The 576,716-nt window shown below is 40.5% G+C and overlaps 12 protein-coding genes and 11 long non-coding RNA genes across 31 annotated transcripts; 8 read left to right on the top strand and 15 right to left on the bottom strand.

The window, feature by feature from the left end:
• Window positions 1–64,956: 64,956 nt before the first annotated feature.
• On the bottom strand, window positions 64,957–69,861 carry LOC139819112 (very long chain fatty acid elongase AAEL008004). Its single transcript, XM_071788294.1, has 7 exons — window positions 68,930–69,861; window positions 67,870–67,918; window positions 67,333–67,523; window positions 67,109–67,189; window positions 66,756–66,918; window positions 66,441–66,580; window positions 64,957–65,606 (listed from the first exon to the last, which is right to left on the bottom strand). The coding sequence occupies exons 1-7, from the start codon at window positions 68,993–68,995 to the stop codon at window positions 65,442–65,444; spliced, it is 855 nt and encodes a 284-aa protein (XP_071644395.1). The 5' UTR covers window positions 68,996–69,861; the 3' UTR covers window positions 64,957–65,441.
• Window positions 69,862–72,286: 2,425 nt separating this feature from the next.
• On the bottom strand, window positions 72,287–72,727 carry Uxt (Uxt prefoldin-like subunit). The gene has a single exon (XM_071787273.1). The coding sequence runs from the start codon at window positions 72,725–72,727 to the stop codon at window positions 72,287–72,289; it is 441 nt and encodes a 146-aa protein (XP_071643374.1).
• Window positions 72,728–95,556: 22,829 nt separating this feature from the next.
• Dsx (transcription factor doublesex) lies at window positions 95,557–126,006 on the top strand. Its single transcript, XM_071787297.1, has 6 exons — window positions 95,557–95,689; window positions 96,359–97,680; window positions 103,813–104,281; window positions 105,194–105,233; window positions 118,673–118,852; window positions 119,649–126,006. Exons 3-6 carry the CDS (start codon window positions 104,015–104,017, stop codon window positions 119,768–119,770), a joined length of 609 nt encoding a protein of 202 aa, XP_071643398.1. The 5' UTR covers window positions 95,557–95,689; window positions 96,359–97,680; window positions 103,813–104,014; the 3' UTR covers window positions 119,771–126,006.
• Window positions 126,007–136,025: 10,019 nt separating this feature from the next.
• On the top strand, window positions 136,026–156,841 carry LOC139818564 (uncharacterized). 2 transcript variants are annotated; one of them, XR_011733442.1, is made up of 3 exons: window positions 136,026–139,500; window positions 140,153–140,468; window positions 151,568–156,841. It is a non-coding gene; the product is annotated as an uncharacterized lncRNA (long non-coding RNA). The 2 variants fall into 2 exon arrangements; XR_011733441.1 differs by lacking the exon at window positions 136,026–139,500 and adding an exon at window positions 139,558–139,808.
• A 3,153-nt stretch (window positions 156,842–159,994) lies between these two features.
• On the top strand, window positions 159,995–164,217 carry LOC139819575 (uncharacterized). Its single transcript, XR_011733773.1, has 3 exons — window positions 159,995–160,253; window positions 163,193–163,291; window positions 163,361–164,217. It is a non-coding gene; the product is annotated as an uncharacterized lncRNA (long non-coding RNA).
• Window positions 164,218–165,184: 967 nt separating this feature from the next.
• Window positions 165,185–219,986, bottom strand: LOC139819573 (homeobox protein prospero). 4 transcript variants are annotated; one of them, XM_071789034.1, is made up of 5 exons: window positions 216,883–219,986; window positions 215,980–216,490; window positions 213,651–213,840; window positions 192,618–192,777; window positions 165,185–191,834 (listed from the first exon to the last, which is right to left on the bottom strand). In XM_071789034.1, the coding sequence occupies exons 1-5, from the start codon at window positions 219,487–219,489 to the stop codon at window positions 191,655–191,657; spliced, it is 3,648 nt and encodes a 1,215-aa protein (XP_071645135.1). In that variant the 5' UTR covers window positions 219,490–219,986; the 3' UTR covers window positions 165,185–191,654. The 4 variants fall into 4 exon arrangements, with proteins under 4 accessions (XP_071645135.1, XP_071645136.1, XP_071645137.1 ...); XM_071789035.1 differs by having other exon boundaries at window positions 192,633–192,777; XM_071789036.1 differs by having other exon boundaries at window positions 213,651–213,805; window positions 216,020–216,490.
• A 72-nt stretch (window positions 219,987–220,058) lies between these two features.
• LOC139818544 (uncharacterized) lies at window positions 220,059–299,602 on the bottom strand (the record flags this gene model as incomplete). Its single annotated transcript, XM_071787272.1, has 4 exons — window positions 220,059–220,381; window positions 263,498–263,535; window positions 283,124–283,182; window positions 299,565–299,602. Coding segments are annotated over 4 exons (315 nt in total), but the record flags the coding sequence as incomplete, so codon positions are not given.
• A 213-nt stretch (window positions 299,603–299,815) lies between these two features.
• LOC139819576 (uncharacterized) lies at window positions 299,816–459,369 on the top strand. Its single transcript, XR_011733774.1, has 3 exons — window positions 299,816–301,568; window positions 442,240–442,474; window positions 458,720–459,369. It is a non-coding gene; the product is annotated as an uncharacterized lncRNA (long non-coding RNA).
• LOC139818846 (omega-conotoxin-like protein 1) lies at window positions 320,942–323,214 on the bottom strand. Its single transcript, XM_071787831.1, has 3 exons — window positions 323,055–323,214; window positions 322,076–322,206; window positions 320,942–321,319 (listed from the first exon to the last, which is right to left on the bottom strand). Exons 2-3 carry the CDS (start codon window positions 322,184–322,186, stop codon window positions 321,185–321,187), a joined length of 246 nt encoding a protein of 81 aa, XP_071643932.1. The 5' UTR covers window positions 322,187–322,206; window positions 323,055–323,214; the 3' UTR covers window positions 320,942–321,184.
• Window positions 330,941–331,994, bottom strand: LOC139818952 (uncharacterized). Its single transcript, XR_011733560.1, has 3 exons — window positions 331,939–331,994; window positions 331,748–331,853; window positions 330,941–331,171 (listed from the first exon to the last, which is right to left on the bottom strand). It is a non-coding gene; the product is annotated as an uncharacterized lncRNA (long non-coding RNA).
• On the bottom strand, window positions 332,989–335,130 carry LOC139818896 (uncharacterized). Its single transcript, XR_011733554.1, has 3 exons — window positions 333,887–335,130; window positions 333,516–333,652; window positions 332,989–333,231 (listed from the first exon to the last, which is right to left on the bottom strand). It is a non-coding gene; the product is annotated as an uncharacterized lncRNA (long non-coding RNA).
• LOC139818895 (uncharacterized) lies at window positions 335,153–336,210 on the bottom strand. The gene is made up of 3 exons (XR_011733553.1): window positions 336,074–336,210; window positions 335,882–335,987; window positions 335,153–335,293 (listed from the first exon to the last, which is right to left on the bottom strand). It is a non-coding gene; the product is annotated as an uncharacterized lncRNA (long non-coding RNA).
• LOC139818960 (uncharacterized) lies at window positions 339,583–341,069 on the bottom strand. Its single transcript, XR_011733563.1, has 3 exons — window positions 340,978–341,069; window positions 340,786–340,892; window positions 339,583–339,891 (listed from the first exon to the last, which is right to left on the bottom strand). It is a non-coding gene; the product is annotated as an uncharacterized lncRNA (long non-coding RNA).
• Window positions 348,185–350,027, bottom strand: LOC139818840 (uncharacterized). The gene is made up of 3 exons (XR_011733533.1): window positions 349,927–350,027; window positions 349,551–349,692; window positions 348,185–348,431 (listed from the first exon to the last, which is right to left on the bottom strand). It is a non-coding gene; the product is annotated as an uncharacterized lncRNA (long non-coding RNA).
• On the bottom strand, window positions 351,142–353,085 carry LOC139818685 (uncharacterized). Its single transcript, XR_011733480.1, has 3 exons — window positions 353,012–353,085; window positions 352,817–352,926; window positions 351,142–351,704 (listed from the first exon to the last, which is right to left on the bottom strand). It is a non-coding gene; the product is annotated as an uncharacterized lncRNA (long non-coding RNA).
• LOC139819257 (pancreatic triacylglycerol lipase-like) lies at window positions 366,559–382,302 on the bottom strand. 4 transcript variants are annotated; one of them, XM_071788464.1, is made up of 5 exons: window positions 382,051–382,302; window positions 381,493–381,837; window positions 381,055–381,297; window positions 380,299–380,543; window positions 369,254–369,397 (listed from the first exon to the last, which is right to left on the bottom strand). In XM_071788464.1, the coding sequence occupies exons 1-5, from the start codon at window positions 382,097–382,099 to the stop codon at window positions 369,386–369,388; spliced, it is 894 nt and encodes a 297-aa protein (XP_071644565.1). In that variant the 5' UTR covers window positions 382,100–382,302; the 3' UTR covers window positions 369,254–369,385. The 4 variants fall into 4 exon arrangements, with proteins under 4 accessions (XP_071644564.1, XP_071644563.1, XP_071644565.1 ...); XM_071788463.1 differs by lacking the exons at window positions 381,055–381,297; window positions 381,493–381,837; window positions 382,051–382,302 and adding exons at window positions 366,559–368,100; window positions 368,612–368,854 and having other exon boundaries at window positions 369,053–369,397; window positions 380,299–380,438; XM_071788462.1 differs by lacking the exons at window positions 380,299–380,543; window positions 381,055–381,297; window positions 381,493–381,837; window positions 382,051–382,302 and adding exons at window positions 366,559–368,100; window positions 368,612–368,854; window positions 369,562–369,644 and having other exon boundaries at window positions 369,053–369,397.
• A 38,720-nt stretch (window positions 459,370–498,089) lies between the features above and the next one.
• LOC139818601 (uncharacterized) lies at window positions 498,090–517,070 on the bottom strand. Its single transcript, XR_011733459.1, has 2 exons — window positions 516,268–517,070; window positions 498,090–498,530 (listed from the first exon to the last, which is right to left on the bottom strand). It is a non-coding gene; the product is annotated as an uncharacterized lncRNA (long non-coding RNA).
• Window positions 508,865–536,448, top strand: LOC139818602 (uncharacterized). Its single transcript, XR_011733460.1, has 2 exons — window positions 508,865–511,020; window positions 530,831–536,448. It is a non-coding gene; the product is annotated as an uncharacterized lncRNA (long non-coding RNA).
• Window positions 536,449–547,182: 10,734 nt separating this feature from the next.
• On the top strand, window positions 547,183–555,101 carry Pug (pug C-1-tetrahydrofolate synthase, cytoplasmic). 2 transcript variants are annotated; one of them, XM_071787384.1, is made up of 13 exons: window positions 547,183–547,272; window positions 548,259–548,324; window positions 549,096–549,431; window positions 550,463–550,555; window positions 550,657–550,798; window positions 550,907–551,018; window positions 551,852–552,417; window positions 552,515–552,818; window positions 552,890–553,107; window positions 553,373–553,836; window positions 554,085–554,337; window positions 554,621–554,806; window positions 554,885–555,101. In XM_071787384.1, exons 1-13 carry the CDS (start codon window positions 547,247–547,249, stop codon window positions 554,972–554,974), a joined length of 2,856 nt encoding a protein of 951 aa, XP_071643485.1. In that variant the 5' UTR covers window positions 547,183–547,246; the 3' UTR covers window positions 554,975–555,101. The 2 variants fall into 2 exon arrangements, with proteins under 2 accessions (XP_071643485.1, XP_071643486.1); XM_071787385.1 differs by lacking the exon at window positions 547,183–547,272 and adding an exon at window positions 548,045–548,128.
• On the bottom strand, window positions 555,064–556,393 carry LOC139818609 (probable methyltransferase-like protein 15 homolog). Its single transcript, XM_071787387.1, has one exon. The coding sequence runs from the start codon at window positions 556,391–556,393 to the stop codon at window positions 555,248–555,250; it is 1,146 nt and encodes a 381-aa protein (XP_071643488.1). The 3' UTR covers window positions 555,064–555,247.
• Window positions 556,345–557,058, bottom strand: LOC139818610 (ubiquinol-cytochrome c reductase complex assembly factor 2-like). The gene is made up of 2 exons (XM_071787388.1): window positions 556,915–557,058; window positions 556,345–556,680 (listed from the first exon to the last, which is right to left on the bottom strand). The coding sequence occupies exons 1-2, from the start codon at window positions 556,983–556,985 to the stop codon at window positions 556,380–556,382; spliced, it is 372 nt and encodes a 123-aa protein (XP_071643489.1). The 5' UTR covers window positions 556,986–557,058; the 3' UTR covers window positions 556,345–556,379.
• Window positions 557,059–557,522: 464 nt separating this feature from the next.
• On the top strand, window positions 557,523–561,154 carry LOC139818608 (uncharacterized). Its single transcript, XM_071787386.1, has 3 exons — window positions 557,523–557,689; window positions 557,870–558,092; window positions 558,155–561,154. Exons 2-3 carry the CDS (start codon window positions 557,979–557,981, stop codon window positions 560,786–560,788), a joined length of 2,748 nt encoding a protein of 915 aa, XP_071643487.1. The 5' UTR covers window positions 557,523–557,689; window positions 557,870–557,978; the 3' UTR covers window positions 560,789–561,154.
• Window positions 561,155–562,758: 1,604 nt separating this feature from the next.
• Enoph (uncharacterized) lies at window positions 562,759–568,012 on the top strand. The gene is made up of 6 exons (XM_071787374.1): window positions 562,759–563,144; window positions 563,881–563,982; window positions 565,024–565,214; window positions 565,856–565,988; window positions 566,082–566,205; window positions 566,374–568,012. The coding sequence occupies exons 1-6, from the start codon at window positions 563,043–563,045 to the stop codon at window positions 567,846–567,848; spliced, it is 2,127 nt and encodes a 708-aa protein (XP_071643475.1). The 5' UTR covers window positions 562,759–563,042; the 3' UTR covers window positions 567,849–568,012.
• Window positions 568,013–576,716: the final 8,704 nt, after the last annotated feature.

The raw sequence follows: 576,716 nt of genomic DNA, 5'->3' as shown, positions 1-576,716 counted from the left end.
AAAATTTTTTATATTCTTCTTATTATCCTATTTTTAAAAAAATAGAGTAATATGCTTTTATCTTTAATTTTGCGAAGAATATTACAACACATTCACTTTTTATTACGTATTATTAAATTCTAATTTTATTCCTGTAAATTTTACAATCTTTCGATATTTATTTTCCATCAACTTAGTTCCTGATTTTATTTTCATGGATTATTACATATATTTACGAAAATGCTCGATGACATTTGACACAGAATATAACAACGGCCATCAGCACTGACAGGCACGCTGCATAGGGTTGCAAATGTGTAGGTCAGCTATTTGTCTTCATTCGGTCCCACGTGGCATCTAGGGGTGGCGACCCCTCATTATCACCTCGCCATATCCATCCTGATTAGACCTAAACATGCAGTAAACTCTCCACGTTGCCAATCTCTCAAGCGATATATCGACCAGGGAATTCTTGTTGTGTGCGTATGCATGTTTAAAAAAATATATATTTTTTAGATAATTATATAGCAATGAGGAATAAATTGGCGCGTAAAACAATATTTCAATAAAATTGTTTATTCTCAGATTAACTTCTATTCAATTCAACTTATTCTGCGATCCTCTTAGGAGCTAAAAATTTTCCCATTCTGTTTCTCTCTTACTTTAAATTCTTACATTGCAGTTAAAAACGAGATATTTAAGTAATCTAATTTGCAATTTATTAATAATTGCTTATATATTACTTTAAATATATCTCACAATTTAGTCTTTTTCCATGCTTTTTTTATTAAACTTATTTTAAAATATTTTTACTGCAAGCGTATTACATATATTTTTATGGAAAAATCATGACGATTTATTCCATCAAGCAAAATTTATTCTGACTTATGTCGATTAAAAGAATAATTTATAATAAATTGTCGAACACGAATTGCAGTACAACTGGAGCTCAATTTGCCTCTGACTACGATCGAGTATTAACTAGGAAATTCCAAGGTGCGGTCTCTTTCCCACTATAATTTTCCTCAGGAACTATTTCATCATTCCACGAGCTGACCTTAATCGAGACGTCGAAACTCGTTTGAGGCTCGGCAAAATGTTAAAGGTTTTCTTTGATAGAACGTCTTGGGATTTCTAGAATTCGATTCAACCTTTTTTCCTCCTTTCCGCCGTCTAACGAGGAAACTAATGACAGGCATATTTATATGCGAATCTTCTTAGGCTCCGCGGCGTCAATCAAGCTGAATAAAGAATAACAGTCCATTAAATCCCGTCCACTTATAAACCCTTCGTATCGTGACGCGAAATGTAAATCGCAAAGCGCATCGAACAATCCGAAAAATCCTGTCTAAACAGGGACTGCAATTTAGTCTTGGATAGGAAAGGCAGAAATACTCATCAAGTTCGCAGTAATTTCATATTTCAGCGCGTGATCCGCCTTTTCGCTGCGATAACCACTCTCTCCTCGCCGAGACGCAGCACGCGAGACGCAGCGCACCGGCGCGGCGCGGCAGCTCGGACGAGCCATCCCTTCGTCTTTTTTCCACTTTCGTTCCTCTATTGCGATACCCCGCGTCCAATTAAGGAGGCGCCGCAAGGGCACGATATATAAGTGGAAACGTACAGCGTATGTACATGCTCGCCCGTACATGCGGCATACCTTGCAAGAAAGTTCTAACAATATCCTTGTTCGCGGCCGCGGCGAAACTTCGGCTCCGGAGGCCGAGTTGAACCGGGGGGGATGTTCCGTAGCTTCGAACTGATGCTACATTCGAATACCCGAGAGCCCGTTTGAAGTTCTAGAATTTTAGCGGAATACTCAATGCCCGGCAGACAAATTACGATAAATTCTCTACAGTGAGCAGCGCCGGTAGTGTACACAGGATGACCGTACCCGCGAGTATATCGAGTCGTGAATTTACTAACTAGTAACTCTACATAAACGTCGTTTTACACTATATTCCAAAACTAATAGACGAGAGAGAGAGAGAGAGAGAGAGAGAGAGAGAGAGAGAGAGAGAGAGACTGGATGTTTTTCTGCTTATCTCGGTGTAACAAAATTTCTTTATTTAAAATTTAAAGTTATTTAAAAAGACTATATATATTTAAAATTAACGATTTTCTTGTTGTTAAATTTAAAGTTCACCGTTTAACCAGATATCGCAAATGATTTGTCTTGCTCTATAATGATTGATAGAATAATTACAATATCGGTTCCAACAGAGCGATCGCCGTTCCTCACCACTGATGTGTGCAAAAAATTATAATAAATTCTCACTACGTGAGTACGAAACACAAAGACTGAGAATTGCCACGTGCCAAAGAGCCGCATGCTACACGACGAGGAACACAGCTGCATAGCCATCGGCTAACTGCTGTATAAAGTTCTCACAAACAGTATATCACGCGCCCGTAGTTACCGCCACGAAGTTCCAAGGAAGGAACAGAATTCCATCACTCCCTGGAAACGTGCTTCGATGAAATCACAGCGAATCAATTCCCACACCTATCTCGGTGTACCGTTTATTGGACTCGACCGTTTGTTACAAGTAATTGTAATCACAATGCACTTAGTCAATGTAGCAGTGACCATCCTCGAGTTTGAGATAATGCAAAATGTAAGCAACTGAAGCTAGCTTAGAACTATTGGAGATCTAGAATCTAGATACTTCTGAGCATCGGTATGAAATATATATTGGCAATATGTAATAAATATATATATGTAAATATTCCCAGTGTCTCTTTGAGTTTCGGAAATTACAAATAAATCTTCAGTCTATGTTGAAAGAATTCTATAACTTCAACAATAGTATTCGCAGACATTACGATTTTAAGATCGGTTCCACCGCACTAAAGCTGAGCAATCTGCAACGTCTTGCTTGTCTGCTAACGTCACGGCTTGACGCGAATCTGCGCAATTGCTTTCCTTATCGTGACACCTCAATTACGGTTTTTACGAGCGAGATTTTAATAGAAAATTTTAACGACGTCGGCACTTAATCTCGCGCAACTGTACGCCGTGCTGGGAAACATTCATCACTTCTAAACCGGGAGGATGATGTACACCATTATTAAATACGGAAGGTTCAGGCGATGGAGTTTTTCGGTGGTCCACTAACGTCGTTCCGCCGGACTGCCTCACGTCATTAGCCGTTTTTCGCTCCTCGGCGGAAACTCATTTCGCCTCTTGCCCTCGGACCGTTGATTTTGACGCTTACGGGCCGTCTGGCTATCTCTTGATGAAAACCCCCCCGATGCATCGTTGCACCCTGTATCCCGCGTGAAAAACCGTTAAGCAGGAAACGAACATTGCGAGATCGATTTATCGATTTGGTTATAGACCCACGCTGCCTTTTTCTGCGAACGTCCACGGAAATTCGTCTTTAGCCAATAACTGGCATGACCTCGCTCGATAGACAATACACGAATAAGTCAAAAACACAATTTGGACATACATTTCAATAAATCATATCTTCCGCATCGCGTGGTATCAAACAAGCGCTAATATTATCTCTACTCCCGTACAAATTAAATTATAAAAACAATTTTAATTCTAAAAATTTATAAAATCAATAATATATCGTGATGAAAAGGTTTATCGGAAATCGTTAAAACGTGCTCAATATTACAGCGCATCTTGAAATAACATGTTGATCACTTAAGATTCTTTTAATTGAAACTATATTCAGGATTAATCGAAATTAATTGAGTTCTGTATATTAATCTGTCTCTTTTCAAACACTTCCTTTCCTCTCTATTTCTCTCATCGTAAACGTGATTAATAATAATTGGTATTAGCTGTCACGACAACCGGAAACATTTGCTATCGAAACGTAACACGTAGATATCGCTTAAAACCAGGGATGTAAGGGTCGCTGCACGGAAAACTCGTTAACTCGAGGTTGGATTGAGTTATTGGGGTTCATTGGACCATCCAAGCGTGCTACCCACAATCCAGGTTGTGCGCGCGCTGGAATGTGCGGGATCTTTGGTACGTGTGTGCCACACACGTGACAGGCACGCGTACGCATACTTATGCGTACCGCATGAGAGGTTGGTAAACCTCGCTACGGATTCACTAGTTTAATATACTCGCGAACGGAGATGGCTACGAAGTGGATGTTAATAAACTAGGCGGATGTCAGTGACGCAATACCTAGCCGCTCACAGATTTTCAGAGAAAATCGGCTAATAGAGAATATTATAGGCATCAGTACACACTTCTCTATTTAAATTTAAATTTATATTTTAATTCACTTAAATTTTGCAAATGGATCAAATTGCAATCTTCCTAAGATTGTTCGACAATCTACAATTAATATTATTAATTCGTGACATTGGAATTAAAAATAATTATTGAAAATACTTGAGATTATAATAAATATAGACAATAGACAAATATATAGACCTGTAATAATTTCATCGTTTACCCTCGCAATCTTTCACTATATAAAATTATTCTGTAAAAAAGAGGTATCTATAGAATATATTAAAGAAATTCTATAGACTTATCTGCTAGTATGTGACAAAAGGAATTATATATAATATGTACCTATTGCAAAATGAGACTTGAGAGTACATACAATTTAAATCACCCATTTTCTGTCAATGCATATTGAGTGAGTCTAGCAGGTATTAGAATGCTGTTATCAACTCATTATTAATAGGCATTTAGAAAAATAATAAACAGCGAAAATTCCATATGCTAATAATCGATAGAAAATTTTAAATGAGCATCTTAAATTATCAATCTGTTTTGTTTTAGTTAACTCAAATATATGCACGAAGACGAGTAATCCGTATGGTAGTAATAGTAATATTGTCAAATATATAAGAAAGGTAATGCGAATTCAGTCAGCAATCATCGGAAACGCGGCGTCGCGTCTCGAATTTTACGTGAAAAAGAGATTACGTATATAGTATTTGACGCGGCAACGCCCGAAAAAAGCCAGGACATCATGTCGGGCGAGCGGAGTGGAGTTACGTGCCGCTCGTACGTGAAACGAGCCTGTAACTCGATCGTAAATGAGACGAGCCCGGAATGCTGGACGAGCTTGGGATAGCCACGTTTGGCCGACAGAAAGACCCTGAAGGAAGAGATCTCCGATCGGTATGGTATCGCGATACACACCAGTTATCCCGTGGGGACGCAAGTGAATGAAGCTCGTAGTCCCGTGAAACCGATTCGGCGACGGTCGAGATGAACGTTAAATCGTTATTTCGTCAAACATTTTCCGCCATCCGTATCGAGGTTAAAGCAGAAATTGCGACATGCGCAATAGTGCTTCATGATAGTAGTCTCAGGTTCGAAATTAGAAACTTTACGAATTTAAAAGCACTCAAAGTGCATGTTATTGTACATAATTTGTTATCGAGCACGATTCGTGCAACAACATGTTATATCGCTGCTTAAGCGATAGGTATATAAAAAACCGATATATAAAAAAATTGGATGGAGAAGATGTGTTCATTTTCTCGATAGATTGTCTTTCTCATCTTAACGGATCTTCCAAGACGATTAGCGATGTTCCGGAGTTAAAAAGAATTTCATACAGACAACGCTGAAAGCTTCTTATCCTGAACAAATCCGCGAGGAACTGTCGGCAATGTCTTCAAGAATCCGCTCAGATCCGAGAGCAATTTCTCGGCAGCCAGAGATCTCGCGGTTGCGCTATATCTCGTAGGTTTCATTACTTTGCGTCTTACGGGTGTGATTAGATCCTATATTTTACAATTCCCCGGTTACAATCCTTCTTATCTGCTGCGAACTGACAGCTAATTTCTATCTCGAGCTAATTCCTAAGCGAAGGAGCCGAACGGTAAATTTTGAATAAAGTGCGTGCACCCTTAGATTATGGTCATATTTTCGTGATATTATCACGATAAATATAAATTATCATGAAAAAATACACACACATAGGTGCGCGATGCGTTTGCGAGTCGATGACGGTAGACGCTTTCCAGTGGTGATCGAGACATGGAAAGTCATGAAAGAAATCCAACGATTTTAGTTAGTGCCGTATGAAAGAAAAAATCATTCGACGACGCGTTCGACGCAATGTCGTAGAGGAACTATTACCAACTCGTCCGTCGTTTGCGGGGTGTCGGATGAGCACGACGCAACATAAATAGAATGTGAGAGCGTGAGTGTCTCTCCAGTGACACGCTATATCCCTGCTGCCCCTCGGTTTCCTTTGACATCGGCAATCACCCTCTGCACTGCTGCACTTCAATCACCGCGCCATCCTCGCACCGATTGCCTATCTGATTGGAAGGTATCGCAACATGATTTCCCATATGAAATACTCCGTTGCACTTTGTCCTGCGCCACGTCAACGCACTCACGTCGCTATCGTCTCTTGATTCTTTTCGTGTGGCTGAAAAATCGACCACGACAACGGATTTTCTCCTTTCGATAATTTCTGTGGATTTCTAACGTCATATCTACTTCTGATCATGTTTATCCTTGCATTGTAGTTATCGTTCCAAGAAAATATTCATTTTATTGACTATCGTCATTTTAATCTGTTATGTATCTGTTAATACTCGATAAAAATAACTGTTATGTGTCCTGATAATCTATGATTTGCCTATAATATGAGTAAATCTACTATTATAAATAAATTATTTAAATAATACGTTAATCAAAATCAGCAATGTGACAGAGTTGCGCGTCTCGACAACTTCCGACACTCCCGCTAAATTATAAAACCAGTTTAGTTTATTATTAGCGTCTTCGTTACATTATTCAATCTGTGTGTTAAAATTAATCGAGCATTTGATAACGATGTCGTTATAAATTCACTATATTGTGACAAATGCTATACAAATATAGATTTACTTATTCGACAGACTTATAAGTATATCGACATGTGTCATTCCTATCAGGTGACAGAATTGCGCGACCTAACGTACGATAACGTGACATTAGAAATTTATAATAATTGTGTATGTTAATGCAATATACTAACAAAGCGCGATTCACATTGACTCCCGAAATAACGATGCAAATATCGTGAAACCCTTGGATTATCGCAACTGTTGTAATTTAAACAACAAATACTGTACTGTGTGCTTTATGGCCCAATACCAACTACAAGCATCTAAATATTTATATGATAATTAGTGCACTAAATATTCGACAAATTAATGTGTATCCTGGCACATATCCATTTTAGTATATCGTTTAGTCTATCGTTTCGTAAAAAGTGTATATCAATTATAACAATTAAAAATAGATGTTTGAATACCAATAGAGAACCATATAGAAATATTCGATTTACCTGCAGCGCTATGCAATCTATTCCAATAATTATTATTATAATGGATTTATGTTTGTCATGCTAATAATTTAATATATTAACCCATAATGAAACCAAATTTTAGAACCCATTTGATAGAGGTAACTAAGCTATTATCAATGATATGTTATTTGTATCAATTATAATATAAGTGTATGCGATTTAAATTTCGATTAAAAAATAAAAAAAACTAATAACTTATTTATATAAGTGTTAATTTTGAAAGTTCCATCATAATCGCGTCACAATGCTGGATGAAGCTATAATCTGATGAAGAAGTTCTCTATTTAAATCATAAGTCTAGCTTATCTCGTGATCTTATATTGAGCCAAACTATTCTCCTCATACCTCGGAAGTATCAGCAAACTTATTATTATTATTAGCCTCTTAAAATCCATCCCAATCTTGCATCAATGCAATTTTGGGACACGTTAAGTAGACACCAATAATCTCGCCCGTATTATCATGTGTTTACTTCGTGGCTATTTTCGGTAATCGATATGTCGGTTTGATATTATACTCATGATGCCTCGAAATATTTTATGCTAAGAGCATTGTAAATTATTAAACATAATTTAATAATAAAACAATGAATTAATTAGCATATGCGCTATTAAAAGATATGGAAACTAAAATCTCATCAATTTCGAACAATAAGAAGACCTATTTGAAAAAACGCTTGATTGGTTAAATTGGTTTATGCTCATGTTCGATGCGAAAACTGAATTATCGCGTGTAGAATTTGGCCACAAATAAACGTGCTACGTATAGCAAATTGCTACTCATATAGCGACATATTGCAATTCAATCTCTTCGTATATGATTTGAAAAGCTCGCAACGTAATTCCAAAGCCGTAAAATATTTGAAGGGTAATATTCATTATATACACGCACCGCAAAAAGCGCTCGTCAAAAGCGCTGAATCCATTAGCCTGCGTAATTTTAACGTCGGAATGAAACATATGACCGTGTTTGATATGCCGTACAAGCCGCCAATTGCAATAAAACGGATCTTTGTATCTTTTCGAAGCTACCTCGCAATCGGTGTAATTAAAACGGCGAGTTTTTTCCCATAAAATCTCATAAAATCATTCTTGGCGATTATGCCACGCCTCTATCAGCCACATTATTAACGCCACAAGTTAAACACTTTTGAATTTATCACTAATACAAAATAAATCGCGCGATAGCCGGTTACGCATAAGTATCCCGATGAATATACATATATGTTCCCAACATCGAAATGACGCTCGCATTTTGACTGAATAAACGTCGGAGTTAAAAAAGCGACATGAGCTCTTGTAACATACATACAAGTATGCGTAAAAACAATTACAACAAAACAAAATTTTGAACCTCCCCCATTACAGAAAGACACCTTCAAACATATTCAGTTTCAGTATATACAGTTCTGAGATATATCAGTATCTCAGATGTATGTATAGCAACTTTATAACCACTTTTACATTATTTTCCTATTTGTATTTACTTCATTTTTAACATTTTTTAATTTAATCTCTCGGTGCAGCGTAAAGTTAAAAAAAAACATGTAAGCCAACATTTCACTTTACTTTAAAACATTTTACTTTAATTATCATTATTTAATATCAAATAATTAATTCTATTACGTTTAATAATGTGTTGGTCGTTGAAGAAATAGTTTCTTTGTTTTTAATTCAGCAGAGAAAAAGTTTGCTCGCTTTCTAAAGAACATCAGATACTTTTATTTAAAGTTTCTTTCAGATGCTTCGTTAAGTTAATTGTTCGAGCATGGCAAGACGACGCGGAACGCGGAATGAAGATTTGCAAATCACATGTTTCGCCGAGGCGCCTTCGATCTGTCCTGCGTTGCGCGTCCGCCGACTTTCCGTACACGTATTTGCTTCGGAACGTGAAATTCCATGCACGTGACGAAATCACGTTCTCGCAAGTACATCGGCGCACTCGTGTCGCGTTGCGCCGCGAATCGTTCGGAACTGACAAAAATTCGCATGCTTTGGGAATTTCGGTCGCTCCGAAAATCTTTGGAGCGCGAACGCGTGGCCGCGCCGTGTCATCTTTCGAAACATTTTTCGAATGCATCAACGTCGGGGATACGTGAGCAACATCTTTACATCAAATACAGTTCTCGCCGAGGAATCCCGAGTTCGCATGAATCCCCGGCAGTAAGCATGTTTTTCGTTTCACGTTTCTCCGCGGTATGTTGCGCCTGTGTGCTTACGTGCGAACACACGTGGTCATGCGAAAGAGATCGCGTGCTATTCGTCTATATAAGGTCCCACGGTACTTTCCTTCAGTCGTTTACCTTTATCACCGCCGAGCAGCTTGCACTTCCGTTGTTAATGCCGCGATATGGAAATCCGAAACGAATGCGCAGCGGAAAGTGTGTTTCTTTCGTCTTCAAATTTCGTAGTAATATTTTAGAAAAAAATGGTTAATTTATATACGTGTCGTTATACGACAATCCGCATGCATTTGCAAAATTGGAAGAAATAATTTGACGATACTATTTGACGATAATAATCTTAATATTTTTTTTTACTTTATAACTGTATGTCGTAAATATTGTACACAATTGGCAATAATTTTAAGTAATGTAATAACTCAATAGAGCAATCTACATATAAATTTTTAGATATGCACTTGTATTACAAAGAGTTCATAAAGATATATATTTTTCGTGCCAAAGAAACTTCGATACTCATATCACTTGCAATAATTGCGGTTTTCCGAAAGGGTTTTTCGAGTTTTCACCTGCAACGTGTCCGCAGAAAATCAAGCTCGTATAGAATGCTCGTATACCAGGTCTGACCATTGACCACGCGGTGGCGTTTGATTTCCATCGGTGTCGCCAAACGCCGATGCCTTGCAAACTGGATTTACATGCCGCGGCTTTTGGACCCCTGCCAAATTGGTTGCACCTGATTCCGATCGACGTACTCGGAGCATTATGGTATTTTATACGACGGCAACGCCGATCTCGTGCGGGCTGGTGCGCGACCAAGTTCGACCGCTCGATTTTACGACGTAAAGTTTCAACGGCGAGCACAAATGACGGACCTGCGACGAAGAACCGTGCCGGACGGCATGAACCGACGTTATAAGCGCACGTTGCAGCAAGAAAACACGTTGATCGACATTAAGGTCTTTTCCGCGCGAGACCCTCGACGATGTATCAAAAATACGCGCTAGCGTTGCAATAAATGCTAGTATCGCAATGATGATATTCGAGGTACTAAAATTTACGAGTGGTCATCTTTTGCAGCTACCGACACTTCGGAAAGCGATCGAAAGGACGTTTAAACTCGTATAATTGTGCTCGGATCCAGCATGCACAAAATTTCTTTATACTTTCATAGAAATATATCGTCTGTCCGTAAAGTTCCGGGACTAATTTTTTTTCAGACATATAAGTAGCGGTATTTATCAAACGATTGTGATACCTTGTGATAACAACTCTCTGCCGCACACATAATTTTTTGTGCACATGAGAATAATCTAAAATATTCAATTGCGACTTCTATTACTAAACTTAGAACGTACTAAAATTTGTGTTTTCCTCTTTTATTGCAATGTGGCTTTTGTGTAATATTTATCACCTTTATTTCCTATAATAATAATTCCTATAATATTCTATAATATTAATTTAATATGATAATAAATAAAAAAATAGATTCAAACTGAAAAATTAAATAATAATATTAACTATGTATATAATATTATTCCATATATTAATTAAATTTAATTTTAATTCTGGTGTATTTGTAATAATTTGTGTTGTAAAATATGAAATATATTACTTATTTATTAAAAAAAATTCTTTGCGTGATATTACGAGGTAGTAATTAGGGAATAAAAGTCGCGAAACTCAGTACAGCTTTTACATTGTAATCATTATAAAGAAGATATAAGAAAGTCTCGGAGTCCTTTTAATACCAGTTGAATATCTGATAATTCCTAAATGTTTTGCTCATTTCCGTTTATCGCAGTGCACTTCGTGCATACGAAACAGCTTTAAAATCACATTGTCTCCTTCTTCCCGTTCAATTCGCAACTTTCCACTCTATAAGCATGAAGTTTCGTTTATTTCCTGATGCAGAAAAATAATTAGTGTGACTCTCATATAAAATCCTTCTTTAATTTATATCCAAAAATTTTTAACTACCTTTTAGTTGATTTCAATATTAGCAAAATATAATTCTCGTATTGCTATCTTTTGTGTTAATAATATTAACGATATAATTATATGTATATATAAAATTTAAATCAGTAACGTTACCTTTTACATCATTGTAATTTTCAATCATAGAATGTTAGCCAAACAAATTTTACAAATTTTTCAAGGTGCTAAATAATTTATTTTAAACAATTTATAGATATTTGAAATAATTAACAAAAGAAAAAGATTGAATAAGTTGTATCAGAAAGAGATTGACATCACTGGAAGTGTTAAATTAAATGTTTCTTGCTTTATGAATTTCAGTCTTTCGTTATGACAATCTCTCGTATCACATATTACAGATCTGATTATTCCAACATTAGCAGCTATCGATGTAACGTCACGCTACTCACTGGAATTTTGCTTATCCATTAGTAAGCAATGCACCTTTTGAATTGGATCACTTGTCGATTGGATGGCACAGTAATTACACGATATGGATACGACTACAACGTGTCGTTCCCATAGAGAATCGTCACGCCGTTGACGTTTAATCAACTAAGCTACATTTGCCAACTATATGTCAACGATTTGAAATCGCTTCGTATCGTATCATTAGAACACAGGCCTGATTGAAAGATGCATATAATCGTTTAGAAGATCTGACAAGTGCGTTACGTTTGTGACGTCGCTTGATCGTATTGCTGTCGAAATATATTACAAACTTGCTATTAATTTTGACATGAACGTTAACAGCATCCTATAGGTAAGTGCAGGCATCGCTAGTGAAATGTAGTTAAGCAAGAGTAATTCGTTTCCACCACGAAGCTCGCATTAATGTAATGTGAACTTCAAATTTTGATGAATATATATAGAAATAGAATATATATTTCAAAATATATTACATATGGCGTTAGAATTTTTTTAATATGTAACATTTTCACTTATCAAATGTGTATAAAAATTATTTATTATTCAGAAATTATCATTTTATTAAGCTTTCTCGAAAAGCCACAACTTAAAAAAATTCTTGCAAACAAAACTTTGTATATAAACAATTGACTTATTAGCAGAGTGATCTGTAACGTGACGATCGATGACAGTCTATGTGAAAAATTGTATTTCACTTGTAAAGTTAATATTTCATTGTATTATAATTCTCAGCTAGTTTTATCACTATTAAAAATAAGGGTAAAAAATTCAAAAAGGAGAGGTTTTACGCAGGTTATGCGAAAAAATTCTTGACGCCAACCGAACCCGACTATCAAGTAAGAGCAAGACGAGGGATTTCGTAGATTTCACGAAAAGAAAATATAGTAATGTGGAGTGAGAATTGGAGGTTGAATTTTGCAGAGAAAGAAGACAAAGTAGACAAAGCGAGAAAGGAAACATGGGCAGCAGATCGAGAAAGAGATAGGCGAAGATCTGCGCAATAGGTTGAATACAGTGGAAGAGAGAAAGAGAACGAGGAAAGAGATGCGTGAAAGTACGACAGAGAAAGAAGCGGAGAAAGGAGAAAGGGATACATATTAAGTCGGACAAAGAGAGGAAGAGAAACGGAGGGGCGAACGATTGCCGCATTGCACCCTCGCCGACGCGATTTCGCCTCTATCGATTCCGCGATTCTCCATGTGTTTTGTGCCATATAGTCGTCGGATAGCATTATCCTTTCAAACCCGCGTTTTCACATCCGTGATATAATTCGCGAAAATTCTCTGTGCAAAGTTAATCGTTAATTTTAACCGACTTAATCTGAGATTCTTTATTTCTCCATGGACTGCACGTAAAACGGTTTTGATGTTTATCGTTTATTTGTTTGTAAACAAAGCAAATTTCGGTTTTAACTAATTGCAACTTAATTGCAAGTTTTAATCTCATGGCCAATACATTTTGTGCGGAATTAAAAATCAACAAATCATTATGCATCAATGGTATGTTCGAAATATAGTTAAAGTTAAGAGATATATGCAAGTAAATAGATAATTCCCTTTGAAACAGCTTAAATAAAAAATTCTATATTTGTCCCGCGGATACGAGATAAGAATAAAACAATGTAATTATTAAACGAGTTATCAATGTTTTATACCGTTATACAAATAACGAGTTCTTCGCTATCTATAATACATATTAGTCCTTTAAAATTTGTGCGCTATGTAAAATAATGACAGAAACATATTCATCTTACATTATATCTTGTATTATTACAAGCAAATTATAATATACTTCCAATATTTAATACAAACTTGTATTCTCTTTGACGGATGAAAAATTTTGCGCCTTTCAGCCCACAAGATTTAGAAAAGGTGGTGCTTTGTATCAGTCCCAGTTCGATGCGAAGTCGAGCTTGCACTAGGAGTTTCAATGTACAACCTCAATCAAGAGTATCAGAAATATTGTGTTTTAAATCTAATCGTAATAACAGTAGTTAATTAAGTTTGCAAAATTTATACCCTTTTAGCTCTGATAAATAAAGAAAAAATTATTTATTAATTAACTAATAATATTGATAAAACCTATATGTTATATATTTTTATAAAAAAAATATATGTTATTTATAATATTTACATGTTCATCGATTTGTCTTAATATGTATTTAATATGGCAATATCAATTTTCAGAGTAACCAATTATAAAAATATTTGATCCATTTCTTGTTTGCACATAATTATATAATTTAGTAATTATATCATATTATATGTGCTGAAATAATATCAAAATTTTACGATGTATATTTATGTATAAAATTATTTCCATAAATATATTTAAAATGCATAAAATATTTTTGAAATACATAAAATTTTCTCAAAATGATATAATGATTTTGTCATAGATTGTACAGCTCTTTACCTACTGCACGGACATATTCTCGCATGCAAACGTCTTCCATGTGTAAATTTTCGGAACTTCGGCGCGGCACTTCGCTCAATGAGAAAATCCAATACCTGGTAATTAATTGCAAAGAGAGAATAGCATAGTAGCTCGAAGAGGAATATAATTGAAATATATCATGTTACTGAGATATTAAGTGAAAATGCTCCCGCGTGCATTAAACTGCGAATTGTATCCCCGGCGATACGCAATAATTTACAAAAATACATCCAAACCAAACTGTAAAGCGATAAAATAATGTAAGCGTTAATTAATATGAGAAATAATCATATTAGAGCCTTCAATAATACCTACTGCAAAAACAAGAATGTGTTATAATATATAAATTGGTAATCTTTCATTTCTCGTATGCTATAATTTGCTATATTTTTAAACTCAATATAACAATAACAATCGTTACTCAATATTAATATAAAGCGCTCATTGAAATGCAACCTATTACTTCGCAGCATTTATAACTTTGTACATTCTTACTTTTTTATTTTTATTTTTATTTTTTTTACAGAAAACAACATCTTGTAAATATTTAAGCTTAGTAGCCATATATATATATATATATATATATATATATATATATATATATATATATATATATATTTATTTATGCACAAAAGGTAACGTTATAATAACTTTCAATATGCTTTCAGTATCCTATATTATTTTATAAGCGCATTATGTGTTACCATGAAGGGAATAAAACTGTATTAAACCATAGCAAAGAGTAAAAGGTATGTGTTTTGAACGCCACCAGAGGAACCTTCTGAATACCACACTGGGAAACTTTTATACTATGCTATAGACATAAAAATGCTTCTCATACCTTATGCACAAGTTGCCCCGAGTTTCATATCCCAAAATGATATAATTCTATTCGCGACATAGAGGATCTTTGGTAAGGCACGAAGAAAAGACGCGTATAGAAAAATTCCAGTGACAAAATAAATATTACCTTCAATAAGATTTCAGTGTAAAATATGATATCCCTCTGCTACTAATATTATTTTTAAAGAAAATCTGTATTAATAATGTTTTGTAACACTTAATAATGTTTGTTGGCTACCTTAAGAGAGTCATAGTTACCAACAAACGTTTACACATAAGGTTATCGAGATGAAATGATATATTGCACTCTCTAATGACGAATGTTATGTGCTAAAACTGTCAGAATGTGTAAATGAATATACGTGAATAATACGAATAAATGCGCCGCATTAAAGTCTGAATAATATGCACGTATCGCTCGGCACACCATTGGAGTACCGTTTTTCACGGCAACAATTTGCCGTAGGAAGAGCTCCACACGCTGACGTGCACTTGAGTTGGCAAGCTCTCCAGCCGGGATTTTTGACGGTTACATTTACCGCGAGAACTCTGCCTTAAAATCATGCGGCTGGAGTCTTGTGCCAGACAGTTTTCAATCCGTACAATCGCGCCCACGAAGAAATGGGTATGCGGACCAGTTGAAGCTCACAAGTGGAGAAAATTTGCGGAAGAGCGTCGGCGCCGAGCATTCCCAACAAGCGTCTTCATCCGCGGAAACATGCTCGAGCGGATTCGCTCGCTGGTTGCACGCTAGTTTCGCGATGAAGCCAGACGACTTCGCGAAACCGCCATCAACCGTTCCGCGACTATTTCGCGGTACCCAGTTTACCTGAAGAGGAAAACCCTCCTTCATCGGACGTTTCGCGAACACGTTTCTGCGACGCCATAAGCAGCCGACTCGTGCGACTCGCTAGAACTATCACGGATTTAGAGTGTGTAACCAAGTGGGTAGACACCCCCGCGACTCAACACTAGGCTTAATCCACGTGCACTGATTCCATGTACTTCCACCTGTATCCAACGACTGCACTCTCCTCCGTTCAGTCATACTTACTTCCGCCAGTCTCCGCGCATCTACGGCTTCCTGCACTCGAATTAACATTCTGGATAGTACACATAATATAACGAAACTAAACTGCGCGGAAATTTCACACATAAAACTAATTATTAATCCTTTTAACTCTCTAATGTTGTAAAATAATTCTGCAAGATTATTCAAAAATAAAAACAATTTAAAACTGAATGTATTCATACAAAATTGACATATCTATATATATACACATATAAGAGAGCTTGCGAATACTGTTGATTTCTCTAAAACAATCGTCTTGACATTTTTTTACGTATTTCCTAATTCATTCGTCTTTTCTGAATAAAACACAACAAACAAGATGCTAAGACACAATGAGGCAACAAATCCGAATTAAAGTTGCTACCTATTTACGACTGCACGACATATTATAGCGCGAGAATTATTCCGAATGCAGAAGATTTCTGTGCGCGTCGACGGCGACGAGAGCGAGAGCAATAAGTACGTGCAACTTAAACTTAAGAACGAAGTAGAGTTCTAAGGAACTTTGTCGCCTTACTTCGAAACTGGATACGACAGTCCTCCTCAGGTTACAATGCCGGTGTAACACATAGATTTTCCTACGAGAAGGTACAAAGGTGCGCGCGATCTTGATGTAAAAATTAAAATTAATTTACGACATCGTGGAATAATTAAGCAAGCAGGACTAAACACATTTTCCTAAATTGTTACTTGTTTATATATACTCGCGTACATAGCGAAGTGACGTACAATGTGTATATCGTAATAAACTGGCATGGCGGCCCAAAAATTTATGACATATAGAATCGTGAATATTAATAATAATTTTTAGTGCAACATTTGTGTTGGTCTTAATTTGACTTCGTAAGTACCGTTTAAGACAATCGATGTTTACAACTAATAAAATTATAGCCGATGTGGCGGATGAGAGTTCGAGAACCTGCAGAGGAAATTAAATTCAGGTATTAACTGTGCATCCAACTACGCTGTTATGAGTTGACATTGTGCCAGGATAATAGACTCTGTTCCCGTAATTAACTTCCTGCAAAACACGACCGACAAACGCAGTTTGCACGTTTGCTCTTTGACCATAGCAATTATAATTAACAGACGTTTGTTAGTTTGAGCTAGGGAACCTTTTCATTTGCGAAAAACAACCCATGTAAACAGCATTTATTGCGTTCTGATTACAACATGTGACTGAGCTTTAGTCAACGAATTGATTGATTGCTCCTGCCATTAACAGATAAATTATATCTACGTATTAATTATCGACTATCAGATTTTCCAGTTTAAACCGTTACATGAAATTCTTGTAAATAATTATTTAATTATTTATAACCGATATTTCATATAATTTATGTTTATATTTTATTTCTCTGTGTCATATAATTAGACATGCTAATAATTTTGTTACCGTTTATATAGATGCTGATAATTAAATGCACATTATCTCTAAAACCTTCTCACACATGTTATAATTGTTTCTTCTTTAAAGACGACATCAAACTCCCGTCAAAAAATTGAAATTAAAACCATTTCTCTTTTGCTTTTGTTCACACTTATATTATTAATAAATAAATACAAAGAGACTTATTACATTATTTAAGAGTCCACTGAGTAAAACACCGAATTTCAAACAGACAATGTTCGCACACCAGGGGAATAGAATGAAATATACGCTTTACCGCGAGTTGTGACAGCAATAAAAGTCGTGGAAAGGAAAATGCATTTAAAAGCATGACGAAACCAAAGATATATCGATCTACCAAATCTTCGTTCATAGAGCGAGACTCCTCGAGGAGAAATCCATGATCGTAAAATAAAAACGGAACACACAGTTGAGTTGCTACGGTAAATTTTGATAAATCTTTGAATGCATTGACGATGATGTGGCCGACGCAAAAACGAAAGATGTACCGGGAACGCCGAAGTGAACGGCGAAGGGCGAAACAGGACGACACTCTATTTCCGTACGCGCAGCCAACCCTTGATTTTGCTTGATTTTCCTGCAAACTGCGTTTCACCCGGCCTGACGGGTTTGTTCGCCCGACTGTGCATTTATGCACATAGCACATAGCGACCAGTAGAGCCCACCCTTTAACCTGCCACCAGCGCTACCATTCCTGAGTTTTGTCGACCACTGTGTCCACATTCTGTACTCTCCTTCGCTTCCGCGCCATAAATGCTTGCCACAGGACATAACTATCCCGTTTCGACAACTCGGATATGTTACCGCTAACTTTCCGTTCATAACACAGAATACTATTGCATGCGCGTTAACTGTTTTTAACATATTTATATATCTACCAGATAATTATAAATCTTTGTTTTATACATAGGTTCTATTAAAATATATTCTAAAACAAGCAAATCAGAAATTTGAATTTAATTGTACTTCTTCCCAACTTTTCCTCGTACATATTGGCCAAAGCAAATAATTCTTTTCTTATATTTAATGCAAAAGAAAGTTATTAAGCACATTTGGGAAAGCACCACAACGTATTACTTTAATAAACTCGACGTCTATTCCGCCGGACGGATTTCTACTAAAAGCATGATTAATAAAAGTTACTACAATACTTTTAATTTGCGCTTTAATTATTCTGCCAATGTATCTTTTCTAAACCATTCTGCTAGAGATTAATGAAATTCAACACATCATAGTCCGCGTCTACTTTTCGCGATTATTACTACTTCCGTTTTATCAGAATGACGGGCGTTCACTTCTTTTTCTTTTTGTAAATTCTGACTCGGATTACCGAAGCATGCATGATGTTAGTCTGAATTAATTTTGCGCGGATCTCGTTGTCGCACTCCCGGGAGACCGGTCCGGTATACAGAAAGTAATATTACTGCCGCGAGCAATGGTGGAAGTGACGGCGAACAGAGAGAGGGGCGGAGAAAGCGGCGGCGGGCGGCGGGTGGCGGTTTGGGTGGCGGGTTGTGTGGGTATTCTCCATCCGGGCGGTGAGAACGCCGGGGAAAATGGTAACAGTAGTGTCGGAAGGAAGAGATCCACGATGGAAAGAAAGAAGGATGGCGGACAAGAGCCGGCCGACTCTGGCGGGTAAGGAAAATATAAGAAGCCCCTTCATTTTCATTAATAAAACATCTCGTCGGGTAAGAAGCAGCGGGAACTAGGACGTTGGGAGCCGAGAGCGAGCAGAGCGGTTGGGTGGCTGGCGAAGGGGAGACGAGGAGGAGCAGGACCGGGAAGAAACGAGACAGATGCGGTAGAAAGCAACGGACGGGCCACCGGTTCCAGGCGGGGCGGTTTGCGACTATTTCTGAATAACAACGAAATGCAAAGTAGCTGATAGCACGCGTTGAAGCTGTACGCGCGCCATTCCTCAAGCGCGCTCCTTCTCCGCCGGCTTTCGAGACCGCAAGCTCTTCTTACGTGCACTTAACGTTAGTAAGAGCCGTTTCCTCAAGATTCGTTCTCCCTCCCCCTCGATTCGCCCCAGTCACGTTAGCCTACATTCCGTCTCTCGACGAGGATGTAATTCCTCCAGGAGAAAATCAGCCCGCGCTGTTTGCAGCTCGTTGTGCTCGGCGTTACTTCCGGTTCAGCCGGGTACCATCTGACTTTCGGGCGAACGATGTCGCTCGATTTAAGCGCGGCCAAAGTACTCAGTTAACGTCGTGCCAGTATTTCAGCATTTACGCGACGCCGCTGTCTGGCGCATTTCAAATTGTCGGAATTATGGTGAGCAATTATTTATCACTTGGTTTAACCCTCCTCGGATTAAAAGTTTCTTCTCGTGAAAGTCTCGGATCTTTTTGAAAAGTAGGATAAATTAAGCGCTGTCAGAAATGTGATTATACAATCACAATATTGTTTTCTAAAATCTTAAAATCTCTTTTTACCAAAAAAAAATTGCATAGAAAGATTGCTAAAAATTTTTCGAAGATTAATGCATTACTTTTTTACAAAATATAATATAATAAATTATTACGTTATTTATCTATTGATATCGTTTGCATTTCATGAGCAGTATTTATAAATAATTTTTGCTTCACGTTATAGGAGTTTTATTGTCTACAAATTATGCCTGTATACGCGGTTGCAAGATACTTAGATATAATATAAGTTTTACTGTGACTATAAACGCAACTACCGATGGACCAACCATTTAGCAAATGATTCGATGAATGTAAAACTCGTCACGAATATTACGTCTTCCTATTAAAATGGAATCTGTTATTACGAGTTGGTACGAAGTTTACATGCACATGACGCGGCCTTATAAATAATCTAACTATATATTGAAACATTTTATATAATGCTGAAATTATACTTTACAATAAAAATTATGAAATATTTTTATTATGTATGTTTCTTCTGGTCCTTTTTCTTAATAACGAGTTCTAATAAAACGCCAATCGGCGGTAATCTGTATTTTACTGTAAGAGCCCTAGAACATGAGATTGTAATTTGTATCTATGTGTGAATGTGCGTGTAGTGTGATACATTTACACATATACAGACATATTACACCTACATGTGCACTACAAATCGTGTACATAAGCGTTTGCTGTCACGTTACATACATCTCCTATTTCATCTAAAAGGTATAAGCATCGCGAAATGGTATAGAAGTAAAGTGTAATACAACGATTTTCTCATAAGATCGTCAACATTATGAGTTTTTCAGAGTCAAACACATAAAAGATTATCCCTCACCGCGAAGTATCGCTAACTGTAAAAGTTTTCATAATTAATGAGCTATCGTTTGCACGATTGGTCATTTGATAATGTCAAAGTATCTGTAATAAATCACGCGTGCTCCAACGGCAATATTTAAGATAAGAATATTTAGTTCAGATACGCGAGAGTTTTTTATAAAACGCACAAAATATATTCCCGGAGATTCAAACGAGATCGTCACGCCACGCAACTGAAATGATAAAACTGCTTGAAATCTTTATATCTCATCTACACGAGCAGCATTGCCGTTTCGCGTCTGAATTTACTGCGCGCTTGCATACATTTATACACGACAGAGAGAATATATAGAGATAAATTGCAACCGTGTTAACGTCGTGTTTTTTTTAACTATACGCTCGCGAAAAATTCTCTACTTTTCGCGGGGAGACCCGGTCGCAATCTTCTACTATTTCCGATTAGACCATTTATTATTTGAGAGAAACAGCGGCAAAATGATGTATAGCGTGTCGCACGAAAAAGCACGTCAGAAGTCTAGGGACGGAGCGACGTGATACGAAAAATTGTTTTACTACGCATACCAGCGTGACACGTGTGCGTCATGCTTACCTTACTAGCCATAGATAAAACGGCGATGGTGATACCGGACAAAAACTCAAAGGAGACGTCTGGCTTCTGAGGAGATTCACGCCTGGATGAGTTCTTTTGACGTCGATACAGCTCTTTTTCTAAACGCAGAAGAACGAAGCCCGTACATCACGCCACGTTACACAAATAGATATCAAAAGGAACGTCCTTCGATTTTCTTAGAGATTGCGCAGCCTGAACAAATATAAGGCAATCTTCTTCACCAGCAGTGAATAAAAGTGCTCGCAAAATGTACCAGAAAATTATAACAGTTCTTAGAAATGATATATAGATACATACTATGGAAAATTCACGATACGCGCGGGTACAATAACAATACAGCTCAGTATCGATACAGCGAATAATGCAGCGAATAATGTTGATTCTTTGTTAATGCGTTACTGAAATGTGTGTTTATTATTCACGACAAAACGGCATTGTGCGATACTGAAAGGATGCTGGCATTACACGAACGCAAATCCGTAACGTTAAAACAATACGGTTGAACGGTGCATACTAACTGTACCCTCGGGTAATGCGAAGGCGAGAGTAACAAACCGTAACAAACTAGTGCTGGAAATAGTATAGACAAGAGACTTAAATGCAAAGCGAATATAACTGTATTTGGTCACGCGGCGAAACGTTCTCGAAAGATAATTAATTACAATGTCGGCAAAGCCGCTTACTAACGCCCCGGAAAATTATATATGCGTGAAATTCTGCATAAGGATCCACGAAAAAGAGAGACGGCGTGCATTTGTCCCAGCAGGAATATGAATGAACATGATGTCGCGTTAATACCGCCTCACACAGATACACATGTAGCAGTCATTAAATACTTTCGCGTACATTCTGCGCGATATTCTCTCTGAATAGTTGACAGGCTTACGAAACGAGATACAGCAACGTCGCTATTACATACAACATTACAGCTCTGCAGGTGGTAATACGATACAATTCCTCACATACTAGATACGTCGGAAGCGGACTTAGCGAAAACAGCTTAGCAACAATGCATTATAACCAGACCGATCCAAGAGATTATCGATTGTGTATTCGAAATCCCACTGGTGCATTAATTAATCTGAAAATGTTTTACTCAATTATGAATTTGCCGTCCTAAATATATCGCGATTTCATGGCCGATATTTATGGTATTCAAATTGAAACAGTTTTGTAATACTTGTAAACAAATAGGATAACGTTTATGATAAGAGCGTGATTTTAAATAAACTAAGGTTTAACGGTTTAACATGCTATTGTTTAAACCGCAGTTGATTTATATGACTGATTCACTAATTCTTGATGTGGCTTATTGATTTGATTTAGCTCGCACGTGTATGCATTTTGCATTTTTAATTACAGTGAAACGAAAATGTATTTTAAAAAAATTTATGTGGGATTTCTTATATAATTAAACTTCCTGAATAATAACTAAAAAATTCTCTTTAATATTATAATATCTAATATAAGAATATGTTAAAAAAAAGTGTAAGAAATTTTCTTCATATCTTGCGGGACTTACATTTTTCTTGGCATATTACAGATAAGTGTCGCTACATGCATATAATTTACAGCCATCTCGTATCAGACATTAAACTAATTTTTTCCGAAGGTGTCCAAAGCTAACAAGCATTTTACTGCAATACTGATAAGATGGTTCTTCAATTATGAATATATATTACGTCGCCGTGCTTACATTAATTCTCCAGCTAGTCTCTGCCACGAATGCACCGGTGATATGACGACGCATGAACATGCACCGTAATTTCACAGCAGGATATTTTGCGAACTTAAGTTTGCGACGTTACGTCGCGAAATTCTCTGGCGCGACTAACAAAACTAAAATTCACCCGGCTACTTACGCTCTGTCATTTGCAAGAAACTAGCAACCTTCAAGACAATTGTCCTGGGTTTATTTTAGTTGGTATCATCTTAAATATTTCAGCTTTTATTACATGCAACATATTTGCAACTAATCTACTTATACAATTAGTGGTCAAGATAAGTAAACAGAAAAGATTCTGACAATCAACCGATAGCATCTTATATGTATGATATTTTGTAAAATCTATCACATCTTATTGAATATATAAAATTATTTTGTCTCTATTTTAAAAATTTTGAGTTATAATATTTAGTTAGTGTCTCGGTAAACATTGCCATAAATTAACTATACTCTATTCACAATGTACTATTGTTTGTTCAATAATTAAAAACTTAATTGACTTACTTAAAAACTTTAATAAAAAAAATTAATTTATTTTTATCTCTGTATTAAAATGCATTACCTGATGTTAACTTAGTTCATATATTGCCATTTCCCGACATTGTGATGAGAGTTACTGATTAGAATTGCTATTTCCGCGGTACTCTAGTCATTATAATCTGTATATTAGATAACAATTATTCTGCACAATAATTCTGCATATGAGATCACGTAATTTATCATCCTCGGCATAATTGTTTACATTCATTATCGTTTGATATTATACATTGATTTGCATCTATGTATATCAGTTCACATTCTACTACATTTGTCACTATTGTAATAGTTCAACCATGTTAATGATCATATTTCCATTAAGCGCACTGTCTGATTTGTAAATTGTGCAATGACCGAATGCATGATTTCGTTCGTAAACTTGATGGGCGTGCCTAAATAATATATAGTGTGCAATATTTGATGTGTTTATTGTGATATGTGTACAATATTGCGTGTTTCGCTAAAGTGCCAAAATGTTGCTTCCAAACGCTCGGTAAAGACTAATTTGTAATATTACCATAAATTAGTACTTCACATTTTCGGCCTTGTCATAAAAAGCTGCGCGCAATCCCTGAATCATTAATCATCTCGCAAAAGTGAAGGTAATTTGATAAAGCTAGATGATTCTCTTTAATGAATTGTGTCTATTGCTACAAAATCTTAAGGATATAACAAAAAACTTGGAAACGTGACAATATTACAGTCCCAAAATAAGCTAAACGCTTTGTAATTAATCTACAATTAATTCTATCTATTTATCGATTAATTCTAAAGAACAATGTTTTTAAAAAATGTACCTTTATTTTTTTTTATTTTTTATTTTTTGTAATCTTTGACGTTATTCCGTGCACCCAATTTTCGATAAAACTGGTAGTATCGACCAGTTTCCCCATGAGATACAACATCAGCCAAATAGCTTTCGAGTTTAAGTAAACTATGTATCTATTCTAGAAAAAGTCTTTATACGCTAAAATATAAAAAAATTTTATTTTCTGTAATGTTAAAAATTTAAACGCTTTAAAAATTGTTGTTTAATGACTGATCTATCTACAAATTATATCATATTTTTTTATCATCAATCAAAATTAATTAACATTCTATTCTTAATAAACAAATTTTATACTATACGTATAATATTAATGCAAACGTCTTCGTTAAAAATACTAAAGTGCCATGTGCTCTAATTACAAAGAGCTTTCATTAACTGCAGCTTAAAGCAAACTAATTTATGTTCAAACAACGTCTTTGGAGTATTCAGTTAACAAATTCCTATTGAGAGCGTCAATTAGAACATCAGATACTAACATTGTATTTACAAAGAGAGACACATATGTGTTTGTGTATAATTGTTTTGTATAAATAAGTAGATATACATATTACTGCCGCATTAAAGGGAAACACACGTAAAAACAATATAGTAAAATATTTCTTACAAGTCTGGAAATTATTTTCATTCTAACTTAGGACACACATTATTAATATTAACTAATATTATTAACTGATATTTAACTTCCACTTTTATAAATTATACGATTTTTTACTAATTTTAATCATCTTGCATATGCAAAAACACTCATACATAAAAATAAATATTAATAATTAATAATTTAATAATATTGTATTTTATTAAGCGTCTTACAATTAACGCGCGTTGTTTTTGAAAAAATACATTAATAGTAAACTTGCAATTTATTTACATCAAATTTGATATAATCGCACGACGCGCTCTTGCGATTTCATGAAATGGAAGTTCCAGAGTTGGCGGTTACCCCAACAGCTAGAAAAAACGTTCTTCAATCCATCCGGGACGAAAAGTACTCCGATAAAATATACATCCGGTTAACGATCCCCGTCACCTAGCTACGGCAAGTCGAAACCGCTGGAAACCGCACGATACTCGAAAATCAACTTACTACTCCACACTCGACCACTTTGCCCGGCGAGTTGCCTCCAACTGAGCGAGTGCTAAGAGTTCAGCAGCCGAAGCGCGACCCCAGAGAGCGGAGAGACGCGACTGACCCTCTAAACTCCTTTAATATCTACGTACTTATCTACCGACCTATCCGCGCACCCGCTGTTTTTAAATTCTCCCTGAGCCCGGACTGCTGAAAGTCGACGAACGAGTCGTGAGCAGTTATGTTTTATGAAAGTTTCATCTCTCGTAATCTCGGGGTATCTTGCCACTCGCGCCCTTCGTCCTTGCCATCTTTTTTTCTCGTGCGGCTCAACCGAATACTTCTGTCTCTTTCTATTGCGTTCAAGACGTTTCACTGGCAATGAGTTGTATTCGTTTCGTCACAATGCCGAAAAGCCACAAAGCCGTTTGGTTCTACGAATTCAGTTTTCCGCAATATTTCGCCTTTAAAAATCTTTAACCTAATTTTGAAAAACTTTTGTCAAATTTAAAAACTTCTAAATACAGATATTTATCTATAATATCGGAGAATATAATTCAATATATAACAACCATTAATCCGGATATACAACATACATTATTGAACTACATTGTCAGAATTATTGTACAGAATAGATCCATTTTGTTTAATTACAAGTGAATTTTTATCCTTTTTATCAAAATTATAGTGAGCGATTTTTAAACAATTTCGTGAACATCAGCATACTTGAATATGAAAAAGTAGACATTGAATCGCGTAACGGCATCGAATATAAATTCGTCCGGTTTCCCAAAATGCAAATGCGAGATAGCGCCGATATCGAATTCGCCGTTTTCGATTCCCCTAAACCCTTTCACGAGATTTTCTGCCTTTGAATCCGATATATGCGTCATAACCCCCGCAGGCTGATGTCCACAGATTTTCACGGTCTCGAATCTGTTGGGAAATCGTCTTCATGCAAGATTGATCACGGACGTCAAAGGTTCAACCTACTGAAAGATGTGGTCTCAATCTAATCTTCGAAAACGCCGCGCTATCCAATCCGTCAGAGAAGATCATGGAATGGCCTTGTCATTCGCACAACCTGATTTTAATCTAACCATGCACGCGTCCATTCGAATCTGTTAGCAACTCATGACGGACTCGCGAAGCTAAATAATCTTGAATCAAGGATAAAATCTGCTAAAAACTGTTCGACTATTTCGATTTATTTTGATCGGGCAAAATTCAAATTAGGGAAAAGAAAGGTCACTCCGTATCTCCCACATTACCATATTCGCTGACGTAATCGTGCAATTAGGGAAACACAACTGACCGAAACACAATAATAACACGACACGTTTTATTACGTAGCTCGCGGCTAAGTTTTGCCATAAACCGAGGCCAATTCTGCGCGGCGGTAAGGTCAGAACTAACGGCGACATAAATTTCTCGTAACGTGGATCACTGAGGCCTTAGACAGGTTAAAAGGAGCCCGTATATACGCAGACAGAACGAAACAAATTGCATTTCAGCCGGCACCGCGAAATATTCCAGGTCGAATGTAAATTTTGCCTGTGTTCTGGAAGCGTGCGGTGAGAATTCGCGGTACGGGACGGAAGAGGGGAGCGTAGTCGGCTTGGTGAGACGGAGAAGCGTAAGAGGCTGAGTTAGAGGGTGATGTTAAGGCATGACGCCGCGGTATGGGGCGCTCGGAGAGTTATGTGGCGACAAGCCGACAACCCCTTAGCACCCAGTGACAAATACGAGGTGCGCCGTACCTTTTCCGTCGCGAGACTACACTACGGTTAGTCGCGGCAAGAAGAAGAAAGAGGGACTTCGCTCCCACTACGCACACCCGCTAGCACAAGCCCTGCCAAGAAGTCACTCAGTCATCAGATTATGGCTGCAACTGACAGACCCTTTCGTTGCCCATACGCCGATACGCGAATATTTTTTTCCCCTATCTCACATTTTTCCCGACATTTACATTTTACTGGCAAGGGTGGCGCGATGCGTACAGAAATTGCGGACGATTCCTTTGCCCACGAAACTTGTTAAACTTCAGCCTGCCCGTCTTTTTTGGGAGTTGTTAAGTGGGGGAGCACCACCATTGTTATTATTTATTTTGTCGATTTTTCTGACAAGATGTATGCTCTCTCTCTCTCCCTCTTTCTCTCTGAGTTGTCAAACTCAGATGCAAATATTCGTGACTTTGAAACTGAATAAATTTACGACGAAGAGACAAGCCAAGTGGGAAACGAAATGGTATACATTACGTGCTCACGTGTTGCCATGGTGATAAATTCCCGACGCAATAATCTATACATTGTACAATATCGTATACTTCAGAGGAAACTAAACAGAACAAGCCTGTTCGCGTTACATGAAGTCATCACTGCCAGAGTGACCGTATGTAATTTCGCAGAAAGAAACAGCGACGGCAACGAAACCGAATCCATGAACGACGGTACGAGTTGTCCATTTATTTCCTAGCCGTAAGAAACGGTCTCCTTCCCGTAAACAATTTAATTGTCGCGGGAGATTAATCGCCGCGGGCGGAATTAATGGGAGGAATGCGTTTATTTCGTAGGTACGCGGGCTTGTAATTAATGAGAAGGACGCGCTGAATGTGGCCCGACAAACTGTAGGTGTCCACAGCACTTACGGCGACAAGGACAACGACGACGTCGACGATGTTACCCGCAAATAACAAAGGAAAGTCCATAGTCATCCCTGATGATATTAAGGGCGATTACGTAAAATGCTTAATAATACTGCGCTATATCCCACGGATGCGTCATGGTCCATTATTTTCCCGTCTTCCTTCATGCATACCTCGAAATTCACACGACCGTTTATTTGAAAATTATGCATACCCCTTCTTGTAATTAAATTGTTTGAGAGAACTACATCGCGGAATAAGAAGTGCGACAATTTTAATAAATTGTGCAGTTCAGAAATGTGTATTTTAAATACGAGACGTGACTGACGTCAGATAATAACTGATAATCTCATATAAAATATGTCGTGGAAGAGCTTTATAAACTTATTCCTCAATTTCCGCTTTTATATTTCTTAAATTATACACAGTTCTTTTATAATATTTAGAATTAAATTTCCAATATCTCTAAGAATCTTATCGAAGTAGCGGTGCTACCACGAAATCGATAAATCGTTATCGCAGCCATCCGCGATTGCCATTCGCGACACCGCAAATCTGAGGAAAAGCCCATAACGCTGTTTCTCGAAACGACCGCAGCAAAGGAGGCTTTCCCTCTTGCGAGAAATCGGGTCGCAGCTATACTGCTCCGCATCGATTCCCTCTTCTCTTTCGTCAGCGTCGTGTCGTACGTCTCCGTACCTAGACACTCGACCAAAGACACGTTCACGTTGGAGTAGCGGTGATTGGTACTTGAGAAAAGGTCAAGAGAATGCAGTTAATATATGCTGTCGGCATGCGATCGGCGTTTCGAGTGTGTTTACGTGGGTAATCTTAATCGACGGTGGAAAGAAAGCCTCTTCACAACGAATTGGGGTTGCTGCGGTCAGGTGAGAGAACAGGGTATGAGAGAGCGAGGCAGGAAAAACACCACTCGAGGCACTCTCGGCGGCCTGTGACCGAGTGCTTGTGAATCCTCTCTCTACCTCTCTTCCTCTCTCTCTCTCTCCCTCTCTGTATCGTCACCATCGAACCCGCCGCAACCAACATCGTTCGGATCCACGACGCACACAAATAGACGCACGACGAGCATCCACCTGACCTCTGGATATCGACCAATGTCCGCATCGCGGACAGGGACGCGCTGATAATCTTTTCCAGGACGCGTCGACAACTCTTTTTCTGGACCCGCCGCTGTGTATCGTCTCGCGAGTGTCTGCCGCCGAGGATTTTAACGCTCGCGGAAAAAAAAGGATGCACGGTCCACTTAATGACGAGAATAGTTGTTGCAGCTTCTCGAGTTTAACACAGCGTGAATTTTGGTCACGCTTTTACGCGTTTTACCGCGAATGTTGATGGGTAATCAGGGTGAACGGACGTTGCAACGATTTTGGTACTTGCAATGTCAATTGGAGGTTGCTCTGTCTCTTTTTCTCTCTGTAAACACGTCACGCGGCTTGTACTATCGGCCTGTTTCGAACAACGCGAGTGTGATTATATAGCCAGTCATCGTGGTCTCTCGTAACTCTCGATGTGATTCCTGTTATTCTGTTTTTACTACATGTTGCATCGTATTTTTTTATTCAACGATTTATTTCATTATCGCAGCAAAATCAATAATGTAATCCTTTAAATCTATATGTAAATTTATCTGTATTGGCAGATAAAGTTTTATTTCAGATATTCTGTAAATTATAAATCTCTGCTCCAATAATTATAAATTTTTATTTTTGTATCCATTATTTTTATTTTTATATTCGCACAATTAGTATATAATAAATTCATAATTTTATCTTTATTTATTAAGTACTATAAAAATGAGAAAATAATATTGTTAATAATATGGAGTCATCAACCTAATAAGAAATCAATATTTTCTAGCGTTAATAGAAAACGCAAGAGCTAACAATGAGATGTAAATATAAAAATTTTTCTATCCCCAAGCATCTCAAGATTTATGTAACATATGCACATATTTTAGTAAAAATACGACTTTACTTTTACAAGAATATTTTTGTTAGAATTTATGCTACCATCCACATCTTCGCAAGCATCAATGTCGCATGAACGTTATGCATTTTCAGTTAATTAGATTATTTGATATCAATGTTTACGCGCATGTGTATTTAGGAATAAAGCGTACAATTGTTGTAATCTCTCATTTGCATGAATTATGCCATAGTATTGTATATTTCGGGATCTTCTACAATTGTTATGTACGCGTGCGTGTAAATAATACACGCACGTGTACAATAAGAATCCTCATCCAATAAGATTCCTAAAAAAAGACGGAGAGTTGACATAATTAAAATAGAGGTAATTTAATAATCTTTAATATTCGTAATTGTCTGTAATAAATTAATATCTTCTGCAAAGAATGATCGTAATTCAAAACGTAATTGTTGAAACCTATCGCATATTTTATGCGGTTCACATCTTCGTGCAATAAAAGCAGAATTTCAGAAATACAAATTTGTAACTGAATGATCCGATTGTGTAAGCCCCGTGATTTTCGCTGATAATTATCGGAAGAGACACGACCACGGATACTTGCACGCGCAATTACTCGTAGTGGGCGCGTTTTCGCAGATTTTATCGTTTGCACGGCGGATAGGTACAGTGGACCCGCATTATTAGCTCGACAAATAATCCCCGCGGATTTCGCAGTGACAAATTATCTAGGACGCGAAGCAGTTTATTCAAATAGGTACACCGTGTCCGCTGATATTTGCGCATACACGTTATCCCAATTTCTACATAACGATTGCAAATTCGAATGGACAATCGAGATCTTTCTGCGCAGTCATGGGAGCGATTAATATTTCTATATTAATGCGTATTCCAGCTGGTGATTTTAGTGGCTTGTGATTTCATGGCATATACACAGACATAATTTTAAGTACAGATAACTAACTGTATCTATTTCGGATTCACACAATTTATACATATATGTATATCGAATTGGTAAGCCAATATGTTATGTAACACAGTTTGAATATACACAATATATTAATTGATATAATTTAACGCTTCATACACTGAAACCGAATCATAATCGTGGCTTGACGATGTAATCTAATTTCACAAAATAGATAGAAATTGAGCGGAAATATATTAAAATAACCTTTTGGGAAAGGGTTCGTAAATGAATTAAAAAATTTGCATTATTGTGAATATTTACTCGACATATAAAATTTTAATTAGCGTATGAATAATTTCAAAAGCTGACGAAAAAGAGGAACATAATGGAAATACTTCTGTATTGTGCGAATGATGTCTGCTTATGTTTCTTTGAATCATCGTATTCACGAGCGAATATTTTTTTTTTAAATCATTGAACGTGACACAATCTCATCGTTCAAATGGATTCATTAATTAAGACTAGAGTACTAATTAATTCGAACGTCGCTACAGACCTTCTCTCTTATCCCCAGCAATGTCGTCACCGCGCCAGATAATTTTCCAAGCGGATGCACTAACGTTTGATTACAGCAGATCATTAAAAATCGTGGCTTACTTATTGAAGAATCCTTAACACACTTGCATCTTTATAATACACTATCCTAGTCTCATACGCCTTATCAGATATTAATTATTACGTAAAAATCTATGTTCTTTCTTTAATCCGAATTAATTAAACAAGAATCGAAAGTACGATTTCGAACTTATAATAAATAAATTTTTACACTTTACAGAGTAGTCTTTTTATGCGCGGCATTAAATTACAAAAACGAGATTATAAAAGAAATTAAAGAAAATAGAAATTGGACAATGAAAAGTGACAATCGCCGCTTTTCTCGAAGGACTTGATAAAACTCTCACAAGAAAACAGCTCCGAGCAATTTCTCTAAATGTTCGAAAAGTTTTACGCAAGATAAACAATGGTGTTCTGCAGTTAGTAATATCTCTCGATACAAAGAAGATCGAGGAAAAGCACATCTTAGTAAAGCAGGATTTACGTGATTTCTTAGAAGTATTGTAAAACAATATGGTATCTCCAATGATCAATTTTCTTTGACAAAAGAATTGCAACTTTTTTAATACGTTAACCGCGAGCATTTTTCTTTTATTACGATAAAAAAATCGATATTCAGCGGTCACCATTAGTCCAATGCCTCGAAGAAATCCATATCTTTAATATCATCCTTATTGGCGAAGATGGCAATTCGGAGAGACGGCCGGGAATGAAAGGAAGAAAGTTTGGGTTAGGACGAATGCTACATCAAAATTACACAGCCTTCGCCGAGACTTTTTCTCAATTTTGACCCTCGAAATGGCGGTTACGAGTTACGAGATACGATGTCGCAAGGTGCTGCCAATTTCTCGTGATCGGATGAGTCAGCAGTCACGCGCAAATGGTTATTCCTCTAATAACGGAATTCGTGGAATATTTCAAGCGTTAATATTTATTCATAAAGAAGAAACGAATGACGACAGCCGCGCAAAACGGAATTTCTGATGCACGTACTACCACAAATTAGCTATCACGGTAAGAAGCGTGTGCCTGGATTTGACTAATTATGCGCGCCTAATTCCGAACGGCATACGCCTTAATTAAGCAGATGAAAGAGACAAAGTTCGTCATCGCGTTACATACGAAGAAATTGTACATAAGTAGATCTAAACAGATGCTATATTCTCTCTTTGAATACACTAATCGTCAAAAGTTTATTATAGGTAAAACCTATTAGTACAGTAGTATAAACAAAAGCATTACATTTGTATATAGAAATGACATAATAATCAACGTGAAGTTCCTTCACGTAAGAAGATCAAGTTTACTTTCTCGTGTATATTGCATATACCGATAAATATATAGAATATTCTGAAAAGCTGCCACATATACAAATATCGTAATAAAAATATTTCTTTGTATCTAGCGTTTGGAAATAATATATTTAAAGCATCATTGAATTTTTCCACGGCGAAAACTAATCTTTATGCTAATCTCTCCGATACAATCCGCGCGTGAGAGGAGGAATATTCGGAATTTATTTTCTGGCAAAAATATACTGAAGGGAAAGTGCATTGAATATAGCGTAAAAATAAATACATACTTCCTATCGAGCGTAAAAAAAAGAGAATATTACTTAATCATAATCATGGACGATAAATCCGATTTACTTTATACCCGTTTGCCTCATAATAATTTTCACAGAGGATTATATGACGGGAAAAAAGAGTGGCAAAGAGAGTATGTACGTGTGTGTGTGTGTGTGTGTGCGTGTGCGTGTGAATGTACATATAGAGGAAGAATGGAAAGAAATAATAAGGAAAACGAGGTAGAACGAGACGCGAGGGAATTAACTCCCAATGCCGTTTTCTATTCGGTTTCGCGTCGCATTAAACACACCGACGTTTTAAAACGTACGAGAAAACAGCCGTCTCGTACACCGACTTTCACATGTTCTCTCGCCTATCTTTTTCTTGTTGCAGTCCATGCCTTTTTCTATCACATTTAAGCACAAATTTCCGAGCTGGAAATGCGCGTTGCGTTTCGGCGCAAACGCGATTTTGGCGAACCAGACACTACGGTAAAGAAGGTAAATTTCTTCGCTTCGAAAAGCAAGCGAGATAAAAATTGAGACAATCATAAAGTAATTACGATGAAAGAGATAAAGAATGACACTAAGAGATAAAGAGATTTTTTTAAATAAGAGATTTTTCTCCTTCTTTCCATGAAACGTTTATGAAACGTAGCAATTATGCGTCGTGTGGTAGCACCAGGGTATTATTGTTTTATGCATTTTAATTGTTAAAGTGCCTGTCATAAAAAGAAATGAAATGAGATAAACGATAAAAATGATCAAATACGATGTACATGATATTGAGTAGCACAAAGATGTCAAATATTTATATGCGATGTCCTTAACTGCAATTGCATATTGATTTACACATCTACATCACTGAAATTTATTACTCGAATCTCATTAAAAGTATCTCATTCTTTTTTGACAATATTTTTCAATGCTTCCGAATTTTCCAACTAATAAAATTACAATATATGTCGTATATGCACTCGAGAGGTTTTTGTATATTAATTTGAGACGTTGCATTAACAAAATCGTCAGTAGTCGCAAGCGTTAAATTTGAGGCGAGCGTTTTCAGATGTCGCGAGTGGCGGATTATTAAATACGGCGATGCTCGAATTTTAATTTTGAGAGCAACTTTTCAACACCACCAAACGCACCCCAGTGACGGCCTTCACGGCCTGCTGTTGTCACTTGTCCGTACTATCACCGTCCTTCCCGCTCCTCGTCGCGCAGCCGGTTTATGTTTATGCTTTATGGAAGTTTCATATTAAATTTATGATGTCGCTCGTCCCACGGAGTTTTATGATTTCGCGGCTGTAAACGCTCCCGGCAGATTTATGCTCGAAATTGGAATTAAAATCGGCGTGGTCGTACACCGCCATTACATTGCCAGCCGTTTATCGAGGATGTAAATTGTAAACGATGGTGGGTAGAGAGCTTACGGAAAGGCCCGGTATGATGGACATCGGCGGAGTAGAACAACCGCGAAGCCCTGTCCGACCAGAAAATAGCTCCTCGCTTATGAAGAGGATAATGGCACGCCACGCTGCGTTCAAACATTTTGTCGCGGAACGTCAGCACTCTTGTTACGTCAGCACGGAAAAGGAATTTTAGCGTTTAAGCTTGAGAGAAGATAATTGTAGCAAATAAAGACAAAATTGCTTTGTCATCACGGCCGTTTACCCCAATGTCTGAGCGCAAAATTCGACGCGGTCGTACTCTTGAATCGACAGTGCTATGCGGTATTCGAATACGAAATCGCCGTAACCTGAAAACAAGAGCATGACCAGAATATGCTCATATTTGCACAAAATATAACAAGATGTTTTAGTGTATATTTAATAATAATATTTGTATGTATGTATATCAGAGCGTAATGCTTTCATTTATAACGATAAATAATCTTTTCTTTTATCAGAAAAAGCTTTGGGATGTATAGTGACTTGCATACTGTATTGCAGAAACGTTTTGAATAAGTAGACATTGTAGATACACACGTTCATGTTATATAGACACAATTGCTACGATCATTATTATTGCGAAACTGGTTTAAAATGGAAACTATTTTAATTAAAATTATAATTTTGTAATAACGTGCGATGCAAGTAGAATGTCAGATTATATTTAACTTGTAAATTAGATATGTTTTTAATTATTAAGCGCGTTTTATATCCTGACAAAAGTCACGATATTGCTCATTAACTCTTTAATTTTTTCTACTAGAAATTACTAGAAGACATACTTGAAGCGCGCATTAATACTGTTCCAACTGCAGGGAAATGTTACATTTATCAAGTATTTAAAATAAATTTAACCGAGAGCTGCGTTATTCAGCAATATGAATAGTTGGCGGGAAATAGGCGAATCCAGGCGTATAAAGCAGAAGTGGTTGGAGCACAAGAACGATGCTGATGAGTTTTAAAGCGTAGAAATTACCGTCGGCATTCGCCACCGAGTCTTTTATTCGATCTTTGTTCTACGAAGCATCACGGAGAGACATCACGTGACCCAAATCTCAATTTAATTTTTAAATACGTTGGCATCCAGCTCTCGCGTTCGCTGTTTCACGCCGAGAACGTAAAAAAACGTTGCCGTTTCTTCGTTGGATTTCTCTCTTTATCCTTCTTTTTGTGGTTTGTTGAGCGCAACTCGGAACAGTGCGCACGATAAAGCGCAGTAACGAACAATGAAATGTTTATCAAGTGGCACTGCCACATGGAGTGAAGTTTGCGGGCGGATTTAAAGTGTGCGCTACTGGGATGGCAGCGACTCGACTGGATAGCTCGAAAGAAACGCGATTTCGACGAGCGTAAAAAAAACTCGTTACGAACGGCCCGCTTTCGCATTCGTTACTTTGGCCGATGAAAAATTCGCTAAATAATTCAGTTCAGAAAGTGGCCGTGCGAAACTCTTGTTTATCGGCGCGAACGTAAATCTATATTTCGCCCGGTCGTTCGTCGCGTCGTGATGCCGCGCCGTGATTAATGCTTGCACCGCGCCGGCTATAGCAATAGTTTCGCAAAAGATTATCAATTTTACCTTCGATAGTGCGCAAGGTGAACGGGCGCGTCTCCTCGCGACGACGATAAAACCGATTCAACGTGAGTAACTCCGGCGCGAGAACTTCCGAGGATCAGAGACCGTAAGACTCGAGAAAAGTCTCCGCAAACTCTGAGACGCTCGTAATTAATTAAACGCGTACTCCTCTTTTCCCTCCTTCCTGCCTGTCCCGTTCGCGTAGGAAGAGACGCATCGTATATTAGTAATCCCCCTTTTCATCAGCCGTCGTCCGCCAGACTAGCCGGACTCTTTTAACAAACGAGAGTGGAATACGGTAACAAATTTCGCATTTTCCAATTTATCACACGCCGTACGATTTACGATGAGCAGCGTAATTTATAGAGAGGACTGCAGTTTTTTCTTACCGATTTGTCTAGCGCCGCGAAAGAAAAACTGTCGCGTTCAATCAGCGAGTAGCTTTTGCATTGAAATGGAAAATTTATTCATTGCTGTCTTCCGACGATACGGCGCTTAATACACGCAATGTCTAAGTAAATGGCCCGCGTGTAATGTACGCAATTTTACGGCGTATTGAAAGATATGGGCACCGTAGAGATGAAACGACTAAAGTTTAAACCGCCTGCGTCTTTATATACGTCTCACGTGTGCCGATATGCACACGCGCATGTATACGTGGACTTTATACTCAACCGGGAAAGTGCCTGCACCCGTACTAAGCAGTGCCAACAACAGCTACTGCCGATGGTATAGTTTAGTTATGCAAATAGTAAACTTCAAGCGAAGCAAGAAGGGATGGTTGTTTCCTCACGTACCATGGCACAACCCTTCCCCTAAAACCATTAGAATTCCTTTCAACTAGCCAAAATGTAAAATCAAAATGATTATTAATATCGATAATTAACATCTAAAGATTTGACAAACATAAAACATGATATATATAAAATCAGATCAAAAAGTAAAGATAAAAGAAGTTGACTCAATCTATTGTGATAGATATAATTAAGATAAATAAAAGTGACAAAAGTAATTTTAAAGAAATCATAAATTTGTGTTCTTTAGTTACCCGAAATTGTTCAATATGATATCAACTGAAAGTTGATTTAGCAGACTCGCGATTATTAATTCGTAAAATCATTTCACATAATTATGTATCACAGGTATCGAAATTTCGTTAAAGTTTCTTCAGCAACAGCAATTTAGGAAGCAGTCCTGAGAAACCTAAACGCTTTTGGTACGGCGTACATAAAATAGGACGAAAAGCGATCGTGGTTGCGCCGGAATTGAACGCGATTTCGCCAAAGTGGAAAATAAGGGAGAAAGAGTGGTAAGAATAGCGGGATGGAAAAGATGAGGTTTGGAATGGTCGCCTTGTGTTATAGACAATGCGTAAGTGTACATTTGCGCGGGCGCACAGAATCGTACACACACACACACACACACACACGCGCGCGCGCACATACGCCGCGGCCGGCTAAAAGTGCAAAGGGAAGGCGACAAGGGTAGCTTCGTACAGACGAAAAGAGGGGACAGAGAAGAAAAGGAAGCGCGCGTAGTGCCTCATAGCTCCGACTGCAGTTTACTTTAAATCTCCCGGATGGTTCCTCGTCCGCCTTCTCAGTTTAAGATAAGCTACGGGGTCCGCCCGGAAAACGGAAGTAATGGCTTACCAGATATTATCAACTGCTACAGGGCGTATCGTAAAGGGTTGCCGGGAGAGAGCCGCCTACACACACATATCCTACATCACTTTTAAGGCACTACTGTACCGAAACTAACAAGCGCCGTAAACTTTTCCGCGCGGCTTACCGCATTACGTGCTGGAATAAGCGGCTTATTGAATTCCGGAGCGCTCAACCAAAAGCTCTACCTTTACCCATCGCGCTACAAACTTTGTGCCATTTGTTGTACCGATTGCACGCTCACCCCACTTTACTTTACCCATCTACACGCGTCAATGTTATCATCAATCTTAGCATCTTGGCTTCGACGAGGATTTCATGTCATCATTGATGTCAGCCATTTTTCAAGAAATTAATGGTCTCTAGCTGTGATATATTACTACACGTGTACTCCTTTAGACAATGTATTAATGCAAGTTGCGTCATATAAATATATAAGTATGTGTATATAATTTGTTTCTTTTACACATTAAAGATTATTATATTGGAAGACAGTATAAAATTAACTTTGAATATAAAATTATTTGAATTGAAATCAAATATCGCGAATATATATGTCCAATTTTACCTGTTAATTTTATAATATCAAGCGCTAATTTTGTATATGATTTATACAAAGTTCTCGTCTAGTCAATAATAAGTCTGACAAGCTGAAAGTTCACGGTATTTTTCGAGAAACTAGACAAAAGATTAAAAAACGGTGAAAAGGGACCGTTCAAATGACTACAAACAAATCACGGTACAAGTTTAATGATTACTTAACAGACACACGCGTTATCAGATTGTCTGACCTGCCGAAACAGACTCAAAAGAGAGAAGTCACAGAAACGCGCAAAAGTAGGTGTTTGCCGAAGAACTTCCCATCTTTATTCCATCTGTAAAGGGAAACCTCTTCAACTTCAAACCGAGTCCGCGAATTATGATCTAAGATAAGAGACTCAAGCCTCCCTGGAAAGAGACCGGGAAGTATGATAAGAAATGAAATTCTAGCCGAGAACATTTAAGTTTTCGAAAGCGTTTTGTTTAAAATATAACAATAACACTTCCAGTATAAAATAATGTGTACAAAGTTAACCGCATTTTAAAGTCTTATACATTTCATCCGCGTAAGATAATTAGAAATAAGATTAAGATGTTAAAAACGATAAATAAAGTAACGTACGTGAAATCAATTACAACTCAATTTAAATGTCACGTATCACGTGTTACGGAGCCTAAACTCCATTTAGTTTTGTAATCGACCGAAAAGAAAACAGAATTTCTCCACGATATTTCTCGTTAGGTCAGTAACCAACCGACGATGAATCTTGCCTTGTTTTACAGAAAATATCGTGGTCAGGCCGGTCAGAGAAAGAGAGAAAGAGAGAGAGAGGGGGGAGAGAAAGATAGGTATTTTCCAGACCACAAAATTCCAAACTAAATCCATTTCCAGTTTGCGCAGTGCTCTTTCCCGTCGTCGACACTCGGACGTCCCCGGACGGTTACCAACTTCATAACAGCATCCCCAAATAATTAGAGCCCATTAAAACAATCGCGTAACACTTCAACCGAGTTAATTGGCCCCAAAATAATATTAGGCGAATGCAACGTAAGCAGCAGTTTTCCCACACTCAAAGTTTAGGCGATATACGCGCGGCTTGTATTACCCCGCACCTTATTAACAACGACCATTTCAAATCACAAATTACGAACTAACTGTTTTCCAACAATTATACATAATTTAGTTCACATTTGCGTCCACAATTTTAGCTCAACGTGCTAAAATTTTATTGTCATTAACAAAATAATAATTTAAATGGCATTATCTAATAGTCAAATAAAATGTATTGCGCTATTATACGTAAAATGCCTTTTTGTAAGAGCAAAATATATTTTTATACACATACGTGATAGAATCTAATATTCGCTTGTGAGGCATATATAGCCAGAACGATTTGCAACATATACTGAATGTCGGTTGAAAGGCCAGCTGGACTAAACTTTACGAGAGTTACACAGACGGCCGTTAATCATGGTTCTTAATTGCTTTGTGGGCACCTACATTGAGCCGAACGAACAATTTAGAGTCTGCTCTATTGATTTATCAAATAAATCGTCGCATCAATTCGTTACCGAGATTACGACGTGAATACTTCTTTCTCGTCGCGAAAACAATTTAAACCTCGTTAGTAATCCGAATTTTCCACGATGAATTAAAGTCCGTCACCGCGACAGAGTGAAAGCGTACGTAAAAATAGGATAATCTTCAGTCCATTAGTGAGCTGTTTATGTACTATATATATGAAACCTTTTTCAAAAATAGCATTCAGTTCTATTATACCGAGATATATTACTCTTCTTATTAGTGACGATGTAATATCATGCCGCCATATGAGATAAGTTTTTCTTAAATAATCAATTTTTCTTGCAATAATTAAATCGCATATAAGAGCTAACGTATATCTTCGCGACACACTTTAAAAAGTATTTAATTCCAACTGGCTCTTTCACTCGCAAAATCTTTACGTGAAATCTTCGCGCTCCGAGATTGCGACGAGATATATAGCCCGGCATTCGGAAGCATATAACCGATCTTAACCGGTAGCGTCCGGCACGGTGAATAGAGTCGAGACGAAGCTGGAGAAGAGCCTTGGAAGCACTATCGTGCCATCTCTCTGATGCGGCTAAGTAAACTCAAAAACCTTGGTCGAAGCTTTCAGGTCAACCGAATTTCTGTGCAGCGTCTCGCAAAGTTACGCGTCCTCGTGAAAAACCCCATTAATCGTGTGGCTGTCGCAAAGGGAGATCAGAACAGAGTATGCATACGGGGTACATCACACTAGCTGACGCAAAAGACCGAAAGTAAAGGGTAACGTTGTGCCAAGGGAGATGCTCGCTACCGCTGGCGCTGATGAAAACGAAGCACTCGGTAGGACAGGACGACTTCCCGAAAGAAGAATATCATGCAGCGAATCTATTTGTCGTATCCTCATGTGACTGAAAGTACGTGATTAAAATGCTAGTCTCATTTTCTTTCAAACGGGTTCCATGTCCGTGCCACCATTGCTATCCGGACCCTCGTGCTTCTCATCCACGTCGTCGTCTTCTGCGCATCCCCGCCTCGGTGTCCCCCTACGTTCAACGAGGTTCTGTTATCGTTCAACAGAAACGGAAAATGAAGTAGAGCAAACGGCGCAAAGGGAGATGGCAAATACGACAAGCTTTCCACCAGCCAGATGAGCAGAGTTCCATTCCAGCAAACCAAATGACGGATAAACGTTGCCACGTTGAATCGTCCTGGAGAGCTGACTGAGATTAGTCATTCCATGAATAAGCAGGTAAGACCGAACGACGGGAATCAGTGAAAGAATAAGCTACTCGTCCGGGCGGGTGCCAGTGAATACAGAGAAGGATATACGGTTGCAAGAAAAAATTGAAAAGTAGTCTATACGAAGTATGAATGATAAACGATAATTTTGTCGCTGAATAAAACGATCTATTTATATCATATTTATTCATATAACCGTATTAGAATAAAGGTTTTTCTTTTTAATTTAAAAAATAATATTTAATTTTTTATTCTTGATCGAGATTATTAACGACTGAAAATATTATCTTACGTAAATCCGAACTAAATTTGAAATACCTACAATATATATCGTTATTTATATCAAAAGACACGTAAATATTTTATCTCTGATAATTCGAATATTATCTATATTCTATATCATGCTCTAAATTAGTTTGAATATGCAATAATCAAAAATTTTATAGTCTTATAAGAAAAGAAAACTTGTCCATGATAATATCCACGACAGAATAAATATTTCTCTCTAAAAAAAAACCCAACACCCAACAGCTGAAGATAGTTGCGCGCAGCGAGCTAGATCGCGACGTTCGCGTTATCGCGAATAACCATTGCCCGGCAGTCGACAGAGCGTACAAAAACTGAATATAAGAGTAGAAGGAAGAAAAGGAGTTCCGGAGCTTATGAAGGGATCCGTTATAAAAGTACTTCCGGCGTGTTGACATTGCAGTCAGTTGACCCGGTTGGCTCAAAGAGAAACAGGCAGCTCTGATCGCCGCTCCTGATAACGGCAATAGAGTCTAGATTACCTCAGGGGTGCTCACATTTATCCGTCATTTACAAAGAATATCGAGCTCGTAAGAGACCAGTCCTGGGATATGCAACGTAGAAGCACCTCTAACTCATCTTCAGTCGACACTGTAGTCAGAATTGAGCGGATGATCTCAAATGCATCTAGACGAATTCGAAAAGAGCTACGAAACTCTTATCGTAAAGAAAAGTAACCTATATTCCGTGAAAAATACTTTCAAGTAAATGAAAATTTGTGTCTACGGACTTTTTATATTTAAATTTAATGTAATTAAATCTGATAATAAATATCATTGAAAATTACACAAAGATCATGGAACTATTGATTTTGATCTACTTATCAAATTAGAAAGATATGATATTTGGACAGTGTAAACAAATTCGAGCATATTGTTTAAAGGCACAAGTAAAATATTTGAAATCATTTCAGATATAATTCAAGTTGTCGTATGCTCCGTTCTCGATTCAAGAGTCAACGCCCGTCCATCGAACGTGGAACGGCAGTTTGGATTATCCGTCACTCGTCCGAACCTAAATCTTTACCCGACCCCAAAAGTTCCAACAAGATATAAGGTTACCCGGATGATGTATTGTGTGGGTATGGTGCCGGCCGATAAAGATGTAATTGAAGTCTATGAGTGCACAATGCTGCCCAGCGGCCATTGATCATCCCATCTAGATGGATACACCATTCTTCGCTATTCGTCCAATTACGCGCTTTAAACACAGCACCTCAGGCGTGTTCATAATCGAGAAACTTGCCGCTCTAACACCTGCTGTGGAAAATGTTTTTACTTTTATCACTTACTTAGTAAAATCATTTCCCACAACGTCGGCGTCGCAACCTTGATGTCTCCGCAATCAATCCTTCGTTCATCTAAGCGGTAAGATCGATTTTACTTGCGAGATGTTCTCCCTATACTTTGTTTTATTTCCGATTATTTTTCCGCACAGTCTAGCCGGGCTGTAGCAGCGCATAGCTTATCGCTGATTCATGTAGTTTTCTACGCGAAACGCTCACGTGGATCCGAAAAGCGTTGGCGATTTATCACTGGTACGATAACATACCGCATATTTATCACAAGTTTGCGGGGAAATCCGCATGCCAAACTTTTGTTTAGCGTGTAATTAATTCGAGTTTAATAAAATGGAATTGTTTAAATTCTCTTCTCCTATACATCCTTACACTCGAATATACCTGATTTCATTACTGCCTACATACATAACTTTGCGTCATATTACTCTTATTCGACAATGTCTGTAAATTACTCTTCTACGTTACACATAAAATTGATCATCCGCATGAAAATCTCTTTTATCTTTTTCAAAATTATAATTCTGTTTCCGCATAGTTTTCTATTATCAATTTCTCACATACGTAAGTACTACAATTATAAAATAACGACAAAATTCCAGTCTGTATATCATTAATTATGTAACTTTTATAATAATACCATAATTTTCTATTCCAACCTTTTATAATCGTAAAAAAAATTTTCTGAATTTTTAAAGCAAGAATTTAAGTTTCCAAATATGATAGTATTCTATGTCACGTTAAAAAATAATAGAACCGCGTCTATCAAAATATATAACGAATAATACGAATCGAACTACATCCATTAAACATTTAACAGCGCAATCATCGATAGTTTCAAAGTTTCGCATCTTCCTGCTTATACGATCGAGAGAGTTTACAATGTGCTTAGTCCCGTAGTGGAATTAACATAGTCATTTTGAAGTCAATCTGCGACCACTCGGTGCAAAATAGTTTGATATACCGTTCATGACGCACAATGCACACTCGCGTGCCTTCCTGCTCGACCGAATCTCGACGTAAACTACCCCGACAACTGTTCTATCGACAGAAAGGATTTTAGTGGTGGATCCAAGCGCGTGTTGGTACTCATGAGTGGTTCGGCCGATTGTCGGAAGCCGCATCCGGTTGGATGCTCGATCGAAGGATCCCCGCCATTCGACGCGTAACGCTTCCGGCCAGACAATGCAAAGATCAGGGCGGTTATTAGGCGGAGGATAGGCGGCATTCAATGGCAGAGTACTACCGATGCAGAACCGAATGTTAGCGCGGTCTTCAGACTTCAGAATTCGCTGCGGAGTGCGGCCAACGTCGAGTGTCACCTCCACCGCACACCGCACCGTACCGCACCGTACCGCAGCCACGTTCTGTATTGCCGAGAGAGCATTGGGCTTTCCTCTTGCGAAAACAAACGATACAATGGAGTCGGGCGAACCCACCGTTACGGAGGCAGTTCCGGCTCACCCGACAGACGGAGACGAAGGACCGAATTCCGTGGATCGAGGCTTTCGGAACAATAGAGAGTTGTCCGCGTTACCCCGTCCCGCCTGCGCTACTCTTCTGCGGATTACATAGAAAATGCCTGCTACGGTATACACGCCTGATAAATAGTTCCTTCCTCGCCTAATTCCATGGACGTCGACGTGCCCCCCCCCCCGCTCCGCCCCCTGTCGACGAACGAAACCCGAAATTCGCCTGCAATCGTTCCACGCGACTCGCTCGTATAACGGCTTGAAAAAGTGCAGCCGCCACTCGAAGGGCCGCAAGCTCGCGAAACGGTGGGATTGCACGACGACTAATAAATTGCGGTTTTACGGCCGCGGAACGAACGCGGGTGAAAGAGGCTTACCGACGAAAATGGCACGGATGTTTCTTACCGCCGTAATGCAATACGGTTTAATGCATACGATGGAGAGAATTAGGGCGACTCCTCTCGACTTGCTAGTGATAAAATTTAAATTTATTGCGGCTGCGACGCACTTTCCGACGTTAAACTCCGTATAAATTGCGCATTGCGCTATATGGTTTATTGTTCAGTAAAAATTTATATCGTAATTGGTAGTGATGTAAAACAATAAATCAAGTATATGCGCACAAGCTAAATCTAGCTGTCTCGCGATCGAAATCGTCGACCATAGAAAAAGCAATGATGCAAAATAAGTTTATGTATCACAATTTCTCATGTGATACAGTACTATCACTTGCAGAATCACAATTGAAAACGTTACCATAAAACGAATTCCGCCCCATTATCCACGAGTATCGATGTTATATTTTTTCCGAGTTTCTTCTCCGGGACATCGCGACTGTAGTGAAAGAAATCGCTGTGCGTTTCAGGTGGAGTCTACTATCGTAGGAAGATCGAGCTTCGTCGGGGCTTTGGACCGACATAAATTTTCGAAAGGTCACGCGGTATACAGTGGCCAATATCCTGAAAATCGAGTCGCGCGAGCGAGCGGCGAGCTTGCGAAATACCGTTTGCCGGCTGATTAATGGAGCAGACTTATGTACCGCAGGCCTCCATCTACTTCAGCATCGAGTGCCATTCGCTTGAACATTCATCCACTCCAGTATCTTCCTAATGCGCGTCGGCGGGAGGCTATAAGTTAAAAAGAGATAGGAGTAGACCGATAACGATGTCGACGGCGGTCGTCTGCAACGTGTTCGAAATAAACGCGCCTCTCACTCGAGCTTCTTCCCTTTGCGGCTCGAAATGAAAACAAGATTAAACTATAACCAGGATTGGAAAATATAACTGAAATATTGATAATTTAGAAATCCGAGAGTTTGCCGGAGTTATGTCTTACGCGGTTATAAATTATTAAATTGATTTGAGTGATATAATCGACAGGCCTTCTACAAAGAGAATCCCTCCTAATGGATTTATTCCTACGAAAGATACATCTGGTACAGGTTAATTACAGGATTGATATACAGCGATGCTCTCTCTCTTCAATAAGCTCGAACACACATTCAAGTTATTATTTTGCATAATATTTCACGGAAAGATTTTGCAGTTTATAGAAAAATTTATAGTAGATAACATGAAAGTGATATTGTAAAGTGGATTTAAAACTGCAATTATTATTTTATAATCACTGTATGCAAACAAATAAATATAATATAAATTTATTACATTTATATTAAATACATTTATTTTAAATATAAATTTATTTGTCTATTAAAATTCAATTTGCTTAAAATCTAGAAAAAATGGAGATTTATTATATCCAACAAATATTTTCTCTCGTTTATAATTTAACAACTTTTATTGTTTTGACATTTTTGCATTTGACATTTTTTCTGTGTGTGTTGTATAAGATATCAATTAATACAAAACTTTAAAATTTTTAATTTGTTATTTTCAAATAAATATCCTATAGTTAATATCATAAATAAAACGATATTGTTTTACTCATGATAAAAAAATATCGCAGCACACAAATGAATGTAATAACTAAGAAACAGAACACACATAACTCGAGCTTAACTCTTGTTCTGGATAACTAGATATCTGTTATATAGAAAGCGAATAATTTGAAACTCCTTCCCGCATTCCATTCGCTGACTCTTTTTATTCGAAGGGGCGAATTGGATAGTTTAAAAGCGCACCTAAGGAAATGGAACGTAATTGCAGATAAGAAACAGGCGGGAAACGTCCTGTCCCAGCGCGATTCTCAAAGAGAACGCTAAGAAATTAGGAAAATTTTAAGCCGGTGATAATTTCGTAAGAATGCTTTCTCTTCACGCGCCAGCTTTGATCTTAAATTAAATCACGACACCGATTTTATAAAGGCACATAATTGCGATAATAGAACGAATCAAAAGTTCGAAATATGTGAGACACTTTGATTAGTGCACGGGTATACAGCACATGGCGTAGCTTTAAATGTAATTGCATTCCTTATTCCTTTTTGGTAGATGCCGTACGAGATGCCGTAAAATTTAATTGTTCTAAATGTGATGTACATATAATTTCGTGTCTTCGACAGGTCAATTTGGAAATAGACTTGCAAATATGAATGTTATTTCAGAAAAAAAGTGTGATAGGCTTACAGAAATGGAGCAATTATATTGGAGGAAAAGAGCAAGAGTTTCCGAAGAAAATCACCAGGAAAGCTTTGCTCGTTCGTGCGATCGGCGACCTCGTACTATCGGGAGGTCAGTAATTGGCTGTTACATTTTAAACAACCGACCGCGTGCGCTTTAATTTACTTTTATTTCCGCCCGGGGAATTTTCGTTCCTGCTTTCACGAAGGTTTATAACTGGACCCTACCTCCGCCCGACATTGGCTACACCGTGTGAACAAAAAGACTTTATAGTGTACTGCTTCCATTCGTCGTTCTTTTACTCTCGATCCCGTGAAGCTGCCACAGCTGCTTAGGGAATTTTAAGTAGTATCACGAAGCATGTGAAATATCTGTCTTTATAACGCCAAATTATATTTCTTTTAATTCAAAAGCATAATATATACATATAGCTTTTATATTCTTTAATTACCATTTCATTGCATTTATAGTAATATCCTAAACTCTAAACACTGCAAATATTGGATTTATTCAATTTATTAAAAATTTTATAATAAATTACGATTATTAATAAATGGCAAAACGTATTTTAAAAAATTAGATTATAACTTTCACTGTAAACCAGGAAAACAGTTTTATAAATATAAAACACAAAAAGTTCTATCTAAAGTAGTTTTGGCATTTGTAACTACAACGTAGCGCGAGAAGAGAAGTCTGTCGACATTTCGACGCATCGTTGGCCACGTGAAAGTTGAAATATAATCACGCTGTTGGTGTAGCGCAGAAAAAGCTAACAAAACAATAAAAAATTTTGGATGGTAAGACGGGAATGTTACGCGTAGGAAGGGTTCCTTTTTTTTTCAAGTACTTCAAAAAATATTTGACCGACGACGATAAGCTATTTATGTTTGCCCCGACTAACTTACTATTCATGTCACAGACGTGTTATTCGCAGATAAGCGCGCGAGATAGCACGCTAAACTAGAACCGTATTCGAGGAACTCGCTCGAAAATAGGTAGGTATCGTAACGATACTTCGGAAGAATCCCAGTGCGCGAATAAAACTGATAGCGAACGTCGGAGCAAACGCAGGCCGCCATTCCTTTTTACCGCATGGAGCTTAACCGATGCTGCAACCTCCACCCCGGGAATAGCTGGAAATAGGGCGAGAGGAAAGATGCGGTAGAGAGAGAGAGAGAGAGAGAGAGAGAGAGAGAGAGAGAGAGAAGGGAGAAGGGAGACGACGGAGCTAGTTGGGAGCTATCCCCCATAAATATTAATTGAGTCTCCATCGGCTTCGTCGCGCGCGAGGGCACGGAGATTTCGAACGGCGGCGGCGCGGCGTGTCGTTCGGCAGAAAACGAAAATCCGCAGGCCGCAAAGGCCATAAATCCTCAAGTTTCTGCAGCTGTCTCCGCCAACCGGAGAAGTGACGAAGAGAAGGGAAATCGGCTGGGGAGGGTTGATGGTCCGCTGTTACACCCCGCGACCACCGTAACCGTATCTTATATCCTTCCGTTCTCTATTATGTTACACGCGGCACACTGGATTATCCGAGAAAGTCCCGTCTCTGTGTGCCTGTTCTAGACACCGTAACGCGATGCGTGCTCATACGTAGCTCGCCTGTGTGTTTGCAAGCCGACTTATCAACCCCGCGAATATATCTTCCCAATTTCTCGCCCGCGCGTTATCAAGCATACGGCGCACCTTCCGCGCCGCTTTATAAACATCGCCTGTTCCGCATCAGCACCTGCGCCGAAATGTGCGAAACTCGAAAATAATTCCCGGAAAAAGCAGAATAATAGCCCAGATAAAACAGAAATTATTATATAGTGCTCTAACGATAGGCTTGTCTAACAACAAATAGATTATAGTGAAAATAGATTATAATTCTCGAATACATTTGCCGAATACAAATCAAATAACGAGATATATTGTCGTTACAAATAAAAAATTGTGCTTTCGTTAAAATGCACTAATAGAAATGAAACAATGATCTCTAATATTAATTATAGTACTAAAATTAATGCTATCATAATGCACTCACTTTGCTCGAGATTTACACAATTATATTATTTAGAGGTTTTTGTAGAGAAAATTGTATTTTGCTAATAAATCATTTTGCTTGTCATAGTATCATAATAAATGACAATAATAATAATAATAAATCTATAATATAATTTATACTTTTGCTCTTAGAACTCATCACTGTGTAAAAATATGCAGGATGTTCCACAAACATCATATAGTACTTTAACTTTAATATTATTATATAATTTATACTTTTGCTTTTCAGAACTCATCACTGTGTAAAAATATGCAGAATGTTCTACAAGCATCGTATAGTACTTTAACAAATACACTGAGGATTAATTAAATTAATTACTAAAAAATATAAAATTTTAATATGAAAAGATCAAAATAATTTTCCAGTTAAAAGTGTTGATTATAAATATGCATATTTGTGTACCAATTTGTCGACTTTTGATTTTTGAGATTTTTAGTTCAGATAATATTGCTTTTTACAAAATTGCGGAAAAAATTCCGAATTGATATTTTATTTATAATTTCATTAAAAAGAAAAGAATTTGCGTAAAAAAGCAAACTTGCTATTAGTCACTACTTCAATTTGCCGATAACAAATGATTGCTATAATATATGTAATGTCCAGAAATAGAAAATGAAAAGACAAAATCGAGCTGAAAATCAATATTATCCGAACTGTCGAAACCAATAACGGATGACAGATCGACACACATGTACGTTATATTCTCATAACAAAGAAAAAAACGAGTGAGTCAGTGAGTGTTTCGTCATGTGCCATGGATGTGCGACCGCAGAATGACGAGAGAGGAGGAGGAGGTCAGGGTGGCATCGGGCGACAGCGGAGCAACCCTTAGGTAAGTGTGACTTATTTTATTTCGTTTGCCATTTTTTATTTGTGCGAGATTCATCGCTTATTTATTCCCGGGGAAAGCGATACTTTACGATTTACGTCATTATAGTACAAAATTCATTCAAAATATCTGAAGTTGTTTTGAGCTTTTATGACATTATAAGTTAGTGTGGCGGTCAACAGACCACACACACAAAATACCGCGCCTACGGAACGGCAACCAATTACACATACCAAGCCGAGCCGGCAGGACGGCAACCCGGCGTACGCGCGTCGAACGCGCGACGAGCACGTACCATCCGCACGATCAAAACACCAAGACAAAAATGCCTAACAAGGGGTTTCACCACCAGGCGGCTGAGCTTTCTCGCGTTTAAAGTTTAGCAGGCACCTGTATATAAAGGCCAGCAGCGAAGGCATCATCGAGCAATTCTACCGCAGGATTCCGTAAGAAAGCCACCATACGAGAGCTCAGCTTTTGATATAGAGATACTGCGCCGACGAAATCACATCCGGCCGTCAACTTCACGCCAATCGCTGTCGCCGAAACAGCCGGAGCAGCACCAGGACATCAGCCCTGTAGCGTGGAGATTGATCCGCCTCGAATCGCCGCCGTGGCCTCTCACTAGGCCTCCACGAGACCTTTTGACAACGTGGGATATACATATCAGACGATACACCTCGCCTCGCTGAAGCGTGCCTCCACCGATCTCACCGTTACCGCCGTCGCCAAAAGATCACCGCAATCAAGGGACGCAGACCGTTCCCCCGGCCAGAGTACACCGAGGCCTCCAAGTGCGGCCCCGTGCTAGCGACACGGAGACGCAAACTGATAGCGAATGGGAGACGCCGACCGTCGAGAAAGGAGTCCAAGCGAGCATTACGAGTCTCGCCAGCACACAGGCCACGCAAACCGACGAGCAGGATATCGAGAGGCAAGACTCCTACACGCCGCCTGGTACACCTCCGGCCTGGAGGAAGCCCGGCCCGTGGGGACCGCAGCAACCGCTCCACCGCACGCGAACGGTATCGTGCATCACCTGGAGCGAACGCCCGTTATACTAAGGCGTAACCAAACGGCCCTTATTAGGGCCACATCAGCACAAATACGGCCCTTTTCAGGGCCCCACATACCTATAACGAACATCACCGGTTCACATTAAACACGGCTATTGCCATAATTTGGATATATTTGCATTTTACAGATTGATGTAGCTGAGCAACTCCGCTGCTGCGCATCGGTTCTGCGAGTCATAAATTTTCTTTAATTTTAAGGCAATGGATGCGTGAAAAAGTTTATTGCATATGCACGTGCATAAAATAACAAAGGAAAGGTTCGAACAAAACTGAGAAATTGAAAAGAAAAAGAATGTTATAATATAATTGTAATACTTTATATATCCCCTTCCTTAAAATAAATATGCTACAGGTTGGCAAATATTTATTCGTAGAATATGAATTAATGAATAACGATAAATTTTTATAAAAGAAGTTGAGAGAAAAATATATTAGAAAAACTGTTAGGTATAAGCAGTTGTTTTGCACATTTTATTATCTACGATTGACTATCAAAGTTAATTAAATAACTCTTAAAATATGCACACACTTTCGTGCTAATTGCAATTCACTTGGATGCTAATGGCTGAAGCTACTGGAACGGTAGGTAATTTATTTACGTTATTTATACGCGAATAATACGATTTGAAATATCGCGACGCTTATCATACTCTTATTCTATAAAAAACAGAAAAGGGATAATGCGGGACGGAGAAAAAATTCTTACATACGCATCGTCAAAATAAGCATCATTTGTCGGAACAGCTAGACGGCAATGTCTCGTGATAGCGGCTGGTTGATAGCAATAAAACGTTATCTGACTTCCACTCCGAGTCACTTAACGTCTGCGGGGACATTTAAAGTTCTTAGAAGCGCAAACCATCCGCGCTATAAAACACTACCTCACCACCTTCATCGTAGCTACTTATTATAACGACATTATTCTCGCTCCCCCTCATTAGCTATCCTATCAACGACACTTTCTACCATCCTTTCCCCGTTTTAAGTTCGTTCGCAGCCGACGATGCCGCCGGGATAAGTAGGAGACGTACTTTTTTCCGTCTTTTCTCACTCGTCTCTCTCTCTCTCTCTCTCTCTCTCTCTCTCTCTCTCTCTCTCTCTCTCTTTCTCCCCTCTCTCTCTCTCCCCCCTCTCTCTCCCCCCTCTCTCTCCCTCCATCTCTCTCCCTCCCTTTCTCTCTCCCCCAATTTTATAAAAGTTTCAATAAGAAAATTTTAATAAATTGGAACAAAAAAAACTGTAATTTGCGTAATACCGATACTTTTATTAGCTACAAAACCGAAATCAAAAACGAAACCTTTATAAATAAGTATTTTAATGGACCGAAACCGGAACCGAACCGATATTTTCGTTCGGTCTTAGGTCCTAGAAATATATGAAGAAAAGGGAGGGTGGGTGTTAATTTGTGAGGTCGCACAATGGCCAGGTGTTTCTTTTATGGGAATAGAGAATATGTAAAAATTTGGGTACGTTTTTTAAAAACGCCCTTTAAGGCCTCTTGGGACAAATAAAGTACCGATTCTAAATAATTTAATTTAATACAAATTTCAAATAAAAAATTTTTTTTAAATCAATACCAAAAAGACTGTAATTTGCCCAATTCCGATACTTTTGTTAGCTAGAAAACCGAAACAGAAACCGAAACCTTTATTCAGTATTGAATGGCATCTATTCGTATATCATTGAGCATTACCCGTACTATAGAACCGCGGATAAAAAAAAACTGGCAAGGTTCTGTACGGAATACATTGAGTCAAAAATTCATTAAAATAAAGAAAAAAAGCTGGAACAAGGTTTCTTCTGAAAGATACATCCAGACGATTTTTGAAAATGAGGTGCCAACTTTACAGTGGCACACGCAGTATGTACATGTAAATAATTTAATTTAATAAAAATTTCAAGAAAATTTTAACAAAACGGAACTGAAAAAAACTGTAAGTTGCGCATATATTATAATCTATTGCCTTAAAAAAGATAGGCTCGGAAAAAGACAGATTCTACTAGAACCTAGAAAATATTTTTGTAATTTATGTAAATATTAAAAGTGGTCAGCCACTTCCCTCCCCTCCTCATTACTCAGGACTACTAATTGTCAAAATACAAAATATATGTAAAAAATAGATCTATAATTTTAAATTAAAGTCCATTAATGCTTTGCACATAATTATTGATACAATATTACGTATTAAAAGTAAATTATTAAATAAAAAGCTGATAATATGTAAAATAATTTAATTTAATACAAATTTCAAATAAAAAAATTTAATAAACCGAAAACGAAAAAACTCTGTAATTTGCGCATACCGATACTTTGTTAGCTAGAAAAAACCGAAACAGAAACCGCAACCTTTATTAAGTATTGAATGGCATCTATTCGTATATCATTGAGCAGCATTACCCGTATTATAGAACCGCGGATAAAAAAGCTGGCAGGTTCTGTACGGAAGACATTGAGTCAAAAATCATTAAAATAAAGAAAAAAAAGCTGGGGAAAGGTTTCTTCTGGAAGATACATCCAGACGATCATTTTTAAAATATAAAGTGCCAACTTTACAGTGGTACGCGCAGTATGACATATGTAATAATTTAATTTAATAAAAATTTCAAGAAAAATTTAACAAAACAACAAACCGGAAAAAACTGTAAGTTGCGTATATATTATAATCCCTGAAAAGGATAGGTCGGAAATGGATGGATTCTAGAGCGGTAATTTATGTAATGAAACTTTACAGTGGGTACGCGCAGTATGCATATGTAAATAATTTAATTTAATAAAATTTCAGATTTAACAAAACAAAACAAAACCGCGTAAGTATAATTATAATCATTAAACTAAAAATGAAAGTGTCAACTTCCCTCCCCCTCATAACTCACCATTAATGCTTTGCACATAATTATTGATACAATTAATCCATTAATAAAAGATACGCAACTAAAAAACTCACCAGCGATGCGCAGCGGAGTTGTAAGTTGTAACCCTGCGTTGATCTGTAACATAAAAATATTTTTACATTAAAGTAGGTGTCCAAGATAATATTATCTAATTGACGAATATCATGTAATGGACGAATCAAAAGTTGCGCACTTGAGAAAGTGGCGGATATTCTGTCACAGAGGACTGACAGGACTGACAGGACAGCAAAGTAATAGACGAATAACAATTTAACTACTCACCCCACGGTTGCTCCGCCGTCGCCCGATGCCTCCCCAGGCCTCCTCCTCCTCTCCACGATTCACCAGGTCCTTCTTCGTTGCAGCGTTGGTCCGTTGGCCGGTTGGCGCACTCACTACTCACTCACGACGTTCACGAAAATCGACGATAAGATCGCGTCGCTTATGATCGCGCGATTTTTTCGACACTTTGCACGACACTTCCGGCATTAATCTCGCGACGCAACGGAAAAACGACCGACCACGAAACTCGACGCGGCAACGGAAAAATTACGACGAAGAAGCTGCGAACAAAGCTGTATGATCCGCTCGATGCCCGTCGGCCCACGTCGGCCCCGGGCCCGTGCCGCGATGTTCATTATCCCGCAGATAGACGATAACATGGAGACGACGTTCACGAGCGAAAATCGACGACATCGTCTCTTATGATCGCGCGACACTAAAAAGGCACGGCACTCCCCGGTATTAATCTCACGACACGGACGCGGCGCGTACTTCATTACACTTAGGCTGCGTTCGCTTTGATTGCTTTCGGCACGAAAGCGCCCAAAGCGCGAACGCAGCCTTAATTATACAGCGACGAAAGAATTACGGCGGAAGAACTATAGGTACGATCCGCTTGTCGCCCGTGACGTGACGGCCGTGACGATGGTCGATGACGTCCCACGTCCCGCAGCCCGCAGGTAGACCGGGTAGACGCGACAAGTGAATCTAACATGGCGGAATTTAGCAAATAGCGCGCGCGGACCGCGGCCGGCACGGCCAACTTCACTCGTTAAGAGCAATTGTCGCGAGAACGCTACTTGCTCCTCCTACACCTGATGTACTTTTCGCACTTTGAACAACAAATAACATCGAGATTACTTTTACGTGTTGCAATATAAGCGACGTAAGAGGAATAAATTGATGAATTAAAATCAAAGATCAAAGAGAAATATCTGCGGAACATGCCAACCGAAAATAATACGATCGCTACTTTATCAATTAGGCGATTCAAAAATTAGGTGATCAATTAGGTAATCAATTTTATCAATTCAAGGCGATTTTGGTTAACTGGAATTAAATTATTGACTTATGAAAACGTTGTGTCTATTTCTTACGATCGCCAAATTGTCAAACACGATTAAATATGAGGTTAAACGTTAATAGGGACCGTGATCGCTAATTAAACACGTCGCGGCGTCACTCGATGTAGAGTCCGTTCGATCCTTTTATCCGTGTTCCGAAAACCGAAAACGATGGACGACGGTCACCGGTCACTTCATTCTGAAGTCGAGCCGCGAGCGACACGACGCGAGACGGCGAGACGCGAATCAAGTTGACGGTTGGGAAAAGCGAAATCAACTGTCCAAAAGAACGTAATAGAAAGTCACTATTATCGAATGCGACATATACCTCGACATCCGTATCTAATTCCGCGAAGCACATGTATTAAGCCTTGTGTCCACGATGCTAGAGAATCGCTCCGAGATCTCAGACGGAGGAAAAATTGACCAATCACATTTAAGCAATTCGGCCAATTGACCAATGCAATTGGTTAATTCTTTCTCCGCCCGACATCTCGGAGCGATTTCTAGCATCGTGGACACAAGGCTTTAAATAAACATTCGATATATTAGGGCTATCACACAAAATTGCATAGGCTGCATCCGTCGCGCTGGACGGACCAATGAACATCTTATGTAAATCAATATGGCGACTTTATGCTGTATGCTCATTGGTCTTAATTATAGATTAGAGATATAAGAGTAGAGTGCGCGAGTCATATGCTAGCACGTAAGAGGCTGGATATAGGAATAGAAAAAGAACGCTGCATATAGACCCTTTCTGTCTTTGTCTACGCGCGCATAGCGAAACAAAGACAGAAGGGGCCCATGCGCAGCTTTATCTTTCTATTCCTATATCGCTTTTTCAGCTCGCTCGCGCACTCTATTCTTATATCTCTATGGGTCTTATGCTAAGCTATGCATTTTGTGTGTGATGGCCTTGATTTCGGGTTCTTTAATTATCCGTTCCGAAAACGACGGAAATTCTATTCTGAAGCTGCGCGACACAACGCAAGACGCGAGTCAAGTTTTAAGGTTAAGAAAAATGAGATCGATTATCCGAAAGAATGTATAATCGAATGCGATTTATACCTCGGATGTCGGAACGTAACCGATGGTCCAATGAGAAAAATTCGTTATCGAAAAAGAAATTCTCTCATTGGGCCATCCGACATAGGCGACATACGACTGATTGTATTAGAACCGGCCTTAAATGAACATTCGATGTATCACATTTTTCTGAAATCTGAATAATCGGACCTGGCGATTCGTACTTATATTACTCTGCGATGTGCGATCCGCGAGCAACGACATCAGAAATCAGAACGGGCCGCGGGCGCCTTGGTAACATGAGCAGTGGGGATAGAGAGGGGTAGGCTTTATGCGATACGCATACCCGGCATACCGAAAACCGAACTAACCGACCGCGGCGACCGCGCACCGTGTGTAGTGTGTATTCACCTTACCCCCACTCTATCCCCACTACTCATGTTTACCGCGACGCCCGTGACCTGTTCCGACGTCAGACGTGTCGTTACTCCCGCGCCCCTCGCTCCGGCTCCGGTTCCCGCTCCCGCTCCAGCTCCCATATCGCATATATCGCGGAGTAAATACACGAGTCGCCGGGTGTCGCCTGTCGCCGGGTCCGATTGTTTAGCTTGCGAAAAACTGTGATACATATATCGAAAGTTCATTTAATTCATGTGCTTCGAGGAATTTATACGGATACCGAGGTATATCGCATTCGATTACATTTTTTCGGATAATCCGTAATCGCGTTCTCGAGACAGTTGCTCCGGGCGAGTGAAGTTGGCCGTGCGCGATTTACGAAATTCTCTCCGCCAACTTCGCTTCACTTGTCGTGTCTACCTGCGCGCGGGAATCGCGGGATGTCACGGTGCGGCGTCATGGCGTCATGGGCGTCAAGCGGATCGTACAGTTTCGTTCGTAGTTTCTTCGACCGCGACGTAATTCTTCTGTCGCCGTGTAACTAAGTTTCTTAGTTACCGCGTCGCGAGATTAATACCGGGAGTGCCGTGTGCCGTGCTTTTAGTGTCGCGCGATCATAAGAGGAGACGATATCGTCGATTTTCGCTCGTGAACGTCGTCGCGTTGTGAGTGAGTGCGACAATGGACCAACGGAGTAACGGAGGACGATCGAGGAGAGGAGAACGGGGCTTGGGAGGCATCGGGCGACGGCGGAGCGACCGTGGGGTGAGTAGTTGTTAATTTTCTTATATATTATATTTTGCCGTCCTGTCAGTTCTGTGGTGGACTCCGCCACTTTCGTGATTTTTAACTACGGTGCAATTTCGGGTCGAGTCTGATCTCCGGCGTATGCGAGATATTACGTCGCGAACGTTGCGTCTCTCTCTTATTCGCACGGTCGCAGTATTATTTGTACAATTTTTCGCGGATGAATTATGCGAACTAGTTAACACGGAAATATCCAGCCGATTATTGCGTCGCCGGCGGCCGCGATTGTTTTTTACATTTTAAAATAAGATATTTGTTAAAATAATGTTTAAAAAACGGGCAATAATTATTTACTTCGATAATTATTTACTGTCGATTATCTTGGATGTAGCTTTAATATAAAAATATTTCTTTTGTTACAGATCAACGCAGAATTACAACTCCGCTGTTGCGCATCGGTCGGTGAGTTATTTTTTGAGCAGAAGAGATAAATAATAAATATATGTATTAAGTTTATTGGTATGGTACAAATTAGTACAAATTCAGTCCTTCAAATTTCTGTATTTAATTTTCTTTTTTTCTTTTTTTTTCTTGTGGTCTTTCTAGCTTAATGCTAAGGTAGCACCGCCACGATTTTCTCCGAAATGGCACGGGATACAAAATTGTTATTAGTAGTACAAATTAGTACAAAATGGGTACTAAATATTCTGATAGGTCCGGTTTGATTCTGCCGATTTGGTCCTGCTAGCTTATAGAAGAGGTCCGTTTTATTCTTCGTCGCGCCTTTGACGATCGTGACTGAATTAATTTCGGTTCGGTGCGCGTAGTCGATCGTAATCCATTTATCTCAAGAACGAGTGGTAACACCGTAACTCTCCCTATTCTTAGCGATATCAGGAAACAGGACATTATATCATTCGTATAGAGATATCAGATTCCCCCTTTCGCGTAAAGTATCCGGACGGTATTAATATCGTCGAATGTGCGATTAAATGAATAAGATTATGGACGCTTATCGCATAAAATTCGATTCGTGTATTCTGTATGATGTTTACCGTATCCGAGAAGCGCTGGACGTCTGATTATCTTCGTACGAAAGAGTTACATTATGATAATTTACGTTAGTGTGTCATACGTAGAAAAATCAGGAAAAAAATACATGAAAATTCACTTATTATTGTCCGATAAAATAAGAGTAACGATATTAGTGTGAAATATTCAGAATTTAATCACATTGCCACTGACAGAGATCGTTCTGATTAATCGATGCTCCATTTAGTTCAAATAAACTTTTGTTTATCCATTCTCTAAAATTCGCGACGTGTTAACAACACATATCACGCGACTAATTCATTATATCGTTTTGTGCATATGTCTGTACTTGTTGTATTGGATCAAAACTATCCGTGTCTAACCATACAACATCATTCTATATATGTTAATTAAAATCAGCGTTTGCTAGTGCATTTGACGCGACGGTCATTCGAAATTTTCCTGGCTGGCTGGTTAATCCATAACATGGTGAGAATTTAATAGCAAAATTCATTACTCATACAAAATCCTCTAAATCTATTATTTATTGCCATCTGTAAGACAGTTGACGCGAAAAAGATTACGTTTTGCTAAAACTTCTCTAGATTTTATAAAATTACGCGAAGTTACTGAATTATCTAGTTTCTCTAGTCGAGAGGCAGGCAGCAAGATGAGTAGGTACTAAACAAAAAGTTGGTATCCATTTTTTATACAAGTCAGTAAATTGCCTCACCGAAGTTTAACTACGGCTCTAGTTAAGATGAAAACTTTGAATCGAAAGGGAGGAGCCTCTGACGAAGTGATCGCACATTTCTTGCGGATTAAACTCATTCGCCATATTTCGTCGATGCATATTCACGAATCAATGCATAAAACTTGGAACATAACAGAAAGTTTTTTTGCGAGTAATCTCTTCTCTCGAATGTAACGTGACATTTGCATTTAATCTCGTTGAAAGAAAAATTAATAAGTTATAGAGAAATGATGCGCGATATTTAAACTAATTATTTAAATATTTATATCTTTCTTATATTGCTCATGTACACTGCGCGATTCAATAAATCTTCTCGCCTCCCTAGTCAGAGAAGACTTTTCCAGCTGCATGCAGCCACTTTCATTCTTCCAACTGAAAGTCCTAAATCCTACGCGACGCAGAAATTTCATCGATATTCTCTAATAAATTCGAATGGGCCGTTCGAGAACCCCAGTCCTAGTTGTAAATATTCAAAGTTTTTATTCCAATCAGATTTTTCTTCCCGCCGTTCGCGCGTCTCTGCTTCTAACACGCATTTCCATTCTAACATCGCCGCACCACGAGAAGAAGGAACAATCGAAGTTTTACTCGAGATGGATTTCCGGACGGAAAAAAAACCTCCTCGATGTTCGAGGAGGTTTGTGTACGGCCTGAAATCGAATCTCGAAATTCTCGATGGGCCGTTGTGGTAAATTTCGGCGGGGCCTCTCTCGAGTAGTCCGTGATTTACGCCCCAAGTAAATCATCTCATATTATGAATACCTTTCAAACTACAACGAGCTCTTCACCATTTTAGACGTAAAATCACAACGGAAAGAAATAACCCGTGTCGCTTGTGAGACCGAGAAATTTTCTTAGCAATCATTTTTTTTTTCACTCTCATTGTCAGTTCACGCGGTGTCCTCCTCGTCTTCTCACGTTCATTAATCTTTGCCAGCTTCCGGTATGCCTCACGCGCCGATGTTTCGGTTGAAAAATTACAACTGCACAGTCGTATAAATGCTATAGAAAAAGAAATTACATTCTTGATAATCAATAATCGCGGCTAAGGAGAATGAGCAAGCGTGGCGTAGCAGACAGCGCACTGGTCTACTAAACCAAAGATCTCAAGTTCGAATCCAGTTCTGGTAGAACCAAAATAAATAAATTGTATCGCTTGTCTCTCCTTCTCGACAGAATGGCAGGCCGTCAGGAGTATATCTCGAAACCCCCTCGAAACCCCCTCTACCTTGCCGTTCGGATTCGGCGTTAAACTGTAGGTTCCATGTGCTTGTGTATACAACCTGCGTGCGCACCACAAGCACATTGAAGGAGGCCTAAGTCTGACTCGGACTGTTGCGCCATTGAATTGAAAAAATAGCATTCTATTAATTGAATTGTTATTAGTTGAGGTGAATTGGACTGCATGGAAGTGCATGGTTACTAACAGCTCCTTCAGATACTACCGTATCTTCAGATACGGTAGGAGCTGTTTCTAGCCATGGCACTGCTATGCAGTCCAATTCACTTCATCTAACAATTCAATTAATAGAATGCTTTTTTTTTTAACAAAAACTCATGGTTACGCAGTATAATAATTAATAATGATACCTTTTACAATTGCTTGAAAGTTTGTATAAAGAGAACATTTACATTGTTTCGCAAACATGGCGCATTAATTTACTGAGAAAATAATACGTTTATAAAACACAATTATCTGAGAGAGATATAGTTACACAAATTATAATATTCATTTATAAAAAGCCCAAACCTTTCTTTTCATCGTGCCGATTGTACCGACACATAAGATGTACGGTAGTCGCGTGTGCTATCAACGGTCTGCGAAGGTAGGGGAAATTAAATTAAATTTAAATTAAGTTCAATTAATTAAGCCGCTTCTCCCGTGGGAACTACGCTTCTGTGCTCACTCGTTGTCCCTGAAATTCACCTCCTGCGAAAGGGCTGCCAGTGAGGATAGTGATCCTTGTTTGGCTCCGAATACGGAACTAATCTCTTTTAAATTAGTATTAAATTCTAAACGGTCCCGAGTCTGTATGCGGTGTTATTAAATTTCGCTGTGGTGCCACATGTTGCCGCGAAATTTTCTCGCTTCGAGCGAGTCGGCGCGGACCCGATGTTTTACACCGATCATAAATACGGTGGACTCCTCTATTACGTTCCGGTAGCGTTACGATTTCCGCGATATATGATGTAATCTTTCATCTCCGAAATTGTCTCGACAAGATTTAAAGACCGCTTCGAAACATCTGTGGATTTTTAATGATATGCTATTAATATACATTGCGCACAGATTCACAGATCTATATTCGCAGATCTGTTCAACATTTTTAAAATATATACGAATTCGCACAAAACGAATAATTCTGCGAGTGATGACTCGTAATATTTTGAACGCGATGAAACGGTACTGATTTAAATAAGTATGATCAAATTAGATTAAATGTAGGTATAAAAGAAATTAATTATTTTTCCGCGCAAGCACACACAACTTGCTTGATACAACGGTGAATAATGAAAGTTTGATTTGATTTTGCATCATCAGTTTCCGGTTTCCGGCCATTATTTTCTTAAACCTACATTCCGCTACAATTTGATTTAGGATTGCATACGTCGGATCTGTAACCGATGCTGCAAGTGGCAGGTCGCAAGACACTGGCACCAAAAGAGATATACGATAACGACAGACAATTCGAGCGAGCTTTCGAAACGCCGTAGGTACCGTGCCAAAGAGCTGAGACTACCTTAGCCCGTTTCAGTAGATACTACGTGCACATACACACGTACATACTCACGTATATATGTACTTTGGTATTTAAGCAACCAATTACGTCGTATACCGAGCGATCGTAACGGAGGATCGTAATATGGAAGCGGCGACCGGTGCCGGTGCTACCTTATAAATTTCACAGAATTGGCTGCGCCGCGCCGAAGAGTCACGAGGCACGCATAGCCAGCAATAATGACACCGGGTGCGGTATTAAAATTTTCCAAAAATAAGGGGCGCCGCTACTATGCATTACGCGGCGCGAATTTGCCCCATATGCACTTTTGCGCACTAACTACCAATAATGCGACTGCAATATTTGCATTTCCGTAAAACGGACGTTTTAAGTCTGAAGAATGTAGATAAAATAAGCAATCAAGTATATAATTATATAATAAAATTGCTGCGTGTTATATCATTTAATTAATATAATCTATAACATGTCGCCACATTTTGACTATATACATATATGAGAACTTTCTTAGTGACAAAAAAAGATATTCTCTGTATATGAAAATTTTTCTTCTAATTTATAATTTTTTATTTTCTCATATACTTCGATATTACTCAACATTGATAATAAGTTTAAAAAAATGATACATACGTAATATCAGTTACAAAATATTTCGCAATGAAACAATATTATTTATAGGTTTGGTTATTTATACGTGCAATTTTTTACTTGCGGGATTTCTTGGTTCTTTATCCAGAAGCACGTTCTAATGTGCTTAAAAGTTTCTTTTTACTTTAAAACAAGCGTAATTGTACCTTTGGAGTTTCTTTCTTGAAATAGTCGCAAACGATGTTCTTCTCTCGCACTAATAGAACGCATCTACGTGCATCGCGACTTGAAACTTGCAAAATATCTCTAAAAGTTGTGGCTGTGCATTGCGTCGAGGTCACGTTTCTGGCTAGAAGCTGGCCCCACGGAGAGAGACTGAAAAATGAATCTTCTCCACAGTGAGGCGAGATAGGTGCCGAGACGGTCATACATTTCGTACGAAAGGATCTTCCCGAGTTCGACTTTTTTTTTTGGTAGGCGGGACTATTGCATGCCGACACGTAGAGCTGCTGCCTCTTCATATTTCATGACGATGAATTAGAAGCAGGCGTCGATGCCAACTTGGTAAAGTTATTTGTTCAATAATGGAACCAAACTACATTCAATCCATTAAATATTGTATACATATGTATATCTAAAAACTTGTTGTTTTTGTGAATTATTAACTTCATGCTTTTTTGTCTCGTTTTTCTTTTTCTTTTTTACTTTATTGCATGTTATTTAATTACGCATAAATAACGCATGTTATTTAATTAAAATAACATAATGAAGATAGACAAAACGATTTAGTCATCTAAATTGAGCGACAGAGCTATTTCGAGTAAATATTTATTGCACCAAGATAATGATGAAATTCTAACTTTAATAATCCATCCTTTGTACTTTCGGCGCAAGCTCTCCCTTTCTTTCGTACGTCATCCCAAATATAGCCTTACACAGTCCTCGGATTCTTTGTATTCCGACTACCTAAGTAAATAAATCACCGTACCATCTCAATATGTTCAGCATCAAGCAGCGATTCAGCTAAATGAATAGAAGATGGGCACGTTGGTTATTACGTTGAAGGGTAATTTGTAAACACTCGATAGCAGAATAGAATAATTATTCGGTCATTGGCATAATAATAATTTATGATTCATTATAATCACAAACGTCTCTATGTTAATAAGTTAATTTATATAAGAAACATAATAAATATAAAAAGCGCAATATTAATCTTCTATAAAAGAAAATAATATATGCACTAAAAGAAATTTATTATTTGCAAGAAAATAGATTTCTTTGAATTTAATTTCCTCAATTCAAAGAAGTATTGGGTTTAAGAAAACATTTTTCTGAGTTTAAAATATTTTCTCGAATCTACCTAATACTTAATACTTCTTTAAATTAAGGAAACTAAATTCAAAGAAATTTATCTTCTTGCAAATAATAAATTTTTTTTTAGTGTAGAAAAAAATTTATATTAAATATAAAAGATAAAAAGCAATATGTGTTAATAGTATATGTTCAGCATTATACATAGAGCTATTGCCTTTGACGAAACGATTAGCCTATCGCATATATACAGCGAGAGCCTACAGGGAAAGACGTGCTGTGCAGAAAGGGGTCGCGGCTTGAAGTACGGGATAAATACAGGCGATGTTAATAAAGTCTTATCGGCGCGAGGCCATGCGTGTCGACTTAAAGCCATGGACACACTAATCCGCTATGCTAATGTCAGTCAGGCGGGAAAATAGTCGAGTAGGTAATGCAGTCTTCCATGGCACGCGTATCTGCATAGAGAACGACGTATATGTACTTGACTACGTATTAGGACAGTAGGATTCTGGTTAAGATGGCTCCGAGAGAGCCACGCGTATACTCAAGCTTCTATGACGTGGGAAATAATCGCGTACAAAAGTAACTGCAGCTTTCACAGAAATGGTTAACAAGAATTAAAGTTTTTCCAAGCACCATTTCATCGTATCTTATCCCCGCGGTAGTTTTCCGAAATATCGCCTATTTTTGATGGCAAATACTCGTGTATCATGAAGGAACAGACCATACACAGGAAGAAATGAGAACGAGAGAGGAAAAAAAACGAGCGAATTCAGCGTTGCAGATTCGGGATATCATATTTACGACGCGGACACGACGTAATCCGGAACATTGTATAATGCGTAGCAAATCAGAAAGGAGAAAAAGATTCGATGGCAGATAGTCTTGCGAATAAAATCCGAGCTGACGTAACGCAGAAGCATTACGTACAGCGTAACGTATCTCATCTCATAGTGACTTGTGTGTATGTCTGTCTGTATTTCATGCATTCCTTTTATAAATCTTTTTCTCCTGAGATCTCACGAGTAACTCGGATATTTGATTCTCCTCTCCTATCCTCCTTGTCTTTTCGACAATTATCATCACGTGTAAGAAAAATAATGTAAGAAAAGATGTTACAAGATATTGTGTGTAGAATTTTGGCAATTGTTATTTATTGAATAAAAATATCGCGGTAATAGAATTACGCAAAATTTTAAATATCCGTAATATCTACAGAATAAAATTATATAAAATTATAGCGGTACCTTTCAGTACAATATATTAACGCCGATTAATCAGTTATGCAGCATGTTGGAAAAATATAATTCATAAGATTTTAATACATATAAAAAATAAATTAATAACAAATTTTTACTCTTTTATAAAATTTATAAACTTCTTGCATAACTTGTAAAATTTTGCTATTTCCATTTAATCCATCTATATAGATTACTAATTATTACAAATTATCGAGAATTTGCATGCATTCCTATTTATCAAACTAACTGTAAATTAACCAATATATATAAGAGAGAAACTCGGAGAGAAACTATTTGTTCATTCACATTACATTTATTCAAATCCAATGCGAACGCATCGAATCTTTTATGTCTGTGCTCTTGAGCTAGTTACTGCATTATTATAAGACATTATTTTTAATATTTAATTATTTACTTAATCTTTTTTTGCAAGTATGACTTCCTATAGTAATCTAAGAACATATAGAACATGAATGCTACTTGAGACATGTAAATGTATGCTAATGGTTTCCGCGTTGGTTCGCAAGACGGTAGAAGCGCTTGAAAGGTATGGACCGTCATAATAGCAAACTGAATCTGAAACAAATAATATAATGTTGAAATTCAACGTAAGAAATGAAGAAAAGACACACATGTTTACAACAATCATCTCGCGCGGATCTTTTTACAGCTAAATTAAAGTTTGCAAATGCGAAATACCTACTCATAAATCGGAATGGAGTCTAAAAGTACCTAAAGCGTTTCATTAGGGAATTATTCCGAAGAAAATGTAAATAAGTATTCGCGACGCGAGCAATGTAAAAGTAGTAAGGACACACAGTGTTCATATAGTGCACGCTTGACAGGCTCAATATACCACATGCAAAAAAGCACACACCATTTTGCCTTTCCTTGTCCAACCTCTGACCGGAATTCTAGAACGCAAAAGCTCCGCGCGAAATTAAACAACCACGTAACCCGATAAATCGTTCCGTCGATATCGCTGGAAATAAAAATTCTCTGGTAACGGATTATTTAATTAAAAACGGTACTGCGAGCTTTCGTCCACCCGTCTCCCTGCCCCTCGCTGTTACGCTCAAATGCAAACCGAATTGAGATTCGACGAGAACACATGTGATTCTGCAAGCAGCGCTTACGGAGCTTTTCAATCCCTCGTGAAAAGCCAGTTATCGAGTTATAGGAGCGCTGTAACCACAATGAAGTCCGCGTATATGAACATATCACGCGAAACGCGCTATTTCATATGTCCGCATGAATCTGATATAGGCACGCTATGCTTCTCAAAACTATCACAAATCGAATGTGGAAACCTTATTATCTTGAAATTGCGATGGCTAAAAATTTATTGGAACTTTGTACAACGCCATATCGTGTAACGAATATAAACAGACGTAAAATATAAGTACGTACCAGTTGCAAACGAGTTACATATTTCTTCCACGGAGTTATTATCTTCTGTGTTTTTGGTCCTAAACAAGCACAGAGATAATACATGTACATAACTACATGTACTGCGCAATTGGGCAACATTACAAAGGTCCACATGCCACCTGTACATTAGATAAAATATGAAAGTAGATTGTCATATATACATATAATTAGAATTAAATCAATATGTAGATATACACATATTTCTCAGTACTCGATAACGTTTTTGGAAATAAATTCCATAAATTGCAAAAGTTTCTTCTAAAATTATCATAATTACTGCTGTCTAGTGCATACCAGGTGCATATTTACAGGTGATCCACGCCAAAACGAGAGTCGCTGTATGATGATATACGTGAAGGAAAGAAATTTGATTATATTTCTTTCTGAGAATAAAAATGATAGTATCTGCAAGCTCGGCAATTTTCAGAATTAAAATCCACCACATCCATCGAGCCATCTTTAAATAATAAAATTTCATATATTTCGAGTGTTTCTGTATTAAATACTCTTATATCGATTGAGTTTTAATTTCATTTATGTTAAATTACAAATCTTTGTAATAATTAGTCAAAGTTTTAACGTAGGTTTTAATGAGCAATAAAATACATAACTTAATTTTATCATAGATTTTAATTACAATTACTTACGCTAAGCGATATAGAATCGTCTGAGATCACAAAGGGCTCACATCCCATAGAAAGATGCGTTGTATAACCAGATGTGAGTATCTAAAAAACAGATAAGATTATAGTTTAGATTAAAAAATGTAAATAGAGAAATATGAATAGCGAAACTGAAACATCCATATAATAATTAAAAAATTTTATCTCGCGTATATTAAATTATTTATTTATTTATTATGTATACTCACACCATAGAATAAAACAGCGCTTGCAGTTGCAATAGAAATATTATAACATATCATAGTTTTGACGAGCGCGTGAGGTTTTCTGTCTTTCATGTAAAGTGGTCCGAAATAAAGCACAAAAAACAAATAAGCGAGTGAAATCAATACTATACCAAACGGATTTGACATTAAGGGCCAGTCAGAAACTCTGGGATCTGCAAATCAATAAAAAAGTTTTAATTTTGGACAATAAAACATTCGAAATAATATATTTAAGCTTGTGAAAAAGATTGTAGCAATATAACTCGTAGAAAAATATGAAAACTTATATAATTGCTAAAGAAAAGGATTAAAGATTATATCATTTAATATGGAGATTTTTTTCGATATACTCAATTAAATAAGTACTTTTCTCCGTGTAAATATAATATTATACGCTGTCAATTAATATGTACTTATTTTTATATACACGTATTATATAATATTTCATATTCAATATCATCTTTTTCATAAGCTTTTTTATGACATTCGTTCTCGATCTAATTTATTCGTCTAACTTACCCGAAATTTCATCGACAAGGTAATGATAAATATCCATAACTCCCATATCCTGAAGAATAAAGGCAATTAAAGGAAAGCAAAGAGCGACACGTTAGCAATAGAGTAAATAAATTCAAGGAAAATTTGATGATCGATAAACATGTAGAAGTTATATAGGGATGTATAAAATACATTACATTATAGATATGAAGTTACAGACGGATATCGCATGTGATAGAGGGAATAAAGTTATAAGCGAAACTCCCGTAATCATCGAACTTCTGTCACGCAGTTGATTGCTAACATCGACTGTACTGTATAGTGTCGGGTCAGCATTTTACCGAAATATCTATGCCGGATAGATTTGATTTTAAATAAAATGAAAAAAATATTTCGAATACAGAGACATGACAATTTATTAGCAAACAGATTTAAAGGGCAAAAATGATTTTTTGCGCTTGTTAATTATAGTATAGATTTAATCCGATCTTTTATATTTATATATATAAAAGTTAACGAGTCGCTCGTATAATCCTCTAAAAACTAATTGCTGTTAACGCCTTGAAATAAATCTATTGATTATTTTATTCAATATTGCGATGGTTATATAGCAATAATGTAATTTGTGATCGATAACGTTTCTAGATACACCGAAAAGAAAATTTATTATTTGCAAAAAAATAGATTTCTTTGAATTTAGTTTTTTTAATTCAAAGAAGTATTGGGTAAATTTAAGAAAACATTTTTCTGAGTTTAAAATTAAGAATACTAAATTCAAAAAAATTATTTTCTTGCAGATAATTTTTTTTTTCAGTGTATATATATTTTTTATATTATCAAGTAATGTTTTAAATACACTTTTATATTATTGCATTATAACTTGCATAATAATATTATATTATAAACATCTTTTGTTTATATTAAGATCTAAAATCATGGAATATAATATATGCGTAATGATGCGGGATCACAAAATCATTAAGCTTTCGGAGGTCAAAACTTTACTAATAACGTAAATTAATGGAACGGTATAGAGATGTATTAAAAATTAAGTATTGAAGTATACAATTAAGACACACACCTTTGAAGAAAGATTTGGCAAATTCTTCCCACATTGTGACTTTAATTTGTGCATGTCTATCGACATTTAAGAAACTAACACTTGTGTAAAACTAATATATTGATGTTAACAACCCGTCGTGTCAGTACCCTACTGCGCTTTACGTTCATCAGCAGGCCAAGAACCCCTAGCGTCGGCTTAGAACGCAGGGTTGTAATTGATGAACAAGATGCCCCCGTGAAGAATTTATTGCCAAACACCGCCAAAATACGCGTTAAATATGAAAGAATAATATAATGAAATTATTCAATAAAAGTCATGTATTTTTCTCTTACATAATGTTAATATATAAAATATTTTACAATTTATATCTTTCAATACATTAATAATTTCTTCGTTATTTTTATTTTACATGAGGATATTTTTGCGTGGGCATTATTTGCGAATCAAAAAGAAGTTCATGGATTATTAAGCACATTTTTATCTGATTTAATGTATATTTAGTATTTTATTATGTAATAATTCTCATTTTAATAACATTTCCTATATTACATTTATCAAATTATCATATTGGCATAAATTCTGAGAGGCGGTTTAAATATATTAGATTGATCAATAATGATATAATATCGAAAATTTATATTTATATAATGTTTCACGCGCAAAAGTGTGAATGCGAGTATACAGCCATGGTGGCGAATTATATTCCAGTATAGATGTACGGCTTCTTATATAGTCATTTAAATGTGGATTAGCCGACTTCGTACTTGTCTCGATATTATACGATTCGAGTTGAGAAGATAGTCACGAATTGACCTTCTCTTAGTATTAGAAATTTACTGCTCGACCTCCCTTAATCAGATCATCCAACTACTGCGTTTCGCATAATTGAACCGGACAAATTGATTTCCGTGTCCGGAATTCGTTATTTCTTCTTCCTTTCCTCTCTCTATAGAAATTGAAATGCAATACTTATATATTTTTATATTTTTATACTTTTATATTTTTGCAAAGAATTTGTTTCTGATGAGAAGAAAGGTGACACTATTATTAAATTCATATAGAATTCATATACATCTAGAAGATACATGTATCTATGCAATATATGTATGTATATATATTATGATGATTTATTTTATAATATTAAGGAAACATAAAATATTTTGAAAATAATTACTAAACGATATAAAAAGTTTAAAAAAATATTTATAATGCACTGGAACCAGAATTTCGGAATATTGAATGTCTATAAAAAATTTACATTAAACCTCGCCTAAATATTTTCTAAACTCTTGAAATATATATTAAATGCTTCTGTTCGTCTTTTTTTTTTAATTTTTAATGCTAAATGGAGAAAAATTATATTTCTGATGTAATGATTGACAAATCATCATTAGACTACATTTCTTTTAGTTATGTCCTTCTTTTTTTACTTTGGTCTTGAAACTTGAAATATATATTAAAAATGCTTCCGTTCGTCTGTTTTTTAAATTTTTAATGCTAAATGGAGAAAAATTGTATTTCTGATGTAATGATTGACAAATAATCATTAGACTACTTTTCTTTTAGTTATGTCCTTCCTTTTTTACTTTGGTATTAGTTAAACAAAAGAAATGAGAACAATTAAATAATGTAGATACCTACATGATTTAAAAAGAATGTATATAAACATTTTAATCTCGATTTTAGTATATTGTAAGAAAATATAATTTGAGACTTTTCATCGATGCCATCTATCTATTTCAAGAGTAACATTATTAAAAGCTTACTGATAAAATATTTACTATCAATCGCTATTAAAAGAATATTTAGTTATAACATATAATTATTTGTGATGCTGTGAATAAATAGCAATTAATTTTTTTATAGAGTATCATATATTTATCTTTAAATTCTTGAAAATATGATATTACCCACTGACGATAGAACCTTATTGTTAGAAAAAGGCACGTACAATTCAAAATTTATTTGTGCACTGGTGAGACTGGACACAGTCGACTGAGGGTCGAAAGACACTCGAACAATGATTAGCAGATTGATGGTATAAACTCTTTATTTCGTAATAACTAAGATGTACGATGGGCGCTCGCTGTCGTCAGACTGACTGGTAAAACTGTACGATTTATTACATCCAACCGTATGACCGTATATGACCTCACATATATTTGTCACAGATTCATGTGTTTGAACCAATTAAATCCCTAATGCCCGTATAAGGAAAAGATTTAGCTTGTTGACTACTAAGACAGGTGAATCTTGCATATGCATGTGAGATACCGAGGGTATCTCATACAGAGGGTTCTTAACGATAAGAGATAATAGTTAATGCATTCTGCAACACTCTTCTTTACCGACAGAAGTTTATATAGGGCTTATAGAAAATGTTGTAACAACTTTTCTTATATTTATAATATCTTCAAAAACATATTATCAAACAATTTATTATACATAATATATGTGTATATAACATTCCTCTTTCACTTTATATCAATTATGATAATGCAATCTTTCACATGTTTATATTTAAACAAAAAATAACATATAGCATATTTTAATTATTAAATTATGAATTTTTCCATCATATAAAAAGATTAGAAATTTGTATCGATAATTGCAATTGAGGTATATATTAATAACCTAAATGTAAATAATATTCAATATCAATAGTTCAAAGTTTAGAAATTTTCATCTGAAATACTATTATAACCCTTCAAGAAACTCTGGATCTTCCTTCAAGATCTTGAAGAGTTAATAAGTGAATACATTGTGTGAACATTTTATAATAGGGATGGATAATATATGCATAAGTATACTGGTAAACACTTGAAGCATATCATGTAAGCTTTTAACTTGTAGACAGTATAGCTTAGGGATTAGCTTAAATCATAAAGTACAAGATTCACGTATGAAGGGAGAATAGGGGAAAAAATGCTTAGGGAGGCTACTTTCATAGATATTTGCATAAGTGGCTGCATCTAAAATTTGATAAAGGAGACAGAAGGAGCACTTTTAAAGCATGTCACTTTATCTTGTGTATGTGTGTGTGTGTGGTTAAAGATATATTAAAAATGCACAAAAACATAAAATATCTTGATCGATGATTTTAATTATCGCTATCTTTAATGATATATATTAAATGATAAAAGGAAATGTGTCTTACGATTAGAGTCTTAGAGAAGCATGAATTTTTTTGAAAATATATGGAACTACTTTTTTTCTACGAGTTTATTTATAAATTTATAAAAATAAATTACACATTACTGCCACATGTACACACCTAGTGAGCATATACAGAGCAATTCTCTTACCTGTTAGGAACAAAATAAAGTTACATTTTAATATTTTTATATTAAGTTTCTTTTGTCACAGTAGTTTTTATCAAACATCTTCTCTCATCCCTTGTAAATCTCTAATGGTGATAAGAATTAACTTAATATGAGCGTTAGTCCTTGCAATCGCGCTTCGTAAATTCGCGATTTGTTGCTCAAGTAACTTAATTCGTATATTAATAACGACTAAGGCTTCGTCCAAAGTGAATTCAATGTAGTGCCCCAAACCAACATCCAATAAGATCTTAGAAGCATCTGGAACGTGTGCTTGAATAAAGAAGTTATTTCCGATATCGACTTTGGTCTTGAATCCGGTTTTTTCGACATTTGTATTTTGAAACGTTGTTATCATCGATTTCAGTTGCAGAAATTCGGCGACGTCAGCATTCCTAGCGTCTAGTTTTTCGGCCAATTTCGCAAGGTCGGCTTTCAGTACGTCGTTTACGAAGGTCTCAAATTGTAAGACCTTTTGCTGAATTTGCGGATCCATAATTAATTATAGGCCCCCGCACTACAAAACAAAAGAACGAAATTAGTTGAAGTATAGAACGGCTTGTTTGTAGAAAGATTTAATATGATGCTTGGGAAAATATTCATGCTTAAATATTCATGCAGTAATAACACGCGGTTGTCTAAGGTGAGGGAAGAGGAGAGAAGTACCTAAATATATTGAACAATCGAATGTCGAATATAACAGGTTATGTTACATATAACAACTTCACACGTGTATATCGTTTGCACTTTATCTTGTATGATGATGATAATGTCACTCACATTATCGGATTTGGATTAAAGTGTGCCAAAGCCAAAGAAAATCAAATTATAAATCTGGTAAATAGAATGACATTTTTACGTTCTACTTCGATCGTGTGTGGCATTATTTTGACAACATTTTGACCTAGCGGCCCTAGCGCCTCTAGCAGATCTAGTAGTAAGCAACAAGTTCAACAGAGATGAAGCAACAGCTGCTAAGGAAGGTCCCGACCAGTTTAGTTTATCGATTTTTTAAGTTAAAAGAAAGATATTTATTAAAAAATTATTCAATTCTTGTTTTATATGAAGTATATGCATTTTATTCTATTTTTATTTACATATATCAATACTAACGACAAGAGTATTATAACCATTCTATAACAATATGATAAATTTAATGTATCAAATTATCGAAAAATGAAAGCTAATACCATGTATATTTGATTACATTTGGTATTAATAATAGAGATATTTTTGCTGTTAATTTTAATTTTTGGTGAGATTATTATTAATAACGTTTTGAGAAAATAAAATCTCACGTAAGTATCAGTAATGTTAGAATTTGCATTAGTTCTGAATTTCGTATAAGAACGCGCAAGCTATGTTACAAAATTATTTAATGTCCACTTTATCGAAGATTATATTCCACTTTTTTTCCGATAACTACGACACGATATCGGCAATATATCGTCAGTAGTCTTTTGCATAATTGTATAGGATGCTGCTCGATTATACAGTATACGCACAGCATACCCGTGCGTAGCACTTGAATTGGAAGGTATATATAATAACCGGTACTTACGATAACCGCACACAATGTTATATTCTGCGTATACGTATTGTATATATACATATGTATAACACTTAAATATAAATACATTTATATGTTAAAAAATGTATATGTATATATACTATGTATATATTTTTTAATGTATATTACATGTTACCGAATTGCTAATAATAATCTCAAATTGTTTGTAAGTTAACCCTTTGCGTTTCGCAGATTTTGCAACGTTAATAATTTACTTCGCGCAGATAGTTTTAATTCACGCGCAGACTTACAATGCATATTGTATATCTCATACTTATTTGTGTATATTAAGAGAGAAATAATATTTTAGCAATGTTACTACACCAACAGAGTTGGCATGTGGACTAGAACGCCAAAACTCTTGAAGCCGAGGTTGGCACTTAAAACACAGAATTAAAATAGCAATGAGACGATACATACGTATATTATATTTATGATTACAATATTTATATACAAGATATTTGCGAAAGGTATACATATGTATATGAATATATGTAATCTGTACACTGTGCCGTGCACGATGCTGTTTTTCATGTTCCTTCATTTACTTTCTCATTTGCAGTAACTAAAGAGTTGCGCACATAACGTCGTCGTATATATCAGACAATTACGAAACAGACTCTTTCAATTAATAAATATATATTAAATTGTATTTTTGATGTACGGTAAAGTGACGACTACATGTATACTATACATAATTATAATACAACGGCACATTATTTATTTGGTAAAACCAATCGTTGCGTAACGGGATTTCGACAATAACTGACAATTTAACGAAAATACGGAAAAGTATTCGCGGTATGATAATAAGAGATGGCTTGATCTGGAATGGATTAAGAAAAATGAATGTGTAATCGGATTGGGTCAAGAATGACGTATCTTTAAAACGCTGTTCAGTATGGTGCATTAATATTGCAAGATTTCTTGTAACTAATTTTGTACGGTGACCACAGCGAAACCGGGACTCAATAGCCGGTTTGAGTAACGAAAGCGCCGGTATACGTGTAACGGGAAGTTCTCTTTTTCGAGAAATAAATTATTTACACCAGTGAAATATGATCGCGGAAAAGACGACCATTCGTTTATCGTTTTTCCATATAGCGACACCAGTTTATTTTTGGACTTTTTCGCTAACATGTCGTTCATTCGGTTTGAACGAAGCATGTCGTTTCATTTTAATAACGAGGCACAAAAAAAGACCAGACAATCTCGCGATGCATCTCGCTCACGCTATTCTGCCATGACTTAGCGAAGTATTTCGAATATTCGTTTTGGGATTGACCGATACAAATGGTTCATTCTGTCTAAGTAAAAAAACCCATACCGAAACTTTCGATCCACATTTACGCGCAACGGCCGATAGGAGTGGAGACCGCCTCAATTGTGTTTTGCTTCGATATTTTTATAGTTTATTATTCGCGTCCATCCCGCGGCAAAACGATTGTATAGCGTCGATGACTTGCGTTCAACGTCCCGGTACGTTATGGTGACGAGATTTTTTCAACGATCATCGACGATATTACAACGAGTGGCGGCATTAATTCTTGACTGGCGCGTGAGGATTTGTTATAAACTTTTATATAACCTCATGTATATTACTTATATTTTTGTGCCATTCTTTACAATTTTTATCTTTCATAATAATTTAAGATTCTTTAAATTAAAACAATTTTTTTTATTTTACTTGTGATGAAAGTATTTGTGTTATGAATAGTACATTATAATTTAACAAATTGACCATCGAAACTTTTAATGCCGATTCTCCATCAAGTGCTCACCGCACGACATGGCTATACGATTTTGTATAAATACTCCGGTTTTATATACTTCTGTCCAGCGGGAGGTCGGCGAATCTTACGGAACAGCACTGCTAATTACAGAAACTAAAACGCAATAAAGTGTTCTTGATGAAATAACGACGTCTAAGTTCTCCACATTCGTTCGCATTACCGTGACAGAATTTAAATTTGCACAGGCGGTTCGAGTGCGCGAACAAAAGTCGGCGAATTTCGCGGCTAATTAATCGGACCTACCACCGGCCGAGAAGACACTGTTACTGATGAACCGATATCGCGTCGGAAAGTGCGTTGCACGCATTCTCTCACGGCCACGGCATTCAGGGCCACATGCAGGCTTCATGGACCTCGTAACCGGTATTCAAGAAAACACGAACATTTTTTTTTCTCGCGGCATCACCGGCGACATTGAAGACACGACGAGCGCTTATTGCCCGCTTATAAGAATTCCGTTTAATTTCTTATCTTTGGTGTGCAGTGTTCGCGCAAGCATAGAGTAACGTAGGTGTATCGCGCCCTTTTACGAGCACCATTGCGCACCAAGCGAGGCACCAAGATTGCTTGTCAAGGCTATCTGACAGTATCCGCGATATAACTTGTGATTTACATCCGAGATAATAATTTAGTTGTGCTTTAGCGATTTCATAAATTACTAATGTCTTGCAGTTTGCCTTTTGGTAAAGTAATTAAACGAAGTATAGGGGTAAGAATAATTATTCGGTCTTTAACTCTTCCTATAAAAGGAAATCTTCAAAATACGTGGATGTAAATCGCTTTTTATGGCATGTCATAATTATGGAAGCGATTCCTTCGTCCATTAGGTCTGTGATCTAGAAAGTAATATAATTTATTATAAATTGATAAATCTTTTTAAAGATTTTATTACAGAGTAAAACATATAGAGACGTTAGCTCATAGAGCGCAATACTTTTCTTTATATAATTATCATTCGTTCCACGTTTAATATCACGATATATTTTGAAATATATCCACAAGAGAGCATCTCTCTTGAGGTCTATTGCAACCAATAATCGCTAAGAGCCAATCGTCCAACGTATGTGGCTGGCAACGTACATCCCAAAATGAGGCATTTTTATATTTAACAAAGGAATAATTGAATTACATTCAACAATATTTCTTGAACGGTTTAATGGTACATTCTATCATCCTGTAAAGAGATCAATGCCGGTGATGGGCGCCCCAGACAAATTATTTTCTTACATGCTTTTTCGCGTCGGAGGACCGGCAGCAGTGTTCTTCCCTCAAGCGAGGGATAACATCGTGTCCGCAACAAAATGCGCAATAGTATGCGTGAATGCACGCATACCATATACGCGATGAATGTATACACACGTGTGTTGTGCATTAAGTGGAAATGGCGTGGTGCGTGCGGCAGGCACATCGTAACTGAACCTAAAAGTTGTGCAGATTCATGCATAGGCCTATAAAAGTCATCGCAACGTTTAAATGTGGCATCCAGGGATAAACGTGTTGCTTGTATAGTGCAGAAATACTCCACGACCGCGCCGGGATGCTGTAGCGCTTTTATACGTCTGTATGTCTCCGAAAGACGGCCTCGTTCGTATAGTTTTCCCGCGGCGAGAAAGCCGGATAGTATTATCTTGTCGCGCCGATCGTGTTGTCCTTCAAAGAACGAAGATTGCAACTATCTGGATCGGCGGCGAGGCCGGTATTAGTCAGATTTTATATATAAAATTGTATTAAGTTCGTCTTTAGATACTCCGTAGCCAACGAAACGAATCGTACAGCAATAACTGACTACACACAACTGACTCTCAGAATCGGTATAAGACTCGCTTTAGAACGAGAGGAAGGTATTATAGACTCGGCGATCATGACGAAGCGCAAAGTAGCATTAACAATGGTAGTCCGCCATACAATCGAATATCTTTTGATCAATGTTTTGCCTTTTGTCGAACGATCGAACGATTTGTCGAACGGATTCAATTCCTGAGCCGCGAAATACATATAACAAGATATGTATATATAACTTTCACAGAAAGTGAACGCTTGTATATATTGTATGTATATCAAATCATTTAGTCTCATTTATTAATATTAAATTCTTTAGCATTTAGGAAGTAGCAAGTATATCTATCTTAAAATTATATATTGTTATATTATAGATATCGTTTTTTTACTTTATAAATTTTTTAAATAAATAAAAGAATTATTGGGAACAAAATTGTGCAGCATCTAGTTTAAAAATTTAAAATATTTGTAAGACGTGTCATTTTTTTTTTATTATGTATTTATTTTAAATTCTCATACAATCTCATACAATAAGAAAAATATTAAATGCAAATACGTATTCGCGATTATATTATGTTTTTAAACTTATTATCGAAAGGCTCAATTATTTTTAATGTAGAGTAACTGTGATATAGGATTTGAAATACTCATTTGCTTTGTCGCATTCCTTTAATTTATAATAATCGTATGATAAATAACTGATGATTTCATTTGTGACAACTGAGAAGTTCTCTTTGATTCCATCAGATGCAATAATGAGATCCCGACAGTTTGTACCGCGTTCAGTTATTGTCGTCGGGTTGTTGCGACAAGATGAAATTTCACCATGCTACTTACTGCCCGTAACGGGTCTCCATCTGCCATCGCCACAATTCGTGTCACCGCTGATTCAAATGTAGTCTCTGTTTATAACAGCGGTGAAGATCCGAGCTTAGACCACAATTGCACGATCCTGAGGCTTTCAACATTGCCAGAAAGAAATGTAGAAGCAACATTTAAATGTAAGAGACTTGATTAACAATGACAATAGCATATACATATAATACCAGCACGATAGAACATGTAATGTCTAAAATTTGAAAACTCTCGTAATCTTTTTTTCTGGATTTTTATATCAGTTAGAAAAATATAAGAAGCAGCATTAAGATGATATAATTTTAAACATAATAGTCTTGTTTTAAGGCTTAGATAATTATTTCGTTTTTTTTTCGACACATATTAGGCTGGCTTTTACGCATATAATCAAATCAACTTGCCAAAATCATTGTATTAATTGAAATTTAAACAGTAATCAATTACACATAGATGAATTAGTATAAATTTAGTCGTACACAAAACTGGACATATGATTCCTGAAAAATAATTTCAGTTCTATTAATCCTCAGTTACCTTACGTTTTTACACCCCGATATTACCTCACCAGGGTCTGAGAGACCCCTGCCGTTTTCTCTAGCTTGTATCTTTAAGACAAATGCATCAATTTGAAGTCTTTTTTTTGTTTAATCGATGCGTCTTTTAAAATCTACAAGACTGTGCAAGTTAGATTATTCCAAGTTAAGGTGATCCTAAAGCCGTGATCCTAATCGGTTTTTTTCAGTTTTTTTCTTAACACTAATCTTTTAATTGGCTTTATAGAAATGCAAAATTCTTGTCTAGAATTAAAGTACGTATCAAAATCTAGGTCATGGTGGTCGAATTTATATCAAAAACGAAAAAAAATTAATATTTTTTGTTATACGTGACGACTACCACATATAAATTCGACCACCATGACTTAGATTTTGATGCGTACTTTAATTCTAGACAAGAATTTTGCATTTCTATAAAGCCAATTAAAAGATTATTGCTAAGAAAAAAACTGAAAAAAAAACGGTTAGGATCACGGCTTTAGGATCACCTTAAAAAATGTAAATGTTATTAAAAAAAAAAAAAAAACGTTTTTTTGAAAAAGCGAAAAAGATTGCTTTTTTTCAAGTTGACGTAGTACTGACTAAAAAAAGATACAAGGGTTTTATGAACGTTTTAAAGACCCTGCACGTTTTAACAATGTGCAGGATCGCTCGATCAGACCCAGGTGAGGTAACTGAGGGTTAATTGTGCATTATACATTTAGAAGTCTACTTTTGCATACTTCCTTATTTTAATCAATATAATACTTTTTTTACTATAATACTTTTAATTTGTAATATTTTTAACAATTTTTATTTTAATTTGATTTCAACTTTAGTAGTATATTAATAACATGTATAATATTCAGTCAATGAATAATAACATGTTAATGATTTTATATTAATATAGTTAGTGATAAATGATATTGATCAATCTTAACTAATATCTTGTTAAATTTTTTGTTTAATTTATCAATTTTTGTTTATTACATCTGTCAGATCGTAAAATCCAAATTTTGAAATTTAATTTATTACATAATAAAGTTATTAAAAATTCTTACAAATTATCAGAATAACGAGATTCATTAAAAATGGAAGCGTTAATATGGTACATAAAAGTAAGTAAGACACACATTTTTTTTAATTGAATGATAAAAGATTAAAATATTAAAAATGTTCAGTTTCTCAATAAGTCTACGTGCTAATTTTTAAGCTAACTAAATTAAGAATAATATGAGGATAAATTGGTTGTTTGTATCGCTGCAGTGTTAAAGATTATCTCTTCACCCACACGAAACGGAATGTTGACATTTTTATCTTCTGATATGAACACATTTTAATACAAAAATATCACATATTAATTACAGTAATTGGCATAACGTATTTATATTTTACGCAAATATTCCTATTTTTACATAATTAGTAAAGCTTGCGTAAATCGTAGAAATTGGATAAACCAAATATAGTCTATCGCTTGTCGTTAATAAGGGTTTAAAACAATAGGAACATTTGTTCTTATTAATCATATTTGGTGTATCCATTTATTACCTTTTTATAAGAACCGTATGTTGCAGAAAACAATGAAATAATTAATTATTGCAATTTACACACGCCGCGCACGCATATAAATGACAGACTTGCTTGTTGTAATTATATTTGATATATGGCGCATGAATTAAAAAACACACAAATAGCGTGGAGTTATCAAGCTACTATCAGGGGGCTGATTCTGTAACTCTTAACGACGAAGTCGTTTTTTTTACCATAATATCTGCGCAACGCAAATATAACGATAACGAAACTTACGAAACTGTTGTTAAGAGTTACAAAATAGGGCTACACAGATCTTTATTTTGCAGATTAGATTTCCTTAAAATCTGCGTGCCTTGGCGAGAAACGAATGGTATTGAAAAAGCGACACGATCTCAATGTCGTGTTCAGCCGCATAGAGTATCAGATTTCCCGGTCCAACAAAGTCCATATACTTTATAGGTTTCAATTTACGACGACTTTCGCCGACACGCCGAAAATTGATTTACAAAAATTTGATAAGTATAGTTTAACAAATTGCTCGGAGGATGTTTCGAAGTGTGAGATACTTTATTGAATCCGAAATATGATGTTACGAACTGTGTAAGAGTAGCTTTATATATGGATTTAAAAAATATGATATCCAATTATAATGCATCAAAGGGTTTACTCATACGTGAGTAAGACAGGGCAATTTGCGAATTTACTGCGAGAAAATGAGCCCTATAGGTAGCGGCGCATTTTTGTGCCGCATATATATATCCGCAGCCTTCTTACTTCTCCCTTTTTCATCGCGTCTCCTGTTTTATACTTTTTGCTCTGTCCAGGACGCACGTACCTGAGTTCGACCGAAACTCTCCCGTGTATTCGTCTTATTTAAATCCTTGCGCCGCGCCTGACAAGTTGTCTTGCAGCAATGTCACTGGTTACTCACTTGGTAGAGCAGGCAGCTTGCATAAAATGCCTCGAAATAAATCAGATAAGAATCGGCTTTCGGACTTGTGATGAGAATTAAAAAGTCGCTGTAATTTAGCTTGTATCGTCGTTACCGAGATTTATAACGAATCTGCAATATACATTTTGTTATTATCTACAGAAATATATATAGGAAGTGACACGTTATTAATGGTTCAGAATGGTGCAATGAGTTTCTAAATATTTTTTATTTGTTTTTAAATTTCCTCTTTTTTGTAATTGTTCACGAATTATTAAAACACACTGTAAAGAGTTTAATTATCTTTCAATAGCAACGAATGTCGTGTAAAAAGATTGTTTCAATTATTCTACTGCTAATTATGATCTGTTAATCGTGAAATTATTTTGCAATCAAAAGTAGTCGATTAAAAAATGTACCGTGTATAATACGACGAACACACATACGTACACGGCTTCATCTATGCTTAGTTAGTTACAAAGAAGTCCTGGAAATATAACAAAATAACAGAAGCATAAATATTATATACTTATTTCTAATTTACTACTACCTAATCTAATCTATTAATCTCATCACTTCATCAGTTGTTAACCATACTATTTTCTTTGTACCCAAAACCTGAATTCGACCGCGTGCTACATTTTTATTTATGTTGCACACGAAAAGAGTTTGAAGAGAAGAGAGAACGCAGAATACCTTATCGGTTATTACAATATACATACCTACCTATCTATAATTCACTCGAGCTGCACAATAGTCTTTGCATTAATACAAATATTGGCATCATCTCCCCTTATGCTTAAGAAATCATCCGTATAATATAACAACATTTTCATAAAGCCACTGATAAGAACAATTGGAAAGCTGGTAAATGTGTGCAAAAATTTATTGCTATGCAGACAGAGCTGCTTCGCATTCGCCGCTTTCTTGGACGAGTGAACTTTGTAAGTTTCTATCAGTGACTGAAAGAATGTGACACGAGGCCTGTTGGAGCGGTTAAATAAGTGCTGCGGCGAAATTGGAGGAGGAAGAGAGAGAGAGAGAGAGAGAGAGAGAGAGAGAGAGAGAGAGAGAGAGAGAGAGAGAAAGAGAGTGGTGGAGAAAAACAGAGGTCAAGAGAGACGACGGATAGAACTGTAACTTTAGACGATACCTGAGCACACACATACACACATTTGCAAAAGGATTCTTTAACAAATTTATTTTTATTTTTAACCAAAACTGAAAAAATGAGATATGCACGACAGTAAAAAAAAATATATACAATTTTCATTTCTGATGTCGAGTTAACGGAGAATTTTATCCATTTTTATCTAGTGTTGTGAAATTGAATTATATAAACGCGTATCTTTTATTTCGAATGAAATTTGAATAGTACAATGTGATGTTTTGTTATGAACACAAGATTGCTCGTATAAATATTGCGGCCACTCGTCGACGATACATATCGCTCTATCAATAGCGAATATATACATAGTAAATTGCTCTGTCATTTATTGTCTTTTCACATGAAGTGACCAACGTGTGCTTTCGCGAAAGTTTAAAGTTACAACTTTACAATCTCCTCACAAATGCTTAGTGCAGTGAGATAAACTGTTTATCTTTACTACTTTAGGTCTTATCTAGCTCGCCGAGGAGTCTTAAACTATTAACGGTTTATGAGGAAGAAACTTTCGAGGGGACATAGAAATGTAGAGCGTTGTTTAAGAGCTCGTTGTTTAAATACGCTAGGATAATAGAAATAAATGGACATGTATAAAAAGAAACATGTATAAAAAGGCATTAGAAGAATGTAATAAATATTATGTCGTGCAAAATTAAATCTTTATTTGAAACAAGACAGGAGAAGCCGTTGCTATCAGATATCTGATATATTAATGATACAGTATCTTCTTATTTAATAATATAATAATAGTATTACTTATAATATAATATAATAATTATAATATAATAATACTTATTTAATAATAGTATTTAATAATAGCGTATTAACAATTTTTCCGTTTTCGGTGCGAGACTCAAATTATATAACTAATGATGTTATCAATATTCAATTTCAAGATTACAACTTGAATAGAATAATAAAAAAATAGTTAGGATTCAGCGATCGAATTATAAAACCAGTGTCCAGTGACGATGCGAGTGAGCGGCAAAATTTTGATGTTTGCTGGAATGAGATGGTATCACGACTAATTATTACATCGAAGACGCTAACGGTACTCTCTCTCTCTTTTCCTGGTATTTATAAATTAAAACCTGTTCCTGAGTTCCCGAGAGAAGGCGGTGTGAATAATCATAACTTGACTCGATACGATTTAAGAGATCATAAAAGATATTACTTTTTAATTTTGTTGTTTAATGCATTTCGTAAAACGCATCATATAGATGGTAATTAGTTCGGACACATTTTTGATGTCGGTAAGATAAAGAGATTGTGTGTTATATCAACATTAATGCAAAATTATTTAAAAAATTGGTATAACAAACCTAAAACAATCATCATTTTTGTTTTGCAATACTACGATAAGAGTGTTCTAATTTATAAGCTATAATGCAAGCTATAGATAACCGATTAGAAATAATGACTAGAAATCGTTTTACGTAATGATTCAGACACATTGAATCGGATGTATCTTGCAAGTGATAATTGCGTATCATCGTTCGTCCATAAATTGCAATATGGATCATACTATCGTAACTGCTACAGTAATAGTGATAAGACGTTTTAAAAGCTAATGACACAGATAGCAATATTTGCCAGGGTCATGGAGGGATCATTCAAGGAATATAACTGCAATATATGTATGAGACTTGATAAAATAGCGGATATCTATATAGTCGATAAAATTATGAGGATTATATCTGTCTTTCTCTGTGCTTGCGCGAGTCCGTCATTTATGTCGTAGAATATAAATTTACTTGACCTTTCTCTCTCTCTCTTTCTCTCTCTCTCTCTCTCTCCCGTAATGTAATTTCCACTCTAAAAATACCCTAATCTGTATAACGTTGCACCAAAACATCCAAGAAGATTAAACCCAGATTGTGCGAGTCTTTCCACTTCGTATCTCAATGATCATGCAAAGGTTTATTACGTCAGACATACAAAACCGTGCAATGGCCGATGCGACCGAAATATATTCCTATGGTCTCGAAAATAGTTTATGAGACTCCATAATGCTACACTTTACCGTACTTTGTGTTGATGGACACACGCATACGCAGCGTTTCACGCACGTGGTATAAAGTACGATGCGACGAGATCGGATACGATCTGATCGGCGACCCGCTATTTCTGCCGGTACAGTCTTTGGCAAAAGATCGGTGAGGACCGGACTGACTAGCAGATTCGCCAGTAGTGTCGAGTGTGTCGACCACGGTCATAAAATAACATTTTATCGCCGACCGTGGTAGTCGGTGCGTAGAATGTTGAATCAATTACTTTCGTTAATAAAGCTTAATCCCAACACAAAATTTCCAACAAAAAATTTTTTACTCGATAGATGCTGCAAATTTTTCTTGGATACCTAATTTTATTAATTTATATATCTGATATGATTTGCTATAGGTATGTGCGGTAAATATAAAGTAAACAGAAATAATTACGTTTTGTAAATTATTTTTAATAATATAATCTATTTAGCCATAAAAAATAGAAGTTTTTACAACAAATATACTTTACGATCTTGATTTACATGAAAAATATACTAATAAAAACTATGTCTACATTTTTATTCATTTTGTTAAAAGAGACAGATCGATTAGTATGTTGCTAAATTAGATGTTTTAGCGACTCAAATTAATTATTATGAATAGAAAAAAAATTCTAAAGAGTATTATTTTTTGATAAGTATACATTTTCTTAACAGGACAGTTTTCATTTCACACTTTATTACACACTGAGCACCTTTCATTTTTTAAGCACATTTTTATTGAAAACAATACGATTGGTAGCAACAATGTTTCTGATTTATTTTTTATAATTGATAATTACAATTATTATCAAAAATATTAGTAATATAATTGCAGCAATTATAAAGTGACACAAAGCCTTGCCAAACGGCCAACTAATAGATACTTTGAGACCAATTTTAGATACTATTCGAACTTGATCATTGCCACTCTTACTGTTTGTAATATAAGTATAGCTTGTACTTTCAAAAAACGAACTATTATTAAACAATGCCTTAAAACGCGAGTGTGATTGTAGTCATTATATTAATATTTAATATTATATGAAACTTTTATTGTTTATTATCTAAAGAATTACATTTTTTATATATTTATAACATATGTTATATATAATTTTATAAATTCTATAAGAATATATCCCTATAATTTATATAATAGATATTCGAGAGGTAGCCGCATATTATTGCACGGCTACATACATTGTTTTACATTGTGTAAATTAATAGAATGCAAATTTCACGGCGATAACCTGAAAGATATATGTACCTTTGTGTATGTAACGGTAAGTTACGACCACACGTAATACCGTCTCATATAAAATAAGTCGAGGACGTTTCGTCGCATGCATGTGTGTGTAGGAAATTGGTCGCATAAAATTTCCAGCGAATAATAATCGCCGTGCGTGAATTATATAGCCGGTCGGTACGCCTTTTTTCTCGAAAATAACATAAAAAATATATAGAATATAAATTCTTATTCTTATGAGTGTCTTACAATAATAATCTTTCTATGTGAATATCGATTATTATATGAGTCTAGAATCTCGTCTAGAATATTGTTTTTTATACATCGAAATATTCATCACGTGGACTAAACAACCGAGATCGAGAGATTTTGAATTTATTTTGAGCATGTAAAATTGACTCTTAAGAGCACAGACATATTAAGGCAGGTTAAAGGGAACGGGATAGATATATTAATCTCATTAACCAGTATTGTATAAAAAATAAAGTAACGTAAAAAAATTATTGTTAAGAATAATTTTAAGACTAGAAAAATTCTCTTTCTAATATACGGAAGCTGCATAACTGAAAATTATATATATAATAATTGAAACGAGATTTATCAGAAATAAAAAAATCGTTACTTTATATTTTTGAAAAGTCTTGCGTATTAATGGTAAAGTATTATGTCGTTTACCTATATTAATAATAAAATCTTGTGTTCAATTTTGAGGCGATTCAATCGCGAGAGGCGATTTTTTTTGTTACGTCGAGCTTTGCAGAATTAAGAACAGCGTCGGACATGGATTATCTATACTCTCCTCAATATTCGCGATATGTCTGATATCGCGAATATCTCAAGACGGTATCGATTTTTGATACAAGTTATTCACAATGTACCGAAACGTCTATCGTGGGCTCAGGAAAGCGGAAAGAAGATGAGCGATGTATTCCCGAAATTCATCCTCGGGCGATGCGCGCAATATGCAGGGCAGGTATACGTGCGTGCGTCCGTGCGTGCGCGATCGTGCAGCGGTTTACACGCACGTGTACATGAAGCGGTGGTAACACGAACGTGGCAGAAACACGCGGTTCGATGCAATATGCGTACACCCGAGGAGTTGCATGCCGGTCGTTTATGGGTAACTAAATACGGCTGGGGGGAACGAGCGAACGGGAGTAAGAAGGAGAGCAACTCTGTGGAATCGTAGGGAGTAGGGAGAGTGAGCTAGATAGAGAGATAGGTATAGAGAGATCGGGAAAGAGGAAATGAGATGGTGAAATCAGGTGAAAGGGAGAAAGAGTAATACGTAGAAAGAAGGTGAGACACAGACGATGAAGAAGAAGAAGAAGCGAGGAATGAGAAAGATGACATCATAAGAACGAAAGGGAGAGAACCAAAAAAAGAGAGAGGAGAAGGGGTAGGGAAAGCCCGGGCAAAACGGATGTGTTAAGGTTTGGCAAGAAAAAAGACGGTTAAAATTGAGATCGGAAACCTTTTTTATTCTAATAATCCTCTAAATATAATCAACTTTCAAATAAAATAAGAAAAACATAAAAAACTTAAACATTTAAACCTCTTTGGAGTCAAAAACTAAGGCAAAAGAGACTATCCGCTTTGCCCAACCCTTCCTGGGCAAAGCGGATGGAGCAAAATAAATCAACATTAGTCTTGGCAATCGTCACAAAAGTAGCTGCCAAATTCTCCATATGCAGTGCAGCCTTCATGGGCCCATCTATGGTGCACTGGGCTACATTGGATCCAGTCTTTGAACGGCGGGTCCGTGTATTGTTCAGAACACACCAAGCAGAAACATTGTATGTTGGTCACCGCCCATTTCAGTTGGTCTGTTTTACCATTTTAAAACGGAAAAAACAGCAATCGCAATATGACCAGGCCAAGAGATGGTTCATCCGCTTTGCCCAAAGGATCTACTTAGGGTGAACTTGAAAAGGTTGAAATAGGTATGAGCAACAAGTGAAAAATTTTCAACTCCAATAGAGTTTTAAAAACAGGGATTTCCGGGGAATTCCGGGGAATTCTTATAAAAAACATTCACAGTGTTTAAGGAACAATTACTACTAATAATCAAGCTACGTATTATACCTTAGCAAAATTCGCAAGAAAACACAAAATTTATTATTTCTTTAAAAAAGAACTCACGAGAGCAATTACATGTTTTTTCGCACTGTTATGGCGTCGGCGGCCGGTCGCTCACTCTAGAGACTCATAGCGCTATAAAGTATAGATGAGCGAGAAAAAAGCCTATCCGCTATGCCCAGGGCATTCGCTTTGCCCGGGCTTCCCCTATAGCGATTTTTTTTCTTTTTTTTTCATATCGCCTGCACAGAGAAGTTCATAAGCAGCAAAATGCCAAAGTAATACTCGGCACGCACGCAAGAAATGTGATAAATCGAAGGGTACCAATGCACGAAAGACGCCGTGAGCAGGTTTGCCGAGGGAGAATAGAGGCGCTCCATTTTTTTGATCATCGCGTGTCGCGTCACGCCAAATGCGATTAAATCGCTCTCGCGCATTTCTACCGGGAAGGATTGCTGTTCGAGAGGGAACATTTTGTGCGCGGCATACGTATAGATATATAAAAATTTTGCCTTTCGGAAAAAAATGGTCAGTTGGTTTTACGGTTACGGCCGTTTTGCGATTATTAATTTAGAAAAATAATTCGTAATTAAAATTACGGATGTTTGCATTTTTTGAAAAATTGTCAAATTTTTCACATCTCGAAACACGAATGAGATATTTTGGATCGAAACATAATAGCCTTATATATGTTTTACTGCCCAATTTACATATTTCCTAAATAAAAGTGACATTACGCTAATTTAAACAGAATTGACAGGCACATGTCACGTAAGTTGCTTTACATCGGTATAGCTAGCATGCATTTGCATAGGGAACAGTGGTCACATAGTATTCGCTTACCTTAGCGCAGTAAAACATGTAATAATTCCGTCATGGGCAGATAGTTGCCCGCATTACAATTTAGAAAATTGCGAGCAGACAGAATAATTATAGCTCGCGTCGTATGCGTACGTTTATCGCTGTTATTCCTGTAATTTTTTCGGAAACGTCAATGTTAATGCAATACTTTTAAATGAAAATAACCAATATTATTACGTGACTTGAAAGAGCAAATGGCAGGAAAATTTATATGTGCAGATACAAAACGTTTGTCGCGCTGCCTTCTGATAAAATAACACGCTACTGGTTGTTTTCGTTCCGACGTATTGAATTTAGGAGTGCATTGCCAAATTTCTTGATTTAAAATCCAAAGCAGACGGAGCAAAATATTTTACAATACTGTTGGAAATTATTACTTATGCAAGAATATTATGTAAAAAATGCAATATCGATAATTTTGGGAAACTAAATTATTTTCATTTTACAATGCATCGTTTTGTTACTAATTCTTCATTAAACTTGCGAAATGTAAGTGCATAACTCATTACAGCCAGATAAAAACCAGTGTTAAACCAGTTAATCTGTTTGATGTTTTCACACAAGCTTTACCGATAGAATTAACAGTCGCCTATTTATCTCAAGTTACAAAGATCAAGGTCGACAGCTAATTATCACAATACGTAAGTTATCCGAAGTTCAGTCATTCAGAAGACGAGAGGCAACTGTAATTCGGCTACTTTCTTCTAAGTGCTATCATAAAGCAGGTAATGTCCGGTCAAGGCCGCTGACTGGGGGGAACTGCAGGGTCGAATATACATAGTCGGCTCGTATCGGCTCGTGATGCAACGCTGACTCGCTTTGGTGTTCGGAATTTATCTGCAGAATAGTTCCGGCAGTTCTCTACCGTTCATGTCCGTAAGGTGCTCCGCTTCTCATGAATTACGCTTCACGTAAATGATGGCGTGCTAACCGACCAGGTAGCAGAGTCGGCTGCCCAAGGCGGTGAATTAAACCATTGACGCCCACCGGCAACTTCGGTTACCATGCACGATGTTAGGCGTCGTTCACACGAAGAATGTCGCCTCGAATGTCGAATACGAAAATAAGTCTAATAATTATTTATTGTCAAGATATTTTGTCTTATCGTTTCCATCGATCAATTGCAGAACGATGAACTGGAATTTGAAACGGACGGTATCTCAGAAATAATGATCCCTACGACTGTACGATTAAATATCCCGTTTGCATGCGAAAATAAACAGCTTTGCGCAACGATCGAAGATCAAGTGTGTATAATATAATGTGCCGAGCCCGCCTGAAACACGGCCCGGATGTTATTAACATTAATGGGAACTGTTATTAATGCTGATGAAGTTTGCGAAAGGGCCGAATTTCATTCGCCACACAATCTCACGAGAGAATCTAATTATCCGCGATTCTCCAACTCGCGGTGGCTAACGATGATTCTACCAAGTCCTGAATGCTGATAAGCGTATCCGCATTCTCCGTATTAACTCCGCTAAAGATGACTTTTCAAGAGCAAACGAAATGATTTTGGTTCGAGATACATTCTTGATCGGACCCCTTCAATTAGTCACACATAAAGAGCAACCTACCTTTAATTAAGCGCCAATTGAGAAATCGTCGTCGAGAAACGGCTGCAAGAAGCGTCGCGTCGGCTGCAGGTGCATCGCAACAGTCACGGTGGAACCTGTTTCACGTGTCGAATTTAATGTAAGAAATAATCTTCTTCTCAAACATTACGAATTGCGTGTAAATATATAGTTGCGTTTTTTGTCATCAATATTCGGTATGAGTGCAAGTTTCTCGCCGTGCCATAACAATGTCTTGCAAAATATTTTTATATCTGTAAAATTGCTGGACTTTTAGATTTATTATATGCAGATTTATATTTCCAAAATTTTTTATACCGCTATTACTGATATCTAAATATTAATAAATAATTATGTTGCTTACCGATGTTTAAGAATTTTCTGAATATTTATTAGCATTTTTATTTGGATATAAATTCAAAATTACTAACTTTTAATATATTACATTGATTCATAAATTGAACGATTTATATATGGATTCATTATATAAGACTTTCTTCAGCTATTCCTCGAATCGAGAAATTTCTTGTAATTATTCAAAATACAGGAATGCCAAATACTTAATGCCTTTCGCTGAAACTAAATATCGTTGTGTTGCAAACAGCTTAGAATGGTACACATACATGTGTACATAGATCCGCCTTGACGGAATTGCTTGCTTGTTAATATTGGCCTTGCGGTATTTTTCTTGAACAGAAATGCACGTTAATGCCGTATCTGAGTATTTTAAGTTGCAGATCACGGAGCAATTTAATCGACGCATACGCACCTTTCTTTTACTTAATTCTGTTTTTTTATGCTTATACCGTGTTTTATTGCCTTGCCCTTCTCCGGCCACTTGCTTATCCTGTTTATATCGCATCTCTGAGAGTGCAACGGTTTGTCCTTTTTTATTTCTTCTTCGGCGAATGTGTTTGCTGAGTTTTTCTCATCGTATCTGCTCACGCGACATCGAAAAAAATTTTTTATACGCAACGTAATTTTTCGCTGCGCTCACTCTTCGCGAAATATTTTTGTAGAGATAAAAAATTTTTCTTGTATAATAGACATTTTTTCAAATCAAAATATTTTCTGAGCAATATTTTACAAAAATAGATATTTAATGTATATACATATATTTAACATTTTTTATTTTGAACAAATGTAACAAAATTTTGGAAACAGAAACAACTTATTCGTTGATTCAAGACAGAGCCGAGCGCTTCTTATTTAATGTAAATTTATGCGAAATATACGCTTCAGAATATAAATCGACCGACAAGGTAAAAATGGTTCACGGAACCGTTTCTTTAACTTTGATGCACACTTTGTTCTGCGCGAGTTCTCGAGAGAAAGTTCCGAAAGATCGAGAACCGCAAATATACGTACAAAAACGCGAAAGTCAGTAAATATGCACGCTGTTCAGTTCGGAAGGAGACATTACAAATTACAAGTCTTGAAAGTGGCCAATGAAATTATTCGCATTTTCGCCGATTTTAATTCGTACGATTCGTAATAAAAATCACGCGATCGTGACGATAATCGTTTGATCGAATACATCCCGTTATACCTTCGCTCTTCGTGATGCTCACCGGATGCGCCTTAAATCAAATTCGCCTGGTTGCATCTTGCAAAATGCCACGCGCATACAATTCACGATTCCTTATCGGAATGATTCGGTCTCTGTCCAATCGTGATGTGTGACGTTATCTTTTTTCGCCTGCCCGCCCTGTCGCTGTTACCGTGTGGAATGCGCTGTGCCATCGTTGCAGGCGCAGAACATTTTCAATGGACCTCAGACTATATCGCGAATCCCCGCCTGGATACTTGACACTCGAGTTGCGTGTATGGTTCGATATCTTTTATCTTTTTTTGCTCTTGTTACTTTCTTACTGTGAAACTTAACTTATTATGAACTTAATATTTCGCTCGTCACGCAACATGCTGTCGTGCTGTCCCCTGTTATTAAAAATTATACTGCATATCATGACAAAGCCTATATCAAGCTTGCTATCAAGCACTCCAAGTTTCTAGTAATAGAATTGAGACTTTATAAAAATTCTGAAAGTATCTGGCCCTAATGTGATGATAATATGCCGTCAATAAATGTAAAAAATGATAATCAGACTTAAAAATTATCAAATCAGACAATTATCAATCTTCGAAATATCGTAAATAGTGGAGAATTACCCCTGTAACAAGGTTATATGATATTAGAATAACAGACAGAAGTCGAGTAAAATAATTTGAAATTTTATTTATCAATATTAATATGCAAATGGTTTCTACACGAGTTCTATTACGAAACGGACAGGTCTTGATTCAAGTAATTTAAATTTTTTAATAAATTAAATTACGTTCTAAAAATGTTTTACGTGTGTATGTGTACATGCCAAGAAAATGGACATATCTGTAGAAATGTAGCTCGATTTTAACATGTTTTTTTGTTAATGAATATATAATTGCTCAAAATGATATATATATATATAAACTATGAGATATAGAATTTATAAACTATATAGTAACAATTCCGTCACCATCTTAATTACTCGAGACATAAAATCCCAATAACGTTTTTATGAGACATATGCGCTAAGAGAACGTGAACATTACTTTTTTATTATCGCGTGCCCAGTTTCGGTGAGATTAGAGCCCCGATTTCAAACTCACCTGTTTTATACCGAATCGAGTTCGAGAGATTTACGATCTTTTTCCCGAAACAATTCGGTGCAGTCGTCCCGTGCGGGAACACTTCCGGTGCTGCGCCGGCATCTCCGGAACGCGTAAAACCCGTTTCTACCGCAAGAACGGCCGCCGCGGTTCAATCAGTAAATTCGGCCGCAAGTGAAGTATCAACCGTGGCATCGGTGTGTATGTATTTATTCTGTCCGAGCGCTGACTATCGCACCCTGGATCTATTTCGTCGACATTTTACGATCGTTCTTACCCCGCCACATCTCCTCTCTATGTTTGCTAAGCGCGATATTCTCTCTAAAGCCTTTTCTTTTCGATAACCACAACAGTGATTTTCTTGCTTGCTTTTCTCGCGGTTTAAAACGAAATATTTATCGCATTAAGTTGTGACTAAAAGAGAAAAGAGTGATAATAGGAAGAAAGTATATTTTATTTGTAAAAATTCTTGCACGAAAGATACGATAATGACATGATAGAAAATTTGATTTTATTATTAAAATAGGTCTGAAGTCTATATAGGTTTCAAAATTTCATTATTATAATGATTACGCTCATGTGTGTGCTCTGTGATGAGGAATAAAATTGATTTATATTTTGCCATATCTATTTTTGATATTAAGATTTAGAATCATATAGATTTAGAGTTTTCACGTTTTCCTTGCTGTGGATTAGAACAGCTTTTACTTTAAGACCGCACGCAACATTTACAGACGAAAATAATAAACATTTTTTTATCTTACGCTTTAAATGTCACTTCGATAACATATATTGCACTCGTAAAATGTGAGAGTTTGTTGCTCCATGTGCAAGTTTCTTATGCCAAAGAAAGACAATCGATTTTTACTAATTTTTAGTATTCACCCTCTGATATAAAACGAGGCGCGTTATAGGATATAAATTACATCGACGAAGAAGAAACTCGCTGAGAACATACTTCATATTGTAACAACGTCCTTTTGACGTTATCTATAACGTTTCAATGACGGCTATATATAATTGACCCTTGAAATTATCTGGTAATACATTGTCTAATATCGGCAATCATAATGCGAAATAAAATATTCAACAAGTAACTACGTAATTGCCATAACGGCTAAAAAAATCAATAATGGGTCGTAAATTCAAGATATGGGCAGACGCGGGGCTGGCATGTTTTACCACTTATCCGACCATTGTGGTCTCTCCGGTTACTTAAGTAAAAAGAATCCTATCGGATATAGCGTGTGCACGATACATTGCGCGCGAACGTTGTACGCGAAGGATATTAAATATATAAAAGTTCGTGTATACATATATATCATATATATATACAAAAACACACACAAATATCAAATCCTTTTCTACGACTATGTAGCTTCGTTTTACGATCGCGAGTTATATCCCGCGCGCGAACATACCACACACACGTAGTTTCTTTATTTGAATTCCGTTTCCCGGGTGTATCTCCGTACGATACACCCGTCTTTAGTTATTCGGACTGCATTGTTCGCATACACGGTACTTTATACAATTAGTGTTACATTACATAACGATTTCTGGCATGTGTTTTCTCGCTATAGCGAGCCTTCTGAAGATAAAAGTTCGAGGGCGTGGGGAATAATAATAATAAAAAAAAATATTATAGCCTCATGTTAAATGTCACATGTCACATAATCGAGATATTCGCAATGTCAGACATTCGCCGTTATAACGTAGCGACGTAAATGTTGTCAATAAACTGCGGTGTAAATTGTCACACGTCCATTGTGCAATTCGTTCTCCTGTATAGTCATAAATTGATTTTTATAAAGAACAGATTACTCGAACCTATTATTTAGGACAGAACCAAAACAGCAAAGTTCTTATGGAACTTAGAACAATATAATCGATATACAGTTTGGATCTCCTCTTCTTTGCCGTCTCAGTCTATGCGTTTCATTCATTCATAAAGTCGGCACTCATGGAATCAATTTCAAAATCAAATCACGACGTGACTGATTGCTGCTCGCCTGCCGAGTTGGCAACCACGAACGACGATATGCATTCGTAGGCGCGAAGTAGTAATATTTGATGATACTGCTGTCCGATGCAACACCAGCTTGAAACACAGATATCGCGCGATAATTTTCGAAAAACAGCAAAAACAGAACGATGCAAAGATATATCGATCGAAAATTTATTCATTAATTAGATCAATACATCGAAATAACGCGTATATAATATATTACTGAATATCGTAATTCGCGTGGATTAGCAAACCAAAGATAATAGACAAAATTTATTTAAATTCGGATGTATAACATATTTGTCTTAATCATTAATGTGGTCTTTTTGTCAAGGGTTTCTGTGTCCAATATTTTTTTCTGCGACGTTAGAAACACTTTTGCAACTGTTCAGTTGATAGCTATGGGATCGATTGAAACTTTCTTCAACTCAACAGACATTTACTTATATCAGTCAGAAACAGCAGAAACGATTAGTCATCTGTAGTCGTCGAAGTGCGCTATGTGTCGCATATAAGTACGATACAATCTAACGCGGCAGATCGTCTCTGTCGGTCGGACGAATTCAATCGTAAAACCTCGACGTTCCGTCCAAAGCCGCGTGTCACCTCCACCCGGCCCGACCACTGCACCGCGCGCGAGAGCGGTATCCCTTCCCAGCCACTCGTTTCCCGCACGCCGCGTACCCCTGATACGACTGTCGTGTCCGCTATCCTCAGTATCCTCACCGCGACGTGCTCCCACCCTGCATCGCCCGTGGCCAGCACGTATTTCGCATCGTGTCGCCGCTACCAGCAGATCGCGGATCGGAGGGAATAGACGGAACGACTTTTTCGCGCAGGCGCAACACTGTCATAAGACGTATGCATCATACCTAAGTGCATGACCCTAACAAGTAGCGTATATGCTCCACCGAAATACGTGGTGTTGTTTGAGTCCGTAGTGGAAGGAAAATAGCAAGTATTAGGGAGACGACTAAATATAATATAATTTACTGATATTATAATTTTTTAAATGTATTGTGTCCCGCAGGGATACAAGACAACTGATTCGCGCAATTATTTGGGCTTACAATTATCCACGGATTCGAGCTGACTACACTGCGGACACTCACATACATTTACATATCATATTCCAAAAACAAGATATAGTTTATTTTAAGAATATTAGGAAGAATAAGAATAAATAAAAGTAAAATCCATATATGTGTGTTATATAAATGGAGCAAGATAATGAAAGTTAAAACTCATGTTTTATTTATATAACTTAATTTTAAAAAATTTACTTAGATGGTTATAATAAAGTTAAAAGTTTATTTTTGCGCGATGTTACAGATATCTGGACGGAACTAAATTAGAATGTACAAGTCTGCTTTTCATAGACCATGCTCTTTAGAATTTGTAATTTATATATTTTTTAATTTTATCTCTAAAGATTAATTTAAAATTATTTTACAAAACTTATAATATATGAGAAAAAGATATATATCAGTGGTGTGTGCTAATAATAAATTTATTTTGTTTTTTCCAGACTTGATGAATTTCCAATTCTTCATATATTTTTATATTATTAACGTAATTAACATAATAAAAGAAAAATACTAAAAAATGTATACGGGCCCCAGAAGCGCCCTACGTTCCATCTAAGCACGAGACTGTCGAGCCAGTCACGTGGTCCTCGCTGCACTTGCGATGGAGATGGCCAAGTGGTGGGAAAAATCCCTCCGTCCACTACCCCTGGTTACCGGCGGTCTTAGTAAGTTACGGACTGCATGCAAGTGCACATCGATCGTGTTGACGGCTGTCTCTTGGCTGACCCCGACGAGTGTGCTCGGTTTGCTTCGCTGTTTTTTTCCCCCCATGTCTCCGCATTTCAATTTCGCGCTAGTTGGATTCTCATCTCGCGCAGCGACTTGCCGGGACGGATCTCGGAACTAGTTCGGAGTTTGCGAATTTGCCAACTTGCAGAAGATTTGTCGGCGACGGATAGAGAGGAATAACACGCGAAGGACGGCGAACCAACGCAACGGCGATAGAATAGTGTGATACGCGGCGCGGAGGAGAGACGAGACCTTGGACGAAGTGCGCGTGTGCGACACGAGTGCCCGCGGTTTTGCCATCCGCTTTAATTTTTGCGCTACCACTTATCTTTTGCCGGCTTGCATCTGCTTGCTTCGTGCTTCTAGATCGTACCCGCATATCGTATGAAAAGAAAAGAAAAAAACAAGACAAGGTTTATTAAAAGATAGACAGATAATATATATCTTGTATATAAGCGAATAAAAGCGGAAAGAAGGTGCGCACGGCAAGAAGGGCGAGACGAGAAAGCGTGCGAGATAAGTGGCAAAGAGGGGAGGATTGTCCATTTCCGGAGGCGGAGACTTCCTGCCGCGCTTTTCCCTTCCCTCTCTCCTTTTCAATTCCCTCCTGTCCCCGTCGCTCGTGTTGCTTGCGATCGGCGGTGTGCCCTCGCAACGTGCGTGCATCGTGCACCGCTGAAGACGCGCGTAACGAAATTGCGCGGTGCCACGATACTTATTTAAAGCGCGGCCACACTAGCGCGGCACGTGTAACGCATCCAGAGTGCTACGGCCGGCCACGCGGTAACGGATAAATTACGCAGAAGAATTCTGCATGCGAGATATATACGGGTGAGGGGATTCTTCTCGATTGAGCCGCGCCGGCGGATCTCGCGTGATTACTAGATTCAGTGCTCGCGTGTGACGAGAGCCAGTGGATCCTCTCTCGAACACCGTCAATTTGTCCAAAGCCTTCATTATACGAAACAGCCACTGCGAGCCAGCGAGAGGGAGAGAAGGAGATAGAAAGAAAAAGAGAGAGACAGATGACAGGGTGAGTCTTTCTATCTCAATGAACTTGTTATTGCCTCCCCGGTAATTGAACTTAGATGCTGCGCGCGCTAACTTTCAGTAAAACGATGTAAAAAACTCTTATGGCCAAAGAAATGAGCCGCGAACAACGTACTGTAATAAAAGAAAACATAAAAAGAAAAAGCCGCGCTTTGATTAGGAGTTACATGTAAATTGGCATAATTACTTAAAAAAACTTTATATATGCGTTATCAAGGTGAGAGTTACTCCGTTCTTGCGCGCGCAGCTTCAGCTGGAGTTTAATAATACCGGTATTAACTTTCAGCTACTTTCTCATGGAATAATTTACAACGAAGAAATTTACTGCAGTATATTCTAGCGTAGTTGTTGTGTGGCAATATATTATATGATACCTATATAGCTTAAGCGATACTGTCGCAGATAAGATTATTGCATAGAATGCTAGTTATTGACGCAACATTATTACGGAAAAAATTATACATTATACATACACGCTTATAAGTTAAAAGGAATACACTCTTTAGATTATTCTTTTTACTCTATCTTTCGGAATTGTGTTTATAACAAACACGTAACGATGTAAAAGGATAGAACGTATTCTATCGCCACTTTGGCTCGTTTATCTTTTATTTGTATAATGATTATACAGTAAGAAGTGTTAGCACACTTGTATATAAATGTACAAAAATACAAGGCGCATTTTGATTCGAAACATGCCTCGATCGAAAAATTTTGCGCACAAATTTTACGGTGCATCCGATATCATTCAACGCTGCCAAGTTTGCGACGACACGAAAGTTTCAATTGCCTACATGCAAAGAAACTTGCAGCTTCTTGCGAGCGTTTATGCAATTCTGCTTTATTATCTTTGCCCTTTTGTCCCGCAGAAGTTATTATAGTTTATAAAGTTTTATCTCGGTCAATTAAGTAACTTTAACTGCCGGTCTTACGCGATTTTTTATTCAGTTGCCTATCGATCTTAATCTGCTTATGGTTACCTTGTCATTAAAAGTGCAATTTTAGATCAACGATACTCGAGCATGGAACGCAATAAAAATATAATCCTAAAAATATATAGGCGATTTAATTCGCTTCCTCCGATCCACAATGTACGAATGTACGCTAACGTTTTTCTACAAAGAGACTATGTTAGACTGTATTAAAATAGTGTTAGAGATTTCTCTAGTATAGTTTTATTAACAAAATATTAATTAAATATTATTTGGTAAATATGCTAAAATTATAGAATATGTTGTATCTTATTATATTTCATAATCAATCAACTGATGGTGCTATACGAATTAATATGTATTATATTAATAATGAGTCCTAATTCTTAATAATAAGCACGGACATTTTGCTCGTAATTAATAATGATAATAATGACGATAATACTACTACTAATAATAATAATAGCAAATTTATTGAATAAAAAAATTATAAACAGTAGAAACAGTAAATACACAAATCAGTTAAAGAGATGTAACGGCCGACAGCAATATTAGAACAAGGTTAAAAGAAATCTGAGTTAAATTAGGCGAGATCTTTCACGCGATACCCAATATAGTCACTCGCAAAAGTATTTGAGCAAATATAAAATAGATTTAAATTGTATATTTAATATAGTTTGAATACTTTTATATTTTTTAAAACATTTAAATTAAAAATGCGTTAAGCATGTAATATTAATCCTCCTTGCGTTAGAACACATTTTGTTAAATAGCAGAGCAACAATTAAAATAATTACACGCAAAAGTCCCGGGAGGTGATGATAACGCGAACAAGAATAACGCGCACGCAACGGCAAAAATTATGAAAATAATTTTTTACGTTCTCGCAGTTTGTCCGAAAGTAACACTTTTGCGAGTGACTGTACCGATGGCATCTGCCTCCACGCCGACGTGCCAGGAAGTCGTAGTTAGTTAAAAAGTCGCGCGAACGGGATACAATGTAACTAGGCGGAGATGTATTCGCTCCCTATCGCGATGTGGTTGGGCTCCTTGCTCTATCTCGCTGTTCGTAGTTTCGTAGAAATCGCGTACGCGTCGTATATAACGCGCGATTTATCTTAAGTCTCTCGCGAGTGTATAGTATAAATTTACTGTATATTATATATATAGATATAATTGGCGCACAGTGAGATATGCTCGAAATTTTTATTTTGCAGATATCTTTACATATTATTTATAGATACCTCAGCGTACAGTGCCTGGCAATTTTTCTGTTACGTTATCTTAAAATACGGATTTTTGATAAATGTTCTTTGCAATATGCAGTGCTAGATTGGACGGAATTGTCATAAATCTCTTTGGCAACAAAAAAAAAACACAACAGGAAAAAAAGAGAATTACATAAATATTCTGAATTTCAGAAATCTGAAGATGCTTTCTCCTAAGAATCATGAATAAGATTTAATAACAATTTAATTAATTGTGCGAATACATTATCATTACAGGCTTAAAATCTTGATATTAAGAGACGTTATTCGGGATTATGTTATTGAGATTATTGCGATATTCTATGCTGATTTCTATGTTGCCTCTGGTTAATACGATCGATATGATTGTGAGTAATTGCAACCATGGTTGGTCGAAACATTGCGGAATACATTGTGAATTATATGACTCTATAAGCGATATTCGTATCGCGCATACAGATTTTATAAGCTTTTGACAGCCATTATTATTATCGCAAAGGGAAACAACGATCATTGCCAATATGATATGTGCTATAAACAATATATTGTCGCTGATTTTCTACAATGTTCGTAACATTGGCTTACAATAAGCTGAATGTTTCTATACGATTAAAAAAGAAAAACAATATAGGTTGTAATATAATAGGTAATAATAGGTTGTAGCATCACTAAACGCTGATGCTCTCTCTCTCTCTCTCTCTCTCTCTCTCTCTCTCTCTCTCTCTCTCTCTCTCTCTCTCTCTCTCTCTCTCTCTCTCTCTCTCTCTCTCTCTCTCTCTCTCTCTCTCTCTCTTTCTTAGAATTGTGAAAAAAATGTACGTTTATGTATTATAAATTGACGAAATAATGTAACTTTAATCCGATATATTGCAAAGAATATTTATCAGTCAGTTTGACTATTTAGGATTTATTGATATACGCAGGAATAGGATATACGCCTTATTCCAGGATTTATGCATTGATATACGCTTTAAAAATATAACTTAAATTTATCAATATTGTATAATGAATTAGTTGTCAAATGATTCACTTTATAACCGTTTTTTGACATTGTCAAAAAGTGTATAACGATTAACTGGCAGTATTAAAATATATAACTACACATGAAATGTACTATAAAAGATGTAAGAAGATTAGCTTGTCGTTCAATATCATTACGATTCATTCTAATTATGATGTGATGCCTTCAACGTATATTTCAAGGCGACTATATGACTTTCAATTGCGGGATACAAAATAATACTTACGAAGTTTTTATTTTGCAATGGGCGTTTTAAATATTAATATAATAATTACGCGATATAGTAAACTTGTAAAGGAATTTCGTCTGATTTTGTCTGACGTTTTCTTAATAACATACGACGCTTTGCTTCGCGACTCACATTATTTTTTAGAGTTATTCATGATAGTATATTCGGAATTCCAAGTAATGATTACCTTTCAGATTCCGTGTTTGTTGGAAAATAATTGGCTACGCACCGCGATTCTGCTTAAAATGTGCATCGTCTCTTATTGCATTCTCATATTCGAGAACAAATGCATTAGCAATTATAATTTCGATAACAGATTCCATTTCGCTATTACATATCAATTAATGTAGACTGATTAACTTGAATAATTTACCTTTAATTCGAATTTATTGTATCTCGCTTTATTTTGCTTTTAATGTTGCTTTTCTGCATGAAAATTAGAATTTATTTTTATATCAATTATCAACTTTTACAACTTACAATTTTATATTTAGTCATGCCTAATATCAGAGATTACTAATAGATTATGTGTTGCATAATACGTATTGTGTACACTGTACATCATATAAAACATTTATATTTGAATCGATGCGCGCGATATACTTTCTACGGAAACTTTCTTCATAAAGTTGTACATGAAATTATTTTATATGCATGTACAGCTGGTGATAACACCTACGTTTTTTTCTGCTATTAGAGTGTCTTCGTTCTATAAGCGACATCAACTGTGCATACTTCATAGAACTATAACCTATACTCCTGGATAATTTGAGGAATAAATGAAATAGTTTTTTCTTTGATTATTATTTACCAATATTCTACTAGCTCTGCGAAAGTAAATTTTTATTACGTCTATAATTATATAATTGCCATATAATTTTTCAGAATTTATCATTTATTAAGTTAATTATTGATTGCGTTTTTACTGATGTTAAAATATCACATTTGTTTTTTTTTTAAATAATAGATATCATTTTTTATTCCCATCTTTTTCGCGATACGCGGCGGAATCTGAACTTTGCTCTACTTGAGATAGTTAGCCGTTTTTTTTATCTGTGATTTGCGATCTTTCGTTCTTATAAGATAAGCCACGAATGTTTAATGAGACAGGTTTTGATGTGTTGGATTTCTCTGGTATGGCTTATCTTTTACCTCACCTTACCATAACCATCTGCGGAGATGCCAGGAGAAACGTATCTTTACCTTCACGAGGTCGTGACTCTCGTGTCCTTCATAGTGGCTTTAGCCGTGTCAGGATTTATCATAATTTTTGTAGAGATACAGAACTTATCCATTACCCATTTCAGGCTCGGGTATCCTTTATCTTGAGACTTGAATACACGAATGGTTATAGATCTTACAGAATTTCGTTGTTGCACATATTCCAGAACAAACAACATATCCAAAGACATATTCTTATAATACCGCGCTTTTCGTCAATTTTAACTAACGTCGATACGCATGTAATAATATAGCGTTTGTAATCGATATATAGCATAGACTTAAAAATATACTAAAAACTCCCCTTTTGTTTGGGTAATTAATAAATAATCCACATGTCAAATTAAATTGTATCTAATCAAGGACGAAAACAAGCTGTTTGACAGCTGTCGAATTGAAACAAATATTTGCTTTTATATATTAAATTATAATGAAATGGGAGTCTTTGTCATACTTAACTACGACAATTATCTTAAATATAAAAACACTACACTAAAACGTTAAATGACGCTGTAAGTTGCAAGAATAATTTAGCTTTTTAACGTTATTTTTTACGTCTTGTAGTTCACAATTTTGCCAAGTGTGATGCTATGTACTGTCAACGCGGACTTGGCAATCGAGCAGGAGCCTTAATATTAGAATGTTTGCACGAGTGTCGCTAGCTTGCTTTTAATACATCCTGTGCCGGGCCAGTTACAAAAAAACAGATAAATTTACACAAACTATCGTATTAGTTTATGTTGGAAATCAATGACAAATTAGTAGGATTCACTTTCACATTAGTAGGATTGTTTTGAAAGGTGCGCCATTTTTGTCATATGCATCATCTCGAGATATATTTTTCGTAATTCTATATATAAGTTTTTTTTGTTTCGGCGAACTAGCCGTTTTGTACTCATTCCATAAACCTAATTAATCAATTATTGTTTTTGTTTTATACTCTGTACACCCTACATACTACAGCATTTTAGTTGATCGAAGATTTGATCATTGCCATCTGTTTAAAGAAACGAATACTTATCATTATATTATTTTAATCCAAGTAGATAAAACATGTCGTTATTTCCTGAATAACGTTTATTATGTTGTAGATCGATCGAGTCAGCAAACTTTTGATTACAGTTTTGGTTACCGCGCAAATAGATTTTAAAAATTATTTTGCACCAAAAATAATGTACACAGGCGAAGTATGATATTTGATTATACATCGATCATTAGAGAAATAGAACAAACACCGGCTATATACTTGACTCGCATGTATGTACAACTGATATTACCGTATTATCATGACTTGTGAATTTAGATGTGTCAAATGTTTACATAAAATTCCCCTTTTCTTCTTTTTTCGTGCTATTTGCTAAGGTATTATATTATATTGCCACAGTTTTAACAATTCTTTAATTTTAATTATTTTTTTTTAAATCTTTTCATTAAAATGGTCAAAATAATTTCTTGCATGTTTCAGAAAGTAGAGCTATACAGATAGCGATACGAAAGATTCACGAACACAGCTCTATGCATAGGATAACGGATAATAATTACCGTTATCTTATTTAAACGAGATCAGATCCAACGGAATCGGTTTCTTCGATTTCGGCAAGAGATCGCGACAAGGAAAAAGAAGATCGGCTTTCCGTCTATTAATATTAAAGAGTCCTGCGAACGTCATGAATAAAGAGAAAAAGAATGAATCTACGTCAACAGATTCGGATTGTTCTAAAACGGGTTATAAGCGGACAACACCGAAATGTAAGCGATGCGAACGTCACGGAGTGAAGAACGTTGAGCTCAAAGGACACAAGAGATACTGCGCATACCAAAACTGCGGTTGTTTAATATGCCATGTAGTTGTTGCGGAACAGAAATTATCTGCAAGGAACATAGCTATGAAACGAGCGCTTAAGAATGAAGAGAAAGAAATAGCACCTGAAGAGGTTAGTCTTATTTTTGTCTTTCAAGCTTGAATGAGAAACTTGTAACCACATACACACATTGCAGTTCCGAAAAATTGATCAAATATTCATTCTATAACTAAGGATATATTTGTGCATTTTATTATTGATCACATTTTAATTTAAACATAGGTACTTCTACATGATGTAGTACATCATAATATTTAGTGCACTTTTAGAAAGCAGCTTATAGATTTAATTTCTATATTAATTTTGAAGAAAAAATTTTAATGGAGTTTATATTTGAAAATGCGCAAATGCAAATTTAAAGCAATTATCGATAATATTGATAATAATTAAATAACCAACATATAAGCTGCGATTTTAAGTTGATATCATTACGAATTGTTTATAGTTTTAAATTAATTTTAAATATTTATTAAAACATTTACGGATAAGAATTTATTATATTATGTCAAGATTATTACGGGTATTTAGATATGGATCTAGATATAAGAAGGTTGTCTATATATAGTTATACATATATGTTTATACATCGATTGGCAATGTGTAACAGCTATTGATTATCATGCATCTATAAACTTCTAAACATTTGTTAGTTTCTTGATTTTTGTTAGACTCAATTTATGAAATCTATAAATGAATAGTTTAAAAGTTTCAATTCGTAACTTGGAAAAATTGCACAAACAAGTTTCGAGCTATATTGATTTATATTTTCAATTTGTTATTTTTATATTAAAATCGAGCGACTAATCCCTAAATACAACAAGATTAAAAATTAAAAATCTGAGAACAAGCAGATTTTTAATTTTTAATTCTGTTGTATGTTGTATGCTAATGTACTACATATCGCAACCGTAATGTATTCTTTATTACCAGTATACTACCGTATACATCTGTGTACTACTATTATTATTATTCTTTTCTTAACAGATACCACCAATGCCTTGGTTTTTGACCAACTTCAAAAAGTGTAAGTAATATCGACATATTATTATACATTATATAATAAATTGCATGTTTATTGCTTAGATGAGACAAATGATAATTATTTTATCATGTATAAAGAAATCGGAAAGATAGGTAATGATAAAAATGAAGATATGATTTGTCTCACATTGTGTTAATTTATTACACGAGATATCATTCAAATTACATTGTCCAGAGGATTGTATATTTTTTTTCTATCAATATTTGTGCAATATTTCTGAGATAATTTGTAGAATATTCCGCGAATAGTTACTACATAATTAATGTAAGCAGTGAGGAATACTTATGTTATCTGCGAGTGTCACAACAAATTAAATTAGAATACATCCCATGTCTATGTCGAGTCACCGTGAACTGTCCTTATTCAATAGTGATAGCATGCTTTGCAGCAATCTAAAACCGTGTTGCGTCACATTGCCACGAATTTACTTGGTCTTTTATGTCATTCAATGCGCTTATATACAAGATGAAATTCGTCTGGCATTTGAATACCTCGCATAAGCTGCATCGGCACCTATAATGCATTATTTAGCCGACAGTATCGCGACCTTTGCGTCGCGATGCGAGTGGTATTTTATAGTGTGATTAGTAGGAACGATGAGGCTATAATCAAATATCATGATTATAAGATTGACTTGTGTGGAGTCATCAGAGTTTCACGTATAAGTTGTTGCAGATCAATGCACTCGAAAATATACATTTTTCTCGAGTCGCGTACGTTTTCTATAAATCTGAAAGCTGTCCTAAGCGTTTTCTGGTAATTATTTGCGATGTTTGAAAATATTCTGAATAAGATATAATCTCGAAAATCTTATGAACGTATAAACTTTATAAAAATAATAATCGAAAAATAAACACACATACTTTTTATTTAGTTTAGTCCTCGGCTTAGCCGTATTTCTTAATGACCATTGTCGAGTTTCTCAAATTATTAGATCGATACAACATTTTATAGACAAGACATTGTCTGCCATTGCACTGTGCTCTTTTGCTAATTTGAATAAGAATTATTTTGTTATGCTCTATATGCAAAATATACATTTATAACTAACTATAATCCGAAATAAGTTAATTTCTTGTATGCAAGGAATTAAAACTATACGTTTTGTAACTTTGAACGTGTTCTTCTCTCTGTCAAAATAGTTTTACATTTTTTAAAGCGCAATTACTTTTCTCATGTGTGTGATTATTTATTTTCGGCTGTATGTTACAATCGCGTAATTTCGAACAGTAGATTGATATGTCGACAGTTATAAGTAGTTTGCTCCAAACGATATTTTTTTAAATCTTTATACATTTCACATGCAGCTTCTTAAATCAAAGACTTCTTGTTTATTCGCAGTAAGTCTTTTTTATTTTTATATCTCTCTCAACTATATTAACTTAAAAACAAAATTAAAACATCTACACGATCGTAATTCGTATTTACATATTAACAGAAATAAATATCTTCTCTTCCTTGAATCTTGATGGCTACTATATAATGTATTTATAACATAAAATAATTTGTAACTTCAATAAAAATAAAATAAACTTAATAAAAAAATAGTTATATAAAATAAACTTAATAAAAAGTTACTTTTTAGTAAATCTATAAATTTTTATTAAGTGTATATATATATATACTCATATCGCAGAAATATATCTTGATATGTCATGCTGATCACCTATTTGCTGTTGCACTTACATGATGAACGTACATACATGTATGTACGCGATGAAAACTGAGATTGCCTACCTGTTGCACACATTCTACTCCGGTATCTCTCATCTTCCGTGCATTTGTGAAATCCTTTAAGAGGCAACGCATCCTCAACGCTATACGTTGTTTGAAAATTTATTTGGCATAAAACATTGCTCAAAATTTTATGCTTCCGATTTTTACGCTTCTGAATGTGATTAAAACATGCTCATTGTCGACCGGCGCATTTCATTGAAGTTAGTGAAATTGTTTTATGTCGATGACAAATATGTTAAGATCACGGTCTTACATACAGACCGTGGTTAAGATAACTGAGATTCAAGAAAGGAAAGATATTTAACTGTCGACAGATACCAATTACAGTCGCATGGATATTTTAATTTTTTTAAGTTAATGTAGTTAAGAATAAGAGAAATAGAAAAGATAGCATCGCGAGCAAAGAAATATTTGTGATCCGTCGATGTTGATTATATATTGTGATTTCTAACTTATTTTTACAACATCAGAACTGTGACACCATGAATAACATTCGGTGTGGAATGACTTTGACGAAAGTTAAAGTAGAATTTAATAGCGTCATAAATAGAAAGGCAACCATTAATTAACTCGGAACGCTTACTCTTTTTAATTTTTAATTTTTATATGAATAACTTATTAAGTTGACATCCTATTATTTAGCTCGTATTGTAGGCTCTTTTTCACACTATATACTTATTGCTTTGTATAAAACGAGCGTAACAATCTAATAATTATTTTAATCGTTCAAATTATTTCCGCTAAAAAAGGTTTGCTTACGTTTTACGTAAGAAACTTTTCCTCCGACATTAGGACAGATTTTGCAATAGGAACAACCGGAAAGATATACTTCCTTTTGATATCATATTGCATGGGACGATAGCATGATATAATTATTTATAAGTTCGTGTGGGTATACCGACGACGTTGCGCGCGCGCGTGTTAGCGCTGATCAATTTAATTCAACGATATAAATCGGGTGCGTGCATAACGGTTTATTATATTGTACAAAAAAGGATCTAAACATTACAATGTAAGTTTAGTGCGAGAATCGGCGATCCATGGATTTTGTTATTTACGCACGACTTTTACGTTGTACACATGCAGTTAGGAACGCAAACGCATGACTCTTTGCGGTTATTCGGCCTTTTACCGAACGACCTCCGCAAAAAGAATACGATGGAACGTCAAAGTTCACGAACCGTGATAGTCTCCGGTGATAAAGTAATAAGTGCATTTCGCTTCTGGTACTGCTCTATGGTTATGATGAAGCGAAATAATTATAGAATAAATTATACATATAGTAGCGAGATAGTGAGACCTCCTCCGTTGCGGAATCTAGGAACAAAGATCGGCATTCAGTGCATTCAAGCAAAGAAGATTATTGCTTACTCTCACACGTACACTTTAAACCGTTATATCGTACACGAGCATCAAAATGTCATTCGACGAAGAAAGAGAGATCGTCTTTCACGGAGGAACAATTCTCACACTGTCTCTGAGATTGCTAAATCGACCAGTACGTTCGACATTCTCGCAATTTTCTTGCCTCATTTTTCTTTTATCGATTGGCTTTTGAAATCGAAGTATGCTAGCTAGGATTTTTTGTTTGCAAATAAATAAAGTCACATATAATGCAATGTGTGCCATAAATGAAAAGAATATTCAGAGATTTATAAATTTACGATAAGAAAATTTTTTCGGATAGCGACTGTGTCGGAATCGTTTTATTTTGCTCTTCAATAATAATCTATGCGGAAAGTCGTCACGTCGTGTTTGTCATTGTCGCCTCCAAGTTCGGAAAGTGTTTGGTGTATAAGTGAACGAACGTAGGTACTTATAACATCGTTCACAGGGATTCCAACGAAACTCAAGCCACTCTTTCATTTGACAACCCACCCTAATGTTAACCCTGGTTTTACGAGCGCCGGCATTGGCCGGCGGGTCATGCGAACTCGACTAATATAATACGAACTTATAACCAAAGCCGAAGCCTAGGAGCTCGCTCTTGCTTTTACGATCCAGCTCGTTTTTAAAAGTTATCGTTATTTTGTTCACTTTTGGACGAAATAGTTTGTCCCCGAAATGGGTTGAAGGAAGCGAAGAAAGTTTGTGCACAGAGCTAACCACTAAACCTGAATTGACAACGTGATTCTCTTTTCTAGAGAGAGAGAGAGAGAAAGAGAAAGAGAGAGAAAGCAATGTATACACAATGCATCTACAATTTCCCACTGGGATAATACCACAACGGGATTGTTAAGTCTTTTTATGAGAACGAAGAAATATGCGGTGGAAAGAAGGGGATATTTTCGTGAACGGTACATTTATCATTGAACTTATTCTCCTATCATGGCGTTTTTGTTTACGTAATTTTTTTTTATTTGTGAAGTAATATATTTTATTATTTTTTGAGTCGTTTTCGAAAATAATTTCAGAGATAAGGATAATTCACATTTTCGTACACGAAACATCACCGGGAATTTCGCTTATGCTTACGTAAGCTCCGAAGTGCATTGTCAGAATCGGCCATAAATGCGCGCTAATTAATTTACAGCGTATACATGCGCGGGTTAACCACCGGAGTTAATCATCGAAATTAACATGGGCACATCCTTGTGGTATTATCGTGATCAGTGATAATGGGAAAGTGGCGCGACACCCGATAATACGGAAAGTCGGCATCACGCCATGGCGTTGTAGAGGTGTTATACTCCAGAGGTGATTACAAGTATATGGGGATTGTAAAGTTTGGCTTTACGAGCTTGTATTTCAAAATATTAAGTTCGGGCTTTTAATAACGCGTCGTTATTCCTGCGTGGAGTATAGCTACGTGTGGCTTATGAAATTGGCTCGTGTTCGTTGCTTCATGTGATAATTAAGTTAAAGAGGAAGTTTGTTGTTTCTTGCATTCGGCATACCTTCGTATAATTTATATTATATTATATATATATATATATATATATATATATATATATAATTGAACACAATAAATTGTCTTAATCGATAGACATTTCTATCGAGACTATTGATTATGTTGCTAGTCTAATTAGTTAGAGTATGAAATTTGGAGGATGTCTTGAAGAAAGAAACCTAAACCACGGATTTTTATAATTATGTGTTTTATATGTACTAATAGACCCTCATTACTGTTCTCGGAAAGTTAATCGGAGAGATACCGTTTGCGGTATCGGTTACGAAACGGAGAGAACTCTCGTATTCTTATACTGATCATCATTGAGATTTTTACGATCGTTAACTCCCTTTCGGTAGACCTCACCGAAAATCCCACTCGTAAATCTCGGTGTCGGTTTCCTTTCTTGCTTGACCAGCGTGCGATGACATTTCGTTTAGACTAACCACTTACAAAATTCGATAATCATTCTCGCAGATCTTTTGATCGAACCGAGAAGGATGGATTTATTGCACGAAACGCTCTAAAAATAGAACTGCTATTTTCAAGGATGCACGTGCCATTTTGAGATGGCATTTATGACATTCTCAGATTATTTTTTATGTTACAATAATAGGAGTATTATTGCAACATTAGAAGTAAAAGAACAAAAGAAGAAAAAGTAGTGTTTCAGGGATTGCAAAGATATACTTAGGTTTTGATTAGATATTACCGTAGGAATATCCTTAAGTAGTGTAATATATTCATGTACTAATTGCTAGACTATTACCAAATATTTGTGTATTTTCTCAAATACAGCCTGATGTTAAGACATAGGTTTTCATGGAATTCTAATTAAAATGTAATTTTATTGCTGCCTTATATTAAGTCTAAAGACTACCTAAATTGTGTGTAATAATCGATATACTGACTTACGAATAACTGTTATATTACGGGCCTCGTATCGGCATTGAGTTTATAGGGATCAATCTATCGACCACGGTACTTAGCAAGTTGCCTCTTATCCCAGGTAGGTAGCGATTGTTTTGAAATTTTCGTGAACACAAACAAAATTTATTAAGCTATGAAACTGTGTTATATATTAATTAACTAGCAATTGTAGAATAAGAATTTCTAAAGGTCTAAATAATGCATTTAAATACGCACTTTTATACGAAATTGTATGAACTTTTTTCTTATTCATATTATTACTATATTTATTAATATATTTTTTATTTTATCTTAGTTATGTAGTCTTTATATGTTTATATTTTCTGATAACATGATACCTTTCATTGATATTTTCTTTTCGCTGTTATTTAAAATGCTAATTTACATATACAGCTTTTTGTAATATGTAAATAGCTCTTTGTCATAATTAGTTCAGTTTTTGATGCTATATGAATTATCGCTGCTGCGATGAATTATTTATCAAGCTGATCAAGATATTTGTAGCCATTCCTACGCGCAAGCTGCACACAAGGCGTTTGCTTTATAGCTTTATCGTATAAACACTATTAACAGGCAATAAGTTTGCGATTAGTTCGAGGTGAATAATGGCTGCCCACATGCAGAAGTGAACGTTTCGTTGAAGGATAAAGAGAGTATAATTTGCGATTAAAACATCGACGCGGATTATATTACGGATTATAGTTACAGTTTTCATACATTTTAACGTGATTGATTCACTATGATCTTCGAAATAATATATCGATAAAGGCGACAAAACGTTTCAAGAGCTACAAATATCTTTTTAATTGGAAGTGTATTTCTATTTACAGTACATTAAATAGAAAAATGTAGATAATCCTGTTAAATTTAAAAAAGTTTTACATGAGAGTGTATTTAATATGACTTTCGTGTTGAACTTGTTTCAAATTTGCCGAGATAAAAGTATCATACATAATATAATATAAGATCGTCGTATCTGTGACAAATGTACAAAATACGATTCGACAAATCAACATCTCGTATGGATTATGATCGCAGGATTTTTGCTTCGTTGACTTTACGATTATAATGCGAGCGTCAAAAGCCTGTTAAGCGAATCTTTCGCGTTAGCAAGTCGAGTTCCCGCATCAGTTTGACTCATCTCTCCTTCTCTCACGATGAAACCACCCTTTGTCCCGATCTTAGTTATTACCATCGTCATGTCACTGATGCGAAAGTTACGACTTGCTGGCGACGATATAATCTACAGTGCACACCGACAAAAAATCGATTTTTCACTTTCGTTTAACGTTAGACATTGCGATGATACAACGGAGGCTTTTGTCTCCTTCTCGACTCTGTTTCGTTGCTTCTTTGTTGTCGCATATTCTTATTCTGAGGGAAAGAAAACTTTGGGTATCCCTTACGTTTTACGGCTACGATGTCTTTGCCAAGCGCGCCTGATTATGTTCTTCCATAGAACAGATTGATTTATCTCGCGTAACTGTCTGTAAGTAGCACTTTTAATGTGTCCCAATTTGTTATAGCACGTGATGTTCGACAGACGATCAAGCGTGACGGTGCAGAAAGCTGTAAAAGCAGTCTGTTCAATTCAAAATGTTTGTCATTCGGCCGTGCCTATTGTTGGCAGTAAACTATCGTAGCGCGTCGTTTTATGTATTTATAACGTTGCGTGTTTAGTTTTCTCATTTGGTACATTGATAGAATTTATCAGATTAGTTGAAAATCATTTACATTATGAATTTATTTCTTTATAGTGCTTTTTAATTCTTAACAGATGTTGCTGAAGATTTTTAGAATTAGTTTTTATGTATCTTGATTTTAGAAATTACTAAGTTAAGATATCTTTTCAACAAAAGTCTTGTCAGATTTTGCTCACAAGTTTTATAAAACAATCATCGTTTATCATTTGTCACGGAGAATATCTTTCCATGCGGAATAATAGATGGAGCAATCGAGTGATCGAAAAATCGAAAAAAGCAAAATCTTGATGTGTGATTTTTAGTCGCTTAAATGTATAAGCCGCATATATTGAAGCGGTTTTGAGGGTGGTTTAGCCACGGGTAGAGGGATATGCTTTGGCCACCTGATAGCAGGGCCACTTCGATAGGAAGGAGGGTGCACAGGGTGGGTAGTAAAGTTGGTCACAGTCTAGCGAGTCGAGCCGGTTCTCTTTTACGAGGCACGGGGTTAAATGATCTGTCACTTTCTCTCCCCTCTCGTATCTCTTTCTCTGTGCGAGGCAGCCTACCACTATTACAAAAATGTCATAAAATATTATGGTGCCCAGTGGTTGACAACGATCTGACGACAGTGCACACTTGCAGGCGCGCACGTGTACGAGTGATCGTCGTGGCGCGATACATCCCTTTTTCTTCTTATATGTCATTCCTCTTGGTCGATGCTTACTCGATGCGAATCACGAGAAACGTTCAAGGAACGAAGGAATTTACGGTGGAAACGCGGGTCAGGACGCTTCATTTTCATTCTCGCGAATCGTCGCGCGAGCCAACTTCGCGTGTCCAAAGAGTCCTAAAATCTTTACGACCTTCGCCTTCTCTCTTCCGAGAGGGCAACGATCTTCGCGGCATCTCGAGCAGTCTCCGAGTGTGTTTATGGTTTCTTCGTCTCGCTTTCGTCGCCTCGTCTGCGTCACTCTCTCTTTCTCGTTCTGCATTGTACGTCGTTCGCGCATCGGTAGACAACGTTACTTTTGTAGTAGTAATACGTGCACAACTACTTCGTCTCGATACCCGTGAAACATGTCATCATTTTCTTTATTGAAAGTTTGGTGACATGCAATTACTATTTTTCATAAGATGTATTTCATACATGCATAGATATGTAAAAGAATACTAGCGCAACATTTGATTAAAACGTTTGTCTATATATTTGGAGGCGGGGAGCGTTTATTTATTATTTTACACTTTTATAGTTGCGAGTAATACGACGTTGTACAGTCACAAACACATAAGTGAAATTAACGAAGAAACAGCGTTATCCTCTTTAACGCTACTCATGTTGCCTAAGCGGTCGACGAAATTACGATTACATCTATTTTTTCTCTTCTTTTCGCGAATCGAGAGCACGCTCCTTACACCCTCTGAGTTTGCGCCACAGTGGCTGACGAGCAAGAATTTTATGCGAACGCTTGACAGGATAGAATTTTACTGCTTTCGAAATGTCGTGTCTCGTAAAAGCCGCTGCGTTCACGACCGTTCCTTCGACTCTTTCCGCTGGAACTTATTGCGATTCCGCGTTTACTATTTTTATAGGCGACAGAGGAATTGTTGCAGAGACTTCGGTTATATTTATGGAAATAGTGTGGTAGCGAGAATAGTATTGTGGGATTATTTTCCGCGGCCACTCGATAATCGCGATAATCGAGCGTTTTCCCCAAATTTATCAATAGATCAGAGACCTATTTGCCGTTCGACGTATGTTTTAGTTCTTGTTCCCGCGTAAAAATAAATATTTGTTTTAATTTTAAATATTTTAAATTACACCTATTTTTTAGATTGTTTTTTATTAATTATTTTAAATTGATAAATAGCTTATATAAATCACATATTTGGCTTATATTTATGGTTAGGTTGCGTTTGTGTCACACACGCTCCTCATCGACGAAACGAACCCTCAGTCGTATCATGACGGTGACGCGACGCTTGGTTTCGATTACGCGCGGTGACACAACGGTATCATTGCTACAAAGCTTGTTCAACCCCTGCATGTTGTGTTTGATGCAGTGTCGTGTCCAACGTTATACCGAGCCGCGATCCATATGTGAGGGAGGCACGTTTGACTGTGCAATACGAGCTCCTAGTCCGTGACGAGCTCGAAATACGCAGATTCTCTCGACTAACGTGTCAACGTGTTAAAAGTGATCGTTACTGCTCTACCTGCTGCCGAATACCTTTGTCATTGACACGCAAGGGTTTTATTACGTTTTATTACGATTAGTATTAGAATAGTTGAACGTAATGATGAAAATACTTTTGAGTTACTTATATAAGAAAGAAACTTATATTGAATGGTAGCAATAACTGTTTTTTTTTCTTTCAAGTTACTTCATTGCGCGTTATTTTCCTTTGAGTCATGTAACTTTGGAGGTGGTTTATGTTGAAATTGTTCAAGCGCGAGAATAGTAGGATTTACGACGGCCCGGAGGTCTTACGATCCTTTTATATGAGTCGGACGCACACGATTTACATTCGATAGCAACAAGAAGCAATAATGACTTAGGGGATTAAAGTTTGCTGGCGGCACGATTCACCACGTAGAATCGAACTTTCAGATTTTTCGGGTTAACGTTCATGCTGATCCCGCGGTCTCGGAAACAGTTTTACGAGCGGCGCGTTTCATAGTTAGTTTTTTACGACGTACACTCCGACCCCAAGAAATTTTTCGTGGCACCGGTTGAGGAACACGACGTTTTATGAGGATCTAACAAAGTCGGCGGCGCTCTGCCTTCGTTAAGGACGAAACTGACGCGGCACCAATTTAACGAGCGCTCTCGTGTGATCAAAGAGTCCACTGCTATAAAACTCGTATAATCGTCTTTGTTGGCCGGACAGATCGAAGCTGGCTAATTACTACTTTTTTTATGATCTAACACTAATTGCGACGATAAGACGGTATAATAGGTGACACGATACTTATCGCGCGCATCGGGTCAAAGAATTAAAAGGGTACGAAAAGAGCAGCTCCAGCAGAATTATATTAATGAAGCACCATAACAGACATTTTATTTTGTTTCTTTATTTATTTAATATGAATGTATATTTATCTTTTATATCTTCAAAATCAAAATTGAATTTAATAAAGTTGTTTCTCTAGTACATCGCGGTTTGAACAATACACTTTTAAGAGACTTGCGCACATATCTATTTTTAAAGTATCTAGTTGAAATACATGTTATACACTTTATTATAGGTATATAGCAAAGTAAAAAATGAGTCACAACTACCTATAATAATAGCTTTGGTGGTACTTAACATAATGTTATAACACTATACTTATAACATAATTTTGTGAAACATTTTATTATTTTATCACATTTTTATTATATTTTTTGCGTATAAGATTTGTGTACGACAATTAATTAATAGATATTAATAGATGTTTCAGTCTAATTACATCCTTCGGTAATTTAATTTTGTAATTAAATTCCCAGTTTTCTTGGTGCAATCACAAGAATATGATCCAAGATTGTTTGGATAGGTTTTATTTTTTGTAGAAGATAGTGAAAAATAAATATTGATAGACATGTACGTTCCTTATTTATTTATGATAATAACATGAAAATGTCTTTCTAGCGCCGATAATGCTCTGATAAGGCTATATGTTTGTAACTTACGTTACTTTTATTGCATTTTAATGATATTTTTATCGCACGTTTCAAGGTAACATTTTTCCATCATATAGAAGTGCACGCTTTGACGGCTTTAAAAAAAAATAATTATTTGTTTATCTTATTGATTTTCCAAGGATATCAGCGAATGGTTACATCTAGAATGATTACACCTAAAATTATTACCTAGGTTTGGATGTAGAAAATGTGTTTGTTCACATGTATTTATATATTAACTGATAGAGATTAATTTCATGCATGTGATAATTTTCCATTTAATTAAGCAGTAATTAGATACTAATCCATTATATCATTTCTAAATGTTAATGTGTCGTCTTTAAGCTACATATGTTGGAGATCTTGTAGTTAAGTTCAAAGTCTCTTCTCGTTTTGAAATTACCGTGAGGATATTAAACGTATATCTCACTGTTTCACTGTCTATATATTTTTTGTTAGATTAAGAATTTGTATCGCCGCGTTTGCACGTTGAAATAAGTTGTTCATTCGCATTTGTTCACGCTCGTTTACTAGTTGTGGATTTATCTGTAAATATAATATATAACTTCGGGGAATAGTAGGGTCAAAAAAATTTAATAGTAAAAAAAGATTATGAAAATAGCGAAGAAGCTAAGACCAGTCAAAGATACTTTAAATATCGATTACAATATAAAATTATTTCTGTTAACTAATGTTACACGAATGGATCGTGTTTCTTCGTTACGAGACGGGTCAATTAATATAATCAAAGAGTACGGACAGTCATTCATAACGTCATAGCGCAACATACTCATATCTTCACTAGAGAGACACACATCTAAATATTATCGGGATTATTTCATCGGTCCCGAATTTTAGCTATATATACATTTCTCCGTTTCTCTTCTGCGAAAGGATTCGGTCGGATAAGAAATAAATATAAACGTATCATGATGAGATATGCACAACAGGCGTTCATCCTGTCACATCTGTTTTATCGCGCTGTTCACGGAACCGAATGATATCATTTGTAACTCCTCTCATCTTACGTAATCGATCCTGTCGCCGATAACACGAGCGTAGATTACTGAGAATCGCATAGTAACGAGAGTGGATTTAATGCGATAATGCGTTCTCCTTCGGTTGATATATGAGAACAATCCTTATCACAAAGTATGTAACAGGAGGGAGAAGTCATACGTATAGAAGCTTATAAAATGTAATGTTTATATAACTTAATTACCAATGTTCCATTTTTGTAAACGGGAAAGTCTCAATGTCAGTGAGTTTTTTTAAGCGTAAGCTTACTATAATGCTAATGGCTTGAATTTAATTTTTGAATAATCAAAAAAGCCCAAGTCTCTTAAAAGCCCAATTTCGCAGCGTGTTTCCGAAACAATACCTAAAATTTTCTTAAATAAGTATATTGCATATTATCAAGTTTGTCAAGGGAGTTTGATTCTTGATTTGTTAGTGATTTAAGTTACGGACAGAATGAAATATTAAAAGGCTAAATCATCATCTACGCGACTGCTTTAGAGCTTAGGGTTAATAGCGGATAATAATAGACTGTAGACTGTTATATTCGCTGTATTGCGATATCCTTCTTTTCGCGTATTATAGTGCATCTCATGCAAAATGGCGTCGCCTGGTGAAAGTTCGTAGCGAACAATAGATGCTTGGAGAACAGAAACGGGAAGAGAAAGAGAGATTTTGGGTAGCAGCTTTTTTTTCCTTTTTTGTTTTTTGCTGCGTGTACATGCATCACTTGGCGCGAAATACTACCGTGTTTCTTGATATATAGGAATATGTGTGTGCTCTTTCCAGTAGTGGCAGTAGTATTATAGTTCAATGAGTTAAAACGCGCGCGCGAACTCGAAAGTCACGCTGCTAAATCCCTTCTCCATATTCTCGTTCTTTTCCCCGGAACTCTTCCCCATCTCGGCTCCTCCCATCGCTCTCTATTCTTCCTCTCTCGCTCTCGTCATGTGCACACGCGCGCACAGCAGCACGTGGTTGGCCGGGTACACCTGGGCGCGTAAAAGGAGGGAACCAACGCCATGCGTCCCGGCGACGCGGCACCTGCATCGCGCCGTTGTCTATTCCGCTGGGTCGTACGGGTCGGCTTCGCAGCGATAGAGGGAGGAAAAGGGAGCTATCGACATTAGCTGGGAGTGGGGCAGTGATGGTGTTCAAGAATGGACGGGGGTGAGGGCACGAAAGGCAAGGGGCCATTTCCTTATTTTTAAAACGATCCGGGGAGTCTTTAGTGGGCGGAGCCACAAGGACTAGATGCGCCACTATTGGTTGCCGCAGTGTCTAATATATCATAACGTAACTATCGGAGAATTTGTCCGCGACTCTGTTTGATTTTAGACTCCATTTATCTTTAATCCACTATTAACCCTCTCCACAAATTCCCTCAGTTCAGATATCCATGGCATGGATACATTTATTCTCATATACCTACATATATATGTATACATATGCATGAACACAGCAACTTTCTCTCACGTTTGAATCTTTGTTGAATTTCAGATGGCTTTCACGTTTTAACAAACTATACTCTGCAGGAGATACAGAAGTCTGGTTTCACGGTCTTGAGAGATCCTTCAAAGATGTGGTATATCTTAGCCAGCCTCAACAAATGTGCCTATGACTTGGACGCGGGAATTAAAAATAATGCCGCTTTGGAATTTGCTGCTAACATCTCTCAAGGTGAGACATTTTTTTAAATATTTCCGTCAAGGTAAAGAAAAAAAAATATTTTTGGAAAAGAGCAGTATCAAACGCATGTATTAAAATTTTCTTTCTAAAATTTTTAAATCATCGACTTAGAAGTATTACATACGATCTAAATATTTAAGGCTCCTGCTGGCTCGATTGTCACGTCCGCGTTGACACCATCACACTTGGCAAAATTGTGAATAAGACGTGAAAAATAACGTGAAAAATTATTCTTGCAACTTACAGCGTCATTTTTCGTTTTAGAATAGTGTTTTTATATTTAAAATATCGCAGTGTGTTAAAATACTGAAGATTTTTATTTTGTTATAATTAATATGTAAAAGCAAATATTTATTTCAATTTGACAGCTGTCAAACAACTTGCTTTCTTCTTAGATTAGATACAATTCAATTCGACACATATAGGTTATTTATTGATTACTGAAAAAAAGGTCAGTTTTTGGTATATTTTACAAGTCTATTCTATCGATTACACTATTTTATTGAAAAATATTTTTATTTTAATGTATGTTGCAAGAATTTTCATGATGTATTTTCTTGCTCTGACGTCAATCCAAGATAACTGCAATGAGTGAACAGGAGCCTTAAAAAATGTTTATTACACAAAAATAAATGATAAACTTTCTAGCAAATAATGATATTAAATGTAAAATATTTAAATTTAAATGAAGAACTTTTCTTATTTATTACTATATAGAAATAAATATAAAACTACATAATAAATTCAATATTATCGAAATATTAACTTGAATTTTTCTGTCTTATAGCTATAATTCGTCAGTTGAAAATTATTCGCCGGAATATCGTGCAAAATATAACTTTTTCATTCATAATTATATATTTAATATATTTTCCATTTTTATTTAAATATAATTTATTTCCACCTTGAATTACATATAATCAAAAATTTAAATTTTTGAAACTTAGCATTGCTCTTCTAATTATTTGAAGTTTATAATTAGATTTGATTACTTCTTGATAATACTGACCTCCATATGAATGGAGTAATAAAGAAAATTGATTAAATTTAAGCCAGAAGCTCAGCAATATATTTCTAATGCAAATTTATGCACTCAAGAATTGGTACAAACTTAATTGGGAACCAGCGCAGCAACAAGAAGATATATTTAATGTTTGCCGATGTCAGAATAATAAATCGAAATTGGCATATAAATATTAAAAGCATAAGTATTGAAATTTTGAAAATCTTATATATATTATATTTAAAAGATTACGGAACGATTTTTTTAAATGAAAAAATTGTATTGTGTTTTATAATTTCCATCTTCTATATGGCTATACTGAACGGAAAACGGAAAAACGGAAAAAAATTTGCAGAAGAAACATTGCGATAAATAAAATCCGACATTTTCTAAAATACTTGTGATTAAACGTTAACTATGAATTATAGGTACATGTTTATTTTTTTCTCTCAAGAACCTTGCCAATTTCGATACGATTAAAATTCTATTTCCGCGTACACCTGACATCCGTAGGAAAATACGTTTCCGTGGAAATTATTTATAATTATATTCTGATGAAAACTGATGCCTTGCTTATTATTATAAAGTGCTTGATTGCAAAACTATTTAATGTCTTCGTCGTGAAGATAATCTTGGGAAAGCTATAGAAGAAAAATACCAGAAAAGTCAACGAAAAGTCTTTTCTCGCCTCAGAAGAAACAATTTTGATCTCGTCACAGAAGATGTTGCCTCGTTATGTCACGAAGATTATGCAAAAACGTGAGAACCTGTTTGGTGTTGCGGCGGTGCGTTTAAACGCGCAAGTTTTACGTACACGCCAAACATTTTTAATTCCATTGTATTCTCGCAGACCGAGATGCTTCACGAGAATGCTTCTTGTCAGCCGTTGTACATACAATGGCAAAGCAGGCCGATAATGCGTGGCTATTGATGTTTTTCTACACTTGAAGATCTGCTCTTGCACCATCAATCAATAACGTTGCTTGAAAATAATTGACGATTGTGTATAACTTGACAATCGGAATGAGAAATAATGTTATTGCAAAACAGGTGAGAATTAGTGAGAGAATCTAGGTGCAGATGAATAATAAATAAACGGATTAATTCAACTTATTTAACTTTCATTATCTGCTTCGTTGATAAAGCATTTTATTAAAAAATTACGTCTGCGAATTAAAAATATTTAGTTTCTGAACCTGAATGGGGTGTTGCCAATAATATATACATTTTACGTATGTCTATATTATTAGAACCGGACTCCTTGACGTACAAAAGTAACATATTATTATCATTGTTACATAAAAGTTACATATTACCACACTTATAACACTCCGCAGTAAATATACGAACCGTGCCAAGCAGGAATCGTTACCGGATATTTTTGCAATTATAATGTAGCCGTCGTTACATACTTGTCTCAACTCTCCAACGCGAGTGCTTAATTTTACTATTGGATAACAGCCAGCGTAAACGAAAATGATCTTTGCTAGCTATATCTGATTTTAGTACCTACATCCAAAGTCGATATTCTATTTCGCTGACTTCCGTGTTTTGTAAAGAATATGCTACGCGTAAAAATAATATAAATAATATAAATGAGCATCTAAACGGAGTTTGTTAAACGATGTTCGTTAAACCACTTGAATATTCTGATAAGAATTTTTATAAGAGACTCAAGCTCGCGGGGAAAAAATGATTAATCGGTTATTAAAGATATGCGTATTAGCAGATCCGGTTGTCTTATCCCGAAGAAAGTCAGGAGCGGCCTAAGGCGTCAAAGAAAAATACACGTTTCTTGCTAATTATGACTGTGGATAATCGATACTCGGATAAAACCTTCTCTCCTTCATCGTAAATCGCTTTGGTTCCGGATCATTGACTATTCGCCCAGAACCGTTGCGAGATACTTTTATTTAACGGTCGACGAACGATTTGCGGCAGCGCTGAAATAACGCCACTATTGCACCGTGTCGCATTCAACAGCAAAGTTGTTGACGATTAGTATCATTGCCACAGATCTTGCAATTAAACATGTGATGCGCGTAACTAATAAGCTTCATGACACAGCCTCGTATAAATAATTACTTCGTACGACGTATTTTCGCGTGAAGCTGAAGCCGTTAGGTTTAATCTATGTGTTTATGCTATAGTTATATCTTTTTAGTCGTGTAAGTTTACCCCCGTGTTGAAAATATAATTTTAAAAATTAAACTTTGAAATGTTTTTTTATTGCATTTTTATGTTTCGAACTTACCGCGCTATTTCTCAATCACATATTTTCTTACGAATTCGGATTCGTCCTTTGCATAAAAAATATTTGAAATCATTTCTTGTAGCTGCAATACTTTTTTAATTTTTAATTTTGTATTTTAATCTCGCACAATTAAAACTTTTATACCACTAGTGTATTTCAAACAGTCATGTGAACAATTTATGTATTTGAGGTAAATTCACGGAGGTGACACAGTTGCTAAAGGAAAAACAGGTATGTAATGTGTTAAGCCAATTGACTACTGTTTGACTCTACTTGACCATTATAAATCGCTTATAGTTTATTTATGGAAAGGGTTTAGCGCCTTAAGACATAATCTAATTATATACACTGAAAAAAATTTATTATTTGCAAGAAAATAAATTTCTTTGAATTTAGTTTCCTTAATTCAAAGAAGTATTGGCGAATTTATGCTTGTAATTTTATTATAAAATTGTCATTATAAGTATTATAATATAGAATGCTTACTCAGTGCTCATATTCTTATTATTATTGTGTATTTTTTTATATGTTACAAGTAATAGTTATATATATATATATATATATATATATATATATATATATATATATATCAGTATTATTACTAATTATTGTTGTTATCAAATTCACAATTTATGATCAAACCCAGACTCGTTATCTTTCACAGACTTGCTAATTAGTCGTCGCGCATTTCGTTAAATTATATCGTTAATCCCGATTATTATTGTTTTGGAATAAACATCGCAAAAGAATGAATGCAATCAGTCTTGTTTGCCCGGTTGGATAATTATATTTAAGTCTATGCGGAAAGCGACATTCCAACGACGCGACGATGGTATGAGGTGGACGACGGCTTCACGTCTCACTAAGCACATGGTTACGCACTGTTACCAACGGGGCGTATAAAACACGTGAATTTATACGGGTATCAAATACTGTGTGTGACAAGATTAATATATACTAGATATTATAATAACATGTTAATATTAGCATGTAGTACAAAGAATGCATATCTATCTATCTATAATAAGTGCTTGAGTGAGAGTCGTCAGTTGGTCAAAGTATATATAAAAAGAACTAGGTCAAGAGGTCAAATATACATTTTAATTTAGCTTAATGTATAATTTCGGAACGTTCCAAACGTGATTTATTTATACGAATCTTGCGGGAATATATTTGATAAATGAGGATATCCTAATTAATATAATCGTATTACCTCTCTGAAAAAAAAACACGTGCATCTTTCGTTGACTAATTTGACGTATAACCAACATGCACGCGTGTCTGACAAGTCTAAACGCATCGGAATGACACTTGCAGTTAAATAGCGGATGTCCACACCTCCGCGCACGTGTCAGAGATTAATGACGCTCCTCGTGAAGAAGTAAGAATGGCTTTGCCATAAGAATAGTACCTGCGCAGAGGTAGCAGCACCAGTCTGGTATAATGTAAATAATAAGTCAGATACTAATGCGCGTATGATACACCTTAATTACTTCCCACGTGTCGATGCCATAGTTCACATAAGTGCGAAATAAGCACATTACAACGATATTATCTAATTGTGGGCATTTAAAATAATTTTTCGAGGTTTTGTTAAATTTACTGATGTTTCACAATAATAATCTCTTGCACAGTTCCTGAAGTATTGCAATTGATACGCGTTTTATGTTTTCGGGATCTCTATAAATTGCTGCAATTAATAAAAATTCTTTGATTTACGTTAGATTCGCCAATTAAATAAAATTAAAAACAAAATATTTGATCGCTTATTTATGAGAAATAATTTGGATTACAAAAAATTAAAAAAAGCATAACGTTTTGCAATGTGTAAATCGGTTTAAAGTCGGACACGGCATTTCTCCGATGCTCTCAAGTCCAGGTCGCGAGATGATTAACAGCTTGTTATCGCGACCGACATAGCGTAGAAAAAATTATGCTTATTCGTAATTTAATGCGTACAATAATTGCATGCCAACACGACTATATCGGGAAAGATATAATTAAAATGCATCCAATCGCTCCTAAGTCGCTGAAGAAAAAGCAAATCGAATAGACTTATCGATGATTCGTTTGCTGCATGAATTCTAATGAGGGAAATCGGATCGTCCAGAATGTCGCGTTTGATGCGCGATTAATACAATTCCATAAGTGTTAACTGTATGAAGATAATAAACAATAAAAATCTGTAAAGATAATTACCGGTTACTGCGGTCGCGCATGGCTACGCCGCGTAAAAGGGTGATAACGATTGCGATAGCACTGATAGGAAAGCACATTGCACACACGTATTCGTTGCACGCGTGTTCGTGCATACGAGCGAGTAACAGTCGTTTCATGCTGCGACGCGAAAATATATTTTCATACACCCCCAGACACTTTTGGCACGCGCTAGATGGATACTTAGCGCTTACGATCGGTCCACTTGACGTGATATAACCGAGGCGCGTGCAATACGTACCAACGTGATGCGAAAATATCTCGTGATGTTGCTGTTTGCCGCGTCGTCGGCCGCATCATTGCTAATCTTTGCGTTGCATCTATCGGCCGTGGCGTATTTTCCATGTATAAATATATACAATGGTTTCAATATCACAATTCTCAGAAAAATCAGAGTATAGGAATCATTAGCTGTGATATTTTTCAAAAAAATTTTTGATGGTTCTTCTCGATAAGTAAAATAAACGTCATAAAAAATAACGCGTTTCTCGACATTTGTGCTTTAATATTGTTTTTTGTAGAGAATCAATAAAATTTATCGCGTCAAAAGAACACAATTTTGGCGTTTTATTGAGAATACTATATTGGATAATATCATTACGGATAGCTAGTATATCGCGGGACTTATTGCGTATTATGCGTTGAATCTTGCCCACTTATGACGTGTTAGAATCACTGGAGAGACGATTGACCTTGCGTAAGTGTAGTCTAGTGATCGCATGCACTGGATAGCATATCGCTAAGTATACGCATGTGTATCTCATATATCAACGCATGTAGATACGTAATTGTCCGGAATGAAATAGAAAAGCTTCTATGTTTTTAACCTAAATAAATGTTCGAATGAATGGTTATTGAAATTATATATCAAACATTGAATAATTTTGCAAATTTCGAATGTACTCTTATATATTTTTATAGTACCGTTATGTGCCATTCATATATATAATTTCGCAATGCAACTCATTATTATCTAATTCATAAGCATTATATTAATTAAACAATTTCAACAATCCAGTTACAAAGATCAACATCAACAAACAAGGATTCATAATTGCAATAATATGATGTAAAATTGGGTATGCGTTGATAACAAATGCATTTGATCACGCTAATAATAATAATAATAATATTAAATTGACGAGTTGAATATCGTTTAAAAATAAAGTATCGTCGATTGGACTAAGAAACATGCCTAGCGAACGAGATTGCGGTGAACGTTACACCAGAAGTATGTATGTACATACTTATATTATCTTGCTCGGTAGGATGAAAAATTAGAAAGGCACTTTTCGTAGATAGCAAGCAGGTGTGGTAGTATTTGCCTGGAGAATATGTGTGCATTTAAAATTATCAATTTTTACTACCAGTTTGATACTAACTGCCGTTAAACGCCTTATAACGAACCGAATACTCTTTGAATGTGAAATTTACGTCGACCTTCGAGAAAGCACGTGTAGCATTAAAGCGGATTATGGAATTGCAAAAGAATAAAATGTATCGCTAAACGTGATAATCTACACTTTACCACCAGGTTCGAATTATGTAAATTGATCTTCTGTGAGCATAAAATGCGATACGAATAAACGAAAAGGATATGTTACTGAAGCTGCTTACTGAAACTGATCATAAAGATAAGACGATTTAGATAATAAAGATTGTTAGCTTCGACATATTTTACAAACATCATTAATCTTATTTTACAATAGGCTCTGCTAATTCATGGTTAAATTGCCGAATTGATATCACAACCAAAAGATTCTGCGTTTAGAATTAATATTGAGAAAAAACGGAGCTTCTTTTCTTCCTGTCAACTCCTATGTATACTCCATGACTTCTTGACGAGAGTCAAGCTGAAGTAAATAAAGATTGATGTACTCTATGACTATGTAATACACGAGGAACACTCGACTTTGCACAAATACGGCACTACTCGTATCTCACATGTCTATACAATATACGACACACGGATACACAAATACCGTATGCTGAGATCATTTGCACACGATACACGCGTTCCGTTTCGCGATACGTTATAAAGCGTTAATAAAGCGTAGAAGAATCGCGTTTCTAGATGAACGTGACGATTATTGCTATTGACTTAGGCGAAAAAGCTGACATATTGATGATAATATTCCATATCTCAAAATCACTTGCATCGATGCGACCGTTTGATGACCGATGAGTTTCGTTTTCCGAGTAAATTGTGCACGCTCTTTCGCACACGCGAGAAGAAGAACGAGCATACACTGGCAGAAAATGCCGTGTCACGCGGAATAATACACTGCCGAGCAATGGCGGCAATATCAGGCCATTAACTTGAGTAATTAGATTTTCACGGTTCACTGTCGTTTTTTCGCGACTGATTCACCGATATTATCTATAAAATTGCACGTCGGGAGCAGTATAAGCAGCACAAAATAAGAAACGAAGCAATGTACACAAAGCACTATGTACTATGTTTATAGTATATATTCATGAAAAAGTATTCTTTACAGTGCACAGTGTGTTAACATTGATTGATTATCGCGTATATCGTATATTAAACAGAATCTAACACTTTTTTTAATCTGTGAAGAAGAAAGATAATATTTTATGAATGTTGTTGGCCGTTTGTTACAAGCTCTGTGCTCGCAATTTTTTCTTAATATTATTTTATTATAATGGAAAAGATTAATATTACATTTAATATATATCGTTTCAATCTTAACGACCTTTTATTGCACGAACAAGGACGATCCCTATTTTTATTCCGACGATACATTCGATCTATCAGAGATATATCGTGCGCGATTAATGTCTGACGGTACTCTAATTGGTGTCTATAATAGCTTCCTGGAATGTGCACGGTCACGTGAGATTGCTTGTTCCAAGTTCAAGTAATTGTTATTGCCTGCGTTAATAAATTTCTATCATAAACGCATTGTCTGTGAGTACAAATGAGTAACAATATTACCAATATAATTAGTTACATTATAAAATACAGTTTTATAATCAGTATAATCAGATTATTTATTTAGTTTAGTGATACAGTGTTCGATCCAATACGCATGTTGTTTTATCTGTTACATGCAATTTGATTATATATTCTATATATAAAATATTCTATCTAAAATATGTTTTTCATAATATCTATATATAAGTGTAGCTCATACATGATAGATGTGCAATTTTTTTTTTAATAATGAATATCAGAAATTCTGTTTGATTGTTTGTATTGTATTTATTGCTAACTTGTGTGCACGAACGTGCGTACAAACGTATACTCATTGTCATGCTGGCTATCATAGTGACCTATGATCGATATACCCGTATATATTACCGGCCAATCAATATGAATGATGTTTTTTTTTAATCGCTAGCTGCGATCAAGATCATTTTTTTTACCTTCTTGATAAAAAACATCTCTTGTTTTCTCCCTCAGTAAATTCAATAAATGCATACATATGCGAAACATGTCTGCAGTATCTTCAAGTCGCGCACACATAACATTTCTATTGAACGTGAGTTTTCTTCTCACAATCAGTATAGTTCGCGAGTGCAAGGTTACCGCGTTGAATGCGTTCGCGAACGAAGACCTTGACCATAGCTGTCAGACAGTAAAACGACACTCGCATCAAATAGTAATAATTACTCTTTACATTGCAATTGCACGGAAACAATTTAAACACATAAGGAATGACGTTACGCTCACAAGTCTGACAATTATTTTACGTTTTTCAATTGCTGTCTACTTGTCGAAAGTTATACTTTATTTCAGAAAATAATGTAATATTAAATTGTACATATATAAATTTACAAATTACAAATGCACAAATTGGAAATGTTTTGGTAACTAAATTAAATTATTTGAAATTATTGTAATTTTAATGATAAAGTGAGATTTCTTGATTAATTATAGATGACTATCAGATTGGATCAATTATTTTAACTTTTGCGATCCATTATTCTAGCTGCACAAAAGGTGCATTTGAAAATTAATCAATTATACGTGTCACTTTTTATAGGTGATTGTCATTTACATGTTTATATACGTCATTGAAAAATGTTTTATACAACGTAATCGTTCGAAGAGAGCTGTCATTGTATGATCGCATAGGATTAGAATTACAAATTGATGATTTTCATATAAATTTTTCGCGATCGATTACTTTTATAACTTTTTTAATGCGCGGCAGAAAAGTTTATTTATCATCGAGTTTATCATTTATCATTTTTATTAAGACGGAAATTGCGACGACAACAGTAGCTATTTAAAAGTTAATGTTTGTTCTTATCTAAAATTATATGTGCCAGCATTTTGTAATTAACTATAATAGTTGAACTATTTATAACTTGAAAAGAGGAGAGATAATCGAACTTTTCGACACACTGAGTAACTGTGCGTTATTCATATAATATATACCATTGCAGTTTTTTATTAATTTTTGCTACTGTTATTTGTCTCTTTGGTAAATAACAGTATGATAATATATCCATTAATATACGTATTGTTAACTTTAATTTGCATTTTGACTTTTAAACTTAAGTATATTTAGTGGCTATTATAATTCGCACTTGGAAAATAAAATTAGTAACATTCTTTCTTTATATTGTTACGTTTATATTTTATAGTTGCAGTGTGCAGTGTGCTTTTAATATAGGTATTAGAAATTATGGAATTAGATAAAGTATATGGAACAAAAATAAATATCTTTTTTTTGTACGGATAAAGTTGTTGCAGGATATAACTTTGTTTACGCAAACATAATTGATATTGAAAGAGTGAATACACAATACTGCAATAACAAAGTTCCTCGTGATATGATCACGTCGCAATTAATTAGAACAGTTATACTTATTACTGCTGTATTTATAAATATTCGTTTAAAAAATGTTAGCAAAATTGATTTGTTTGTTATGTACATTGAATTAAGTATTTATGTTGCTGTCATTACTTTACATTAATCCCATCTATTTGCTAATCTTTAATAAACTTAATATAACTTAATTAAATTTATTTACATCTTATTAGTATTTTTTACATACTTTTGCTGAGATAAAATCGTTTTCGTGAGAACAAAATGTTTATCGTTGGTAAATTAAACAGAAATTAAAAAGCTAATTTAATAATTATAATATTATATATGATGATATATTATATTAAATAATAAATACTGAGAATTACAAAAATTTATAAAAAGAGATGTTTTTGGTAAGAAAATGTTTTGTAAGAGATATCAAATTTGTCAAAGAATTTGCGATCGATAAAAAATGTATAACTACAAAATTATAGAGAGAAAGAGAATTAATCTAGAGAAACCCCTAACTTTTTAGTAGTAACCCTTAACGGCTTTGGAAAGAACTTCAGGACGACAAAGGCTTAGCAAAGCGCATCGGCGAATTTTCATTAGTGATTTAATGCATCTCAGCTAATTTCTTCCGAACAGCTGCGCGTTCCTAAGTTTTCTCAGATTCTTATTCGCGATTTGTTACATCCGCGATGTGTCTTCGCTTTCTTAGTCTGTCTAGCAACAAGCGGGACGCCGGTCATGGACGAAATTAGACAGACGGCAGTACGTGACTTACTCGGCCGACTGTATTCTCGTATCTCCTTCAGTATCGTTTATAATGACTCACTTGACATGAGCTGCATTTCCAGTTTTTGCATATACTGTTATAAACGGCTGATCTTACGCGTGATCTTATGTGATATGATAAAGAAGGTAGATAGTTACATTGATGAAAATTGCAGCGCTGAATGACAATCATCAATGTTCTTAGTGTTTAGAATTCAGTCCGAAATTCAGGGAATGGAACTAGCCAACTAATATCGGATTAACGCTAATTTTGAATCAGAAAAGAAGTTTTATTAATATATACCTGCATATTGATCCTGCTTGGAATATTTATTGATAAAGATACAGTACAGTATATACGGTACTTGGTACTTATAAGTGCTATATACTGAAAATCAGGTTTTCTCTCATGGAATATCAGTAATGTGAAATTTATTTCGAAAAACATTATCTCGTACTTTTGCAAGAAATGCCTCGGAGACGGTTGCGGAATTAACTTGTTATCTATCCGGTTGTATATCTCAATTTTATGAAAAATTAAACAAGTTCGTGTTTGTTACTTTCATATGCGAAATAGAGCAAAAGGTTTCAGGAGAAGGAAGAGGGATACAAAATCCAAGCAAAATAAGCGAAAGCAAAACAGACCAATACAATTTCCTAGACAGACAGGTGAAATGTGAATATACAACTATTATAGTAGCGAACGAGAGAGAAAGAAAGGAAGAAAGAGAGAGGGCATATTATATGTATTATATCGTAGGAATAAATTCCCGTTAGCTTGATAATTCGATATTACGAGATACAGATAATTATAGAAATAAGAATTGTTGAGTTAAATTACCTATCGTTTTTTATAGTCATATTTGTTATTTACTAAGAAATACGGCAAAGGTCTTAAATTAGTCTCCATCATGTTATTGGTATGCAAGTCAAAATTTTACATTAAGATTACGATTTCCGAAAAAAAAAAAATATTAATGGATTAACCGCATGCAACTCGCATGAACATCAAACTGCTTCCTTGCAATTTCCAATGTTCCGAGACTACTTATGATAGGTCTACTCTTGGCATAATCGATTCTAAAAAGATGAACGCGTGTATGCATTCTTAATAAAAACACGATCAGAAACCAATATTACTTCTTCCTCGCGCCGTGTTTCTAACTGGATCAAAATCGATACGGTCGCCGCCGATTACACGTATACCGTTAATGCAACTTTTCATTTTATCTTGAAGTCTGCAAATAACACGGCAGCCGTTTCAATACTTTTTTCGATATCTCGATAGCGCGATAGCGCAAGCTGTGATGATCGCATGTCCTTGAACGAAAAGTTCGAGAAATAAAGCAAATCAGAGGAAGGAAAAGCTCGTGTAAACGGAGCTAAATTTGTATGGTTGTTGATTCAAGGGTTGATTCAACAATTATTAAGGTGCAGATATAACGCTTGTTACTTCTGGACTGTTTCTTATTACGGCTTGTCATCCCAGTGTGGCAGTCCTCCAGTAGATGCATTAATATGCCTACGTTGATCACTACCGGTTTACGAAACGTGCAGGCAAGACGATTACGGATGCAAATCGTACGGTAACGTATATATACGCATTTGTGAAATCTTCGCGGATCGGCATGCAATGAAATAAGCGCGCGGTAGGCACGTAACAAAAGGAATCTGTTGATTTCTATGTCGGTACAGTCGGTATGCTGATGTGACGTGAGTGGCGGTTGGATTCGTACGGCCCTGAATTACAGATCTCTGCGTGCAAGTGAGATTTTGTGGCGTATATGAGAAAGAGAGAGGCCACGCGAATCGGCACAGAGATCCAGGCGTGGGGCTCCAAAGAGGCACGGAGGAATAGTGGTAAAGAGAAAAAGAGAGAGACCTCTGAGAGGCCAAGAGAAGCCGGCAGGCAAAGAGAAGAAAGACGGAGGACTCGTGTTCGGGATATGGGAGGGAGCGGGACGAAACTAACGTGAGAAGTCGAACGGAAGCAAAACAAGAGGAAAGATCGCGATTGCAGTCTCTGTACCGACGAGTTAATATGTGTAACTTAGACACGGTTCTAGCACGAGGAGGAAGTACTGCCTTTTTATTACAAAACGACACGGCGGGAGTTGCAATGTACGGGAAGGGGAGCATGAGACGAGAGGATGAGGCTGAGCGCCGACTGCGGGCAATCCGGTCGAGTAAATTGGCAATGCACGCCGTGAGCTTGCATAACCGCAAGCTGGACGCAGAGAAAGACAGGCGAGAGCGAAAGAGCGAGAGAGAGAGAGAGAGAGAGAGAGAGAGAGAGAGAGAAGGGGGTGGGAAGAGGAGCAGGAGAAGGAGGAAGAGAGAAACGTCGGGGAGAAGAATGAGGTATCGGTCCGTGTTGTACTTGCAACGCGACGGAAGAGGAGATGATATGACACGTGCACTCACACTAGCGCACGTGCGCGTGCAGTGGGAGCGATAGATGCGAGGCGTGTCTCGGTTTTCCTCATAGACTTTTATATAATATACTAGACCGCGCGTACTTCTTACATAGTTTTCTATTAGTCTTATGCACGCACGCGCTAAATAAGAGTACAAATTCATAATGAATAGGTATATAGGTATATGACCGCAAGTGTAGATAAAGTAAGAACGTGTAAGCTTATTGTTACTACTTGAAATCTTATTTGGCGCTTGCACTCTAACTTATGTACAAGTTTGGTACATAAAAGTTGGGTACATCACACAAGCAAGAGTTTGCAGTCTAGTATATGTATTATATATAGAAGTCTGCGGTTTTCCTTGACATTAGTGACTATAATAATGTGCGTAACGTTTGAGCGGCTTGTATAAGCGCGCCGCGCTTATCTTATCTAGAATGCAAGCGACCGTTCGTCCGTCGACGCGATGGATGTATTAGTGCGCGTATATGTACGAATTACACGAGGTCATTCGATCATATCCAACGGAATGTTTGAAAGATAGTTTTGCAATATGGTCAAGATTAGATAATTTTGGCAATGCGATTTAGTCAGTATTTATTATCAAGTTTATGACCCTGAATAACCCTCAAAAGGTTTTAGCCCGCGCTCATTTATTAAAGTTTATAGTTTATTAAAAAGTTATTAACAAAATAAGTTTAGTTGATAGAACGTAATTTTCTGACACCATGTACATTTAAGAAGGATATTACATTTTGCCTAGGCTTATATTTTTCTCTCTTGACACCACCCTACGCCAAGCGCGAATATGCTATGTCTGCTTACATTCTTAACTATATAAAATGGTTTCACTAGTTCCACATAGGTTTCCATCTTTCCACGTGAAGCGAGGTCTACCCACACTGCCCGGCGCTTGCAGGGCGAAAGGAGGTCTATTATTGTACAGTTCCTTATGGGTTTTTAACTTTTCACGTGAAGCGCGGTCCACAACCGTACAATGATAGACCTCGTTTCATCCAGTAAGCAACAAGCAGAGGATGGGATGGGGTGGACCTCGCGTGGAAAGTTGGAAACCCATACGGAACCATCTTATTTTTAAGAAGTAACTTTGCAAGCGAAAAGATCATAGTATATGTCTCAATACGTAAATAATAAACTTTGAAGATAAAAAATGTTATGAGTATAAGCTGGATAATTAACCTCTTATTATATATTGCTTCTTTTGTAAAAATCACGAAAATAAACAATCCATAGCGATTTTTGGTTTTCATTGTTTTTTACATTTAAAATACTTTGGAAACCAGTTTCATTTTGCGTCGCCAAAGTTATCATAATCTCCCTGCAATATGTAATGCACGCGAATTCTCTCGTCGTTTAGTTCGTTTTCAATTAAAATTGAAAATCTTCCATTTTAATTGAGTAATTACGCGTGCCGCGCGCGAAAATTATCCATCGTGATTTCAAGCTGGATCCAGCTTTAATGTCACAGAGCGACGGAAAAAGATCGCGCGTTCACGCATATACGCATGCACAAAGTGCAAGGACGATACTATGTGCGACGTTGAAGCTTTTTTTAGACAGTACTCTCGAAGCTGCAACGTATTTATATATACGCAAGGCCATTGCGCATTTTCTTTCAATTGTATCTCTCCACAAATAAAAAGTTTGTCTCCGTCCCGTTTCTTTTTCGTTTGTAAAAGTCTGACGTAATGTCGTTGTGATTTTTCAGTTTAGCATAACGTCTCTTTGTAATTAATTTTCAAACTTATAACTTATTTCTATTTAATTTACATGCATTTAAAATTTATATGTGTGCATTTATAATATATGTATAATTGTATACGTATTTATTGATGAATTATATGATATATACATATATTAATGCTTGTATAGCGATAGTAAGGATGTTCGTTACGTTGCGCATAATACGCACGTGCACGCAACGTGAATCTCACGAGTTCATCGAGTAATGCGAATTAAATAATGATCTCATGCTCGTCGAAGTTACGTTCTGCACAAACTCAGAGTCGAGCTTTGATGCATCGTACGAGTATCGTCTTTCTGCGAAGATAGATAACGCTTACCTTACAACAAGCATACGCTTAATATGCGTAATTTGCGCACGTTATATGTGCATTATCATATACATCGCGATAAATAATTTATTGATATCAAGCGCGGACTCATATGATTTCTATTGCAATTAATGCAATTAAGTTTTTCTTGGCGTGAAAATAAGCTGTACACTCTCATTAAATGCACACACACACACACGCACGCACACACACACACACACACACATATATACATACATACTTGCATCTTTGCTGTTTTAAATTTAATTGGTTTTTAAATTCCAATACGACCTCTAGACATTTGATAATAATGCGCGCTTCGTGGTCAACTTATTCAAATTAACAGTCGTACAACGTGAGACATGTCGTTTATTTCTCATAAAAAAAACTGCATTTTAATGAAAAATATGACTTTTTACTTATAATTTATGGAAAAATATATATTAAAATGCAAGACGAGGTCAGATGATTTGAAATACATTATTAATATCTTCTTGTATAATTAACATTGATCTATTTTTCTTACATAATTATGACACAAACTTCCCGCTTTTTGTTATCTTAAGAAAAACTACGAGCTTGAAGTGAGCATGAGTATAAAGTAATAAGCATATTTATTGGTTATTATACAATGTATGTACATAATATACATTTTTGGATAATGTTTTTATCATGCATATATAGATGAATTTGGAATTGATTTCTTTTTTTACTGAAATTTAGTTTACTGCAAGAAATACAAGTACTTTTTAAGTCATACGATTCAGTCCAGGTGTTTGCTATTGCAAGGATCATGATTTTGAATCTTTATCAATTCTCACAAGAATATGCCTTTTAATTGTGTGATTTAACGACTTTTACTGTACAATGTTTCTTTAAAAAAGAAATTTGAAATCAAAACTCGGGTGGTCAAGAGGAAAAAAGAAGCGAGGGGGGGACCTGGACTTAAAGGACCCGAGAGCATAAAATGGTAAACGACCCTTTGCACGCGGGAGACATAACAGCAGGCAAGCCGATTTATATGCGCTCCTTAGCTCGCGCGTGCACGCACTTTACGATATGTAAAACCACTAGGGCCGGCATTGTGCGACGTCAGTGCTCCGTCGTAAAACCGGCCGTTCGAATCGCCTCAACTTTGAAAGACTTTCAAATAATATTACAACTTTTGCATTACGCATGGCCGTTCACTCTCAACGCGCATAAGGGGGTTGTGTGTGCCGTTCAGGATGCTGATTCCTTCTTGTTTTACTTCTCCCTGCTACTTCACTCGATCCGTTGCACCTTGACGCTTTTTTATGTACGCTCTTCTTCGATCTAGAAATTATTTTGCACGTAACGTTAAGTATAAGCAACATCATTCCGGCCTATTGTATTGAAGAAAATTAAGAATTTATTTTTAAATGTATCTATACGATTATTATTTTTGTGCCAATAAATGTGTCATCTTGATTCTTTTTTTAAACATTTTTTTGAATGTAACAGACTTTTTTATATTTAGAACTTATAATTTTAATACACGATAAATATCCAAAATATCTTTTTGATTTCTAAGCAGTACTTTCGATATTAAGCGAAAAAGTATTTTAATTTTCTGTTTATTAAATAATATGAAAATCATTCCCATGTTAAACTATTTTAATTTAAAATCATAGGCTATTTTAAAAAATTTATGTGGGAATATTTGCGCATTTCCCTTCAGGATCTATAATTTGTTACTAATTAATCCTGGCTGCTCTAGATAGCAATTAATGTGAATTAAACTAGCGGCCGGAACGGTATACAACTCGCGAGGGTTATATGTTTATTTTAGTACATATATTTAGACGGTTTATTCTTTTCATTAATAATAGCATTTTAACAAATTACGCGTGTAGTTGTGCGGATATGCGTAAGCTTGCTGTACGCAACGGATGGCTTCTGGAAGGATAATAACATCGCCATCGGGAAAACCGGTAATCTCAATGCGGGAAGAATGCGTGTGCTCTGTAAGCTGTTTGCTGATATATGCATAGTTTGTCGCGGCTAAATTGCAGAGATCAAACTAAAGAATAAAAAAGAAAGACTTTTAAAATGACATACTACTGGAAGATATTACGTTGTAACGGCAGATAAACGGTCGATGTACAGAAATCGTTTATCTGCGCTTGCAAAAGCAGTGTCAATCGTGAAAATTTTCAATCAATTTGTTTGCTCTAAATTGAGGATACGAAAAAAATGAAAGAAGAAAATAAAAATATTACTAAGATATTTAAGTAATAATTCTAAATTTTATTTTATGTTACACACATTTTACACGACTATTCTCACGTTGTACTTACTATTGGATTTAAGCATAACACTTTCATTTGAACAGCTATATCAGTTGATCTACATTTTTGTGCACAAAGCGAAGCCCCGATCTTAATATTCAACGATGCCGATAAGCAGTAAAAAAATTAAAAGCAAATTGCGCTTCCATGAGTTTTCCGAGCTTTATATTTGGCATCACACACTTCATCCCGCGACGGATGTAGGTGACGTCACGAAATTCTAAGGCGACCGGAAGTTATGGCGATTAAGTAAGCCAGCGAACACGCAGCTGCGAATCCTATTTCTGAGCACGTTTGATCCGATAATACTCTGTTACCTGTAATATCTATCGCGACGTTGAAGTTATTCCCTTATACGTAGTGTTTAACGTTGTTTTCTGCTTATATATCCCTTCTTTGAATTATACTTTTACTTCCATCATTACATAGCAAGTTTGAATTCAATAATTGATAGAGTTTTACGAATCCTTTTTTCTGATACTTCTGTAGAAAGTGGTGTTATAAACTGCGTAAGACCATTTCTCAAACGCGATTTCGTTGTTCACGTATCGGTGTTTACATGTGAGAATGTGGCGTTAAAAAATCGCGCGATTGCGGACACCTTTCGTGGCGAAAGGATCGGGTGAAACGAGCGTATACGCAAGGCTATGGTTGTTGGATGTAATTTACGAGGCAAGCGATATTTTTACGGCTGGCTTACGAGTACTCTCTATGCTGCTTGGATTCATCTTCCAGATTGCATCTGGAATAAATCATTCCTATATCGAGTAGCGGTCGTGTCCGAAAGGTCACCAACTTGCTTGCGTCTTCTCCGATCTCACAACTCCCATGTAATACCAAACAACGCGTTAATATCTTTAATTGATAATGTGTTGAACAATTATTTCCGCGAGAAAACTCTTGTAATTAAATATATTACGAATGCAATTTTATATAACTATACTCGATTGAGCGTATCGAATAAAATTTTATTCCACACGTATTTGCCAGCTTATTCATAGAAATTTTAAGCTTTCTCTGCTGATAGCTTAATAATATGATTATACTATTTCTCTCTTATCTATATCTTTATTGCAAAAATATTTACCACTCAGTGTTTGTGATTGTAGTTTGGCAGGAAGAATGTTTGTACTTCGCAGTGTGAGAGAGCAAAGACAGTCAAATTCACATTGCTTTTTAATAGACATCCTTTTTTTACTGTTAACTATGTAAGATTTAGCGTCCAGCGTCTTTTATTCTCTGTCTCCATAATAAATGTACCTTTTTATAATGTATATCATCCGATATCGAGTTATCATTCTTGCACGCGTGTTGATAACTGCACGGACGATAACTGCGCGGACAAGTGCTTGGAAAGTTTCTCTCTTACGGCCGACGCGACGCAGTCCTCCTTGACGGGAGTGAAGGTACATAGAGAACGGAGACCCATAATAAATCTTGAGAATACGCTTTCTGCGCGAATGCAAGTCGCAGTTTGTTGATAACCGCACCGCTTGCCCGGGGTACGCGGCATAAATATTAGAGTGGCCGATAATGTTTCGGACGTGCATTCGGTGCAAAACACGAAGACGTTACCGCTATGAAAATTGTTGCTCGAAGCGTGACCGTCTATATAATCATCGATAGATCTAAATCTGAACTGGACAGAATAAAAAGTTTACATCTATGTGTATTGGTATATACATACATTTTAATATTCTTTCTTTTTATCAAACACGAAAAAGAAAGCAAAGATCGCCAGGGCCTTATATTTCATTGTCTTATTTTATTTTCGATTCCGGAAATATTAAATACTGCTCGTTGTATCTTTTTTATACAAATATGAAAGTTGCAAAAGTTGCACATACGGATTCATACAAAAACGATGACAAATCTCGCAAGCACATGTCGCTCAAACGAGGTACGCAATTGAAATTTTGCAAAGTGATTTCTTAGTTCGAGGTTTACGATGGTGTAAATTTTAACTGCGATTATTCGTTGCAAGCGCAGTAATAATAGAGGGAATCATTGATGTGTCATAAAATTCGTGCATCAAACCTTTCTTGGAGAAGAGCTGAACGTAAGTTGAAATAAGTATGCAGATGCAGCCTCTAAAATTACGACACATGTGATAGATGCGTTATAAATCGGCCCGCATCAAGGATCGGCGAGGGTACATCCCCGCAATCAAGCAACGTCGCTCGTAACATGTTGAACCGGCAATTATTGGCTCTAAGTGAGAGTACTGTTCGCGAATTGAAACTGTCGCATAATCTTCAGCGTATAATAAATTCTGCAATCTCGCACATAATTCACCGGGGTAATTTCCAAGTGCCCTCGTAATCAGTATGCACGCTGGACAAGATCTTGCCACAATTAAGTAACTTGACGTGTAATTTGCGTCTAAGTCATACAAAATTTATGTCTCAAATTAAAGAATAAAAATGTATCGTACTGTAGATTGACGATTTTTATTTTCGAGCGATAAATGTTAATCTTTGTATCTTTTTCTTTAGGTCTTGACTTTTGTAGTAAGTTGATTTCAAAATATTAAACGTCGTTATGTTAGTCTTGAGATAACTCAATTAGTACCAATTGCAATATCGATAAATATATGAATTACCTTTCAAATTCGCGCCTTTTAAATATGTGAAGCGAAAACTTTTAGGATAAAATGTTGTACATGATACCATTTTGATGGCTATAAATCGATCCAGTTCAGTGGGTGCTAGAGGCGTATCCCAGCAATCAGAGGGGCAACTAATTTAGGTCGCTTAACTCTATGCCATGAAAGAAGCTCGAGAAAAAAAAGGAAGAGAGCTCGACAGTGAGTGGTATTCATTATTTCCAGCGAAAATGGCAACAATTAAAATTATATTCCACCAATTAAGCAATGAAAGCACAAAAGGCAACTGTCTAGCGAAGCCATGTCCATGTGATAGGTCGTTTTGCGCTCTTGGTAACTGGGGAGGCGCGTTGTGAGAAATATGTTTTGACAAATCGATCGTTTTAGGGGAAATAAATTCTATCAAGTATACATTTGATGAGTGTTGTATAATTGGATTCCAAAATCTTATACAGTGCCACAATATCTTGAGATGGTTATTTTTTGAATATTGTATCGATCGGACAAAGGTACTTGAACGGTTTTTTCTGATGAAAGTTGCTGGACATTTTTTTCAGTGTAAAAATAGCTAGTGTCACGGAAAATAAAGAAATAAATACCCGGGGATGAAATAAGTCATTATTAACATAAGTCAAAAATAAAACATAATGAATGAATAAATAAATAAATAATTAAATTACAACGATAAAAATCAAAAATATAAATATGATCATAACGTAGAAATAAGTAAAAAATATTTTGTTTTGAAATTAAATTAGAGTCAATTGTGTGTGTCAAATATGAAAGTTTTCCAATAGAAGCAATCCAAGCAATAGCAGCGGTAAATAAAGTTATTCTTTTTTTTCTTTTCCAGTCATTTATGGATGTCCAATGATATACCACCCGGAGACATACTGTTATTTCTCGCCACCGCCGGTCATGGCGAAGGTCGGATCTCCAGACGAGGGACAACCTGTTGACATAAAATTCTCACAGTATCCATTCCCAAATTTACCAATTTTGCCCCCTACTTGTCCCCCACCAACATTAGCGTCTCCGTTTCCTGAAAACTCATTTAAACCTCCTACTGAACCGCTTATTAAATCTTCTACTGAACCTTCTACTGAATCTACTGAACCTTCTACCGATCCTTCTACTTACCCTTCAACCGAATCTTCTAAATACTATTGGTAAGTCTACTTCGTTATCTTATTTTTTTTCGTAACTTCGGTAAAAATTTATTATAAAGTCATAATGAATTATGCCGATTTAATTACCGTATCGAATATTTGGATACGCAAAAATTGTATATCTTACAATCCCATTATTTTACTGTGGCATGCAAAACGGGTGTAAAATGATATAAAGTAAGGAAAAGGATTAGTTTTCGGTTTAGAATATAAATCGCGGTCTCCATATTATTCCCGGGTGCTCTTCCTTTGTTTGGATCGTCGAGAGTCCGGGTCGTAATCGCAAATCCGGTGCACATAAAACAGATTCTAAGCTATAAAATTCCTTTCCTTCCGAGAGTCGAGCAGACCGCGGCGTTTAGACCGGCAAACGGCTGCTCATCCCTCTGACTCTATCCGCTCGTGTTTTTTCGTTGCTCCATCTCTTTTACTTCTTTCTTTATCATCAGATTTTTTCTCCCCTTAAATTCCTTTTAGCATCTGCAATTATCGAAAGCGATTATTTTTTTATTCGTCATGCTAGTATAATATCGTTGCGTAATATTGTCAGATATTATTAGGTGCGCAACTAAGTTTCCGGGTTTCACACATAAATGGCACCAATAACACATGTACTCGACTTACATGTTTGAAGTTGTCTGAAGTTATAGCTTGGACATCTGTTAACAATAACCAGTCGTTATACCAACACATATCGCAACGCAAAAATATTTTTTCTAACAACGGAGATGTCGAGTTTTGTGCCAAATAAACAGCATTTGCGTCAGGACACCATCAAAACGCTGAAATGGGATCTGCTACCGCACCCGCCGTATTCGCCAGACCTGGCGCCTTCCGATTAGCACTTGTTCCGGTCGATGGCGCATGGCTTGGCTGGGCTACACTTGACCAATTTCGAAGAAGTGCAAAATTGGTTGGATAAATGGTTTCGGTCCAAGACGCGTCGTTTTATCGTCGCGGTATTCATGTATTGCCAGAGAGATGGCGAAAATGTATAGCTAGCGAGGGACGATACTTTGAATAAACCATTTTTTGTATTTATTGATAAAAAAAACCCGGAAACTTAGTTGCGCACCTAGTAAATCCATTGATGTGTCAAGAATTATAATCAGAATTAATAGCAATCAATTGTAGAAGATTATAAATATAAAAGATATGAAGACCGCCGAGTTGCATTAAATTACATTTCGTATTAGAGAAAATAGCAAGTTATAGGCTTTTATATTATGTTTTTTTTTTTTACAAAGAAATTATTATTAGTATCGAGTATTTTGCGACTAACTTCATCAAAGCAGCCGCCCAGAACATGTATAAAGCGTGTAAGAGCTCAAAGATACGTCTCCCCGCCTTCTCGGCTTTAACAGTGGCAAAACACCATAAAGAATCGAATTTACGAGTGCTGACCAGTTTTCTCTCCGTCTCATTCTTATTCACAATGATACACGGTTATCGCCCTCATTGAGCGATTTGGAGAAAACAGCTTTTGCTATACGTGAGAAAGCAGGACTCAAACCCGCGATGCCGGTCAGCTATCAGGGATTACGCGAGTTGCCTTAAAGATAAGCTGTCTACGGTATTTACATTTAATTTGCTCTCATATATTTGCTGGCGTCCCAAGGAGATTGTGGCAAATCTTGATTAATTACTGACATTTCAGGGATTCTAGCGGTTCGTGGTTTGCATATTTAAATAAACTTCAAATGAATGCATATGCGTGTGCGTATATTTATAAAACGATACAATTAATCACAAAATTTGTCCAGAAAAAAGTGAATTTCAAATTGAAATTACTAGGTTGCATATATACGAGAGTTACTATTTTTTTTTAAATTATATTTTTATATATAAAATTATAAATATTAATTAATTATAGTTTTGTCTCCATATTTTCTGAATTACAAAATCGTGGAAAATATCATTAAACAAATTTTAAATTTTACATTACTTTTCTGCAAAATTTATTGAAAGATCAATTTCATGTTATTTATAAACCGCAGTGATTCTTTGATTGAATAGATTTAAAAATAAAAAGGAGTCAATAAATTTCATACATGATTTTCCCACGTCAGCACTGTTTGATACATCCACAGAACATGTGTATATATGTAATGATCCAAAGGGAAGAAAGAATAAATTTAATTAAAGAAAGAGGCTTTTTGTGAAGTAAGATATGTGTGTTACACACAAACGGGACGTTTTTCTTTCTTTTTTTAACATTTACAAAGAGTTGGCCAACGGAAGTGGCGTGTTAATATGGTCACGAAAGAACGCACGCTACGACATGAAAATACAAGGGAGCGAGATAATGGCGGCTCCCATAAAAAAAGTTGAAAAGGTAGTCATAAAATATTGTCGTTCAAAATTATGATAATATCATTGTGATAATATCATTAATATCTTAGGCTACTGTATATGCATTCTCCGTTGCCATATGTCTAAATCGAGAAGAAATACGGTTGTAACTTTGAATAATATATGGTTACATTTGTGGTATGTTTTCGCAAACCACAGCATCTTCATTGTCATGAGTAGTCATGACGTCATGACGGGCAGTTCATCGAAGTGTAGTTTCACCGTATTGTTCACGTATGCGAACGTCTCAATTTATTGTATGATAGAGGTTGATACTTAAAAATTCATAGTATCCCTGATGAATATCGCTGACGTACAAGTATATACGCGTCTGAAATTCTGGAAAAAACTTGCGCGGCGCAATAAACCAGTTGCTCTTATCATATGAATTATCTAGCAGTTGATACGCTAGAGTATATACACCGTTGGAGGGAGGTAATCCAGAATTATCAAGTGCATGCGATCCGTCGTTGGGGCATCAACGTTGCGGCGCAATGATGGTCGTAAAAGGACCTAAAAATGCAGCAACTCGCTAAACGGCGCGCGGCGATATTCGCGATATGAAAATGGAAGCGGTAATTAAAACGTCGGCGAGGATTGTCGGCTATCTCGGATACTGATTGCTTGCAGCCCGTGATTAGGGTTGTTGAAATGAGAGTCGGTCTTCCCGTCGGACGCTCCGTGAGTCGATCTCCGAACGATGGAATCCGGTGGGCAACCGTGCACTTGATTCTTTGTTTACACGCCTGTAATATATAATGTATAATATGTATAATATAATGTATAATATTTATTTATAAGTGTACGTTTTAATTACCCCGCTTCCATTTTTATATCACGTATATGTATATTTATATATATATGTACATTATATATATGTATATGTATAAAAAATGTATATACATATAAAAATATACATATATGTTTTCCCTTTTTCAATATGAGTGACGGTGGTGAAAGAGCGCGAAACGCCTCGGATGATATTTTCGTTGACTGTTATCGCCATTTGTGCGACAGGTATGACGTCGCGTTTCAATATCCTCTCTTTTACATCTGAGAAAACAATCACGCAGTATACGCATGCGATGCACCGTATAATTTCTCTTGGTGTTTTTTTTTTCTATATTGTATCGTGAATCGATTCGGCGAAGTATTCTCGGCAACCCTTGCGTGCAACAAACTCATTAGAGCAATTACATACGTTAATACTCCTTTCTCGGCTCGTCGGCACAAAAAAATCGATCGTCGCCGATTTAATGTCGCATGTGTGAGAAAGTAAGGATTCGTGATCGCTTCTAATAGTTACAGTGAGCGTTCGGCGAATCGTCAGAAGAATTAGTCCCGCTTTGCAGTAAGCAGCATCAATGTAATCAGACAGGTCGCTCAGAGTGGTCTTAACGACGGTCGTAAACGCGGCTCGCTTTACAGCTCGGTGGATATTTTTTTTTCTTTTTCTTCTTTTACGGTGCTTCTCCTCCTACCTCATCATCGTCGTCGTTGCCTTCTTGTTCTCCTTAAAACCCCTTCTCCTACGTTCCCCATTGCCGCAAAGTCGTGAATAAAGCGCACCCCAGTCTTCCGCTTATTTTGCTCTAGGCGCAGTAAACTACCAGAGTTTATGTGACAGAGACGTTAGAGTGAAGTCGAAGTATAGTCTCATGCCTCGCGGAATGTCGATGATCTAACTAAAACTCGCGGATCTATTTTCGGTAAATTGTTAATCATAATTGCGGAGTAAAATCGCAGTGTTATTTTTATGGTTGACCGCGAATTTGAGCTTGATTGATCGTGTCGCGTGTTACTAATAATTCTTATGTAATTACGTTGCTCTCATTAGTTTTTTACTCTCTTTATTTTCTCATAATTTTTACTCAAATCATAAGTATATTCATCAAGATATCAAGATATCTCATTATTTAAATCTGCGCGAGCGGAACTTTTATGGCCGCGAGGACAGAGAATCTGCTGGAAACGCGTTAAGAGGAAACGACGCCATGTCATGGTCTGCAAGGCATGTCGCCGCGAATATAAGCATCCACCGTGAGCTATAATTTTGGAGCATATATTACGCTATTCGCGATTCCGAAGGTTAAGAATATGCGCACTAAATAAGCTTGCGTGATAATTTTCACTTAATACGGATATAACGGTCCGCCGAGGTATTATATGAAATACAATATAATGCAGAGTAAGTATAAATGGTAAGCAAGTAAACGTTACGTGCGCAATAGGTACTCTTTTACGGTAGAACATCGCATGTATATAAGACGTTGTAAAAGAGTACTGTAATCCTTATAACAGGATTTTCTACAGTGAATATTTTCTTCTTCGTTTGTTATTATTTCTACGTATTATCAAATTTCTATACAAGCTCAATAATAAAATCCCGCATAGTCAAGATTTGTTGTTCTGAGTTATATATATATATATATATATATGTGTGTGTGTGGTGTGTGTGTGTGTGTGTGTGTGTGTGTGTGTGTGTGTGTGTGTGTGTGTGTGTGTGTGTGTGTATCAACATTATCCCATAAATAAATAAATAAATTTATGATTACTTTTATTGAAAAATGTCTTTTTTCATAAGTATTACAGTTTCTCTAAACGGCAAGAATATTTTTGCGAAATTAACGAAATTATACTTTTGTTGGCTGCAACCTATCATATATTGTGGCTTCGATATCGCACCTGCTGCATGTCAGTTATTAATTATAAGTGACATAATTGCTATTACACATTGGCGTGCACAGTACTCTCATTAATGATGCGTCTGTACTGACACCGCCAAAATGATCGATTAACCAACGATCGAATTAGTGAAATTGTTGCGAGACGATATCTTTGACCTTGATGAAACAACTGTCGGCCATATTTTGTGCAGAGGACGGAGCCGTAATTTCTGAGACAAAGCAATAATTAGTAGCGCCAAAGTGCGTGAGCCGCCGCGAACACCGCTTCTCTTCCTCATCATCGTCCTTCTCGTATGTAACCAAGAACTGGGGAACGTTAAGTAGTGTAACAGACCCGGCATCGCTGGCAAAAGGAGTTTTACTACTTTCTAACCACAGTCGCGGGCTACAATTAAACCTCCATAAACTTCGTCGTAACTTTTTTAAAAGCGACCGACTGCGCGCTCGCGCACGCTCCGTTCCCTTTGCTTGCTCGGCAAAAAGTCTACCATATTGCATCCTTAATGAAGCCCCGAGACGATACGGGTACCAACATCTTCCGGTCGATCCTAAAACCTCGCCCATCGTGTCGTCCGTCTAGGACTTTTGCGAAAACGGCCGGAGTTCTCACCTATTTGGAGAACTACAGTGGTCGACGAACGCGCGTAAGACGAGCCTTAGGACGCCTTCTGTACAATTTGTATCGGTTGTCGCTGATTACCGGTTACACGCTTTTACTGCGAAACATTTATTTTTATCGAGGGAAGAAACCAGTCAATTTCGATATGCCGTTGTTGTTCACAAGTAACTGTCCGAGACGGAATCGATATAACGAGTTCAGCGCGACGTAGAAAGACAGAAAACAAAATGTGACTGACATAATTCGCGTCGTGTAATCCGCGACGAAACCTTATTTCTTGAAGTATACGAAGGGAGCGGGCGTTACCTTCCCGTGTAGGTTTTTCTTGTAAGCTTTCTCGTCGGTGTACTTGTCAAGAGTGACGTCCTTCAGCGATCGCGCCAAAGGCTAAGGAATCGTAAGACAAGTTCACATGGTGCTCGCCGAAGACCTCGGCCGCTCGAAGGCAAAGGCAGGACGAAGGGAGACGGAGAAAATGAAAAGAAGAAGAAGGCGACGGCTAAGCGGGAAGGTTGAGGAAGGAACCCAGGCAACCCGGCATGCGGGGCTTTAGCGGAGACTGACGTTTACGGCTCGGAGCGGTCGACCTAGCGCCAGTAAAACTTGAGAAGAAATACAAGCGAAGTCCGCATCGACAGTTAAAGTCATACGCGCGAAAATACAACCAGGCTTCTATGAAATACGACGTACTTGCCCGCCTAACTCTGGCGAGCGAAGCCACCGGGGTCCACCCGGGATACGCGTCTCGTTAATGAAGGTGGCCGCGCCTCTTACCGATCTGTGATCGCGCTCGATAAACAAATTCTTCGCGCAACGGATAGGGTAGTCCGTGTGTTCGCGAACGAGTCATTCCCCTAGCAAAGTTATCTCTCAAAGAATCTCTTTCGTAGACGTGATAATGTCTTTATTTTGAAACGATTGACGCGATTCGATCTTCATGCATCGCGTGATAACGGTGTAAATTGATAAATTAGCACACCATTATGCGTAGAATGCATATCTTTTTTGTGTCGAATGACGAATTAATTATAGTACATATAAATACCATCTATACGAACATAATAGAGCTCATTTCACTTGCAAAAGTTTATCAAAGCGAATGTAATTAATATTGGAAGAATGAAAACGGTTTAAAAAATATTAAAAATAAAACTCTCAATAAAAGTGCAAAAAAACAGTCATTTATTTGTTAATACTCGGAATGAAACGAGTTGAGGCTAACGTAAAGTGAATAGGTATTATTTCAAGCTTCCACAGTGATTTTACGGTCTCTCTCTCCCTCCTGCCCACCTAAACCCTCGTCAAGGGTTGGTAGCGCGCGGGTAGAAGTGTGAGAATCCGCGAAGCACTTACTAGCAGACGATAAACCTCCACCCACCTCGTCCGCAACCCGCCGCGACCGTTTCCATTTTAGTTATGTGCCTGGATGTCTTCTCCTTAGACCACGTTTACGACTTTTCGAGCAAAGTCACTGTTCGTTTTGAGATCTGCCTAGATCGTCCACCGGAAGAGAACCTTCATCGATGAAAGCTTTTCTTCCCGAACATACGTGCGCAGACTGGCTTCTCTTCGCGAAATTGTACCTTAAAGAAAAGCTTAATCTGCCGATCGATAAGTTTTCAATCAGTTCGACGAATTAGCCGGGGAAATCGCTAAATAGAAATAACGCGAATTTGCGAATTATCGGGACATAAATAAATTACACAACTGAGGATGTTGTGAGGCGGTATAGCTATAAATCACATTTTTATGAGGAACTACATGGTCAATCAGGAGGAAAGGGTCTTTAGAAAGAATATAAACATAAACTGTGAACTGATACCTCCGAATCATCGGTTCTCTTCTTCCTTCTACTTTTCTTTTAATACTATTTTTATCATTATTATTTTATCGTTATTGTAATGATTATTGTCATTACTATTGTTAATAACGTAGAGAAATTATATTTCACACGCATACTTCAGTTTTTAACAGAATCGGATATATAACTTTATTTATATAATATAAAACTTTATAACGTCCTAGAGTAGTGTAATTGCTGCGATACACTGCCTGTTAGGAATTCTTTCTTGTCGAGAAATGACGACGGTGGATAATGAATGGCACGATATTATAGTTTTTCAAGGAAATAATACATAATGAGTCGGTAAACGCGCTGGCAAATTAAAATGAGTGCAAAATGTCATATGTATAATGCGCAGCGATCGCTGTGTCTGAAGAACTGTATAAAGAAAATGCAAATACGGGCATGTAGACTGTACGTGACACGGTAAATTCACGTCGTTCGAAGTAGCTATTAGCTCTCTCGTGCCATTCTTAATCGGTCGTCGAATGTTCCTTGAAAGCTCGCGCATCCACTTAACACGAGTAGATCCCGCGCTCGTCGTAACGCACCGTTACAGATACGTGTACTTAACAAAGTGGTTGGCACTCTGACGAACCAGTCGCTCGTAAAAAAAGACTCAGACGCGGACGGTTAAAGCCTCGTGAAAACGTGACGACGAATCGCGTACCGGCACAAATCCACAAGCTCTAAAGCGAGACGGAAAGAATGCGTATTGCAACACGACCAGAAACGAGCGTAACGCCCGGTCTCGCCCCTGAAACGGCATCAAAGTAACTGTCGATCGTTACAGGGATCGCTTTACGAGTGGAAATAATATTCCGAGCGTCGTCAACCGGTTAAATAGGTGTAACATTGATGGGCGACTATAACCATCGCGCGCATATCAATGAACTCTCAGTTTCTCTTATCGCATTCCCTCCCGTTTATCTATCGGATATGTCTTGTCTTCGAAATAATTTTCCTTATTGTAGTTCGTAAACACTTCCGTTACTTGATACCTGATTCGACAGTTTAAAGTTTTGCAAGTTCCTCGAAGCCAGTCGTAATTCCGCAATAATAGACCGCGAAATATCGCATTTTCGCCGAAACCACCTTCACATGTACACTCGTCTCTCGGTCTCTCGCGCATTTTTCTTCAAGTCGGATCATGATTAAGTTTTATTGGCGAATCTCAGACACGATTGCAACATCGACAAACAAAGGAGCCGATTAAAACAGTTCTGAGAAAAAGTTCGTGGCACCTAACGAAAGATCCTTTCAAAGTCGATCCTCTGAGATGTGAACTGGGTCTTTATCGCCGCTACTCTTTCGGGACGTATGTCTGCGGGACGTGTTTTACGAGGCGACCAGGTTTTAGTGCCGGACGATGTTTTGCCTGATCATTTTTAACGTCTATCTTGTATCGCTTTTTGTTTACAAGTTACTGCTTCATGTATCAGTCAGATAAAATGGAAGTCTCAATCGAAATGTCATATGGCGCGTCACGGCTCAAATTTTTAATTTAAAAAATTGATTTTTTTGATTGGATTTTCTACTAGTTTCTACGATTTTACGATTTATTTTATTTATTTTCTTGATTTATTTGTACTTATTTCCTTTTTGATAGATATTTTTTAAGCAGATAATATATAGCTCGCAGCGATTTTGAAGATAAAACGAAACCATAGCGATTTTTGTCATCGAGAACGTCACGATCGAGGTTTCGCCAAGCAAAATTGATTCGACAGAGAGATCCGTTTTGGGTACCAATGCGTCTAGACCTTTGAAAAAGTCTGTTACAACCTGCTGTCGTGGCGGGCAGGAAACCGAGTCTGCCAGTGGATGCACGTATGAAAACTAAGTCCGGGTTTCATTTGACTGGCTTTACGAGGGGGACATAAAATGGATTTTACTGTCGGCTAGTTCGCCAGTTCTCGAGTTGGTAACATTGCTTTAGCGAACATAATACACTCCTCCTCCGTGTCCTTGTCGCTTCTTCAGCCCCCTTCCCTTTCTTATCCATTCTTTTCTCTCTCGCTATCCTTCCGTAGTGGATTTTGTTTTACGGCGGAGGACGTGTACAGCTCGTCCGCCTCTTTCCCCCCTTCACATTCGCGACCCGACGCGTCCTTAAAACATCGCGGTAAGTTTCCTCTCGCCGGTCGTCTCTCTGAGAAAACTTCTCGAATGAGAAATGTCCCGCTACCAGATTTAATATCCGCCGGATAAGCCGACATGGCGGTCGTTAACTTCTCTCCGGGCTTCGTTTCTCAGTCGGTGGTTTCCGGCATTTGATAATTTCTTCGCGTTAGCTGTGTTAATGTGACGTCATTTATATTGAACGACTGCATTGGGCTTCGACTACCTCAAGATCATTGTAATAAAAATTTAAACAAATTTATGATAATCCTGCTAAACTACTGTTTTTGTACATACTGTAAGTTTTTGATAGATGGACAATCTTTGCGTCGCGAAATTACAGAAGAAAATGAATTAAGTATAATATACGATGGATGAAATAGTCATGAATAATTTTTATACGCGAGAGAATACTCTATTGTTTTGTTAATTTAAGAGTGGAACAAGTTTGCTGTAATCGCAACGAAGACCGCAAATAAGCGGTGTTTTTCATTGATGCTAATAATAAACGCACCACACTCTTGAACGTAGTTGAATATAACATTGCGTTTTTGCACCGCATGTCAGGTCGTTTGGCGAACATACATTTACATTGATAAACGTTGTCGACGGCGATAAAACAACGCGATTTACCTGGTATTATTGCGAATCGCAAGTGGCATAGATATACGTCTATACATTTTTTATCCTCTCGTTACAGCTGGCACTTTAATCGCAGCTGTAACAAATAGCAATTATACATATTTTCTTATTGCGTGTAACACATAGGTGATAATTAAAATGCAATTGAAGTGATCACAGTTAAACCGGAATTATTACTATTTTGAAAATAATGATATTTTTAATAGAAGGACGTGTGGAATATTACATATCCAAGTGGATACAGTATGTGTGAATACGGTATCCCATTGGTTTCATTACATTTTCAAGCAAATTACATACGAATTATTCGCGTTCTTTGAATCTCGGAAACTGTGCGTCGCAGAATTACACGTGACGCGTTGCGTAAATCTTATTGCGCAAGACAAAATCAATTCGTTTACGTTATCATAATTATTCCCATGCTGTAGATACAATCTCAACATCTAGCAATCGTTATTGCGGCTTATTTGAAATAATCACATTGTCCCTTATACGATGAAAATAGAAGATAAATGTGGTCCAAAATTCCGATCCAAATTAGCAAAGATAAAAATAATAAACAGAGAAGAATAAAAAGATAATATGTGCGGCATTTTTTCTACTTAAACATGTCACACTTATTATTTACTATTAATAAAATAGCGACAGTTTTCGATGACTTATTAATGACTTATTAATTAAAACTAAAAAAATGGGTATTATGGGAATTAGAATGAAAATGTAAAATATGATTTTTTACAAGATCCCGGAAATAAGCGACATTATATTGCCTGTTCCTATCACTATCGATTTTTTACTTGGCACTTGTCAAACGTTTCCTTACTTCTGCTTTCAGATCGATCGCTGACAATCAGTGAAGTAAATCGACGAAGGAAGCATGTCGAATCCAAAGAAAATCGCGTCACCTCCGAAGTGATAGAACGGCTGTCGGGAGCATTGGACCTGACTATCGATCATCGCCAACTCGTTTCGGACATCGCTTCGTGAGGTGTGCGGTCAACGCTGCTACATACCCAGTGAACCGAGCAAATCGCAACCAGTCAAGAATTGAGGAACTCGTGGAAAAGTCGCGAAAAAGTCGCGGGATGTTCTCAGACGTTTTTCGTCCTTTGATTTCCAATCGTGATCGCGGTTTCTCCTGGGAAGACGGAAGCAGAGTTTCCGATGAAACGATTGCTACTTTACGAATAATCTCACGATGATTGATGCCATCGCGATCTTCCACGGCGATAGATCGAACGATCGTGAACCGTCACGAGCCAACGTGATCGGCAAGACCCGCAGGGCGTGTAGCTTCATCCATATCCGAGCGGTCACTCGCGTCTCTCTTGTGAAGACGAACACTGGGTTGTACACGATCGCTACGCGCGGATTTTCGTTTCGGACGACACGAAATTGACGGAGCTTGATATTACGAGGCTGCTCTCGCGAGGCAGCTCGATCAAGCAGAATCCCGGAGAACGAGAACGTTGCGGCATTCCGCTTCTGAGACTCCCCTCGAGCCATCCTTGCTCGGCGAGTTTGTGTCCCGCGTCCTCCTCTCATGTGTCCGCCCATTTTAAATTCGGTGCGAGAACGCGATGGCAAGATGCAAAAGCAGCGGCAAGCCCCCGCTGCGGAGAGACGATCGTAAGTGCGACAGGCGTCAAGCGGATCCCTGAGGAATCTATCCGATCGTGAGCGACGGTTTTATTCGCTGGTCCTTCCCAAGGACGCGTGTGGCCAATTTCGCGTGTGGAAAACCGGACACTGGATAACGGCGATGACCGCGCATGCAAGCGAGGCGCTGGCCAAATTATTCGACGGACCTATAGTGATTTTGACGCTTTCCGCTTTATTCATATATATCACGTATATATTGACTACTGCAAACGCTATTTTCTCAATTTATATATGTTATTTAATGCTACTGGAAGGGGTGCGAAACGTGCAGCTATACGCATGATCGAGCATAATCGAGTAAGACGTTCAAATTTCAATCGATCATATAATACTTAAATCTATATGATAGATTTTTTAAAATTTTTATGCACATATTCTTTCTATTCCTCAAAGGTCGAATAAGAATATATCTTTTATTCTTATTAAGCAATATCCATGCAAATCATACTTGTCCAATGCTCAAAGAACAGATATATAACATCTCTTTGCGCCTAATATTGTAAAACATAAGTGTCATTATCGCAGCAATTAACGTGAGTTAAGCATTAATCTTGGTGACGAGTAAAGCATTAATCTTGAGATATCGTGAGTCAATCCAATCCCATATTAAAATCCTTTTTTTTTCACGACAAATGATAATATCAACCGCTATTCTTTGATAATTAAAACTTTTCGTACGAAGGCGAGCGCATTTGCGTGCAAAATCGTGGCGGATGTGTCAGTTCGTGCGACGTGGTACAATAAAATAGCAGCTCAAAAACTGGTCGCTCCAGTTCGCGGCAAATTAATTTACAAATAAGAGCACCGAAAAACACTGTCCCTTCGATATACACTCTCATTCTCTTCTGCTTGCTCCTTTTCTCGAATGCCCCTCTTCCGTCCCTCTTGCTTCACGCGAAACACGTTTCGAGCAACAATTTGATGCATAGCTTGATCGCGAATATTACCACAGAATACTTAATGACTCATTTCCGTAAATGAATTTGCGTTTCAAAAATGGGCATGTGCGCCGTGCTGCGTCAGCTTTATCATCATCATCTCGCTTAATTTGTAACTAAGGAATTAATTTGCATATCAACTAAGCTTTCATGTATACAAGATCACACTTGAGAATTCATATTTTATATTTAAAATTTATGACTAAAATTTATTTCGATACATATAAGTGTGTTATGTCGCTTAGTGGAGTTTTCTGTTTTTTTTTTGCTTAGATAGTTTAAGATTAGAAGTTCAACTAGAATTAATTTAATAGTTACACACAAACACACACAATATATATATATATGATTATATATATTTTATTCTCTTATTTTATTTTCTTATACATCGTACTGGGTATTCTTCAGATATTCCAGCAGGCTCGCATTTGCATGAAAAACACAACATCGTTCTACTTTCGCTTTGCAAATGTCTGAATCGCGAAGAGAAATTCTCACGGACACCATACGACGATTGACTTTTAATTAACCATCGCACAGCATTACACAAAATGCACGCACTTCGTGCGATACTTTTGTTACGTGTGAGACTCGCGTCAGATGTCCGTACGAAGACGACGTACGCAGAAACCTATCCATGGGTGGCGGCCGATCCTATAATTTTTGGCGTGCTGGTATTTATTGTCGTAACCCGCAATTTTAATTTAAGGCAGTTCGACATCGATGTAAATAAAACAGTGCGATTGGAGCGCAATCGCGTTATCATCTTAAAGCATCTGACGGGGAAACGGGGCGAACAGGTAAATCGAATTACACGACGCGACTTGTTGCATTTGATAGAGTTGGGGAGCATTCTGTTCTTGCAGATTCGCTATTCTCGGAAGTTACATCAATATCGTTAAACGATATTCGTAACGTTTCCGTGAAACTTAGAATCGCGAAGTGTCAAGATAATGGTCGCTGTAAACGGCATGCATTATTCTCACGTCTGTTACCTTTGCGTGTGAAACATGTGTCTATTGTGGGTCGCATATATCTGCACTCACACCTTGTCACCTCGGTCAAGTACGTATGCGTGCGTTCGCACGCATGTTTTGCAAAGTGTCATGTGCAACGTCGAATTCTCTGATCTTCTAGAAAACAGGAGGACTCATTTATAATTTTTCAGTGGTCTGTATTGCCGGAAAAACTAAAAGAAATTCGGATTTCATATAATCAATTAGACCGCCGGGTTATCAATTAAATTAAAATGAGATATTTATCTTATCTTGACAATTTATTTTTTGTCTGTGAAGTATTCGAGGAATTCGAAATTGAAAGGAGAGGTTTAAATTAATTTTTAATTGGTAATTTTATTAAAATTATTAAATTTATTTATTAAAATTAATTAAAATTCTATTTTTATTTGACAAACTTCGCCGTGATGTAACGCAGGTCTCGTACTTTGAACGTTAATGTCCACACGTTTCGTTGAGATAATCTCTATATTTGTCGGCTGTTGCACTTTTCTGAGGTACACGATTTTATAGAGAATGGAGATTCGATAAATTCAACACGAACGTGAGGTGCTGCGCCTCGTGTTGCGCTAAAACGCGCGTAACAGATTCGCTCGACCTTGCGAGTTTTACATACTGTCGCCATATTTTTTTAAGCAATAACTTTTAACTGTAATCGTAATATAATCTATTTTGTAAGTGTATTGTTAGAGGGGTACACGCGTCCTTTCACTTTAGATAGAAACACTATTGCGCTGTATGAATAAAAGCGCACACGTTCGAGTCTAAGCGAGTGACGAAGTATCAGATTATATATTATTGGTGTCAACGACGACGATTAATTCGGCCTTTATACATATACCTATCGTTCGTGATATCTATATTTTTCTTTAATTATAAGTACTTATTGAGGGACGTATTCGCGAATAATTTCCCAAGTATCAAGCTAATGTTATTTATCGTTATTTTGATGTCACATTAACGTCTTTGACAATATTGCAACGTCAAGATGACGACAAATAACGTCCGCTTGCTACTTGGGTTTCCGAAGCCAGCTCTCTAAAAGGAAGTAGTTGTTAATTGCTCCTCTTTCTTTTTCCTAAAAAGCCGGAATCACATAAAGCACGATTTCTTGAATGATTAGCTTGCACGCTGCTATGCCTGCTCTGATGCATGCTAGATCCTAGACATCATGCATTGAGCGAGGCACGTTGGCATGCATGATTGCATACACCAATTAAAACATTGAAAACAGTCACGATCGAGCAGACGATCGACAGCATCGCATCTTCAGAAAAGAAACAATTGTGCTAATTTCGTAGTACAAGTCAAACGTCAGATTTGGATTCAAAAATAGAGACGTTTAATTGGTGCATGCAATCATGCATGCCAGAGTGCCTTATTCAATGCGAGAACGTCTATAGGTCTAGCATGCATTGAATGCATCAGAGCAGATATAGCAGCGTGCAAGCTAATCATTCAAGAAATCGTGTTTCGTGCGATTCCGGTTTTGAGGATCGCTCGTTTCACGCAGTTGAAACGATCGATGGAGGGATAGTGTGTTTGATATTTGACGTGTATATTCTATAATAGAGTATTTTCTAGCACAAGGAGGGTCGTAAATTCTCTCGGTTGTGAGCTCGGTTGTGAAGAAGAGCTCTCTTGCGAAATGCGGGGTGCTTGTTCTCCGATCGAGAAGACTCTTCTAAGCGTTATTTTACACTTGATAATATTTTCTTTTGTTGGAAAAATTGTAATAGACACCATTTTAGTTAGTAATCGACAACTATACGTACATACATTGGGATACTTCATTTAACCAATTTATCTAAAATGAATTGTGTATGTGCGCTGTAACGCAGCTGCAAAGTTAACCTCGTATGAATATTGTTGTTTGAGCTGTTCAAGATCTAATATGAGGCGAATACGCAATTTTCATACTAAATAAAAAGCTAAAAAAGATACATCAGCACTTATGTCTCCGTATGAAGTGTCGATCTACACGTAAAATCGCTAGATCGTGAGATCGATCGCAATCGATCGAGGTTTCGCGTCTTTATTTTCCTGGCTCGCATCGAACGAGTCAGACCGACATTGCTAGGGTGTGAAAAATGTAAAACTTTGCGGATCGTTTTTAACAGCTCGTAACCAGTGAAACTTTTCGGAATGAATTCCGATCGTTCCTTAATACGTGCCCAATAATAGTATCCGAGTTAAGAAAAGGAATGGGTATCTACTTAATACGACCTATTTACTTGTTCTAATAAATTTGGCTGTTGTAGTTATTTAACCAACGATTCGTAGAGAAAGATATTGTGTGTTGGAAACGAGTGCGGTAATGACAACGATCGTAAGATGTGGACGATGATTATGATTATGATATTATGGAAATGGAAGGGCAGCATGGAGGAAAATGAGGAAGCGAAATATGGAGCGTACGCGTATTATTGTCTATTGTCTAAGTGTTACGTTATATGGCATATAAATAAAACAGTACTGCTATATATAATCACAGCGGCGCCTAATGCACTTAACCTTTGGATTTCCTTTCCGGCCAGAATATTTATATTTTTATAACCATTGGAATTTGCAGATTCGTTCCCTCTTCTGACATTTCGCTGCGAAATGTTGCTCCGTATCTTCTGCTTCCTACCGTAAACACAATTACAGAAAAGAATTAAATTATCGAAGGACTGTATCTCGGCGAATTGAGGTAAGTATTGCACATTTTCCATAAGTTTAATTTTTTCGTATATTCATATTATTTGATTTCTCTTAAACTCATTCAAGTAAGAAGTGGGTTATATAAATAAGATTATCGGGGACTCAATTAGCAGAAATTAATTGCATGTCAGAATCCATTTTATGAGAATACAAGAACTCGCGAGTTTACTTGGCGACCACTCGAAAGCGAGAGAGAAAGAGAGAACTCGTATATCATGCTTTTATTTTGCGAGCGATATCGCCCAGCTCGTTCTGCAACTCTCCAGGAGCGGACAAGTACGGGACCGATAAAATTCTGATACTTTCCTGACTCTGCTCGCGTTAAATAATTACAGTAATTACAGTAAACCGTTCTAATGTTCCATCGACGCTCGTACTTTCTGCGACGTTTTTGTTTTATGTAATGTTACTTCGTGGCCCCGAGACTATAACTCCGTCGTTTCCTCATTCTTCGGTCAATGCTGCAATTATTCCCGATTTAAGGCGACGCAGAGCGTTAGGAATTATGATTACGTTCTCATTAAAATCATTTCTGTGATATTAAGCCACAATTTCTCACCGCATTGCAATCGTATGTTTTGCCGCTACCGTTAACATCTTTAGCGTGCGTTCGAAACTTTTCGCGAAACGCCCGCGTAATTATAGGATGGAGAGAGCGAGAGCCCGCTCTGTAACGGGAAAGAAGAAACGAGTCCGCATCAAGATTAACGTTATAAACGCAGAGAACAAGACGCTTTCGCGGATAATCGGTTATGAATAAATGGCATCTATAACACTTACGCTCAATATGTAACGCAAAAAATAATATAAAAGAAAGTAAAGTGATCGGTGATGTCAATCGTAATGTGCCGATATGATTTGTCACGCTATATAACAATAATTAATAGAGATCCTCAATAAAAATGTTACAGAGCAATTATATTAGATTGCGCTAAGATTCACATAACCGTGCCATTTTATTCAGAAATTATTAAAGTTTTTGTCAAAGTTGTGTATTGTTTTGTTCTACGAATATATCTACTAATGAAAAATGAAGTCACGCGCCGATTAACATTGTAATTCAGAAATCTATTTAACTTTGTCGTTGAATTACTCGACAAATTGTCAAAGCGACGTTACGATAATAGCTATAATAATGCGGAGACGTGTGGAGACACGGACAATGCGGAACAATGTAATCATCTTGCTCAGTCGTGCCGAAAGTGGACAATCCACGTAATCGCACCAACACTAACATAGCTCGTAACATCAGGCCCCAATGCAACGATTTGCTTTTGGTTTGGGAGCGAGCAAGAGTCACAAATTTGAGATCTGTATTCGACCGCTCCAACTTTTTCTTCCTGCCAGAAGATCACACCTGCTATTACGGCGCATTCGGCCGAGGTAAAATATCCGATGCACGCGAGCAATCTTTTCAATCATTTCCTCACGAAACAAAGGAGCACTTTGCAACGATCTTCGCGTTCCTTTTAAGCGTAAAAAAAAGATCCCTGATGGGTACATATCCTACGTGCGTGCTGAAAATCACTCTAATGTTGAGTAAAAAAGGAACTGCGCTGCGCCATTTACTGCGTCAGAGGGTTCGGCTATAGGCTACCATCAATGGTACCATCAATGGTGAACGATACCAAAGAAATGTAACTGTTTCGGAAGATGCGCTTTCTGATATACATTTCTGAAGCTTCTCTTTTGGAAGAGCAAGATATGATCACACTATTAGAGGCTTTCATGCCATGAAGTTTATACTGTATAAAAACGTCACTTTCAGAAACGAATATCTTAATGTTGGTCCTATAAATGTCTGTAATGGACCGAACATCTGTAGAATATTTGTTTTCCATTGCGAATGTTACTTTTGCAAAATGTTGTAACGCTATATATCCAAGATAAGAAATAACCACTAGAACATAGAATACGTAACATAGTTTCGAAACATTTCGCGGCAGGATTCACGTTTTCTATTAACTGATTTAATTATAATCCGTATTACAGATATACTACAAATTTAGAAGGTGTTAATAGTATATTAATTTATCTACAGTTGATTAGATCTGTTCGCGACTGCTGCTTCGCCAAGTCCTTGATTACGTTAAGTAAATATATACAATGTTTATTCTTGAACTCTGAGTTTTCTCAGATAAAGATGCTATACATTATGTAACTACATGATATGCGATACATTCAATGCATATAACGCATTCTCTTATTCTTCTTGTTTTATTAGTATGCTTACCTCATTCTCATCATTACAATGATCTGTCCTAATATAGGTGAAGTAAATCAGCTACGGGATATTATCCGTTGTAATATTCCTAATAGTTTTTTCTCGCCATAAAATTACTCCCCGTATCCATTCTCTTCACCAAGGTCACCAACTTATCTCGTTCCTCCTGTCTTTCCGTCCCCACCTACTCTCTTCTGATCTATCTTGATCCCTATCTCCCTGTCTGTCGGATACATACACTTTTGCCGACGGTTACGTTAAATGTGCAATATAAAGATCCCATCACTAATTTATTTAGATTTATCTTGTCCATTTTTTAGCGTAGAAATTAACTTGTACAAACGAGAGAAGAATCACTTGTAAAAACGACTAATGTTCTGGTCAAACGAGTCGATTTATATGTCTCGAAATACATAAAACTCTTCTATGTGTTAAATATGTATAATATTTTAAATACTTATTGAGAAAAAGCCAATTTTTAAATCAAGCAATTTATTGTTGATAATTAACGCAACGAAAACTAATCTTCTCAGTCACTCATTCATTTCTCAGTCTCAGACACTCAGTCACACTCTCTCTCTTTCTCTTTCTCTCTCTCTCTTTCTCTCTCTCTCTCTCTCTCTCTCTCTCTCTCTCTCTCTCTCTCTCTTTCTGGTATTTTTAAAGTTTAATAAGATATACGGCAATAAAGTTGAGATGACGCAAGTGTCATATAGGGGGAATCATTTATCAGCGATAGCTTCGGCTCGACTTGTGCGCGCCGCGTGATTCCTTGATATTGTCGGAGTCGCTCATGCGTATGCAAACTCGGCGCAACAACCGGCGACGGTTCGCGGCGTACGCAGAAGAGAAACGAAACGAAAAAAAAAAAAAAACTGGCCGCACCGTCCGTGCGAACATTCGCCAATCGAGATACTGGATTCCTGCTGTGAGATGAACCACACTGATGTTACAAGGCTGAGTAATTCAATATTGACGGTATGTACGCGCCTCTTGCCGCGGATTGTACGCGTTTCTGTGACAATGTAGCTGCAATTTGTCCATTTATTATGCACAGGACGATTCCGCATGCACCGACGTGGGCCTGTGACAAGACGTAAAAAATTCTTCCTGTTCTTTCTGCCATTCAAATTCTCTTTTCTCTGACTCTCCCCGCATTCTTTCCTCACGCTTTTCGCTGTCGCAGTAAATCGGAGAATAGAATACATAACTATCAAATTACAAATGTATCTCGTGGCTTCCAAATCTTCCAGGCCGCACACACAAAATAAATCTACTTATTTGTTTCATTACTCATGATATTTATTCTATTTGTTACAGTAAGTTGGTAATTTTTAAAACAACCAAATGTTTTATCGTTATATTTATTTATTGTTATCGATGCGATACAAGAATGTTTGAAACTATACGGCTCAACTCTCTCTCTTTCTCTCTCTCTCATGAAGACACACTCGCGCTCGCGCGATGCCTTACTTTTTTTAAAAGAGTTATTTTATGCATGATCAATTAGACAGCCTACATTCCGATCAAAATAATGAAGGACAAGACGTGTAATACAACCGCGTAATTATGCGAATGAGGTTCGCGGAGCTTTCCGAATAGCATACGTACGCTTTCTATTTATCTCCGTAATTGCTATGCACACATGTGTGCCGCTATCACATCGGTTATTTTTGATACTTTCAGCTCCATATTGCAGTGCACATCGATTTACGTATGTGCATATTTTCTCGTTCTATATGTAGACTTAAAGAATATGTTCGAAGCTCCGATAACAGGGCAATATCATTGGGAAAACTTATCCATCATTAACTTATCTATTATTCTTTTACAAGTATAATAGACATGGCATTTAAAAAGAGCGCAAAGTGTTAAATTTTGTTTATCAAGGGACACGCTAGCGTTTCGCATCAAGTGTACTTTTCGTAAAATATATATATTCTTTCGTGAGCGAGACACTACATCCTTTATTGAATATATATATGCAAACAAATGCTCTCTTCAAGAACGGATCTAATCACATCGTATGTTGGTCACGCGTTATTATGTTACTTTTCTTGCACTCTGTTTTTTTTTCCTTTTGGTAAAGAAAGTTACAAGTGTATTACATAAATTTTAACGAAGTATATTTCAGAAAATTAGATATATATTTTTATTCCAAGATAATATATACTTACTGTATAAAGTGAAAAAGGTGTAATGCGTTTCGATAGATTTGCGTTGGAGGATTCTGAAGTGAAACGAAAATGATAATGATTATAACAGGAGTCGTGCAGAAATTATCTGCACGCGACGCATTTACTTCCTTCTCGTTATTTACTTAATTATGTTTTGCTTTGTTGCCGCGCATACAAGTGCGGGAAAGTATCTGTACCCGGATCTCCTTGAAGTAAAAAGTTGCGGAATGTTATTCCATTAAGGATCGCACGTTCACAGTTTCTCAGCATATTTAGATATTGTTGGTTTGTCACGAGATTTATTTGTCTGTATACAATTTGCGTAAACTCCTTTTTATTTTGTCCGATTCGTCGGATAGTCAAACTCGAAATGAGACGATCGCTATTGTCTGAATCGCGAACTCGAGATTACAAACGTGATCTTCTGAGATGAAGAATGTTCTCTTCCTTCTGTCCGCTTGCAATCCCGTTTGCAGATCAACCGTGTCTCGTTTACAATTCACGATTCTTAGGGGAAGCAAAAGAGGCAGGCGTGAGAAACGTACCGTTGGAAAGGTATCTTCGCTCATCCTTGGATCTGTCTGTCAATCTGTTTGGAATGTATATTAAAGAAAGTCGGTGGAGGGGGGGAACAGCGCGGGACGGGTCTACATTTTCCTGCAAGAAGGAATACAGTGTTTGCAAAAACTGATAAAGATTACGAGAAACATAATTATTAATCGAGAAAATCACAGATCCCGAATGGTAGATATACGCAATGAGTAGAAGTTCGTACGGCTGCAGGGTGGGCCGAAGAAACCGGTTTTACCTAATGACAGACTACCTACTTTGCAGCCAAGCCGAACGGATTTTAACGTGGTTTTCTTGTTTCAATAACGCCGAACTTTTGATTTAGCCTCACGGTCATCACTTTATTCACGACATACGCAGTTTTTACGTTAATACTAAATTGTTTAATTTGTAACGTCGATACACACGAAGTTGCTAAATAATTAATATCTAGAAATATGTCCTATTCTTCAAACATTATAGCAAGTGATTTTTTTCATTGAAAAACAGTTTTCTCTTTGCAAATTAATTTTATTTTTACTAATTACTTTGCTTTTTATTGACGAGCTGATACTGATTTGACATTTAAAAGAAAGTATATTTTAAATAAATGTGTATCACTTTGTTTTAATCTCACGTAAATAATCGTTCCGTTTTTAGCTAAGTAATCTCGGTTGTTTTCTAATCAAAAGATGTTTTCTGAACTATCTGTGTCTTAAAATATGAATGAATGATTTTCTCACTTGATACAAAAACGATAATCAAATACGGAATTGTCGTTTAGCATTATAAATAGAGCTTTTTCATTATTAATAATTGTACAAATTGATAAAGAAGTAATTAAATAAATATCATAAAATGTACTATCATATACGCAGTGTGCCATTTTATAATTACGCTTGCAACTATATTCTAGATGTGTGAAAGTAAACTTGTTGTATTCGAATATATCCAGTAGTAATCCCGAATGTTTGGTTCAGGTTTAATTCGCGCTTGTACTCATATATCGCTTTATATTCATATCGTTATCTTACCTAACCGGTTGAGGCAGAGAAAGTTAACAAGAAAAATTAAAATGGTAAACTGATCTCGTCGTCGTACGCCCACGTATCTTAAATTGACCATATCAAAATAACATTACATTGTTTAATTAGTTTTATTGGATTTTGTTACAAACAAGTTATATTACAGCGCATTCTCTGTATTGCTTCGAACTACTTGTACCGACATTGCAACTACAGTTTGGACAGTCGATATGTCTGGAAGTCTACAAGTACAATAATATTGCAGGTAATATAGTTTTATAGATAACATTAATATTTCGTTACGTTTCTAACACTTTATTTATTAACCTTGCAGCTTTTTATATTATAATAAATTAAAAAATAATAATCGCATCAACAGCAGGAAGTAATATCGAACGTCGGTAGTTATGCCACAAGTTTTCTGCGTTGAGTGTTGCGTGCACAGTCGGCATGTGAACGGAGGAATACAACGTCTATATATTTTGCGCCACAGTTGTTTCTCGTCGGTCGGTCTCCGTTTACCTCCGTTTATCGACGTTAAACGAGTTGTTTTAGTTACCGCGCTCCAGGATCGCTGCGTCCACCAGGCACCCCCTGAACCAGGCAACCCCTCGCACACGTCTTGGATGCTCGATACATCCTTCGAAGGGGCAGGAGAGGAAAGGTTGTTTCTACCCTTGTTTTCCTTCTCCGAGACGGAGACCTCCGTTAGGGGTGGAGAAAACTCGAAGGACCCGAGAGAGAACCCACGAAGATGCGTGGTAGCCGAGCGTGAAAACGAGTTCACTGGTTATATATTTCTCGGTTCGCCGGGGCGTTAAAGTGTTGAAATTTCATTGAGGATCTAATGAAGCGCGCCGGATAAGGTCTCTCCTTCTCTCGCGCGGGCTGTTTGTTCGTAGGGTGGATGGCCCTTCGAGATGCGTAAGCAAATTTACATGCTTCAGGATGGTTCTCGGTTACTCCGTCTCTCGGAAGACCGGAGTACTGGCTCGAGCTTTTCAGCCAGAACGTCCTCGCGTTTGAGAGGGACCCCCACCTTGCATTTCATTAACTTTCCGTTATTAGTATTTTGTCCGATATAATGAACGTATTAATAGATTTTTTTAAATTTTATTTTCATTAGAGTTGGATAATGAATCTAAGAATCAATAGAAAAAGAAATTGTACATTGTTCAGCTTATTGTTAGAAGGTGGAAGGATCGTTATGCAAATTGCATAACGATCATCTTTAAAAACTAAGAATTATAATTGCAATCATTTTATATCTCTTGCCTCTTTTTATAATTTTAATTATAATGTAAAATAAAAACGTAGTCGTTCCTATATAAATATGATCAAGGTGCGGTAAGAGAAATGTGCGAAGATTACCTGTAAAGACGATCATTCACTTCGCGTCCCTATTAAATCGATAAAAAATAATTGCCGATGTTATCCTTTTACAACAGCTTTTATAACGATAATATACGAACAGTTTATAATAGACTATCCAAGAATCTTGAGAATAGTTTTAAAAGAGAAAAGGACAACGTTACAAATATGAGATGTAAAGTTCACAAAAATTTATGTTTAAACTGTAACATAAGCCGAGAGAAAGTTATTCGGTAATAAATATTACGTTATTTTTATCTACAATATATGTCTGTGGTGCGCCCGCAGGATTTAGGTAGGTGTAACTTGTGCGGCGCGCATATGGGTCGGCTTCCGTTCTGATTGCCCTTTCGAAAGTTTTTTCATTGAAATTTCACACACGTGTAACTATCAAAAGCTGCCGGTGTAATTGTGAGAAATAGTACGCGACATTACCCCGAAGGGTGCTAAGTCGAGACGACACCCTCTGCAGGTTGCCTCCCGTCTTCGAGTCGGCCAAATGGATCAAAGTAGAACTTTGCTGCTCTCGCTCGTCTTTTATCAGCGGATCGCACCGTCCTTGGGATATATATAAATACGTCTTTCTCGTGGCACAAATAAGCGATCAGCATATGTTAGGAATGCGAAACCGTGGAGATCCCGAGAGCGAACTCGGAATTCACGACGCGACACCATGAAATGTGCCGCGATCGCATACCGACATCACGGATCAGGTTTTATTATTTTGGGACGATGATCCTTCGAAAGAGGGAAGCTGAATAAAGGTTGCCAGACATATACCGCATGATTTATTTTTTTTTTATTAAGTTTATTTTATATATCGACAACAACACGTCATACATTAGAAAACAGAAGGTTTCTTGAAGCAAACTCGAATGAAAAGTTTTGTGGAACAATCCGAGAGACACTATGTGAGTGTGCCGCGCCATCATCTATGGAGTCGTATATATATAATATTGCGTGTTCTTGTGTTTCACATATGTCGCGTGTATGTATCTGTATGCATTTCCATGTATTTGCACGTGTGTGGTTGTATATGTGTGTGTCTCCGTGTACTACGATACTCTCTCTCTCTCTTTCTCTCATTCTTCTCTTTTATTTTCTCACTCTCGCGTCCTTCCGCTCTTTCCTTTTTCACGCCCATTCTCTCCCGCCCTTTCGCGCTCCTTTCGCCGCATATACGCCCGCACACGTTCTTTCCGCCCGCCTTTCTCTCCCTCTCTGTCTTACTTTCTAACATTCCGCGTCCGCTCTCCTCTCTCGATGTACCGATAATCGATTCCGCGTACTTCTATGGAACTGAACTCGACTCGGAACGAGGAAACTACGCGAGATCGAACGAAAATCATAATTGTTTCTCATTCGATCCCGCGTCTTGAGTTGGTAGTCGATAGCTTCCACCCTCCTTGCGTCCCCTCGCGCGCTTCTATTGTCGTCCTTTTTCTTTCCTCTTTTTCGCTAACCCTCTTTTTTTCCACCTGTCTCTCCCTCTCTTTCTCTCATCGATATGCATTCGCTCTTTCTCTCTCTCTTTCCCTTTTTCTCTCCCTTTCATTCTCTCTCTTTCTCTCTATTTCTTTCTTTCTCTCTGTTTCTATTTGTGGTGAATCGTCTCCGAAAATACTATATATGTGGTGTTGCAGTGAAAAAAAAAAGAATACAAAAATAACGTATAATGTATAACGCGCCAGAAAAAAGACGCCGCTCGTCCAAGATAAACGAAAGATTTCGATATCGGTCGCGAGGGGTGCAAAACTTAAATCGAGATCCCAAAACGAAAGAAATTCGCACGAGGCGCCCTCCGCGTTTCATCCAGCCGCGCGCGGAATTTCGCACGATTACCGTTCTGCCATTTTTGGTGCCTCTATCTCTCTTTCTCTCTCTATCTATCTATCTATATATAATATAATATATTTATATTTATATATATTATTTTGTTTCTTTGCTTCAAAAAGCGGCAGTGCATCGTCGTCGAATTCACTCTCGGGCTTTGAGAAGGGAGGGCGATCGTTCTTTCTCTCTCTTTCTTTCTCTCTGTCTCTCTCTTTCTCTCTTTCTCACGCTCTTTCTCTCTTTCTCTCTCTCGCTCTCTCATTTTATCACTCTCTCCGTTTAATATTCTTCTAGGTTCAATTCGCGACGAAATAGTCACTCTTCGTCTCATGGCCGCGATATATATCTAGGAACGTCCGGGGTTTCGTCCGACGGCCTTTCGCGGCGGCGAGAATGTGAATTTTGACTCCCGTGCCGAAAGAGGTGTCTTTTACATATCTCCCTCTTATTTAAGCCAAAGATATACAAGAAAAACTAGCCGCGCAGCGCGTGCCAGCGATGCAACCCACCGCGCCTCCTCTTGCAATAATTTATGTACAATTTTACAACCTACGACGCCGCCGACGATATAATTTTATTCTCCTTATAGTTCACTTTTAAGTACACGAATAGGACCTAGACATCGTTAATTTTTTTCATCTTTACACTATACTAACGAAATCTAAACGTTCAATTTTCATTTTCACCACACTAGGAATAATAAATTTTGCCGTATCGTTAGTATACCTTTATAGAAATATGCTTACAAAAATAGAATTTCGTGAGGCGCGGAAAACGCGTCGCTGCCGGATGCGGGCGAGCTTATAGGAATTTCTCTTTCATCTTCACTTTGATTCGGGAAGTAGCCTCGTGCCATCCCTTAGTCCTAACGTTTATTTTCATCGCTCGGCGACCGAAATACCGCGAGTGTGTGATTTTCCCTTTTGCACGCTTCTCTCTATATATCCCTCGAGCCGCGCCAGACCGCTCGGACGCTTGTCCCCGTGCGAATAATTTTTTAGCGTGTGAATTTTCTCCCTCGCTATAACTTTCGTCGCTCGCACACTCTCACTCTCTTCCGATTTCGGCCACTCTTACCCTCTTTCTCACTCTTTCTCACTCCCCCTACGTAAGTCTTGCACGCACTCGCGCACGCATTCACTCGCCGTCATTTTCTCGCATATCTTCGCGCTCATTTTATCTCTCGCATCTCATTCTTACCACCAACTATCACTCTCTCACTTACGTGCTCAACCTCACTGTCTTACATCAATCGATCTTAGTATCCTCTCACTTTAATCGAGTCGATCTCTCCGTTTCTTTTTGTATAGTTTGCCAAGAACGTATATGTGTCTCGAAATTGTGAACAACTTATATATCGTTTCGCTGTCAACGCATCATGTACATACAATAATACAATCTCTCAATCGCCGTAATAACGGTGACAATTATAATCACGATAGGGTAGTAATAACATAATGTATATATAGTATTGGGAGAGGGGGATGGACTTGAAATCGTCAACGAACAATATCAATAATAAGTTAGGTGGTGGATGACTGACAATAGTTAATCGCAATAATAATAGTAATCATACCGATAATCGTTATAAAGATGTAATTTTTCTTTTTTTTTTGTTTTCGTATGCACAATAACCTCTTTTGTCCTCTCTCTTTTTTTCATTCACGTGCACTCTCACGCGCGCTCCTAAACTTCAAGGTAACATCATCATTTAGACTCGTCATTACAATATTACATTATTAGATTACATTATATCATAATACGCTAGCGTTTATTCGATAAATTTTACATACTTTGATACGCAGTATGATGGTTTCAAAAACGGTCATCGGCCAACCAAATTTTGTTCACACATCAATACACCTACGCTCAGTAGTCGAAGTAATTTGTACTTGTAGCCATATATTATAAATATTTTTAGTAGTTCGGCCTCTCTTTCTCGCCTTCGCTATCGTTTCGCAACTTTTTTCGTATCTCTCGTGTTCCATTCGGTCGCCAGTAGTTCGAGGCCCTACACATTTTTTTTCTTTTGATACGAATATTTAAATATTATTTTACCACCGTTTTTTCCTGTCCCGTTCTCTCCCCCTCTTTCTCTCGCATTCTCATTTTCACACTCACACAACTCTCTCTCTCTCTCACTTTTTTTCGTTCTCTCTCTCTTTCTCTCTCTTTCGTACTCTCTCTCCCTACCACCCTATCTCTCGTCACCGTAAACTTCCGATCTGACGAAATTTTTACAAATCACGGAAGCGATACGCTTCCGATCTCTCGTCATTTTTTGTTTACGTCACTTGTTATCTCCTTTTTTTTCTCTCCTGCGACGCCTAAATGGTATCGACGTATCTTTGCCAAAAATATATAAAAAAGACATAATCGCGATTTTTCTCGAAATCGAAACAAGCGTGTTTCAGCTCGAACGAACGGGAGCGCCAAGTTACTACGGATAGAGATTCGAGGGACAGAGTTCGTTTCCGCTTTGTTTCTTTTTACACGCATTTAACGTTCGCGATTTTGTCCCTTCTTCGACCCCTCCTTCCTGAGAAATCCCGCGAACGTCGCACGCGAACTTGTGGACCGCGAAGTGAAAAGTCTAGGTATAATGTCTTTGGATGCCGTCGCGAGGAGAGACATTCACAATCGTGGCCTCGATATCGCCCCGCTGATAACGACGAGTGAAAATTCTCCGCCGAGATCAACGCGATGTCTCTCTTCGCGCGCGTTATCCGGCTATTTTGGCGCCCCCGAAATTTCGAGCCTCGCATCGAAGATCGAGGCGCGGTCACCGGGCGACCGAGAATCATTCCCGAAAATGTACAATAAATTTCTCTCGGTTTTTTTTCTCGCGTCACCTCTCGCACACAAGACTAACTCGTCTTCCACCAAAGTACACACTGCCACAAAACGCTCGTTTCCCCAATGCACTCGTTTATTCCTTTCCCCTCTATAACAGCTTTTTCGCCTTCTCTTTCTCGTCTTCTCTCTTTTTTTTACAATAACTTTTTTTTTAGAACATCCTAAAAACCACGAGAGGATAGATAAAGTCGATATCTTTTAATTCCTTTTTATACACCTAAACGTTACTTGCATCCATTACGGACGGGACCGCCGGTGACCGAGCCGTCAATCGCGATAGTAGGATTCAACCTCTGGTTGACATTTCGTCATTTCCTCCCTTCATCTCGCATCGCTCACGTCCTGTCGCGCTTACATTCTATCACTTTCTCACATTGTCGCACATGTCTTCGTATTCTCGCTCTCAACGCGTCTCGCTTTCGCACACTCGCTTTCTCTCTCGCGCACCATCATTCTCACATGGTCACCTGTTTATCTTTCGCTCGATTTTTCCCTTTCTCTCGTTTTCTTTTTCTTTTTCATCAAATTAATATTATTATCATGAATCCTCGCTACGAATATGTCGCCCCTTTATTTTTGTCTGCCGCATCTAACGTATTTCTTCTTCTTTTTTTTTATCTTTCGAAATGCAACCGCGACCTTTATAAAAATGTACACTTACTACGTTTAATTGTCATCATTTTCATCATTTAAGATACAACAACATACTATACGTATATGGCTCTACAGATGTTCGCTTGCACTGTAACTCAAACGTGTGTCGTGAATATCTCCCTGCCGTCCGTCGGCCGTCGGCGCTGAAATCGGCCGATCGACGACGAGAGCGAGGCTCTCTCGTGGAGAGAGGATCGATGGCGCGCTGAATCGCGGGAGTTACCGTACTCTCGTCGTTTAGGCCCGTACTTTGCTCTTTATTTTTTTTCTCTCGTTGACGGAGAGGCATCGATCGCGCGTCGATGCGGTAACATCGACGGTCGGAGCTAGCCGTCTCTCATCGACAACTCGATCGATCGATCGCGCGAACGTCGACGGACTTTGGGAGTATGGATTTTAGTGTTTATTATTTTTAATATTGTTTTTTTTTATTTTTTTTTGGAAAATTAGGACCTTCCCGCGTGCCGAGTCGCACGTGGCCACTCGGACACGTCGGGAGTTCTTGTTTAGAAACTCCTACCCGCGTTATGCTTCTGTCGGGGTACCCGCAGGCAACACTTCCCGGGCTGTGTGATCGTCTTTACATCCCTTCGCAACCGTCCTCGGCGAACAGCCGACGGCACGGGTTTGCGCTACCGCTTGCTAACCATTGTTACTTTTTTTCCTTTTCTTTTTTGGTTTTTTTCAACACGAGTTAATAGAGCTCGATGGGCAATAACGGCCTAATGAGAAAATCAGGATGTTAATTTCCACGGTGTGTAAAACGCACGGATTATCGCGAATTCGTGGGCCAATTCTGTTTTTCCGTTTCTCCTCCACCTAACGCCCGTGTTAATACGGCACGACATTGTAATCGACACGCCGTGTCGATTCGAGTGGTTGCTCGACCCGCGCATCGGGGGTAGGGGACACGCGCATCGATCGTTGGATCGATTTTTGATTTTCACCAGCGAGCCACAACGGGGGATGAGATCTCCCCGTGTGTGACTCTCCGATCCCGTTCCGCGGGTCGATCCCTCGAATCCGATAGTCTCATCCGATTTTCACCTGTGTTGCGAGCGGGCGGGCCCCAGTCTCGTTGACCATGGCGTGTGTGTTAAACTGGTCGCCGTGTCGCGGCGGCACCAGGCGGTATACTGTATACAAATATCATTAAGTTTTATCATTACAATATAGGATCTTTTTTTTTCTTGTTAAGTTTATGTGGCATGTATATACGCATTGTCATGGGAAATGAGAACCAGTCTTATGGCGCCTGTCTGTTAAAGCTCAGGCATATTCTGTAACGTAAAAATATATACATCATCTGTGTGGTATGTATAGTGCTGCTCTGTAACTCAAGATTTTACATCCAGTTAATTGCATCTCGTTTAAGTCCTGTACAAAAATGTTCAGCTACGCTTTGAGGCAGATTCAGCCCCGGTACGGTAAGCCCGAGTCGCGCGCGTCTCCCCGTTAATTTTTTGCCGTCATTGATTCCTCAGCATTCTCTAAGGAAGTGATCCGCGGCGAGAGACGATTCTACGCGCGCGCGGAGAACGCGCGACCCAGTCTCACGGGGCAAGAACGAAGCGGACCCGCGGGTAGGTTACCATTGTTATTTATTTTTTGTTCACAAACTGCACGGCAACTAGTGTTCTGTTTATCAATTTTTATTTCTGCTGTTACGTCTGTCTATTACTGCTGGTATACCTGTTTTACTGTGTTACGTATGCGTATGCGTGTGCCCAGTGTAATATTACGTGTCCTCGTGTGTAAAATGTCTCTGTCCCGTGTCGATCAAATGGTCGTGTGAGGATGGCGTAATCCGTGTGGTGTCCTACTAGTGTGTGACCAAACGTCTCCCATACCTTATCATCGTCGTATTATCATTAAATATCATTAGTATACTATATATAATATTATATCGAAAATAACGGATAATACAACACGTAGGGAATCGAGGGGTTGCGATTGGATAAGGGGAGGGAGGTAAGGGGGACTAGTTGGGGGATAGTTGGTGTTTTTTTTTCCGTGGGTGGGTGGGTAGGCTCGAGGGTAGAGAGGACGTCGAAGGACATTGGGTTATGGGGGAATCGAAAGGGGCGCTAGCTGCTAACACCAGCTTGGTGGTTGTTATTTCGGGGCGTTACGCGCGTCCGCGCTCGCGATCGGTGCTCGAGGACGTGGTCGTCGCGGGAGACGCACCGTTCGACGCTCGACGCTCGAGGGTCTCTCGCGGGTGAGAGGACGGCCGAGGACGGCCGGTCGTCGCAACGCGAGATCTCGAAGCCGATCGTCGAGCTGGCCTTGGTTCAACTCATCCGGCGCGACTCGCCGATCGCGAGCGCTTGGGCGGCATTAATGAGCGGCGGAGCTAAAGTTACATGGTCTCCCCACACGTGTGCGTACAATCGTAAACGAAGTCTTTTTCATTACAAGTCTGTCTACTAAAAACACTAATGATAAATACGTTATCCGGCGGGTTCTTTATACTGACTGGATTATATTCCGGAGGATTGATTGAGTTCGGCGGGGGGTCGAGGTGGGGCGGGGGCGGGGGGTGATGGTAACGGTTCGCGATTAGATCCATATGGGTAATTATCGGGGGAAGGATCTCTGGGGGTAATCGGTAATTGAGTTGTGGGACAGTTATCGGTGGATAAAAACGGGATAATTGAATATGATCCACTGAAGAAGGTTCATGCGTTTAAGGGGAGGGGTTGAGGGGCGGGTGAGCGGGACTTAAAACCGGGTATCGGGTTACTTTTAATCGCTTGCTTATTAGAACTGGACTGGCTGATACAACTGGTAGAATACAAGTTTTTTTTCTTTCCTTTTACATACGGCTATTACTTCGATATACGGTAGGTAGTTAGTTATGTAGTTGTCGACACACAATTCAATGATTACTGGGCGTTTACTGTTTATACTGCTTTACTGTTTGTTTAATTGTTAATAATTAAGTAAGTTTAATTGTAGTTAGTTAGTTAGCTCTTACGTAGCTCTCGTCATTCATAGTTAATGTGGTTAAATTCTACGCTTGTATTTGGGAAGTCTTAAGGGGTTTCTTGGGGGTTTCGGTGAATGTAGGTAGCGCCGAGTGCCGGGCCGTGACGATACGGCGATCGCGGCGAGGGTCGCGGCAAGCAGCGCGTGTCGCTCGATTCCGAATTGGATGCAACAATACATCCGGTTCCAGATCGGAGCGTCGCGGGTGGGCGCGCGCTCTCGGCGACCGTCGATCGCTGGCGGAATCGACACGCGACATGCGGGTTACTTTGATGGGGAGTGGGAGAGACCATAGTACACATATATATTATGTAATTATACTTATCGCATAGTAATTGCATTTAATCAATACACGTGTGTATTATCGGTGCAAAGCAGCGTTCCGAACTCCTTGCACGAACCAAAATATTTCCTTGGGGCATGGATAGGTTAGCGTGTGCATGCGAGGGTGTATATATATATCTTGTCTGTGTAACTCGTGTGGGCGTGTGTATACATGTGGGTGAGCATCTTCGTCGCGTGGACGCGTGATTTCTTTTCCTTTTTTTTCTGTTCTCGCGAAATGCTGTTTCGAGCGGACGATCCTGTCAAGAGGACGAACGTTTCCGAGGACGCGTTTTTCGAGAGCGCGTTTCTCGGCGAATTGTACACGAAGCTTTCATACGTCGCGATACATGCGTTACTACAGTATGGCGGCACACAGCTCTCGTGCACCTGGTCTCGGAGGTATCTTATTAAGCGTACGCGTGTCACGCGAGGACGATAATGCCCATGGGATAGCCGTGGCCTCGTTTAACGCGCATCTAATTGCGCCCCAAGACGAGGTCGAGGCATCGTGGTATTGTGCGCGGATTCGTCCGGAAACGCGCGACGTTGACCACTCCGGGTGTGCTCCTTTCTTTTTTCGTTTTTGCAGTTGAATCGACAACGGAATGTCTCACTACGATTTGATATATTTTACGCATGGTCCCGATACGAGTTACAGTAATTAGCGAACGTTTGCTGTTCGCGTGTCGGTGTACCGAAGATAATTAGAGGACCCCCTCTTCCGCGACGACGTGCTACGCTCGTCGTTTCGTTGAGCTTACGGCGCTGATCTTTCGGGGCGCCGATTGACGGTGGCGGTCCTCTCGACAGCAGTCGTCGCTCGTGCGAAAGTGTGAATCTTGTTTCTGTCCTGTATGCCTGTCATGTGTGTATGTGCATAGCCGGTTCAGGATGAAATTAAACGGGCAGCGGGCGAGCACCAGTCAGGCTTTGGGTGGGCGTTCGGTCTATGTCGGGCCCCTTTGTATAATTTTAGTATTTTTTTCGTATAAAATCAACACTGAAGGCACATTCTATCGGACGAGTCGGCCCAGTGTGTGCTGTGAGTGAGATTGGGCGCGGGTCCCGAATCCACGTGGTTCACGTGGCCGCGGCAAGCCTGGCAATATTTTTGCTGCGGGCCCACAGGGGCCTTATGCACCCCCGTTGCTAGCACGGGACAATCACGGGTATATAGGGCGGGAGAGGGTAGGCGAGGGGAGGAAAGGGAGAACAGGATATAATCTTAAGGTGAGATATATCTTGGTGGCAGCCGCGGCCGGGCCCCGCGCGAGAAACTGTTGTTTCGTGTGACGGTTTATTTTTATCCGGTTGCCTTCGTCTATTGCGTCGGGTTTTGGGGGTCTGTTCATTTTTTTCGCTTAAGTCGAAATGGCTATTTCAAAATTGAGAGCCGGCCCGACGCTCGCCTGACTTTGCCCAGGCCAAACACAATGGTCTTCAGGGTACTTCGTGCCCGCAGTCGCGCGCGTGTCGCACGGCGTCGATTCGTGATGCCGACGAAGATCGCACCGTGGCTGTAATTTTGATAATCAAAACCGGTAATTCTGTCGAAATGTTCGGAGAATGGACCAGACCTAGTTCAGTTTATTGCGGCTCGCAAGGATTAGCAATGTAAATTATTAAAAACACGTATGCTTTTATGGTATCTGTAACTGAGGCATTTTTTTTAAATCTGGTTAAGAACGTTAAAAATATTTCCCTGAGTATATAAAATGTAATTGCGAAATCTCGTGTTCTCTGCTGTGAGTGCTCCTTTTGCAACCGTCGGAGTCGTCGACGACGGATCGCATCGGAATACCTGTTTCTTTTTGCTGTATCCTTGCGAGAAGGTGGATAAACCTAAAACCGGTTAAAACAATCGTGCAATCCTGAGTGGATTGTCTCCGATCGAATTGTCTGTCACGTGTTCGCTGAGTTACTTGACGGCATTAATTATCACGGTACAACATGATCTTCGACGGACGATCGGAGTCGAGCCGTTCACGCGCGAACTCCAGGCACTGGGATTCAAAAACGTGAAGAGCCTGCGTGTATATCGTGATGCGTGTGTAGCGTGTGTGTACGTATATGTGTATCACTCTTTTATCCTCTGCATTTTTAAGAATTTCGTCGGAGAAGGAAACATTGCTCACTGGCGTGGAAGAGCGTAGAACCGGAAGCCGTCGCTTCGATCGACTTTCGAACGATTGAGATTGAACATCTTTGCGTCCTTTAAGTATTATACGTAGCGTATAATACTTGATTTATTTCTCGACGAGAAACGTACGTCGATGAGAACAATGGTAAGATTCTCGACAAAAGGAACGCCAATCGTTCTCGTTCGACCGACGCGTTCGTGTTACAGTTCCGCGATTTATGCGTGGCTCCTAGAGGTCGTCTCTAAGTAAATTGATAATACTGCTTTCCCCTACTGTCCGTGGCACCCTCTGATAACGGCATAATCTATACAACAGTCGGGTGGATTTCTCCAAATACGCGGATTTCTCTAAACTGGTAATGAGTGCCATACAACGCGCGCCTCCTTCCACGCGTGCTAAACCTACATTCGAGGAACAGAACGAACGAGCAATTAATTCTTCGTCATAATAGCTCGGCCTCGCGGCTCTTAACATGTTAACGATTTAAGTAACCAAGCGAAGAGAAACAACGGAACGTGACTAGCTACTTTATTATATTTGTACAAAACGGAGGCGGGTCACGACGAAGAACCGAATCCACGCCTCGGAAGTGGAAGCGCGCAATTGTGTGGCAGACACTCAACACGTGTTCAGAAAGACTTACTAGCAATAAAACATCGTTAATACGAAAAAACACATTAATTAATTCGATAATTCGAAGCGGCACTTAAACTATTGCGGAATGTATAAAAAATCTCGGCGATCGGGAAGCTCGTGTGAGCGCGGTGTCGTGCGTCCCGAGGCGGCGATTTAAGGGGAACAAATCGTCCGCCGGCACGAGCACTGCCCGGACCGAGTCTTCCAGTCGCTTTGCGTCTACGTACTCACTATAAAACTTAAACTCAACAATCAGGCGAACCTATGGTTGGAGACGTCGATCGAGAAGAATGGTTCGGTCACGTCCGCGCGGACGCGCTTTACTGGCGTTTTATATTCGCGGCAATTTTCGTTATTTTTACAGTGTCCCAATGCGTGTGTCATCAATATGAGGCTCTCGTCGATGGACGTCACATGGTACGCGTGCTTAAAAACAGAGGCAGAGGGCTCGGTAGTGTTTCTCACAGAATTGTCCCTTCTAGGCTTCGCTTTTCTTCTGCGTTTTGTTTTCGGGCCTTCGCTTTCTTCCAAACGATACTTTACACGCGCGGAGGGCATTTTGTCTTTCGCGAATTCCAGTAAAAATTCTATGAGTAGTATTTCTTCCTTTTCCGGATTCGTTATATTCACGTGATTATCATATGCTACTGTGATCTCAAACGCTTGTAGAATGCGCGAAGAATATTTTCCATTGTGTTTATGTCGTAGATATGCGACATATTGGCTCAGGAGAATCGTGATTAACTATTATCGAGAATTTGTTCATTGTCAGTTAGCATATTGTCACGTGCAAACTTTGATTTATTTTCTTCTTTTACTATCGAAGCGTTTCCATGTCTATGGCCTCAGCATAAGAGACGGAGGAGAGAAGCTGTGAGTAGCTTCTTCGTCACTGTCGTACTGCGTGTGTGACTGCGTTGATCTGTCGAATTTAGAACTTAAAACCAGTGTAGCCGGCAAATTGCATCCTGCGTTCTTCTTTATTGGCTTGGAGAATAGCAAAACTGAAAACCGGTTTTAACAATATTGCGTCCCTTATACCTTTCATAGAAAAATGGCGCTTCGTGATTTATAAAAACGTATTATACGTTGTGGTAGATAACATTATCTTTCTTTCGCGATGATCTCGAATCGTAATGCACCTCCGCGCTGGTTTCAGTTTTCTCGTTTTAAACGGAGGGTTATTTTTTTCACTCTATACATCTTTTTTTTTATATTTTTGGTCAATATTTAACTTTATCGAATTTAACATGGTTTAATATGGTTTCTTTTTAGTAGCACCCAATCTTGTTTTTATTTTAAATACGGGATAATATTTCCGGGTCCACTTATGTTAAGAGTTTCGTGATGTCTTGGGTGGGTTTGTGAGCAGGGGGGTATATTAAGGGGAATAAATATGGGGGTAGGAGGAAAGGGGTATCGAGGAATATGGTGGACTTGTATATAGGACTCTCGATGGATAGCATAGAGTTCCAAACGCTCCGTGATCTACAGACATTCAATATTAAACAGATCAATCAACTATGTCGTCGTATAATACCACTAGGATAGTTCATAATCGTTAAGTTATATCAATAATATAATCATATCATTAGGTATCATTAATGCTGTGTGTGTGTTCTTCCTCGTGTGTGTCTCATTATACTTAAGTCTCAAGTTACAAGCTAGCGTATAAATGATGGGTAAGAAACGATCGCTCCGACGGCGGTGGATCCTGCCGGTCCGACTTCAACGGAGTGTACCGATCGGCTTGCCGCTGCGAATCCGCACGTTTTTTTTCGGACCAAGGTAGTGTTCGGATACAGCCGCCGTAAAAGCGTCCCACGCACGGTCGATACACCCCTCACGCTCGACGAGGCAGAATCTCGGTCCCGCACGTCTCGGTGGATGGTTTTTTAGCCACCATGTTACCGGGTTGCCTCGTACCGTTTATACTATATATCATTAATCGTATTATCGTTATGTATCATTACTCATTAATTATTTAATTAATCGTTAGGTATAATTCAATTAATCGATACTCTTAACCCCTTTATCGTTTAATTATTATTGTTAGGTAGTTTATAGTTTATTAGGTTTCGATAACGCGTACGGATTGGAAGCAAACCTTGTTCACGTGGGGAAGGATCACGGGAGGGGCGTTGGGAGGATGAGCTGGCTCCTGCGGGTTGTCACGGGGAGGCAGGTTGATGTCTCGGAAGGGACGCACCTGTTGTCCCGCGCGAAAATCTGCGAAAAATCGGAAAGTCGAATAGCGGATCTCCAGTGATTCCTTTTCCTTTTATCATGTGTCACTCATTCTCTCTCTTTCCCTTTTACACTCCTCTTTCGCTCCCGTACTTTCTCTCCTTCTTACGTACCCGCTCTCTGTTTTTTTTTTCACTTTCCTACGTTATGCGAATTGCTTAGAACGCGTCACGTCTTCAACGAATTGCAAGTGGCAAGGTCTGATTCGTTTTTTCGCAAGTCAATATCTTGGGCGTTTTTATTTTTTCTTTTTTAACTTTCGCCTGCGTCGGCTCACACGGTCGTGTGTGGAATTTTATTCTATTTCTTTTTTTCTCTCTCTCTTTTCTCTCTTCTTTTTTTAAAATCTTTTCCTTCTTTCGTACTACGCGTTCGGTCGCGTCGGTACGCTCCGCTCATCTGACGGGACCAGCGATCATTTCTCTCGTCCCGGCGTGGCACTTTTCATCTCGTTCTTCGTGCTTGCGCGATCTCGTCCCGTCTCTGCTCTCTTTCTGCTCCGGTCCTTCCCAGTATCTCGTCTCCTCGGAAGTACGATGCGCATCACTTCGTAATCGTAATGCCGCCGCACTATTAAAATCGCCGTCCATCGTAGGATATGTACTGCGTGTACAGCGTATTGTTTTGACATATTGGAAACTTAAGTCGTTACTATGGTATCGTATTGAGTTCTGTTGCTATTCTGCAATCGACATTACTATGGCATTCTGCAACGAGGAATCGATTCGCTTGTGTCGCTTGAAAGAAGGTGCGTGTAACGCTGCAAAAGTAGTCCTTTATTTATTTATTTATTTATTTTTTGCACGACGCATCGCATATCGTGCGGGACGCGCGTATAATCGCTGCGTTAACTCTGTCCTATATATCGTCGTAAAGTCTGTGTGCTTCTTGCGGGGAAGAACTGAGACTGAGACGTCTAACGAAGGGATCATCGATACATAATAAATAAGTAACGGAAAACCGGTGTCGATTGATTCGACATATTTGTCTGTGGCGGAGTACCGTGGAGTAACGTGTGAAAATAAGCGCGTGAAAGTAGGATCATCGGTCGAAGTATCGATACAATAAGCCCGTGTGTCCATCCGATCGGTGACGCGCAGTGATCATTTGCATCCGATTGCTATTGCCGTCATTAACGTCGGAACGTCGTTATTATCTGTTCCTCAGGAATAATCTCCGTGATCTGACGATATCCATTGATTAGCTGGATGTGTGCAGTAGCAGTTCCCGTAATTATCACCTGCCTCGAAATACGATCTAAACGGACAGTCGCCAGCGGCGCACACTTCGCGCGAAGAAAGCTTGCGAATTTGCGAGGCGTTACGGGCGGGTCGAGGCACATCGTATTTTCCGAGAGCGCCTTTCGACGTATTCGTTGCGATGCCGTATGCGTGTGTCAATCGGTTAAGCGTCTATTACCTCGCGTGATCAATGCTGATTTGTCGATTATTCTATTTATATATATTTCGGATTTTCGAACGGTACTATCTTACGGACTGCCTTGCGTTCCTCAGTGCTGGAAAGTATCGGGAATTATGACGTCGTCGTGCTTATTATCGTGGCAATTGAATAATTCATCGAGAGCTGTCGTCGAAACGACGACAGTCATTTTGTTCTCACAGCGTTAGCCTTGCTTTATCATCAGCGTTTAGTTATGTTGAACTAACGATCCGTTTGGCTTTGGCTGAACGATTAAAATGACCGCGTGGAAAGAACGAATAACGCGGATGTCCTTGCGAAAGATTCGAAATAAATATCAATTTGAAGTACTTGCGCTTCATTTAATCCTTTTGTTATTCAGGCGATGAATCTATCGCTTTTAAATTATTATTATTTTTTTTTATAATACGGCTTCATTTGTTCGGAGTGTTTCAAAGCGGTTTATTTTCCACGTGAAATGTTCCTGCAACACTGCGATAGTATTTCGTTTGCGCGCGTGGGCGTCGTATGCATAGCCTCGTCGAATGCGTCGTTTTGCGCTTAGACTTTTCTCCGGTATATACGGCGTACAAATGTAGATCAATTAATGATCGCGTTCCACATTCTTAGCTCTCTCTCTCTTTCTCTCCCTCAGTCGTCACAGTCGAGTCTCACGAAGATATACGCTCGTGAAAAGAGATTACGGATGGCAAGGAATACCGCGGATCTACGCGACGAGATAATGATACGCGACCGATCCCTCCCTCAGCGCGTATGCGTGGGTTATTCGCGTGCATCGCTTTCTTCGAATCTCTCGGATTTTCTGCGAATTTTCTACCATCGCCCCTACGGTACGCGGGGAAACGGCGAGTCGACAGTCGTCCATCTTCCGCATCAAGAAAAAGTTGTTTCTCCGCTTCTTCCTCTCTTCCATTCCACGTCATCGTCTTTGCTTTACTTAGCAACGAGCGTCCTTACACTAATCCCGGGTGACCCGTCCACTCGCGTCGTCGCTTTAATTACATGCAGGAAGTGTTTTTCTTCTATATGCGCGAGAAAGGCTCGCCTTCTCGCCGGATAGGTGTGTTTTCGCTTCGTTTTTAGCTTTTACTTCTCTCTTTTCTTTTTTTTTCTTTATCTCTTTTGGAGGGGAACACCTTGCGGGGAGCGTGGGGTACAGCGGGACGTGCAAATGGGGACGGGCGACTTCCCGGGTTTCTTTTTTTGGGAGGTAGGGCCTTGGAGAACGGGTTACGCGTCCACGACGCACGCTTTTTTTTCCATTCGTCGACGTGGACACGAACCGCAAAAATTTCGAATCCGACCTGACGCGGCGGGAACAGAGATCTATTAATTTTTTTTTTCTTTCGATGGTTCGGTGGTTTGCTGAGTTAGCTGCGAGGTTTCGAAACTTCCCACCGCCGGCGGAATATAATATATCGTGTATATATATTATATATATTATATATTTATATCATTTTTTTTTTTATATTAATCTAAAGAGTGAGGATTGTGGAAGTAGGTCGAGAGGAAGGTCGCCCGTCCCTTAGCTTTCCACGTGCCCTGGAAAAGTATATACTAAGGCCGATTTTGGTTAAGAATACGCTTCACTTTTTTCATCTCTTTTGATCAACTTTTAATTTTAACGTTAAGGCGCAACGTGATAAACTTGTACTTTTTTCCTTGATGTGTCTTTTAGATTCTGGCCGAAACTGCGTGTGCCCGTGTGCATGTTCATTGTATACGTGTATGTCCCATTGTGTGTGTGTGCGGCGTTTCGTGTACGTGTGCGTTCGTGTACGTGTATGTGTGTGGATGTACGCGTATGTGTGGGTGTGCTGCATCGCGATCGATGTTCCATCGCCTTGCTGAGCACTATCTGTTGTGTGATTTTAAGCGCGCGCGCGAGAATACGCGCGTCACACGCCGCGCGTCCTCTCGCGCGTCGCTTGCATTTTTAGGAGCTGCTTTTTTTTGGTGTCTGCCAAAAAACGGAATTTTTCACTCTTCGCCGCAATAAGGCATAGGTAGGCGTCGTACGCGCGCACCGCGTGAAAGGGTTTCAGAAAAACTCGACGTCCGAAAAAGACTCGCGCGATCGCGCGACGTGGTACACGCGTACACGCACATACACCTTCTTGCTCTACTCTCTGTGTGTCGTCTTGTGCGCAACCGAAGATTAGCAATCAACGAACAGAATTGTTTTCTCGCCAAAAATGAACCCAGTAAAAACGCCGGTAAAAGGTACGAAAGGAATTCTCGCGTCGAAAGTGGTATATATATAGTCATCAAACATCGTAATGCATGTATGAAAGTAGTCAGGTTTTTCTTTCGCCCGAAGCTCTGTCTCTCCTGGAGTGGATCCGAATGTAATGATGCGGCGATGATCGTATCCGCCTGGTGAAGACCTGGCGGAGTCCCGATTTTGCTCAACTATTGCAACTGAACCCGGTTTTAAGAGTCACGCGAACGAAGTAGCCAATGCAAAATGTATCGAGACAAAAATATGATTGCTCTTTGCAATAATTTGTGCGTTCAACAGTCTGCTTACGTACTCTTTTTTTTTCTTTCCTCAAATATGCCCTTTTTAAACATTTATTTAGTACCTCTTGGTGCGTTTTAGCAGTCCCAAGAGAAGTTTCATTATCTAGACGGTACTAAGCGGCAATTTAAGCTTCTTCTATCACGTGACTTTCGCGTAAATGAATACTTGTTGTATGTAAAACTGTTGGTATCGGCCACGTGGCGAGCCTCTCTGTAGACTGTGAAACAAGGATTTGTACACTCGGAATCGCACTCGGCGCAAGCTCGGGTAAAGACAGAACTTCCGGCCTAAAATGTACTGGCTTGTGTGAATGGTGCCCCGTCTTGGACCGAAAAAACGGACTCGCAGCGGGGCGCAGAAAAACAATTCCCACAATATCTTACAAGACATTCCGGCCGACCGAGCAAGTCGCCAACTTCGTCATTCCACTTTGTGCCCCGTTACGTCGGCTCAAGTCGCTCGTAGGAGACATTATTTAATCGTCCTTCGAACCTTTCGCCCGTGCTACTTTAATGTAGAGGAAGAGTTTTTCGTTGCTGCTATCTACAGAATTAATTGACGCGAACGTTCGACGTTTTTTTGATCGTCCCGATCTAGACGAAGTGACGAAGATGGCCGACAAGGCTGACAGTCGTGCGCCTTTTCACCTCATTCTGGAGGGTCTGCGTTGTATATATATCTCCGAGGAGTTCATTAGACTCAACGCGGCGATCTAGCTCACATCCTCACACATCAACGTAGGTTTACTGTTGTTTGTTGCTTGCTGCTAGTCCTCTCTCTCTCTCTCTCTCGCTCTCTCTCTCTCTCTTTCACTTTGCTTCTTCATTATTAAATAAGTTATTCTTTTTTTTGTCTTAATACACCTACGATTCCCTACACGATAATACGTATAATCTAACACGACTGCTGGTTGAGACGTATGCGCAAGTAATATACTCCAGGAATACACAGGCATTACATGTTCTCATTCTCATTTCGTGTGTGCTTCTCTTGGTACACGCGTGCATACAATTCACATTCTCATTCTTTTTTGCCACTCTCTCTCTCTCTCTCTCTCTCGCTATCTTTCACTCTCTCGATTCACGCGCGACGCAGGGTCGCAATAAGAATTGCAGACGGTAAGAAGAAATATTCCCATTAAATACGGAACGTATGATGCTCGTTTCGAAGGAGCTTCACGCGTTAGCGGAAAACCGTTAGATGATAGATACGAAATGAGCATAGGGATACTGCGAGCATGTTTGCGAGCGATTGGGTAATATATATATAATATATATATATATATAAGACAAAGCCGTATATATATGAAAAATAATATATGGCGTGTGGAAGCGAAGGCAGACCAGAATAACCCAATTTTCTGTCAAGCAGGATTTGGTCAAGATTCATTGTCCTACACTCCTTGTTCCTCATACTCTCGGTGGCCGAAGGGTTGGATGGATAATGACATTTGTGATATCTGCCATTCTCGATGGTTGTGCGCGTTTTGCCTGCTACTCGATTCTTTTTCTCTCTTTCTCTCTCTCTCTCTCTTTCTCTCCTGTATCTCTGAGTCGAACGTCGGACCGTGCTGGACCATCTGTCCGATGGCATTTTTTCCTTCTCTCTCTCTACCTGCCTCGATCTCTCCGTCCTCTCGTCACACGTGTCACACGTAACTTCAGATTCTCACGCACATGTATAAATATTTCTCTGTCCTCTCTCACATTCGCGCTTACCTCTCCGCATTCACGCTCGCGAAAGATTTGCCAAAAGTATCGTGCACGAAAGGGTGGGGAGGGGAGAAAATTCCGTAATAACTTACATTTACAAACTGGCCTAATAATTTCTCCTCTTAAAACTCGCTTTTTCCTAATTTTATCATTTACTAGTCTTGACTTTACAATACATATATGCGGACCTCCCGGTAGGCAAGGAGGTCGGCTCTCTCTGTATAATTTCTTCACTTTTTTTAGCAATTTTTTTTTAGCACATTCACGCCTCGCCTCTCGACTCCGTTTCACTCCGTCCCTTTCGCTCGTTGTCCTCTGTCACGCCGTCTCGCATTCGCTCACTCTTTCATGCCCTTTCGCTCGTCATCTCTCTCTCAGCTAGGATCGGTTTGCGCCGAACGTCTGTTGCCCGTGGCTCCGAACTCAGTCCGAAATCGCAATTCGCATAGATTTCTTCTCTCAGTCGTGACTTTTTTCCTCGTGCATGTTATTTCATATGCGTCTCTCTCTCTCTATCTCTCTCTCTTATTATCTTCGATCCGCTTTTATCTCCCCCTGCATGGTTCAACTCGTCCGAACAAAAAAGATCACCTGTTGAGATCGCGAGATTTCGTGGCTTCAACGACGGTCGCATCAAGGACACTTGGCTCCCTACACGCTTCTACACCATCCACAATTTCGTCGGTTTCCATCTCTCTCCCATGAACCGCCATCCCTTCCATCCCTCGTCGCCCACCCACCCCCTAAACGCCCGACTGTTACGGATTTTCCGAGAGGTGCTCTCTTTTGACGCTCTTGAATCTTGAGCGAGATTATTGCGACGTAAACTTCTGACGATCGACGTTCGATTCAAGACGAGAAACGTAAATTGTTCGTTGCGTTATTTAAATTGCTGCTAAGGCGGGAGCTGGAGTATGCACAGCCTCCCGACGTCTGCTTTGTAAAGTAAAATCTGTTTAGAGTTATCATTAAGATGTTAACCTTTCACGGTCCATGAACTAACGTGAGAGTTTGAAGTTGAAGCAGAAAGATTTTATTAATGATTTAAAAATTTTTAATCTGAAATATGCGTTGATGAAATATTTAGAAGAGTAATATAACGTAAAACGAATTTTTATCGAATTAATTAACTAAAAATTAATTGAAAATTTATTGAATTAATTAATTGATAATGAATTGAAAATTAATAATTTATTCAATAAAGTTCGACACAAAGATTTAACGTTTGCTTTAAATAACGAGGGCCGTAAAAAGTTAAGAACGGTTGCGAGACAGGAGTATCGACTGTCCTCGCGGTAGTTCTGTAAATAAAAAATCGTAGCGGTTGACGGTTTCTCGTCTTGCACCGTAATGTCGGGGGGGATTGCACGAAATTATCGATTAAAAGACAATGTAAAGCTTTCGCAAGCTCAGCGAGGAAACGTAATGTACATCTACGTTAAACCGAGACGCCGGAGTAGTCGACGGCGTCTCGAGCACCCTGTAACTTAGAATTACGAATTAACGATCCATATACGCGCGGTGATATGTCGATCGCCGGAGGCGGCCACTTATTGGCCCCCGACCGATTTTAGAAACATTCATTTTGGGAGGTAGAGACTCGGAAGACCTCTCGGATTCCCTCGGTCGGATTTTACTCCCCCGTTTCTCCTGCCCGACTTTTCGAAAGTCGCTCTCTCACCTTTTTAATCCCCTACCAAACGTATTGTGTAGACTTAACATGCTACGTGTACTACGAGATTATCACACAAAGTTTGCTCACTCGGTGTCAACAATCAGTTTCTTTTTTCTTTTTTCTCTTCTTTTGGCTTACGCACGCGATCTCACATATAGAAACATAGTTTTTTTACGCTCTAAATTCCATGCTCTCAGTTTACAGATTCTAACTCTCTTTCTCTCTCTCACTCTCTTTCCCCATTCTCTCCCTCTCATTCTCACATTCGGTCGTTCTCCCGGGTTCGCTCCTCCACTTCGTTCCTATCGCGCGCGCGAAAATTCGAAAGACGCGATTTCCGCCTCGCTGAAACGTCATGGGGGAGATAACGTATTTTTTTTTTCAGTCCCCCCATTTTATCTCCCACCTTTCTCTCTGTATACTACCGCGCCACTATCGTAATCGCGCACTCGCCATAATAAATATACCCTAATTATGTTCCTAATAGTTTGAGGAATTATTATTCTCAATGAATTCGCTTTGAATTCGCACTCTGCCTCCTTCGCTTTCTCTCTGGTTTACCTCTTTCGCTCTCTCCCATTCTCACTGATTTCTCTTGTTATCACGGCTTAATCTCAAACTCGATAGTAATGATCGTAATAATAATAATATAATCATATAATAATAATTAGTTTATTAGTGTGTGTGTTTTTTTTAAAGTAGGTATCCTTTTTCCTCTGCAGCGTGATACGACCTTCCGCTCGTCTTTTATCTTTAGTTAATCGTTTATATAATAATTAATAGCTTGCAAGTGTTAACGTTAAATACTATTACTTACTTCTGTTTACGTGTTCCTTAAAACTTACGCGTTTAGGTATGTACGTATGCTTATTATTTCTTCCATTCTCTCTCGTATTTTCGTTCTCGTTTTAAATTTCGTTCTGTCCCGTGTACTCGTTTCTCCGTGCGTCGGCCCCGCTGCATAAAATGTAATATATAAACGGCGAGTCGATTAGACTTCCTATAATATTTACTTCGTTTCGTTAGGTGAACGACTCGTTTAATCCTTCGCCTTCGTCCTTCGGGAATGTGGTGTCTCTTCGTCACATCTCCTTCTCCTGCAATCTTGTCGATCTCGCCGTCTGCCCTTCTTACGTTTTCGTTCCATTCTCATTACGTACGCGCATCCGTATAATCGTTGCGAATTCGTCCCTTTCTTTACGCTCGTCGCCAGTTTCCGTGCCGCGACCCGATGTCGCGTCGATAGATCGGGACCGGTTAGCCATCGATCGGGAGGTAAGGAGCGCGACTGATTCTCTCCCATCGATGAGAGAAATTTTGGCGAACGCGGTGAACCACCGGCTGCTATTCGTTTTCTTTTTACCATTGTTCAGATACTTTTTCTCCTGAAGTTTCTCGAGTCTTTCTTCGTGGCTCGAGTACGTCTGCTATATAAGATCTAGAACGATTTGTCCTTCGCGCTAGGAGCTTCGATTCTCGGTCGACGGAGAAATGAAAGAAGCGGACTCTCATTCTTATACTTTTGAAATTCGTAGATGACCTCGAAGGATCACGCGAGAGTTATTTATGTGTCGTAATAGTTTTTGATTCCCAGATTTCTGTTTGCGAATAACCGACCATACGAAAATTCCTCTGATGTTTCCTCAGCTTATCCGCTGATAAAGATGAGACTGGGGGATTTAAAATCGGCTTGCCCTCGAAGATTATTACGCTATTTTCTTTTTGTTTACCGCTTTCCAAAGCTTGTGGTCATACTCCAGTGGCGAAGAATGTGCGGAATCGAAATAATTGATTTGATCCATATTGTGATACGTACATATGTGATTTACGGTTTTTTTTTTTAATTGTCAAAAGCAAGGAAGATCAAAATCCTGTCGTAGTTCTGAATTTTTCTATTTTCTTGTAGCACGGTTGCGATTTAGAGAACGTCGATTTAATGTTGCAGCGATAGTTATTTTTTTTCTGAGTGCGAATAATGTTTAAAAGAGCGGAATGATCATTGTTTAGGATAATGGAAACGATCGTAGACATGTTTCACCGATGTATGATCGCCGCTGAAATTACGAAAATTATATTCTCGTAAATTCAGCGCGATCGAAGAAAAGAGAATGAGAACGATAGTTAATATCGAATTATGTCTCATCGATGGCGTTAATATTGAAGTAGCGTATATTCTCTATGTAGCAAGATTGTATTTAATGCAGAGATTTGTCGTAAAAAAATCACGTGGTATATTGTTATCAGTAATGGTAATTGAGAAGCTATTGACGCGTATCGACGTGAAAGCGCAAAGCTCGTAGGATCAAGGAGCTTATATGATGCACGAAGTACATTAAAGATTCATAGAGAAGGGAACGTTAAATTAAATTTTTTAAGTGTTGTCTTTGCGTTTAATATTAAACTCGAATGTATTATATGTTGATTTGTTTTCTGTTAGTGAAAAACCAATCATTACGCGAAATATTATTATTATAATTAAATTCCGAGTATTACCTTTTGCAATTTTTCGCGTATTATTAAATCAAAAGCCTCTTAATGACGTTTTAATGTATCATCATACGTGGTGACAAAAGGGATGGGATGTATCTGACTGAAATAATCTCAATAATGCAACCACAATCAAGTTGATTATAAAAGCAAATAAAAAATGTAAAGATAAGTTTTATCGGTGATTATTGAATATATTATAGGTTTGCTTTCCGAAAATATGCGATTTTTTAAAATACAAATTGCGTTAAAAAGAATTCTACTTAAATGTAATAATAATAATATTAATAACAAATTGCCTAAGAATAACTTTTTACCTGCGTCCATTGCCTTGACACGAATGTCAAGCCACTCCAGGATTGCGACAAGCGAGTCAGCGAGGTCAGATAACGCGTATCCCCTACAATCCTCTTTTACAACATCCAAATAGCTTCCATGTCACTTCTTTATTTGCCCGCCATCCTATTCTCGTCTCACGTTATAAACGTTTAGACCAAAATCTTAGGCCAGTGCCGAAGGAGTTGCTACTAATTTTAGGCCAAAGTCTAGTGTGCATTACGTAATAAAAAGTTGAAATTTTCGAAATTTCGTTCTCGCTTCTCTATCATTCTACAACGCGTGTTCTAGTTCGGACGAAAGAGGCTACTCGCTTCCATCCTCGTTAAACTCGCCGATCGCGAATTCACGAGTGGTACATTCGAGTCGTTTCACATCTTCCTACGAAAAAAGAAAAAAAAACATAGATCTGGCAGGCAGTCGAGAGCGAAATATGCCAAATCAAGACTTTCTTTTTTGCCTTTTACCGTATATAATAATTTTCGAATTTTCTCTCGATGAAGGAAAGGGTATCGTAGAACAATCAATGCAGAAATAAAAGTGAAATGACATTTACGCAAAATCAGACGCAAATGAAATTTCAATTTATTTTCTCTCTTTTTATTGTCGTAAATTAATAAATAAAATAATAATCAATAAATCGACCATTAATCAATTAAAAAATAGTGACTCGTGACTAGGTTAAGACTCACCGCTTGCAAAAAGATGTGTGTGTATGTGTGTGTGTTTTTTTTTGTATATGGCCCGGTACAAACTACTGAGGGCATAATTTTAATATAATTATTATCATAATAACTAAATATACATAATAACTAAAAATAGAGCGTAGTCAAGCACGGGATATAAATAAGCTTGACAAAATTGGGAACGGCAAAGTAGTCGGCGGGAAAGGATCTTGTGAAAATCAGAGGATAAAAATTGGTAGCGTGAAAGAGCGGCATGGAAATTGCATATGGAGAAAGGCTATATAGGGTTAATTTTAAATTAACTAAATTCTCTCCGTAAATGACAATTTCAACGATGACAATAATAATATTAATAATTATAATTATTTCAGGCTAAAATTGTCATATTGATATAGATAATAGTGAGTCTAATAATAATAATATAATAATATATTAATAATATAATAATAATAATAATACAATAATAATAGCAATATAATAATAATAATGGTAATAATAATAATAGTGCACGTAGTAGCGAGAGTAATGGTGAAAAAATAAGAGTTAAATTATGTGCATCCGCTACCACTCAAATTATCCCTAATATTTTTATACCATCTCGTAAAGTATCTACAGAAATTTCTAGCGAAAAGAAAGGTCACAAATAAGAGTATAGGGGCGTTGTCTCTAATTTCTCGTATATTCGCGCGCGCGTAATCGCGTGGTGCAGGGGTTAATACGTGGTAAGTGACTGCTATATGCGTGTCGCGTGTGTCCGTGTACGTAGAATGGGTCGGGGGGAGGGGGGGGTTAATGTAAACGGAGAAAAGGAAGCGCGATTGTGCAACCCTCTCTGGCGCACGTCTTTTTTTTACGCTACTTTAATCACGCCAGCATCCGTCTCTTTTTTCGCTTTAGAAGTCTAATATTTATATAATTATCGCGTCGACGCACGATTATATAGCATTTCGCTCTTTTCTCTTTCTTTTCTTTTTCTCTTTTTTTGGTTTGCAACGCTACACAATTAGAATACGGCCGGCGCACGATCCTCGCACAGACGCTGCATCCGACCTGCATCTTCGTCGCCCGTACTACTCCTAATCTCGTCACTACGACTAGCCTAATCTCGTTTTATACAATCAACCATTAATAAAAACAGCTATGTATATTGACCCGTGCACCGATCCTCCCAACGTTATGCACTCTTGACAAACGTACTCTTTTATCGGCCCGACAAGTAATGCTCAGCGAGCGAAAGAAAAAAAGAAAAATATATATATACGGGAGAACGAAAAAAAACGGAGGAATCTCTTCCTCGGCAGATAGGAACAGATTGTTTGTGCGGAAATCGCTAAGAGCGGTTACTCATTGCGACGTTACGCATCTGATTCTCGCGAAGTCGATTCTTTGGTATCGATGTGCGCACGATCGTTTTTTTTCTCTCGCGCTGTTTCTTATTCCCGATTCTCACGCGCAGTGTAATTTCATAGCCAAGCATTTTCACGTCGATCTCAAATCCTCGTTGATCAGTTATTATGCGGTAAAATGAAATTATGTACAATCTCTATAGGGAAATATTGAGTCTTGGTGATGGAGAAAGCATCGAAGTGAACCTCGATACTTTTAACTAATACATTGGAGATTTTACTTTTCCTGAAAGAAAGAAGAGAAGCCATGCTACAGATTGCAGCAAGAGTGCCTTTTTATCGAAGTATGAATTGCCATTTGCGGTATTCATTCTGCGATAAGAAGTTTTTCAGAATTTTATCAGGGAGCATCGATCTTCGCAAAAACCGAAGCTGCTTGCAGAGTTCAAAGTATAGGATTATCCGAAGTAGACTTAGCGCGCAAGGTTTTCTCCTCATCCACAAGTGTTTTTCCTTTCCTTTTTACAGAAACGGTGTAGGACGAGAAAGTCGCTCGTCCTGCATCGTTTCCCGAGTTGACGAGGATTCCACTTCCGGGTCTCGTTCGAATCGGAAGGGGAATCGCCGTGCGCGATGTTCAGACTTAATCAATCTTTGGATATGCTCGCAAACGTTCCGAAAAGTCTTCATCTTTCTCCGTGAGTACAACCCCAGCAGTGTTTATCGTCTTTAAAATCCCTATTCTTATCGTCTGATGTAAAATTAGGCGGTAACGAAGTAATTACTCTACGTTACAAACAGATCGGACAAAATCGACGCTAAAAGCTATTTCTCGCCGTTCGTTGACCACGCATTCGTCGTGCTTTCTTCGTCTCGTCCCAGGAATCACCTTCTCGTGCTCGTTCAGTTGAAACAAGAGGAACGTCGATGAGCGTTCGACACTTTGTGACTGTCGAATTTCGTCAGCCGTAGATTCGCAGTATTTTTTTTCTCTTTTATGGACGTATGTCTGTATGTGTGTGTTGGTGTGCACATGTGTACGCGTATATGTTTCTTCTGTCTTTTCTGTTTGATTCGTGATTCGGTCACAGCCTGATCCTTCGTTGGCATCTTGACGTCGCCCGTCTAGGACGTCGATGGTGCCTCTATTCCTTTTGGGTTTGTCCGTGTCTCCTCTCCCTTCCTAGCCCTCGTTCGTTTTTGCGATATGTTATTTAAGGATACCTGAACACGCACTACGCGAAGGACGTGTACCTTCCTGGCGGATGCGATCCTCCCTCGTTGGTCGTTTCCTGATTTATCGGGAGCCGACGAGCGCGGGCGAGCCCGCGCACCACGAAGAGCAAGAGCCACGCGACCTCCTGATTCATTCGAGCTGCTCCAGGAAGTTCGGGCTCTTGAAGTACTCCGGTACCGGGTCGTCCAACCTCGAGATCACCTTGTAGATGGACTTCTTCCAGCTTTGCTCGGAGTCCTTGCCGCCTTGGATCGCTTTGAAAAATTCTTTCAGCGTCTGCTCCACAACGTACCTGAAGTTGCTGGGTACCTGAAAGTTTCGCGCCACCGTTAGCAGTCGTCGCAATTATACAGTACGAAGTGCATTATTAGCGAAATACAGATTGGCTTTACGGTAGTTTTACAACAAGAAACGTCATCGTGGAATGTCACGACATGCGGCATTCCGAATGATGATGAAATTTATGAAAAATGTAGTTCACAACTTTTCGCAAGTTCTCAATATGTACTTTTTATATTTAATTTCATTTACTCCAAATTATCTATTTTTATATGATACGAGAAAAGCATAATATTGCATAATTTATTAAAGTAATGCTAAATTAACTATTAATTGCACTATTGATTAATTATTAATTGAAGGCCCGCAACAGAAATGTCTACAATTTAAGAAATTGAGAAATCTAATGTAAATTTATTTTTCCCAATGTTGAGATTGATATGTTTATTTTGTTAAAAGGGTGGATTATAAATTATCTGGCATGTGCACCTTCAATTAACAATGTTATAAGTAGAATTTTATTTCGGTACTCAAACAGGCAATAAATATCTCACGCATATATACTTTTTATAGTAAAACGTGCAAACACAATTATATAGTTACAGTGAACCACAAAGACGCACGTGAAATATTTTATATAAACGTACGATAGGTACTAACACCGAAAGCTTATAATTTCGAATCGATCGATCGACGATCCGGCGTCACTCTATATTGGCGAAGATATACATGCTCGTCTTTTTCTCGATTCGCGAAACAATATCGGTCGGAAAATAAAATAAAATGCAGCGTGTGCGTGTTCGTGTTGCGCACCTGGGGACCCCATACCTCAATGTGGTTATTACGGTTGTAGTGAAGGTTGAGAACCCGATAGATTTCGGAGTCGCCACCGACTCGGAGATCCTCGACGTTCTTCACGCCCTCCGAAACTGCTTGTCTCGCGTATTTCTCCATTTGGATGTAGTAGAACTCCCTGAAACGAGACAGAAAAGTGCACAGTGGTTAGACAATTCATCAATCTGCGGTGTGTATTCAATACAATATGAATATGTATATATATATAATACGATTTGATGGATTAATATGAGCTTTAATATAAAGCATACTGTTCGATGTGCATACGTCGAGGTGACAATTAATAATAAATCTTTCTACGTCATCGCGGCTGATTCTTGTCTCGCCTGGCTTCTCCGCGACAGACAGCGACAACGCTAATGCGTCATCGATAATTAATTAAAGATCGATGCTAACAGTGATCTGACGTAAGCGGAAGGAGATGAAAAAAAAGGAGGAAGGGGACGACGCACATGGAGAGCCCTATGCGAAGCTCTCCTCGACGTTAAGCGGACAGACGCAAAGAGACGATGAAAAACCTATCGGCCACACTAAAGACACGATGCTTTCGCAGGTCTAGCTAGTGACGTATAATCAACGCGAAATTACGCAATCCCCTTCTATATTCGGTCCGCGGCAGGAAAAATCCCATCGTTCCCAAGTTACCTACCTTTACGTTCATTAATTAATGCGGAAAAACAAACGTGCCTCGTTAATTGATGTATAATTGATATAGGAACGGCGATCCGAGTTTTCGAACGAGGAAGCAGACGCGAAGGGTAGCCCTCTTTGCAAATGACGTGTGTGGAAGGAGAAGAAAAAATATGAAAAGTACGAATGCACTGCGTGCACCGAGGGAAATTATTTATACCAATTTCAGATTTCGTATTTTTTTTCGCAGTTATTTGGCGTCCTTGCGAATATTCCGTTTACAAGCTTCTGAAACGCTTTTTTGTGGAATCTCCAGTCTGTAATACCATTTACTTCTGCATGGTGTCCTTTCTTTAGAACTAGTGTTGGAATAAAAGAAAAGATTAAGCTGTACGATTCATAGTTCATAGTCAGTAAAAAATTTAAATTATATATATCCATATTTACATATATCCCGATAAACCATCGATCAAGTATCTTCTAGAATAAGTAACGCGGAATATAGTCAGCCGGATCCCCCAGGGATGCAGAAGTAGAATGATTTCAACAAGAGAGCGCATTTTGTACAAGTCATCATCGCTGAATATTTGACAAAGCAGCTGCTCCGTTGAGAGCAATTTTTTAAATTGCTTCCGCCTGGCGGATTGGAATCTCATTTACTAGAGAAAACGGGAAATAGACAATGGGATGTTTAGCGATCTAAGTTGGTAAGACATTTTTCAACGAGAATGTTAAGCCATTCAAATAAATTCCCAATTCTTGCTCACGAAGCTCCTGACTAGTTCGTTTTTCATAGCATGGTAGACATTGTTTTTATCCATCACGCTTGGAGATTGGGAAAGGTCAGGAAACTTTTCTCTTGCCGAAGAAAACAACGCGTTCTTCCGCAACGTTCACCCTATTCAAAGCCGCTGGAAAGAAAGAAACGGCAAGTAGACGAGAGCGCGGAGACGAGAGAGGTGAAATCTCTTCGTTCGATCATTCCGAATTGGTTTTACTGCCAATTAAGATAATTTCGCGTGCTCTTATCAGCAGTCAGTCGGAGAAAGTTATGCACGCGAGAAGAATCGAAAGAGGAGTTCCTCCATCATCCCTTCGCGCATATCCCGTCCCTCTTCATCTCCTCGAACCATCACCGACATCACCCATCGGCGAGCCGCCCTCCCTCCCCCCGCCGACTTCGCCCTATACATGTGTTACCTGCGCCTATAATCCTTACTCAACCACCCATCGACCGCATTCAAGCTCGTCGGATCGCCGAGTATAGGCGGAATGTGGCGGAGGTAGTGGTAGACTGCGTCGCTTACGTACCTACGTTAACGTCGTACATCCTGGCGCACACGCGATGCTTGTACGTATACATATACGTGCGACACACGTATGCACGTATCTACGAAGTGCCTAATTAAAACAGACACCCGCGGAGACATAGAGAGAGAGCGGGACGAGAGGACGAGAGACTGGACGCATAATGGGGTGCGCGAGGGCGCGAGGGAGACGGCGTTAGTTCCGTAGTCTGTTTGACAAAAAGCCCGAGTGCTAGAATTGCCACTCTTCGACCACCAAGTGCAGAGGATAAGAGCAACGGTGAGCGAGAGAAACCGTCGCGTCGGCGAGAGGGAAAGACACGGAGAGATGGATAGTGTGGATGATGGGTGAGGGCGAGAGCGTGTGCTGGAGGGTGAGCCACGGGATCATTCATTATAGTATTGTATAATTAGGATAATAATAAGCTCTCTTCAGGGTTTCCTTGCGCTCCGTTGCAACGGGACGATTCTCAAGCGCGGAAAGAAAGAGAGAAAGAGAAAGGAGAAAAAAAGCGCGGGAAAGGAAATATCAATAAGGAGAGGCAGAAGGGAGAAAGGCGTGAATCTCTGCAAGGGCGCTAATTATTATTAGTATTTAATTGCAATGTGCTTCGTCGGCCAAAAAGATAATGAAGAACATGTGGAGATCGCGACGTGGCAGATTTTTCGAAACAAACGTTTCTATTTGATCTCTCGTTTCATTTTCTCATTCATTAAGATAATTTAAAGCGAACTGTATTCACATTTGACTTTCTTATTATATGTTTATATTTGGAAATTTGGTTAAGGCATTTTATCTAAGAGATGTGATATTTAATTGGACAAATTACGGTTCACGCTTTTAAATGACTTTATCTTAAACGTGAGAGAGAAACAGAAAAGGCGCTAGACAAAACGGACACGGAGGTGTCGCATATTGAAGCAGTTAATGGTTAACGGCGTTTGTCGACGCGTTTGCCTCCTTCAACCGCGATCTCCATCGTTGTCAGTCGCTTTTTCAACTCGCCGCTTTTATGATGCGTTGCTCGTCGCATATGCGAAAGCACCAATTAAAAAGGGAACTCCCGAGCACTCGGAAGTGTGTTTTTTACAACCGCGTCATCCCGGTAATCATTCGGTCTATTCGCGATAAACAGTGCATGCGGGTCGACGTACTGATGAGAGGAAATTAAATTGGAAACAATAATCGATAATTTTCACGGTATTTTAGAAAATATCGCGATACGCGAAATTTAGCTTCTTTTCGGACAAGAAGAATCAATGAATTGAACATTGTACTTGTCATAGGTTGAGCGAGAAGCTTGTTAGAAATGTATAATGCAGACTCTATGTAGCGATAAATCATATTTTATTGCAACGAGAAGATGCTATTTTCTTTTTTTTTTTTTACAAAAGACCGACTCTCCGAATATCGTACGAGAAATTTGGAAATCAAAACTCGATCTTTTAAATCTTCCATCTAAATGTAAAAGATGTAAAAAGGGATGGAAATAAGAGACATATTTTATTCGAAGCGAGAACAAGATTTGCATCGCGACTTTAAGAAATAGGGCGGGCACGGACGGTGGCGAGAAGTCGTGTACGCCTTCTGCCGGTTTGCCAATATACACATTGCGGCGCGCGTCTTCTCGCCTTACAATCTCCCTCCTTCCGATCTCTATTCAAGGAACGTGCTTCTTAAGCCACCGAACCAGCCAGCCAAGCCCCTTTTAACGGTTACACCAAGTCGGTAGACGATCCGACAATAGCGAACGCCGCAGCCCTCGAAGACGCGACTTGACGCGCTGAACGTTTGAATCCCTAACCATCACGGTTTTCTTGGCGAAACTTTCCCACGGCGTTCCCCCTTACAGACGCTAGAAGAGACCTACGAGGCCATTGGCAAAAATCCGCAAAGGAAAGACCTTAGGAGACCTTTCTTCATACGATTCTCAACGTGACGATCCATATAATTTATACCGCAATAATTTATATCCGCCAAAGTTCTCAGCGCAGTTACATGAAATAATAATTAATAAACGCGTCTAGTCGACGCGCCGGTATTCGTCATACGATCATTTTGCGCGTATAAACCGCAATGTTGTCAGCTGATAAAGTAATCGTCGGCCGTAACCGCATCGCCGGCTACGAGTGGCGGAAGAAGCCATTAAAGAATTCGAGAGGAACTGCCACCGTCGTCGTCTACCGGCGCTCACGCTCTACTTTATCGTCGCGCGACGCGAGACAGGAGACAGGAGGTCACGAGGCGTGAAAGTGCGTGTAACGAGAGAGCATATTAAGCGTCCGCGCGTTAGAATTCGCGCGCGAGCGCGTCCGTGCGCGGGTGGCCGCGCGTGGTAGATGCGTGTCGCGTCTTCTCGCTCGTGCGTCGATGAGCGCGGCGCGGATGGATGAGCGACTATACGGCGCGTTTGCCCGCTCGGGCGTAAGCGTCCATTCAGAGGGCGCGTTCAAAAAGGTGTCGCGCAGGGTCTTGATGTTGCGCCGCGCGCGTGCACCCTTCTTAATTAGTAATTAGTAATTAACACTTTAATGCTGTCTGCACTCAGACCCGGCGCCGCGCCGACCTCGACTTTAAAGTCCTCGTCGATGGGGCACCGCGGAAAATTATGCGGCTAAAACGCAAGTCGACAAGTGATTACTGCCTACACACGCGCCGCTTCCTCCGCGAACGCGACACGCGGAGTTCTGAGGATCGTCAAGTACATCGATCGCTGCGCCCGAAGGGCGCGCGAGGCCATCCGGAGTGCCGCGTCGTTTTTCAAACAACATGTTTATTTGATGATGATCAAACGAGCAGTAAAATTGCTTTGTAAAATTACCTGCAAAGGTGGATCATTTCGTCAATACTGCGATTTCGTGTCGTTTCACATATTATATTACCTCTAGAATCTCGCCTTGATTTTATACGTTTTACAGCGAACGGGTTAACAAATAAACATCCTCGATGCTTTGGGGTACATAGTTTGTTCTCATCGGTATACGCGATTTCAACGTTACTCCGCGATATCGCGCGCGACCAAGAGTGGCGCCACTACTTGGAAAAGATCTCTCTCTCCCCCCATTCTCTCCCGCGGACACGCGTGTCCACGTCCCGCACCACGTGCGTCGTCGCTCTGTCGTGGCTAAGCCGCCTTTTTTTCACGAGCAAGTTTCCTAAGCCTGCGAGACAATCGGCCGGCGATCGCGCGGCAGATGTGCCCCTGACAATGAGCTTCTGGGCCCTCGCCCTTCATAAAAGAGGGAACTCGAAGAACGGCGCGGCACGAGAAGGGGCACGAGAGGGGACAGGCGGGAACGAGCAGGGGGTTGGGGGGGGAAGGGGGGGTCTACGACTGCGAGGCACGACGGTATCGAAGGTTCCGCGTGCCGCACGCGCCGATCTTACAATGCACACTTCTCGTGTGCCCCTTGCTTTTCGACTGCCCCGGCCCCTTCTCGTCTCTTCTCCCCTTGCATCTGGCTTGCCTTAGACTCGTTCCCTATTTCATCCCCGGCACAACTTCTGTCTTTCTCCTTCCCAGCTGGTCCGCGTTCTTTTCCCTTACCCCTCGGGAGGGGTGCGGAGCATCGGCAGACAGATAATTTTGTCAGCTACGCGCGCACTTCTGGACGTAAATCCGTATCGCACGATACATACAGGACTAAATTCATTATGCAAAGACCGCGAATAATAAGAAGGATCACAATCTGTCGTAGGGTGCAGTTTCGCGCGGATGAAACGAATATATTATATTTCACGAATAATAGAAGAGCAAGAGCCGATAAAAATCTGAAAAAGTAAACTATATACTCTGTCGTCAATTTTAATTAAAAAAATAAAAAGTTTAGAGTATAAATCGCAATGGCGAATCACAACGCGCGCTCAATCTGTGCGAAATACCGCGCGGTACTTCTCAACGAAGAAGATTCCACGCGGCGGACAAAATAAGAGGAACGTAACCACATTTCTTGCACTTATGGCAACGAGCGAACCCCTTGGCCGCGGGGTTTAGGCCGACCGCCCCCTTCAAAGTGAAAGAGAAACAAAGAAGAAGAGAAAGAGTAGGAGCTATAGCGGGGTAGCTTTGCAGGGGTGTACCGTCCGACCGGGCTGAGGTAGGGATGGTTTTTCAAAGCTACGAGGAGAGTAAGAGAGAGACGAGCTCCTAGGGTCGGCGCACAGGCCGAAGCGGACGAGGACGAGGGGCATGGTGGAGAGCGGTAGCTTGGACGAGGGGGCGGGGGCAGCTGCTTTGAGCGGTTTCACTCTTCAATGGTCCCGGACTATCCCTCCTTCTGCTATCGTGCCGTGCACCCCTGTCCCCCTTCTTCGCCTCGTTCGTTCATCGCCCGCGATTCGCGTCCTCGTCGCACTTCGGCATCGGCCAAGCATTTTTTTATTCGATCGATTCTCCCTGCCGGCGGCCGTGCCAGCGCTGCACTACCCATTTGCTGCACTATGCATGTGCATCCTCGCGTGCATAAGGTGCGAAGGCCTGGACTGGACTGGACTCGACTCGACTCGACTGCACGAGACTATTTGGGTACCATGATAGCCCAAAGAGGCTGAGCTCTAACGTGCCGTGGTCTAACATGTTCCAATGTAATGGGAAACAACGTTGGGCACCTCGTGACCAAGCTCGTGTGTTAAATTTTATCTCAGTTGCTCGCCTGGACGCCCTAGGAGATTCTAGATTCTCGCCAAACCCGATAAATAAAAAATAGCTTCGTAGAAAAACGTTACGGAGATCGCTCGATGTGCATTCAATACATGTTATTTACAATAAAATATCGTTTATCGATCAGTAATCATTGGAAAAGTAAATGCGGTAGCTGGAGCGACGCGTGCAAGGGGTCCAAGATCGTACGTCAACGAATGACTTCTCCAGTGTTCTAGCCTTAAATTTTGCACATCTGTCCCGAAGCTCCGATTCCTGCTGGGATGACAATGAGGCAGTTAAGTCCTCACCGCATCGGCTGAGTACACACGGCACACGAACAGCGAGACGCGAGAAGGGGGGGGGCGAGGAAGGACCGCGAGAGAAAGCGAAAGAGGGAGGCAAAGTTAGGACGGACCCCTTGCACATACGCGCGTACACATACAGAGACCGGGGGGATACACCAACGGAACAGAGGCAACACACGGCGGACACACACGGGACGTCGAGCGTAGGAGAAGGGTTGCCTAGGTTAGGGACTCGGAAAACATCCTTTGTCGAATACCCTACCGGGACCGCTCAACCGCCCAGCAACTCGTTCAACCCGCTGAGAAAAAATCAATAATTCTTTGTTGCCAAGTTTATCTCCTGTCATACCATGCTAAACTACATTACGAGTGCAGCGCGACTCCGGAAAGGGCGCGAGCGAGAAGACGAAGGGATTTTTTCGGAGAAAAATGAAATACCGATAGTAATATGAATTTGACAGTGATTTTGATAAAACGCAAAAAATTGAAAGAAAAGGATAAAATTAATTATTGCTACCATTGCTCCACGTTATTGTATCTTTGTAATATTGTTTCTGCTACACTCGACCACTCCACAAAATTTACTGGTGAGTTTCCTAACGCTCTCGTGATTATTAAATTGTACGGTTGATGACGAACGGTTGCGTCCTGTGCCCGATACTCGTCATCGTATAGCGTCGGAAAATCGTTCACCCCCTTTCCAGAAAATCACGAGTCTGGTCGTACTTAAGCGCTATTTATACCTGTATGCGTGGACTTTATAAACTCGGGGAGAACAAAGGGAAAAAAGAACGTCGGCAGTGCGGTGAACAAATTAGCATGGCGCTTGCATATGACCTACGGGAAAAAAGGGGATCGATACTTCTTATTTGTTGCCGACGCGTTGGAAATGATCGCGGAGAGAGATCGAAGAATGGAGCGAAGGAGCGTTACGTGTTTTGTACTATGTGAAATAGGACCGACACTTCTATCATTCACCCTCGTAAAAATGTTCGCCCTTCCACGATCGCGGCAAGGAACGAGGTATTCCGCGAGATCATCGCGCGATTCGATTCTACGAAGGAGACCGTTACGAGCCTGGTAGTTGACGCGGCGGAACGGGGGAGAGGAGAATTAGGTAAGGCAGAGGGTAAGAGCTGAAATACGACGGAGGGAGAAAGACAGACGCGACGCTTTTAGGGGTGAGACTCATGGCAGTAGGGCAGTAGGTTAGCTAGGGGCGATAGTCACCCTCCCAGCATCTCTAGTATGTATAGTACGTTGGGTAACAGTAAATAGGATTTGCTAGACAACTGTCGACCACCGCGGGGAGAGAGGCTACTGTAAATATTCCGTAGGATTACGTTTATGGCTCTTAAACGATCCCGGTCTGTCGAGTTCAGGTAAATGTAAGCGCAATCCCTTCGGACTACTTTACAAAAGGGCGCGCGTGTGCCGAAAGTACGCGCGTAATCAATAATTAATGTTGTACATCCGTGTTATCTCGGCATTGCTATAAAAAAAATTATATACATATATTCGTATAAATTGCCTTTGCGTTTTAATTATATCTGGTGCGCGCAGATATGTGTCATACGTGAAGTTTCGCGCGTACCTTCATCTGTGGTTTCCCCGCAGAGAAAGATACCGATAAACGCACACGCGCACACATCGATAATCGAAAGTGGCCTGCGTTTTTTCCTCGTTCCAATCGGGGTCGCCCCTCCTTTAGCACGACGACGTTGTGTATTTCGACGGCCTATTTGCCACCCGTATGTGTCGCGCCACTAAGATAGTCGGTGCTTGCTTACGTCGTTCGCCCGCATGCTTCCCGCGCACTCAGAAGGTGACTTGGGTATATGGGCGATTTGCATACGATGCCAGTAAGAGAGTACCGTTTTGTTTGCGGCGCATATTGTTCGATACGGTCGCACGAATTCTTCGAAAACGCGTGTCCGGCCCGTATCGATCTCGCCGTCACTCGCCGACGAATTCATGTCATTTACGATTCAAGACGCGTCACCGACATTACGTTTTCAGTTTTCTATCCGCAAGAGGCTGGAGGCCTTTGAAAATATATAGATAAATGAATGATCGCGACGTGAATTAAATCGGATAAATAAATGACGATTGTAGAGAGAGAGATAGCGAAAGACTGAATTTTTTTTTTGCGCGCGCGTCCGATGTTATCGCGTTCTCTCGTGCGTACCCTCTTTCGATTTAGAAAGTACTCGATCGTCGCCGACTGGTAGATAGAAACGAGAGAGTGGTGCCGGGAACCGACAATATCAAGGGAAGAGTAATATCCAGGGCCGAATACTGTTTGATCTGGCTCGGCGCCACGGTGTAAAGGACAGATGCAATTTGCCTGATATCGTTTTACTGACAAAAATATCGAATGACGTGGCGCCGGGAACCATGACACCGACCCTTTCCCCCGTCTTCGAGATCGCGACGGATATTATCGGTCGATCCAAACGAAATTTTTTTGAATCTCCTTTTTTTGCGCGCGCAAGACTTTTCCATTAATTCCGCGATTCCTTTTTTTTATGAATTCGCCATAAACGCGCATTCAGCAATGTTTTCGCGTCTTCCATTCGTATTCTCCGTCAACTCTCTTGCTCTCCACGATAAGTGTATTTTCGAATGTAAGTATATTATTTCGTTATATGTATGTTGATTACATTTTTTATTCGGATTTGAATAATTCACGAATGTAGTAAATAATTTATAAAATAATTTTTAAGTATTTTATCGCATTATAAATTATTTACTAAAATAAATAAAATAAAATAAACTCTTTTTTAATATCTGTATTTTTTCGTAACCCAAACAAAGATGACGCTAAAAACAAAAGAGAGAAACACACAAATACCAATTTTTACAGCGTAATCGTTTTATAGAATTATCGTCAGCATATCGCTCAACACGTAAATCGCTTTTTATATAAAATCGACACCCTCCCGAGCTTTCGTTTCATTCGTCCGCCCACATGACGCGTTCTCCTTTCGCGCATTTCCGATCGAACCGGCCGGCAATTAATTTTTCGAACGTTCGCAAGCGGACGATAAAAAAAAAATGGCGAAGGGGGAAATACATTTGGCGCAGTCTGCAGCGAGGCGCCGTGGTCCCGGATGAGATTCAAAAAGAGACGGAGACGGTGAACCATGGCGGGAACAGGAGAGGAGTAGAGAGAAGGAGCGAGGATGAGGGTTGAAGGACGAAGCGTCGGAGGCAGAGGAGAAGGACGAAAGCGCGTGAAAGAGGAGAAAGCCGGGGGTGGTGAACGGCGCATCGATGGAGTAGGGAACGAGCCGTAGAGACGCGGAGGAGGCAAGCGGGGCTCGGGCGAGGGGTAGGGATTTCAAACGAAATCAATTCGGAGTCGCTGTCCAGTCGAACGTTACCCTCGCGGCTGCCGGGGTAAATGTTGGCCGAAACAGTAATTTTACGCCCGGTCCCCGGTGATCGCGAGCCCGCCGCTGCCGCTGCGAAACGTCACGGCCCGATATCGGGGCTACTATCCGGCGAAATTCATGCGTGTTTCATAACCACCGTGTACGATTGCCGAAGCCCGCATCTCTCGATCAGTTGGATATTTTATGAAGTCGTCTTCCCATCAGCCCGATGATAAAATCTCGGCGCCGAGTACGGTTGTTTACGCCTCTACTCCTGGACGCTCTCTTTCCAAAATTAGAACTATGTCGTTGCAATTAATAAAAACACTCGATTGATTGCATGCGCGCTGCATTTCGCAATCTAAACGACATTAGCATTATTAGCCGTTTCCAGGAGCGGCATAATTGAAAGAATTCGCATAACAAACAGTCGCGATTAATTTGATCTTTATTTGCTCGAGTTGTAACAGACGCGGGTGTTTCAGCGTCGCTAATGTAATTAGCAGACACAAGTCTACTAGGAAAGATCTATCTAAGATAGGTTTTTTTCTTCGTAACTGGTTACACTTAAGTACCGCTTTAGAGATATCGAATAAACGCTGCATCCGGGCTTCGAATATAGAAGAATAGATACATAGGCGAAACGGAGAGAGGGAGCGAGAAAGGAAAGGAGGATTGGTAGGGGAAGAGCACTAATGCGAGGGCATAACGAAGTCGGCGGTAATCCATGCACGGACAATTTCATTTCTGCCGTCGTGTAACCCTCTTTCTTCCGTTCCCTCGCGTCCTGCGTTTCTCTCCCTCTCTCTCTCTCTCTATCTCTCTTTCTCTCACTCTCTCTCACTCCTGTTTTCTCATTTCCTCTCTCGCTCGTTCACTCTACAGCTCGAGTCTGCGCGGTAACTTTTTTGATAAACTGTTTTCCGCGTTTTTCGCCGGTGGATGTAAATTAAATCCTTCATGGAGGCTGGCACAGACTCGCCTCTCTTGACTGCCCCTAGGATCCCGACCGTATATCCCCCGCGCTTCGTCCCACCGCGCCAGCCGTCCGTTTAGTACTTCCGATATCCCCCGCAACCCCTTCGTCCACGAGAGCCGTCACAGGCGGATACAAAGCCGATTAGAGCGAAACGCTGGGAACATTATCATATCGCATTTTTCGCGGAGATTCGTGCGGCGCGTGCGCGCGCGCTCGCTCGCGCGTGTCTAGGATCTCACGCGCGGATGTATGTGTTGCTGCGCGTGTCGCACACACGCCCACGCGCGGAGATCTTCCGAATCGCAGGGATGAAAAACGGTGGCGGCCGTCTAGATGACTGGCGTGGGGTCGTCGCTGACTGCGAGGGGGTAGACAGGGTGCAGCAAATGGGTGGCATTGGCGATGGACGTGACGTAATGGATTACCGGTTGCAGTTTCCTGGGTAACTCATTTTTTTAAATCCTTACCCACGATGATTTGTTTCGGCTGGTCATCGCGACTGCTAAAATTTGCAGGAATAACGAAATTCGGATCTCGATGGAATTAATTTCGCATTACGCGCGCGATTGGCATTGTCGGCGTCCTTTATCGCGCGTATATATTATTAAGAGTCCTCATTAGAATAGAATTATGATAAAAGCATTGATAGATTTATTCGCCTGAACGTTTATGTTTACGTATTTGTATTTCTGTGTTTGAATACTAACTCCACTGCCCAAGTAATGTATCTCTCGTAGCGCGCTCAAATCAGACTGTCGAAAGGAAAGCAGGCATCGTGCCAAGTAGTTCCTTGTGGTATTACGAAACTGTAGTTCCGATATTTCTTAGAGAAGCTAAAATCGTATAGCGTCGTCCAAGAGATATTTCGGTGTAATTTAGCACGAAGGATTCCAATTCCGCGAACAACAGAAATAAAAATCTGTGACATCTATTGTAAACGTACAAAAGAACTTCGTCAATATTGCAGGTATTCGAAATAATTAGTATCCTATATATTAATGATATGATTAATGTGTGATGCTAAAAGCTATAAGAACTTAAGTGTATTCGATAAATATATAAAAATTGTACTAAATACATTTTAGGTCTTAGTATGGAAATGCAAATTATATTTAACGTAATAATAATAATAATATTCAATGTAATAATTTTAATAAATTATGTAACAATTTTATTATTTTTCTAACACTTTTAATATACCTTCTATTTCTCTCCGTCGTTATTCTTTACAATTTCAGTAAGATTGCAGTTTGCATTTCGTCGAAAACATGAAAATAGACATTGTAATTCGCGATTTTGAGAACACATTTAGACCTCGCGCGAGGTTCAACGAACTCTTTTAATTGTCCGGCAACAGTAACCGGAAAAGAGATTTGCTTTGGAGAAATCTTTGGCAGAGAGTGTACCGTACTCATGCTGCAAGTAGCAGCTCATAGCGGCGGATTAGCCTTGCAGTAGCGATGCTTACATCCCCTATAAAGCCTCCGTTGCCATCTCCCTCCCCCTCCCCCGCTCTCAGCTCCTGCTCCTTTTTCCCTCCCCGCATGTCACCTCAATCTCCCTGTCGCCTCCCCCCCCCCGCGAAACCTCCGGCAGCCTACTCTCCCCCGCCACCATCGTTGTTCCTCCCGCGATAGCCCTGCGGCCACAGTATTGTCTGCCGCTCCAGCCAATACTGGTCGTATTTCTCGTACTTGCGTTCATTATCAAAAAATTCAAGAAGAACCCGACACTGCGCCATCGGTTGCCTTGCTGCAACGCCAGCAGGAACCCCTTATGTTGCGATACACGACATTTTACGAGGGTGGGCCTCGTATAAGCCCCGTTTCTCCGCGTTCATCCGTGCTGATCAGAACTTTTATTCTTCCTGATCGTTCGCGCGTTAAATCATATGTGAACGTTCGATACGAAACATTTCAGTCAGTTATTACCAACTATCCTGCGTTTACCGGAACGAAGAAATGAGAGCGTAATTGTGACGCGTTATGATTTAACGATTTGCAAATATTAGTTCCCGTGTATTAATTGCTACGTTCCAGTTAAATATTCGGAGACGTTACCAATCCGCCCGCGAATAAAGCGCGAGTATCCGCAAGGTTGAGTCGCGAGAATGGTCGACGATGAAGGTTGGTTCGGTTGGCGATGCTTGGCGGCATTTGAAAAGTTGTTGATGAATCTACCGCGGTGGTTCAAGAAGCGGTCCAATGTTACTCGGGATTTTACGGTATGCACGCGCCGCCGGGAAGTTCGCTCGTCGCTGATTCGATATTCGTCTAAAAGAGAGAGAAGGCTGGAGGAGAGAGAGAGAAGCCGCTCCGAGAAAGGAGTGACGGAAAAAGAGATTGAAAACTGCAACCAAGACAGAGACCCCGTTGACGAGTAGATGTGAACGGAGTGTAGAGACGGAAGAGGGTGTTAAGAGATGGTGGAGGAGGCAGCTAAAGGGTGATGGAGATGGAGGGGTAGGAGAGCGGGATGGAGAGAAGAGAGTGAGAGAGAGCGGGAAAGAAAGAAGTAGCTGCGGTAGCGAGGTAGACGTGGTGCACGGATAAGAGAGAACCAAGCGTACCTAATTAGTGCCAAGATCGTAATTAAGTAATTTTTAATTAAGTGACTATCGTTTACACGCACAACCACCGCGTATGGGATAGCTTTGCCCGATGCAAGATGCTTCATCTATTTCTACAGTAATAAACTGGATTACTATTTTTCGGAAAAAATTCACTCTCTCACTCAAAATTGTGAAGTATCAATTAACAACTGTTGTATAATATTATTATAATAATATAGCGCAGCAATAATTTAAGAAAAAATTTCGACAAATCTCACATCAAGAATTTTTTAATATCTTAACTTAACACTAGAAATTATTACGGTAATTATTGAATGACAATTATTAAATAATAATGATATAAAGCTTCGTAAATTTTTTTTGAAATCTTTATATATATATATATATATATTTATATACTATTCTTTGTTATACACGGAAATTATAAATACCTATAAAATTAATATATTAAAATAAAAATCCTAAACAATTTTTTTTATACTAATAATATATATTATTCACGATTTAATGATATATAATTTTTTTCGACATATTTCCAGCGTGCAAGATACGCATTGTTACGCTGGTGAAAGCTTATTTTTAAAATATAACATAATGTCATATGCTGAGAATTTTTTTTTATTTTAATTATTATCCTGCGAATTTAAAGAGACTTCTATAAATATGTCAAAAGCCCCGACCAACGCTCTCACCGACGATATAATCGGATGATAAGAGCTAGGCGGGCATATACTTGTGGAGTCTTATTACCATCGCGACTCGCAGAGGATACTCGTTATCTTCAGTTTTCACCGGTAATGTTACCGCGGCGTCTAGCCTTTCTTTCACAGAGGGACGGCATCCCGGATATGATAACAGTTCGCTAAAGTATTTTGAAACATAAACATTCGATAATGTGACACATCTAAAGACGTCTATCTATACGTGTATGATTTTAATATAATTTTCACAAAGACAAGATTGCGATAACAAATTGCTCGTAATTTAAACGAGAATAAGGTTGCTTGTATAAAACGAAAGGAAGTGAATCTACCACTAGCTGTACGTAACACGTCGGGTATTGTGAATAGCTACGCGCAAAGAATCGGAGACGAGCAAAGGTAAGCAGAGCAAGGAGCTATTATTCCACGTAACGTGAAACTTTAATCAAGAAACTGCTGTGAATTTCCAGTAATTTCCAGACATATTTTCTTAATGTATTCTGTGTACCCTATACCACGAGCAGGTTTATATACTTGATTTTATTCATACAGGCAATCTAGTTGCATGTAAAGAACACGCACACACGTATTCTTTGTATATTCCCTCGCGGATATTCCTTTTGTAAGTACCGAGATGCAGCATTTAGTCTTCTTTCTCGGCACTTCTTTTCCTTCGAGGGTCTGGCTGCAGCGCTCTCGACAAGGCTGCTGCCCGGAAGTCAAAGACCAAAGTTTCCTTCTGTTCATTAACGGGGTAGAAACGGCCAAGATACAGCCCGCTGTCTATCCCCTTTCTCTAAATCAACCCTCCTCGACCGCCTTCTTCATTTCGATGCGTTCCTTCTGATCCTACCACCTCGCGGCAACTTTTGTCTCAAAGGATTTTTACTTGCTCATTTTTCTCGGAATCTCTTATTTTCTGCTGCGCTCTCGCTCGATTAGCTCTTTTCCTTTCCTTCTCGAACGATTGCGAGATGCGCGTATTACTGGAATTATTTAGCTGCTGTACAGCCGCTGTCGAGAATCGGAAACTCTTGCGTATATCCGTCACGAAATCACCATTCAACGTGGCATGATATCTCAAACGGAAATGTAGCTGCCGCAACAAAATTCCGAACGTTAATCTTCTATATTGAGAGATTCGATGAAAAGGATGTAAAGAAACCGACTGTAAAGAGATGACGATAATCGCGTGGGAGTGTTTCTTCGTTACTATATATGTTAAACTGGAGCAAATGGCTCACGGGAAGATGCTGAGAGCCTCCCCCTTGCCTCTATCCGCCACGTGGATATGTAAGGTACGTTATACTCCTGTCTACCTCGAGGTACAGATTTTCTGCACTCGTTCCCGTTTTTCCCCTTAACTCGTAATCGCGGTTGGCTTGTTGCTCGCAAATAAGAGAAAATCCGTGCTCGTGACACGTCGTCGTCAACGTCGAGCATACGCGTGGTTGCGCGTGTACGATCCCGGGTTTTCTTGCTAAATAGCACGCCAACCGGCCACACGCACGTGCCAATTCTCCGGCAAGCAATTGTTTGTGTGAGGGTGCGTCCTTGAATACGTCATCCACGGTACCGTTCTTTCAGTTGCGCACGATCTCGCGGGGTTAAAACGCAAGTCACCGTTGCAGAAGCAGAGAACCTGTTCTCTTATTTGCAGGCTGTCGATCGACTTTTTTTTGTTTGTAACAAAATTTCGGTGAACTACTAATCTTTTCGTTTTTAAACAGATATGCTTTCTTCGCGATTTGATATGTGTTTAAATGTATAAGATAGCAAAATGCGATCAAATATTTAGAGCAATTAAGACCGTTTTTGTGTATTAATCTCATGCATTAAAAAGAAATAGAATTTGATAAGTGTGAATACATTTATTCTCGACTTGAACTTTATCATTCTTATTTTGTCATTTATAATTATTCTAATTGTTGACATACATGCTGCGTATAAGTATAGATACCAGAAACTCTCACTCTGCGGCGGTCTCTCGATAATAGCATGTTACTAGGTGAGAAGATCATGCTCGATATAAGCAAGGTGCGTTTTACTTGGAAGCGTGGGAGAGGTGCGTGTCGAGGCAGCCGGTAGTTACTAAGAACGCGCGGACAGACCGCACGAAGGAGGAAAGCGAACGCTAACGACCGGTCACGTGTCCGACGAGCAAGATAAGGGTTGAAAAAGGAAATTTGTGTTTAGAAAATTACCACGTCATTACCCCGACCAATGAATGCCGCGGTGGCGTACGGACGAGCAGCGACACGGTAATGTCCGCCCACGAAACGATCGTCGGCGTGATAAGAATGAGTCGAAGAAGAAATTAGAAAGAGAACGCGTGGAGCCGGCCGTGCCCTCCCTTCGGGAAGAATTATCGAGTATTTCGCGGCGATAAGCGACCCCTCGAAAGCGTGACTGGGTAAATTCATCGTGGACTTCATTATTCGACAACTCAAGAGCTTTCGATTCTTCATTTATATCGTATACCTTCCTCCTTCTCGCGCTGTACTCCTCTTTGTACTCCTCTATGTTATTCTATCCGTGGCCGAGCCATTAGCTCGCGTTTTCTCATCAACCGCCACTTGGAGGCCTCTTTATCGAAGATATCGTTGTGCTCTTTGCTTTGCCCGAAGATGCCATTTATATAGATTAAAAATCCCGTTTATAAATCTCTTCTTTCAATCCATAATCCATAAACAATGTTTCAGTATTTCAAACGAACTCGTTGGGAGATGCTTGGCGGACGAGCGAGATGTTTGTAGTCATAATAAAAATTAATCAATTTTTTCAAAGCAATTATTTACGAAAAGATACATTTTTATACCAATGTTATGATTGTTATGAAAGTGAATAAGAATTCCCAATTGAGTGTCAAGCGTGAAACTTGCAGAAACGAATAAATGTGTGTCAAAAAGGAATTTTGCGCGCTGAAAGCGGAAAATCATTGTCCGATTCTCGTACTCGTTCCGAGGCGACCTAGGTTTTTCGTGGCGAGGTGGATTCACCGTCCGGTTAGGGCCGTGTCGTGCGCGCGTTGTCCGTTGTCCATTATACGACATAAAATTTCTTCCGTCCCAGCAGATAGGATCTGCTACCTCAGTCGCGTGTCCTACCGTGGGATCTGATAACGAACGAACCCGAGTTCGCCCGCACATCTCTCTTTCTCATACGCTATCTCTCTCTCTCTTTTTCGCGCTCGCGGGGGTGGAAGGAGGGGGTTGAACCGACCGATCGGTCGACCGACAGACAGACGGACGGATGGACGGACGGACGGACGGACGGGGGAGAGATGCGAGGTGATAGAGACGGGTACGCGCGCATACACACACCGCACAGACGTGAACACGCGCGCACACATTGTACCTCGGATCGTAGACGACCCCAATCATCCCCCACGGCGTGCTTCATCGAACGAAGGCTGTCAATATCGTTGGTATAAGCAGGTCCGATGATGTACGCGCGACGTCAACGAGTCTCTGTAAGATATCGGACGTGCTTTCGATTCGACGCGAGCGTGAGCGTGAGAAAATAGGGTGCGAACGATCGCTTTGTGCACGGCCGCCGTCTCTCGTTCGCCGCTCTTTTTCTATCACTCTACTTCTCGCTCTATCCTCCTTCGCTCCTCTCTCCCTCGCTCTCTTTCTTTTTATCCGTCTCTTCTCCGATTTTCTCCATCTGCTGCGCCGGGGGATGCAATGATAAATGACGTCATCGAGGAAAATGTTACGATTACGGAAATTGTACTTGTATGCGTTGTCATTAATGTATGACCCTATTTATAAAAATTACATTCGCTATATTACGTCGGGTATTCTCAGCGTTTTCTGATAAGTATGCCCCTTGTATTTTTAGTTAAATACCAGGACGGCGATAATAACTAATTTCGTTGCCTCCTTTTGTAACAACTTTGCCAACAACCGTACGTGAGGAATATCCATAAATATTGTAACTAGGGGAAAAGTACATATTCGTGTTACATTATCGGCGCGCGGGGAAAAAAAATAGAATTTTTGCACTCTTTTTTCCCTTTGTTACGGTGCATGCGTCGATCCTTTGATATCAATGAATCGATAGTATGGAGATTCATTGGAGGATCAATCACTAAGAACGCGCTTAGGCTTCTGATCGACGGTCTGTATATTTTATGCGGGGAACGAGACGACGATATAATAATCGAGCATAGCAGGTGGCAGCGACGGCGGTCTCGGCCCATTCTCGTGACAAAAGTACAACGATGATCTAGGGAGGGAAAAGGGGTGGAGAAGGGTCGGCCGCGCGCACGTAGGAGCGTAGAATAATGTAGCGAGGCATTTCCGCATAGGAAGCCGTGCATTAGGCTATCAGATCGAGCACGCGCGACAACGGCATGGTAGAGGAAAAGGAAGAAAAAGTTGCGGGGCAAACCTTTACGTGATTAGGGGGAAAAGAAAGAGTTCCATGCAGAGACTCGCAAAGAATAGACATCTTTAACGTTTCCTTTAATTAACTTTTCTCAAGAAAATCTTCAGGCATGTAAGTTTCATGCTATTTCGATTAGAAGCGAATAATAACGAATTATAAAGAACTCTCCTGAATTTTGTCTTACAATTAAAATTTTCATTAGAAAAATAATAAATTAAAATCCTATTTCAGATATAAAAGCAAGAGAAAGAGAATATCACTATAAATTATTGATATATATACTTTCATATTAATATATATACTACCAGATGTATCTCGTATATAAGAAAAATAAATGGAAACTTTTGATTATATCATGGTATATACCGTGACTAACATGTTCTACATTTAGAAAGCACGTTCACGGTTATAATCGGATATATCGATGCAAGCGAGTCACATAGCGCATTACCACGGCATACCACACGAAGCGTTTGATTCTTTGGATTTTAGATTTGATTTTCGAATTAATGAGGAAGCAATTGTTCGGTTTACTTAAGAAAATTTCAATTTATAGCGAGTTCGAAAATGCGAGAAACAATTCACAATAAATCTCATTAAGGAAGATTTAGGGGAGGGCAGGTGGAATGGCGAGGAGGCGAAAAAACCCTCGGGTCAAATGTACCGAAATATGTTGAAGCGGTAATTAGCTTTGTGCGTATACCGTGAAATACGAGCGTGCAATTTCGCCGGACGTTTGGAAGTTTCGCAAACAAACCACGTGCTTGCTCTTTTATCTGCGATTCCACTCTTTTGGATAGGCCCCGATGAATAAAGTTACACAGAACAATAGATTGATAATTAACAGCGATGTTCGCGTCGCTGTCAAAACGGACAGAATCCTTTTATTTTTTTTTTCGCATTTTTACGCGTATGACGTTCCATTCCGCTCGATTATCTTGATCTACAACCGAACGACGTTAAAAAAGATGCCTGGCGGAACGCTTCGACGACGAGTCGGCCCAGCAATATACAACATAAGATATTGTAATTAACTCGACCACTCAGAACAACTAAGCGCCCGCTCGTTAACGTTTTATTTATCGTCGTACGTATGCATTTTTTATTTAGAACAGTATATCTCAAGCACGTGGTCTCCGCACGCCGTAATTGTGAGAGAGCGCGATGTCGGCGCGCGCGAGGGACTTACGATTTTCACGAGAGTGGACATCTCGCGATAAGAAAGCGGTAATAATGTAACGATGAGGGCACGCGCGCGCGAGCGATCCACCTTCGACCGCCTTGTATCTTGGATCTGTACTGTACTCAGCCTAATTATAATCAGGCTAATGCCTGCCGGACAGTATGCGTCGGTACCTACCGGCCTCCTACGCTTCTATACCTGGCGCTATGTAGGTAGCGTTACTTATCCCCAGCTGCTCTACGAGAGAGGGTAATTAAGATTCGGACACACCCATCGTGACTCTCGTCTCTTGGGCTCTGACCGCTTCTGCAAAGGGAGTGGTCGATCCCTCGAAAACCTCGTTCTCGTTTGCATACACGAAACGCGCCTCTGTTATCAGAGAAACGTCTTCTACGATTCCATTCTTTAAAGGGACCCACCGCACGAGATGTCGAAAATGTCCGAGATTACGTAGGGGAGTGGCGACACGGCTGTCCGCCGTATCCTTGAGATTTTCTACATGACCGTCTGCTCGTTCTCGTTGGATTTAGTTATCCATTCAGCAGCGGTAACCGTGCCGAAAATAATTCTCGATTTTAGTGAGATCGAAAATACGCGAATCAATTGCATACGTGAAGATTTAATCCAGATAGATAACAAATTTAGATTTAAAAGGCACATTCATTCATTCAAATTACCTATAAAAACATCTTCCTCCGTATACGAACGACGTTTTTGGTGAGATATCTTTAGGATCTTTGGTTTTTCGCGCACGATACTCTAGAGCGAGAGAACGGTAGAATATACGCGAGAAACAAGCCGCTCGCGTAGACGTACAAGTTGAAAAGACTTATTCGCTACGTTGCTGAGCTATACCTAAGTTCAAAACTACTGTAAGTTCAAAATTATACATTACTCACCGGAAGTTGGAGAACCACTTGACCAGCTGCGCTGTATTGTTTTTATTAAACTTGATGTCGGGGAAGTACATCTTAAGGACGGCCGAGGATGGGTACCTGACCCAGAAGAACATCAGCTTCGCCTTCCTCAGATGCATCGGCGTCAGCGTCGACGAGTTCACCGCGGTTAAGGAAATAGTCATTTTGCGATCTATATAAATATATATAAACACATAGAAATGTGTATGCGAGAGGCGGAGAAATTCTCCAATAAAAAAAAGGATTAAGAGCTAAGAGAGAAAAGTGCGGTAGAGAGAAGCGTCGACTCGTTTCTCGGTCCGAGTATCTCAAACATAATCGTGTTTTCTTTCGTATCGAATTGGATCAGAAATCGTACAAATTGCGGCTATCGCGAGGGCAGGCGATAGAAGGGTTCTTACCGCGAAGTTGATCTACGATTGGCCATATCCTCAGCAGAAGCCTTACCGACTCCTTATTGGTAATAGGATCTCTACATGTGGTTTCATCGCAATCTTATTCGATTAATTCGCGCGACTCTGGCCGTATTGCTATAGCACTTTCGACTTCGTTTACCCGAACTGTGTACGCTCGTATTCGATACCATAAACGTGATATATCGGCGCGTAATCTCGCGTTAATCTCAAGCTGAAAAAAAATTCCTGATAGATTCTCTCGAAAGAAAGAAAAAGTAAAGAGGGGCGTAGGCATGCAACAAAATGAATTCGGATGCGTCAAATGCCAGCGAGAACCGCGATGGAGACTATAGAGGATGGTGCGTCCGGAGGAGCGCGGAACAGCAGATCGTGTCACGGCGATGCACAACGCGCTCGACCTACCCCAAGAGAGAGGAGGGAGTGAAAAAAATGCGCCATTGATTTTACATCAAAGGCCGACTAAAAAGGCGGCAAAGAACGGCACGCTAGCCCGATCGAGCGATCCGGTCCAACACGCCGATGCAGTTCCGACATTGCATCGGACGATCGGCGCTCACACGAACCCGCGCGCGACACTCGCCTTTTTTTCCTCGCTGCACCGAGGCGAACTCCCCGATTCGCGAGCCACCGGATCTCTGCACGCTCTTTCGGTAACTCAGAAGCAAGCCGCGGCAGGGTGGATCATGCACGATAATCGAGCTGCTGAACCATTCGTTTTCTGACGATCCCAAAAGTGCATCTTAATCGCGATGCAATCGCGGCTATTTTAATCATTTCGAGAAAGGTCAAGAATATTTTTCAAATAAAACTACTGGACATAATCTTTTATTAATATGCGATTCCTTAAATTGATATATAATGTAACTCTCAAATCGTTCGGCAAAATTAGTTTTTTTCCTTTACCATGTTAATCTATAAATTTTTAATATTAATTGTTATCGTGTATGTTAAACATATTATTTTAAATATTTATCATTATTTATGCATACTTAAAAATGTGTGATAAATTACTGAAAAATATGATTTGTCAGACAACGCAAATTAATTTCTAATAAACTCAATTAAATTTAGTTCTAATAAAATTTGCATTCTATCATATACGGTTCTTTATCAGAACTTTTCGGACTTTACCAAAATAGGTGACCAATGTAAATGTAACGAATGAAACAGCGTCTTTCTTGCGCGTGTCGGAAAATGAGATAAATATTTGCAGACAAAATTCGATATTCAGAAATTCAGCCTTACGAAGGCTCGTATCACCGAGATCAGCGAAAGTAGCTTAGGATAAGCCAAGGAGACGCTCGAAATGTGAAGTTCGCGAAACGCTCAGGCTGAATTGCGAAATTGCGGGACAGATTATTGGCTTGCGAAGTTGGGTGAGACTGCAAGCCGAGGGTGGGCCGAGGTAGGTAAAGAACTTTTGGCTCGGTGCGTTGTTGCCGGACAAACTCTACTCGTAGGTGCAGCCAACATTAGCCTAACTCCGTGGCAAACTAATCTAACATTCGTCCGAGCTTCCTCGCTCCAGCCGCCTTCCAAGCGAGCGAGTGAAACGAGCCATTTTGCCCGGCTTTTTCTCTCTCTCTCAAAAAACTCGCCGCTACATCCTAAACTTTTCGCGCGTTTCGCTTCTCTTCTATCTCAAAAAATATCCCTGAGTATCTTAATCGTTTTCTCTAGTATTTCTACATTCTTTTTGACGCCAGAATTAATCTTCAGATAACATATTTACATATTTACAGTATTTTTCATTTTAATTTTAATTAATTCTTTATTATCTATAGACGAACGATTAGTATCAATTTTTCCAAACGTTTTAATTATTACAAAATGTATATTATGATTTTTAAAATGTTATCTGAAGAAAATTTCATAAAATTGCAGAGCATTATTACCAATTGCGCTCTTCAGCATATGGGTATTAGAAAAGGATATTGTAGGCTGAATTCCATCGTAGCTGATGTCGCCGGAATTGCAGTCGCTAGCTCGGTCGTTGCTGTCCATCCTGAGGTGTCCGTAGTCCGGACTACCGTGCTGGGCTGCCGCCAGCAAGGCTGGATGCAACATCGCCGGCGGATGGGGCAGTGGAGGGGAATCCCTGAGTTCTACACCTCCACCCGGAGGACTCGCGGGTAAATGATGTGGCCCCGGCGGTGGTACTTGACCAGGATGACTCGCGTGTGGATTGAAAAACGGCGAATAGGGCGAGAACACTTGACTCTCGTGGAGGCTTGGATTTGGTATCGCTACGCTGGTTGGCAGGGACACCGGCAGCATCGGTGGTGGCGCGTGGTAGGGTCTCGGTGGTGGAGGAGGCGGGGGACTATCACTACCTCCTTGAGATCCGTTTCCCTCTTGCGCTAGGATTCTGGACACCGTTCTGGGAGTAATTCTTGTATCCGTCACCTGTAAAGCGTACTAATTAGTATTTTTTTTTAGTCAGATTTATTAATTTCTCATACTTATTGTTAATATAACTTAATATAATTTATGACTAATTTTTATAATCTTTTATATATTATAGCATCTTAAATAAAAGTAATAATAAAAATCAAGAGATATAATACTTTTATTACTTTCGCTGTGATTTCATTGACTTTAATTTACGTAGTGTTATTCGAAAATTATGAATGACTTGAAGTTAATATTCTTTTTATATACATGTAAAAAATTCTATAATTTACGTATACATTTATGTCAACAACATATCAACTTATATCAATATACATATTATATGAATATTATTACAAATTTTATATTTAATTTATATAAATGTGATAACAAATTGCAATGCTTACCTTATGACGTTTTTTCTTCGGCGTCATGACAAGCGACAGGGCCTCATTTTGTTCCGAGTCCCTGTTTTCTCTCTCGTCACCTCTCATATTGCAGTATTGGTCGCGTTGTTGTTGCTCCCTTTGTTGCTGCTCGCGTTGCTGCTGATGTTGCTGTTGGTGTTGCTGTTGTTGCTGCGCCTGCATGGAGGCCTGCATGGCGTATATCGTCGGCGGTTTTGGGGTCTGAAACATTCCAACGCTCGGCCTTCCGTGCGAGGGCAGCTGATTCATCTGATTAAGATTGTTTTCCGTGGGGCCAGCATGAGGGCCATGGGGCACACCACCTATGGATCCGATTTGCGAAAACCCCGTGGGCTGTGGAGGAGGGGGCCCACCGTTGAGGGGCCCCCGTGGCCCGTTTGGGCCACCGGGTGGTTGCGGAGCTCCTCTGTCGACCACTTTCGTCCTGGGCGATTTTCTTTCGAGCATTTGGCTCGCCAAAAGGAGGTCCTTATTGAGCTGCTCGGCAGCAGCCTGCGCTGCCTCGGTTTGTTTACCGAGAAACCTCCTCTGTTGCACGAACCTCGATACTATGCTGTCAATCAGATTCGTTAAAGAAGAAGTTATTTCCGTCTTCAAGATATCCGCCAGGCCTTCCAAATCGGCTCCGGTGATATGAGGACCGGACGAACTGGCTGCTGCGGCGGCACCTCTGAAGACGTTTAACCTTTCCTGGAAGTCTTTATGTTGAATGGGCGTACTGGCTGATTGCATTTGCGGCGTCTGCGGCGTCGAAGGGCCAGTGTTATTCTGGCTCTGTTGCTGAGATTGGCTTGGTGGCGGTGGCGAACTCTGTCGTTGATGTTGCTGCTGCTGCTGTTGTTGTTGTTGCTGCTGCTGCTCCTGCTGCCGCTGTTGCTGCTGTTGCTGCTGCTGTTGCTGTTGCCGCACAGCCGCTTCTTGATGTTGTTTCATTCTCTCGAGGGCAGCATGCTGTTGTTCAAAGTAGAGTTTATGCCCCATGTGATACATAGCGGCAGCCGCTGCGTGGGGGTGATCAGGTGGGAGGGCCGGGAGACCGTTGTACGGCGGTGGATGAGGTCGTGGTGGCCTCGGTGGTGGTTGCGGTTGATGCTGAGGACTGGGTGGCGCATCACCGCTCTCACTTGTATCTGGCTCCATTCTACTGGAGAGCTCCATGTACTTTTGTTGCATCTCCGCCAATTGCTCGTGCAGCATTTTCAATTGTATTTTCAAATTATCTTTCTCCTCCCGTTTCTGCCTGATCGTCGTCGGGTCCTCCTCCTCCTCGCTCTCGTCTTCGTCGTCCATCATGGTATCGTTGACACTATGCTGGAGAACGTGATGCACTGTCTGTTGCTGAGGTTGATAGAGCTTGCGCTTCTTGCAACCGTTCACCGTTGCTGGCTGAAGCGCTGGGCTACTGCGCATCGTGCTGACGATGTTCTCCACGCGGGCGCGTTTAATCTCCGTCGTTGGAGAGCTCGTCTCGGTCTTCGGCACGATCGGACAAGGAGAGTGACTGGGGCTACGTTTGATATTCATCGACTCCTGCATCTCTTCCTTGACGGAGACCGAGCCCGATCTTGGTGCCGTTGGGCTAGGAGGCAGGCTCTGCTCGCAATCCGATCCGTCCAAGTTCGCCCCCGGTTCCATACCGGCCTCGGCAAAGGCTTCCTCCATCGCGCGTGCCGCAGAGGCAGCATCCTCAGCGCTGTCCTCAGCATCGCCCGGCATCACGGTATCGCGGTCACTGTGATTCGCGTTATTCACGACGTTATTACCATCACCACTCTCTTCCCCGCCACTCTGCACTGTTCCACTACGCGCACTATCACTATTTTGTTGATGCTGTTGGGGACTCTGCTGATGCTGTGATTTAAGTAATTCCGCGGTAGTATTGTTATTGTTATTACTGTGTATACTGTTGTTATTGTTCGGCTGCTCCTGCACGCCGAGAGCGGAGAGTTTACGCCCCTGCAGAAGCATGTCGCGTAACATGTGCTGCGTGAGATCAGCCGTGGCGGGATCATCACAATTAACCACGGCGCCCGGTTGCAAATTCGAGGCGGGATCCATGCCGGCACCGGTCATCCCGTGACCGCCCTCTGGCGGGGATCCGCCAGCGTCACTGGCCTGTTTGACCTGCCTTCCTAATAACTCGTTCAGCATCTTGGCGGGGCCGAAGCCCGGAGCCCCGAAGAAGCCGAAGGCCGCGTGGGCGGAATGCTGCTGGGTTGTAGGACCCGTCGTAGCTGTACCTAAATGACTTTGACTGCCAGTCGCTCCAGCCTGTTGCTGGAGTTGTTGTTGCTGTTGTTGCTGCGATTGCGACTGGTGATGTTGCTGTGGCTGTTGTTGCCCTGGCTGCTGTTGCTGTTGATGTGACGGCGGTCCACTACCACTGAAGATCGAGCCGTATAGACCACCACCGAGAAAGGATGGCCGGGAGCTAAAGTTCGGTATACTCGAGTAGCTGTTGCGCGGCTCGCCGGCGTCCACGCGCTGTCTGGTGCGCTTCTGCTTCTTCAGGAGTTGCTGTTGCTTGCTTTCCGTGGTTGCTCCGTAGAGGGCGAAACACTCGGTCTCCTCCTCCGATGACATCATCGGCCGTCTGGTTGGTCGGCCCCCCGAAGGCCTCCGCGTCCCCTCCCCGCCAGGGCTTCTTGTCACCCTCCCCTCGCTCGAATAGCCCCTCGTGGCTCAGTGCGCTGCCTCGGCTTCTGCACTGTGTAGTCTCTCCGGTACCCCTACTACAGCTGCCTTTTCTCCGCGCCTTTTCCTTCTAGCTAATGCTCCCCACCTTGTTCGCCACCGACCACCACCGCCTCTCCACTTCCTTTGCCTTCGCCGTCTCCTTCTCGGTCTTCTTCTCCTCCTCTTCCTTTTCCGTCTTCTTCGCCGCCACCGCCTCCTCCTCCTCCTCCTCCTCTGCCGCCTCCTCTGCTTTCTCCGCCGCCGCCGCCGCTGACGACGACGCCGGCACCCTCCTCTTACCCGACGAACTCCTGCTTCCGCCTCTTCTCCTTCTTCTCCTTCTCTCGCGCTTCCTCTTCTTCTTCTTCCGTCGTTCCTCGCTTTTTCTGTGCTTTCTTTTCACTATTCCTCGCCCCGCACCTTCCGCCGTAGAGCTGACGCCAACGGCTGAGGCTGCTGCTCGGTGACTTGGTGTCGGACGTCCGCCTTCGTCTCGGGATGGCGGGTCTTCTTCGGAAGATTCGATTCGTTATCGGGTCTGTATCCGCTGCTGTCGTGCTTCTTACTACCTCTGCTACGGTAATTGTTATAACCGGGACCGCCGCTGTTGCTACCGATGCGTTTACTCCCGGTGATTGTTGCGATGTTGTTGCCGTTGATGATAACCAGAAGGGAAGCCGGTATGCTCGCGTGCGGAATCCTCGTGCTCCCGCCTGGGAGCTGCATCCTTCGAGCTCGCCAAAGGGCTAAGTGCCCCTCGCTCCCTCGTCTCGATTTTCGTGGCCGCAATTCTCCGATACGTCTGTAATGAAAAAAGACGACGGTTCATCTTAGCGATCTGTGCCGGCTAAACGTATATATCGCTTGTCTCTATATGTATATAATAAGAGAATCGATTCAAAGGAACGATAATAGCATAGAGTTGAGTATTTTAAGCCCTGTATATAGACCGTTGCATTGAAAGAAACATCGTTTCCGTAGATAGGAAGTACTCGATGGTGTGTACACTTGTCATTTCATCTTATTATTAGCTTATCTTATTTTAACCGCAATACGAACCGCAAGAATGTTTAAAGCGGACTATTATAGATGCATCGTTAATCCTCATAATCATAATGTGCTCTTTGCAAGTTTTTTCTATGGAAGATACAAATATGTGCGTACATTTTTATTTTACTCTCCTTTTACTAATATTCTGTTTTAATATTCTATCGTTTCATATTTAGACACGCATATATATCGCAATAAAAATTCTTAGAAATTAAGAAATTCTGTAAAAAATATTTCTTACTTTCCGAGAGATATGTACATACGATTCGAGAAAAATACATTAATATGCAAGATGACGCATGACGTCACGACACGATAGAACACGAGAAAGGAGTGCGAAGTGTTATCGGTTAAAAATACAATGATCGACCACGGCGAGGGCGACGACGACGACGACGGCGACAAAGAAGAAGAGCAGACCGCGGGTGACAGTTGCAAGCAATATGTTTCACCCTCCGTCCGAACACCCTGCGGCCGATGGGAGCAAAAACTCAAAGTATAGTGAGTTACGAGGGGGTTAGGCGAAGAAGGGGGTGGTTCGCCTCAGAAGCGGCCATAAGAAAATTACTTGCGTTGAATATCTTATTCGATACGTAAGCAGTTCCGCCTAGAGTGGTCTCTTCGCCGGGGGATGCATACCGTCGTCGGTCGATATACTCGGTGAAAGAAAAGGGGGGCACAAAAAGTAATTGATAGTCCACTCATTGCTCGCTCGATCATAGACCAGGCCCATCTGGCTTGCTCGGATAAAAAAAATAGAATCGAGCTCCTCTGTACGTCTTTATATTCATACAGCCAATCTTCACGTTTTCATTTTTGTTCATAAATTTGCCGCTCGCTAATACCGATTTTATTATAAAAGCCAATGAGGTAACAATATATCGTTATTGTCGTTACAATTATTTACTCGGCACAAAATTTTTTTAATAATATCCGTTTTTGTTGCAGTCTCCACGCGCGCAAATAATCGCTCTTCATTCGTCAATGGTATACGGCCTGTTAGAAGCTTCGATCGTCATGCAGTTCAATTGACGCTGCGTATAAGTGCGTAAGTGAGACGTTTGTGTAGTCGCACGTATGCGTTACGGTATAGAGCTTGAATACGTACTAATACAGTGTGGATGAGCACACGCGTTTGTGCACACGTACGCGAGATTCGAAGCAACAGCTGAGCAGTTTAAAGCACCTGCGCTCAATAAGCCGACAATATTCCATAGTTCGCCTACGCGTAAACCCCCTGCGTACGAGGACACCCCGATATTCGTTCCAATACGTATCAAGAAGTCAAAAGAGTTTGCAGAGAACAATGCGTGAGGTGTCGCGAGGCAAAGGAAGTTTAATGAAAATTGTATTCCGTGAATAAAAGTAACATTTTATTCTTTTATTTTACTTTACTGAGATCAAACTCTTTATAAATGTAATTAACATTATAATTTTTACAAACAGATGTTGTAAGAATGCATGACGTGATAAGATATAAAGCGTATTGAACGAGGTTGCGGCAATCGTCGTAAAGATAATATATTTTTCTTTGTTGTAGATCAAAAATTGCAAGTTGCGTAACAGGAAGGCAGATTGTTGAAATACGCGCGCGTACTTGAAGTATCATCGACGTCCTCATTGCGCACTTGAATCACTATTACATAAACGTTCAATTACAGCAAGTTAGCGCGCGTTCTCGGGCGTTTCCTCGAAGAGGAGCGATTCATTCTGAGAAATTACTAGGCAGTTCCGTTGGCAATTACTTTAGAGGGGCGCAGCGCTTGTTGCGGCCCTCGTTACTCCAGAAGTGACATATGGTGTCGACCTCGATAAGGTCTACGGGACGACGATTGTACCTGGATAGAAGGGACGCTTCGAGGGGGGTCAGACTTCAGTCTTTCCCGTTTTTGATCGGTACTTCCCCGTGTGCCGTCATGCGTGGGACGAAAAGGGGAAAACAAAAAGGTGCCGGTGCCCTGCACCGGAAATGGCTTCAGGAACTCTCCCACTGTTGCGTCGATTCGGAAGTAGACGCGACGAGCTAATTACACGCGAGGAGTGTGTTCGCCAAGGTGAGCGCGGGAGAAAGGGTCTTACCGCTACTAGTATTCGATAACAAATTTTTAATAAGTACTCTAAAATTCAAATAAATGGATACCTTCTTTTTTCTTCTCGTTTTAAAATGCGAATTTTTTTCTTACAACGTGAGAATTTTTATCTTACAATATACGAAAAGAAATTGCACCGCTGTTATTGCGAAGGAATTGAAAAAAAAACTACGGAAGTAATATACGGAAGTTAAGCATATATATTAAGCGTAAGTCATTTTTGTTTATAATATTAGCGACTATTAAAGTGCAACAAAAACACACATCGGCAAGTCACCAATGATCATTTCCTGTACGTCATACGATATTTACCATTTAAGCAGGTGGGTAGATTTCAAAGCGTGATTATAGTGCACAGTGATAGGGTCCGCAAGTAATACGTAGGATAGTTAATGCATGGGGAGCCCTCGATGGAACTTCAAGGTGATAGTCAATAATATTACAACAAGTGATCGCTTCTTTTTTTAAGTAGATGACGACGCGTGAAAAGTCGCGCGAGTTTAGTAACGATTCGAGAACGACTGCAACTCTTCCACGAGAAAATTTTTACGAACCCTTGTACTTCCGCTATATTCTCGTGCGTGCGAACAATTTTTAGTTCCCCCTACGAAACAACCGAAGAAATGAAGGAAGATAGTTCCTACGTGAGCATCACATGGTGCGCCTACCCCACATGGCGTTGTCGAGGTAACATAGCGGTGGCATGTGCATCGGAATTCCACCCCCTGTAGGTGTCATGTGGTGAGTGTTCGCAGGGGGTTGCATGGGAACTCGACTGTGGTCATCAGTCCATGTCCATCGCCGTATATATACGCACGCACGACGCTTAGGCACGTAGCCGACTCTTCAACCCTCCCGGTATATAAAATTATTGTAACATTCGTTTCGTCATTATGCCTACGACGATATTGCAGGGGAGAATAGGCATAGCTCGTAGCCGTAACACGCATCCGCAACCGCACAAACACGGCCATCGTCCGTGGTCTTGCCTAAGCGCAAACGTGTAGACACGCGCACACGCGCGCAAGCGAAACGTACGCGCCGGGGTACTCACACGCGTCGGCGGGCGCACACGGCGCGGCGGACCATCGTGTATGTACACACACGGTTCACACGCGTTCAGCATATTATCGGCCTGCTCTGATGCAACAAGTTGACCGGGTGTCAATTGATGTGTTATTAATTGGAGGTTAATTGCGTTAATGCGCTGTCGACCCCGCCTCTCTGTCGTCTACCCGCTCTCCCACCCCCGACGCCCACCGCGCCCGCCTTCAACGAGCCCCACTGTTTTATTATTATTTTGCATTCGAATCGTTTCGATTCAACACACACTGGCACGCGCCCAAACCAAACTGGTGAGAGAAAGAGAAAGAGAGCGTGCGAGAGCGAGAGCCGACCCGGCAGGGCGCGAGCCGGAGAGAGCGCGAGAGAGCATTTAAAAGCGGCGGCCTGTCACCGATTTTCATAATTCACAGCTCGTTAAATTTGTTTCGCTTTTTGCCCCGCTTTTCGCGGTTACGCGCCCCGACGCCATTAATCTACCTTCGGTCGTTTTCAATGAGTTTAATCGCGTTTCAAAAACAATGTGGGTCAACGCCACGCTTGTGTTATTCCTGACACGTGAGCATGACCTTCTCGCCGTTTTCATTTCGATTTCGGTTTCCCATTCATGTCGTTGCAGATAGCACGCGATAATGAGCGCCGGCGTTTTTCGAAAGTTTTGACGTTGCGCGGCAATCCAGGCTGCCCTTTGCACTGCATTTGCAGCGGGGCGAACGACGAAATTCTATAAGAGTATAATTTAAGACGAGAGCTAACAATAAGTTTCGTCATTTGTAACTGTCCGTTTTACTAACGGTAGAAAAACAGAGGACCGTTTATATGCCCGTTTTGTATAGCTAAGTTTTGGCACATCTATGTATTTTCGATAAATACATAGACGCGCAGATTTATATCCTAACGAAATGGAGAGAAGTGAACAATTCAATGACGTTTCCTTCATATGAAATCGACGGTCGTCAGGGAATTTCCCGAGGTGCGATCGCAAATCTCGGAGACTTTTCATGAGACGTTTATGCGTTCCTTCCTCCAATACGTTCCCATGACTTCTCGCGCGGTGGGAAACGCTAACGTCTGATATTAAAGGCTACAAAAACTCCTGCGACGCCCTTCGTCCTCTCTCAGGAAAGGAAGTAGGAACAACGGTCTTTGCCCTCAATGGCGTGGACGCGAAGTTGCGGCATCAAACTCGGTAAACTTTGTTGCAGTGAGAACAGTCGCACGTTTGTTTAATGATTTATTATATTAATTTAACGGTTTATAAAATTAATTACGCTGGTCAATTTGATCTGTGTATTTATATTTATATTTATCTACGAGTATATCGTATAAAAGTAAAATCAATGGAGCTTGTTAAAGCTTATCAGTTGTATTTCATTAATACAGTTCAGTAATGCAGACATCGTTAAAAATGTATCGTTTACAGTAATACCGTATCTGATTTAACTTGAAAAACAATAAAACAACAATTATCTAATAGCGTTTTACACAAATAAGCAAATTATCTCGTTTTAACTGTATCGAATCAAATTTTTCAGAGAGTATACAAACAAATTATACGACCGCGTAACTGTGAGTTACACGAAAAATAAGATAACTTTTATGTAGGAAAATACCAGCGAAATGTATAACCTTGAAACGTTCAAAGAGCCAAGAAATTCCCCTGTTACCGACGACACTGCAAGATCAAGGAGGCCCCCTCGGTAGAATTCAGGTGGTTCGCCGGGTGGCGTCCCCGATTTAAATGTCCAGGTATCCCCTGATTGTATACCCGATCGAGGTAACTTCTCGAGACTCGGTTCCCCCTTGGGCGCTCTCGCCCTGTCGAGGAGGAAAGACGAAGGAGAAGGGCGAAGAAGGTAAGAATGCCTCCTTACGATACGGAAAGAGCGCGTGCCAGCTGCCGTTTCGAGGCATAACCGACGTTTCGGCTTCTTGTTGTCATTGTTATACCCCACTGAGGTTCCCCTAACGTCTTGGGGCTGAACGGACCTCGCCTTTCTAACGTCTTGAGGAACAAGCGAACAAGCTGGCTCGTGCCGGGGAGGAGTAACGGTTTCCGCTTGCTCCGACGTTACATAATTATCCATTCACTTCTACCTACGCCAGTAATTTCTCAAACGTGAAAAATAGAATGAAATAAATAATAAATAATAAATAAAAACGTAGAAAGAAAAAGAAAAACCTACAATATTTGTACTGTCACGTTTTTAAAGTTCTATATTGATATTTTCTTTCTTCAACTTGTTCTCTCTCTCTTTTCTTTCTCTCAATATAAATTCTTTACGAGAATATCTCCCCTCAAATTTTTTGTTTATTAGCGAGATGCGATATAATAAAGAGTACAAGTGAATGGACGTATCGCCGAAGAGAAGAAGCGGATTCAGATTTCGGTATTTTTCTTCTTCGTCTTTTGGCTACTCCTCGAGGCAATTATGGAGATACATTCGCGGCATATTGGCAACCAAGAACATCCAGGATTACCGGCGTTATTGTCGTCATCATTTCGAAGCGCGGTCTTCTTATGGCAGTCGGCCAACGTGTTTTCTATGCTTCTGCGACGACGGCAATCATGCCGCGGACATTATCGGGTACCGAGGATTACTTAATTATATTCAATTGCCAAAGTTTCGTATGTTTGTGCGGCGTATAACGGCCGCGGTATCTCCACGGAAGCGTCTGGGAGCTGCCATTTTTGAAAGTATCCCGGAACGAACGGTGGTCGCGTCGTCGTTTTCTAGAGAAACTAGTAAATCGCGTATTGTCGAGCGTATTGTGTTTTTACCTATTCGACGTAAAAATACAGTGCAATCCATACGAACGTTACGGAAAGTCTATAAAAATTTAACTCGTCTATCTTTCTAACGACACACCCGGGATTATAAAGAGTAAGATAAAACGAACGCGTCCTAAATAGAACTCAGCGGGAGATCGAAAGTCATCCTCGCTCCCAAGATCTAAGAGAATAGATACGAGAATAAATAGATACGAATGTGGGCCTCACGTCGTACGAGGTATCGTGGTTTCTACTGCAGCTGGACCTTGATCTACATTCGGGGTCCCGCAAACAGAATCGACGCACCTTTGATCACCACCCTTAAGGCTGGAAACATCTGGTTGCCCGTCAACTATCGATCGCATATCCCCTCAGTGACAGATCCGATGTTTATTGGTAATCAACAGGGCACAAGGCAAACGCGTGAGATATTAAGGATCGTACAAATGTTCCTTCTTAAACGATTTGACATTTAGTGTTTCTCAGGCAGTTTTCCATTCTGATAATATTGTGTCTTGACTTTTTTTTTAAAGCAAGTCGTCCGCCAAGTAAATTTGTTATAGGCAATTTGCTGAAATTAATTTGGCTATTGATATAATTTGCCAATAAAATCCTCGGAGGCGAGGAAACGCATTGACGGGAAAGCAGAGTCTTCCCTTCTTGACATAGACAGATGCGACGTGGCACGTCCGCGCGAATCTCCGCGGAGCGAAGCGAGTGCGGCGAGTGGTGGTCTGATCGTTTGAGCCAATCACGCCGTGATTGAGTATAATGGACTTGCGTCTTGTCCCCCAGGCCAGTGGCTCTCGAGCCAACTCGTACGATTTGCAGCCGGCCCTTTCGAACGGCCGGCCGTGGACGGCAGCTCGCTCTTGGGTTGGTCACCAGCGTTGCCGTAAGTGACTAGGGCACAGGATGAAGGCTGTGTCCGAGTGAGCGAGCGGCCTGTTGGTATGATAATGAGGAAGGTGACTTCCGACGATCCATGTACCGCGGAGAGCGGCCGCGGGAGAAAGACAGAGCAAAAGCGCCGGAATGCACCGATGACGAAGATGGAGAGCCGTCGAAGAGACGAGGGCGAGGGAGACGAGGGGGGACGAAAGAGGGGTACACATCGAGGCTGATAGAGGAGGAACTCCCGACGCCGCGACGAGGGTCGAGAGGGTCGGCCAAGAAGCGGACACTCCAATCCACAACATCCCTTCCGATTCTACATTCATACCGTAAAGCCTCGTACAGGCTCTCTCCTCCGCTATACCGCTTGTTCCTATCTCTCGTCTCTTCCTTCCGCGGCCCCCGGTGTAAATTGACATGAGAGACAGGACACGAGGAAGGGGGAAACGACGTGCGTCAGCGGGTCACGCGTATATGCTACGAACCTCGCTCGAGGAGCGGAAGGCTCTTCGTGAACCACGACGGCGCGGTAGGGGAGGATATAGCGCGCTCTCGCTCGTCGTGCACCGCTCGAAAGACACTCGGCACGATTGGCCGTGCGCGTGTCTCGGTCGTCGTGTACGCGCACATTATGCGCGTAAGAGCAAACGGGACGTGGGGCAGGGCGGCGGGGGAGGGTCTCCTGCGGAGCGAGCCATCGGGTGACGCTGCGCGCCCGATGGAGGATACGAGCCAATTTTCCCAAACGCCGTCAATTCAGCTAACCAGCTAAATTCGCGAACGCGAAGCGAAGGAGGGAGGAACCCCGAGGCGTGTGTGAGAAAAAGGGATCGCCGGAGAAGCGGGACGACGCGACGGGCTAAAGTGCTGGAAATAACGCGATGCGTTATTTGCATGAGAAGCGAAAGACTGGCTCGCCTCGCGGATATACGATGACACCCGGTACGGGCCGGTTCCCAAGTATGCCGAATGGGATATGTGCGCTGAGCTGTGGCTCGGTTAATCCAATTGAGTCAATTTGGGTTAACTTAAAGTCGTCTAAACAGCTTGTTTAGATATCCCGTAATGCGTTCGTAAGCACGTATCCGGCTCTCTTTCTTTTTATCGATCGATAAGATCTTTCTATGCTTGTCTCCGATAAGTAGATTGAGATAAGTAGGATAAGTAGATTAAGATAAGGAGATTGATTAGCGATCGTTAATTAATTGAGCTGATTTGCGGGTATTATTCTAGTTCTCATTAATCGGTCAATATTGATTTTTCATTACTCCAATTCTCATGCCACAATTTTCGTTGATAGTATTTACTTTGATTTTTTACAAACCGTATCAGAAATTGTACTTCACATATAAAATTTTGTCAATTACACGGTTGTCACTGTAAAAATAATGCCATTTTCTTACAAAAATGTACTTCTATGCGATTCTCTCACGATTCAGTTTGCGACAAATAATGAAGACTCGCAAGTGAGTTAGTTCATTTTAGATTTTCCTTAACTAAATTTCCTCTCAATTTAGCGTTATTTCTGCTAGCGATATCGTCGGAGTATCGACCGGTATGTTCTGAATTTATACGGAAATGTTTTTATCTTCACGCTTTTCGCTCACAAAATACTCAATGCTCTCGCGTATTTCTTCTATAAATATGTTCAATTAATTCAGTATAATTTATTGAGATATTAACTCAGTTGTTCGAATTAAAATTAAATTATCGAACGGAATTAAGATCGCGATTCTCTACGATAGCTGTTTAGCAAGCGGTCGCTTACGTCATCGAAAAAGGATCGATGCCGATGATTGTCTGTCGAGAGAGAACGAAGACGCGTCTAGCCTAACCGCCCGCCGTCTCGACGATGATGTAGTCATTGAGCTCTATGCTGCTCTAGTGCGGGGCATGCGAGTATTTGCCCAGGGTACATACTAGACTCTCCTCCCCAGCTGACGTTGATTGAAGGAATAAGGGAAACGGCGAGCTCCCTCAAGTACCCACCAACACTACTACCACCGCCGCCACGATCGCTATCAACGTTTCGCCTCTGCCTGCTGCAGCCTCTACAAATCGACCTCCACGTACGTCATCGTCTCGACCACCTCTATCACGAACGCATAATCACCGTTGTGAGATGCCCTATGCACCGGCGCGACGCGTCGGATACATCGGAGATTCCTCCTCTTTCAATCTACACGTTAATTAAACAGGATTTACCTGGTTGTATATCGGAGCCTCGTAACGGCTCGTGAAAGGAGACGAAGGCAACACGTTGGAGAAGTAATAGACGCGCGTCGCATAAAATCTATTACTATACGCGATCTTGAAAAATGTTAAACGTTATCATTATCTAAATAAAATAATTAACGATTTTAAAGTGAAGAACGTATTAAAATAAAACAAAAGTTCTAATGTTTGTGCTCAATTAATTTTCGCACGCGTATCATGACGACAATGCGCGCCTAGATGTGGATAATGTGTACGTAGAACATGCTGTTTCCCACGTATCCCGCGTTCTAAAAGTGTTGAAAAAGAAACGCGGGGGAAATAGAATGGTCGCGACAACTGAAGCGGGCAAGCTTAAGGGGGGCTAGAGAGGGGTAGAGAGACAATAGATCTTATTAAGAGACGGAATGAGTCACTCGGTCGTACTCGCGATGAAATAAAAAAAAAAGGGAAGAAAGGCTTGATCGCGGTCGCGATCAGCGGAGACCGAACAAAAATGCCGCGATAGATGGGTGGGTGTCTCAGATCCGGAACTTGTTGACAATGGTGCGGAAGGCGATACACCTGGACGGTCGCGAGGAGCGTGCAAGTATTGACCCATCGCCAGCTATAACCGGACGGCGCGCGACTATGACTAAACTTTCTCGCGCGTCTCACGTGGTCAGTGGACCTCGTCTCCTGAAAGAGAGAGAGAGAGAAAGAAAGAGACCGGCCTCCCCCGGCCATTCGTGCCGCGATTGCGTTCGTGATGGCGCGATTATTTACATTACTTCCGAATTGGTAAATAAGAGACGCGATGTCGGACGCGGAAGCGTGTCGCAACCGCCTCTTTCCGCAGAGGCGCTCCCTCCGTCGCGTCGCCGTGCCGCTGCGACCGCCGTCGTAAAAATCCTCTTTCCGGAGTTCGTGCGACGCAAAGTTCACCGTAATATGGAAAAGAACAGAATTGTTCGATTATTCGAACTGGCGATGCATAAATGAGTAATTATTCCATTTATAATGCCCCCGAGTAAAATAAGATGCTTTCCGACATCGTTCTTTTTTTCAAGCAATTAGCGCGGATAAGAAACGCATAATCGATTTAGATTTATGTTGTCTGCAACGAATGTAACTACGATCAGCACGTTATTGCGTACACACATACGCGCATTAACATTACATTTAAGTCTATAGAAGCACGTGAGACACTACACGACAGTTTAGCAGTAATTGCGACGGACGCGGTGCCTTGTTATTAACGCGCATGTAAGTTTCATCGCCTTTTCAAGAAGCGACGTTGTGTGGTAGTATTATCCGCGAGCCACTTAACCATCTTTCGAAAGTTATCTTTGTCGTCAGGATATTGGCTCAAAACGGTCGTTTAAATCTCAGGAGTCTAATGACACCCGCGCGATAATAGGGCGGCTGATTTGACAAGCGAAGTGGTTACGAAGACAAATGAGTGCTTTAGTCGCGTTCGAAACCATCGATCGTTCTACAAGCTCAGCCGGTGCTTCTCTCATCCTCTCTCTCTCTCTCTCTCTCTCTGATTATAAGTAAAACTTCCCGTATAATACTCATTAACATTTAAAACGTACGTAAAATGTAATAAATTATCGTCAGGTAATCATGTGCCAATAAACAAAAATATCATGAAAATAAAAAGAGGTTGAATCTTTACATATTATTTTATCTTTATCTTATTTTACTTAATCTTTATCTTTAAAATAAACTTTAAAATAACTTACAACAATATCAATTTGAGTTTAATTAACGTTTGGTTTTTGTTTGTAGTTAAGATTGAAATGATTGTGCAAATATAAAAATAAACGATATTTCGTTTTATTCTAAGTTACCATTGGAAAATGTCTTGTTACTCTGAAATATTATATTGATATTCTTTTGGTTATGGCAAATGTCAATTCCATATATAACGATGCATACCTAATTATCAGAATTACTGTTTTTTCTATTATCGCTACCAATGCGATTGCCCTCTTATCAGATTGCTAATGTATTATACGTATTATAATCTTAAAAATATGACATTCAACAATTCGAAATGCAAATTGATTTTATATTGCAGATTACGACAAATAGAATTGTATAACGTCCATTGTGGTGCACGATTTGCGTACATTCTCTTACGCGGACAGCTCGCACGCTAAGGCAATTATCTAACAGCAGCAAGGTCAGGAGTGGGCGTAATTGACATTATGTCATCCTTTTGTCATTTCGCAGATCTTGCGCAGTTGGCGTGCATCATACATCCGATGGGATTTTCCCCGAATCTTCCAGCAAACTCGAGCTAATCAGTTAATAACGAGTAATTTGTTCTGACGAACTCGTTTGTTCCGGGACAAGACGTGGCATAAGATCGCGTAAATAATTAAGTAATTAATAAAATCTGTCACGCATGAAAATATTTTTTATTTAATTCTGAATATAAATTAAGAGTGAACTGTAATTACATTACAGGGCTAACTAATATCGTCGTGCAGAACGCGTAATTGTTCGAGCAAGGCGCACAATCGCCTCGCCAACGTTACGTTACGCCCGTACATCAGCTCGTCGCGCGGATCTCCGATTTATGAAATAAGCCATCATCATAGATCCCGGCCGGTCGAACGGAGACGCGTGATGTTATGACACATTGGACACTCGCTCGTGTCTGTGTCCCCACATATATGCGCAACACATATCCGGGGGTCGGGTCAGTTCTCAGGGCTATCATTGCCTGCCGGCCGGAAGACTCACTTAGACCCGTCTTGAGTTACCCCTCTTCGTCCCTGGCCATCGTTCCTCGACAAACTCACGACCATAATCCCTCCTTCCCTTTTCGTCTCCCCGATTTGCTCTCTCGTTCTGGGACGCGCGAATCCCTCTCCCATCCCTATCGCTTTCTCTCTCTCGAAGGGGAATCTACTTGTCGGATTCTTTTCTCCTTCGGCTTTTCTTCCCTTACTCGCCCCGAGAACACTTGCCTTTCCGGGGAGCAGCGTCACGGTGTTATTTATACAGGTCGATCTTATGAGTAAACGATTTTTTGCTCCGCCTGCGGTTAGCTTGAAACTTTACTTAACAATCTTTCAACGAGTTTTTTCAAGGATTAAATATTATATTGTTAAGATTAATGTAATTCCTGCAATTATTTAAATCAGTGCGCTCTCATAATTACTAAATATAAATTTACATATATATTGTTAAAATAAAATTTATGACTCGTATTAATAAATTGCGAATGCTCTGCTCAATGATAAAGATCCTTTCATCTTTACTTCATTATGTGAAATAATTTAATAAATTCTAAGAAAGAGAAGAATAACGTTTGTTTTCCAAATTAAATTTATGAATTAAAATATAATCTTAATAAACGCATATATTATTATCTTATTATTATCTTAATATTACCTTATCGACAATGTTGATAATCTTTTTATAATTGTTTTAGTGGCCAAAATTCATTTGATTCCATGCACACTCTCGAGTCAGCTTATTTATGATAAATGGATAAGTGGCTTTAATTACCAACGCCGTTGTAGAAATAATTGTTTTCTACTTGCGCACTCCTATATACGACGTGCACGCGCCATTATCGCATCGCTCGCGAACTTGTTGCGAATTCGCGACGAGAGAAAGACTCGACGCGTGTGGAACGTGCGTACATATGCACGAGCCGCGGTCGTCAACGCATATACATGTGTAGATGTGTGTGTGTGAGATGCAGCTCCGTGTACGGGGCGTAATTGCGCGGGTACGGCAATGCGTAAACGTATGCGTCTGGACCCATTGTGCGTTTCCGTGGCGGATACGACTCCTTTTACCCTTTAGGGAGTATCTGTGTGTATACACAGAGAACTGCGCTAAGTACCAGAGTCTTCGGCATATCAAAACTGCATATGTATTTATGCTCTTATAAAATGCAAGCAATGTGGTTTCTTACAAATACTTAAAATTTTCCTAGGCCGATATTAATTAATTAATTAATTATTTTAAAGAGAGAGAGAGAAGAAGAGAAAATTAATTTAAATTGACATAAAATTCGAGAAATGTTATTTAGAGATAATATCTATCCATCTTTTAAGTATAATTTTCGAACTAAAATTAATTGTCGCCAAGAATATTTCTGCATCTCGGATATATCGTGGAAGTACGTTGCGCTAGAAGTGTTAAAACTTAAGTGCGATTGGATCAAATATAACAGCAATAGTGTCCAAAGTGCTTCCTCGTCGATAGAACGCGGCTGTCACGTTGGAAAGAAAGGCATAAACGCGCGATGCCTCCGCGCTTTCTCGCGAACAATAAAATGCTTTTATAATACTTTGTTATGTAGCCGTGCGGCTCGTTATGCCGTCCCGCGTGTATTACGACCTCTCTTTACTGCCTTAAGTTCGTTCTGGCTGGTTTACAGCCCGCGACTCCGGTGACGACGACGAAACGCACCGGGTGTCGATATTGTATATTCCCTCACTCTTATTGAGTTGCTCTTCCATTTACTCGTAAAAATATTCGGCGACGCTTCCTGGGGCCGTAAAACCGTACTTCGTGAACGAAAGCGAGAGGTTTACGTAGAAAATTAAGGAGAGCAACCGCGAATTTCCTGTCCTTAGGTCGCAACCCTCGAAATGGTACTCGATTATCTAATTCGCCCGTATTCGCCACGTTGATCGCGAAATATCATATGCGCGCGAGCCGGAAACTCTCGCGGACGTCGCGAGCCTCGCTCCGTCGGGCAATCTCCCAGGCCGGCAGAAGAGCGGCGGATCAATTAAGACATCATTTCCGTTGCGGGTACAATGATACGGCTAGCCAAGGCCGGAACACGCGTCCGCACCTTTCGGTGCCATGCCGCCGCGCTTCTGCGCCTCCACTCGAGCCCAACCCTGGTTACGAGGTTCACATCCTGGATCGGTGTTCCCGGTGTTGGTCCGTCACAGCGCGCGACGTGCCGATATACGTGCCCGCGTAAACGCACAGATACGTGATTGTAACAAAACAGCGGACGTCCGGACGACAGACAGTCGCACAGGTATCGCTCCACCGTCCCCCTTAGCACGGGCACTCCTCTCTCACACACACACACTCTCTCTCTCTCTCCCCCTGGCTCTTTTTCTCCCTCTACGCATATCTCTCTCGCACTCCCGGCACTTCCCCGATTTCTCCCACCAACGCCACGCGGTGCTTTTACCAGTCGCCGATCGGATCTCTCGTCGCTTCTCTTTTCCCTTCCGACTCTTTCTCCTTCTATCTCGGCGAGAGAACGGAATGAGCCCCCACTTTCTCTGAAAAAAATTGGAAGCTTCCAGGCGAGACTGGCTGGTCCAGCATACACGCGCTTCCGGTTGCGTTTCGCAAAACAATTATGCGGGAGTCTTTCAAATGTAATTTATCTTATGTCATTATCGAGACTAGGTATAAATGAATAAAAATGAAAGGGATATTTCGTCGTTTCAATTAACTCTGAAGGCTAAATTTTCCTGCTATATCACAGTTTGCGTAAAAATCATCTATTTTTTAGAAAACTCAATGTTTAGAAGCTCAAAGAAATATATTATTAATTAAAATAGTAATTTATAATAATGTTTGATTTAAACATTATCAAAAAATACGTCCAATCTTACGTATATCAGTTTTCTAGAATTACTCGATCGCAGAGAAGTGATAACAATACGACGAATAATATGTAATTTTTCATACGAGTACATCATCTATACTTCATCACATGTACTTTTGCGGAACAGTTACACGCCGGAGCCATATCGAAACATTTTTACGTGCACATTTTCCTCCGCGTTCTCTTCGATTTTCAATATCACTTTTCGTCACTTCCATGTCGGCACAGAGGGTAGTATAAACATTACATTGTTTTTTTTCCTGCCGAATACTCGGAATGTATACTTTTGAAACACGATAGGCATGTGTGTTATTTTAAAGTCGATCACCTGTCGCTATATCCACTACGTCGAAGAAATATGATATAATGAAGCATGATAAAAAAAAGTCAAATTACGCTAATAAACGGGGTTTTGTTGCACGGATCGTTAGGTGTATCATCGGTCGGCCATCGGTCATCGCGTTTTCCTCTCGAGAACGGAAGAAGCGAGAGCCCATTTCCTCCGTGAAAGTGGAAGCTTCCACTAAGGATACTTGGTCCAGTGGACACGCACTTCCTGTCCCTATTTGTCGCGCTTCGAGTACCTCGCGCACCGCAGAAAATTATATTGTCGCTCGGTCATTTACATTTATATTGTGACACACCTAGATGACGTATCAAGAAACATATAAGTGTTGGAGGTTGTGAGTGTGGAGATGACCAACAACGATCCGACTGTTCTCGGCGTTCTTAATTCTCAAACGCAATTAATTATGGCTCGCTGACGACAACAACGTATTTCATTAATCGTTTCCATCCATTTCACAATTTATCGCTGCTGGAAATTGAAGAGAATTGAAGACGAGCTAATTGCGTTATTAGCAAATGCGAACGGTTCGCGCTGTTGCAGAAATAAGGTATTATCGTCGTTTTAGAACTGCACGTGTGGGTGCGTGCACCTCGTTTTCTGAATAGCAAAGAGTTTTTAGAGAATGCGCGGTGACTAATAAAGCTATTGGAATGGCGTTGCAGATGGTACGACATCGCGAGAAAAGGGACAATCCTCGCTTCGCGCTACTCGAGCGCGTTCACGCTTTCCTTCGCGTTCTCTCACCCGTTTCCTTTTCCTTCAGCTCGCGGGCGCCGTGCGTCGCTCGGGCCCCGAGCGCGAAGAAAAGACTCTGAATCAGAGAGAGGTGGTAAAAAGCATGGCCTCCTCGACGCATTCAGCGACGTCCGCTCTTTCTTGAATTCCATCTCCAATCCCCCCCCCCGCCCACGTTTTTCCTCGATCCGCGGTGAATGCGCGAGCGGGGGTGAGAAGTTCTCTGCATAGCGCGTCGGCTGCACCAGCGCTACTTTTATTCGCCTGTCTCCGCACCTTCGAGTCCCTCCTCGCTCTTTTCTACCCAGGTAACGAAGAACGAGAACGGTGCAGTGCCGCGATCCGGGAAGAAAAGCGGATAGTAGAAAAAGATTGAGAAGATACTGTCTTCTCACTCTCGTCGCGCTTCTCGCAGCTTCATGAAGAGCAACGCTCGTACAAGTAGAATATTCGCCAGGCAGTGCACAAGTTGCGGAACGAAAGAAGAGAGAGAGAGAGGGGGGGGGGTGAAGGGGGGGAGAAGGAAGGACGGTTAGTACGAGAGTGTTTTCTCGCCATTGTCCAACGCGCGCACCAAGAACAAGAAAAGCTCTTCCGATGACAAGCAAGCGTGCTCTCGGCATTACCGCGGGAGTTGGGGGCTTCCAACAGGCTTGCGCCCCTCCTCCCACCGTGCGCGCTTCTTGTATCGTCGTCCTCTCCATTTATGACGTAAGTAGCACGCTGCACTGTGATTTCTGTAAGTAGCACTCCGCCCGATGGAGAGGCGGCACGGGAGAATAGACTGACTTCTTTGTATCGTCCATTCGGCGGAGGCTTCTTTTCCGCGTCGAGAGGTGGAAAAGACGAGGCTCGTTGTCGGAAACGAGTTCGCAACTTCCTGACTTCGTCGACATCTTGTGCTTTGCGCGAACTTAACGGAGCTTGGCTCCATCGAGAGCGTGCGTGCATTCTTCCGCGATTTCTCGGATTACGATTATGGAAAGGATATTAACGAAGGGCTTTTGTTGTGCGGTGACAAGGGAAAGGAATGTATGAATTAATTAATTGATAAGATACGCAGCATATAAAACTACACGAAGGTAAAGAGATCGATGATGGCTCGATTTACAAACACCCGCGCCAATTATCGCGAAAAATCCTGCTTCAAACGCCTTACTTATTGTATTTTCTACATCACAAGTTATTTAATTAATAAATAAGCAATTACTTTAATGTTGCAGTTACTTTACCGTAAAGTTAATATTGTATTTCGTTAATTAAACGAAATGTCTGTGCAAATCGTATGACCTGATATAGTTTGAAAATGTTTCTCGCCTTCGCACCGTCTCTAATTTAGTGGAAATAATCGCGGCGAACTAGGTCGGAGACACGTGAAATTTTATCATACGGTAAGTTTCTATCAAAGAGATCGTCAAGTTTTGATATTCACTCGGCAGGAAGGAAATGCGGTCGATCGAAGACGTCGCTTAGGAGCGACGTACACGTATGAAGAGGTCGGTACATGGGGAGGGAGAAGACGGGAGAGAGCCATAAGATGAGACATAAGGGAACGGAATGTTGGCTGAAGAAGAGTGGGATCAAGCTCTCGAAAGCTCGTTAGCGTTAGCGGCTAAGAGAATTATTATCTCGACTTGCATACGCAGGTCGACGAAAGTACACCCTTCTGTGACTAACATCATGTGATAGAGTGGCGTAAGAATAAAGTTTCCATCGTCGTTTCGTTGCTGGCATCGCCGCCAAGACTTCCTCTTCTCGAAAAAGAGGACGAAGGAAGAGCTGAAGAAAGAGTGCTGCGATGTGGATGGCGTTAGGCCGGCAAGCACACTCGCAAATGATGACTCCACTTGAACTTCAATTGCCCCCGTCGTAGAAAGAAACGTTGGAGTGTCGACGGCGGTATCCATCTTACGGAGAGCGCTCAGGTTGGAAGAAATATTCGTTTCAAAGAGAAGATTGAAGAATATTGAAGAAGGACGTAAATTAATATAACGAAGATACGTCGTTGCATGGACGACTGAAATTGCATAAAAAATTGAGATTCTGTGAATATCGCGTTATTTTCGCCAGTACCAAGATGTTTCGCATGCCATTTTGTGAGACGCAACATTCCGACGCGAACGTAATTACTGGAATTTTTTTTTCATGATGGCCAGTAAGCTAGCCCGGCAAAGGAAAATGGAACGTCGACGTGCACGAGCAAGTTTCGTCTCTGCAGCGCGTTGCTCCTTTCTAGTCCCATTAAACGTAATTACGTGTCGTCTCTAACGATGTTCGATCGGGCCTGCCGGCAGCGACGCAACCGTTAGTGCAGAAGCAGAGTAAACCGGAAAAGGAAAGGGAGGAATGGAGGAGGAGGGAGAGAGGGAACGAGAGGCCACATTGGAAAATGCGGAAAGAAAGACAGCGTATAAAATGAACGAAGGAACCAAAGGAAAGGAAATATAGCGAGGGCGAGCTCATGGGTGCGCACGTATTGAACAGGCGAGTTTTTCGGAATCTTCCCTTCGTACCCTTTATCCCTTCACGGATATTGCTTGAGGAGCCTCGAGTGCGCCGAGGGTGCGTGCATTGTACGGCGTCCATCTTATATGCATCACCCACCCATCGCCATCCTCCTCAGAGAGTCAACCCCGTCCACCTTATACTTGCATTCTTTGTTCTGCATAAACCCCTTCGTTCTAGCCCTCATCTTCCTTCAATTCCTGCTTCGTGTGTACGCTCGTACGATTTCGCACCCCTCCGTATATTCGCGTAGTGCCGCGTAGGATCGACTGTTGATGGAGAGAAAAAGGAGGAGATGGAGATATGGAGAGAATGCGGAAGAAAAGGAGTAAGACAGGAAGGGGCTAGAGAGAGGGACAAGGACAGTACGAAATCTCGAGGACGAAGGGGGCTACTGCAGTCTGCACTCAGAAGTTAGGGGATATTTTAAGGAAGGTCGACTCAAGAAGCGAATCATTATTTTCTCCGCGCCGAGGTATCAAACTTGTATTGGTGAATAGTGTGAATACGTTTGAAATCATCATACATTTCCGGCAAACGCTTTTTCTATAATTTATTATCATATTGCATTATTATATTATATTGTAGATTTATATTTCTAATTACTATCTTCATCGATGTGTTTATCTGTCGTTTATTTTGATTACGAAAAGCATTCAGAAGATAATTTATCACTCACAGAAATCTTTTAAATTTATCTGCAGCCCCGATTTCTCAATGTCCTTCGCGTTTTATTATGTTGGAAAGCTAGGCTCGGAACGGTGGAATCAGCGTAGTGGACGATTAAAGTCATAATGAAAGAAATCTGCAACGCAGGAAGATTTCTTTCCGTTTCCTCCGCCGCTCAGCTTCGGAGCCTACCATCTTGATTCTCCGAGCGCTAGTGAAAAATGAAAATCTTTGTTCCATGAATCCGTGTGGGTCGGTAGGTGGAAGAGGGTGGGCAAAAGTCGGGCTGATGCCCGCGTCGCGAGTCAGCCGCGGGGACGCGAGAGGTGCGCGAGGAGGTGCGGTATTCGGAATAGATAGACTTTCCTAGGGACAAACCAAGGAGAATGGGCCATTCATACATGGAAACCGAGTGACTTCGTGGTTGGAGGATTGTGAGAATTGTAATACGTCTCCGGCTCCGTCGTGGAGATTACGTCCCCGTGTGTCTCGCGGGGCTGCAATATCTTGCATTCCCTTCCCTCGGGGTCCATCCGCCCTCTCCGTCCTCCTAGGCCCCTCTGCCACCACCGTTTCCTCGCCCCCCTGCCGTACTCCGCTCACCGCTGCCACTCGTTCCATCCATCGCCACCGTTTACTTCGTTCTCGTCGTCGTCGTTGTCGTTGCGGTTCTCGAAAGAGGAAAGAAGAAAAAGAAAATTCGAGATGACTGTCGACGCGGTAATAGGAAAGATGGTAGTGGTGAGAGATCACGACGGAATCTAGGGTCGAACAGGAGCGAGGGGTGAGAGGCGGGAAAAACTGCATCCGCGTTCAAATCACATCCGCGAACGCCATCGGGCCTTAAGAAATCAATTAAACGGAGAGAAGCTCGTCGTGTGGAGGGAGATAGCCGGGCTAAAGAGGGCGGAAGGGGTTAAAGAAAGAGAGAAAGCGAGATGGGGTTGGGGTGGACCACCGAGCAGACTCTGTCAAGTGGATGAAGCGGGGAAAGACGAAAAGACAGACGGCGAAAGACGGAACTTGCAGTAATCAGGGGATCTCTAGATATACATATATATATTTTCCTTCCAACTCATTCCTTTCTTTCTTCTCATCTATTTCGTCGCCCACTTCGCTCCTACTTCTTCCTTCGTCGTCATCTATAACCATTTACATTCTTCTTTTATAAAAAAAATTCATCAAGTATACATTTGACAGAAAAAAAAAACACAAAACTCTAATGCAACAAAGAAGAGTAATAATAATACAAAAATATCGAAGCGAATAGCAAGATACAAAATTGTTATCGTACAATATTCCTCGTATATCTGCAGAAACGAACGTTAAAGAAAAAAATAACGCACAGAAATATATATTGGAAATAAAAATGTTTCGAGTTACTAATGAAAGAACGGTCTTATAAATTTACGGAATAAATTTAAAATACATTCGCGCTAAAGTGTATAGATGCTCATTTTTCATGTACGATTTTTTTAATTTTTCAACAATCTTCCCTATTAAACATGACGCTCGTTAATAAAGAATCTATGTTGATCACCATCGAACAATTGGTGAGAAAAATTTTGCATACCTGGCACTTGAGAGATATTTCTGTAGGAAGGAACGATGGAGAATGCAAGATGCGAAAGGAGAGTACTGGCAAAAATAACTGAATAAAATATCGCGAGAGAAAAACGCGACGGAGAGATCTGATGGAGAGAACTGGAGGATGGGAATCGCGGGTCGGGGAGCATGCAGGGAAGCGAGGCGGGCGAAAAGGGATAAAAAGTAAGGGGTTGCCCACCCTAAGCAACCGCGTCTAGTAAGAAGCATTGGAATCGATATCATTGCAACGTGGGCTCCTCCATCCAGTCTACTCTACCTCCTCCCGGCATCGCCACCCGCAACCTCCTCCGTTACGCCGCGCTCGTCATCAAGTCGACTCTTAACTCTTTCCTTCTCTTTTCCCCTGACGTGAATTCTCATTGCCGGTGGAGGTCGTCGAAGTCGGTGGCCGACTCCTCAGACCCTTTCATTTCTCTCTCTCTCTCTCTCTCTCTCTCTCTCTCGCTCTCTCTCTCTCTCTCTTTTTCTCGCTCTCTGTCTTACTCCGCTCCTCCACTCGGCCCATTTCTCCTTCCTGTTCTCTCGTCGCTATCTCTCTTCGTCTATCACGCATTGGGGGTTCGACTTGCTTCGAATCAAAGCTCGTTTTCGCTATTAAGAAGATTCCGCGTCGTAAAACCGTTTAATACCTTGCTAGATTATCGGATGGAAGCACCTGTAATGCTACACATAGGCGACGTTCTCAAGTTCTTCTGCTTTTTACGAATAAGATGTTTTGCAAAATTTTAATACTTATCGGTTAATGCAACATGAGATCAGCCTTTTATAATGCCACTTGTGTATACGACTGTTGCATACGTATAATACAAAGATATATTTATATCTACATCGTCTATATCTGTATCGCGTCATAATTATGCCGGAGCCTGTAATGCTAAATCATATGACAAACAACGACAACTTTCAGCAAAAGTTTGTAATAACCGATATATCCATCGCGCGCGATCAATAAATATTTTAAAATATTCAAGCGGCTCGATAAATCCGGCAATTTAACGAGCTGAAAACGCGCGGAGCCTCGAGAACGAAGTTAGAGGCTCTGTGCAAGTTGTCGGTGAACGAATCGTCGAATACACACCCCATCGAAACCCCATTCGACCGAAGGACGGCGAGTTTTAAGTCGTGTTCGCAAGAAGGGCACTAGAGGATGTCGGAAGGATGCGGTCGAAAGAGATGAAAAAGGAGCGAAAAACCTTCAACTTCTGTTTGAAACCGAGCGAAACGAACGACGGAGGTAAGTAGGATGAAACGAAGTACGGGCGAATGAAAAAGTCACAATTAAGAGCGTCGTCCGGCGAACTTTATAAATGAGATGTAAAACCCAGCGCGAAGGCATTGACCTGCTATTTGTAAATGTCACGAACCTGGATAAATCGTTGGCGCGATTGTAGCAACTTTGAAACATCGCGAAGAGAGCAATCGAGTTTCCGCGCACTTAAATATCCGTGCAAATTTATTGTAAAAGTATTTTATTATTAGTGATATTTCTCCGATTAATTGTCTTATTAATATTATAATTTAATACACATTCTGTTGACACATATTAAACAAAATTGGATTTCCATAACGGTATTTACACAGGTTTTCTCGGCATGTAGGAATTCTTTTTCGACTTCTCGAATTCTGTCGACTCAAGTATCGAAGCACGTCCGCGATAAGTGAAACCGCATCACCGATCGATAAAGTTAACTCCATGAGCGACGAAAGGTCAGGGGATTCGACAAAACTGTTGTGCACGTGCACCCCCCGTTTAAGCTAACATTCGGTAGACCAAACGTATTGTGTTAGCACATACATTTCCTGCGTTTCGCGGGAGCACAGGTTGCTGCTAACAACCCTTTGGTGGGTGGAAATGGGCAAGCCGTTCATGAAATAGAACTTTTCCTACGTAGCAATTTAGCAAAACTGATCCGCGCACCGGCATTGGGGTTTCGAGGACCTTTAAAACTTATTCCTATACGGTAGTTTATATATTTCTTTCGACGTTCGCGATACAGTAAACGTAACACGAACGCGTTAAAGAATTTATCAGCAGCTAATATGCCTCTCTGTCTCCGAGGAGGCTACATTCTGCAAAAGGCAATTCGTACTTTCATGTGATGTCGCAAGGAAGCGGACCAGTCTCCGTAACGACGGAACAAGATAATAAAATTCAAATGAAGAAATAAATAAGCAGCGGGGACAATCCTTGGAGCAAGCTTTCACTGGAGGGTGTAGGCATTAGACTCGGTTGGGGTGGTTTTCTGCCCTCTTACGTGCTCGATGCAACAACCCTCGTTTCGACGGAAACCAACTCTATAATATTTCGCCGAGGAGCGCGGCGACGCTAAGATTTTAACGGGAGGCAAATAAAAAGGCTCGAGAAAATAGCTTTACTTCTTAGGGATCTAAATTGTGCCATGCACTTTTCTTTAAATTTTTCTTCTAAAACCAGTATATAAAATATATTGCATTATTAATGTTTTAAAAAATTCTACCGAAATAAGATATTTTTTCTACATGTACCAGTTATTTCTGCATTCAACGTACGACGTATAATTGTAAGAGCACGAGCGAGAGATTATACGTGATATTAGTTCTAGAAATGTTTTTTTTTTGTTTCTTTGAATTCTGAAAGACCTACTCCACCGACTGTTCCCTGTCACGTGTGTTTCTGATCGCGTGCTTTCATTCCCAGCATTTGTTAGTGCTTCCTTTTCGTCGTACGAAAGCAGATACGCCTTGTTTAAACAAGTATCAATACTTTATGCGACATTACGAAGACCAAAACTGTTCGTTACGTTAATTATTACATATTAGTTTTTATTTTTATAATGATTGTTAGACCCTATGTATAGATAATGTAAATAATAGTTGCAAGCGTACCGGTGAATGGTACATTATGTAATATTGTGCGAATTGTGAAGCACGAGGTTCGAATGGCTCATCACCATGTACATGTGTTCCGAAAGCTTATCAAAGCTTGCATGTGTTCTGTTCGGGGATTCGCACGCACGGCGCTCACCCCTTTCGACCCACGTGAGCCCGTCGGTTGGTATATCTTCCGAAGCCCTCGCCTTCTCTCCTTCTCTATCTCTCCCCTTCCCCTCCGCCCTTGCTATGTCCGTCCTGCTCCTCGGTTCAATTTAAACTTTGCCCCTGCCAAGCCAAAAGCCGCATTAAGATTTTTTAAGGTTACACGAGAAGCTATATCGCGCGGTGATTTGGCACATCTACTCGAAAGGCTTCGTGCACGTTACCCACCGTACTCGTCACACTTCCGGAATAACGTTTTTCCTTTTGTGAATACTTTCGAACCTTATAGCGATGGTACGTTTTCGCGATGAATATTATTACTTCACATTAATCCCTTTATTAATATTATTTGAACTTTATTAAGACATTAAAAATGTGACTTGATTGATAAAAAAAATTGTATGACATAGATTTTAAGATATCTCGGCAATTGGTTGTAAGCATACATGCATAGATTCGTAATTCTCGTGGAGATGGAACCCGATTAATGATAATTCTCTCCTCTCTCTCTCTCTCTCTCTCTCTCTCTCTCTCTCTCTCTCTCGCCCTCAGATAGTGTTTTCCGTGGGAGAACCGTCCTCCCTGCCTGCGCCGCCGTCACGCCTTAACCCAACCTACCCCAAATCCGTACGAGGGAAGTTTCAACTCCAATTTGCCATTTCGTGACTGCAGCGAATCTTGCATTTTTCTTTCCCGAACAAACGTCTATCATTCTATCACGAACCGCGAAACTTTTGTTCCCGTGTCTCGTCCCACCTACCGCCTTCCACCTTGCGTGGATTGGCCCGTATCATCCGATATTTCCTTCGACCGAGATATATTCTTGCCGTGCGAGAAACCACGAGCTATAATTAGCTGCGTTTCGCCGTGATCGACCCGTGCGAAATCTCGTGTCTTTTCAGTCTTTTGTTTTCGTAAATGACGTATTGCATATCACTGTGTGTCCGTATCTTCAACGTGTCCGTTTTCTATAGTTATACATTATACGTAACAAACACAAGTACAATCGCGACCGAAATAATTCATTGTCAGTTATATCTGTCCGAATATTTTATGCAATCATTTTCCAATGCAAAGAATCGAAAATAGGAACGTTCTTATTTTATTTCTCGTCGTTTCGAGTAGTCAATTGTCAGAATTCTTTTTCTGAAATGTATGAAGGAAAAAAGTCTGAGAACGGAGAATGGCTAACGAGAGGAAGATAAACGAAAGAATTGGACGCGGGAGTTGAGGGAGAAGAGGAGATGCTGCTATTTGGTCGTTAGCCAGCTGGCTAATTTCCAGTAGAAATCATGAAAGCCCAGGGGCAACTGGCAGAAGCCAAGGGTGACTCTGATCATTCGATGATGCACTCCGCTAACGTCCATCCACAATGATTTTGCTCCCCTTTCGACCCATTCAATGACCGCGCGCATCAGTAGCTTGTTCACCGTGCACGGATTGGCATAGCGCTGGAGCTTTTCGATGATTTCTCCGGCCAGTACGTGCATTGCTACGCTGCCGTGCAAACTTTCAAGCGTAGACCCTCGATTGGGGTAGGTTAGGCCGGGTTAAAACTCACTCGCTCGCAACCTCCTCCTCTCACCTGTTATATCGGCCTTTTTCTTCGCCTTAACCATCCTCGTAACCGATACCCTTTTTTTTCTCTCTTCATATTTGTGTACGTAGTTTTACATTAGTTATCACGATCGTATTAAATTGCGTTATAAATGCGATTGAGTATTTTGGTGTCAAGTGTGATTATTCAACTGGAAGTTATTTAAGAAATGGATTCGCGGAGCCTTCGTCGAAAGAAGTGTTCATTCGAGCAAGAGAATGCACGTAATAAGAAGATCTTAGATCATCCATTTTTCTCGACGATATGACCCATATCGTCGTATATCACGTGGGAAAGAGACATGTTTGTGGAAGAAGCTCGGTCCGGAAGAAGAAGTAGGACGGCGGCCGCGAGGGACAAGACGGAGCAGTCGAGTAGATAGGTAACACAAGGAACCCCGGGGTATCTGGAGCGCAAAGTGCGAAGAGTTTCCACGAGTCGCGCTTTCCGTTACTTCAATAGACAACGACGAGTATATACCTGCACCGCCGAGGGGGTTTGGCGCGACTCGACGTAGGGCTGAAATTTCGCTGTGCCACCGACGCGGCGGAAGTTTTGTCGCGACTCGGCGACGTCGTCGACGTCGACACCGCGACGACACTTGTCCGCCCGCGCTTAGATACTCGTACACATTGTAAGGCTTTCTTAATGACGGAAGAAATTCTATCGTACACACATCCGTTTAGAACGCCTCCGTGCAGGGGAGAGCGTTTTGTCTCCCGGGGGGGTGCAGAAGCTAAGGATCGCACGAGGAAAAGCGCGAACGGGGGCATCATTAACGACCGTGACGGCGTGTCATTGGCGTTGAACTTCTCCGGCTCGCATGAGGAAAACTTCGGATGAGGAAGGAGGGTGCGAAGAGGAATCCCGATGGGACCAACCTCGTATGCTTGGGTCGACTTTGAGATTCGTGCCTATCAGTCAAGCTCTTTCATATCTCTAAACGTGAATTAGAATATCTTAACTGACTTAACTCGTAGAATCAGCAAATCTAAGATAACGTTTATAATTGACTCTCACGCAAAAAGATTTAAAAAATCGTATTGAAGCGATAAAATGCTATTAATTAAAATGTTCCAGTATACGCATATATGCACGCGTATATGGTTTTTGTTAAAAGGATTTAATATCTTTACTTTAAGAATTAACATTACTGAATATTGATTACTGAAAAAGTGATAATAGTAATAATATATAAATATATATAAAATATAAAAATTTTATGAAGATATTAATTACGAAACTGTCTGCAACTGTAATTATATAATAATAATCTAGGCAAGTGATTAAAGTAGTAAGTACGAGATATGAAAGTAGTTGAGAGTTAAAGAGTTGCGATATTATCGCGGATTTAATGGTAATGCATCATCGGTGCATATTGCGTTTTATTACAGATAAAAGCGGAATTTCCGCGCGATAAACAATTTACATGCACACGTTTTATACGAAACGAAACAAAACATGACTGGTCAACAAAATTATTTACATAATCTACATTACGCGCTTTGTTAAATAAAATTATTTCGCACGCTTCTCGTAGCGTATTAAAACTGACCAATTATTTGTATTTATTTCGGGTTTAACGCACGTGACATTATAAACGTTTTGTCTATACGCGATACCACATTACCCGATGTTTACACATTATCGCCGCGTTATTTTAATTGCCCCTGAATCACGGACGTTCCGAAAGTCAGAGATTTCACACCGAACGACATTTCCTCCTTAAAAAGTGTGTAATACAAATATAGAAAATAAGGAAAAAAGGTGCAAAATGACAAAGGCTAAAACTTTTACCTACAACATTGGGGCTCTGTTTTCCAACGTCGATTTGCAAACTACCGTTCACGTCGGCACGATTCTTCTCAAGGCACGTGGCGAAAAGACGAAGAAAAAAAAAGGTTAAAAAAAAGAAAAGAAAGAAAACCGGGCGGCAGTGCCGGCAATGCCGCGTACGTTTGGCGTCTACCAATCGCGAGGCTGCCGAATCCGCGAAAAGAGGGCAGAGCTGACCGTTGAGCGAGTGTACGTAAAATCATCCACCGTCATCGATTCCCTCCCGTCGTCCACCCTTTTGCGGGTGGACCACGAGGGGGCGGCGGGCGGAGGGTGGCCGGGAGGAGGAGGGTGTAGGTCGTAAAGGGGGTGGTGAACGAAGAGGGGGGTGGGTTGCTGGTTTTCCGGCCGTCGGCCCTCGGTACATCGGCCGTCCCTCGGCGCGCCCTGCCTCATAGTTTGCACCCTTCACCTCCCGGGCCTCTCTAGCCGCCCCGAGGTCATCAAACACCCGACGTCAGCCTGGCCGGAGGTGGATGGGCTTGGAACCGGCCATTTTTTGTCTGGCCAGTCAGTGAGTCCCAGGGATCAGTGAATGCGCGCGGGGGCAGTTGTCGAGCGCGGGCAAAAGGGGGCGAGGGCAGTAGAGATGCAGGGGTGAGTGCAGCAACCATCGATCAGCCTCGAGGCTGGACCGCGCAATGATTTTTACCCCTTTGTCCCGCCGTTCCCTTCTCCTCCCTCGGTTGCCCCACAGGCCATGTTCACTATAGTTGAGCTCACACAGGAGGACCGGCGTGTCTGCGTGCATACACGCGGTGCAGGTACGCGTCGCGTATGCAACGCACGACCACACGGCCGGCTAAGCGACGCACACACTCGCGTCACACGGACGCAAGTGCATCTATAACTTTTTCTGTCGTCCCTCTCTCGTTCTTTTCCTCTTTCTCCCTCGCGCGTTCTCTCATTCTCTCTCTCATCCTCATTCTTTTTTTTTCTCTCTCTCTCTCACTCTCTCTCTCTCTCTCTACTTTTTCTCCTTCTCTCTCTTTCTCGCTCTTTTTTGCTTCGCGCCTGCTCGCTCTCGCTGGTTCTGGTATCACGGAAACACGGTTCCTCTTTCTCTTTCTCGTTCGAAACCTGCCAGAGGCCGCCTGGCCACGCCCTCCACCCCCGACGGCCCCCAGCCTCCTCCTGCTGCCCTCGTCCGTCACGAACCATCCTCGCCCAGCCACCCCTTTTCATCTCCCGCCTTCTGCCACGCAACATCCGTACGAGCCTGGACCGGCCAGCGCGCTTTTTTGCATTATCTCGTTTTTGCAAAAATATGCGGACGCTAATCCGCAGGGCTAATTCGTTCTCCGGCGTCGACCAGCGCACAGCCTACCCTTCCTACCCTTTCTAGCAGTAGCGTTGCTTGTCCGCTCACTCGCTGGACGCGTTGTGACTCTCGTTAGGATGTCTGCTGAGGATAATTCATGGCGAATTATGGAGCTCTGAGCACGATTCGGCGCAGAGCCGCGGATGTTTCTCGTCATTTTCAATTTTCCACGGCTTCCACCGGCTCTCCCTCGAATTTTTGGAACGTCGCTTACAGCCGTAAATCAGACGGAGCAAGGCGCGTCGTATTTTCAGATTAAAAGAAGGAAAATCAATCGCCCCGCACGGATCACGCCTGAATTCGTAACTTTAAATTAAACAGAAGATTAATCCTGGCTTCGATTTTCTACTTTTTAAATAACAGAAGTATTCAGAGGGCTTCCGATCCGCAGGCATCGAAAATATTACATTCGGAATACACACAACATTTGCAATAATATAATATTCTACATATCGTATGACGATACGTGATTTATTAACAGACCGCATACATTATATCGGTGTACACGCGTATACAGATGCGTAAAAAAAATATTAACACCGCGAGATAACACTTTGGGAGAACGAGCCGAGTATTAAACACATCAGAATCTATTATCTCTTTTCGAATCGTCATACATCGAGTATCGCGCACATTCGGCTAATTACGCGCATTAGCCGGCCGCTATAAAGGACGGCGGGCGATACGTTAAATCCTCCTTGAATCCTTTAATATAGCCATCCTGCGCCGATGCTGTTAAACACGGAGCTGACGAGGCTTACGCCGCGGCAAGTTGCTTCTCCCGGCGATACGCGGATAATAATAATAAGTGCCGTCCGGCAGAGTTCCGGCTCTGCGCTGGAAATGATTTTTCATCGCTACTCTCGAATTCTCTCTTTATTCCCTCCGTAATCCGAGTCTCGCGTACGTCACACACACGTCTACGTCGTGACGCGAGCTTCGCCGCTCTCTTCGTTTCACTCCTCTCTCTCTCTCTCTCTCTCTCTCTCTCTCTCTCCTCTCTTTCCGTCTCCCCCTATCTACTATCTTCGCCGCTCCCCCTTTTTCCCCTTTTTTCTACGAGGAAAGAGAAACGGCGGGTAGAAGCGGACGGACGAGGGCCAGGGGATGGTGGACGAGGAAGAGGAGTTGCAAAAAAAATAAGCGGTAACATGACATCTGTTCTTTCGCTCATTCGTTCGGCCGGCTTGCGCGCCGCGAGTCGCGATCGCGAAAAGCGATTATTTCATACAGTTAGCCAGACGGATTGTGCATTATGCAGAAATGCGAAACCGGCGCGCTAGAGATTCATCCGAAGAGAAAGAGAGAGAGGAAAGGTAGAGAAGAGAGAGAGACGCGGGGGGGAGGACGTGGAGAAATTCCGAATGACCAGCGTGCACGCGCGCTGCTCGCGCGCGCAAAACTGCCGGACACGCATCGTCGCATGCGAAACGATGGGAAGCACGAGAATGTCTCGCGTGAAAAATGCACCGCGCCTCGTGCGTCGAACCGACCGGGTATTCTCGTATGGAGAAGCGCGGCGTATGACGTATACAGCATAGCTATCGGCTCTAGTGTTACAACTTCTCAGAGGGTGAGAGAGAGTATGCGTTTCAACTAGTCTCGGATATAGACAGTTATAAATGGTAAGTTATAATGAGATTTTATACGTGAAAGTAAACGTCTTCGCGGGCGACTTACATAGCGAGAATAAACTATCCCGGATATTTTTTTTACAAGACTTTTATGATACCAACGAATCGAGCATTTATGTAACCGCTGAATGAAGAATCAATTTATAGGGTAAACCGAACGATGCTTTTCCTCCACGTACGCGTTATAATGTTACCTTTTTAAGATATGTCTGTCATTATACGAAGCAATAAAGATTAATTAAACGGTCGAGTAGAAATAAATTGGATTCGCGGATGTGAGACGAAAAAACTCATCGCGCCTGCGAAGAGACCAATTTCTCGCACACGTCCCTTGGTATGTAAAATTCACGACGAGATTCCGGATTTGTCTGCGAGGACGCAGGCCGGTGTGAGTAATCGACGTTCGATCGAAAACGAATGGGAAAGAATTTGGTCGGTTAGTCTGCAGCGCAACGGCGGATGCTCGAACAAATCCGGTAAAAATTAGGCTGCGTAACTGAGAGAGGGGAAATGCATTAGCCGGCGTTTTGAATCATTTAGAATCGCGCCAGAGCTCACGTAGGAATGCGGACGTATTAAAGCAAACGCGAATCTTTCCGCGATACGGATATCATATGAATGCCGGCAGAAGTTTTCAGATAATTCTTAAACGGTCGAAATACATCTTTTTTATGACGGTAACATTGTATCGCCGTGAAACAAATTCTCTCGCGAGATGAACGCAATTGTAAACAAAATGTTAACATCATATCGCGACCATGTATTTAAAATATTATTAATTATGCTAATGAATATGCAGAGAGGAGGCTAAGTAGGATCCTAGAAATGTTCATTTAATATGTGGGAACGCATTTCCTAATTGTACTTTTGTGTATATATTTAAAAAATAGACATGAGAATTTAAATTATATCTTGCCAGAGTAAATCACATATGTGTGGGTACTCTCGTCACGATAATACTTAAACGAAAACTATAATTATTGTGCCTGTCATTATGAAAAGCGTTCCAAGAGGATAGCGTCATTAGACCCTAACGGTACTTCGCTGTAGGGTGTGTTCAACGGGAGCCTCGCGTGGCAGCCACGTGTCAAACGGTCCAATTTGCCGGGCGGCAGTTATGTTCCCCAATTAAAAAGGTAACTGTTTTCGTTTCTTCTTCTCCTCAACACAATTAGGACAGTTGCAGTTTTCGGATCTGGAAAGGTGGATCCCAGGTTTTTCGTTCGCGCGTTCAATTTTGACAGTCGAGAAATCGAGGTTTTCATCCTCGAGAAATTGGTTTTTTTCTCGCGTCCGTTTTCTTTTTATTTTTTTTTTGTACGCAACAGACTGTGGACGCCTTAGTGGGAGCTGTCAGCCGAGAGTAGACTAATTATTCCGAGTTCTACATTAACAATGGTCGAACGTTAATTGGTAACGGTCTGGCTACGCGTTAATATAAACGATGTTACAAATTTTTTGCACGTTTCTTACACGTTTTGGTTTCGCGAAGGTAATTCCGCAAATTGAATTTGTTAATTGAATATACGTGTTCTCCTTTTCGTAATTATAGTATTACATTACGTTGCATCGCCGAAGATTTCTTTTCTCATGGACCTACGTATCCCGAACGCTCTTAAGGATCATTTTGTGAGAGAACAATTTAATGGGATTTCGCGTATTTCCCGTCCGCTCTTCCGTTCGGTTGTTGCTTTCTACCGCCGCTGCAATTACTGAAAATTGCATTCGCGTTGAATTATATCGAAAAAGAGAGAGAATTCAGGGCTAATCGAGTTATATGATGAAAACCACTGGCGGTCAGCTAGCTTATCGTCGGGGTTTGCATTCTGCATCCGCGAAGCCAGGGTAGCCCGCGGAAGGGCTGAAATAAATCGCGATGGTACATTCGCGCTAACTTCGCGGCCGTATACTCCGTATTTTATATCCTTGCGCTGCGCCGCGCGCCGTTCGAAAATTCGACTAAATAAAAATACAGCCGTACTCGGCCAATATATTTCTCTGTTCGATCCGTGGTTGCAACGTGTTGCGCATTAATTGAATTACCGTAAGTATTTTTTGACATCAATGGAACATGTACAAAACGATACTTTATCGTCGCAGTAAATACACCGTGCAATATAGTCTCGTGTCGCGAAATGCAATAAATCAGGATGCTCTGTGCTCTTTCATTATTTACAATTTAACTCCTTCAAGGTATGTCACACACCGTGTACCTGCGTAGGATTTATTTCAATTTTCTGAGAATCTCACAGTACTTACTCAATTTTTGCGCCGAACAAACTTCTGCTCCAGACGATTGTAATAGGAGGACACTTTTTCACTGACATGGTGAGTGATTAGAGAGACGGATTTACGATGACGATACATAGTCAACGCCGCCTTCCCGCACGACGAATTCGCGTCGACCGGCTCGATCGATATCGATTGTACTCGGTACGAAAACAAACGCGTGTCGCGAGGCCGGAAGTTAGCTTGCAGCTACTAAAGCTCCGTACAAAAGTTTATGAGTTGTATACAGGATGGGGTTGAGTGGGTGGCGGTCGGAAGGGCGGCAAAAGGGGGTAGTTGGGCAATGTGGTGGTTCACGGTGAGCGGTGGGAGGGATTGAAATGGTGGACTCAGGAGAGTGAGACAGGCGGCGGGGGGGGGGGTGAGGAGGATAGGGCAGCGGCAGCAGCATTCGAGGAGGAAGATAGGCGCGGGCGAGCTTTGATGTACGAGCTTACGCCGCGGAAAGAGAAAAAGAGGGCGAGCGCGAGAGAGGAAGAGACAAAATTTTCGCCGGCAAAGGGATGAAATACGATTTTATTTGCCGCTGGGGCGCGCAGCCGTTCTCGATGGGGTTGGCAGTCCAACTGTCCGATCCGGTGCCGTCCAGCACCGCTGGTCCGGTATAATGAATAAACTTGCGCGACTTGCCGCCGAGAGAAAGATCGACCGTGCGCATGCTAAAAGAAGCCCGTAATTATTCCTGCACGTAGACCCGGCATGTCTGTTCCGATCAATCACCCGACGATACCACGACACACCGAGGACACAGATAGATCAAATTTTACCAAATAATTCGTAACGAAACATTCTCTTGACGTAGCGATATATATCATATCCTCCTCCGTCATTTACATGAATTATATATTTTCTTTGCTTCATTTTTTAAACAGTATCTATAGTTTAATGTTGTAAAATGTATATATCTGTATGTAACGTTATTAAGTTGCGTTACATGAACAATCTCAGACAATCATTACTACATATGTATCTAGTTTTGTTATGATTTGTCTAAATTTGATATCCAAACTTTGACAACTAACGTTACACACAACGGAAATAAAAGTATTGAAATTGATTTGCGCGCTACCATATCTCCGACGAATTTTCGATGAAATAACGACATTAAAAATGCAACCGGCAGCCGAGCCGTGTCCATTTCCGGGCGACACATCCCCAGTGATCACGCGTCTTCCGCCGTTGCGAGCTGGCGACGCCGTTGGCGTTGCACCGACTCGCGATGTAATTCGGCGGCTCGGCCGTCACTTTACGAGGAAATTTGCATTAGCCCAGGACCCTTTTGAAATAAAAGGCCAACGAAAAAAGGTGGAAAGGGTGAAATAGCGGAAGGGATGGCGGCGAGGGGAAAGAGGAAGAGAGAAAAATGGAGCGAGAGTGCCGGATGCGAGCGGAAAGAAGATAGAAATGCGCGTATGTGCAACGAAAGGTGCTCGTCTAACTCGAGCGCATGCGCTTCCACTATGCATCCAACCCCCTCGCTTCAACACCCCCTCTCGCACCCTCTCTCTCTCTCTCTCTCTCTCTCTCTTTCTCTCTTTCTCTCTCTCACTTTTTCCCTCTTTCGCCGTCCCTCTGTATCTCCCACATGTAAGCGCCGCGGCGCCGGCGAGATTTATCTGGCGATGCGAGAACGCGAAACGCGGGATCTGCATGCGTGCAGGTGCATGTGAGATGCACGTACGCGTCCGCGTGTGCGTGCGCGAGAACTCCGCGGGAAGCCGGAGAGAGGCTCGGATGTCCAGTCCGTATTGGAGAGAAAGAGAAAGGGAGGAAGAGAAAGAGAGGGAGGCGGCAGGGTCAGATAGGCCGAAGGAAGGGAGACGGAGAAACGCAGGATGGAAAAGCGTGCGAGAAGGACGGCTTCCAGTCCGCGTTTCTCTCGAAACCGTGGAATGGCGAGTTGGACGAGGAACGAAAAGGACGAGAGAGTCGCAGGAGGTGGAGGAGGTAGGTGGAGGAGAACGATAACGGAGAGGAGAAGGCGGAGGGGAACAGGGGGGGAGAGAATGAGATATGCTGATAGAGAGGTCCGAGCGCGGCGGAGAACGGCGGAAAGAGTGGAACGGACGCGAAAAAACGGGGTAGAGACGGGGGAGGGAGAAAAAGTGCACGTGTGTGGAAGAGAAAAAGAGCGAGGAAAAATTAGAGGGAGAGGAAAAGGGAACGAGAGAGAATACTCGTTCCCGGAGTGGGGGATCGCGCGAGAGGTACGAGGGGTGGTGCAAAGGTGACGGCGAAGCAGGCGGCAGTGCGTCGGACGGAGAGAGCCAGAGGCTGACCAAAAAAAAGGACGGCCGCTTCAATTCATTGATCGCCCAGCGGTCCAAGCGGCGACGCGCGGGGTAGAATAAAAAAAAAAGCGCCGGGTACGACGGGGAAGGAGGGTCAGGCAACGGGTCGTCGGAGGTGGTGAACGGGGGCAGGGGGCGTTGCGAAAAATCTCCGCGCAAAAAGTGCGCACGAGATGAAGCGAAACAGGCGAGGAAGGCTGGGCCGGGTTCGGGGGTGGCGAGGAATTTACGAACGACGGGGAAATCGCCGGAGACGACCCAACCCGGCTCTCTTTTTTTAAGACCGTCGGGCTATAGGTGTCTATCACTTCTTTTTTTCTCTCATCAGCGATGTAGCGCGCGGACGTGCGACGCAAGAATTTCATGCGCGACGTAGGGAGCGAGTAGCCCGGCGAGCCGAGCGAGCTCCCGCGCCTCCGAGCGTATCTCCTCGGGGTTGCAGAGACGACGTGTACATTTTTCAGGATATTGGCAATATTTTACGCGACGTCGCACGCCCCTGCACGGACTGTGCAAATAGACATAAATATGGCTTACGCGTGATTGAGAGAGAATCCGCGCGTTGAAGTAACTGACGGTTAAAAATTACGTTTTTATCGTGCTTAAATTTTTGCACGACAATTCTTCGCGCTATTGCATTAATATATATACACGCGCTTCCTATTTGGCTCGCGTCAATATTCATTTTGAGGTAACATGTACGACGAATTTGGGCAACCATGCAATTCTCCAGACGGATATTAGGTAATTTCTCAAGAGCTCGCACAATAATCCTGTTTTCGTCGAAGGAACTTGATCAAGAGGAAAGCAGATGATTCAGAGATACACCTGGCAAGACTTCGGATTGAAAGAAAAACCCTACTACGATCGAAAATATAATGTCTTGAAAACAGCTCGAACACGACGGTATCCTATTTTTCTTCCACTCGAGCAGCCGCTCCTTGCGCTTTCCAGAAACATCTGTATTTCGGGAGACCCTTTTTCGCATTTCGGAGACAGATGCAAATCGGAAAGGGTTTCTCCTGGATGCGAGAGATCGGAAGGAGTCGCGTCTTTGCGCGGCCGCACCCTTTCCCCGAATTCCTTTCATTCTACGGCTTTCCTATGTACGATGCATCTGTCTCGCCCACAATATCTCGACGATTTCGCTTCCAAATTTAGCCCGTGATTCGATATGGTCATTGTGCTTTTGCATTTGTCGAAAACGCATCTTGCGGGATCGAACGTGAAAGAACATTTGCGAGGGCTTAAAAGAAACGCTGCGTGTTGCAAGATGAATATATAAGCGCGAAGCTCGCAGTATAATACGACACAATGATAAATTGTATTATTCGCGTCGCGGATCTTTTTTTTCCTTCTCCTCACTCTTCCTCCTACTTCTCACTACGTATATAGCGTTTAGGCGGTTTAAGTGTACTAGAAATTAAGATGAGATAAGCGACGACGGAAAGTCCGGTCGTCGAGTGGCTTTTAAACCAGCTCCTGTTCCCCTTCGTTACAATTAATTGTTTCCTTCCTCTATTCTTAGCTCACAAAATCGAGTAGGTACTACAATACAAGTTATATTGTGCATTTTTTTTTCTTATTAATACGTTAACTCTCGCACAATGCCCATATAACATATAACTTTAGTTTTTTAAGCTGCAGTTAATTACGTACATTTTTATTTATCTCGGTATCGATAAAGCAAAGAGGTAATCTTGTTTAGAAAACTATTTTTCTTTATAATCCTAAATCCTTTATAACCGCATACTGTTTTCAAAAAATATAATCTACTTCAAAAATTGATTTGAGAGTGCAATTAATACCAAAATTGTTATTACAAAAAGCAACTATATCAAAAACATTGCCGAGTAAAATTTGGCTGATATTAAACGGTGAGAACGATTATTCGCAAGGAGAAATTATGAGTCGAGACAGATACAAGAAAATTAGTAGCAACGCGACATGGAGTGTTCGACTATCCAGCTAAGGGTTGCAAGAGAATTATCAAGTTAATAGTAGCTTAGTATTTTTTAGCACACACACGCAACTCTAGTTTCTGTTTTAACAAAATCAATTTAAGGCTTGCCTGTGTAAATTAAATATCACGTTAGACAAATGTTTACTTTCCACAAAAACGCGCCTCCATTGATTACCTCTTCCAATTTCGATAGATCTCGCAACCTCGTCTAGCAAGTTCGTTGACGCATAAGAAACAAAGAAACCTGCTTTCGTTAAAAAGTAAGTAAAAACGTTCTCTATTGGGCACGTAAAATAAAAAAAAGAAAAAATCCGGGAAAAGATACTGGCGGCCAGGCTTTCAGCGGAGCGTGTACTTGGGAGATTAGTGCGCTTTACTGCGCGATGCTTTTTTTCTCTCTTTTCCTTTTCCACTTTTCTCTTGAGGAGAGAAGCGTGTGGTAGCCGGTGAGTTGCTTTGAGGATGGACACTCGCATACATTTATGTCTCTTCTCTTGAGCGAAAGAGCGAGGACGGGAGAAACATGTCAGAGATAGTGAGTCTTCGCGAGAAGAAGAACCAGAGGACTTCCAATGAAATTGTGAAACATTCTTGCGCACACAACATTGCAAGGTTTTACATGGCCGTTACTATGCGTGTCTCACATTTATATTCTTATATACCATTTTATGTTTCATTTCTATCACAATTATCTTCAAATAATTATATTAAAAATTAAAATACAAATAGATCTGCTATTGGTCATTCGAGTCAACGCAAATAAACCGGTAATAAAATACGTATTTTCTAAACGTGGAAAGAAATTATTTTCCGCAGTTCGTACGAAAGGAAAATTCGATATAATATGAGTCGCAAGAGTGGCCCCTGTAATTTGCACCGCAGTTGCGGTGCCGCATAGACGGACGCGCACGCGATCACGAGCGATAAATCTTCGATTTTCGACGCGGGGTCTCTCACCTTGGGTGATCGTAAGTCCCGAGAAACACAGGAGGGACGAGGAAGACCCCTACGTCACCGCACGCGGCAGCTGCCGGTACGTCATACTTTTTCTTTGTCTCAAAGAACCCTCCTCTTCAGTCGGTGCTCTTTGGGGTACGTACGGGGGCCACGCGCCCGTGGCAGATGTTCCGTGACGCATGCCCCTTTGCTTCTGCATATTACGTACTTATACTTGGAATTCGCACGTACAAGGCGCATAACACGCGACCGATTCCCAATGTGCACGCGCGTGATCCTCAACGACGAACCCAAAAACCGTGGGGCGACAAATGTTCTATGGAATGACCGACGGACAATACGGCGGAGGGGGGTTGCATCTAAATTTCATAACAACACCCTCCACAATCTTTGGAGCTCTCGAATCAAAGTTGTAATTTAGGCGAAATAAAGTGGAATTCTTAAACGATGTAAGGGCTCTGTTTCAAGAGGGAGAATTTATAATAATAAAAAAAAACACTAAAATTTTTCAAAAATCAATTTTCTGAAAAGTAATTTAGTTTAATGGTTATTGATTTCTATGTTTCTATTATTTAAATAATGTACACTTAATACTAAATAAAACAATTCGATTATCGGAGTAACGAGATAAATTTAGAAAACCCGCCCAAACTTTCGATACGTGATAAATTTCAAAACAAGCTGAACTAATTTTCATATTCCATTTCTTCAAATTTATAATTATTCTTGGTAGCGATAGAAGAAACATCCGTATATATCTACATATATGTGTAACGCCATGCAAACATATATATCTTTAGAAAACGCCCCGTGCGATAACACAGCGAGTCTCGTGATAAAGAACAATATAATGGTCTTGTTAAAGATACGCCTACTACGGATAAAAGTGAGTCGCAACGCGCAGTGATCGAGCGAAACGGTACTGAGAGAGAGAATTCAGCATTTCAATCAAATCTCCAATTATTTTAGCGAACGCGAATAATTTTAATACTTTCATACATAGTTTCAAGTCTTCTAAAAAATCGTATACAGTGTCCCACTAATGTATCATTAAGAGCTAAGATTTAATTATAAAAGTCATAAATTACATTCTCTCGTTTTTTACAACAGCTAAATGTTTCTCTCTAAATATTCTAGATAGGAAATTTCACAGTTTTCACAGGCATTTCATGTCACATTATTAATCGTACAATCATATATTGTAATAGACTATTTTCGGCCACAATTAGGACACATTTTGATGCATATTCAGTAAAGAGAAAGGGGGCACGATGCATAGGAGATGGACGCTTCTTGGCTCAACACACGTCGTCACACCTGACGTCACATACTCGTTAGGGGGCAGATGGCCCCCCTCTCAAGCGTGACGTTGAGCTCACGGGGTACCTGGTGGCGTCTATCTATGGGGCCTTCCCCTTACTCTTTGCTTCTTTCTCTTTCTCCCTCGCTCTCTTCGGCATCCCATAAGGTGAGGCAAAATAAAATAAAACTCCCGCGAAAGGGAGTTCCCTTCTCCTCGCGCACACACGCGCAGCTGCTCAGGTAGCACGAGCTACTTCCACATTAGAGGACGGAACTGCCATGGGGTGCCCCACTGGTGCCCCATAGAAATTCCGTCTAGCCAGACGCTCGCGCTCCCTCGGCGCGCACGCCATCGAAGGGGGAGCGAGGAGGAAAAAAGAAAGAGGTTATCAAGGTGACGGAGCTGCGATCGATTTGTAGAGGTATTAGTATACGGAAACGATTCGCGCGTGAACATGTATGCAGGGAGCGCGATCCCCGCACGGAGGGGAACATTACTTCCGAATGCCACTATGTACGCGCATTTATCACGCATCGGAAGACATATACACGCGCGTAATTATCTCTAAAGCGAAAAGAGAATATGTTTCCTATTATATTTTAGAAAAATATGTGAATATATGTGAAATGTCATGTATAAATTTTGTGTACTTCAAATCACGTTATTCCTTGTCATAGTTTTGATGGATGAACTCTTCTATCGCTATTGAAACAAGTTTACTGTTGCTTTTTAATTACAAGGCTACTTAAATAAAAGATAGAAATCTATTCTTTTTTTAATTTTTTAATTATCGAGGTTTTCCCAAATATCCTTTTAAAAATCTTTTTCTATCGATTAAGCTTTTTCATTCGTCTCAAAAATCCTTTCACGGGAAATAACGATTTCCGATATACGCTCCGCACGTAAAATGTATTAAGCTATTGACATAAATATAATTTAATCTTTATAGATTTTGTATGAGCTGATTCCCTGCACAATATATCGATAGACGAGTAATTGGTGCAGGCGGAATGATCAATGCGCCATCGACGTGTCGACAAAGATTTCCGGACAATCATAGGCGGGCATCATTGTGCACACTGATTTGACCTAAAGCTATACCGAGCTGTCTTGTTAGTGTGACAAAAAGTGGCCGTAGAAATAGCCAAAGAAATTTTTCTTTCCCCGTGCCCTCCCAACCGGCCATCTTTGCGAGCTGTGAAGGGCCAACGGTAGCCTAATTGCGGCGAGAAAGCACGCAGCGGAAGAAAGATTTACAAGGTGGCAAACGAGCGTGGCCATCTCGCATTGTACGATGTATTTCTGCGCAAAGTGATCCTGCCTCTCAAAACGATCTCTAAACGCCCAATAACGAGGTCTCGATCGAGCGGGCCTTTTCACGCCTCGGTTAAAAGAGAAGGCAAGAGGCCGGGCAGAGGCGATTTCTGTGTCGCCGCTCGTAAATCTCACTAATTCTCAGCACGAGACATCCGGTCCGGTCTGCCGGCAAGGCGTAGCGGGGGCGTTTCGTGTGGTAAACATAATGTCGAGCCTGTAAAACCTGTCCCCGTCCCTTTTACACGTATATAGCATCCCTTCTTTCGCGTCTCTTCGTAGCGCGTGCCAGCTTGTGGCTCGGCAAAGCGCAGCTTTTCCACCGACACCACCTGGGGATATCTTTCCTTCTTCGCAGCCTCTTCCTTTTCGGGAATTACGCGCGTCCCACTTTCATTATGTATGCCGTGATGCTTGTGCCACCCTCGTTGCATCAATCGTTAAAATCAATTCTTACGCACGTAAAAAATCCTCGCGATTATTTAACATTAAAACGACTGAAAAGTAACTAATATTTATTATTTTATATAATTGACTAAGAAATAATTCCTCATCGCTATGTACACATATATAAAATAAATTGAGAATTAATTAGCGAAAAACATGTTCTCTTTTTTGCCGCGATTCGTGTTATTAATATCAATTAAAAGTGCATTTGGCAAAATTAATTTTCGCAAAAATTTTCAATGACAAAAACAAAAATACTAAAACGATCAAAGTAAATGGTTTCCTCATTTACGTGTTGAAAATTTCACTTTCCGCGGCAACATAAAAATACTTTATGGCAAATGTATCGGCAAGAGCAGAATTTGCGCATCATCTCAGAGCACACCAACGCACAGCATTATCCCTTGGCGTATCGCTATCCACCCACTCGAGTCGCCGCTCGTGCGCGCTTAAATCTCTCGGCACGAGGTACAATGAAAGAGGAAAAAAAAACTAGACGAACGAAAGTATTAGGGAGCGATCAAAAAACGTAACTGTTGTCGGTACCTGCGCTACCCCTGGCCGTCGTTAAGTGCGGAATTCTGTTCGCGGCAGATTGGTCGATCCTCTCAACGGTATCCGGCACCAATTTTGAGGCTCTCGTCTATAACGGAAGATTAAAAGTACTAATAACGAACGCGCGAGCGGGGAGAGAGAATCGTTCACGGGCTGCGAACTACCGCTACACATCGTCTTTCGCCGCATGACGCACAATGACTTCCGAAACATATGTCGAACGACGTTCTTCCTTCGTTCTCCCGACGCCGACCCGCATCGAGATGCGTTATTAACGTGCGTGAGCGAGGGTGGCATGGGGGCGGGAGCGAGAGAGTTTTGTCGGTCGAGCGACCGCTTCTGAAGAAAGAGGGAAAAAACGCCGGGAACGAGGGGCGCGCGCAGGAGGGGGTGAGAAAATCCATTTTCACGTTTTAGACCGCCATCGGTTTATAAGACACGTGGGTGGATAGAAGGCGGATAGAAGGCGCATAAGTGGGGGGAATCGGAGCCATCTGGTACCAAGTTGCGGCCTACTACGTTCGAAGGTATGCTCCGCGCCGTGAGGGTCCTTTAAATCCACCAGAGACACGCACCTTGAGACCTGTCCCGGCCAAGGACCCTCGATCGCCTGGCCCTTTAAACATCGACACCGAAAGCGAAGACACCGTGGCGCCCTTGCGTCCCTCCTCCTGCCTTCCGCCGTCGACGACCTCGAGGGTAACCGTCGGATGAATAGTATGGCTCTTTTCATTTCCGACTACACTCGCGTGTATTCTTTCATTCAGTCGGCCTCAATTAAGCTCAAGCTGGACGATCGCGTTTTCAATTTGTATCACGCTCAATAGCGTCAATGCTACTCTATCTAGAGAAGGCTCGCGTACCTGTGAGACGCAAGTATGCCATTCTACGTCACAGAGATTGAGCGATATAATAAATTATATCTACCTAACTTGTATAATATTGTAAAATAAATATAAGCATTTAATCCTATGATAATCCTATGCGGCTTAATACATGCATTCTCAGAAATAATCAATGCGGTCATAGCACACATGTGAACGGTATTCGTGCGGAGCATTCGTGCTGTTTGCGTGGAAGATCAGGGTAGTGTTGACAGTCGACCGACAAAGCCAAATTAATTTGCAAATCGCTGTCCAAGCGAATCGGGGAGCATTTCGCCTACTATGATCGCGGGGAAACGATCATATATCGGACGAAGATGGACAAGTAACGAGAAGAAGATGCATTGTCGTCGAATATCAGAAAAGAAATTAGAAAGACCGTATAGTCGTAGATGCTGTTATCTTTAACTCAGTGACTCGTAACTCTCGTTATACTTGCACTTCTTCTCCCTTCCTTTTGTTTTCTTACACAGCGATTCGAAGAGTGCATCGGTGGAGCCTTCGTTGTCAATCGTTCATAGTACGCCGCTGTCATGCGAACGCAGCGTCGTGGGGCACGCGCAGTGGGTCGATCCGTGGGGACGAGCTGACAGTGAGTCTCTTATTAGGGAAGGAGTCAGCAAGCATGATTATGTACCTTAGAGCGTCTCCGTCTCTCCCTTCATTCCCCCCTTCCTCCCTCCTACGCCGCATTCGACATCTTTCTTTCTCCGTCGACTCGACGCCCGGCGTCATCCTTGACGTCGCACGACGACGAAGCAGCCGCCACGACGCGGAGCTGCATTGTCAACCCTCAACTTGACGTTCATATATGCATGCATTGGCGTAGAACGACGAGAAATTGTCGACGAGCGCGATTGCAATAGGCGATCACCGGTTCTCGCTTCGTTTCGCGTGAGAAGTAAGTTTCCCGAAACGAGGTTCTCTATCTCTCGTGAATTAAGTTAATATCGATAGTATATATACTTACGTTGTACGTTGCCGTGGCGGTGCGAAAGGTGCCGTCCCCTGAAACAAAAAGAGCAATTAGTCAATTATATCACCGAATATCTCAAAATATAACTACGTGTATCTTATTATTATAATAATTTATTGTATATCGCTTGTACATCGTTGAACTGCAACTCAAATTGCGTTATTGTTTTATCTTTAATAAACAGCTGATTCACTCGGCAAATTTCAGTCTTTAAAAAGAAAAAAATTTTTTGTGTTTTCACTTTTGTCTATTTTAATTATCTCTCATGGTTTTTGTCGTTATTCATACAGTTCTCGCGGCTAAAGTATTTTTATGGAAGAAGCTGTTATATATGCTAAAAAACTTTCAGAGACCATAACGAAACATTAACAAATTTGTAAAAGTGAAATTGCAGAGAACTAAGCCGTACTCCTCGAAATTTGCATATCTACCTCGCCAATGCCGCCCAAGGCGATATTGTCGTCACAATGAAACCCTCTCCAAAGCTCGCCACCATCCCCAACACAGTCGCACGGACTGTGCAACGCGCGCGTGTCGGCGACGAGCTTTTGCCTCGCGTCACACGTGCCAAAGTTCACGAATTTCGATCGCGCATAAATATCGAGGCGATATAAATATAGCGCGCTGCGTTCTCTACCGAGAATCCTCGCAATATACTCCACAGCCAAAAATAAAGGCATTCCCCTGCGCAACGGGTTATTTAATCGAAAACACGTAAAACAGAAACTGAAAAAGTATCCCATCATGTATTTACATTAATAATAAACTTGCAATCTAAATCTCTTTGTAACCTTGATTTCTATTTGCTAATTTTTATAATGAGATACCTAACTTGTGTAATAAAATATCTGCATGAAAGAAATTAGCTTGCGACGTGCCACAAATTCAATAACTTGACTTCATTATTCGGAACTCTAAGTACGACCAACCTATACTTCCACTGCATTGTTTCAACTGGAATGCACGGGGAAGGATGTCGAGGAAGTAGAAGTCAGCAGGAGGACCGAGACAACCAAGGAGGATCGTAGGTGTGAGGCACTGTTCGACGCCAGTATCTGAGACAGTTTCGGCCGGCAAGATTTAACAAATAGGTAAAGTTTCGCTCGCGAGGATGCCGGAGTTTGCGGATTCTCCGGCGTAACCTCGACATCCTCTCTCCTCTTTGTTCTCAAGTTTATGATGTATTAGCTGTTCCCCGTTGTATCCCTATCCTCTCTCTTTCTCGTTCTTTCCCTATCCATCTTCCAACGTTCCTTTCCTACACACCGTCAACTACGTCTACTCTCTAGAGTTAGCCAATTTATGCAGCTCCGGGATTTAAGTTACAAAGTGTATTTAACTAGCAATATTAGAAGGACTTCGTAGCTAAATCTCTTTTTGAAATAATAAAACCGTATCATTAAAAGAGAACAAACAAATTTAACGATTTGATTTTAGAGAATTTGAAAAGACTTCCTAACACAACACGGTATCAGTTTGTAGTATCTCACAAGGCAGTCACAAGGACAATATTTTCGTCATCGAGCGGTCCGTATTTCGGGGAGCGATGAAAATTTTTGGCTGTCTTGTGCCGTGACACGCAGACGCCACGGGATTGCCGTCCCCGGGATTAATAAACTTCGTCGCGTTTCGGCTTAGCCCGTGGCGTAACTCCGCGCGGAGAAAATCAATACCCGATACACATCCCAAAGGTCCGCTTATACTTGTCGCGCTATCTCGCTTTTATCTCGATCGTATCTCTCGCATATTGGCGTACGCCTAGCGTCTCTACACGTACATCACGCCACCGTCCACATGGACACGCGAACACGACGAGACACGCGTAACGCGCCCCGACGAACACACATATCGGCGCCGCCGCCCACACATCGTTTCCCACACCCTCCTCACGGACTCTTCGGGGGTGACAGATGGCTTTGTAGACAAAGAACTTAGCCGACTGGTTTTCGTGGACGTTGCGTAACCCGATAAAAGCAAACCCAAGTCGATCGTTTCGACATGGCAAAGTCGCCGCGCTCTCTCTTCCCCGCACTCTCTTCTCTACAACCGTGCCGTGCAGGGGGAGGGGGGAAAGGGGGCGGTACGATGGGATTGAAAATCAAATCTGAGTGTCTCGATGGAAATCTTTGTCCGGCCAAGATTACTCCTAGCTTCACGACTCAATCGCTCTCCTCGTTCCGTCCGTCACCCCTTTAATCATCAATCAGATATTCCCCTTGCGATGGGCTGGCGAACCATCGCGACTGAAGCGCACTTTAGTGCCGTTCTACGGTGATTAGACGATTAGGAGCGTCCTTTGCTGGAAGGCATATTACGTTCGTCGTGAGAGTGTAGAATTAGCCGCGCGGCATTGTGCGCGAAATGCTATTGACGCTCTTTGCGTGCCCGCGTTAAACTCTTTTCTCCATCGTATGGCACTGCGCATACACGACGACGCTGGCTACGCGTAATAGACTTAAAAATAGTTTCTAATGTGCCGCCGAGGGAAGTACGCACGCCGATACGAGCCGCACAGTTATGACGTACGACGCGCGTTGTTGGAAACAGATTTATAATTAGTTTCCTGTTGTTGTGACATCGCGTAAAGCGTACGTACGCGCTCGTTAGGTATAGAGCTAGCTTTGACGATTTAGCCTCCGATACGCTTGTTCGAGCATTGACACGATATTTCTGGATATGGATTATATATATTATACGCGTTATTCATTGTACAGATTGCTGCATCATTTGTTTCGCATGTTGTACGAATTACTATACGAAACACTTACTCGTTAAATTCGTAGGATAACACGGTCATTCGCTATTACACATCAGTTATTTGCTATTCTGAGTTTGTAAAGATTTCATTAATTTCTGCCAATATGCTTTGCATATGCTAATTTCTTTTTACTGAATTCAATATGTTTTTTTAAACAAATAATAGATTTATCAGCACTAAAAATTATGAAAATTGTAATCGATACTTGTAAACTTAGTTTGTGTTAAAAATGTGTTTTAATTATTTTCAGGTATAGTGCAGAGATGGAAAATATTTAGTATGTAGCCTTAATTTAAACAACCTAGATTTATTCCAAAATTGTTAGCTTAATCATAATACGACGCCCCTTAATAATAATACTGCTTATATAACATTGTAAATGGTCTTTTGTAATAAATATACTTTTTTCTTTTTTCGAAAATAATGACACTAAAGTTACCGAGCTTTTATCGATTTTATGCCACGAGAACTGACAAAGACTGGTTTCAATCAGGCGACGTCTCATCTCATACGATGAGATTAGTTTTTGGGTTCTCGTCTTACGTTCTGCGCGTGATTAAGACGCGAGCATGCGTGTGTGGTATACGCACACGCGCGTGCATCCGAAAAAGGGGCGTCGAATCGATGGGTGGCACAATAGGCACGTGGCAGAATCTAATCATCGCAGAAACCTCAGGGTGAGTCTGTGTTTTTTTTTTAAGTTTCCTATTCACCGTGTTAACTCTCTGGAAATTTATTAATTCGGATCAGCGTCAGATCGGTTCATTGTGTCGCGATTGTCCTTCTTTCGTATGCTTCAAGCGTCCAATAAAAAAAAAGATAAGTAGTAATCACGCTTTAAGTAAACACATTTCGCTTCAGAGAACAGAAAATATGGAATTATAGGTTTTACCTGACGTTTTCTTTCCTTTCTTAAATTAACCTGGTTTCAGTAAACTCCGCGATACGGAATGCTAATTAGTAAGATAAAAGCAATGTTACCCTCGTCGAGATGAAAATCCTGAGATAGAAACGACTCGGTGGAAATAAATCTGCCAATACGCCGCCGAAGTTTCCACGAATATAACTCTCTTACAATTAAACATGCATTACCCGGATGCCGCATACCAAATGCATCTCTGTTGCGCGTTGTGTCGCTCATCGAGAAAGTCGTATATCTAAAGTTAGCATTTGATAACTAGCTTCATATTCGATTAAGCCTCTATCGTGCACGAGAGACTCGGTTCTATCTGAATGCGAACTACGAACATGTGGCCTCCGCCTCAGCAGGAGACGCCCCCTTCATATGATCGTCAAAGCGGTAATGGAATATTTCGATCGTGAAAGGGGGAGAGATAAATAGCAAAGCGCGAGAATCTTCAGAAGAATTATGCATATAGATTTACATTTCAATATATCATATATCAAATTTCGCCATGGTAGTTTGTCATTTTTTTTAGGACAGTCGCTAAATTTTAAATTTACAAAGCGGCAAGGCGCAAAGAGTACTTCGCAGTAACGTCCGTGCCTCGGCGGTTTGCACAAGCGATTTAGAACAAAGTTATACAGGATTTCTGCGGTTATCAGTGTTAAGTATCCTGGCACGGGACCTGGATTTCCTTGTAGGAAGGACGGAGCAACAAGTGGCTTCTTAGCTCGGACAATCTTAGCTCAATGCTCAACAAGTGTTTCCAAGTGAGCACACATCTTGAAAATGTCCCTTGAGCATAAATCCGTATCACGAAACGATTTTTCTCTTAATCGCCAGTCACTCTCCCGTGCATTAAGAGTGTCACAAATGTCGCATACATATTTTACGGTTTCTAAATCTCGGTTCGATTTTATGAAAATGGTGTTGAAATATAAGACGTATTATTTATGAAAAATGTTACGTGTTAATATGAAAGATTCTTTTGCTAAAAGTATTACCAGTCTTTCAATATATATAACAGCCTTCTAATAATATAATTAATTTAAATACAATTTTGAACCGTGTAATAATGAATTACATAAAATATTTACGGGTTAAATAATATTACGGATTAAATGTTGTTGTAATTTCGATATGATTGACTTCATCAATTTTAATCTGATCGCATTACATAAAGAGGACGACTTTTTCAAACTCGCGAAACACGCGCAGTGTGCATGTCGCAATAAATCGACTTATAAAGATAGGATTGCATCCAAGCGACAGAAAAAGCATATTTCTTTATGAGGTTCGATTTATTGTTGTCCAAGTTATTGGACGTCGAGATGTAACGAAATGATGCCGCGATATTAAGAACGAACAAAAAGCCGCGGCTAATCCCGAGACGAAGAACACGGAAGAGAAAGAGGATAGCCGGTCTCGCGTGCCGTGTCTAAATAATAAAATAAAACCGACCCTCTAGCAGTCTAGCTCCTTGGCCCGCGCTCAATATCCCAGCAACAAGTTGATATCTTGTTCGCTCGACGTTTACGGCAGGGGGCCGGGGGGGGGGGGGCTTGACCGAGGGTATGGAACGTCGTCGTAAGAAAACGCTTGTCCTTTCTTCCAAGTTTCGCCGACGGGACGATTCTTTACATCAACAGGTTTCTCCGTAGCCCGCGGCCCGGAAAATCTTCGAGGGACGGATCTCTTTGGTCGCGAATAGAGACCGAGAAAACTCGCGGCTCAAGAACGGTGTGGGGGGAAAAGCGGACTTCCTTAGGGTCTGGGCTAGAAAGGGATGGGCATTTCTTGAGGGTAAACGGAGCGAAGACGTTGGGATCGCGGCGTCTTGTAACCTGTTGAAGCGACATCCCTCGGAAGATAAAGCGTCTTTTTACGAGAGGAAAAAAAGGGTGCCGAACAAAGGTGCCGAAATGAAAGAAACGCTTAAATTGTAAAACTATGTGATTAAATTTATTAACTACAAATAACGATCGAAGTATTAATTAAATTGACTAATCGTATATTGTGCTAAATCTAATTGATCTCTTGAGAAATAATTTCCAGAACGACGAAAAAAATAATTATTAAGAGGAAAATTAAAGGTGTTTAGACGTTCGGGACAAAAATTGCGCATGGATGGATAGCTAAATAGAAAAAGACAGTGTCGAGGCCCCTAGACGGTAAGATGGCCAAGAGCGAAGAGAGAAAGAGAGACCGTAGAGAACGAAGGAAAGAAGACTGAAGAACGAGAGCTCTTTGAAGAAGTGACACCTTTGTTTTCCCAAAGGGCGCTTGAACGTAACGTGAAGGGTTAGTAGTCTCTCCAGGAAAATTGACGAGGAAATTACGCGGAAGCAGACACAAAATCCTCCTTGCACACTTACACTAATCGCATGTACGTACGTAGAAACTCGTTAACACGTTTAATTATCGTATCAAATTGACACAAGATTGGTCAAATGTTTGAATTTGTCAATAGATTGTTTATAACATTGCTAATTCATAAAATCAATAAACATTTATTTGACAATTGTCTCACAATAAACATTGCATGCGTTATATTATATATTTATTCGTATAAGTTTCTGCGGTCAGATCGGAACAGAACTCATATTTTATAGAAGTTGCCCGACTTTCACGTGCTATTCAATTTATCCGGAAGGACCGATCCTCCTCGAAGGATCGTCTCGCATTCTCCGAAAAATAGATCGCTCAATCGGATTCCGACCAGGCCCTAAGAGGTGATCAACCTCAGCCTGACTTTTTAGCAATGTATGCGCTTTTTGTGGGCGTGCGGGGTCTCTTTATAAGACGTCGGAGGCATTGTGTCACCGTCAATGCGCCCCGCTGGGATAAATATTTAACAGCGCACGGCTGCACCGCTACGTCAACATCCCGGAGGTTACTTAACGTTCTTCCGGTGGCCACCAGGAACTCATTCAGGATGCACTCGATCACTCGGCTCGATCTCTCTTCCTTCTTTGCCTCTTCTTGCCCGCGACAACGATGGGCAATGAAGCTGGAGGATCTTGCATAGATTCGAAATATGCAGAAAACGCGCGCGCGGTCGCGACGCGCTCGAGCGCACATCGACAAAAAGGTACGCCACGATAAAAGGCAGAAACCTGCATGGAGGGGGTGGATACGGGGGGAGGGGAGGACTGGTGTAACCTACCTAGAAAAATGAAAGGGAGATCGCCGATTTTGTTTGTCCACAAAACGCCGCGAACAGAGACGGTTTGGCATTATGCGCCCGTCGTAAATAGACGGCGGTTAGCCACCTACACAAGCAGATGATGAGCCTTTTTTGGGGATTCTTCGGGATTAGCGACAGGCGGGTGGTGGCGCGCGAGCCGCACGTTTGGGGGAGGTACGAAACAGAGAAACCAAATGACGAGAGAGTCGTGCCGGAGTAATTTGAGATGCTCTTCTTCTTCTTCAGCTGCCATTGGGCAGCAGATGCCGAGATTGGTATAACGACGGAGACAATGCTACGGGGATAATGGACTTCTTAATTCGAGAACATCTAGCTGAATGGATCTATTTCTACCGAGGACTGCGCCTTCCGTATCAAAACATGTCTGTGTCGGTCTACATTCTGTCTTGTTCTCTACAGACAATGCATAATACACGTAATCATGATACCTTTATATGGATATTAAAAACGCAAGAAAGTAGGTATGCTAAGAGAATATCACATGTGTAAGAAAAATGCTCTGAAAATGTAGCTCTGATGCTCGATATAAATGACACAAATTAAAACATATAGGAGTACCAAATAATAATAGCAAAGATAATTAAAATACTCGCGGCGATTCGCTTGGAAACATTAAAATATTATATATAGAACGTATATCCAATGCGTTCTGACGTTAAAGCTGGAAGTGAAACGGACAAGCAGTAATAAATAGAATATTACGGAGACGTCTTTTCTTCCAGCATTTTCGCTCATTTTCTCATCTTCATTCCGCAAGGCGGAAATTAAAAGTTTTCTTCCCGTAAACGCGCGAATCGAGTTCTCATCTCCGAGACCATCCCTGGTACCGGAGACAAGCATATAGGCGCGCTGGCTCGTGAGGACGTGCATATGCGACTCATTGTCAGCTGACACCTGTAGACCTAGCTACGCGGGACACGTACGCGGCCACTTACTTATGAGAAAGTGGGGTGAAAAGCTCTCGCGCGTTCTTTTCATCCCAGCTTCCCGGCGGCTGCTTTATGTCTACGATGTATCCCAGCTTGCTATATTCATTATATGGAAACGGCGCGCTTCCTCTTTACTTAGCTTTTCTTAAATCTCTAAGCTTCCGTCGTTGATTGTCACTTCACGATAGAGATGAGAAATGAGAGCTCGGCATACGAGGCATTAAGTCGCTTGCACTTCACGCACATTTGCAAATAACATTCTACGGATAAGGTAACGCGGAAAACATTGCGATTTTACGTCCACGAGATTCCCCAAGTCGCGAAAGGGTTTCACGGAGCTAAGGGAGTTTCTTTTAATTAAAAGACAGCTATTATTCTTGAAGGGAGGCGAAAGAGATGACGAGGCTGCTGCAGCTTATTTACCTCGGCGAACGTTTGACGACCGAGCTACTTGCGGCTAGAATATTTCTCTAATGAGGACGCGCGCAAAAAGCTCGAGAGTATTCTCGTGCTCATGAAAGTTCGACGCCGCCGAGAAAGTCGGATCTTTGCGTTATTCCAGAACTTCTTACGTTTGTAGAATTTTACCTCGCTTAGTTAAATCGCCATTTTTGTCAATTTCAACTTTAATTTTCCTTGCTACCAATGCACATGCATTGTAAATGCTGCTCGATAGCAGTAGTAAATAAAATATAATATTCCAGCCAATTGCAAAATAAAAAGGTTCGTTTATAAAATAATGTCAACTGGAAAAATGATAAAAATACGTAATCAGCTAAATAAATTATATAACTGAATACTTTTATTAATATTCGAAATGTAAGATCGATCGTAGCTCATGTCACGTGCTCGTATATAACAAGCGTAATAAATAAATATTTATTTATTAAATAATTTATTTATTAAATATTATTTAAAGCATCGAAAACTATATTTAAACACGATGGCCTGCAATGCACCTTTTTCGTGATAAGTTTCCATTTTATCAAGTGACATAATTTTTAGAGCACGTTCAATTACTCATATTGTGAATTCATCAATGGACCGGCTCGTGCCATCTCTTAAGGGTGGACGCCGCAAGTAAAACCGCGCGTTATTACGGTGGCGTAGTTACCATCTGCCTTTCGTTACCTGTAAATTTGTGCACCTGGACGCATTGGCGCCACCGCGCGATTCGTTCATATTCTCTTGTTGGTGTACACGTTTATCGATTCCAACGAAATTGGCGGTTACGACAATAATTTGTCAAAAATCGTGCTTGATTAATACCTCATGGAGCACGAAATGGAGAAGGGAGTGTTATTTTACTTTTACAAAATTGATAACCGATGTAATATGTTGAGACACTTAAGATCAAATCTTTTAATTAAAATTATATGTATTATAAAGATCGAACAACGCATTTAATTGTACGGAATTGATAATACATTATGCTTCGTAAAATTTCGCTGATTAAATTAATTTCATGACAAATCCGTACATAAGATGCCCAGTGAAAGAAAAGCGGCTAATTTCGCTTCCGTATTGTCGGGTGCTGCATAACTCGGCGAATTCACAATAAAAACCTTTCAACGACGGGCGAATGATTGTTTGAACTGAAGCATCTCATAGTATCGGCGAGTGCATTCGATTTATGCACTCGATTAAACGCAAAAATCCATTGCTTAATTATCCGTAATATCCGTGGCAATCCGTGGAATATCATGGACCGCCGGGCCGAACCAGTTTGAAGAGCGACGAGTAGTGAAAAAAAAAAGAACCACCTACGCACGTATACGCGTGCAGTCGATCGGCCGCGCTGGTTGGTCTGGGGGTAAAAACAAAAATCGAGGCCGAGCCCGCAGATACGCGGTTTTTGCGAAATTACGGGTCCCGCCTCGAACCTTCGCACACTCCCGTAAATCAATCGGCGCTTCGACATTCGTATATATTCTCCGTTAATTATTTTTATTCACGGCCCAGCGTATAGGAACGCCCAGTTCGCCGGCCTGGGAGTTCGTATTTTGTACGCATACGCACGAGTCTCTAGTCCACCCCGATCACCACACTCGCTCACATATACACACGCACACACACCATACACGTACACAGACGCGCACGCACGCCAGGCACGTATGCTCGCACACGCAAGCGCCCGGCGTAAGTGCGCCCGATGCACCAGGATGCGTGCGTGCGTGCGTGTGTGCGTGCGTGCACGTGTCGCCATGGCACGGCGCGCATGTGTGTACGTGTTGGCCGCTCGTGCGCAGCATGCGTCCGCGTGTACTGGGCGCACGCGTGTGCGTTACGTATTTTCGAATAGCGAAGAGCCAGGCTGGTTCGTCAAATTTGCACATTTATTCGTTTACCGTCATACAATCGAGCTTAAAACTCGCGCGAACGCATGTGTGAGTGCGCGGTCGCCCCGTCAATGCATGGGCGCGCACACACGCCGCGGGCTCATCCCTTATTCATAACTCTTCGAAGGGCTTGATGGAGCTCCAAAGCTCACGACACAGCCCAACGATTTTTTTTACACTTTGGTCTCCTGTTTTGCGCCGGACCTCCCCCCCCTCCCGTCCGGTTCTCTCCTTCACAAAATACTTCATTTGACGTACCACGTTTCTATAATAGATCTTGATAATATCGCGCATTCAATGACGTACCGACGCGACGGTGGATTAATCCACGTTAGCCAGCCAGCGCCCTTTTTCGACGAACTTCTTAGCCACGCGACATTTCGGCATTTTTCGAAGTGTGTAAGACGACACCCGCCACTCGAGCAAACACATTTATCCGAGCGTAATAATTCTGCGGAATTTGGGAACGCGCGGGGCAGCTGCTAATTAACAGTTCAATCGCACACTCGGTCGCTCCGATAGTTTAATTGATTCCGAAATAGTTGCCTACGGACGGAAGAGCCGTGGGGGATGCCCGAGAATGAACCGCCGCGCTACCCTTGTCAGACACCCTGTGGTCAGGAGCCGAGGAGATCCGGCAAGAAATAAATTACCGAACGCTATACATGGGTACCAAGAATGTCCACCCTTCCACCTTCTTCCTACTCGGCGCTCAACTCCCCCGCCGTACAGCAGTTCGCGAAACAATCCTGAAGCAAATCGAACGCTCCGCGTCTCTTCGTTTCCCTCACTTCCGTTTGAATGGGGAGGCGAATGCAAAGACGAACTTCTCTTTTCGCAAGGGAGAAGGATATAGCTTATTTCGCCGATAAAAAGCGAGTCGAAAAAGCGCGACGTAGATGGAATCGTATCAAAGTATTGGCGACGAGGAGTATTGAAAATTGCATTAAATCCACTTTTGTCATATCCTCCGTTTCTTAAAACAAGGGAAATATGTCGCTACAAATAGTTCGTATGTTCAAATAAACCTTTTCATAAAAAGCTGCCTTTTTTCCCCTCTCTCCATGTTATTGCTTCGCTTTGTGCTGCGTTATTGCGTTTTTAATTTCGTTTCATGGTATGCGCCATATCGAAACGCGTTACACGATTTTTGTCACGGCGTAAGCGTCAGTAGCAGGTGCGGGGGGAAGCGCAATACACGTGCGCACTCACCGTAGTTTTGGAATCGCGAACTTTCAACATGCATGTAAGTAGTCCGGCGTACAGTGTGCCTTCATTTCTCCGCCTTTACGTTGATACTCCCGAGAAGGGTAAAACAATCGTGAACCGGGAAATTTTGTTCTGCGTACTCTCTCAGGGTATACTCAGCCGGGTGCGCGAGTCTAGAAGTGTATCGCAGTTATTGTGTAACTACACGATACTTCGGCGGTCTCTCGGACGTAAGCGAGCAATTCAAGGCTTCGTGCCAAACAGCTCTCTAATTTCCCAAAGGCTCGTATCTTGCGTATCGCGATATCAGCACTTAACTATTCGCGAAAAACTAATAAAACATCGGTACTTAAATCGTATAACTCGCATTCCCTATTTTACTTCTCGTTCAACTCGTTAAATATAAATGTACTATTATTAAGTTTCTCATATGATTCTTCCTGAGCATTTATATTTATATTTCGCGTCGCGGGTATTTAAAGAAATGGAATTTTGTGGAACTAGGATTTTAATCACTACACAGCAATTTATTTATTTAAAACAGACTTAACCCTAAATCGTGGTATAAAAGTCTCCTCGATCAAAGCCGCGCGGGCAGAGTGAATAAGACGCCGCCACTTCGGCCATTAACAGGAGTCTGCGAACGACAGAGAGGGACGTATCAAGGATAAAGGTATAAATGCAAGCGCGCACGCACACATCTTTCGCACGAGGAGGATAGCACCGCGTGTTCGCGACAGCTAGGCACTACACGGCCGCGCATCGACGGCTGGATGCCCGCGGAACGGCTCGTAGAGCTCGCACAGCTTTTAAGCTTGACGTGGCCATTGGAAAGAACCGTGGAATCGAAGGAAGAGAGAGAGGCTGACTGCAATAATTATTGGACGTGGGAGGAGGCGGCGGGGGCGGGGGGGAGAGGGCGAGAGGACGGGCAGACGAGGAGAGGACAGGACGAAGGGACAGAGAGGACGGCTGAGAGCGACGGAGAGAAGGGCGAGCACGCGCGCGGGCGCGCGCGAGCGCGAGAGGGTGCGAGGGACGATGAAAAGTTTGACCGGACGCAGCGAGCACAATGCATCGTGGTCCACCCTCCACCCCCGGGGAGCGACCCACCCCATAATCCACCCGCATTGTACGACCAATCAATATTGTTTTATATCGTGAGTCGTGAGACGAACCGGCTCCGCTGGTTCGACTCGTTCGGCGCTACGCTACTCTCCTCGATGGTGGGCTGCACAGTCCGCCGAGCCCTCCGACTTCCGGGAATTCTTTCGCATCCATCCATAGTGGAGAGGCCGATGGCCTTCCTTTCACGATTCTCAGACACTCTCGTCGGGAGAACGTTTCGACGATTCCGTTATTCGCGACTTAATCCCGTTCGTCAAATCATTTACGTTTCGCAAACAATGCACAGCCTCCCCCCTCTTCCAATTGTCTTTCAATTATTCATTTTCTAGGAAATGAATTCTTAATCAAGCTCTCGTTGTAAGAAAGAATCGACGCGATGTGTAGCACGATTACGCGGTAATGTCTAAGCGAATGTATTTATAGAGTTAGCAATGCACACACACATTTCAGATGTGTAATGTAAATACTCTGCTGCTGTTTCGCAAAAGTAAATATAAAATTCCACGTGTTACGATTAATATCCTGTATCCAAAGAGCGCAAAACATGCGTTTATTCAGTACACGCGATAAATGCAGGTTCATTGATTAAACATGAGAACGATGCACGTATAATTAATTAATGAATGGCTTCCGTGTGTAGTGTATGAAAAACGGTGATTCCTCATTTTTTGGTATTGCGCGATACACTGTCATTATACGTGATTTTCATTCATTTAATTCGACCGAGCCGATACGCGTACGCGCTTAATTAGTTGTTGCGTATGTGCCGAAATTACTCGTACTTTATGCTCCATTTCAACAATGCGTAACAGGGGAAAATTTGAGGTTGATTATTCGATATATTTATACCTGGTGAATTTCAAGAAGAGCTGATACAAGCTGATTATTATTAACTCTATAAAATCGCTGATATATGAAGAAACATAGATTAAGACCAAAATATGGGGATTAAATAAATAATTTATTTCTATTAAAAACTTCGATGCTTTACGACTTTTTTTTTCAATTAATTGAAAACCACTTGAAAAGTTTATAACCAAACATACATAAAAAATAGTATATAGGTATTATCTAAAATCTAAACAGCGACAGGTCAAGATTATTTTATAAGATATATCGCTAATTATAGAACTAATTATACGGTAACGGTACAAGATCGATGGTTAAAAGTATTTTAAGTACATCCGCTTATCAAGATTACGTCAATAACGATCGTCAGATTGTCAATCTCTCTATCTCCCCTCCCCCTTTTTCTTTCTTGATAGACATTCTTTATTGATCTATATCGAGACTGCTAAGATATTTATCAACGGTTGCCCACATTTTCGGTATATTTGGGATTCGCCGAAGATAATTCGAAACCGGAAAACGTGAGACGCGATGACATTTAGACCGATCGTTCTCCGCTGACGCGTCAGCGGGACGCGGATATTTTTCTTGCGGGACGACAGGAGAACACGCGCAAAGAACGGCGCACAATGTGCATCCGCCTGGCTCGCTCAACGAGGATACGTTTCGCTCGCGCGATGACGCTGATATTCAGGATTATTCTCCCTCTTTAATTATCCTGCCTTCCCTCCGTCCTCCTTCACCGCCTCCGCATCAATGCCGCCGTCGTCGTCGTCGCCATCTTCTCTCTTTCGCTTGCGGAAAGGAAGACAGAGAAAAGTCCGGCGCGTGACGCGATAACGAATTATCTTCGAGAACACGCTTCTTGGGGCAGGAACCGGAAATATCGTCGGACGATAATATAGCAATATCTCGCAAGTCGGCGATTCCCTACGGCATTCTTCCGAGAATTTTTTTTTCATACACCTACTTCAAAAGCGATAAGATTTTGTCTATTATTTTAGGAAAATGACACGGACTCACGAGAAGGAGATTTCAACCTCAAAGAATAGTTTTTAAAGCGCGCGTTTCAAATTAAATCGAATCTCTTTTAAGCGTGCATTTATATATGAATTTAAGTTCATTAGAAAATAGTCTGCGAAATATTTCGCTACGTGCTGCAGATGTAACTACGTGGCAACAAGGCGTTTAAAGATAGCGAATCAAGGACCGATCGGAGTCATCCTCACATGTCTAGTGACGACTCATAAGCCCGCGCTACACACACAAGCGTATCGCATAATCATCCGTGTACTCGTATGCGAGTGCATGGCCGCATAAACGTAATATGCTCGCACGCCCTCCTTCGCATAGAATTCACTATCGCCTTCCGCTCATCACGCGCTCAAATACCTCCGCGAAACGAGCGTGCCGGCCGTGAACATAATCTTCGAGCTGCCATTAGTTCCATCAAAAGTATTTTATTAGCGCTCGCCGCCATTCCGATCGCGTGCGGATTCGCGACACGATTCCGATGTAAATTCTTTATTTATTTTTTTTTTCCTGAATCTTGATCGACCGAGATCGGCAGAATGCGACAGCGCGATAAGCAAGAACGATATAACGCTTACGAAGAGCTTTACTTTTGTCGCGTATTGTAAAGCAAATGTAAATTGCGAGGACGCTATTCTTGTCACAATAATTTTCTATGCGGAATATGTGTCGCGTTCGATAATTACGCGGCTGAATTACAGGCAGGCCTGATATTCCGCGTCACGCACAAGATTGCGAATCTTGCTGTCATTAATCGTAATTGTACGACTAGTTTTATTTAATCAGGTACGCGGGCAATGGCGGGATATTTGCGTAAGCAAATATAGAGACACGCTTCGCCTCGAAAGAAGTATGCGCTCCGTTCTCTTGCAGGTTGTGTTTATCGGACGAATCGCGTGCGGAGAACTCGCGCTACCGATAATTACCACCCGATTCCTTTGTATCCTTCCTACGCCGCGATTGGCCGAGGTGGATAATCGACCGGGGCCCAACCGCGTTGCGGGGACCCAGTCACCGAAGATCCGGCCCCATTCGTCGCGACGCGACACAAAACGACGGTGGAAACCGTTCGTTCCGGAAGAACAAGTCGATGTACCATTGTCATTCTCCATACTCGACGGCTATTTAACGTACGCACGCCTCTGTCCCCCGTCTCTCTCTTCCCGCGCGACAACGAAGCGATCACATTGATAGGAACCTTCGTACACTTAGGCTGCGTTCGCTTTGGGTGTTTTCGTACTGAAAGCATCACTCCATCTTTTTTCAAAATGTAATGAGCAATAAAGATAGACTGACGATCAGCACGAAAGCGCCCAAAGCGAACGCAGCCTTTGGTGTATATATACTTATGTGTCCACTTATGTGGGATATGACGTAAACGCCTCATCTATCCATTCACGGCAACATTTCGGCGTATTGTGGGCACATCGAGGAGCAGCGAAAAGCTGCTTTTCCTTCGTTTGCAACGCACACGGTGCTTGTGTCTCTGAATAATTACACGCGGGAGATTAAATTCATATCCCTCCCAATAATCATTCGCGATCGATTTTGATAAAATGTATTGCCGATTCTCGGTACCAACATATACTTAGAGTCGCTTTGACGAGAGGCTGTGATGTTCGGTGATGCGTGAAATCAGGGGTGATTAGTCGGAATGCGCACAATTAGCGCTACAGCTATTTGATACAGCATATCACGCGACGCGGATAAGCAAGCGGTATAGGATGACGTTTTTTGTCGCAGATCTTATTGATTGCCAATTTAGAAATTTGCATGTTGCAACTGGTTTGCCGGATTAATTTGTAAACTGATTCATTTTAATGGTCAACAGTTTATGCGATGGATTATTCAACAATTAATAATCACGGTTAATTTGTTGAATTAGATAATCTAATTAGAATAAATTTCGGATTATCATTATCGCGAAATTACGAATAACTTAGACAGAGATCGACCGCGATTATTAAATTTTCAATGATAGATTACGCATATTCGGCAAACAGATCTTTAATGAGAGTTTGAGAAATGTTACACTCATCGGGGGTTAATCGGCGGTGAACCGGCTCATCTTAGACAGATGTCGAAACTAACCGCGAAGTTCAAAAGGCCATTATCCCTTCATTACGACGAACTTTACGACGACTAATCTCAAATTTCTCTAAACCGATATAGAACGCGGCGGCCGCTCCGCCGCATTTGGTCTAATTAAACGGGCATGACGCACATTTCGCAATAATTTCGTAATAATCACTAAGTATCTCCATATGAAATGAGTAACAAGTGCCATTGCCGATTGGATTATTTTGACACAGGTTCATGCACAACGATTAAAATCTTTCCACATATATATAATTCATATTAATTGAAATCGATCGTTTTTCAATACCATTCCAGATCTCTCTTTAGCGTTTCTGTTAAAAGCGCGATGCAACATCGCGAAATCGTGCGTGTCCAAGTTACAAAGGGCGCCGTTTGTCGCGGATACCAGTGATGTCTGCGGCCCCGAATTCATTGAACGTAAAAAAAAAAAAAGATATCTTCCACCCGTAGACACCAATAAGAGCGCGAGCCTGTTCCCCACGGTTTCATATCCGGGTAACTTCTCGCAGCCATCGGCGCGCGAAATGTCCCTGGGTCTTTGATGTCGAACATTACCAGAACACGGAGGATCCCGCCGCGGATGAGAGAAAGAGAGAGATGAATTCGACGCCCTACCACCCTGGTGACCACTCGTAAATTGTCACGCTTTCTGTCTCTCACCCCCGGTCTCATGCTTTCGACTCGCGCGCGCAAAAAGAGATAACACTCCCTGGCGTCGTTCTCGCACTTCAGCGAGTTGATCGTGGCAAGAAACGTGCCGCTGTAGGGGTGGCCACGTCCCTCCCGCGACGCGGCGAGACCGGGAAACAATTAAGGGAAGACGAGCCGCAGTGTCGCCTTGTATGATAATGCGTTGTAACCTCCGGCACACAGAAGGAACGATACGAAAAGGAAAGGAGAGGTGGAGTGCGTGAAACGCGGGTATGCAGGTAAGCGACAAGGGGGAAGACAAGGGGGAAGGGGGAGGATGCAGCTAGAAAAGAATACGAAGTGGATTGTCGAGGGGAGGGGGTTGGAGGTCGTGGTTCTTACTTTGCATTCTTTTGTGTATCCTCCTGAGCCCTCCATCCGCCCTGCCGCTCTACCCAGTCGTCCTCCTCCCTCTTGAAGCTTGAACTAACGCCCGAGGTTTTAATGCACTTGTCTACTCCACATACCGTTCATAAAGACACATATGTCGTCTGTTGAACGAGTAGGCAGGAGGGCCGTGGTCTTGGAAAGTGGAGTGAAATATAGGCGCGTGTACGGAACAGGAGGAGGAGGGCAAAGGAAGAGAAGAAACGAGACGAAGTGAAGGAGAGAGAATGTGGTGAGCGTATAACGATATAAAATGCATTTTAAATTCTAAGCATCGACCGCATTATGGAAGGATCTCGACTTTTCGCATGCATAATTCCCGGGAGAAAGATGAGAACCCCGCGTAAGTTGAAAGAGGAAGCTATAGGAGAGCAGTGGTTCGTGATTTTTGTATGGACACGGAGTACCTACTATGTGGTTATTACAAACGTTATCTAATATTCCGCGCTGTTATCATTGAATGCATTATATTATATATTCGTATCGTCTTTCTTGCATTATACTGATAATAAAAAAATAAAAAATTTTCACGTAATTTTCAGTTTTACATATGAGTTTTATATATATTCCAAAAAAGTGTGTGTGTGTGTGTGTGTATGTGTGTGAAAAACATATAAAATATATATTGCTATATGAAAAATTTTTTAAATTATTTCGCAAAATATATAGACCGAATCTCAAAAACAGATTCAAAGCAAAAAAATAATAAAATTGTAGAGGAGCAACCTTGCAACGAAATAAATCCGAATATAAAAGGCATTTCATGCAATTATAAAATAATATATAAGGAAAAGAGCAAACAGAATATAAATCTATAAGTTGCTAAAAGAAAAACGCATCAAATTTTCACCGTATTCGCTAACGATTCTTCTTTAATACGAATATCGATAACTTTTTGCTCTTTTCTCGCAAATTAGTAACTCCAATCGTATATAAAACAATCATATTTATACATATTTTATAAACTGTGCTTTTTTTAAATCGTTATATATACTTATACGCAAAATAATTCATGAAAAAAATAAATAAAACTATAATGGTAATAATAAACAATTTGTAATGTTCACGTTATCAATAAATTACGGTGTGTTGTCCTACATGCACTCATCATTAATTAAGGATGAACTTCCGAAAATCATCCACGTTCTATTTACGTATTCTTCGATGAAAATGTTGTAAATAACTTCAAAATGAACATCTTTAAATAGATTTTTACCAATGAGAATGATATAAAATGTTCAAATAAAGTCATATATAGTGATTTAATATTTTCTTGTTATTTTTTGACATATTTTACATAGCTAAACGTATATAGATTTCCAAATAAATATTATGTATTAATTAATAACATTACAAAATATTTTTACTATATTTCTCTTTATATTGACAATTGAAGGGCTCCAAGCATTCACATAAATATATAAAGATCTCCCTCAACGTCTGATTAATAAAGACATACTTTACATATGTGAAAACTAATATATAAATATATTCCTTTTCAATATGTTATTCTAGGTCCCAATATATACAAAGATCGAAGCATGTAAACATTAGTAATCTCTGTTTTATACATAATAAATATTACTAATTAGTTTTAAATTTAGAATGAAATTTTTTCAGATATTAGATATGGCTTTAAACTTTTGTCGATAAAAATCCATTTTAAAGTCATTCAAAACATTTTTACTGAAGAATACGTAAATATAGAGTGATTTTCGAAAGTTTATTCTCTTAGTTAATGTATAAATAAATTATAATCAACAAATTTAAAACAATGTTTTTGTTCGATGCTGAACTATAGCAACTACAGCAAGACGCTATAAGAAACATAATATTTATAATCAATTTTACGATGTCGTATCCAAAATTCGTGGCATCTACATACTTATTTTTGATTGCAAGCTGTATAGTCGCCAAAGTTATGGACAACATTAAACATCCTAGCCAATATTCAAGCCATTGTTAATCAATACCGATGAGTTACACGTTCCACGAAATTGAATTGATCGCGACCGAATTCCGAAACTCGCCCGATCGATTTCAATGTGTGATTTAATTTCTACCTCTCAATTTAACATTAAACTTACCTCTTGCGTCCCGGTATCCGCGCACCAACCAGCCCTCTGCTACGGCGTCATTCGTCAATCTAGACAGAAGAAACGGAGCATCAGAAATCCGGATATACGTATTCCTTAACGAACGGTGGCCAGCTGTCTCTTTTTTCCTTTTTCCTCAACATCAATACGATAACAATTATGCTACGAGCACGCGGATAATATCTTCACGGTGGAAGCGGGCGGGCAATTTTGCGAGATCGTCTCCGATATAATGCCACGTAGGGAGGGTCGAAGGTATATATTCAAGTATGCCTTGATTCAAGGCACAGCAACGCGCGCGAGAGGAACCGGGGCTTACCGGGGAGATCTTTTCAGAGACGGAAAGAAAGCAGGCGTGAGATTCGCGCTTCATTCACTCGCGGGTCCATGACGGGGACGCAAAAGACCTCTCTTCTTCGAGATGTAATTAGCACATCTTTCCGCGACGTGCGACGATAATGCGGGCTTTTAATTAGTATGCGTTCATGTAACCCGACCGATTCCTCCCCGCAGCAACGGCGCTATCCGTTGCCATCCCGCTGTAGACGGCGAGATGATAACAACGACGACGGCAGGGACACACGTGGTCGATTTCACGCGCGCGTACCCGCGCGCGTGTGCACGCCGGGTCGCAGCAACGAACCGTGCGCGTTTATGTCGACGCATCACACGCCGCTGCACCGCAGAAGTGTCAATATACGGGTGCGTGTACGCGCGCGGCGAGCGAGCTCGCGTGCACCGATTTGCGTCACGGCGGATACCTCGGGCAGGTAAGGCGTTTCTGCAGTACAAAGAGCCGCGACGATCGTCGACGTAAACGACATAACGTATATAATTCGTTGCCTCACCTGCCGCTCGTAAATCGATCGTGATTTCGATTTCGTGTGTCGCCGGTCGAGCACTCGCGCACGAATATCGAGAAATTGATGGTACTCTAATTCCACGAAGATGAGAAACAATTGTAAATTCACACGGATAAGCGGGGCAATTTCTTCTGCAATTTCTTCGGTAATAAAAATCCGATATAGACACGCGATTTGCCGCGCACTTAATTTAAGTGCTGCAAATCCCAATCGACGTGGCTGTCATGACTCAGCGATGAATTGTGGAGTCTGCTTGGTGGTATTTCAAGGAACCGATCGAAACGCTTGATTTCGCTAATAATTTTCTTATAGACTTCCGACAATGCTGCATGCATTGATTTCAACGGTATAAAGACTGGTTTTAACTGTGTTGCCGACTTTTAAACTTTGTCGTCCGATAACGCATTGTGGCCATTGTCGATGTCATGTTAGTCATGTATAAGTCAGGGACATGTGCCAACAAAATAATAATTCTTCGTGCGACGCGTAAAAATAGATTAAGCCATTTTTTCGCGATTCCAGTAATCGGACGTGCAAAAGTGATAACGCAAAGCGACGTTTTTACTCAATTATTCACGCAAATGATTGTAAGGGCGCGATTTAAATTCTATTGTATCGACACTCGACGAAGGTTACAGACTGAAATGCACCTGTTTCCATAGACCTGTTCGTTTTAGCTGAACTTATTGCACGATTCATCTTTCTCTTTTTCTTTTCATGTTGAAGAGAAAAGGAGAAAAGATGAACTGTGCAAGAAGTTCAGCTAAAACGAACAAGCCTCATATGTCTAAGCTCGCGTTTTTATTTTCAAACGCGATCGCGCGCATACATCTGCAGACGCGAGCTTTAACGCGCGACACGTTAATCCGCAATTACCGTGCGAGCCTCCGCTCGTATCCTCGAGACAATTGTAGGGGGTGACGAAGGACACCAATTGCTGCTGAGCTAGCGACAGAAAGCTGCACGATTTCCGGGATGTGCGCTAATGTCTGATATTAGATCGAGTGTCGCAAGATAACGCGCATGGCACGCAGTCACGCGTGATTATGCAGAATGGGGGAAACGTAATCTATGTCAAACTGATGCACTCGACGTACTGGTATTTCCGTTAAAAATTATTTCGCAAGAATAAAACGACGGATGTCACAACGCGACTCAGCCGAAGATTTTTAGACTTTTTTTTTCCTCACATCAAGTAACCGCAACATAATGACCGAACGAAATATAAAAACCCGCGATATGTGGAGTAAAAACTTTCATAATGTCATACGCGAAGACAGTTGCAAAAATTTGCAACGTATACCGTCCATATAATTTTCAATGAAATGGGGAAGCTTTCGATTTTAAACACGCGATTGTCTGGCATGATATCTTTGGCATCTATAAACACGTTATAATCCCATTTAACTACACGAGACGTCGAAGAATTAAATATGCAATGAAACGCATTACATTCATTACGCGCCCTATCGAAGTACTATTTTAATTACAGCAGCACGCGCGGTGTACGCATCGAACTCTCAACGACGGTTTAAAACGTCCGACCGAAAAGTCGAGTTATATATCCGATTTTGAAGCGCGCGCGATCTGTGTCAATGCCACGATTTACCGTTGCGAGCCTTTCGGGAATTGAACGAATATTGAAATTGCGGGAAACGCACAGAACTTTTGCATAATGAGCTGGCCGGCTCACGCCGACACGCGGACGGTGCACGCACACCGACCCCGGCGCCGGCGCGTACATGAATATTTTCATTTGATTGCGTTAATTAAACTCGCGCTGCCCAGGCGATGACCTTTGAAGTTCAGCGGCACGCGGCACGCATACACCAATTACCGATATTATTAATTGCATAATGTGCTTTCTATTTTCGGCAATCATTGAGTTCGGTAGATGACGAGAAGAGGTACGACTCAATCTTGAATATAAGTATCTTTTCGAAGACAATATCTTATTAATTTTAAAATCAATTAGAAAATATATATATTCATATTTGACATATATATATAATATATATAATTTTTTGGTATAATACATATAATAATGATTGCAGGAGACCGCTATTTAAATTGTGTTCTACTTGCGATTGCTATTATAAACATATTCCTAATCAGTTCGTGCGTTTCGCGGTTTAATTGTATCAGCACAATAGCATTCGACATACATCTCACCGCAAGTGATTGCAAAACGATGATGCAGTACCTTCCGCATGCATCGTCCTTAAAATTGTCCGCGGTTTTGCGGTTAGATCCTAATCCGCGATGTTGCGAGAAATTAGAAAAATTTAACGGGGAATTCCTCCAGTGTTTCTTTGATAAGGCCGACCGCGAGATGACGGAAATTATTGTGCGTGTGTACTTACGAGCTGTGATACAGCCGCAGAAATGCGTTATGAAATGCCGATCTACACGAACGAAAGACGATGGAGGCAGGACGCAGGTCGCAGACACGAAATGACGTTTTATCGCACGCACGCAGCGGTCAATACGCGACGAGTTGTGAACTAACCTTAACTTTCTGCGTTGCGGACGATTTAATGCACCTCTATTAATTCGCAGTTCGCGAAACGCAAGATACACGCACAGTTTACGTGTCAATATAACCTCTATAGACAGAGAGGTTAGACGCCTTACGAATGCATTGCGTATTGCGTCACGCTGCGTGCGATCGGTGCGATTAAAACGTCATCTCGCGTTCGTGTCCGCGACCTGCGCCCTGCCTCCAGTGGCTCATATGTAGATCGGCATTTTACTGTTTCTTCATGAGACAACGCGGCAAAACGAACCAACCTTGAAAACGTTAGCCTTGAAAATAATATAAAATAATCATAGAGAAATTCCGTTTATTATAACATTTAACTTTTTCGAAATATTTCGGAATAAAGTCGATGTGCAATATCAAAGCTTTTAAAACAAAAAGGACTATTTAGATTAATTATTATCGAAAACAGTACTCAGCCAGAAATGATTAGTCGAATCGACGTTGATTTGATATCCAAGTGTCGATGAATGATCGCTGTCGAATACTGGTTGATATTCTTGTCATATTTGATCTCATCATAATTGTTTTTATGTTAATTAAGTAATTATAAATATTTCTGTTAGATTTATATTGTCTTTTGCATCTCCCACCTCAATTTCTCTCTCTCTCTCTCTCTCTCTCTCTCTCTCTCTCTCTCTCTCCCCCTCTCCCTCCCTTTCTCTTCCCCCTGCCATCCCTTCGCCTCCTCCTTCTCCTCCCTCTCTTTCTCTTTCTCTCTACATTGAATAGTATTATACTGTGCTTTTAGATTTTGCATCAATTCAATATAGAACTGGCCGAAAGACGATAGAAATCTTGTAAAAATATTCATAATTACGCAATTAATATAAAAATAACTATGACAAGACCGAAGACGACAAAAATAACAATTAGTATTCGACGCATCGACGTCAAATCAACTTCGATTCGACTAATAATTTCTGGCCGAGTATATTATGTAGTTTTATAGTTAACAATATATTACCCCCCCCCCCTCCTTCTCAGGTTTAGCTCCGGAAAAAACTTGCGTATGTTCTCGTAGCTGTCTTATTATGAATTGAAATGATCAAGAATGTCACAATAAAAGAAACTGCAAATAGAAAGAGCGAGGAGATCGTGGCGGTAAGTACATTATAAATTAAAACATCGAAACTTATCAATCAGCGTGGATAATATGATCTAATACAGTTTTAGTTTAATTATATATTTTTATACTTCTAAATTGTTACTTATTAATGTAAAAGAGAAACTATACTGATAAAGATGACCGCAATCAATGATCGAAATATTCCGGGACATTAATTGTTTTATTAAAAGAATTGTGCACGCCACAACATCGGTATTCTGACTCGCATTGATATTGCCTGCATTCATATTGATTTTAAACCAACGAGCTGTAAATTTTATTATTTTACAAATAAAATATTTATTTTTTTTATTATGTCACATCTATCTAAACTCTCGGACAAAAAGACTTATAGTAAATCAATAAAATAATAAAAATAACTTTTCGAAATAATGGAATATAATTTTTAGAAGAAAACAGAAGAAATATATATATATATTTTTTCTGCGTGTGTAATGTAATTTCACGTAATTTTAGACAACACATTCCTGCTCGGTATTAACGATTTTCAGCGCGCTTTCGAGACCTCGCACCATCGTATTCCGTTTCGCTATGAGATCTACCAACCACCGCCGTTAGGGTGAAGTACTTACAGCACAATGAGTATGCAAATAGGCCGGCATTCGGCTACATTTGTTTCAACGAGCTTGGAAACGCCGTCTCGCGAAGGAGAAGTTCCTCCTTCGCGAAGCCCATAAAAGTCTGTCCCGTGTCTCCAAATCTTTACAAAGCGCGAAGAGAGTTACTTTCCGTGCACTTTTATTGCTCGTTACCTTGCTCGTGTCGCCTATACTCGACACTGTTTTCGCGTTCTTTTCATGACGAGTGACTACTTTTCTCCGCTCAAATATATCGATCGCGAAAGTTTCCGCCCTTCCGTGTTTCATCACGAATGGCACAGTCCGATTAGATCGAGGCTCTTTCTTCCAAGTCTCTCCACACTTGGAAGGTTCCTCCGCAAGTTAAAACTTTCGGAACTTCATTCGCATGCATCCTACTTCGTTCACTTCTCGCCCGCGCGTGTCCTGGGAGATTAGGCTCGACAATTCAGATCTGACGAAAGTTTTCGTCTCGCGTCGCGTAAAGCTTAAACGGCAAACGACAACGACGACGACGACGACGACAGCGTCTTAACGCGTCACAGCGCGAGTGGCAGTTCGAAACTTGGCGGATTTCTGACAACGGCCACGGCCGTTTGGGAACAGGCTTAAACAGCGTTACTCCCAACACTTGCTGGGACATGATAACGGCCGCGAGATTCCTAAAGCTCGATGCACGCAGACTCGTTTGGATCTCGGCTCAATCGCTCGATTCCGCGCTTCGATTGCAGCTAGCCCCGATTCTCGAACGATCCTCGAATGATCCTCGAGTATCCGCGCTCCAGTTGGGAAACGCTATGTAATCAGAGCTCTTCGTCTACATGCGAGGCACGCTAATGACGCGGGCGATTAAGCTCGCGCGATGACAATCCACTCCCGGTTCGAAAAACGAGTGTCATTTTTTTTTTATTCGGCGGGAGTGCGCGCAAAGTGCATAATAGAATTCATTGCCCGAGGTAATTCTACTTACTTATTTTGTTTTTGTACAGATTATATTTCTGCGAGAGATAAAATTGAACCGTTTGAGGCATAGTGCCGTCTGATCAATAGCTGTAATTACGCTTATTCGTTATGTGCTTATTAAGTTATATATTTATTAAGTTAAATTACCTTTCTTTATCTCTTACAGATACCTTTTTATTTCGTTTTTTTTTTTGCTCTGCAACGTTTCGATTACAATTATAGATTTGCATTTAACACTTTTCCATCGTGTATATTAGATCTTACTTGCGCGGAATATTACTTGGGTTTTGACACTTTTGCAACTTTTAAAAATACGTGCATCCCGAGTACATTCGATTCGCGGAATAAATGATTTCCCTAGGCGCACCCGTAATCTTATGCGAGCGATACGAAAAGTGCCAGCGCGCATCACATTTGACGCATGACGGCTCCAGATGTATCTCAAGGCGAAGCGGTAAACTCCTACCGAAAACCGGGACGTTTCCCGCAAGTTTCGCGAGCAAGAACGGATGCGAACTTAGAGACCCGGTAGAGAGACCCCACCGGATTCGTAATCGCGTAATCCAGAGATTTCATTAAACCAAATATCCGAGCTTTCTGTCGTCGGGGCTTAAGTGCGCTCCCTAACCGAGAAAAAGTTATGCGATTTGGTACATTGGAAATCTGCTTTTATCCCCGCCGCAAATTAGCTTTAGCAAAATTAATTAAGAACCGGGAGCACCGGGGTTGAGTAACGCTAAGATCGCCCATAATGGAGATGCGAACTTTAATCCCGTTCGATCAACCCCGCTGTCAAGCAAGTAAGCTAATCAAGCAAGCTGTTTCCACCCTTTCTTGCCGTGTATGTAAAATTGATTTCTCTCCCGTGACACGCGAGAAATGGTTTTTTTTTGCTTTCAATTGTAGGCATCAAAGTTATAATTGCGTTGTCGGTACGCACGTCGCGCGGCTTATAAAGATGCTTTACCACTAGCGGCGGCGACGTTATATTGTGTCTTATCCCAGACGGGCTTCGATGCACGAACGTATATCGAAACACGGAACTTCGCTGTCAAAATCCCCGACGTGAGTCGCGCCGGAGTGTGCAAAAGTGTCAATGCGTATATACCCGTATTTTATCGGGCCGTTAACGAATCCGTGATGGATGTTAAGGAGCGCGTCGTGGGAAAGCGACGTCCATTCTTTCGACGACAATACGGCCATTTGATAAAAGTCACTCGATCCCCCTTTCGCCGCGAGAACAAATATTGGAAGGAGAGAGAGAGAGAGAGAGAGAGCTCGCGCGCGATAAGCGTGAAACTCTCTGAATTCGAAGCTGTTTGTAGATTACGGACGCGCCGGGATGCGTGCGTGTGCGTGTGCCGTTGCGCGTAGTCGCGTGTCGGTGTCAACACTTACTATGCCGCTTTACGAGGCAGATGTTGATAACGGGCGACAGCGACAGAGACAGGGACAGTGACAGCTGCCCCGTATTGTTCGACACGTTCGTTGATTATAGGTCAAAGGCCTCTTACGAAGGATCAAAGAATTACACCAAGTGTGGTCAAAATTCTTTTTTTTTTTTTCTTTTTGCGAGCCGATAATTTTCGAGAAATCCCTTCACGCGCTGTACAAATCCGAACACGCTGCACTTCCTCAGAGATTCGAGTCTAAAATTTGATCTGCACGATATGAAATCTACTTCGCAATTTCGCGCGCGACTTCTTCTCACGATATCAAAATTAACTTCATTCATTTGTACCGATCTATTTATATAGATATGTACGTACATACTTTCTACGACACGTTTACTTAACTATTCTTCGATAACCAAAAGATATGAAATTTCGATTTATCGCTGAGTTAATGGCGAGCTATTCAGATTAAACGAAAGCAATCTTGTTTGGTGTCTAAAGGAAGTAACGAAGTAACAAGAAGTAGTATCAAACTCTTTTTTAAGAGACATTCTTTATAAACGGCACGAAAGCGTGGACAATTTTAGAAACACAATCGAGTTTGACACGTTTAATGAAAAGCAAATAGCATCTTTATTCGTGCGCTCGATAACCATCTTGTTCTGTCAAATAATCTATATTAAGATGCACTCGCGATGTATCACCACTTTTACCACTCTCTACGGCAAACTTAAAAATACGTTAGACTTGACACAAATCTTTTTTTTCTGTTTTTTTTTTTAAATAGACACGAAACGCGCTGCCGATGGAAGCCTATATGTCAATGACATATTCTGATCCGTTTCTATAGGATAAGTCACAAAAATTGATTAAGTTTCATTAATAGAGTGTGCTGTACGATAACGATGGATATAACACATTAAAGTAATATTATGAAAAAATAATTAGTATCTAATAATTTGGTGCACAGTTTCGTATCGTAACGCCAAAGAAATATTTCGAAAGGAGAAATGTGTCAATGATTCTCAAGCGATAGCCGCGAAAGTTTGAGGAGACGATTAATAATTCATTGTACTTAGTAGTGCTTGAGCTACAACGCAAATACTAATTTAACAATACCGTGGAAAATCAGTCTTTCCTTCGGCTAGCGAAGTAATTATTCGAAACTATGTTAATACGATCTGCTCGATGAGAAAACGGGCTAAATTCCGCTATTTATATCCGTTTTTGTCGGATCGTTAAGTACATGTTCGCGCGGATATCGCGGAGGATGACTTCTACTTATTGCTCACTTTACGAAATGAAAAAAAAACCACGAGATATCGGACATGATTTCTCGCGAAAAATCTACAAATATGAAGAGCACCGGTTGAAATATCGGTAATCTTTCAGTAGTGATATCCGCGAGAGCGATATTCTTCGGTTTTACATCTTGGCTCGCGTCGCATTTGCACCGCGAGAATTCCGGAGGTTCACGAACCTTGAATTGATTTTTTGAAAAATTCATACGCAAATGGAGTAGATCGAGCGAGCGAGTTTAAGATTGCTGAAAATAAAGGTTCGGAAAATACCGGTTCTATTAGTCGGATGGGGTAAACCCGATGCATTATCGGACGGCCAGCGGAATGGTCTCTTCGCGAGAAAAAAATAGATGTGAATATAAACGCGATGTCGAGACCGCGAAGGATCTCCCGACGGAGGTGACGCGCGATAAAAATCATGCGATTATGAAAGACTCATACGCGCGTCGTGGTGACAGTGACGATAACAGTTATTACGCACAATCCGATTTCCACAACGGTTAACGGTTTCGTAAAGAAATTACGAAGTTTCTTACACAGTCGAGGTATAATTCCAAGAATCGTCGTCCCTTATGCACACCTTATGACGTAAACTGTATAAAAAAAATATATATATAAATTAGCAAGGATGTGGGATGGATATGTGTAGGATCGTGCAAGCTGTCGAAATTACGGAGCCTCGTAAATCTGCGTAGTGCGTATACACAATCGTACAAGCAGCTACATCGTTACATTGCGACGAGGGCTTGCAGCGTCGATTAGGCGAGACACAGAGGATAATGCGTACACGTGGGGAAAATAGAAATAAATAAAATGCAACGAAAAGCAAAAAGCATAAATTGTATTTCGTAACAATAATATGAGCGTAACGAAAGCGAAACATTGGTAGCACACACCGCACAAACCGCGCATTGACAATCGCGATGAATAATGGAGGGGTCAATTAAATCTCAATTAAACACCACCGGATAATACAAATCGCGGCTCTTTTCAGCATCACCCCACACCAGGGGGGGCTAGCTTTTTTAAACACCGCCGGCGCGCGTTTACTCGCTTCGAAAATCAGCATGCCTAGCGCACCCGCGTTATATGATCATTTTATATACCTCGTAAAGAATAGCGTATTAAAATTAGCTTGATGGGCTTCGAAAATATGATTTCCACTCCGCGCCCATCGATAATCTCGCCATTCGACCGAATCAAATTCTATCCCGACACTTGGCGATACCGATACCCACGTATTATATTCTGTATCAAATTATCCCGCTAATTTAATAGCACGTTGTCGTCCTAATTTAAAGCCGCGTCCATCATTAATCACGGACGGCCGCGACTCGAAACTAAATCAGGGTAGCGCGAAGTATGCTCGCGTATAATGGCAACAAGGTACATTTGCGAATGCGTTTACACTCCACTATCGCTACGAAGGCACGCAACGTCCGACGACCCTCTTCCCGAACTCGGGCGAGGAGGAAGAAACACCGGAACGCACGAAAGAAATTCTATCCGACGATTCATTTTTTTTTTGTCCTTTCTCTCGGTAACTTTTCTTATTTCTTCCCGTCGATTCTCTCTCCCTCTTTGCAACTCCGTTCGTCCGCTAAAACTCGTAACGTTTACCATTGCGTTATCGCGGTATCGCCAAGTTTCGATGATACGCAACGATTTCCTTTAAAATATCCGAGGTATGGTACAGGGACACAATAATAAGCGCAAATCGGCAACTAAAGCTCGATTATTTTCATCGCTGTGTATTTTACGGAACAGCACCGAAACACTGCGAAACACAATAAGAGATGCACCGGCCACGCGCGCGTAACTTTACCTTATCTGCGATGCGACCACATTATCCCCGAGATAAACACATGTGTCACACTAAGTCACGAACGGCGTGCCGTAGGAGCAACGGTGATCACAGACTGGTAAAAAGAAACGCGGATCGCGTGATACGCGGACACACAAATGTTCATCCGTAGATCAACCAAGTACCGCTTGAGCGACGCCCGGACACTGTAACCAATCGCCACCACTGTAGTCCACCTACAGTTCACCCGGTCGACCGATCATTTTGTGAAATCGCGAGGTAGAGATGCGAGGAGTATAAGTTGCGGGATCACATAGTCTTCCGCGAAAGTTTCCTTGTCGTCATCGCGAGTCACGTTGCGCTTTATCCACGATCAAGCACCACCAGTGAGCACTGTTCGTCCGTTGACCGCTAGCAGCCGCCAACGACTCGAGAGATTCCGCGCGATCTTCCCGTTCACCACGGCCTCGTGCACCACGTTCGCGGACCCGTAGCTCCACGGCGTTTGGTCCTTCGTGTCCTTAGGGCATACGTATATATCCGCGAGCGGGTGTGCGCGTTCCTTGGACGTGTACGCACGTGCATGTAAGCCGGGCGTCTCCGTGTGTAGGTAGAATCGCGGGTTCCGTGCGGTATAGGCGAGCCGTACGTCGTTTTCCCCCGGTCGTACGTGTGTGTCGCGCGTGTGTTACGTGTGCGCGCGCGCAAATAGTCTCATGTGAGTGTTTGCGTGTGTGCGTGTTGGTCGGTGTATGCGGTGTACGTGTAACGTGTCGTGTACGTGTATGTGTGTATGTGTGAGTGGGCTAGCGGTGCGCGCGCGCGCGGCTGTACCGGTGGGTATATTACAAGGTGTACGCGTCTTAAGTGATTTCGGCCTCGCTGGTCAGCCCCGGCAGCTCCGTATGATGAGGCCGCCGCTTTGCTACTGACAGACCTAAAGACCACCCTAACCCTGCAGTCGGGGACGAGGGGTTCCCCACCCCCGTCGTGAGCGTCGACGAGAGAGAGACCACCCTCCCCCGCCAGGGACCAGGGCGAATAAGCAACCCTTAGCACCCGATGCCACCTCCACGGCGGCGGCGCAAACGCACTCCTGCCTCCGAGGGTAGTCTTATCCCCACCGACTCTTTCGTAGGAGCGAGACCACCACCCCCACCCACCCCCCAGTCGATCCCGGTCCTGCCACCACCACCGCCCCCTCCTGCACCCCCTCGCGACGCACGCTACCGACGCCGACGCCGCCGACGCCGCCGCCGCCGCCGCCACCGCCGCCGCCGCCGTATCTACCCCTCCAACGCGCGGAACCGACGGCGAGGAATCCCTTCCAGAGACGAGAAACCCCTTCTTCCCGTTTCCTACAGCTTCTACGGAGGAGAGTCGTCTTAAGATAAAAACACGGACGATCGGGTTTTGCAGTTAACCCACTCACCCTCGACTTGCATCCCCTCTACACGCGCGTCCTTCCCGAGTCCCCCTTGTCATCCTACCCCTGATCCACCGATGTATCCCCCTACTTCGTACCACCGGACTCTTACAAGCAAGCAGCCTCGAGTCAACCCCAACCCTTTTCCTCCGTCCCATCCCGTCCTCCTCGCCACGCTGCTCCGCGGATGTCTACGACTCAACGAAACTTTCGATTCTTTCGGGGCCAACCTTCACAACCCCCACCACCCCCTCCCCCATTTTTTCCTCTCTTCGCCGACCGATACATCGCGTGTCGACCCGTTCGACGTTATCATACCGTTCACCCTCGGAGTACACATATTCCCCACCCCTCTGGCATGGCGTTCCCACTGCGAGAGACAACAACAGGACCGACCTCGTGGTTTTTTACAGAACGGAGGGGGAAAGGTGGCCGTATATATTGTTTCATTTTTTTGAACGGTTTCAGGCGCATCGATCTTCGACGACTACACATCCCGTCCTAGTCACACGCCGATATGACGCGCCGACAAGATCACTTTCGCCCTGCGTTTCTTTCCGGAATAAACTCCACGATCCCCGTGCGCTACGTGCGTCATCGATACTCTGACGTTTTTCATCGCCGGATAGATTTCTCATTTGGGAGATGATGATGACAGTGACGAGTTTTGTGCGAGACAAAAATAAAGGTCCGTTATATAATATCTTCTCGGGACGAATGCGATATGTGTGCATTTTCGACTTCCTGTTCAACTTTTTATATTTTCTATATTTCTGTGAAAGATTAATGTCATATCTGTCAAGGGTATTACTAGAGTGACTCCGTTTTGAAAAGACACGAGTGGACCCTTTAAAGTTTATCCGAGGATGGACAGAGAAAAGTAGACGCGCGATAATATGTTGATTGAAACGAAGATACGGAGAATTCTACGAAAGATAATAATAACGGATATTGCGACGCGATGTAAAAATTCGCGATGTAAACGAGATACAACGATAAATGGACATAGAAATAATACAAAGAACATGAAATACAGTTTCTCCTATTGTCAGTTTACGAACAATTTTTCTGTGATTTTATTTCATTTAAATGATTTTTTTGTGAAATCGTTTCCCTTGAAAAAGAATCTAATTATTGTATTCTATAAATTTTTGTCCGTAAGCTAAATGTGAAATCTGTAAATGCAAAGTTCATAAAATATGAAGACAGAAGGTATTTTCCATAAAAAATACATTGGCAAATTCGCTTTCGCGCTTAGCCCTTTGACCATGAGATTGTATCAATTTAAATGCCTGAGAGAATGAGAGTATGATTGTTTATATTTGCCCGAAGTTTGAAAAAAAGCTAATATCAATTTTAACTTGACAAAGTTGCTGTAGCTTTTAGATGTCCCGTCCAGAATTAAAAGGAATTAAAAATCAAAGTATCTTCCGAAAACAGGTTGAACGTTTGCATTTACAGATTTCACATTTAGCTTACGGACAAAAATTTATAGAATACAATAATTAGATTCTTTTTCGAGGAAAACGATTTCACAAAAAAATCATTTAAATGAAATAAAATCACAGAAAAATTGTTCGTAAACTGACAATAGGAGAAACTGTATTTCATGTTCTTTGTATTATTTCTATGTCCATTTATCGTTGTATCTCGTTTACATCGCGAATTTTTACATCGCGTCGCAATATCCGTTATTATTATCTTTCGTAGAATTCTCCGTATCTTCGTTTCAATCAACATATTATCGCGCATCTACTTTTCTCTGTCCATCCTCGGATAAACTTTAAAGGGTCCACTCGTGTCTTTTCAAAGTCCGTAGTAGTTAGACTATGTTTCGTCCGAACTCATAATGCGCGGGTACTACCAAATTTCATGACGAGAATCAACATTCTAGATTATTCTAGAAACTACAGTAGACTGACGTCTTTTATTAACTAAGCCTTTCTAATAAAGAGGGGGGAAAGAGAAAGAGAGCGAGTCGCGGGGCCGCGGATGTATCGAAACAAATTTTTATGCGGGTCAAGCTTTTCTGCGCTTTTCGAAGCCGCCACCCCCACCCCTGGCTATACACCCCACTACCGATCGACACTCATTTATACTTTTACCACCACCCTACCACCCCCACCGTGGGGATTGTTTATGACACGATTCGTTTGATTATTAGCTGTTTATACGCGACCATCGATCGAACCGCTAACTGCACGCGGCATTCCGACAGCAAAACAGTTCCGCCGCGCGCTTTACTGAAACCCTTTCGCTCCAAAACCGGATTTTTTTTTTTAAAACGTGTACCCGAACCGACGAAACTGGTTCCGTTGGATTTTCCGTTGGTCTCCTTCTCGTGTTCTTAGTTTAATACGGACGACCGCTCGCGCGAACGACATCTTAACAGTGTTCCATGGATACGTCATCGTTCGTCGCTAATTAATTTTAAGTGTACGACAGAGATCAAAATGACAGTGCGAATCTCTGTTTTACGATAATCAGCAGAAAAATAGAGAGTGATGAAACGTTGAATTAAAACCACCACCATTCTTCTCTCACTTTTTCTAAGTTTCATTCCGACGATTATTTGCTATCACGAAATCGACAGATTTAATTCACAATTATAGCAAAAATTAACGTGATTCTCGAATAGTTGTAAAAATACTTGACGTAATGAAAAACGATGCTGATTTTTGAAACGTTAATTGAATTCAACATTCGCGAAGCACTATTAATTACACCGATATTCCCGATCCTAAATGACCGGTTATTTATACATTTCAGCTTACGTGTGTCGCGTTTGAGAATAGCTCCGGTGAGGTTTATGTTATTGATTTAAAAACGAATCCGCGTTGCGTCTGTCCCGACCTGTCGCGGGTTAAACGGCTGCCGTCGGAACAATGTTTGACATCTCCGCTTTTCTGGCTGACAGGACCCGACCGTACCTACTGTCACGAAGATGCTTCCGATAAGTTTTGCCCAATTATCGCGCATTTCAAATTCTCCTTTATTCATCAATGCTTTTGCGTCAGGCTGCAATTCTACGAGTATTTTAGAACTCAATTCGTTGCCACTTGTCACACGAGGCTTATTTAAAAACGGTTCTTTTTCTCAAGCGCATACTTATTGTCACTCATTTGTCATTTTATTCCCTATAATTCATATATCGATTTAATTTCTTATTCACTTATTGAACACTCTTATGCTCGATATTTCTAGCAATACGACTTTTACGTAAAAATTATACAATTGAGTTAATTGTATAACTCTGACACGCCTTTCTCTACAACAGAAGTATTTATTGTATCGCGTTATTCATTCGCGCCATTATAATTTGGAGAATATTTCCGACGTCGTTAATTGTACAATGATTATATGAATAACACATTATTCCATCTGAATTTTTTTTTTTTTCAGTTGTCGATAGCACAAAGTGATGTCACCAAAGCAGCGCGAATTTTAGTAGCGATTCAATATTCCGAACGCGATTAGATCATTGAGGTATTCGACGCCTAAATATCTTAGCGCGTCCATTTCAATAAAGAGCCGCGTAATTATTTATTATTAGCGCGATTAAATTGCACGATGTTTCTCGTGCAATCGCACGATCGTTCTCGTTTTATTAGTCAGGAGCACCATGATCGAAGAGATATACGGATCTCTCGCACGATCTCATTGTCACTCGGATATTGTCGTCGCTGCCGTTCTTTTTATACGCGAGTTTCGTTTTACGATTATTTCTTAACCCGAGCACAGTTAACACCAGCACATCACACCCGTCACCGTCAACATCACCACACGATCAAGAGTGTCTCCTTCGTGCGGAGCGTAACTCTATAAGGGGAAACGAACCGCGTAGTCAGACGCCCGCGCCGTAAGAAAAATAAGCGAGTGTATCACTAGCGGAAGACGCGCCGCTTCTCGAGCTTACGTATCCCTCTACTGAAAGAAAGTAAGTGCTGTCGCAACGGTTGTTTAAATGTGTATAAACTGTTGTATAAAATATCGCGCTCGCATGTGCTTAGCTTCGAAAGAACACTTCCGTTCGTTTTCGTATTGCCGAGCGTTTCTACTTATCTCCACTTATCACGGAAGGCTTTCTTTCTCCTTTATTACATCCTCTTATGTCCCTCATATCGTGTCTCGTATCAAAATAGGCCGTATCATAAAAAAAAAAAGTCCGTTTCTTCGTCGATTTCTTCCTCGCTAAAGTTTCTCGACGTTTTAGTTTTGGCAAAAGCAATCCGCGCGATCGAAAGAGGTAGCGGAAGGATTAATCCGATAGGGGGAAAAAAATCATATGATTGCGATCCGCGCGCGATCGAGGGAAAAGGAAGCGTTGCGCGCGAGACTCGCCGGCGACGCGCGAAACGAGAAAAAATGAAAGGCGAACGGAGGAAGGGTCGTGTGAAACGTCGCCCTTCACCCGTCGCGATTGTCGGCCACTCACCTGTTTGTCGCGCCGATCCCAAGGAGACAAGTTCGGAGGACGAGGACGGGTTAAGAAGACGTTCACAACATCGGCGCACTCGAAGCCGGCAGATTGGCGATCCTCTTCGTTCCTCTCTCACTGCAAGCTCTCGCGCGAGCTTTCAACATCACAGTATCTACAACGTCGAGGCGCGTCGTTTTAAAAAGTCCTCTCGCCCGGGTCACCTTTCCTTCCCTTTTTTCCTTTTTCCTCGTCGCGAAAACTTTCTTTCCGGTTTTTCTTTTTTTACTTAATAAAGAAAGCGAAAAAAAAGAGAGAACCGAACTTTCCTTTGGTTTTTTTTTCTTCTAAATATATATATATACGTTAAACAAATCGTTTCCTTTTCTCGTCCTTTTCCACGGCTCGCGCGCGCGGCCCCGGTGCCTCTTTTTACGTGCGGGGCTCCCGGCCTGAACGAACGTGGCCGAACAGCGCGCGGGTAGAGAGAGCTTGGGCTGCGTGGCGGAGCGCGAACTTTCGGGCTTGCGGGCGCACTGGCGCACACGGCACACTCGCACCGCGTAGGCGGAGAGAGGAGAAGCTCCGGCGGATGCTGTAAGCCGAAGGGAGAGAACTACGCGCGCCGGCCAGCGGCGGAGCAAGCCGGTGGCCCCTCTTGGCCACCTTGCCCCGTACGGTGGCGCCTCTACCGTCCGCAATCGCAACCTCCGTCGTTGCTTCTCCTAGGCGCGCAGTACGTGTGACGAGGACGGCGCGACGTCGGCGTGAGATCGGCGGCAGGCGGTGGGAAACGAACGAGAGAAAGAAGATCCGCGCCGAGCCGGCCGAAGAGAAGGACCGGCGAAGCGAGCGAACGGGTGGACGGACCGACCGACGGACCCGACGGACGAACGGACGGACGGACGGGCGGAGGGTTGCCGGCGAAGGGTTGACGCGCGCGGGGGTTGCTGGTGTGCGAGATACGGCTCGCGCGCGCCGGGCAGAGAGACAGAGAAAAGTGCCGCGGGAGCAGGACCGCCCCTTGGCGCTGGTTCTACGCGGGAACCCCGACCGCCCGGAGCGGTAAAATTGAAGATTTATGCGAGACGCCGTTTACGTCGATTAACGCTACGCCGCGTACTGCCCGCCCGTAACTTATTTAAGGGCCCGCGCGCGATCGCGCGGTTTTTTTTACCCGCGGACTCCCGAGGTCGAGCGTTAACTGCGAACTGCGATCCTGCGATTCACTTGACTCGCGACTCGCTCGGGCGAGAGCGCGTTCGATATCGATCGAGATTGAGACGTTCGATATATATGGCGCGATACGAGATCTGTCACCCGTGACGAGCACCTGCTACTTCGAGCAGTTCGTCTCGCGCTGTGCATTCGGCGTCTAAACGTAACCGCGCAATTTTGTACTTATCCAATACGTTAAGATTGAAATGCTGAGTTATCGAACATTAGAGAAACGCGAAAAAACTAGAGTTATATATTCTGTTCGAAAAAAGACACAAGTCGCTCGCGAAAGGCTCTTACCCCCGGGTGACGACGGCCTCGTCAGCGCTCCTGAACGAGTCTCGAGGAAGGCGAGATAGCAACGGGGAGAATCGACGGTGCGACGAGGAAGATCCCGATCGTGTAAGCTCGCGACGGAATCGCCGTCGTGGTGGACGTGCAGGGCGGGCAGGGTCGCGGCAGGGGTGAGAGCCGCGCGTACGCGGGAGAGAGACGGAGCGCGCCGGCGTCTCTCTTCCCCCCTCCTCCCCGCTGCCCCGCGAGGCTCGAGTGCGACGAGGACGCGCCGGCGAACGATATGAGCGCCACCGAACTCGTTCGAGACGCGCCGGACAGCGATCGTAGGAGGAAGACGGAGCTTGCGGAGGCTGCGGAGAAGAGAGAAAAGCCCTGCGCGCCGGAGGGGTAGCACACGACGCAGACGGAAGCGGCGGAGACGGCGGAGGGAGAGAGCGAAAGAGAGAAAGGGAGAGAAAGAGAAGGCCCCCCCCCCCGCTGCAAGCTGACCACCGACCCTCCACGAAGGTATATACGAAGCGAGAGAGATATGACGCGCGGCGAGAGGACAGGTGCGAGAGAGCGACCGCGTTTTATCACACCGACACGCTCGTCCGCGTATACGTGTGAGCCCATGCGGATACCACGAGGTGTAATATCGGTATTTCCGAAGCGACGGTGTGCGTTCGGTACACGCGTATGTACACGTATATATCGGTGAGACACTTGGAGCGCTCACCTTCGACCCGAGGATTTTGCCGTGAAAGTTAGAGACCTCCGAAATCTGGGAGAGGGGAGAAAAAGCTACGATCTCTTTAAACTTTTCTCTTCTCGTCCCTCGGTCGTGACAAAAGATCGAGGATCGACTGTCCTTTTTCGAAAGGGGAACGTTTGGTGCCTCGTCGTCGTCGCGCCGGGGATCGCGCTCCGAGGAACGCGCTCGATGTTACACCGATTCGACTCCGTTTTTTTTTTTTGTTCTTTCTCTTTCAGTTGCAACGCGTGAGTTACAGAGTATCGCGAGGCTCTCGTGTAATTAAGCGTGAATAAACAAGCGAGCGGACCTATAATTTAGTCGGTCAGGACGGAAGCGGGCGCGAGCGAGACGGCGAGCGTGCTCGGTCATGCGCGATCGCCGGCAAAAGAGAGGCTCCGCTACCCCTTTCGATACGCGAAACGAGGACACGCGCAACCTCTCTCCGCCGCGCCGCGCCGCTTGTATCGCCGCGCGACGGGGCGCCCGCCCGGTGTCTCTGTGGTGGTGAGAAGCGCCGGCGGCGGGGTTGTGTGGTAGGTATTCCCGAAGAAAAATCGCCGCGAGTCTGTAGACGCCTGTACGTGCGTACTAAGGGGTTGGAGTACGGCGTGTGGTAGTGAAAGGGTTGCTGGACAGTGGCGAGCTCCTGCTTAGGCGGTCGCCGGCGGAACTAACGAGGAAAGGGGTTGGAATCTGCCACCTTTGCTCTAATGATCGCGCTCTACGCTCTAGTCCTCTCGTCGTCGTACGTAGTATCGGCTCGACAGATATCGTTCGAAGACGCGAATACGCTTCGATCGCTTTTCGAAGAATTTTGCACGATATCTCTCTCGGCTCGGTAGAAGAAAGTATATTAATCGATATTAAATAAAATCAACATTATACTTTGCGTTACGTTACGTTAAAACGTGATTATTCATCGAGCATAATTATTCATCAAGCGTAAATAATGAAAAGTTTGGAATAATATCTGTAATTAAGAGCCAAAAGCTTTTTCTTGTATTTTCTCGCATATTGCGATGCATATCAAATATCAAAATTAACGTCAAAAATGAAAAGCTGATGAAAACGCGAGAGGCGCGTAACGGTCTTCCGACAATGTTTCATTCCATTTTTTTTTCGTCGCATAGCTGGAATTACAATCGTTTAAGCTAAAATTATTGACTACAAACGACATATTCTCCTCAAAGGTTCGACGCACTAAAAGCGATTCTCCAGTAGCGGAGAGGTATTTTCATCGACACAGCGCAATATGACTATACGCGAAATAAACGGGCCAAACTACGAAACGGCGTGTGGCTCGATTCAGACCCTGCGTCTCAGTGTTATACCACTTTTTACACACTCCCTTCTCCGCCCCGTTTAACTCCACAACCCCGAAAAGCCCACTTACCCAATCATACCCCAATCTACCGCTGGCTCAGCGGCGGCGTGCAAAACTCTCGATCAACCGCCAGTATTTTTATCCCCGCAGTTTTTAAGGTCACTTGTTGCTTCTTACTATGCTAGTGCCGCGGGAAGAAACTCGCCCTCTTTACGAAGACCACCACGTCCACTTTTTTCCCGCAGCGCAATGTTATAATTGCAGCAGCGGGTGTGGAAAAGTGATATCGTAACAATTATGTTTTACGAGTTTTTAGCATGAATTAAATTAGTATATAATACGAAATATAAAAATGATAATTTGTACATAATATGATTATTAATATGTAACACAAAATAAGATCTTTTTTTAATTATAATATATACAGTGGATCAAAAAAGTATTTGCACACCCCGTTTTCTTATGATAACTTTATTCGAAGGAATAATATATAATTAGCTCCTAAGGAATTTATTACATATACTGTATGTAATAAATTACTTATGGAGACACAATTCGTACATGTATTAAGGCCGTGGCACATAGCTGGAATATTTCTGGAATATTTTCAACGTAACTTCTAAAGCAATCAATTTTAGCAAAATTAGCTTATAAAAATATATTTCTAGAGTGAATCAAAAAAGTACTTGTACACCCAGTTTCCTTACAATAACTTTATTCGAAGGAATAAAGGCCGTGGCACATAGAAAAACTTAAACAGTAAGCAAATCAGCCAAACATAGTCAAGAACTTAAGGCACGGTCCTAAGCGGTAGCGAATCCATACCGTTGATTTCCTTACTGCTTAAGTTTTTCTATGTGCCACGGCCTTTATTCCTTCGAATAAAGTTATTGTAAGGAAACTGGGTGTACAAGTACTTTTTTGATTTACTCTAGAAATATATTTTTATAAGCTAATGTTACTCAAATTAATCACTTTAGAAATTACGTTAAAAATATTCCAGAAATTGCATTTATTGATAAATTTTTTAATCAGTTTGAAATTGACGAATAGTTTTTTATCTTCTCATTCTGTCAATCCTGTAATGGCGCTTTCTTTAATTTCCACGAAATTATTTGTTGCATCGTAATACGTTTTACGCATCAATTAGAACAATGAATTTCTCCTGGGAAAAGTCGGCATGCGTTAGCAGGCTTTTCCGCATTCGGTATTTAGCGCGCATTAACGAGAAAATCGAGCTGGGGTATCACGCGTTCGTTAACCTGCTGTAATAATCGCGTCTGTATTTGACAAAAGAGGAGAACACAAGTGGAGAACGGACCGGTTATATAATCGGCACCGCGTCCACTTTTAATCGACGAAACTACTTTGCGCGCTGCACCTTGCCGCTACTTTTGTTCTCCCTTTCTCTTGCTTTTTCTCAATATAATGACAATATTTGCATTCTGGTCGCGCACGATTACTCGAGCTTTCTTGGTGCGGCAATGCGCATCCCTCACCCAGTTTCACCCCTTCGCGCCTCCGTTGCAGCTGCGCACGATACCCGATCAGTGTGGCCGGTATTTTTATTCGTAGATTTTAAGGTCACTTGTTGCTTGTTTAGTTATGTCGGGGTACACACGCGCCGTCAACACACCGGCGCATGGATCGGCTGGAGCGCGCGCGCGAGAGTGAGCGAGTGAGAGAGAGCGAGAGAGAACGCGTAAATGTGTGTGCTCAGCGGGGGCGTTCGCTCTGGTGTATCGTAATGCACGTGGACAAAGCAATCCGCCGACATGTGTTGAGGATGCTACATGCAAGCGCGGGATTGTGTACGTGGCATCGGACCGATAGGTGGACGCCCTGTCGATTTCATTTCCCCCATCGGACCATCGGACGGCGAGGGGGGTGCGCCGGCGGGGTTGAGCGTTCCACTATTTTTTTCTGGCTTTTTGCCCCTTTTTTCCGGGGCGTCCGGATTTCGCGTTGCGGTTTTTTTGCGCAGCTTTCGCTACTCGCGCGTGGTGCTCCTACCCTTGCACCCTCTCTCTCTCTCTCTCTCTCTTTCTCTCTCTCGCACTTCTCTACGCGCGCTTCGTCTCTCTCTCTCTCTCTCTCTCTCTCTCTCTCTCTCTCTTTCTCTCTTTCTCTTTCTCTCTCTATCGCTCGCTATGTATCGAAATGTCCTAGTCTCTCTTACCGCTTCTTTTCACACTAGCTCTCTCTCTCTCTTCCTCGCCGCCTAACTCTCTTCCCTCTCGCTTTATTTTTTCTGGCTTTTGCTTTTGTTTTTTGTCAACCACCGTTTGCCGCGTTGCGCGTTCGTTTTGTTTAGTGAGTTATGTCACGGCCACCAAATCGATCTTCGATGTCTGAATACGGGCGGCCGGAATTACGCTTGTAAAGCAATCAGAATTACGATACCGAAATCTTAGAAGCTTATGACAGCTTCTTATGAAACGCACGATTCTTTTAATCAAATATCGTTCGATCGTTCGATCCTCGCGCGAAAGCGTGACAATCTTGAAAAGAGCATGCACATGATTTTACATATGGTATAAAAACGTGTGGAGCTTGTTGCCGGGCAATTTATAAAAGTCATCTCGCTCTTGTAAATTTTCGAAAGAACATTCCATATCAGATTCCATATTCGATATTGACTTACTTCTCGATTCACCCACGAATGTATACTAAAGCAGTAGCGTAATGACAAGGAAGCATGTGATTGCGCACGCATGTATACAAAACCGAATACATGCATGGCAAAGTGGTGGTTGATTTGCGAGCGTCCAGCTTCCATAGATCGAGCAGATCAATGGCATCGACTCCCTAGAGTCAGTCTTTTCTCCCATCCTACTCCATCAAGTTGTAATGTGCATGTGCGTGATCCGCCAGAACTGAGCGACTGACATATTCGATTCCGATTATCGAATGCGTGTTGTCGTAAACAGGTGCAATCGGGAAACCTTAAACACGGTTTAACAGTCATTCGCGCTGTCAAGTCAATGATAAGTGTTCTTTGAATCTCAATGTCTGTTTTTTTTTCTTTTATTAAGTACAAAAAACATTTCTAAGATAAACTCCTTTATTCCGAGATTTGTTACGTAACTTGTCTTTTGTTTTTATTCTGGTACAAAATTTGCAAAAGAAATCTTAAAAGCAGCAATATCGATTTTTCTCTGAAAATACATCGCTTCCGCTCAAGGAATTCAGCAAACCGTTGAAAGAGAACGTGATCTATAAAACTCTGAATATATTTCATTGCTATTCAGGCATCAGAAATATGAAAAGTGTTTCATATTCTTGGACAATAGTATAGCTACTATTCTGACGCTGGATAATTTGCGATCGCGATTTATACATCCCGTTGACGAACTCCTTACGAACCCCTGGCACTCCTGAACTGTTCGAGTCCGCGAGTCGGCGGAAAAGTCTAAACTCGATGCCGGACGGACGGACGTACGGACGGACAGACGGATTGGTGAACCTCGCTGCTGCCGGTGACAGCCACGGTATTAGCATTCCTGCCCGGCCAGCAACTTCATACTCAATGATATACCACAGAGCGAGAAATGCGTGTACGCGCCCGTACACAGGCAAGTCGCGCGCTGAAACATATGTACGTACGATGGATTCGTGGCCGCGCCGCCGCCGCCGACGGAGGATATTGGGGTGCTTTCGTACTCGTTTCACCATAATAATTCGCCCGGCATACTAGTACAGGCGTACCCGTATACGTTTGCACGGAGGTCGGCTACGTCGGCACTGAAAGGGGTACCTCGGTTCAACTTCGCGCTCCCCTTCGCTCCGACCGCTACCCTCTTTTTCTCATCCTCCATAACTCCCCCTCCCCTCTTCGCCACCGTCCTCTATTCGTCGCTCTCTTCTGTGCTTCTCGCTTTCCCTCGGTCCTGGACTGCAGTCAAACAGAGTCGCTCCGCTCCTCCACCTTTGACCATTCGAATTAAACCTTTTAACTGTCGCATTGTTTTTGATGGCTCATTTTCTCCCGCGAAATTGTTATTTAAACTCGTTCCGGGGTTACGTGCGTACGTCGGGCGACCGGCTACTTCCGCTCGTTTCACCTTGCTCGATCACTTTCACTCGTAATGTAATGTTTTTACTCGTTTTGGCAATCCTTTCCCCTTTTCCTTTCGAAATCTTATTTGTTGATATGCTCTGGCAGCTGGGCTGGAAAAAATTTGAGCAGTGTATCGAACGGAAGTGACTAAAAGTTTCTAGTCTAGAATGATACTGCGATAATATAAACAAAAAGAAACAAAGATAAGACTGATTAGTAGACAAGACGTAAACAGCGCGTAAGATAAATCGTCGACAGGAACCATTTACGCAGCGATATTAAATATCTAGTAGCTGCGTTGGAGTTTAGTGCAGCCAATTGATTGGACCGTGTCCCTAAACATTAACACATCGCTGTCGGGGCTCATAACTCTATAGGCAATACTTGAATAGCGTCTGGATTACATTGGTTTTCAATCTACAAGTATGGAATTCGAATTTACGCAGATCTCCGAAGATACGAAAGTATCTATAACGTACATCCACAACGTAGCGATGTATACAAAATTTGAATTTCAAAAAGTAGCGTGTTAGAACGTCGTCGATTAATTGCCATTACCTGGATTCACATTGAAACTTGCCACTGCCGTCTTCACCGCGGTGCCATCATCGTCGGCGAATCCGTGGGAATTCCGGCAATGAGTTATACGCTTTGTCCCCACGGACCCGTACTTGCGGCCTAAACCGAAGCGAATTGCGGCTGGGTATGAAAGCTTTCAGAATAGGCCCGGGTTTGCTATATTAGCCCCGTAGTTAGATTTTAGTTTAATGATTTCCGCCGGACAATGTCCGCGGTAATGGCGTCCGAATCTCGTCCGCCTCGTTCTACCCGAGTACATTCTCCGAATGGTTCCGCGGCGTGAACCCGCAACACGTTCCTCCACGCACTCAGGCACGCGCGCATACGCGTGTGTACACGCGTTCACCGTGTCGCAGAATGCATCCGTAAGTGGCGGCACTTATTGACGTTCGCGCGTCCGTGATCTTAACAATGCAGATTGAAGGTGCGCTTCCCGGCGCGGCGACAACGGACAAATCCGGTAACTATGACGACCGATCGTCGCTCCTGGGAACTTGCTCACGTTACGTTCGTTCAGAAATACTCGAAACTGACAACCTTTACGTCGTAGAAGCATTAGACTCCGTTTCGTATACCCTTGTATCTAAAATAGCGCATGATGAAAATCGTCGAGCGATGCACAGGCGCGAAGCGGAACTCTGAAACGTTCAGGCAAATACCCTTTGCCGCGTTTTCTTTTTTCCGTAGATCTGCATCACAATTTGTACGATCATCAAACAAATGCGTTGAATTTTGTGAAAATCTTAAAGAAAGAAACAAGGGATAGATGCTCGTAGAAACAATGGAATATTTTTATTAATTTTTATATCCTATATTTAATCCGATTTTCCGAGATCTCCCGCTGCGAAAGATCACGTAGGACAGTTACAATCACGTGTAAAAATAACCGTTGGAGCTGTTAAAAGGCGGTCTAGCGCCTCGAAAGGATATCCGGCTCTTTAAAAGAGCACCTAACTTTCGCCAACGTCTTCGCTACGGTGAGTGAGCACTCGTGCACATGGGGTCTCACTTCCTTGTGGGCCCCCTACAGGTGCACCCTGTGTCAAGAATACGCGGACACGCAACGTGCTTACCCCCTCGTGCGGCGCGCCTTTAACGCATGGTAGATTCTCTCAACCGACCGTCTTGCACGCACGATCCCGAGTCGGTTATTTCTTATCTTTTTAAATGGCTTAACCGTCTGTCACATGCAACAGTTTTACTGCTTATCTTAACTCGCACCTTCAAGTTAACGTTTAGTTAATCTGCAGTTGATAAGAAACGATTATCTTATTTTCAATTGCGATCGTAACGTATCTTCTTCTAAAACTATTGATATAAAAGATGAGATAAATACCATAAGCGTGCGGTTTTCCTTGTTTTTTCGAAAAAAAAAGTCGGGGTCGGCAAACATTGCGTTTATGTCCACTTCATTAAGCAGATAAAATTTGCATTGTATTTTAAATACAATAAACAGGTAACACTGCGGCGAACTGATATATCCGCGTGGCGATTGGTTTAAAGTGGTTTAAAGGGAGGTCGATGGTATCGAATTCTCTTTTTGATGCACAGCCAAGAATATTTTTCCTCATAATACCCAAGCGCAATGCACAGATAACAGATTAATATTCAAACAAATAAATATTTATTTTGCAATCAGGCAGCAACAGGTAGCAACGTAATTAAAGCGTGCAGTTTAAACATTATTTTAACAACGTTTCCGGGCACTGACAGGTATGCGATAATTATTGATGGCAATTAGAGGTGTGCGGTAATGTGGGATTATGCGGATTTATAATTTAATCGATATCATAAAGTGATATTTAGTTTTTCTGTTTTATACAACGAGATCAACGGCCACAGAAAATTTAACTAAAGCATCAGGCTTTTATTGGAAATTATAAATCGCACACGGCCTGTTGCACATTCTGTTTAATTACTCGTATAACGTTAAGTTTGGCTTGTGCAGAGAGGATAGTGGCTCAATTTGCTGTTTCAACGAATCATCAGGATTAGTTATCTTCGTTCTCGGATATCTTTACATGTCTACGAACTCTGTTAAGTAATTGCTTGCGGAAGTCTAACGGCGCGATAGGCGGCATAATAATTGAAGGGCGTGACGAGTCAACGTATACAGAGTATCTCAGAAGTCGCGCACACCCTTTCCATTGTAGATTATTTAGTAAAGAGTTGATGAGACGTGTAGCATTATATACGTATAATTATTTTTAAGTATACTGTTTATTTTACTTGCTAAGTCCGAATTTTTAAATAAGTGTTTAAACGTTTTTTTCTTTTTATTTCTTCGTACTTCGAAGATTCAACTTTAGAGTTATTCAAAACAAAAAAATATATAATGCTGTAATGTCAAAATTATCATTATTTTTTTTTAAATTTACTATTAAGTAAATATAAACGAAATTAATAAAATTATTTATTACATCGTAAAATCATTACATCAAAAAATTTAAATCGTAAGCTTCCATTTAAATTGACAAATAATAAAGAACGAGGCCGAAATCTTTTCTCTACCTATATTATAAATTCAGAAAAGTCTGAATTGTATCTTTGGCCTTTCTATTCTTGTTTGAACTCCCAGGGAGATTTGCTGCTTTGACGCAATCCGCGCGCACCGTTTCAATTCGTATCACGGAGGCCTTTATCCTTTCGACATAATCATTTCGAAGGCTCTCGGCGTTCGTAAAAATATGAAATAACGGCGAACGCGCGCGTTCCATATATGTTCTGCAGGTATCTTTTATGTTCTCATTACCGGCCGAAATAAATGACTTTACGGCACAAAGTAGATATAACCGTTTGGCGAACGAGCCTCTTTTGCACAATTGCGTAGTTTTAACAATGAAGGGAAAAGGGCTGGTTTATAGACTTGTCGATTTGACGAAATATACATAAATGTAAAGAGTATATAATGTGTATATAGAAAAGCATATATTCGTTAATGTCGAAACGTTTCACCATATACCAATTTCAGCTACAGATGCAACTAATCGAGTTTTACATGCGTATCTACATCCAGCACTACAGATAATCGTAAAGGACAAAGATTCTAATCAAGATACGGCTACTTGCTTTCAAACAACAGTATCTTAGTAGAGCGTTATCAAGGGTCTATCTTTATCCGCTATAACCTTCGAGACTTGTCGCCTTCACGGCCTAAGGGACATTAAAGTCAAATAATCTAGTGTTAAGACAAGAGTTATCGCACCGTGTGGTTAAAACGTTCGATAATGACTATCTGAAAATATTTTATATAATTACGGTCTTTTAATTGTTTAAAAAAGAATTTAGCGATCGGAGCTCCCCATAGGTCATAAGTTTTTACTTTCAACAAATATTTTAAGCTGTTGAAATATTAATCCGAAATAATTTTAATATTAAAAGTGGTACATATACAGTATTAACATCACGAATATGTTATTACTAAAAGGCTGCGTCGCATCATGTTCCATCAATTGATGCAAAACCGAAAATAATTACAATCGACGAGGATTAATTTAGATTACGCTAATGCGTATCGTTTATTACTTGGAAATCAAAAATACAAACGAATACCATTGATAGAGTGCTTTTTAATTAAGCCGTCTTGTAAATTGCTCTCTGTCGAGCTCTGGCACAGTGGATCACTTCACGCTAATTTTTCGCTGTTAATTACAAGTATTTGTTTGATTATCGACACCGTGGCGAGTCAATAATAAAATCACGAACCGCGTATAATTGTTTTTGTGATCATGAACATTTTGTCAATTTCAAACGCTGCCACTGTGATTCGATGCGCGCGGTTTCGCGAGTACTCACTTTAATCGGCGAGAAAAATGGTGGGAGGGGATATAAATCGATGGAAAAGCCCAGCGCGAGCGGGAAAAGTGTCGGCGACACGCGAGCGTACAATGAGATATTAATACTCCCATTTGGTTTCGATTTCCTGGAAAAACGTTTGATGGAGATAAAATTACCGGCAACAACGGTACAGCGCCACAATAAATCAACCGCATACCCACCGTCATTTCCATTGTATAAAATCCGGCCAATTATGCGGACTCGATGAGGATCGTATCGATCATTATCTTTGATTTCATTAACGATGAAATTTAGAATGAAAATATTCCATGACATATTTTTGATCGTTACATCGTTAATGATCTCCGTGCATGTTTATTTTCTCAGAACCGTTAAAACGAAATGCTATATGATAAAAAGCTGTTCTCTGAATAATAGGTTTAACAATTTGGTGCACAAAAGTTCCTAAATTAAGAAAATTGATTCCGGAATCAAGATATCCGAGAATTATTTCTATAAAAATGCGGAATTGAATAATTACGAGAAATGAATTTTTTAAAATAAAATTGCGCATACTGATGAATTCAGAGTGAGTGATTTATCGGCGCTACTGTTTCAATTGCAAAGAATCGTTCTATGATTTCTCACGATACATGGGCACATTTCGACAATCATTCCGTTGGACGTCACGTCTTCGTTCGCGTCTATATGATTTGACCGGCATAAACCTTGCTGTATCTGCAACGCAAGTTACCATGTCAAACATGATCATGCTCGGAGCCTAACCGTGGCTCGTCCCACACACGATTGCGTTCGCACTCAATAGGGTCACCGTATCAGTGGGTCGTGTGCCACCGTGGTGCAGGGACACGATGGCTCACCCCCGCGTGCTGCACCCTCTGATAATAGCATTATGATTCGCCTGATTGTGGAAATAAACACGGGATCGCACGGGGTGCAACGTATACATATACATATACATATATATAAGTATATACATATACATATGTATACATGCGTGCGTGTACGCACATGCCGGCGTACACGTGCATGAGACCCAGCGACTCGGACAGTTCACGCCGCCGGTTAAATACGATGTGACAATAAATTTCGTTCCGTCGATCGACTGGTCGATATCGCATCGTCGATAATTACGATCGCGCGATTATCTCGTCTGTGAGCAATAACGATGCTGCGGTATAATTCGCAGGTGATTATTCGAGCAGAATGCGTTTCATCGAGAATCACATCGTCGCATTGACAGAAGACATTTATCAACTCCCCGAGCGACTTTATTTATGCATATTTAATTAAAATCTTCAGCATTTTATGATCTGATTATGACGTAGCAGATGTGATTTATTTGAGCTTGTCGTTTCTTAATGAATCTAGGGCGCATGATTATTAAACTATATTTAATGCGAAAAATTAAGTCAATGGGAAATGTAATTTTAGCGAATATATTTAATCTCCGATCGCATAGCAATATTTGCATTAAAAAAAAATCAACTTTATTTGTTCTGAAAAGACACGCAATTTTTAATAGGCAATAAAGTAATTAAGATTGTAGGTAAAATAAATTTTGCTAAATTCGTATATACATCGGCATGAAGTACGATAGACGCAAACTCCTTGACTTCTGGAACCAAACACACACGAGTGCATAAATAGGAGCCGTGTAATAGGAATTGAGGATAATAGGAGCAAAAGGAAAAAGCAAAGCGTTCTCTCGAAATATATGCACGTAACCCTTATAATATTAAATCAACGATACCGTTGCTCGCGGAAAACGCATGCTTCGCTACGCGGTCGTCAGCATACGCGGTGCCAGCAGGATTCCGGCGATGATCGGCGCTGGCGCGAGGCATCGAAGGCGCGAAGTCCGCAAATATTTCGTAGGGCGACATCGTGTGCAACAGGCGTCTCGGTGCGGGGGGCACGTGCGTTTCGGGCTGCCTCAGAATCTTCGGTATTTGATCGGTATCGATGGCGACCAATACGCGCGCATCGGGTGTACATAGCCGACGCGCGCGAAACGTGCGGGCGTGTATTTGTACGAGAATGTGCTCCGGCTAGCTGTATGGATAACAGGGTCACTGTGCCAGCAGGACACGAAGGGGTCGTGGCACCCCTCCCCCGTTCCCCGATTGTCCGAATACGTAACAGACTATTGGCACTACCGGTGTATCACGTTTAGTGTAGATCGATCGATCGGCCCATTGATCGCGTTGCGTGCTTGCTCATACCACCGCTTTACTATCTATAAACACTATTGCGCGGATTCACTGTCGCTTTAGGTATGCGTCGACCATTAATTATCAAGGCAGATAACATCGGCTGCCAATGCTGAACGCGACGCAGCCGATGTAATATGTAAAAAAAAACCAGGAGACCGTCGAAATCATTCTGTTACTTTTCAAATAGTCGATCGCGTACGTTTTGTATTCCGCTATAATTACCAGTTTAACAGCGTAGACCACGATAAAATGACAATGTTAAATAGCCTATATCGTGTCGTAGATACACAGTCGTTATTTTATCTCCGTATTAATTCAGAGGTTCAATTGTCGGCTATCAAATTGAGCTCGACTCGGAATTTTCAACATATTTTGATGGTTGAAACGATTGCGATATCAACTCCCTAGAGTCCTATTAATTATTCCTGCATCCGTAAAGTCGTCTGTCGCGTGACCAGAAAAGGGTGTGGCTGTCATCCGGATAGTATGCCGAATGTATTAAGACACCACGCGGCGCTCACGTGAAAGTATAACGTCGGACATTTGCTCATAGTCAAGAGTGACATAAATTCACTTTCATTTTATTCTCTGTTGCATTATTTCGAGTTATCGAGAATACGTGCTTATATATGTATTCTCTAAACCTCGGTATCGTGATTATTAATTATTAAACAACCCCCTTTCAACCCCTATACAGACGCGCGAAATGTATGTGCGCGGCGCTGCATTCTGTATATCTATTTTTCATTACCTTTCCACTGTAATTAGAGTACATTTCGGTATCCTTGCGCGGGGCAATTGTATTACATTTCCCGTAGCGACCGAATGTAATTATTTTTACAACGAACCAACCTGAACCGCGAACGGCGAACGCGCGACTACTAATGATTCCGCTGCATATCGGCACGATATACGAATAACAGCCGACGGACCTGCCAAAAATTCTGACGCGAGTAATACGCTATTGTTTTCCGCCGAGCGGATGGAGCGTAACATCTTGTTCGTACGGCGTATACGATAAAAGAATCCGTACGCGTTGCGAATGATCGTGGAATCGGGCGGGGAGAATCGATGGTCAAAACCCGACGCGAGGGAAGACAATTCATGGGCTTAGCTGCGCGTAATAAGAGACCAGTGTTTTTGGCTCGGTATGGGACGATGTTGTCCGGCCGCCGGATCACCGTGCATGGGGATAGAACGTAGGTGAAATGAGGGGTGAAGGGTGTCCAGTGACGATAGGTCGCCATGGCAACCGACTGCACCGCCTCACCACCCCGTGCATCCCCCATGGCTGCAGTCCGAGTTTGCGAGCGGAACTGCATCCTGGCAGAATGGGCTGAGGGGGAGGAACGACGGAGGCCCTGAATTTCGGTGCGGATAAGTGCGGAGGCACGGAGAGACGGGAGGGGGAGGGTTGAAACGAGGGAACGGACAGTCACCCCTGCGAATCTATGTCTAATGATTATCGCGTATCCTCGCGTCCGTCGAGATCCCCATGGAATTTAGCCTTCCGCGTTCATTAAAAATATCAAAGTCTCGTCGAATCGGGAGAATCCCCCTTCGCGATGGCTTATAGCGAAAGAATCCACTTGGAAGATTCAAATTATTATTCGCGAAAGCGCATTGCGCACTATTAATAATTACAACTATCATCGTATTTGTTACAAAACTCTTTTTTGCTTTATACGCCACTCGTTATAAAAAATAATAATATTAAGTGTGAGCTTTGCGTAATTTGCGTAAGGCAAATGTACGTATACGTTAAAGTGCAATGCAAACGCAACGTCAATGCGGTTAATGGCACGAAAGAAATTGATAGAGTAACGCTTGGCGCACAGACACGCGATCGGAGATAGTCAAATAACGACTTTTACTCGGCGGCGCAAGCAGCGTAATGGTCACTCCCGGGGAATCTCCTTGAACGAGGCCAATCGTAGCCATTCCGCGCGAAACACGGCATTAGGGTTCGCCGCGTGCTGATGGACGTGCACGCGACTTTGAAAGTTTTTCGCAGGGAGGAGGGGTACGCCGTATACGGGTACGGAAGGCGCATTACATTATTTATCTTATTTATCGGAGTTTGCGCCATTTTCTGATCTGATTCGGCGATAGCGGTCACGTACGGCCGCCTGGCGGTCGGAGACAGCACACAAGGTGGCGTGTCAGAAAATTATTATATGCCTTACTTTGCCGTCTGTCTGTGCCGAGTGAATATTTTATTAATTCCATAAAGCGTCCGCGGCTTATACTCGCGCGCCCGTAGGCCTTCATCATGTCGACGAGCGCACGTCAAAAATGCCAAATGCCCTTTATTTGAAGCAGCGCCGCTGCTTCCGCGAGCTATAATTGCCCTAAAGCGAGGCTTTCGCGTTGCTAAAAGCGAATGATAGCTAACACTCGTTAGTAAATCAATAGTGTGTATAAAAAATGTTGGAACATATCGCAATGTGTTTTAATAAATTTGAGCGGCGCTGCGTTATTCACGTTATTTGCGAGACGGGAAAGATCGACCTGCGCTAACGTATACAAGAAGAAATATTTATAAGGAGAACCGTGTTATTCATGAATAATCTTAGATCGAATAATTTTACTTTGATCAGGGTGAGATCTCAAGTACGATCACGCACTAATTGGAAACAAGACGCCGAAGGAATTGAAAGTTTGATGACGCGGCATAAGGTAATCGAGGTTTACGCCCGGTATCCTTAGTTCCTAGGGCCTAAGCCGCAAACTATGAATTTATGCAAATCGAGATAAGACTGGCACGTCTCCATGACCTCGGCCGAACCCCCCCATGGCCGCCGGGGTTACGTAGTGGCTTACAGTTCTCGGACTTCATGCCCTCCGTACGAACCGGACTAGCCAAACGGTCTAAACTATCCGCGGACTTAACCGACTGTTAAGTTCGACTTGAGTTACTCGCAAGACCGACCCCGTGTAATCCGAAGGATCTCAGCGAAATGCCCCGGTATGATTGTGTAAGCGCCACGCTCTCAAGTTGCAAAGGAGTCTCGGACCCTCTCGGCGATATCGCGGTTTGATCAGGATAGAAACCGACAAATAATAAGCGGCCCGGCAGTCGAGAAGTTGTTGGCTAACGCGCGATGTGGTGCAAGTTGAACGATGATCGTGATTCTAGAACAATTCGTCCAATCGAACCGCCACGATTCAGATAGGCATGTATCAATATTTCGATGAACTAGGTCAACGCAAAACAATATATTTTTCGGGTCATTGACGTTCAGTCAATACAATTTCAAAATACAATACTATATAACAAGAGAGAGCTTGCTCTTATATTCCTTTTTCTTTGGTTGACTATTTTATATACAATCCAGGTCAATCGATTTTGTTATAATCACTATAAATGGATAATATTTTTTTGCAAGAGGAAAAAGATTAGGTAAAGAGGCAAAATATTATTAAAAATTTTTTCCTGCTATTAATATTGAGATCTTGTATAAAATTTTATCGATTTTGTTATAATCACTGTAAATGGATATTTTTTGCAAAAGAAAAAAGGTTAGATAAAAAGGCAAAATGTTATTAAAAAATTTTCTTGTTATTGATATTGAGCTCTTGTATAAAATTTTATTGATCTAGAGAAACTTTATTACAAAGGGATAACGGGGCGACTCGGTGGATCTTGCGCGTGCGATAACGCTCGTCTTGATTTCAAGCTCGTTTTTCCCGATGTGGGTAGTGGCGATAGTATCTTTATGAATATTTCAATGTGCGCTTAATCGCCACGATTCGTCGAAGTGAAAAAAAAAAACATATATGTATATATGTACTTAGCTGAGTCCCAAGGAAATAACGAATGCAAGAAATCAATTCCGCGGCAAGATAGCCGAGGCGGATTCCGCTTCCGTGCATGTGGTAGACCGTCACGTGTACATGTCCGCGCGATGTACGTTCGAGGCGAGAGCCCAGGCTGAGCCGACGATAAGATCGGTCGCGTGAGCTAGCCTAGGGGTAGTTTGCCCCAAATGGCTAGTCCCATTTCCCTCGTCTCTAAGTAGCCGGGGTGTTTGTATCGTTGTACGTGTCGGTGCGCCGTCCGCGTCGCCTCGGTATTCGCATTCTCCTCAACACCGACCTGTCCTCGTCACCGTCACACTTTACCTCCCCCTTCTCCCTCCTCCGTCTCCCTCCCGCCACTCGTCGGATCAGCCCGATAACGGAAAATCACTAGGCGCGTCCCCGATGCCCACGGCCGTGCCTGACAAAGCGTACGCTTTTAAACGCTCTTTTTGCCCGCGCGTCGAACGAAATGACAAGATGAACGGTAATTTTCGAACTACGGCGCGAATGTCATCTGCGGAATATATCTCCCATCTCGTCGGCTCCAAATCCTCCTAAACCTAGAGCCGTTCATGTCGGACAAGACGAGCGACCGAGTCCTCGAGCGTCCTCGAAAGCGCCATCAGAAAAGTAGCGCCGGGCGAATAGTAATCTGGCGACAGTTTCATTAACGCTCTTCCGGCGGATCCGTCCGGAGGATTTGGGGCGGAGTGCATGCAGCATGCATGCCTGGTACGCTGCAGCCTATCTCCTACCCCGTTCCTTCCTTTTGCAAATCGGCTCCGGTGCCCTCCCTAACTCCGTAGCCCGGGAGCGCTTTTGGGCCATGCGAATCCGGCGGACAAGTACCTACCTGAAATCCTGACGTCCTGACGTGGCACTGCACCGCGGTAGTGAGAGATCGCGTTGCAGGCAGAGCCGGGGCTGCGGAGCTAAGCTCAGCACATTGCTGTGTACCTTCCGGCTTACGGCCGATAATGTTTTCATATTGTGGCGACCGCGTATGTTCGCGGCACGCCGCCGGCATTACCTCGCTTCTTGTGAGCTCGCAGCTGATCTTGCTCGAGAATGGGACAGGTCGGACAATCCTTTATCTCCCTCCCCCCTCTCTCTCTCTCTTTCTCTCTGTTTCTCCCTTCCTCTTTCTTTCTCACTGCGGCGCTTGTATCTTCGATCTTCATTCTCTCTCGTGCCGTTATTATACTTCGCTCGCCATAATCTTCTAGCATCCGACGCGGAAACGTGCTTAAAAGTAGGCTGGAGGACCCGCTCTGCGTGGCATACCTCACCGGATAAGAACTTAAAAGGAACTACGATAAGAGACACTCGACTCGAGTCGAGGACTCGCCTCGGCTTGCCGTTTGCCTTTGGTACTCTCTTCGTACATCTTTCTTCGCCTTTTTTTCCTCTCTTTTTTTCCTTTCTGGTGGAGCACGGCTTTCGTCACTAGGATTTTGCGCGGCTGCCGCCGACCCGTCCTTGCGGCGCGGCCTTGACATTTACTTCGAATGGTGCTCATCTCGTGCGCTTTCTCTTTTCGAGCGCCAAGTACCTACATCGCGTAACCGGATTCGGTGCGTAAGAGGATTCCGCCAATCCAGACGGCTATATATACACAACTCTTTTCGAAAAATAAATAAACATGCGCAATTCCTCGACATACCTTCGATCAATCGATTACGAAATTATGCTAAAATATTTATTTGATTGATGAAAGTACGCGTATTGATCGTTGTAAATGAGAAAATATTTGCGAGTTGCATACGTGCAAGACACATATATCTAAGACAAAAAACGCGCGCATGAAATATGATCGTACGCCATATGGCAATTAAGCCGGGGACGATAAGGGATAGCGAGCAAATATTTGCAAGGTGACGTCTTTACTAGCAAGCGATTATATGTGTGTAGAACTCTTTTGCCTTATCGATATCGCAACAGGCGCAGATTTACGAAAATTAAAATGTGAAACGCGAGCAAATTATTTGCCCATTACAAGCTTCAGTTACGGGGATGATCAATAATTGTAAAATATTACGGCAATAAACAAATAGTAGTTTTAAAAGTCGGAGGTAACAAAATTAAAAAGTATAAATTTAATCGGAAGTAGCAAGCTCGCATGAAGTAACAAGATTATGAACAAATTTCAAGCAACACGCACATTCTTTTTGCGGAACGATTGTCCGATATGTCTTCTTTCTTATTGATTAAAGATACGTGTGTACGTCTGTCTTTAATTTGTCAAGAAGATTAGATTTTTGTTAAAACACTACGATGGTCAAAGAGCATGTGCGGTCCGGCGCAAAAGAGTTGGGGCGCTTAACTTTAAGCCGGCGCTAATGAGATTGGAACACGGCGGAAATTTTGTATAACGAACCGAAGAAGCTTTTGGTCTTTGAATCAAAGTCCACCTACTTTTCAAATTTACAAAGGCCTCGGCCCCGCGTCGATGAAATATATTTCACGGCAGGAATATTACAGAGAGAAACTTACGCGAAATTTTCGCAAACTCTTATTAGCGCCGATCAAGTTAAGTACTCGATAAATTGTCCCGTGAAATATTCAATCTTCCGAGGCGTCACTTTGTAAGGCGCCATTATTTTCAATAAATTGCGGAGAATACATGCGAGATATCGGGACAAACCCGGGGGATTTGGAGCTCCGATACGGCAACCATGACAATATACCTTTATGTGTCATTAACTTATCCATCGTAATCTGGAGACGTGGAAAGAAATCGTTTACGAGCGATTCCGAATCGGCCATATGGCGGGTTTCTGGTACGGGCTTATCGAAAGATAAGTCGATGCTATTAAACCACCCCAACGGGCCCCCCGCGCACCTGTCCTTCGCACGCCACGTAACATATCGAGTCCGGTGGGATTTTTACTCCGTTCCGCGGATACACCGACGGAGTCTTTTTATCGAACAAAGGCTCGCCTTTTAACGAGTGTACGGTAAACCGAGATAGGAGATAGTGAATTTAAATGTCCTCGAATATAACAGACGGGACGCACGCGTGGAGAGGTGCACAGAGCGGACAAAGCCGAGGGGGATCGTCGCGACGGATCTATCCGCACAAAATTTTCGTCACTTGGCAATCCTGGAGTGTCCCTTTTTTTATCATCCTACGTCGACAAGTCCTTTTGAAGTGCGCATTATAGTTTGTCGCTAAGAAATCCGATAACGTCAGCGACTAATGTATTTTGAAAAGTTCTTGTAATTATTAGTCGACGTAAATTAATAAAATAACAGAATAAACGACGGGATAAATGTTTTGTTATTTACTTTCGACGTCAATTTGTTTTCCGTTTACGTGCGCCATATTCTGTGAAAAAGAATCATGATAGATAAGATAAATACTTTCGGTTTACGTTTTTATTCTCATTTTTCATAAAAAGATATTGCTTATCTCTATATGATTATACTATATACAATGTATAATATATATAATATGTAGTATATTAATTTTCTGATTATTACAGAAATTCAGTATTGTATATTAATATTTAATTTCTCAAAACACAGTTTTTAGATCAGAGTCATGGTAAATTAATAAGATCATTGTCCATTATAATATTCCGAGATATAGAAAACTTAACCATTCTAATAATCTTTGCCTCTTCGGCCCAAAATCTTCTCACGTTGTGCCATTAATTCTTCCTCGGTAATTATGACTTGACATCTATGTGCGTAACTGTGACATCTCATATTGCTACAGCATTGCGAAGCAGAAACGCACTGAAATTTGATAAACAATCTATTATTTGTCACATCAATTCAATTTAAACTGAAATGATGAAAAGTATTAATAACTCTGTAAATCTGAACGGTAACAAATAACATATCAAATCAGTTTTAAGAAAATATTTACATGTGAAGAAAAGATATATATGTATATATGTCCAGAATTTTCAGTAAATAATAACATTGCACAACCGGCGAGCAGATTTCTTGTGAAAAAACAAGTGAAACATGAAGCATGTAGAATAAAAGCTTTTTAATAATAAAAAATTATTTGTCATTTTTTACTTGCTTTTTCACGACGAATTATCTGCTTGCCAATAATATAGATTTACTAAACACTCCATATAACAATACGCAAATTAAAAATATCGAGTCGAGACAATTTATTAAAAAAGTTGGAAAAATATAAATTTTGAAGAAGAATATGAAGATACATTTTACACTATTCTGTATGAATTCCATACTTGCAGTATTATCTACTACTAAAATTATGCGTGCATTTTTTTTAAATATTAGAATAAAATTTCTTGATTTATTAATTGTGCGCTTTTGGGATAATTTTTCGTGCAAATAGTCGTATAAATCGTTTAGAATTCCGTTACGAGGTAACAAAATCGTAGGCTTATGATAGAACTATTTCCTTCTTTTCCTCGTTGATTATAGCAGTATTGCGTATTTTTTAAGAAACAAGGATGAAAGAAAAAGTGGCTTTATCAGAAAAATATAAGATGCAAGAATACGTATACTAACAGGGTCACCGTGTCGACCGCAGTTGGACTTATCGGTTGGGCTCATAGTAGCGGCCATGATAAGAGTGACAGATAGCAACGTTATAAAGACGTACAGCATTAATTTTGCCATCTTCTCAGCAACGTTGTATTCTGCAATGAAATAATTTTAGCGAATTAGATTCAGATGGGAAAGTAATAAAAACGTCCTAAATCGGCGTTCAATATTTTTTTAAAATTATTTTTAGTTACTCAAGATTATTTTAATTGTATTGGAATATAGAACATCTTATTTGTTATTCTACGTAAATAATTTTCAATTTAAATTTCTAATTTGTGCGTGACGCGTTCACAAAGTTTATATAATGTGACCATGAGTTTTATACTAGCTCAGCAGATTACAGGTATATGTGAATGAATCATCAAGGTCTGACTCAGTTTAGCTCTTTAATAGGCAAAATAACCGTTAAACTCTAGAATTGTATCTTACAATTGATGTCATTACTCGCTTATGAATATGTTCCTAATATACTGTTGACTACAAAACTGTACAATTATTTAAACATGTGAGTGAATATTACACATGTCGAATCTGCAATATCTAATGGCATAGCAACAACAAATTATTAAAAAATCACTTACAATTACATTTTGTAATGTTTGCTATGTGTCTACTATCTCTACGTAATGTATTTAATATCACGAAAACAAAAACTGTTTATACATTATACATTTTTTTGTTTTTCTAAACTTTTCAACTTTTTGAATTATTAATTGTGATTTTACTAAAATTCATCATTAATCTTCTAATGGTTATATAGTACACAAAAAACAATTTATATAAATAGTTTTACAATAAGTATTAATTTTGTTACACACGCGACTTATTATTTTATTTATCCAACATTGTCAATTATTCGATATCATAAATTTTGTGAAGAATATCAGACGTGACAGATTTTGAAGTAGATGAATTATAACTCGTATTGGAAATTACTCACCAAACGGTTCGACAAGAATTCTTCTTCAGATCTGATCGTCTTGAGAGCTTAACCTCGACTGAGATACTTTGTGTTGCAACGCGGTCAAAGCATTTATACGACTACGAACTCACACAAGTAAACGTTTCGATATACGTATCTGATGACGCATGACCAATTAGAGAGAAATAATCTCGGAAATAATACATTCTTTTGCTTACGTAGCACGATGTATTGTCTACAATTACATTTTTGCCTTTACATATGTTTTTACATACGTATATGCATATGTACACACATCGCATATATTCTATATATTATAACAAAAGTTTCTTTTTCTTTATTTGACATTTTATTTACATTCCGCGATATTACTTACAAATGTACTTAATTTCTCATGTTAGCTATATTGTGTTATAAAAAAATGTTCTAAGTATGCTAGATTTTTAAAAACAAATTCTTCGAAAGTATTAATGTTGCATCTTTATGTGCGGCACTTAAGATTTATTTAACTCTTCCAGTATCTATTCTAAGAAAAGAGGGTCAGGTTAGATTATGCTCTGTCAGCAGTGATTACGTTTTACAATAAAATAAAAGTGCTCTACATAAAAAATAATGTACAATCTTACATGATGTAATTTCAAATGCATTCGGGATTTCCGTCATTCGTCGTCTTCTTGACATTAGCTAGTTAACTTTGAAATATAAGCGATTAACTTGGCAGCATTGAGAAGCTTAATTAATTTTTCTTAACACGTTTTATCCGAAATTGTCTTATTATTCTATCACATATGTATGTACGTTACCTTTAGATAAGATAAGGATATTTTCCTTTAGGTAAGATAAGGATATTTTATGGAAAATAATCCTAGGGAAAATATCCCTATCTTATCTAAATATAATTTGTATGTTGAGTGTACGTGATTTCTGAAACGTCCTATGTATACAAAAACTGGAATAGTAAGACATATTATTCGAGTAACGGGATTTTCTTGCACTTAAAATCCTTAATTCGTGTTAAGAAAAATTGATGTTCTCAAAGTTCACACATCGTTTATATTTCAATGTTATAACACGAGCAGCTGCGACGCCGCCTTGGGCGCCTTGAATGCTCGTGAAGTTAATAAACGCTTTACTGCGGAAGTAAATCGTACGCTGTAGCCGTCCGTTACGTCAATCTTCAGCTCAACATTCGCGGGACAAATTGTTGTTTTTTTTGCGGATTTTGGTTATTATAGATCACCTTATAGGCGCGCGTACGCGGGAATATGAGAATGCAAAAAGAGACGCGCCTTCCGCTGATATTCTCTTCCCATTTCAGCAGTATCGAATGCACAAGTGCTTTTTGCCCTTTGCGCCGGCATTCTATCGAGTGCATATTGCGCGCCTCGTGCATTCCATTGATTCTCCGACAAAGCGCTCTTGTTCTTTAATTCGGTTGACAGGAAACAACAGGAAAGGAAACTGAATCATCCGGTAGCATTGTCCTTTTGTTCGCCCATAGTAGCTGAATAGAAATAGTCGGGGGTTTTTTTCCTGTCATCGGCGAAGCTTCGACACATCATGAGCCGAATTAACCTTTTTTTTTTTAATATATCCGTGGCAGCACACTTGACGCTTTTAAACGACAGTCGCGTTTCACGGATTTACCGCCGTACGTTCGAGTATCGTTGCCATTTCAGAGTTTTCGATGTATATTTACGTTTACGTATAAAAGATGTTCAAGAAACAAGACGGGTTTGCATGCGCTTTGTTTGTTTAGGAAGAATTTAATTCTCGAATCAAAAATTTTTGTGTCTAAATTTATAATCGCGAGAAGAAGTATATTGTCTCGCACTTACGATCACGCTACTACTTACAACTGATACTGATAATAAAAAAATAAACATCTATATATAATCAATTCGCAGATAAGGGAGTAAAACAACTAGAAAATATAAGCAGCTTTTATTCTATACCAGTAATGTAAAACGCGTTACCGATTTTGACTGTATACATATTGTTGAAAATTAATACGGAACAATATAAATACCCGAGAATTTGCATTTAATTGGTGAAAATATAAACGTATAAAGAGTACGTGCGTATGTCAGATCCAGTTTAACAAAGTGCAACATAATACCAATTATTTCTATATTATTAAATATCATGCTCATTTATATTGCATTTATATTGTCCATAAACACATGTTTTGTGTAACATTTATAGAGTTTTACACAGCCATGTTACTTTTGTTTGTCGACAAAATGTAATAGTTGGCCAATTGCTCTGTAATTAAGTGACGTTTGCGATCATGTGGATCGACTATTTAATAATATAATGCTCTAAGAAGCGAAATACCAACACGTCAAGTCACTGCGTGTACACTTGATGTAACATTTATAATATTATGCTGTTTATACAAAAATAACATAGAAATTAATGCAATTTTTTTATCGGTTAATATATAAATAAATTCATGTACATATATTTTACATGAAAAGAGAAATTAAGTTTTATTTGTAACCTAATATTTTTTATCTAATTTTAATTCTGTATTTATAGTGTTCGGAATACTACACACACATCGACCTTTTTACATACACATTATCTCGTTGTTTAATTAATGTATATTTAATTATGCATCTAAAACAACTAAACATAGCATTCATGGTAGAAACTATAGCATAATAATAGATATTAAATTTCAAGCACATCCGATTATGCCCGCAGATATATTTACAATAATCCCTCCAAATAATAATGGCGCGGTCGTCTAATTCGTTTTAACCATTATATTATCGAAGAATTAATGATTGTGTAAGTACAGTTTTAGTACGTACGTAGTAATTCTATAAGCTTTTTTTATTCTCTTTTACTTGCTTTTGATACTACTTAGGTAAAATGTACGATTACGCTAGTTTTTTTTTTTTTTCAAAAATAATTATTAAATGTATATTAAAGACAGCGTGTTAAAACCAAAAAAGCACTTTATGTGCTTTTGAGAACAAGTATTAGATAGGTACCTAAATTTGATATATGTTAAATATACAGTAATAAGGGGCATGTGTACGAAAAATCAAGTGAGGTTACCGACACTTTACAAGAAATAAGTCATTCTAAATGTGCGTTCGCGGAGCGTGCCATTGTCATTCTATCCTTGTTTACATCTAATGAACGAGAAAGATAGAATGATGCAAATCGCCACGTCCGAGGTTTTCAACGAATAATACATGTACTTAGCGATCAGATGAATACATTATTCATGTCTTAAAATATTCCCTGAAGTTTCCGGATTTCGTACATACCTTGAAAATAAAGGCTTGCCGAATGTTTTGCTCTGATATATGAGGTTAAATAAGTAGTGGTCCAATCGCATATTGCTTTACTCGTACTGTCATGCCTGACCTAACCTAAATCGAGTCCAACCGCACTACTATTGTGATATTTTTTTAATTAGTAAATAATTAAATACGATTAAATCGTGCGTGTAAAATCATATTATATTATTATAATTATTGGGATGTTGTGTAATGTTTGTCAATATGTCTGTTTTCAATTACCTCATGACGGACTGTTACTTGACTAGCTGGGTCCGCGAAAGGACCACCTTTAATCATCATATTATTTTATATTTTGAATATAGGTACATCTAAACTTTTTGAAAAATTTATAATTACCTACAATGAAAATTAAGAATACATTCTAAACTAGATTTTCTGAATATGTAATTATTTCAAAATGATGTTATTTATTTTATTATTTATTTAATTATTAAAAATGATATTTTATATGTACAAAATAAATGCAATCGACATAGAAAAATTATATGCATCATTGCTATCATGATACGATAGAATTGAGTGATAATTATCGTTACACGATTGTATTAATAAATAAATAATCCCATATGCATATACAATACCAATACAAATTTAAATATGTTGATATCAAAAAATTTTTATATAGTTGTTAAACATGTTCTGTTATAAATATATATTACATATACACATAATTATTAATAAGTAAAACAAGGAATATTGATAGCTCTTTATTTAAAGTTATATATATAATATAGAATGCTCTTTTCTTTAATAATTATATGGGAGAAAAATAGCATTATATGGTCGATATAAAGAAGTGTTAAGCGATATTACTGTAAGTATTATTCTGATGGTATATTTGGTGGATATGGTCCAGGGCCAAGAGGTCTTTTATCTTGTCCAGGTATAATCAGACCGCCTTTTGGTACACATTTGGCAGTATAGGACGAACATACCAAATAACGACAGCAATCCTCATATTGGTGACACTAGAATATTTGTAATATAATAATTAGAGATATGTTTCAATATTAAAAATTAATATTGCCGACAAATCGGCAGGTTTAAAACATTGTCTTAATATAATAAGTTCATGTGAATTATACAGAAAACGAAACATAAATTAAAAATTTCTTAATTTTAATCTGTTTTCTCTCACGAATTTTTTTCGTCTGTCTTTATAATACTTACTAAACCAAGCCAAGGACTACATTCGTTAGAAGCAACCACAGTTACAGCAATCATGACAAAAACAGTGAAAATAATGAACTTTATTTTGCCAATATTTTCTGTAATTATTATTTCTTATAATATCTACAACTCGGTACACGCATGCAATATAATAATATAATAATATAATAATATTTTTTTATAAAAATTACGATATTAATTAACTTCACGTAAATATATATCTTTTGAGACTGCTAAAATTTATTTTCTAAATAATATAAAAAATAGTTATTTGTGTAACAAGTGCCGTAAGTAAAGATGACTCGCCTTCGGCTCGTGCGTAAACTCCGCACCCGGGAATTTTCATCTTTATGCACGGCTTACACACCCTATTTTACGTTGCAAGTGCCTGGAAAGTGGTCTATCACGCACGCGTAGCGTACGTAATGGGGCACTTTCCATGCACGTGTTGCATAAAATATTTTATTATTAATATAAAACAAATAGTTTTATAGAAATAGTTTATTGCTAATTTGGATTTTTAATCTTTATTTAAGAAATTAGATAAATAAATTAGATATGAACTTACCGTTTATCTTTGAGAGCAAATTCGTTATGTAAGTTATACGATATGATCACAACTGACAGATAATTTGTTCTTCGAAGAGTATTTATACTTTATATCGCACTTGTGCAAATTGAAGATATCGGAAATATATTACGTAGCTACTATATGAAAGGAGACATCTGTTTATATAGGCAAACTGTTGTGAAGTTACATTCTTGCCTCTTTAATACTAATTATTAGTCATAACCGTAAGAGGTTCATATTTCATCAGTTCCGTATTTTGCAGATCGGAGTATTTTGCATTTTATTGACGTCAGAACGTTTTACAATGTTCGATATATTCTGTAGGATTAAATTACATAACAATTAACATAATAATTAAGTTATAAAATTCAATTGTATAAATTGTTTTGTTACATTATTACAAATCTATTTTATTATTAAACAACTGCATTGAGAAAATTATATTAACTAAAAGATTTTTTGATGAATCTGTTATAAACATTTAGAAGTATCAAAATAGGAGTTAGCTATTATAATCTTTTTCAAGATTATAGTCTTAAAAAACATCTTAAAAAAATTAATGTTATTTTCGAAGTATAATAATTTTAATAATAATTTTTTAATTGTGACTGTTATCGAGAGAATTAATTATTATGTGTAGAAGTTTGATACGCACATACTAATTCCGTAAGCATTTTTTGTTCTTTCTTATACTTAGTTTTGTGATGTTATATGTACGATTATGCTGAAGTAACTTTCAAAAGTAATTATTTGTTTTATTTAAATATATAGATGTTAAAAACGGTTAATTCTAAAACTAAAAATATAATTAAATAATGCAGTTATCTTGAAATAGATCTAAAACAATTTTAAATTAATTAATAATTATTAATTATTAATTATTGTATTACTTTATTTTGCTTATATATTTAAATTTCTTGCAAAGTTTATAATAATTTATAATTATAATTTATAATTAAAACTAAAAAATACGTTTTAAACTAGATTTTCTTAACTACGATATTGTCACATTCTGCTTAATCAAATTAGTAAGAAAATTTTGCTTTTTTAAATTCTGTCGAGTTACTATTTACACGAGATTTTATACATATGTTATAAACATTTACAAAATAAATGCAATCAACACAGAAATATTATATACATCGTTGCAATCATGATACGCTAGATCTCGAATTAAATAATCATTATATGCCATAATCATTAATAAGTAAATAAATAATTCTACACATATGCAGTGGCAAATTATAAAAAATTTTAATGTATTGATATTAAAATTTTTTTTATATTATTAAGCATATTTTTCTTTACTTATGTTTACTACCTATATACAGTGTTAATTTTTATTAAATAAGACAACGAACATTGATAGCTCTTGTGAATGTCTTTATTTAAGGTTACATATAATATAGAAACTGTCTTCTTTTTTACACATATATATATATGAAAGAAAAGTAGTGTCGTAGTCAGATATAAATAAATATCAATTCTTATTAGTATGGCATTTGTCGTCCATGAGGTCTTGTATGCACTAAGAAGTACATTTATTGCAGTTCCGTATTTGCAGATCGGAGTATTTTGCATTTTGTGTACCTACGTTAGAATCTTTTGCAATATTCAGTATATTAAATAGGATTAAATTACATAATATAATAATCAAAGTATAAAACGCAATTGTATAAATAATTTTGCCACATTATTACAATTTTATTTTATTATTAAACAACTGCATTAAAGAAATTGTATCAACTATAAAAGATTTTTAAATAAATTTTTTATAGTGGATTTATTAAAGGAATTTATCAGAGGATTTATTAGAGGAATTTAGGTTGATCAGAGAATATAGAGATTAATATTATAATTGTGAAAAAGTTTTTGTTAAAAGAGTAAAAGTTATTATTTTTAAAATATAATAATTTCTAATAATAAATGTTTAATAATACCGTTTCAAATTTAATTGTCTTTCGATTCTAATTAAATATCGCCGTTGGCTATTTAAGATAAGATGAATTATTGCTAAATATTTTAAGCAAACATACATTATTCAATTGCAACAGTTGCATATTCCAACGGAAACTAAAAAGGAAATTTATCTCGCAGCAAATTACAGTCACCATATATGTATAATAATAATAATACATTATTTGGTTCGGCCTTCCAGCCTAAAACTCGGGACTTGGTTTAAAATTCGTTTACTTTACATTCACTCCTTCATCCATTCCTTTTTCCTTTCTCTTATTCTCTCTTATTTTTCCTAATTCTTTCATACATTTCACATTCGCTAACTTTCCTTTTTCTCCTAAAAAATCCCTCACTCTAATCCTACTCTCTCTATCTACATGTGTCAGTATATGCTCAATTGTTCCTTCTTCTTCTTCACAAACTGACATTTTCTTCTTTCCGCCGTCGCCCAGAATCTGTTTCTTTCCTCTTCGTTTCCACACCTCTATCTCGCAATCAACTTTTAGCTCTCTTTGTGCCCTTTTTCTCTCAAATATTTTGGCTTCTTTTGCGCCATTATGTCCTTATATCTACCGTTGTATCCCGAGTCACCATATTATATAATTTAAGTAACAAGAGACTCAAGACATCGTAATTTAATATTATTATATAATTTTTTATTTATTTATTACATGGGTTAATTATCGTGGTTGTTTATTTTATAATTTACGTCATGTACATGTATATTTGTTTTTAATATAAATACCAGAGTACGTTCTTATTTTTATAAAAATATTATCGTATAAAATGAAATATTTTTGCTGTTCAACAAATCGACTTCAATTTGGTTGATAATGTTGAAGAAGGGTTTTTAGTCATTGAGACATAAAAAGTATATTGCTGGATAATGACTAAGTAAGTGTATATTTTCAATTATTGAGTAAATTTTCACATATTTTTAAATCAATCAATATTGAATCATAGTTCTACGCAACAAAGTCCAGGTTGAGCTATACCATTTATGATTATTGAGCAGGAACAGGTTCATGTGGGTCTTCTCGGTACCATGGGGTAGTGCAACGATTAGTATATTTATGACACACGAAAGTTCCGCAACACTGAAAACTACTCGCGCACTGAAAAAGATTACATGAGATTATTATCTTGCACGATGTCTTTTGTATTACATAACTTAATTATTTAAATTTAAACTCAATGCACTTTTGTCACTTCTGACTTAATCCGTATTATCCACACATTTATAAAATTGTTCCCTGTAATCAACACTCAAATCTTGTCATTACTCACTACTTAAAATATTCAAAATGTGACACTTTATACAACAATATATTTTACTCTTTCTTTATTCTGCTTAATTGTGTATAACTTGGAGGAAAGAGATGAAACGTGTTCCTTACATACAGAAAACATTTTAAATACACCGGATTAAAATATTATGTATATATATATAACATAAATATATTATATATAAATAACAATCAAGTATAAAAATCTCACTACATTTGCTAAATTTTCAATTTATGTCATCTCTATAAATTACACATAGAATCCATCATATTTTTAAAAAGTATACTATTAAGTTATATTAATTAATTTAATGGTTTTTACGAAACAAATATATGAATTAATAAAAAATGTGGAGATACACATATATTACAGTTCAAAGCATAATATCATGCAATGGTACTTACGATTCCTCCGTGTGGTACACAGGCCATGACCAAAGTCATTGCGAGAAGCGTAAAGCAAAGAAGCACGATGAATTTTCCCATTTCGATTAATTGCTTGAGAGATTTCCTGTTTTATAAAGTATATGTAGAACTATTGAGAAAGTAGAACAATACTTTTAAACTATATAGAGATGAAGCTTTCGTATCCTCACCTGTAGTCAGCTCAGTGAAATTCAAAGTGAATCAGTTCGGTGATCGCTCAGCTTATATACAGAATCATTGGTGCATAGAAATATAGAATGATAATCTCTTTAAGTATGTGGTTTGTAGTGCACTTTGAAAATTTTTATCAGCCTACGTCCTGTTTATGCCCGTCGCTGATATCTATTTATCGTTTATCAGGCTTCATCAATTGCGCAAATTTAATTATGATTGTTATCGACAGAATTACTTATTATGTGTAGAAGTTCAGTACGCACATACTAATTCCATAAGCATTTTTTGTTCTTTTCTATACTTAGTTTTGTGATGTTGTGTACGATTATGCTGAAGTAACTTTCAAAAGTAATTATTTGACGCGTTTTTTAAATAAACTTGGCCAGTTGGGACGAGTAAACGATACCTACGCTGATTTTAGTAATTATTTGTTTTATTTAAATATATAGATATTAAAAGCGATTAATTCTAAAACTAAAAATATATTAAATAATGCAGTTATCTTGAAATAGATCTAAAACAATTTTAAATTAATAATTATTAATTATCGTACTTTATTTTGCCTATATATTAAAATTTCTTGCAAAGTTTATAATAATTTACAATTAAAACTAAAAAATACGTTATAAACTAGATTTTCTTAACTACGTATTTCAGAACGATATTGTCGCATTCTGCTTAATCAAATTAGTAAGAAAATTTTGCTTTTTTAAATTCTGTTTACACGAGATTTTATACATATGTTATAAACATTTACAAAATAAATGCAATCAACAAAGAAATATTATAATACATCGTTGCAATCATGATACGCTAGATCTCGAACTAAATAATCATTGTATAATCATTAATAAGTAAATAAGCCATAATCATTAATAAGTAAATAAATAATTATACATATATGCAGTGGCAAATTATAAAAATTTAAATGTATTGATATTAAAATTTTTTTTATATTATTAAACATATTTTTCTTTAAATGTTTACTACCTATATATAGTATTAATTGTTATTAAATAAGACAAAGAATATTGATAGCTCCTGTGAATGTCTTTATTTAAGGTTACATATAACATAGAAACTTCTTTTTTACACACATAATATATAAATATATATATGAAAGAAAAGTAGTGCCGTAGTCAGATATAAAGAAATATCAATCCTTATTAATATGGCATTTGTCGTCCACGAGGTCTTGTATCTCCTTTGGACCTCGGGTATTGTTGCACACATATGTTAGCATGTTCCTGACATTTCAGATTGCGACAGCACTCACTAGTTTGTCTACACTAAAATATTTATAATATAATAATTAGAGATATGTTTTAATATTAAAAATTAACATTAGTTAATATTGCTGATATATATATATATATCAACACAGATTTAAAATAGCATCTGGTCTCTTTCTTTTAATACATATAATAAAATTATACGAATTATACGTAGAATATATAAAACAAATTTATAATTTCTTAATTATAATTTAATTTTTCTCATTCTTTTTTCGTCTATAATCATTACTATAAAAATAACTGTCTCTTGTATACATAAATGCAATCGAAATACATACAGGGTGACTCAAAGAAACGCAGGATGCTTCATAACTCTCATAAGATTCTTCACTATGCTTTCCTCGCTTGTATGCTATAGCCATAGCAATCATAATGAAAATGGTGAAAATAACGAACTTCATCTTGCCAATATTTTCTGTAATTATTTCTTACATATAATATCTACAACGGACATGCGATACAATAATTTGATAATATTGCTATAAAAATCACCATAATAAATTTAAATATATGTTTTAAATGACGAAACTAATAAAATAAGAAATATTTTATTATTAACATAATACAGATAGTTTTATAAAAATAGTTGATTATTAATTGCGACTCTCAGCCTTTATTTTTAAAAAATTTGATGAATTTAAGAACTTACCTATTAAGAATTGTTCTTGGAGAGTGAGTTGGTTACACTGATCGTACGATGTGATCGTAACTGACGAATTTTTTTATCTTCGAGGAGTATTTATAGTTTGTATCGCACTTGTGTAAATCGAAAATATCGGAAATGTACTGCTTACGTCATTTGCTATACGAAAGAAAATATTTGTTTTCAAAGACGTACAAAGTTCTCATCTTTTTAATCCAAATTATCAATTTCAACCGTAAGAAGTACGTTTATTGCAGTTCCGTATTTGCAGATCGGATTATTTTGCATTTTGTATACCTACGTTAGAATCTTTTGCAATATTCAGTATATTAAATAGGATTAAATTACATAATATAATAATCAAAGTATAAAACGCAATTGTATAAATAGTTTTGTCACATTATTACAATTCTATTTCATTATTAAACAACTGCATTAAAGAAATTGTATCAACTATAAAAGATTTTTAAATAAATCTCTTATAGTGGATTTATTAAAGGAATTTATCAGAGGATTTGTTAGAGAAATTTAGGATGATCAGAATATTGAGATTAACTATTATAATTGTGAAAAAGTTTTTGTTAAAAAAGTAAAAGTTATTATTTTTAAAATACAATAATTTTTAATAATAAATGTTTAATAAGACCGCTTTTTAATACCGTTTCAAATTTAATTGTCTTTTGATTCTAATCAAATATCGCCGCTGGCTATTCAAGATAAGATGAATTATTGCTAAATATTTTAAGCAAACATACATTATTTAGTTGCAACAGTTGCATATTCCAGCGGAAACTAAAAAGGAAATTTATCTCGCAGCAAATTACAGTCACCATATTATATCTATAATTTAACTAACAAGACTAAAGACATTGTAATTTAATATTATTATATAATTTTTTATTTATTTATTACATGCGGGTTGATTATCGTTGTTGTTTATTTTATAATTTACGTCATGTATATGTATACTTGTTTCTAATATAAATACCAGAGTACGTTCTTATTTTTATAAAAATATTATCATATAAAATGAATTATTTTTGCTATTCAACAAATCAACTTTAATTTGGTTGATAATGTTGAAGAAGGGTTCTTAGTCATTGAGACATAAAGAGTATATTGCTGGGTAATGACTAAGCAAGTGTATATTTCCAATTATTGTGTAAATTTTCACATATTTTTAAATCAATCAAGATTAAATCATAGTTCTACGCAACAAAGTCTAGGTCGAGCCATCATTTATGATTATTGGGCAGGGGCAGGTTCATTTTGTGGCCATTCTACGTCAGCGCCTGGACCTCCGGGTCCCCATGGTCCTCCTGGTCTTCCGTTGCCTGTGCCCGGTCCTCCGGTGCAAACACCAGCCCATGGATTACACACAAATGCCCCGCAACATTCAGCATCAGAGTTGCACTGAAAAAGATTACGCAAGATTATTATCTTGCACGATGTCTGTCGTATTACATAACTTAATTATTTAAACTTAAACTCAATGCACTTTCGTCACTTTTGACTTAATTCGTATTATCACATTTATAAAATTATACCCTGTAATCAACACTCAAATCTTGTCATTACTCACTACTTAAAATATTCAAAATATGACACTTTATACAGCAATATATTTTCTTTCTTTTATATAACTTTCTTTATTCTGCTTAATTGTGTATAACTTGGAGGAAAGAGATGAAACGTGTTCCTTACATACAGAAAACATGTTTAATACACCGGATTAAAATATTATGTATATGTATACATATACATAAATATATAACATATAAATAACAATCAAGTATAAAAATCTCACTACATTTGTCAAATTTTCAATTTATGTAATCTCTATAAATTACATATAGAATCCATCATATTTTTAAAAAGTATACTATTAAGTTATATTAATTAATTTAATGGTTTTCACGAAACAAATATATAAATTAATAAAAAATTTGGAGATACACATATATTACAGTTCAAAACATAATATCATGCAATGGTACTTACCTCGACTCCGGGTCCCTTGCAGGCCATGACCGAAGTTATTGCGAGAAGCGTAAAGCAAAGAAGCACGATGAATTTTCCCATTTCGATTAATTGCTTGAGAGATTTCCTGTTTTATAAAGTATATATGTAGAACTATTGAGAAAGTAAAAAAATACTTTTAAACTAATAGAGATGAAGCTTTCGTATCCTCACCTGTAGTCAGCTCAGTAAAATTCAAACTGAATCAGTTCGGTGATTGCTCAGCTTATATACAGAATCATTGGTGCATAGAAATATAGAATAATAATCTCTTTAAGTATGTGGGCGTATAGTGCACCTTGAAAGTTTTTATGAGCCTACGTCTGTTTGTGCCCGTCGCTGATATCTATTATCGTTTATCAGGCTTCATCAATTGCGCAAATACCGTGAGAATCATAGTCAACACATTACGTAAAGATCTATGTTCGTGGGTCTTGACAAAGAGTTGGAAAAATTATAAACCCTCCCCCGCAGAGAAAATATCACGATAACGAAAGCCTTTCCTCGTGATAGCATCGCGGTGTAATTGCGTCGCTTCTTTATTTATCCGTATATTCAATATCGTGATCTAAAACAATTTTAAATTAGTAATTATTAATTATTGTATTACTTTATTTTGCCTATATATTTAAATTTCTTGCAAAGTTTATAATAAAATCTATAATTAAAACTAAAGAATACGTTCTGAACTAGATTTTCTTAACTACTACGTATTTTAGAACGATATTGTCGCATTCTGCTTAATCAAATTAGTAAGAAAATTTTGCGTTTTTAAATTTTATCGAGTTACTATTTACACGAGATTTTATACATATGTTATAAACATTTACCAAATAAATGCAATCAACACAGAAATATTATATACATTGTTGCAATCATGATACGCTAGATCTCGAATTAAATATTTATTATATGCCATAATCATTAATAAGTATATAAATAATTATACATATATGCAGTGTCAAATTATAAAAAATTTAAATGTATTAATATTAATTTTTTTAAATATAATTAAGCATATTTTTCTTTAAATGTTTATTACCTATATATACTGTTAATTGTTTTTTTTTATTTAGGATAATGATTCCCATTTCGGGATACATGTTCTGTATTTCTGCACTTTTTCTATATTAATTTATACCCTTATTTCTTGTCTCCTCAATTTTTTTCTCTCTTTCTTTTTATTGCACAACTTCAGCATCCATTCTATTCCTTTTCCGTCTTCTGCCATTATAAATTCTTCGCTCGGATTGGCTGCTTTTGATTCTGGACATTCTCTTATTAGTATATGGTGCCAGGATTTCTCTCTTTCTTCACACAACCTGCACATTTTCTTGCCTTCTTCCTCCCAGTATCTATTACCTTTCCATTCGTTTCCGCATCTGAATCTTGCAATTGTTTTCATCTTTGTGCCTTTTCCTTTCCACTCCAAATATTTCGCTCTTTCACTTGTTTTCCACCTGTTGTATTCTTTCGTTGATTTTGATCTCTCCATCTTCTTTCCTCTCTTTTCCAATTTTTTCTCTTTGTATAAGTTGGTTGTCCATTCTTCTATCGTGTTTTTTCTCTGTTCCTCCCTTGCTTCGTCCACTAGTTTAATCCGCCCTCCTCGTAAAACGTCTACATCCTTCTGCCCCATTGTGTCTCCTCTCATTCTATATTGCTGATTTCTCTTCTGCATTTTCTCAGTATTTCGTTGCCAGTCATTCCTTTTATTTTTTTTTTGTATTTTAGTTCCCTTCCTCCAGCTTCTATACTGATTTGTTTTATCTTTGTTTCCTCTCTGATTATATAGCCTGGCGTGCATCTAAGCCTAATATCCATCTTATGTATCTTTCTTGAAGTGCTTTTATCTCCTTCCATTCTTTCCATCTCCATATTTCTACTCCGTATAAGAGTATGCTTTTGACCATGACATTAAACATCATCATTCTCCTGTCGAAGTCTCCTCCAAATTTCCTTTCACCTATTCCCCAAACCTGTGCCATGGCTGCTACTGCTCTTCTTACTATATCTTTTATGTGTGCTTCATCGGTGTTGCATTTCTTAAATGTAAATCCCAGATATTTGAACTCCTTGATTTCTTCTGTTTTGTTGTCCTTCCATTTCCAGTTCCTTTCTTGTTTAATTCTCTCTTTCTTACAAAAGACCAACATTTTAGATTTATCTGCGTTTAAAGTCAGTTCTTTTTCCTCTAAATATCTTTTTAGGCTTTTCAGCATTTTCTTCATTTCTCTTTCCGTCTCCGCCATCATCGCTAGGTCGTCTGCGTACGCCAAGGTATATATTCTCCTTCTTATTAATTTTACGCCTCCATTCTGCCTTTCTTTAGAAAATCTTCTACGTCCGTGATAAATGTTATGAACAGGAGTGGGCTCAATGGGCATCTTTGCCTCAACCTTCTTTCTGTCCAGAACTCTGTGCATTTGTCTCCTACGATTACTCTGTTGATTGTTTCCTCATAAATATCTTTTATTCTGTCGATTAGTTTCCTATTTATACCGCGTTCTTCCAGAATTTTCCATAGTTTCTTTCTGTTCACCTTATCGCGCTGCCTTGTCTGCAAAGAAGACGTAGAGTTTTCCCTTCTTTTTCGTTATCGTTTATTCTGCTGTTATATGTATACTTGTTTCTAATATAAATACCAGAGTAGGGGAACCCGGGGCTTGTTGGCACAAGAGGCAAGTTGGCAATGCGTTCCGTTTATGTATTTATAGCGAAAGAAATAATAGAAAAGTTATCACAAAACGTCTCTTTTATGATATAGGTGCTTTTCCCAAAGTTTTATTTAAATCAAACAAGTATTACAATAGAAAAAGAGAAAACTCTAATTCAAGAGGTGGCAAGTAAATTTTCGAGCGTTTCAAAATATCGAATTAATGCTCTTCAGTTTGAGAAGTAAATTAAAGTGACGAATTATTAGTTAGAAGAAAAGTTTCTATTACTATACGACATGTCATTTTGAGAAACAACAGTAATTTATTGTAAGAAAATGACTGAAATTAAACATATGTAGGGATGGGGTATGTTGGCTCATATCAAGGCATGCTTAGCTTGACTTGTTGCCGCGCGCGTGAGATCTGTGCGAGCATGTGATTTGCTACCTACAATGCTGTCAATGCTGATAGAAGCTAGATATATATTTATATTAATATTTTTATATTGAAGAAAGCTATATCTAAAATAGTTTACAATTGTTCTTCTACAACAGCATTTCGCTATTTGATTATTACGAAATAACTTTAAAAGATACAATCTTTATCAAGAAGTACATATCTGTTACCCGTTTTGTGTTTCTACTACGTTTTCATTAATTTAACATGGACTTTTGTCGCATAGCCAACCTACCCTACTATCGGCAAGTTGGCTACAATGCAGCATGTTCGTATTTCACTTATTACAAAGAAACTATACAGTATACAAGAGCGTTCCTGGCATAAAAATGTAGAGAAAGGTTTTCTCTATCATATTAGCACTGTTTAATCATGAAAATTAGTTGTTTAAAAGCTCAAGTGCCGAAATTGTGAAAACGGTGCCAACGAGCCCCGGTCTCCTCTACGTTCTTATTTTTATAAAAATATCATATAAAATGAATTATTTTTGCTGTTCAACAAATCGACTTCAATTTGGTTGATAATGTGAAGAAGGGTTTTTAGTTGAGACATAAAGAGTATATTGCTGGATAATGATTAAGCAAGTATATATTTTCAATTATTGTGTAAATTTTGACATATTTTTAAATCAGTCAAGATTAAATCATAGTTCCACGCAACAAAGTCCAGGTCGAGCTATCATTTATGATTATAGGGCAGGGGCAGGTTCATGTTGTGGCCATTCTGCTCCTGCGCCTGCTGGGCCTCCGGGGCCCCATGGTCCTCCTGGTCTTGCGACGTCAATGGCCGATCTTCCAGTGCACCGAGCCCGGTGCATCGATAAGCATCACCCTATCGATCACACTGCAATTTCTTGCAACATTCAGCGTCATTGTTGCACTGAAAAAGATTACGCGAGATTATTATTTTGCACGATGTCTTTCGTATTACATAACTTAATTATTTAAACTTAAACTCAATGCACTTTCGCCACTTCTGACTTAATCCGTATTATTCACACATTTATAAAATTGTTCCCTGTAATCAATACTCAAATCTTGTCATTACTCACTATTTAAAATATTCAAAAAGTGACACTTTATACAGCAATATATTTTACTCTTTCTTTATTCTGTTTAATTGTGTATAACTTGGAGGAAAGAGATGAAACGTTTTCCTTACATACACGGAGAAAATTTTATAGTAAATATTACTATGGTGTCGCACTAGCTGCGGACCATCGAGGAATTTTAAGTTAAATTACTATGTTTATGGTAAAAATTACGTTATTTTATCGTTTTTAAAACAATAATTATAGTATTTTAACTTGAAATTCCTCGATGGTCCGCAGCTAGTGCGACACCATAGTAATATTTACTATAAAATTTTCTCCGTGTACAGAAAACATGTTTAATACACCGGATTAAAATATTATGTATATGTACACACACACACACACACACACACACACACACACACACACACACACACACACACACACATATATATATATATATATATATATATATTTATGTATATATATATATACATAAATATATAATATATAAATAACAATCAAGTGTATAAAAATCTCACTACATTTGTTAAATTTTCAATTTATGTCATCTATAAATTACATATATAGAATCCATCATATTTTTAAAAAGTATACTATTAAGTTATATTAATTAATTTAATGGTTTTCACGAAACAAATATTTGAATTAATAAAAAATGTAGAGATACACATAGATATATTACAGTTCAAAACATAATATCATACAATGGTACTTACGCGTGCTCCGAGTTTTTTGCAGGCCATGACCAAATTCATTGCGAGAAGCGTAAAGCAAAGAACCACGATGAATTTTCCCATTTTTTATTAATTGCTTGAGAGATTTCCTGTTTTATAAAATATATGTAGAATTATTGAGAAAGTAGAAAAATACTTTTAAACTATATAGAGATGAAGCTTTCGTATCCTCACCTGTAGTCAGCTCAGTGAAATTCAAACTGAATCAGTTCGGTGATCGGTCAGCTTATATACAGAATCATTGATGCATAGAAATATAGAATGATAATCTTTTTAAGTATGTGGTTTGTAGTGCACTTTGAAAATTTTTATCAGCTTACGTCCTGTTTATGCCCGCCGCTGATATCTATTATCGTTTAGATCTATTATTTATTATCGTTTAGATCTATTATTTATTATCGTTTAGATCTATTATCGTAACACATTACGTAAAGATTTATGTTTGTAGATTTTGACAAAAAGTGGGAAAAATTATAAACCCCCCCCCCCCCCAGAGACAATATCACGAAAACGAAAGCCTTTCCTCGTGATAGCATCGCGGTGTAATTGCGTCGCTTCTTTATTTATCCGTATATATTCGATATCGTGACAACCAGCCACAGCGTACTCACTGCAATAAAAATATCACTAACAATAAGTAATACCGCGAGAGATGGATTTTAGTATCTGTAAAATGTATAAGATTTAATTCTGTTAATTTTATAATCATAACATTGAAATGTGATTTGTGCAATAAGCCAACAAAATATCCTTTTAGAATAATGCTTTTGATAATAATAATACTTTTAGTTTTTAATACTTTCGATCAAAAATGCTAAACTTTATAATAAATCGTGCTATACGTAGTGTTTGGATGAATCATCATTGTATCTTTCCAATTCTTCTTCCTCATTTGCAAACGTAAAACCTCGCTCTACAGCTATCATTTCTAATTTTATCATCAAAATAGGAAGATGTTGTTCGTGTTTACTTCGACGCAAAGCATGATAAGACATGCAAACATCCCAACAAATATCGTAAATTACAAATTAATCAAGATTTAGTACTACATTAAGATAACAAAAGTAAATAGACATGCGTAAGAAAATGCTAATAGTTTAACAGATACAATGTGACGAAGAACTTTCGACTCATTTGAGTCGAAAGAAGACTTCATCAAACTTGTTGTAACATATTGAACTTAAATATTGTTGAATTTTTACTTTAGCTAGATTGTCATCTTAAATGTTTAACGTGAGATACAAGTATTTAATAAAGCACATGCCTACGTGCAATATTACATAATTTGTATTAAAACATGTTTAATTGTATTATAGTCATACTGCATTATACAATAATATGTTAGCAACGTTACTAATTGCTGATTATCCAAAGATCTTTTTGAGATAGCAAGCGCGGGAATTATTATTTAACGCGCCTGTCAAATCCAAAATTGATCTAACAATAATAATACGGTTTGCAGCCCCTGATAACATTATTTCGTTTCCGCCTTCCTCACTATAATGTATCTGCGCAAAGTTATTATTTCGACATTTGGCCCCGATTTCGCGCGTATGATGTAGCAAAATATAATCACGTTTTGTCAGCAGTGTCGTCGTGCCGTCACGGCGCGCAGGGCAGTTTGCACATTCCCGACTTTTTATTGTCCGAAAGTGTCACGATTTGATGTTAGTTGTAATCGTCCATTACGTTTTTCGCTCGCTGTCGGGCGATAATTGGCGGCACCACCGGTGTAATATTTCAGAACACCCGCCGTATAACGCGCTCGCGTGTCATTCGGCCTATCAAAACCGTTCTCCAAATTGATTCAGTTGTCGTTCCTCCCTGTAGAAGAAACCCCTTCGTATTTTTCGGGAAATTGTCCACCATAATAGTTTACCGCGATTTCTTATCCGAAAGATACCGTTTATTAAGCATTAATAGAACTTAACATTCATTAGTTCAAATTAAACAATTCTACATAATTATCATTATCACATTTGTTTATTTTAATGTCGTACTTTTATAGGGTAAACTTAGGTAAGATGGCCATACAGGAAAGATGGCCAACCCATGTTCATTCGATGTTTCATGGCGAGCTAGATTGAAAGAACATAGGTTTGCCATCTTTTCTGTATGGATAGGACTCGAGTTTACCCTAGAGAGTGTTTTAAAGAGCGCTTTTTTGAACGAGATAGATTGCTCTTTAAAGTCAATAGTTATTAATTTACCAATATGACAATATATCAAAACATTATACAAATAATATAATAATATAATACAGAATCAAAATAAAATATGAAAAATAAATACTCTCATTATTGTTTATTTTTCTATATGTATTTCTACTCTAATATACATTTCTAAGTAACATAAAATGTTAGGCAATTTTTATTATTTTCTCTGTGAGAGATGCGATTTTAACTTTTCCCTATGAATCCTCATAAATTTCAAGTATTTTCATGTAGCTAAATTAACGGTATCAATAGTACATAGATGTTATAATGAATTATGTAATTTGTATAATTTGTACATATAGTATTAATTACATGCATTAATAACAAACAACCGATGCAGCGTACAGCCAAAAATATGTAAACGCCTAATTCCCACTGTCACTCAATCTCCGAACCAAATCCCCCGTAGCTATCATATATAATATTTTCTCTCTACGCGCAAAGTTCGCTTAATTGAGTGCGCCATTATCTGTAATTTAATGCAATGTAAACGATTAAAACGTTTATCAAATTCGGTCCTGATTCTGGACTAACTGATGAGTGGTGAATCATGTCATTATGACGATAATTGCACAATTACAAAGCCAGATGTATAGCCGCGGCCGAAGATAATAAAAAAATCGGGAAAAAGATTCTGTTATGAAGTTACGACGTGTTATGAAGACAAAACGTTAAAACGGAAATTCGATGGAATAGGAAATTCTAGTGCAAGTACGGCAAAAATTGCATTTTTCAACGTGGAATGCATTCGACAGTCTGGATTCTGCATCTCGCGATGAAATGCTCGAGTTATCGCCGAACGAGATTCAAGCATTTGCAATTATATCGATGTATATTGCGACGTAACCGCATGTGTCACGCGGTCGTTAAAGTAACGTGAATCACACTCTAGAAGCAGGAGCTCTTTCGAAGGAACGATAATAACGTTATCTTTTGTCCCGGTATTTTCCGAAGAGTTCTGTTTTGATGAGATTGATCAGTTGTATACCCATACATTGTGATTATAAGCCTAAAACAGGCTTTTAAAATATATAATTATATATATATATATATATATATATATATATATGTATATCTGATGTTTTTTTTCATGTTTACGATTGAAAAAAGGCCTGTTTTAGGCTTATAATCACAATGTATGGGTATACGAGTGATCAATCTCATCAAAACAGAACTCTTTGGAATATATGTATATATATATAATTAAGAAGCGATGTTCTTAATTAGATTGTCGTATTTCACGTCTAAATGAATTAATTTCTATCTGTCTCAAAAATTGAGAGACACACACGTGAGAGACACATACGCTATTATCAGGTCAGTATATTTCCGTTATGACTTCTACGTCAATTCTGATAATAGAACGATCATAATAGAATTGTCGTGTTTTAGACGTGGTGAATGAATTACCTTCGCTTCCAGGCTGATATCTGAATTAGTCTTGCGTGCAGAGAGTGTGTACATTTGTACACCCTTTCCTTAACACAGTGCAACATCTACACGCACTTCCGACTTACACTTCCGAGCTAACCACTCCTTTCCGTTACACGCGACGGCTCAACCCCTAAGAAACCATTAAGCTCGTTATGAAATTACCGTAAATGTCTCGGATAAAAACAACAGCTATCCCACCACGTTTAATAGCTGAAAATGTTGACTGTCGAAATCAATAAGAAGAACGAATTATTTCAATATTATTTTATAATTATAGTAAAGAGAGAGATATATATATATTTTTATGAATTATTATATTAGAAAAATATGAGTAAATATAATATACAAAATTGCAGTTCAACACCACATATGAATAATTACTTTTGCCGACATGACAATAGATTTCCAAATAACCTGAATTTATCGCTAATTGCTCATTAATCAGTGACCAAAGTTAATTACTAAATGTTATGATAAACTCTATATAACCTGCTAGAAAAAGATATAAAAGTTATAATTTTAATATATTATTTCAAAGCCTTACACGATCGATTATTCTCGACGTCTACATAAAATCGATAATTTACCAGAGTTGCTTGTTGCAAGATGTAACAGCTAGTTTATTGGACGCGATGTAATTGTTACGCGATTACATCAATTCATCAATTCGAATACAACCAAAACAATATTTTTATTAATCTAAAGCTGTCAAATTAAAACTTCCAACTAAAAACAAAATATTCATAAACATTACTTGACAGATATTTATATTGTTTTACATATTTCTATGCGACAACGAATTATTGTTTAGTAAAACTATGTAAGTAAAAAATGCGATTAGGAGACATTCAACCGCGAAAAGTTAATCTCAATGAAAGATATAAGGGACGCTCAATAAGCAATTTTCGTTATCTGTCTCGCGCGGTTGAAATAATTACTTAAACTATCAAAATTTTCCGATAGCTCTTTTGTTTTGATCATTCTGGAGCGATATTGGAATTCAATAGATACATTTGTTCGTGTTGGAGGCTATCGTTTAATTCGTTATTATCTAGTGAAGTATATGAATATTGATCTGCATAAAATGCTCTCGAACCTTATCGAATAATTGATTTATATAGTAAAAAAAATATTTTCTTCTCTTTCCTCTCCGACCCTCTCTCTCTCTCTGTCTCTGTCTTTCTCGACATGCACGAGGTCTCGCCTCGATAGAGTCACTTAAGCGATAAATCTTCGCCGCTAACGTCGTCGTCCCCGTCTTTCGTGGTTTTGCTCTGTAGGATCTATCGCTCCCTTAGTTAGCGGACTCCGGCCTTCCAGTCGTCTCATTCGCGTTCTTCGGCGTAAACGTCGCCCGGCGTCGTCGCTTCCACCAGCCACGGTCGAAACGGAGAGCGGAGTCTCTCTAGGCTGAAGTGCCGGACAATTTGATAATTGGATCTGCGGCAGTGCCGTGATTTACGCGCAGTAGGGTCCACGCTGACCGTCCGGGTGGCCGCCGCTACGCGGAACCGCTTCGGAAGCAAAGTGGAGACGATTTCGACAGATAGATAGAGACGCGAGGCAAAGCGAGATGGAGAGAGAGAAAGAGAGAGAGAGAGAGAGAGAGAGAGAGAGAGAGAGAGAGAGAGACACACGTCTTCTCGCGAATTAGCTAAAACTATGTCTCTACTATGGCTAGACGCTGTTTTACGACAATCCCCAATTCTCGTTACAGTACGAACGTTATCTCGCGCAATGCATGCGCGATCAATGTATAGTACCTATACTATAATAGAGATGTATTAATCGCTTGCGTATCTTACATAGATGCGCTTGCATTGAAGTGCATGATTATTGATAAATTGTATTCATTTTTGTACGAATATCGCGATTCTATTATTTATAATTATAACGTTACAGACTTTTTTGCTACATAGATTGCATTTACGATGAAGGATAAATAATAATACTAATAAAGAAATAGAAAAAATATGAAGATGATAATTAAGATATCCTTCCAACGGACAGAATTAACAAATTATTATCTAATGTTTAAAAAAATCATGATATGTATTAAATTATATTTTACCTTGTTACATTAACTTTTTTTAGATTAGAATATTTTATTATTATATAGTAGTGTTAAATCGTGTTGGACATTCTCTCGAGGACATTCAGTGGGAGCTTTAAAGCTTCTCCAGTTATAGTCTCGGAGGAGTTCAAAGAAATCGCGATCACGAAAATTTGCCTGCAATCCAAACGACATGCCCTCGAATGGGCTCTACGAATCAAATCTGCAACGCTGAAAAAAGTGATGACCCGTAAAAAGTAACAGTGAGAAAGCGTTGAGAAGAGTATCATAAAGTCTCCCTTCGTTTGGCAAGATGCTTCGTCCGCTCTCCACTGCCCCACGGCTTGGTTTTTCAGCTTCGCCACGCACGTCGTGACGTGTTAGCCGTAAAACAGGCAAGAGATTGCCGTGAAATAAACTCCGAGCGGTAGCTCCTTTATATCGGGAAGATATGCGCAACAACAGAACATTCTTTTTTGTCGTTAAAAAAATATCATAAGAAAAGCGAAATGCACAAGCGACCCATTGCGTTATCTTCATATTTAGAGTTACTCATACTACAGATTGCTGTATATTTCTCATTAAAGTTGCATTACGTTGCGCGGTTTCACGTTAGAATAGTAATAAATCTTGAGAATCGATCAGTTAGATTTTACAGCGAACAAAGTGTTAAATAAGAACGTAAGTACGATCGTTTTACGTTATTTTATTGAACACTTTATTTTTTCACGAACGTTTCTTCACAGTTGTTTGCGTGACGAAAAATACATACACATTTACAGACGTTTATAAAGAAATCAGAATTCATCAGTCATAATTTTGTAACGAGAGAAAACATACGTTTAATTATAGGTTTTGCCTAATCGATTTTGGAGTTTCTGATAAAGATACTCAGGCTCGCGCTATTTATTTATCGTCGCGCGTGTATATATCGATATAACAAACAATGCAACAACGATGCTCGTGCGTCGCACTTAAATTGTAAATTGACATATGTTATTTTTTTTGTTAGCGCATGCTTTTTTCTAAAACTCAACAATACAGATAAAAAAAACCTGCAAAATACTTTCTAAATTTAAATATATAGATATTAAAAGCGGTTAATTCTAAAACTAAAAATATATTAAATGCATTGCAGTCATTTTGAAATAGATCTAAAACAATTTTAAATTAATAATTATTAATTATCGTATTACTTTATTTTGCCTATATATTTAAATTTCTTGCAAAGTTTATAATAATTTATAATTATAATTTATAATTAAAACTAAAAAATACGTTCTAAACTAGATTTTCTTAACTACATATTTCAGAACGATATTGTCGCATTCTGCTTAATCAAATTAGTAAGAAAATTTTGCTTTTTTAAATTCTGTCGAGTTACTATTTACACGAGATTTTATACGTATGTTATAAACATTTACAAAATAAATGCAATCAAGAAAGAAATATTATAATACATCGTTACAATCATGATACGCTAGATCTCGAATTAAATAATCATTATATGCCATAATCATTAATAAGTAAATAAATAATTCTACATATATGCAGTGGCAAATTATAAAAAATTAAATGTATTGATATTAAAATTTTTTTTATATTATTAAGCATATTTTTCTTTAAATGTTTACTACCTATATATAGTGTTAATTGTTATTAAATAAGACAAAGAATATTGATAGCTCCTGTGAATGTCTTTATTTAAGGTTACATATAATATAGAAACTTTTCTTTTTTACACATATATATATGAAAGAAAAGTAGTGTCGTAGTCAGATATAAATAAATATCAATTCTTATTAGTATGGCATTTGTCGTTCACGAGGTCTTGTATCTCCTCTAGACCTTGGGTATTGTTGCACACATATGTTAGCATGTTTTTGCCATTCCAGATTGCGACAGCACTCACTTGTTTGTCTACACTAAAATATTTATGATATAATAATTAGAGATGTTTCAATATTAAAAATTAACATTAGTTAATATTGCTGATATATATATATATATATATATATATATATATATATCAACCCAGATTTAAAATAGCATCTGGTCTCTTTATTTTAATACATATAATAAATTTATACGAATTATACGTAGAATATGAAACAAATTTATTATTTCTTAATTCTAATTTAATTTCTCTCATTCTCTTTTCGGGGAGAACACGATAACTAGAGCCCCTTGATTTGACTGGTTTTTGGTAGTATTTTTTACGCTGAACAAAAAATTATATAAGTCTTATAAGGCTAACTGCTTTAGTTTTTGAGATATGCAGTATTAAAGCTCAAAATAAATATAATATAAATCTTGACTTTTTTAAATTGGTAATTATGCATAAAAGTGACACCCTCACTTAGGAAGGTGACGTTGACAATATACACTTTTCACGCGAACCGAGGTTCACCCCACCTCCCCTCTGCTTTCGGGGGAGGTGCGGTAGTTCCTCCCTCGCTTACGTGTGTACTGTTTATACACACACAATTGAAGTATTATTTAAAAATTTATATTAATTTTCTAAGCATGAAAAGTTCATGCATACACTTTTTACGTGAACCGAGGTTCACCCCCACCTCCCCCCTGCTTTCGGTGGAGGTGCGGTAGCCCCTCCCTCGCTTACGTGTGTACTGTTTATACACACACAATTGAAGTATTATTTAAATTTACATTATATTTATTTTGAGCTTTAATACTGCATATCTCGAAAACTAAAGCAGTTAGGGCCTTGGCACATAGAAAAACTTAAGCAGTAAAACTGAAGCAGTAAGAAATCAACAGTATGGATTCGCTACCGCTTAGGGCTGTGCCCTAAGTTCTTGACTGTGATTGGCTGATTTGCTTACTGCTTGAATTTTACTGCTTAAGGTTTTCTATGTCCTATAAGACCTATAAAATTTTTTTGTTCAGCGTAAAAAATACTACCAGAAACCACAGTCAAATCAAGAGGCCCTAGTTATCGTGTTCGTGCCCTTTTTTCGTCTATAATCATTACTATAAAAATGATTGTCTCTTGTATATATAAATGCAATCAAAATACATACAGGGTGGCGAAGGAAGAAGAGCAGGAAGAAGAGCAGGATGACACACAACTCGCATAAGATCCTTCACTATAATGCAAGGCCATAGCCATAGCAATCATAATGAAAATGGTGAAAATAACGAACTTCATCTTGCCAATATTTTCTGTAATTATTTCTTATATATAATATCTACAACGGACATGCGATACAATAATTTGATAATATTGCTATAAAAATCACCATAATAAATTTAAATATATGTTTTAAATGACGAAATTAATAAAATAAGAAATATTTTATTATTAACACAATACAGATAGTTTTATAGAAATAGTTGATTATTAATTTCGACTCTCAACCTTTATTTTTAAAAAATTTGATGAATTTAAGAACTTACCTATTAAGAATTGTTCTTGGAAAGTGAGTTGGTTACACAAATCGTACGATGTGATCGTAACTGACGAATTTTTTATCTTTGAAGAGTATTTATAGTTTGTATCGCACTTATGTAAAGCGAAAATATCGGAAATGTACTGCTTACGTCATCTGCTATATGAAAGAAAATATTTGTTTTCAAAGACGCAGACTGCGTTATTCTTTGACAGATGTACTGCCCCAGTCAAACTCCCCGCCTGGCAGTGTCCTCGAATCGGATCACGCGGGAGTATTAACGGCGATCGGCCGCGAGGCCTAACGCCACTCTGACACGCTTGGCTCTAAAATTGCACCGCCGGGGCATGAAGCCCTCGGGGCACGCGCTCCGCCTAACCGAGTAAATAAGGAAACGATGAAAGTAGTAGTATTTCATCGGCGATGTTGCCATCTCCCCCTTATGCTACACCTCTCATGTCTCCTTACAGTGCCAGACTAGAGTCAAGCTCAACAGGGTCTTCTTTCCCCGCTAATTTTTCCAAGCCCGTTCCCTTGGCAGTGGTTGGCACAAAGTTCTCGTCTTTTTAATCCAAATTATCAATTACAACCGTAAGAAGTACATTTATTGCAGTTCCGTATTTGCAGATCGGAGTATTTTGCATTTTGTGTACCTACGTTAGAATCTTTTGCAATATTCAGTATATTAAATAGGATTAAATTACATAATATAATAATCAAACGCAATTGTATAAATAATTTTGTCACATTATTACAATTCTATTTCATTATTAAACAACTGCATTAAAGAAATTGTATCAACTATAAAAGATTTTTATTGTAAATAAATCTCTTATAGTGGATTTATTAAAGGAATTTATCAGAGGGTTTGTTAGAGAAATTTAGGATGATCAGTATATAGATATTAACTATTATAATTGTGAAAAAGTTTTTGTTAAAAAAGTAAAAGTTATTATTTTTAAAATACAATAATTTTTAATAATAAATGTTTAATAACACCGCTTTTTAATACCGTTTCAAATTTAATTGTCTTTTGATTCTAATCAAATATCGCCTGGCTATTCAAGATAAGATGAATTATTGCTAAATATTTTAAGCAAACATACATTATTCAATTGCAACAGTTGCATATTCCAGCGGAAACTAAAAAGGAAATTTATCTCGCAGCAAATTACAGTCACTATATTATATAATTTAAGTAACAAGACTAAAGACATTGTAATTTAATATTATTATATATATTTTTATTTATTTATTACATGGGTTGATTATCGTGGTTGTTTATTTTATAATTTACGTCATATATATGTATACTTGTTTTTAATATGAAATACCAGAGTACGTTCTTATTTTTATAAAAATATCATATGAAATGAATTATTTTTGCTGTTCAACAAATCGACTTCAATTTGGTTGATAATGTGAAGAAGGGTTCTTAGTCATTGAGACATAAAGAGTATATTGCTGGGTAATGACTAAGCAAGTGTATATTTCCAATTATTGTGTAAATTTTTACATATTTTTAAATCAATCAAGATTAAATCAGTTCTACGCAACAAAGTCCAGGTCGAGCTATCATTTATGATTTATTGGGCAGGGGCAGGTTCATTTTGTGTGTGTGTGTGTATGTGTGTGGGTGTGTGTGTGTGTGTTTGTGTTTGTGTCTTGTGGCCATTCTTCGACTCCTGCGTCTGCTGGGCCTCCGGGTCCTCTGGTCCGGATGGTGCAAATTTTAGCCCATCGATTGCAGATATATTCCGGGCAACATTCAAAGTCCTTGTGGCACTGAAAAAGATTACGCGAGATTATTATCTTGCACGATGTCTTTCGTATTACATAACTTAATTATTTAAACTTAAGCTCAATGCACTTTCGTCACTTCTGACTTAATCGTTATTATCCACACATTTATAAAATTGTTTCCTGTAATCAACACTCAAATCTTATCATTACTCACTACTTAAAACATTCAAAATGTGACACTTTATACAGCAATATATTTTACTCTTTTTTTATTCTGCTTAATTGTGTATAACTTGAAGGAAAGAGACGAAACGTGTTTCTTACATACAGAAAACATGTTTAATACACCGGATTAAAATATTATGTATATATATATATATATATATGTATATATGTATAAGATATGTATAAGATATGTATAAGAAAAAGTATGCAGATGCGTGTTGCAAATTACATATTTTTTCTTAAAAGCAACTATGTCTTTTTTTCATATCAATTGATTCGTCTCATTATTCTGTGCATAAAAGTATTAAGGTAACATTACCGAAAACTTGATGTTTTACAAGATATTTTGTATTTTATGTCAAAATACTAGAACTTTCAAGCTTTATAATTCCAAAAGTTCTTAATGAAAAAATACTTTCTTATAGTGTTTTGGAAAGCCCTCAAGATAAGCTACAAGAATATGCAATAAAAAGTAGGTAGTTCTATTTAAAAAATTGAAGGTGACCTTTACGTGACCTTCAAGCAACTATTTAAGGTAAAACTAATGACACCATCTTATGTACCCCTTGAAACCATACAACTTTGGTCTGGAACATTTTTCTCTAAAATGTTGCGTTTACGAATAAATCGGGTGATACGGGTGGTTTGAGACACCCGGTATATATATATACATATACATATGTATCTACATATACATAAATATATAATATATAAATAACAATCAAGTATAAAAATCTCACTACATTTGTTAAATTTTCAATTTATGTCATGTCTATAAATTACATATAGAATTCATCATATTTTTAAAAAGTATACTATATATTAAGTTATATTATGGTTTTCACAAAACAAATATATGAATTAATAAAAAAATGTGGAGATACACACATATTACAGTTTAAAACATAATATCATGCAATGGTACTTACGGGATGCCCGGGCAGTTTGCAGTCCGCAATGACCAAAGTTATTGCGAGAAGCGTAAAGCAAAGAAGCACGATGAATTTTCCCATTTTTGATTAATTGCTTGAGAAATTTCCTGTTTTATAAAGTATATGGAGAATTATGGAGAAAGTAGAAAAATACTTTTAAACTATATAGAGATGAAGCTTTCGTATCCTCACCTGTAGTCAGCTCAGTGAAATTCAAACTGAATCAATTCGGTGATCGGTCAGCTTATATACAAAATCATTGGTGAGTATAAATATAGAATGAGTAGAAATATAGAAATATAATCTCTTTAAGTATGTGGGTGTGTAGTGCACCTTGAAAGTTTTTATAAGTCTACATCTGTTTATGCCCGTCGCTGATATCTATTATCGTTTATCAGGCTTCATCAATTGCGCAAATCATAGTCAACACATTACGTAAAGATCTATGTTCGTAGATCTTGAAAAAAAGTGGGAAAAATTATAAACCCCCCCGCAGAAACAATATCACGATAACGAAAACTTTCCTCATGATAGCATCGCGGTGTATAATTTCGTCGTTTCTTCATTTATCCGTATATTCGATATCGTGACAACCAGCCACAGCGTGCTTTTTTCTAAAACTTAACAATATTATACAAATAAAAAAACCTGTGAAATACTTTCTAGATTCATTCATGTAAAATAAGGACGCAGGCAATTTTTTGCCAGGCATTCTCTAAGATTGAATCGTCTTTATTGCGGAGCATGTTCGCGTTGGCGTAAGTCATTTAATGTCAGAAGCTCGCGCTATTATCGAAGTGACGAGCGCGGCCGTAACAAATCTCCGCGGAAGAACGCCCATGGTTTACGCGGCTCTTTATCTCCCCGCGTGTAAGAGGATTTCTCTGGCTGTAAAAAGGTGAAATCGAGGGCACGGCGTCGCTTTATTCTCGCGGTCTGTCGCAACAACGTCGCACGACATATGAATCCTTCCGCAGCGAGGAGGGTTGACATTGCGAGAAGAGCTGCCGGGAGGGCTGCCGTTCTCTCGGGCCGGGTCGCGAAAAGTTGGAGCAGAGAAAATATGCGGTGGTCCGCCACCGGGAGAAGGAACGCCGGTAAAGTTTCGCGGGAGTGGGAAAGAACGGGCGAGAAAAGGAACGAAGCTTTCCTCCTGACACTCGTATTATTTCCGCCAGCCGCGCGCGCGTTTCCGCGCGTTATCCTCGCCTTTCCGCGCCTTTCCGCGAAGGCGGGCGACGCGACGGTGCAGGAGTCGTTTCGTGACATCCGCGTTTTACTGTAAATTGATTTCTCGTCGTTTCCCGACCGCGCGGGGAGGTAAGGCGGAATGACCGCGGGGATAAAATGCGCGCGGACGACGTAGCAATCGGGGGAAAGTCAGACGCAGGTTTATTCCTTCCCTCGACGCCTCTCTCGGTCTCTCTTACGAAATGGAAATGTCGGAAAAAAGGAAGAGCGTGACATTTCTTCCTTCGCGCATTTATCTCAAGGTAAATATTTATTTTACCGCAGATTTCGCGTCGTATATGATACAATTTTATCTTTGCTCGAGAAATATCTTTTTTTTACGACTGACGCGCGCGCGAACGTACGTGATTCAACTTTGAGTACGAAACTTGCGCACGACGTCGTAAGCACTCCAAAATAAAGAACGACGAATGCTCGAAGGTGGAATTATAAGCCGACTTTCTCCAGGCGGTAATAATCTTTATCTGCGATAAAAGAAATTGATCTTACGGCGAAATAGCCGGCAGAAACGGCAAAACAAACTCATGGTCGAGTTATATTGCGTCTCGCGTAATCTCGTACTTTACTGTCTTAGGCGAATCGTATTTCCGAATTCCCTGTGCGACATAAAGGAGCAGCGAGAATCCCCACCGCCGGCGCCGCGCCGGTTTCGGCCTTTTGAGGTTTACGCGATCGATGAAATCAGATAACGCAAATCGATTGTTTTCTCTTGTTACTAACACTGAGAATAAAATCAAGTAGAATTAACGAAAAAAATAAAAAGTTGAGAAATAAAAAAAATAATTTTATTAGACCGAGACAAAGTCCCGATATATTTGAAATCTTTCTATGTTACATAACGTATTATAATGTAACGTTAAAACAGCAATGGTAGTTTTATGCGGTCGAACTATCATTGAGATAAATTATATCCTCTATTGTATTACGCTAATAATTTATTCATACGATAATCAACGCCGGGAGAGGAGGAAAAGGCTGGCTGCCGCTCTCGGTTGTATTTAGTCATACGCAGTATTTAATAAAGCTCTTTCATAAATAATCATATTTTGTAATATTTCGTTGCGTATGCGTTAATATCGGTAACACATTAGTAGAGACTACTCTATATTATTTGAGAATAAATATATGACATCTTTGTCGTTCAATTGATGCATCTATTATTTGCAGCTGTGTAAATAATCGTAGGTATTCGTGGGATTGCGCACGTACGACGAAAAACGCGTACGAAGGCTCGAGTAATAAGCGATAACAGAGGCGTTCGAGCGCGGGATGCGCAGGGAGAAGTCTTAATTTCCTCTGCACCCCGCCGCCCTCCGCCCTCCGCCACGCCGCGCCGCGGAGGTGGAGGGTGGAGGCCGCCGTCGACCGTTTTTTAAGTCTGACGCGTGCTGGCCTTTTAAAGGCCTTTCTTCCAGCTGTTTAGGTTATTATAAGGACCGAAGGCGCAGGGACGAGCCACCGTCGAAAGGGTGACCATCCGCTCTCCCGGCCATTTCCTAGCAATTTCCTGACGCTGTTTTTCACGTGAACTTTTGAACTCGTTCCCCCGCAGGGTACCTTTTCACTGTAAAATATCTGCTAAGTAGCCGCGCGGCAGGACTAGCCGGTTATAAATGGCCGCGTGCAAATATCGCAGGTTTTTTTTTGTGTCCAGATGCGTCCAGTATATTTAATGCCCCCTCTGGACGTCGGTCATCGTCGATGACTGCGCGACGAAAATGTCCTTTGCAGAATTAATGGCCTGTCGCGATATATCGACGAACCAAAAATCGAGGGAAAACGAGTTCTGGATTTCCTTCCTGTATTTATTTCCTATACGCGATACCCCAAACGTTTATCTAGTATAAAAAAAAGTTACTATAGTTGTTTTCGCAGAGAATTTGAATTTTATTGGATATTACAAATTAACATGAACATATATGTTAAAATAAATCTCGAAGACTTGCGCGTTTGTCGTTTAATGGCGATCAATGATATCGCGCGTGACTGAAAACAGTACGCGTGCATGACGCGTAACAGAGATAGATGTATCAGAAACATTGTGAAATAGTGGATCATTCACTAAACTTTATTTTTGTCGGATTATTTAATAGTAAGAGATATTCAATACTTATTTAAAACAATCTGAAGGTATTAATAAACACAAGAGTGTAATATTTAAACAATATTTTACATTTTGAGGAAAGTACGAATTCTAAGATCTCGAATTCTAAGAATTCTGAATCTTAGATGCATGATATTAATGTTAACTGCAATACAACACGGCTGGCCTTCGAGGATAAATTCGGTTCGAGAGATAAATTTATATACTTTATTTGTGATGTGGTAATAATTATTAGTTAATAACATATTTTATTATAAAATAGAAGTTAATGGTAACTGATTGATTCAATTACCACATAATTACAATTTAACTGGCTCGGATGATAAATAAATAATAAATAATTTAAATTTAATTTCTCAATAAATTCGCGTTATACAGTTGACGTGCAAATAATGATTATTTGTCGTCTCTGCAGACATATAACTCTGTGCACATGATTCTGTGTGCTGCCGTTTACACGATGGTTCAACCTCCCTCCTGCAATTCTGCATTTTGAGCGTAAATATTGTATTATAAATAGATCGTTTCCGATAAAACATCTATAGCGATATCAGTTAAGAAAAAAAGTGTCAAATAACGATATAATTAGCCAAATTAGGTTGTAATAACACCAAAAAGACGTTGTCAGTACCTTACAAATGTAATAAGACAATATTTTTACGATATGAATAAAAATATTTGTTTTATTTCTAATAACTTAATATTAACTATACTTAATATTAATATACTGCTAATTATTTTTTCATTATTGTTTATTTTGATCAAAAAGAGAGGGCAGATTTATCGCGTTGTTAAGAATTTAGCCTTGTAATACAGGCGAACCGATTTGTACGTTGACAGGACACTTCCGAATCCTTTCTTAATGTACCGAAATGAAAGGAATCGATACCTCGCGCATTTTAATATCAGCTTGATATCGCTGAGAGATAACGTTGGAAGCCGGATATCCATTTTGGTAGAATTCAGAAGTGATTCGTATATACGGATAGCTACTAGAACGCTGCCATTATTCAGCACGAGTGAAACCGTGAATAATCTACGGCACTCTCGAAAACATCGACAGACGTTTGCGCATTCCTAAAAGTTGCCTTCGCCCGAAAATGATTTACCAGAATGATGTACACGCGGGAACACACACACGACGTGTTGTCGAAAGGCTCGGAAACGGTTTCCGATAGCGAACGAGTAACCCAAGTTAGTCTTGACCATACGAAGTAGGTTCACGCATACTGACACGCGTGATTATCAGTGCGCGGAATTCATTGGCCCCCGAAGGACAGGGGTAGACTATTCACATCAATGCACCCTTACCGAAGGGTTGCTAAACTTCGAACTTGCATCCCCCCTGTATTCGTCCGGCGCTGTCGCGGGAAAAACATTGCGACCTTCTCAAGAACTCGATCGAATGCGCGCTTTTATTTCAAGGCATCGAAGCAGCTTACTTTCATTATTATTGGCATTATCATTGGCGCCCTTTGTAACCGTATTTACATTTAAAAAGTTAGAGAGATAATATATCTTTTATATGTCACGCTATTTCTGAGCTCATTATCTGCATATTTTAGGTTGAGCTATTTTTAAGATGTATTATTACGGAATTCTTTATTTTTCCAATAAAAGCATTCTTTTCCGATATATTGTACAAATTAGGTTAAACTAAATTAATTAGCAGTATAGTAAATAATATTACCGCGTAAATAATATAATTTTTGCAATATATCAAGAATTTATTAATGTTACTTAAAATAAAAAAAACGTATTAATGTCGCGACGTTGTCTCGTATAAACAATTATATATTTTTTATTGTCTTTCACCGCGGATGTAACGCCGCTTTCACGAAATCTCAGAGTTAGTCAATAGATTTCCGGCAACGTCACTCCCGCACAATTTCGCGGACAATACTTTGACCCCTTTTTAAGCAGGTCGATGGTGCCATCTGTTAGTAAATGTATCAACTAATCAATGTTCACGCATGTGCATTATGTGCTTCCGAGTAATCTCTAAAAGGAAAAGTCGGCAATGAGGGTCCCTAATCGGATCGATGATGAAAGGGTGAATGTGCCCTGAAACTCATTTCGCGTTTAAAACAAAAATACGTAAAACAAAAATAATTGTAAAAAACATAGAAAAATATGAAAAAACAAAAATTAAAAAAACGCAAAAAACACAAATTAATAACTCATCGAAAGCGAAAAAGTTTGAATTACGACGAGCACCCACGGAACGATCTTTTTTCGACGCCGCTTTGTACCGCAGGTTGCATTCTCTAGGCGTCCTTTTTATTCTATTTATTCTTCTATTTAACATATCGAGTAAAACATTTATTTCGATATTTCACATTGTCAGATCACTCGACTCAATAATAACGTTTACTTATAATTACAAAAATACGAACGAAGAGATACTTTATATTTATTGTATAACATTATATTTCTTTAAATTAAATATTACTTTAGTTACAAAATATATAAAAAAAGAGATATTCTCGTCTTATATACAGAAAGATGTAATTGTATGATTTCTGTTATATTTTTATCTTTGTAACACAAAGATGATGGAAACTTTTCATTTGTATTACACGAAGCACTGCAGAACGCTCGGCAGAAATGATAGGATTCACCTAACAAACGCACTAATATGATGAAATCGAAATCTTCGTAATTCAAACAATAATGAGTATCGGTTGAATATCGGAGAAGAGCAGTAATTTCGGAATAACGTATCCCTCCGCAAAAGCGTTCGGCGAACAAGCCGGGCCGCTGCCGCAGTCGCGCTTACGTTCGAAAACGCACGTAGGTCCATTACGAAACGATATAATGGCGCAGTCTATTATCTAAACAACGAGAAGCCCAGCAACGGAATCGCGCGGCGCGGCGCGGCGGGGGTTTTGCCGCGAACGTTATTGATATTCCAGGCGGTCGTCTCGCTTTACGTTGAAATTAGCCGAACGGAGGAAGCCGCTGCATAACGCTGTCGCGGATACAAACGAGAAGCGAAGCCGATGCACTATCGAGTATCGATCATCCGGCCGCTCGAGAGCGGCTCGAGCATCGCGGAACGATACGGCGCCTCCTCCGTTGCGCGTTCCGTTCGCTTAATATCTTCGTCAAGATTCGCGAAGTGGCTGCGATTGCTATCGCACCCCGCCCTCCCCCTGTCCCCCCTAACTCATAAAGCTCGACCCCGCGTTGACTCGCGAGAGACGCACTTCTCTTATCGCGAAGCGATAAAAATGAAGAGTCTCGAGATAAAGAGAATGAGAAAGAAATGATTCGGACACCGCGAGAAAAGACATGTGTTCTAAAAGGAAAAGTTTGAAGAAGCAAAAAGAAAATTCTTGCAATTGTTACAAAAATTATAATAGATAAGATAAAGTTTGAATATTCTTCAATTAGCACAGCTTCTAATTTTATATAATTAGCAAAAATAAATATTTCTAATCTATTCATATAAAATATGATTGATTTGTGCCTCTTTCGCAATGATCGATTCAAATACTTCAAATAATAGAAAGAGAGCCAGAGCGAAAGGCGGAAAATAGCATAAAATGTGCGAGTGACCATTCTTGTAATTATTACAAAAATTATAACAGATAAGATAAAGTTTGAATGTCTTTAGTTAATACATAGCTTCAAATATGATATAATTCTCATTAAAAAATATAAATATTTTTAACCATTCATATATATATATATAATATGATTGATTTGTGTCTCGTTCGCAATGATCGATTCAAATAATAGAAAGAGAACCAGAGCGAAAGGTGGAAAATAGTGTAAAGTGACCATTCTTGCAATTGTTACAAAAATTATAGCAGATAAAGTTTGAATATCTTCAGTTAACATAGCTTCTAATTTGATGTAATGTCTCACTAGAAAATATTGATATTTTTAACCATTCATATAGAATATGATTGATTTGTGTCTCTGTCGCAATAATTGATTCAAATACTTCAAATAACGGAAAGAGAGCCAGAGCGAAAGGCGGAAATAGCGTAAAGTGTGTTCGCGCTGCGAGTGATCATTGCCAAAGGGCGAGGCTGACCGATCGGGCCTTCCCCGTTTGTCCAATCGATCGGGCTAAAGATTTTCGACTCTTAATTAAGATCGCGAGGGCACTCGAGTTTTCAATTAAAAGAGTAGCGACGTTCCCTCTCTCGTTGTCTCTGTTTCTCATCATCGTCCTCTTTTTGTCAGCTCCCCATCTTCGTCGTCCGCACATTCATTTCGTATTTTCGTCCCCCTCTCTGTCTCTCCTCTCTCGCTCGCTCCCCCATCCGTATTTTCCTCGCTTGCGCGTTCTTTTTGCCTCGCCCGCCTGATGCGCTAGCAACATTAAATGCAATTTTGCGCAACGCATCCTCCGAGGGTACTCGGATCCCGATGGTGTCTCCCGATCCACTTTTTCCGTTTTGGCCACTTTTGTGGAGTGCGCGTGCAAGCGGTCGTGTCATTTTTGTTTCCGACAACGTTTCCGATTCTTTGTCGGACGATATCGAAAAATATTTGTTGCCTCGTTACCTCGATGCTCGAGATCACGTGCAATATTTCTAGCAGAGCATGGCGCTTCGCGAGGATTTTCCATCGGCTGCTCCGCTCATGAGCATTGAAATATTCAAGCAACCACTTCATACTGTTTCTAAATTCCTGACTATCGGAAAGCTCTGTTTCTGTTTTTAATTCCAGATCCGCTATCTCTGACCTAATGAAATTGGAATGACACAAGAATTAAGAAATATGGTCGCGTAATATAAACGCGTTTGGCCGCGATCTGTTCGCAGAGCGCGTAAGAAACGCGAGATTTCTCACGGAGGCATCGCTCGCCTCGAATCCGCGCGACAATCGCGCATCCGTGGGGAGGAAAGAGGGAAACGCGGGGGAGGAAAAAGCAGGAAGCGAGCGCGTGATCGGGATCGACAGGGGGTGGTATTTTTGGCGGTTATCCCCGTCGGCGTGTCGATACGAGTCGCGAAACGGAGGGTAACGGTAACCCTCCCGTGTTGCCCAATGCCAATTTTTGCCGCATACAAAAGCGTGCCATACGCAGCGCTTCCCGCCCACGCACGCACGGCACGCACACACGTATCCAGGCGGCGGCGGCCCGATAATGCTGCACGATGACCATGGGACACCGGGCTGATTGGGGTGTGCAGGCGACCTATGCAGTTTAATTTATGTTGCATCACCAGCCAGTCGTACGTGCATCAATCCGTACTGCCCGCGATCGCGTCTCGCTCGCGTTCCGGTGCGGTTTTTCGGCGACGGCGATCGGCGACTTCGAGTCTTCTACGCGACTACTTGCTTCCCGATGACTCCGTGTTCATGTACGTACTTGTATGTAGATGCCTATATATGTGTGTGTATGTGTGTGTGCGTGTGCGTGAATGTGTGTACGTGTACGTGTGCGCGCAAATGAATATACGCACACACGTTCGTAGACATCAAGCCGGCTACGCGTTTGTAGTCAGCCATCTTTGTTAACCGTGAGTGTTCGCCGCGAATAATAGATAAACGGACTTACGAATCACTTGGAGACCCCCCCGGTGAATTTCACTTATCAAAGATCGTGATTGGATCTGCCGGATGATGGATATCGTTTATTCGAATCACGTCGAGAAATTGCCTTGTTGATGGGAGGATCTGCCTTATCTTGAACTTGGAGAGGCCATATGTCGAAAGTGTGCGTAATACGGCTAATTTTAGGATCTAACTTGTGACGTTCGAGTTTTGACGCCACAGAGAACAGATGACAGAGCATTTTAGCGAAAAAATTTCACAGTCACGTTCTAAAATGAGTCATTTGACACAGTTTGCTTATTTTTATTTGTACGGAAAGAACGGTTTTGCTGAAGTGTCTAAAAATTTAGCTAGATACAGATCTGAAAATAATTTTGTGGCACCATTAAAATAATTATAGTAGGTCACTGAAGTATGATGATAATGCTGAAAAAAATTTTGAAATTTTAGCAATCAGTTTGAGTGTTCTACATAATTATTTTGATGGCGCAACAAAATTATTCAGATCTGTATGTAGCTAAATTTTTAGATACTTCAGCAAAATCGTTCTTCCCGTGATGAAACGAGAGAACCTTCCATGGAAGATTTATGGCTTCTTTAGCACATAATGTTACATCCATCGCTGTCTTCTGCAATGTAAATATATATCTTTTAATAATTTTTAGTTTAAAATACGAAAAAGAGCGATATACTGGCAATCAAGTAAATCGAGGCGAGAATCGCATTGAAAGATTCAACATGGTTCTTTCTAAGGCGTCTTATTTCTCAGTTGCCCGACTCTTACGATAAAACGGGAGTCAATGGGCCAATATGCTCCCCATTGGTCAACGTGTGATTTAGTAGTCACCGATGAATCGTATTCGCGATATGAACCGGTCGTTTATCAACGCGTCCGAGCCCCAAGATCAAAAGAGCAATAAATAAAGGAGCGTTATGCACGAGTTGTCGCGCGCGCGATAGAAGCGGAATCGGCGAAGAAAGGCGCAGGAGGAAAGCTAATTAGCGCGGATCGAAACCTACGGCGCTTGATAAATGGACAGCCAATATTTGGACTGAGGGTGCTTCCCTATCCCTCCTCCTTCCACCGGCCGCGCTTTTTTTTCTCGCTTTTTATCGCGAAGTTCTTTACATTGATCATCGTAGAAGACGCGTGATGGGGGCGCAGGATGGAGGGGGCTGAAAGGGGACGGATGACGACGAGCGTACGCACAACTTACGCGCGTTTGGGTAAATATCTCCGCGGGTATTTACACGAGCGAGCTCGACTCCGAGATAGCCCCGTGATTAATGGCCCTTCTTCAAGCTTTATTAACGACCTGTCCACCCAAGCCCCACCTTGACCACTTTTGGAAAACCTCGTGTAGCGCCGGCAAGTTCGTCATATACGATTTTATTCAGACGCGCGCTTCCTCGTTAATGGAACCCGGGCTGCTCGCTCGAATCTTTACGAGCTCTCGTCGCGTGGGCGATCTTTCGAAAATTCAAAGTTGCCACGTGCACACGTCGATAAAATTTGTCGAATATATAAATAACGGTTTAATTTATCGAATGGACGCGCGTTTGTCCGTGACGCGCGCATTATTTTTTATCTCGATTATTAAATTCACGCGTTGCGCGTACGCGCGTTTAGTTATTATTACGTACGATTAAATCGATTCTGCGAACGCGACACGGTTGTTCTTCCGAGAACAAACGGGTCCTATTCGTCCTACAATCGACGTTGAGTCACATAAGCGAAAGACCATAAGGTACCGTATAAATACACGGTAATCCTATCCGATAATAGTCGCACGGTCAATTAAGATGACCGTCATAAGAACCAATTAAACGTAAGTGCGCGACCACCCTGGCTCGGGTTACGTATTTACGATCTAAAATTATGCGTTTTCGTCGCCCGCGCTCTCCCATTACTTGCCCTACGATTTCTTTCTCGAGTGGCCCGTCCCCCTCCCTTTCCGCTCCCTCTCGCCACCCCTTACGTCCGATTATGAAATTTCATCTGTGTACGTATGCGCACCTGATTTTACACTATCGCATACTATACGTTCTCCCGACGACGCTCCGCCGCCGCGCCGCGCCGGGGGAAACGTTTCCAAAGCTTCGTATAATTCGTCGTCAAAAGTCGGCCATAATTGGCGCAATTATGTGTATAATGCAATTATCAGTTCATTTCCTCGGCTATACGATGGACTGGAGCGATACTCTTTGGAAATGCGTAAATAATATATTTGCGTATAAACGTGATGACCGGATGTGTGATCTACGTGATTAATCGCCGCGTTAATTAAAATGTTCGCTTAATAAGTTCGCTTAAATGGCGGGAAAAACAGCGCGGCGATTCATTTAGCAATTATTTTATGTAGTTTATATCACGCGCATACACATACCGCGGGAGGTAAAGTACTTCGCACGCGCGATAATGGTAGCGGACCCCAAAATGCACCGCGACAATAACGATTCCGGATGGATTAATCTCTCCGATGGGACGTCGAACGCGCGGGTACGCTTTTTAAGACACACGGCAGCGACGACATCTCTCTCGCTTCCTAAGATCGCGCGAACAAAAAAGTATCTCGCGTACGTGGGTACACGTACGTATGCACGCGCGTCCCTCGAAGAGTCGTGGCTCCTTTTTTTTTTTAACCTTTTGTCGTCCCGGTTTCTCACATTCACGACTGGTCACCAAACGAGTCGCCACAAGGGCAACAAAAAATGGAGTGCGGCTTTTATCAAATATACCTACCTACCTTCGAAGGGTGACCGCCGGAACCTGGTTCGTTTTCCATACTCGCTGCTTCCGTCTCCCTAATTGGAGGTTTCGATATAAGAAAAATCGCTTCCGGCTGAAGATAATACAATATTATGATAATACGATGATCGCGCGTATTGTATACATTTTGTGCTCGTAAATTCGCGAGATTTCGTGATTAGATTATCCATAATAATCATCATATCGATTTTGCGATAACTAATTATATTTATAATGCGATAATTAATTATTTTATACATAATTTCTTGGTGTTTTACATGTACCGATAATGTAATACTTGATCGATAAACATTACAATAGAATATTTTGCGCCGCGGACGATAAAATATATGCTCATTTCTCTTTTCATGCGATTGTGGTTTAATCATTTTGATCATTTTACGCGTTATTCCATTTCTCTCTTTCGGCTTTCAGTTGAAAAAAAAATTAGGAATATATTTTCCATTTGTTTTTAAATACTTTTATTGAAATATCACAAATCCGAGTGTGTGCGTGTATACACGCGTTGGTTTTCTTGGACAACATCAACTTTAAAAGGAGCAAATAAATTCTCGTTCGGTGTCGATACTTTCAGAAAAATGAACGGCAAGGGGATTGTTTCGCGACGGGGAAAAAGTCGTCCCCGACGCGCTCGCGGCTCGAATACGATCGGAAGGACAACACTTTCGCGGCTGAGACATAGGCAGCGAGCGCTACGTATGCTGATATATGGACCCGTCTCGCGTTGATAGATACCAGAAACTTTACAACTTTAATTTTTCCCTCGACGTCAATTTTGGGTTTTAATCTTGACCTACACCTCGGACAGGGCGCGTTAGACAAGAAAAGAATTATTACCGCTGCAATTAAATAACGTTCTCCGCGTGAGTTGTATTTGGATCTCGAGACTTTGTGTATTTCATCTGAAAAGAGTTTACGCTTTCGAATGTTAAAACAAGTTTTTTTTTTTCTAAAACGAAAAATGAATAAGTTATTTCATGAATTTGTTTTCTCGTCATTGCAAAAAATGGAAGAATCACCAGGCATGAAATACAAATTCCGCGCAGAGAGCGGGATGAGATCATGCAAAATAAAATAATGTTTAACATGATGATGAATTGTTTACCCACATTAAATAACAATTACGTTATATAATACTTCTTCCGACTTTTTAATACTCTGGATCGATAGCCAAATTTGTATTAGTTTACCAACAAGTTTGATATTATGTAATCTTATCGAGCAGAAATATCGGCATGAGAAATCGCAGAATGTGTAATAATATATGAGATAAGACTGTAGTTATATGACTGAAAAAATCATACATATTATTCTATGGCACTTGTGATGTGGTTAAAAATTGATGTGATTGATGTTAACCTTAATAGATTAACTAGATGAATTAAAGGAATGCCTTTCTGATCAAGAAAGATATATTCCTATTTGGGACGTCCTGCGTTAGGATTTTTTCGGTCCACCTATTCGGGATCCTTATTCACGTCAGGTGGTATTCATACTCAGGTGGCCGGCTTGCATCTGGCGTACCCATTGTTCACACGTTAATGAAACACGACCCGGCTTCGCCAACTTTTATCGCGGATATTTCAATTGCGAGTGTGAACAATTGATACTCCCGGCGTATATCCGCAATAGAAACATTCGGCGCCTTATCGAACTTGTAGATATTGCGATTTAGCGCCGAGAGTCAATCATTTCGGGCTGAATATTTTATACCAATTGCAAATCCGTAAAATAAAAAAATTCATTAATACCTTTTGAGTGTTTTTCCGGCAGTAGTTTTAACATATGTTATAGTTTAACACACACACATATATTAACGGAAAACATCTATATAATTTCGATAATAAAAATATTTTTTCTACTTCTACGTAAATTATTTTAACGCATACGTTCTTTTCAAAACTTACAAAACAATTTGTTTACTTCGGATTCTTTTCAATAAACTTAAAAAGAGTTGTTTAATATTAGAATAATTTTGAAATGTTAGAATATTTTTAGGTAATAGCGTCGTGATTATTGTTGTTATTATGACTAAAGATAATTTATTATCTAGTTGTATAGGTTTGGATTTAGAGTAATAAAATAAGTACCCGTGTGATTTTTTGCAAAAATATAATAATTTGTACATCAGTGCTCTGTTATAAACAGGTATAAATTTCATCACATTTCATTGCATTGCTAATATCATGAAAATGATCGTGCATTTTCCAATCAAGCGTCATAGATCTAAAATGGGGAATATTTTTCACGTAATAGATTATATATATACACATGTCCTGAAGATCAGCCGTTCCTGCGATTAACGTTCGCATCTATTCTAAAATCGACGAAGACACTCACTTTTTGAGACGATCTCCCTTATTTTGCGAGATCACGTTTATCTCTTTTTCTTTCAAAACTTCATCTCGTGCATTACGTCAAAATGATAAATATCTGTTTACACGAAACAGCCCGGAGCCTAAAATTCAGCGCACGGTTTAATCCAACTGTTTTCCGTATCGCTTTGTTATTTTTGTTGCTATGCACGATATACGCGAGACGTATTATATTACGATAAAATTTAATGCATCGCGACTAAGACCGCGGCTGCTCCGAGCGATTCGCTTTTCGTTCGGAGAGGCCGTGCGTCTCCGGTGGATGTTTGCACGCGTACACGCATCGAATACGTTGCGAGTCGCTGCGAGGAAAAGAATGGACAACGGCAGGAAATTTGATACGTGCATTTAACGCGACTTGGCTCGCATTTAGAGAATACGTCGGGCGTATCCTCCCGGTATTTTGCATTTCCAATAAAACGTTATGATGCATTTTACGTCACACGAGACGTATTTCGCAAAAATACGCGCTGGCCGCCGTTTACGCCGGTAATTAGGTCGACGGTAAGGCGAAACGTCGCGCGACAGCGACGATACTTCATCCTGTTCCTTCGATAAATAGCGCCTACGATTCCCGGTAGTCCAAACGATTTGCAGCCCCGGCTTAGACGATATAAAAATACCCCGGCGAGAGAGCCTGCAATATTCGCGCTCGAAACAGCCGTTGCGGGCGGAAACAAAATTACGCACCGTGAACGCGCGTCCGATCGATTGCCGGGAAAAACGAGTTTAGCTCGACGCGGATCTCTCCTTCCTGTTCCGCGATGAATTGCCAAATTCAGAATCTTCGCTGATCGTCTAGTCTGGCCGATCCTTCAAGATCGCGCTCCAGGCGCTCATCAGCGTCGCATCGCGACCGGCCCGCTCGCGAACGGAGACGACGGATTGGTATTTAGGTAGTAGGTACCGTGGGCGCTGAAGAGCGGCTTGTGACCGCCCATGATGGATGCGTGCGAGTCTTTGCACAGGCCCTTTATAAATCGATGGAAACTAGTGCAGCTCTTCCCGTGGAATCCTACCTCGCTGTTGATAGACTCGGCGAAGAACTTGTACGAGCGAGCATGGGAACACGCGCCGCCGGGATCCACTCGACAGCCGTGCTGCCTTTCGCCGCCGTTGGGATAATAATCGACATCTCCGATGGCTGCCAAGATACCGAGAAGACCACCGTTAGTATGAATGATCTCCACGTACTTCGCATCGTCGCTCGATATCATGGATCCTGGACCGGCCCGACTAAAGCCGGGTAAAGCTGGATCTAGTCCTGGAACGATAAATTTGCGCCATGTCAATTAATAATTGTAATTAATTGATCAGATCGACATAATCGACTTTTATATTCGATGAAAGAAACGAGCAATGACGACGTTTGATCAATATATGTGAAAAAGAAGATAAAAAGCGAATCACAATACTTTCTGAACTAACATACGCATCTAATGCGTATTAAACATGAAAGATAAATGCAAACTTCTTAAAAATTTGATACGTCTCAAAGAGAGGGCTACCGCGACTGCGAAAAGTAATGACGCATTAATATTAAAAATATACTATCTTTTCTACATGAAGAGAAGGGCGAAATAAAGTTTTCTTAATCGGTTATATAATCTTCAATCTCTGTGAGATTTAATGACGCTTGATAAAAAGAGGCTACTTATCTGTTCAAAAATTTAAGACTAATCAGAATATTAAAGATGTAAGATATATTTTTCGTGGCGTCAAATGTCTTTGTCGAATATATAAATGCTATTAGGTGTAAAATATTGAAAACTTACCCACGACATAACTGATATCGCTGTCAGCGTTGCGAGCAGCGATTCCAACTATATGGGCACCAAGAGAGTGGCCGACCAGTACGGTGTGCGACAAATCCATTCCATGCTTCACGAGAAAATTGATCATAGTGGCGACGAATTGACCGATCAGCGGGACACGCTTGCTGGCCCAAACATAGGGCCTCCTACTTATTGACCTCCAGTCGATGACGATCACGTTGTAATCTTTATGCCCAAGATAAGCTGCATAAAAAACAACAGACATTAGCATAATAAGATATTCCAACAGAAGAAATGAAATCGTCTTCTGATTTAATCATGAATTGGATTCATTTATATAAAACAAAGTAGTGTTCTATATTTCGAATTTCTATTAATAATTATCTTAAATTGCAAAACGTTATGTAATATTTCCACGCTACATGATAAATGTTTACATACCGTCGCGAACTAAAGTGCATGCTGCGCTTTTGCGAGAATTCGTCCATCCGTGAGTTATAAAACGCGTTGGTTTCGCAGGATCGAAGTTGCTGTTCTTTAGAGCAGCCTCGTCATTGACGTAGAGTTGCTTCGGATCGTTAACATTGTCTTTATTATACAGATAGAATAAGACACGGCTTGCGATATCGCTGTCGTCTCCATCTTCGTCGTTCCCGGCGTTGTCCAATGTTAGCTTCACCAAGTTCTCGTTGTCGTCGTATACGTACATTACTTTATCTTGAAATAATTCGTAATCAAGTGAAGTAAAAATATCGTCAGGAACCACCTGCTCTTTCACTGGAAGCCCTGCACAATGAAAAAAAGAAAATATATAGGAAGAATATATATATAAAACACAATAATATTAACGATTGTCTTTCTATTCGAATCTTAAAAAGTTAATGTGCGAGTCTAGAATTGTCAACAAATTCATCTTTTTTTACAGATAAACATGCAAATATTATTTTTACCAGCAACGGTGCAGGCAAGCAAGGCACCAATTAGAACGCGTATCTCCATGCTTAATTGTTGTTAACACTGCAGAACATTCAACTGCTTTTAAAGCGCCTGACTTTTGTCGGTATACTTATATACCATTTTAACGATAAGATAAATTTCTTTTGCAGTTATACTGTAACTATAATCAATTATTTGATAATATCTGAGATGTCCTGTTCAGATTACAATAATCGATATTTACGCAAATTTATCGAAATCTTGAATTTCATACGTTTTGTTAAAATACGCATTGCATTGCATTTTTAATCTTTAGAAATTAATATGATTTAATAATATGTATTATTTATTTATTTATATTTTGTATTGATTTAACAGTCATTTTTGTAATCAACTATTTTAAGTACTATTTTGTATTTTGTAATCAACTATTTTAACACATATTGAGTATCAATGATAAATAATAGGAATAAAACGTAAAGCAAAGTTATATCATATAATATATATAACAGTTTTAAATTCTGTTGCGATTAGAAAGAAAAATATTTTATTCAAGGTTTTAGAAGCTTTTTCTAAAACTTTTTAGAAGTAATGCACTTTGTGAGCTCATATCGATAAGTAGACACAATAATTTTCAAAGTCTTTCAAAAAGAACACGAAAGAAAATAGCATATTACAAAATAAGACAATGGGTCTGTTTTTTATTGTTGAACTGGCTACACTAGTTCAGAGTTCTTTTTCTTTCCTATGTATCGTAAAAAAGATGAACTCTGAACTAGTGCAGCCAGTTCAACAATAGAAAACAGACCTAATGTCTATCTGAGCACGTGATTCAATTTTATAAATTCTCGAGTTTTTTATATTTTCCATTTACAAAAATCGTTAAGAATCGGTTAGAGAACATTTAAAGTGTTATTAATATACGAAATAATTATTGAATTTTGTATAGTCAAAAAGTAAATTGATATGCCTAAATCTGGAATATATACAAGACACTAAACCTATCGTTGATTATAGACAGACAAACTTTGGCATTTAGAAAAGTTAATGAAATATATTTCAATCATATTTAGTAATTAAAATCTGTAAATAAAATGTCAAAAAGAAGAAATTAATCCCAGAAAAACAAATAGAAATTTATAAAAGCCGAAATATTTAGAAAAAATTGCTACAGATTTTGAAATAACAAAAGAAGGAATAATGAAGAAAATCATGTGCACATCACGTTTTTGAAGCGGAGCGTATCTTTAGAAGGATCAATTAAGCAAGGAAATATTTGTCTCGGTAAATCTTTAAAACAAGATCGATTTAATATTGATAAGACGTCATTTATTTTTTTCAACGTTAATTATCTGATCCGCGTACCGATCCAATTCAATTGCCGTGTTGAGATTTGTCATTTTTTCGCACGTGCTTCGCGGCGTAAATCAATTTTCTCTGTCCTCACCGAGATTATTCGATATGCTAATCAGCGGATGTTATTGACAAAGATTTTTTGTTAAGATCAAGAATTAAATATTGACAGAGGAATCACGCGCGACAGAGATGTTAATGGATATAATATCGCGCAGAAGAATTGTACACACAAAACGCTAGAAATACGAAAATGCAAATTAATACAGCGTAACAATTCGATAAATCATATAATTTAAATATAAAACGATTGGCCGGCTCGTATTACGCACATTCCAATATCCCTTGAAAGAGTTTAATATTTTAAAGATATTATTATTCTCTATTATTATATTAATTACATCGAGTTGATATCGGGTTAATGATATAATTAAGCTATCAAGTAAATAGAGTTTTTATGCAATTTACGCTTTGATTGTAACCTCATTTTGGACAATCAATTATTTATATATCAATTGCGTTATCCGCATTATCAATCATTCTTATAAAACAATGATAAGCGTTAATCTATACATACCATTTGATTTTTAAACATTGCCTTGAAATTCCATATACAGATTAAACGGCCGTTTAAACGATAATATGATATTGTGGAAGGGTAGATGTGCATCAAAAAGTAATCATCTTAATCTTCGTGTCACGTGTAACAAAAAACAAAAATGAAATTCAAGCGAGCAAGAAAAATGTAATATCTTTGTTCTTTTCTTAGCGTACACTCAATCTAATCTAGTAAACGTTAGTTGACAAAGCTTATTGATATAAAGAAGAAATAAGAAAAATTAATGTAGAAACGGATATTGGATTATATTTTTTAAATATCAGTAAATTAAACACTAGCAACAGATATTAAAGATAATAATAATCTCTTTATTTGTCTACGTTGCTTTTTTATGTTAGAACATTAAGAAAACTGTTCACATTTGTGCAGTGCGGCTATATCGACACTTATCTATGACGTTTCGAAATACATTTTGCATAAATCTCAAATGGGCATTGTTGACAAGTAGCAACGTCAAGCATTTCACGAGGAATTATGATAATGGACAATATCGGGCGACTTGATTGACCGATGTTTCGTTCTGTTTCGTTCTGTCTGAGACCTCGGCTATATATAGAAAGATGAAGAACGACGTGCGCGAGAAACGACTTACATGAGCGACTAGGAAAATACGACCCCCTAAACGCGCGTGTTTTCCCACCGAGACATTTAATTCCCCCCCGTGCTCGCGGGTTTTTATTCGTAATTGAGTCCTACGGCGCGGTCCCCGCGTTTACGTAAATTTTAAAATATTCCAATTAGTATAATGAAATTAGCGCGCTTATGAAAATTTCGCGGCATTAGCCTTGGAAACGCGGGGGGAAAAAGGCGACGTTAACGTGTCTATGAAAATTTTCATTTGCACATCGACGTGAGAGACTGTTAAGCGAGCGCGGAAGGATTAAGAGACGGAAACCTGTTGTGGCGTGTGTTCTTTTTAAAAGCCGCGGCGGCGAGAGTTCTCGCCCTCGGCGGTTACATTTCTCAGACAGAATCAAACAGGTTCGCTTCTCTCCGCATATACACCGCGCCGCTGGGATAAAACCAGTTTTAACGACCCGCTTGAAATTTTTATTGTACACAGAGCGCGCTCAGCGGAATGCATCCGATACAAATACTTTCCGATTTGCAGCGGCTATCGCCTTTGTTCCGATACGTTTACAGGTGTTGAATATTAAAATGAGATGGGTTTATCGGAAAAATCGGGATACGATCGGCTTACCATTTTCCCCCCGCGAGCCTTCTAGTTCACTCTCGCCTAGCGCGTTATTTGCAAACTGCTCTAACGTAATTAGCGGCAAATTAGCGATTAATGAATGTCGTTATAATTTTTGTACATTTTGACGTGTGTTTGTTTCGCTTAGAGATTTCTGTCAAAAAATTAGAAAAAAGAATAGAACGGGAAAGGAAGATTGATTGGTCACTTTTTTATTTTGAAATTTTCTCGGAAATTGAATTTTTTTCCATACACAAAAAAGAATAAAAAATACTTTTTGTACATTTTTTTTTTTCAGCAAGGCGTAGGTTACTATGCTAGAAACCGTGCAAAATTATGCTTAGATGACCGAAGACTCGACGTCCACGGTGCGGGCGCTTGCGTGAAGCTCGAAAATGAGGGGGACGACGAGGGGGAAGCAAAGTGGGTGGTGGTCTGGGGGTGACGGGGGGAGGAACGGGGAGTTGGAGCTGTGAAAGCGAGGGCGCCTGCAGTGACTAGCCTCCATCGATTTACCATGCGGCGCCATCTTGCCACCCTACGCCACGGGGGTTGACCACCCCTCTGCCACCCCCTCCTCGCCCCCCGCCGCCGCCGCCCGTCGGGGTCACCCCCCTCGAGGCAGAGGCAGACATTTTGAAAAATGATTCCGAAAGTCATCGTGGCCCGCACTGGCGTTTTTTAGCGGGCTCGACCCGGGGCCGCCCGGTCCGCCCGCTTTACGTCCCTCTCTCTTTTTCGCGCTTGGTCTTTCGCACTCGAAGAGCAAGGGAAGAAAAAGCGGACGCGCGACAAAAAGAGGGAAAACTATCGCGGCAAAAGACGTGGAAATAAATGAGCGCGTAGCGCGTTCTTGCCGGAGTCTGCGTGTTCTGGTTATTAAGCCCTAAGTGATGAGATTTTCGCTACGCCGGGCACCAGCCATAACAAAACGCCCCAACTTTTTCATCACATCGAGTCGCAACGATCGTGTTTTTTTTCTCCCCCAAACAACAGCAGATTAATCATCGCCGCGTTTATCTGAAATCATCGTATCTCTAATGTTCATTTCCACCAATGCAGATTAACTTTAATTTTGGTTTAACTTACTTTTTATCTTTTTCTAGTTCTAAGAATTAAAAAAAGATAAAAGGTAAGTTGAACCAAGATTAAAGTTAATCTGCATTGGTAGAAATGGACATAAGAATTTCAATCGATGTGACAGAAATATTCCTTTCTTTTTCAACACAAATACGTATAATATAATCATGATCCGTACATATAAATAATTAAAATAGTTTCACTATTTGACTTTTTGTCGAAATATCGACGACTAGGGAAAAGGCTACTTTAATCTCTAAAGAACGATATCGTCGTTGCGCCGAGAATTTATGATTGCCGCTGTATATAATGCTGTGTCGAGCTATCTGTAATTATGCATACGAGTAGAGATCTATCTATGTTCAAGTACTAAATCTGACTTTCTAGAATTGCTTATTTTTAGAAGCTGGCATTAATTTCCATAACTGCAGCTTCGGTATCATGCAGATTGACTCATTGTCAGAATTTGTGTTTATATAATTCACGTACCGGCACCGTCCGTATGTGTGTGTACGCGTAGACATCGATATTGAATTAAATTACATCCTCCGAGAATATATAGTTTTCCATTATTTTCCTCGACGGTGATTTACGCATTAGTTTGGATGAAATTACGAAGCGTTTAAGGAGATCCCCGACGATTTACTGAAAGGTACGTGATATTTTAAATGGACGGTTGCAGCCTGTGGCTGGACATTCCGAATCAAAAGAGGCGAAGAACAAAGGTCGACAGGAGAGAAAGATTTCAATCGTGTCTACCAATCGCGGGATAAACAATACGGGGCTTTCGAGAATGCACAGTGCGGTCGATCGGCTCTCGATTAATCAGAAAAAATTCTTGTTTTCGTGAAAAAAAGATCACCATTCGAGACGATGGCGCGGAAACAAGGGATCCCGAAATCTCGTGGGAGACGTGCCACGTGTAGTGGTGAAGTATATAAAACGTAATAAAAATAAACCCTCGATGCGCAAAAAATAATACATCCAATATTTGTTTAGTCACCAAGCTATTATAATAGCGATCTAATAAAAGCAATGATGAATAAGAGTTGGCGCACATTTTCAAATGACATCTCATTTATATTCCGCTCGGATAGAGTACGATCTGCATTGCGACGAGAGTATATATGTCAAAGAGAACTCGTGATACTTTTTTTTGCACGAATGCAACATGATAATGATAAGAATAAGTCCAGATTAAATAAGGGTGATAGAGAAGAAAGCAGAATACTTCAATGATGGTTCGCGAAAATGATTTTAAAAAAATAGAAGCACGATGCAAATTGATGCGCGGCGACGAGCGAAGAAGATGAAGGAGAGACGGAGAGTGAACGCAAATAAATAATGTAAAATAAGTTTCATCTGGAAACAAATCGATTCGTGCACAGGTTATATCACAAAAACAGGCTTCATGCACGCATCCCCGCAATTGAATTTCGACGAGAATAATGGGCGATCGACAAATTTACAGAGTAGCGGTACATCGCCCTCGTTGCGCAATTATATTTTTACATCGTGCGTTTTACATATGCTTTACACTTAATTAATGAATGGCTACGTGCCACGATAACAAGGGACGCGTGCCCTTTTTTTCGGCATGCGCGAAGTCCCGTGAAAACGAGAGAAAAAAAACTCTGGCGACACTTTGAACTTGATTGAGAAGAACACAGTGGAATACAATTACTTTAATCGTATAACGCGTACGAGTGGGAAAGAAAGAGAAGCGTTGCGTTAATTGTCGGCATCGAAATATCGCGAATTAATGTCGAGATCGATTTTGCACGCAAAAAATAAAATGCTCTTGATATAATCGTGGAAGAAAATTGGACAGGACGCGACAAAATGCAAATAAGACTGTCCATAATATTCTTTTCCTACTGCTAACGAGCTTAATAAAAAGCGATATGAGCATAGGTGATAAATGTTAAAGAAAAACCAAGATCTATCTATTTGCTCCTTCTCCCCTCCCGCCCAAATGAAAGAGGAACGTACTCATACGGCCGTGCTAAGATGCAAGAAGAAGTGTTGGTTGTGGACCGGCGCAAAAATAGGTTTCACGCTCGTACCGGTAATTGAATTTCGAGGAGGATAATGGGCGGCCGACAAATACGCGCGGTCGCGTTAGATCGCTTTCGATGTATGGCGCGCGGGCATTCAGCCAGGCCAGGATGGATCCTTGATGGCTAGATTTAAAAAACCGTCCCCGTTTGCCACCCTCCCCCCGTCCCACGCGACCCGTTCTCCGCGATATAGCCGTCGCCATGTGTTACGAGGGGGAGGGGGGTGGCGGCGCTTCGTAATGGTGGTATCGGCGATGGTAGTGGTGGCGGTCCAGTCGGCGGTCTCTATATAACTGATGGTGCTTCTGAGTGTCAGGGCCAGGCTGTCCACTTCTTTGCGTACACGTGTGTGCGTGCGTGTATGCATGTTCAGGCGATTTGCACGTTGGCCGGTTTCTCCAAGTACAGCTAACGTACGAATCGTGTGCAGAGTGTCGCAGGTCCCCCCTGGATGCTTTCTTTCGCATTCTCATCCCGATTTAAAGCAAACTTATCGCGATGAAAATATCGCGAGACGAACAGCAACTGGAGCCTTTAAGAATTAAAACAAACAATAATACCTTCAATTTTTATCTAAATCTAAATTAAGTCTCCTTTAACAGAGAATCATAATTTCTAAACAAAGGCCTAGTTTACACCGATTTCTTGATACGCGTATCAAATGGTATATTTGAGCTGATCAGCCAATAATCAAACTAATTTACTAGTTATTTTTATTTAATACGCGTATCAAGTGATCGGTGTAAACTAGGGCATAGAAAATTATATATAATTCTTATATAGTTGAGTATTGCAAGAGCTAATTAAAATTATCACTGAATCAAATTTCCGCTAAGAAAGATCGGCATTATTCTGGGAAAAGAATAAAAGATTAATCAATAAATGAAAGTATGGATAATTTAGAATACTTCATATAAAGCAAGATAAGAGATATAAATTTACTATATCATATATCTATAGCAAGAGTTACGCTGCTATTTATAACAAGAGATAATATGTTCCAGATTTCAGTAGCCGGTGTTTATCAATAATAGAATGTTTTACCATTAAGGAAAGCTTTCTCGATAAGATTTATCGTGCTTGAGACAAGTGTCATAAATAAAAGATAAGACGGTTTTAAAAATACATATATATACTACTAAAAATAAAGATTAGTCTCTTGACGTATTAATTTAACTCCTATCCTACAAAGAAGGAAACTCGATATATGTTCGTTGTGTAAATTACATACTCAATTAATTGATAGTGTAGAAAAAATTGTCAATTTTCTGTCCAAGTTTTGCTATCTGCTCGCTTAATCAAATTTCGTCTGATCAAACGTTTAGTTTTCTCCGATTGTCTTTTGATAGGTCACTTTCAATGAAGCATTCTTTCTGAAATTCATTTCTCGCGACTTCAAACATGTGTCCTATATCAATCACGAGTTGTTAATTAACATTCAAAGACCGATCAACTTCCGAGGCAAGAACTTCATCTGCTCGGCAAACGCGTCTGCCTTATCGAAGTTATTTTCACTCGAAGCTCTGCGGCGCTCGTTGTCGCGTGTTTCCACGGGATTACCCCGTTAAGCGGTGCAAGTAGAACTCCGGCTTCATCGATGATATTGAAAAGGAAGGTGGGAAAAACGTAGGCGGCGCGCGCGGTAGAGGGCGAAAATAAAAGAAAACGCAGTCGGTGCGACGAGTCAATTAAGGTCGATCGAGGAATCGTCCTCCGCCTATCGCGCGTACACGTACATAGATGTCCACATACACACGCATACACATTTATATATATATGACGGATCTATTGAACGGCTGGCGAGAGCGAACACGTCGAGCGTGAATTGAACGAGTGCGAAAGAGAGGCCGGAAGCTCGCGCTGGCAAGAGGGAAGGCGCAACGGGGATATCCGGGGTCAAACGTTAATACGCGTATACAGGAACGAGTGAAGGAACGATGCCAGGTCCAATCCTCCTGACAATAATCGGATTGATTAAAAGTCGCCGTCGTTCACCACCGCGCAAACCGCCGCAACCGTTCGTATACGCGAACACGGGCGATCGCGGGCGAGCGCGGGGTGTGCGAGCGATTTATAGGCGCGTTTTATATGTGCCCCATATACGTGTATTCACGGCGGACCGTGTATTGCACGACGTACGTGAAATCGCGTTCGCGTCGCGGGCACGCCCGGCGCTGAAAAGCGCCTCGTCGCCACGTTCGCCGTTAATGAGCTCGTAATTGCGCGCAGCCAGATTGTACTTTCGCAACGTGCGACGCGCGTGAGGTAAAAATCGGCGAGAATCGTCTTCAGTGAAAGAAATGTACAATCGAGAGGGATTCCGACTAACCCTGTGCGACTTGGAAGCGACTGTACGCGTATTAACAATGATAGTGATCATGGGAGCTAATTTAGAGACCTATCTCACTGCTATCTCTTCCTCTGTCGCGCACGGAGAGAAAAGCGTTCGGCAATCTCGTAATTATTCAGCAGGAGACGCGGCTGTATCAAAGCGGCGCTCTAATTCCATTAGGACCGAGTAAGATAACTCATGATTACGGCGGGTTTGAAAGGCGGCTGCGAGAGGACGAAAGAGAGCCCGGGGGCAGGGAGTTCGCCTCGAGTCAAGGCGGCGCGGATCGATATTTTTGACTGCAATTTAGTCTGCATTTAATCAACGTTTAATCACCTCATCAACGGGCCAAGTTAATCCGAGCGAGCTACCTACCGCTGCAGCCGCTTCTATGTATGCCCTAGCACGACGACGCCATGTTTAAACTCATCATTATTCGGCGCACTAATAGAGCCGCACCGAGGAAAATTCTCTCGGGATTCTGACTCGCGTAAAAAGGTGAACGAGCCGCGCTGAATAGCGATCGAAGGCTGAAAGGCTGCATGTCCAAACCGGTGCGCCGGAGAATTGAAAGAACGTTATATTTTATGAAGCTCTATTTGCAGTAAATTGTGAAATAAAATAGTAACTCGAAGTATATGTAAACGTTTCATTTTATTCGGATATTCAGTATCGAATGTTATGCAAATCGTATCCTGAAGATTCCGCAAAATTATTAAAAATACGATGAAAAATCATTATTTACGTTTTTGAATATCAAAATTTGTCATTTATTACAAGTATAATTTACGTAAAATCCGTAAGTCTACGTTGGTATTTTTTTCCCCTTGATTACTGTAAAACGTTTAATACGTTATTACGCTAATATTGCCGGAAGAATCCCAGGTACTAACAATAGTAAAACTGGTAGACCGTCCTTTTAATTGTGTAAAGAAATTAACGCAGTAAAGTCCGCTTCGCATTTAGCCCTTTATGGGCCACAGAGTCGTTTCGAAGGTCTAAATTACCAAGGGCCGGTCCTTCGAGTTCAGGGCCGACCCCCGTCTCAAACCGGGGTTCTCCATTCCCTTCAGTCCCTTAACGCCCAACGCGGCTGCCGACCTCTATAAATTCCCTCAGGATTTTTCTTTTCTCTACTTGCCTTAATTAAAGCCCTCCCTCGCTAGCCGTATTACTACGCCTATGGACCCACCCTTTCCCGTCACGTTCACCCCTAGCTATGACATTTCCACACCGGACAGGTACATGACTCTGACTAAATGTCAGACAGTACGAAGGATGTCGAGCCTTTTAAAATTACGTAACGATTACGTTACACGGAAAGACACTTGCATCGCGTTTTAGCCTGTCACTCATGGAAAGCATAACTTTGTCAAATGCCTTGAAAGAAAATTGTATTCACATAGCGAAAAATAGAGTATAAACGAAAATCATGTAAATAAAGATCATATGTACGTTTGATATGATCATGACTTTAACAGAAAAGAACTTGGATTTCTTTTAGGAATAACTTATTATTTTATTATTAATTTTGAACAAACACAAATTTGCAAATTAAAAACTTGCATATTGCTTCCACATCATTTTATTTAGCTTATAAAGTTTCCTAGAGAAAGAAGCCAATTCATTACATGCTAATAATTTAAGAAATTTCTTAGAGAGAAAAATTTATGAGCTAAAAAAAACGTGCACAGTGACAACTGTGCCGCAAACAATACCGTAGAACTACGTCAACTGTCACTATTTCATGTTAAAGTATTCAGCGAAGGAAAGTAGATGTAGGGCTACGTCAACTGTCTTTCACTGAATAATAGTGACAGTTGACGGAGCCCTACGTCTACTTTCCTTCGCTGAATATTTGGGTGCAGAATCTTCGCTGACGGCTGATCGTCTAGTCTGGCCGATCCTTCAAGATCGCTTTGCAGGCGCCCATCAGCGCCGCATCGCGAGCGGCCCTCTCGCGAACGGGGACGACGGATTGGTATTTAGGTAGTAGGTATCGTGGGCGCTGAAAAGCGGCTTGTGACCGCCCATGATGGATGTGTGCGAGTTTTTGCACAGGCCCGTTATAAATCGATGGAAACTAGTGCACCTCTTCCCGTAGAATCCTACCTCGCTGTTGATAGACTCGGCGAAGTACTTGAACGCGAGATCATGGGAACACGCGCCGGCGGGATCCACTCGACAGCCAGGCTGCCTTTTGCCGCCGTTGGGATAATAATCGACATCTCCGATGGCTGTCAAGAAACCGAGGCGACCACCGTTAGTATGAATAATCTCCACGTACTTCGCATCGCCGACCGATATCCTGGATCCTGGACCGGCTCGACTAAAGCCGGGTAAAGCTGGATCTAGTCCTGGAACGATAAATTCGCGCCATGTCAATTAATAATTGTAATTAATTAATCAGATCGACATAATCAACTTTTATATTCGATGAAAAAAACGAGCAATGACGACGTTCGATCAATATATGTGAAAAAGAAGATAAAAACCGAATCGCAAAACTTTCTGAACTAACATACGCATCTAATGCGTATCAAACATGAAAGATAAATGCGAACTTCTTAAAAATTTGATAACTCTCAAAGAGAGGGGTGCCGCGACTGCGAAAAGTAATGCCGCATTAATATTAAAATTGTACTATCTTTTCTACATGAAGAAAAGGGAGAAATAAAATTCTCTTAATCGGTTATATAATCTTCAATCTCTGTGAGATTTAATGACGCTTGATAAAAAGAAAGGCTTCTTATCTGTTCAAAAATTTAAGACTAATCAGAATATTAAAGATGTAAGATATATTTTTCGTAGCGTCAAATATCTTTGTCGAATATAAATGCTATTAGGTGTAAAATATTGAAAACTTACCCACGACATAACTGATATCGCTATCAGCGTTGCGAGCAGCGATTCCAACTATATGGGAACCAAGAGAGTGGCCGACCAGTACGGTGTGCGACGAATCCATTCCATGCTTCACGAGAAAATTGATCATAGTGGCGACGAATTGACCGATCAGCGGGACACGCTTGCTGGCCCAAATATAAGGCCTTTTACTTATTGAACTCCAGTCGATGACGATCACGTTGTAATCTTTATGCCCAAGATAAGCTGCATAAGAAACAACAGACATTAGCATAATAAGATATTCCAACAGAAGAAATGAAATCGTCTTCTGATGTAATCATGAATTGGATTCATTTATATAAAAAGAAAGTAGCGTTTTACATTTCGAATTTCTATTAATAATCACCTTAAATTGCAAAACGTTATATAATATTTCCACGCTGATAAATGTTCACATACCGTCGCGAATTAAAATGCATACTGGGCTTTTGCCAGAATCCGTCCATCCGTGAGTTATAAAACGCGTTGGTTTCGCAGGATCGAAGTTGCTGTTCTTTAGAGCAGCCTCGTCATTGACGTAAAGTGGCTTCGGATCGTTAACATTGTCTTTATTATACAGAAAGAATGAGACACGGCTTGCGATATTGCCGTCGTCTCCATCTTCGTCGTTCCCGGTGTCGTCCAATGTTAGCTTCACCAAGTTCTCGTTGTCGTCGTATACGTACATTACTTTATCTTGAAATAATTCGTAATCCAGTGAAGTAAAAATATCGTCAGGAAGCACCTGTTCTTTCACTGGAAGCCCTGCGCAATCAGGATACAAGAAACTCGTACATCGCATAATACAAAATGAAAGAAAGGAAATATATAGGAAGAATATATGTTAAATATATATATAAAACACAATAATATTAACGATTGTCTTTCTATTCGAATCTTAAAAAGTTAATGTGCGAGTCTAGAATTGTCAACAAATTCATCTTTTTTTACAGATAAACATGCAAATATTATTTTTACCAGCAACGGTGCAGGCAAGCAAGGCACCAATTAGAACGCGTATCTCCATGCTTAATTGTTGTTAACACTGCAGAACATTCAACTGCTTTTAAAACGCCTGAGTTCTATCGGTATACTTATATACCATTTTAACGATAAGATAAATTTCTTTTGCAGTTATACTACAACTATTATCAATTATTTGATAATATCTGAGATGTCCTGTTCAGATTACAATAATGTTAAAATACGCATTGCATTTTTAATCTTTAGAAATTAATATGATTTATAAATATGTATTATTTATTTATTTATATTTTGTATTTATTTAACAGTCATTTTTGTAATCAACTATTTTAACACATATTGAGTATTATTTATCAATGATAAATAATAAGAATGAAACGTATAGCAAAGTTATATCATATAATATATGTAACAGTTTTAAATTCTGTTGCGATTACAAAGAAAAAGATTCAAGGTTTTCGAAGCTTTTTCTAAAGCTTTTTAGAAGTAATACACTTTGTGAGCTCATATCGATAAGTAGACACAATAAATTTCAAAGTCTCTTAAAAAGAACACGAAAGAAAATAGTATATTAACAAAATAAGACAAGGGGTCTGTTTTTTATTGTTGAACTGGCTGCACTAGTTCAGAGTTCTTTTTCTTTCCTATGTGGCGTAAAAAAGATAAACTCTGAAGTAGTGCAGCCAGTTCAACAATATAAAACAGACTCAATGGCCGGTATTCATAGTCGGTTCTTATATTTAAGACCATCTCAAGTACAATCTTAAGATGTCATTAACCAATCACAGAGCCGTATTAGCATCTTAAGATATTATGTAAGACGGTCTTGAAATAAGATCTGATTATGAATACCGGCCAATGTTTATCAAATTTGAGCACATGATTTAATTTTATAAATTCTCGAGTATTTTCCATTTACAAAAATCGTTAAGAGTCGGTTAGAGAACATTAATATACGAAATAATTATGGAATTTTGTATAGTCAAAAAGTAAATTGATATGCCTAAATCTGGAATATATACAAGACACTAAACCTATTGTTGATTATAGACAAACACTGGCACTTAGAAAAGTTAATGAAATATATTTCAATCATATTTAGTAATTAAAATCTTTAAATAAAATGTCAAAAAGAAAAAATTAATTTCAGAAAAATAAATAGAAATTTATAAAAGTCGAAATATTTAGAAAAAATTGCTACAGATTTTGAAATAACAAAAGAAGGAATAATGAAGAATATCATATGCACATCACATTTCTGAAGCGAAGCGTATCTTTAGAAGGATCAATTATAAGCAAGGGAATATTTATCTCGGTAAATCTTTAAAATAAGATCGATCTAATATTGATAAGACGTCATTAATTTTTTTCAAGGTTAATTATCTGATCCGCGTACCGATCCAATGCTATTGCCGTGATGAGATTTTTTTGCTATCTATAATTATCTGTTAAATATACGATTTATATATACGTTATTGCAAATAAACTGTTGAGTTCACATCTAAAAGAAAAACTTTGCATAAGTTTGCTCGGAAAGTTTGTAGACACCCGGTAGCTTCGTTATTTATTTGCAGAAAGTCCTCTCGCATAGCGAAAATGCCATTTTCCGTCGTAGCTGGAAAAGTTTCGCGAGTCGAGGGCGTAAGGAATTCCTTAAGCTAAAAGCATACGTGTCCCCATCCCCCGGTTTAAAAACTTTCATCCCTTCTACGGGTTCGCGCTGGTGGTGTGGGTGGTTGTGAAGTAGTTTGAAAAGTTTTCGCGCGCAAAAAGCCGAGCTTTTCGCACTTTTCTTCGTCGTCTGCGCGAAAGGATGTGCGCGGTATTGTCGAAGGAGGGTGAAGTCGCAGGGGACGGTGGAGGTGGAGAGATGGCCGTGCGATGTTAGTGGCGACGGCAATGTTGGGGGTGGCATCTGAGGGTTCGAAGAAGGAGCCCCGAGAGTGGGGAGATCGACAGATAAGAGGAAACGAGAACGAGGGAGACGGAGCGAAATGGCGAGGAGGGTGGGGATATCAACCCCTTTCGCAATAATAGAACATAGAACGAAATATTAAAATTCTTAGGCGAATAGTGACGGAATATTTCAAGAATTTATTTTAAAGTTTCGGTATGCGGTGGCTTTAAGGGGGCAATAAGCAGTTTTTTTTCAACGCGCAACGAGTTGCGTTTTATCGTAATTTTTTTTTAAAGAAATAGTTTTTGTTTGAATGGCTTTATATGGGAAGAATAAGTATTGGAAAGAGTCGGATTTTATCGTCATATAATATATAAACATTCGCAAATGTCAATCGAGATGTGTAATCATGAAATGTTATGTAAATATTTGCTAAATCAGTTCGAACTTTATATCTCCGCTCGAATTTCTTTTTCAAATATAACATTAATCGGGCGGAATATCTTGCATAATTTATATATATTGCCATCTAAAATTACTTTCTTTATAATATTCTTTCAATAATCTTTTTACTGCGCTAATAAATATCGATCGACGATTATCTCAAACGGCAAATAATGGTAAATCCGTATGTCACGGATCCTTTCTACAGAGCGAGTTTTAATCGAGGCAAAAGATAGGGTTGCACATATCCCAGACGGAATATTCCGCCCTGGAAGAAGACGCAATCGGACGAAATCGAGCCACCCTCCATTGCGAAGCGAGCCGTTCTGAGAATTTAGAATGAACTCTACGAAATCGCGCCTTCCTATGTAGGCGCGCGCGCGTTTGCATAGGGTGCAGGTGCAAACGGAGGTTCTATTGGTAAACCGTGGTAGGTGATAGGGACACACAGGGCGGCATCACGGAGTACCTATGTACAGCACACGTAGTGCCGTGAAAGAGGATCGGCGAGAGCTGGAGCGAGCGACGGGGTAGCCGCGCGGTGAACTAGCTGCTATCCTCGAGAAGCTTTTGCAAACCGAGTCGAACTTGTCGCTTGCGTTGTGTGCGGTGCTGATGGTGGGGAAACTGGTCGGTCGATGCGCTCGGTCGCTGCCGGAGCTGCAGGGGGCTGTTTTTGCGGGTGTGGCTTAACGCACCCCCTGTCGTCCCACTGACCCTCGCCTCCTTGCCCCAGGAACTACCGGTCCTCCTCACCGCGCTCAACTACCTACTTCCCCCTCGCCCCCCCTCCCCCTCCCCCCGCCGCCCCCTTTTCAGCTCGCCCGCAGTCCTTGTGCTTGCCTTCCTTTCCCCCTTACCTATTCTCACCCTCCCCCGCGAGACCCGCCGCCACCGACTACTACTGCCCGATCTAGCCCCCGAGGGCGACCATGAGCGCGAAACTACGAGTTACCCGATCGCGTCTACGTGATCAGCAAAGTGTACTTTTCGGAAAATGCGCGTGAAATATGGGGAACGACTTTCCGCGACTTTTACGTGCCCGCCATACCGCACCCGATGAGTTTGCGTTGTTTGTGTGTGCGTATGTGCAGTCATGATAGCGCGCACTATATTTCAACTATTACTAAAGTTTCGTACATGCATTCGCGAGATTAACTTTATGCTCAGTTTGATGGCGAAAGAAATTGTAGCAGGACCGCGCCGAGTGCCGTATACAAATAGCATTCCGCTTAATTCTTTTACGGTTTCTCTTTTTTTTATTCCAACGAAGTTATATCGGGATCAAATTGAACAAATATACACGCAATTAAGAAGAGCATGTTATTTTTTAATTCGTAACAGTTTTACGTAGAGAAGTATGAGAGAATAAACTGATCGATAACTTTTGTATTATACAAATAAATGAATGCATAATATGCTCCTCCTTTTTCGTTAATGCCGAGATAAGAACGATCAAGTGTTTATCAAGTGTACACTTGAGGAAAATATTTGATCTGATAAGATCAAGAATGTTGATAATGAGAATGTGACTCAATCAGAATGCGTCGAAAAATAAATTAACTTTATCACATCGCGATAAATTAATTGTGCGATAAAATCTATCGGGTGTAAATACAGTAGCTCGACGTATGTTTTTATTTCTATCGAATTGAATCTCAAAAAATTATATATAAATTATTCTGTATTCGCTTCATCAAATAAGTCAAGCAAAGATAGATTAATTAGCTAAGATTGGTTATCGAGAATCTGAAATATATTGGCTTTAAAAATGAAGACTTAATGACATTACTTTTCAGTATAATTTCTTTTTAATAAAAAGATATATTAGTTGTTTCAGAGAAAGAATATATAATTTTGAAGTAAGACTGTATTTATATTTTCATCATAAATAATTAAAACTGTCGATAAGCTAATCAAACGCAAGCCGCTGTTACGTGTAATTCAATTGGTAAAGATATGCATCTTTTTACAGATTAATATTCTGATATTTTAATTTATAAACCATATCAAAAAGAAATTCGCTTATCGACCGATTATCGAGCAAGTTCTTAATTATGATGATAGATAGCCAAGTTTATTTCACAATAACTTTGTAATATAACAAAACGCAAATTCAAGCGAACGAAAGTTGAACAGAAGTCGACTAAGGGCACCAGGCGTTTTATTCATTACAAAGACAAACGGGTCTACTTTCGTTTCCGCGAGACACCTTAATTGTCATAATTTTCTCTAATTAGCGTCTTTTAGCGGGACGATATATTTCCACTCCGGCGGGTTCCGCGCCCGGCTCTCGTGTCGCCCATTAAGACGCGACGCCGCCGCGGCTGAAAATAAATGAAAAAGGATCAGCGGGAAATATTCGTGACATTGAAACAACGTCGATTTTTATTGTGGACTGCTATACGCGGGCCACGGCCGTTGCCCGACACGGTTTCGATTGTTGCTTTTCTCTCTCCTCATCCCGTTCCCTTTCCCTCTTTCCACCCTCCTTTTTTTTCGCTCCTCTGCGTCGCGTCGCGACACACGAAAACAGCTGTTACTTCACCGCTGCCGGTCGACGCGCCGCGCGTCGCCTCTCGCCACCGCGGCGGCGGCGGCGGCGCAAACGCGAATTCGAATTCGCTCTTTTTCATTGCGCGTGCCACACGCATACAGCGCGGCGGTCCCCCCCTCCCACCCCCCGTCCCCCGGTGCTTCGACCTCCTACGGTGCATCGACCAGCATCCGCGTACTCTCCGCACCGACGCGCCTCTGTAACACGACTGCATCACCAGCATCACCTTCCGCACGGCCCTGACCGCGCGCGTCGCATTTTTCGTGCGCGCGGCAAATCGGCACGCCTCTCGAAAAAAAAAATTATAACGCGACCATCCGCGCGCGCGGATGCACCGATAGATGTTCACGCGCGTTACCAATTGCGCGTATACGCGGTACGTAGGAAATAGGGGACGTCGTAGATTCCTCTTTCCCGGACCGCTGGCGGTCCAAAGTGAAATCGACGCTTTCGCTTTTTACGCGTAAAAAGCCAGATCCGAATGAGGCAAACGAGCGCGAACAAATACGAATGAACGATATGTCGCCGGTCGCATAACTTGAAGCAAGTTACGTGCTTCCTTGCTTGGTTTCCGGCTTTAGATCAACAAAATGCCGAAGGCGATAAAAATTGATTTCCCATATATGCATCGAAGTTCGAGGTTCGAATAGTACATGGAGGACACTAAAATTTCGAGTCAGGTTTCAAAACAATTATCTTCTTCATCTTCTTTATGACGTAACAGATAATGATAACGCATTACGTGATTGCACAATCGGTAAATTTACCGTGAATAAATTATACGTACTGATCAAGTTAACAGCTGCCTTTTCTTAATGAACGGGGTCAAACCGGACATGTGTCCCAGGTGATGATTAACCGTGTGACTAATTAGAAGAAAAAAAGCGAGTCCGTGTACTCAGAAGTGCAAACATAATTAGGGCCAATCGGGGGGGAGGGGGGGGGAGAAATAAAGAAGAAAGGGTGACTGTTTGAGGACACACGATCCGCCTTCCTCCGGAGTCTACGATGACCGAGTGGTCATCGTTAATGGCGCCGGTAAAAAGTGTTTACACGCGCTTTACAAAGACCAGGGACCCGCCCAAGATCGGAGCCCGACGGGATGCCTTACGGAGCGGAAAGAAAATCTCACTGATAAATTGAAGCGAAGTCACGCGGAAATACCGTTAATCGGTGTATTTTAATTACGATTATTCTGTCGATGGAAGCGTTCGAGCTTAAACACCTTTAATGCGAATATACATAAACATCGGCGGATTATTAATATTAATGAAGAGTATCCTGCTAGGCGCTCACTACTTAGAAAACGGGAAATAAAATACCTGTTGGGGGGGAAAAACTACCGTTTAATATATTAAAAACTAAGTGTACCGCTTAAAAATTATTTAAATACATGCACATTTAATGTGTATGAAATTAGCGCTTCTTGCCTCCGTGTCGTGCACCTCCCCGCGCATTAACATTATGAAACGTATCTTATTTGCATTAAAGCGTGATGCGACTTTAACGCGCTGTCCCGTATCGGGAGGCGAAACCCGAACCGCGCGAAATAACGAAAGGTGTCGGTGCGGCGTTGGTTGATGAGAGCCGATAGAGAGTGGCCGTTCCGCTAATCGTAACGGTATTTTATTCGGCCTCGTGAAGAAAATATTGGCCAAAATTGCCGGTGGTAATGGAGCAATTAGCGCGAAAACTGGCGACCAAAGGGAATCGGTTTGACAACAAAATTGGACGACACTTCCGGCGCCGCGGCAGCAAAGTCGAACTCGACAAATAGAGACATTATTCACTGTTCACACGTTATGCCACATGTATACGGGCGCGTGCAACACGGAAAACGTACGTATCCGGCGTGGAAGGAGAACAAAAAGTGGGAATTCGTAGCCGCGGATAATCGAGTTTACCGCATGTTATAGAGCGTTAAAATTTCCGCGGGCATTCGATCGTTCTTCCCACCCTCCCTCTCTTTTCCTCCTCTCTCTCCCTTTCTCTCTCTCTCTCTCTCTCTCTCTCCCCCTCCGCCTCTCCCTCTCGTTCTGTCTCATCGCTTCGCTCTCATCCTTGCTCACGCCGCGTCGCTGATGGAGACGGGCTCAGTGTCCGCTTACAGGTCGCGTCAATGGTCGAACAATCGTCGGACTATTAGCAAACTATTACAATATCGATGGCAGCCGATGGGTCGATAGATACGCGAGCCATCAGCTGTTGCGCTGATCGGATATCTCCGATAGACCGGCTGCCACGGCTATACAGCGGCACTACCGTCATCCCGAAATTGCTTCTCGTAGATCATTGGCTCCAACTTGGCAATCGGGAACGGTGCGGCGATATGAATGTATGAAACACTCTTGATTTCCCTTTCCCGAAAATTCTTTTCTTCGCTCTTTCCCGCTTTAGCGTTAACCTTCGTTCAAAGTTCGCCTCTATTATGCTTGATAATTTACATAATAAAACGCAACAAACTGAGGAGAGCTCTGTATTCGCGCAGTCGCGGCTATTTTCTTCAAGTATTTTAAATATTGCGGTATCCATTTTTTATATATTTACACTGGTTGTTAATTTTATCATTCGGATCCAATCGCAAGGATTGTTTACAGAGAAAAGAAATTGCCGGCGCAACATGTGGTCGCCCATAGATTATTTCGTTCTCCGGATTCCGGTTCTCAGTGCCATAACAAATCGAGCGCTTTTAAATAATAGACAACATCGTTATCGCGATTGTAACAATTTATCCTGGCGGTTCGCGTTAAAAACGTTATACAACGTTAACATTTGCCTTTCGTTAATGTTACGTCAACAATCACAGTTGGCTCTATCTCTATCTCTCTTTTGCTTGAAACATTTTCATTATACATATTGTTTAATGCCTCTTTCGTTCGGAGCAATTTCATCGGGCAAAATTCCTACGTTATATCGTTGCGGAGTGATATCGTCGAGTTGTGCAATTTTTATTGTCCCTCGAGTGGACGGACTGTAAAATGTTGGAAGAAAAGGAGGAAAACAACGCGATGTAAATGCAACACCGACCTACGGCCGGTCCGGTCCAGCTTAGGGAATAATTTGCCCAGTAACTCATTCCGCTATAAAAATATGTCCAATTACAAAACTCAAACTATCTGCCTCCCCGTTTGTATCGCAAATCACCCATATTCTATTGAATATCCGCATCTATCTCGAGCTCGTGTTCTCGCAATTAAAGAAACACAACGTGTGTTACTGAATTAGACGCGACTTGGCTATCGCATATAATAATAATAACATCGTGAATAAAATTAAACGATGCAACTTCTTACTAATTAAACTTTACACGGAGAAATAATTGATACAGAGAGCCGTACTCTCGCCCAGTCATGCCAGGATAAAATGTATTCTTCTTGGTCGCGCTTTGATCACGTAGCGGAACGTTTTGATAAAATATAGCATGGCGGCGAAAAAAAGTACATAAATATACGACGCGTCAGTACATAAATGTAACCCCGACCTAGGGGAACACCCGTGGCGGGAAAAGAGGCGGAGGAAGGGCCGCGCGTGATGCGCCATTCGAAATCGATTCCTGCAACGCGGCGTTGCAGCCTTCGATGAACGGGTCACGACCATGGAAATATGAATGAAAAACGGCTCCGCGCGGTTCTTCGGGAAAAGCCCCGCCTGGAAAAAAAGGAGGCAAACCACGTTGCCTGGCCATCGATCGACCACGTGCTCGGCACCTGTTCGACTTTGCTGCCTTTCCCGATGTATACCTCCTATGATACTTTCATTGAGATCTCTTTCTCCTTTCTCAAGTTTTATATCGTCCCAGAAAAAAAGAATTACAAAGATATTACAAAACGGCACGGACCTCTCATTACTGCACGACTTTTGATTAGGTGCTTGCAAATAGTTTCGTTAATGTTCTACACTTCTTAGTTTCTGCGTGCAAGAAAGAAGGGACCATTGTCTAAACTACAGCCGAATGACCGCTATTAATTGCCTTACATACATCAAAGATTATATTATCATGACTGTTATTTAACAAAAGCTGTATTTAAAAGGAAGGATTTTGCATGGCCACGTTTTGTCACGCTCCTTCCGCAATTGTGCTCTCCCACCCGCAGGGGAGGGACGCGGAGAAATGTCGTCCACCTCGACGTTTAATCATACTTAAGTTCCTGTTTGGAGAACGCTCCCGCGCTTGAATGTCAGACAGCCCCGTCCAACTAATTATGAATTTCTGTAGACCGCAATCAATTTTCCCCGGGAACGAAATTGCCGGTAAATTGGCGTCGTCGGAGCTGATGTCCAACTATGCTTCCGGACTATCCGTAGTGGTGCCCAGACGCTGGGGATCACGCTGGGGCTCTTTGTGTTCCGGGGGTTACTATCGGGGTAAGGTGGAAGGGAGAGAGATCGGGCTGATGCCGGTCGAGGTTAGAAGAGAGACAGGGAGATAGGGTGGTTTTTGGTAGGTGGGTTCTACAAAGGCGGGAGGGTGCCCGCGGGGGTGGACCTAAGCGAGGATAAAGGAGAAGGAGAAAGCACACACAACCATGGTGTGTGGCTCCTCTTGGGGAGGTGGGTCGGAGGACGATCAATAAGGAGCATCGCTGGTGGGGGGTCTTACCAGGACCTCAAGCTAGCCCCCCACGTTGTCCTGCTTAGGGTGAGGGTCCGCAAGAAAGAACCGAGAAAATATTCTGAAAGGGGTCGGCCATCGTATACGTATGCGTACACGTTGGTGATCTCAGTCCGTGAACTTTGGCTCCCACCATCGCGCGGACCGCGCACACACATACGCACGTCTATTCACGTACATTGTCCCACGGGCACGAATACGCGCGGTCCAGGCGGTCTCCACGTGTGTTCCCGAGATGACGGTGGCCGCGTATATGCGAAGTTACGAGAGAGAGAGATGCGGAGACCGCGTCGGGAGAAAACCAAGAAAAATTCCGAACGAAGGAAAACCGGAGGAAAAAAAATTGCACGTGCAATTACCCATCCCCTCGACACGTGGGAAAGTGGGATTCCTTTGGCCAGCCAGACCTCCTTTCTTTCCCTCGGCGGCGGCCAGCGGTTCTTTACGCGGAACGAACTAATCTCTTTCCTTCGGCTGGTAAAAAAAAAGAAAACTCGTCCGACGCTGCGCCCTGTCTTGGTGTAAGAAGCGTCGAATAAAGAGTCGTGAGATGAATGCAAATACGTTTTACATATTACGGAAGCACGCGTCCTACGCGCGACTCGCTTGTTTTCTCAGGAAGCTCGTGGAGAGCTTTTTTTGCCGGAAGTCACCTTGAGCGTCGTACACCTGTTTGAATGTACCTTCCAGTAGACATGCGGCGCGTTCTTTTTCTACTGAAAGACGCGGTCGGTTGAAGTTACTCAACACCAAGATTTTTGTAACTTTTACCGTCTCGTAACATAATTTATGATCGAACCGTTCTGTTGATCGATTTCTTAAATACAATTTTCTTCGAACATAAAAATAAAGCAATAATAATCGTTTTACAATTTTTTTTACATTTTTTTATGACATTTTTTATGACAACATTCTCCATTTCATTTTAATAATCTTATCAACGACATACTATCATGTGAAGAACGTCGCAATAAACATCTTTAGATACACTTTACTGCAAAATAAAATCTTTTACGAGCGCTTTATGGCCGTCCCTAGGATCGAACCTGGCGATCGAGATATCCCGGAGAATAATCGTATAGGGGTGCGTCGTCTAGCAATCACCCGGATAAAAAAAAAAGATGACCGCAACATCGTTATGGTCAGATCGTTTTAAATCTAATTTCCGGCGGGCATCGTGCGCGCATCGTACACGATAAGGGACGTCAAGGAATCAGTGTCAATTAACGATGATGAAAGCAAAGGCTTGCCGCGTTACCGGTGATCGCGCATGAATATTCATTCCGTTCGGCGAATTTAATAGATCACGGACACCCTCGATGAAACTACGAAGAAAGGAGTGTGAGGAGGTCGAAAAAAAATCGCGGCAAGAAAGAATTGGCGTGTGTGGGTGCGTGTGTCACCACGGATGCCGTCCATGTAAGCGACTTCGTCGCAACGTAACACCGGCGATGAGGAGGTAAACGTACATACACGCGTACATACACACGTGTACGTATCTCTGCGTGTACGTACACGTGCACGCGTTTATGTATGTACCCGGCGGAAGCGTCTAATCCATCGGGTGGGCATTGTTGTCAGACATATTGGGGTTTGTTCTTGAGGCAGCCCAAGGGAGGAGATGGCGGAGGAGGAGGAGGAGGAGGCGGAGGTGGCGAACGAGGAGATGGCGGAAGGTGGTCAGGTGGGTGGTTCGAAGGGGGTGGGCCTCGGAAAAGGGGGAGGGGGAGGGTGGTTAGCTTTATTGATCTGTAAGACTGCCAACCTACGGACTCTGTGCTTACCCGCGCTCTCCTCTTCGTTCTCCACATTCTCCACCACCGCCTTCTCTTCCTACGGCAGACCTCTACTCGCTCTTTCTCGCTTTTACCCTCCCTCTCTCTCTCACGCTCTCGCTCGACTCATTTCGGCTCAATCTCTCTTCCTCTCTCACGCACGCTTCCTCGGCCCTTGCAAACACGCATACCAATCCACATTGTCACTCTCTCGCTCTCGCCCTTCCCTTCCGTCTCACTTGCTTGCGTTCCCTCATCCCTGTGGTACGTCCCGTAAGCTCTACGTACCTACTCTAGCCACCCTTAACGCTGGCTTAGCAAGGGACAACCCCCGACCACCGCCACCGCCATCCGCCGCCGCCGCCACCCCCCGGGTCGCCCTACCGTCGTCCTACCCATCTCTGCCACCCCACCGCCCGCCACCCCCTTTTCTCTTCTCGTCGACGGTCCTCCCGGATTCACAACCAGCTAACCAACACGCAAGTCGCTTAAATCCACGCTCAACCTAGTCTCATTGTGTTTGTGTAACGTCCGAAGACCGCACGGACAATGCGCGTTCGCCGTAACTTTCTCGACGCTCACCTCGACGAATTTCCTCCTTTTGCACTTTCTTTTATCCTTTCTTCTGCGCGACTTTTTCGCCGCGCGTTTCGTTACGCGGCCGCCGTTCTCTCATTTGACGCTGATCAAATTCGAATGAATGATCTATCTGCGATCTTCATCACATTTAATACGGATTTTTATTAACTTTGCAAAAATGTAGCTGAAGAATACTAATATTTTCATCAAATCATCGATTATCAGGTTATTAATATTGCCGATGTGATTAATTATATTTCTGCGAAGATTGTATTACCAATCACATAAGCATTGACATTCAATAAAATTTTAAAGTAAATCGCAAAGGTCGCGTGAATAAAACGGCATATCAGTTTTTTTTATATAATTTAAAAAAAAGTAGCGACATTTGTACAACAACTTGATATCGTCACTTTGTTGCCGCAGGCACATTCGACAAAGTTATCGACGTAAAGTTATCAGGTGAGGCAATGTCCAAAAAATCAGAAAAGAATCGACAAGTGTGACAACATTAATTTTATAACTTTTAATGTATATGTAATAAAATTTATTAATTTATATATGTATATGTCATACATCTATGTAAATAATATATATAGCATGTACATAAATTTATATATATTTATAAGTATATATATATATATATATATATATATATATTTTTTTTTATTATATATAAATATATTTATTTATTTGTTTATTTATATATTTACAATCATTGTTGAAATCTCCAGCGTTCTCATTTCCACTTCACGCTCTTTTATCGTTCCTTCCTTTCTCTCTCTTTCTCTCTTTTTCTCTATAGATTTACGTGCCTTTACTCGAGAATGTTACAGCGAACAGGATATAAACGATTTTGAAACGTTTCCCCCGCTACTACGGTCCATCCTCCCCGCGAGAGTCCTTCCCATCCCAAGCGTCCGTCCACCTCCTCGGTCTTTCCTACTCCCCCGCACATTTTTCTTACGTCCCCCTTTCCCTTCCATCGTATTCCCTCGGTCTCTTCCAACCTTCGTCGACCATCACCGCCGCACGTACCACCACACGCTCGGCCGCGTCTACACGCACGCGTCGATGAGCACTCCATCCCTCCTATGACGTGAGATTAAATTCTAACGGGCCAGCTCTCCCCAACGTGCAGGCATTTTTCTTAGCTCGCCGGGGAAAGGACTACGTGCCTAAATTAATACTCACTCCCACGTAGACGAAGGGGAGTCGACGCATGGACACTAACGGCGTGGATTCGCACGTATACAGGCTCGCGCGTGTGTTTAGGACGACGGTAGCCGTGATAGTATTCGCAATGCCATACGGGCATTTCGACCCCCCGTTGAATTTCTAGCAGCCATTATTTAGCGCGCTTAGAACTTGCTGCCCGTGGGGTAATGGCGCCCTTCCGTACACCGTAGACCGGTGGTATATACCGGTAGGATAGCCAACAGGACTGCCAGAACGGGAGGATAAGAGGAAGAGGATGAGGATGAGGAGGAGAAAGAGGACGAGGAGGGTTCGGGGTTTGCAGCACAACCTCGCAGCAATCTGGGAATTCCTGTTAGTTCTTTGGGCGTAATGACTCAACCCTTCCCGACAAAATTACAGCAAGAGAGCGCCGGATGAGAAACGAACGGTGATTACGTATGGTGACGATAGGGGTACGTACGTACGTATACATACCGTACCGTACCATACCGGGGTACAGCGCAGAGTCTTGGGAAAAGTCAAACGGCGGGATATTTTAAAGCAATTAATTAAGGCCGCGGCGGAAGGAGTTCTTCTATTATCCGGCGAGAGAAACGTGAGGTCGTTTCTCGCGATGAATTTCAGCGGACACCGCCTGAAGGCAAATACGAGGAACCGGAGTTACGTAATGCTTTCATTACTCCGCTGTACGAAGCTCCCTTACTTAAATAATCCTCGATTTAATACTAATTATCCGCGATTTATAGAATCGCCTGGAATCTTTACATTTTTCAAGTAATCCGTAAGAATAATGGTAACCGGCGCATTTGTCGCGGCATTTAAAGAGATACTCTTGTATCACTCTCGCTTTTGGTTTCGTTAGACGAGACAAAAATAAAAAAAAATATTGAGAAAGGATATATCTTAAAAATTCTCAATAATAACTTAGAATACTTTTTAAATCATTTTACAACATACTCCAAACGTTTAGTTGGTCTTAGGACAATTTCTTGTACAAATAAACTGTGGATAAAAGAACTTTCTTTCTGTTTTAAAACTCTCCCGTGGAAAGGGTAAACATGAAGAAGGAGCACTCTTCCTATCTGCCATCAAGAACGAACCCACTGACCGAACATAGTGTTTTCTACTCAGAGTGTACCGCTCCGGCGGACTTAGATTTAGGGGCTGCTAGTTGGAGGCAGTTCGCGGGGGGGTGGCGGCGAGCCCGGTGAGCCGAAGGGATAGAAGAGGGGCGAGGTATATGGGGGGTCGACGAGGAGGGAGGGTCGAGTTGGTTCACATTTACATAGCGGACCCGGCAGGACTAGATGACTAGGCGGTGGGATATTAAGAGGGAGAAAGGGGGTAGGTGGTGGCAATTCTGGCAACATGGCCGCGACCGAGCCGCGCGACGTACACCAAGGGAGCTCCTGGAAAAGGGGGAGAGGGTGGCTGAATTTCCTATGCCACCGCCACCTTCTCTCGCATCGACCACCCACCTTCGTCAAGCCACCCACCATCACCCCCCCCCCCGCCCCCTCCTCCCTCTTTGCCGGGACGGGTAACCCATCCCGGAGTCTGCTTAGACGCGATTTCTCGGACCTAGCTTTATTCGATTATTAAGGACCACTATTGGATTAAACGCGATTCCATTCCAGGCGCGGTTCTGCGACTGATTTCAGCACCCGCCGTCGCCACCACCCACATTGACTCGCCTAACTTTCCCTCGCTCTTTTTCCGACTTCCTGTCTCCGTTCGTTCGTACCGCGCCGTTGATTGGTCTCGATGTCAGAGGGGGTAACTTTCCTCCACGGATACGACATGCCGCGTTTTCAGCGCGGAATGGGGAAAGAGGAGGTTAGCCAATTAGATCCGCGACCGCGCGAAATCGGGCGTACAGCGGCGAATTGCAGCGTGACAGAATTTCTCGGGATACGGACACCGTTCGTTCGTTCACGAAACGAATCTTTCCCAATTCTGGATATCCTTTTACCTTGCACCACTGATTTCTAAACCCTCTTATTTGCGCTAAATTTACGATTCATTAACATCCGCGATTAAGAGCGCGATTATTATAAGAACAGAAATAGACTTTTCGAAATCCTGCAAGAGAAATTAAGTTTTTCTCGTCTTTTTTCTATTATTCATATCGCTCCTTTTCTGGATAATCGTTAAAATCGATAGTCGCGTTTTTGTTCGATGTCGTTTCCACTTTTTCTCGAGACGTTTACGCCATTCCATAGTCTACGAGAAATCTTGCCGCACAATGAGTGGAACGACATTTAACTTTGCCGCGCGCAAGAATAGATTCGCATTTCTTTTTTTTTTCTCCGAGTGTTCACCGACGCGGCGCAACAGCCCGGTATTCCTCGGCGCTAGCAAGGCGGACGTTAATCCCCATCGCTGTAACTTTCAACGGCGGTAACTCATCCGATCAAAACCGTGAAACTTGGAGGCACGAGGCTTAGTCCTAATTTAAGGGTAGAAGTGAAAACCACCCCTGCCGACGCTAATTTAAGGCCGGCACTGCCCGCTCATTTGTTTTAACCGCTCTCCCGCGGGAAAGTCGGGGGGTGGAGAGAGAGAGAGCACGGTATACGCAGGTTTGCGGAAACGGGAGAGAGAAAGAAAAAGGAGAGAGAGAGAGAGAGAGAGAGAGAGAGAGAGAGAGAGAGAGAGATAGATATGAAAGCTCAATAGAGAGAATCGGGGACGAAAGGGCTGAGCCGGGGAGGTGGACGAAACGCGGTTTAGTTTAGTTGCAATTCGCGCCGTAGCGCCGACCGGCTTTGAGTTTGCTTTTACATTTTCAAAATGCGCCGTGCGAGCATCGGCCGTCGATACTGTTTGATCATCAGATCAGCAGTTTCAGGATTAGCAACGCTCTTTAAAAAAAAAAAAAAAAAAAAAACACCGTTTCACCGCAATTCGCATAAAGTGGCCAAGAGTGGAGATTCATTTTTCCAACGATATATTTATAGCCACGGATGAGCTAATTTGTAAACAAATTCGGGGAAGCCACTATTCTTTTTATGTATGCCGCAGAGAAAGGACGATTCGATTTTTCAGAGATATTCCCATCTGATTTACATATGTTAAAAATATCTTTTCGCGTGGTGCAATGCAAACAGCGAAACGATGGAGATCTATATCGGGAGCAGCGTATAATAGTAAATAGCGAAAAAGAAAAGAAGGAAAGAAAGTACACGATACAGCATCCGAATTTAAGCTCTTTAGGCTGCTTCGAGGTTTATCGAATTCTTCGATCTTTCCTCTTTTTATTTCGCCGTTCCATCATCCCGCAACGGGTTCTTTTTTTCTCACTCGTCGAGATCACTTTAAAGCCGCTCTCTCGCCAGCGTCCCGGCAGCATCCACTTTTCTTCCTTTTTCCTGCATCTGGCCTGCGCGCGCGAGCCTGCTCCTTTTTTATTCGAACGAATCGCTCAGAATCACCCCGACGTAACGGAATTAACTCGCGATTTACCGATTTATTAGCACGCCGGTCTTCCTTTCTTTTTAAGCGCTTTACTCGTGTATTGCTATTCCCACCTTTTTTGGTTTAAGAATGTGTCAATTGGGAGATATCAGGCTCGAATAAAATCAAAGAAAAGAAAAATGCTATCAAGTAATTCCAACAGCAATAAACAAATAATGTCTTGATTAAGATATGCCTTTCAACTTTGCATTTAGATTATAATAAATTAGTATAGCTAATTAAAAGAATAAAAATTTATTTAAAAAAATATATATATATATCTTTACCGTGCAAATATATGTACCGCATTTCATTTATCAGACGATTATTAGCACAAACAAATAAAAAAGGATGTATAATAAATTCTAATCCACACGATAATTTAATTATATAAAAAATTCATTATTCTTATCAGAATCTTTTATGATTAATTCTAATAATATATCACACATCTTGACGAAAAATAGTTAATAGACAAGATAATAGTTAATAGATAAAATATATCACAATTTTAAATTCTTTTACCACGAACCTAATCTTACGCCAATACAAAATGATCAAATGTAACACTCTCACAGACGTACTCTCTGCACTCACCCCGTGAAACATAAATCGGAACAGAAGATTGCAACACACATAGCGTCTATCTCGTGCTCATCATCAGTTGATCAGAAGAATTCTTTGTCCGCCGAATGTCCGTAGATAGAGTCACTCTTTTTCAACGAACAAAACTCTTCGCGTTTCGTCTCTTTGACAGCGCAACCGCGACGACACTGAAGGCTCAAAAGCGCCAAAGGCGATTCGCGATCCTTGCGATCGCGTGAATCGCCGACGGATCTGAATATCAAAGGCACTTCGTGGACAAGCGTGAAAACCTGAATAACGGCTGGGGGTCCTCCCGTTACCAGAATAACCTGGATCCTCCCGGATCCAGGTGGGGTCCGCACCGGTTCGTCTGGTTCCTTCCAAAAAACGGGGGATCGCCCGTTCGTCCGCCGGGGTGCTGGATAAGCTGCCATTATAATTCGCATCCCCGCGAAATGTGTGGCATCCCTTGCGGTCCAGCGCCGCGTTCTCGCGAGGAAACGAGTTCTTTCCCTAAGCGAGATACGACATCCCTTGCGTTTTCTTTGTGGAGAAACGAGTCCGCGGTGGTCCACGATTTCAAAACTCGTTCCGCGATAGACGGTTGCTCGTTTATGCAGAAGGAACTGATTCTCTGAAGATCGTCAGCTTGAAGTAGTTGGGAACGTTATGTTTCTTGTGAAAGACGTCAAAGACGTTAACGCATCGTAACGACATGCATCGACCCGACTTTAATTTCATTTGATTGATTTATGAACGTGCTGAATTATTTACTCCTTGATCACATTTGAGAGAAAAATATACGTTAAAAGTAAAAGTTAAATTCAATCTGAACGAAATATTTAATACGCGCATCATGAAGATACTATTTGAAAATTGTAATAGTTCGTAATGATACATTTGAACATTTCTCATTCATCACGGTTTTCGGTACAACTTTATGGAAGAATTTAATTTGCATTTCATGCGTATTAGCAATCTCGCAAGTTCTACATCACCGGTAGAACTACGGCGCTGCGTCATCTGCATACGAATGAATATAATTCATCTCAAACTACACGCGCGAATCTCACGTGGGGGTCCACGGGAGAAAAACTTGTTTCGTTAAAGGCGATCGCTCTTCTCCCAACCGGTCCTGAAAACAAGATTATCTGCAGAAGCTCTCAACCGTCTTCGAGATACACGATAGAATCTAACCGTTACGAAAATAATCGCTCCAGTTTTGTTGCGGGTTTTATTGCGGAAAACGACGCGCGCACAAACGAGACAAGTATCGCAATAGTCTCTTGCTCAATAAGCTAACGTTATATTCCGTATCGTGAAGCGAAAATTGCGGATAAAGCTCTTCGAGCGGTCGTGAGGTGGCATTTTACCGCGGTATCGAGATCGCGGACAAAGTGCATCTTGGGTGCCGTAAAGCCCGATCAGCGTACGCGCGCATCACTGCAAATGAAGGTGATGCTACACCTGGTCTTATCCGAGACAATAAAAAGGAACGACTTGCCGGCCGCGTAGTTATTGGATAGCGAGAGGTCAGCTCGCCGCAAATGGTTAATAAAGCTCGAAGAGAACGTGAGATGCATGCGGGGAGCGGTTAAGGTTGGCGTTAATGACGCCCGCATGCTCGCGCCTTCTCCCGGAGAGATGTGAGTGCGGGTAGAAAAATAAATTGTGTGAGCACACCCTCGCCAACCCCAAATCTTTAGTACCTCTTTTCTCATTTTTTTTTCTCATCTTTTCTTGGTGTTTTCGTGTCGGTAAACTTTTATACCCTATATAAAATCTTTATTTATAATAATCTTTCGTCCTACACATACAGATTCCTTGTATTATTGCGAGAAAGAAAATATCTTTAAAAATTAAGATAATTTAAAAGATCTAAAAATTGAAGGAAAAATGAGATATAATGTCATCCCTCAAATTTCACGTTAAATATATTTATATTTAAAAAGTCGAATATTTAACAGTTTATTGCACAAATAATAGTTGTAGAAAATTTTATAAATTGTTACGTAACCTGTTTATTATACAGAGAATAATTTGAGCACGCAAATTTTGTCTGTCGCACGCTCGACCTCGTCAATGTTCAATGACGGTTGGACAGATCGAGCATTTACGTGTCGGCGACGTCAAAAAATTGTAAACTCGTCGATGTTGACGCGAAACGGAAGATGAAGATATTGCGGAAGGAATCAGTCGATTGGAAATTATTCGGACAAGTACGAGAGCCCATGAGGCTGGAAAGTTTGAAAATTGAAAATTTCTGTCGGGACGTTGTAATCGGCCGTTGCCTCGAATCGGATGAGGGTAACACTGATGGGTGGCGGCCGGGGTCGGTTGAGGGATGGCGAACTGTCGAGCCAACGGACGAACGCGCGAGCGAGTGAACAACCACGAACGAAACTTGAGTGATTTATGTTAATTCGTGTTAAATTACTTTGTTTGGCAAATACGGGCCGAGACATTTTTTCAAAGTCGCCTGTGCTGATGCGGAAAAATCGGGAGGGTGTAGACAAACCCATTTAGAATATGCAAGATGTAATTTTCGACGATTTGTATAAACGAATAATTACAACTGTCATTAGAATAGTATACCAGGAAGAGAAAGGAGGAGGCAAGGGAATAATTCAAATCGTATCGCAGTATATTCAATAACATTGTTTAAAAATTTTACACACAAAATTGCGAAAACCACTTTAGCAGGACGCTTCCGAATACAAAGTAGTATTCCATATCGTGTTGTATTCCATATCCTGTTGTATTCCATAATACCTGAAATTTTCAAACGCGCTCTTGCACACAGAGTGCACTTCGCGAACGATATTCTGAAAAGCGAAAGTTTTGCGTTGCTTGTTATTTTATGAACTTAGAATAATCACACGGAGCGAAAGAGAGAACGAGAGAAACGTGTGGAAGTGGGTTTCCATAAATTTCGCGGCAATTTAAAATTACACCACTGGAACGAAAGAGTGAGGTGGGTGGCGGGGGCGGGGACGGGGACGGAGATATATCCTCAGTGTCGGACGCATTCCGGATTTCCTCTATTAATACCAAAGTTTGGTCGTCCAAGATTTTGCTCTCTTTTCAGTTATGCTGGCGACATTCGTCCTCATTATTCCGCGCGCTCCGAAATTTACTGGGCGGGACTGGCTCTAAATTTGAGCATCATGCATTCCTTGAATTATGAGTCCTTATAACACTCGTACTTTGCATTTACGAGCGCATATAATTACAAATTGAAGTAATACGTGGGCGATGTTAGTCGCGTAAGTGTAACATTCCTTGAAATTTACAACACAAAATCATTTCAAAATTTAGATATGATTATTATTATATGTGCAATGAAAATAGAAATATACGCATATTGAGGGACAAGCGATACTTACAATTAGTGTAAAATATTTTAAACAATAATTTATTTATACATATCGTATTACGGAGACCATCCTTTAGATGCTCGTTGCACTTTTTCGTCGCGCCGTATATCTTTGTTCTCCGGTACGGCGGTTTACTAATTTCCTATAGTCCTATATGAAACAAGTCGGCGCGCTTTGAATCGATTACATATAAATTTCGCATGTGCACGGCATATGAACGCCGTGTAGATGTGTGTTTCGACGTTATGCAGCACAGTAGCAGAATTAACATATCAAAAATATTTTGCGCTCCAAACAAACAATGCGAGCGTTGACATTTGTTGAAATTTGTTCGCGCGACGCCCCGAATCTTGTTAAAATTAGTATGTGGGAGCGTCTCGCGAGCGCGCACGCGAGTAAAAAAAAGGAGGGTAGATTTCGCAAATATTTGCGCTTCTTCGTTTTAATTAAAATTCACGTGCGCGTAAATGCTCGCGATCTGCCGATTTATAATTAACTTCTCTGTTTAGCGACGCGCGTAATCGGAATGTAATAAATGCAACATCGCCGTAGATATCTTCGGCGGTGCCGGCACCGCCGGATTAAGTTGCGTTCTGTATCAGCCGGCCATCCGATAGCGCCATTGGATGGCCGGCTTGATTACAAAGTAATTACCGCCGAGTAAGAAGCCCCAGCGTGGTTTGTCGAATTTTACACTCGCTCGTCTCTCGCGAGCCCGACGTCGAAACGTATATATAAATATCAAAACCGTGGGGGTGGGGTATATTCGTTTTGCCACCCTCCACCCGCCTGCCGAGCTCCAACCACAAAGGGATATTATCGTAATGCGCATTATTAAAAGAAGCGCGGTGCGGGGGAACGAGTACTGAAAACTATCGCGTAATGTAACGCCGATAAAACAACGTACGAGTGCACAATAAACGTCCCCATGGCGGACTCGTGTTCACTTTGTATTTTGACGAGCGTACACGCGGTGTACCGACACGCGCACACGCGCGTGTACACACGCGGGGAAGCAGCGGGCTGGGTACGAGCGGGGAGCGAGCATGCATGCGAGCCACCGAGAGAGCACGAGTAAGCGAGCGAGCACGCGCTTTCGCCCTCTGTGCCATTCGTAACGTCGGCGTAACGGTGTAACGCTATGCGAAACAACGCGGGCCCGGCGTATTCTGCCCGTCGTCGTGTTGTAACTGCGCGTTGTAACGGGCACCGCAATATGATGAACGATGAATAATAAACGGCGCTGCCGATGAACAACAAAACGGTGCGAAGTGTACCGCGAATAATAATTGGCAACCCTTTGGCTGTGTGTGCCCCAGCGACGACGAGCGATCGACGAGTACTTTCAGGCGGGGGGAGGAGGGCGGGGGCGGGAGCGGGTGGCGCGAAGGGTTGAACGCGGCCCCCGGACGCGGCGCGGGGGCGCGGCAAGAGCGTGAGACATTGATTGACGATTTTAGTGCGGGCCGGTTTTCTCCGCCGGGGGATTTAGATCCCGCCCGGAATCGGACGCGTCCGGTAACGTATCTTCTTCTCCTCGGAATTAATGCCGCATGCCGCGCGCCACGCGCTCAATCCGCGATTGAACGCCGACCAGCGATGCTTGTTTATACACACATACATACGCACGTACATATCGACGTATATATCTATGCAGTTCGCTAGAAACTGCATGTCAGATATATATACATAGTTTTTGTAGTTTTATTTCGACTAAACGGCTAAAAAGAAATTGGCCGAGATGTATAGGATAAATCCTGGTAATTACCCCCGCGGCGAAATAAATGTGATACAGATGTATTTTTCGTTAATTCACAAAATTAATATTCATTACGAGGTCGCTGAAAAAGATAAAGGTACTCGTTTAACAGCTGTTTTTAAATAATCGAGGAATGATAATTATTAATCTCATCATTGAAAAATATCGCGGTGCCACGCGATTATACCTTTCCCGGCTATCAAAACAGCTCCAATTAATTTATTAGAGTGGAAAGATTCAAAAGGCGAGAAGTATTCATTGATTCCGCAGTCATCGAATTAATATCTATCGTATTCATTTAATATCCCGGTGAAGAGGACACGCAATAAACATGCGCCTCTGTAGTCACTTCGTTGCAACGCACGAGCGAAAATTGCGTGACAAAAAATCTTGACGTCCAACTACCCCTAAACTTCCTAACTCAAAAAAAGAGAAGCGATTTCTCCCTTTTTTCGTTTTCCGGCCAAAGGCCTGTACCACGCAAAACTTTTCTTCTCTCGTCTATCGGGCGTCAAGACGATTGCTCGTCTCAAGACGTCAAGTCTCCGTCTCGAGAATCTCGCGATAGCCTCGCGTGACAGCAACGAAACGCAGGGATGCGCGCGCGGGGGTGGAAAGTACGAGAAGGTCGGAGCGGCGAGTACGACGCGGTGAAAGAAAGACGGACGAATAGCGGAATAGACACGTAAAGCGGAGAGAGAAAGCGAGAGAGACAGAGGTAACACACGGTCGGCGAACCAATCGCATGCTGCGCCTGACAACCAGCCTGACTACTATACCGCACCATTGCGACCATTTGAGTTTCCTACCACGGTCTCTCTGTCTCCGTCCCTCTTTCCCGTCTCCACCCTCTCTCGCTCTCCGTGCACCACTATCGTTCCTCTATCTATCTATATATTCCGTTCTCGCTCGAGCTTTTCGCTTTCCCTCTTCGTTCCTTCCGCGCGCGCTTCCACCCCGTACCGCTCCTCCGCCGCCCGGCCACCCCCTCGCGCCGACCGACCCTTTCTCGCTCGCTCGTACGCTCCTCGTTTCCTATATCTATCTTTCTGTCTCTCGTATCCTCTGTTCGCCTTTCCCGTACCTCGTCTCGCCCGCGCGCCACCCTGTTCGCCATCTCGCTCGCGCCTCCATCGAACCGGCGGAGCACCGGCCGATTTTGCATTTAAATTTGGTAAATTTGCCGGAGTTGGCAAATGAGCTGCGGGCATGGTGTCTAATACTCGCGCACGAGCACGGCCGCCGATACACTGCGTCTAATGCCTCTGGAGAGGGTACGCGCGTACAGTCCTCTGCGAAAATCCTCTCACTAATGATTGTGAGATGCAGCCCCCGAGATTCCATTTCCATCGTCATTTCAAAAGTGACAAGTCTCCATGTCTTAAGCAAATAACGATCACAGGGTCGTCGAGGCAACTGTCTATCGGAAATATTTTAAGATAAATAAAAAAAATATCCCGAAGATCGATCCGATAATTCTATCATCTTGATATTATTTTAATTAATGGCGGTAATAAGAAGAAATAAGTAATAGAGATCTATCTACAATATGAAAGCAATCATCCTTGAATATCCAAATGCTTTGTTATGTAATGATGACATACATAATAACGTGTTAGAATTAGCATCTGGATTAATTAAAATTAGCTTCTACAGTAAACGTCAGATATTTTATACATCGTCTAGCGTTTAAATCTTCGAACTTCGGCAGAGTCAGTGTACCGCAAAGTTACGTCGAAATGATAACAAAACGCAGATCGGTCGAGAAAACACTCGCCGGGAATTGCACCCGTTAACAAGTCGCTTTCATAAAATATCGCCGAATAAAAAGTTACGTGCGCGCGCGCAAGCGAACGTGCGTGGCGGGACCAGCGAAAACAGTTTCATTCATGGGTCCGGCGCATTTTTTTGCTCTTCTTGCGCGCAATAAATCAATCGGCGATAAGCTGATAAATTCTATACACGCGCATCGGCCGGCGGAGGCGGCGGAGCGGATTTCGCGCGGGACTGTACGCACCTACACGTGGGAAATAGTGCATAGGAAATGCAAACGTGTAGCGGAGAACTTCGGACAGCAACCCTCTAATTTTAGCCTGCAGAGGGCAGCACCCCGTCATGCCCGTACGTGTCTGTCCGTGTTGTAAAGTTGCGTTCCATCCCCCATCGTACAGTCCTCTTTCCAAATTCAACCGGAACAACGCCCGAAAACCGGAAACGTCGTTTCACGAAACGCGGACGAAACGACGTTTCACCAGCGTGTCCCTGTTGGGGGTTGTCTGTCCGCCACGTGAGATGGTTAAGAAAATCAAGCTTCGTTAGGGGTAGGAGGCGCCTTCTGGAACAAAAAAAAAGGTCGTCAGGTTCGACGAGCGATCGAGGTGCGAAAGTCGAATTGGCGATCGACGAAGGTGATCCGCGTGACGTCCTTCTTTTCAAGATGTCTCCCCTGATTATTTAACTTGGAAATTTAATTGTTTTACGCGCGTCCGCATTACGGTGCAGTCGCGCCGCGCATAAAATATTTTTTGAAAAAGCGGATGATACGTACCACCGGCAGGAAGGTTCGTAGCCGGGGAAAAAATGCGCCACGGTATTAAAATTTCACTATCGTATTACCCGCTATGCGCTGGCCGACATCACGAAACGTTGCATTAATCCACGGACGTCTGTCCAACGTTTCAATGAGAGCGAAGAAAAGGGAGCGCTAAATTGGGATACACGGGCGTGGGCAGGGGAGGTAAAACGAGAGGCGCGGAGGGGCGGGAGAGGGGGAGGGTGAGGCAAAGAGAAGCCGCTATAAAAAGACCGTCTAGATTCGCTTTAGCGAGTTTTCCAGGTAACTTTCTATCGTTGCCTGGCGGTACAACGCCGTCCGCTAATTAGTTCTGCGCGCGTTACACATAAAAATAGAGACAAATTCGGAAAACGCGGTTTCGACAAGCCTGATGTGTAACATTACTAGTTTTCAGTTTCCTAGATCGTCTCTCTTCTCTATTGTAAAGATAAAAGATACCGTCAATTTCGAAAGAAAAAATAATAATCTCAATTCCTTTCTAAAGCCATTGATTCAATTAGCTAAAACCTTCTTATTTTACGCGTCGTTTCCTTTGCGGTAGATTCAATCGTAATTGCCAACAGCTTCGATTAATAATATCTAATATAAATAACTTATATAAGATGTGGATCGAACCGTATGTCTATATTTGATCTGGAAACCAGAAACCACAAAGGATGAACGGCATGTGGGCGCCGTGGGCGTCCCCGCGGCGATCTCGCGCTCTTGTTTCTAGGAGAAGGTATCATCATTTTTGCCGTTCCGCCGAGTCTCGAACAGCGACGCGGCACGTAACGTAACGCGACGTAACGTAATACGGAGAAATAATAGGTTGATGAGGGGTGGAGTTGGGGGGTGGTGGCCGGCGCGGGAGAGAAACGAAAGGACGGGGATGAGGGCGCGCGAGTGAGGCGCCTACGGGGAGACAAGGGGGGTTTCGGTGAAGGCAGAACGGGGGCCTGGGGGTGCCGGCGTCCTGTTCATTATGCAACGACGCGACTGCACGTCCCCCCGCGCGCGCGCCACTCTCTTCCACTCCACTTCATCCCCCCGGCGACGCCCCCCCTCGCTCTCCTCTCTCTCTCTCTTTCTCTCTGTTTCTCTCTTTCTCTCTCTCTCTCTCTCTCTCTCTCTCTCCTGCGTCCCACCCTCCGGAACAACGAGCCACGGTTCTCCGGTGCAGCCGGAGAACGGGCGCAAAGTACAATCGGGAGGCCCCGCGGTTAATGAGTCGGCCGAACAAAGCGAAAAACCGTCCATTAAATAATGTGCGATGCAACGTCGGCGCAGCCGCGAGACGCGAAATGCACGGGAAAAGGGAGATGCTTTTTTCGAAATTTCGAGAGCCGCGTTTGTCGCGAGCCTCTCCCTCGCGTTCCCGTCTCCGTTCCATCCCCGGGTGCTTTCCTTTGTGGCTGCATATTTTTTACCTCCCTCCTCGCCCTCTCCTCTAAGTAATCCGAAGAGTGACGGGAGCGACGACGGAAGCGGGATACCTCGTGAGGAAACGCGCACGCGAGAATCTCGAAAAATTGATTGCCGGAGACAATGCCCGATCGGTTGGACAATAATCGATACGCGCGATAAGCGCGGAAGTCGCGGTGCGCGGCGATCGGCGGTATATGACAGTCGCATTTAAATACCCGCTTTTAATCTTCGGCATTTTTAATGCTCCGCAGCCGCGGACCATTTATCCCGGCGAATGGTGTAATCGCGATCGCAAGAGACAGGACATATAATTAAATGCGAAAGTTTGTTAGAACTACGCGCGCGGCGTTGTTACTCACTTGTCCCGTTCCCTGATAATTACTGCGATGCATTTATTCGCGTTCCTCTCTCTCAGCAGCCGGGGCTTGCTGGCTGGTTATGCTTTTGTAAACCCTTTGAGTGGTTTCTCCCGAGGAACAGTGGCACTGTATGTTCCGCCGCATTGTTGCCCTTTTAAGCTCTAAGGATTTCTAATGCGTCGCGCGACAGTGCTCAGCTAGCACGCCGAAATGCATATATCCAAGTAATTGCTCGTGATTAAATGGCGTTATTAGGATAATTGATGATGCTATTGCATGTATACGTATAGAAAACTGCAGCGCTTGCTTTACGTAATAGTGCACCAAAGAGCTAACGACATAGCTGGTTTTATTAAACAACAATTTTACGCTTTCACACTCGTTGCTTTAAAATCTTAAAAGGCGTACATCGATACATTTCTACTCTTTTAATTCCTTTTCCTGAACACCGAAATAAAACTAAACAAGACTGATCGAGTAATGTAATGTATATTCCGTCGTTATTATTAACTCCTTTTTCCATACTTTAAATAATTAAATATTAATATTAAATGTGTCACAAGAGTCTTTATAAAAGAATCTTAATAGAGATTTCAGAACGTTTATAATTCGCCGAATTTGATACTTGTACTTTATCTGCAAAAATATACGCGTCTTAAAAATTAATTAAATATAGAACACTGTTGAATAAAGTCGCGAAATAAATAAGATATATCTCTTGAGTTGAGCCGCGTTACAATCCCCTGACATGGGCAAACCCTTACGCGCCATAGGACTGACGCACCCTTGTAGAACGTGATCTAAACTTTCATCTGTATTTTCATCTAAACTTTCATCTAACCTCCCCTATGCGTCTAATCGCGCCACCCCACCACTATATCCTACGAAAGGGCTAGGAAAGGAGTCGGAGTGGGGCTCGCCGAAGTATGGTGGGGATCCAACACTGACGCATTTGCAAAGGGATAAGTGTATGTACATGGTTATATAGTGGGGGTAACGACCCTTAATAAAACGTAGGTCTCGAAGGGAACGCACCGGTTCGGTAAAAGAATATTAAGAAAGATCACCCTAAAAACGTCTTGCGGGATTACTTTATGATTTCCTCTCTTGATTCGCAACAAAAATTCTCGGACTTTAGCATCTTACAGTGTCGTTGTCTTAGGCAATCGATACACACACACAACCATCCTGTTATTTCTGAATAAATAAAGCTAATCATGTAGTTCACTCGATATTCTATTTTCTACTTCTTTCTACGTCGTGATGACAAATATATCTTAGCTATATTTATCTTTAATGTTATAATTAACATTGAAGAAACAAGCTTTAACGAAGATGTTTTAACATGTTTAAAAAAATCGATAATAGAATCTTGATCAATTTCAATTTGATACATCGATAAGATATGAACGAGATTAACTATCCAGCGTGATATCGGATTTGCATGTAAAAAGACGAGGAAAATTCGCAATCGACTTCCTCAGTCGGAAGTCCCGGCGTATTTGCTCAGCGTGCCGAGAGCGGGACTAATCCTTTTATTACTCCTGACATCGAGAGAACCGGTCAAGCCGAGATCGCCGGTCACCAGAGATCTGCATTTTTACTTTAGAGGAGTGAAGGAAAGGGGCTATCCGGTGACACGGGGAATAAAAATTCATGCCCTCCCGACGCGCGCGGGGTAGGTTCGCCGATCCAAGCGGGTAAACCGACATCACTGTCGTCATCGTCGAGCGTCGTCGTCGTCGTCTCTGGCAACCCTCTTCTTTTTTTTTAACCGCGCGGTTAAAATGCAAATTAAGTCGACGTGCTTAAGAATGTGAGATTATTAAGGGAGACTGCCGACTTGCCGCCCCCGCGGGTACTACGCGCGGGTCGCGAAAACATTTCCTCGCTCAGTCCTCTTCCTTTTTTTCCCTCCTTCTCATCCCCGCGCCGCGTGCATTATAAAACACATATTACTCCCGCGGCTTGCTTCCGCGTCATATTCTTCCGCCTGACCCTCCGGGGAAACGACAGGACGTCGGCTACTTGAGACTGCAGGCAATAAACGACTTTGGACGCGCTCTCTTTCTCTCTTTCTTAAAAAAAGAAAATAAAACCATCAGAGTTGGAGAATTGAGTTCGTAGTCATTTTCTTCTCTCTCTCTCTCTCTCTCTCTCTCTCTCTCTCTCTCTCTCTCTCTCTCTCTCTCTCTCTCTCTCTCTCTCTCTCTCTCTCTCTCTCTCTCTCTCTCTCTCTCTCTCTCTCTCTCTCCCCCTCCCTCTCTCTCTCTGACTTCCCTCGAAAATAAACTCCACACGATTCCATCCTGTTCAATGTTCAATTTTTTTCTTGTATTATAAAAATATGTTTTTATTTTTCTAATCATGTACAATTACGTCAAGTATTATTAATAAATTTAAAATTTGAACGTATTATAGTAATTTTATTTTATCTCCTGCACGACGGAAAGATATTTGATCATCGCATGTTTTTTTTTTGTCATTTCACGTGCGGTTTGGAATTGTAGTATTTATATATATGTATATAAAAGATATTTTTCAACGCGTTTCACGATATCAAATGCGATACCGATCGGTGAAAATGAATTTTAAGAGTTTGCTGCCCGAAATAAAAACATAAATCTGAATGTATTCCAATTTGACATTGAGGGTCAGAAAGGGGTTGTTGCAGATATATCCTGTTACAGCGCTCGCTTCGAGCGCTGTCATCTATCCTATTATCTACAAATACAGTTGATTAAGGAGCGTTGACGCGTAATGTTAATATCTACGTCCGTACAGCGCTCCTGAAATTACTGTACGTAGCGCACTTCCGGCATTATTCCCCGGTGTAACCGCGCCATGACGAGAACGTAGGCGTATAAATTCGGCCATAAGTATATGCGGCAATTCGTTTCCCATCGCGCGCGCTAACGTATGGGGAAACACGCGCTGTAACTCAGTTACAGCACAAATTCGTCAATGGCGCAAACAGAATGTACAACAAGCTTGTCGTACCGTTAAATCGATACAACAATTTCGCCGGTTCGCTCCACTCGTTAGACGTGTTCCTCGGGTAAGAGGGCGCCACGCAACTATCCGCTCCGCGTGCGAAGTACGATCCGCATGGTCTCCCCTCGCGCGTTGTAACGATGAGCAAGACTCTCCGTTCTCTCTAAGAGGCAATCGATTGGCGGATGAAACAGCTGTCTCGTTCACTCTGGTATTCGATCCGAGCAGTCGGCAGTAGTCGCGCTACACTAAAGCATTTAGAAAGAAAAAAGTCGCGGAGAGGAAAAAGCAGGAGTTTAATCGATGTCGGCGGGCGCGTCTCCGGTGTAAAATTGACGAAGCCGATCAACGGCGGGGACCTTGATCCAATCAAGACGCGGTATTTATTTTTGCGTTCGTTTAAAAACGTGTTAAAACGCAAAAAAGCAAACGTCCATGGCACTAGCCACGGCGAGAGGGGTTGAAGGAGGCAGAAACGCGCCGGAGTCGCGGCTCGGTGGAGGACGAGGAAGGAAGAGGGCGAGAAGGAGCGCGACTGGCGGCGTGGGGGGAATATATACGTACGAGGGAGCGCAGCGAGGGGTGGTAGCGGTCCGAGGGCCCGAAGGGCGAGGGGGGCGGTGCGTGAGCCGGCGAGGTGGAGGACGAGGGAGGGGGGGGGCGAGGGATGAAAATGCAAAAAGGCGCCGGGGGCCTCGCTCAATACCGGAGCGGCGGCGCAAGCGCTTTCATTTTGTTTTTCGTACGTCGCCGCGCGTCGTCCGCTCGGTTTTTCCAAGATGGCCGCGTCGCGCGCGCGATGCGTCCGCCGATGCATAACGTCGGTAACCCGGGCCCCTCGAGAGGGCCGACAACGAGCACCCTACCTTGCCGATTGGGGAAGGAATGCGGCTGGCACCCTCCGCTGCGTGGCGCGTCGGTCGTTCTCCTCCAAGGGGTTGTTCGGAGACTTCGATACTGGTGCGCGAGGTCAGCGATATCCTTCGCCGGAAGCCACCGGAGGACCTATAACAGAAATTTGTTTTCTTATATTTTAAATAATAAATAATGCAACGTGTATAATTACATTCGATTAATTACAGACTACATTATGAATTAATAATATTCTTTCCTAAGGATAAAGTTGAAATAAATTTTTATATAGTAATCCTATATACATCACACAAACATTCTACACTTAATTTCACAAAGTTCGGAATTGATTGTTAATAATTAATAAAGCGAATGATTAATGTCCCATCGTAAATGTCAGATGATATCATATCTCTTCAATATTCCAGCGGAAAAAATTTTCTTGCTCGGTATTCCGCGCGGTAGCCGGTTACTGGTCATTGTATTATTCAATTTTCGCCAATACCAAGACGCGACGCGCAAGCTGCACACACGGCTGCTTCCGACTTGCAGCGAAATGCTTTTAAACGGTTTTGAAAAATTCACGGCGGTGGATCGAGTGTCACGTTTCATTTATTTCTTCATTATCCACCTCCTTCTCTTTATCCTGCAAATGTTATTATTTTTTTAGCAGGACGGACGCGCCGCCGCCGCGCCGTTACAATCTTGACGAATATTTATCTCGATTCCTCGGCAAAATACGATCAAGCCGTCTCATTAAAAACGGACGAGGATAGATTCGAATTGCAACGTTTCCGTTATAATTTAGTAACTCAATAAAATGCTGGCGAAGTCTCCCCCATTAAGTCACGCGCAGTCAGAGGTTCTCAAGGATGCAATTTGCCGATGCGCGGAAAAAAAATCCGACGACAATTTTGATCGAAAAAAAAAAGTAGAAAAAGCAAAATACAAGATTTAATGAGCAGGCCACCGACGCGAAATGCATTTATGACGGGATTGAAAGAGTGGAAGCAGCTTTGGAATGGGTGGCGGTAAGTAGTAATATCGCAAATATCAGCGACAGTGACTATCGTGCGCGCAAGTAATGCGCTGAAACAATTGGTTACTGATTTGCAAACGTACCGCCATTAGTTGTAGGGAAACATATATATTCGCCACAATGTTGACATTACGTATTGTACATACAAACACCGCGGGTTTTTTAAATAATACGGATAACATGATCGATTAGCAATGTAAGCGGAATAATTGGAATAGAATAAATTAATTTAATTGACCTCAGTGTTTTCTAAACTACGAATGGTTACACGATTTTAGTCAAAATTGATTTGCGTGATTTTATCATTTACTATCCGGAAACGTGCACTTTCATAGTTTACTATGCATGATTATATTTATGCGATTACACTTTCTGATAATTTGTTTTGCAATTATTTAAGAACCAAAAAAATCCGCGATTGAACTTATTACGACGATTGAGAGCCACTGACGGTCACGGGTAGATGCAGAATGCGGCGAATAACGATTCAAAAAAGAAAAGGTGAGAGACGCCGACGGATCGACGTCAAACAGTCGCGGCGGTACTTCGTTGCGCACGGTGGTCATATCGAAGTTTAAAAATCATCACCTCGGTAACGCGAAGTATTGATCAAAAGTCGTCGAATTACGGCGGTAACGATCGCGGCCCATTAAGCTCGCTATAATGATGGATAACGTGGAAACGCGCGAAACCACCGCTCGTCAGCACCAAAATATGGCGCAATATGAGAAAACCCGTTTACCGAATATTTAAGAACTATTGTTACGAGCAATTACTCTTGGCTATGTTGATATCCAAATCACGAGAAATGGTAGTTACTCCGTGCGTAAGGATATCAATATTTAATATTAAAAAATGAAAAGTATTTAACATTTCAAATCTCAGAAACAGATGACAAATCCTATTTTTCAGCCGATCCGAGATTAAATAAAAATTTTTTAAATAATGGACCTATAATATTTAATCAATATCCTATTCTAACACCAAAAAGTTATGCAAATAATTACTGCCCTGAGATCCCAGAAAAAAAATCGGATTCTTGTTTAAAGCATTCATAACTGGAAGAATACGCGAGATTTAGGACAGATTCCACATATGAAAAATAAATGACAGAACTGTATAACTCTGTCAAGAAAAAAATTAGTCGAAAAAAAAGAAATACAGAGAAAATAAATTTCGGACGAATATTCGTCCGACGACATTTGTCGAATAAATCAATATTTAACGCTTACCGATATTACGGATTCAATCACAAATGTAAAACGTGTCTTCGATTTGATTCCAATTAAATCTTAAGAAGCCCCTGGAATTGAGGACTTATCTGTCTCGACGAGATCGCGAATCGCCAAAGTGAAATTTCGCGCGGCGAGCGTAAACAAACGGATACGCGCTTCCCGCCGATATTTCGCGATATTTATTCCCGCAGGAATTCTCTCGGGCGGTCGCCGATTTAAAAATGCGCCACCCGCATCGCCGTGGCACGCGGAGCGGAAACAGCGCGAACTTTTCGGATATTCGCGGACAGATGCCTGGCCGAACTGGCGGCCTGGTCGGCTTCTGATAATAGACCGGTAATTGCGCAGAGATTCAGTTTTTGAAACTGCTGCACAAAATGCGTATAAAGTAAGGAGATCACACAGGCGCCCTCGTAAAACTAAAAATAACGCACGGCGGAGACGCGGGGGAAAAAGAGCCGCGAGCATCGCGACGCAGATATCCGCGCGATGCTCGCAATTGAACGATAATTGCCGCAGCTCGAAATCAATAACGCCTTCCCGCGACATTTGATGAAAGCAAACGCCGTCGCGATTTGCAGACAGCGCTGTTTCAAAGGTCGTTCCAATACTGCATCGTAATATCGCTAATTTATCGAGTTTACCGAGTCGAATGCCTCGCTTGCGCGCGGGCGCGCGCTCGCAGTTTACGGTGCATCGCAGCTCCGGATTAATCCGGCAACACGCATGACATATCTTTCTTCCTTTTATCTTTTTTCACATAAACGATTTAGTCACACTTTGGCTTAGTTGCGAGAGATATGATAATTAAATTGTACATATAAATATTTATATATACTATATAAAATAATATTAATAATCTAACATTGCAAATTTATTTGCTTTGGTAATATTATTGGTAATATTTGTTGGGTTGAATTCTTGTTAATTAAATTCCTTCTCTATGTAGTTGCTGAGAAATCCAGAAGAAAATTATTAATATTAATACCCTCACATATATTTAAGAGCCATTGAGAAATATACGTTTTCTATATTTATCTACGGTCAGAAGAAATATTTATGATTAAAGCTTTATTGCCATTTGATAATATTATACATTTGTTTGGTTGAGTCCTTGTTTATTAAATTTCTTCTCTATATAGTTACTGAAAAATCCAGAAGATAATTATTAATATTAATACCCTCACATATATTTAAGAATTATAGATCTATATTTATGTACGATCACAGAAGAAATAGTTTATGATTGTGTGAAACTTTATTGCCTCTACAGTCGTCAATTACTTCGATAAGGGTTAAAAATTTTAAGTCCGTACTCATTTTACATATGCATTTCCGATTAACGGAATATTCTCGGGCAATACCGACGCTCTCGTGTCGGATAAGCGACGCGATATTGAACATAATTCGTGCGTTTATCGCATCGCAGCCGCTCGTAATCCGACATTCGGCGCTTCTTTTGCGCACGATGGCGAGCGTCGCGGCGACCATCGCGGTCGTTCGCGCGTCCGCGACGGAGTTGGGCGGTGGGAGTACCGCGGAAAAACAAAAGAGGGAAAAGCGACCCTCGGAAAACAGACCGATGGCGGGACAGAAAGGGGAAGGCGGGAGAAAGGTCCGCAAAAGTACGAAACGGGAGAAAGACCGACGGATGGACTGCGAGAAAGAGAAATAGTTGTGGGGGGAGCGGGGGGGGGGCAAATGGGGAGAACGGAGGAAGGGGAGAAAGAGAGAAAGAGAGAGAAGGAGAGAGAGAGAGAGAGACGGAGGTCGCCGCGGTTGGACATTAAGAACGTTTCGTGCGGCAATTTAACCACCGGCAAGGGAGGCCGGGGGCGCGACGCGGACGACGTCGCTCGAAAGGCGGCAGGAAGGGTGGAAAGCAGAGAACGAAAGAGAGGAGCGGCGAAACGGAGGGAGAAGGAGGGCTGCGGGCGCGGATACAACGCACGAGAATTTTTACGACTTCTACGCGCTTGCGCCTGCACACCTGGAGATTAGGTTTAACAGCCTTAATTTTAAAAAATTGCCTCCTCTCTCGCTCGCTCTCCTTTCTCGCCGACCGCGGTTCCTGATCCTTCTCCATTGCCGCCTCCTTCCCTTCCCGCCTGCGGCCCTTCACCTATCCTCGCCGGTACCTTCGTCCTCCCCCGAAAACGAAATTGCGCCGCTTTGCGTTGTTGGGAATAAAGTCCTGGGTGCTTCTCGGCACGCCAACCCACACCCTTTCACCCTCGTCCAGTCAACAACGGCCGGCGCCCACCGACACCCCCCCGTGGATGCTGAAACACGCGAGGGTATTTAGCCCATTTGCGCGGTCGCCCTATAGCTCATCCGGAGTTAGGCATCACGACTGACTTCGAGATTATCCCGAAGAAACGCCCCATAAAACATAGGTTTGCCCTTTTTGCTTAGGGTTTTTACTATTTCCACCGCTCCCTTTTAATTTGTCCTCCCTGTTCTAAAGCGAGGAACGTGTACTTGTATTTTTAATGTAAAAAAAGTGCAACTGAAAAGGATTATCACATATCAGTTGTCTAAGTTAAAACATTTTTTAAGGAAAACGAGTATACGAAAACAAAGATACTTTTCTATATGTTTCTGTAGTATGTATATGTACGATGCTTCTCATCTAAATATGGTGTCAAAATTTTTTACAAGAGATTATAAAAAGATTATGAATAATTGTATAATTATGTGCTTTCATATATAACATATATCACAAAGACAGATAGTAATAAATAAAAATTTTACTATTTTTAAGTTATTTTTATAAAGTCCTTGTGGGGGGGGGGGGGGTACATTAAAGTTCCGGTAAATATCGCTTGGAAAAAACTGTCCTGATGTGTAATAAATATTCATTCGTTTAATCAGCGCTCCGTGTCTTCACAGAAACGATATCAATTATCCTTTTCTTTATTTTAATTATTATTAATATAACACGTGTTTTAAATTACGTAATATCCCGCTTGTCTGTGAACATAAGAAATTATGAAAAATAATACAATCTTAATTAAAATATTATTACTCGTGCAAATTTTATATATATTGATAAACATTAATATTCTCTTTCTTTCGCATTAACCATACCGTCTCGTATCTCAATAACGGTATAAGTGCATTTATTGCAACTTTAATTATTATACGCGAATTATTATAATAGTGAGAGGGTATGCCGTTGGAAAGCCTTTTAGCAGATTTTGCTATTGTTGCTATTACGATGAATTTCAAATGAAATCATGAATAACGGCCGCAAGATCTAATAATTACAACGCAGGTATAGCAGTCAAATTATTATTCGCGTTACATACTAATATTCTGCATGAATCATTACAGTATTGTTTGGTAACTGCTTTTACATCGTAGGTCTCTTGGAAAATCACTAATTTCCAACCGTTCACTAATTGCCAACAAGAGCCTTCACGAGCATTATTAACTGCCATACTCCCCGCTATCTGGATTTTGATAATTTGTTATCTTTTTCCTTTGAAGAAAAATTTAAATTTACGGACTTGGATTTGGCGATTCGCGATGGATCGTAAATGTTATATGAAAAATTTAGTAACGGAGAGGAATCTCTTCATGAAATTTTTGTTCGTATCCAACGATATCCAAGGACGTACGGAAAGGATGCATTCAATTTGACGTCGGGCGAGGATCGGTCGACCGCGCGCACGGCCCAGACGCCTAGATTAATTAACAACTTCAGCGTGCATCCCTTCTCGTAGGGCCTTTTTGGTGATTCCGCGAAATTTTCCTACCGCACCGTGGCCCTTCCTCTCCGCCGCCCCCCTTACAGCCGCAATAAAATCCACGTTGAGCCAGGTTCCAGACTCGTGTGAAATATCGTCGCGAATTATCATACTATCTGAAATTAAAGGGCTGAAATTTCGGGGTGGTACCGCGCCGGCGGTAGTGCCCGTTGGAAAATAATTTTGATGCTGCTCTCGCTCTACGTATTCCTACGACCAGTCTCCCGCCACCGTCACCCCGCCGTCCACCGTGCGTCCCTCTCGCCGCCTCCTATGTTCCTCGCTAATCCCCTTTTCCCTCCGTGCCCCTTCGCGCCGACGCTCCTGTTCCGGTACTCCAGCCGGCAACGCCGGAGAAGGAGAGGACTCGTGAGGAGCACTAAAGGGGTGGTTACCGTGACGAAAGGGGAACGGAAGAGCGCGGAAGGTACCAGAGGCAAGAGCGGGACGGAGAGCGCCGATCGCCAGCGGAGAAAGAACGTGAGAGGGATAGAGAGGGACGGTAGCGCCGAGGGATCGGGAAAGAGTGCGAGGGAAAGAAAGAGAGGGGATGATTTTCGCGAGAGAGGGTTGCGCGGTCCGCCGCGCCGCGGCGCAGAATCACCCTCTTCGCCCGGCGCCGGCTGCGCGCATTTTCCTCCCTCTTTCTGGCCCTCTTAGGCGTCCTCTTTTTTTTTTCCCGCCGGGCCACCGTCGCGGCGCGCGCGCTGCTTTTCATCCCCGTGGACCGCGTCGATTTTTCTTTTCGAGCGTCTGCGCAGCCACGCCCCCGCGCCACAATGGCCGCGTGCCCGAAAATTCGTCGCTGGGGCGGCGCCCTTTCCCGCGACCCCCGCGTCTTTTTCGCCGATTCCCCTCGCGCCTCAGCCCCCTTTCTCGCGCACCCCCGTGTTCCCCTCTATCCCGCTCTCGCTCTCCCACCTATGCCCTTTTTTCTCTCCCTGTTTTTTTTTGTCCCGGCCGCCCCTCCGCCTCCACCCGCCGCCGCCGCCGCCGCCGCCGTCGACGTCGATCCGACTATCCGCCGTCTTCGTCGCTCGCGCGTTCGCCGCACTCTTCGGCTTCGGCCCCAGGGGTGTATTTTAAGAGATCCCTCGAACCATCCCCTGCCCCCCTTCCCACCCTCCCCGCGGCGCTACGGCGCGATACGTTCGTTTGGTACTATATACGATACTTGAGGCGCGTAATGTATGCGCCCGTCTTTGGCCGGGTGTTTACACGGCCGCTGTTTGACGATCGATTATGCCTGATGCTTAATGAGACGCGCCGAAGTTATTACCGATCGGTTTATTGCCTTACGCTGTTTAGGCATAGTACCGCTTTGGAGACCGTATCTCACTGCGTACACTGCGTCTGCGGGCGTTTGTGTCTTCAATTAACGTCTGAGAATTATTTGTTAATCGTATGCCTCCTGATCCGCGGCGTGCTAGTAGCAAATATCAATCAGTAATACGTATCTCTCTTGATCACATCTGATCAATCAGACGTATCAAACTTACTACTGGCTGCTTTAAACGGATTACGGCATTTTAGCGCGGTCGTCTGTAACTAATACGGGGATGTATCAAGGTTACGCATTAGTCAAGTATAATCGGTAGCGGCATTCAGTATCGATGTATCGATATGCGTATACACGGAGTTTGCGTAATGCGCTCGATAGAGCACGTATCGAATCCATATAGAACGTAACGTCCGTTGCGCTTTAAGTCCAGAGCCTCTGGAACAATTCTTTCTCGAATAGAAATAGGGGGTTGACTTATTTAAATCCACATGTTTAATAAAATTTGAACGTCGAACAACCAAGAGAATTTGATTTTTAAATTACCCGAATCTCGACGAGATTTTCACGCTTTTCAAAAGCGAGATCCACGGAGACTCGTATAAATTTTGTTAATAAGATAATCAGTGGAATTATCCGAATCATGCACAATATTTATTTCCAATCATTAATCTTTTCGCTCGTATTATGAACAATTATAAAACTTTCAGCAGACGTATTAATTAGCATTGAATTATTAGATACAATCAAATTGCGATAAAATCAAAGGAAAAATCAATCAAAGGAGAGAGAGAGAGAGAGAGGGAGAGAGAGAGAGAGAGCTACGAAGCTACAGGTTCATAATTTTAAATTCTGCGCGTTGTCTCCTGCCCCACGGAACGTCTCGCGGATTTAATATAATCAGGCAACCCGGTGCGCAAAATAATAATATAATGCGCATAAAAAACGAAATTATACGAGATGACTACGTATTCATATAGAGCGAAATATAAATTATTAATTTTCGCTTGATTATTCTCGGTGGTGTACGCTACATTATCCATCGTGTCGATGAATGCGATAAATTATCGGTCAAGAAGTACGTGAGCCATATATACGTCACCCAGAAATATCGCGCGGGAGATATCGCGGCGCGATTCGAGAAACTGATAAGCCCGGTATAAATTAAGTTTTTAAGCGCGACGATCGCGAATTGACAAGATATCGAGCGACGGGATATCGCGACGAATAATCAGCCGTGTTGGTGTCAGAAGATATCCCCGATCCATCGGGGCGCGGATGCTGGGGAAGATTACACTTTAATTATGTTTATCAGCGACGAGCGAAACTAACTAGATTTATCAAGAGCGGCCCGATTTGCATTGCTCTGTACAAATGCTCATAACTCCCTGAATTACAGAACCGTATGAGCGATCGTTTATCTCTCTTTCTCTCGCCCGCGCCAACGCCGCCGCAGCGGCGCGATTTGACGAAATTTAAAGGGCTAATACGTGAAGCCTCGATGATTATGCCGTGGATTGGTAATTACATCTGGATTTCCATTTCGATTCCCGCTGTCGATCCACGGACGAGCTACGCAACGGCCGTATTTATTACACACCGGCTTTCAAAACGCCCCGCCGCCCCCTCCCCCCGAGATTATCCAAACGTCAAGAAGTTTTAATCCCGCCAGAAGGAGAAACTGAATTTCTCGATCCTCATCCGAATCGCCAGATTAAAAAAAAAACTTCCAGGGAAACATTGTAGACCCGCAAAGATTCGCGAGCTCGACTCTCTTTGAAGGATAATTATCGGGATTAAAGTATTAACGTAAAGCAAATATTACAGGCGGGATAAGTGAAAAAACGAGAAGCTGTATAGCGTTATGAAAAGTTGGCATTCCTTCTGGAGACAAAAGTACGAGTAACACTCTTGTATGCTTATCTTGTTACCGCCTCAAGCTCTTCTATTACGTTAGCGCGAAAGGTAAACCAAGCAGATTAAAAGAAGACTGTCATCATCGAAATTACGCGGGAAATCTCCACAAATCCGTAACCCTTTCTATCCGATCCATTTACCCTGCCGATGTAATCGCGGTCGGTCGGCGAGAGAAACGCGATCGACGATGAACATCGGAAATCGGGCGACGCGGCACGGCGGGAACGAAAAGAAGAAGAATCGCGATTCTTTGACCCCCTTCCCCCCGCCTCGTCGATACGGCGCTGGCCATGTTTCCGAGAGCTTCTCCGCGTGCACGGGAAAAAAACTCGACGACGAACAGGTTGGTAGGGGATTGAACGAGGTTTGCGCAGAATGCAACAGCAGGTGGGGATGGATGAACGAGACAGCCGGGGGCAAGGAGTACCAAGCAGGTTGATTAGGGGAAGGGAGAAGGGTGTCAGTACCGGTTGTAGCGGGGATCGAAAAAGTGGGAAGAGTAAAAAGAAGAGAGCGCGCGGAAGAGAGGCGCATCGGCGATATCGGCGACGGCGGCGACGGACGGCGGGGAGTAGGAGAAGGAAGCCGACCAACGCAAGTCAATCGTGCGTCTCTTAATAGAAAAGTGGGGTCGATTTATGGGTTATAGGTAAACTGCACTCTCACCCCTCTGTATCATCGACCCGACCCTCCCCTCGCCACCGATGTCCGCGCGCTTTTCCTCCTCCCCCCCTCCCCATCACCGGTGTCCGATCGTCCGACAGATATCGCTCTTTCGTTTTCCATCGCGGTATCCCCCTTTTGTCGGCGATCCACGCGTGCTCCACGGCCCTGACCGACTGCCACGTGAGAGATCCCTCCATGTGACGAGACCGGCGATCGCGAGGCTAATTACCTAGAGACAACACCTAGACGATTGCCTCTCGATATCGAAGCGCGTATATATTTATAATATATTAGCACTATTAGCAGTTCTGCGACGCTAATGCGGATGGATTAGTGTTAAAGAGGTATGGTTTTAACTCAATATCAGACAGAAATATTGCTATTATTCAATAGAGAGAGAGAGAGAGAGGGGGGGGGAGAGCAGGCATATATCTTTACCGAATATTCTCAGAAAAAATAAAAACGTTCTCGCGCGAGAAGAGGCTTTACGTATTAACGATAATTAGCAAGATAATTTTGATTTTGTATTTTTTTTTTATACAAGTTAAAATAAAAACTTAAGAGCGCTTAAATTTAGAAATTTTAATATATCTCGATCAATCACGGTCTTTTGTATTATTAAGGCAATCGTTTTAAATTTTTATGGCAAATTAAAAACTGTTACGCTTCTTAAACAGTTTTGAAAATACATATTCACTATATTTTTGTAGAGTCAAATGCATAAATCACGTCCAATTGTCTAAAAAAAATCACTCGTCTCACGTATGTCGAATCTGTTTATTTTTATTCTAAGTATCCAAAACGAGAGCAACGAAAAAACGTAACTACGTTGCAAATTAGAAAAAATACATCCAATGAAAATAGTTGCTATGATCTAATCGTGTCGATATCAAACTGCTATTTATCGCGAAATAAGAAATAATTTATCTGATCGTGCTATTGCGATCGTGGCGTTTATATTTAATGGAACGTAGGTTTCAAATAATCTTAATCACACAGCTAGAAAGCCGAGTTCTCCGTTATACAATATCCACGCGATTTTCTATCTTTAGCCGACGTTGTAATGAATTAGTATTTGCAGACTCGCGCGCACAGGGGAAAAGAGCTGTTATTCCCGACGGCGTCGTTGTAATTTTTGCGTAATGAATACGCAACTTGCATAGCATCGTGCTCGGAAGTTCGCTATGATTCTCTTTGGAAAATTTATCAGGATACAGGCGGTATACGGAAAATTAACTCGCAGAAATGTACTATACTGCATTTTCGTCGATTCATGTTTAACAATAGTTTCTCAAAATGGCTCACTTACCGAAAATAAAAAAAAAGAAAGCAGACAAATGTAACGTGCAAACAATGACATAAGCTGTTATCGAGATGGTCCTAAATCATTTTTAGACAACATTGTAATATTTACAGATCAATGAACTGTAATTCTGCAAAGATCCTTTTATGATCCTTAATGAGATCGTGACATTCTATCAATCAAATGCTTCCGTTAAATTTAAACAAAAAAAAAAAACTCGCGCGTCTCCCTTATAAGCTCCTAATAAACCTTACTCAATAATCGACACGTTGCAGCGATTGGTAAAAAAAAAATATTCGATGCACTTCGCGCTGCATTCATAATTAATTTTATTTTCCAGCATCGGCAGCGACGAATGGAACGCTATTCTTCCGTCACGCCATCATCGAGAATGCCAATATTACTTTAATATCGTGAATTTTGTGCCAATTTGAAATTCCGTGCAATAAACGTCGTGGTATATAATGAAACTGCACGGCGAAGCGTGTTGGCCTCATAAAGTCTCCGGATAGAAACCGCCGCCGGTCCCAAAATTACTTTGGATGGCACGTCAAACGCGCGTGAAAGTTGCACAGGAAGCTTAAGTCGTCTCTCGCGTTGCCAATTAACAATCTCGGCGTGTGCAAATTAATTAAAAAAAGAAAGAATATAATAAAACAAAATAACTGCTCAACGGCATCCGTATCCGATAGCGCGCGATAACCATGAGATCGGAAGAGAAGGCAGAGACAAAGGTCGAATCGGTCGTGATTCCGTTCCCCTAATTAATGGATTTATTAAAATCGCACGACGCAATGTATCTCCGTTCCGCGCGCGCGACTCCTTTCGACGACGTGCCGGTGACTAATAACCCGATTTCCTGTAAATTTCGTCCCGGCCCAGGCGCCTTTTTTTTCCATAGGAAATAACCGGTTTAATCAGGGACGGCTTCCTTCCCGTGCTATTTGCACGAAATTTCGGAGTTTCGGAGCCCGCACGATACATGTGGGTGGCACAGCTGCGCCGAATGCCGGCTAAAATTAGGATGTGTGCGCGTGTGCACGCATAGCATTCTCTATATGTGTGTACGTGCGTGCGCGTGTAGCGCGCGCGCGCGCGCGAACACGCGCAGGGGACTCTTTCTCCTTCCGTTTTCCGTTGCATGTATCTCACCGGCTCACTCGGCCCCTTTCACCCCTTTCCGTTCTCTCCCAGCGCTCTCTACCTCTCTCTCTCTCACTCACTCCGTCGCTGGCCGCGCACTTTTTTCTCGTGTCTGCGGACGAAGATCGGTCGCTTGCCACGAGGAGAGAGGACGAGGAGTGGAAAATGAGAGGGGTCGAGGGAGAGAAAAAGCGGCCGGGGGGACTGGCGGGGGACGGGAGGAGCCGAAAGAGAGAAGCGGACCCGGCAGAAAGAGCGAGAGGGAAACCGGGAGAGCCGAGAGGGTCGATAGGTGGGCACCGACCACCCCAAAAGTCCGCGCACTACCACCCGCCTGGGTACGAAGGGTCGACGGAGGCGACGACGCTCGCTTTATAAATATCTGCCGTAGAACGTTAAACAGTTCCCTCGTCGCTAATGAAAATAGGTATAGAGTCTGGAGTTGGCGTTCGTCTACGCGCGCAAATCTGACGCTACGCGGCGACTATGGCGCGCGTACCTGAGTTTAATTATTTCTTAAAAAGGTCCGTAACGCCCGTGCGTTTTAATAGTTTGGCTCTAGCCCGCCGCCAGCTTTGGCTAGCACCAACCTCTCGCGCGCGGCCGCCATATAAAGCAACTAACGAGATGCACACGAGAGTCGTGACGACCAAAAAATCGCCGACTCTGTGTTTTGTGACAGTGTCGAGCCCCGCTGGGGCCGAGCGCAGCCGGGGTTCGGCTAAATGAGCCGTCTTTGATTTTGGACACGAAGAATGTATTTTTAGCAAATTGTAATTACGCAGTCGTACGTCTTTCTCCTCTTCCGTGCGGTGCGTCAAACAATATTATTTCTCGCGCGCGCACCTGTGCGAGAGCACGAAACGGTATTCATTTACGTTTTCCACATAAAGAGAATATATGTACAAGGCAAAAATGGCGGTAGATGTCCAGTAAAAATAGGCACGAGAGAATACATTTTCACAAAATTATTATCATGCATTGTATAATTACGTGCAGCACGCGGAGAATTGTTCGCGATAAAAAGAGATGCGACGACCCGCAAAATCAAGAAACAAAAAAATAATTGGTTACAACAGAGGAAGCTTGCGATTACTTAATTAATTACCGTACCATTCAGCCTTCTCGTATCTCCCCGGTCTATTTTGATTTTCACGTTTATTTAGATAAATGATTGAGCTCTTGAAACGGGACCGCGCCACAGAATCGCCGCGTACCATAAATCCGTCACTGTCGATTATATTTTCCGTTTTCATAATCAACAACAAGGCAAAGTAAAGGCAACGCGATTAAGGCAATTTTAGTTTTCAATTAAATTTTTTAATATTAATTCTAACATGAAACCACTGCCAGAACCAATCATCTCTTAAATTAAAATTATTTCGTGTGAAATAGCTACGCTTCGCATTGAATCCTATATACTACCCTACGTTCCACATTTGTGAACGTTTCTTTGTCTAAATTAAATGTACAATAATTTACATATATATCACAAAAACGCAACAGATATTAGTGCAAAATATTATTGTTATATTATCGTAATAATGATTGGATATTATTTCATGGTTACACGTGAAACTTTGTACATACTAACAAACGTAAGATAGCAAACCGCTCAGCTTGTGATATATAAGACGTTTTTATTTTCGTATCAACCAAGATAAACATTTCTTGTTGGCATAATTAAGAAAAAGCTTAGTACTCCTGAAGTAAAAGAATAAGTGCGGTAAATCGCAGTACTTATTAAGAATAAGCGAAGCAAGAGAAAAGAAGTCGTCACCGTCGTAGAAGTTATCTCGGCGCGTTATAGTCTGGCTATGAGGACGCCGGCTGACATCTGAGATTTAGAAGCCGCAAAATAACAAAAGCTTAAACAATTTCCGGCTACAAAAGCGGAGCCATTCTCGTGCCCGACGTCGCGCCATTGTTTGCCCCCGCTGGTCACCGGCAGGAGCTGCGGAACTACGGTGAGTCGGGGGTGAGTGGATGGTGCGGGTCACGGAGAGTCGGGGGTAAGGGAGCCTTATAGCGCACCACGTTAATATCTCGCGAATGCAATATCGCTTTAACGACCACGTTGTTCCTGGAAGGAAACGAGAAACTTCTCGCAAAAAAGAAAAAGGAGACTGGCACACTTTAACTCAACCAGCTGGACCTTACAAATGCTCGGCTACGGATACGTTTTGTTTTGAATAAACGAAAACACCATTTCTAAAACATTCACCAACTTCACCATTCCTGAATCGAAGATTTTGATCTTATTATCCTGCAATCCTGGAACCCCCTGCTGCTGAATATTTTTTAAATTTGCATACTGATATGATCGTGTACTTAATATTGTAGATAATTTTATAAGTCTGTCTCGAAATTTCTAAAAAATTCTAAAATTTCTAAAATTTCTAAAAATTTCCTAATTTTGTATCGTGTCCTAAAAATATTCGCAATAACGATAAAACTACGTTTTATCTTAATTCCTAGACATAAATAAGAAAGAAATATAACTTCTTAAAAGTGTATATATGTATATATTTCATTCATATTCTCATAGTGAGACAATACAAAATGGCCTCTTTAGTGTAATACTAAAAAACAAGTAAAGAAAGGGCAAGCGTGAATCAAACGTGCCTCGATTAATGTCTTAACATGTACAATGAAGATATTAATTATTTTAGCTTGTTGTAATTTTAAGTTTACGAAGTCACTTATAATGAGCAAGTGCTTTTGACTATCACTGATTCCTCTCGCGGTACCAATGCAACCAATTCAGCGTATACATGCTAACGGATATTGCGCATATTGCATGTCACGTCGCCAACTTAGGTATATTTCGGGGCAACTGTATCTTTGCATAATCCGCTCCTTACATCTATGACGGGCTCGCATAAAGGGCGATACGTGCAGTGAGATATCAAACGGACTGCAGGGAGGAGAGGCGTACGTACGTACGTACGTACGTACGGCGTTGGTGGTCGCTGGCGTTGCAGCGCCGCGGACGACGCTTTTATAGTGGTGGTGCCAGCCAGAGATGGTAGTGGTTCGGGCGACGGTTATCAAAATTGCGCGTGCCATTATAATTTTAAAGCCGGCTTTCCTCGTAGTACCGTCGCCTGGTCGTTGGTCCAGGAGGCAGGGGGCGGCGGAGGGGTGGTGCAGAACGACCGGGGAAAGAGAGGCTGGCGAGAGAAGTCCGTGGTGGACATAGGTAGAGGAACAGGAAGGCGGAGGTGGAAGAGGATGGCGGCGGCAGTGACGGCGACCGAGGCAGGGTGGTCGAGGAGGACGGCGGGGTTGGCTCCATGCACACTGGGGATTGAAGTTCGGGACGACCAACCGAGGGGGGAGGAGGAGGGGGACGGCGGGCGAGGTGGAGAAGGACCGGCGAGGGTGGGTCATTTATTTCCCTCTCGCACGGCATAATTTATCGCGAGGATTTTCGCGAGAGCACGCAGAGAGCGCCGCGATAGAGGAAGAGGCAGGTAGGCGTGTGTAGAAAGAAGAGAACCGTAAGAGGGTCGGGCCCGGTGGGAAGGGTGGATAAAGGGTGCCGCCGTCGCTGCCGCTGATGCTAGCCGCTGGCGGTATCAAGGAACCGATGTAAATGGAGGCGAGGTGTATACTTATCCTACATGCCGGCTCTTACACTTTACGCTCGATGAAAGAATCGGGTCGAAAAGAAAGGAGCAAAAATGCGAGAAAGCGCGGGTCATTAATGAAAGAAGCCTATTGATAGCCTAACCGTTGAGATATCAGTTACATAAAAATGTAACGTAAAAATTATTGGCCTTTTATTATCGCTAGAAAAGCAAAGCGTCTTTATTCATATGCATGTCGGGAATAATTCTTTCAAGTATACGCATGCTGGTAAATTTTGGTACCGCAGAACGTACCGATAATAATAAAAAATATTTGCTTATTATGCATAACAAATGGTTTTATAATCTTGAACTCACAACAAGCCAAAATAATTAATCTATCTCCATTCTACGCATATAAGACGTTAATCGAAACATGTTACTTTACATAAACGTATGCCCATTATTATATTGCACAGCTCCTCATACTGCTGAGTACTTTATCACGTTGCTACCAGCCTGGAAATATTTAATTACATTCATTATTTAAGTATTTACTCTCCTCCATTGTGAAACCAGAGAATTAATATTAATTACTTTTCGCAATTAAACCCTTAAAACAAAGAATCGCTTGATTAACATCCGATTATCGACGAAAAAAGTATTATTCTCAAAAGCTAATAAAGTTAAGCTTGAGTGCCCGGAGTTCAACCTCATCTATATACAAATCGATCACACGTAAATTCTATCGGGGTAATTAATAATTTATCTCAAGTCTCTCTTACATGTGAATAACCTGTCTGCTAACTAAACATGTATTAGTAATGCTATTAAAATTATCTGCCTTCTCTATCGATGCTCTAACAATTCTTTTTCTATTACTTCTTGAATAAATAAATCTCTCCATCTGTATATGCACGGAAATATAATTATAGCCAGTGAAATGTTAATTGTTCTAATTTTAACAGATTACACGCCAGCGAAAAAATTTTTTCCAACGCCACGTTCGACGGCCGTTTGATATTCTCCGTGAGTTAGTCGGAAAAAGGGCGTGATAGCCCTAACCGCGTGACACCATCATTGATTTTCGTCCACGCGGAAGAGGTTACCCCTGGCGAAGGCACGTAGAGAAAAGGGTGGACGGTAGGATCAAGGACGACAAGAAAAATGTGGCGAGCTTCTTCGTAAGCGCAAAAAAAAGGAAAGCCTTGAAAAAGCCATGTCTTTCTGGCCAGACATGAAGCTTTCCAACTAACAAGGATCAGAAATAACGAGATAAGCTTAAAGAGATTTTAGTAAATCTAACAAATAAAGAACCATGAGAATAAACAAGACATTGAGGATATCCGGAGGAATAGATTTTACTTTAAAAATGAGGCGGATAATTTCAAATGGAATTTTAAACGCTAGTGCATTCAGTTTTATGAGTTATAAATATATCGTAATTGTATAGACAATCGAAATGTCTCTTTCTCAGATATATTATATAAATATCGTATTTAGTTATATTTTGTCTATATTTATCAAAGCTTTGTAAGATAATTAAATTACATGCAGAGAAAAATATAAATAATTATCAAATATGTATAAAACATTACTTGATAATATCAGGATGTCACAGAGATTTTATCGCAGGATTAAATTCTCAGTTAATTTTATTTATAAGTCGCAAGCTGTCTTGCGCCTCGTGAAAACCAGGAGAAAACTGAAGGCGATAGTAAAACGACGTGATAGTAAGTGACGTACGCGTGACCGTATGAACCTATCATTGATTTCCGTCAACGCACCGGTGGTTAACCCCAATAGAGGAACAATGTCGGGGCAAGAAATACGAAAAAGAAGAAAACGTCGGCGCTACCGCCGCAATATTTCGTGCGGGACAGGCCGGAACGAGGATGTCGCGGACAAGAAACGGGGTGAAGTTACGGCGCGGGGCGGAATTCGAATCGATTCGGAAGCCTTGAAAGTCTAAGGGATGTTGTTCCGAAATTGATCCTCGGCACACGGCGCCATCGTCCGCGTAAAAGTTGCGTACTGCGCACACCCCTGCACCGAGAGCCCCTTCTACGAACCCCTTTCCCACCCCTACGATGGCGGAATGACGAGAGCTGCCGTGCGAGGGGACAAGGGGGACGGCGGCGAGGGGGGCTCGGTGGCGGGAAGCTACCCTGGTGCGACCTCAGAGGGGAAAAATACACACGTCGAAGTGCGCTGCTCGCGAGGGTGGCGGCGCAGCAGCAGCGCCGTCGACGCTGATGGTGGAAAGGTGGGTAAAAAGTGCGGTGAGTCCGGATTGGACCGTTATCCTGGGGTGGGGCACCTTCTGGATCCCCGCCGCTGCCCCCCGCGCGTCCGCTACCACTCATCGCGCCGCCGTGGAAACTACCCTGCCGTCGTGGAAAAGCGGCGTCCCCCCCCTTCCCGCGCGATCCCACCGCCTTCTCCGCCGAAAATATTCTCCCTCTGCGAGGAGAGAGCGAGGGCACGGTCACCCCTGCGTACATCCCTGAGCCCTTGCGGAATTCTGATCTTGCTGAGACAACGAGCCTTGGGAAATTTCGACGGGACAAAGGATCGTTAATTTTGGAGCGACTCTTTGGCGTGGACGTTGGAAATTTTAGATAACGGATAATCGCCGGCCGTTACTTCCTTAGCAATGCGTTATTAATGCCTTTAATGAGCACCGGCGATAAATCGCAGCTGCACTTAACGATCTTCAAAATGGGGAAAATTCAGACCACGATGCGTGCTCGCTGTTTCGTATACAATGTATTTCACCATGCAGTCGCTTCTTCTATTTATAGATTTTAATTTTCACTTTGCGGATGTTAAAATAACGCCATTTTTTATTTTATCTCTTAAAATTTCGGTATTAAATCTAAGTAAGCGTTTATCTAAAGTACGCTTGGAATCAACGAAAGACCAAAATATTATTACCTATTTCCGTTACTGAAATTTCATCTGCCAGTTTTGTAACATGAAAAACTGCACGGCGTATTTTCTACATATTTCTACGGCGAAAGGCGAAAGATACATACATAAAAACAGCCACCCCAAAAATAAGATTCCCAATTCTTTCAATCAGCTATGTTCATATTGACAGCGGCGCGAGAATTGACTGGCACGAAAGCTCTAAAGTTCTATTCCAAAGGAAACTAGGAAACTATCTATAGAATATTGGCTCTACATACTGACCGGTGATATCTTTGAAGGTATGGATCGCGCGAAAGGACGTCGCATGGTCCTGCGGAGGGGGAGGAAGGGGTGGGAACGGGGGAAAAACGCCGCTAGTTGCGAAAGGCTCCTTGTCGCCTAATGGAAATTCCACGTTTTGTCGCGAGCGAACGGACGGACCGACGAGTCGGCGGGCCACTCGGAAAACGTAAAAATTGTCACTTTCAGCCGGCGCGCTTTGCATAATGCGCGTTACGCGGGGCGATCAGCATTCATAGAATAATTTCGTTCTAGAGATGCGGGCATGCGAGCGCGAGCGGGTACGCGCGCGCGTTGGCGAACGCTTTCGCGACCTATCTGTCCGCCACGGCTGACAGGTTTTCCGCGGACCCATTTTAATTATCTCATCCTCCGAATTATTCGCTCGAGAGAGCGCGACCTGCCTTCGGAAACAGCCGAAAAACTCTTTTTTTCCATTAATCTGTCTGCGCCGTTCCGTCTCCGGATGAGAATGTCCAAAGGCGAGTCGCAGGGATATTGAAAGGCGAATGTCTCTTTCCCGTTCCGTGAAGCGAATCATATCGGACGCACTGAATACGACGATTCTGCGCACAATAACGATATACGATTATGATACGATAGTTATAATTGCGATAGTTATAATAGAATTGTAGTAGACGCAAACGGCTGACATTATTATTTATTCATAAATACATTCTCGATATATTTAAAGATTGGCCAAGATATTAGTCAGCAAGAAACATTACTTTATGCAAAACGTTATGAGAACACGGGTACGTTTGCAGCACTTCATATAAAATAAAATAATTTTCCTCATGTATGACTAATACATTTGTAACCTTTGCTTCGATAGATATTCATGTCTCGCAACAGATTTTTCTAGCAAGCTTGCTTCCTCTAGACTATGTGGAATATTATATATATTTCGCTCCCTGTGCGTATCATTACATATTTATATACGACTGATATTCTAATACTAACGCCAAGGAAATTTCAACATGAGGCAGTTTACGCCGAGCGTGGACATGCCCGAAGTATAAAAGAGTTGCGTCGCTCTGAAAGGCAAAAGGAACTTTGGTGATGAAAATTCTTGCATCACGCAAACGTCCGTGACGCTGCCGTTTCCGCTTTTGCAATTTCACCGAGGAGTGTCACCGGTCGCCCTCGTCGTCGTCAAAGGAACCCGAAATGCGGAGCCCCGGGACGGGCAGACACGCGCATACACATCGCGCCGCCTTTCTGCAGGACGCTTACAGCTTACGGCGTAATTAAAAGCCCAATTTATTCGTCGCGCGCACCGGCACCAAAGACGGCTCCGTCTCATTCACGAAATCGCGCACGGTCGAGCGCTCTTGCACAATTAGCAGCGTCGTTTTCGACCGTCGCGATGCGAGACGGCGGCGACGCGACGCGACGCGACGCTGCGCGGAAAAACGAAGCACGCAGGGGGAGAGAGAAAAAAGGTCTTTCCAGATCGCAACATACCCCGTGCGCAACGCGCGATAATTAATCAAGCTAAGAAAACCGTACGTGAATCGTTCGTCGACGTAGGGAGCAGTTGAGCCGAGAGAAAGAGAAGCGGTTGCACGAGGTTCCAGAAACGGGGTGCAAGACTAGGGGGGTTGATACTAAACAGAGAGGTGGCAGCAGCTTGTAGGCAGGGAATTTGGCGGGAAAAACGAATTCGAACACGACGTTGGGGAATGAGCGAGAGGAGCAATACATCACGTTCTTCTGTTAGTAGAGACCAACGGCGGAGAGAAAAACGTGGCGGTGGAAAAAGGAAAGAACGAACGGAAGGACCCATGGGTCCTTGCGGGGGTGTTCACGTGATCTTCGTCTCTCTCTGCGTGTGTCGTGCGCATTTTTCTCGCTCGTACCGACACTCTTTCCCCTTCTGCGCTTTTTTTAGACGAGTACATCCCGGTAGGGGGGAATCAACCCTTCACCCGTAACGACGCACCCCCACCAAGCACGATCCACCACCACCACCGCGACCAGTCGAGGGCGAGAGGGCCGCAGGCACGGACGAAGGGTAATTTTTAAAACGCCGCTTGCGGGAAAATAAAAATTAGCTGGGGAGGGAGAGGTACCATCGGTCTTCTCCCGAGGGGAAAGACGGAGGGAACGACGAGCGGGAGGGCCAACGTGTTCGACGAGCGAGCGGGAACGAGACGGACGGATAGACGGACGTGGAAAAAAGCCGGGGGTGGAGGCTCATTTTTCAGAAGGAGAAAAAAATTCGGGAGGGTGGAGGTCAGAATCCCGAATGGTTCGTGGTGGGGATTTCAGTCGCGGGAGGGGGGGACGCAAAAAAAAGCTATCGGGAGAGTGCGGTACCCCTCCAACGTGCCCCCCTCGCCCCGCGTACCCTTCGCGCGCGGCTTCGGATCGGAGAAATTTACAGGGTGTTCCAGAAGGTATCGTTCCGCCCGCATTTGTTGGCGCACGCGATGCGTCACGTGAGGTAACACGTTATAGTATGCCGACCGATCAATTTGGCGGGAAACGATCGAACCTTTCACGGCTCGAAAACCCGATTGACATGTGACAGATTGGCCGTCGCGCCCACCACGAGCGTTGACCTACTCGCATATAATGAATACCGAGACGGGTACTTAAGTGAAATAATTCGGCTCGCATCTAAAATCATTTCCAATACAGGAAATTGAATCGCAAGCTACTGTGATAACAAGATACCGCAAAACACAAAAATCTGAAAAATCTAAGAAACCTGATGAACGGCTTATTATAATTGTCATTTAATTGTAAGTTGTGCAGTAAATGCTTCGGAAAATTCATTAAATATAAAATAAATTTAAAAAAAAGAATGTCTTTGAAAAGATTGTTGATACAGGATTAATGTCGAGCACTTCTTATTACGTTTCTAGGATCTAGTAATTATTACCTGGAAAAGATCGTACCGCGTAAAGTGATGACAGCTCGTGTTTCGCCCTCTCTCATCGGGCAGGTATAGAGAAATTTATAGGTTGTTCCCAACAGCTATCACACTTTGCGCAGATTTATTGGCACGCGCGATGTGTTCGCGGAGATGTTCGCTATAGCAAAGGGAGAACTACACAGTTCAATTAATTTTATAGGGGAGCATATAGATTTTTGACTTGTGTATCCGTTGTTACTCCGAGAAAGATAAATCGAGTAAAAATTACTAGACCGAGAGAAGAGGAGGAGAGATCGAGCGTTGTTTTAGAATGCTATTTTTAAATTCTTGTCTAAATAATCGCGAGCAATTTATTTCGATATACCCGTAACGGTGCGCATATCATTAATTTATCTCAGATTAATGTCAACTACGTCCATCTTCCGATGTTAAATCGCTGGCGCCACATTGGTAGCGTCATTCGATCGAACTAACCGCATCGTTACCGTCCCTGGAGGAAAAATCATAGGTATTTTGGCGTCACCAAAAGTATCGGTCTGTACATGTTTATTGGCACATGCGATGCGTCATGGGAAATCGCGTTATAGTGCAGGGATCGGTTTGACGGAAACCCACCGATATTTCCACGACGCAAGTTCGGTCGCGCCGAATAGCAGTGCAGTGCTGGACGATATAAATTCACTATCACACAGATTTGCCATAGCGCGCGATACAACGTGGAATAATATGATACATCTGGAAGATTCTAACAAGAATAAAAATGAAAAAATAAGAGAAGAACTAATCATTTCTTAACGCGTTAAAATTTGACATTGAAAACAGGCAGTTTCTTTAAAAGCACTTTTTCCTTTACGATTCATCCGCACAAGAATATAAATATGAAAATAATTATGCAGATAAAAGACGACTGCATTTTAATAATTAGAAGAGTTACATCAATTAAACGGTAGCGTGTTTTTCTAATTTATTCTGCGAAAAGTCGATGCTTTATCCATAAGGACTATTATGATAGACGTCGCTACAGATACGCCTCCGCATGTTATTGTACGGAAACAAAAATATTAACTAATATTCTTCCTCCACTAAAATCAAATAAAGTGATGCAATTTATTAAAATGTTTGCGTAAATTTCATTTCGTGCCATCGTCACAAATGAAAGGAACGTCTTGCTACATTTTCGCATCAAACGTGTTATCGCCGCCAATTAAAAATTTCCAGCTTGCAAAGTACTGCGCCGAACAACGAAAATCGCGATGTTTCGCGCAGAAACCAAGATAAAACTCAACCATCTAATATTGAAAAAAAATCCTATCGCGAGAAACTTCATCGATCCTTCCGGAGGATCCGAAAAAGCTCAAAAGCGCGCGTCCGCGGCCTACGGCGACTAAAATGCACGGATGGAAATTATTTTCTGCATTACACTCCCCCGTCCGCCTTCTTCCATTGCGAATCATATCCTAGTCCAATGCTGCGCGCAGCTCTCACACTCCTGATTAAGTTACTCTCCATTCTCGCGCGAACGATCGTTCGCATGTCGAGAACTGCTCCGCGCACATTCGTAATTCGTAGCAGGCCGCACTTAGCCGCACTAAATTGCGTTCGCGAATCTCGTTAGGCAGCGTTTCTAGTCGGGTGCGACTGCTGTTCCCGCAATTTCGCAGTGGGTAGTCGTCCGAAGGACGCGAAATCGTCCTGTGATTCACGAGAAACTGAACAGATCTTCCACGAACAATTTGAACAATAAATATCGTTTCAGTAATATTATCGCGAGTCGTCTGTCGAAAGTTTCGGGGGAATAATCGAAAAACAAAGCATACGACATGATACTGATACAGTTATTTAATACCGTATAATATATCGGTGTCCGTGACTGAAAATAATAACCGATACCGCACGTATTTATTCGTATCGAATCTCAAACTGTAGCCATAAATCAAATTTGTTTCAATAATTAGTTAAGTAAGCCCTTTAAGGCAGTAAATTAATGCCGATATTGAAATTGCGCGATCGTATTTCATCGTCTGCAATTCTCATCACTTAACGACGTCACAGGAGCGTAATGTTCTTGAATAATTTTCCAGCGTGACAGTCTTAATACGAGCTAGCGCACGCCCACTGCGTAATTCGAGCTTCAAAAGAAAAATTCGACGCTGAAAACATTGACTATGTCACCGGATATTTTATCTCAGAAGCGGATAGATCGTTATCGGCGGTACGCTATATTGTCAAAATTAGAACTAAGTCCTTTTAATGAAATTTAACGCGCCACTCCATAAAGACTAATTTTATTTAAATCAAAAAAGAAATATGCTCTATTTTGAAAAATTAATATTTTGTAACTATATATATAAAACGTGCATGTATCAATATACACGGCGCGAAAGTGTACACAATATTTATGGTTATAAATTTAAAGAAGAACGAGAATACAGAAACGCCCGACGAAAATCGATTGCGAAGGAACGATGGAAGCGCATAGCGGCGATTTTCTTCAATTATATTTCGCGACATTTGCAATAATACAAAGTACATACTCTAGAATCCCATCAAACAGCAGACACTCGCACTTAATGCACATTTCATTGTATCGTTATAACCATCCCTCGGAAGATCGATGGGATAGCGCTGCATGGCAAATTCGAATACCGGTATCGCGTTCGTTATATAACGTACTTCCTGATGATCAAGGAAATTGAAGAGTCACATAGTTGAAGGGTCTTTCTAGCACGAAAACTAAAATATAACGCGAATGAAAACACGCGGACGTTATACTCGCGCTTTTGTTTTTCTTCTATTTCGTTTTGTGCCGGATACTCTAAAACCCACCGCGAGTTTAATTTTAATGACGGACTCTCTTTGATCAAGCTGGAGTCGACTGAGGTATTTATAACTCGCCGCATTATTTAATCGTAATACTCTAATGAGGATCTAATATTCGAAATTATTCGTGAATTAGATTTTTATCGATTTGTCTCGTACACGCACACGCAAATAATATGCATTCTATGTGGATACAGTGACAGCTGCATCGCGAGCCGCGCGCGCGTATTAGTTCTATTACATTTATATTCCCGACATATTCTCCCGATTCGTTTCTCGTGTGTAGTAACAAACGGCGGGGCGCACGTAGTTACTGCATTATCCATATGCAAAATAATTACGAATGGCGGTGCATACGCGGCGGAATTTTATGTAAATCCGAAATCGCGGGTGGCCCGGCCCCGTCTTAAACCGTCTCTCCCCGTCGGTGTTTTATTTTCGCAGAACGCCAGCTTAATATCCTAATTAATGTAATTTGGTTTCTATACCGGGAGCAACTTCCTCTCACCACCGATTTCTCGTGCGTCCCCCTCACTCCCCCGTGTCGCCCTCGTCCCCCATTTACTTCGGCTTCTCCACCCGACGGCAGCCACCCCCTTTCCGGCCACCGAACGACCCGATGGTCATCTAAACTTTTCCCGTAATTAGTTATAAATTTCATTCCCGTTCTACGTAACAATATTCCTATGCGACCTCGCTGGAACACCGTGTAGTGGTGGTCGCGCGGAGCAGGAAATGCTTGGGGAGTGGGAACGAGAGAAAGGGGGATGGAGGAGGACGCGCACAGGGAGAGAGGGATAACTTTAGAGGAGAAAAAAAAACGAGGAAGAAAGACGAGCGAGATGAGAGGGAAGGAGACGCTGAATTTCGCTTCCCGCCAGCAGTAGTGCCTGTCAGAAGTACGGAGGAAGGGGTGAACGCCCCAAGAGGAGGGATGGATGACACGGCTGGAGGGGGGTTGATGGAACCCGGACGATCAGAGAGAGAGAGAGAGAGAAAGAGAGAGACGGGCGAGGTGGTGTAGGCCAGCAACGGGGTCGGCAAGGGGGATGGCGAGGCAGCGCGCGCTAACGAACGAACGAACGAACGAACGAACGAACATGGTATAAAGAGAGCAGGATGGAGAAAATTCGAGCCCTCTACATCCTCTAACCAAGTGGAGGAGCCTGGTGGGGGCGGCGGCCATTTTGTGAGCCGCGAAAAACAGCCCTCCCCGAGATAGCGCGAAGGGGGTTTCTGCCACTGAACCCAGCGACCGCCGCTCCCCTCCCCCACCCATCTAGGCTCTCTTTCCTTCTCTCTTCTCCTTCCTCCAACCATACCTCCAAGAGCCATCCTCGAACCCCTTGCGCCCTTGCACACGTACACGCGCATTTCTCTCGGGCGCTCTTATTCGCACCGTACTTCCTACGACCCTGTATTAAGAGCAAAATGTGGACGAACATTAGACACTAACGCTCGTTTAAAAATACATTCGTATTTGCGAACTCTCTGGCAGTCGGGCTCGGCTGCGCGGCATAAAGAAAGCCGAGGAGCTTCGTTGCGAAGCGTATAGTAGAATTGGTCCAGCGCGAAATTTTTTCGACGGAAATGAAACTTCTACTCTGCCGCTTAACTCGATTAATCGAAAAAAATAAGTCAGCTCCGTAGAAATGTATTTATTCGGCTCTTATTTTACGGAAGGGAATAATTCGAAATATATTTGAATCATTTTTACGAACAGCTGTATCGTGATATTTTGTAATGTTTCGTAAAAATTATACGAACATTTGTTTTGGATGAAATTCCGAAGATTCTGCGAATTAATAGATACAGTCCGGATGAGATTTAGCTAGAAATTTAAGAGATGGTTTGAAGAGACGCGCATTATTAAAATAATGATGGCAAAATAATTTAAGAGCGCGTGAACGCGATGATTTTGATTTTTAATTAACGGCGAGTTCGTCGACGTGCAATTATATACACCTCGGTGGTCTCACGGGCGCGATATGTAATATAACACTTAACGCGGAATTCATTATAGCGAAATAAACGATTGAAATATATTATACTTAATTAGCACATTGTCGAATGCCGCGGCAAGACCTCATAACCCACATTTTCGCAAAATCAAATTATTGTTATTTTCGGAATCACCTGTTGGCAATACCCAATCCAATAATACCTCACGTCCCGCAGAAATCACACGGCCACCGGCCGCTATATTTCTACGCGACGATTTTTCGATACATCGCAGAATTCGTTTGCGGCCAGATAACGTAGTACCGTAATCAGCGTTTCGTAACCCATGGATCTAGATTACGCAATCGAAAGTTAGATTACGCCCTTCTCTTTTTATTCCCAAATCTTTTTTTTATTAGAAACTTCATTTTTTAAGACTGATTAAAATTGCAGATAAATGTAATTCATATAATTCTTTCAACAAAATTTTACTCGAAACACGATATTATTATTACGATCAAATGCTTTTGATCATACGATCAAAAAGTTGACCTTTCCAAAGATTAACCGACTTTAAAATGTCTGTGTTTTTACTTTTAAAAATGCATGTCATAGAACGTATTTTATATTAAAAATGAATGAAAGAACCGGTTGCAAATTTTCAAAAATGTCAGAGAAAGTTACACAAAAAATATCCAATAACATGATATAACAAAGTATGATATAATTATACTATAATAATCATAATACGACATAAAATGCATATTTAATTAAGAAATTCGCATCTAGAAACATTCGAGATTTTACGGATTTTGAAGAAAAAAAAGAACACATCAGGAGAAACATGAGGCGATTAACCACTTTTATACGCCAACACGTAGAACCGAGCTTGCTAGATGGCGGTCGACCCTCAGCCGGAGGGTGAATTTTTTTCGGTACGGAGTGCCTGTGCGGCACGTCACCCTTAGCGCCCTAACCGCCGCGGCCGATCGGCTGTCGAACAGGTTTTCTCGATCGGGCTGGGAGAGGGTCGGTCTGAAAGCCGCAGGTGCAACGAGCGAAAAATTGAAGCCGTCCCCCGCCCCCCTGCCCCGGTCGGCGCGAGGGCACAGGACTCTATTTGGTGAGGTTTTTGCCCTTCGGAAGGGCGACTCGCGCGTGAGTCCTGAGACCGCGCGCGAGTTGCCGCGAGGGTGCGTGAAAAACAAGGACCGTAGGTAACCTCGGCATAGACGGCAAGAGGGAACGGACGGAACGGGAAAGACAGACGGAGGGCAGGGAAATGCCGTGGGACAATCGAATTCGCAACACGGTCGCCGGTTCTAAACGATCTGTCTTCCTCGTTTCTCTCGCTCTTATTATCGCTTCGCGCCAATCCTTGTTCCCTCACTTTCTCCATCCTTCCGCGGTTTTCTCTTCCAACTTGTCCCTGCGCCCTCCCCTCCTCAACACGGTCTGTCTCCCGTTCGCATTCTCGAAGGCAACGAGGGCATTACGTCCAATTATACAAGAAGCTTTCAGCAGATCAAATTCGGGACGGCGGAGTTTTGATCACGACCCAGAAGAGCGGCTTGGATCAATTAAAACGAGGCCCTCTTGTTGCCTCGTGTACCCCCCCGTAAATTCGTTTTCGCGGTATACGCTCGCGCGAGGACTCCGCTTTCTTGCTTTACCCTTTTGATCGGGCTCACCGGACCGTGAGGCGGTCCCTTCAACTTCGCTCAATTGCGGTCCGCGCTTAGAATTGACTGATTGGAAGTGACATTCGTCCCAGCTAAAAAGAATACAGTCGCAATCGCGATAAAAATTTATCTGCCGATAGATCCCATCGATCGCGTACTCTGTTATCACTCGAGCAAACTCGGTCGCGCGCGACGCAAGGATACCCGGTTCTTATTATTCGATCCATGCGTCGTTTGCGCGATATTACTTCCGCGCTATTGAAATTCTTATCGCGCGCGGCGCCATATATTCGCGCAAAATATTTCCGCGTCGTTCTTCGTGTACGACGCGCATAGGCGTTTATTCAGTCGGTAAGCATTAACGTGGACGGCGACAGCGACTACGAGGTCGTCACGAAAATTACCTATGCGGGGTGGAGAATTACTTATGCGGGGTGGGTACGGCGGGATACGGTGTAGGGATGCAGACGATGTGAAAGCTCAACTACCGTGGAAAAATAAATGTGCCGTCTGGCCCCGAGGGTGAGTTAGCCGTGCAGATCGCAGTTTCAGGGAAACTGCGCTTAAATTACGGACGAGCGGATTAATCGCGTTTGTCTTACGTGACCTGTCCGAGGCCTTGTGGCTGCCTTGCAAGACAAAATTAACTCATTCGCTATCACGAAGGCTCACCGGGACTGCGCCGTGGAAATAATTCTTGTTTGTATTTTACTGCTCGTGCACGACACAGAGTACGCGACTGGACGACGTTGTTTAAATGCTTTTACGACAGTTTTCAGATACTTTTGCAAAGCAAAGACACGTTTGTTTCGTTCTAAGTAAGCAAGGTGCAAAAGGGGTAAAACAGAGAAGATTAAATTACTTATGAGATCCATTCGGCACGAAATTCATCGGTCCCAGCGGACTCATCTTTTTTGTGAAGGGGGAAGGGGGTTACGGAAGCAGAATATGGCTCGTTTCTGCTCGTACTTCGCGGCCTTGCGTGGGAACGCGCACGGCGACGCGGCTGGCGCGAACGACGACCCATTGGCGTAAACTGCACCGTAAACTGCATCGCACTCCAGCCTTTACGAGCGATCGAGCAATTACAGGTCGACCGTGATGGCAGCTCCGGAGCAGGTCGTTTCGTCGGCGGCATAGCATTGCACGGCCGACCTTTGTCTACCAGCCTTGTTGTTCTTACGTATCCTCCCTCCCCCCCCCTTCCCCCCGCGCTTCCCTCATGACTGCACGCAACTCAATCGCATCCACCCCCTCGACCTCCCCCTCTCTCCCTCTTTTTCTCTATATCTATCTGCTTTCCCCGCAGACCACCTCGTCGACCACACGCCGATAAACAATGAATACATGAATATGAAAATTTTCATGAGAATTTGCCGGTGTATGTACGCACCGCGCTGGAACCTCGAATGAACGCACTACGCAGTAGCGACACGACGGCGTTGTACTCGGCTGCATCATCGCGGCATCGCATCAATCTGAGCAAGCGGATCCTGTGCCGATCGGAAACTTGTAAATCTGCGATAGCACGACTGAAAGTTAAGGTAAGAATTTAAAGATGAGTGCAAAAATCATCTTTCGTATCTATCCCTGATTTCGTTGTTCAGATCTTTTTTGCTATCTCCACCCCTAATACGGTGTTGAATTAAACAAATGGCAGAATAATAGCGCAGTGATATAGATAAAAAAATCATCTTTAAAAGATTTACACAGATTAAAAATTAAAAATTACTATACGGGATTTACTTACGAATCGTACAAATCTCATATAAAATTGCGCAAATAAAAATTCTGATAATCGATTTAAAAAAAACATTATTTCTGCATTCGCATTTTTGACGAATAAAAAATCTCTGTCTCTCTCTCTCTCTCTTTCTCTCTGTCTCTGTTTGGGTATATAATATCCCCGAAATGTTGAAAACTGATAATACCAAATGTATGCGTAACAAATATTTTACAGTTCTACATGGGCACATTGCATTTGTAATTCAGGAGACGTATAAATCCAGTCAAGAACTATCAATTCCCTTCAAAACATCCAAAGTTACAAAAAGCAACGGGTCTTCGTCCAATTAGTACGACCAAAAGCAGATACTCGTTGCAGACGCAAATTCTCAAAAAATAAAAAAAAAACAGATCTGCCATGCCTAGCCCGCGTATGAAAAGAATCGACATTAACGCCGATAGAAAACAAACCGCCGACGACTGCACTCGCGTCGCGAGGGGGAAAAAATGCAGCGCAGCGCAGCGCACCGCACAGAGGGAAAGAGCGCAAGAGAGAGAGAGACAGAGAGACCGAGATGAATATGCGGCTCGGCGAGCATCGGTGCGTTTATTCTTCCGCTGCAGGGCGGCACGTCGGAACATCGGAACGTGGCGGAAGCGAGCGGAACGGGCAGAGGCCTCCCGTAATAACAGATGTAAATTACGTGCGTACACGTACGCGCGCAGGTACATACCGAAGGGGGCCGTACGTGTGCCGTGCGTGTGCGTGACGGCGCGGAGAACCGACGAGTAGGTGAATGCACGCGGGGCTTCGTCGTCGACGTCGCCCTCATCGTCCTCCTCGTCGTCGTCGTCGTCGTCGTCGTGGCAGCGACGACCACCCGCGTGCACGTGTGCAGCTCCCGCACACGCGTAGCCGCGGGTCCAGAATATTTGCAAGCCAAATTTTAATACCGGAATTAATTTGACCCGAGAAGGCCGACGAGTTTGAGGTAGTTAGGTACACACCTTCCCGGGGATGTACGGCGTCCAGGCGGCTTCGCGGGGGGGGACGAGGGGGGGCCAAGGGAGCCCGAGCGAGCGACCCATCGCCTCCTCCTACATCGGAGGGACGACCTCGCGTCCTCCGTGGTCCTCGTTCTCGTCGCATTATGTAAAAAGTGTAAGCTAATTTATCGACGTCGCGCGTAGAAAGGACGGGGGATGGCGCGGCCTCTCGCGAAATTTTCCTCCGGCCGCGGTACTTTGGCTTTACATCGTGAATTATTATGGCCGCCGAGTTCGACCCTTTTCTCCCTTTCCCGAGGATCCCGCCGTTACCCCGGTGCGCAGTGACGCGCAACTTTCAACGATCGCGGACTCCTTTCCTTCCGCGACACGACATCAGGCAGAAATATTCGATAATAACGCGGCGCGTTGATGGCCCGCGATATTTTCAGCTGAATTTACATTCCGGCGAAGCGTGTCCAAAAGTGACTGATCTAATCTCAACTGATTTTCAAGCGTGCCACAAAGGGAATGAACAGAATTAACGGAAGGACAAACTTGTGCTGAAGGTTGCGCGTCACTGCATCATCTCGCGGCTCGGTTCTCTCTCCGCTTCGCCCTCTATATGTCTTTCTCATCTCGCTCCACTCTGTCTACTCTATACCGTTTTCTTTCTCCGCTGCTCAACCCCCGCTCACCCCTCGCGTTCATCTACGTTCGCCCGATACAAATGGCCAAAGTAAACTTCGCCATTACGAAGTACCTGGCGCGGAAGTCACTCCGCTATGGAGCCACCCACCATTTTGGCGTTGCCGCCACCATCCACGGGAGAGAAACTCCCCTTGGACTTTCACGGAGAGAAAGGGCGCCCCCCGCCCCTACTCCCGTAACCGAACGCACCAGCCGGCCCAGAAGGGCACCCGGAACTTACTTCGCCGAACCAACTCGCGCGCTCGCTATTAATATTTACGCAAATAACGTGAGCCAAATGAAATTTAACAACGGGCAAACCGATTATTCACGCGCGCGCGCCGTCCACACATATATAGAGCACGGGTTACAAAAACTAATGAGTATTAGATTAATTAAATACGTAGAGAATTTCGAAATAAATTTACCCATAGCGAGAACTCGCTTCATCGCACGAATATATGAACGATTTATACTGGGCGAGGATAAACCGAGTTCTTCAAAGCCGAATAACTTGGCCTGGCTCTTTCAGTGGCTTAGGAACTCTGCTCCAGACAATAAGATCTTCCTCAGGTCTCAACAAAAGGACATTCAAATACGTTAAACCGGATTTTCGACCACGCGGAGAACATTTCACAGATTGTAAGCCAATAAGACGAATTGGATTAGAGTTAACGAGAAGAGAAAAAAAAGACTCGCCAGCGGAAGTCAATGTTCTTATCGAGTGAGAATTTATATCCAGCAGATTTAAAGGGCGCGATATCGAACCGCTTCATACCTGGCGGGTAATTAAATTTCGTAATCGCCGGCTTGGGGTCCGAGAGGGAAGAAAATACCGTTCGACGATTCTAATTAAAATTATTTAGAGGCGGTACGGGGCGATAATTAATTAAGAGTAAGGATACGCCGGTAATTAAAATCCCGCGAAGAAGAGGCCGATCGCACCCCCCCCCCTCTCCCACACGCCCGACATACACGAGGGCCTAGGGATGATGGAGTTCGCGGTGAAAGGCGCTCCAGGAAAGAGGACGAGCGAACGAAAGAGGAGATGAGAGTTGCGATTGTTGACGGGAGGTTATTTTTGCGATCCAGGAAATTCGCAGGAGACTCGCCGCCACCGCCCCGACACAGAGCATCTCGTGTCGCGCGCTACATCTCCTAGGAGCATTAATTCAATATCTAATTAACTCGATCCTCTCTCGCAGAGGAGTCTCGAGATCTCGCCTATTCTCGCGGGCGCGCTGCTTCAATTTTACGAGCTGTCGCGAAAGGCAAGCAGCAGCGACGGCGCCGCGGCGATACCTGGCGAGACCGTCGTAAATAGCCTTCGCTTGGGAATCGTCGAATTATTTCAGCGAAAAACAGCGGAGGTCGGCGGAAGTTTGCGCGATAAATAATTGAGCGATATCCAGCCGAGGAGTGATGGTCGACACCGACGCGACGCCGCGCGAAACTTTCATTACGCTCGACCCGCGAGACCCCGGGACGGTCGACATCTTGTGATTGCCGACAAATAAAAGAATCGCGTGGAAACTCGCGAGGGAGGTATCGTGCAATAAACCACGTACAATTTTCCATTCGACTTTTAAGAGAACGAAAATGCTTCCCTTCCCTCTCTCTCTCTCTCTTTCTCTCTGTCTTTCTCTGCCTCTCTCCTTCCCTCTCAGCCAGATTGGACGAACTACTTTACGAGCTGGACTACTACTTTACGCCGTACATATTCTCCGGAGCGACGAGGGAAAATCGCCCTCCCTGTGCCGTGTTCCCTTCGGGTTCGACCCTTCGTACCCTCCCTGCCATTCGATAAACTTTGTCGATTACACTTTTCCGTCGAGCGGCCGGCCGACGTGAGCGGCAGCCGCGCCCGTGTAAGTTAATGAATCTCACGTCGGGGACGCAAGGTAGGGGGATATCCGGCTGACCCGAGGAAACTTGCGTCCAGAATTACGCACGAACGAAAAAGAGGACGAAGGTTCGTGCTTGAGGGGAATAATCTAGTAATAGCTTCCGATAGTCTTTTGCGCCAGCAAAAATCTGCCACGTAGCGATCCGCGACCGATAAGCGTTAAAACACGATCTTAATTAATTAGAACAATATTACACACGAGAACCATTATTATTAGATCTCTTAGGAAGCAAAGCTGAAAGAGATAAAAACGAATTTTTTTCAAAGCACAGTGGTGTAAAAAATTGATGTGCAGAAGTCTTCTTGAAAGAGCATCATTATGCACACATATGAAGCACCAGTAAGAACATATAAAAACGCCAATTATTACAATATTATTACAACAAAAATGATATTTTTGTAAGTTTGTATCTTTATCGTTTCCAATAAATTAATAATCCAGTAATAAATAATGATATTCGTAAACATACACAAAAAAGATTATTCCTCGGTGGAACTTTCAAAGAGAGACGCAGTCTCATCGGAACGATCAAATAAATAATTAATCTCATTAAAATATAATTGCGCTAAATAAACACACTGAAAGAAACAGCTACTTTAAGTGCGGGGGGGGGGGAAATATCGCGGTGAAAAAGAGAGTGTTCGATGTTCGATAAGTTTCACGCTCGCGTTACAACATCCTCAGATACAAATACCCCGTGTTTATAGAATGGAATTTCATTTGCTGAACGAAAGGGAAATAAAAACAATCCGCCCTCGTACATCAGTTCGAAGCTGCTTGCGATCTCGCGCGCGCGCGCGAGCGCGCTCGCGCGTCCGCCCGCCCCAGCACTCTTTGATTTTCACTCTCGGCATCCTTGACCCAGAGACCACGTTCGATTCCAGCGTCGGCTTCAATTTTTTTCACGCGGCTCTTTTTATTCCTCCCGATACCTCACCTTTCTCTTTCTCCGCGACGCTCCTTCATCGCCGCCTCCTCCTTCACCGTCCGCCTCCTTCCCCTAACGACCCTGGTGGCTCCGTCCTCTCTTTCGCGCCGTCCGCAAGAGAAAGGGAGAGAGATAGCCGTCCTTTCTCTTTTCCTCACGCCGCGTGCGCGTCTATTCGCGCTCTATCCTTTCGCGTCGTCGCCATTTTGCGTCCTTCATCGATCCTGCGCCCACGCACTCCCCTGCTTTTCCCGCCACTTTTCTCTCTCCCGACGACGAGCCGGCAGCGTGCACCTCGTGCTCTCTCGCCGCTGTACCCACCCTTCATTTTCTTTATCAGCAAAATATCGCCGATTTCCGAATCGTCACCGCTCTCATACCGAACGACTCGCCCAAGTCGCTACCGTTCGCGAACTGATTCGTCTTTGCAGCCTTTCGTCCGCGCGATCTCGCACCCGGTTCGAACCGATTTGCATAGAGCTACGGAGGACCGGATTGAAGCGCGCTACTGAAGCGAGAGGGAGAGCAGAGATGAATGTACACGAGGCATAGCGCCTTTTATGGTAGAGAGCGATCTCCATTGTCAGACCCCCAGCAGCGCTGCACAGCTCAGCCCCCTCCAAGTAACCCCAGCGAGCTGCAACGAAGTCCTGCAGAATTCTGCAGAACCTTGCAGATCTTCTGTCTCGCCGAAATTGACGGAAGCCCATTTATAGTACAATTATGAGATGTTTAGCTGCATTTTACAATTGCAAACGATATCATTTTGTTCTAAAAACGTTTCTACCGCAATTTGAAATAAATACGATGCTGGATTTGTGCGATTAATGCGGTTCGGTACGAAAATTTTATGAAGTCGAGAGATAAAAGCGGGCAATGTTAATATTTCTAGTAATCTTAATACTACTTCCAACAATATGTAATATATTTCTAAGGATATAAAGCTTGCGCTTTACAGAAAAATTAATGTAGAGAACAATTTTACGCGCATAATCTCACGTTCGTTCACCGAGTGTTATCATCAACTTAATTTCAACAAGTAATCCTAGCAACACGTCGAAAAAAAAAAACTAGAAAAAGATATTCCACAGCTCTTGATTGCAAATTATGCAACGCACATTTCGTGATAACTTCATCTCAACGCCAGTAGACTCTTACTTCATACGTATGATTGTTCTTTATACCCGCGAATGTAATATAACAGCAATAAACCAGCAGAGTTATGTGACGCGAGCAATTTTCCTCTTTTATAACGTCCAAGGACAAAAAATGGCCTTCTTGGTGGCGCGCGTACGCAGCCAAAAGTAGCCCCGGCGTATATCTCTCTAGGGTTAATAACTCTAATCGTTATAATATACCGTTGAAGAGCGCTAAAACGGGTGGCTGTGACAGAAAACGTCTTTATGCGTGTAACTGTCTTCCTGCAGCGAATAAACGCGATCAGCTGAAGTGCGCTGGATGCAAAACATATCCTACCTCTTCTCCCTCCCTCTCACCCCCGAGGTGATACATCTTTGCAACGGAAGCAAAAACTCGCGCGAAACGAGGGACAAAAATATACCGCTGCAAGGAGCCGCGATTGTAATTCATATTAAGCATCGCAAATGAATTCAAAAATCGTGCCCCCGTAGGTCCCCTCCCCCCTATCCAGCCCTCTACGTAGCTCTCGCAAAGAGCCGCGCGAGTGCCGCGCGGCGAGCGCGGCGTGACATTTATTAAGTTGTTACGCGGGCAAAAAGCTATTTACCTTGTTGCGAAGTAAATTTCCAACTGGAAAGTTCCCCGAGAACTGTCACGCATCCCTGTGTTTTCGCATTCGAAACGTGCAAGCCGGTTATCAAGTTCCGCTTAGCGGCGTCTCGCGACATGTCTGTAACAGTTTTCCGCGAGCGATTTCCGAGACTATCTCCCCATCTCTCTTTCTCCAACCGCCCGAAAGTTTCGTTTGACGTCAGTCTTTTCAGAAGTTAAATCGCAGCCCGACCAAACGCTTGACGAACGTTTTGAGGTCGGCGCGCTGAAATAGCAAGCGCGCAACTTCCTCCGCGCGTTTCCCCCTGCCAAAGGTCGCGGCAAGTAACACCTCTACACATACATCTCACTGAATTTATAATCATTCATAATTACACGTTTCGTAACAATATCTCCCGACATTAGCTACCGGCGATAAGCTGGATTCAGCACGATTCTCGTCCGACGAAGGCCCGCTGTCTGATTTAATGCTGGAGTATTCAACCCGACGTTCCGCGATCAAACAATCAGTTTAGAGCCTCACTTCAAAGCTTTGTTCATCCTCGGCAGACAGATGTGCCGAGTTGTATAGAGAAATCGTTGGAGGAGGAGTTTCATTGGCGAAAATCCCACGATTTCGTATGCAGAAACTCTTGCGCAGCCTCCTTCCATCATTCTTTCCATGAATCTTCCAGCAAGCGACGTGTGTCTTGGCTATAACTCCGTTGTGGCTATCAAACGCGGATAAAGTCCCACGGCAATGATGTCAGCTTCCTTACGATCGGAGCCGCAGCTCTATCGTGAGAATATTTCCCTAATGAATAAAGCTAAGTCTTTTAGCGGCGCATCAATACTACGTAGACGCGAACTGCAAATCCATTTTTGCTGGAGAGAGCTGCTCGAAGACCCCCAGCGAAGAACCGGTTGCTTGGGACCCACGGACGACCGTCGGGCGACTGGAGGGAAGCTACTCTTGAGGTAAATCGATCTGGGACTTGTTTGACGAGGGGTCACCGGAAAGGCTAGCAGGTTGCTCCAAAACACGAGTTGAGGTCCCGACCCAAAATTCTCACCTTTGACCTTACACAGGTATCCAATTTACGAACTTCAAACGGAAATTTATTCGGACTGGTGCAAAGCGTTTCTCCGCGCAAATTTCGTCCCGGCGAAATGTCGCTTGAAATTGAAACGCTCTTACGAGTGTTCGTTTTAAGATCATAAAAAATTTTTATCGTCAAAATCAAGAGCAATTTCACTGTACGTCTCGTAATGGTGATAAAGGTATCTTGCTGTTTACCCACTTCTTAACGAGACACTCGTTATCGCGAGCTAAAATTAGGTTTCTAATCATCATGTACAAAAAATCCGAATGCCCTGATTAAAGAAAGATACAGTGAACGATCGAGTCATACGAGCTTCTCGTCTGGATCGTAGTCGGTTAAATCGGATCATTGAAGCCGGCTCGCCTCGGCGCCAACCCCGAGCCCGATCCGCGCCGCGATATAGGCCTATTATGTAATCGGGTGTGTATCAAACTGTGTATCAATATGTCCAGCGTACATATACACGCGGGGGCCGTCTATACGCGGACGGCCGACGACGTATCGCACAATGCGCGAATGTGTGCCGGCATGGCAGCGCGCGACGCGGCGTGCGGCGTGCGGCGTGTGCCCCGGCGTTGCGTTGCGTAGCGTGCGGCACGGAACACGTGTCGATACGGCCACATAATGGGAACATAACCGCTATATAGGTGTCCGGGAGTATTTAGGTGTCATGGTGTCACAGGTTAATTGCACATGATTGGTTATTGTCCGTCTGCCGGCCGCATCCAGCCACGTCATTTACTTTCGTTTTCGACCGATTCTACGGCCATTGCGCAAGTCGCTAACACGCTCTCGCATATAACACGCATATCGTCTCTCTCCCGCTCTCTCTCTCTCGCTCTCCCTCATCGCTTTCTCTCTCTCTCTCTCTCATTCTCTCTCGCACTTTTTCTCCGTTCTCTTCACGGCCATGCGCGACATCCACTCGTCTCGTGCCGTTCGTTTTGGAATCGATGCCGCAGCTGACATCGGGGGGGAAAAAAAAATCGGACGGCACACGACGGGACGGGAAACTGTGTCCACGCAGGGGCGAGCGACGGCACGGTCTGACCGATTTATTGCGGCGACCGCTGGCGGTACGCCTCTGCACACCGCGTTTTCTTTTCTTCGCTTTTCGCCGACCCGCCCACTCCCGGCCACGCTCTCCGACCGTAATCCGCGACCTTCGTCGTGACGGATGTGCGCCACGTGGGATTCAATCGGGAGATCACCCTGACGTATCGAAACCCGTCTGCAGGATTAAAGCTGAAAGCTGAGTCCTACATAACACCCCAGCGTAGGTGTATAATCCACAATGCTCGTGTTTAAAAATAATTATAAGAAATAAATCTAAGTTCTTGTATTTTTAGAAATAATTATTTCTAATTAAGAGTCTTCAATTAAGAACTGTTAGTAAGGCACAAGGGTAATTTGTACGACGAAAAGTATGTTAAAATCAACCGGGAAAACAACACAATTTCACTCGTCGATATTTTCGTCGAGCGGAAAGAATAGTTTCTATCCCTGCCAGGGGAATGCAGACAGTTATCAGACAAAGGATATTTCGAAATATTTTTAGCTCAAAGAGATCAAACTCTATTTCGATTAATAAAATCCATTGTAGTCCGCATCGCGGATTAATCGTAAGCGCAATTAAACGTCAAATAGATCAATCACGACACAAGAGGAGCAGCCACATTCGGTGGCACATTCGCTTGAAACTAATCATATCAGCACATTGCTATTAAAGCCGGGATTAACATCGTCATCTTATCGATCCATCCGCTATCGATTCTGTACACTTCGCGGCGGACTGGGCTCTCTGAGAACTGACCAGGGGGATACGTCCAATAATCGATGATAATGCGATGACGCGCGAGAGAGGTTTGACCTTGACACTGGATCAATTAACGCGCATTGACCCCCTTCGCTCGGACCTCGCCCCCGAACCCACCCCTCCCCCTCTCCTCCTCCCCCCTTCTCACCCCGAGTCCCGTTGGTCCAATGCTACTGTGCATACGCGTGCCACGTTAACAGCCGCATACGTGCAACCAAACTGCATACTGGGTGGATCGTACCGGTAGGTATGCAATTTCACGACCGTTCGACACGAGACTCCCACGTGCTCTAATTCCTCCTGACACGATGACCCATGAGATATCGCCGGATCGTTGTAGGAAACGTCGTAGGGAACGTCGTGTACATCAGAAATACGCCTCGACGACCCGCGTCGGAAGAGAACGAAATTCAAGAGACAGCTATGAATTTTGTTCTGGTTGAAAACTTCCTCACAATTTCGTACCGCGCACCGATATCTCTCTCTGCACGTAGTGAAGAAGTGACCGCTTTTAATTCTCTCTCTCACTTTTCCTCGATTTTCACTTGGAAAACGAAGCGCAGTCGAGAACGTGTATCGAATTCGCGGAAGAATTGAGATCTACATCTTCCCGCATCGCGTTCACCGGGCGAGAGCAGGCGACGCTTTGTTCATCGGTCGATTCGATCCACCGGCGATCCAAATTCCACGTCGACGGCGGTCTATCTTCATTAATGGGTCAGCATTAACGTCACCCGGTATATACGTGCGTGACCGTGAACGCACATTCTACGGAACGTTGCGGAACACTATCGCTGTCAATGACCGATATTACGCACAGCCGTACGTTCCGTCGGCTCCTGCGAATCCCCTATGGTAACGCGGCTCGGCCCATTTCGAGAACCGTGCACCTGTGAAATTGGCACCGCGCTAAACGCCCGTGCTTTATTGCTCCTCTTGCCGCCCGCCCGCATTGTCTCAGAATTACGCTGCAGATCGCCAGAAATGCGCCCGAAACGTTGATGGAACTTTATTTACGAGCGCCCCTGATCGAGATATGATAATTAAATCTAAACGAATGTGTCTGTTTAACTCTCTGACAGACTTCCGTAATGCGCGTATAATTTCTGTTTATAAGAGAAACACAGATCCTTTTTGCTTCAAATAACTTGACACGTTGAATTTATGCGTTCTATTATACAAATATGAACTTTAAAATGTTTCTGTGTTGTAATTTATATCATTTTTAACACTCGGATGATATTTGAATTGCATTCCTACAAGTGTATGAAGAAAAATCTTATTAACAATTAAATTAAATTATTTTTGCATTTATCAGTAACAAAATATTTTATAAACTTCCGATTAACATGTATGATATAATTTCTCTTGTGTATGGCTCGTATAATATATTACGAGTAAACTCAGATATGGCGTCTTTTACTACAGCTTTTACGAGAATAGCCAGTGGTGATAAATCGTCATTAAACCACATTTGAGACTGCGGCAGTGACAAATAGCGAGGAAGGATGGCCGATGGAGATAACCGGAGGGGAAGGAAGAAACATTGAAGAACGCGCGGGTGATCGAGGAACCACCGGCTTTCTCATTCACCTCGAACAACGCTCCCGATATCGGTGTCAATCCAATCAATGGTTTATTAATCGTCGTGCGAACTATGGAGACACAGAGAATAAAGAGAGAGGGTGGGGAGGGTGGGGAGGGAAGAGCAAGCAGGAATACGCACGGGAGAAAGATACAGGAGCGAGAAGCTGGAAGAGAAGAGGACGGGGAGGGACGGTATCACGAAGAATCGGTGAAAATGGAGGGTGCGAGAGAAAAGGAGAGAAAAGCGAGATGCAGAGAAAGATAGAGAAAGAGAGAAGTGGAGAGAGCGTTCGTCCGTTTGTTTGGACGGAGGACCTTAAACACGTGGTCCCATTGTATACACACGGATCGTACGGATCGAGGCCCGAGAAAATAAAAAAAAGCCTGCCCATTGGAGGAATGGAGAGAGGCGGGTGAGTGCGCCGGCTCGCGGGAAAAGAATGACGCACCGAGTGAAACGAGAGACCGAGACGAAGGGAGATAGCGGTGGGCCGGGGAGGAGAAGGCACCCTTTCGCGCATGCTGTATTGTTTCTGTGTCCGGTCCAGGCGGGAGAGAGAGAAAGAGAGAGAGAGAGAGAGAGAGAGAGAGAGAGAGACAGCGCGGGGGGTGTCGATGAACGGCGGGTGCGAGCGAGACAACCGCTATCGGTTATTGGAAATCTGTATTTTTGTAGGCCATACCTCTCTTCCGCGTTAACCCCGTGCTTCTGTGCTGAGTGAATCGCAACCAATGGGTCACCCCGATCGTCTCGATCGAGCGACACGCGGGAGAGACGATGCCGCCGGCCACGGCTCACGTCGCACGCGGGACACTTTCAATCTGTGTCGTCATCGTGGGGCTCTCTCTTTTTCGCGATGGCGGTCCTGGCCGATGGCCGCGGCATCGCCACCGCGCCGGCGATTCCAATCTAACTTACAATGGCCGCGTATTAAAGGTTCCATTTGCGAGCCCCCGCGCGGATGGCGGGTCGCGACTCTATCGCAGAATTACGCCGCGTTTCCGCCGTACCGCTGCCAACCTCGTACGTTACACAACCAATCGTTCACTCCCACACCGGGAATGCTACACTCGTCGCGGACTCGTTCGCGCGATTGCTTTTTTCCATCACCGCTCGTAGAATTCGTAGATTCGCTTCTTTATTCGTTGTCTTCTCCGTCTTATCTTCGCTCGCTTGATCACACGCGTAAAATTATACAAAATAAAGTTTATCGAGAATTCACGGATGCGGATGATAAGCGCAGAGCGGCTATTTAAATTTTCCAATATTTCGCCTGTTGTACTTAATAAGAACTTTATTTTTGTTCACCATTATTTCGTTATTTTCGTTCACCTCTGTGCTCATTACTGCAGTGACATTTTCCACATGAGGATATTCATAAAGCTGCTTACACGGTGTAATAAAAAAATTTTACAATAATGCATTTCCTTGTGTCCTTCTTAATCCTTTTAATATTTTAACAACCACGCGTGCAAAATATAAACGTGCAAACCAAAGTACAGTTCAAAGCTAACTACGCATCCCATGGTTGACCTTTTCGCCGCGGAAAGCAGAGCGAAAGACGCGCGTTCCGGTGGTATCGGAATCTGCGCGACGTCCAGCGTCCACAAATGAACGGAATAACGACAAACCAACGTAAAAAAAAAAAAAAAAAAAAAGAAATTTCCTCAGGTATAAAAAAGTGCACGGGGCAATTATCGTAAACCAGATATCTCCGTCAGTCGATCTCCCTTTTCGCGCCGATTAGCCGGCTGAAATTTCAAGCGTGAATTCTCTCGTTTGCAAATTTCCCTAAAAATCGCCACCACTTTGACCGTGTGCCTGGAAGGTACACGTAGGTACACGGCAGCGCCAGGCGACGTTATTGCGCGCTCGCCCTTTCCCGCGGTAACAGCGTTGCATCGCCGACCGAACGACACGTTGCTCAAAGAGGTCCAATTTTGCATGGCGTTAATCGCATTATCTCGTCCCGCCCGATCGAAAACTCAAACGGCCGGGCTATCTCATCGTCGCCTCGTCGCCTCTTCGCTTCATTAAGAGATACACCTCCCCGGGATTCCGGACGGCGCGGCGCGGCGCGGCGCGGACGCGGCGGGTCGCACGCTCCTCCAGAGGCGCCGGTTCGCGCGTCCTCCGGCCGCGCGTTCTCCAGCAGGCGCCGATAATGGCGTTCTTATTAGCCGCGACATTATCCCGTCGGTCGAGGCTAATAGGAATCGAATTATGTCGATGGCACGATAATGGAAATTAATCGTAATCAAATAATCGATCGTTTATGCCGTTCCAAGAGGCGCGTGAGCCACTTGCGTAGTCATCACTTCGCGAGATAAGTCTATGTACATCGCTAATTCCACTTGTGTCGTTCGCTACATCGTGATAATGACGCGACAAACATTACAAACAATCACAAGGAGTTCGTAAGTCGCAACAGAATTATGCCGCGACCTTGAAGAGACGAACGAACGAAATAAACTTCATCGCACACGTAGAATCGTTTTCGAACTGGAAAGGGCCAATGAACACGCGGGATCATCTGTACTTTTTACGACCGACTTAACTGTCGAATGAGATTTTTTTTGTCGATTACGGTCAAACGTTTCGCGTTTTCGCAACGGATCAGATTGACGCGACCAGCGATACGAACGATTTTCCTAAATCAGGTTAACGAGACGAATTCGCCGGATCGATGAACTTTTTCTCGCCGCGGTATCTACGTCAGGAAGTATGGCAGATCAAATGGATAATTGCTAATTAGTACCCTCGGGCTCCGATTCGGGGAAACGCGATAATTAGGCACCAACGAGCACGCGTCTACATGGTTTTGCAATCATTAGTTATGTACTTACCATGAACTATAAGAACAATTGATATAAAGAAAAATTCGTTGCGCTGTACGTAATTGGATGCATAATTTTCGACGCATTTACAAACGCATTTTGCGCATAATACATAATTCATAAGATAGAAGTCATGCATGATCCTCCATAAACCGGCTAAGCAGTTAAGTGTGCAAATTTTACTTAATTACGAAAACGTGGTTTATCATACTTTCGTTAAATAGCGCGATTAGCGACGAAGGTAATTGCGCCCGAGTTATTTATAATCGTAAGGTCCGCGAGAGGCAATAAGGCGATCTCGCGCAGGAAATATCACTGCCGATGTTAACCTCCGCAATCGGAGAGCCCGTTAATTCCCCATCTTAATTAGCGCGTAACGCGCTTATCGCGACATTTTTAAAGTAGCTATATCGAAAGGCCGAGCGAGTTTTACTTTTTTGTTCCTTTTTTTTTTACCAAGTCACTTTCGTTCGCGCGGAGCGTGCCGCCGCGATAAATGGTACTCGATAAATTTACGACGAATTTACCGATAAAAATAAAGCGCAAAAAAAGAAGAGAGAGGCGCGCGCGCACGCGAGCTCTATATCTTTCTCTTTTTCTCTCTCACGTGAAAAAATACGCTCGGTAAATCCGCGCGTTGTGAAACCGGGCAACGCGGCGTGGCGCGGCGGAGTGTTCGGCGAACGATCGACGACCATTCAAAAGCCGCCGTCTGAAAAGTTTTTCCACCCGCGGCTCCGGTAAACACCACCACGGTTTTTCTTCAACTTTTCAAACACCCCCCGCCCCGCCATCGCCGCGCCATCCGCCCGCGCGCATCGTCCCGGCGCCTCTTTTTTCTTTTCCCGGCTCGTCCTCTTCCTCACGCTAGCTGGCACACATAACGAACGCGCATCGGGCAATCCCGCGGAATTTATACGGTCGTTACTCGCAACGCTTCCACTATTTTCAACTACGTTGCCGGTAGTTGGAATACTCTCTACGCGCCGAATAACTTGTTTGACTCGTCGCAAAACAGGCGCGGTAATAAAGAGACGTCCCCGATCTAATTGCCGTCGCGACTCGTCTCGCGAAACGAGCGGGGGGGGGGGCTATCGGGAGAGATCGTTTCGGGATTGACTGAATGGCCCCCTTTTGTGTGCGGCGCGTATATCAAAAATTGTTCGCCGCGCGGCACGCCGCCGCGCCGCGCCGCACACAATCCCGACGACCGGTTCGCAGGCAACGCGATATTATGGACCATGTCGCGAAAGCGCTGGTCGAATGGTCGTCAGACACGACGCGACAGATTTATAAAAGCGTACGTCGTCATAGATTTCTAGAAAATGGTCGCAAACGTTTAAGAACATGTCGCAATTTTTGCTGAAATTAATCAGTTCTTTTACACGAGCCATTACCTTCGCGTTCTCCGACTGGACGTCGCAATTTCGCGCCGTGCCCCGTCGCGAAGGCGGCCGTGAGGAAACCCAGTTAATGTCGAAAATTGTTTCATCACGGGAATAAAGTAAAGGGCGATGCGCGCGAAGGACAACGGCGCGCGGCGCGTCGTCCTCGACTTTGCGCGCGCGGCGGGGCCCGGGGTCTGAAAAGCGTTACCTCGCAAATCACGTTGTTTCCTAGCTCTCCTCGCGTCCTCTATACAAAACGTCCCCCCGTACATCAGACCTTAAATATTTCCGTACGTACGCTCTCTCCTCCATAAAACGCCGGCACGGAGAAAAAGGATAATCACACGCGCGTATTTAGCGCTCGCTCGAGTCCTTCGTTCGTGCACGTACTGCGGTGCGGTGCGGCGCGGCGCGGAGCGGCGCGGCGCGTTCTCCGAGAGCTATTTTTCGAAATGCGAAGCGGGGAAAAAAATTACGCCCGGCGAACGAACGAGGTCCGTGTTGGCGCGTTTCCTCTTTTTCGAGCACACGGCTCGGCTCGTAACGGCGAAGAACCGAGAGGCACGGGTTAAGGGGAAAGGAGCCAGAGGAGAGAAGAATCGTGGTATGTGCGTGTACGTGCTCCTCTCTATGCGCGCTCCGCTCCGCTTCTATAAGCACCGTGCACACCGTCGTGAATTTGGAATGTTTACCGCGCACACCGAGCAAATATTAATAAAATGTAATATCCCGCAAATGAGCTCGCCGCGCACACGCCGCCGCCGCGCGCCGCTCCGTGCTCCAATAGAGCCTTAGACGCATCTTTGATTACGCGACGGCTCTGTCGCGAATAATTCTTTTTCTTTCTCGTTAAATAACTCGCGACACCACGAATGCTGTATCGCGGAGTTCTAAGCAACGCGTATTTCTTTCCTCTCTGGTTGAAACATTATTTAAAAAAAAAACCGGTTGACGATGATAACGATTCGGTTCGTCCGATCAGTTTTTCCTCGCTCTCGTATCTCAATCTTAAGTCTTTCATTTCACTGGGAATATTTTCCCTGAGAGCCGGAGCTATACTTGATCTGAAATTATTTTTATTTCTTGCAGGACGTCCGTGTGTGCACGTCCTCCGTATATATATGGGGAACAGGTGGGAACGTGTGCGCCTTTTGGCCCCCCCACGAAGCGGAGACGAGCTCGTTCCCTCGGACGTGTCCCATTGGCTATTCCCCGCGGAACAGTATCTGGGTCCCACGAAACTTGGGACCGACGGCATTCTTCGCAGTCGAGAAGATTCCCGGTGACCGAGTCCCCCCTCCCTCGTCGGACATTCTCCGCAGTTCGCCGATTGTCGGGGAGTCCGTAACAAGCTGCTTTCCCGATCGCGTCAACTGTGTGAATCAATCGGCGCGAAAGTGTGAACGTTTCTTATATATTAAATTGTGCTCATGTGGGATTTTTCATCGATATATTATCGCCGACGAAGAAAAGCAAGAAGAAATCGAGGTCACGTGGAAAGTGCATAAAAAAACTATATATTTATGATATGTCATTGAACCGAAAGGAGTAAAACAATGTAATTAGAATCTCTCCGAGTTAAATTAAAATTCACACACTGGCGCACATAAATATTACCGGCAAGGAAAACTTAATCTGAATAATAAATTAAAATAAGATATAGTATATATATATAGTCGACAGAATTGATGAAGAGAAATAATAACACGGATATTGAATTTTATTAAATTTTCAGCAAATTTCAGTTTCTCTCTCTCTCTCTCTCTCTCTACAGCACTGAAAATATTTTTATCTGACCGTGAAATATTGTTGTGACCTCTGTATCGCGGCTATTTTGTAATTGACGTATCGTATCTCTGTAGATTTACTCAGATTTCAAGAAATTGATCCGCGACCTTCACCGGCAAAGCACTGATAACGCCTGTACAAGCGTTGAAACGTCCCACTGCGCCCGCGTTCTACGGAAAAAAATATTTTTTCTCCGACTGCTGAATCAACATTCCAGTATTTTTCATGGAGGTACGAGTCGCTTTTCACCGTGACGGCGTGCTCAGTATTCTAATTTCTGATTCTGGACAGCGAACGAGGCGCATATTTTTTATACAGCGCGTAATTATCATAGCGGTCGTGCAAGGATGCTGGGAATAATATTTTACAAAAAATATTAGGATTTACGCAAGCTCGATCGCGTATACATCTATCATTTTATCTGTATGTTGAATAAGGCGCGCTCAGTTTTTCGTAGATGCAAAAAGAGATTTTCATTGAGTAATTATTTTATTAAATTCATATTATCGCAATCTCTGATCTCTCAAAGATCTCTAGACGATTATTCGTCATTGGACTATCCCCATATAGTACATATTTTAATACTAGAATATTACGCTGCTTCATTAAACTCCGGCAGAACTTACGATGTCTTTTAAGTAAAATAAATTTTCCAAACGCACGCGTGGCGGATGTCAACTTCAAATAGAGTTGACTTTAATTTTAATATATAACTGAATATTATGTCTCTTTTTCTCTCTCTGGAATTATTATTGAAAAGAGATAAAAGAGAATTCATTAAACGACGGTAAAAACGGATGAAATCGCTGTTTTAGCGATACGATTAAAGGCGGAATAAATTGTCTAAATTGAACTCTCTTGGCTTAAAACAAATTCATAATATTCGCTAATTGTACGTGCGACGACGCTAACGATGCTACCCGCTCGTTTCTAATAAATCTCATATTTTATCCGTCGTTTCGGACCTTATCGAATCATAGGTATGCGGTTGAACGTCAAACCAATCGCGGTTATCGGTCGATGAAATCGTCATGAAGTTCGTTTCGATGTTCGGCGTATTTGCGGTGCCGGGCGCGAGGACGACGCAGAGCAAATTTTATTTCGGGCCTTCGCCGATTCGATGCTTCAGTAGTTTGAAAAATTTTCGTCGGATCCCTTCCATCGGGCGCAGCTCACGATATTTCGCGAGCCGGCATATTTCCTCTAACTTGTAATACTACTGTTCACACATATATATAAGAGAATAGTCAAACTGAACTTTGAGATAATTCGATTGATCCGCATTAAAATGCTGTTCTACACGTTGGCGCTTTGTGACACGTAATGAAGTGTTGTTTTCACGTACAAGAAGAACGGGATGTTTTGCAAAAATTACGTGATTTAATTAAAAATATCGATCGGGGGCTATTACGATGACAGTTGAACAGCCCGTTTCTATCGTACAAAATGTGTCGTTTTAACGTTTTACATGTTAATTTTGCATTCTCTTATTCTCATTATTCGAGAGCGAGGTACGATGTAATTACATGCGTTTAGCTCCGGAGTCCGCAAAAGTGCTTGTACGATCGGTTTTCTGTCAAGATCGTCGGACATCCGCGGAATCACTTAACTTCCACCGAGCCCGATATCTTTTTCCACGCGTAAAATGTGTTAATAAATTCGCGATCTGAAACAACGAAACGCGTCTTTCGTTGTAAAAACCGTAACTGTCGCGAGCTGTATTCTGATTTATCGTGAAATAATTTAAATTGTGCGGAGAAACAGTCCAATTAATTGCAATCAATAGAAACAGAAACGTAATATGGAACGCGCACTTCGCGTTTCTGCGATTTCTTCTCCCTCCCTCCTTCTCTCCTTCTCTTTTTCTCTCTCCCTCTCTTTATGCGTCTCTTTTTTTTTGTCGGCAATCGAAAGTGCGATCCACTTTCCATTTCTGATCGCGGATAAAACGAAGGAACGCTTGCTAATCGCCGGAGGTCATCCACGCTCTTTCTCGGACTTTAGATTTCCGCGGGATTTCCGTCGATTACTTTTTTATTCTCCTCTGTAAGTAAAACGGGAAATCCCCTTCTTACACGATTAAAACGTTAGTTTTACAGCGAAGGGAGCTCAAGTCGCAAAGTCGGGCACAAAGTGAATTACACGATATCCCACGCCTGGGAATTACATCAAAACGACGGTGCTCAGAAAGAAAGAACGTCGCACGAAGAAATGTATACCTACCGGTCAACTTCTGTTTCGCATCACGATAGAAATCGAAAGCGCAATTTTGCGAGCGAAAGATACATAACGTATATAAATGTTCCGGTAATAATTACTAACAATAAAATCACGTGGAGCATTCAACGCAGCTGAAAACGGAAAGTGATCGGAAACAAATACGAAACTAATAATGAATGTAAAATTGACAGATATTTATTTAAACATTTAAATCGGCCGAGATAAATACGGCGACGAGCCGCGCGCGCAAATTATAACGCGGAGGTTAAAGTTCGTAGTTGCCAACAAAATAATTACGTTAAATATAATTTTCGCTACGATAACCTGAAAATGGGCCACTATCAGACAAAATTACGTTTCGCGTCATCGGTTCGTAATTAACTTCGAAATTTAACCTTTATTACTTCATTATTACTTAGAGGTTTTATACTTCTTTTCCATCAGAATCACGTATTTCATCCTATTACCATTTTTCACGATGCATTTATGAAACGTTCGTTTGTCGCGAGTTAAAAAAAGGAGAGGCTATTATTATTCGATCCCCCATTTGCGATAGTCGTTGAATATTTGTTAATCGATACATGTAAGTTGACGCGTTTCAAATTGTCGGTGGAACTTACGAAAGCAAACGAAAAGAGGGAATTGAAAAATTAATAACGACAGTTACCGCGATTATATTTTATATTGCTGCGGTTATTGATATAGCATAAATCCACATAAAACCCAACAATCAAACGGGATCCCGATACGCGGGGCTTGATATTATAAAAATATATATGTTTGCCCAGCAAAATGGAGATATTTGTACGTATAAATATACATTAGACACGATATAATGTGCGTACGATACAACGGGAAACGTACGCTTGCTGAGAAACGATAAATAAAATATTACAAAAGAGTTCAAACATCGCTAAATTGTTAACGAAAAAGCGAAGGAAGAGTGTGGCTTCTTCTTCACGCCTTTTTCTCAAATCGATTTTCGCGTAATTAAGAAAATTAGGGACATTATTCTCCTTTAAAGCGTAGATTACCGCCCGTGATAAACACCAAGGGAGAGACATGTTTTGCCTCGAATAAAAATGGAGGAAAGTGCGAGTGCGCATGAATCGATGGCCGCGAGACGAAAGGAGACCTTGCCCTCGCCGTCGGTTGAAATCACCGAATTTTTATGGCGGCCTTAGCTCACACAGCGCCGTCGCGGCCGCCAAATCTATTCTTAATATCCCGTGAAAAACTCGCTGAAAACATCCTACGATAATCCTTTCTCGATAAAAACGTCTCACATGCGTGTTTTTCGTGTAAAACGACGACGTTAAGATTTCGACGTGTTCAAAAAACGATTAACAAAGATATAATCGCCTCAGACAAAAAAGAACAATCGTTTCTAATTGTAAATTAGCGACATTTGTTATTGCCTATTAGAATATTTATGAAATCTTGCAAAATACGCTGTGATAAGCAAAGTCAATATCTTCGAAGAAAGGTATTTCTAATAATTATAGATAATTTCGTAGATTTTTATCAATAATTAATAAGATAATGCAGATAAAAGTGCGACGATTGTGAATTACTTAAAAACGTCTTTGTTAATAAATGCTAAATGAGAAAAGAAAATATATTTTCGTCAGGCAGCGCGCCATTCGCTATCCGTCGGACATTTCACCGGCGTAAAAATGGAGGCACGCGGCTCGTGCAAACATCTTTGATGTTCTATCGCTTGGATAACTATTTACATTGAAAAACTTTCAGACTCCGAATAATCTTAAAATATACTCTGGAATGCCTTCTTTATTATTCGTTAAAAAATATAGTTCTAGATAGAGAAATAAAGCATTCCACGTGATTCTTTTTCATTAACTACTTTTTTTCATGAAACTATCGATATTTCTTATGCAATCTTAATAAATCTTCAAACTTGCATTAAGTTTTAATAAAAGTAAGCAAAATCTTTCCAAGTATTACATCGTTTGATGCAAAATTTCGCAGAAAGCAGAGAATTTTTTGTATTTTCTGCTTAGAACTAGCTTTAATGTTAGTATGAGCATACATTATATTTTAACTATGTTACAACTAATTTGTATTTCAAGGAAACATCAATAAAATTTACGTATTACATGCTTGAAAAGAATAACAATTGTATTAGATGTTCTCAGCGAGCTGTCAACGAAATATACAATATAAAAATTTATATAAGAAAAAACTAGGAAATGTTATATAATTATAATTATCTTAACGTACGAAGAAAATTATTTTACAACTTTTAAAACAACAGTGCTCTGTGGAATCATTTCAAGTGAAACGTTCTTCTGCCGACGGTAACGTTCTCGCAGAGCAACGATATCATAATTTAAAAAACTAGTTCAATTCGGCTGTGAATCGCAAAACACGTGTCACAAATCGTTTATGCAAACTGTATACAATAAAAAAAAAGTAAATTTTATCGATAATTTTTATGCTTAATATTTTTATTCTTTCTTTCTCGCGTGATCGCGAAACTGTCGGTTTGCCGTCGGATCGCGTATCTGGATACATTTTTCATTGTTTAAGTTAAAATCTGATAAAATAGTCATCTGTCTAGCAATTTAGTATTAATTACTACTTCTATGCAATATGTACATTAGTCCGCTATGAATTGGTAACCAATATACTCATCATATGCACAGATCCAACTTACTTTCGCGATTTTATTAAGAAAGACTGATCAGTTAATGGAATATATAATTAAAAGAAATATATAATTTAAAGAAAAATGCGTCATATAAAGTTCCTAATAGATGTATGTAATATACATTTAATCTAATATAAAAAAAAATAATTCTTTTAAAACTCAGAATATATTTTCTTTCATACGACGTAATTTTCTCGTGATGGTCCCAAAAGATGGTCTTAAATAAACTCTTAGAACTCAACAATATTAATAAATGTATGTATATCGTTATAAGGTACTTTCTCATTATTTATAAACGATATTAACTTCCAAGCTAAATAAATGCAACTTTGAATGTAACATGGAGAACATGCGTAGTAAGTAAGAACGAGTTATCGCATCAATTCAGTTTATAATTTCTAATTAAGATTTATTATTAAAACTGTTTGTGTTATTTATCAATAAAAGATACTTACAATTTCGAAGAGACACTAAGTAATTTCTTAAATGAATTAACGGTATGAAACCGAGGCAGAGGAATGATAATAAATTGTTGATCGCACGTATCCCGAAGATTTTCCATGAAGGCATACGACGTTAATTAAGTACGCCATTGGTGCTGCTTGACAGATTTTTGCTTATTAACCGCCCATCGCAGGCGCGGGTATTGAATTTCATTTATTTTTTATACCGCGCCGGCTGTCAATAGCTTCCTCTTCCAATTTTTCTACCGTTTGATTAATCTGCCTGGTTGCACACACACGCGTCGTCCGTCTATCCGGTTCCGCGAAACGAAATTTGGGAAAATTTAACTCGGCCTCAAAATGTTTAGTCATCCTCGTCGGTAAATATAGAACGTAACAGAAATGTGACGTAAGTAGCAAAATAGATGTATGAGTAAGTGATGCGATAATATAGCTTTATAGTACAGCTTTATAAACAATTTTACTTCATATTTTGCACGTAAAAATAATATCGAATGATTGGTTGAGAAAGGAGCACATTGATACCGGTGACGAGATAAATTTTGATGGAAAATGGATTGCCATTGGATCAGAAGTACACGATCGGACGTAAATAAACTTCTAATAATCAAGTGACATATATATGTATATTTAAACTACGGACAAGATATATTTGCCGGATGCGCGAATGAAAATTATTTATCTTGTTTATATCGTTTTAAGCAATTTCTCTGAAACTAGAAATAGTTTACGTTATTGGAGGCAAAATATACATATAGTACTACGAGGTCTCGCGTGCGGGCATGTCATTCGCATTAATTGCAATTTGTTATTGAAAACATACAATTTAAATTTTTCGTAAGAAAATACGTCGGTCCAATTGATAAAAGCTTGTTCCATGAGGCTAACCGTTTCAAAGGTACAGGCGAACGACGCAAAAACAATACGGACAAATAAACACGATGGGAAATATTTTCATTGAGTTTTTCGGAGAATTTATGTTTACATAAATCCAAGATTGCGCGGATACCGATATATTATAGAAAAAATTTCGCGTTGCAGGAACGACGCGACGCCGGATGGATAGTCTATTTCATATCAAGTGAGAGTGGAATTGGAAGTAGTGGAGATCGATGAGCGAGACAGAGGGTCAACTTAAATACCTACAGTTGCTCCGCTAATAATCGATGTTCATTAAATTATTTCTGTAAAATTCACAACACGGCAAAATTGCGCATTAACGCGTTGCGTTTATAATGACGCCGCGCAAAAAATATTGATTTTTCATTAAAGCCGGCCGATTTGTAAATCAGTGTATCAATTAAAAGGCGAAAGTGTGATGAACGCTATTATAAAAATGGGAGGAATCATTTTATCGTTTAATTTCGACACAGTCTTCTTGAATTTATGAAATCATGGTGAAATCTCTCCTGCGACAGGGTACATATGCATACGAAAATTATGACCTTGACGCAAAAGTTAATGAACATATTAGCAATAAAGTATCAGCTACATTAAGCTATATTGCTGAATTATCGCCGCGCAATTGCTAATATTTCTTCTTCCCGAATAATCAATTGCCGTCCTCGATAAAGAGACGCGGTATATGTGCGGCTGTTTAAATTTCTATGCATTATATACCTTCCTCTCGCGAGAGATATTACGATACTCGGGCAAAAATCTCAAAAACAAATTTTGCCTATATAAATTTATCGTTATATATTTTTTTGTAGTTCGCGCTGTTAGGAAACGGCGCAGTCAAGCCGCGTAGCTTGAAATCCACTAAAAATATCCGATAATGTTACTTTTCCGCAGAATTGGCTCGCGATATGACGGCTTCTATGTAAACCAATGCGATATCGTGTTGATCTCCTTCTAAAAAGCCTATTTGCAAACTTTTCATCGGCATTTCGTTTGATCCGTTCAATCTAGCCGCACTATGTATAATGAAATCCGATTCTCCGTCAAATGAACGAGCATAGCCACGGCAAACTGCACCTGACCGATGCACTAGTCGCGAGCGATACGTTAGCGATCCTGCGCGCGATGTGTGTGCAGATAAATGAAAACGTGAATCGCTGAAGGTTTTCTCGCGGCTTATTTATAAACCAATCTATGACAATTCAGACTTGATCTTTTACATATCATATATATATACATATACATATATATATGATTTTATATCAACAAGTTTAACATAGTGAGGAGACTGATCTCTCCTCTTCATATTAAAATTTGTAATGATAATGGTGAATTAATAACGTAAAAGACGATAACAATAATATGAGAAAGTAATAACAGTGTATAAGAGTAAATTGAATAAAATTTCAGATTCCTGAGACAGATATATAAAAATTAAATGTACGTATCGTATTATAAATAAGCTTAAAATTGGTTGGACTATTCGGATGTAACATTTATATTATCGTAAAAAGAGCCGTTTTTATCGACATGAAGATACAATTAATGTCTCGATATGGAGGGAATACGAAAAAAAAGCGCGCTCGCGATACGCAACAGAAAAGAAACAAAACGTGGGGAAAAGGATAATAATCAAAGTTGATACCACTGCGATAGCAACGATATTGGAATGCAAATTATTGACGTGTGCATTTCGGAAACCTGATTCGCAAACTTTTCTCGGACGTTGCGTTTCATCCAATCGATCTACCCCTCACCGATGTTTAATGAAATACCGATTTGTGCGGAATGAAGACCACGATCTTCCAGTGGAATAATACCGATTCTCGCTCAAGTGTAACATAATGCATGAAAATTTTATCATCGATAGAGACGTCAGCGGATATTAATGGTAATAAGATCATTATATTAATATATTTAATAATATAATACAATTCACGTTTCGATTAAATTCTTTAAATTATTCTGCAGCAAAGGATTGCCTACATCTTGAATTCTTAAAAAATAACATTGAAATTATTGCTAAGACTAAAATTTGGTTCCCATTATTTAGAGATCGTATAATTAATTGCTAATGTTTGCGTTACATCGAAGCTCAATTAGAATAAATCTCAATGTCTGTGAATCATTATGCATTACTCTTTACGTAAAACTCTTTCAGTAGCCACGCTGAGGAAAGGGAGGTCAGGTTTCGGGTATTAGAGGCCGACCAAAAATTCTTCAAAGAAATTCAACCGCAGCCGACGAGCGATATCGCCGGTTGCGTTCTCATCAGCGCGGCAGCGCGATGTCGCTTATCGTCGACGGTCCTAGTGTATATAACGTAATAGACGCAAGGACGTAAAGGTAACCACCGACGATACGGTCGGCATAATATTTCAAAGTGCCTAACCAAAACGGGCGGGGACAATGGCGGGCAGCCATCTTTCGCGAGGTTCGCATCAACGACGGGCACCGACGCTGCCCTATCAGCGAGGCCGTACAACGCGGAGAAACACGAGGAAAAGAGGGTTGCCGAGGGTTGGCCTGAGGTTGAGGGATCGTTTAGCATTCGTCGTCGTTTTCGTTTCTGTAGGGGTGCGTTCCTCTGGCTCTGGCTCTGTCTCCGACCAGCTCGTACCGCATCGCTCTCTCGCGCTCTCCGTTTATATCCCCTACATCCTCCCCCGCGACCCCGTGTGCCGTTCGAAAAAGCAAGTCTCCGCAAACAAAGGGCCACAAGCGCACCCAGGCAGCCCTGGCCTGGATAAGCGGGCCGATCGTGCGATTATAAACGGGAGGGCTAATGCTTATTATGCGCCACCGCACGCGCGTGGCTTCAGCAGCAGCAGCAGAAGCAGCAGCAGCAGCATTCGACGCCCTCCTGGGAACGAATCCTCCCGGAGGATCGTGCGGCTGGGCGATATCGAGCGGCCTCCTCAAGGATTAGGCTGTGACTACGCTTTTTGTCCGCTTGTCGCTTTCGTTGCCGTGGCGTCCGCCTGTTTGGAAGTCGGCAAAGAAAGCGCCTGGGCAGGATCAGCGCGAATCGAAAATCCACATGGTTCCCCCTATACGCGTGCGGTTTTAATATGCGCTCGAATGTTTTCGAACACACTCTCATCAGAGAGAACCGTGGAGAGCCATCGTGCACAAAGGCTGCCGAATAGTATTGCGGTCACCGATTCCTAGTCATCGCAAAATTGCAATTGTGTCGACGGTATAATTTAATTTCCTAGCTAAAAGCCGGTACTACGAGCTACGAATTTAACACTTCGACATATATCCGCGAACAATTAGTATTAGATGAATAGTTATACATATGTCCTATAGTACATTGATCTTGGAAATAAGTTATATTTCGTTAAGTTGTGATCTTTAATTAATCTTACATTTCTTTTCCTACTCAAAAGAGAAGCAATAAGTGTAAAATATTGTCAAAAAATTTCTTTAAAAAAAAAGACGACCGAATAATCACACTCTGAACTTTTATAAAAGATCTTTCATATAGATCATATTTGGTGCGCGCGTCATATTTATACTGCGCCATCCTCTTTCGCTTTCCCCATCGAAATCATATATGATCTGGTTCGTTATCGGAAACAAAACAGATCTTTATAATTGCCTGATCAAGTTACGAAATATATAATACTTACTATGCACTATATCGGAGGCTTCACGATGAAAGTTCCCTCGCTAACAAATTCTGGAAGGCAGCCGAGCATCCCTGCTGTCGAACTCTTCGACCCGCCTACGATGTATCTGTACCTGGGGTTTGGATCGACCCGCGTATGATTGGTGAATTCTGGTTACGAACAATGGCCGGGATTAAATTCAATCCGTTACACGTGCGACGCCCGTTACTGGGTTAGATCGATCTGGAATTTTTCGAAATTGTTTGGCATTAGGTCCTTCCGCGTTTTCCGAGATTTCGCTCGCAGCGATAGGATTTGCCGGATCTGTTTAAAATTTTACGTAATGCTTTCAACTTAGTTCCGCATAGCGGTACCGAAATTTACGAAACCAGCCCGCTCGCGCGTATATAAAACATAAACAAGGGTGATGTTTGTTCTTTTTTAAATTCTTTTTTTTTTTTTAATTCGAGCATAACTAATGCATAATATTTACGCATCTGCTGTCGGTAATAAATCTGTTTTAATTCGCACAAGATAATAAACGTATAAATATAAGAATCAATAATACGATGATCTTGTAATATTTTAAAATTTAAAAATGAAATAAATGAATTTGCTGCAAGGATAATTCATCTACTCAGAAAAATGTTTACATAATGAATGCGGTTATCGCGCTACCGCCGCCTCGGTATCCTTTTTCACTGCTTACTATATCGTGGAAATATATCCGATGAATAATATCTACGACGCAGTTGCCGTTTTCGAATTAGCTTGAGCTTCCAGCGGCCTCCGGCGTTTATTGGATACGTATAATCGTAGTATCGCAGCTACAAGTAACAAGCCGATTTCATTTGTTTCGTTACACATGTACACATTAATATGTCTATCAATGAACCGCAAGCGGATAGAAATACCGGAAAATTTATTCCCGATATTGTTTCGCGCGCACAATCGAAGTATGTGCATTACAAATATTGATTTGGGGTTAACGCAAATTCACACCGACGTAAAACAGTTTTCATTGGCTTACGTGGCAATAAATAAAATAGAAAATACGCGACGTCGGTAATAATCGTACATTCTTGTAACAAAGTTGTCATATCTACAAAGATTTCCCGTGAATAAAGATATACTTTAAAACTGAATTAATAAGCAATAATGTAAAACTACGCGTCGATACCGCGTTTGATCTCGTATCTTATAAATCACGCCACGCACGTGAGGACGAAACCGTCACTCTGATACCGTCGACCAACAGTATTGTCCAATAATAGTATCGATGTTAGTGTGGAAGATTGACTTCATTCATTTCGGTGTTCATGCACCGATAGTAATGTACTTGCCGATCGATAGCCTAATGAAGACAAAGGTCTCTTCCATGATCTCTCACAGCTCTCATGTTCTACGGTTCCAGACAACGGAATTGCGAAATTGTTAGCAATTAAGTTGATTATTGAAATTTGTTAGACCATGTATACCATTTTCCATGCAGAATAATGCGTGATATAGTCATTATTCGTATTATATTTGTATAAAATAAAACGAGAAAGTATTTTATATTTTATACTGTCACTTTCGATAGCATACATACAGCATAAAAAGAATTCCGTATATGCCAGACAGATTTTGTGAAAATTGTTCGTGTATCATGAAGTTCTAAAATTAATATTGTATAATTAATTTTCTTCGAAAAATTAGTATTGCTTCATACAAGTTTGATAGTAATTCAGTAAAATTAGCAAAAAGTGCGTCTTCATCGACGTAGTTTCTATCCGACGGCGCGTGATCTCCCGACGCTCGCCATTTTGTCGAGGGTTACTGGCGAAAAGAAGCCATAAAAATGTTGCTATATATATGAGCGGCATCAAAATCAATGTTACACGAAAGTACGTATCTTTTTAGTTTGCATGCTTTGAAGCTCAGATAAAAGTAAGATAATCCATTAATAATTTAAGAAGGGCGCATTGAAAATAGGTAAATTTTTTAACAACCAAATCTCGAAGATATTGTGAGAACAAAAATGTAATTATTCTGCGAATATTTTCTTTGCGACTGATTATCGACGAATGCAGACAAACGTAACAACAATGGATCGAATGAAAGTAACTTTATTCAGTCACATTTCTCTACGGGGTTCAAATAATTTATTTTAAACGTCAGGATTTTAATCAATGTCGCACTTGCAATAACATAGGCAAACACTGAACAAGGAAAATGGACGTCCTTTTACACCTCATTTACATTTAAACAACTCTTTAAAATTCGCGTACACGCTGCGCTTGAATTAGAAAGTGAACACATTGTGTCGCAATTATTGTTAAGAGCGTTAAATGCAAATAGAGTATCATTTAACGGCGGTAGTGTACAGAGAACAGTTGTAAAATTCTTGAAAAATTGTTAATCGCCAATTCTCGTCATGTTCAATCGCGCGCTATTTTGCAAACAACATTATTGCATCATCGTTTTTATCATCCGACAAATAAACAAATTATCCGACAAGCTTTTTTACCCCACGTCTCTTCCAATTATTTGTAAGCATATTATGACATTCCAATTATCAAAATTTTAATCGTTGTAACGTAAGAAAGATATAACACGTGAAATTCAGATGTAATCACGTAAACAGAAACTTGCAATTAAAAACTATATTTATGCGAGAAAATTCACTCCTGTAAAACGATACATTTTTATTTCTTGAAAACGAGCGTCACAACCGCAACAATAAAAATACCCTCTTAATGCTGGACAGGAGAGTATAATAATAACGTTCGCATCGCTAATAATAGGCCGTAACATCTAATGACGATACTTTGTCGCAAATTAGAAATAATCACCGATTGTAAGAACAATTTACAGCCGACAGAATCCCATACAGCGCGCGGAGGCAACAAGCAGTTGTTATCAATAACATTTCTGCAGAGCCGTAATATCCCGGGAAAGTAATTAGAGTAAATTCAGGGGCTCCTGGCGACCCTTCCAGCCGCACAAAATGGCGGCGGGAACCGCCCTTGCGAAAAAAATTAGGCCTCCTTCCGCCGCGCGGTAAAATTTACATGAAAAAAAAAGGAACGCCCAGCGCGGCATTCGGGAAACGGAGTTTCGACAATGCGGCTATTTTTATGGATAAATCGAAGGGGTCCGCGTACGTAGCTAGGAAATGCCCGTAATTTATGTCACTGGAAAACGCAGAAAGAGTCATAAAAAATATCTCGCTGCCCGTAATAAGGCGACGCCGAAATGCGATCAATACCATGATATTCATTATAGCACCGTTATTAAATCTACCCTTGCGATTCGTCCAAGGACATTCAAACGATTGTCAATGATACAAGCGTCGAATTAAATATTGCATTTCTAAATGTAGAGAGAGTCTCAATTATATTTAAAAATCAATATAAAATCTCCGAATTATGTGGAAATGTATTACGCTTGTTTGTCTGTTTTACAAAATTATTATGGAATCAGAAGGACTCTGAGACCATGTATTTGGACATCAAACAATGCACGTTTATGTAACTCGATAATGGCGCACATTATTTTAATCATAGTATAACATAGAAACTTTAGACATTTATGTAGCTCTCGACAAATGTGATTATTTTCATCAACAGTGCGGTATTTTTTTCGCGTCCTTGATAAATTTATATATAGAATATCGATTGAAATATATAAGCAGCTCTCAGACAGATTCCTACTCGCGGCAAATTGAGCGTTAATATCCAGTACAATATATATACCGAATAATACCTATATTAAACAAAATTATACATATACGTGTATATTATTTTTTATAATAAAATAGACATGTTTTGTTACTAATATAACATACAAGATTTTCCAACGCGCTCTCTGAGAACCACTGATCTCTATCGACATGCGTACGATTGTGTGTGTAAAAAACCACACGGAAGCTGTACCACCGCGATGAAAAATTCTTCCGCATCTACAACGGTTTTTCGTACTGACACATACAGATCGCGAAGAATAAGCACGCGTGGAGGAGCATCCTAATTGATTCCCAGAAAATCCAATTCGCGCCTTCATACCCCGGGTAACGGGTGGATCCCTCATCAAACCGGAGATGACGGAGGAAGGTGACCGGGGGTATCGCGGCGATATTTTTTTCACCCTCGTAAATATTCCCTTCAACCGGCCATATTAGCAAGCGGTACGTTCTTGGCAAGGAGCCGCTGCTACTGACAGGACATTCATATTAGCAAACGACCACACGTCGTCCACTCTTTCTCTTCCTCTGTCTCCGCGTCTCCTCTCTTCCAACCCCGCGTCTCCTCTCGCGTTCACCGTGGAAACCATACCGACCCTCCTAACTACCGTCCTCGAGAGAATCCAAGTGGGAGCTGCTGATTGGTAATCGTTAATTACTCCGAGGCAACTTCCTCTCGAGGAGCTCCCGTTCCAACGGTTTTTCAAATATAGGCGTTCTACCATATATATGGAGGGTGTCAAGCGTCGCGATATAGAAAGTGAGATCGAAAAAAATCTTCGACGGCGCGACACGCATCAAGATACAGTTTATGAAATCGAAGCTACCCTACGCACATGTGTCACCCTTAAAATTAACGATCTCAATGATGAAATTTCACCCTGTTATTTATTTGACTAATGATAAACAGCAGTGGAAGTCAAAGGATTACAGAAATTATTTTGTCTTTTACACATTATTTTAGTAATATTTATGCATACAATTAGATTACTATCTAGTAAACTCTCCTTCAAAGTGTCGAAAAATTCAATTCCCCAAAAAGATATAGACTAATATAGAATAATAATTATTTAGTTCCTGCGGCATTATATATTTTCATACTGTCACCAGAGGCGGCGGAGAAAAAAAAGTTGAAAAATAGAAGATCTCGAAATTGGAGCGACGAGATTACGGTGGGGACGGCGCACCAAGCCGTTCGCCAAAGGAGAGGGCGATACGTTCTCCATTATTACTTTCGCGGATGCCGGCAGCGATAAATCATTACGGTACATTGCTCGATAGAATTTCCCATAATTCCTGAAATATATTCCTGGAGAGGGCTACCGCTAAGGCCATATCGCGCATACAGGCGCGCACACGTACGCACATATACGTGCGTGCACACAGCGACGGTAACTCCCGGGCGCCCTCTCCCTCATAAGATCTCGGAGGCAGCGGGACAGGAGGACAGGAGGAGGCTGCAAGGACATTAAGGGTAACAAATGAGGCCGCGCGCAGTTCTCCCGCAGGACCCTCTTCCGACTGAGGTGGCGGGAATGAAAATAAGTGTACCCCGCTTCTCTCGTCCAGCCGCCTTTTTTCATCATTTCCTCCTTTCCCCCTGGTGCGCACACCTCCTTCGGTCGCGACCGTCCGCCAGGAGGTTTTCAGGTATATCCCCGCGTTTTTTTCGTTTCCCCGGGAATCTCACGTTTTAAACGACGCCCCCGCGACTTCATCCCCCCCTCCCCCCGGAAAACGCCTTCCGAGATTTACGCGCGCGTACAGCCGTGTCCTCGCAACGGCGCGCAACTCTTAGCGGCCGTTATACTGGCGGCATAAGCGAGGGGTGGCCTCACGATTATCGCCGGTACCAGCCGTTACCGGGGCCGCTACAACGCCGCGGCGGGTACGGTGTGCCAGAGGCAAATGCGGAAATATTCAGCAGTTACCGGGGATTAAAGAATGCGTTAATTGCAAAATACTGGCCGCGCGCCGCCACCGCCGCTGCCGCGCCTCTTCGTTGCACGAAACGGAAATGTAACTTCCTCCGCGTTCGCATATTCACATGTTGCGCAACTTCTGCCGTCCCGGCTGACATTTTTTTCGCATTTCGTTTCTTTGGTTTTTTTTTTTTTTTAATTTTTAGCGTACCGTGCTTTATTAAAACTTCTCATTTATTTTTCAAGCGGACTCCCCGCCGTCCGAGTGATGCACCTCGCAAATGAGGAGCGCTGCTGTCTTGAACAGACAGGCTTTGATGTAAATTAAGAAGCTAATAAAAATGTTTGAGATTCTTAAACGATCCGATCTATTATTTCGACGTGTGCAAAAAAAAAAGAACGTTGTTTCCTATAAAGCGACTTTCACGTGAGAACGATAAATCGAATAAAACAAAGATTATACGAGTATGCATGTAGCAAAAAAGAACCGGGTCGAATATGTATGTATATGTGTGTACACGTATGTGCGCGCGCGCGCGCAATGTGCACGGATGAAGTGACGCGATTGACACTACGTCCGAACGACCGAGATGCGCCAATATTGGTACGCGGGCGTCCTGGTGGAAGGACGCCACAGGTTGATACCGAGGCATCGCTCTTTATCGGTCGGAAGATTTGATGAAACGGACACGACGTGACGCGCTGTAACGGGATTTTTTATCACCCGATGTACCGAACCGTGCTCTTTAAGGCCTGTATATATTTTTTTTTATCGATACACTACAAAGTAGCGCAAATATTATTACTTGAAAAAAATTTATAAAATCACAGTTACGAGTTTTCGTAAATAATAATCGATCTCTCAGCAAGAATAAAAAGCCGCGGATGGGCATAATTTTTGGATACTCGCGGTACACTCGGTAATATTAATTCTTTTAATTAATTAAACTAATTTAATTATAGTTTGTAAAATTAACTTTTAATAATTTGATTGATATTAAAATTTTTGTAATTTCAGAGATTGTTTTCTATTTTCACGAACATTGAAAATAGACAATCTCTGTTCAGATTAATTTAGGGATTCTATATATGAATTAACATAATTAATTCGTAATTATGTTAATTCGTAATTAATAAATAATTAATAACATAATTAATAAGTAAAAATTATTTTCCATTAAAAACGCAATTTAAATATAAAGAACAAGTTATTGTTGTTGGAAAGATTGCAAGATGGATTTCCACGAAGAAAATAAAAGCAGGACAGTCTCAATCAATCAATTAGAGGAAACAGCTCCCAAATACTATCGATGAGAGACAGACATATAACCAATATTCAAAAAATTTCAAAACTGAAATCATTTTATTTAAATAGATTTCCTAAAATTCTCCCAATATGTTGATCAAGTACAAGACATGAGGTTCAAAATGAATGGACGGGGAAAAAAAGGTAGAACGTAGCTTCGAATAATCAATTGAACATAGTCGATAAATCGGTCGAGTGAATTGAAAGGGAACATGGGAGGGGGACGCTAGCAAAAATAAACTATCGCCGATTATCCGGTTCCGTCTGTAAATGCCACCCTTTTCGGCATAGGAATTCCACGCACACGCTCCCGTATCCCCCCGTGGGGCCGTGCCACCGCGCCGTTCGCGTAACGCTCGTCCCTCACCTACCCAAAACAAATTCGCGGCCATTTTTCTGTTCCGTGCCCCGCATATATATCCTGGCGTTTCTCCTTCCGCGGAGGCGCGTGTTCCGCGCTGCGAAAAAGGCGCCGGGAGGCGGCAGTCGGTTGGTCAGTCCGCTTTCTGGATGTCGGTCCGAGGCTGGTTAACGGGATGAGGCGAGATGGGACGAGAGACTGGGAAGAGGGCGGCGGGAAGTTAGTGGGTGGCCGGGCATGAGAAGGGGGGGGGGTGTGAGTTCGTGGACGCGGCGGCACGGTCGGTTCCAGGGTTCGCTGGCAATTTTTTCTCCTCGAGTTTAGCAAGGGAAATGACCTACGATATATTTCTAAGGGGTTTTTGCTGGTTGGTAAGCGGGTGAGACGCCGTTATCCACCCACAGGAGAGGCCACCGCATGCCCCCCTTCTGGCCCCCTCGGCCGCCCCCTCCCTCCGGGGGTTACCGGACAATTTGCATTTCTCAACCATTAATCTAACCTTCGTCCAGCTCTTTTTGCCGTGAGACCGACTGCTCCTCCATCTCGCATGTCCCACCTTCCTCGTCCTCGTTCTCTTGTTCCTCCTCCTCCTCCTCCTCCTCCGAATCCCGCGACCGCGAGTCACTTTCTAGCCACCGCGTTTCCACTCCGTAAACTCGACAGAATGCCTTCGGTGATTAAGAATCTACTGCGCGCGCGAAGAAAATTGAATGCACGACGCGTATCAGAAAAGACGGACTCATTCTCTCCCATCCGTTTCTCGTTTCAATTATAAAACAACATTGAAACTAATAGATATTCTAATCGTTACATGTTCGATGTGATGTATTCACGGTTTGAAGATCATCGACGACTACATTGACGCTAAATATAGGATACAATGTGCGCTATAGTAATAAAAGATAAACGCAGCGCTCATCACTATCGCTCAATTATGGCTCAATCGACTCGTGAGGAAGGGAAGGTATATATTTCTACCTGTGGAGGTAACGAATTTCCACGTGTAATTATCCAGCCGTCGAAACGAAGGGAAATATTTTGACAATGTTCCAATCTATCGCAAATAACCCCATCGAATCGTAACATTTCTCGCGGAATTGTAAAGTAGTTCAACCGCCGCGCAGCGCCGACGCTTTTAAAACATTTCACCGATGTAACGCAGCGCCGTAACATTTCATCGCGCGAATTATCCATGAAAATATTCAGTCTTTTGCCGTGAACCGTTAAATGGAATCCCAGATTTTAATAGTTGCCGTCGTGGGGCCGCACCGGCCGTGCCGCGGGGGGTGGCGAAGGTGGAAACGACGGGACGGGGGGGGGGGCGCGCAACGAAAACGGAAGGATAGAATTTCCTATCTGCGATATGAGACCGCGGGCGGCGAGGGCAGTGATGAGGGCTAGGAGGGCGGATGCGAACGGGGGCGAGGGCGAGGGACGCGGTTCCGACTGTGTGCGATGGTAACGCAGCGCGGCGATGGCCATGGCGGACGGGAATCCGCGGGACGCGGGCTCGGATATCATTTTTCAGCAGTTTTACCTCGCAAGCACGTCCCAGGTATAAATGAGCTTACTATCTCTGAGCAACTCTTCCCCCACCGACCGCGATGAGCGAGCGAGCGACCGACCGACCGACCGACCGGCCGACCGCGCCGCGCGGCGACCCTTTTCCACCGATCTATGGTGGGTGCGGCCGAAGCGTTCGGACATCCGCGAGAAAGCAAAACGAGAGGGACATCCGGCGAAATGAAGCTATATACCTTGGCGGTAGCGCGAGGCGAGAATACGCGCGATATACGCGCGGGGATTTCCCAAGACCGTGAGAGTATAAGTGTACGTGTCCGTGTGTATATCAACGTTTCGACGAGCTTTTTCCGATGGCGATCGTCCGCGATCAATTTCCCAGAGACATATTCGATAGAGCGCGCGAGAACGTCACGGGAATGCTGTTTTTATTGCACGTTGAACTAACGCGCTTCTTCTTTTATCTTTACAGACGCAAGGAGGGACGCGTATTTGATGAAGATGACCGAACAAAAACGTGAACTCGCAATCGTTAGAACGGCGGATGAATCTCGTGTCTGGCGGACGTATATATACCGTGGTATAAAGGGACATTGTAAATTCAGGCACGGTACTGCAAACTCCTGGGTACGCACGTACGCATTCATGCACGTATGCACGCGTGCACGTCCGTTCTTTCGCGGACAGATGAAAAAGACGGGAAATGAGATGTGCTTCGAGCTTGTAGCCCTCTCGCAGAGATGACTAGTAATTTGTTAAAGGATTGACGTCTCGGAAATTGGATATTAAACGAATTCTTTTTTTCTCCCGCGCGCGCGATTCGTTCTTTCTCCTACTCCCTCGATTCCAATCGTCCTGTAGATCGGCCACTTTGTATTTCCAGCCGGTTATCGATTCCGAAAAGGACATCGACGATTAGCGTCACTTTCCAATCGATTAAGTCTATCTTTTGTCCGAGAGAATCCCACGATAATTATCATGCGAATTAATTATTATACCTGAATGCACCGTACGCATTTAGGGGTTTAGTATCAAAATACCACCGCAATGTTTACGCTTATCTATATAATATCGGTTGACGGACATGTTGTTTCATTTTACGAAATTTAATCGCTGCGGCAAATTAATATTCCATAAAGTTTGAATTTGTTATTAGATGTGCAGTATTTAAGGAATGTTTCGAGATAAATGCGGAGTTTAATCGGCATGATGAATAAATAAATATATACATAACGCACAGTTTCGATAAAAGGCAAATCTCGCGCAATTCCTCTTCTCTTTCGTAAAACAAGCAACCATTCTTGCGAGCAAATGCCCGCCTTCCTCCCTGGAGAGTTTCGATTTCGATTTCGGCCGTCAAACGCGCCGCACGATTTATTACTAGTATATACAACTAACGCGAGCTTGTCGCGTCCGGTAGTGATTAGCGACGCTATTGGTTAATCTGTCGGCGATTATGTCGAATTCATCGGTGCAACGTGCGGAATTCGCTCGACTTCCGATTTAATTATTGCTATTTACCATTTCGAATTCATGATGGAACGTTGTTACCGATCGAATCATTGCCCTTCCACTACAAACGCGGGGCTCACGAGCGGAATAAAATTATGCGACGGATTTAGTCATCTTACAAAATTATTATCTACAGAAAAATCTCATTATATAAATACAATGTTAATTATTACCTTCTAATACTTAAAAAATGTAAAAATATATATATCTTAAGCTAGTTAATTATTTGAAAAGAATTAATCTTTCTCTAATGTTCCCATAATTTTTTTATTCATATAAAGTATGTTTCATATTAACGAAACGTTTAACATAATATGAATATGTCGGCATTCCGCGACATTATCATTATTAGGGTGGCGATCCACTTTCTTCTCATGAATGATCACGAATGGGCTGATCGAAGAACGGGGCGATAATTCGAAAAGGTGAATAGATGAGGGGGAAAAAAAGCGGAAGGCCGTGAGGTCTATGTAAAATGCATCGAGCGACTAGAAGAATCCTTCGTACGCCGTGTCCTTTCCCCGTGGGGGGACCTTCGTTCTCCAAAATGGCGTGCCGCGCGCGATACGCCCGACCCTTCTCTCTACGTCGTCGCACATGGGTGGAGGCTAATTTATTCATTCGTTCCTTTTTACCCGGCGGTAACACGTACCGTACTTTCAGGGCACCCTTTGTAAAAAGGGTGGCTGGGCGGACGCTTACGGCGCATAGCAACGTGCTCTGTATTTACGTTGCCCGATTTCCCGCCTTCCCACTCCCCTCCCCCAACCACACGCCGTTACTACTTTTCCATCCCCCTTCAAACTCACTCGTTCCCCCCTTCCGACGTTCCGTCCGGCCATCCCGGTCTCCCGCGTGGAATCCCACCCTTACGCGGTCCCTTTCAACGAGCCCTTTTTGTAAGGAGACTGATTTTTCAACGCCCTCGCCTGACGCAGGGGTGGTGGGCGGGTGGTCGGACGGTTGGATGTCCGGGGGGATGTTTCGCCTCACGGAGATAGAACGACAACTACTTATTAACCCCGGCAGCGTGGCCTACCTTTGTAGGTGAATGCCTACTTCGGGGCGCGCACGTGGTCGTGGTGGATATATACCGGCCTGGATCACGCCGTATTGGTTCGCCCTCGTGACGAGGCCCGCGCGTCACTGCGTTCGATCAGCGCGTGTCAATACGCGCACGCGTTCTCCGCGGTTCGAGACACGTGCGCCCCGCGATCGGCTGCCGCCGTCAAGGTATGCCATCATCGCGGATGCCTATCGTTCCGGTTTCCCGCAATGAATGTCTTAGGATCGCTTGCAGCGAGACCGCCAACGTTTACCGCACATGCGACATGACTGCATACAAATCGACTTCTTTGTATGCATTTATAGACCGAATTCGAGATTATTTTAATATATGCAAATCATCTGATCGCTCTAAGTATTTATAATGAATTTTAAATCACATTTCTTTTTAAATACTTTAAATCAAGTTATCATAAAATATGATTTAAAAAAAGGAATTGCAATTTGCTAATTAAAATTATCAATGCAACCAAGTCTCTCTCTCTCTTGGTATCATAAATAATTTATCCATAAAATAAAGATAGATAGTCATCTTCTATATGAACTTAATTTTACAGAAGAAAAAGACAACACACTTTCATAACGATATCATTTTTGGATAATAAATGTATCTGAGGATTTAGATAAACACATGGACATAGCTATACGTATGCATGTAAAAATTCTAATAAAATTATATATACGAACATATGTAGGCATTAAAGTAATTATCAAATGCAACCTGAGTTCTTCATATCATTGTTGATACTCACACAGAGACTACAGATATAGACCGTGCAACAAATAATCATAGAAAAGGATTATTCCGAGAGAATGTAAAAAACAATAGTTAGCCACCAGCTGAAATTCTATCGGAATAACATATATCAGCCCGGTGCGCTTGTAATGCGATATAAATGTGGCTCCTCGTCATGTATAGTCGGGGATGTACTATTGTACGCGATGTCTCTCATATAAATCGCGCCGGTCGCATTTCGAGAATTGCTAAACAGGTACGCGCGACACAAGTTGCCCTTAACGAAGAAAAGGACGAAGGTTCCTGTCTGCGTTACCAGCTGCGCGATCACCTCGCGTCTACTCCTCCTTCCCTCTCCTTCGTCGTGTGTCAAACAGCCCCCGGCCATTCCCCCGTTTTCCTCCGTTTGCTGCATTTTCTCTCCCTTTCGCGGAAGTAATAGAGTCGTCGATTGCAGCGCTGCAAAAGGAAAAGCGAACGAAGATAGAGACAGGGCGAGGGGGAGGAGGGAGGGAGGGAGGGTGGGGGGCGAGGGTGAGCGCTGTGGTGTTCGTCGCCTCCACGTCGAGAAAAATTCCCACCACCGGAAATCGACCCTCGCGTCCCGCAACGAAGAGACGAAGAGTCGGAGACCCCTCGACGCTTATCGTCGCGCTCGAGGATCTCCCCCTCTTTATTGCTCTCGTCCTTACCGTCCCTTTTCGCGGCGCGCCCTTCCACACGGTTGTTCTTCGAGCACGAAGAGCAGGAGGAAGCAAAAGAGCGATCGCCGGAACGAGAACGGAAAAGGGACAAGCGCGAACGAACGAAGCTGAACAAGCGCGATGGAAGGGCACAGGGAAGCGGGGGGGGGGGTTACGAAAGAGGAACAGCGAGAGGATGGTAAAATGGTAGAGGAGAGAAAGCGTGTCGGAAAGAGGGATGAACGGGGGTAGAAGAGAGAAAGAGGACAGCAGTTCCGGTGTCGGCCGAGCAGAGGGAGCCAGCATTTGAAAAAAATTGGCGGGGAATGATGGCGCCGTCGCCCTCGACGAGTAGAGCGGAGGGCCCGAGGCGGCGGTGGCGGCGGCGGCGGCGGCGGTAGCGGGGAAACCGCCTGGCATCCTCCCCGTTCTTCTTTCCTCTCGCACACGTACACGCAGGCCGTAATGTTACACCGGCGTGCCGGGGTCCTCCGAAAGCCCAGCTGGGCTTCACGCACACGTGCCGAGAACACCGCGCTCGCGCGGCCGGGGCGGTGCTTTTGCGCAAAGTTTTCAACGAATAAGGCGCCGAGACGCCGACGCGTTGCCACGCCTACGCTACCTTTCCAGGCACGCACGACCAGAATTTTCCCTCTTTCTCGCGTAATCAATGAGAGACGCAAGCCTGGGCCACCGTCAGTCGGCGGCGGCAGCGGCGGCGGTGGTAGCAGGCAAAACCCGTCGACGACGACGCCGCCGCCACCACCGCCGCCGCCACCGCCGCCGCCGCCGCCGCCGCCGCCGCTGCCGCACGTCGGTATACTGAGTTACGTACTCGGAGAGAGAGAGAGAGATATACCAACTCAGAAAACCGTACGAACTCATACATCGGACATCGGACTCCCTCTCTCACCAATTTTATCCTTAAACGCAGCTGCATCCCTATTTATATTAGCGTGCAGATACGTAATCCTAATGAGGTATAATGAATTGAACTTGACTCCATCCCGAAAACCTGCGAGGGAACCTGTCGTTTCTTATCTAGATATCGTCATACATTTTCTTATATCAGTCTCGCATTATTAAAAGATACTCTCGACGTCATAAAGACGATCAGCTATGTCGGCTGGAAGAGCTGGTGAATAGTATGCAACTAGCAAGTGGTACCTTGTCAGATCATCGCACACATGGGATACTTCTTTCACGTACGTGGACGGAAGCTAACACACACGTGGCAAGCGATGCGACGAGCTCTATGTGCGATGCAAACGCACACGAAAGTGCCGATGGATGACCAAGCGGCTTACTCGACACGAATGCGCGCGTGACACGGGGACGAAGGGAGAGGAGCAAACGGCTGGAGAAAGGAGGAGGATGGGGAATTCGTATGAGGGGGACTTTGAAGATAGAACGAACGGGCTCTACTTTCCCCCTGGGACGTCGGAATATCAAAGTTCGGCTCGCGTAAGCCGCAGAAACATGCGGGCTGATTCTCATGGACCGCGCCGTTCTGGTGCCATCGAAGATTAAATCGATCCTACCGCGACCGTAATATTTTTATCACGATAATTTAATTGCCCGATCGAGAGATTTCGATTATATCTTCATTTGATAATCTCCGCTTGTATCCGTACTCGGTAAACTTTTTCTTCCTTTTTCTGCTTTGTTTTTTAAGAGTATTGTTTACGTTTTTTTATATTTTACCGCACTCGTATCTCGATTCCAAAATAAATACTGGAAAATTTGTATTCATAGAAAATGCACATAAAATTTTTGTAATATTGCAAACGTACATATGTGTACATATTTGTATAATAGTAAAACTTGAAAAAATTAAGAAGTTGGTGATTAATTTTCTGAATATAATTATTTCGAATAAGTAATTATTATAATAAAAATTAATAAATTACAGAGCTTACTTAACAACCTTATTTAAAATGAGTTTTGTACTAAAACAATTCCACAGATTAAAAAATGAATGTAATCCATTTTACATTATAATTATTACCTAATTTTTATGAATATTATTTTAAGAAAAATTTTATTCTAAAAACTGACAGTTTTCTATTATTTTCTACTCTTTTCTATTATTGTCTATTATTTTCATATACGGAGTTTAACATAAAATAATTTTGTTTACTGTTACTTTCTCAAAAAACTAATCTGTAAATGGCAAAATAATATGAATAATTGAATCCATGAAAAATTGTAATACAATATTCCAATAATCTAAAACGATTATGAATATCATCGGTCAAAAGCATTATACCTAATTAATGATTTAGAATTTTATTCTTGCAAAAAGCAGAATATTCTGAAACACTGGTATGTCGAGAGACATTGACGGCTGTGCGTGATTCGGTTACAAAAACGTAGACAAATAGAATATAACTCCTAAAAAGAAAATTTGCTAAAAGTATCGTATTTGCGGTATTAAAGCCGCGTGGAGGGGCATTTAATGCCAACGCCAATTAAAAGTCCGATACTCGTCGTCCGAGAATTACCCTGTCGCGTTTACAGAACTCTCGAATTCGCCTACTTCAAAACTGACGAGATCATTTTTCTCGCAGCTCCATGTTTTTTTTTTTTTTTTTATTTGAAGATAACTTCGTCGCCAAATAAAACACATTTTTCCTCGTCTAATAAAATCGTGGTAGCGCGGTATCAATGCACAGATATGCAACTAACAATAAATAGAACGATGAGAAAAAGGGGAGAGAGATGGACGCACGTGCGTACATATATATTGGATCAATTTTTACAATTTAAATTAATATCTTAGAAACAATATGAAACTCAGAAAATTAATTTTACTTTCAAATAAGATCCTTAAAAAATTATCTTACTGCGAATATTTAGAAAAAGGCGATTCTAACGTTTAAAATTATACTTTTAAAATACTTCAATACGTTTTTATTTAATTTCGTTACATATTGTTAACCACGCTTTATATAATACATGATTCTAATTTAAGCAATCTTCATAAGACGCGTGATGCAAATTTTAATATCGCACCACATCATCCTGTGATTATAAGCAAATTTTTAGTAGTCACATCTATCGAGATCGAGGCCACGTAGATATTCCTATCTTCACGAGACTGCCGTGTTTTTATATCGGTTCTGGGGAGTCACCAATTTTAAATAGACGGATCCACGCATATATTTGTCACACGTACAAAAGGAGTCCTAGGTGTATCCCGCGAAACTCCACCGCCAATCAATATTTTCGTAGGATTCAACGGGTGTCCTGTTTGTACGACGTCAGTTTACCGACGCGCTCGCTTCAGGATGTATGAGTTTGCCGAATTAGCGTGCTGTTTAATCAGGCGCGAGGATTGTGTCCTTCCAATGCTCGCGTCACATGCTGCGGAAATATCGGGAACCAATGACGGTCGGCCCGGGGTCCCCACATCCGCGTCGCGAGACGCGTGATTTTTCGATGATTCCCGGCAGAATCCGCGGCCCTTTCCCTCGCCCCCGCGCACGTGGCCCTCGGGCTAAATAAAAATACAAAAAATAGAGCGGCGCTTCGCGCGATGACCGATCCGGGAAGTGCAGTTCGGTGTCGACCGTGCCGACATCGAGAAAATTGACCGGCGTTTGCTACACGCAGCCGCGCTCTCGAAACGTTGGGGGGGAAAAAAAAGAGTTTTGAGCTCGCGACAAACGCGGGCAGCTGAACACGCGCGAAAGTAAAATGATCTTTATAAATGGGTCGATTAAAACGATCGGGGCGTAAGCTATATCTGCAGCGAAAACGTGTGCGTTTTGTTTCCGAAAATATTCCATTTATATCTTTCCCGTTTCTGTTGGAAAGCAAACGCTTATTCCGCAAATGTTCCGCAAAAATAATCCTATAATGAACAGATTGATTGTTGGAACCATTCTGAATATGTTCAAAAATTGTACGTAAAGGTCAATTCGTTTCTTGTATAAATGTACAATAAATGTTTTTTAATGAACAGGACAAATGCGGTTTAAAACGCAGATTCAAACACTTTTACTACTTATTTGATGAGTTTAGCGAAAAATTAACAAATATAAATTACTACACACCGAAAAAAAGGTAATAAAACATTTCAATGTGCCGCCAAAATTTTTCTCCTAAAAAAAGATTCGTCCAGATTACTGAATAGAACAATTAAAAAACGAATGGAAACAATTTCCAGATCGTGTTGATTTTAGTTAGTTGACACTCGGGCCGGCGATAGGCGCGCGAAGAATTGTCACCGCGGAGAAATCGATTATGGGAATGTGCGAACGCACGAACCGACATCCGTAAATCGATATGATTTACTCCCGCGAATAGAGAGCGACGATTGTCCGCGGGACAGAGAAACGCAACGCGGAACGAGCCGTTGAATGACAACATTTTCCCAGTGACGAGCGGGCAATAAGCCGGATGAAGCGAGCACACCCATTTCCTCCGGCCGATGCACTTCCTTCCATAGCCTTACGGCTCTTTTAGTTCTTTTTTTTTCCTTCTCTTCGAATCGGCCTAACACTCATCATCGTTCCCGTCGTCGCGGTCGAATCTCATCATAATCGCACGCGGCGTCGACCGGACGAATTTTCCGACGACGATGACGGCCTCGACGCTGCGGCCGGCCAGCGGTTTTCGGCAAATCTGCGAAAAAACCGCACATCGGTCGTGAATTCGGCCGGGCCGAAGATTTTCGGGCGATTAATCGGCATGCGGTTTCCGCCGAAACGAGAGCGATAACAGGTTTGACCGTTGCAGGAAAAAAGAGGAAAGAGCGGGCCGCGAGCGCGTTCAGTGTTTTGACCGTTCTTGTTTCCCCCGACACCCGATATTTTTGCGGCGTTGCAGGAGCCGCGTGAGAAATTAACCGCGGCCGGCGAAGGTCACGGCAATTGAACGTATAAATTCCGATAAATTGGCGCTCCCCGATAAATCAAGTTTTCCGATGCGACCGCGACGAATCGCCGAATTTCATCCCTTACCGACTCGCTGGCCGCGCGGCAGAAAGCTCTCTTACCGGCGTTTGTAAGGGGATGCAACGAATTCGGGGTGGACGCGAAAGGGTCGCTGCTGTCGGCGAAAGAAACTTTAAAAAAGTTTCGTTAGCTTTTTCATACACTCCAATAATGTTTGTTTAATTGTATTAAATACATAGAAAGAATGATAGTAATCGAAGATTAAAATTTGCACAAATTACCCCTTAAAGACAAGTAATCAAACATTAATAATAGGAACTAATAAAAATTAATTAAATAAAAAATCATCATATAAAATTTAATAATAAATTATAATATAATTTTATTGTTTAAAACACTAAACGAGCGAACGCTAACAATAAGACAATATTTTCTTTCCCAATGCAATAAATTAGGAAAAGACAGTCAAGATAGATATTAATTTTATTATATTCCATGATCAAATAGTCAAATATAAGACTAACAAAACAAATATATCTCTCTTAATATCAATTTGACGAACATACGACATAATTTCTCTCTAATTGCAATGATTCATTAAAAAAAATGTAGATCAGAGGCATGAAGCGATAGATCGTAAATTATAGTTTGTCTTTGTGCTCGTTTAAATTAGCTCGCGGAGAATGTCTGAAAAGCGTGCTAATGCAACTTTGTAGGGACGGCGGTGCCGCCACCGCACACGAGCCGCATCCATCCGACGCCGGGCGCGTATTATATCCCGCGGCGAAGCGGATAACGCGCAAATATATTCGAAAAGCCGGGGCCGATACAAAAAGGAAGCAGAAAGAAACGGGAGAAGTTCCTCCACTGACCCAGTGCACGCGTGGCGCGTGCGCGCACCCTCGGTCGCGGCGTATTTACACGCCGCGATGACAAGCGCCGACGATACATCCGCCCATTTTTTTTTCCCCCATGAACGCGTATCGAAGCGATCCGAATACGCGCGTCCTCCCCCGCAGCGGGATGAGCGCGAGAAGGACGACCTGTGCGGGTGCACACGCACGCACAACGCACGCTTGTATGATGTACGTCCCGCATACCAGACACCAGACGATACATAAACGTCGAGCGAAAAAGCGTTGGTCGGAGAAAGAAAAGCGTTGGGGAGAGCGAGAAAGATGGCGAGGGAAAAAAGAGATAAAATGGAGAGAGAAAGGGAGAGAGAAAAATACAGAGCGCGGTTCCGAAATGGATAGAGAAAGAGACGGAGCGTGGGAAAGGGTGGAGAGCGCGAGCGAGAAGAATGCGAAGATGCACGCGGCGGCGAGGTGGCGAGCGGGTTGGCGGGATTCGATGAGGACCGAGCGAGAGGGTGGTTATGTACCGCGGCGAAAAGAGAGGCTTCGAAAGAGGAACAGTGACGCGAGAAGAGCGGAGGACGTGCCGATACGAACGGAAATGGAGACGAGAGGAGGGACGAGCAGCGAGCGCGAGAGGAGACCGAGAGAGAGAGAGTACGGGCACAGGGCGGACGTGGGCGAGTGAGAGGGAACGCCGGGGGATGAAAAAGAGAGAAGGTACGCGGAGGAAAGAGAGGCGGAACGATATCGAGAGGGAGCAAAAGAGAGAGGCCGCGGAGGGTGAAAGCGGGAGGGACGAGAGAGAGAAAGAGAGAGAAAGAGAAGGCGCGCGTCGGCGTAGCCGGCGGAGGGAGCGAGACGACCGCATATGTGTTCTGAAACAAACGTTCGATCAGAGTGCCGATTGTTGCCAATCATACGTTGCCGCGGCGTACCCCTCTGTGCCCGTGGCTGGTCCGCGGATTCAGTTCCGCGTTTTTACGCGGCGCGGCAACCAGGGCCCGTCCGCGCGCGCGGCTATCCGCGAAAACCGCGCCGCTAAATGTGTCGCGAGCCGTGGTCGACGACCGTGCGGGCGCGTCTCGAACTTAACCCTCGCCCCCTCAAGGGTCGAGGCCGTCGAGATCGCGGTAGAAGGGTGCGGTAGAAGGCGCACCGTGGGCCTTTTCGCCAAGCGGCGGTAGCACGGCGTATCGATATGGAATGGGCGGCGTGCGTTGCGTGGCCGCGTACGTGCGTGTGCTTTCTGCGGAAAATGTCGGCGCTGGCGGTGGCATTCGATGATTGATGACGACGGCGGCGGACTACGGCGGACGGGCGTGTGTGCGTGTGCGTGTGCGCGAACGAGTGTGCATACTTCTCATCGGAAGGCCGGCTACGCGCGCGTATGCATACATACACGTGTGCGTGCGTGCGGGCATGCCTGCGTGTATATATATGCGTGCGTGCGCTCTCGTGCGCGCGCGAGAATGTGTGCGAGTGCGCGCGCGAGAGGGCACGATGATTTCGGAAAACACGGCGGCCTGTGCCGACCAATGGCAGCGCGTCTACTCGCCGGCCGGGCGACGACGATACGCGATGACGAAAGAGAGAGGGAGAGAGACGGGAAGAAGGGAGAGAATGACCGGGAGGGATGACGGAAGTGGAGGAGAACGGACGGGGTTTCGCGACGAGTAATAATGAATGTTTGTTGCCGCCGGCTAAGCCTTCATTTTCGCTGCTTCAACCCGCGGATGAAGCTCCTCGCGCGTCGCCGTCGCCTTCCATGCAACCCTCTGTTCACGATCGCGCCGTCGATTCGTCCGGTTTTCTCGTTTGAAACGCAAAGAGACACAAAGACGGCAGGGGGTTAGCCGCTATAAATAAAAAAACCGGTTTAATTCCGGTAGGTTCCAGATTTTTCGAGGCTACGGAATGGAAATGATTCCTACGGATACTATTATTCTTCGCGCTAACAACGCAACAATATTCATTTTTCTATCTATCTGTTTTGTTCCGGTACTAAAAATTGCAAAAAATTTAGCGAGATTAGGTAGGTTTGCAGCGTTTTGTATATATTGCCAATCATTAGTCGATAACAATAAATGTTTCGAGTTTAATACATATTGGCGGAATAAACAGTTATTTCTTAGGTAGGTTTAGTTTTCTATTTTTAATTTTTATGGAGTTTTTTTTTACTAACGTGTAAAATCATCATTGTCAACGTTCCTAGATATCTAATATAACCAGTATAGGGTGATCTCGTCTCTGGCAGAATTGAAAATAGAAATCGTGAAATACGGCCAATTACAAACAGAAGATACATATTCCCGAAAACGATATAAACATTTGCCTTCTAAAGATAAGATTCATAGAATATTTATCTATGTTAACTTATTCGTTCTATAAATTTGGTACTTTTTAATGTTTTATTTCTTCGTGCTTTCGATTATTTAAGTCTTTAAAAAAAGAAAATACCTATCGTAATCATATCTTAGCATTCGCACAAGAGATCGCTGTTTCTCGCGAAAAAAAATGAAGCAAGCAACGTAGAAAATAACTACAAAAACGTACATCTTCTTGGGGAAAGTTAAAATGATTAAGTCGACGCTGGGGCGGAAAACGGCGCACGCGCGTAAGGAAAGGGATTCCAACTTTCTCGAGGGCGCGAAAAAAGGCGCGCGGAATTAGCGGGACTTTCTCCGCTTCTTTCTTTCACGATTTTCAAAACACAAACGGAAACGGGAGGGAGATAGTAACGGCAGGGTACAAGTTAAACATTGCGCAACCCGGTAGCACTCTAAGAGCGCGAGAGCGCGAGAGGGATGCTCGCAGAACGAGAACGAACGAGGGAGAAGCGACGGTGGGACAAGGACATTGGGGCGGACGGGAGAAGGGGGGAGAAAATGAGAGCGGGAAAGGGATGGGGAGGCGAAGGATGGAAAGAGAGGACGAAATGGATGGTGGGGACGAGTGCTTTTCACGACGTTGGTACAGCTCGTAGGCGATAGTGCGGAGGGCAGCTCCGGGCGCGCACGCGCTTTTTCGAAAAATCAATAAAACGAAAAGCTTACCTAATGCTATGTTACTACGGGGGTAGACTCCGCCTTCATCTACTAGCTATAGATACGGCCCGATCGCCGCCTAGATACTACCGCGACCCGACCAGATGACCATCTGTAGATGAACGCGGCGGGGCTGTGCGCGAGGGCGCACAGGATGCATCATTTCCATACTTAACTGGTACACGCGCGACAAAGTTCATTTCGCGCCGATCAAGGAAAAAAAATGTCACCCACCCCACGCCCCGCGTATGTCACGTGGGAACTTTTCCGCGTGTGCGTGGGGTTCGACCACAGTCCCGTGTTTGGGGCTGATTATTTAATTTCTCGCGTCAAGGAGAGGGATACTTCCCGCGACTACCACGATGGTACAAATATATTCTTGCCTGAACCACGTCTAACTACTTTTACTAACTACTCTTAAGAAATTATTGTTTGAAGATATTGAACTTGTTAGTTTTTCTTGCAACGTTCAAGATTATTTAGAGTATGTATCGTTAACAAGAGAGAGGATGTACATTTAAAATAGTTCGACACGTATTTCCTAAACATTACATTGCTTTGTTTCTCGCAGATTTAGCGTTTTAAATGTGTTCCATATTTTAACATACAGTTGCATAATTATCCGATGCGCTGGCGATTAATGGTTTATACGACGAGGTTAACATTCGCCGATATTAAATGATATATCTTGGTATCGTCATAATTCCCTTAGGACATTGGAATCTCATATGTGCACATTAACGAGGTATTTCGTGCACGTTCGTGCTGTTCACACAAAAGGTATATAAATGCCGCAAGACATGAATGGTCGACCAGCCGGAAACGAGTGCAAATAATCTATTTCGGCGATAATCTTAACATTTTTGGAAGACTCGCGGCTTATATAACTTTTGTGTTTACCAGAAACTTAAAGACTACAATTTTTAATCAAGCCGGAATAGATAAAATTTAAATTAATATACGTATAAGAATAAATAATAAGAATTATATTAAAATAAGGATTAATTGAAATCCTGGTATTTCTTGTGAGCGGAGGATGCGGATGAGAAGTATTCCCGAGAAGACTTCTAATTATAAACCGATAAACAAGACCGTAACTAGCAGCCAAGCCAAGCCACGAAGCGATCATCGGGTGGCCAATTAACAAGCTCCGCGGCTTCCAAGGAGCCGCGAAGTAAAACGACAAGAAAGAACGCTACAGAACCCCACGATATCCAGCAAGCTCTCGTAAAATAGGGGCTTGCGAATGCGGCGAGCCATGATTAGATTGTGGCTTGTGCTCCAGGCGTCCGACTAGGTTCAGCACGTTAGCGAATTCGGTCCGTTGAGTGTTGACAAGTCCGCATCCTCCTCTCCCGGTGCCTTTAGCGCCGGCCGTGTAACTCTAACGAGCTTAGGGCGCGTTGGCTCTCTGCTCGAGTGCATTATCTGAAACCGCGAGGTGTTCTTGGCCAGAGTGGATGCGTTTCCGGTGCCACGGCGGCGTGCGCGAATGACATACCCGTTACGTTGTCAACGGTCAGGTATCGAGAACGGTCGAGATCGATTTGTGAGAAAATTCCGCTGAAAGAGTTTTCTCGCTTTATCACTTGCAAAATTTTTTTCCTTTCAGTTCTCAACATATTGGTACGTGATGCAGCTGAAGTTATTTTCTTAACTAATTAATTTTGTTAACTTCCAAAATTATCGTTATTATATATATAATTGCATGTATTAAGATTTATTGTATACATAATGTTATTTAGTTGAATCAATTATTTTTCATCTGTAAAATAGAATAATTTCATATCTATAAATAACTACAAGTTATTAATTAAAAAGACTTGAAGATGACAAATTTAGTACAATGTCGCAAACAATATTAGAATTATGCTAATATTCTCTCTTTCAAATTAATATACGTATAAGAATAAATAATAAGAATTATGTAAAAAATAGAAATTTTGAAACTATTTAGTTTAATCAATTAAACAGTATTAATATCTGTAGCAATTTAATAGTTATTATTTTTTTAACTAAAAAAACAACAGTTTATTCGTGATATTCTATTCATCTATATTCGTCTGACTACGTCTAGCTCTTATCTACTTCGTTCCTGTCTACGTTGTTATTATCGTATTTTTGCGAGCATCATCATTTCTTTATAGCAGCTAGAGATAGTGTAACTGTAGCTCCCTTGTATCTCCCTCTTTCTTTTTTTATTTGCGAGTGAATATTTCTACCTTGTGTCGACAGCGGCGAAATTATACAAACGGGATTCTTCCCATGGTTCAAATCGAGCCGTGGTAATGTCGTTACTTTTTACTATCTTTGGGGCCAATAAACATAACCGTTTTCATAACTGCCAACTCGGAATAGTCGTCTCCGAGAGAACAAATCGAAAAATATATCTGACAACTGCTGTACAAGACCGAGGGAAATTAGCCACTGGTGAAAATTTTTTAATTAATAAATATAAAGCCGGAGATATACGCGTTCCGCGCATACACGCGTATGCGCTGAAGCAGTAATATACTTATATGAAATTTGTGTGCGTGTATGTGTGTATGTAAAAATTTTCATAAAAGAATGCGACCTTTTTACGATTTGCTATAGTAATATTACAACAAGTTTTTATGAAAAATAGAACTTCTAATATGCATATATTCAATATATAACCCGCATTATTTATAATAATATCTATTTGTCTATCAGAGATCGAGTGTGAACGTCTTGGCTTCGTCACGCCAAGACTTCAGTATGCTTAAATAATTTACGAAATTGTATGATTATGCGTGCGAACGTGGCCGCCGAGCAGACGCGCGAGCCTCAGCTAAGTATCGCGGCAGAAAACCCCGAAAACCCGGTCATTAATTGTCTTAGACGTTTAAGCGATGTAAACACTGGAGGTCGCGAAAGGGAAAGCCCCTGGGTAAAAGCTTTAGCAAAAGTATGAGCGCCGTTAGCGGAAGTTTTTCCGCGTAACGACGTCGCGGTGCGCCGGCAGTTTTCACAATTTTGCGGAGACTGTACCGCGGGGGTAACCCTTCAAGTATAAACCACCCCCTACGGTAACCATGGCAACACGGACGTGGTATTCCTACCCAGCAACTCGCCCCGTCCTACCTTCCTCCTCTTCCTACGTCCTTCTACCCTCCACCCCCTACTCCGACCTCGTGCCTCTCGCCCTCCACCACCGATGCCAGAGCCTCCACCCTAAAAACAAGAGTGTAGTTGCCGGATCACGTGGTTCCGCCGCTCTCAAGGGGTGGGAGGTCGAAGGGAAGTGAGGATAGAGCCAGAATAGGATAGAAGGGGTAGTTCCTAATTGCACCGGGTGGGTGAGACACTAGAGGGGCTCCAGAATTGATGCTGGAATTTTGAGGCTAGGTTAACTCGCTCTCGCTCCCTCTTTCCTCTTTCCCTCACAACCGCTACTTCCCTCTCCCCGCCTCTTTCTCTCTCTTCACGTTCACTCACTCTCCATCGTTCACTTGTTCGCCTCCTCTCTTCCTCCCTGCCGCGAGCACCTATCTCTTGCCGGTCGCTCTCCCTCGAGTGAGTCCAGAGAAGCTAGTAGGGGTTGGTCCCCTAGACTGAAAAATGCTGCGGTGTACCGGCCGGACATGGGGGGTCCTTTTCGAAATCCTCCCGAAACTGTAATGAGAAACTCACTCGCCGATTTTCAGCCAACCGAACTCTCGGCCCACTGAGAATCGCCGAAATGACCATGGCGGTACGGTCGTAATTCTATTTGCCGCGTACCGTACTTAACTTGCAAGCTCCTCGCTTTTTTCCCATAACTTAGATTGAGCCGGCTGATATTTAAACGGCTGCGACCCCTCCTATCCGCAACGCGCGAAGCGTTCAACAAGGAGAGTTTTCATATATCATCAATTCTCTCTTACGAAACTTTCTTTCTACGATAATAAAATATTGTACCATCTTTAAACGTCTTTAATAATAAAGAAACGATTAATATATCATGAAAATTATTATGAATGTAGTTGTTTATAGAAATAAAAGAAATTTAAGATTCTTTTCGTATAGATCTTTTCTCAACCTTGCACTTTTTTCCCGCCGAAAATACAAAAAACAACAAGCAAGATTTTTTTTACAGTTTTCCCTTTTTTTTCATTTAAAAATTTTTCAAAATTTTTTTTTTCACATTAGAAACCCTCAGAGATTCCTGGGCTCCGCCCTGAAAGTCGAGAGCGAACGAGTCCCTCTTGGGCTGCCCGGCCAACGAAGAGGATAGTTTGCATACGTGGTGCAGCGGAGAGGGTGGCAGCCGGACACAGCCCTCCGATCAATGAAGGCGAAGCGCGCGCAGCCCCTCCGGTTTTTTGAAAATCTGCCCGCCAACCTGGTACTGCCCCTTGTTTATCCCCTCCGCAGTGTCTACATCTGAACCACATACCAAGATGGGGAAATGTAGCGACGCCGTGAATACACCATTTTGCTGTCAACTTGTTCGATTCACCTAGCATCGCCATTTTGCCCGAAGAAGCCTGCTTTTAATGGCAAAAAGTGTCGACGGCGACACATCAAGATATGAAAAAACGTATCGATCGATATCTCGCCATCTTCTTACATTCCGCTTACGCGAGCGTAAAAAAATCGCTTTCTTTAAAAAATGATTCAACCGTGCGGCATTCCCGCGCGCAAAAAGAATTGCACAGAACCGCCCTCTCGCTCTTTACACGCGCGGTCTGCGCGCAAAAGAGCTACAAAAAAACCAAAAAAGATTCTTTCTTCATCGTAGAGAGGAACCTGGTGCCATCTGCTGGCATTTTTTGTACAAACCATTCTTCACCCCTCAACCCTTGCCTGCATTCGTCGAGCAAGGGCACGTACGAGTTCACCAACCCCCTGTAGGATGGCGCCACTAAGCAAATTCCATTTTAAAAAATTATTTGCATTATTTTTTATTTTTTTATTACTTAAATTAATAACTTGCCTCTCGAAAAATAATATTAAAATGTAAAGCAACATATCAGCATTATTTGATGCAATATTAAATCATGATATTAAATTATTGTATTGCTCTAAAATTATTAACTATCGAAGTCTTTTTGTCCTCAACGAAATTTATAAAAAAAACTTTAAGAACTTTATTTTGGCGTAATTTTTAGTCATGCTTCTTAAATTTTTAATATTTCCCAAATAAAAGAGTAATGAATAAAATGAATACGTTATATACACAATATATACATCACATAATGACATCTAGTAATAAAATTTCATATAATTAGATAAAATCTATTTCGTCTAATCAGTAACCATTGAAAATATGTAACATGTCTTAAGAAAACAAATCATTTTGTTACTTTATTTCTTTCCGGTATCCAAACGATGTTATTTTATTTATGGAACTTCATATAATTGATTTATTCATAAAGCTTCAGGAAGTTTAGCTATATTGTATTATGCTGATATTATATATGTATCGATTTCGTCACATTAATTAAATTAATCTTTACTAATCTCCATTTGACGTGCGCAACCTGTTTGATCTACGTACCCATTGCGTGTGAACTCTTGATTAGACATCATTAGGTAAACCTAAATTTCAATGTATATTGTATATTATAATTGAAATTCACGCGCGAAATATGTTAACACCGAGATGTTCATAGAGTAAGGGTCTTTTCTTTATATGAAACGATTTATTCACACATACACGCATATACATAAACATAGTGATACTACTTACGATATTCCCTATTAAAAAATCTGAAATACTTTACTCTCAAAATAATATTCTTTATTATTATAATAAATTAAAAACTAGTCCATCCAGATACGTGTTTATATTTACTTCAATACATTAAGCATAATATTAACATGACTGCAATTTTTAGATATTGAATTCGTTACTTCTAATCTTAATATCACTATGTTATGTATACCGATAGCTATATCAGAAGAATCCATATAAAAATCGCAAGTATTTCGTTAGTAAAGAAGGAACGAACATCTTTTATGACTGCAACGATGCTCATAATCTGAAACCCAGCTGATGGAAGGTCGAGGATCGGCGCATATGCACGACACTCGTTTCCCGTTCGTAGTTCCTATAGTTGCGTTCTTGTCCGGGTTTCGAGAGGACGCGGTAGTCGTGCGATAATAAATTATTCGAGATAGATGATGTTGCCACGCCACAACGGGTCTGGGCTTGCTCTCTGCTCCTGCAGTGTTCTGCAACCGGGTATTTATGCCGAGTCTGGCCGCCATGCTTCATACCACCGGGATAGCAACCCCCCTGAGTTATGTCGACCGCGTTGGTCTTGATAGATTTTACAATTTACGATCGCCGCGTACACGCGTCGCCGAAATATCAAGCTGTCGCGAACTTCTCCGGCGACGACTTCGCGTTTTCGGCGATTGTGCCTTTCACCGCCGAGACAAAGTGTACGATGCACTTTGACATCATCGGACCACACGACGATATTCTAACTTTACAGCGGTTATTGTTGCTCGTCTGTACGAAGTCTCTTTTAGATCTGACTACATTATCGTGCAACAATATACACATTTAAATGTGTATGTTAGCAAATATAACTGTAAAGTGTACTAATTATAATAAACCAATATATTTAGAAAACATTTTATTTCTTCTTTCATTAATTTAATAATTGAGCATTCGCCATGCATCGTAATCGTGTGTGTCAAATTTTGCATAATTTGTCGAAAATAAATCACGCGCAATGAAAATTAGACTAATCTTTTAAATTTCAAAATAATCGCGAATTGCCCGGTTGAAATTTGAAACGAGTTTCAAAACGAGCTGTAGACTGGTATCCGAGGAGCGCTCATCAAGCGTAGAACGGGTTAGTTTTATGGTCCTACAAAGATAAACCTCTGGCTGTTACCACCACGCCGTATTATCTCTGGGTGCGAGGTGGAAACACACTATACGCCGGTATCGCACTGGACTAGACCGCCATTTCATAAGCTTTCACATCATTTTACCCGGATACTAACCACCGTCGGCTGATGTTCTTCACCCTTGAATCTCTCCCGATGCGTCGCAAAGTGTCGAGTCAGCCGGATGGAATAAATGCAGACGGAACGCGTGGATCGGTTAGAAAGAGGACATCTTTATTTTCCATTCAAAATTCAGGGATATGCATTAAGGGAATGGCGAAGTTTTTAATGTAATTACAATGTAATTAAATAATTAAATGTTTCTAATAATATATTGTTTTTTTATATTAAACAATAATTATATATGGAGCTTGACTTAACCTTCCTATAAACTTCAACTTATATTATATAGAATCAAAGCGAATATCTAGTCATAAATACAAGTTGATTTGCCATATTTTATTATTAATGTAACGCAGATAAATTTTAAATGCCTGTATATTATAGCAAACTTGATATATATATATATATATATATATATATATATATATATATATAAACATTAGTTTCTTTCTGTATAATATGTTCTTATACATCTATTTCCGCGTAACGATTAATAATTAATGAGCTGAATAATTAGCTAATATAAAATTAATGCTTCATTTGTTACTATTTATTATCATGTAATGGCTTATATTTTTCGAATCGTCTTACCTCTGCATCGAAGATATTTCTTGTATCGCCATTAATTACTGGTATCTGGAACATAAAATAATCAGTATAAATTAATAACAAAATCAAACAGCAGCTTATAATTAATAACAATTTTTTAAGTATTTACGTGTCACACATACATCTTATACTATTGTCTTCTTTCAAATTTTATTCTTAATGTTATTATTTTTATAAACAATTTTTCTATTTGCAATTTTTTCAATAATTTATTTAAATAATTTTGTTAAATAATTTATTCTCTGAATTGGCATAGTTCTTATTTAAATTCTTGTTATTTAGTATCACAAAGGCTGGTATTCAATATGTGCAAGATAAAGTAGCAAATTAATTCTTTCCTGTGAGTTCGATAAAGAGCAGTTTTCAGCCTTCGAGACCCTACCTATTTCTACTAAAGTCTAATTCTACCAAAGGCTTTAACCGCGGCTGCTCCATCGACTGTGACTCCAATTGAAAAGTCTCCTCGGGTGCGGACTTTCGCGATGAAATACTAATGCAATTAAATGCCGCCGACGAGCCCACGCCGGATATTGGCACTTCTCGTGGCCGTGCAATGATATTACCCTTCCGCCTTTCGACGCAAACACGACGATGCGTCTCCGTCGTCCTCGCTCCGTGACCGTTGCCGGCCGTATCGTAGCCGTCACCACAATTGTCATACCTCCCAGCCGCCCTCCCATTTTACCCACCCCCGTTTCGTGTAACACGGGACAAAGGAAGTGCCTGGAAATCGTCCAATATCGAGTGAAGTTCTCGAAATCCTCGATATCACTTTCCAGTCGTCATGGATTGCGCGACGACGCGGAGGTCCAGAAAGGGTTGACGGGCGATGGCAGTCCCGGATCGCGGAGGGTACGACCCGATTAAGCAACGACATCCTACGACGCTCGACACTCTCCGCACGTACGACGGGAACTCCCGCAGCTGCTCGGGATTCCATTCGCGCCAATTTCGGGAGACCGATGAAGACGGAGGGTAGCTTTGGCATGTAGCGTAAGAAGTCGATTATCATCCGGCTTGCAAAATACGTGCGAGAAGCGACGCTATTACGAATACGACCGCAAAATACACATAGCACCGGCCTTTGTGAGACCTACGCAAATTTTATAATAATCTTTAAGATGTATCGAGCGTCATGCTTGCTTCACGTAAGGAGGGAACAGTGGAAAAACTTGCGGTGGATCAATTTACAAAAGTTGGCTTGAACTTTCAGCCAATGAATAACGTGACAGTTTTCAGATGGATTATTGAAAAAAACAAAAAAATAGAACTTTCAATTTCTTTTGCATACACGAGATTTAACATTTCTTATGACGGATCGCAAATTTGCTCCATTTAAAGGGTTAAGAGCCGAGTTTCCTCAATTTCTGGTAAAAGCTCGCTGGGATATTGTCGCGGGGATAGAAAGCATGGGCAGAGACAACGAGTGTCGTGAGGGACGATAGGAAGGAGAGATGGACCGAATTTGTCAGGCTAACAAGGTGTTAGCTTCTCGCCGCGGCGCGCCTCGACATCTGTAATGCTCAAAGTTAATTTCAGCCGCTTCGAGGGCGCAACATCGACCGTTCGCCCGCAAGAGACGAGGTTCCTCGTCTAAAACTTCTAAAAAATACTTTCTAGATGACCTGACATTGCGAAAAATTTATTAAAAATTAGCTTCTAAGGTTGCAAAAAGTGACAAAATATAAGAAAAACTCGTACTGAAAGAAACAGATATCAGAATAAATAATACTGTGTATTATTAATCATTATATTCTTTATTATACACAATTTTTCAAACGTGTCTTAAAAGAATTAGAAAAGGGTAATATTTTTTAAAAATAATATACGATTAAAGTTGTGAGAGCAATATAGACTTCTCTCGATATTTAACACGATATTAAAACAATAGCAAAGTTCGATTATTCAATACAACAGCATTACGGACAGAAACATTAGTCGCTGACATTAGAAAACGTATTTTGGAGATATACTTGTATAATTCATAGATAAATCAGATCTTCTAAGAAGTTCTTTGCTTGAGCAACAATTCCTCCTGCTGAGAAATGATTACGGTACGAGGTTAACAAAGTCGATGGAAATTGGAAGCGTCACCTATCTTATCGTCACTACGACCGAAGCCGAGCATCGTAAAAGGGTTGGCGACGACGGAAGGGAATGGAGTTGGGTGCCGGGCGAAAGGTGGAAGTGGAGGTGGAGAAGAGGAGGAGGAGGAGGAGGTAGCGGTTTGGCGAGGACACCGGGTGGAGTCGACGGCGTTGCCCCAGCATCGACCAGAATATTATGGACTTATCAAGCCATCCTAATAGTCTCATCAGGATGCAAGCCTGCAGATCTCATCATCCTCGGCGTCCCTGGACCACGTAGGAACGAGCGAGCAATAGCGTTTCCTGGCGTAGATAGCGTTATAGGAAGTAATAGCGGACTGGCATGATTACATGCTGTTCTAAGGCATAAGCGACTTCGAAGGATGTCAACTCTTAGTCGCGAATCGAGACACGCTTACGTTGCGTCTTCCTTCTTTCGTCGCTACGCTGGTAACGGACGTCCTCGCGCTGAAAATGCCACTGAAACTTTCGTTCGTTCCGAAATGGGCAAATTTAAAGTAAATGATGATAAATGTTAGCAGATAAAATATTTGTAAAACTGAAAGAAATATTTTTCTCAAACAATTTTGTTTTAGCAATAAGTTTGTATATATTGCTTAACAAATTTAATAAAATAAAACAGCAAATTTAAAGCATTACAATTTTTCTTAGCTATGCCAATAGTTACAAAAAATTTTACTTTTAATATTTTCCATTTAACAATTATTTATATAAGTTTTTCTCTCTTTATATTTTTTATCTTTAAATATTATTCCTGTATTTAGTATTAGTATTTTTTGATGCATTTGAATAGATTAATGGGTAATGCATTTTATTTGAAAGATCATAAATTATCAAAAAGGCAGCGCAAAACAAATTAGTACTGCGACCAGTTTGCAACCCTCGCTACCACATATTGCATACCGTGTACGCGCAAGCACGAGGAATTACATAGTTTTGGGATATATATTGTTGTTTAGTATGGTTTAGAATTTCCATAGATAACGGAGAATTATAACGGAGGCTGCTGTCGCGGGACCGAGAAATCGTACGCCGTATAGGTATGCGTGCACTTGCACGTGAACACATAGAAGCTGCTTCTTTCTTTCGAATTAATTTGCAAACAAGAAAGAAAAGAATCGATACCTGAGACATTACTGTATACCAGTTATTCATATCAATTCCCTATTTCAATTAAGAAAAACTCAGACTTCAAATTGATCAAAGAATCTTATTAAAATTTAGACCAAAACGTCGAACAAGGAATTTGAGATATTTCACGTATGTAAAACTTCCGCTAGAGAAAAACGTAAGATCAAGAATTTCCTAAGCATGAATATGAGATCCGAAATATAATTCGCATTTAATTTACCAACGCAGGTTATCAGTCATTAATCATTGTTCTTATAAATAGCAGAAGATAGTGCGCGTCGCCTAAGTAAGTAGCATAAATTGCGGCGGAAGTACAGCGGATCTGATAAGCTCGCGCTAAATTGCGCGAGGGCCGCCTGACCTCCTCATCTTCCCGCCAGCTCTCCCTGACCTCCCCCCCTGAGCCGCAACTAATAACTCGGCTTTTTCTTTAACGACGAACTACAAACTAATCTACGGCACACGCGCGCTGTCGCTCGGCGGATATACTATTGGCGACCCGAAACCGCCGTTCGCGCTCTTTCTACCTCCGTCGTGCATTCCTGCGAGCCCCCCTCGCGGCTACGACACGAGCAGGCGTGAGTCGCGACGACGACAAAAATGGTGCGGCATTGGCGGTCGACCGGGACCGAGTAACCCACATTCTTTCGGTCGAGCCGCGGACCACACTTGATCGTCCCGTGTACCCGTGAGAGAAGGTTAGGTTTAAGCAACTCTGTGGAAGTTGCGGGCAGGGTCGGTTGGCCCGAGGGCGGCGGCAACTATTATAAACTGTAGCACCTCGAACTACCGCCTCCAGCCTTCCTTCTCTAACACCGGACGGGCCGCCACCCTTCTTCGCCCGGCCGCCCCTCGCCACCGCCCTTTACCTTGCTTCCACCTCGAATCCAACACCGTTCCCCACACCCACCGCCAGCTTCACCGCCGCCTTCACCGCCACCGCCGCCGCCGCCGCCGTCGCTCTGCGCCAACCACCCCTCGCCCCCGACTCCAAATAACCCAGGAAACCCCCTGCCGAACTAACCCGCACCCCGGAACTCTCCCGGTTTCTCTCCTACGCCGTACCCTCTAATCAATCAACCCCCAGGCATCTCGGCCGGTCTGCACCGGGGATCGCGGCTTTCCAGTCTTCACAGGAACGTCTCTCTATCTCGAAAGACGAAAGCATCGGCCGGATCCGTGGGTAACCCTGTTGCTGCACAGTCCGCTGCAAACGGCCATGTGCGCACACACATGTGCGACCACGTATACACACGGACACGCGTAGGCATGCATTCATCGCGCGACGTGGAATCTCCAACTCTGCGGCGAGCAAGATCGAAAGGTTTCGGGCGAACCTCCGATCGACCTACTTGCCGGACGTTCCTGATTAGCGTCTTGTCTATTGATTAATGCTCGTTGATTAATGTGAGCCCGTCGCCGGAGGCTCTCAAAGGCTTCTATGTTTAATCTGTGTCTAGTAAGGTATAAATTATTTACGCTCGAACGGCCAAACTGGTCAGTTTGACCGCTAAATACTTGTTTCCCGCATCGGCCACGAAGCATGTATTTTTATCAATTTTTAATTAGCGTTAGTAATGAAAAGCGTAAGAGGAGATATTTCACCTTTCATTCAGGAGTTGAAATCGTACCCCACTCTATTCAGTCTAAAAATAGAAACAGCGCTAGATAACATAGAAATCTATTTTTCGAAGTTCTGCTTAATAATAACCCGAAACCTGTTCATTCAATCGAGCAATTTATATCGTCCACTAATCATCAATCTTGGCTAATTTATAACCCTTTTCCGCAATCTTGACTAAACTATAAACTATAAAGAATCAAGAAAGCACTTTGGCATTCAGCCATCTAACTGAAGATGAACGTGATTCTTTACGACGGCGGCTTGTGCCAGGTACAATGCAGTTAATAGGTAATTATCGCGGTACAATTTTGCCCGGCAGCCATTCCCGTTCATTTCCTCGATATCTTCGGACAAGCCGCTGCCGCCGCATTTCGCTGTCTCTCCATCGTTTGGCCCCGACCGTGCATCGCGTTCCCAATATCTGCCGTTTTCTCCCATCGATTTAGCCATACAGGCCTCGGCGTGACTATACGCGCGAGAGAGGAAATGGAGTAATTATAAGGAAATAACGGGCGTTGTCCGTGTGGTGGGCATTGAGACCTTGGGGAGGCTTTTGCTTCCCTACGATAAACCGCGGCCCTCTCGAACATGAGAATCCCAATACCGTGCGAGATTATCGATATACCATAATGTATCGTTATTTGTATCGTAATCCCGCGATGCATATTTACTGCGTTTTAACTTGACTCGATTTTATCGTCATAAATACGCATTTTACATGAGTCGAATCGATCGTCGATGACCACATTCTCCGTCTAAATATTTTACAGAGAGAAAAATTGGAGGAAGAGAGATGTAAGAAAAACGGCAAATCGGGGACGAACGTAGCAAGACAGAAAATACGTAATTCTCGATACGAATGTACAATGAGTTGTGCATTTCAATTAATTCCTCCAGACGAAAACATCAAAAACAGAGCTGCGCCGCCATTGATCGCACTTTCCAATTACAAGGGCCAAACCGCGGATATTTATTTAACAACTCGACACTCGCCGTAAAGTCGATGCGACGTCTCTCGCAGAGAGACGTTAATTCGTTAACGTTTAATTGCACAACTTGGCTATTCCCCCTGCTTTCTCCCCCCCCCCCCTGATCCAGTACTCACGCGCGATGCTGCGTGAGCGGCGCATTTGCACGCGTGTACTTGCATGGAATTAACCGACGGGCCAATACCTCTCGTAGTGGTCCCGGGGATACGCGATGCAATTAATATAATTACTTTCGATTACACGGAAGGTAGGAAAACGAGAGGGGGGCGAGAAGAGGAAAGAGGGGGTCCGTCTCTCTATCCTCGTTTTCCAGGCTACCGCGTCGGCTCGCACGAGATTGCGTGCACGGACACGTGTACGTGCACTTCCGTATACACACTCGAACATTCTACCTTCGTTTCATCGACTCCGATCTTTTGATTACTTTACTGCGTCGGCGAGAATAAAGAATTGCCAGTAGAAAAGCTTCGACTATGTCACAGATGTACCTCGGTGAATAATTTATTAAAGAATGTTATTTATGTATGTTTACATTTTCATGCTAATACTGGAGTTCCTTTTTTAATAAAAATCTTCTCCCTTCCTTAGTGCTTTACCCATATATGTTAATATTATTAATATATTTCTTTACTTAAATGAAGAAACGTTAGAAACTTCACGATAGAATATCATATCTTGATTTTTTTCGATATAAATTATATATAAAAAAAAAATAATAATAATTAAATTAAACTTAATTGTGAAAGTTGATAGTTTCAGCATAATATAAACTACATCGCTATTTTCTATCTAAGATTGCTTTGGCGATGTAAAATACATATTGACCTTTACTCGAGATCACTGTTGTACGACCTTTGTCATTTCTTTACGTATATGAATAACTCAAGGTAAGCCTTAAGGTTCACCCTTTGTGCTAAGTTTATTTCTACCGCAAACTTACTTAATGCGAGACTAATCATACTCGGTGTTTAACTGTTCAAATTCTACTATATATTTTACGGCGGAAACGAATTTAATCGTTCTACTGCAGCCCAGTTTGCGCTATTCAATATTCAATTGGCACGTGGCTGCAAAGAATTATCGCGCAAATGGTGCACCTGAAATATGTAGCAGGACGAGGGATGCCCTTCGCGTTCCACCAAAAGTGAATCCTGCTCTGTGCACGCTCGCGGATACGCGCTCGCGCGCGAACAACCACTCGTGAGTTTACCAGAACGAAACTACGTGCGTGGTCTAGATGTATGCAATTTTGACTAGATTAACGCTGCATTATTCAGCTAATTAACTGCTAGGAACCAGCCCAGCCCGCTATTTTCGGTATCCCCCCGTGGAAACAACGTCGTTTGTCTTGCACCTCTACCTCTCGGAGATACTCGCTCGGCATCGTCGCAGAGATATAGGCTTTTTGCATTATTGGTCTTCCAAACTTGTCTGTCGCATTTATTGAACATTCCTCCGTGCAAAATAATGGCATGATAGATGATTCTCACTTCAAGATTTTAAAGATATATATTTAAAGACTCGGAATAATTTCAATAATAACTAAATATAGCAATTAACGATAAAAGATTAGATTAAATATCGTCTTTGTACATCAAAGAATCTCTAACAACGCATACCATTTGTTGAAATCGCTTTATTATTAAAACTAAATAACTTATTGTTAGTGATTTCAGAGAACATGTCAACTTACAATTAAAAAAAAATATTTTGAAGCCGAAAGAAATTTATAGACGCTTGATAAACTAACCGAGGTATGGAAACTTATATTCAACCTGCCATCTACCTTTCGTATTGATTTGAAGAGCAGCGAAGCACGAACGAGCTATTCCGAGTTTGGCAATCATGTTCAACGTTGCGACCGCCATCTTCTTCGGGAACACTACGCGATATTGCAGTGACGTTCGGCGTTCCTCTCAAGCGCGAGCTCTCTAAACTTTGGCTCGAATCGAGGAGATGGCAAAGGAGGATAAGAGGAGAGAAACGGGGAAAGGGGAGCGCGGCCGCAGAGAAACGGGAAAGGCGATGCTGGAAATGGGAGAATGGCTGAATATTCCTCGAGGACGAGCACTCCGTCGGTAGCGGCAACGGACGAGTCTAGGCGTAGCCGATCCAGAAACCAGAAACCAGAAACCCAGGTATAGCTTTAATACAGAACTATCTTGATACCGCACGGATGGACATGCGAGGTACCTTTGCCGCGTTTCAGAGTTACGCAGTTTGCAAAATCATATTTATCTCGACCTCATTCCCCCGTCGACGAGATCGCGAGATGAGCTAATTGTAATAAAACGGCGGCAGCTTAAAATTCAACAACAGTCGCTATAAAAGAATGGTCAGACCGTCTTTTTTTGAAGTGACGCTTCACCTATTCTTCATTCGCGCGGAAGGATATATCCGTACGTCTCTACGCAGTCATTTAGTACAAAATGTGATCGTCCCATTCCCGGTGTTATCTATTTATCATTTACGTTCAGTGTCAATGTGAGATAAAAATTATACGACCACATTTAGCGCTAAATGCGCCGTGAGAATACGGATCGTCGCCTTCATTATTAGTATGGCACTAGAGAGCTCTCAAGCTGCGCATATCTCCCTTTTTAAAGATGACCTTCGTAAAAACTCATCTTACTTGCTTTATTACTGCAGAGGTAACAGATGCAAGAGTCTCAGATTTCTCGCACTCTCACTAGGAAAAATGCTACTGATAATATAATAACTTTTTTTTTTATTATTACAATTTGCAATAATAAAAATCAAAACATTAAAATACTACATATTTATATTGTTCTGCAAATTAATATACCACTAAAAAGTTAATTTTAACATACATTTTTTGTATGAGGTATAATAATTAATTGTGCATCTTGAGTTTCATTCATTAAGGTAAAGTTCATTAAATGTCAGTATTCTTTTAAACATTGTTTTGATACATTTACCGGCTTAATAAAGCCTTAACTTAAAATTCAAGTTTCTCAATGTTAGTTAATATTTAATAGTTCGAATTCTTTTAAAGAATTAACTGTAAAAATACGCATTGAACATCGTATATGGTTAAGATCGTGTATTTCCGAGGGTATCGCGTCTGATACGTCCGCAGGTCTCGCAAATGGGCATCTCAAGTTATCGGTAGCTGAATGTCGGCGATGGCAACGGCGATCCGATTGGCGTCGCGAGTAAATTCAAATGTGAAGGTATGCGAAGGTATACGAAACCAGCGCAGAGGCATTTCGCCTCTGGAGGGCCCCACGGCTACCCTCGAGCAAGTAGCGCGATCGCGTTATGCCGCAGACTGAAACTATCGTTTGCGTAGGTGTGTGCGAGTATGCACGGAGACTCCGCACCGCACTGTCCCCCCTTGGCCCGCGAAACCCCCAAGTCTGCCTCACCTCACCTCACCACCCCATGACCAAACCACCCATCTCCTCCTCCTTCTCCTCCTCCTCCTCCTCCTCCTCTTTCTCCACGAAAGCCCCGTGGCCACCCCCTGCCCGCCGTTCACCCTTCCTTATTGCAAGTTCTACGGTCCGTGCATTAAACTATGGAGTTGCCCAGGCATCGACCCGACCCAACCCGCCCGCCCACCCACCATCTGGATATGCGGCCCGCGCGCATATACGCTATGTACATTTCTAATCAAGCGATATTGTAACTGCGGTCTAACCTCCAAACACCACGGCCTCCACTACCGGCAACCACCCTCACCGCCCGTTTTCCACCCCGATCTTCCCTCTCAGTCGTTCCCACCGGTCAACCTTCCCCTCTTTCCTCCGCCACCCTCACTCGGAGTTTCATTCGAGTCCTCTCCTTCGTATACTATCGCGTTCGTATTAAATTGCCGACTTGCAATCGTCGCTATCCACCACGCGGTTCTCCCCTGGGCGGGCGAGAGGGGAAGAAGGCGATTGACTCTGCGGGATGCAGTCACATGGTCGCGGGAGTCAGAAAGACCGTGCCGCAGTGTTTCGAACTGGTTCGATATTGGAAAGTGAAAAAGAAGCTGATTGCTACTATATATCTGTAACACTTCATAGTCGTATAAAGGAAAACGCGCGAATAAATCTTCATTGATAACACAATGGTTAATTAAATTTTTGTAAAATGTAATTTAATTAAATCTATCGAGATTATATATATTCTAATTCGCGTAAGATTTGCCCTAAGCGCAAAACAAAGTAATACCTTTTGCTCTTAAAATTGCATGAAAATTATATCTATATGTAATATCTAAATGTATATAACAGTAGATTAAAACACTTTCTGTAGAAAGTAAATGCTGGGCTAGTAGGTATATTTATATACTCAAGATTAACGCTATTAATCACCCTGATGTTGATTTGAATAGCGTGATACCTTTCAACGTACGGAGTAAATGTCTTCGTGCCTCCTCTGCACATGGCGCGAAATTCATGGAAAATCAGCGGTCTCTGTAATCACCGTTCGCAAACCGCGCAAATATGGCTGGAGTCTCGTGACTACCATTGACTAGAAATGGAATTTATACCCGATCGTAATTGAAGTTACCGGAACCCTGTAACCGTGGAATAAGTTTCCAACGGGTGCAATAAATGCATATCCTGCAATATATCGATAGTGACGTCAATGCGATCTGCATCATCTGAGTCGCCGCCGTTATTAAACCGGCGCCGTACTAGAGAAGTCAATGTGACGATGCGAGAAAAAACAAAAGAGAAGGGTACGAATCGCCGCATAATGCTAAGTACACATTTGCATCGTAACGGTGTACGCGTAGGCATTGAGTTCAATTGCGCGTGTGAAATAACTGGCACTTCCGTCGAGACGTTACGGGATTTCATTTTATGGAAAATTCCGGCGGCGTTGAGGGTGAACTCCATTTCACGCCAAGTTATTTGACGCTCGATTAATGATACGTACATTACGCCCCTAAACCGTTTGCTCGAGCCCTTAGTTGCTTAAACACCGACGTAGTAACACGATTTTGCAAACAATAGATCTATATAATCCTGGGAAATCATAACGCGCAAAGAAGAGAAGAAACGGAGTGAAAGTTTCGGAGGGACAGCGCGACCCTTCGATCTTTATTAACGGCCTCTTTCACTTTGTTGCTTTAGAAATTACATCATTGGAGTTAGATACTTATACCATAGAAAACATATGTGCGTATCTCTTTTGTCGGATATCTGACACCGCAATTGTTGTGACGCAAAAAATAAAAATAAAAATAAAATTATTATTATTGTTCTAATTTCTAATTCATTTATATTTTTTTATTTTAATTAATTGTATCAATAAGATAAAGGAATCCATGCACTGTTGTATAACTCATCGGGGATGTATTCTAGAAATATACTTAGCGAAGTGAAAAGAGGGATGGATGAGAAAATCTAGCCCTGGACCAAATTTTCGAAAACCTGTTTCGTTGAGAACTGCTCTCAAGGCTGCGAAGCTTTCTCACGATACCAATGACCATCGGTCATCTCACGAGATGCGCGAATATCATGCGGAAGAACGTATCCCTTCAATTATGTCCAGGGGATGAAACTGGTCGGACTAGGTTGATGATAATGCGATATATATATGACTTGATCAACAATATATTCGCTTTGTCGTATTCGAGCATACACGAGATTCTCAATAGCATCTTCGTAATATACCTTTGCAAAAAATACATTATGCAAATTATGTCGCAATTACGAGATCACATAAGTAACCGTTTTTAACTAACGAATCCAAGCATATCTAAACTGATTTATTTTATATACATAGTTCTATAAAAATTTTAATAATAATATCGTCTCCTAATTAATTATATATTATTTTTTATTTTAATTTTATATGTTGTATTTGGTTCCGATAGAGATATTAAAGATATTGTATGTTTTATAGAGATTTATTGATGTAGCAGACCCTCCCTTCACCCTGTACGATGAATACTTTTTAATATCTGTCAGACATCTATATGCGTGCCGTTAAAAAAGTTAAATTAATACAAAGAAATTCGTCACACGCTATCTCCAGAGGTTTCGTAAAGCACGTGTCACGTCGGTGAATAAATTATGCCATTTTCGCGATATTGTACGAGAAGAGAAAACCTGTTCCGCCGCGCCTTCCCAACATCTCTCGCGCTACTTGACCACCGCGCGTTCTCACGGTAAGCCTGGACCAATGGTGATCTCCTGCATGCGCTCTCGGCGGAGAAGAAAACTAGATCCCCTCGTAAAGTGGGGTGGCAGGTTCTTGAAATCTAAAGATCGAGAATTCTGCATCGCAAATGCCGGTGTGCGGTAACCCGCGAGCTGGTTCCGCGTATTTCAAGAGACGAAAATCTGGGTCTGTCGGTCAGTATCGGGGATGCTGCGGTCCACGCAGCATCCCTCCTGCTCGCAAAACAGTTTTTCTCCCGGCGGACAGCCTCTCGAAATTTACGATCGTCGAAATTACGGCGCGCGGCATCCCTACGGATCGTAAAACATCTTTCTGACGTTCGAAGACTCTCATCGAGCCGGGGGCAACCTGTCGCGCATCAAATTCATCATCATTATCATGCAGTTTCTCATCCAGTCATCCAGGAGCGATCATTTACACAATTTAACGACTGCTTCAATCGAGCTACGCTACACTGGACGCTGATTGAAGAATCTCATCGATAAAACATAATTTTTTCATCACTTCTACTGAACATGGTAAGTCGATTATTCTTATCAAATTTATATTGATTTTAATTTTTTTTTCCATACTTTTTGTATGTCATAAAAATCCTATTCGCCTATCTATTTTCGGGGTTCGGTCTTCCTTCGGTATCCGGAAATGCATTACGCACGCAATTAAAGAACGACACGAGATTTTACTGCAAATTATTAAATCGCCCTTAGGGATACCAAGCATGAAGTAATATTCAGGACGAAGGAATATCGAGTTACATCCGAGCGTTCGACGTTCGTGACCGAGCCAGTTTGAGGTTAGAATTATTGATCTAATACTCGAGGAAGCTAAGCCGGGTGTCTACGTTGGTTCTGAGCGTATCTTATACTTCCCACCCCACGCGCCGCGCTCCCGACTGAGCTCAAAGCCTCGAGGTTCGCTCCAAAAGGAGCCCCATAATTAATCGCGTCCCGGGCGAAACACCCCGAACGGAGGTAGCCTGTCGCTATAGCTAAATGGATTCCCCCGCAGAGTTCCGCGAAGAGTCTCGGGAAATACATCAGATATGCAACCCAGCTCGAATCTTTACGAATTATAGCTTAATCAACCTCGGTAAAGTGTATTTTAACTAATTACACATCTCCTTCTACAATTAAAAATCTAAGAAGGGACAAAAGAATTAGGTTGACTAAATATAGGCGAAATTAATTAAAAATAGACATGTTTAATCAATATTAACAGAATGATGAAGAAGATTCAAGCAAGAATTTATCACATAGGACATAAATAAGTCGCTTCATATTTAATTGTCACCTAACGTGTCGTTCGACATTTGATATCCGATAATTCCGTAGGTATTAGGAGTTATACCAGTCACCTACCTAGTAATTAAACTTCTTCTCGCTTCAATGTTCAAAGTTAATCAGTCCTAAATTAAATAAAGACTAGGTCGCTAATTGTGAAGGGAAAAAATACCACGATTATCAAATAGTAGAAAACTAATGTCTACAATTTCGGACGTCGTATTGTCAGTTAACTTTTTCGAAAGTACTTCTACCGCAGGACGTTTTTTTCTCTTTAAATTCCGAGATAGATGTCTCTACTACCAAAGTTCGAGAGTCATTGATGTTTTCCGAGAGCTTCGTGGGCGCGAACGCCCATTACCACCTCGATGATCCCGGAGCTGGAGCATCGACAAACACTCGTAAACGAGGTACATACGCCGGAGGTGGAACCTTAGAGCGAAGTGTTAGGTCGGTCGGTCGGTCGGTCGGTTGAAAGGAATAGGGGGCGGGGAGGGGGAGACGAGATGCACGGAGAAGGCCAGGCCAGGTTGGAAACTACGTGCGGCCGGTGATTACGTCGATCGTCGAAAGAACAAACTCCGGATTGGATTAAGCACACGGTGCTGCACGGCGTGGCACCTTCCCCATTTACCGGCAGTGGCCGGCGTCGCCCCGCCACGGTTTACCATAAAGTTTACAACTTCTGTCAAGCTCCGCGCCCGCTGTAACCATACTAGAATGACGACAGACCGACCCTTTTGGTCCTCGGCGTCCCTCCCACGATCAGCTCGCACGAGTGCGAGAGCTCACGGCGCCCACACTCTCGCTCGCCCACACCTCGCGCCGCGAAACGAGTGCACCGGCCGAGTTAACGACTACGACTTCTCATTGTGCGCGCGAAAACACTACGATCATTGAGTACGAGGGAAAGTTTGGCTTGGGGGGATAAATAGCCGGCAATTTCGGAACTTGTCACGGTTTCCGCTTACGTGTCGCAAGTTCGGCGTTTTGAGAGCATGTCCCAAGATGTTTTCATCCTATTCTCTTTACATTAAGTGGAAATAGCCTCTGTTTAAAAAAATGCAAATTATTTGAGTTAATATTAATTAATAAATAATACCAATGTTTAGTACACTCTAGAAAATTTGGAAAATTTTGTATATCATGGTTATTCGAAATATTTTATCGATATATATTTAAGTTGTTAGAGAACTTGACTTAAAAAATCGTGGATTCGGTCTCAGTATTTCTGCCAGTTTTAAATTCAATTATTCTACGATATTCAAAAATTTAAAAACATCTTAAGACAGTTTATTAAAAATATATTTAAGCTATCGTTATCGATCTTTCAAAAATGATCAAATACTACAAGATATACGCGTTAATTACTTCTCTGAATTTCCAAAAATGACTGTCTCCACCTCTTTAATGCTCTTTAACACTCATCGAATACGATGGTTGCTATTCTGAGCCTGACATACACTTTGTATTTTCACAAAGTCGTAAATGTAGGTCACTACATAAGCTAGCGGAAATAGTGAAGTACTTGGTGGATCGACAGTAACCAAAGAACTTCATTAAAATCGAACAAATACAAACATAAACCAAATTAATTCAAGAAAATATCATAATTACTATTTTGTTCTTCTAATAAAGCATAAATTCACAACAGAAATGTGAACGCACAAAAATGGACGCTGCCATGCCCCTCGGATGCAAATTACATCAGCTACCCCCTCGAACGTTTCAAGGGTGAGTCTATCTACGAGGGTCGAACTACCCTTTCCTTAATTCGCAACTAAGATGGCAGCCGACTCGCCGGCCATTTAGTTTCCCCAGCGATCCCGCAGGACTTCTTGCTCGTCTCTGTAAGCTCCTGTCTATGTGTCGGATCGTATCAGAGGGGAGGGAGAGTGTAGTGCCCGAGAACCCCGTGGTCATCGTCTCCGCATAACGTGGGGCAGGATAATTTTCTCAATTTCGCCGTGTCTCTCGTGGGGTCGGTCGTTAAGGGCTCGCACTGAGATTCCAGGGGGTCGAGGAAGCTTTCGGGGAGGGGCTGGTAAGGGTTAGACTGTAAGATAGTTTGATAGGCTTGGTTGCCAGGAGACCTCTAAGGCCTTAGCCCGGCTACCTAATGCCGAGAAAGGCTACCCAGGAATACATATATACAGGCCCGGGCTTATAAGTGATCCTGCCTATGTACTCGCCTGCTCGCACTCCCATTATTCGCCTCCGCGTCCGCGTACCGTCCCGACACTCGAAGCGACACGCATCAAATGAGGTGATAAGAATTTAACGCTTCGCTAAAGATTAAAACCGTCGCGTTTGCACGTAAAGCGCGAATTGACGAGGAAAGATTTAAAGAAGAAAATATTTGTCTCATTCAGTATATTACGTAAAACATATAGTAGATATCGGCATAGTTTTTTTTCTTCTGATTTAAACTTTTCAATTTTTAATATATCTTTATGAGCTTGGTCTCAAATTAAAATCTTGTCAAAAATTAAATAACAGTTAAAGTTACGAATGAATAAGCAAGATATCGATAAAGTTAAATAAATTAATCCGGTTGATCACGAATCTCACGAACGTCTCTATATAGTGAACGTGAGAAAATTCAATCACAATCAATGCTAGATAAGGAAAACGACGAATGGGTGATTGTGCACCATAGACAATTGTGCGAACTGGAACAATTCCTAGGAAACTTGTTGAAGTTTCTTCACCGGAGGCGCGCGATTCTCCACAATCGGGCGCTTCCTTTAAACGCTCGAAAAGTCGAACGGACGGACATCGAATAGATATCTGATTGTCTACCTGATGTAAAGCGATTCAGAGACAAACTCATTTAATTTGAGACATTCTTTTTCTTTTCTTTTATATAATCGTCATTAAAACAGCGATAACTATAGAAAAAAGAAATAAAAAACGTCCAAAAAAGTACCGTAATTTCTTCCTATATATCCGCATTAAAACATCACGATATTTATTTCAAAAGATATTTTGTATTAGAAAATATAATTTTATGGAGATAATAAATACCATTTTCATCTATTTGCAATTAAAAAAGATATTTTCATATCTCTATAACGATATATAATGCGAGTCCAATTAAAAAATTGTCTAAATTTAAAACTCGTTCACACGCGCTTGCATATAAAGACGGAAAGACATTCTGCCGTCCGATGCTGTGCTTGACGAAAGATCAGGATGTTTGACCTCGATGCGAGCGAGCGTGACAGCTTAAGCAACGTCTCGACAGGGTTTACAGGGTTTCAGCGAGTCTTCGCTTCCGGCGAACGATTTTAGCGCGCGGGCATTAACGTCGCGTAATGTACCTCGCATGCATACCTAGCAGACAACGAGTATAAGGCCAGAGATACTCCCGCGGCCAATGGCTGGACGTGGTAGTCCTGTACAGAACAGTTTTACCGATAAGACCCGCCGTGTTTAACAGCCCCCGGCTAAAGCACCGCTCAAGCCCGGCGCCCTCCTCCCATCTTTCCCTGCCGCCCCACGCGCAACCCACACCCCATGCTCATTCACCATAGAACATAGACCGTGTTATATTATATACGCGTATCTATGAAACTACCATGGAACATTCTACGTAATCGTTGCGATCTTATAGCGATCTGGTCTGAAATGTCGGCAGTCCGAAGGGAAAGCGCGCTCGTCGAGTCGAGCTATGGAAAATTGTAAGGTCGTACGGCGGAATACAATTCAGCGGTTTTAGAATTACAATATCGACTCGTGTATAAATTCTCCTCAAATTCTGAACTCGTGCGTCTTTCGCTTGAAAGCAGGATGCATTAAATCTTGCTCTAAGTATCTATATCTTTGCAGGATAGCGAAAAAGTAAAGTTATATTTATTAGATATTGCATAAGAATACACGAATCAATTATATAAGGACATGCACGTTTAATCGCGAAATGTTCTCACCGATGTTTTATTAAAAAGCCGATTTGTCAAGATGGACGTAGAAGCATTTGTTCCTTTATATAAAAGCCATCTATGTATATACACACGTATTGCATTACGCGCGGAAAGCTCGAAAGCGACAATGTGCCAAAAGGCGGGAGACGTGCAAAAAAGCGCTGGCGGAGAGAACATTCAAGGTTACGGAGTGCGAAGTAGGGGATGAAGAAAAAAGAAGATACGACGAAGCTTTCGGGCGGCGTTGCGAGATCCGTGTAGCGGTCTCCGGGGGGCGCAAGAAACCGCCTTAGTGCTGGATCAATAGAAGAAGGGGGAGTCGGTACTCTCCTACCATGGAGGGAGCGGACGGGGTGGCCGAGCTACACAGAGAGAAAGAGAGGGAGAGGGGGAAGAAGCGAAGAGGGTAACAACGGCAAGGGTGGATAAGCGGGGCGAGGGGGGCAAAGTGGAAAAATCTTAGGTTCCCCGCGCGAGGAGGAGACCCCGTGCGGGGAACGAGAGAGTTCACGGCGGTGGGGGTAACCTTAGACAAGAGGCGTGGTCTGTACGTCGTTCTCACCCCACGGCTTTCCACCGAGAAGCAACCCTTATCGCCGACGTACTGGAAGCCACCATGGACGTCGGTCACGACGATTGTAGCGAAACGTACGTAGGTGGCGGGTGGAAAGACGCAACTCCGAGCATCCGCCGGATTTTCATCTTCTTAACACTCTCTCTCACCGGTCCCCGTTCCCACCTCCTCGTCCCATTCTCGTCCGTCCACTCCCGCGTATGGGACGCACTTCTTTCTTCGCATCGCGACATCCCCGCCGAAACAAAGCCGCTGGCACTCTTCTTCCTTCTCGATTGTCAGTCGTCTCGTTTCTTCCCTCGAAATAACACGAGACGAAAATCGCACGACGATGACGAAGCGTTTGCGCAACGAAGATAACGATGACGACGACGACGACGATGATGATGATGATGAAGACGCGAACCACAGGCGAACAGTATGTCCGCGACGAACGAGAGCCGCGCAAGCGAAGCTTTTTTATCGGGCAATGGGTAGACGAACCCCGAAGAGTGAAACGAAACTCGTAGTGGCCGTGCTTTTTTACGGCGCATGCGGCTGTTCCACGGGAAAACTGGTGGTGGGGCGGAAAGAGAATCGAACTCACCACCCGGCTCACCCTTCTTCCCTCTCGTTTCTGCACGTTCGGCGTTTATTTTTCGGAGAAAGTGAGCGAAATACGATCGATCCATCAGTCATATCGAGGAATATATTCAAATAAAAAAAATATGCAGAAGCGGCTTTCAACAAAAATTTATCAGCAATCCGCTTGGAAAAAATAACAGCTACAGCATATCGTAAATTACTAAAACATTGACAAACAATTATATTATCTAAATATTCTAAATAATACTGGTAATTGTAACATGTTTATACCATCTCTCCATTCAATGTATTATTTTCCGATGTTGTTTTAATAATATTTCTAATCCTTAACTTTCTCCAGAAAGTCATTTTTAAAAATATTTAAAATATTTAATACATATTTAAAAATATTATTTAAACTTGACGCTTATGTTATTTTATATTCTTAATTTATTAATCCTAATTATTATACATATACTATCACGGTAAAAAGCGTGGCATTTTATCGACAGTCGACTTCCACGCGGTTTTCCGAGCCCCTTGCGTGGCTTCACACAACACACACTCGCCAGCTGATCGTAACGGTGGAGGTTTACCGTGCAAATGTGGCAGCACGAAACGTTCATACATTTCGGTTACATTACCGTAGACATCATCGGATGTGTTGACGGGAAATACGAGCATAACTCAGCCGACGCTACCTGCCAGAATTTCGCGAAAATCCCCCTTCGCTCTCCTCTCTCTCTCTCTCTCTATATCTATATCTGGCTTTCTCCTGTCTCGCACAGCTTCCACCATCGTCTCGTCCTCTCGCTACACACTTCTCTCTCATCTCCCTCCCCCCTCTTTATCTCTCTCTCTAACGTTACGCTGAGTGATGACGTCATTTCCTACCGAGTATTATACATCTCGCAGCGTATTTCCGACGGCCGATTAAGATTCGCCCGACATTCGGCGGGAGAATGAGATTTTCCGAGAATCCGACGACCACGTTGCGAATAGGACAGTTAAAACTGTTAAACGGAACTTGAGCGTGAGCAATAACAAATGACGTGTTATCAATTTTCCGAGGGATGAAATAGAAATCACAAAAAATATCATCCTTATGTCAGGTCATCTAATTCTTACAAAAATATAATATGGTATAATTTTTATGGGAACAGATAAATGTACAAATTAGAAAAAATATACAAATCCTACAACCTGAATAGATTATTTATCATGAATCTTCCCGTGGCAATTCTCTCCGATGCATATAGAACAGTTCCCGCGAATCTAAGGAATGATTTTTGCAAACTATTACAGGAATGTAACAGATAAATTTTAATAACGACAATAAGATAGTATATCTGAGCACGTAAACACGGGCATTAAGTACATCTTGATTTATGCGATTAAATACTTTTCGCGTATTGAAAGTACAACGCAAGCAAAAAATTCAGACTATAGGTCATCCAGCCCGTCACTATAGTTTCTCTCTACTACCCTCTCACCCTCTCTCCCTCTCTCGACCTTATCCGCCATAGGTCAGGAACTTATCAGCGTGTAATTAACGACGAAGCAAAGTCGTGTCGTTGCCGGGCAAAAAGGTACTCGCGCGGATACAATCCCGTAAATTTCCGGGCTGGCGCGGCCCTGCCCCCTGTCCAATGGCCAGCAAGAAAACCCGTTGTTCGGTGTTTTGCACACGGTGCGCGACGCGACGTGTACCCCGGAATCAATTGTTGTTTCGGGGTTTGTTTGCGGCCGAACTACGCCGCGGCCACGCAATGAGACAAGCCGGAAATATTACCGTTGCACCGCGAGAAATTATGCGATCAACGTGGCTGTAACGCAGCGTCGAGCACGGTTCGGCCCGGACGGCAGCGAGTTTTACTCGATAACCTACTCCCCTGACGATTGATATCGATCACTCCCGATGTAGCGGCCGCAATCATTACGCGCGATTACTAACTTAATTTGCGCTGTGAAAATGTTGAAAGTACGCTTGCAGGATTTCACGGCCGCGGTTCGGCGAAATTAACGATGTGCGCAGCTCATGTTGTATAATACTATACGAAGAATGCTATATGTAGTCTATGCCATTTGTACCAAAAATCATGATACATTAATCTGACATCGTTTCATGGAAATTATTTAATGGAAATTATTGTAATTTAATATGCAAACAGTAAACAGCTATTTAGTCATTAACTCTTTCTTATATTACTATTTTTTATAACTTATCCACTTTAATCTGAACATTAAATTAAAAATAATTTTAGATTTGTCTATGATAGGTATTCAAAATACTACTTGATCTAATAAAAATGACAGAGATATATTGCCCTCTTATACGCAGTCAGAATTGAAATCCCACGGGGTATCTTCTAAGCAGCAAAGCCTCTGGACCGCAAGATCCGGATTTCGAAGCAGAATAACTTCTCCCGGTCGGGAGGGAGATGTTTTAGAGAAGTCAAAGGCCGTGGGACAGATTCTTCTTCAGAAACCGGTTCAAGACGGATCCGAGAAAATGTCATTTCACGCAATAACATATGTTATGTTAGTTTTCTCTATCGCTTTCCATGAGAAGTTATTAAAAATCTCGTATGTATTATAGCAATACCTTCTAAATATTGTTTCAACTGTCTTAAAAAAACACAGTATTATTTTTTCGGAAATCATAGGTTTATGTATATTTACACAAGCATCAATTATTTCACATAAATTAAAATAAATAATTCATAAATTAATTGTGTTTTAAACGGAATTTGCATCAACCGTTGAAAAAGAAGTCTGAATATCGGGGAGTTATGTTATAAATAGAATTTAATTAAGAAATAATTGAGTAAAACGTAAGGAAATATCGTTAGGAGAGAATTAATTGTCACATCGCGTCACAAATATTAAAAGTTCTTTATCGCGCGAGATGCGGTATCAAATTATAGCACAACGGTCGGATGTACTCGTTAATCGTGTTTTCACCCCTTCACATCATCCTTCCTATCCAGTCAGCGCGATAGTAACGCACGAGTCTCGGTAGAATCCAATTAATGCCGACGTCTCTCCGCGTGTCTTTCACCATTTTGAATTTTAAGCGACATAATATGCCGACTGACACGACTTGTCAGCCTCTCAAACTACCTATCATGCCTTTCTACGAGCGAAATCGAATATCACCCGAAACGCGAAACGACATGAGTGTAACAAGGAGCAAAGAATTTTTATTAAATCGTGCTAAAAAGATTAGGGAAAAGATATCGGGCAGAAAAGCGTGTTATTTGACACGATAGAATAAGAAATTTTCATAATATCGTATTTATATGATATATTAAAAGCACCAAATCCGGTAAATGCCCGGAGCGATACAGCTATGAATTTTCATGTTAGCGTTACGCATTATCGTTCACGGTACACGAGATTTGATACGATATGACGCGTTTACCGTAGCGCTATTAACGAAAAATTTTCTCTGGACATAATGCGCCTCTAACGTTAATGGTTGCTCAATGCCGGATTTCGTTAATATACCGCGAGGTATGTATCTTCGATGTAAAGTGAAGGATTAGAGATAAAAGGATTGGAATTAAATAGTCATGTTTACGTTGTTAAACGTGCGGTGAGAACGCGGGACGAGGAGTTATATTGTGCGAAAAGTGTTCGGTCAGGAATTCAGAAGATAAACTGGAATTTCTGGCTTGCAGATGTAAGCTCGTATTTAGCGCTCCGCGCACCACCGGAGGAACAACGTGCGATAGTTTAATTCGAACTTCGTACGAGACTCTCGTATATGTCACAGCAATAACGCGGAAAACAACGGACCAATCTAAAACGATTGTCTAAAAGTTCGATTAAACTCGCTATTAAACTTGCCTAGGAACTGTTAATTAATTCGAGACTACCGTCATTGCGCAGCTCTGCAATCGTTTCAAGGCCGTGTCTATCGTTAGACGCGCTTATAAAAGAAAGCGTAGGACGTGTTAAAAAAAAAACTGTCTGTGGCCGAGGGTGAGACTGGAGACAGGCGTTGAAAAAAAACCGCATAAAAAATTATATAAAAAGCAGTTGCCATTATAGAACGCGGGATAATAATAAAGCAACTAATATTAACTTATATATGTTTTAAAAATACGGCAGACGTGCTGTGAATAAAATGTTTGCGTCTCAAAAATAGAAATATTATGTTATTCCATTTGATTTTTTTGTCATTAAGATACAGACTTTTCTAGTCAGATAAGACATGGGGAGATATATATACATATAAGTAAATAGAACATCGTTTCTTTCTATTTACGGCCATTTCAACTTTAATAGTAAGATGCACTAGAATCAACTTTAAAATTAAAGACTTAGACGGTGTCTTGTGAATCACATAAATCTATCGCTATTTACGAGCAATTTAAGATGCGACTCGTCGTTCCGCGTAATAACTCTATATACGACAGAACGACGAACAATACCGCGATTCCTTACCTAATCCTGAAACAATCCCTCAGCCGAATGGCGTCGACGATTCCGTAGGGGAGTAAGGGGATGCACGATTCTCGAGGGCGAGAAGAGAAGCCCCTTTAGCCGGTCGGATGTGGCGACGGCCGAATGGTAGGAGGGGGCGAAAGCGGGTGGAAGGTGGAGAAACAGGAAGAGGCGAAGGTGGCGGAGGCAGAGGAGAAGAGAAGGGAAAGAGGGAGGGAGAGAGAGAGAGAGAGAGAGGGCGGTCACTTGGCGATTAAGAACACGTACTAACCCTGCCTGGTTTTCCACCTCTGCAGCCTAGGATCAATACAACTTAGTTTCCCGTCTCAACCCTCGCCACCCCCTCCCGCCGCTCTTCTCACTCCTAGTTACCCCTTTGCGCCACTACCGCCGCCGCCGCCGCCGTCGTCGCCGCCGCCACCACCGCCACCGGTGATGTTCTTATGTCGCGAACCAGCACGGCGAAGCTGCGCTTCTTACGAAGCCGCGGTTCTGCAAAACCGACCTTTGAATCTGGCGGATGCAACGGGTGGCTCAAGATAAAGGGATTTAAATGTGGCGGGGAACGCCAACCAGCGTGCTGGGAGCATGAGTCGTCGCCGCCGTGACACGACGTGCTCGCACAAAGTGATTTAAGAACGTTTCAGCTCCGGTTTTTATGCACCTACGTGCAACGCGCCGCAGACGTGCAGCGTGGTAATTAATAGCCGGCCACTTTACAGAAACGGAACACGTTACACTCATAAAAGAATAATCGACCACTTGTTACCATCACAATAAACTACTTAGATAATCATTATTATAAATGACTAGCTGCCTTGTTTTATAATGTCGATAAACAATGTTATAAATAATTAAATAAACATAATAAGTTCCGGAATATACTGTATGTTTTATTACTTTTACGTTTAAATATCATTTTAAAGAAGAAGGATATGTAAATTATATACATGAATTAAAAAGAAAATAGAATTGAAAGATAAAATCTATATAGTTATGACATCAAGTAAAAATATATCAAATTCAGTATATGTATATGAAATAAACGCAAGTACTCCCACAGAATTCTAAATTTTCAAGGTTGCATATAGTAGTTTTTTCTATAATTTTTACACATCTTTTACTTAAAGCTCATTAACTTCCCACTAAACTTTAATGTAATGTAATAGTAATGTAATTCATTAATATTAATCTAAATATTAATGAATCTCCATTATAAGCGTGAAAGTTGAGTAACCTATCAGACGCGAGAAGAACTTACGAGGTGCGAAATCAACCGGGAAGCTATGAAGTAGCATGAGTAATGGAACGCTGCGTGCAATCACGCGGATGGGCAACCGCTCAGGTGCCTCGGCCGGTTTATTTATTTATACGCGATCCACCCAGTATAGGACGCAGCGCGAGGAAGTGTGAGGTTCGTAGGTGTGGAAGTCTTCTTACGATCGATAGAGGTTAGTCGCGCCCAGTTCCGCGGATGAAAGCACCCACCCCCCTTTTCTAGGCGCTGTGCTAGATGGTGGTAGTCAGCTCCGGTTGCCTTCCCGAGGTAGAAAGTCGTCCGTCTGATTGTCATTCGTCCTTTTCTTCATCTTCTTACCTATCTCTCGTCTCCCCGAGCTTGGCTCTGAAAACTCGACCGACACATTCGCTTACTTCCTTGCTTTCTAACACAACAAAGAGATATATATCCATGTGATCCTTCCATCTGCACATTTCTCATACTTGCCTCCTGCTATCATCATCTATTGTCTACCTTTCAATTCATTTATTCGCTTTTTCTTACACATCTTTAATCTTTATTATCTTAAAGTCAACTCTTTATTTTTTAAATATTATTTAGATTTTTCTTATCTTCAAGTTTCTCTTAACATATATCACCTTTATATCTCTCATCTACGTTCTCTCTCTCTTCTGTAAATTTTATTATTTATTTCCTTTTCTGTGTCTTTGTTATTTCAGATAGTTTTCCGTTCATATCATCTAAGATATTCATTCCCTGCCCGATTACACCCTTCGTGTGCGCCGCTTCGTTTACTTTGGGTTCTCATTACGCTGGGTCTTCGTCTTCGTCCTTCGTTTGCGCTTCCCCCCTTAACCGATTGTCCTCGCCACGTTCTCGCTCGTTCCGCCGCATCTATTTCGCGCTGTTGTTGAGACCATTCTCTTCGTTCTTCACTCGCGCTCTCCTCACTGTCTGTCTTAGTCGCCCCCGCTCTCCCGCCCTTCGCTCTTTCGTGCCTTTCGTCTAGCCACCCTCCCGTGACCGTTGGGGGAGAAGGCCGCGATCAGCGCGCATGCGTCCATCCTGATGCAGTTTCCGCGAAACCACCGCGATGTACATGCGATGCCTGCGGTAGGATCTCACGAGAGACGCGACGTCTCCAGACGAAGATGCGCCACGATCTACCGAACGTCACCAGGGACGAGAGCTAATTTTCTAAATTGCTCCGTTTTCATCCTCTACAAAATTTAAACCGCATGCCAGAATGAGAGAGGTTTCACCTACTTTCAAGATTTTACATTTGTCTATGTTTAGCAGAACGGTAGTAATTGGTCCACTTTGTTCCTATTATCTTCGTTTGTAATTATAAATGACGAATATTAATACCCGTTTTTATACATATCGCTCTAGGAATTCTTTTCAAAATATATGATGGAAAATACGCGAAATTAAAAGTGCAGCGAGCAACAAAACTCTGATGACATACATATTAAGATCACGCGTTAACATTACAAAATATCACTAACAGCTACAATAACAATAATGATTTATCAAATTAAGCAAGTAATTAGTTCTTTATGTTTTTATTTTACTACAATATAAAAATCGTGCATCTCATTATTATGCAATTCTCGAACGAGCACGGACACGGAAGAAAAACAAGATACTTGACGAACAGTAAATTAGCTATTGTGCGTAGAAATTAGTGATTCCGCACGCATGAATACCTTAGAAATTATGCAGAAATAACTTTGCGATATGTGCGACATTATAGTAAATATAACATTTGTCGACCGAATATATCGTACATTGACATAAACTCATAAGTTAATTGTACATTCATAAAGTAATTTATGAAATAATTTATACAGCTATATTTTTCATTTCTACACACGGTACTATGGCAATTCAAATCATTGAAATTTACCATCGTATTTTGCCAGCGATAAATACGTATTTACGGTATATAAAGATACGTAAGAGACTACTCCAGCATAGCAAAGTTATCCGGAATGAGTTTGTACTACACGAATGGAATAAAACGATATGTAGATTCAAACTCACCAACGATGTTTCGAAAAGTTGCATGGCGAACGTACGAAAGAGGATAACGAGTACTTCAAACTTTACATGTCCAATCCTAAAACCGATGTACCAAATTTCTAACACACTCATCCGCGATATTATTATGCTTTACCACGCATGTATAATGCTTTCTAGGCATCAAAACAGCCAACTGACATTATAAATGTGCGAATACGTTAATAACGTTATAAAAATGATATCATAAACAGATATATCTTTTTGTTTCTTCTATTCATATTTATAAAAAAGAATAATAATATGATTCTTATATTTTTATCGTCATGAAATATACATAAAAAAAAATCCAATAAATTATGAATAAACATCCGAGAATATATCTTAGGCTGATTATGTGTGAATACATTAATAACGTTATAAAAATGGTAGCATGAATAGATATATCTTTTTGTTTCTTCTTTCATATTTATAAAAAAATATAATAACATAATTCTTATATTTTTATCGTCATGGAATATACATTAAAAAATCCCCAATAGATTTATAAATAAACAACCGAGAATGTACATTGGGCTGATTATACAGGACTTTACTATTCTAAAATAAAGTTGTCAAGATGACTTCCTTAGAAGCCGACCGATCCTGACGTGCATGCACCCACACGAACTTTGCTATTGTCACCCGGGCATTTCGCCGAAGCTAGACGCTAAGTCGGCCATTTTAAGCGAGTCCCTCGATAGCTTTTCCTGGGGGTACCTGGTGCCACCCCTCGGATGAGCTTCAGCCGGCAGCGTGGCAAGCCAACCCGGCAAAAGCGATTAATTACTTTGAGCAATTTGCTCACCAACTCCACTCAGCTCGTAGACCGACACTATTCTCATTTCTCTGTCCGGGCAGCTACCACCAACCCTCCCGTGTCCCGTCTACCCCGCGTCACTATGTATGTGGTCCGTGCACCAACACGCGCGCGTCAACGCGTGCACGCACGCATACAAAAACACGCGTTTTGATTGTGTCGGCGCGTGGAACGGCGCGCACACATGCCCGCGGACACAAGGAGAAAACACACGCGCGAGCATACACAGACACGTCATAGCGGCCATGTGTGTTACTGGTCATTCAACGAAGGTACAGAGTGACTTCCTGTAAAGCTATGTACATCCAACCGGGCATTCTCGTTCGAGTTGTCGAAGGGTAGAGCCGCCGTAGTCAACATCCACCGAACGCTATTTTCCGCCCGAGTACCGGCTGACGCGTTACCGCCGGATCGATCATACCGCCCGCTCCCCGTGCCTCCTCGCGATCGCAGACCGGCAAGAAAAAGAAGGTCGCGTGCTTTCTCACACCGCAGCGTCACGCTGCTTATCCGAGCACGTAGGCAGATACATTCGCGTGTAAAAGTAGGGGATCTGCTTCTTTCCGCAACTCGTGGGAGCGTTGAGAAACGTTAAAGATGACAAATCGGAAGTAATAGAAAAATCGTGCGTAATAATCGCCGAGATTTAACAGAATCGCGTGCCTATGGGAAAAGAAGCAATGGCATTAGACAAGATTTATCGAACTTTCTATACTTCTTCTCATAGAACTCATTTTTAATGGTCCATGATTTATGATATATAGAAATTTGTTTTTATAATTTTACGTGCCCCTTATTACATATGTAACATTTAAAGACTCATAATCAAAATACATACGTCACATATATAAAATATATGTATATCAAAATATATAATGTACATATAAAATTATAAATAAAATTTAATATTGAGATCTGACGCGAATTATTGATCACCTCAAATGGAATTAAATGCGATAAAACCTATCATAAAGGAAAAAATTAAACACACCCACGTATTGGAATGTCTACACAGGATCCAAATGCAGAGTATGGGGTGTGTGTCCCATGGGCTGGTGGAAACTTGTGCACGCGCGACTGAGACGAAATTATCGAGAGGCGTTCGGCTATGCCGCCGTAATACGGAATATTACGAATAGCGCGCTCTAACGCGCTGGTATAATTACGTTTTTATGCTAATGCGATTCTGCCGCTCCATAATAAAGGATTACCGTGCAGGTAGTTATTAACCAAAATTTGGTGTAAGCTGACGTAGATAATGTGCTAGCAATAATCGGCGTAACGCGCACGCATCGGTTCTTCAGAGAATCACCATTTGTAATCGATGACTGACTTTCTTCCTTATACCTGTGTTCTCCATCGTGCATTACACACATACGTTAAAAATCATTGTTAAAACACACGTGGAATGTTGCAATTTTTACACAAAATATAAATACGTGGCATAAATATTGAGAGGCACGTTAGTTATGATAATTTGTCTGAAAAACTTCTATTTTACTTTATTTGTAAATTCTCCTGTAAAGAATCCGCCGCGCGCGCGTTGATGCGTTGAATCACTTAAGAAACAATTTTCGAACAAAGGTAATGGCTTTCCAAGCATGCCTGCGACATGGAAACATCGCGCGTTGACACCCGATACAAAAGATCCGAGTTTCGGATCCACGGAGATATTAAACGTAATGAGATTAATTAATAGAACAAAGCCGGGAGTTAATTTGGATGCGTGCGTGTGAGAGCGACCACAGGGTTACTCACATCTGGGGTGCGCCGTCGGTGCCTCTTACAGGACGCTTCAAAATGAGCTTACAAACAACTAATACCGCGATTTCCTACGTATTAGGTAGGACCAGTAATGCCCGACTAATTATCCAGAAACAGACATCGTATACGTATATTCATGAGTGAAAATCGTATTATTACGAAGCTGCTTGAAACATCGCCACGTAATCATGGAAGCGCGAAGAAATGCTAATCTGAACGAAGAAACTCATGGACGTTACTTTTTCGGTACGATAGACATACCACATAGGGGAGCAGCCTCTTGTTTACGGATAAATGTCTTACTTCCCCTACTTCGCCAGTGGCCGCGGCCATCTTGTTACCCCGCCTTTCCTTTCGAATCCCCCCTGTATTCCCCCTGCGAACGTTAGACTGCCACCACCACCATCACTACCACCGCGTAACCCTCGCAGTCCCTCGTCTTACCCTCTCTGGAAAATGTGGCTCCCCACACCATTCGCCCCACCCTCTTTATACACTATTCTGACTTACCCCCTCCAGCAGAAGGAAACATGGAAAGACGCCAAAGTAGCTTGGAAAATTTCTCATCTCTGGAACTTGAAAGAAATATCTTAATTGGATTATCTCTCTGTGTGTTCGCTAGATTATACGTTTCTTACATTATGCAAATTATTTAAAGTTGCAATATAAGTAAAAATTTATATTCAAAGTGCAATTAAGTCATTAGTTGTTAATTTGTTTCACAAATGTTATAATTGCACTTGTTAGACATTAATCACGTATTATAAAACAAAATTAAAATCATAAGTCTATTGCAATAAATTATCGCGAATCGATAAAAATAATGAAATATATATAAAAGCATTTAACTCTTCGTAACCGATCGCGACACGCCGCGGCGCGTCGGCAGTAGAAAAGAATTACGTTTAATCCGCCGATAGCACAATTGTCTTTATCCTGCTGTTCTTATAAAAAATATGCAGAAACAATGTATTATATCCATTAATATATACCAAGTAAAAAATAATGTAATCTGTTTTTTTTTCCAAAGTAATAATTATTGCATCTTGCTTATCTTCTATTTTTCGTGAAAAAAGAAGTTATAAAAAATACATTTTCCTCTAATTTTTTTATGTCAATAAAATTGAGCGCAGGTTTATTATCGTGTATTAATTATAACAATTACTTCTGTCTCAATTGCATTTTGAGAAATTTACATACACAAAAATTTTTAAGTTCATTTGCTATTATACTACAATATTACGTTGTAAGTGTCTGATTTAATTATAAGGGCTTTGGTAACGCTTGGTTTTACACGAAGAACCGTTGCAAATAGTTTCTCAGCTAACCCACATCAAGCACATATTTGCATTTATTTGCGAGTGTAAGCATCTCGTTTAAGTATGTGAAGGAAGAGTGGTAGAAAGACAGAGAATGAGAGAGAAACGGTGGTGTGGCTGCAGGACACACGGAGTCAGATTGGAAGTATTAGACGGATCCTTAATCGCGGAAACTCAATCCCGTCAGAGAATGGAATGTCCTCATTCCATTCCCATCGGCCCTTTCACTCCCGAAGATACGCGGTATTTCGCCAATAAAGATAAGAACCTTCGATTACGGCAGATTGTCGCGTCCTTCTATCGTTCTTCGTACTCTTTCTTTTTTCTCTTTTTCTTGTTTCTCCCCCTTTCGTTCCTGCTTGATTTCACAAACATTTTCTGCAAGTGGCTATAAAATTCCAAAAGTCACATTGCGACGTTATATCTAGATTATTGCTATCTTCTTTCTAACCAACGCTAATCCCGCAATTAACATGTCTCTGATTATTATACGGAAATTCTTTGTACATAATATATTTTGTCAACATTTCGACATCCGACAGCTCTACATGCTTTTTACATTAATTTAATTTGGAACTCGATTATTAGGAAATATTTTTAACTTTGAAATGTAAATTGAATATTAAAACGTATGAAAATAGTTAGTCAAATATTGCGCTAAAGAAAAAAAATTGATTTGTAGTGTAATCTATGTAGATATAATCACGTGTGACATATCTTAAAAATAAAAAAAAAAATTTAAGGAACTTATTATTTCGATTGATGGGATTAGAAGCTAAAGAAGTTCGAGGCAAGTCCCTCGTCGAATTGACGCGTTTAATCGATATAATCACGTGACATATCTTAAAAATAAAAAAAAAAGAAATTTAAGGAACTTATTATTTCGATTGATGGGATTAGAAGCTCGGGAAAGAAGTTCGGGGCAAGTCCCTCGTCGAATTGACGCGTTTAATCGATATCGAGCACTACCCGGCCTCACTCCGGGCAACTGGCATCGGTACAGAAAATCGAACCGTGGGATGGGGACGGCACGGGATGCGACTCAGGCCGCGGAAGGACGAGCAAGGCAAGGATGTGTAAGGACGCGTTACTGCAGGTGAAGGAGAAGTAGGTAGAACGTGGTATTCTGGAACCAACGACGATCAATACCCAACAGCCCGGCACGTACGAGTCTGTATAACTATACCAGTGTATTCGGTGTACACCGTAAGGGGGTAGTTGGTAGAAATAGGGGTGGAAACATCCCCAAGGAGCCGATAGTAGCCCATAGCGCTGCCAACCCACCCCATAGTTCTGGCCAATGGATGCCCACTGCGATCTCTAGGTCTGTGCTACGAATGAGGAGCTTTCTCTCTCTGCTCCTTCTATGTCTTCTCTCTCGTCTCGCTATAGGTATATGTATAAGTATATACGTAGATATACATATATGTATATATATGTGTATGTACATATCTATCTATATTACTACTCCCGGGGTTTCTCAGAGCGCGCCTCTGTCTTCCTTCCTCTCTTTCTCTCTCTCCTGCATCTCGAGTGTCTCTTAACATTTAAATGCACCTATTCGTTTCCTCGATGGGAGGCAAAGGAGCCCTTTTATAATGCACGAAGATACACTCCGTCTCTCGTTCTCGACCGCGTGCAGTTCGTGCCCCTTGCCAGCGAGTCGCGCAATCATTTATGTCTTTGATGCACACGTTATGAATCTTACGGACATTAAAGCAACGTAAATAATTGCTATTATCACGTTTCAAGAATGAAATATCTCACTTAATTCTACAACGTTAATTTTCTACGTCAGCCTAATGGTAATCTTATCGTATTGAAATATATCATGTTTCTCCCCTTACAAATGTAATACAGTAATGATAAAATGGAGTGAAAAAGAAGCTTATAGAACGAGAAAAGTATTATAGACAGTAACGAAGAGGGTAGAGCTCCGTCATTTGAAAAGCTCAAGTCTTCTTTCTAAATATAACTATCGGAGCTCGCCCCCTTATATGAATAAAAGGTGACTGCGTGACTTCTCCACGTTGCGTGCGTGCGTGCATACGGGCGCGCGTATACACGCGTGTGTGAAGTCACGTAGGAAGATCTTCCGACCCCGACCTCCGACTTCCATCACCCGCGTCCTACCTTTGACTTTATTACCAGAGGCCGCGAATGAATGGAAGGAGTATGATAAAGCGCGTTAAAAGAGGGTGGTGGGCCACTCCTGGAGGGCGCGGAAGGGTGCGAGGTTGTCTAGCGTCGGAACGCATCGCGCGGGACGGGAGAAGGGTGCGGTGATGGCCGGAGAAGGGTTTCATTCATGAACGTGTTTTATTGTTTCAGGCACAACGCGACTGGAGAACAGAGGAGGCCGGATAATAGCGACGGGAGGAACCGGAAAGCATAAACCCACGCAAAAGTGGAGGCCACTTCAAGCGTTTTCTGCGGCGGTCGCGACCCTCCCGAAAATTATCCAGAACGACCTCGCAGCCGCCGCGGCCTTACCACCGAAGAAATAACCTGGCTCAAGCGGGGAAAAAAAATGTTTTCGCAACAATGAGATGTGGACGCCGCAGAAAGTACACCTTCGTTGGTAAACTGTGAAAATGGACTTGCAAGATTAAATTGCCTACCTCTTTGCGGAAATAAATAAACCCGCATCTTTCAATGTAATATTTATTCAGTTGAATATGGTGGCAGCGCATCATAATGAATAAAGTCTAACTCAAAAATTAGAGAGGAATAAATTAAAAAAAGAGAATTCAGATCAAGAATATCTAAACTGATTCACTTCACACCTTTTGAAGAATATTTAACAGCAAAAAAGCTTTCTACTTATTTTTATTCTGAGACAAAAATTATATTTGGACATATAGAACATATACACGAAAATTAACTATGTTTGTAAATGCTGACTTGAAAATATTGACATATTAATCCAGAGAAAAAAAATACATGTTTGTATAAATATTTTATCATATTTTTAAACATTATTAAATTTTAGAAAGTCTTAACTAATATCATGGAAAGGTTTATAAAATACGTATTACTACACAATAAGCAATACTCTTTTCACAAGATAGATACATTTCAATAGAAACTTTAAAACTTTTTCAATAAAAAATATTTTAATTTCCATGTTTCTCAACGTGTAATAACTGTAGTAGTACGACAAAAATACTTTTAGTTTAGTACTTTAATTATATTATTCCTAACATGTTCAGCAAGGGGAAAAATTTTTGCTGGCGGAGAAACTTTTAACTTAATTTCCTTACCAGCTTTTATCTCTCTTGCAGTGGAAAACTTTAATGAGAGCGCAACGAGAATATGCACTAAAAGAAACTTTTATTATCTTAAAATAATCGCATATGCATATCATGTAAAAAAAATTACATTACAGTGCTTCCACTTATTTTGAAGTTTTCAATTCTTAGTCTTATTGGCCACTTGCTCTTATTATTAACTTACTTATATAAGCATTGATTTTAGATAGATTCTCCAAAAGCTACAAAATCTTTTTCCCTTGTTTTTTTTTATCAAATTTTACATTCAGCGCAAGCATTCTATAATTATAATTGCGATTTTAACCGATAAAATTAATTAAAATTTCTAAAGAGATCAGTGACAAGCAAAACAGTTATTGAAAACTAATTCTCTATTAACACAATGACAATGGCTCACGACTACGGCTTAAAACGATAAAAACAAATTAGAACCGGTCCATTTTCCAAGTGTGTGTAGCACGCCATTAAACAAGTTATGGTCCTACAACTTAAAGCACTGCCACGCCCCTATGCAACAACCTTAACTTCCGGCTACTACATGAATTCTTTAAATCCCTTGTTGCGCCCTCACCTTTCCCCAACCCTCCGCGTCCTGGGTTGACCAAAGTTCAAACCAGTTTAATGGACAGAACTTTTTCCGCTTCGAAACTTCGAACACGTACAGTCAGTGAAGAAAAACACATAAATCTGTATAGCAGAAAAGCTTGGTTCTTGTATTAAAGCGTTTGATTATTGCATGCAGGTTTTTGGAAGCACGCGCAAGTTGAAAATTAGCTTTCATATAATTTCATCAAGTTGTCAGGATATACGAAATTTTATGTACAAGAAGTATATAATAAACGTACATAGTAAACGTAATCCCCGAATTAAAGTACATATATCACAAATTAATATTATCGCTTACATAGCAACTCAAATTATTAATTTCATCGTAAAATGATTGAAATCTCCCATGCGATGTAATTTAGTCGTCTATATGTACACACGCTCGCTTGTTTTAACCCCAATTATCTCTAAGGAAAGTTTTGAAATCTAAATGAAGTTGTCAAAGAACGAAATAAATAAAAAACGAAAGATATAACTGAAAATGCTCTCAAATATTGAAAATCTCGATTTTTCTTAGAAATCTTAATTAAATCATTATTTAAATTTAATTGTCTTATCCGTTAATGCTAGAATTCGTATTTCAACATTACTTCTAAGACGTACATTGCTTTGGGACTCAGGTTAAAAAATAGTTAAAACGACGCCGTTTGTCCATATCCTGAAAACGAGCAGATGAAAAATAACCTGGAAAGCACGAGCGACGCGTTAAAATATAAGCCAGAGCTCTCTTGTGTTAATCGCGTATCTCAAAATTCTCTCCGAATCAACATGCATATATTCAAATTAACGCGAGCCGCGTAAGTGAGCGCGCGAAGGACTCGGAGCCTTAATCTGTTTTAGCGCGGGGGCGTCAGTAAAAAACCGGCAGACGGCAGAGGGCAGAGGGCAGAGGGAGTCGCGCGTTTTTTTCCAAGACGGGAGGAAGAAACGGCCTCGGGTTCCCAATTAGCGTTCTTACCCCGTCTCGACGGCCGCGGGGCAAATGCCGGGCTTCAGGACGGCGACGGGATGCAAGAGAGCGAGATAAACCGCGCGATAAAACGGTACACGCTCGCATCACACCTACCTTCGCGCCCGGCTGCCGTCCTTCCCTTTTTTTTCCTTTTTTACTCACTTCTAGCTTCACGCGCGCGTACGCCACCGGAAGGGCGGTAAAGTAGAAACGGCGGAGAGACACGGCCAAGAAGAGTTCATATCTCGCGTCGCATCCCGCTGACTTAGGTGACTCTCAGAGATTTAACATGTAAATAATACGGTGGACGAGAGTTCAAATATTTTACAAGCTTACACGTTGCGAGAGATGCCCAGTAGCGAAAACATCTTGCTCTCGTGAAACTAACTTGATTAATATCATATGTAACATATATTTCTCAACTGCTTCTTTCCCGGCAAATTGCTTTTCCGAAGCGCTATATAGATATCTTAAAAGATTCATCTCGGTTATATTTTTATTTACAAATTTTTTGAGTTACTTAAAATTAATTTACCTTAAAAATGTCAAAGTATCAATATTTCAAATATAAAGTATCAAAAATCTAAAGAAATAGACACTATGGATCTACAAAAAAGTGTATTCCTTATTTGATTTTTCAGATATTATTTTAACAAAATTCTAACAAAAGAGAATTTAAAAGTTATATTAAAACAGAAAACAAATTCACAGTTGATGCGATATTGAATCCAAAATCAAAATTTCATATAAAATTCATATCATAAATACGCACGTATCATTAACGTTTACGTAATATTGTATAGGTTCTGCTATTTCGTTGAAATCTTTGAAAATTCACAATAAAATGAAAGAAAAGAAATACAAGTACAATAGCAGAATACAAAAATTCTGTCTAGATCTCTATCTAAAGTAAGTTAAAATCTATATTGCTAAATTTCTATACATTAAAAATAATACCACGGCATTAGAAGATTCGCTTTCAAGATTGTTATTTATATTGAAATATTTCCACGAAGCAACCATTAAAGTTTTTTATTTTATTACCACTAAATGTCGCATTTAACTCACTAATAAAAAAATTAAAAAATTCCGCCACTATTATGCAAACGTGTAATTTGCATTTCCGCGGAAGGGTGAAAATTCGCGAAGACGAAGGGTTGAGAGTCACCGGACGCGGGTAGCTCGCTATTTTCAGGCCTTTACGAGAAATTCACGCCGCCGAGGTAACGCGAAGGAATTGTCTCCAGTCTCGGTGTAATGCGCGAACGTAATACGGTCAAACACTTTCCACCTAGTTCTCTACCGGAGGCACCATCTTTTTTCTCACCTTTTCTTTCACGCCGGCGACTATTAAACACGCGCGGCTGAGAAACGCACGACAGTCGGCGGCGCGGCGCGGCGCAGCGGCTGCCGCGCGCGCGCTAATTATTTAATTATTTATTTACCGGCTTCATTTCACCGGATTATATTCGCGGCCGGACAAGTTTCATTCTTCATCGCGGCCTATTAGCACGAAACACAACCATGCTCCATCCTTCGCAGCTCTTGCAGACGACTAATTGTTTACAAAGCGACTCTCCACTACTCGGTGTTTACGTACTAATCAACTCTTGCACATTTTAAACGAGTTTAATTTTATTCCTTTGACTTTGGGGACTACGTTATTTACATTATGCGATGAAATTATCGCGTTTGAGAATTTTTGATCATTGCTACCTGCCTTTGTTAATTACGGATATTATAAATTTTAAACGTTGTCTGCGGCTATGTACGAACGATATATTTGATAGTATTGCGGAAAATAATCACCCATAAATTATAGATTACACATAATATCCCGACAAATATATCGCAAAAAACATTAAATTATGATGAAAATTATACTTAGGTGATAAAGCTTTCGACCATATAAAGTAAAAATCCGGATTTGTTTCTTTGACGTAACTTCGATACAGTTTTATCAAACTAACAATGATTAAAAACCGATATTCAAATAATTAATTTACACAATTAGAATGTAGTAATATATACACGTCGCTTTTGAATTTTATTTCAGCACGCATGAACAAATGGGAGTTGCTCATAAGCTTCATAAATAATCGTATATGCATGTATGTATATTATTTTGAGAGTGTTGTAAGTCAAGTTTTGAAACATGAATTTTAATGAAATATAAATTTGTGTGATGTATCGGCTTTTTTGTCTCATAGCAAGATTTTTGTCTCATATTTTCAACTAGCTAGATGAGTGACACATGCAAATATCCTGTATAAAAAAATAAGCTTGTAAAAAATAGCATGAGTATTGCTTTATTAACCAATTAAATTAACCACAAGTGAACAATTATCATCTGTATGAGCTGATTTAATTATTCGACATGCAGTATTTTCGATTGATTATAATTTTCTCTAATAATATGGTACCTCTAATAACGTAAATTACTTCACACACACATACTGTCCGATTAATGTAACAAACATATATTTATTTATGAATCATAAATCCATTCTATACTATTCGCGTGCATATATTTATCAATCCCGTATTAAAATAAATGTCAATAGCATGGATCGTTATCGTCGAGACATTCTATGTCAAAATTGTCGATTAAATTATTATTTTTTAAATTTAAACTGCATCTCAAAGTCAAACTATCGTAAGTATCCGAAAAACAAAAATAATTTTGAATTTCTACTTCATTGCATTGCAGAATTCTTTTGTCTGAATTTCTAAGTCTGAATATTATTTTCAATTTTACGCATTCATTCATGTATATCATCTTACAAAAAGACTTACAAAACTTAAAAAGACACAAAAAAACTAAATATTAAATATTATCGTATAAGCTTCTCTACTCGTACGAACATCTTTAATAAGAAAAAATGTTCAATTTATATTATCAAATATGCATAAATTATATTTTTTATATAAATATACGATAAAATGCACTTCTTGATATATAATATTAAAAGACAAGACAAACAAACATATGATAGCATGGCTTTGAGATACATAACGTATTTTGTACACGAATGCGCACACTTGTTACATATTGCACGAGCAACGAAAGAATGCATCGATGTATCTTTGTACAAACAAATAAACAAATTTCTATATGGTCCGAGAAGAATGACGATAAAATTTACCCCACAAAATCCACACATCCCGTTCTTCTCCTTTCTTTCATTTCGTTTACGTTTAATAATCGCTATACTAGTCCGGCAGCTGAAGTAACATCTGCTGGACCGGTCGGTCATCTCGATGTCCGGTCTCAAATTGAATCTCCGATATTCTTTTCCCGCGCAATGTGCGAACCGGTCGCCACTCTGGTCCATCACGATGCTGCGCGCACCTCGAATCGCAGACCAGTTCGTCCGTTACGGAAGCGAACGCGTCTGACCAGCTCTTAATTCCGGTAATGGGCAAAGACTGGTTTCGGAAAGTCGCATCTTCGCGAAGGATTCATCTCTCATCGGTCTTTGCGGCAAGCCGTAGTTAGATCAGTAAGCATCGCGACGGGAGTAAGACAGGATTCGATTCGCACAGTGGCGAGTGCTACAGAAATATAAAGTGCTACAGAAAACGCAAATAATATTTTGGAAACAAACTTTTTTACAGATTCAAACTCGAATTTTCAACTCTCACACTCTAATCTATCTTGAGACGCTTTAAAATAAATAAGTGCATAGAATAATTGTGTGTCTTTATCGGAACGAGGAATATTTTTATAAATGCTTGTTTATAAATAAAAAAAGATTGAAATCCTGCGAATTACCATTTTAATTAAACAAATACGTGTAAGTTACCGACCAATTCTTCGACCAGTTCGGAGAACAGAAACCAGAAACTTACCCCCAAGTTACGTAGATGGCTGTAGCAAAGCGCCAGCATCTACGATCAATAATTAACCCTCTCTCTCTCTGCGTGCTGGAGCAATTCGCAAAATGGCTCCATACGCCATCTCTGAGTAAATCGTTGGACAAGTTACATGATTTGCTTTGTTTAATCAACAAATGCGTTTTCTTCCAAAAGTTTCTATTAAATTAGATTCTTAATCTCTATCGCTCAAGTTTCAGTGAGGTCATTAGTGTCGTCTCGAATAAAAAACACTTCAAAAATGTCGTCAAAGATTAAGTGTCAAAAATATGTTATATAATTAATATCTAATTAATAAAATAATTAATAAAGTAATTTTGTACAATGACTAAAGTGTTTTATAATTTAAATTCTTATCAGTCTTCTGCCAAGTTCGTGCAAGTTTTATTAGGGATGCAACGAGAGGGGCATGCTTTCTTCGCGGCCGTAATTTACTGAAAACGGCGTGGCACAGACATCGAGATTAATTCAGTTGAAGTCGGTCAATCTTAAGGCGACAGCTGCCGCTGAAGGAATCCATTAGTAGGCTTACGGTCGTCGTCTTTCTCGGGGATGACCAGCATCCACCTCCGTCGAGGGGGAAGCATAACTCTGCTTTTGTTCGAGATAATAAGCCGCCATTGTTGAGATACGCGGATCCATCCAACGGCCTTATTGTTCATCGACCCGCTTCGCCGAGAATACCCGCGATAAGAGTGAAATTCTCGAGATTCGTAGACCGGTCGTAACAAGCACAGGTCACCATTTTCTATCAAGAACGCTTCAATCGAGTGTCTTCAAAGACGAGCTCTAAACTGACTAAACTCTCTTTAGGATCGTTTAAAAAATTATGTGACAAGTTATTAAATCGGTCTTGCGCGCAAACAAATTTCTCTCCTTTGAATTTTGTATTAAGGTAAAAATTACTTACATTTTAATTTTTTTTATTAAAATTAAACAGAAGTATATATTGTTGTTAATTAAATGTTATTGTTCCTATAGTCATTCACAATTATTTTAAATATGTACAGCCTAAAATTATGAGATAATTGTCTAATTCTGTTTAGAATTATTAAAATAGATTTACAGATATGATAATCCAATATTACTGCATGAGATCCTATTTAAGAAAAGGATATCTATAGGTATTGTTAATTACTCTTGATATGGATTAGATAAACTATGATGTGAATAAACTAGATAAACTTTGATATAAAATAGATACATTTTTTTAAATATTAATTTGATTATTTATAACTTTTACAAGAACAAATTAGTATATGTAGCAATTAATAGAAAAAAATTGCAACTTAATATGTTGTTTCTAAGATTCAATGTTATAATTATATAGTCTATAAAGTAATGAAATATTTACTTTTCATTTTGGTAGTTTCGAATTCATTTTGGCATAACGCTAACGTAGAGTCTAGAAAATAAAATAATTTAATTCCAAACGCTTTCGGGATAGCTATAAATACCATTATAAAGCAAGTATAATAAGATATATTGTATTTAAAATTACATCGATTGAAAGACTTATAACGGCGAGAGAGAGAGAGAGAGAGAGAGAGAGAGAGAGAGAGAACCGATTTTTATTATTTCACAAAAAGAAATAGATGCAGCACCGCAATCAAAATCTTTTTCGAGTGAAACGTCTTCTTCAGGACGCGGAATACGCATAGCAATGATAATGCAAGTCGCACAAGGCAATGGAAATCCACTGCGAGCTATGGCTATGGAGTCGCCTTGGCTCGTGAAGCGGTACTGCACCCCTAGGAACAAAGTTATATCGGCTCCTGGTGCCGGGATAGGAGTCGTGGGGTGAGGCCCCGCTGCCCGTTCCCGAGGGAGCGGCGAAGTTCGGTGATTACCTAGGACTCTCGTAGGAGCCGGGAGTTTCGTACTTCGGCAGCGCACTGGCTTCGGGTACCTAACAGTCGAGCAAAGTAACTAAGGTTATTCGGGGGTGCGTGGACGGCAAGTGGCGAGGGGGGGACCGAGGGTGGCAAGAAGCTCGCGGAATATCGGAGCCGGGAGGGAGGAAGAGGCCGGAGGGATGCATCGCGCGATACGTCTGCATCGATGTATCCCTGGCCAAGTAATCGCACCTTCGGGAATACCGGAAGATCGTGATTGAACGGAATCTCCCATGCGACGCGCGTCTCGAGTCAGTAAGTTCTTACTTGTTAGATAAGCACGCGCGTTGACCGAGCACCCAAGATGACGAGTGTGATGTCGGGTATAAATTATTTCAATCCCGCGGGTATTCGCGATTAGATCATCAGACAGAACCCGCAGCTTTTTGAGAGAGATTAAAACTTTCGATGCAAAATAAACTGGGGGTTTAACGTAAAACAGATTCCATATAACGTGAGGCCTTGTCAATTTCAGTTATATAACTCCAATGTTATATTCCTTTTCTATATCGTTATAAAATTAAATTAAATTAAAAATTAAAAACCATCAATATTTCTAATCGCATTCAATATCCCCGATTTTATTTTATTTTCTTCTCTTGTTAAGTGTATAAACACAGTGAAGAAATGGTACCTTTGTATCGTAAAGTTATAATCTGTCAAACGTACGAAAGTCTAAGAACGTACAAATTCTCTTCATCAAACGGCTCCCTCGACCGCAAGCAAAAAAACGCCTGAAATTGAAACTCCGGTGACTTCAAAGGGTAGGAAGTATCGTAAGTACGGGATCTCGTAATAACCATAATTCAATATGGCTGGTAAGATGGTAGGCATCCCGAAACGATCTAAGCACGGACTTTCATAAAGGTCACAAATGGGTTGTAGTTACCCTTCCTGCATTCACCACCCTCGACGATATAGATACTATCTAAGAAGGGAATCCGGCGTCTACTATTGTTCTGTTACCAGAGATCTCGATGCTTCGGCACGACTGCACCTCGGTATTCCTTAAAGTTTGCAAGGCCGAAACTTTATCTTTAACACGAACTTCTCACAATCGGTACAAGTACAGAACGGCTTCGAGTCGGTATGCATTAGAATTCGATACATCTCTATATATATATGAAATTGCTTCAATCGATTTTATCTAATAATATCCAAATAAAAATCTCTTCTTAAAATAAAAATTTCTTTCGCGTAAATTTATTACAAAAATATATTATTTTAACACAAATATGTTCGATATAATTGATTATTATATGAATTTGTATGTTATATTTAGTTTTATATGTCTTGTAAAACACAGAAAAATCGTCAAATAATTTTATTCTTTGCAGGACAATTTTATAAACAGTTCATAGCTCGTGTACTATTAATGTATTTAATAAATAAATAAATTAATTTTAGTTATATTACTGAATAAATTATTTTTCATCTATATCTCTTATTTGTTAGAATTCTTATTATAAACTTATCACTTTTATATGTCTATTGTTATAATTTCATTATCACGTTTATATTATTCTTCTTATATATTCAATCATATTAATCAGAATATTCTTTTATACTTTTCTCTCTATTATTCTTCAATCTTACATAATCATAACTAATGAAGTAATCAAGCCGCGATTCAGAATTGCAAGATAATTTTATAGATAACTATCGTTCGATTTCCAATTTATATCAAAAGCCTATTTTTCTTAAACAACGTGTTTTGCAATTCTTCTAAATCTGTGTTATTGACCGTTATTCTCGTCAGATAAAAATCAATTTCGTCTCTTAACGATAACTATTATTATACCCTTTTTTGCTTCCTTATCCTCTTTTAAACCACAACCACCATTCGGCTTAATTCCGACCCTGCAATTTTTGTTCATTACGCAGCCCTTTCAAGAAGAAGATTATTCAAATCATTACCAACAACGACTTTTTTATATCATGCAATTTAATGACAATTGAATGGTATAAAATTATATAGAAATACCTATAGAAATATATGTATAAAACATAGATTTTTTTATTCTTCGGCTTTCTTTTATATTTTGAAACAAACTATTTATATTACAACATCAGTATTGTAATCATCATGTAATTCTTATATATAATATAAACTGTAATACTAATATCAATATTCAGGCTTGGAACAATTTTCTAAAATAATATATGTTATGCTTTCGTTCAATATATCATAAGATTATTAATATATAAAAATGCCATATCATATTGCAAACGTATATTCTCTAAGAAAGATTGAAAATCTTTCGTGACACTTGTCCAAGACGGTCCATATTTGCTTTGTTCATCGTTCGGCCGTTATATCGAACTGCTCGGACCCCTTCAAATTGTATTTAGTCGGCCATTTTTCTAGAAAGCATACGGGAGGGATGAAATCGCTTTCATCATAGAGAAGAGAAAACAGGATGCTGGAGGGTGACGTTGCCGGGCCAGCAAGGGTGGTGAGGGGTCGCCCAATCAACCCCCAGCAAGCCACGTCTTACCCTCTCTACAAAGTTATCTTTCTTGCCCCTGCTCTGAACACAGTTAGGGTACCCCTCGAAATTCTCAACTATTGACCGAACCACTCTCGACCATCGTAACGATCAATCGGTGTTACTGAAGAAGATGCAAGTTTCTTTAATATTTCCTAAGTACGTCACAATAATTCTGTCTGAACAAACGTTCCATACGTAAAAATGGAATGTTTGAAGATCAGAATTATTGAAGAATATCGAGTAAACTCTCCAACAAAACTCTGACAAAAATAATTATAAAATTTTATGATAATATAGTACCAACCTATTTGTTTTATTCTATTACTATAAAAATATGTACAGTACGACTGTATTCTTTTTAATGCAAATGAATTATCTTAATCGCGTTGCTACTCAACTGTACATTATGTTGAATGCAAGAACAGCGCTCATCTTTTTAAATTATATTTGACCTGAATAAAAATATTGAGCGATATCTGAAAACACATCAATAAAATATATATCTATATATATTCTGCAACACGCTAACACAGCACAATGCTTGCGGGCATTCAAAATCGATTATTTGCATAAAAAATATAATGTATTTATATAAAAATGAACTTTCGATTTCGAGACGGACCTGTTACGCAGCTATCGATTTTCCGCATCCAATCAGCATGAGTAGCGGAACTCAGAGCGATAATGTCAATCCTATTTCGTGAGCCTGCCGCAAAGTTATCCCATATAAACTTCCAGTAGTTCGTAAGCTACGCATGCCCGACGCATTTTCAATCTCGTAGAGCCTTCGAACTTTTGCCATAGATTTTATCACGCCAGGAAAAATAAGAACGAACGTAGAGCTACAAAAGCGTAGTATTTCGCGGCGCTTCGGTTAATTCGCTTTAGTGCAATTTTCGCGAGTGATAATTCATCGTTACTGCGCGGTAATTTTAGGGAGATCCTACTTTTCCGCGAGATCCACCTTAATTTCTGTCTTTTGTTCGACACGCAATCTCATGGCGCGTAAAGACCCGTGTTTACTACGTAGTGCATGCGATACCTTCACATTCTGTAAATCGCACAGAAGCCGCAGATACATATAATGATCACCGGGACGAATCACGAAATACCGATGACGGTGCCATACGACTGTCCGGCGAAGCGTCGATAATTCAGGCCAGCGCCCAGCCTACTAACGTCTCTAATTTCCTTGATATTCGCATCGAAGGGTCCTTCCGCTCGAGGAGCTTAAGGATGCCAGAAATACCTCCGTGAGAAGGTATAAACGCCTTGCAAGGGTAGGCCTCTAGGACTTGTATTAATTTCATATCCCTTCCGCCGTCTGACGCCGGGACTACGTTCAATCATCTATTTATTACCGGTCGCGTCCAATCCGGTAATACTATGTCTCTCTCTCTCCTCTTTCTCTTTTCGAGATATCGCCTAGATGCGAGGGAGTGGCGACTGGTCATTAATTTCCACTAGCACCCTACTAAGGATCGCTGATGGAAAACACATCACGAATCTCACCTGTACAGTGACCAAATTATGAAGCGACCGTATCGAAATTTGATAAACGTGTCGAATAAGTATCCCGATATCATCACATTTTTAATATAGACTTGTAGTTCATCTAACAACAATTGCGTTATTAAACATTAGCTTCTTAAAATAAATAAAAATTGTCGCATTATTGAAATAAATTAAGCAATGAATATGCTAATAGTAAAGTTACTATCACACACATTAGCAATATCTTAAATTTATATTTCAAAAATCTAGAAATATTTGTAAAATACATTATTTCATGATTTTTAATCAAGCGGTTTAAACTAAGCTTAAATTAAATCAACTCAAAAAATCTACAATGTTAAGTTATTCTAAAAATTATATAATCCTAAACGTTAACATTACAAAAATAGACACATTTTATTGCAATGGATATAACACTCAAAACTGAGAAAGAATATCTGCATGACCGATAATATAAACGTGTAAATGAACGAAACTCGCGAAAATAAACCACCAATGTGCAAGCATTCGCAAGCGGTCTCGGTGGAGCTTTGCGTGTCCGGCGGCGCGGTAAACATAGAAATCCCGAAACGGAAATCTCGGAAACGTAGCGGAGAATTGGGACAACGCGCGCCCTTCGAAGTATCACAGAAGCTCAGCGGCGCGGGTTGCTCGGCGCGAAGTTGGACGCGCCCTATTAGCGAAAACGAGCCGATTCCTTGCTTCTAACTGCGAATGCGCCGCACACTAAACACCGTAAAGGAATTTGCGGTCCGAGTTGCTACGCTTTCCGAGATCTGCAGCGACCTTTCACCCTACACCCTACACCTTGGGCCCCTCGTCCATCCACTTCGCTCCCGCGCCGCCCATTCCTTCCGACGGTTTGCTTCAGCCCCGATCATCCGTAGCCTCCAGTCACCCCAAGGCTAGTTTCTCCCTGAAACCCTTAAGCCCAACTATCCGCAGAAGTTGGAATCTGTAGGTACCTACGCCGCGACGAAGCTACAAACTCGCCCCTTTTCGTAGCAAGCTGCGTCGCTCGATATAGCCGCAACCGAAGATTTCGCGATGTGCAAATATATTAGTTCTGCTGACCTCGATGATCAAGAGGCTTCAATTACCACGACAGAGGCCATGATAAGAGAAAGCAAGATTCTTCAGCAATAAAAATTCCAATCATAATATGCAATGTGAGCATCACATATACGTTATAATGTAATCAAAAGACTTTTAAAAAACGGGTTCGATATATTATGTATTAAAATAGAAAACATCAGCTCGTTTCTTCGCTTAAAACGTATCACAGAGTAAATTTATAATTCTTAGATTTTATAATTTTTCTTAGAATTTATAATTTAATCTATTATTCCTATAAAATTTCACTTCAATGTAAATGAGTGTTATTCTAGAATTCCGTCTAAACTCTAAAATACTTTTCAAACAAAAAGTTATTTCTTTATACGTTCTAACTCGTACAATAATTACCGAACAATTCCGAGCAAATTATTTAAAAATATTCAGATTTTATAATGATCAAGGAAGTCGGAAACGTTAAAAAAAAACTTGTTTCATTATATTCTATCTTCTACAAAGATTTTTATTGCAATTCCGGTTTTGATTCTAGTTCTCTTTTCAAACCGGTCAGCCTACTAGCAGCTGGACCATCTAATCTGTATAAGCAACTACTTTCAGATTCGCCCGGAAACATAACAACGGAAATGTAGCATTAAGTCGATGAAGTAGTTTGAAGGGTAGTTAAGAAGAATAGCTAAATTCGGAAGACATGTCTCGTGGCACGGTATCTATTTCGTGCGAAATGGTCGTTGGCAAGATTCGCGAATTGAGATGGAATCGTTGAGAAGAGGGAGAAGAAGAATGAGAGTGTAGTTGAAAGAACGACACAATAAGAGTATCAGTGAGAGAGGGTGAGTGAGTGAGTAAGAAAGAGAGAGAGGGGGAGGAAGGAAGGGGGAGAAAGAGAGAGAGAGAGAGAGAGAGAGAGAGAGAGAGAGAGAGAGAGAGAGAGAGAGAGAGAGAGAGAGAGAGCGCCTTCATCCAACCAGCAAAGACGATAAGCACCCGTGGGATTTCCTCGAAAGCGGGGCGGCTAAATTATGGAGTCCTATACGCGAAACTAGCGTCAAGCAATTATGACTGCCGATTGCCAGCATCGATCTGACAATTTCGCATAAACCGCCAATTTCCATGTGATCTAGCCGCTGCGACTTGGAATTAATTAAGCTTAAGTTACGAGCAGGAGGGCCGCAAGGCGCAACGCTGCCGAAGGTCGTCCAGGAGATCGTCGGAACTTAGAACGATTCGAACGCGTCTCGGAGGAGTATGAGATCGATGCGCCGTGAGGGACAAGCGTTTCGACAAGCTAGATGTATCTTATCTTAAGTTAGATCCATCACAACGAAACTAATGATAGTATCTTGCTAAACGTTATTAATCATTTGACGCAATCTAAAAATGTTTTAATTTAATTACTCTTTCTATACTTTAAAAATTGAAAAAGACTGCAAAAGATATTATTATAAACAGCTACATTTAGAATTTAATATATTATAAAGCAATTCTGGTTTAGCTGAATGTAAATATATATAATACCTATCAGATAACGTAATAGAGGCAAGAAATATTAAGTATTTGTATTAAGTATACAATGCATATATACATATCAAAATTATTATACCTTCTGTATATCTGACCTATATGTATAACAAAATTAATTTTAACATCTAAATTCTATTTTATTTTAAATTCTACTCTTCTACAACTTTCAAATCTATAACACCAATTAACTAACTTTCCCAAATAATAAAAATAAAAGTCTAATTTTTTATATTAAAAAAAAACACAATTAAAACTAAAGAATATTATCGCAGAAAGAGAAAGAAATTTTGTGATGAAGCTTATGCATAAATTTAATAAAGAGAAAGAGAGAGAGAGAAAGAATTTGCATTAAAGATGTTCCCCGAATTTTAGGAATAAGTTTATGTCAAAGCGCACGATAGCCAAAATCACTGTCCTTTCTCAGACTCGCAGTCTTTCAGCGAATAAACAGTCCAGGCGGAAAGAGGATCTTGGTTAATCTTACTAATCTTCAACGATTGTTCTGTTCTCCAGCGACGAGACTGCACAGTGGCCGATCAAAACCGCGGCCTAACGATATTACAGATCCGCCAATCACTGGCACGAAGAGATGAAGACGATGATACCCAACACGGACTGTTGGTAAATCGACTAAATTCTAAGTAAATTCTCTTTGGATTGCCGCTGAACCGAATCAGAATTTATTCGATTGGATACAAATTCTTCAATCACGCTTTAACTGTATTTATATCATTTTTTGTGCAAAATAGCTGTATATCAAATATTAATAATGTCTCTAATTCAGAAAACTAATTACATATTAAAAAACCGATAGTCATTATTTTTCAACATCTAATTTTAATTGCTATATAAATAATTCTTTTATATTTATTTCTATTTGTGATGCAATATAAATACTGCAAAAAGGATTTATTTTTATTTATTATCATGTTTTACTGTTAAACATATTTTCGCGATCCTAAGAAGATTAGATAACATCATTGAAGGAGAAACAGAAATGAGTTCAATGCCATTATGTCTATAATGAATGGATTTTGATTACGATAAAGTATCGTCTATGGCGTACGAGATAACGAGTGATGTATTTAAATATGCACCTCACATATTGTGCGTGATTGATCAAACGATGATAGCATAATTGCACAAATTCGTGTATAACAGTAAATGATGCATTTCAGCTAAATAAATATTTAATATTTAAATAAAAAGTACTACAGATTTACACAGCATGTACAGATTAAACGTAGAAATCTATAAAAATAATGCATTTCAGCTAAATAAATATTTAAATAAAAAGTATCACAGATTTACACAACGTGTACAGATTAAGTGTAGAAATCTATGAAAATGGCTTACTTATGCCAGCTCTATCGAATATAAAGCTGATTGTACAACAAGTCAGAGTTTATCGTAATATGCATAATTAGCAAACATACTTGATATTTCCTAATATTACTTTTTGCACTCCAGCAAAGCTGCATCTATCTAAGCGAAAACTAAGTAAAACTAACAGTTGTCATCGAGTCGCTGCGTCAAATTGTCTCATGATACGAATATCGGAAGTTTTTAAGTAAGGCTAACATTTATTTAATCAATGTCATACTTTGTTCTAATTAATAATAATTTTTTATATCCAAGGGATTTACTTCTAGCTAAAAAATTCATATATTAAATTCTATTAAAATGTTTTATAAAATTGAAAAAATGGTAATCGAAGAAAATTATAATAAAAATCATCGTTATTTTTCACCTTTCATCTTATAATTCAAAATTAAAAGAAATGTTTTATAAAACGTTTATAACGTATAAATATAAAACACGATTTTGAAACGTTTGCGATATAAAATGAGAACCACTGAATCAACAAAGCTCAATAACATAGAATTATATCGTCAAGAATTTGAATTCTGATCTGTCCGAGTGACGGTAATTTTGCGTCGTTTTCTATCGTGCACGTTATGCGCATATAAGAATTACAGTATGAGTGACGTAGCACGGCTACGATAACTAGATATATAAGGTGCTTCAGAAAAACGTATATCGATAAATCTACTCCAAACATTTGTGTGCGCGCGTTTCTCTTACATTATAAAAATTTTACTTGAAGCCATCAGTGTCTTAAAATTGAATTTAGAAAATATAAATAACTAGAAACTCGTATAATTCATAATTAATTTGTATAACAATTTCTCCAAGAACAGTATAATTAAATATTTTATGATAGTAAAGTTTTATATATAAATCAGATTTTAAACCTACGGAAAATTATTCTCCTTGTGAAAGAGTTAAATTATTGAATTAAATTAATTTTAGGTTAATATGTATTTTTAAGACACCTTATATAAGTCCGGGAACCACTTGTAAACCGGTCGAGGGACACTAACGAGATCCATTTGATCTGCATCAGTCAGTCAATAAGCAGAGAGGTTTATATCCGTAGATTTGTGCATTTAAATAAGTAGTGCTAACCGATCTAATCACATTTTTAAATCTCGTAAATCTAATTTTGATTATATAAACCAGCTACAAAGTTATATAGATTAAAAAATTTTTCAGATTTCTAAACAGAGCCATGTCGACAGACGTGCGAGGAGTTATATTATCTGGAGTTGAATTGGCAAGGTGAGTGACGTTAATTTATTTCAAGCAAGTAAATCAAGTTTCGTAAAAGGAAAAGATCGTTCATTCGTTTTTACGATCGATCATTCGGTATATTCGAAACAGTGACACAGCGATTTAACAAAGATGTGTTATGAGAAAAATATTGAAGCTAATCAACAGAATATAAAATATTTACAAAGTTTTCTAATCAGAATATATAAAAACATATAAGAATAATGTATTAGATAATATATATAAAATGTTTTAAAGCGAATAATATAGATATATAAATACATTGCACGGTACCATGTGTCTTTATGAGGTTATGTAATCACGCGAAAATATATATGTATTACTTCCATAATGAAATATAAAAACAAAAACAGTAGAGTAATAAACCCAATATAAGTATTGCAATTTTAGAACAATTCGTTGTCATTATATCTATATTTAAAATATACGTATAATATCATTAGAAGTATCTAGAAATTACCCGCGAAATTCAAATGTCTGTAGACTTTTAATTATGTGCAAGTAATATTTCTTTGTAATAAATAGTCCAATTATAAAGATAGACTAACTTTAAATATATCTTCCGCAATAAATAATAAACATACAGCGTAAAGTGCATAAAAGCCTTTACAAATTATTAAACTTTAAAAAATTACAGAATTAATTTTACAAAATAATTTTTTTAAGAAACCATTTTCTTTTTAATTATTTATAAAAATAGGAAATTTATGCAAATTTATTTTGGTGTATCTAACAAACGCGTATAATAAAACTTTATAGAGAAATCCGGCAGGGCCTAATTAGAGATGTGAGCACCTTAAAAGAGAAATTACCTGACTTCACACCCGGCCTAGCTATCGTCCAAGTAGGCGCGAGAGAAGATTCAAACGTCTATATAAAAATGAAAACTAACGCGGCCCGTGAAATTGGCATCGATGCTCAACGTTGTCAACTTCCTAACACCACGACGGAAATAGAGCTCATCAACAAAGTCAGCAAACTGAATAATGATCCAAATGTTCACGGGATTATTGTGCAAATGCCGCTTGACAGTGTCAATAAGATCAATTCTCATCTAATCACCGATCTAGTATCGCCGGATAAAGACGTCGATGGGTAAATATATAATTATTATTTAAAATAGAAAAATGACTTCCTCCGCCGGTGATTAAAAACCAAAATTATTCCTTTATTCTCGACTAACTGGCAAAAATATAAATAATGTGCATTACGTTTCGACTCTAGATTTGAGTCCTTATCAAGTGCAGTCTAATCATCAAAATTGACTCGTCATGTGGTAATCTTTGAATGTCTTTTGATTACCACTTGATAAGGACTCAAACTGAGAGTCGAAACGTAGTGCACATTATTTATATTTTTGCCAGTTAGTCGAGAATAAAAGAATAATTTTGATTATTATTTAAAATAACATTTTTTTTATATGCAGAGGGTGTCTCTGAAATAGATCCTTATTCCCATTTGAGAAAGTATATTCTATTTTAATAGTAAAGATGAAAAAAGATCATATACTCAAAAATTTAAACAAAAATGAATGACTATTTAAGAGATACCTTGTAGCTTATAGAACTGTAACATAAAAAATTTATAATTATTATAAAATCAAACTAAATATTTTCTCTCTCAATTAACAATATCAATATTTGCTTCATTAATATCTGATTTAGCTATTACTAGTTTATTTTTCTACTTTAAATGACATTATTCACATATTTCATAAAAATAATTAAACTTTAATATTAATTGAATCTCAACTTAAATATGATGTGACGTATTTTATTCATTGATAATGATTAATTTATCGTCATTGAAGATATCTTGTTGATATATTGATTATTACGAAAGCGTGATATATCGAAGGAGTTTTGTAATGCATTGGCCGGTGATAAACAAGAGAGAAAACAGAAATAATGTGCCCTTTGACATACCACTTTAGATAGTATTACATAGCCGCCAATTTGAACAGATACATGTTCTGCTTTAGGGATTTAGAGAGAGAAACAAAGTATACTGTAATAATAATTTCCACAAAAATATTTTCTCTATCAATGATATTCGCAAAACCACAACGTATATATATATTAATAAAGTTTTATTCATCCAGATATATAATATTATTCAAATTGCAGACTAAATACTATTAATGAAGGGCGAGTTGCAATCGGCGATATGTCTGGATTTTTACCATGCACTCCGAACGGCTGTATCGAATTAATTAAGAGGTTTTTTATTTATCTCAGTAAATTATTTTAATATTACGCGACGCAAGAAGTTTCTTTCATCATTATGCAATTATGCGTTAAATTGAGAAAATAACTTTTAGGAGCGGCGTGGCTATTGCCGGTGCTCAAGCCGTCGTTTTAGGGAGGAGCAAGATTGTCGGCACTCCCGTTGCCGAACTATTAAAATGGCATAATGCTACTGTTACTGTCTGCCACTCGAAAACGAAGAATCTTTCTGATGTCGTAAGCAATTATTTAAGTTCACGATTTTTTTCTTACCACTTGTAAAACAAAATAAAATAAACAGCTGTATTACTGAAGACTTATGATATTAAAAAAAAATGTTTTCAGGTGCGTCAAGCTGATATTTTAGTGGTTGGGATAGGCCAACCCGAATTAGTTAAGGGTGATTGGATTAAATCGGGTGCCGTTGTCATCGATTGCGGCATCAATCCTATACCAGGTATGCAGCTCCGTTTTTTTTAAAATACAATTCCGAATTCAAATTCATCAAAGAATCTATTATTAAAATTAACATCTCGGAGAATTCTGTATAAAATGTCTTGAATAATTCTTCAGAACATCGACATATCGATCGTCTTTTATATATAATGAGATCTTAACACGTTTACAGTGGTTTACAATTCATTATTTTTAATCTAAAAAAATATAAACGCATCGCAGCGATCGTACAAGAAGACGGAATATTATTATAACTTTTAATAAATTCCTTATAATAGATATTATTACATATATACTTGCAAGTATAGACTGTGAACGTGTTAATCTGTATTACATTATGCTTGTATCAAACATTAACGTTATCACCCTTTCTCTCCAACTCCTTATGTTCTCCTTATGTTCTCCTTTCTCGCTCGCACTCTCATTACGACACAAGACATATTACTACATCATACATCTCTGACCGTGAACTAAAAAGTACAGAAAACATAGTCGATATTTTAGTTAAAGATCAGTCGCGTTCGAGTACGTGCGTCATACTCGGCGTCATACAAACGCGTGTGCAACGCGATAATTTCTAACAACACAAGTGCATAAAGCATTCCTTCAAAAATATGAGGCAATATACATGAATTAACTTATCATCAGATACTTAGGTATATGATTTTAGTTTACAATTATGTATAATTTTATTTTAAAATAAGTTCTTATTCTCTCTCTCTCTCCTTCTTTTATATTTGAAATAATTTTATATAAAAACTTTGAGACATAATAAAAAAATGTACAAGCTCGACCAATATCAGTAATATCACTATGACATTAAAAACGTTTCAGATCCCACAAAGAAAAGTGGACAACGTTTAGTGGGTGACGTAGCGTACCAGGAAGCTGCTAAAGTAGCTTCGTACATTACACCGGTACCAGGCGGCGTTGGACCGATGACAGTAGCAATGTTAATGAAAAATACCGTGATATCCGCGCAAAAGTCGGCGCAAAAGCTCCTCAACGTCCAATGGAAATTGCGAGCTCTTCAACTGAATCCTGTGAAACCTGTACCAAGCGACATCGATATCTCCAGGAGTCAGGAGCCGAAACCAATCTCTGTACTAGCCGAAGAAATCGGACTACTGCCGAACGAATTTAGTCCTTACGGCAGCACGAAGGCTAAGATCGGCCTCAGCGTGCTACAACGACTAAAGAATCAACAAAATGGAAAGTTCGTCGTGGTGGCGGGCATCACGCCAACGCCATTTGGCGAAGGAAAGAGCACGACTTCCGTCGGATTGGTGCAAGCACTAACGGCGCACAGAGGCAAAAATTCTGTCGTTACTCTCAGACAACCTAGCCAGGGGCCTACGTTCGGCGTTAAAGGAGGAGCTGCTGGAGGAGGATATTCACAGGTACGACAGAGGAATTTCTTCAGATAACGATATTATGAAGACCAATTACTGGTTATTACTGGTTATTACTATGAACTAACTGTAGACTTTGTTATAGGTGATACCCATGGAAGAATTCAATCTTCATCTGACCGGGGACATTCATGCCGTTACCGCCGCGAATAATCTTATGGCGGCGCAAATTGATGCGCGATACTTCCATGAATCGACTCAAGGTGACAAAAACCTGTACGATCGGCTGGTACCGAGTATTAAGGGTGTCAGGAAGTTTTCGAAAATCCAGCTGAAACGATTACAAAAACTTGGCATCACGAAAACTGATCCGAACTCATTAACGGAAGAAGAGCAACGTCAATTTGCAAGACTTGACGTCGATCCGAACAATATTACATGGACGCGAGGTGCGATAAGAACTTAATAATAATATATCACGAAAAATTATATTGTATCTGCAATAACATCTTTTGCACAGTGGTGGATATTAACGATCGCTTTTTGCGGAAAATCACCATCGGCCAGAGCCCAACCGAGAAAGGCAAGACAAGAGAAACCTCGTTCTGTATTTCCGTTGGGTCTGAAATAATGGCAATCCTAGCATTATCAACCAGTGTCGAGGATATGAAGAGACGGCTTGGTAATATCGTCGTCGGATTTAGCAAAAATGGCGAGCCTTTAACTGCTGAAGATTTTGTTAGTATAATTATAAAATTATATACGTATAAGAATATCTAAATTTTTCATTCAATATTACTATTATTTCCATATGAAGCATCAGCAATTCCTTTTATTATCTATCTTGTTAAAGTATGTTTAATAATTTAAATAATTTGAAGTATAGTCACGCATACGATTGCAATTAGATATAAGTACATCGTTCACAATGTCCCTTGTACCTTCATAATTGCGAATAAGGAAAACAATTTGCGGCTTGTCTAAATATCTGCCTAATCCTCAGGGCATGACGGGAGCAATGGCGATTCTGCTGAAAGATGCTATAGAACCGACACTTATGCAATCATTGGAGGGTACACCGGTAATGGTACACGCTGGACCGTTCGCCAATATAGCCCACGGTTGTTCATCCATTATCGCGGACGCTATTGCTCTAAAATTGGTCGGACCGCAAGGTATTGTAATAACAGAAGCCGGATTCGGATCGGATATCGGGATGGAAAAGTTCTTCGACATCAAGTGTCGTACCTCCGAACATGTACCGAATGCTGTCGTACTTGTGGCGACTATTAGAGCATTGAAAATGCACGGTGGTGGGCCGCCTGTAACGACCGGGGCACCGTTGAAGAAAGAATACATCGAAGAAAATATCGAACTTGTTAGAAAAGGCCTGCCAAATCTGCAAAAACATATCAGCAATGGTCTGAAATATGGCGTGCCCGTAGTTGTTGCCATCAACTCTCATAGGTATGTTTTTTCTTATAAATGATGATAGCAAAAATCAAAGAATTTACAATCACAAGAACACTAGAATCTGTACTATTTTTTTGTATTATTCGTATAAAATTTTTGTTATAATTCTTATCTCATGTGTGCGTGTGTGATGATTTGGCATCATCTTTATATATAAATTTTATAAACAAAGTGAATACAAACTACAATGTTTAAATTAATATAATCGACCACAGATGAGTACATCTATGTTAATCTTTCAGTACCGATACTCAAGCGGAGCTAGAGCTCGTTAGGCAAGCAGCGTTGGAAAGCGGTGCAATTAATGCGGTAATATGCACTCACTGGGCCGAAGGTGGGGCTGGTGCTATAGCTCTTGCGGATGCATTGATAGCCGCTACCGAAGAAAATAGTAATTTCAAATTGTTGTACGATCTCGAGGACAGTATTGAAGAAAAAATTAATAAAATCGCCAAAGAGATATACGGTGCTGGCCAAGTCGTTCTCGCGGAAAAGGTAAACAATTATTTCTATTATCATATTATACCTGTAAACTACTGCCACAAAATATTATCAGTAAAAATATCTGAATCTTACATATTCCAATATAAAGAAATTTTATTAACACACTCTAATTTATATTACACTTGTATCGACAATCATGTGATTTTTCTTTAACAAAATAATTATATCTGTTACGTAAGGAACGAACTCTAATATGCCACGTTAAGTAAGACTGACATTTTATATATTGTCAATATAATTATCGCAATATGTAAACTTTTGCCATTCGTTATAGGTGCAGAAAAAAATCGAGAACTACAACAAGTTAGGATATGACAAACTCCCAATATGTATGGCAAAAACGTCAAATTCATTAACGGGAGATCCAGCTATAAAAGGTGCACCAACTGGTTTCACCCTCCACATTACGGATATATTCGTTTCAGTCGGCGCCGGATTTATTGTTCCTATGGTGGGAGAGGTAAATGATTTTCTCAAATTGGTAATCAAATTATCTACTAAATTTTCATGTTATTTCATTATATAACACACATTTCAGATCATGATGATGCCCGGGCTTTCGACTAGACCTTGTATCTACGATATGGACTGGAATAGCGAAACAAATGAAATAGAAGGCCTGTTTTAAATTGAATGTCTATTTTTCAACGGAAGAATCATTTTCGCAATATGTGATGTGTATTAATAATTCCTCAGGAAGTTCATATGTCAATAATATATAATCGCTAATAAATTTTTTGTATTTGAAAAGTTTACATTCTTTATTATTTATGTACAGCGTGACAATACCTCGTGTTAAAATAAATATATCGTATACATATTCCAAGTATACCATCTCAAGTTTGTATATTGATAAAAAAGTGTGAACTACAAGCTTTAATACATTGTACATAAAAGATAATTATTTAACTTTCGTAATAACACGCAATTTCGCCGATCGCGATCTCGGATTTGCCTGAATTTCTTCAGCCGTAGGTATCAAAACATGTTTATGCATCATTTTCCATGGTGTTTCCGTCAATTTTTCAACCTCGCCCTTATCAAACACCTTACCACGGTTCGCATATTTTAACGCGACGGTATTAGCCACATTATCTGTTATGTTTCCAGAAATATGTCTCTTAACAATAGTATCTTCGAGCGAGTGAAAGGAGATCGTTATTAAACGGCCGGACAATTTCAAGTATACTTGCGCAAGAAGTATACCGTAATTAATTTCATTTAATTCGTTATTGACAAAAATCCTAAGTGCTTGAAATGTTTTTGTGGCGCTATGCGAAAATCTACCGAGACTATCTCTTCTGATTTCACCGCCTAAAGTGGACTCGACTAGCTCAGCCAGTTCCTTCGTCGTCTCTAATTTTCTACACATGTATCTAACGTCAATAATGGCACGTGCAATTTTCTTAGCACGCTTCTCTTGCCCATAAATTTTTATGATACGAGCCAATTGCTCCTCCGTTGCCCTTTCCAACACATCCGCGGCAGTAATTTGTTCCGGACACCGAAATCCATCCATTCTCATATCTAACGGTCCATCTTTTGATAAAGCAAAACCTCGCTTCGCTACGTCAAATTGCATTGACGAGCAACCAAAGTCAAACAAAAAGCCATCTATACTATTCTCTTTAATATCGTATTGTTTAAGTAGCTGCGGTAGCTCGGAGAATTTACCTAGCAAAGGAACTACTTGTCCTGGATATCTCTGCGATAAGTCTTTTGCGCATTCGTATGCTAAAGGATCTCTATCTAACGCGAATATTTTTACACCGGGTGAATGTTCTAACAATTTGGTGGTATGTCCACCAGCACCAAACGTCATGTCTACGTATATCTTGCCTGGCGACGGATCCATATATGTCAGTACTTCCTGTGCCATAACAGGCACATGAAGATCTTTTTCAGAGACATCATATTCAAAACTATATTGCCTCACGTTAACTAAGCGCAAGAAATTAGTTTTCGCTAACAATGCTCGCGTTCTATCAATAGAACACCTATTCTTATCAAACTTATACGCAAAACACGCAAACTTAATCCTTATCATTTCTTACAAAATTTTTTATCGTTCCGTAAAATCTGCGAAATATTCCCTTATCCTCTTCCTTCAAATACTCTAACATTTCTGGAGTCAACGCCAGATTACATTGCTCCTTGGTCAATCCACTCGCAGTGCTTAACAAGGAGCGTTTATGAAGTTGCCCATAATGATTTGATGAAAGCCTTTTCAAGCTTGAATAATATCGATGACACTGTTCCGGATTCGGTTGGCTAGTAGCTTCACCCTTCACAAATGCAATCTTCAGCTGGTCACGAATGTGCTGTCCCAAGTCTCTAAAAACCACCGGATCAAGCAGATCGATAGGAAAACACAAAAATATGCCGCGAAAATTAATGATTTAATATACGTTCTCTTCATCAATAATAATTGAAAAATGTAAAGGATTATTCTAACCTAGCTAATGATATATTTAAAAGCAAGTACTGATACGTTGCCAATAATTTATAACCGTTACACTCAAAACAATTACATTTATGATACCTAGCCTAGTGTTATATCGTAATTACCTGCCAGCTTTGCTTTTGTCCAACGGCCACGATTCCAACAATTTCATATAATTCTTATAGGTACCGGCCATGACGACGTCGGAGAGGTTTTAAAGCAATGACGTTCTCGTGATATGCGTTTGGTGGCGTTTACCATAATTTACCCTACCGATCATTTAGTTAGAACCACTGACTGTAGATAAGTCGAATGACACCGACGGAAAGCAAAGTTATTTTTGTTTTGAGTATAATACGATGTTTATATTTTTATTAAAAACTGACTCGACATATTTCGAAATCTCAAAGGCAATCGCTCTCGAAGCATCGATTTTATAGAATAAAGTAAAAATCGGAATATTTTTTTGACAATATCATTAGAGCTAAAATATAAGATTAGCGAATTAAATGTAATCCCTCGATAAAAAGTTCGTTTAATATATATATTGTGTTGTTCCGAACATTGGAAATTATTCGAACAATGCGGAATTGTGGAAATAAAAATAGGATCATAAGCTAACTTGAAATTTCAATCGACTGCTAACTTTGTGAATCTTATTACCGACCGAAGATGGCGTACCTAAAAGATAATTAGATAAATAGATAAAGCACGCTTCCTACTCGAATATTTCAGATACTTCTTACGTGTATCTATTTTAACCTATACAGCAGTTAAACGCTTCAGTATTTTTTAAAAGAAAGATCAGTACGTGTGAATAGCAATTCAGTTAAACATTTAACGATTAAACATTTTCGTCCGCAAGAATATTATTATGGAGTCTATGATATTCTTAAAATGGTACGTGTGAAAACTGATTGATAGATGTTTGCTCCAACTTACATTTTGATACTAAATCATTTTAGAAGGAATTGTTTGCATATATGAACGATCAAAGATAATTATTTCTTTTTTTAAAGTTGTAATTAACAAAATTTATGTTACGTGAAATTCTTAAATCATTTTTCTCTCCCTTACTAGGTCATATTCTCAGGAAAAAGTCCGTTGATACCAATATCTGTGGGAATATGTTACATTTCTGAAAGATATAAAATTATTTCATAAAACATTGAGAAGGTTTCATACAGAAATGGAAGATACGTGCCGTCTGTGTGGTATTAAACTTGATATCGAATATTCCAAGTATATCTTTGATAAGGCAACTAATTTGGCGCAGATAATAAATGAGACTTTACCAATCAAGGTATGCTAGCATTAGTTAATTACTGTAAATAAGTATATCACTACATCTTCAATTTTTTATAGGTCTCGCAAGATGATCATTCCAAGTCGAAACATATATGTTTAGACTGTTACAATAAAGTTATCAGTCATTATGAATTCGTTCAAAATGTATTGGCATGCTCGAAGGAAAGCAAGACAAAAATCAACTCTTTCTTCGAAGTCAATAGAAATGAGAAATTGGAAAATGTGGTAATTTCTAAACTGCAGCGCGATATGATATGCACCTGTCCGAATTGCAACAAAGATTTAATACTCTTGTTAAAGAACAATTCTGAAAATAGTAATTATGCATTTGACATTTTATTGGCTGTTGTGGATCAAATAGAAAAAGTAGAATCAGTAGAAGAAAATAGTCAAATATTTGAAGACACAATGGAGTTTGTTAACGTCTCTACACAGAACTCAAGTACAGATAGTAAATTACGTGGATTGTCATTGAATCATAACATCGTCGAAGAGGATGTGACAAATGATAACAAGCAAGATATCAATGGGATACACAGAAGCTCGAAAAGTGATACTAGCCATACAAATCTTAACATTACATTGCAAAAAACTGATGTACCATGTGAACCGAGTAAAGGTACAAAGAGAAAGTATCAAGTAGGCGTTTCTACTGAAACATCTATTAATCCTACTAAGTTGCAAAAACTACAAGCAAGATTAGATGCAATAAAACAAGATGTCGATGAATTGAACGGTGATCACGACAGATTAAATGTAACTAGCTTGTTGACATTCCAGTCAGTAAACAATGACGTGGTATGTCTCAATGAAGAAATAGAAAATGAAGAGGAAAATTGTACAGAATATACGATGAGAGGAAAGCACTTCGATGAGAGTCTTACTGAATCGGAAACATTAAAAACAAAATTAGATCCAACGGAACAAGATGAATTGACCAGTGATTATGATAAGTCAAGTTTAGCTGGCTTGATAACATTCCAGCCAGAAAGCAATGACACGGAATGTTTCAGTTGTGATGCAGAAACTCAAGAAGATAGTACAACAGACGTGACGAAAACGGAAAGAGCATGCATCAACAAAGATGAGGCAAATGACATCGACGTTCCAAAAAGTCATCTAAAACACATGTGCAATTTGTGTGGAGTTCGTTATAATTCACAATTAAAGTACAAGTTTCACATGGACAGACACAAGTTCAACAAAATAAATAAATACGTTTGTTTAATATGCTCCAAAGAAACTAAAAATGAAAACTTGTTGTGGGAGCACTATATCCACATGCACAAGAACCCAGAGCGGTACACTTGCTTAAACTGCAACAGGACATTCACGAACAAACCAAATTTGGACGAGCATCAGAGAAAATACAGACACGTTGGTTACAGACAATTGGTAGTAAATGTTGAAACGGATGAGGATAACAATCAGACGCAGAAGGTTACAAAACAGAAGCGAAAATGCACTGTCTGCAGAAAATTGATAAGAGATACAGATCCTAATGCTATTAACGATCCAGCAATGTGCGCCTCCTGCGAAGACGCCAGTGCATATGTGATGGTCGACGGGGAAGGGGCGAAAGTGATATCACAGCGACGGTATCACTGTCTAAAATGTCGCAAGCACTTTATGCGCCAGGACAGACTCGAGTTCCACGAGATGCGACATAACGAGAACAGGGACGAGTTTATCTGCAGCACGTGCGGTAAGGATTTCAGCGGGGAAAATGCTTTGTACGAGCATTATATCTTCGTGCATAAAGGGATTAGACCGCATGTTTGCGAGGTTTGCGGCAAGTCGTTTCAACTGAAGGCGCGACTGAAGGAACACCTTCGGAAACACACGGGTGAGAAGCCTTATCAATGTGAGAGGTGCGGCCTGCGCTGCATGACTACGCACGCACTGAAATTCCACATGAAGTCTCATGTCTCCACTCGCCACACTTGCGAGATATGTGGCAAAGCGTTCATCAAGAAGCAGAATTGGAATGAACATCTGGAGAAGCACTGGAAGAAAGATAAGAACATAGCACTCTCGCGAATATTCACGTGTCCCGTGTGCAGCTGCGAGTTACCGACCTTCCGCATGCTGAAGCATCACGTGATTGGAAGCCATCAACTCGACCGTCAAGACCCCTTAGTAATGAAACAAAAACCATTGTACGAATGTAACGAGTGTCAGGAGAAGTTCAAACATCAAATGTCGCTCAAGGCGCACAAGGAGAAGGTGCACGAGGGCAAAACTGTCCCTCGTGTATTTCAGTGCGATTTATGTAAAGCCGTATACAAAGTTAAACAGCTGCTAATAAATCACATTAAGAGCAAGCACGAGGAAAAACAGTACAAATGTGTGAAATGCGATAGAATATTCGCGGATATGAAAACCCTGTACAGTCACGTTTCACTATACCATAATACGAAACAGTTCATCCGCAACGTGAACTTCAAACGAAGGGATACCGGAGATGCTCAGCGCCGTGAAGACACGAACAATCAGCCTTACCAGTGCACAGATTGCAACAAATCGTTCGGTAGCTATACCAGTCGCTCAAACCATCGCAGGAAGATACACGGGGACAACCAAACTAAGTGTTTGGAATGCGGAAAGAAATATGGCGATCTGCAAATCAGAATTCACCTGAACGATCATCTCGGCGAACAATTGAGACAATGTAAATTAGAATCCACGTAATGTTGCAGAAGTAATGCAGTTAACGTGTATGAGATACAAAAATAATTCTGAAATAATATAATATAAAATAATATATCGATGTTGCATTACACATAATTTTTATCATTCTTGATAGTAAGCAGCACTGCATTAATTAAATAGCCTAAATAAATGTTTCAATTTATATGTACATTTATACAATGTGACACGTGTGAATTTTTTATATGACTATCGGTTGTAATGCTTTTATACGTTCAACATTATCTTTATGTTAATTTTTGACGTGTTTGAATTGAACATTTTCATTGTAATGCCTATTATTGTACGCATACGAATAAGTGTGTCTTTTAGCTATATGTGAGTGCAAAATATATTCGTGTGAGAATATTATGTCTTAATCATATGTCTATCTTTGTCTAATGTGAAGGATAAACAAAGACATATGTATATATGACTTAACTATTTGTTTACCAAAAGGTTGGAACCGGCTAATATATTTCTTAATATATTCTTTTATAAGTGGATGTAAAATCGATGCGTACGGCGTTTATTTACAATTCAATCGTTACACTAGTAATGTTTTGCTTCATATACATTATACATGATAATCAGTATAATCACTAAATTAAATTGTGCAACCTTTAATTGTCTGACTTTATTCTGTGCAATCAGAAATTATGAATCTTTTCATTTTATTCTCAGAAAGAATTTCTTCTTTATTATCATGCTATAATTCAACATCACATCCGTACTACATTGATACATCGCCGGGATGACAAAGCAGCGTGGTCAATCTCATTCAAATTTAAATGGCTACTACCGTGCGCGCGTCACGCAGAAGTTTAAATGGACGCAGCGCTAGTGCAAAAATCAGGTGGTCGCTCGTGTCCGTCGCCACCCCGTGGACGACCGCACGAGACAGACCGGCTCTCGATCGCCGGTCGCAACGGCGAAATATCTATTTCAGAATCGCGAGGTCACCGATACTGCACGAGAGAATTTGGAAAAAAAAACCGCTCGGGACTCGAGTCACGTGTCGGATGTCGAAAATCAACGTGAAAAAACAATACGCGTCGGGGACTACTTTCTCGCGGAGTGATATCGCGGCGAGAGGTTCGTCAGCGAGTCGATATTCGAACGAATTTGCGAAGCCGAACCGATCGTTTTCGCGGCCGGGGATGGCGACGGAGACGTGAATTTTCACGCCGCAACCCGTCGCGGAAGCTCGCCGAGGTGGGCGATTTTCCGCGAGGTTCGTCGTCGTCGAAAATCTCGCGACCGCGGCCAGGAGTGTCGCGTGCGCGGGGTGCGGGGCGCACACGAGCGCGCACTCCGATTCGCGACGGTCAGGGCCGTTGATTGGACGAGAACCCGAAGGTGGAACGAGCAGATTCGCGGCGCGCACTCATACAGCTGCACGCGATCGCGAGTATCTTAACGCGCCGATACGAGCCGCGGTTTTGTATTCGGGCGCAGAGTCGTCGCGACTCGCAGCGGAACCTGGCGCATCCTGCTTGAAAATTGCACCCTCGGGTGCCCCTCGTGTCAATCTGCAATCGCATTGATATGAATCTTTATTGAAAATAATATAAATGCCAGCCGTGCTGCGATGTAGAAATTACTTACTCCATTTCTACCAATGTAGATTAACTTTAATCTCTGTTTAACTTACTTATCATCTTTTTCCTAATTCTTAAAACTAGAAAAAATCCTAATCGAGATTAAAAACCGAGTCTGCATTGGTGGAAATAGAAACTAGTAAAAAAATGTTAGTCGACGTTTAATTTATCACGAGCACCGAGACGCCGTCCCCCGTCCCCTTCACTGATAACCATAGATTAGATAAGTCAAGCGATAAGAAAATAATCAAAGGTTCCCCCAAGGGCCATTGCGTTTCTTTAAAGGTTTTTTTTTAGCCATCTTAGAAATTTTCTTCTTTACGAGACGTTAGATCAGAGCGAGTCGAGTAAAAATCCGGGCACCCGAGGCGCTTCGGTACGGACGTGGTTACCGGGTACGGCACGGCAGGGCGCGGGCCGCGAGCAGAGGGGGACGTCTGCGAGAGACTAGAGAGTTCGAGTTCGCATATACCGGCGGCGTACGGCGTACATTGGCGCACGGCCAACAACGAATTCGTTCGCCGGCTCCCAACAAGAACGCGTCGTTCGCCGACATAGTACACAGCGCGAGCGCCAACCTAACCGAAGGGGGAGCACACGTATAGATACAAGCCGTTATTAATCCTACGGTCGTGGGCGAGAGTCGGTTTGTGGAAATGGCCGGGGAAAAGCGCAGCCAGGATCAGGACGAGATCTCGTTCGCGAGGACGGTGCTCGTCGACATCGAGGGCACCACCACGAGCATCAGCTTCGTCAAGGTAAACGGGCCCTACGGAAGGAGACGACGAGAAACGGTGCGGAACGCGAAATCCAGGCCGTGCCGCTCCGTTCCGTTCCGCGGGGAGCGGCCCCTCGCCGCCGCGCCGCGCCGATCTCTTCCCGTGAGAGATCCATCCCGTGGCGTTTCGCCTTTGATCGAGCTCTCGCGGCTTCCCTCCCTCCCTCCCCGATTCGTCTCCCTCGGGAAGTCGTCCGGGATCTTAGCGCGAGGAGTTAGCATCTCCTCGCTCTCGTCCCGCGTATATACGTGGTCGAATTCCACGCCGGGTTATTGTCCTCGCGTCGGGGCGGTGTGCCGGCTCGAATCGCGAGTTTTCGGCCGACCGTGGGCCGCCGCCACCTCCACCGGCCGCCACCGCCGCCGCCGCCGCCGTGTTTGTGAGACGGAAAAAAGAGACGAGATTTCGAGCTAAGACGATCCGCTCGGATTTTCGACCGAAAGGCCGAATCGGCAGGCCCCCCTTCCCCCCCGCACGCTAATGACGGACGGCCGAAGGGTTGCGAGAACACGGCTTAAAAACAAATGCTATGATCTTTTTATAGACATCGGTCGCGCTGGCGATGTTATATATTGACGCGACGCGCCGAGACGCCGCAGAACGCGCCGCCGGGAAAACAACGGGACACGCGCCTGATTTTTCCCGGCGAGCGTGTTCTCCGGCGGCCGGCGACGACGCTTGGATTTCTTACGAACGCGGCCGGTTTCTCTTGCAGGAGACTCTCTTTCCCTACGTGCGACAGAGCCTGAAAGATTACATCGAGACGAAGTGGGAGGATGAGGAGTTCAAGCAGGACTACGAGAAGTTAAAGGAACAGGTAAATATATGGGATCTTGACCAGTCGAAGGAGCAGGTAAATGCAGGATTTTGACAGGATTCGGGTGAAAAAAATGGTCAGAAGTGGCGTTGGCCTTTGTTTGAAATTGTGAGAAATGCGCACTCTAGGAATTTGTGTCACATTGTGTCGAAAGCGTTGGGTATGTTTTCTTTTCTCTCTTTTGAATGTAACTCAATTTTAATAAAAAAGTTAAGTACTTAATGTGGAACAATTGTTATTTTTGATATGAAAAAAAAAAAGAAGAAAACTAACTGATGGACTTATCGTGAAGTTTTACAGCAAAATCTTTTGTCTTAAAATATTCAAAATAGATATTAGACAATTACATTGATTTAGAAATTATACTAATAACATAAATGAAAATGAGAATTTCCAGGCAGCCTGTCATGTTGCAGATAATAAATTTTATTCCCTCTTTCCCCTTATCCTTCCATAATAGTATTAGTAACTATCTTTGGCTTATATCCATTTCTATCAACGCAGATTAACTTTAATCTCGGTTTAATTTACCTTTCACCTTTTTCTAATTTTAAGAGTTAGATAAAGATAGAAAGTAAGTTAAACCGAGATTAAAGTTAATCTACATTGGTAGAAATGGACATTAGGGCCACTTCGACCAAGCTTCGATTAACTTAATCGTTGATTAGTCCATTGGAAATAACCAATCGCATTTGTCAATTATAAATGCGATTGGTCATTTCCAATAGAGTAATCAACGATTAAGTTAATCGGAGCTTGGTCGAAATAGCCCTTAGTATTTTCTTGATTTATAATACCTTTTGTTTCTAATATTAAATTCTATATTCTTCTATCTTCTATTTTTGATCTTTCATATGTTTAGCAACATCAATTTTTTTTACATTATGCATAAGTAATTATATTTATTTCGAGCAATTCTATAGACTACGAACATTTTGAGATAAATTTTGTAACATCTTATTTTTTCAAATGTTAATTCAAATATTAATTTTCTAACAATTCTATATCATATACCAGTGGTTTATTAATGCGCTTTTTTAGGCGAAAAAAGACGAGGAAGATAAATTAGATGGCTTTGTAGCGATTACTGGCGATAAGCCCGAAGAAGAAAAAGATTCGCTTTTGAAAAATATTTTGTGGCAAATGGATAACGATCGTAAGACAGGTGCATTAAAGCAACTGCAAGGACATATGTGGCGGGAAGCGTATAAAACAGGCAAAGTTAAGGGACAGTAAGTATTCTATCTTGTTTTTGCTTTGATTCGTTTTTATCTGCATCAGATAATTCGATTGATTCTATATGCATCATATTGTCTTTACAAAATCCCTACATAAATCTTTCACATAAAAGATTAGCAGTCTATACACAAGTGTATACAGTCTATAAATTATATAATTAGATAAAATGTAAAGACATTATCTATAATATGCACATATAAAAAAAAAACATAATATATATAACTAGTGAGGTGAATAGTAGTACTTGGGCTCACTTCAGTCATGTCTCATTTATATTCATACTTTACATAAGATCTGTTATTTATTATGTGCGTAAACATAAATTCTGTGATGCTCGTATTCTTAATCTTAGACTTTGTTCTGACTTTTGAATGTTTTGCAGTCTGGATGTTGGATGCATTAAAAATTACTTTTTTCCTAGACAGCTAGTTTTATTATGCAAAACATAGTTTTATAAATAAATTTATCCATTCTCAATTTTAATTCTTTAGAACAGTAATTTTGCAAATTACATTTGATTATGAAAATTCTAATTTAATAAGAAATAATAAAGATGATAAAATTTGCTCATGAAAATTAAAAGAATTTAAGTTAAGTTTTAACGACAAGCTTCAATAGAGTAAATCTTGTTTAGTGTTTATGAAGATGTTCCTAAAGCGTTTGAATCGTGGACAAAAAATGGCAAAAAAATATACGTCTACTCAAGTGGCAGTGTTGAGGCACAGAAGCTCCTTTTCGGACATTCTGTACATGGCGATTTGCTTAAGGTATTTGGCAATAATATTACATTATGTTATGAAAATGTCCTATCAAATATCTTTGCAAAATATTTGTATAAACTATGATATTCTTCTTTTTAGTATTTCAGTGGTTACTTTGACACAGAAGTAGGTGCAAAGCAAGAAAGTGACAGCTATAAAAATATACTAAGTAAAATCGGCGAGAAACCATCTGATGTTATTTTTCTCACTGATATTGTAAAAGGTTTGTATATTCCTTTTCTTTTTGAATGAGAGAATGGGAGAGAGCAATACTGATTTAAGTCCAACAGTTAGAGAAAGGGAGAGAGAGAGAGAAAGAGATTCTCTGTTATATTCGGATAATAATTACAAATATCTTTACTCATTTTTTTCTTCTTTTAATCAATAACAGAAGCCGCAGCTGCGAAGGAAGCAGGTTTATCAACAGTGATCGTAGTACGTGAGGGTAATTCTGCACTAACTGATGAAGAGAAAGTTAAATACACAACCATTAAGTCTTTCTCGGACTTGACATTTCAAACGTCTACAAAGCGGCAAAAGTTAGAAACAGCTGATGACAAAGTTGATGAAGGTACGGTTGACGAGCCAATGGACACTTCTGAAGATGTAGAGATGTCAGATGTCAACGATAAAAAAGTTGAAAAAAACGATGCAAAAGAAGTAATTGAATCGATAGGAAAAGAAGGTGTAAAGGATCAACCATCAGAAGATACTTCAAATTCTTTAGGACAAGTGGAAGAAGCAAAAGATGTTTCAAATACTGAGCAGGAGATGACAGAATCTGATGCCAAACTTAAGGATAAAAATGAGGATACAGGTTCCTCTGAAAGTGCCAAATGCACCGTGAAAGATGACACAACACTAGCCACAAAAGACAATGATAAAGACACTGTAGCAGAGAAGACTGAAGAAAAATTAGATACAATCGCAACTGAAACTACTGCTGCTGCCGATGATTCTATGGATGTATCTGTACCAGAGTCTGTATCAAAGTCTGAGACCATTCTCGCGTCTTCTGAGAAAAAGGTCGAAGATTCTGTAGATATCGCAAAGGATGTACAAGCTGAAGGTGTTGATAAAATTCAAACGGTTGAAAGTGACGAGAAAGCAGATGGCAATAAGTCACAATCACAAACTTGTGACAAAAATATAGCGAACAAATCTGAAGAATGCTTGACAGTGAAAAAAGATGAAGTAAAAGAAGAATCAAAGATTACACCTGAAAGTGAGAATATTTTATCAAAGAACGAACAAGAAGTAACAAAAGTGGAAACGACTGATGTCACAGAAAATGGAGAGGCCATGGAAACAGCAGCGGAAAAAACTACGGTATCTATAACGGTAACAGAAGCGGAAGCAACAGTTACGGACGTAAGGAAAGAAACAACGCCATCAACTGAAGTATCTGCAGGAAAGAGTTTGGAAGTAACTGCAGAATCCGAAAAAGTCGATGAGAAAGTGGCCCAAGAAATGGAAACAAAGACGACTGATGCTGATAAACGCGAGAACGAAACTACGCAGCAGGAGACAATAAAAGAAGAGGAGACAGTGAAAGAAGAGAATGTAGTGGATACCAAGGACAAAAATACAGTGGATTCAGAAAAGCAAAAACTCAACGGAACCACACAGAACGGAAATACGGATGTGCCAGTGTTGGATGACAAGTTACATAGCAACGGACTGAATGAAGGGCCATCGAAGGAGGCGACGAATGAAGACGCGGCAGCGCAAAACGGTGAGCCTGAGAGTTTGTCAGAAAGTAGTGCGGAATCCATAAAAGTTAAAAAAGTCGTCGATTCCGCCGTAGCCGACGGTGCCGGAGAACCCGACGTTGTTCCTCCTGTAGTTGTAGCGGCGACGTCTTAACTTTGTTCTTATACAGTTTAAGGAGCCCTTCATGCATAACCCCAATCCATGAGTACTTATTCGCAGGTATAAACTGATATTAATTGATCCCACATATACTTTATGTAAATCGTACTATGTCAAAAAAAAAAAAAAAAAACGTAATGCGCTACTTTAAGATGCAGTTCGTAAAACTATCGTTTGTTTCGGCGGCTCTATAACGAGAGAAAGAAAATAGAAAATTAGTATCGTACGGTAAAACGCTCACATTTTTTTTTAATTCTTTAGATATTACTACGGCTATACTCTTTTACTTTCCTTGATGATGACCAACTTCTATTTGTATCGTTAACGTTTTATGTTAACCCGTATATACGCTGCTTTTCTAGCTGCTTTCGCGAAAGTCAGTGAGATTCTATCATTAATTCCTTCACGTTTGATTATTTGATTTTCGATTACAATTTTTACAAGGTAGAACAATGAATTGTTATAATTAAAGTTACAAAATTTGTTTAGTTGTAATTTCGCACGTGATCGATCTAAAAAGTAATCAAACCAAACGAAGTGTCATTTGCTGTAATCAATTATTACTATTCTTACTATTCTTGAGGGGCTTTTTTCTAATATTACTCTATACATGTAATGACATTTTTTTTACACCGCCTAAACAGAACGACTATACATGAAAACTGATAGGATAGGTAATTTCAATAGAGTTGCAGTATGTTAAAATATCGATTATATCTGTGCCAAATGTGAATTTCACGATTTAAAATCAATTTTATCCTTTCAGTGTACTTTCTCTTGATAATTTTATAAATGACATTAAGAGATCTGGTCGATGTTTTATTTTACTGCTGCAACCGTGAAACTGACTAAGGATAATTATTTTAAGACTGTATTGGTACCGCCTTTAACAGTCGTTGTCTTGTAGATTATGTCATAGATCTTCGTTGCGCACAGCATATTTAACTTTGTGAACTGATAAACAATGCATTTCAAGTCTAAATAATTGTAGATACATCGCACAATAAACTTCACTCAATTACGTTAGTTTTGCTTGCGTTTTTGTTATATAAGGTTATAAAAAATTTTTTAATATTAGAATTTTTTGCATCGATACGCTTTCTGCCATCGTTTTGTCTGCCTAATATGGTTCGCGTAATGTAATTTTCTTTTTTTATGAATGTTGCAATTACGGAACCGTTAACTAGCTAATGTCGCGAAATATTTATCAAAGAGCCTAAAAGAATGTACTTTAGCTTTTATATTCTGTAGTTTCGCAATTTAGTTCGCAGCTGCTTAGTTTTAGAGGTGAATGACTATGTGGTTATTCGAATAAACTGACCCGATAATTATGATTTAAAAAGGTCACGTAGGCCAATTGGATCTACTCTCTTCTATGTTTAATCGTGTAATTTGGAAACACTCGCGGAAGAGCATATCGATTCGTAGATTTACTCTGTCATTCCTATAAATTAATATTGCGTTATAAAGTCTACACATGTGAAATGCATTTATATTATCGTTTTACAGTTAATCTAATAGCAAAGTTAATCACCCGCATTATTCCGCATTAATGTACTCTAAAGGCTACTATACATGAAAATATCCAAGTGCAAGTATCTGAATATAAAATGCAAAGTACATGCACTTTATATTCTATAGATCGATAGACGATTTCGCGTTGTTTGCTTTACAAAGTACATGCACTTTATATTTATGCTTTTATATTTATAACTTTCTGTACAGTAGCTTTTGGTGTACACTTTCATGTGCTTTCATGTGAAATTGCATAGATAAATAAAGGATGGCAAAGCTACTTTGTATCAGCTAGCTATTCAGATTACGTGCAAAGCGATAATGTAGATATATTATGTGTAGATTATCGCTCATTTTTGCTCAACATGATTTTAAAATGTGTATGGAAACAATACTAGAAAATAATGATAAGTGGTTAAAAAGTAGGATCGCACTTTCGGCAGAGAATCGATTATTATTACTTTTACTGCTATTCATTATGTCCATTCCTGTTAAATTGACTGTGATTTAAGAATATTGATAGACATAGGTTGCTCGAAACGATTCGTTGTTATCAATACGCGAAAGCGATCGTCTTTGTTGAGTGATATTCCGTTGCGATTATGATTTTTTTTAATTCAGATTTAGTCCGCGTCTAGTCGAAGTCAGTCAGAAGTCAGAAGAGTGACGGAGACTTCTATAGATCGATAGACGATTTCGCGTTGTTTGCTTTACATTACGTTCGCCGACTATGCTAGGGAGACGCGATAAGACGAAAGGAACGCTACTTGTCTCGTACGTCTACGCTAGTGCGCGTATAACAGAAGCGAACACAGAACCAATACACGTGAGCAAGCACGGTTTGATATTTTACGGTATACACTCTTGACAGACCTCGCATATTTTATTTATAAGTCGTCTTCTCGAAGAAGTATGGACGGTTCGATACTTGCGACAGATTGTATTATTCTCGTCATTATATCACACATCTCGAAGTAGTCAAGACAAATGCGAGCTATGCTTTTTACCATGTTCACCGAAGCACCAATAGTCTAAGATCAGTGATCGAATCGTTTTTCATATGTAAATGTACGATGGCATGGATGAATGATTCGATCTCATTTATCCATTCCACCGAATGTATACGCGTTTTAATAGCGATTTTAAAATTGATGTATGTAATAACGAGAATGGCAGGTGTTACGTTCTATAATCGCACAAGTTGACTGTTCCCATCTATCGACTGATCATTGATATTATCGCACACTATGAGAGCCAGAAAACTGCCAACTGATTTACGACAGAAATTAACTCGAGGGTGAGGTGAAGATGGGCTTGAAGCCATTCTCGGCTGACTTTCACGACATCGCCTGAATCATCACTTCCATATCATTCATACTACTGTTTTGCGTCGATAGTCGAGAAGGCCGAAACGCTCATCTTGATCGCACGTTCGAGTACGAGTCACGCTCAATTACGTCGTTTACGCCGTGTAATCTTTTAACATTTTCAATGCCATGGTGATAGTGCCGAGAAATTTTATTTAACATACATATTGAGACATAATGATTGTAGATATTTGCGTATGTTGCTGATTGAAAAAAATGACACATTTGTCTTATGATCTTAGAATATACATAATTAGAAATTTCTACGAAAGTTTACCGAAAGTCCGTACGGCATTGAGCGTGTTAATCTTAATGACGCTATTGCGGGCCTGATTTATATTTCTTAAAACTCAATAAAACGATAGAAAATAAGTAACAGAAATTCAGATAATCTTTTGAAATCAAATTTTGCATAACTTATATATTTTTAACATCAATTAACTAAATCTCGAATTATAATTTTATTAAAGTAAAGTTTACTTGAAAATAATATCAATTGTATACACGTTAATATGCAATTTTCAATATTAACTTTGAGAAGATCTCTAACATCTCGATTTTATTTTTGGAAAAGAGAAAGATGACTTTTATAAAAAATATTATCATGTCATAAAGAATAAAATTTTTAGAATTGTATATTCTTTTTATATATCTTTCATTACAATCGTGAATATCACAATTAGAATATTTATTATTATATTTCCTCCAATTGCGGAGTTTTTTTTAAACAGCTAATTTTGTAAGACGAAGGCCCACAAATGCATTCAACAGTTTTAACTCGTGTAAAAGCCTATGAATGAGCAAAACCTGATCTAACACTGCCTCGTTGTTATACGAAAATGGCTCGATTAAAACCCATATCAATCTCGCAGTACTATTAAGAATTCGGATTATGTTCCGTTTTAGGAAAACACAACGTGCAACGCGGTTTCATAGCTTCGTGATTTAGCAATAGATTTACAGTTGCGATTCTGACGAAAAAAATAGAAACGAGGATCCTGTAACATCGCGCCTTTATGATCGTAACTCACAGGAAACTGCCGTTTTTCCAAAGCGTTAAAATTATACGAGACGATCGAATAAACAAAAACCAACGTAGGACTATTAACAGGAGTAACCTCACCATATTCATTAGCGCTATTATTGTTTGTAATTCATTGGCTATATTACCTGTAATACATCAATATAATTGTAGGAGAGACGTAAGGACTTCATCGATACTTTCTAACTTTTAAGGCTAGATCCCCGCGGGGGGAAGAGTGGAAGTCAAATATCAACAAAATTTTCAAGTTAAAAGTTACAAATTTTTTTTCATAAAATTTGTTTCTTTTAGATGTATTTATTATTAATTTATTATTAAATTTCTAAATATTATGATGTGCACGTATGGAAACTTTTTAATATAATGTGTATATATATTAATATATATATATACATATATTAATTATTTTAAATATATTATTTTAAATATATATATATATTTAAAACAAAAATAATTTGTGCCATCTGTGCAGTTTGAATAACATAGTATCAAAATACTTTTTTTTATAACTCTCAGAACATCGTCCTTTTATTTATGAATTTCAACCGGTATTCGATTTCCACTCCTCAATTGTTCCTACGAGCCCGTCGCATTTCTCTTTTTTTTTCTTTTTCTTCTCATTACTTTCAACGAATCACTTTACGTTCTTCCCCCGAGGGAAAATTATAGTTATGATTATTATTCTTCGTGGTGTTCTCGCAGATATTCATGTGTGTATGTTAGATTATGAAAACACGAGTGGTATATAGTTTGGTTTGATTTTTTAATTTATTGATCGCGCGATACATCAATCGCGCTATCGATAGATCCCTATATATATGTTTAGATACTCTGAGTAATATGAGTCCCAAAAGATATGTGTTGTACAGAACTAATCAGTAAATTCTGTCCTTTCTGAATTTTGACTGCGTTCGTAGAGCAAAATAAATGAATTTTGCAACTAGAATTATGACGTTCGTTCTTATTTCAGTGTCCCATGTAACGTGTCATGTAACATGTATGTACGCGTACGAATTCGAATCTAAAAGTTATGTGTATTTAAGAAAATGCGAAACTCTGTATACGTATGCTAACTGAACTTGATTAATAATCATTTGACTTGTGAAAGAGGAAATTGTTTCTTTTTTTATATCATTTTCTACTGGACCATTGATTTGTTATATTCGCGTAATCTTCGGGTAAAAGTCTTGATCAAGATGCCAAACTCAGGATAACAAATTTTTAGTCGAAGAGTGACTTATATACATATAAAGTACAGTTTACATGATAGTATGTATGCGTTGTTCTCATACATACACATGATATATGTATTGTTCCCAAATCGTTATCGAGACTTATAAATTATCGTAAGCTTGTCCTAACACTCGCGTTATGCGTTTATATTATTGTACAATGGTACTGTTAAACATTTAACTACCTTAAGACTCAACATCAACATTTTAATTGGAATTATGCTCCTGATAGAACCGAAATAGCAAATTGCCAAAAAAGTCTCTTTGTGTTATCGCAGTCAGAATAATTTGGCTGAAATTGCGAATTTTACACGAAATTTATATACTCGTATCTCTCATAGTTGCCAATAAAAAGTGTAGGATGCCTCATCATCGATTCAGTCTCTAAATTAATAACTTTTTTATAAACTCGGATCATTTTATAATTTTCAGCGAAGGATATCATTTGCTACAAACTTTTAATCTCTAATATTAAATATCTTTGCAGCTAGTTTTAAGATGACGAAGCGAAAGATGAAACTTTACTTTCAGCCCGGAAATTTAATTCGTTAAAAATATTTTCGACTTATTGCCCGAAAAAGATACTAAGCTTTCGACATTTTTACTAACAATAAGATAAAATTACTCCGAATACAGCAAACAAATCTGACGTGAAACGATGATACGATGAGTCATCCTAAATATCACATTTAAGGATCCTACAGGAACGGGAGCTGTATGTGCGATGTTTCGAGAAGAAAAGAAATTATAACAAATTAGAAGCCATACGTACTGCAAGTAGATTGACCATAAGTTAAACGTTGTTAGTCGATTACAACTTTTCAGTCCTTTAACTCGTCCATTCGACTATCGCCCCCGTTAGCTCGTAACGTTAGATTAACTCATTAGATGTATCTTTATTGCAATACGATATAGTAAATAGTTATAGCAGCGTACTTTACGAATTATTATACGTTAATCGGATACTTTTATTACCCATGTTTAATCCGCCGATTTTAACAGCCGATAGATCGTATACAAATAAAGTATTTGCAAGCTGATACAGTTGCTTCCGGTATGAAATACGAAGTTTTACTAAGTCGATGATTTATTAATTTATCATATGATAATGTAGATATCTTTTGATCAATATAATCTTATTTTGAAATAACAGTTGCTTTTCCGAATCGTTATATTGTTGAAAATCTACTATTTCTAATATTTAGATAAATTTCAATAAATCACCTACTTACGACTTGAAACATTTTTTTATTACCGGAATGTCAACTTCAAACGTCACTAAGTTTCGCAATGTAATTGTAAGAAAATGTATTGGATATTTGGTACTGGAAATACACGATTTCAAAATGTGAGCAAGCTCTTTTCTCTCTGTCACGAAATTATTGCTATCTATACGAGATAAATCCTATCATTCTTTCGTTCATATTCACGAATATGTTCCACGACATTTAGGCAATATGTATATTAACGAATCTTGTAATCACCATTTCGTTGTACAAGACAAACAAAATCTATATTCCACAACAAACTGAGTAAATAAATGAGCTTTGTGCATGTATTATTAATCTGTTTTAAATTACTTTTAAAGCAATGGATCTTTACAAGTTATTTTTTTAATATCATTATGCAATATACAAAACACGTTCTCTTACAAATGCATTACACTTAAAAATTAAGATGAAAACTAATTCAAGACTCACCGGTACGATGCGCAGCAGCGGACATGCATTAATCTGTAAAATAAGAAAGTAATTGAATTAAAACAGTTTTCGAAATAATTATAGTATTTTGGAAATTAATTTTTGCGCACGTTACATTTTTTATTCATCTCGAAAAAGATCTTTTATTAAAAAAACAACATAATTTTCTTTTTATAAAATTCGATAAATGAGAATAAATTTTCATTCAAATAACTCAAATAAATTATAAAACTTGAATACGTTAATATATCAAGTGTATCGCGATATGACAAAAAGTAAAAAATATTTTACAAGCATTACATTTTGTTACAATGATACGAAATGGACGAAAATGCGATGCAATCGTCGTGAGGATAAATCGATTTTGCAAGTAACAAATAGCAAGCAAATAATAAGCGATAAACAATAGATTATTTACCCAAGGGTTGCTCCGCCGACGCCTGATGCCTCCCCGGGCCTCCTCCTCCTCTCGGATCCCGTCGTTGCATTTATGACGCACACACATCGCGAAACATGATTAATTACGATCGCGCGCGCGCGATTAACCCAACTGTCACGATAATCGCGCGACACTGTGCCCGGCACTCCCGATTTTAACTGTATACGCGTACTCCGTAATTTTCGACGAGAGAATCACGACGATACTCGCGTCGTCTCGTAACGAACGAATCTGAAATGGTGGAGCGAGTGAGGGGACTCGAAAAATTCGCGGCTGCACTCGCGAAACCTGGGTTAATTACGATCGCGCGCGATTACCCTAATCATCCGCGACACGACGATCGCGCGACACTTTGCACGGCACTCATCCCGATCTCAATTAACCGTACGCGCATTTCGTAACTTTCGACGAGAGCGTAAATGACGATACTCGCGTCGTCGAGTGAGGGGATTCGAAAAACACGCGGCCAACTTCACGCCGCCACCAACCGCCGACGCCGAGCCGACGCCTGTATGTACCTGTCGCCAATAAAACACGCACACACACGCGTATCAAGACGAATTACTGTCTCGCGTTATAACACGGTCGTCAAATATACCACTTGAGATTGAACAGATATCCACGGGACACGATATTTGAAAATGTGCGTCGTGAAAGTAGCACACGTCGTTGTCCCGGACTGCTCGCGCGGTGGATTTCGCTCGAGTAAGCGAGATAATTGTCAACGGGGGTAACGAATCGTCAATGCGCACTGAATTCATCGCATACAGTTTACGAACATCGATGTATGTGGTTAACTGCGACTCTGCTTGCCGGTTGAATTACGACGCGAGGCAGCTCGGCTCGGAGACGACCGCTCCGTATCCGCGGCGTACGTCCAATGACAGCTTGCGGCGCTTGCGCAACGTCATCGCGACTGATCGCGACGCCGCGCGATACGACGCGAGTCAAATTAACGACTAGTGTCCAGTCCTACGATGCGGATTAAATTTAATCTCGGTTTAATTTTCTTTTTATCCTTCTTTAAGAATTTAGAAAAAATAAAAAGTACGTTAAATCGAGGTTAACGTTAGTTTAATTCATAAGTTAATTTACATTCTACATTGATGGATTAATTTTAATCTCGATTTAACACTTTTCGTCTTTTTAAAGTTTTAAGAATTAGAAAGAGGTAAAAAGTAAGTTAAACTGAGATTTACACTCGTAAATTAACTTTGACGATCGGTTTTATTTTTTATTTTTTTTAGTTCTATATAAAAATTAGAAAAAGATAAAGAGTAAATTAAACTAAGATTAAAGTCAATTTAATCCGAGTTAATTTATATTGGTAAATTAACTTTTATGATCGGTTTGGACTTTTTATTTTTTTAAGTTCTAAAAATTAAAAAAAGAAAAATTAAATCGGGATTAAAGTTAATTTTATCCGAGTTAATCTACATTGGCAGATCAACTTTTATCTCAGTTTAACTTACTTTTTATCTTTTTCTTAGCAAAAATCAAAAAGTAAGTTAAATCGGAATTAAAGTTGATCGGCATTGATAAAAATGAACACAAGACGCGATATCGG

This window comes from Temnothorax longispinosus, chromosome 9 (assembly GCF_030848805.1).
Source record: "Temnothorax longispinosus isolate EJ_2023e chromosome 9, Tlon_JGU_v1, whole genome shotgun sequence".
NCBI classification, from domain to species: domain Eukaryota; kingdom Metazoa; phylum Arthropoda; class Insecta; order Hymenoptera; family Formicidae; genus Temnothorax; species Temnothorax longispinosus.
The sequence above is the reverse complement of the archived record's forward strand: the minus strand, read 5'-3'. Positions and strand labels throughout refer to the sequence as shown.

Bases quoted from the DNA above. Each gene is read 5' to 3' on its own strand.
- LOC139819112 (XM_071788294.1), bottom strand. From the start codon at position 68,995: ATGTCGATAGACATGCACAAATTAAAGTCACAATGTGGGAAGAATTTG. The intron at 67,190-67,332 runs GTGAGTATACAT...TCTGTTTTTTAG, and splicing joins GCGCTGTTTTATTCTATGGT to ATACTCACATCTGGTTATAC. The intron at 66,919-67,108 runs GTAAGTAATTGT...TATTATTTAAAG, and splicing joins ACGATTCTATATCGCTTAGC to ATGGCTCGATGGATGTGGTG.
- LOC139818609 (XM_071787387.1), bottom strand. From the start codon at position 556,393: ATGATAAGGATTAAGTTTGCGTGTTTTGCGTATAAGTTTGATAAGAAT.
- Uxt (XM_071787273.1), bottom strand. From the start codon at position 72,727: ATGGATCCGCAAATTCAGCAAAAGGTCTTACAATTTGAGACCTTCGTA.
- Enoph (XM_071787374.1), top strand. From the start codon at position 563,043: ATGGCCGGGGAAAAGCGCAGCCAGGATCAGGACGAGATCTCGTTCGCG. The intron at 563,145-563,880 runs GTAAACGGGCCC...TTTCTCTTGCAG, and splicing joins CGAGCATCAGCTTCGTCAAG to GAGACTCTCTTTCCCTACGT. The intron at 565,989-566,081 runs GTATTTGGCAAT...TCTTCTTTTTAG, and splicing joins TACATGGCGATTTGCTTAAG to TATTTCAGTGGTTACTTTGA.
- LOC139818610 (XM_071787388.1), bottom strand. From the start codon at position 556,985: ATGGCCGGTACCTATAAGAATTATATGAAATTGTTGGAATCGTGGCCG. The intron at 556,681-556,914 runs GTAATTACGATA...GGTGGTTTTTAG, and splicing joins GACAAAAGCAAAGCTGGCAG to AGACTTGGGACAGCACATTC.
- Pug (XM_071787384.1), top strand. From the start codon at position 547,247: ATGATACGAATATCGGAAGTTTTTAA. The intron at 547,273-548,258 runs GTAAGGCTAACA...AAAATTTTTCAG, and splicing joins CGAATATCGGAAGTTTTTAA to ATTTCTAAACAGAGCCATGT. The intron at 551,019-551,851 runs GTATGCAGCTCC...AAAACGTTTCAG, and splicing joins CGGCATCAATCCTATACCAG to ATCCCACAAAGAAAAGTGGA.
- LOC139819573 (XM_071789034.1), bottom strand. From the start codon at position 219,489: ATGATGTCATCGGAGGAGGAGACCGAGTGTTTCGCCCTCTACGGAGCA. The intron at 216,491-216,882 runs GTAAGCATTGCA...TACGCTTTACAG, and splicing joins CGAAGAAAAAACGTCATAAG to GTGACGGATACAAGAATTAC. The intron at 192,778-213,650 runs GTGAGTAATGTA...GTCTCGTTTCAG, and splicing joins AAGTGGTTCTCCAACTTCCG to GGAGTTCTACTACATCCAAA.
- LOC139819257 (XM_071788461.1), bottom strand. From the start codon at position 382,099: ATGGAGATACGCGTTCTAATTGGTGCCTTGCTTGCCTGCACCGTTGCT. The intron at 381,838-382,050 runs GTAAAAATAATA...CTGATTGCGCAG, and splicing joins GCTTGCCTGCACCGTTGCTG to GGCTTCCAGTGAAAGAACAG. The intron at 380,544-381,054 runs GTAAGTTTTCAA...TTATCGTTCCAG, and splicing joins CGATATCAGTTATGTCGTGG to GACTAGATCCAGCTTTACCC.
- Dsx (XM_071787297.1), top strand. From the start codon at position 104,015: ATGAATAAAGAGAAAAAGAATGAATCTACGTCAACAGATTCGGATTGT. The intron at 105,234-118,672 runs GTAAGTAATATC...GTTGAATTTCAG, and splicing joins TTTGACCAACTTCAAAAAGT to ATGGCTTTCACGTTTTAACA. The intron at 118,853-119,648 runs GTGAGACATTTT...TCTGTCTTATAG, and splicing joins TGCTGCTAACATCTCTCAAG to CTATAATTCGTCAGTTGAAA.
- LOC139818846 (XM_071787831.1), bottom strand. From the start codon at position 322,186: ATGGCAAAATTAATGCTGTACGTCTTTATAACGTTGCTATCTGTCACT. The intron at 321,320-322,075 runs GTTAGTATACGT...ATCAAATTTCAG, and splicing joins GCGGTCGACACGGTGACCCT to TGCGTTTCTGCTTCGCAATG.
- LOC139818608 (XM_071787386.1), top strand. From the start codon at position 557,979: ATGGAAGATACGTGCCGTCTGTGTGGTATTAAACTTGATATCGAATAT. The intron at 558,093-558,154 runs GTATGCTAGCAT...AATTTTTTATAG, and splicing joins ATGAGACTTTACCAATCAAG to GTCTCGCAAGATGATCATTC.